The sequence below is a fragment of the Tribolium madens genome, unplaced genomic scaffold, assembly GCF_015345945.1.
Source record: "Tribolium madens isolate multiple individuals breed KSU strain unplaced genomic scaffold, Tmad_KSU_1.1 Scaffold_96;HRSCAF=242;Tcas5.2_LG5, whole genome shotgun sequence".
NCBI classification, from domain to species: domain Eukaryota; kingdom Metazoa; phylum Arthropoda; class Insecta; order Coleoptera; family Tenebrionidae; genus Tribolium; species Tribolium madens.
In genome coordinates this window covers 9,492,713-9,982,780 of record NW_025401068.1, presented here as the reverse complement: position 1 = coordinate 9,982,780, position 490,068 = coordinate 9,492,713, and the positions used below count along the sequence as shown (strand labels likewise).

Genomic DNA, 490,068 nt, shown 5'->3' with positions numbered 1-490,068 from the left:
ATAAAATGATATAAAGCGGCAAAATAGAAAAAATAGTATAAAGCACTTGTTGCAGAAGGTTCTTCAAGCACTCATTTGTTCCTCAACTCGCCGCTACGCGGCTCGTTTCGAAAACAAAAATCGTGTTAAGTGGTGGTGGTTTGATTTTATTGGTGTTCCACATATCACCAAAACAGACGCATAGTTGGTATCACTGGACAATTAATTTCAAATGTTAACCAATAAAAATGTTGAAAGAAATGACGTCTCGTTGAGTGGTTGAGTCATTTACAAATTTAACGAATTAAGTTTAGGTCCCTTGTGATCTTGATTGTAATGTAAAATTATTTCAAAAGCACAACAACAACTTCTCTGCGTTTTAACCTTGGTGTAACATTCTGTCAATTTTGTGTCATTGTTGTACACATCTTTTTCGTGAATTCAACAATGTTTGGGGCTAAGAATAGCGAGAAAACAAAGCGGGACCATTCCGGGAGAAATTTGTCACAGGTATGTTGGTTTGTTAAGAGTTTTTTTACATTTACGTTGACATTTATTTTGTAGTATGGGTTGTTTGATGTATCAGCTGATTTTAATCTAGAAGGGGGGCTAATGGATGCCGGCGTTGAAAATGAGCATGATAGTGATTTGGAAGCCGAATTGGCAGCTTTGACTCAAGGAAGCGGTGGTAAACCCAAACGCCCCCCAAGAAAGAAGGTTCCTGATGCGGATTTAGATGCAATGGTTGCTGAAAGTATGAAGGATGTACCTTCAGATGAGGAGCTATCGGGGGATGACGATGATCCAGAACTGTTGAATGAGTTGAGCAACATAGCGGGTATAAATAATGGCTTTTTAAGTGCTCGTGGTGATTAACGCAATGATTTCCACTTTATAAATAACGAAAAATTTCCACTAATACACTGTCAATAGTTATTCTAGCTGAAAATTATAAAATTGACAAAACACCGTTCAACTTAATTTCTGATCAGAGTTGGCTGTGGTTTGAAATTAAGTTGTCAAAACTGAATTATTTTTAGTAAATCTGTATATTAAATATATATTAAATTGTTTGAGGTGACAAGGTGACTGCTATGCCAGCGACAGCTTCTCGCAATTAAATGCTAAATGAAATAAATTTGTAACGTTTGTATCGTGCGATCAAAAAAAAATTAGAGTAGCCGGTGATTAAAGTCCTTCAGATGGCAATCCTGATTTTTGACATCAAATGTCAGCGCAAACTTTGACAAGTTTGAATTTTATTCCTTTTGAGTGAAATAATGTTTACTTTCAGTGGCGTAACTAGAAAATTTGCCCCCCCCGCGAAAGACGACTGTGGGGCCCCTCTCTTCTCCGAGAGTTAAATAGAGTAAAAGAGCAGTTATGTCTCCAGTAGTCTCTAGTATTAAAAATTCTGCAAATACGAATACGAATATACAAATTTTTTACAAGTTATGCCAAACGACGAACTTCTTCTTCTCTTATTCTTTTCTTATTCTTTAAGCACTACCATTAAGTGCTTTTGCTTTTTTCATATTTTTTTAGATTAATTTTGACGTCATAAAAATACATGTTTACTCTTGTCATGTTTATGTCATTTTGACTAATTTTCAAAAACAGTGATTTGTGGCATAATAACGGGTAGGCAGCCGATCAAAATGATGATTTTTTTTTTTCGGCAATCTGTCTCTGCGACATTCCTTTTTCAGTGAATGTTATCACTCTTACTTTATTGAAAAGAGTAACTCTATTTTTGGTTTTGCGAAAAATTCAAACTGACTGCGTCACCGACCAAAAAGGTTATAATTGTCAATGAACTTTTTAAAGTGACAGAAAAATACTGCCCGAAATTTTAATTCCGCAACTGTATAAAAGATAAGACTTACTGACTTACTTAAAATCTTAAACAAGTAGTTTTCACAGATTACATCACGATCAGAAGTGCTTGTTCGAACATAAAATTGACGCGGGAAATAGCATTATTAACAGCTGATAATATGGTGCGAACTGAAATAAATTATAACACAAAACAATTTCTTTCCAGGATTGTAGTTCCTCGAAATGTTTTGTCTTCCTCAGCGTTCGACCTTGGCGTATCGCGCCTGGCTCGACACTGAATACGCTCGAAGAAGAGAAAATTCTGCAGTTTTTTATTTTTTATTGCATTGGCCTATAATAATTCATGTACTCGCTCTAAATTTTTTTACACTATTACTATTTTGGAAAGGGCCTTTTATCCCAAGGGCCCCCCCGCGGCTGTGGGTTTTGGCGGGTGGGTAGTTACGCCACTGTTCACTTTAGAGCAGAAAATTTTTATTGCTGTACAAGAGGAAAACTGTGGATGGTCATTTTCACTTTCAGTTTGTGTGGAAAATTTCCAGCTCAGATTCCCAGCCAATGTGTTGCCAACTGTAGAATTTAATCGACGCCTATTCTAATTTACTTTTTATTTGATCGCACGCTATTTTTTGAGTCAATGTTGCCAAATTAAGATTTTAAATTTGCGGTTTACTTGACAACAAAAATCATAATGATTAGTTACTCGACAGAGTTAAGGGTACCTAAAAACTTAATTATGTAAAAAGACTAAAAAAACAGACTAAAGTATGTAGTTCTCCGTAGACAGAGTATGTATTGTTGCCAACTTAATCTCAAAGTCTCAGCCTACTCTGTCCAGGAATTTAGTGGAACGCATGGTATTATAATTTAAATATTGGTTACATTTTAATCGATGTGACTTAAAAAAACAATATTATTGTTTTCAGGAGACACACCAGAAAAAGAAGAGGAGGAACAGTCTTCACCGGTGAAATCACCTGAGGGATCCAACGACACATTGAAACTTTTAAATGATCGATTAAAAATGTACGAAGAAGCCGAAAAAAACGCTAAAGCTGCTGGTGAATCAAGCAGAGCAAGACGGTTTGGTAGAGGCTTAAAAACTCTCAAAGACTTAATAAAACAAGCAAACGCAGGCCGGCCCATTAACAATGATGACATTCCTCCTGAAGTTAGTACTGGTGTGAAAAATCCTCCTACCACTGACACAAATGAATCCCCACCTCAGCCATCGAGGGCTGCTCCTCCAATTCCTCCACAACCTGACCCCGAACCTGAACCAGAACCCGAAAAAACTCCCGAAGAGACCCCCTCAGTTCCTCAAGTAGACCCGCAACTAATCAACTTGCTTACGGAACGAAAAAATCAATATAAAATTGCCGCTCTTAAAGCAAAAAAGTCAGGCGACAATCCAACTGCCATTAGTTACATAAAAATTGCCAAACAGTTTGAATCGGTCATTACAGCGGCCCAAAGTGGCCAACCCGTCGACTTGTCTCGAATGCCAGGGCCACCTCAAGATCCAGTCGAAAAAATTGAGGAGAATAAAACGCAAAATGATAGCGTTTCGCAAGGTGAAGAACCAGATGCTGATGAAAATCTTATAACAGCTTCATCGGTTCTGGAAGCCTTAGAACAAAGATTGAGTGTTTATAAGAAACAAGAAGAGTCGGCAAAAGAACAAGGCAATGCGAGTAAAGCCAGAAGAATGGGTCGAATTGTGAAACAGTATGAACAATCCATCAAAGCTCATAAAGCGGGGAAGCCGATTCCGGTCGATGAGTTGCCAACTCCTCCAGGTTATGCTCCAATTCCGGTTCCGGGAAGTGAAGCTCCTAAACCTACACCTGTGACACCAAAGCCTACTTCTGCTGCGACGGATCAACCAGCTAAACCTGAAACGTCTCCGAGAACAAACCCATCGACTTCACAGTCGACGAGAATTTCAGGTAATTAAGTCATCAGTGATCCTACGATGTCTTCGAAATTGGTTTTAAATTAAAGAATGGCGGTTGTAGTTACAACTGAAACAGTTTTTTACTTACTTGTCATCTGAACAGACTGTTATTAGGTTGATTTCCTGTTTACAGGAAATCATGTTCCAAATACAAGAGCTGACAAGCAACTGGTTCTTCTTTTGGCTAAACAAAAGCAGTTCAAAGAAGCCGCCCTCAACGCCAAACGAAAGGGTGAAATTGACCAGGCGAAGGAATTTCTAAGGACTGCTAAAGGTTTTGATCCCCTTATTGATGCAGCGAGTTGTGGTCTTCCAGTGGATTTGTCCACGTTGCCGGTGTCGCCATCTGCGAAATCACAACTAGACAACGAGTATTATTTCTGAAAGTTTGACTACCTACCTCAATAATAAATCGTTTAATTTTTAAGGTACGAAATGGTGATGGCGGACGAATGTACCGAAGATAATAATTCTAACACGGATGTTATTGCAAGATTAGAAAACCAGTTGACGAAACAGTTAAAAATGTGCTTGAGTACTCGTGATCATCATAAAGCTCTTGGCGATGTAGGGGGAACAAATCGTTTTGAAAGATTAGCTTTAAATGTTACTAAAGATTTGGATATAGTGAGATTAGCACGGAGAACTCCCGGTGCGAGGATTCCTAAATTCCATTACGAAAATAGAGATTTTTCCATTGTAAAAAGTTTTACTGAATTGGGTGAAAACGATTTAGAATTAACGATTGTTAGAGGGATAAGTTACACTTGCAGTAATCCTAAAGAGATTGATACGTATGTTAAGTTTGAATTTCCATATCCTCAGGTAAGATGTTTTACCTCAATATATTTTTATATATGCATGTTATGTACTATTTAGGATGAACCTTTTTCTCAAAGAACAGCCACTGTTAAAGACACCAATAGTCCGGAATACAACGCCACCTACACAATACCCATACAGAGAAATGCAAGAGTCTGCCAGAGGGTTTTCAAGAGGCAATCTGTTAAATTTGAGGTTTACTCAAAAGGGTGAGTTTTTCTTTATAATTTTGCTTGAAAAATCCACTTCCAACTGTAAAATCAAGTGCGATTTGAGCTTATTGTTTGTGCTTTTTTATTTCGAGTACTTGTGTATCTGCACACTCATTCAACGGCAACTACTTTTGAGCAATATAATTTCTAATTTTAAAATTTCTTTGAATGGCTTATCGACTTCTCATCAGTTTTCAGTTTTCTTCATCATGTAATCATCAGCTGCAGTTGCTTTAAATTGAAAGCACGAATTAAGTCATGCAATATTTATTTAGGAGACAGATGTTGATAAAGAATTTATAAAAGCAACATTGTAACTACCTAGCTAAAAAAGAAATTTATGATACAGAATACAGAATTAAATATAAAATGTCGCCGCTCAGAATTGCTTAAGTTTTTTTTTTATTGACACGGACCAAGGCGGGATAATTGCTTGAGAGCTTTCGAAAGTTAAAAAAGTTGAAAATAATGTCAACAACATTTCCATAATTTTTCATTGTCCATGAAGTGGTTTATTGACTAAAACGTTTTGTGTTTATGTGTTTTTGTGTTCATTTATTTTGCATATATGATGATGTTGTTTACTTCAGTTTATTTATAAAATGCTCCAGAGTGGTTCTATCGTCATAACTTGTTCAGTTACATCATTCATTCTAAGGTCTGCGTATCGTAATTAATGCGATATAACAATTTTATGCGTGTAAATTTATCTACTTTGCAAAAATTAATGAAGTAGTTTTACAGGTATTTAACATAATCTTTGAAAGTTTTAATTTGCGGACGCTAAATGCACCAACTTGGAATACTTTTTGAAAAAAAGTTACATAAATGTGGGTCCTGTAGAAAAAAATATTAATAAATACAAACAAGATGGTGTTGATTTGATTTCCAGTATCATAATTGGTTTTTTGTGAAATAAACCAAACTATTCATTCAATAGTAATTAAATTAAAAGTACGATGTGTTTTGTTTAATCAAGAGTCGACTTTGACCTTAAATTTATTTGATCATACCATATAATAATGAATGTGCCATTGTATATCACTGCTTTATACAGGGTGATTGACATAACTGTACGTTTTTTATGAACTTGAAGTTTTAATGTTATCTAGGTACAAGTACAATTCTGTCATTGGGATATTGTATTAATATTATACATGTTTTTTACTGTTTATCTTTACACTTAAGCATACCACCTTTCGTTGAGTTGGTGAGCGAATTTTAATACTTAGAATTTGTCAGAGTCGCATAGTTGAGTGAATGAATCACTCTGTACATACATTTGAAACATCGTCATTCACACGCTTCTTTGTCAGGTTTTAGAAGTGCACAATTTTTGTTTCCCAAAAAAACTCTTAAAACCTTGTCTTTGAATTGTTGTTAGTGTGATATTCATCAAAGCCAACTTGGGTGATGATAACGCTACAGTCTCTGCTTTTTTGATGCATTTTGTTTTGTAATACAATGTTGGTGGTGGGATTAAACAATGATATTGTTGCTCAAAGTTGAGGGTGCCATGTATGGGGTGTGCTAGCTGCTGGTGCGCTAGCGACATTGCTTGTTGTTTCAGCGGTTTCTTCCGTGGTGATTCGTTAATTGGTACTGCCACAGTCAAATTGCAACCATTGGAAACTCAGTGTGAATTACACGACAGTTTTGACGTAAGTTATGAATTTTACTTGTTAATTTTTTGCTAAATGACAGTTTTTACAGTTATTGGAAGGAAGGAAAAAAGTTGGAGGCAAATTAGAAGTCAGAATGAGGCTTCGACATCCCATCATTAATCAGCAAGTAGAACAATTACATGAAAAATGGCTTGTCATAGATAATGTTTAAAGATTAACTAACTCTATGTTGAAAAAAATATATTTTATTATAATATTTATAATGTACGTAGCTTTAAGCTAGCCTTATAATGGTGATGCAATGTTTGAATTTAATAGTAGTAGTACGTTTGTGGAGATTTTTTATTATGTACTCTATAAATTCGATTTTTTAAAATTGATTTTTATTTTTAATAATGTTGCTTTTGTTTTATTAGTTTTCTTTTGCTCAATGTCTATCAACACTTATTAATTTTTGAGTTGTGCTTATTTACATATTTTTAATATATCTACGATTGAATAATAAAGTTGTTGAATTTCTAATGGTGTCACTATATTCAATTTAAAAAAACACAGGCCAATAATAATTGGTTTCATAGTAATACTCCAATACTAGCAATACAATGATCTGTGCGTTTTGCAGCTAAACCAAGAAATATGTTCAGTGTTAAAAAATGTCGCGATATATGATTTATTTATTACTTGTAGGGATGACTTATTCATAGTCTTGTTTTGTGAACAATCTTTTTGAAATTATCTAATGTCAAAAATTATACAGGGAGGTAAGTCACTTCTTTCTTAAATGCGACAATTTAATCGAAATGGAAGTAGTTGTTTACATTTCCAGCAAGTATGACCTAATTATATAGGGATTTGCATCATACAGAACAGGTAATATGTTGTCATAAAAAATATAAATCTGACAATCCAGCTGATGTAATTTTTTATGTTATTGCTACTTTTTTATTTGTTTTGTTAATTATTCTTATTTTATACGATTTTCTTTTATCCGTCACATTTTTCTAAATTTTATGAGTTGGATATCCATGTAGAGTAAAAAATAGGAAAAGAAAAACAATATATTTTTGGCTTTTCAAATCGATTTAAAATCAAATTAAATAAAAATACAGTCACATAAAATTTAAAAATTCGTAATTTATTTTTAATTGGTTTTATCTTCAAAGGAAAAGTGTGTGCATATAAGTTATTATAATGATGTGCAAATTATAATAATATAAAAATAATGTGCTATTTCTTTGTTAAACTTTTTAAAAACATAAAGGAAATATCTAATTACTGGAAACTACTTATTGATTTAGAATTATAATTAGTAACCTACTTTTACTTATTAGTAGGTAGAACTTTGAGGCTTTTCTTAAAAATTTTTGAAATACCATACAGAATGTAAAAGGTATTATTAAAAACACTAGAATTTTGTAAGGATTTAATAACAAATGAGTTAAAGTAAGTACCTACACATCTTAAACAGCTATAGGCTTTATATAATTTATATTTTACATTAAATAAAAAAAGTTTTAAATTCATATCAGCAATTTGTGTAAAATAAAAATGTGTTTTGGTTGACAATGGAAAGAAAACATTAACGATGTAATTTTTTCATCTCATTCTGATGCGATACAGTTGTTCTAAATTAAGTTATTGTTTGGTTTCCCATTAAATTAGATATGGGAGTAGGGCAATTATCATTGTACGCAAAATTAACTGACTGCATTTAACAATCTAAAATTGTTAAAATTCATCAATACCTAATTACTGAGTGATAAAGTACACAATTATTTGTGCATATACTTATTGTCGCAAAATAAATAATATTAATAAATTAGACAAGAAAGCACACAAGGTCAAAATTACAACATTTTACTATTAAAAAACTATGCGAAAACTTGGTTGACAACTATAAGGGTGTGCGTGCCCTTGATAAAAAGGGTCATCGCGAACCACTCCTCCTTGATATACGCAAGAATAAATGCCACTAGTTGTACTACACACCTATTATGCTCTTAATTCACTGATGTAATAAGTTTACGTTATTACATCTTTTCGTTTTATTTTATTTTTTGGGCGGGGAAACTTTCTATAACATTTAGATGAACCTTTTATGTAAGGTCACTTTAGGAAAATCACGTCTCGTCACTATTGAGACTGATGAAATGGGTATTATTTTTCAATAAAAAAAAATGGAAAGGAAAAATTTGAAATCTAATAAATCCGTTTTCATTTACTGTTTTTTTTTCTGGATTTACAAGCATAAGAGAAATACCTACGCTACTGCATGTTATTTAACATCGGAATCATTTAAAATTTAGAGCAATCCAAAGTCGAACTTTTTGTTTGGGAGACTCCTTCGAGTCCTTCGCTTACGAAAATAACATTCTGTACTTTGGAACAAATGAGTTTCAGTTGGATTTTATTCGATGATCAAAAATAGCACCCGAAACGCCTGTTTACTATTCGGTTTGAAAGTCGTATCGTTCGTTAACTAATTAGAAGGCTTATTTATACAAGAAAAGAATAATTAAGGCTTTTTTATATTGAAGGTGTTTGCTACACCTTTTCTGTTATCTCTTAAAGTAAACGTTTTTCTATGCCATTGACAGGTCCTTATCCTGACTAGCGATGCAACTTTGTCTGACGTCAACAAGACACGCTTCGAAAGCGTGAAGATGAGCAAAGTTCGAACTGGATGACGCGTGCAGCAAGGATAAGACGCCTCCGTACACCAAAGGTTCGGAAAAGGCGTGTTCGGGGGCTTGGAACGCAATACGCCAGCCAGATAATTTTATCCCAAGGTCCTATCCAGGTCAAAAGTCAACTAGAAAGCTACTGTTTACGTGTTCCGCCTGAAAACAGATCCGCTGTAGTAAATTTGATTACACTGTAGTTTTTTTCACCATTTTTGCATTATTTCATTCATTTATTGAATCAATTTGTAGAGTTGCAAAGTCATTGATCGTAATTCTGCAGTCATTAAATTGTTATAAATATGTGTACAAAGTGGATTTAAAGATTAAACAGACACGATGGATCCACTTTAAATATTTTGGTGGAAGGTCAAATATAGAAATGGTGAAATCATTGAGAATATTATATACCTATTTTTTAGATTTTTGTTTGTGTAGGTAATACATTTTTTTTCTTAATAGCACAAAGAGTTTTTTTAAACGTATTATGTACATACGTAACGGTATTTTCTGTTTCTCATTATACATATTGTACGTATAAGTTGACTTGTGTCTCACATTTTTTAATGATTACAAAATGAGTTAGTACATTGTAAATTTTTTAGAATAAAAATTTTAATATTATACAATTTTTTTCTCAATTTTTTCTCATATTTGAATTCTATAAAACGAAATTGCTAACAGGCTAATAGAAATTACCGCATGTTGATAGTGCTGATACTTTCACAAGTTTTCAAGATTTTTTTATAGTAAAACTCATAATGTTCTTCGTATATAATTTTTTGGGGGGGATTTTATTTCTTTGTTTTTTACAAAATTTTGAACTAATTTGAAAATTAAATTAAAAACAAATGAAACATTTTATCAACAGATTTTGTTCCACGTCCGTTTAATTGTTTTAGAACTCTGAATTTACGTCTGAACACGAGGGAATTGGATTATTTTAAAATACTCGTAGATATTTATATTTAAGCTCTGATTTTTGCTTCATAAGTATTCAAAAAGAAATAAAATAAAAATTGAAAAAAGGAAATATTTATATTAAATTTACATTTTATATTAATGCAAAAACTATAAGTATCTTTACATAATTGAACGTAAAAAAAGACATTACAGTTATTGTCGTAATTAGACAAATCATTAGTTAGTGCATACGTGACTAAACAAATGTTTTCAAGCACAAAATCGAAACTGATATTGTATGTAACAGTTTAAGTAGATAATGTTAAATTTCCTTTTTATTAAATTAACTTATCTAGTTTGGTTATTGTGGTACGTAAGCACTTCCCATAACTAATTTTTGCGTGGTCTATTTATAGCAATATAAGAAAAATCTTTATACAGAGACACAGAGAGTAGATAGATCTATTTTCTACCCTTTACATACGAGTATAATTTGTTCGGAATTATAATAGGTAATACATTATATTCTTATTTGAATGTTTAATTTATTTTATTTTTATCTATTTATTATGAAATATGTGTAGAGTAACAGCTGGAAAATATTTACAGAAAGATAGTTTTATAAGATTTTTAAGAGTCAACAGTTTGTTTGCTTTGGTAAAAATAAAAAATTGCACGTAAGCAAATATGTATATACTTGGATGACAGAAAATCTTTTGAAAAATGACTTATCACGAAACGATTGAATGATGACTTCACCGAGCATGGTGTGACTGTAATTTGAAAGCAATTTGTATCCACGGAAATACACAGAAATTTATTTACACGAGACAATGGCTTTCACTCGCCATTCCTCGTTGGTACGCCTCGAAGACATCCTGTACAATGAAAAGTTCAATGAATCCACATTTTTCTGTTTATTTTTAATTAGTCTCTCTGAACATGACACATGGGCGTGAGAATAACGACAAGATAAACCGATGTTTCTTTCTTTTTATCTGTTACATCTTCTTGTAAATAACTTCGAGGATACATGCATTCAGTGAAAGCGTGAAAACATGCGTCAGTGGAACCGAATTAGTGCCGTGATTTTTTCTCCTTGAAGAATCCTGAATTTGTAGATCTAAATTTAGCAAGAAACCTTAAGTTTTAGCGTTTTTTATTAAATGCCGCAAATGAATCTTGCAATAAAAACATCCATTGTTGTTGGGCGCTAATTTCATAAAGTATGTTTGTGCTATGTGGTATATTTGTTATGAGTTAATGTTATATTTAGGAATAAATAAGTACTCAAAAGATTTAATTTTTTTTTGCAATAAATTGCATTAATTGTTCTTATATTGTAAGACACTAATAAAATATGTTAAAAGAATGTCTGGAAAAAATAAATAAAACCTTTGTGTAATAATCAGATTATTTTTAATAAATATTTGATTATTAAATAATATGCTAAAATAGGAGTGCAAACATTTACTTTGTAAACAGACAGGCTTAAAGGTAGGTAGGTACTCGTACATATTATACAAGGTGAATAAAAAGTATGGAACAATTAACAATTAACAATCAACAATTAAAAAACAGTTTAGGTTGCCATTAAAAAAATGTTTTTGCGAAACTCGAAAACAAAGGAATTTCGAAAAATTTTATCTTTAAAAAAACAATCACATTTTTATAGGCAGTACCTTACACTGCACTAATTTGTAAAGTAATTAGTTTATGCAAAAACGCTTAGTTCCACACTTTTTATTCACCTGCTCGTATAGGTAGGTACTAGATACCAATGAAATAAATACCAGTACCTATGATGAATTTTTTTTTTACTTATAAAGAAGAAAAATTACTTAATTTACTTGAACATATTGAAACAAATCGTACCACCAGGCATATTTTTGATAAATTCCAAGTACCAAACTTCAAAATCTGTTTGCCCATCGAAGTTAAATAAACATTTGTTTATTGTACTGTTTATTTAAATATATATTGAAACTATGTTATAATAATTATAAAAATCTTTTTAAAATATTTTTTAATGTTATCTCGTCACTGGAAAATTTCCAGTCAAGCTAGTTTATTACTTAATCAAAAACGCATCTATATTTTTGCGTTCGCTAAGGAAAATTTTTATCTTAAAAATTTTAATGAACAGTCGTGAGTAATTTGTCCTCCCGTTCAAAGATGAAATCTATTGTATTACCTTTTATTATGTTTTGTCTACTTCAATAGTCTGTCATTTTGATTATGATTAGTAATATTCTTATTCAAATTTTTATATCAGAATTATTGAAAAGTTAAGTTACATTTACATACATATACGTTTATTTTCGAAAATTTCTTTGACAGCATTAATTAATTATATACGTATAAAAACACAGATGTTAAATCTTTTTATTATTTGTCTGATGTTAAACCATATGTTAATGAAGCGCTAACTTTGATGAATATTAATGCAGAACTAACATGTATTCACCTTACTTAAACTTCGACAAGTTGAAAAACATTGATATAGGCAAACGTTAGTAATAAATTTTCTAAAAATACGTAAAGACATTTTGATAACCATAACCAACAAGTTTCCTGTAAAGTATTAGTAACATAACACCGTTGATTAAACCTTTCAACAATCATTAAACTTCAAAAAATAAGTTTTAAAGTCATTTCTCACGTATTTATCTTTCAGAGTTTAGTAATAGATATGCTGATATTTTTTTTAATTATGTAGAAAATCCATTTATTTATTTGTAACAACTGTGGTTTGCAACACCCGGAGATGACCGCGAAACATCCGAACACACCTAATTTGATGTTGAATATCATTTATTTACATAATTGAAATTTTCCTATGTTGTGCAACAAAGGAAAACTAATCATTTTGCCACTCCTAAGAACAAATTTGAGAGGTAACTACATATTTTGGAAAAATACACTCCTACAGGGATTAAAACAATTTGCAAAGTAGTAGGTATTAGAAACTTTTTGTGAGCTCAATTTCGAATGTGAGATTCGATTTTAGCAACAAATACTTCAACTACTCTACTAAATACTTAAAAAAAATGTAGGTTACAAACTTATTGAAATCTAAATTTATTCAGTTTGTTAGTTATTTTGATCAAAGGCTAATACTTTTTACGACGTTATTTGCATATTATTAATCTTGAGATTAATCCATTTAGGCTTTTTGTTTTCGAATAGTCTATTAATAGGCACTAAAAACCATAACCTGATAAAGGTCGAAAACTGTAATCATTTATCACCTCATTTGTCTTTCACGTGATATATCTGATTCATTATAGTGGATAGGATTTAAGTGATTTTAATGAAATACACAAATTAATTGCGTGAAAAAGTACTGACAAATACTTACTGCAGCATGTAAATACTCGTGCTTTTAGTTATCGAAACATTCGAACTTTATATTCTGGCTTATTGTGCAGTGGATAATCTATTGTTGCGCAAAATTTATATTGAGCTTGTGAAGGATGCGTGATCAGGGTCCCCTCCCCCCAAACACGAAGCTCTTTGAAGTGTGTTATCACTTGATTAGAGATATAAAATAACAACATAATTCATCGCAAATAAGTGATACTTCCGCATTTTTACCTGTCTTTAAATGGTGATAACTGGCGGTGACTTTTTGACTTTTTTAAAACTTATAGAAAAACTTGATTTATCTTCTTATCGATGAATAAAAATTCGGTTAATTAACATGTTATTTGTAGATTAGATCTTCAATTTAAATATTTTATGTAAATAAATAAACTTAAGACATCAAAAACAAAAATTTATCGTTTACAAAATAGATACGGAATATATAATCTACCATTTTTCAGAACCATCTAGAGTTGCTTCATAGCAAAAAATATACCAAAATTGTCTACCATTAACCGTTATTGTTTCAAAAAGTTGTAGGAAAACAAATTATATTTGCAATAAATTTATCAATTTGTTTCTTGTTTAACCGTAATATAAATAAATAATACATAACACATAAGTAAACACATAAGTAATTAAAAAACTACAATTTTTACTTAGATACAAAAATATTGGGCATAAACCTTTACATTGGTGTGTACTATTTTTCAAATATATTTTTGTAAGCTTTTAAGAAACATTGAAATAGGTACTAAATACGTAACTTGTATTTGTTAGGTATAATCAAAATAATCAAATCTGACCCAAAACTTCTTGTTTAATTTTTGTTTTTAGAACAATTTTATAAGGGTTTTTGTGTTTCCAATTATTTATTTTTTGAATCAAGCATCTATAAAAACTATGAAAATCTTTCAACTACAACACGACTTAGCCATACTAATTATTAAATTTAAAAGTACTAGACATTAAATTTATTTAAAATTCATTACGATTTTGACTGTTCTTATGACTATGTAAACTACATCATAAAAAGCAAAAATGTGAAACTATGTAGTTATAATTCAGAAGAGTATATTAACAATTCAAACGGTTTGCTGGCGTTCTTCATAAAGTGTGTACCTACTATTTTCCTTTACTTCACTATCATAACAACAATCTTTCGCATGTATCCCATTGACGTCAATTCAACTTGACCATAATAACTTGCATATTTACAATTTTTGAGACCTTATCATCAAAATATTGTCTTCTTGAAAGGTCATGTTATTGATGAAAGTCCATTTGCAGATATACAGATTACTTATTGATTGTAATCAACAAACAAAATCTAAATTGTCATGCAAAAGAAAGTGGAGCTTTGGATTTGAAATACGAATTTTTTTCAAGTTACGATTGGCTTTTTTTAAAACAAATGACAGTAACAAAAAAATATACACTAACTCTAGACTACTTTTCAACGTAGTGACAAAAACCTTTGCGCAAATAAATTTTCCTGTTAGTCGGAAGGTTCTCGTCTATTTCGAACCATCACTTTGGCTATTTGTATGGTATTAACAAAATTAATGAAAATTATTAGGTGTCAAAGTGGCATTATACACTGGATGTTGAAAAACATGTTTCAATGCATATGTTGCAAAATTTCAAGTTCTGAATAATGTTAACGATAAATGTCTCATCATTTTGGAACTATTATGTTTGTAGTCCGAAGTTGTAGTATAAGAGATTTTTTGAATCGTATTTTAATTTCAACATTGTTGTTTAAATTACCTATACTTATTATCGTAAAGTTGACCTTCGTCGGAATTCATTGATATAATTAAGACAAGGACGACAATCCTTCTAATGTAAATGGATGTTAATGTACTAACATAATTGCGTTTTTTCCATCGTAATGTGGGTTGGACACGACATGAAGGTGTATTAAAAATCCAAATTTTAACTGTATAAAAAATCTATTTCTTTCTTATAAATACAATAATTTTAAAGGTACATAATACACAAGTGACTTAATACAGTTAGTGTTCACTATTCTAAAATAAATAATATAAAAAATCACAGATAACATTGTAAATGTAACAATTGACTCGATGAAGAGTGGAATGTATTTACAACGAGAAATCAGTCGTGCGAATTTGCATTAAACCTAGAAAATCAGCAGCAACATAGGCACAAAATAATCGAGAGAAAGTCTTAAACTGGCGCTGGTTGCAGTGGCCTCAGCAAGCCAGGCAAGAACATTTTCTGGGGTTGCATTCCTGCCCTGTCTTTCGTATGTCTTTTAACATGTTTGGTCAAATGATCCGACCTCATGAATCCTCTATCGCAAAAACTACACTTGTACTTCTTTTCGCCAGTATGAGTCCTCTTGTGCCTAGACAACTCATCCGAACGGGAGAACCTCCTCCCACAGTCCTCCCACTCGCACTTGTAGGGCTTCTCCCCTGTGTGTTTCCTATTATGTGCTTTGAGATGCGACGACTTGAAATAGTTCTTATTGCACCCCTTGAACGTGCATTCGTACACTCTGCGACGGGCCGGTGGGGGCGGCTGCGGGGGCGTCGGCGTTAGCAACACCAGTTGAGCCCCGGGGATGAACGTGGTCGTCCCGTCAGCGGCCAGAAACACAGCCTGCGTTTGATTGAACTTGGGGGCGATGGCGGGAAGGATGATTTTCGACGGCTTGGGGGGTTCTTTGCCTGTATCTTTGCTGTTGACGAAGATGTCCTCCTTGCGAGTCCCCATTTTGAATTTGAGGCTGCGCAGGATGTTCATTTGTGGCTCGACAGGGATAGGGGCGCGTGTACAGGATCCGTCTTTGTTGGCGTGCATTATTACGGAGAAATTGCGAGGGGGTTCGGGGGGTGGAGTGTGACTCAAGAGGTGGCGGGCGAGCTCGGTTTCGTTTTTACAAAAACGTTTTTTTGGAGGGTAGTCTAATTCCTCGGGTTCGGAGTCTGAGGGCTGGGGGGTGAGGAGGATTGGAGAGGCCCGTTTCCTCTCCAAAAGGCTTCGCACGGACTGAAGTGTAGACTCTTCATCGGATATCTGTAAAAAAAAGTCTAATTAAGAAACAAAAAAGGATAATTGGTCAAAGACAAAAATCAGGTTTCGGTATTGCAGATCAAATGAAAAAAAAAATTATTAATAATCTAATGAAATACATATTCTTAATTTTAAGAATACTAAAATTAAAAAAAAAACATCAAAAAAGTAGGACTTGCCAATGTCGGTATAATCTGCCTTCATTTGGTTTGTAATAAAAAAATATTTGCGACTCTTGCTATAGGGGATATCCCTTAGGGGCGACTTACATTTTTCATAGGGGGTGTGCTGGGAGGCGAGAGTAAATGTGTGGTGACTTCTTCGTTCATCATGTTTGACACCATCACTAGAGTAGAACTGGTACACTCTGCGGTGGTCACAATAAAATGAATCTGTGTGTTGGTGCGTTTAGTGATGTTATTGCTCTGGCATGAGCTTTTGGGGTGTGTTTGGCGCTGAACAGCCGAATCCGCCAATAGGAAGCGGGGGCTCGTCGTTTTTCTCCAATCCGGTGCGAGTGATCATGCAGAGAACGCGTGATCACAAGCGTGACGTTCACGTGCTACCCGGCTGATATCGGTGGCCGCGGCCGTGATGTTTACGTCATGAAAGCGTGTCTGACTAGGACTACGTCACAGGCAAGCCCCAGAGAACGATCGATGACAGCATGCGGAGCGCTTTCTTTTTAAATATTTCAAGTTCATGCGATTCTTTATTTTTAATCACATTTGTGGATGTCAATTATGACTGTCAATATCTAATGTCCGAATTAATCACCGACCTAACTTATGTAGTGAAGGCTTAGAGGTTTAGATATTATATTTATCGAAATTTTGCAAGGCCTCACTACCAAAAATATTCTCAAAATTTTCCTGTTCTTGGCAGTACGAAAAATTATGGGAATTGGCGCGCAAACAAAGGAAGATTTTTGTGGGTGTGTAAATTGAAGTAATTTTGTCTTCAGCGTGATTTCAGCGTGACCAACCATAGGCGATTTTTTTAATGATAAGGAAAATATTTGGAATATCCTTGACATGCGTTATTAAGATCACTGATCACTCTATGTTAATTAAGTGTTTATGGTCAATATCAAACTGTATTTAAATTCTGTTTTTTCAGCTTAATTTTTGGATGTTTTCACAGAAAATGTTTACTTCTTGGTTATGTGTTGTAAGAAACGGCTTTTGCTTTGATCGTGCCTAATAAAAATCAAAAATATTAATTTATTTACTGATCATCAAATACACATATGGTGAAAGATAATCATTTAAAATGCCTGCTGGACCTGGAACTAATAAAAATTTTATTGATTTTTTACCCCATTTCTGATGATGTTATATCAGTCAACACAAGAGTATATTTATATTTATTTATCTCATGCCGTTATTTTTATTCACTTATGTGTCAATAGTGTCAATATTTTTCACTTAACATTTACCTGGATGAGGAGTTCACAACAATGTTACGCAAATCTTTTCTATTTTCGTCACGATTTTTCTAAAGTTTATTATCGTTAAATAATGTTGTGATGAGAATTGTACGAGGTCACCATAATAATGAGTCATTTTTGTAAACAATAAAATTTAAAGTAATAAACAGTTGTGGGTGTGACATGAATGATGTAGTTCTGACTATAATAAAATATACCTACCTGTGTAAAGCTGTACACTTTCTCATCATTAAATTATTAAGAATTTATAACCGTTATTTTGCAATCTTAATGAGGGAAGCTGCTACGGTTCAATGTCCAATAGAGAACACGTGAATTTTGTCATCTTTAATAAGGTTGCATTTTTTATTAAAAACAATTTATCATGTGATTGAAATAGAGGTTAAGGTTTACCATGCTTGCTACTTGCTATGTAGGTACAATTATTACATAAATTTTCTATATAGCAACAAGACAGATTATACATCATTATTATAGGAAATTTTATTTCTTCATATTGATAACAACGGTCACGTTAAATTAGTTTGCTGGGGTTTGTGGGGAAGTTTTCCTTCTATAGCGTCTCCAAGAGATGCGGTATTTTGAATACACTCAGTATATTTTGTACAATTTTAGAATTTTTATGTCAAGTAAACGTTAACGTATTATATGTTATGTATGTACCACAAATACATAACATGTACATATTATGTAGGTATTTGTGGTATTTTAATGCATTATGAGAGTACAATTTCAGAAACTATTTTTGTTAGTTAATAAGTTAAAAAAAGATTTTGTACAATAGATGTTGATTATTGTAATAGAGATCATAACACAATTTTTGTATTCCAACATGTGATTTAATACAAACGAATCAAATAAGAAAATTGCTTAGAATTAATTTATTGATAATAATCAATTAAATAGTAGACACTTCGCGTAAAAATCATGTAACTTAATAAATTTTCAAAGGTAACTGAAAAGTCAGTAATTTACGCATTTCGAAATATACTGGTTATTTTTTACTTTTATTAACGTTTATACCTTTTTCAAAAACGATATAACTAATATGGCATTATTATGTCATATAAGATGTCTGCATAATTTTTAATGGTTTGCTTACGCATTGATAAATGTCTAGATTTTTTTTTGCGGAAAATTTGCTGGTGGTCTAATGTCTAAAGTCTACTTGTTTGAGCAATTCTCATTTTTTGCTGTAAAATATCAATATGATTATTAGTATCTCAATGCTATGAGTTTTGAATGACTAAACATTATATGTTTCCTTGTGGAATTTTGGATCAAAATTTACTATGGTCAATGTCAGACATTTTCATTGTGATTTATTGACTTTGTCATTATTAAAGACTGTCATTTAGCATTTCAATTTTGGTATCAAAGTACAATAAATAGGGTTACGTGGTGTCATGGGCAAACAATTTCAGGGAGTTTCGGTACAAACTTCACTATTGTTATATTATGTATTTTACATTTATATTTATTCATTAATAATGAGTTAGACAGTATCTTCTTAATGAATTTTTTTAATTACATGTTTCTTTGCACAACACTATAATAAACTTATTGTCATAAAAAATAATTTATTTAACAAATTATTATTATTTTTTTATTATTAGGACCTTTAGTTGTAATTACATACTCGTATAATCTAAATTTCAAACTGTTCTACTATACTGATAGCGTCTACAAAAATAAAGTTATTAGCGCATAATTATTAATAATTAATGAATCACTTAACACCGTAATTAAATAAAATATTGTTCTGGATTAATTAATACAGATATGCAAATCCTGTTGTTTTAAAATTTTTGGTAATTATATGAACAAAAATTAATAAAAACCTTTACCTAAGCTCCATTATAATAGATAGGATGCTCTCGAATATACAGGTGCGTCAGAACTCGCGCCCCAGAGAAAATTTTCAAGTAAGGTAAGATACCAGAAACATGAAAAAAATGCTTAAAAAATTCTATCTGTCAAAAAATTTTGACATTTATTTTTTGACATTTGACATTTTTTTATATCTATTTAATGATACTGATGATCTTGTATATGTTTTTTTACAATTATTTAGTAAAGGGACAAAAATTTTGCCAATAAAAGCCACAAATAACATTGAACAGAGTTGTCGGGCACAGTTTTTGAGATAATTTTTAGAATTAGAATGAAAATAGCTTCTTGTTGCAGAGGATTGCCTTCAGCGCACCAAAAGAGTGTTACGTTGTTACTTCAGCACGCATTTGGCCGACCAAGTTAGTCGTTTCAGTAGTCTTCGACAAACGTTTCAGTAACAAACTAGTTTAAAAAGAATGAATTTTGAATGAGGCTCGTTATGTTACGGCCGTAGGGAGCGCAGCGGAAAACAGATGAAGTAGGCTATGCTCTTTTATGTGTGTGCTGCCATCTGCGCAGTTATTTGCGTACAACGGTAAAATATATGTGTAGAGTTCTTCTACATCTGTGAAAAATCTGTAAGCTATTAAAACTAAATAAAAGATGCCTCTAGTAATCTAAGGAAGATTGTGAAACACAACATTTAAAAACAATAAAATGTTCGAGGATAGTTATAACACTTTTAAGTTATAAGATATAAAAAAAAATTTCAACTCTCATGATCATGTTATTATGTAGGAAAATCATAATATGTATCCAGTCAAATTTGGCACCCTGAATGGTCTAATGCCAACAACTGCGGACTTATTAGAGATAACTTCTTATATTTGGTAATTTAATTTTCTATCATAAACAAAAAAGATCAGTGCTCTACGTTAAATAGTTATCGAGAAAATTTGTGATAATTGTTTTAGAATAATTCTATTATTAGCACAGGAAAAGATTGAGTTTAGGGGGTGTTTATCTATGTAAAAAATGCGCACTTATTTGGGTGTTAAAAAATATTCTGTTACTTTGCGGACCTATGTTTATAATAACAATAATTAATAAAAAAAATTCTTAATTTTTAATGCAAAACTTATCTTTCATTTATATTACTAACTTCCCTTTTGTTTACGTATTTATATACTATTATACTTTTTACACTATTTTCACTTTTGTAGATACTCGTTTTAAAGTTCGCGCTCTTATACGCCCGCCATCTATTAGTGCTTATTTTAGTTAGTATTGAGCGCTTTCTCTCTTATACAGTTGGAAACAAAATAGTTTGGTCGTCAATGTCACTTGAGTGACATTAAATTGTAAAGCATGCTTTAGGACTGTTAACCTTATTTTTAGCCACTGTCAATTATAGTTGACAAGTTGTATGTACATTTTTTTGATAGGAAAATATAATAGCTGTCATTAATTTAAAATTGTCATTCATTTTAACGTTAAAGCTTGAATTACATTAAAGTGTCAGAAAAGTGACGACCAAAGTATTTTGGTTCCAACTGTACTTATTAGAACACGTGCACATGTTTTTAAAGATCGCGCTCTTATGCGCCCGCTCTCTTTTTACATTTATTTGAATTATATTTGAATTTGAATTTGTGAAAAATTGCCGACTTGCCGCCGACCTACCTGCTGGAAAGTGGGACCTTATGCCACTGAGAATTTAATTTTCTATCATATACAAAAAAAGATCAGTGCTCTACGTTAAATAGTTATCGAGAAAATTTGTGATAGGGGGTGTTTATTTATGTAAAAAAAAATGCGCACTTATTTATAATTGTACAGGGTGTTAAAAAATATTCTGTCAATAACATTTTATGCACTGTTTTGAGTTTTTAAGACCTCTAGAAATTTAAAAAACGTTATCTGGAAGAATTTTAAGGTTGAAAATTTTTTTGATTTTTGTCGAAATTTTGTGGATTTTTGGCACCCGTAGCGGTCTATTGCCAATAACTCCGGATTTATTGGTGGTAACCTCTTATGTTTGGCAATTTAATTTTCTATCATATACAAAAAAAAAACAGTGTTCTACGATAAATAGTTATGGAGAAAATTTCAGATAAAGTTAAGAATTTAAAAAATATAAAATCGACTATAACTCCAAAACTACCACGAATTTTGCAGTTTTCTTGACGCCAATCGATTCCCCGGAACATTCTACATAGGTTTACGTCAAAATATTATATCACTGAGACACAGTTTTGCCGCATTTTACAAAATAAAAAAAGCAAAAATTTGTTAACAAAGATTTTTGATTTTTGATATAGTGCTTATGCTTCTAGCCTTATTCTTAATTTCTTAATTTTATTACTTAATATCTCAAAAATTATGCATCGTAGAGTATTTTAGTTTGTTGCATCGTGTTCAGCACGTAATTTTACGTGTAGAAATCCATATTTTAAGCGTTTTTACGACTTAAAGTAAATTGACTATTTTTACGATTTTACCACCTTCAAAAACTCAAAAAATTCGTAATTTTTTAAACTTGACCCAGTAACGTTTTATGCACTTTTTTGAGTCTTTAAGACCTCTAGAAATGTAAAAAACGTTATATGGAATAATTTTAAAGTTGAAATGGTCTAGTCACACCTTATTTGGGAACTTAAGTACCACTCAAATTGGATAATTTTTATATCAATAGACGAGTCTCAAAATGCCTAACAAATCATATCATTGCGCCAAACGTGTAACTTAATTAGGAGCGCCGGAAATTGGAATTAAAGTTAAGACATGTCCCATAAGTAAAGCACTGTGTCGGCTTTTTGGTCTGTACAAAGAGCTTGTAAATATTGGAGATTTTACAATACTAAATTAGTGGATTAGGATTCAGGTACAGAGACATTATACCCTTCACGAATTTAGAAATCTGTCTCGTTTGTATTTATTCTCTCAGGAATAATAATTAATTTTACGCTAAAATGTCACATTGACAACCACTTTTTTTGAATTTGACTGTATTAACATAAAATCAAATAGTCGAGAAAAAATTTGAAAGCAAAAGGTACGAAACGTCATTTATATTCAATTTCAATTTTCTCAAAATGGGTGCATTTTTATGTCGTTTTAATATTCGCAAGAGAGAAGTCGAAGCGCATCGATGCAGTATCAAAGTGGATGAATCAATGAGTTTCTTGCCTCCTCTTAGGAGAAATGCAAGTTGTTTCCAACGATTCCGACGTTCATTTAAGAAAAGTACACTCATATCGGAACGCAATCCACAAAGTGCCGATTATTACAGAAGTAAGGCCGAAATTCTGAGAATAAGAAAAGAGCATGTGATGTCAAAATCTTGGATAATTCACCCGTTTAGTATTTTTCGAGCGTACTACGAAATGTGGATGACACTAGTTTGGATTTTAGTACTTTTTCTGATGCCGGCTGATGCAGCATTTGATTTGATAAACGCTTCCCATCAACACTTGCTTCAAGAAGAAAGGAAGGACGTACCAAACGAAATTGATCCTTTAAATCTGTGTTTGCGATTATTGAGTATCATCGATATAATAATGACGTTTTTCACCGGTTTTCCTGTTAAAAAATCACGAAAGGTTGTCATGCACCAGTGGAAAATAGCCAAGAAATATATCTTTAGTATTTATTTTATTACTGATCTTTTGGCTTCCCTGCCTCTAGAATTGGTGATCAGCGATCATAACACTCAATCTTTGGTCGATGTTTTCTCATTTTTGAGGATAATACGGTTACCGACTTTGTATTTTTATATGACAAGGAGTCTTGATGTTTTGGGGGTAAAAAGTATCACAATTCAGATGTTAAAGAACATTCTTGTCAATTATCTTGTGTTTCACTGGTTTGCCTGTTTTCAGTATATGATACCGCAAATTCGCTTTTACACTTATGGAGAAATTTTGGCCGAATCTTGGGTTGAAAGAACAGACATTCCCGAGTTACCTTTTCTTTCAAAGTACATTGTTTGTATATATCGAGCCGCAGGAGGTCTGCTTTGTATCACTTTTGAAGAAATTGCAGTTGACGTATGGGAAGAGAAGCTTTTGGCTTTAGCTAGTTTTATTTTCGGAAAAGTTTACGTTTTTTATATTACTGTTCTGCTTTTGAATTTCTTGCTTAGACAAAGATCTCTTGAAATCAAATATTTTGAGACCATTAGTCAGGTTCAAGCTTACATGAGTCAAAAACAATTACCAATGTCAATGCAAACAAGACTTTTGCAATTTTACGATTATAAATATAACAAAAAGTTTTTCAAAGAAAGAGGGATTACCAGTTTGCTTTCGGATAAATTGCGAGGAGAAATTAACTTGAATGTGTGTAGTAAATTGGTACAAAACGTGGAATTGTTAACCCATCTTCCACAACAAACTTTGGAACAAGTCGTCGCTAATTTGAAGGCTGAGATTTACTTGTCTAACGATATTATAATTAAAGCGGGGTCTGTGGGTGACTGTATGTACTTTCTGGCAAGTGGAACAGTCGGGGTGTGGACACCTTCTGGTAAAGAAGTGTGTCATCTGCATGATGGTGCCTACTTTGGGGAGATTTCACTGGTATTCAAGGATAAAAGGAGAACTGCCAATATCGTGGCTGTTGAAATTTGTGAAGTCTATAAACTGGACAGAAGAGCTTTTAAGAATTGTTTCAAAACTAACTCCGAGTTATACAAGATGCTTGAAGATGTGGCTAATGAGAGAATGGAAATCACACAAATGTATGAAGATGTTCACACTAAAACTTTTATGGAAATGAGCCACTGAATACTTTTTCTTGGTATAAAGTAATTGTTTGGGCTTGTTACCAAATATTTTGTTATAAAATATTGTTCATCTATTTGTTAAATAATTAAATAAACTGTATACCTATGTTTCATATGTTTCGTTTATTCTAAAGACTAAAGCAGCTCGGAATAACTATACTACTCCAAAAAAATAAAGAAACAAAAAATTTACCCAAATTTTTTGGTGATTTTTGAATCGAAAAATGGTCGTATCTAGATTAAAAAAAGAAACATTTTGAAGCTTTAGGTTTTTAGTTTTAAGATCTTTTGGCAAATATTTGTTCTGTGCTACGGTTATCACGCAATTCTAATAGCGCCAAAAAAAAAAATTCTAAATTTTTATGGTTTTATTTTTGGTTCACGGACTTGGAGAGAAAAATATTAGTTTCTCTATCAATATTAGTGAATACGCGGTAGATTTACTAAAACAACGCAAAAAGTTATTTTTTTCTCTTTTCTTTAAATCAATGTTAAAGTTGAAAAAAAAAATTTTTCCAAAAAATCGTAAGAGGATCTTATAAGACATTTATTCCAGTTTTTGACACTACCCTTATATTCTCTGTGTAGTCATTGGTTGCTGAGTTATCGATGATCAAAGACAAGATGATCCTTTTTTATTTAAAGTCAGACATCCGGCGACAAATTTTCGTAAAGGGAATATGAAAAAAGCATATTAAAGGTGAACAAACATGTTATCCGGCCTATGCATTGGCTTAACTAAAAAAAATTCTCTACGTCCGTGGATCAAAAACAAGAACATAAAAATTTAGATTTCTTTTTCTCGCGCTATTACTTAGAATTGCGTGATAACTGTAGCAATAAAAAATATTTGCAAAAAGATCTCATAACTAGAAACTTAAAGCTTCAAAATTGTTTTTTTTTCGATGAGTTACAGGCTTTCAAAAATCACCAAAAAATTTAGGAAAATTTTTTGTTCCTTTAATTTTTGGAGTAGTGTAGTTGATATACTTACCTACAATTAAACAAAAAAGGATTCACAAATACCTGTTATATTTTTAAATGATATTTAACTGGAGTACATCTCCTTGATACTTTATCATTTGTCGCTTCAAATTTTATGCAAATTAAATATAAACAGCAGTATTGAAAACAACCGAAAAAGAAATATTTTTTATTTCTATTATTATATTATTTATCCAGTCATTCTTGATCGTGTAGTATTTAGATAAATAAATTCCATAAATTGCAGGTCGCACAACTAGATCAACTCAAAAAAAAATTTTTTTTGGGAACATCGAAAACATTCTCGTTTGCCACTATAATAGGTAATTTGAATCTCAAGATATTGATAAATAATAGTGAATAATAGAATCAAAAAAAACATAAAAAAAACGTTTGTGCAGGAAAAATTTCCGGTTTTTGTTAAGATATTAAAGAAAAATAATTTTTCGATTACATACGGATATTGTCATGCTTCCAGCATTATTTTTTTTTACAATTTTTCAAAAACTGCTGGTTGTCGTGCTTTTTAAAAGTATTGCATCGTTTTTGGTGCATGCTTTTACGTTTCGGAAACCATACATTTTTGCAATTTAAAGTTGATCAACCATTTTTAAAATTTTTTGTCGAACGCATATCTTCTAAGATCATTAAAAGTGCAGAAAACATCATTTCCTCCATTTTAAAATTTCTGATTTTTTGTGTAGCATACAAAAAAAATCGAATTTACGATAAAAAATGTTCTCATGCTTTTAGCTTTGTTCTTATTTGCTTTTATGTGCTTATCCTTTCTTATTATGCTTACTGAAATTAGAGAAAAATCGCTGACTTTACGAGTTCGAGTTCGAACTTCGAACCCCGAACCTACCTCTTCGAAGCAGGGCCTTATTATATTAGGAGTATGTCTCTATTCTAATCTGTTTATTTAAATTTGTCGTTATAATTGTCGGTGATATGAGTGTGTTGTGAACGGACCACAATTTTTAATACGCCCGGCGAGGTGTCAAATGTCAATGCGTTGGTTCAAATATTGATTTTTTACGTTTTTACAACGTTTTATACACTTTTTTTAGTTTTCGGGATTTCTAGGAGCGCATTTAAATTAATTTATAAGGGTTTCAATTAATTAATTTAACAAAAATAAAATACTTTCTTATTTACATTTTTTACTCATTATTGATCATACGCTATAATTTCCTAACTTTATGTGCATAGATTATGATTTACTCTGAATAGTATATTGACTTGGCGTTGGTACCATTTGCTAGATTTTTTACGCTGATTACTATCGTGTTGTGTTGTGGTAATAATTAAAAAAACAATTACGATTTTAAGAGCTTCATAATCAGTGCCCTGGTTAGTTCTCGAATTGATACTTTTGTTGTAATGCTATTTTATGAAAAGCTTTTTAATTTTAAATTTTAAAGCGGTTAACATCAATTAGCTCGAGCTTGTCGGAAAAGGGGTTAATTTAAATAAGGGAGCCGTCAGAGGAAACACCAACAAGCCCACAATGTATAAAATCTCTTATTCACGACCATCTACCGGTATTGGCATCAATGGTTTTCCATTGCGCAACGATAAGGCAAAGAAAAGAACAAATGCTTGTAAAACTTTGAATTGATAAGGACTTTGTTGTTGTCTGATAACCGGTGAAGAATACAGAGGAGCGCATACACCAAGTACGACTGAGTGTGCGCGCGAAAGCTACATCAACAAACTTCAGTGAGTCACTGTATCGCCAGTCGTTCTGAAACGTTCGAAAAGGGAGTATAGTTGGTGCGTTATCTAAATACACGTGAACAACTGTCAAATTTTCGAAAACATAACCATGTATTTTTTTGGACACCCCCTTATTGTTACCAGTTGAACTGTTGATCCTTTTCTTTCCTGTTTTGTTGCTTTGTTAGTGTCAAGTGCTTTTGTGTTTCTTTTGTGCTTTACGTATTTTTTTATAATGTCCGTGCCATGTGACTTTCGGCTTTAATTGGCGCTTTCGGGGAATTACCAACGATGTCCAGACGAAAGCAGAGCAACCCAAAGCCGCTGAAAAGTAGGTGCTAGTTTGTTTTGTAATTGTTGCTGACATCTACTATTTCATGTGTGTGTCGTACTGATAAGACGATAATGTGCTCGTTATTGACCAACACAAAAGAATCAAAGTCTCGACTATTATTATCCGATTTATTTTTAATTACCGCGTTACGCCCATCGGGCCCATGATTTATTGTTATGACTTTTAATGCAGGTATGATCACTTATCTCTTTTTTCCACAAGTTGGAATGTTTTGATTCGACCAAGCGAAGATTATCTTTTCAGTTTCAGGCCGCTGAAACAAGGCGCGCCTATACCTGCCAAACATTTCGAGATTAGCGTGATTCATTAATTTATATCAGCGTGGAGTAATGTTATAGTTATTTGCAAAACATTTCTTGTTTACAGCGAATTAGGTGTGTGTATCCGATACAATAATGCGATTAAAAATTTTGATCGTTACCAATAAACAAATTTCGATTCGGTTCATTCTAATCTTATTCTAAACTTAATAAAGTCATATTTTTGTCCTTAGTGTCAATAAATAAGAGATACCATTTAGTATTTTTATTTTGTTCTTGGTATTTATGGTGTTTTTGACTCGTCTGATGTCGATAACAAGAGACGAAGTGATAAGAATTCGATTTGAAAATTATCCAGGAAGTTTGTTTGAATTACTGCCGACCATAAATAGAGCTACATGTCCAATAGGAGTGTCATATTTTATTAAAACTTGTATCATAGATGCTATCAGCACCTTTGACCTCGTATACCTAATTGCGATGGACAATGAGGAGAAAGTCGTCAGTTTGTTATAATTTCAATTGATCTGTTTGCAAATAATTTGTAGTTCAAAAACTCCTCTCACGCTGTGACCATCCAGGGGCGCCCTATTATCGTGCCGCAATTTGTATTGTAAAGTGTTAAACGGTGTTCAGCACCTATTAAATAGTTTCACATCCATTCTATTGTTCGCTCACACACCTGCGACAAGTGGTGGAAGTGTGGGTTCTCCGAGCTTCGTACCTATTCCATGTAAATTTCGAACCTTAATTTGATAGTTTCGGAGCTTTAGTGCCTCCGGTCGTAGTAATTATTTTCTTCCAGGTTTTCATTTAACACAAAGTTAATTTTTCCTCCATAAGGTTTTCTGATCTTAACCCGTGATTAGGTTATTGAAATTTTATATTTAACTGCCAATTATCGCCTTCGTAACCAATACTTATGCAAAGCACCCGGACGAAATAATTATTTTTGTTAGATTGTTTATTTAGAAGATATCAGTTGATAATAGGGTTGGACATCAGCAAATGTTTGAGTATCGGGTTATGACGTCATGACTACTACATTTACACTGCCTATAATTTTAGAAAATGAGAAATTATTAATTACACACTTTTAATATACAGAGTGTCTATAAACGCCTGAAAGTGGGTTTAGCGACAGGATTTGAAGATGTCTAGATCTGCATTTCTTATTGTTTACGCATTAAGTTAATTAATTTAATTTACAGTAATGCTTTTTTGGTGCAATTTTGTCAACCTTGTAACAAATAAAATTACAAAATATAAACTTAAAGTAAAACTTTATACTTAATAAAATAATTCAAGCTTTGATACAGACATATCATTTGACTTGGGTTGTCCAAAATACGTCAAATTTTTGTTATGTATTTATTTGAATGGAAGAGATGAATTTTATGCACAAATTTTTTATTATTTTTTGAACTTCAGTAGGTATTTTTCAAATTAATTTACAAAAAGTATAGAGTAACATAATAATATCACGTTAAAAAATTGTTATGCTATCTAAATGCTAATTTATTAATTTGTTTGTTAATATTACTTATAATTTAAAGTTGCGATGTTTTTGTTTACTTTTGAAATTTTATCTTGTAAACAAAAAAAGTGACCGATGACTAACTTTCCATAAGGATACAAAATAAATTACATTTTAACGCTTTATATTAAATATTAAATTAATTACATATTTGCAATTGTATAATACTTTACCACTAAAAAGAACGAAATGTGAAAACAACAAATATGATTATAAGTGAGTTTACTACCTATAGGTATTTCAGAATAAAGTCAGTTTTTTATTATTTTTTTTCTAGGGTCGTTTCTATGTCCACTGTTCTAAAGGCTGGGAAATTGTTTCTATTTTGTTTTTGCGAATTAAAACTTATTGTTAAAAAATGTGACACCTGATAATTTTACGCTCAAATGCCTCAAAGAATAGGTATCCTTTGGCATTTTACAGGCTAAAAAATCAAAATTTCTGCAAAATTTTTTGTTGTTTTGTAGTCTCTTTTGAAAAATTATTATCTCTGTATGAAGTGTTGTTATGAAGAGGGTCAGCCGTATTCAAGGGATTTAATAAAAATTAAAGTCTATTAACAATAATCTAAATAATGATCTATTGACATTCGTTATCTGTTTTCTTGCGATAAGACGGGTCATTTGATAATTTTTTTGAACGAGGGTCCAAAAACTGAACTTTAATTCTTTTGGTTCATTGTACCATCTTTAAACGAAAACATGTGCGTATAAGTTTTTACACCTGTAGTTAATTGTGCAAATTCCTGTATAAACCGTGTTTGTGAAGGGTATTTACACCGGCAGTGGTATTTTACAATGATAGGCTAAGTATGCGTTGTGTTTACGAGAGGTGTGTTGCAGATTTGATTTTTGGGATTACGGTGAAAGGTTAACAGATAAATTGAAAGATCCATTGTAGTTCATGATTCATTCGTGCTTAGAACCGACGTAAACTTCTAATAAAATTTTAATTGAATATAAACTTTATTGTTTGATAAAAGCAAAAAGTTGTAATAATTCCTGACACGACAATGTTTTGTCTTGCGTCTAGTTGACTTGACTTGAATGGATACCTGTTTGATTGGCTGGCCACGCAGTTCTGTCAAATCGAATTAATTGGTAAAAAGTAATAAGAGCGGTCGATTTGATGCTATCTGAACGTATTTCAGGATTGTTAATTATTGTCGAGTTCAGTGACCCCTGCGATGTGTAGATCACTGTAACTCCATGTGATATGAGTGATTACAAATGATAATTATTATTATTTTCTTGGCCTCGAACTGCCACTGCCGTGGCTGCTGATAATTTAGATTGAAATCTTCCATTAAGATTTCTCATTATGCTCTGATATAACAAGCTTTTATGCATGTGTCGGTTTTACATGTCATCCTGTTTAAATAAACAAGTATTACATCGAAATGTTACTACTTGAAGACAAACCGTCCAAATGAAGTGAAAGCTCACCTTACCGCCCTCTGCGTTTGTCTTTCTGTTGCGTCATGTGACTGGCATGTATTGTTAATTTTTTCCCGCCGTCTCCACCTCATTATCCATCTATCCCTCGGTACATAAAGGAAGGCGAGATATATCACGGATATATCAAGCTTTTCCATTAATTTCACGCTTGAGTCCATTATTCGAGCATTAAGTGTTGGAAATATCAAGTCGGTAGACGAAGTCATATATCAGTAATGTGACATTGCATTTTACATGCTGTATTATATGCTTGTAATTGTTTTCACAACGTTGCGTTCGCTTTCGTTATCTGTGCGGAAAACTGATATCGCGATACGGAATGCATACGTAGGGACATTGTTTGCACCTCTTTTGACTACTTCGCTTTGCTTTTGGTTGCGCTAATAACGCGCAGAAAATTGCTGCTGGCGGTCGATGCGCAGCTGGTGTTTATTTACTGACAGGGGGGCTATTTTTTCAAAAAAAAATTCATTTAGAAAAATATACAATTTTAGACTCTTATTTACATCATCAAAATGATTCAAACTCTCAGAATGTTTCATTTCTTTGTAGTGCGCTGCTGCCTATTCCAAAGCCCTATAATTCTATACAAAAATTTGTCAGTGTAGTTTTATCGTTATAAAAAGTTGAATTTTTAAATAAAACAATTGTTTTTTGCAACCATGTTATCCTATTTAGAAAAGTAAGTATATATGTACCTACTTGCTATGCAGACCACCACACCACCACCTTATTAGAGTTTCAATAATTTTTTTTGTAGTTTAAAGGGTTTTCAATACTTGCGTTGTTTCATTTGTTTCTTGTCATGAGGTGTTTCCTGTGAATTCTTATTTTTCTTACGACCCTAACAGAAAGTAAGTTTTTCCACCTTAATTTCACAAAGGTAAGTGGCCAATTGCCTCCCAGGGAGGTAAAAGTTTTATTCACATAAAATTGTTACTTTCCTCATCTGTCAAAATTACAATAAAAATATAAGTATCTTCTCAGGGAGATATAGTTATTTATTCGACGAGTTTGAGTGTACATCGGACGCTTTATTTGACCGAGTGGATTTTTAAACCACGAGTGTAACGAGTGGTTACCATCCACGAGGTGGAATAAAGCGTCCGATTTACACTCAAACGAGTGGAATACAACATTTTATTCTTCGAATTAGAGTCAACAAGGCTTAAACTTGCTTTAAATCTGTTAAAAATAATTTGACGTTTTGTATTGAGAAATGCCAAACAGTTGTCAAAACTTCCTTACACGGGAGAAAAACCGTAAATTTTGACAGTGTTGAAAAATAAAAAACTTTATCTCTACTATAGAAACAGATTTGCTAGATTCAATGGTGAAACTGGGGTATCAAGAGATATTGTCACCTTTGAAGGTTTTTTTTTTCTGGATCGTAGGAAAAATTATATGTATTACACTGGAGGAAAGTGTCTTTTTTCCCCTGAGTGGTTACTGCTCTCGACGAGTGTCGGGCAGTTACTTCCACCTGTGGGAAGAAAAGATACACTTTGCTCTCTTGTGGTCTAAATAACTATTAATTTATTCAAGTATAAATTACATACATACACTATTTATTATAACATCTTTTGTCCTAAGGGAATATAAATAACGCTAACTATGTCTTTTATAAAATAAGACAATCAATCTTCTTGCAAAAATAACTTAGAATTAAAAAAAAAAACTGCCTACATTAAATTTTGAATTTATGTTATTAATAAAAAAGAATTTGAAGAAAGTCTTAGCCGAGGCGTCCTTTATCTTATATTTTCTTAGTTACACTAATTTAAAAAATATGGCACAGTATATTTTTATTGCATAATCTATAATCAGGTAACACAAAAAACATTTTTTGAGCAAATTAAATACAGGGACATTTTTTATTAGTATACATAGTTAAAAAACCGGGTCAATTTCATAGTCTAGACGACCAAAATTTCAAGTACTAGATATTAAAATACAAGGTGAATCACGAGGAATAATGAGCCTGACCAAATTCTCGATGCAACCAACATTACTTTTCGCAAGTTGCTTTGCGACAAATGTAATGTGAATAATATAAAACTAAAATTTTGTGTCAATGGAGGTTGTTCTTAGCCCTCACCTTCCTCAAACTATTTCCTTCTACAAACATTTCAATTTTGTATTCTTTGATATACATGGTATCACAAATGGTATTAATTATTTAAAGCTGCGATTTAAGTTTCAAGACTGACAATTGACAAAGTTGACACAAAATTTTAGTTTTGAATATTTTAATATCTAGTACCCTCTAAAAGCTTGAAATGTTGGTCGCCTATCTTATGAAATTATTGACCCGGTTTTTTTAACTGTACAGGGTGCTGCATTTTGGATGTCCGAATAGGGAATCTCCGAAACTAAGAGGTTTAGCCAAAAACGAGTAATACATTCTGGGGCTCATTTTTTGAGAAAATAATATTGGTTGAGACCGTATCCCGCTATCGTCTTTTGTTTTCGACTTACAGACAAAAGTTGACATTTTGGCAAAATCTAAAAAAAATCATATCTTCGTTATTATAGAAGATACGGATTTAGAATAAAGACATTATATAGGCACTTTTTTACGTAGACTTTAATAATCTTTTTTCAATTTTCAATCTTTTTCAGTTGTTTGTTTAGCCGTAATAAAATAAACTTGTATTTTTTTAAATGGGAATCATAGATGGCTATGTCATTTTTAAAAAGCTTGTTTTTCCCTTATCTAAAAAAATATATATTTGTAACAAATTATTATAATACATTTTTAGCAAAAAATTATTATTGATTTTTGTTCTCAGTTGGCCATGGAAAAATGTTGCATCTTCAACTAAAAGGATTTAAACTATATTATATTTAACAGTGTCACTAATGAAAGAGTTTTGTAAGTACTAAGTAATGAAAAAACTGCAAAATAAATTGTAAATCAACTTATTGGCGACTAATAACATTTCTTTGTTTTTAAACAAGCTAACATTACCATTGCAACTTCTAATGATACATAGAGTGTTGTAAAAAAAGGCCGCTTTAATTCTTCAATAAAATATATTTTATATGACACAAAAATGACGATATGGCTATTCAAATACCCAAATTCCGTCTATGTGAAACGTTATCCTACCTCCATTAGATCGTCAAAAGAATGTTTTTCTATTTCTAATTGTGTTGACTGTTAACACATTTGTTTTTCCTATTTTTGGATTTTTTAAAAATATGTAATAATTTTGTTCTGAGGCGCTCGCATATTTGTTCATTGCTTCTCCGTATCGTATTTTTTAAATTTTTATAATTTTATCTATTTTTTCATCTATTTTACAGTTCACAAAACTCTTATTGATTATTATTTACACATTTGGAGTGAAATAGTTTTTCCATGGCCAACTATTATCAAACAAAATATGTATTTCTTTTTAAGTATAGTTATAAAAAAATATTCTGTTACAAATATATATTTTATAGATAAGAAAAAAACAAGCTTTTTAAAAATGACATAGCCATCTATGATTCCTATATAAAAAAATACGAGTTTATTTTATTACGGCTAAACAAACAATTGAAAAAAAATGTTAACTACTTTATTAAATTCTACGTAAAAAAGTGCCTATATAATGTCTTTATTTCAAATCCGTATCTTCTATAATAACAAAGATATGATATTTTTAGATTTTGCCAAAATGTCAACTTTTGTCTGTAAGTCGAAAACAAAAGACGATAGCAGGATGCGGTTTTAACCAATATTATTTTCTCAAAAATCTTAGTTTCGGAGATTCCCTATTCGGACATCCAAAATGCAGCACCCTGTACACATAGGGCTATGTATACTGATAAAAAAATGTCTCTGTATGTATTATTTGAAAAAAAATATATTGCATACGAGTTGACTCAGAAAGTAGGGAGGTACTATTTTGAGGAAAAAAACAAAAATAAAAGATGTTATAGTAACTTTACAAAATCCAGACAAATAAAATAAGATTAGAAGACTTCATAATTTTTATTTATTAATTACTAATATATGTTTTCAAAACCAGAATATTTGGAGTAAAGTTGTTTTTATTATCATTCCTAGGTTTAGAAGACATGTCAGGTCAGGCAAAGTTTCCGACGAATAAGGAAGTTTCAAATGTTATTAGCAAAACTAAGTTTTTATAATTTTTTTTGTAATAGTAGTAATATTGCGTAGAACAGATTAATTAATTAATAATTACGTATTTTATCTTTCTATAATCTTATGGCTATTATAGAAATACTTAGTTTGTTGTTAAAGCGCAATAAAATTTATTTCTGGTAATTATTGCATATTTTGTTTTAAGTACAAAACATATTTTCTTAATTATTCAAATTTCATGAGTGTAGGGATTTCTTGTTTGACTTACTGTGAAGCAATTTAGTATAACATTTTGGTTACCCAATCTATTGAGAAGGTCATAATGAGTGTGAATGTCAGTGACAAATTGTGGTGAATTTTGTATCCACTAATAAGAAATACGATTTGAATAGTTGAGCACGCCACTGTGCATTCGTCCCCCATGCTCTGATCGCTGATAACAAACAGAGACCACAGTGTTGCCTCAGAAAAATATCAAACTTGGAGTTACTAGCTTTGATCTGTCCGATAAAATTCTTTCAGTATTCTCTGGTTTATTTTTGATTCGAAACAACAAGGGATTATTTTGTTCGGTTTTTGGCTCTAGTTCGTCGAAAATTATTTACGAGAAAAATCTGGTCCAAGGATCTCGAAGGGTGTCTGCGACGAAAATAACACGATGTGCTGCTAGTTAGTGGCTTGATTAAAGGTTTTATCACAAGGGGTAGAGAATGAGGCTGGTTGTTAGTGTGACAGGCAACAAGTTGTCCTGGCGGCAACGGCAACACGACACGCTGCAGGTATCCAGACATGCGTGTTTACATTGACTACTACACGCCACGAACACTAGGTACACTTAGTTACACCTGCTGATGACACCTATTCATTTCAAAGTTAATTGGATTACGTATTAGAAGCTGCAGGATGCTTTCGGCAGGACGATGCTCGTGCGCGGCATTCCCTTCCAAACTACATAAATATTCGAAGTAACGGATGGTAGCGCCTCGTTGAATGGAATGTTTTAGTAACAAATCATTTTGAAAAAAAAAACATTTTTTCCAAACAGTAGCATATATTTTATTATTAATTCTAATATCAAAAGATGTACGTAATCATGAAAAAAATAGATAATTTCATTTGTCGTAATTAAAATTGTAATTCACAGATCAGTTATTTTTTTATTTATAGTATTTATTATTTTATAGTTATATTTTGTTTTAGATATTTTTCACATATTGAAAAACTCGATTTTTTTAAATCTTTTATGCAAAAATTGAAATATCAAAGTGCATGAAAAAGTAAGTAGCTTACGTTAAAAAAAAACAAAAATATATTATTTTATATATCGTAAAGTTTAACCAGGAAGTTTTGATGGGATATTCTTTTGACTTTAGATCCCTTCGTTCTAATTAGGTTGCAAATTTTTAACTTGTATGATCATAAGGGAGTAATAGCAACATTGTGACATTATTATTGTTTGCACTGCTTGGTTAATAGTTTATCTCCAATCATTTCGATTTATGTGATTTATTTTTAAACATGGATTTATAATTGACTTCAAGTTACATATTTATGGTGTTACGGTCTAGAAGTTAGCGCATAAAATATTATCTGTTGTGCAACATATAGCAAGAAGAGATGCTAATGATAGAGTATCAGCTTCTAAACGTTAATTGAAGATTTTTTGTTCTAAACGTATGAAGTGGAGTTTACATTGAAAATAAAATTTGAAATATAAATAGATAAATTTTTAGTCTTTCACTACAATTTTTCATTTCAATTTCTTTGGTGTAATAAACGAAAACAAGATGTATACGAATCTAGGAAATCTAAGTATTATTGATTTTATCACGATTAGTGATCTAGGAATTATCATATTTTTGGTTGATTGACATTTTCGACGTATCTGTTGCTGCTATTTATGTACTGTATTTTAAATTGTCATTGTCTACTATTTTATCGAAGTAATTTTACTGTTCTTTGTTTATGATAAAAACGAGGATAACGTCACTTACTAAAACACAACTAAAACAGTAGTACCTAATAAGAGCTTATTTTATTATGGGAACAATTTCTTTGTTTCAGTTTCTCATTACAGTTATCAAGTTGATCTTCTATATTTAAGTTGTATACGATTAGGATGAAGTTATTATGTACATACAGTTGCGGTCTTTGAAAACTAAGACTCTTTGACAAATCCAAAATATAAAATATCTTGAAACTGAAGTTTTAAAATGTTTTTTCAAACAATACTAATGAGTGTTCTGGATAAAAAAAATTACTTCAAAACAGGGAACTTAAATTTTCTAGACAGAAATAACTTATATTTTATTGCAGCATCATCTGAATCTGAAATATTGAAACTGACTTTCTCATCCTTGATGAAAATTTACACTTTACAGATTTTTACAATAACAAATAATATGAATGTCTTAGTTTTCAAGCGCCGCAACTGTAACGTACATAAACTATCTAATTGTTACTCTAACGGCTCCCAAAAGCAGGCTCATATTGTTTTTTTTTTATTTGTAAAATTTGATCATTAATTTGGATTATTTTGCAACCACATTAAGAAGCAATTAGTATGACAATTTTAAGGATTTAAAAGTCCTTCTCTGGGCGTCGGGATTTCGACGCATTGTTCTTGCAAGTTATCTTACATTTGTTGTTAACTTAAAATGTAATTTAAAGACTATGTGATTTTTTTATTTTAAATCAAAAGCTATGAAAAGTATCAAGTGTAAACACGCTCTTAGCATCATATTTCATATGAAAAATTTACAAGTGACAGATGGAAATAATTTTGAAACACAGTCTAGATTTGATTATTACACACGCACCTATTTAGCTATTCTTAGTAAGAATAAGAAATTAGAAAATCAGGGTCTTGCCATTCTCGACACATACTTTATACGGTGGCATTTAACAAAGTACCGATTAGTGTTAATGAAACGTCCGTAATGTTTATTGTGATACAATTTCAATACATCTCTAACTCCACAAGCCAGTTTCTGCAGCCTCTTTGCGATCTTAAAGAATGACCAGTGAATCGAACAAAATTTCAGAATAAGTGTCCTTCTTGATGCCGATAAGCGATCCTTCTTTGTATTATGGCAAGAAACACAACTGTTACTCAGCCAAACATGATATACAACACGCCGTTACCGAGAAATAGTTAAGATCAGGATCGGAGCTCTATTCTGCAGGAGTGCAAGAACAGGTTTGCGATGGAGGAATTACATTGGGCTCGTTTTGTACCGTTTAGTGGAGGATGCGGAGATAGACGCTAATAATTGCTGAGCAAATATTTTTATTGTTTCAATGCATCGCTATCAGCTAACATCGAGGCTTTCCTATCATCCCATATGATGCAGGAGGCGGGTTACTTACAGGTCGTGCTCGACGGGCGGAGCTCTCACTTCATGAACGTGCGTCTTGTTAACTTTCTGATTTATTGCCAGATTCGTACTCTGTTACGTCTAATTTAGTAATACCAGCAACAGTTTGTTTTCGTCCTCCTTGATGATCGCCTTAATTGACTATCTTAGGATACGCCGTAATTAATGACGAGGAGGTCGTTTCAAATCCGCATTCGGCCGTTTCGTGCAGCACTACGTTATCTTCGTCTAAAAGGGGAGCGCCAGAACCATTAAAATCGGGATACGTGGAACTTGAATGTGATTGTGATAGATAGCTCTATGGAGATGATATCAGTATGTGGCCATGCAAAGGAATATAATAATTACATACCTACATAATTTGGACGAGCACTTCCTTTTGTTGAGAAATTTGTTTAGAAATTTGAAGCAATTGAAACGGTCTTAAGTGACACATTCCGGACTCCGAAATATTTATTCGCCTAGACTGTTTAAAAAGCTCAAAATCACATTAATAGAATGACTTGAAACTTTCCACATGTGTAGACAGTTTAAAAAAATATATCATCTGTTGTGGACGTCTTGAAAACAAGATAGTTGCAATGTTGCAAATTTTCTAAAAAAAATTTGGGTTTGCTTTGTTTTCAATGCCAGTCATTATTATTTTCAGAAATAACATTGTCTGAACAGGTTTTTTGAAAATCCACGTTTTATTATGGCACAAACTGTTGCTGTTGGGTGTTGATTGATTGTTTGCTGATGAGAATGTAAACCAACACCACGAGATGAGAGTTATCACTTCTCGCGTCAGCCTTGGTGCGTCTCTTACCTGTTGTCGGCAAAATTGTAACTGATTTTCTCGTCTTATCTTACTCACCTTACTGCTTTCGTTTGTGTGTACATAAACTAGGAGTTTGTGTCATCATCAATAAGCTCTGTTGGAGGTATGATTGCAGACACTGAGAATAACAAAGGTGACGCAAGTATACAGTGTTTTAAACGGTTTTGTAAAACACGCAAATGAATGTTGGATAATTTGTATGTACATATTTTGTTCATACGAGTACAAGTAACAAGTAAGTGTTATAAACATATCACAAAGTTCAAAAAGGAGAACAATAAATCGTATAAATTGATATGGATTATTATGATTTTTTGTTAATTAACAGGTTTTAATTAATGTTATTATAGGCAGTTTAGGTAGGTAGAAGTAACTTCATCATTATTAATTATTATTTTGCAAAACAGAATCTTGTATACTCTTTTTTTCTCTGATAAAAACTATTATGTATACACGAAGATATTAATCATTCTTTATGATTATTTTTATGTATGTGAAAAACATTTAATAAAATTTTAATGAACCCATGCATGTATTAGTGGAGCAAATTTGTTTTACAGTTTTTTTTTATCAGCTATGTAATTGTTTTTAGTTCATTGAAGTTATATTTTTTTGAACAAATGACATCATTTGAACTAAATACATTTTGTGACGTAATATACAGGTGCGCCAGAACTCGCACCCCAGAGAAAAATTTCAAGTAAGATAGGATACCAGGAACATGGAAAAAATGTTAAAAAAATTCTAACTGTCAAAAAATTTTGACATTTATTTTTTGACATTTGACATTTTATGTCTATTTAATGATAATGGTGATCTTGTATATGTTTTTTAATTATTATTAGGAAAGCTACAAAAATTTTGCCAATAAAAGCCACAAATAACATTAAACAGAGTTACAATTTAGGATACAGCTTTCTTGTTTCCTCTTCTAATAGCCTGTAGCGAAAAAACTTGGAAAATTATTTTTCCAACAGAAATAAATAGAGTCAAAGTGCAAAATTTAAACTCTCATATCTTCGTAATTTTTATAGACAGAATTTTTTTTAACATTTTTTACATGTTCCTGGTATCTTACCTTACATGGCATTTTTCTCTGGGGTGCGAGTTCTATCGCACTCTGTATACATATCGAGAATATTTCCAGAATTCGTATAATGATACCAAAAAATAATTTTGTTTTTTGAAGTCATGGTTTTTCTATGATTAAATTAATAACTGAAGAAAAGTATGAAATGTTTTTCCATAGTTTTGAAAAAATTGAAATTGAAGTTTGTAAAATAGTGTTGGCTTTTGACTTACCGAGTTATTGTTTACTTTTATCAGCTTACAACAATTAACTAAGTTAGCTGCTAGCTGTGTTTCTGAGTACTTAGTAGAAATGTTCAAGTTCATATAAAAACTGATGAATAGCAAATTATTGTAATTTACATGAATATCTGGTTTCTATTTTAATGGGTATCATGGAGAGCACTGTTGTTTTTAAAATTCTACATTTATTTGTAGTATCGCGACTTAAAATTTACATTATATTAAGAATGACAAAATTTCCATTTGCATAATTTTGTAATTTCTGAAGAAATGCATTATGTGAATTAATTAAAACAGAAGAATATTGTAAATCTGCAATCTGTAATTTTAAGATTTTGCAATTTGTCATTAAACAATTAAAAATTATTTTGTACTATTGGATTGTATCCTATTGTATAAAACTTTCTTTTTGATGAGGTAGGTACATACGTTTGAGTGCTTCGTTTATAAGAAAATGTTCTTTCATCAAGTTTACTTTACCTCGTAGCGTCTATAACAACTTCCTTCTCTTTGTATCTTTCTTGATTAATCTTTTATGAACTAAGTAATGCAGGTAATTATGGTTTAACAAACATTTTAATTGATATATGGAAACGGAGTATCGTTTAATTTTATTATAAAAAGAGGAAAAACATAGTGAATATTTATTTAATCAATATACTCGTATGCAGTAAAATTAAAACAAAAATGTTTCTGGTATATTCCGATAATGATTGACAGCGATATGTGGTGATTAATAACTGTGGTGTTGTGATGGGTTAAATTTTTAGCAGCTAAAACACAACCATACTTTTATAGTAGACTGCCGTTTTCAGACTCTTAAAAAATTATTGACTAATTGATCTTAACACAAAAATATTTTTGTAAAAATATCACTTTTGTGTTTAACCTCTCGCAAATGACGCTCATTTAAAAAATATTTTGTTTTTGCTGTGCAATAGTGCAATAAATTTAATTTTGGGTCCACTGAACTTGTAATCTTGAGTGTTTGACGTTGAAACGGTTTTACATTTCGCGATGTGAAATGTAGTGAAAAGAGTAACTGGCCCCTTGATTCCTGCCTGTATTCTTTTAACTTCGATAACATAGATAAGTCATGACGCTTTATGGACGTTTTCCCCACCTTTTTTATCAATATGTATCTCACGTTCGATAGAGTTGGCATCCGCCCACGCGAGATATCAGGGTATATATCATCATGTATTTATATAATGTCCGCCGGGCTGCGAGGGGGTCAGGTTCTGCAAAATGTAGATAGAATGTGATACATCTTTGGGTTACACTCGGCGATTTATGAAAGAATCCAAGTGCTCAATAAGCTGGAACTAAATGGATATATGAAAGTTATCAAGTTTTATGTCAAAAGCGCTATCGCCGATGTGTTTGGTTTGGCCCACACCCTCGACAATAGATTTTTTCACGCTTTTGTGTTAAGTAAATGACGATTCTCGCGCTGTAATTTATTTGGAAATTATCTATGGATCTGAAGGTTCACTTTAAATTATTCAGATAAGTGATCTGTGGAGTGGTATAGTATATAGTATAGTTCGTCATCCTTTATTTGGGCATCAACCGTGGGCACCATATCGGTGGAGAGTGCCGTCTGGAAATTAACTTATCTGATGACTTTTATACATTGAAGTTGGTTTAATTATTGTGAATATAAATAAACCGTCCATATCGTTTTTTCTAAGATTATACAAAAACATGAATTCTTACTTCGCAATATTAATTTAGATTTTTATCAATATACCATTAATTCATCATGATTATTTTTGCTTTTTATCTCGAACTTTACGACGCTTAGTGGGTGGATCCACCCACGCCTATTTTAGATTACTTATTGTGATGCTGATTAGATATCTGTTTATTTTGTATTTTATTTTTGGTTTGGTTGGTGCGGTTGTAATTATGAATATTTTAGATAACGATGCGATATTTCGAAGCGATTAGTTCTGTTCTCCGATGAAAACCGTTCCTGATATCACACCATAAATATTTCAAAACTTCGACCACGTATCAAAGCACTCCATTCCACCAGACAGGATACATATTCATCTCTTTAATTATGGTTTTAAGTTGGCAAAAAGCTGATGTTGCACGATAAGAGATGAGATCAACAGGAAAACACTTGACCAAGGATGATGTTTGCATAAAGCTAAAGGTCTTCCTGTTAAACCTGATTTACACCATTTTTCCCATCGATATTTAATTCATTAGAAGCGATCCAAAACTGTCACTGATTATTTGCTAATTAAATTGATTTGAAGGAAAGAACTGATTGATCGAAGTAGATAAAGAAGGAATTATTATAGGCTTTTTTATTATAATTAGAGGCCTATTAAAACGTCTGCAAGGCTAAATGTTTCAAAAAAAGTGGTGAAGACCTCTTTCTATCATTTAATGCAAGTAGAACGGATGTTTGGTGATTTTTGACTAACTCTGTCATGTATGGGTAATAAGCTTCATACGAGAGGATGGATAATTAAAAATTTGCCCATTTTTTTAACAATATGTTGTTTATAGTGACATTGTTTTGTAGGCATTCTTTTAGATGTTTAATTAAATGAGAATTTAAATTTTTCCGTTTTTTAATTACTGCTTAATAATAACGACTCTTTTAAAAATTGTCTGAAAACAAATCCCACATTGGTGGCCTCATTTATGCAGGAATCAAAACAAAAGAAAACTTTTATTTTAAGTTAAATAAGTACACACATAATTGTGGGACAAATTAAAGTTGCATCAAATGTTTATAAATTAAATATTTTGTTAAGTACATAGCAATTGATTAGACATTAGACACATTTTTTATGTAGAAGCAAATCTTTTAATTAAACTAAGAAAGTATACAGCATAATGAGCAAAAAAAGTGGCTACTTATGTCACTTGTCATCAGTGTCAAATTCTTCCAACAAATGTCAAAAATGACAAACATAATTTTAATTTGTCGTTTGATTAAGAATATTTTACAATTTAAACTTTTTCTGTGCGTTAGTGGGATTTAGACTAGAATTTAACCAATACTTATATACTTTAATACTTGAATATATACTGTTTTCAACTAGAGTATTTTAATTTGGCATGTTTTTAAACATTGCGGTCACAGCCGTTGGATTTCTGTGCGATTAGATTTTGTGGTATAGATGGGCGTGCCGTTTATTATTACAAATAAGGAACGAACGCGATAATACAGTGCGATAAGATCGAATTTAACTAAATTGCGCATTGGAACAGTGAACCAGCCTTAAAATTGTCGAAATAAAAAGCGCATTACTTTCACGTACATGTATTAAATAAATGTATTTTACGACCTGTAATTAGATAATCTAAGATACTGTTAAAAGAAGTGTTATCGAAGGATGAAGTTCGACGGCACTTAAATCTTGAATTTATGCCGTTGTAAAAAATGCCACCGCTGACAAATTTAATTCGTCGACTAATTAGCGGAAAATTGCACGGTATGTAAGGGACAAATCGTCGATTGGCGATATTTTACCACGCAACGTTTTGTTTTTATCCCTTTGATCTGACTAATCTACAACATAGCGGTGAATAATAACAACCGCTGGTTAACGAATGCATTCAACGTGTCCAGTTAACATAACAAACATTCCAGTAAATCCTTGGAGTGTCGCAGAGGCCGTGATTACTTTATAAGCTTGAAATCATATATCACAGCGGCCACTACAAATTATTTCCTTCGTTTCCCCGCAATACAAGAGTTCTAGAGCCGACCCTTGTTGCTGAGTTGTTCTTGTGGGCGTGTTGCACACATCGCCGAAGATTACCTCGACTTGTTTAGATTGTTCCTCTCAATGTCTACCACTTGACAGCGAACATAACGCAGGACTCGTTACCTTACTAATAAGGATATTCCACAGGAGAGTTGTCTAATCGACCACAACATACTGATCGGAGATTTGAATTCCGACATGAATCTCTATTTTTTGGGATCTCACCTCGACTTTCGTTGTCTACGATGTCATAGGACACCCGGTGCTACCCGTACATACATTATATACAAAGTGCTTATAAATGATTTTCATCTAGCCAGCTGTGAATTTTCCATGTAAAATAAAAAATGCCGCTTTAAGAAAATAGGGGTACCTACTTGTTTTAATTCAAAATTACTCAAAAAATCGTCGTTTACTAAGCGTCCACTTCGAAAATAGACTTCAATTATAAACTTGTTTTTCTTCCAAAGTATACATTATTATTGGAAATTAGTTGAAACCATCGCCGTCTCGATAGAAATAATCCTTTTCTCGCCTGGGCATTTTTTTAATTCAACTGATTCCCGTTGGCGCTTTAATCTGGAGAAATTTTTTGACATATCCAGTTTTTTAGCTTAAAGGGTTCAACCTCATAATATCAATTCTCCCTGGCGTATCTGGTTTTGTAGTATCCTTCCTTCCCAGCTTTTATTAATTGCCTTTTTTTCGTTAATAATTCAAAATCATTCAGTTTTTCCTCAGTAACCCCCGTAACTAAGAAAAAATCGGAATCACTGCTCCAATGCATTTTTTACGAAATGTACAGGCGGGATATTGATACATTTGATTAAGGAGGCGGTGGTTGAAACAATAAAAGTTTAATTAACAACAATTTATATTATTATATTATTAACAATTTTTAAGTGACACTAATGACAGAACTAGAGCTTTCAAAAATAGTAGAGCGGCATAAATAAAGTTACATGCAAAAAAATTCCAAAGCTGGCTAGATGAAAATCATTTATAACCACTCTGTATGCGAATAAAACTAATCATAATTTAATTATTAATAATTAATTGCATAATTGGATGTTACATTCCGTAATAAGCACTATTCTTAAAAAAAAAGAAAACCAATGTATAAGGTAAGTAAAATAAACTTGAGCACGATTGTATGGGATAGGTACAAAAAAAAAACTTATTTTTCGTCACTGTATTTTCTAGTGTTGGTGAACTGATCTTCAGAGCAACAACCATTGCAGCTTTGTAAGATGGGCACAGTTTTTTCACATCTTAAATGTTTTTAAGTTTTATAATTTTTTGGTTGGATTCAAAAATGTCGAACCATCTCTTGGGTAGGTAGTGATAAAGGACATAGATGAGTTAAAAGTTTCCATGACGTTCATTATCAATTTGTGACTTTTGAATTTTTTTGAATCACCTGTATGTAGTTCAAAGTAACGTAACGGCTTTTATATATTTTTATGTATCATCTAATTAAATATGCAAATAAACAAATCTACAACTATGTAATTTCCACTTTAATTACTATCAAAATCTTGATAACGAAACTCATTATTGCAAATGAAAATCGAAATCACAAAATTCCAGCAGTAAAAATTTCTTGATAACATCCAGTCATCTTTAATATTCGAGAACCTCCCTGACCAAGGGAACTTCTATCTCGCGTCCACGTCATGAAATCTGTGCCCGGAACAAGTGAAACGTAAATTAATTAACAATATTATGGTGAGTTTCCAGCGGAGGTTGGCAGTAAAATCGGCCATTCAGTATTGATGTAAATAACGGTCCGCGCCATATATTTCGGAGGACGTATCAAGCAGCAGTTTCCACGGTCCAGCAAAGCTCCGGGCCCTATATATCGGCTCCGGATCGCCATAAAACACGCCGTGTACTGCTTCGTACAACATTAGCAGAGATGATACTGCACGCCACTAACCACCTGCTAACTGATTCAGTTGCGTCTCGATTTGTACTGGTCTGTCGGCTAGTATTTATCACCTATCCTCACTGAAAGATTTACGACGATCGCCGCCCGCTCAACGCGCTCCGGGTCTAATATTTACGGCTCTCAAGGATGTGGAGCATGTCAAAATTTTAATCCGGTTTTGCGGAAAAAGAAATAACCGGAGTTGGATGCACAACCAGTGCAACAGAAGTGAGTATTCTTTTAGAAAAGCATTTGTTACATTTCTTGAAGTGAGTATATTTCATAAAAGTAAGTTGTGTTGAGGATAAATAATATGAAAATTTCAGAAATGTTTGCGAACCTGTTGCAAGAAGGGACATTTGTTTCTAAAGTAACTCTTTCAATTATTTTCAACGAAAATTATGTGTATTGTCTGTTTTATGATATTATAAGAAAAATGTTATCAAAGTTAATGGAATTTAGAATTTGTCAGTCTGAAGCGTTAAATGAGTTGTTTTTTTTTTTCTTAAATCTGGTCATAATTTTTCGAATTTAATTTTTTTTTTACTGGCACTGGAAATGTAGGTATGTTTAGTTGGGTTGTTGGGTAAGACATCTTTACATTCAGGGCCTGTTAGAAATGTTTTTATTGTTATTTGTACTTCACCAGTGTCTCATTTTTTAGTTTTTCTATAGAATGTATACTTTTAGTGTTTTACTTTTCCTTATCCAACATCTCCCGACTTTGCTTTACAATAGCAACGTTGTGCATATCTCGTTGGTTATCCGTTATGTTTTATGGGTTTTTATTAAAGTTGAATGAAAATCAGTTAACTGATGGATGTTTCAACGCTTATATTTACCGCACATTCTTTTAATGCTGCCAGGACTGGGACGTCAGAGCTGTATATCACAAGCGGGGCCATCAACATCTGCCCGTCTGATTAATGAACGATCTCCCGACTGTGCCTGGAATTAATTTCAGCAAACAAACAGCAATAGATAACCGAAGCATAGAGTTATCGCGCATCCTCGCTAGGAAAACGTGAGAATACGCAAATCTGATAAAAATATTGAATACGGCGAGCTGTTCTGGCTATCCCCGACCCCCCGGCTGTTTGCCCGAGATCGCACCTGATAACATGAGGTGCGCCAGACACGACCAGCCATAGCCGATACCCAAACAATACCATCGCGATGACGCCCTCAAAAAATTAACTATCTGCCACACGCAAAAGTCCCTTTTCTTCAAGATGGTTTTAGCGGTTCGAGAGGTTGCGACCAGAAAATGTAACCAACTTAACAATGTAAAACTTTTTTAACAATAAACGAAAGCGAAATTCGTTTTTTTATCTTTTTTGTTAGTACCCCAAAATTTGGATGAAAGACTGTATTTTCTTAAGAAAAGTGAATTTTGATGTAAAGTAAATAAATGTTGTTCCAATAATTTTAATAGGGGGAACGTAACATTTTCGGTGTTCATTAACTTGTAAGTATTTTTTGTAAGTAAATAAGAAATTATTAGTCCACGAGTATTCAATTAAGAAAACACATGCCAATAATTGCTTGTGAGATCTGCTTCAACAACTTTTTCAAAAACAAATAATTTTTTTGATTTTACAACGTTTGTGATTTTTGTGTAGGTATTTATTTTTACAAAATAGAATTTGGTTAGTGGTGTTATTTACCAAACTACTCTTGAAACTACGTTAAAGATTCGAGATATCATGTTTGGAACAATGCCGGATACTCGAAAGTTCACCATTTGATAAATTTTCAAGTGATTAGAACTTCCTTTGAGATGTAGATAAGCCGCTATTACATAGACTTTGTATATCCGCGTTTAAAATCATCTTGATACCAACTCACATATAACAAAAATAAAAGAAAATAGGTCCGTACCAGACAGGTACAATATTTTAAAGTGGTTTCTTTTCAAGGTTTTAACTCTTCGTTGATCTTTATCAAGAAAATGCATCAGTCTGTGTCATTATGGTCCATTGTTTCAAATCGCAATTTCGAATCTGCGAAATTTGTTAGGAATAAACACAATGTATGTATCTTTGACACTGATTCTAAGATAATAATAAAAGTCTTTTGAGAATAATATTGCTCAATAAATTATGGTAATAATGGTTTAACTTTTTATGTACTAGGGTGGGAAAGAGGTTGATTGAGGTGATTCGCACAACATTCTATGATTTAGTAGTAATTTTTAGCTAGCTTTTGTTAAAGTGTTTGCAAAATATTTTACCACGGATTGTATGTGTTTGAATATATGTTTAGAAATGAGACTCGGAGAAATTGGAAGATTTTCTCATGTTATTAGAAATAAGTAAAATTTTTTTAAGGTGGATTTTTTCATAATCTTGTAACTTTATTATAAATAATGCAGAGGAGAAAGAGTAGCAGCTTTGAGTATTTTTTTCCATTACGGGATGAATGAATAATGAGATTTTATGTTGCATTAAAACTGCTTATAATGTATGTTCGTTTATTGTCGCCGCCTGAGCGCACTATCTGTCCAGATCACACTCTGGTGGGTGTGTAGTGATACTGGTTTTGCCTTTTGCGATTCCTGATGTAGTCTAGGTGTTAAGGCGTGACTAACTTTCACGAATGCATTAAAAACACAAAACATGCATTTCCAACATTGGGATCTACCACACTCGATCGGATTTTCTAAAAAATCCTTCAATCCAATTTGGAATTTCGTACGGTTTTATTGCCATTTTATCAGATCGTACAATCGCCGGAATGAAAAGCTGTTATCTTTCACAAATTTAAATACTTAACATTAAACGTTATTAAAGTTGTGTTGGGCGTTTCGTTTTATAGTCACATATTTTTATTTCGCGCCTGTCTAACTGTATAAAATCGTTAAATATCTTAGTTTAGTCGGCTAGGTTATACTACAGGTGAAGAGGTTTGATCAAGTGCATTAACGATAGTAGAGTCACGAATATTTGCACTCGATACCGGTTGATTTATTGAAAGTTAGATTCCTCCTCTCTCTTTGCTGAATATTCATGAATTCGAATCTCTGGGAGATCTGCGAATTGCATGTACTCGACTCGTTGTGATGTTTCACTAATTTATGGATTTGTTGACATTTCAGCTAATTTGATGCCACGTTCAACCTGACGTATTAAATATCATCTAATCTCGACATCTAACGTCTTATTAAGTAAAAACTTGTCCTTGTTCTAGTCCATGCTTGGATTTTAAAGATCGGCTCCGATCTAGCCGTTTTCCGCCTTAATAAATGTATCGGATTACTTCATCAGTTTCCATTACGAATGCGTTTACCACACCACTTTCGCCGTCATGTCTTATTAGATGATCTTGTTGTCTTTTCCATTTTCAAAATTAAAAACTTTGAATTCACATAATTATTTATTACGAAGAATTACAATTCATAAAATGCTTCATAACTATTTAAGTTATTTTTATGGTAGATTTAACCGATTATGGATGTATACAAATTTTCAGATGAAAATCATTGTTATTTGAACTCAAATATTTCTAATGTGCTGTTCAAAAGGAACAGTTTTTTACAAAAAAATATCTAACACATTTAAAAACACAGAGAAAGTAAAGCATTTACTGTTGTAACATACATATCTTTTGTTCAACGTTTTGATAGCGTTTGACATCCGCATTTCAGTGCACTTCTTCGATAGATACCGGCATACATATTAACTAACTTTTTCTCATTTCCTGTACATCCACAAATTTTTCTTGTTTACGCACGTAAGTCCGATGATAAATCTGGTGTGCCGGTACCGACATGATAGCTTAAAGTCGGTTCATTACCATCGCACAAGTCTCGCACTCAATATGCAGTCCGCACGACTAGTTCAACGCGCCCCCGCTGAGCGACCGGCGCTAGTGTCGACAAGATTAATAGCAGCTTTTGATACAACACTCTCTGTGCTTTATGACATTTCCCGTACTCTGTCAGCAGCACATTCGTCAGGTCAAGTTGGTTGCCCCCGAACAATAATTAACATGAAAATCGACCAATTATTTAAAAAAATTGATTCGATGAGTCGAAGTTGTTTGGTACTTTATTATCGGTAATTGTTGACTTAGCACTCTAGATTTATCAACATTTTTGCAACTAAATACATGACTGATGTTTTGATTATTTTGGAGATAGTGTTTTCTTATCAAATTTCCTATTCAGATTTGCTAAAATTTTGCTAATAGTGCAATTGGTATATTTGCTATTTGTGCATAAACAAAACAAATATGTCTCAAAGAATATTTTTTGAAACTGGAAGAATCTTGAGGTTTTATGCAATAGATACAAAATATTCAAATGTGTAACGATTAAGTAAATACTCCCAACATCTTCAATAATTGAACAATAACTATGGCGATTTTAAATGAATAAGGTTCCGTAATAAGTGTGGTAATGTATAACTGACATCTAAGTTATGTATTTAAAAAGATATGTTTAATTATGTCAATATGTACCTTGAAAGTACTTACTTAACATGGCAGATATCATCCACATTGAGATAGGTACCATTATTTTGCACTAACTTTTAATAATAAACTTTTAACTTTACGAGGTGTGGATTAAATTTTGTATGGCACGCATGTGTTATTTCAAATAAGACACTTAATAAAAATACTTCACTCGCCCTTCGGATTCTTGGGGTAAACCTTTTCTTGCCTGACTTATTTGTAATATAACACACTTGTACTATAAATTATTATAAGATAAAAGTATTTTCGCTTCCTCTTAAGATCTTAAAACTTAATTTTTTTTCCTAAAAATTTGAAAAAAAACAAAATTAAAAAAATTTGATTCTGATTTTTATTAATCGAATGGTTGCTTCTTTAGCATTTCATTTTTTTTTAGTAAGATGACATGAACATGATTTTTGATTATACATAATTAGAAACCTTTTACAGTAGTATTTGTGGCATTTTTGTTGGAAGCCAAAAAATTCAATGACTCATTGTAGTAATTGCAATTTTGCATGTTAAGATTGCGATCTACTAATAATAACAGCATTTTTCACCTAGGTTACTTGTTTTCTATTAAGCTTTTATAAAAAATATAAATAGGTAAACAACAAGAAGGTATCATGCGTGATCAAACTGGTTTTTGTCAAAGATTTTGAAATTAAGTTGGCCATAGTAAATATTCTGTCTATGTTTTCAACATTGTTAATTTGATTTCAAAGTTATAGACTGTATTGATCAGAAATTTAATTTACACGTGGTATTTATAACCAAACGTCATACTTTATATTTTTTTTTTACTTAGTTTTGTTTTTAATCAATTTATTATCTGTTTCCGGAATTCATTTATTATAATTATTATATAGTTTGATATTTACTTGGAGAACTGTTAACTTCATTCTCATAACTTTTGGCGATTTCATTTTTGTTCCTATTAAAAGCTTGAGGCAATAGCACAATCATTTTCTCATTTAATCAATGTTGGATTATTTTTACAAGGCAGACAATTAGCTACTAGTGAATCTCGCCGATATAATTAATTATAAATATTCATAATTGGCCGGTGATTCGGTGTGAATGTTAAAAGCCGTTCCCAAGTGAACTGGCTGTGAAGACGTTATCGAGAGCAAGAGAAACCCGGCGATTATGGAATGAGTTTTACCTATTTACTTATCAAACTAAATAATTTATACCATTAAAGCAAAGATTAAATTCCGAACTGTCCTTGCCTGCTATAAAATCATATCTTCCAGACCAGTCGGTCGTGTTTCTACCGTTTCCTTCACATACATACAATAAAAAAAAGTGTAAAGATATTTATTTAGATTGGAGATATGCCCACAAGACTTATCGTATATCGCTTATCAAATTTATGCTAATAAATGTGACTAGCACGCAACTATACCTTTTTGTACACGTATTTTACAATTTATAAGCATAGTTCGAATCGTAATCGTTCCATACTTCAAATCGTATTTCTGCCTGCGAGGTACATACTTGTAATTTACAGTGACGTGAGCTTTACTTACAGACATCAACTTTTTCGTTGTGCTATAGGAAACCACTTAAAGTGATTATTTTGATTACACTAAGATAAAATAGTAATTATATCTTTTATGATGATTCTTGAGTCATTAGGACTTGTTTTACCTTGAGTCAAGAAATAAACGTGTTTGTATCAGATTTAAAACATTTCTGTTGTGGATGTTTGCAATCGAACATTTTTCTTACACTTGATTAAGAAAGTAAATAATTTGGATGAAGCCTGAAGCTAAGTTGCAACAAGTAGTAAAATGCTTATCCAACCGGACTGAATTAAATTATAAATTAATTTGAATATTAATTTACATTTTTTAACTGATCTATAAATTATTTATTATCAGTCGATTAGTAAAGTTTTAATTTTTTAATGTTCTTTTAAAACACTCTTTTCAAAAATTAACGACTTGTTTATGCACATTTCCTAATAAATTGAGAGAAATGGGAATTTTCTTATCACCACAATTTGTAATCACAAATGAATTTTTAGAACTGTATTTAAAGATATTGATTATGGACTGACTAATCGAATAATAATTTGAACAGTGATCAATCCGAGTCTCTTGTAAACAGGGTATAAATTAGGACAATAATCGATTTGTCAATTAGATGGTTGCACAATCAAAATATCAATTTGTTCAAGAAACGATCAAACGAGGAATGAATTATGTACGAAAGAATTGTACTTCATAAATGGATTGTCAGTTGTGTACATGTAAATTGTCATATTAATCAAGAGTTAAATCTCAAATTATGTTTTATGTATGTCTATTTCATATCCACACCACATTTGTTTTTCAGAGGCTACAGTGATTTACATATTTGCATTTTTTCTTACTTTGTATTAAAAATTTTAAGAAAAAAGTATTTAGAAAAACTAGTTTTTTTTATATTTTAAATATTATTTACAACAAAGCTAAATTCAAAAAAAATCTAATTGCATGCAAATTTCAGAAAACCAGCACCACAATCACAACAAAATCTTTAAATTATGTTTGCACACGAAAACCTTAAAAAAATGTGCACTGTTTTTTTTAATAGGTAAAGGTAATAAATACAATAAAAAATAAAATAGTCACAAAAATTCTAGTTTTAGAAACATTCAATTTATTTAATAATTTATAAAAAAAACAAGTTCAAAAAATATATGTTTTACTCTTTATGAAAATTTGATTATAAACATGTATGTTTTCAAAATTTTCCGAAAGTTTGGAAATAAATATATTCTTTTACTCTTGGACTGTGTATTATTTTTTTTAGAATTATATTCAAGTGTAAGATTGTGATTTTTAGTTTTTATAAACGCAATAAATTCAATTCTTTTTTATTTTCTCTTTGATGTTTGTAGTATGATCTTGTTTACTTTCATTCGACTGATTTTGGTTAAAATATGCAAACATGTAACAGACAGTGAAGAAACTTTCGAATTGATAAAAGCATCAGTCGTCGCGGGTCATTTCCATCCCGACGACGAGAAAGTTTTCTTCCGGTTGTCGATATGTCGCAGGATTGACTGTCTCGATCTATGCGATTAGCGCAATGCAATTGAATGATAAGTGCTGAGAGCTTTTCATGAAGCAATGGAAACGGTGGCATTTCCTCTGGAAATAACGGTGTATAATTCCAGTCTCGAAGTACGATGAGTAAATATAATCGAAGTCCATTTATTACCACCTCTCACGGTCCTATGTGCTGCTGCATCACAACGAACGCACCGAGAGCTAGCTCTCATATCAGTGCTTTATGATTTTGTATAAATATGCAGATTCGTTCCCATTTCGTTTACGATCTGTCTGCGGAAGTTGCCGGCATCTACAAGAGATGTAATATCCCGCTGTCTCTCCTCTACTGATTAATGATGAAAACGATGACAAGATTTTACAAAATCAACATTCTACTCGCCCACCAACTACAGGAAATTATCGCCGAACGAGAATGTTACACAGCATTTCTAATTTTGTAATTAACTTCAATGGAGATTTTTATTTATTTTTGTTGTATCCCAATTACTTCTATCTAAATTTGAAAATACATGTTCCACCTTTCTATTTCGGATGCATTCTTTGACATATCTGCATTCAATTACGCTCTAAAGAATATATTTTTTCATTTCCTAGTAATTTTCACTGGATATCTCGTTGAATATTGATGTTGAATTTAATTTTTTTTGTCCCATAATAAGCAGACCTTTTATTTTTTTTTGTTTTTGCATCTACGAGTAAAATGTGTGTTATTACCACTCGAAATAAATTTAGTGACCTTAGTTAACTTTAATAAGTAGGTATTTAAGTAGGTATGTTAATAATATTCTGTTTCTTTTAAGAATTTGTTTTATGAGGTTCATCTGTTACTGCCTATTCATTATGTATACAATATTGCATGTAAATGTGTTTATTGATGCAACTAAGAACACTTGATATGAATTTTAATTGTGTTTAATTTAAGTTTTTAATTTTAATTTAACTTTTAAATTGTTAGGTATATGTATGTATATTGCTAAGATTTGTTTCAATTAATTAACTGAAGCAATTAAAATATTTACTAAATTTTTTAAACGTAGGTAAATAGTTGTCTAAAATTAAATGGTTTGAAAAATGGTAAAATACTAAATGATAGTAACGAGTTTTCCAAGATTTCTTTTGTGGGTTAACTAGATACAAGTTGTCTCCGCCAAAACTCTCCTTCATCAATGTATCTATCTAAATTATTTTTTTTCAAACTTGAAATAATTAAACACAACATCTTAAAATAAATAAACGATAAAAGCCAGGTGCAACAATGTATTGGTACATATTAGTGTGTATTACAAGCCCATCTCTTATAGATAAGAGATGTAGCTTTTTTGACATTTACTTTTTAGCAGTGGACATTTTTAAAGTTAGTCACTTTTTTATACCATGCGATAAAAAAAAATAGACTTGGTGGTGATTAAAGTCCTTCAGATGGCAATCCTGATTTTTGACATCAAATGTCAGCGGAAACTTTGACAAGTTTGCGTTTTATTTCTTTTGAGTGAAATAATGTTCACTTTAGAGCAGAAAATTTTTATTGCTGTACAATACGAAAACGGTGAATGGTCATTTTCACTTTGCCAACTGTAGAATTTAGTCGACGCCTACTCTATATTTTTTTTTTTTTGTATTACTTTTTCTAACTTGTAATGAAGAAAAATAAGCTAATTTTAAACATGGGTGATGTTTTTATAAGCTGTTTTATGAGTACGTTTATTGCAGGTAATTAATAAAATACGAGTATATAAATATTATTGATTATATTATTATTATTTGCGTAATCTTTTGTGGAAAAACCTGATCAGACATGTGTGTTGTTGATGAAGTGTTCATATCAGATAATGATAGTGTTGCTGTTGCATAAAACCGGCATCAAATGCAATAACAATCTATGGCTAAATTATCATCTGGTAAATCACGCCATGATTAATCTAATGGTCAGTACTGCCCTAAAGCGCTTTATAATCTAATCAACGGTCCTAAACGTTTCTTTGTTCAAATGAACACGTAATTATAATATCGTTTAAAATGGCCAGTTAAAGTCACATTAAAATCGTCTCCAGCGGGAAACGAAACAATAAAAATGGGAGCATAATGCGGTCTTTTTAAGAATGTAATTATTTTTGTAATTTTTTTGTTTGCCGGTGGTATACCTGGAAGCGAGCGATATTTTAAACTTATCACAAATGATATAAAGTAGTGTAATTTTTACGTAAAATTTTCCGCTACAGTTTTCCATTAATCTGCGGCTTTATCTTAATGATTCTTAGTCTAAAGTTAGCGGAGTTTTTAAAAACCCCCCAGATACTATCGGCTTTTATCTCTGCCAGACTTGTTGTTTATAACGCAAGCATTCCTAAAGACGGTTTCGACTTCGATCCTAAACAAAAATCATATTTTTAAACTTTCAAAGTGACAGAAGCAGTTTCCAACACCGGTGGCTCACATAAAAAACTGTCAAAGTATAACCAATAGATATAGCCATCTCTATGTAAATTTACTGAGTTTACATATTTATTTATTTTCATATTTTATGGATTTGCCCATTTTATGGTTTTTAAAGAGATACAAAAACTGATAGTAGTAATCTCATCGTATTAATTTTTAAAAAGGACCGAAATTATATTCAAATGAGGTCTTTACTATTTTTTTAAAGGTAGAAATTGCAAATCATCTTTGACGTGTTGTTACCTTAAAAAATCTTATTTCCTGTTTAAGAACGAAAATGTGTAGTTGCAGTAAATTTTAATTGGAGTCACACTGTGACATGAATTTAAATAATTTCCGACTTTCAAGCAGATGAACATCTTAATCGCACTCAGCCAAAAAATATAATTGACTCTTACGACAAAATTGATTAACTAATTTTTTGTTTTGAATTTGATCTCTTACGAGTTTTGAAAATTCTAAGTGAAAACTTTATTCAAAACATTTACCTTCTTATCGCTGAGAATAAAATTAAAATTACTAAATTTAAAGGGATACTTGTTCTATATAAAGAAGGAAACATAAAAATGAATTGCATTATAACGCAGCGGATATTTTTCATCGGTGTCTGTTGTGGAGAGGTTTTAGTATAGTAGAAGAGTTTTAGTTTTAGATAAAAACTTTGCATGTGCGGGCTTTTAAAAATTGAGATTAGGGTACATATCTTAAACGAAATGACTCTACGAGTTGATAAAGTGTACAGTTTATTTGACTTATATGAGACATTTTAAGAAAAATTAAATCCACCATAATGTTCTAATTGATCAAGCTTATGAAATACATGTACAGACTTGACATGTATTGTATCGAATTAAACACGAAAGCTTTTTATACTCAAAGAAAATTTGGTAAAACAAAACAAATTAATTTCAAAGGGCGGTTTTTGAAACAGTGGTATGCGTGTATTCTTTAGATACGTTTTGGTATTTACGAGTACTCACACTATTATCACAATTTCAACAAGGGTTATCTTTACGATATTTATCTGAAATTTCTTTATAGTCTAAAAAAAGCTTTAAGTATTTTTCAGTCTGTGTCAAAGTCAATAATATTTTTGTTGATTTGTTAACTTATACGAAATAAGATAATTAATCAGAACTCAAAAATAAATCTAATGTGGACCAATATTTTGGCGCATTTTTCAGACAACAGAAAGTTGCAAAGATTGTATTTTGACTTAAAATACAATTTCTTAGGAACTTCTCAAATTTTCAATTTTCAAAAGGTATTCAAAAGATTTTGTTGTTGCAATACTATCGGTACATTTATGTTTATTAGGTCAATTTTTTTTCTAAAATTTTATTCTTAATTCATTACAAACAAAAAAAATACAGCTATGTAATCCAAAAGGTTACAGTTTCAAGTTTTTTTTGCTTCTAATTTATTCGTATCTTCTAAGGATGTCTGATATAAGTCATATGGATTATTCTGTGTAATGTTATTTCTTTTTTCTTTCAATGTTTTGTGAAAATATTTGACATTATTTTCATCCCTATACCGAAATTCGCTTCAGCTTGCTCTTAAAGCTTCAGAACAAAACAGTTATAGCTTGAAAATAATCGATAATGAAGGGATGATTTTTGTGAAGATTTATTTGGGGGTATAGACAGAGGACTACCGACAGAAAGACAGTAAAGTTATAATGCATTCCGCGCACGGCCGCGCTAAAATTCATTTCCTGGCCGACGGCGTGTCTTCAGCCACAGTACAACGCTTGATCAGGAAACGAATCCGGACTCGAAATGGAAAACAAAGCATCGTGACTACTTATCACAACCGTCGCATGCATGGAGTTATCCTGTTCGCTACATTAATATCACCTATTTCGTATATCCTCACACAAATACTCTTTCAGTTCAGTAAAAATGCTATCTCGTACAAAATAAGAGGCGATGAAGACATCGCGATGGGGATTTCGCCGGCAGGAATTCGAGGGGAAGGATCATGCAGGAGATTCTTGTACGGAACAGGGAGACAATTTGCAGTGCAGTACATTTATCTAGTGGGATGCTTATTCTTCAACGAATGTATTAAAACGTGTAGTAAAAGGGGTGTCGTCTGTATATTAGGACCCTCAAAGCTTTGAATAGTTATACTTGAAATGAAGTAGTGTTTGAAATTACCAAGTTAAAGTTGTGTGATATGTTAGTTAAAAAAAGACTACAGGCTTTGGCATTTGGTATTTTTTGTTCCGAATCTGTCGTTTTTGTTGTGTCCCTGGAAGAGTCCTCCGTTGACATTATCATCCTGAGTCAGGCAACATAAACACCTACACATACGGAAGCATGATTTACGACGAATATGTCTGTGAGTAATGTCGGGTGGTGCAGGAACAGATAAGTCCTGGAAAGCCGGAGGACCGACGCGAGGTTGCTGCATCGGCCCTCGCCAGGAAATGAGACGGTGGCCACGATCAGTTCTACTTATCTCCATAGAATATAACCGAGCCGCTGCTTTCAATTTATTTTAATAAATCTGCGAAATAGATCAGCACATCAACCAATCCGAGCACAACGCGATAAAGTACACCACTCTGCCAGTCAAGTTACTCCTTGATTAATTCCACTCGTGGCTAGACATCGAAACTCATCCGTGGCGTTAATTACGATCAAATGATAATTGTGCTAATAAAGAGATCGGCATGCGAAGCGAACACTTGAGGAATTAACTCGTATTTCTTCTCACTAAACAGGATGCCACCCACGAAACTCGAAACTTTTTCACCTGTTATTTTACACTCTTCGCAAGTTTTGCACTTATTATTTGCTGTGTTGTTGGCTTAGTCTTAACTTATTACTCTTGGTGATGCATTTAGTTGGTACTATATTCGAATTTGTTATAGGGTAAACTCGGGATATATGCCCCCCAAAACTAATTTTTTTTCAACAGACAATTTAACTTATTTTACTGAATAACTTTTTTATATTGCTCTTAATTTAGATGTCATTTTATACTGATTTTTTAAACCTTTTTTAAAGCTATAAAAGTCATTTTTGGGCAATCTTTAAAATGGCCAAGTATCCGGCATTAATTGCCTTTGATGTATGGGATTAACGAAACTTTGTGGGATAGTAGGCATATTTACTTAAACAAAAGTATTTATTTTAAATTTTGAAGTAAAAAATTATAAAAAAATATTTTAAACTTAGAAATTTGATTTTAACATTTTTAGTAGGTATACAAGTGACAACAATACACAAAAGTAACAAAAATAACTAAATTCTTTTTTTGCACGTTTCCATTCGCTTAAATTTTCTTCCGCATTCATTACATCTAAAGGACCCTTCTTTATATTTCCTGACAGTAATCGACGTCGCAACGTTCTGGGAGGAATATTGTACATCCTGGATGCTTCTTTTATTTTTAATTCCTTATTTTTACAACTTAAGATAGCTTGGCCTAAATCTTCTTCTGTCCAAAGAGCTCGGGGCTTACAATTTGGCTTCCGAACGTATTTTCGTGGCATTTTGTCGCTCTAGAAGAGAAAAAGACTGCATGTTTTGTAACGGCGTATATCCCATAATTTGAGGGGGCATATATCCTCACTGTTGGGGATAGATGCCCTTCTAAATAACTATGTCAAACATTGAAAAAGCACAAATATAACCTCGGAAAAAGGAGTAAAAAAACATTAGTTTTGAAACAAAACAACCGATATGCTAAAATTATGTGTTTGAACTACTTAAAACCAAAATTTCATTTCTACAATCCCAGCGTTCAAGTACCGGTTTAAAAAGTACTTACCTTTAATGCCAGATACACGAATGACAGAAGTAAGAAAACTGTTTAGGTTTTGCCTAAAATATAAAACACCAAAAATTGGATGGCCAAACTGCAGAAAAGCTACTGCAAACGCGCAATTTTTAAACAAGTGGCCTTATATCCCAAGGGGGCATCTATACCAAGTTTACCCTAAAGTAAATGTTTCCTCACAGGTCATTAAATTTTGCTCCACTGGGAAGAACTCTCAATCGTTATTTTCTTCGTTTTTGTAGGTATTTTTTGTGCGATTAAATGCACCTGATCTACCGGACAGATTAGTGAATCTTATCTTTGATCTTCGGCGTTCAATTCACGCTTTTATGCGATTACCTTAATTATATAATTTACTTGAGGACGCAAATGGACATATAACTGTTCTAGTAATTTATTCTACTAAAATGACATCTGCTTATTAGTAGTCGTCTGGAGGTTTATCTATTTATCAGAATTACAAAAGTAAATGATTTTTACACTAATTTCGGTAAATTAGAGGACAAGTTGTTGTTTTAATTAGGAAGTTAGCAAAAATGAAGATTGGTTGTCTAAAGACAGTCCAGACTCCAGATGCTGGGTTCGGTTACCATAATCAAGCCGAGTTCCGACAATATTACATCGATAGGTAATTGGTAAGAGGCGATCGTGATTGAATCGCAGCGGTAGTCTTTTTGTTCGGATAGATTCGAAATTGAATTTCTGTCGACGCTGCGCCCGCTGTGCTATGTGCCACATCATAGTCTTGTTCCGATACCTTTTAAGTGTCGTTATCGTCTCATCGCTCTGTTCTACACCGCTACAGTCACATCACATCATGACGAGCGCTTCGTCGCCCCCCCAGACATAATCTTGAATTAATTTTACAATAAAAACGTAGCTAGGCCGTAAAATCGGTGTTGTATCACTCTGCATGCTCTACACTTGAGTTGTCATAATTTAATGCGGTGGATGTGAATATTTCTATTCTCACATTTATCTGATTGTTATCTCAGAACTCAGAATATCCAGAAAGGTAATAAACAATTGCGTTGCATGGTCACAGATAGAAAAATTACATACCGCAATAATTGGGTCAAGGAGTGAATGGATCTTGAAGGAATTTTCAATGAGGTAATAATAAATGTTAGAGGGTCCAAATATATTTCTAGGTTTGTAAGCCGGAAATGGTATTTTTTGCAGACCTTGCTGTTGAACAGAATCGTTGGAAAATTTGCAATTATCATCACTTGGTCATATTGATAGATACAAAATTCAAATTACGATTAAAAATGTGTAGTTATTTATGGAACAACTTGGTTCATAAATTATAACGCGAATAAAAGTTAAAAAGTTTGCAAAAGTTTTTTTTGCTTTCAAAAAAATTACTGGTGTGATCATTTTTTAAAGATGCATTTTTTGGATTTTTTTTATGGCACCAGGGTTACTATGAAATTTTTGGACATTACTACATAGTCTTTTTCGATCATATAAAGTCTAAAATCAAGAGAAAAATAAACTTTTTTTTTAGATGAAGCAAAATATTTTTCTTTTGCAGTTTTGGCATAAAATCTCTTGAAAACCCAATCCGGGGACATACTGTATATAATACTCTTCTAATTCAACCAATAGTAGAGTGTGGCATTCTTTAATTTTTATACTTTAAACGTCATCACTGACTGACTATTTGTGTGTGAACTTTGTGATACGAAGGTTTACATATCAATCTGTGCCACTTCTCACAAAGTTTACATCACACCTTACATCACTTTGCTTTGATAATAGTCATTTACAAGGTAATTTATATGCAAAATAAAACTATTAAATAGAGTCGTTATCTGATACAGATTGAATTGATTATCGATAACGGTTAGTGGTAGGAGTTTTGTTCTTTCTCCCACTTGAGGTTTTAACTTATCTTCAATTCTTGAATTAGTAACGGGTTAATTTATTCGAAATACAATGGAACATTGTACCAACTAAAATTAACAACACGATACACGTTTTACAAGATAGAGCAAGAATTGTTATGACTAATGATAAAGCTCACTTATCTTTAAGTTTTTATCAAACTAAGCTTTAATTTCTTCTTAGAAACATTTTGATTTATGGAGATTTTGTAAGTCACAAGCGGAACTATACACGTGAACTACTGCTGGGTGAAAGATTATAAATAACTTAGTTTAGTTTTAAAAAAACACAATGACAAACTGTACGGACAAGATATGTATGTAAATAGTTATTGCATAGAACTTTTTATTTTTAAAAGTATTCTACTCTTTTGCTGATTGCACGTTCATTTTTACTCTTATCTAAGAAGCTGAACTTTTAAAAAAGAGATAAGGAGAATTCTCAAGACTCAAACAATTTTACTTATACTCATATACATTTTTTTTCCAAATGGCGATATACTCCTAAATGCTGGTTCTAAATTAGAGGTGAATTTTTAGGGGAATTGAACTGGATAAATATTAGCTTAAATTTAACCTTAATTTAATTTAATTAACTATAAAAATGACATTAATGTTAAATGACAAGCTTTAAATTGACAATTAACATTTATCGGTATTAATCAGGGAGTATAAGCCTAATTTTATTTCTGATGGATTATAATAATATTCACGACTTGCTTGTGTATAAATAATATTAAGTTTGAACTTTAAGAAATGGTAATTTTCCGATCGCCTAGACCCGTAAAATAGATACAAATAAGTGTCTATTAGCAAAGTAAATCGCATCACCTGCTTAAGTATAAATTAATTAACATCTATAATTCTTGCAGGTGATCCACATGAGAAGCTGCCTCTGGATTTCCGCAGCGAGACTGAATTGCGAAAAGGTAAGCGTAAAAATCGAGTTGTTTTCTTTTTCTGTGTTAATTCTGGGACTCCTACGCTGGCCGCGGTGATAAATTAAACCGATAAAAAGTAAATGAAAAAGCAAAACAATCCGCTAATCAAACAACAGATAACATCTATCGCGGAATATTTATAAATGCAAATGAATATGAGTGAGATCTTTTTATCGTACCAAGGTCGGGCATGAATATAATCAGACCCTAATAAGTCCGGTAATTGCATGTATAATTTAACAGAAGGTGCCATGATAAAACCGTATCGAATATAATAAATTCTAATTTATTCAAAAAACTGTTCAGAGTGCATGCGCAAACCCGCATTCTCTTACCATCGTTATCTCTCGCTGCATTTTTGCATTCAGGAAAATTTTCTTCCGATAGCGGATTTCAGCAAATTCTTTTTAGATTATTATTACCAGCACCCAACTCTTTTAGTCTCTGTAGTTTTTTTATCAACAATAAGAATTCTCATTTTTCTACCTTTAACCGATAGAAAAGGTTAAACAGCTGCATTCCGTTAAATTAATGATAAAGATAAAATGTTTACGTTTCATTGAATCGTGATATTACACCAGCAATTAGCCCATATACGGAGTGTTTCAAACGTATTCACACTTCAATTTTCTTAATTTTTCTCTATGAGTAACCGCAATTTTTGAATTTTTGCAAAGTTATAGAAGTAATTCAGTAAAAACTTATGATTTATTCATATTACATAGATTATTACTGAGGTTAAAAAAATTTGTAGGATGTCATAAGTTTTTCCAATTTCGTTAAGTATGCCTAACAGCCGTGAAAAGTTATCTAAATCAGTCAACATCTACCTAAAAATGGCATCGTATTTGTGGCATTTAGGATACGTTTAAACAATTTTCTATGATTGTGTGCGATAAAATTTTTCTAGTGCTTGTATTACATGGCAGAAACACAAATGTGATGATTGGTATTCGGGTTGTCAACATGTGGGTAATGTTACCAAAAAATTCTTTAAATGAGTCGGTTATCTCAATGTACATCGAAATACCAAATGTTAGATTTTTGCATATTTTTATGTCAAGTTCTTTTACAAAGTAGATATGGCTGTTGTTTATTGATAGATATTGCGTAAGGTGTCGTGGTTACTTGTATTTAGTTTCTACCACCAACAGGTAATTTACTGTGTTCTAATTATAATTAATTAATTACACCTTAATTTTTTCTTGAACGTTATTAACTCTGCCTAGATTAAAAAAAAAACACACATTGTATTGATATATTTTTGAACATGTATTATAAATATGCATTTGTAAAATTAATAAAATGATAAATTGTTTTTGGCTATGATATGGTAAAGTGACAGAACAACCCCCTATTTGTCACACTAATGTGACGAGTTGAAAAATGCGACCTCAACTCATATTTATACCTCCACGTTGAACGACCGTGATAATTAAATTTAAACGACCGTAAGCATTGAGTTATAAAACTAATTTACAAGCAAGCTAAATGAAGGAATATAAATGATTATTTTAATTAATTAAAAAGTGTAATTCCATCTTATCGCTGTGATATCAAGATTAATTGCATTTGTGGGATAGAAAAACTGTTTATTATACTCGTTATGCAAATTGTGTGAAGTATATGACGGAATGGATATTTCTATTTAAGGATTCTATTGCACTATTGTCCTTTGTTGCATGGAAAAATGATGAAAACTTTTCAGAAGAATCAGCGACTCCTCATGTGCAATATTTTAATGTAGCAATCGGAGATAACGGAACTGATGTGTGATGCATTGAAAGTTTTACTTCTGAAGCAAAAATGTTGTAAAGGTCAGTTAGGTACAGGGTCCAATTTTGCAATATCTGTTTACTGCTTTTGTCAACATTATTATTCCAAGTGTAGCGTTAGTGTTATAAAATCTGTAATATTTCAAATGAACAATGCAGTAGGTGGACCACTGTCAGAAATTGATCGATTAGCACCTACTATATCTCAGCATTTTGTTATTTTCTTTGTAATAGAAATTTTAACACATGCCACTACACGATCAATTTATTTATAACTACGAGTATATTTTTTTATTTAAATTTTAGAAAGTATGTTTTTATCAGATTATAAAAATTTTCTAGGCAAATGTTAATTAAAAAAAATATGTTTCCAGTAATTTGCCTTTTATAAATAAATGTATTTATCATTGCGCTTGTAAAAAAACAATTTGGTAATTTTCTGTATGCCTACATTTTTGAAACATGAACAACTCCGTAGATATTTTAACTATATTTATTTAACTACATTTTTAAGTAAAGTAAATGTAAGGGAAAATAACAAAAATGTAAATTGTATCATCACTGTTAGTTGACTCTTATTAAAATTCCGATAACCTTTATAAATCTATAATTAAATAAGGGAAAACATTCTAAATTATAAGAATTAGGTATTATAGTATTTACTCTTGGTTTTTTTTTTGTTTAATATGTTTATAAAATTTACATTAACTGTTATTTTAAATTTTTAGTACTATAAAACTGAATACAACTGGGTGTGTCATATTTTTTAACATGATTGTACATAAAATGCGTCTATGTAAAGTGGCATTGCATTTTAAAACTCATGCAGAACAAGCAAGCACGTCTGTCGGTGTCCCAACGGTGTTCGGTAGATTAAACCGACATTTATTTAAATGTGAGTTTGCTTTGAAGTAACATGTAGCATAATCTGAATCTGATTGTTGAATTATGCCATTAGCTATTATCTCACGGTTGCGTAATAAAACGAGTCTGCGGCTCCGGTCCGTTTCCGTTTTGGCCTCGTTATCAACTTGTCGATAATTGGTGGAGATTTTTAGACGATCAAGAAAATAATTACATCATTAAAGTGAAAAATTTTATAAGAATCCTCCTCGGAGACCGTGAGCTATAATAGATTGCTTGATATTCCGGAGCGATAGCACCAACGACCATATGCTTTCGACAAGTTATCGTTACTTACCTGTTACAAACGCATTTTCGTCCACAATCTCGTACATTCAATCCGGAATCTCATTAATAAGCAATAGCATTGTGGAGTATGCGTGACATTGTATGGATATTACTTACCTAAGCTGTAGGGTAAGATTGATAACGATTGATAAAACTCTTTACAGTACCTACGTATATGCGAACGGACCGTTAAAAATGGTAAACAAATATACGACAAGACCTACGATAAAGGAATATTATTATACGAGTTATTTATTCCGCATTGAATGCCACTTCCATGTTGAGTTGCTCTTCGACTTCTTCTACTCTTACTTATCTGATGCTTTTCCGTGGAATTGTTAATTCTAGCGAGTAGTGTAACATTTGGTACACCTAAAGTGTTTGCCCGCTGACAGCTCACCTGGTTGTCCTGCTTATTATTACTTGAGATCTAAAAGATATAGAACAACAGATGCGGGATAAGGGTCGTATCTTTCTGCGTCGCTTAAATACCTGTTCTTAAAGTTAACATCAGTTAAGTGCCTTCGAAAGTGTTTCGTAATTGCTTTTAAGACTTTTAATCGAGAATTTAAGCTGAAACTATGTAACGGGTCCGTTATGTATAATTAAAGTTAACGTGTTATTGTATTACTGCAATATTCAAGCGCCTTTAAGTGGTAGACAACTAAGAAGAAAATTATTAATAGTGCAGCGAAAGCTTTTGCTCATAAATGAGATTTGATTTTGCTAAAAATTTGAGTTTTGTGTCGAATTTGTTTAAAATAAAAAGTTATTAATCATTGAAATATGTACATGTAAAGTCTGTTTTTTTTTTAAAACAGTCTTAACGTCGGCATCACTAGTAAATTCATCCACGGTAATTTTAATAAAGGAAGTTGGCAGTTCCGGTTTTTTGAATTAATTTGAAAACAATGTCATTAAACGTCAACACAAAAAATCGTCTAAGAAAATTTAGAGACGAAACACTAAAAAAAGGAACAAATTTGGTACCGCTAACAGTTTTTCGAAATTTGGAAACGAATAGTTCGCAAGCAGGAAGGTAGAAAAAGGGCCCGTTAGACGCAATTTGTAATGCAGGTTTGCTAAACATTCTTAATTTTTAGCAAAAAATTGACAAGAATACCAAATAAACATGAATGTGAAAGAACCTCGGAAAGAACGCAATTAAATTAGTGTCTTGTGCATCGTTTTTGAGGAACGAGTTGAAAAAGTAACAATTTTGAAACAAAAGCTGAAGAAGAATTTATAAAATGCATCAACTTTGAACTCATTTCAATAAATTACACAAAATTTATTACCAATCATCATAATACCCACTTGTATCTTTTGCTAAATAACTTTTTTCCGTATAAAAATCCTTTTTTTTCAAAGTTTTTGTAGCAAGAATCTCATTTTTGTTCACAACATTATACTTACTTGCGGTGTGTTTCTATCAAAATTATAAGCACTAAATCCTGTCTTTAGACCTTAGATAATGATGTCTATCCTCAGGTATTCATTTATAGCGCTTTCATAGAGCAAACAGGCACACAAGATTCATAAAACTCAAAATTTTGACAACATCTCAATTTGAACACAACCATAATTTTTTAACAAAATTTCTAGGGACAAAAACAAAGATCAAACAAAATTTGTGGCTATGGAGACAAGCTGCTACCAATTTTTTCACCAAAATTTTGACTTGGTAATTTCCATTAAAAAAAAAACAAACTTTATACCTATATGCTATTGTAGATTGTTCACACCTAATAAAAGGGAAGATCAAATTTTCGGGTTTATTCAAACGAATTGTAAATAGAAACATTATGTGCACCCTCATATGTTAATTGCCATTATTTAATTTCCAACCATTCATCTTTGTCAAATTTGTGGGACGATATAAGCTTTGAGAGTTTGAAACTACATGACACGAGATAGCTGGTGCTTTTGTACCGCGTGCAATTATAATGGTCTAGGAAACAGTGTTTTTGATGTTACTGCCGGATCTCGTCTAAAATATGTAGTTATCAGTTTAGAAATAGAAAAGCGTGATGGCGTCGGTAGCGGTACCAGCATCTGATAGTTCTTGGCTTTCCTATCAGGCAGTTTGGCGAGGGTATAACAGATTATTCTCGCCTAGATGGAGATAAACCGGAACGGAGGGTCCGGCCACTGAATGAAGTGCCAAAAGCTCACTTGACCACTCGTTATATAAAATAAACCATTTAAAGTGCCGAGACCAAGAAGGGAGACTTACTTATAAATTCCAATAGTTGACGTAATGGCTGTCGACGGCGTCGCTCTATCAGCAGATGAAAATAAGGGTTGAACGCCGTCGGATGGACTATAAAGAGGATGTGTGACGCCCGGTTTACGTTCTCTATGCTAATATACCCTTTCCTCTATATTCGGGGAACCCCCGGACGCGTATCGTGCATTTGCACACCATTACCTGCCCGATATTAGACCGGGACGATAAGGGATGAAATGACACGCCTTTTCTCTTGACACTTTGCAAATACAAGAAATTTTGCAAGACTAATATCGCTATAAGTTTTGTTACTTAAAGATAAAAACTATGAATAATTTAAAACAAAATGTTTTGATTTGAGACATATATTACTAAGTCTTACAAAAGGGTCACCCACAAAAAAAATCAACTAAATGTTGCCAGATATTAAGTGGCAATTAGCAGTTACTTACTAATTTAATTGAATTTTTTTGTATGTGCCCTTTTAGCGCTTTTTAATAAAAATCTACAAGAGAGGGAGAGAGAGAGAAAGAAAAATATTAATTTTTTTTTGTTTGAAAACTGAAAGTATAAAATAAACAACTGGATAGTAACACTATTTAACAAAAATATTATTTCTCTCACCGTTCAATTTGCTAGATTTGGTATTTGTAGTTTTTTTTTAATTAATAAAAAACTGGGTTGGATATAAAGAACAAATGGATAAGTGAAATAATTACTAACGTTTTTATCTTTTCACTGAACCACTTGAAAACAAACTATAGATTTGAATGCCCGGTGACCTCTCAAGATTCCCCTCTTTTGATTTTTTTGCTTTTGTATTTTCTTACTTCGTTCACTGATTTCAAGTTATTAGAATGAAATTGCAAAAACTTGGAATGTTCCGGAAAAATCAACCACCCAATGAAGTGTGAGGTGGACTTCTTATCTTTCTGCAACGCCAAACAATTCGGGTCTCGTGTTAGTTCCGATTTCAGTAGTGGGAATTAATCTGAGAGATGGTTGATGAAATGTGACCATCACGGATAATGCACTTGAAGAGACCACCGGCCCCTTTCCTCCATAAGGCGACCGAGTTATTGATGAGAAGTCATGTGAACCAGCCTCACTAATCGAGATATCACACTACGCTGCGAGAGGAAAAATTGCTTGGGATGGGCTCACTTTTGCTTAATTCGCGGCTAATAACAATGTTTAATGGTTATCGCACATTGTTATCGCACCGAGAAATTATTATAATTAAGAACGTGTTCGTTTTGGAAATTAAATTTTATTAATGTATTCAGGCAAGTATCTAATATTCGGTAATAATAGTGTGAATTGATTTTTATCTTTTTATTGGTCGAGCTTTATTTGAATTTTGTTTTCGTAAATAAAGTTGGTGAATTATTGATGTTGAAAACGTAAATCTATTGTGGCGTGGGCGTAGAGTTTTTTATGAAAATTTTATCTCGGTTTTACATCACGTTTCTTTTTTTCGATTCATAGATGCTGATGTGTTGTAATCAGGAATATCCCATCGAGGGGCAAAACCCACGTCAATTTTAGTCTAATATAGTGATTTCAAGAACACATTTGAATACATAATGGTGTAATACTTTTTCTGTTGAAATCAAATTTTTTATTTTATTTTTAGCGATCCAGCTGTTAATAAAAGCTATAAATTGCTAGCTAGAATAATATAATTAGATATTAGTAATGACGCATTGTAAATATTGTTGTGTTTATGGCGGGTCTAATTTCCTACTTTTAACAATTTCTGCGAATGTTTGTCTTGTGTTGATTCACATTAAAACATAGGAGATAAATGCATACGAGCAACTTGCTTTCGGAAGAACTCCATTTCACTTTTTTATCAAGTGAAAATTTAGTCACTAGCCTATTTCATAAACTTGTGGCAACGTAGACTATTACTACCTAGTTCTAGTTTCTAGTTTATGAAAATTTTATTCAAACTTCAATTTGTTGTTTCTACTTTTTGTTGTTTTACTATTATTTCAAATTATTTTGTTCGTTGTTTGTTTCTTTTTTATTTGAAATGATTCTTTCAGCTTGCGTGTTGTGTGCGTGTTTGGTTTTTTCTTTTCTAAGCCTATCGTAAAGGTCAAAAAAGTGACGAGTTGCCACGCAAATGAATCCGGCGCGTTCGGCGCGATCTGCTAATTTTGCCACTTGTTGCTCGTCGGTGCGCCCATTTTGTTTATTGACGATGGCTATCTCCACCTAGTAACTGCATTTTTCCCGTGTTCCATGAATTTGTTTTGTGGAAAGTCGCATAAATTCCAGATCGCGGATAGACACGTCTGTGTTCATAAATTGTGATACAACATGTTATCGTTAAGTCCAGCAACATATCGGCATTATAACGTCCATCAGAGTGTGTTTGAATGTAATCGGTAATCTCATCGTATCATGTATCGGTTAGCCTCTTGTCGTCTAGAAACAGACCAGCATCCATTAACATTAGACGAGTAATGGTATCGACGTAAGCCATGTATCATACTCGAATTGATGGTGGCCCCACACCACATCACGCTGGATCTATGTCGATTCAGATTAGCATCCAACATGTGTTCTTAAGTGACGGGTATGGATGCTGCTTGGCACATTGCCATACACAGACTGACGGCCGCAGGCAAATATTAGCAAACGAGAAAACGATAATTAATTGCGCCATCCAGGCCCAATTAAACGCTATATTGGCACAAGCAAAGACTTTACTAACCGTGGGGATATTTTTTTTCCTCATTTTATTACTCATCAGAAAAGCTTTGCTTTTACGAGCAAGCTAAAAGGTAAAAATATCCCGTACAAAAATGCAAATATTCTATTTTGTTTTAATTGAAGTATTTTGGTAGAAAAAGACTTTTAAGTGTAAAATTTGTACTTGCTCTTGCAATTTTAATTGAATGGTAAAGAGACTCTCGAATAAATCTTGGTAGGTCGAGTTTGTTCCGATGGTGAAAAAAATGCGGCCAGAGTAGTCGCGAGACGTGAGGTGGATGGCACCCTTAAGTGTCTGTGCGATTTGAAGATTGCCAAGTATAGAGGTGGCAGGCAATTGATTTCTTATAACGTGGAAGGGACGGGGTATTGAGGGAGGAGGTGGTGGTGTCGGCCGGCTTATCTCCAACTCCCAGATTGAATATATTTCATATGTTTTCATTGAACTGCAGCTGGCTACCGGCGCTATCACTCACCAACACCGACGTCCATTATAAACGCCATCATAACCCCACACCGCCATTTTTAAGATCGCTAAATCCACACACTTGTATCACGACCGCACTTACAAGTTACAGTACTTTATTTCACAAATTCATTGTTTAATTATGTAACTGTACCTACTAAATTTTTTGGCGTCTTATTTCATTGCCAATAGAATTTTTTATAACTATTGTCAAAATTTAAAAATGCTTGTTTTAAATGTTACTTTTCATTAAATGCAAATGAGCATAAAACACACATTTAAGGAGCAGTGGAGGTAATAATTCAAGAGGATGAAGTTTATACACGAGCCAACGCCGAGTGTATAAATTCTTCGAGTGAATTACAGCCATTATGTGCGAGTAAAATACTTACGACATTTTATCTACGGTTTTTTCTAATAAAACAATTATTTTAATGACAGATCTGTCAGTTATGATATTCAATATAGTTACTTATAATAAGTGATGGGTGTAACGTTGGCAACCAACATCACAATGTCCACCAATAATGACAGATCTGTTATTTATGATAAGTTACTCGTGACTTATGACTTGTGAGTCATAAGTCACGAGTAACTTATCATTAATAACAGATCTGTCATTATTGGGACTCTTTTGAGTGACTTATGAATTACTCGTGTAATGTATGAGTAGCATAATATACCTAGTTCCGTAAATCCTAAAAAACGTATTATTTAATGGTCGTAGATAAAAATAATACTACCTTCATATGTTATTGTTGTCTGAAAGTACATTATAGGCAGTCACAAGATAATGACTTTCAAAGATTCTAGGTACTTTAAAAAAATATATAAAGACTATAACCAGTAAAACAAAACAATTTCAAAGCGGTAAACATTAGTAAAATAAAAAAGCAAATCCCCTTAAGATTTTCTTTATAATCTGTGCGGTATAAATCTTGAGGAATAGGAAAATAAATCAAGATTCCAGTTAGTTGGTGTAGATATTTTTAATAAAACTGATCGTAAATTAAACAAATTCACAATATCTCCGTCAACAATAATAAAAACAGCCATTATTCGTAGGAGCTCAAGGCGACTGCATATCAGCACAATGGCTTTGTTGTGTTCGTTGTGATAAGGAATCTGCGCTGATAAGAAGCGAACGGTCGTGTTGCGATAACCGTTTCAAAATGGAATATTCGTGCTATTCGTATGTTGTCTTATCGAGCGATATCGCCTCCCCAATGACAGACCGTTCGGGCCCTTATCACTACGGATAACGCTTTGCGATTAAAAATGTTGCTCGATCCAACCAGCCGCTAATGGTTTGGTACTTGTTTTGTAAAAAGCTAAATATAAACCGACATTTTTATTTATACACAACCAAACTAACATGTTATTTCAATTATTTTCTATCTTAACAACATTTTTATGGCAACTGAATGCGATGGGCATTTATTCACTTTTATCATATCAGAGCGCAATTTAATGTGGATGTTTCTAATAAAATCTGAGCAATTATCAAATAAGAATATAGTGTGTGTTCATTAACCTATCATTAAAAATTATGTACATCAAGGTTAAATTTTCTGATTGCAACAATAAAACACTATACGGATTTAAAATTTTATTTTATTTATTTAAATTGGATTAATAATATTTTTGTACTATTGCATCATTGCTTAAATTATTTTTTATTTTAAAATAGCCATTCAAAGATTGATAATACCAGGTCTACAGTCTAGAAGTCAATAACTTCTCTAGAATCTTATTTATAATTTTATTTATCTAACCTTCAAAATTGTGAATATCATCAAGAATCAATAGTTTTATTGTTTTGTGATTGATTACAGATGAACAATGCTTGTAGATATAATAATACTCCTACTTAGTATTAAAACCCACGATAATTTAATACACTTTGTAAGTCATATAAGTTTTATTTGCGATACTTTTTAACAATCAAAAACATAAATATCAAACGGATGTAACATCGTAAGTAACGTAGTTGTTGGTTATCACTTATCAGTAGCTATTATCTTATCATTAGTCAACTTTTAGTTTGGTAATGGCGTTGATAACATTAATGAAAAAAATTGTTGGTTGTCTAGTCATTCTTAACTGTAACTTGTCCTATTTTTTATTTTTAAAATAATGTTTCTGTAAAACAATTTTTAATTAAACTGTAGTATAAAATTTGTTTGTGTTGTGCCAAAGTACCGTTTCTTCTGCTGAATTTGACAATGAAAAAAAGAATACCTCAGTACTTTAGTAATATTAATTTTTTTTTCACACTAATTTTTCCACTCGTACTAGACAAAAGTTAAAAAAGTGTTCAGCATAAACCAAATCAATTGTTTCTTTCTGCTGGTTTTTTGACAGACCACAGCATGTCTTTTTTTTCTTCACATAGAGAAAATTTTAATATCAAAAAAGACCACGAAACCTATATTTAATGAAAAAAATTATAAATTTAAAAATTGTGGACAAACACCAGAATTTAGTGGAATTTTATTTGCTTATTTATTACTTCTATTTATTTTGGTTATTTGATTTTTAATTTTATAGTAAATTTTTGTTTCTTGATTATTTTGGTTACTTAGTTTATAATTATGAATGGGTTGGAATTAAAATCATTTAAAATAAACAGCGTAAATTTTATTTATGTAATATCTGTCAATTACAACTAAAAAAAATTGTAATAAACTTCAGAGATCAGGAAATCATCGAAATAACGCTTTAAAAATAGAATGGAAAAATTTTCCGTCACTTATGTTACAAAGTTTAAATATATAAGATAAATACTTAAAAGTATATCTTTACAAATACTTGCGATAACATCAGAATATGGATCCACAAGTTTTGAGTAATTAATCTCTGCTCATCATGTTTACTTTGTACCAACTGGATAACGACAAGATTTCATCATAGACCGGAGAGTATAAACATTTTTAAAATAAATGTCAGGCTTTTGTTTTATAACTTATATTTCGGAATAACATAAAATGTGTTAGTAGTATAATGTAATACAACAAAAATGTATTGCCATGTGTGTTCGGTTATCGGTAGATCTTTAATTTTGCTTATCTGGATCGGTATCCGGTATGTCGACCCGACCCGACCCGTTATCATTACATACATATAGATCTTTACTCGATTAAAATGAATTACACATAAAACTCTAATGACAAAACTAGATATGTACTCGTATTATGCATTGTTGGAAAAATTCTGGCCCAATCAGTGTTTTCTAATCTCCCGTCTGGTTTCACTGTTAAAGGAACCATTAATTAACTGTTTTAATTAAGGAAGAAAAATCATTTTGTGATAATGTTAATTGGAAAAATATGTACATTGATATCCCACAATTCGTTCAGTTTTGTGTTATGGGGAAAAGTGATGAGTTGCAATTTTCTTGAAAAAATAAGTTTTTTGTAGATACGATCTTATAATTTACGGTCATGCTGTTTATCTCCGGTTCTATGAAGTAGTTCGGTTATCTTACGGTGAAATCTTGTGTCTTGTTTAATTATAAAAAGCGTTATTACAGTAGCGAAAACAACTCTAACTCCATTATCTCCAACGAATGTTCACAAGATTTACCTTCAAACGGATTTTACGCCGGTTGTTACAGTTGTCGTAATACAATATTTCGTACATCTTACATGCAACACAGTATACTCGAAAAAAATTCTTCGACTCATATTACCATTTTTATAACACTATATTTTCTGTTTATTAAACGTAGTTTTACATTCAATGTAATTTTTATGCAAAATGATGACAATGTAAAGTTTTTATTGCTTCTATCAAGTATTCTATTTATTTTTATTTATTTCTATTTATATTTTTTAGTGTATTTGAATATTTTAGTTTTTGTGTTTTATTAATTTTATTCAACAATTATTTATTGAAAAAAGAGTTGTTTTAATGTTGACCGGCGCATCCACCAAAATTAAACCTCGGCAGAGTTTTCTGAATGACAGCAGATTATTACAACTTATAAATGATTAATGTATGTATTTTTTAATTACTTGTATTTGTTTAAGCATTAAATAAAAATACACTTTATTAATTATTATTACAAATAATACAAAGTATACTTATTTATTTTATTTTATGTAGTTATCTAGTTTTTCAAATTCTGAGTTATAACGGAAAATCATTGTGAAATGAAATGAAAGTGAAAAAAGAAAACAGTGAACGCTGATTAGTTGTGCAACTTGGTTTTTGTAAAAAGAATCTAGCACTATTTTTTTTCAAATGAAGGTATACCCTTATTAGGTTTTTGTTGTCATTATCACAATGGATTTTTATGAAGAAGTAGACTAATTAGTAAGAGTAAATTATATTTTTAAATCTTAGAATTAAACTACAACAAACACAAAATATTGTATTCGATTGTAATTTCTATTTACATATTGTAATTTTTATTTAGATAGACATATGAAAGCGGAAATTTGTTATTCATAGGAGTGACATTTGGAAAAATTTCATGGAAACGTGAAAACGATAACAAAAACTTAAAAACTAGTTAATACTACTTTTAAGTTTAAGTAGAAAGTGGCAATAAACTAACTACATTTTTTAAGGTCATATTGCTCATAAATAATTACTTTTTGTATAAAAAATGAATCTTTGTGCTAAGGGCACCTTAATGGTTAAGAGAACCTTGTATCTGCATTGCCATTTGGTGTTAAAATACAAAATACAAGAAATCAATTTATTTGATTCTTGATTTGATTCAATTTGATTTTTAAGTCGTAAAACTGAACAACGAAATTGAATAAAAAACTACAACTTACGAGTTTATGATCTATAGATTCCGAAAAAAATTTCTAAAGAAGTTATCTATTTTTAAGACCCTTTATACCATAATTATTGATAATGTGACTGCGATATTTCACTCATCACTGCACATAGTTCAAGAGTATAATTTTAATTTGGTCATTAACAAGATGAACAACAAAAACATAACTTGCGTTTTAAATTTTGGTATAAAACCAACCACATTTCGCTTTTTACAAGCAAAAGAATATTTTGTCCCAACAACAAATTTTCCAATTGATTGTTTAGTCCTTCGTGTTCCATTCTATAGTGTTAGGACGCAACAGGTGATTTCGCACCATTTTCTCCCTTCTCCTCTACACTGACAGAGGGTCGTACACGAGGCCGGTCCCTTTTGATCGCCGCGTTTTTGAAAGCAGATACGAACTCGCAACGGGGTTAGATAGTTGCTAAAGAACTGTTCGTTGAGTTGCTTTGCAGTGGCATAAATGGTGATTTACATGGGTAAGTGCAAAAACATTCTAGTATTTTAAAGCATGCATTGATGAATCTGACTTTCAAATAAATAATAATCTTGGAAATAAAATACTTTCTGTGAAACTAGATTGTCTTGGCGCCTATGCGGTCATCCTCTTGTCATTCTGATTAGCATTCCAGTCATCCTTCTTACACATCATTTCCTCGCGTTATTCTGCAATGTTCGCACCGCTAAACATCGGCATCGGGGGACCAACTCTGTGTTGCTTGTGCCGGATATGTACTTATCCTAATTTAAATCAAGAATTGTTCTTCGCGCAAAATACAAAACTATGTAAGGGCGTTCAACTAAAAAGATAAACTAAATTTAAAGTCTATTATTAAATTAGTACGAATGCAATCGTAACTAGAACCAGACGTGTCGTTGCAAACTAAGATAAGACACGGATTATGATATGTTTGGAAATTGTTACATCTAATGGTTGTGACGAAAGCTATACTCGTAAATGTAAATCTGCTGCAGTATAGGCTGCTTGTTTTAACCAATATTATGTCTAAACTTGTAGATAAAGTGCATTGATATAAATCTCACAATCTTAATTCATATAAGAGAGAGAACTAGATCAAATACTTACAATTTCATAATTTATTTACATTTAATCAATAATAATAATCAGTGTAGATGAAAGTGGATGATTGTGCTACTTAAATAAATATTTGTTTGTCGACAACGCGGTTAATTCTTACCTACATACATTTATGCCAAGTAGATTTAAAAATTTTCTTGTTTTTAATATTCATCAAAAATAAAATCCAACTTCGTTGTTCAATTTTTTTACAGTTTTAATTTTATAATTCTTCCGATGTAATGAATGTATGTGACTCGAATAAGATCTTATTTTTTAAAGTAATTGTTTTTTTTTATGTTTTACTACAAGTACTAAAATAGTATTTTTTACAAATGTACTCGTAGGTGTTTGCATTGCAATAAATATATTTCAAGTACATTTTAATTGATGCTGATGTTGTTTTCATATGTATTCATATATTCACTATCACATCTTAATTATTTCTCACATAATTTTACATTTATTATAATAATTAAATACGAATATTTGGTTTCGTTTTAAGTGTAATATGATGGCGGTGATGCACTAAAAAAACGACGTTTTTCTATGTAGAAGTTGCTAAAAAATTGTGGAAAATCTTGAAAGTTTGTAAAATTCAATTTTGAAGTGGTGTTGAAGATCAAGTTTCTTGGACTCGAATTTTCTTGGAAAGTTCTCGCAAAATTTGAAGAATTGCAGGAGACTCGCCAAAACCAAATAATTATCCCGTGGAACAAGTCGTGGCGTTTTACATGGCAACGAAGCTGATTCTAGATATACACACATTGCAGCAGACAATACACTGGTGAAGATGGTAGGAGAAGATATGGCACCAGCGCACCGGTACCGGCTGCGCGGCTGTGTTGGAAGAAGATGGTCCCGATAAGATGACAGAAAGGTGATAAGGACTCGGTGCGATTCGAGATATCGCGAAATGGGATGAGATTTTATCAGATGATGACGATGGCATGGCGGACTGTCTACTCGGAGCGAGTCGAAGCATCGGACGTCGAAAACGACACGCTTCCACGTTCCAGGTGACGCTTTCTGAATTCGATGATGATTCCAGTAAAAAAGACAATTTAAACGTAGGTACTTTGCTGATTACGCAAACACATGTCCAATGTTAATCAAGGGAAATATTGAACCACAAATATAATCATTTTTCATATTTGGCAAAGCTTGTTGATTCGTGATAATCTGGAGTCGTATCGGAGGGGTGAATTACGGCTGCAATATGGTGTGAAATTGCAACCACTGCACATATTAAAATTACCTTTTTGAGGATTAGTTTTTTATTTTTAATATATTAATCTTAAAACATTAGACAAGCCTGAGGAGTGTATTTCACTCATTTATTGCGAAACGGAAATATTTTATTATTTAATACATATTTTTATTTGCTGTTAAATACATGATATTTAGGTACTTACTTTTTTATTTTTTATTTTAATTTATGTATTTTTGTTAGGAAATAAAAATGTATATCTCTCATACTTCGATTCGAAACGTAATTTTTACTACTCATACAATTGAAGAAAACTTAACATCTTTGGAAATGGACTTTGTAAGTTTATAAAAGTATTCTAAAGGAAATAAATCGTCATAATTTGAATATTTGTTCTTTATTTTATCCGGGTTTTATTTTGTTTTCTTGATTTAAAGAAGTGTGAATGAATCAAAGTCTATAACAACTTGAGAATTGAATACCTTGACTTCAAATATTGACATATTAACTGAAAATGTTTTTCTTTTAATAATAGAGTAACAAATTTTAAAATTTGAGGTCACATATTTTTATTTAGTTGTGTATCGGTTAGATCGCTCTAGATAACCAAAATATATATTTTTATCTTAAAAGCCATTTCAAGCATAAACCAAGTAATAAGTTTAGAATTTTTAAGTCGTTCGTTATCTCACGTCATCAAGAGTGTTTTTGGTAAATGTATTCGTAAATCTGCCTTTCACCTAGGGTAAAAATTAATTTTGACATTTTAGACCTCCATTTTATTTTTGACTTTATACAAAATGTAAAATCTGCTTACGACCATTCACGTTTCTAACAGGCATAAAACCGGGCATAAAATATTTGTTGGCTTCATAAGGAAGCATTAATTAATTGGAGAAGAAGACATAATAATATGAGGATTTCAAGCGCATAATTCTTCCCCGCCATTAATAATAATTATTGTTAATATAGTTATTAAATGTACCTGGCGTTTAGTTTCACACCTCCTCTGGCTCTGATAATGGATTGTTGTGTTATTAGGTGCTAGTATGATTTATGCGTTGTGTTTTATGAAAAATTCAAGTTCCCCGTCGAGACGATAGGATCGGGCCTGGGCTGGCCAAGCTAGTTAAGGCGATAAGATCGGCTCTATAGAGGCCAAATAGCCCGATTCGTTGGCCGATAAGAGCTGGTGCTGGGTCGCGGAATGGGGAGGGGTGCGCCGGGGGTACGTCAGCGATGCATGCTGCTGATAAGGGCCGGCCCGAGCCTTATCATTGCTCATCAATCAGCCAGTAACTGATAAACAAACTCTGCTTGAACGCTGGGGGACCGCTTATCGGCCTCGACGGTTTCAATCTATAAAGTCTGCAGGCACCACCCCGGTACCCGCCCACCCTTCTTTCGCCCACATTCGATTTTAATTAAAAATAAAAAATTACGTTAGGAATGAAATCGAGACCTTGGGAGATTTTTGGCCGACACAATGCCGATTCGGATCGAGGGGACGGCGTTAATAAATTCACGTTTTTTCCAACTTTGATTCCAAATATCTGAGTCACAATTTCTTCCAAAGCAAAACAAAATTTCGCCCAGGCACTGTTTTACCTTATTTTCATTTTTTATAGTCTTATTTTACTTTTTAATTAATACACACATTTTTACCCTGTATACATTTAATGCACTGCTTTATGCTATGCGAGTCGCAAGTTAGCGCAAACGCTACCTGTTGGTCTTTTTCATTATATATTCTTCAAAAAGATTCATTATTTTGTTGTTTTAACTAAGTGGAACTGGAAGAATTTGGAAAATGAAAACAATTTTTTTAATTGATAAGAAGGTTTGTTCTAACTACAGTTCTAAATCATTCCAAACTGCACTAAGTCTGCGCAATACAAGTTAAGCGTTTCAAAAATTAAATTTGAACTAGCCTTTCTAAGGGAATAAACAAAGTAATATTTTTTAATAAGAAATTAAACATTAAATATATATGATGTGTGATGTAGACTTAATATAAAGAAAAGTTTTTAAACAAAGATTTTTTTTTCTAATACCTAAAGCAACACTTTAACTTTCAGTTTGAAGTTAAGTTAGTTTTGGTTTTATTCTCTAATGAATAAAGTAAATTAAGAATTCCTACTATAGACACTGCAACAGCGACTGTATTTTCGTTCAGTTTTATTGAAATGAACGTCAGTTTATGTATTTAATAGATTTTTTGGACTATTTTTTCTATTCTATTATTTGAAGAGAATTGAATCTAAGAAATGAATGAAAATCTTAATTTTATATTTTAAACTTTGCCTTCTCATTATCTTCTTATTCTTTACAGACAAGATCTCTGCTTTATCCATTTAGCTGTTTGTATTATTGGATATATTTTTGTTTTATATTATTCATCTTTACCGAAGACTGATGTTATAATATACGAGAAATACATTCATCTCGGCTGTACAAGAAGAACCAATTAACATTTAGTTGGTCTGATAAGAAATTTTTTGTCGTTCTTCATTACTATAAGTGTTTTCAGTTCGCTTCTGTTTTGTTTTAACTTCTTTTATTTTCGATATAATAAGTTGCTTGTTTTGATTCTCTACAATTAAACAGATGATATCTGGTCAATGTTTCAAACTGTAAAATACTTGGACTCTTCTTGGGCTGTAATATTATTGATTAATATCTTGGTCTGTCTGGAAGCCAGACTTGAGTACTTATTTTTTCATGTCTGTAGTTAACTCTTGACTAAAATGATCATTTCTCAATTGTTTATGATACTTTTGTACTTGTTTTTTAGTAAATCTTCAATTACATCACATTTAGAAATTTTTATTATCTTTGACTTCTAATTGTATTTTTATCAAAAATCGGTAATCTGACTCTGCCATCTATAAAAACTGATATTTATAACGCGATATATGCCCACGGCGTGCTTGTATACGTCTTTCGATATCAAGTTACTGAAGAAAAGTATGAGATTTCAATCATAGATAATGCGACTGTCATTACGAGTCGGTACATCAGTCCTTTCTTTGTTATTATGTGAACACTTTATGGCAGGATAATTTAATTGATGGGACCTCCTTTAAGAAAAATCATGAATTTAATTAGTATAGGGAGAGATGAGTCAGCTGAAAATAATTTAATCGTATCAACGCCGAGCAAGTCTTCGTCTTAAGTAATTTTTTATGGTGTGGAGACACTATCACAAATTCTTATCACCTAGAATATAAACAACACTGATATAATTATTCATTAAGGTGACATTTGGAATTCCACCTAATACAAGGCGAACCTTGAAAGGCGATTATCGCTGCATCTGTGTATAAATAGACCAGACTAAGACCACTCTTATCAAACTGGCTGCTGATGGCCAAAGAGTGATTTTTGAATGCACCACGTCTTGCCGATATCCACCTTTAATGGACACAGATAGTGATCAGAAATGAGGGAGGAGACGGTTTTCTTGACATTTCAGTCAGACAACGAGTACGACGAAGTCTATACGATGGAACAGTGAAAGTAAACGCAATGGATAAGATGCAAGAATTGTTGTTTAATGACCATTTAAAGTTGCGAAACGATTATTGGTGCTTTGTTGCTTTGTCACGGTATAATAATTATTTTAATAGCTCGAGTTTCAAATAAAGTTGCCAAAGATCGTATTTTTGGTTACTCTCAAAGCTAACAAGCTAAAAATACGTATGTATTATCAAATTCTGTATTAAAAATTTGAGAGGTGTACAAGCTTTAGCAGACCGCAATTTTTCTTCGTATGAAATGTGAATTATGTATAGTTCTTCTAGAAATAAGTGAAAACAGAGTCAATTGCTTTATGGATGAAATTATCTTTGGTAAACCCACAGACGGCTACCGGCGGTTTTAACCCTCAATAAAAATATCTCCGAACTTAGCCAGTTGGGCTGGTTTCCAGGGCCGTATTCACTTTTTTAAATAATAGTTTTCTCGACTCGAACAGTTTCCTGAGTCCGCCTCTGCTTGCAAGAAAACGCAACATTTTGACCTGCTGCAACGGGTTTTTAACAGTTTATGAATTGATACCCAGCTCTTAGGGTGCAATAAAGCAATTGATCTGTTCTCACTTATTTCTAGAAGAACTATACTGCTGATTAAGATAAATACAGTTTAGTTTTGCCAGTTTTTTTCGTATTTTTAAGTGTGGTGAAGTGAATATTTGCAATTGTTCAGTTTCTTCAATCGACACGGGGCGAGAACGGCCAGTTTTATTGTTCGACCTCGAATCGGTATTGCACGATCAGGCAGCATAACAAGAGCGATATGCCTGTAATCTGATTAGCGGTGATAAATTACCCGGGCCGCTGTTAATAGATATCTTTGCAGACTCACGACGTCGAAACCGCCCACATTCACTATTAAACGCCCCAAGACACCGTACTCCTTCGCGACTTATCTCAATATCTTCAAAAATACGCTCAATTTATTTTAGGATAACATTGTTTAAAGTTCAGAGGTGATGCAACGTAGATATCCCGAGTCTTACTTGCCGGTTTCAGCATCGTATACTTTCATGTTAAGTAATTATACGTCACCTCTTGAGGTGGCCGCCCGCCGTCAGCAGGATTTAATTTGGCTCGAATTCCACCCTAATTGGTGTTATTATTGTTTGCACTTTCAGTTTTCCACTTTTATCCAAAAATTTTATTGTTTTCTTTTCTTTTTTTTTTTTTCTCTGAACGTCTGTCTCATGCACTTTCTTTCATTCTTCTTTTCTAAATTATTTTTCTAATTAAATACGATTTAGATTAGAGCTTATTACTACAGTGTTTCTTTATTTCTCAGTAGTTTTTTAACTTTTTTTGGTGTTGCATTATTATTTCTAGAGTCTCTTCTGTACATTTTCTTCCAGTGTCCCATTTGGTGTAGGTATTAAATCGTAGAGTGAATTGATTAACAAATCAATAAAACGTTCATATGTATCGTCGAAGAGCTCGAACATTGTAAGCTGGAGCTAAGTATTATCCGAGAGGGTGAACAAAAGGTAATAATGCTGGTGAGCTTTTTGCGGTGCAGATTTCGAAAGCGGCTAGGGCTGAATCCTGTAGATGAACGACTGGAGATTACATTATATTCCCGATTTATCTATTATTTCCAGCACCAGTGCATTTTCAGCCTGTGGTATTGTTAGTCTTTCTCACCCGCCTATTGTTTCAATGTAAATCATATTTTAATTTACTGATATATACACCTGTTCCCTTCGTCTCGCAATATTCATTCAAGAGACGCAACTATTGTTCGATTCTATTTCTTTTTCTTGTTGCCAACAGATAGCGCAAAATTTCATAATTCTTATGGTTTTTCACGTTTATTGCAGTTTATGTATCATAGTAATCTTATCCAAGAAAATTTCGTCACAAAGTTTCCCCATGTGCAATTTTACTATTTATTCTTTATCTGTTTGCAGACAAAATATTTAATAAATAAACTTGCTTTACCAATGCTATCTATATCTTTACGTTGTCCAAGATTATCGCAAAAAATGTGCTATTATTCGATTTGTTGAAAATGGAATACACGTTTAAGACACTTTAGAACAACCTATTGTTAGTGAATATAACATAGAAATAATAATTTTAACTTAGTTTTAATTTTTGTACATAATCTTCAAGCGATATCTGATAAAGATCGCAGATTAATCATGTGAAAACATTTAAAAAACTGAGTATTAGGAAGTTTTAAGTTAGATCATGATAACAATCCAATTAAACGAACTTATATTTAACAAAATGATCAAAGATTTCTCTTTCTTATCAGATCTTAATTATGATCATTGTAATACGAATATGAACTATTTATAGCTATGAGTGAGGTAGTAAAGGAAAAGTCTTATTTTAAAAAACAATATTATAACAATTATCACTTAATAAAAATAAGTTATTAAATAAAATTAAAAGTTTATTAACTTCAAGCTTTCCAAATTGATTACTTCCGACTATTAAAAAAGTGAAATTACTACAGTAGAACCCTTATAACGATAAATCTGCTCGAGTAAATAGTTTGGTCTCTTGTTGATTTGTTTGTATACTACATACTTCTTTAAAAGGTTCCCCTATATACCGAGTACGTTTCTGGTATTGAGGTAGATGTAACAAAATTTTAGTTTCGTCTCAGATAATAGCGAGAAATTGCGAGAAGTTTGGGAAGTAAATCGGATATTACGAGGGGGCTTGGAAGAAATAAAAGACCTTGTATCTCAATTTGAGGAATTGTATTAAAAACTGTGATTTTATGTGCTAATCATCATGTTTGCATTTGTTTTCTTAGTTTTTAACAACTTTTTTAACAGAGAATACTTTGTGCAATATTTTTATTATGTAGTCTGCTACATCAAAAAAATAATTTATCTAAAAAAATTAATATGTAGTTATTTATTGTAAGAGTGTGTTAGATAGCGTTTTATCCACGCAAGAATGTTTAACCGCGAGAACGTCAGTTCGAGCGATTAATTTTCTTAAGTGGATAAAACGCGACTAACACACGACTGTATATAACGTTTTATCCACAATCACAGGCCCAAATTATTCCAAACTTAATTAAAAATTAAACTGACATTTAAACGTCACGCCAAATGTGCTTTCGGTTAAACGTAGTAAGCTGTTACGTGGTGCGCTGGTTACTAACAGTGGAATATAGTTACTTTATTCCACTAGTGGATAAAGCGGTAGTTTATACGCATCTTAAGTGTGGAATAAAGTCTCTTTATAGAGTGATTGTGTATATAAAATATTGCCTACAAAATATGTGTATGGATGTACATATTTAACTTTCTTATTTAATAATTTTGACCTTTTGGCGTTACACATAATTTCTATTGAGAATGCCAATTTGATTACAACAGTTGAAAAAGTCGCACTAATATCTACTAGATGGGGATTTATTAACAATAATTGTTGCTAAATCGATAAAGAAAGAAAATAAGAAGCTAGATCAACGTAGTTAGAAATTTCTGTAAAAATAATCTGCTTTTCACACATGTGCCTTGATATTTTTTATAAAAATGATCTGATAAGAGATAAGATTTACCTTAAATAAGACTGTCTGACAAATATTTGTTGTACTAAAATATTTGCTTTCTGTTAAAAATACTTGTAACTCTAAGTAAATAGTGCTAGTATTAAATTGTTTGGGGCGAAACTTTTTTAAGCATTTATCAAAGCAAAAAAAAATGGAAAATATATGTGTTAAAATTAGAAAAAAATCTTAATTATACAATACCTTTATGTACCAGGTGAATAAAAAGTATGGAACCAAACGTTTTTTGCTTAAACTATTTATTTTTTGAAAAAACTAATTGATGAGTGCTAAAGTACTATAAAAATGTGATGATTTAACAAGAATAAATTTTTTCGAAATTTCCTTTTATTTTTGAGTTCTACAAAAAAAATAATTTTTTTAAATAGCAACCCACTATAAAAGCATTTTTCTCATAAAATCTATACTCTAAGGATTACAACTATCTGCTTTATTTTTAATTTTCAAAAAAAAATTTTTCACAAAAATTGCAATTTTGACAAAAAAAATCGCATAACTCAAAAACAAAAAATTTTGTTCTGAAATTACGATCACATTTTTTATATTAATTATGATTTTCCGGAGGCAAATGATTAAAAATAAAACCGCTTGGTTCCATACTTTATATTCACTCTGTATATGTCTGCCTGTTTTTGTCTTTTTTACAAAACTACTAAACAAACATTTCTTAAATATTTTAAGATTTTAAGCTTAAAAAATAAATATTGCTTAAAATAAATTTTAAGAATTTAATACTCCTACATTTTAATTTCGTATGATCAAATAAATGAGCCATCTAAGTCGTCTTTGTGAAAAAAAACTTTAAGAATAGGGCGTAGTACTTTAAGTGAAATTATTATTGCTATTAACGTTAAAAAATTAACTAGAAAATATCTTTCTGGTATATTGGTTACATCAATTTTGGTGGATGCGCTGGGTTAGTATATTAAGCTTTTTAAGTTTTTCGATCACTTTGGATTGTACTGTTAGATGAAGTATTTTAATAAAAGGAAGTTAACTCAAGTATTCATCTCTGCGTGAAAGGTCGTCAATTCGCCAAAGCCTTAGACACTCTGAGAGCAATATCACAAACGTTCGAGTTTCTATATGAAGCGACGAGCTGTCATCTTTTGACGAGTGAGCCTCTCTTTGGGTGGTATCTTTCGGGTCGATCGAACGTCGTCGAAGTGTTCGACACTTTTGTCTCTAATAAAGTCGGTCACGTGTGATCGAATGAGTGACATATCTCGCGTTGCCAGCCATTCTGCATTTGGCAGCGGGGGTTGTGACAGTCGGGCGGGCGACATTTCCCCGTGCTCACGTTGACTGCTTATCTGTAGGACGCAAGGCGACCACGGGGCCGAGACCGGGATGGGACTATCACAGTTTGGCAGGCGGCGATGGTGGCCTGGCCCTAGTCGGTCACCACTCGTGTGGAAAAATGATAGTGAATACCGCCGATTCGCACCGACGACGGGACCTCGACGAACCATCGATTAATATGTTCCTGTCGTACCAATAATAACGATTTTTATTTTTTTACTTTCTAAACCTTTCAAGTTATTTTACGCCTATAGTTCACAACAAAGTTTTTTTCATAAAAGTTATAGAAGATTTTTTCGATTTGTAGAAACAAACTACTAGTTCTCTAATTTCCTGAAATATATTCTTTTTAACTTTAATAGTTATTTATTTATACAGTATGTCTCCGGATTGGGTTTACAAGAGGAAAACATTTTTTTTCTTTCTTTTTACGGCAAAACTGCAAACGAAAAACATTTTTTGCTTCACCTGAAACTTCATTATTCTGATTCAGTGAAAAGAAAAGTTAATTTCTCTCTTGATTTTGGAATAACTTTTCTCTGCTTTTTATGTCCTGACAACTATATGTCACTTTGACAATTAATTTATTAATTAAATAATGATAGTTCTTGTTAAAAATGACTTTGTTTTCTATCTTAAAGCTGTTTCTTTGAGTTGATATTTATCAAAATTATGTTTTTTACAAACATTTTTGTTACTTAACTTGCGAAAATAAATTGTAAAATTATCATATCGTGTGATACATCGTAGTAATCAGGAACAAAAAGACTTTTCAAAAATACCGAAATCAAATATGGCGTCCATAAGAAAATCAAAAGTTGAGTGTTGTAACTCTGATATCAAGAGCGCCTTGGAAAATACGATGACAGATTAAGATTCCTTGTAAGAAAGTGCCTTAAGAACGTCCTAGTTAAAAACGTCTAGGTCTTTTAGTTTTCGCTTGAAAAAATAAAAACAAAAATTACAAATTTCCGATGTTTTCCAATAATTCAAAAACATAAATGACACATTAAATTTTCTTTCAGATTATTATTGTTCAGTATAAAAATGCCCAACTTTGCCCTAATTTAACTGACCTCGTATCTCTTATAATAACTGAGATGCCCATGATGGAGCTCGAAAAACGAACACCCTGTATATCAAGGGCAAAATAAGGAGATTTTGGTCTTGAGGGCCGTAATTGACAAATGTATCCGTGGTACATACAATTATTGTATTTTGGATTACGCTTTGCATCTCTCAAATAAAAATTTTAATATTTCCGTCAATTTTGTGATTTCGTGTGTGTTATAAAAAAGTCCAGAGGCCTATAAAAGCCAAATTATGTTCGCTTTTGAGAACTTAGAAACAAGTTTATAGTTCCAAAATACAGTAAAAACTCAAAAGTTATTATACTTAACCACTTAGCAACATTACTTTTATTACATGTAGATTTTTATATCACATTTAGGTTTATTATCTATATTAGCTCTTACAAGTTGATTAATTGATATCTCTGTTTGTCACAGAAAGCCTTGACATACTTTATTTATTTTCTTTGCTGCTTCATTACAGCAAACTATTTACCTGAAATAGACAATATGCAACTTTGATTTTTATTAGGTATAACATTTTTTCAATGTGTTGTTGACCTTGTTTTTTGTAATAAATTTAGATCCGTTGGAAATTAGATCGAAATTAGATGAACTCAAATAAACCACACATTGATGTAAATCTTTTTATGTTATCAGATTTTATCATTATCAGCTTTCTTTACAAGTATTCTAGAAACACTCAAACATCTGTACTCGTAAAGTTGCTTCAAAGTAAATAATGGGCTAATCTATCGGCGGTTTTCATCTCAATATTTTAGTTGTATTTTAAAGAAATACATAAATAAAGAAAAATATTAGGCGTACTTTATAAATTAATATGAGATATTACTTTTACTACATTAGTAAAATTGTCCCAGTTTTTCCTTTTTATGTAGATTAATACGGTAGGTATACGAGTATGTATAGTGGTGTTTTTTTTTTAATTTAGCGCCAAAGCTATTTATGAAACTTTGATTGTGAACGAACCATCGTATTGAAAGTTACTAATCTCACATTTGACACCTTGCCGGGCGTATTAATAATTGTGGTCCGTTTGCAGTCACCGCTAACTATGACGCCAAATTTAAATAAACACTCGTTATATTTGTATGCAACTGCATTTTCTGAGGTGAAATATGTCAGGTCAGGTTATAAAACGTTTGATTTTTGTGTAAAAGAAGAATCTGTGGTACAACTGACAAATTTTGAGCTAGAAGGTTCCACACTTTCATACAGGAAAAACATTGTGAAAAATGACAGAATTGGCGATAGCTATGGCACGAGATGTACGTTTTTATTGCCTTTAATAATTTAGATAAATTATTTCTAAATTCCACATCACACCTTACCGGTTATCACGAAATCTTTATTCGAAATTATCATTAAAACAAAATTTCATCATCATCTTGTTTACACCAGAAAAAAAATTAAAAATTAATAACATTATGAATTATAATTTGAAGTAATTATATTTTTTAGGGTAATTTGGGGTAATTATATTTTATCGTAATTTAAAATTTGTCATAATCTCATTTTTTTGTTGAAGCATTTTTCCATATTACTCTTTACTTTATTATTTTTTGTTTTTAGATTATAGAGCGTTAATGAACTGCACTCTTTCAAAAGTTTTAAAATTGACAATGTTTTACATTTCAGTATGTGTCTTTTCTTAGTCAAACGATAAATAAAAATGTGCAATGATTTTTATTATTTTTTTTTAATTATTTAAACTGGATATAATTACATAATTATTGTTCTTATTATAATAATTGTCATTTTGTTTACCATCGTTCTTACAATCACGGTATACCTATTCTATTAGAAAAATCTGAAATAATATTATAAATTTATGATGTAATGATTTTTGCTAATTATCTAGAAGTGAATAGCAAGATGAATTTTGATTTGGTTTATATTGAGTATTAGTGAGATTATTGCTCTAATAGGTATACATACCGGGAATATTTTATATCGAGAATTTCTCAAGAACTATTTGACATAGTTATTTGATTTTCGCGATTAGTCAGTTCTCGTTATTTCTCATTTGCTGTAATAACATTGAGAAGCTTCAAATGCCAATAATTAGTAAACCGGTATAAATAATAATCTCATGATCATGACGTACTCAAAGCCCAATCAATAATTATTGCTATATCAACCTTTCTATCTCTATATGTGATGTTCGAGACACGAAGTGCGAGGAGCAACCAAGAGTAAACTAGTTCCTGAGTATAATTAATTGCATCAAAGGTAGAACCACACCTTGTTTAACGTAACCCGGCATTAGTATGTCAAACAACTTAATCCACTGAAGCACGCCACGCCGATTGCGCCTTTCTTGCTCACTTAACAACGTTTATTAAGCAGAAAACTAATTATTTCTAAACGTATGAACATGGTCTGCGACAGGTGCACATCATACAACTTTTTCGTAAAGCATGGCTGGAGCTCAAAGGATTCCTTTCAAAAGTTTCATCGTTAAGTACTTTGATTATGGCTGCGGATGCATGCATCTCAAGCATCTTCTTCCTCTCGTGAAGAAAAACTTTAATTTCGGCACGTGCTAAAGCACGGGGGGTCATCAAATCGAAAGCTTTGTTTTTGACATCAAGCGGAGGTTTTGACTGGGTGTTTAGTTTCTTGACTATCACGTGGCGGAAGTGCCTCATCGGTGTCTATTACACATTGTTATCAATTATTTTCCATTGCACACCATTTGACGAATTTTAATTTATGTAGTAAGAAAATTGTGATTAGTACAGCTTTTAACGAATTTGGAAAGTTCATCTTTTCTTGAACAACTTGTGAAATTCGGGAAATATTTAATACATTATTTTCCTACACCAACATTTGCGTTAGCTCTCTTTTTTAATAATTGTATTTGTGGAATAGGTTCGTCAAGAGTTTTTCGAATTCTTATGAATGTTGATAACTAAAATTGAAGCTGGACTTTCCCAACATTTTTGTTTCTTTGAAACACATTTGGGCGTGTTGTATCGAGAAATCAGTTTGTTTTTCCGATTTAGATCGATAAATCACTTCGTGCATCGTCTTGATGATGTGTGTTGAAAGACCATCTGACGGAATGATCTCGATGAGCGGAAACAAGCCCATAGCTTGTGCTTTTTGTTTGTTTTTGGTGGCGTGGCGAGCTTCGATACTGATCTAATTCTATCCGCTTTGGTCCGTTACGAATGCATCTCGCACTCACCATCATCGAAGAATTCTTTAAGACCAAGTCTCGCCTTTCAAATTTTAACAGTTTTTGTTTCAGAAAGCATGCCACTTAAATATCGAAAGAACTGCCACGAGATTGTTATCGATAGCCGGCTAACGACGTGGATATAGGTTGTTTAAATTCCTTACTTAACATAACTTTCTCATATTAAAAATATTAAGCGGTAGTAAGCGTGAATGAAGCGCTATTGCAAATAATCAAAGACTAAATTATATGAAATTATATTATAAATGGAAAACAGCAACGGTCTTTAATTGGAATTTAATTGAAAATTCAGACGAATATTTTATTTATTTTAGGAGAACTAGTGAAACGGCCTGTGTTTATGTACAGAAGTTCTTGTTGCAATACCTGTTAGAAAGTGTAGAATCGTAACAATTTTATTTAAACCTTTTTTACCATTTTGCTTTTTGTTTTACTCTTTTAAAATTAAAAATAAATATTATTGTGCACGACTTTTTCAAAATAAGAACTCAACTAATCACAAGTAAAATAAAAACTTGCTTATTTTATTAAAGCTACAAATGTGCAATTGGCCACTTTTTTGAATAAACTGTGTTTCTACAATTTTTTCGAATATGCGGAACATGGTTTTGCTAAAGAGAGTTTTTTTTCAAATGTTTTGATATTTTTTTGTGTTCTAAAGGAGGTTCGGTTTGTGAGGTACTTTGAAATAAAGATTTATTTGTACACATATTTGTACTAGTCAAAGATTTTATTGATAATTTATCTAAAATACACAGTAAAAAGATTATTACTACTCGTATTTTTGCAAAACACACCAAAGTTATCATAATATTTTTTTAATGATAACCACTGTCTGAAGTTATTAAAAGCCGGTGAGGGGAAATTTCCTTTCTTTAATAATATCCAGTTTTGCAAATCTTAGTTGGAAAATCTTCCCTCATCTTGGTGGTGGCTTGGCCTATAAAAATGTATGGTTCTTAACAGAGTCATTTTCAATTTGTTGGGACATTAAGGTAATAATATTAAACCCAAGAACGGGCTTCGAGGTACAAGCCACCTACATGGTGCGATAACATCAATGGAACTGGTTCGACCAAATTATGAACCCGTAAACATTAAAATAAACAAGGCCGGCCGAGACCTGGACTGATGATGGTGATTTAGGCCGATAGATATGGTCGTTTTCCCAAAACGTGATATTAAAAAGGTTTAAGGAGCCTGCGTGAAGTCGTGTTAATTTGACCATGATGGACGAGCCAGTGAGTGTGAGAATTCAACCAGTGTTTTGTTTGCTTCGCCCTCCACACACGATAAAGAAATATGCGATCTTTATCATTTCGTCTGGGCTTCTATTATCACTTGGGACGCTTGGATGAAGCCGAAATTCTTCCAAACTGAAGAAACATCCAAATCACGATAAAATTATCACTGAGCTCATTTCTGTTATTGTTTGAATTCTGTCGAACTCTATTGTTGTTGGATTTATCACAAATTTATACATCCACGATTGTTATCAGTTGGCTGTTTGGAATGGGAGCTTATGTGTTACAGTTTTATTAATGATTCTTTCTTATTTTTGATTATTTAACAACCGGTCATTTATAAAAAAATTGACTTTAAAAAAATCTATATTCTACTTGTAAGGATTGAGTAAAAAAATTATTCTTTTAACAACCCATGTGAAAAAAAAACAAAATCAAAATCAAAATTTATTCCCGATTTGTATCAAAAATGATGCGTATTACGAAAAAAATTGTTATGCACCAAATTAAAACTTTTAAAATTCAAACTAATAATCTTGTTTTTTTTTCAGGTAAGAACTACAACAAGCCAACAAGCCAGTCTTATTAGATTTAACATTCGACCAGGAATGGCTATAGGTTAGTGTAATAACATTTGTTCGTTAAGGAGGTATTAGAACTCTTTGTAAATAATCCAAATCTTATAATTGGTCAAGTCATAATCATTGATTATTGTGATAATCGACTTTTAAAAATGAATATTATTAGAGGTACTCTTCTTATTAAAAATCTTAGCATTTTAAATATTTCTCTAATTATTATCAGAGTAGGTAATTTGATGAGAATTATTTATTGATTGTAATAATAAAAACTGATAAAACAAAACAAGTACTTTATCTTTAATCAGTTACAACTAGCTTTGTTTGAATCAGTATCAGGTGAACTTTTAGGTTAATTTTTTAACTGTACCTCAGAGCAAAACACAACCACCAAAACACAATTTTTTTAGGAGAGCATTTTTAAAACTATAATTTTGTTTCGGTGTCTGGTATATTCATAATATTCAAAAATAGGGAAAACTGGAGTTAATACTATTTTGCTCTGAAGAACAGTTATACTTGTTTGTAATCGACAAGAAATTTTAAGGTAGAAATAAGTTAATATAAGTATTCTATGCGTATCTTGCTTTACCATTTAGAATGATCTTCTTCATTATCAAGAAGCATTCTCACTTTTATTATTTATTTACTGACCCTATTATTTTATAATTATAATTACTGTTATCTTATCTGATGGAATTTTTTTTTATCTCAGACATCAAAGGAGAAGAAAAATAACACAAGCTTGGGGTTGTAATATAAAGAAATGTTAAATTTTTGGTGTAATTTGTGTTTGTGATTTTTGTAAAGTTTTCTTATTCAGTGCGCATTATTTTCCAAAATTAATTATTGTGAAAGCCTATTTTTAAATTGCGAGTTTTATACGTTATATCAGAATATTTGCTTTAATGGGACAGTTGTCGGTCGTTCCCAAGGCTGTTGTTATCAAAGGGAATAACATTCCTATCAGCTTATCAGCGGCCAACCCTATTTACACCCCTCTTTCATATGAGTCCACATTCACGGAACCAGAGATTAAAAACTCGATAATGTAAAAATATACAACAGTTACGAGGAAACTCTAAATAAAATACCCTAATTATTCTACTGCTATGGAATTTATGAGTTATTTTATTTTAAGACATGTTTAATTTTTTTTTCATTTCGCATCTTGAACCAAATAGGTATATCTTATCGCTTTATCGTTTCGATAAGAACCTTTAGGTATATAAAGCTGAGATATCGGTTAAAACAGTTTAGTAGTAAAGTTAATATTTTCATACTAGTTTCGGCTATGAGTAGAGTTTGCATCAAACGCAGCTTGAATGTGTTCTACATGCTTCATCATCACCCAGAAATTCTAAATCGGAAGTGGATAATTGCGACTTGAAGATGTTAGACACGTGCCAATGGCAGGCCGGCTATGGTCCTACCAAACTTCTAATGAACCGGTACTTGAAATCCGGGCATTACAAGTTCGCTAGGATCAAGAATAAGAGTGGTAAGTGCCTTATTACGTAACGCAAAAACGACACATCTTTTATGCAAACAATTTAATCTTCCCTCATTATTTGTCTATTGACTTTACAAATTGCGTTTCTGTTTTCTCGCGCTTTTATCGGATTTATCTGTTTGTTTTGTTGGTGAAGGCGTCCACGTGATCAACTCCAAATGAAGTCTTTTTTACCGCGAAACTCGACAAGGATAAATTGCAGTTAACAAATTTATATCCAGCGAAAGGAGCGCGCGACAAAAAGCTCCGCTTGTATGAGTGGGTAATAATCGGCGCTCTAGACTGGCGCTGTCTTTTTCTGGAGCGTCGGGATGCCGGCAAACGGCGACGCGACGTATAAGGTGCGGTAATAACACCCTGCAGACAATGATAAGCGCAATCAGATAGCCGGGGTATATATATCATATCACAATGGCATAGCAAAAATGATTACAAGAGACGTTCCTTCCTATATCACGCCAACTCGGTCGGTAATGTGAATCACGCTCTGCCGGTTCTTACACTCGCTTCTTTACCGACTGATTTATACATTCTGCCGCAAATACCTCACAACTCTATAAATCTTGACGGTTCGTGTTTCGTATCAAACGCTATTTATCGGCATTACGGCATTTGTCATTACCGAAAATTACGAATTTTTGAACCAGGAAATATTTTCTAAAAGGGTCAAATTTTGTTTACTGCTGATTATCGTTCAGATAACTGTGCCAAATCAGTAGGTAAATAATCTACTTAGATCAATAACATTTAATTTATAGTTGTTATCTTTGATTGCTAGTATGATTGTTTTTGGTTATTTGATAACACAATAAACATGTAATCGACTGGAACTTATTAACATGAATATGGTTTTATTCAAATTTTATTAGAGAAAAATTTATCGTAATTTTATAGTATGTCCTTTAATTTAGAACATTTTTCTTGATGTAACTAGTAAACTCGTGCTAATTAGAAAAAAACGAGAGGATGACAAATCCCTTTATTTTCTAATTAAGATCTCAAAAACGTTTTTCTCTTCATAATTTTTCTGATGCTAGCGCTTCGAAATTCACCAATCATTTGAAGCAAACTAATCGATGCATATACTCATTCGAATGTGTAAATCGGAAGAATAGTATATCTGGAGTTTTTGAACGTTCGACCGGAGCCGAGTCTGGAAGCCACTAATGGCAGATCATTAGGGGCCCAGGTAATCTGCAGCACTTTTTTCTAAACGCCAGATAAAAATAATAAATCATTGTGGTCTCCATGCGCGGTCTCTTCATGTAATTCTGATTACGGTGCTGCCTGCCGATAGATAACGTAACGTTTTACTCCGCAACCTGCCCAACGTGTGTTCCTCTTCGTAATATACGGCGTGTTCCCTCACATACCAAATTACCACCGCTATATTTATTTTCGCCTTATCTGATCCGAACGGATTTATCATAATGGACATACATTTACGCCGAAACAACCCACGATTATTTTATGATAAAGCGCTAATTATATGTGGATAGGTTGAAGCTGTAAAATGCTGACGGTCCTTCAGAGAACTTTCTCACAGAATTTAATTTATGCTCTTATCGAGTTTTTACAACAGAGGGCTTTAGCTTCATTTTGAATCATTTTAAAGTTTTGTTTATATAATTTACTAAATGATTTCACTGCGTTTGGCAGACCCATCCTTTAATCGGTAACTCCCTTTGAATAATAATTTAAGTTGATCAGTTACAGCTTACAGCGCCGTAAAATTTTCTCATAAACATGATATGTCGCTTCGTTTTATCTTAAGTCAACGTAGTCTTGTATATTTTGCTTATCAGCATGCAGTAAAGCGATGTTAGACGTGATAAACCCATCAAAGACCAATATTTAGCAATAAATCATCGTCTCGGAATCGAATAAATAACGTATCGAAAAAAACTACATAAATAATTTATTTGCAGGCAGGTTCGACGCATTTGACTGTAAATTTCGCCTTGACATACAGTTTGTATGTTAAACTTGTAAAAAGATAAGTCGCCTGCTTGGGTGGTTTTCGTACTTCACCGATCCCGTGTCTGATAAGAAATTGCGTATAGAGGTAATATAATGTATTGTGCATAACACCGGATCTCAGCAACAATCAGAATATTTATCTCCAGATCGGAGTCTCACCGCAAATTAACAACGCCGGTATCAAGATACCAAGTTATTGACTCCTGCCGGTGTTAATCCAGGAGAAAAAAAACATGATAATCCGTGAAACGCTCGAAAAGTTGAATCATAAATATTCAATAGCGCTCATTTTTCCCGGACTACAAAGGACGCCTGCCAAGTTGTCACTGTCTGCTGGAATCTCGTCGATCGCTCCCTCGCGGATAAGAAGGTGCGGAGGCGGCGAAGGGGTGGCGTAACCGAGTGGCTCATGTAAATACATTGACTTATCGCCTGTCAGATTTATAAAACTTCCACGAGTTGAGTACATTGTTATCTGTGGATCGCATTAGCGGAGCTGGTGCTTGTGGTATCTCTTCGGATGGAGAGGGAAATAGACTGCGGCGTTGTCGCTTTCGAGCTGTTTTATTCTGGATTTCGTTCTGTTGTATAACTTGGAACTAATTATTGTTTCGTAATGAGAAGAACAAATACAAAATAGTATCTACACAATAAAGTTAAAATGATTAAATTATTCAAATGCAAATAAATCCGACATGAATATTACGTAATAAACCAATGGTCAACGTCAACGTCGAAATTATTTTTATAAAACTTGCATCTTCAAACGTTAATGGTTAACTGATATCTTTATAAATCAAGCTAATTGATTAATCTTTAGAAAGCTTTTTGATACTTATCATAGGCACAGGTTTAATGACTATAATTAAATTAGAGTAGATTCTACTTTAGATTCTTTCAGAGGCATAAATCTCACTGACATGCACAAATTTAAATCAATAGAAGTAATTTGCAATACGTGAATCGTCTTACATCTGGAACAATGTTTTTTGGTTTGTCAAAAAATTACAGTCTTAATAATTCCTGTGAAAATAATTACTCTAAAGTTGTTTTTCTGTCAAGTAGGCTTTCACGGCCAAAATCAGTATAAAATTTATTTTTTCTATTTGGAGTCAAAGGAGTTAAATATTATTCGACATTTCGCCAACCTTCGAAAGTGGCTTCCTCAGAAGCAAAAGAAAAAGACGAAATAGCAGTTGAGCACAGTTGAGTATCTTAACAATACCAGAGGTGAAACTGAAAGAAATTGAGAGGGAAACGAGCTTTTTATGTTAATTTTTTTAAATTTATAATTTGTCATTTTTATATTTCGTGTATTTTATCCAAACCAATCGCCAACACTAATCTTTAAATATACGGAAGCACTATGTGTTAATTTGAATAAACTTGCAAATTGGGCGATGTGTTGGGTATAAATTTTTTTCGCATAGTTTGTATATCATTAATTATGACTAAATTCATTAGATAAAAATTAAAATTATTTAGGCAACATATTAATTAGACCTAAAATGTGCAAAAACTCCAGTCTAGCAACATGTGCAGGACATGTGATAATTATGTCAATTAAGAGTCAGTGAAATAGATCAATAGATAATTGGTGTGAATTAAGATAAGGATCTATTTTATCGGGCAATGTCATAGGAACGGAGAACGTACTTTACAATTAACCTTGTTCCAAATCAATTTATTTGGAAATACGAGTACTTTACATAACTAAAATTTTAAATTAAACCTCAGTGTTTTGTACAAGATGTTCCAGTTGCAGAGAGCTTTTCACTGTTGTATATATGTATATTTGTAAAAATTTTATAAACGTGTTCCGGCAGTGAAAGCGTTCACTTGAATGGTTAGCTATGCGTAAGGTCAGTTTCACTTTCTTGTGATTCGGCTGAAAAAAGAAAATATGAAAGAATTGGGACCACCTGTTGTCCGTGATACATTTTGGGTCACACCCTTATTATCTGATATTCCATGAAATTCAGTGAAGTTGTGGCGTTGAACACATGTTCCACTCGAATTTTCTCCATCCTCATTGATTTTTTTCAATTAAGATCGTCTCGTCGATAGTCCGATCTACGGTGTTTAATTTTTTTACGTTTTATTTATTGGCGTTATGTGATCGTGTGATTAAACCATCAGGCCATTTCGGCCGTTCTTTAAATCAATCTTCCTGTAATGGAAATGGCCAAGTATAACAATGCAAGAAACGGCAGTCGTCGCCCGGTCTGAGAAGGGAAGTGCATCGAGTTACGAGCATAGCGATCGCTTCGTTCAAGACACGACCCGAATCTCTAATGATGTATTCTGGGTATTGTTCTTTATGTGTCGGAACTAAGTGATTCCGAACACGTTTATACACACGGCTTGTGATAAGCCTCGTATCGGTTCTTGTGTGTACTGGCTATATGTTTCTTCAGTGAATAAGTAGATGGCCTGAACATCCTCTCGATCCTTTTATCAATGTTATACTTTATGAATTATGAATCGGCGATTTTTCTACAAGCGCCGATAACACAGACGGGAAACACAGGAAATAAAATATGCAACGAAACACAAGATTACATCACATTTTTATATTTCTGCTGATCGTGATAAAAAATTACTTAGTCAACTTTATCAGAAAGGATTGTGATTCTAACCTTTCTTATCATTTTTATTAATGTGCTTATTAGACAACGATCTTTACATCACTGATCTTTATGGTACTTTATCAAATTTTTTATTGCTTCTGTATCGAATTACCCCGTCATGAATTTTTTTTAAAACAAAGCTAATAGTCATGTTTACGTCAGATCTCTATCGCTCCATCCACTTTTGTATAATTTTGTATAATTAATGTACTTAATAATAATACAGAAAATAAACTGTATATTTAATATTAAAAAAAAATGATGGCATCTTAAATAACAAATGGAGCAAATTTTGTAAGTAATTATACATTTCTGTAAAAAAAAATCTATTCTGACAACCGCAGAAAAAATATACGGTCCCCTTAGCGCAACAACTAGATAACTTAAATTTTAGGCATTTCTCAAACATTTGTTGAAATACTTCAAAAACATAAAACCAACTTTTCTGTCAAATTAAGAAAACATAATTTAGTATATTACACACCTGTATGTCTAATAATTATTTATCATTACTTGCAGGATGTAGTTTTTTTTGCCTTTCAAGTTTTTAAACTGCAATTTTTCAAAATTATAAAAATTCCAGTTATCTAATTGTAGAACTTAAGGGGGCGATATTACTTAGGATTTGCATTTTATTAATATCAATAGGTAACAACTTTTTGATCTAAACTAAGATTTTCAAAAAAGAAGATGTTACAACTAAATATGACTAAAGTGTTATTGTGAGATGATAATGCACCATCTTTTTAATCAGAATGCTATATTTAAAAGTGATGAGGACACTTCCAAAAAATCCCATGTTAAACTTATTTATCTATGTTCGTTTAAAGAGTAATCTTTCGCAGATAATGTGACCGCATTGAAGCGGAATATCAAACACTGTTATTTCGACGTTTCATATATGAGTCACTGTAATTCATTTTAAAAATTAAACAATAGTTGGGTATCACTAGATCTACTACCTATTATTAATAAAATGGTAACAAGGTTTTTTATCTTTTTGAAGTTATTTTGCTCTAGATAAGTTTGATTGGTAATTACTGATTACTTGTTAGTCCTACTTTGCATTAATAGAAATAAAGTTCAACATTTAATAAATATTTTAATTTATTAAAATTATTATTATGTTTTAAATATGTAATTTCTGTTTTTAATTCCTTATAATTTTTTTGTTATTTCAGTTAAAATTAGGTACACTCCCATGACCACAATAAGCCATTTTTTATCAGTTTCGGTAAAAACGATGCAAAATTTAGCATGACAATCGCGTTCGTCCAGTTAAAACTGAATGTTATTCCAATCCGCCGGCGTCGTCGTCCTCGTACTAATTCAATTATTATGGTTCGAGATTAGTGGGTGTTGGGTAGACGAGTAGACGTCGAGCGAGTGCACGGAAGGCCGCATTTATTCCGGGTGCCTTATTATTTCTGCGGCGCGGCGGCCGATATCTGCCGTTATCGCGTCGGAGAAACAGAACAGCGACGCAGAGCGTCTTTATCAGCAGCAGACCTCTCCGTCGCGGCGCTTATCGCGCCAGGCCAGCACTACCATACATGTTATCAGCGAGCGCCGCCACTATTAGAATATCTAAATATCCTTAGCTCGAGTCCGCTCGGGGATGCCGCCCCCCGGCCCCCAATGCACTGCTGCGATAACGGTGCCGCCACCGCCTTATTTATATTCATCAATGCCGCTTTATCAGTTATGAGCAGAAATGTTTATTAGAGTGCCACGGACAATGGCGCACTGCCACCAACCTCTTTTTACGTTGACGAATTCGGTTCGGTTAGTGCCGATTATTATGGAACATTATAATACATAGTTTTACGGCACGATAGCGTGACCGATATCATTAGACACTATTAGTTTGGTATTTTTAACTAAATAAATTAATAAATAACACCAAATTACTTATTCCACTATATTTTATGTTTTGATTTAAATTATAATCAATTACAACAGCCTTTTGGTACACTTATTTTGATAAAAACGAAAAAATAAAGTGATTCTTGAAGCTATCCTATTTTTCTTAAGATATATGTAGTCTAGAAAAGTGGTTTTATCTTAAAGCAATTTAATATTCAAATGAACCACTTAATCAAGTTCTCATTTAGTAAATACGAACCTGATGTAGATCTATAGTTTTTTTCAGAATTATTGAAAAAGAAATTTTTCACTAACACAATTAATGTATACCTGTTTTAAATTAAAAAAAGTTGACTATGGTCTACTAAAAGCTGTAGTGAAACGAAACAGTTTTTACGGTTCATATTGTGTTTTTAAAATTGATTTAATTTTCATTCATTTCAACAAAATGAAAAATAAACAAAATGTAGGTGTCAAAGCTTTTTCATCAGTCACCCTGTAAATGAATGCACTTCATCAGGAAAATTGTTTTTTTAATATTTCTCATTACATTATGTGGTATTTTTTGTCTTGGCTGTTTCTTAGTCCGCACATAAAGCAGAACCGCCCATCAAACGTGGCATCGTTACATAAATGTAATAATATTTGAATGGCGCTATATAGTTGTCGTATCAGGTAAGAAGACAAGGGCCACGTGACAATGGCTGGCCTGTTATCAGAGCGACGTTGGGGGCGTCTCGTCGCCGGAGGTATTCAGCCCAAGACGTTATAACCGAATGCAAGGCATAATACCGAATTATCAACCATGCACATCGTTTAATCTATGCATTGCACTACATGACATAACAGCCCCTTCTGGAGCACTTAGTTAACATTCTCCGGATAAGACAATAGAAAAATTGCTTTTCTATCAGAGATAGTCAAAGGAAATGCTTTCGTCGCAGAATATTTTAGAAATTGATTCCATCGCAATAATTACGACTTAAATTGGTGCTGATGTACGATAAATCGAGAAGAGAAGGCGCATGTCGAATCTACCTTTTCCAGCTTTGAAGAGGTTAACGCTTTCAGCTTTTGATTATGTCATTAAAACCGATGACAGATAGATCACATTTTCGCTCTTATTTCAGCGGCTCCGACCATGACGGTTTATTAACGATATTCTCGCCACCCGCCTGACACCCATCGATTAGAATATTTATGATGCCGGTTATTGGACCGATTATTATTTTATAGGACTTCCTTATCACCGGGTACGATAATTTGACCAGTTTTTTCCATTTTATTTTTCACAAACGAGATTTAATCGCATGCACTCAGATACTGATCAATTTAATCTTTGATATCCAGCAACGAAGGTTTATAATTTATTTTTTATAGCTCTATTTTTTCCTGAAATAATAGCGTTGTTGTCAGCTGCCAAATTAAATGGAGAATTATGACCTATTGTCTATTCTAAATGTGTTATCTTTTTAATTTAAGATTATCTTCAAGAGATATAGTTGCTATATTGAAATCAAGACATCAAAATTTGGTGTTGGTGTATTTCCATGCATAATTTCAGCTTATTTTATTTTTCCAATTACAAAATATTTAATTAAACAAACATTTTTATATACGTTAGTTGTCTTCGTCAATTAAAATCCGTGTGACAGCTGCGACAAGAAGAAAACATTACCAAAAAAAATTATTTTATATTCAGCAACAAGAATTATAGGTAAAGGTGTTGTTTAAATGTTATGGTGATTTAATCGTTAATTTAACACCTACAGAAATTAAAAATTTCCTGTTTCGAAGTAGAGAAATCAATAATATATTGTCTCATAAATCAATAATTGGAAGGAAACATAACAAATAACAAAATAGGTCGTTATAAAATTTAGTTACGTAGAAAAAATGGACTTTGCGTCCTCCTTGGAATTGAATTTTAATGTTATTAAAAAAAAAGAAAACTAAAAAAAAATTAAATAGAAATAAATTTTTGTTAATAATAAACGTTTTACATTATGTTGTCATAAAAATTACATCAGACAGACAATTTGAACTAGGTATAGTCGTATTTTTCATCATTGTGAGAAAGCATTTATAAAACTACCCCATGCGTCTTTGTCTCTGCACATATGTCTGAATCCGCTATGAATATTTAATAGAGCATCTTTATAAAACCCAGTAATTCCGTGGTGTTATAGTTGTGTATGTCGCACGTTTTATGTGTCGTTTTATGTGTTTCAGAAGAGTCTCGTAGTTTTTATATCTCGAAAACATCAGGTATATAGTATGGTTACGCAAACATCTCGTTGCGATCTCGTTCCTAATCTAGTGACCCAAATCTCTTCATAATTTATCTCGGTCTTGCATCGACTTCATAACAGTTTTCGAGATGAACAAGCCCGAGAGTCGGGAGTTATGTCAGTCGGTCAGCGTTTTATTTAAAAGTAAGTTGGAGTCTGCCGGTAAACAAGGCCGCCAGATAAAAGTTGAAATTTTTATCGGGAAGGAGCGCACACTTTGGCTGCAACTTTTCATATGAGTTACTTATCTCTAAGTTTGCGGGCAGAGTCCGGGAGGAGATGGAGAGTGTCGCTTGTAATCTTATCGGGAGACTGAATGTACCAAGGGACAATATTCTCATTGCGTCTTATCTACACATCTCCAACTATTCTCTGGACTGTCTGAAGACATGCATATCGTACATCGTATTCTCCACGAGCTGTTCGTTTGTGTTTCGAGACTTGTAAGATGCGCCGCGCACCTACAACGTTAACGGCGGCTCTACTCCGGGAGCTTCCCTCTACTTACCGGACCCCCGGAACACTCCCGACATCTTAGCACGATTTCTCACGATCGGAAACGCATTCAATTCTAATAAAATAGACCGTTTCTTTGACGTCAAAGGACCCGATGGCCTAGTTATCGAAACCTAAAACAAAATTTTAGCCGAAAATTGTAGAGGAGGATAACATTCTTTTAGATTAATTTTTTTAATTTATTTTTAAATGAATTGGTAAAACGAACAGCTTTTTTTATGTTTGAAAAACGTTTAAATTTTTATAATAATCGTCATTCATCTATTGTTTTTTTTTCTTGATGGTTGATCTCATACTTTTTATTTATCTTGTATGTTTTACAATGCCAGATTCGAATGCAAAAAAAAATGGCAAATGCAAAAATTAAAAACAAAAAAAGGAATAATAAATTTCTACTTTAGGCAAATGGAATGATTCAATTTTTTGAGGATACCTATTATTTGCTCAGTTTGTTTACCATTTTTGCACCAAAATTATTAATCAAAGAAAAAGCGATGGTTTCTAAAATATTATCAAGATTAAAAAAGCGTGGTAGGTACACCCACGATGCACACAATAAAAGTAGAAAAGTAAAATCTTATTATGGTCAGGTTTAAGTCAAGTTAAGTTCAATTCAACAAAATTACTTTGAAAAATAATAATCTAAAAATGCACAAGTATTCCTGAACACGGTACGAGATGAGAAAAGATACGAGTCGAGCTTTTCGTGAATTCAGAAACCGATCAGATAGAGTTCTGAAAATGACTCGTCCAAGAATAGATTTAGGATCGGAACTGTTTTCTGTTCACCGAGATAAGTCGATAAGTTTCAATAAGTCCAAGTTCTGGCAACAACCGTTGGTGCGGTGCGGGCCGCCACCGTCTTAGTTTACAGTTTTCTCTGATGTCGTAGTATTAATCAGGGCGTTATCTCCAGCACATAAACACACGTATGTGTATGTGGGGCGATGTCGGCGGCGATACCGTTCCATGTGGGGGTGTAGCTGTTGGGGGTATACGGGCCTGTTCGCCGTCCGATAGCGCGAAAGATACGACTTGGAAGTAGGAAACGAGACAGCGAGATAAGAAAGTAATATGGCGGCTGCTGCAAAGAGATAACGACTGATACGCGGCCTGCACCTTACCGACCTGCAACTTTAGGTGCCTGACACATGGAGGCGAAAATTATTTTTGGGAAATCCCACAAGGAAATCTTTCTTTTCCCATTTGCTTTCACGATTTCAAAATGTAAAAGCTTATAGGAAGTGTGAAATTTCATCCAATGATTGACAGTTCATACAAGATCTTCGATAGGAAAATGTCTTTCTCCACTCATATGAGTGAAAAAAAGAATTTTTTTTGTTTCTCGCTGTTGAAGCTATTGCTTCAATTTCGCATAAATATGGAGCTTTGTAGAAAAATAAATTGTTGAATCGTATCTGGTGTTAACAGTCGGCGTGTAATTTTTCGATGGGAGTTGGAAATGTGGCCCCGCGACGAGAAACAATGCCAAAGGAAATCGCTGGAAAAATGAACGATATAGTATTATTGCATGCCACAATCGCTATAATCAAAAATTGCACATGGTTGCATTCATGTTCTATCTCGATGGACGCATTTATCGCAGTGTTCCCACCGAAATTGGCTTTTGGTGCCGCCACCATGTCGATGTATCAAACTTACGTAACATTTTGTAAATATTGTAAACCATGACATATGAATATTTAATACCGACACAGGATGTCAGTCTGTTTGTATGCATTCTAACGCACAATATAATACCTACCTTATCGGCCATCAGTTTGGCTGTTTTATCATTTTATCTCGTTGACAAACCTGGTTTTGCAATTTTCTGGTCACTCCTCAATCCGAAAAAAAACGGAAAAAGGCATTGGACGGTCTCTGGACAAGCTCAATTAAAATAGCGGCGATCTGATTGACGATTTGATAACCATTTCTTATGTTTTTGCGTGTTGTTTCTATGTATATGAGAATTCCATTTCTGGATCATTCTTTGTTTGATAAACATCACAACTGGAAATTATTTCAACAATTTTACAATATCTCTTTCCCGTTTTAGTCATCTCGCGTTTAAAAATTCAAATATATCTAAACTAAGATAAAAACACAAACAAACGAGAAGAATAAAAGAAAAACGCCGCTATATCATATTTTAAAAGTGTTTTTGATTCGTAGAAAGATTACTGTATGAGACAAAAAAACGAGATTCACTTTCAAGAAATTGCGACGATCTATAATCACTCCCGTCATTTGTTAATTTTTAGATGACGTCCCATCGTTCATTTTTGATGAACTACCCTTATCGTTTACAAAAAAACGCACCTAATAATGGATCACAATCACAGCCCAGAAACCAGAAAATACAAGCCTTGATAACGTATCTACATAACAAAGCAAACCCTCAACGCGGCAAATAATTAACCCAAGAAAATAGTCGCAAGACAAATTACGTCTTGCTCGGCGGTTACCCCATTAGTAAGAAAAAAACCTCGAATTGTGATACCAAATTGTCTTTATCACAGCATCAAATCTGCTCACTTATTATTGACATAACCTCCCTCGATTTTATCACCGTTAGAAACTCGGTAAATGCCCGTTTAGTAAGTGCACATTTGCATTATCAGATGCGAACAGGTTATCATTACGGCCAGGAACTGTGTCCAATCGATACATCAAAATCGTTACATAAACGCATCGACCGCGGGGAATATAAACAACTATAAATCATATATGCTTTAAGCATTCCACGGCCACGATAAAAAATGAGTTCGTTATCAGTTGACGTTGTGGGTGTCTCGCTTGAGGCGGATTTTTGAACGCCGTTCCGCCATTCTGACATGTTTACCCGGTTATTGCATCAACCGACGTGAATTGCATACCGTTGGATAACAATTAGAGGCATTTCGACTAGAAATCTATCTGCAAGAAAGTTTACTCGCCAAATAGCTACAAAATTTATAGATTTAAACCACTCACTGTCTTTTTCATTTTACCAACAAAAAGTGAAGTGAAGTTCCCAATTGTGATTAGAAAGAAGCCAAGTTAGCGTTTCATTGCTAAAGGTCTAATGTCGTAAATTACCCAAAAAGGTCTATATTTTACTCTTGGTGTCAGTTGGTCTAGTCATAAACTCATAATTATCTTCTTATCTAAATTAATTCCAGTTTTGTAACACCTGTTAGCTTATAGTAACAATTGTTAATCTACATTTTGTAACCTTGTTCATTAAGATCAGTTCGATAATTTTGATTTTGCTCTAACATAGCACTGAAGTTTAATTTGCTCTTTGCTACGAGTTTTGGGACGGCAAAAATCAAGTTTTGAAAGTTTTAAACCCATTTTGCTCGGAAACTCCAAGACTTATAGCGAGAATCTTTAGTGTCAAACTCTGTGTATTTGTTGCAAAGACTTTCTTCACCTTTCAAACAACCGCATAATTAGGGGAGTGGTAAACAGCGTTAGCGAACCATTGATATCCACTCACCCACCCAGTGTCTCTTTTCCATCTTGATAGAGTCCAGCTGTAATGAGCTCCGTCTGGAAGCTGTCAGTCGCGCTGTTCCAAGTTGCTGCTTTCCTTATCTTTCCCGATAGTCTCGTACTATCTCTTCCCACCGCATCTACTTTAATTAGGCCACCTTGGCCATTGGCAGTCTGCATCGGTGACCATTTCTCATCTCCTTTGCTATGATCTGTTTTTAACCATCCAACTAATTGCCTGTCGCCTGTAAAAGATGATTCCGTTTCTTGTACAAATTGATTAAGACGTCCCGCGGGATTATTCCGGCTGACATGACTGCTCATAGCTGATTTCCCATTGATACAGCAGCGAGAATAACCAGCTACTGTTTTAATTTGAGTCTAGGTGATGAGCGATAAGGGGACGTCGCTCAAACAGACTCGGTATTAAATTCTGTTGGCCGACCTGTCGCTGCCATCTAATCCATCATCAGGTGCTGCTGGGATTAAGGAGCAATTAAAATCTTCGCCGTCACACAACTTGCCATATTGAAGTGGCGGAGCTGGCGGAGAACGCCGTTGCGACTCTAATTGTCCTTTCCATTTAACATACAATGGTCGGACCACCGCCATATATCGGCATTGATTTTTTTAATGTAGCCTCAAGCGGCGAGATTAGCTATCAGCGCTACCATCTTGGTCCACTCCGCTATTTACAAATAGCTATTGTAGCTATGCTGATCTTACATCTACTCTCTCTCCGTTTCCCAGACTGCGTAATTGTATGCTCAAAGTAATGGGCGATCGTTGAGTTATGGTGTTGTAGTCGATTATACGCGGTGGCCGTATTTATCCACTTTTATTTATTACCAGTTCGAGCAAATTGCACCAGACTCACTACAATGTGTGAGGAAGGCCTTTTTAAAGCCAACCACACGAACACATCTTAAAAAATTTTCAAACTTACATTTGTCTCTTTTAATTCAGGTATCTAAAGAGTTGTTTTCTCTATTTGCACATAAATGCATACTTCTGTTAGGTACTTTGTATTTTTCTTAAGATAAAAACCATTGAAAATATAAAATAATGTATACCGGATGGGGCATCGGTTACGCGCACTTGATAAATTGCGACTTCGAATTAATTAAAACTTGCGATATTTCATATACAGGGACATTTTTTTATTAGTATACATAACCCTATGTATACTTTAAAAAAAACCGGGTCAATTTCATAGGGTAGGCGACCAACATTTCAAGCTTTTAGAGGGTACTAGATATTAAAATATTCAAAACAAAAATTTTGTATCAAGTTTGTCAAGTGTCAGTCTTGAAATTTAAAGCGCAGCTTTAAAAAGTTAATTGCCATTTGTGTGCTATGTACACCAAAGTGGAGCAGAAGATATAGCCGCATTGCATGGCCCCTACAATCGCCACACTTGGCACCTAACAATTTTTTTGGGGTGTATTTTAAAAACAAAAATTTATACTAATGTTCTAATGCATAGGGCTATATATACTAATAAAAAAATGTCCCTATATATACCTAACTAATTATTGATAGGGTATAATTTGAGAATTTTTCTAATTTTTTTGGATAATAAATGAGTCCGTAACAGTTTTGTGTCTTTTATAAATACTTTCTGTTATAAAGTTTTTACACTAAATGAATCTGTACCTGTCAGCGCATCAAACTTTGATATCACAATTTCAAATTTTGACTTGGTTAGCCAAATAATCGCTTTTTTTATTTAAACACAAACCAGACCCGTGATTTATGAGAAAATGGTATAATTTGCCAACAAAAGAATCATTTACTGGTAGCCGACCGCTTTAAAGGGTCTTTTTGTTGTAAACCTTGGAATCTTACCCCAATTGCAGTTTCCCATTGTCGCCTAAATTTACGATGGCACAGGTAGCAGGTCATAAATAAAACTGATTTTCCAAGTTAAGATGGAAAATTGCGTTTAATTCAAAATCTAGTTTTTTTTTCTGATTTTGTAAACAATTGTAGGAAGTGAATCTGCGTAGGTCAGTATAAAAATTAGAATTAAATTTTTTGGGAGAAAATTACTTTTAATTTTTTTTTGGCGTTGTTTGTGAATGAAAAATTACCAAAAAATTAGAGAATGTACCTTACTAATGCCCAGGTAAGTGTGAAAAAATTCAACAATTTTATTTAATTAGAAGTAGGGATTTTCTTTTTGGTCGTAACGGAGGCCCCACCCGGTACAGATGAATAGATTCTTTGAAACCAACAATCCTTATTATGGCATTTTCAGTTGTTCAGTTATGAAATATGATAAAATATTACAGATTTTATTTTATATAGAAAAAAAAACAAATAATGACGAAAGTTTCTTCGTCCCTTTTATGGAAACCTCGTTGTCTTAAACAGTTAACATGCCTTTATCGAACACGTTCTTGTAAATGTAACGGTGATGAGCTTTGATTGCGCTTTATTCTTGGAACAAGCAGTCGGGTCCACATTGACAATCAATACCTACGCATTGCCAATCGATGGTGAAAAGAGATACCAGCACCACGACACAAAATAGACGTGTTAGGTGGTATCCAACATACATAATTCATAAAAGTCAGAAATTCGAAAATTAAACGAAACTGAAGTGTCTTGCTCGAGAAACACAAACGTCAAAGAAGACGTATCGAGTGTCGATATCTCGAAATCGCAGATGTTATTCGCGTCCAACTTTGTTAGATTTATGAAGTTGCCACATCCATTCGAGAAAAAAAAATCTATCCAATCAAAAATGCAAATGATCAATTTCAGGTGTTGATCTAATAATAATTTTGCCAGCAATTAAAAATTCAATGTTTGATGTCCGAAAAAAATTTATAGGAGAGTTACTACTGTGTTTCCTTTATTTAATTCCAACAATTTACGATTGCTGATTGATAAAGAGAGCGCACTCAGCAGGTGTGGACAGCCTTGTTAGCGACTCCTTCGCCCTCTCGCTGCGTCCTCGACTCACAGTTGATTCACTAAACGAGATGTGTAATCGCACTGACACCTCGTGACACTACGGCATAATTACAATTATGTTAATTGGCACACCGACCTTATGGCTAAGATGACGTGATACCGAGTATATGTGCCCAACTAGACAATGAACGCTGATAATTTGGAGAGATTTGTATCATGTGTTGTGTCTTGGATTTATCTTCATTTTGCAACATCTCGAAAGGAAACTTTTATCTACGATCACATTTTCTACAGGAATGCACACACGCAAAGCGCTAAGAAAATCTTAAACGCTTTTGAAACAATTAACACACGTGGATTTTACAAGATACAGTTCGTTCCTCATTCTCTTTGAAATCGGAACTAATGGTCTAGTAGTTTACTTTTGGATGCAAAAATAATGTTGGAAATTATTAAAAGCAAAAATTGAATTAATTATCCCAAAATGTAGAACTGTTTTAAATTCATTTAATTTTTTTTTAGTTTTTTTGTCATTAAAAAATATGACTGTAAAATGTGATATATGGTCTTTATTAGACTAATGAACAATATATTTTGATCTAATAAAGTTAAAATTTACGAAAAAACAGTTTCCCAAATTTTGCAAAATCTGTCAACTTTTTCAACTTGTGCATTTTTCAAGAGAAAAGAGGTACCTATACTTGTTTTAAAATTATTGTTTTAATTGATTACTTTCTCCTTTCTTCGAAATCTATGTTCAGGGAAAACTGATTATGACAGGAGCACTAGCTTTAAAACCTGATTAAATTAATAATTATAAGAAATGATTGAAAGAGTCCTCATATTAATTCCTGATTGATAAACATTATTTACATAATTTATTTTCGACCTATTGAATTAAACAAGTTTTTAGTTGGTCTGGTTTCGGATGTAGATTTTATCTTCAACAATTTTACTTCAAGCAAGTTTTTAACTCAACCTCTATACTAGATATTTAAACTAATTTTTTTCTTAATTATATTTTACACATTTCTTAGATATATCACAGAAGCTCTCCATTGGATGTTACATTTGTACAATAAGCCTTTCTTCTAAAACTAACTACAAATAAAGTGTAGTTTTTGCTTCTTAGGAACGAAAGTTTCTCTCAATAAACATGACAAAGTTTTACACGGGCATATTTGCACCTATTTTTTTATGAAATTTATATTTTTACAAAAAAGGTGTAATTTTTGAAAAAAAAAAACATGTTTATGTGAACTCAACTCTTTTTTCATTTTTAGTCTCTTATAATTACACGAGAGATTTTTTTTCGAAGTAAACTTGACATTTTAATGATAATTTTGTTTTCTGACAATGTAACGAAAAAACTGCTCCTGAAAAAATTACGAGTCCGTAGGACGAGTAATTTTTTTCTGGCAGTTTTTTCAGTTAAATTGCCTAAAGGAAACAAAACTCGAATTAAAAATGTCAAGTTTTCTTCGTAAAAAAAAGCTTGAGTGTAATTCGGTAAGACAATTTAATGAATACGTAAATCGGATGATGAAGACCGACTAGAATTCAGACGCTTTCAAAAGTTAGGTTCCGTTTTGTCGCTGTAATAGTTAGGGCAAACTTTTGTCGCTATCATAGTGACAAAAACACCGCGGCTTATGGGATTTTTAGTGTATGAAAAAAATTGTCAATTTTATAAGGTCGGGAGTGCTTTATTTATTTTCCATTAAGAAAAAATCATCATTTTTGGGTTTTCGATTTTGACAAAAATTTATACCGAGAGAAAACGTTTTTAAGTCGCGTGGACTGCGGCTCTTTCTTAGTCAGTGCTGCTTGATGGACTAGTTACCAGTTTTTGTGATCAGAGCTTTCTAGCTGAATCAGAAATTGCGTTTTTAGCATAAAGTTCGCAAAAGAAGAGAAGAGAGTGAGATTGATGATGTTGGTTTTGCTGGCATAAAAATTAGCAGCTTTGGGCTTCGATAAGCCATTCTTAAATCTCGTGATGTTAATCCGAGAGTGGTCCTGGGGCGATGGGCGTTGAACGGTAGCCACTATTAGTGGGCCGTGTCGCAGCCGCACTATTATTAACGTCACTAAAGCTTAACCTTCCCCGGAACACGTGTTAGTCTGCAGCTCCCGGCCATTGGAATCAAAAAAGAGAATTCGTTATTTCTAGTTGATTAATGGAATCTCATTCAATCGATGATGGCGCAAACGAACATCCAGACTGAGTCTAAAAATAAAAAATCGACGTTACCACTAATCATTTAAATGCTTTTATGGTCCCTTATCGAAATTTTTCTCTATTATCTCGAAGGAATGGAGGACTGACTGCTACTCTTTTACCGTGGCGCCGACTGCTATTGAACCCATCACACCAAGACTGTTAAGGAACACTCTCGATCGCTATCTGGATCTCGCGAGTTATACAAGTGGATATAAAATTAAACGAGGTCAATACGTTTGCAATATGACGATACTGCTTTGTCTGCTTGCAATTAATTCAAACCGAAACGATCCAAAGGCGTTACTGAAAACGCCAATGCATTTATCGAGCTCTTTCACAAGTATTACGCCGGAATATAATCAACGTATGGATATCGAACCAATAATGTCGGAATGAGATGGCTAAACTTAACGAATATCTCATTATTGATACGCTTTCTATTAAACGACTTTACTACCACATAAATAATTGAAAACACAACTGTAAACTAAACTTACTACAGCTGCAGGGATGCAATTACCAAATGAACAAAAAGAGAAAATTGCGGAGGAAAGTCATCCAATCTGGACCGGTTTGAGAGTTTATTGTTCACTTTTTATAATTAGGTTTCCCATCGAGGCCTTTTATTTTATTAGTTAAGCAGAAATTATAAGATGTGAAAAAAGATCAAAAATTGTTTTGCAATTTGTCATGCAAATCTGAGTTAATAAAAACAATTAATTGAGAATAATTGTACTTTAAATAGCTATTTTGTAAAAATTTCATTATAAATATACATACGACATAATACCAACATATTGTAAATACAATAAAATGCCTTATAATAATTTTAAATTGGCCACCCATGTGGCTCATTTAAACGATATTTAACTAAAATACTAGTTTTGTTTTGTATTTTTTTTTCTCCAGCTCAGTCCTGAGAATTGTTTGCAATTTCATTCACTCACCTTGGTTAATTATTTAAGTCGCTTGGTTTTGATAAAATTGAAACTGACTAGACTTCCTATGGTTCATAAGATATGAAAATTGCTGCAATTTTAAAATAATGAATCCTTCCTTCCAATTAGGAATTTCATATTTATTAAAGAAGTGTAAATTGCTGTTATTAAGCGAATAATGGTGATTAAAACGCAATAAGAATGTTTCTCAGAGGCTTCAGTCTGTTTTGTAGTGTGTGAAAAAAGGCGCGAGATGCGCAGATTTGTTGTGCTAGGGGCGGCACGTGTTGTGATTCGTGGGGGTAAGTGGATGTTTCCTCAATTCATGAAAAAGTCCGGGTGTCGGTGGCGGCGGGTATTCTTGCTGTCGGTATAATTATAAATCAATGTCTTATGCTAATGTAGCGTGATCGATAGATGTTATCGACTGCCGCCGCTGTATAAGAGGAAGTTATAAATCGTTTCAAATCTAAAATTGATCTGTGAATTCTATCCGCATTAAATCGGCGGGCACACCTCTGTCATCTGCAGACATTTTATGCGCTATCGAGCTCACCAGCGAAACTTTTTTAAAGGTTTAGGGAGATAAGGTGAGAAATGTGTTAAGGGATGATTAAAAGGCCGGAGCGACGCTGCCAGAGCAGATAACACCGCCGGGTATGGTTTATTCCGTCGCACGTATCTCGACGGGACTCAATCACTCTCTCTCTCCGGTTGAGCTACTAATCACCTGGCCCGCCGCCCCCAGCCAGCGGACTTCTCTCCTTATATAATGGACCCCGCAGTCGAGGTCCCGATAATGATAACTTTTTTTGGTGAATTAATCCTCACTGGAAATGCATTCATACTTCATATCTCGCCTAATGGATGCCGTTTTTCATTTGTCCGGACTACGTACCACCCCCACACCCGCTGCCACCCCTTCAAGATTATTTCAACCGGACACCCTCTTCTATTTGCCCAAATACAAATTGTCCTCATCAAAACTTATTTGCACGTAGAGTAGAAATAGCTTTAAATGCCATATTTGGACGTTATTAACATCAACAGTATTTTAGCTCCATAAACTTTACCACTAGGTTTAAGATTTCAATCAACACTCTTTTTGAAACACTCTATACTTATATGTTCTGTTGCTTTGATATAGAAATGAAAAGTTGATCCAGGGCCGCCACAAGCGGGGGTGCAAAGCGTGCGACGCACGCGGGCGCCAGAGTTAAGGGGGCACCAAAACAGTAACAAAATTTAATAAAAAAAAAGACATTTTGAATTTCGCAGTGAACAAAAAAAACTGCCAGAGAAATACAACGAAACAAAAAAAACAAAACGTTACCTATGTGAAAAAACTAGTCATGTGGCCGTTTCCTGTTACAGAGATTAGAGTTCGAACGTGAGCCATTCAAACGGCTTGTTGGATTTCAATGACTCAAGGTGTTCATCTTACAATATTCGAACTCTAATAAAGGTATTGCGCCGGCAAGTTAACTGAATCTGGACTTCTGAATAAAACAAATTTTATCTAGTTTCCTAGAAGTTTTGGGTTAAAAAAATACACATACTAAGATCGCATCCAATTTCTTATTTCCTTTCATTAGTTTGCTTTATTACTTAGTGGATTCGTGCTTTGTGGTAGTCGAAAATTTGTTTTTAAATTAGTGATTTTTTTGGAAGTATTACAATTAAAAAAAAAATCTTGGTACCATTTTTAAAAATTTTTAATCCTATTTTAATTATACGTTTAGATGTAATGATTGAAGCAAACAAAATTGCTGACAACTTAATGTAGAACCAAATTTTCCTAAGATGCAAACTGTACGCCCAAAAGAAAACCAACTCTTTGATTACAAACATCAAGACGAAGTTGTGCTAGATGCAAAAAATAATTTCAAAACTAACTTTTCTTCAGGATTTTGAATCAAGTTTTGTCTTCTTTAAATAATAGGTTTGAAAAACTAAATACATTTAATGATACATTTGGATTTGTTGTCAATATGTTTAATTCTTCGGAAGAATTATTAAAAAATTTCAGACTTTCAAAGCTTTAAAAATACATTTCATCGAAAAAACTATGCAAGAACCTTCAAATATTTTACAATATCTTTTTGAAAATAATTTAATTTCTACTTTTCCTAAAACAGCAATTACATTAAGGATTTTACTTTCCTTACCAGATTCAGTTTTGTCTGGCAAAAGATCTTTTCTAAATTAAAAATCATTAAAAATTATTTAAGATTTACCATGGTTCAGTCTAGGCTAGCAGCTAATCTATTATTGCAATTGAACAAGAGCTGTTAGATAATTTAGATATAAAGGAGCTGGTTACAGAGTTTGCAAGTTTCAAAGTGAGGAAAATACAATTTCTTTATGGATTTATAGTTTCTATGATGTTATGTTTTATTTTCTTATTTGCGTTTTTAAAATCACAAATTTAATTTTTGATTAAATATTTTTTTTGTTATTTTGTTTTATTTATTGGCACTTATATATTTTTAGGTATCATACCTATGTAATAAAATAAGTATACCCATATTTTCTTAACAAACTAACAAGGGGTGTCAAATTCAAATGTGCACACGGGCGTCAAAACCTCTAGCGGCGACCCTGAGTTGATCTTTCTAAAAAAACTAAAAAAAAAATTTGGCCTGGAATTGTTTGAATGTGAAATAACTCGATAAATGTTACGAATAACTGAAGAACAGTAGCATTATGAAAGTTGTTTTTCTTAGTTTTGCGGTTCATTGAATTTAAAGGCTAAAGTTTAAAGAAAATCTGTGATTCCTAGCTGTATGTTCACCAATTCCATTTGCTTCAAATCTTCCAGTAAATCTGAACCGTAATCTAGATAGAGTTCCTGAATATGGGTATTTTTAGAGAAATGGAATTTCAATTGCACAGTAGTAGTATCGTGTCAGTCAGTTTGTTGACGTAAACAGCGAGACACTTAACAAGTTGTAAAACGGTACTAACGAGAAAGAGGCCATATTACGGCAACACTCTTGATTGACACCGGTTAATGCAGTTTGTTACGTACGGCGGCTCTGTACATATTGGTTCAAGCCGGAGGCTATGTAATTAATAACAGTTTTCGATGCTATCGACAGTTCACACACATACGCACTACACTTCTACATACACACACTCAAGCGAGCCAACCCTGCTTATACCTATACGCCAGATACCAATCTCTTCGGCTACACATTCCGAACTCTAATTAAAGATTGTTATCGTTCGCGAGAATTCCCATCCAGAGTCTTATTAATTCCTAATATCTTTTAATCTGGAACGCTATCGGCATTTTTGCCTTGTGTTATTGCCATTGTTTCCAAATTAACAACAATAGAAACTTCTGGGAGGTTCGAGGGAGATTCAATCCAGTTTGTTGTTACTGCTGAAGTGATGTATGTAGCACCAATGCGTGGGTAGCCCTGACGAACTGCTTCATTAGAAGAGGGCTGCGACATGCGCGACCCGTGTAGTGCTCGCTCTTATCACTGATGCATTTGTACCAACCTGTTCTCCCGTTCCCATCTATCGGAGACCAGCAATAACTTAAACCAACCGAGCAGTATTTTATTACGTATCACCTCCAAGTATCAAGTACTCGCTGCCGATGCTATCTTTTCTCATGTTTCCTGGTAAAACGACGACACTCGTCCGTTAACATTTGCATTTTGTTTCAGGGGAGGAATCATGGGTGAACAAAACTGACGAAAACACTACTGCCACCGAAAAAGACAAACCCTCATCCACCACACCTCCGGCCAGAAGCAAAACACCCGAAAAATCAGATGATGACGATCCCAAAACCACCACAATCAAAACAGAAGCTGATTCGTCACCTCCACGAATCAGACTCAAAGCGAATCTTGCAACGGATCCTGCGCTTCAATCACACGTCACCATTCCTAGTCTCAAAACGGAAATCGAAACGAGTCAGTCTCCGAGTGAATATCTAGCAGCGTTGCCTTCGGCTATACACAACGCACTTGCCTCCCGAGGCTTTTTCTTACCCAATTTGACCGAAAATCGGCCGAGTGAAACCCCGGAAGTTGCAAGACAACCGAGTGTTCCTCTCTTTATTTGTCCACCGTGTGGGATCCGCTTTTCATCATTGAGTACATTGGAAGCGCATCAGACGTACTATTGCTCTCATAGAGTGAGTAAACCCACGGATGATGATGCGAAATCTGTTACTGGAGTTGAACCAAGTGGGAGTCAGTCCGACCAAGACCCTTCCGAACCCACAACTAAAAACATTCGCACCGGAAAACAGTACACTTGTACGCATTGCACTTACAGTGCTGATAAGAAAGTGAGTCTCAATAGACATATGAGGATGCATACGGTGTCCCCTAGTCCAGCTAATGTGGCCACAACCACAACCATACCCAACGGTGATGCCTCTAATGATAATCAAGACCGTTATTGCGCCGAATGCGACATCCGTTTCAGTTCACAAAAAACCTACAGGGCCCACAAAATGCACTATTGCAATTCAAGGCATATTGTCAAATCCTCGGCAAAAACAACCTCAAGTTGCACCTCAGGATCGTCTCCGACATCGCCAATTGACACGACTTGTCGAACGCCTCCATCCCCTGGCAGTCAAATCCCCCAACAACCTTTCCTAGCATTACCAACTAACCCAATCATAATTGTGCCATATTCGTTATTTCGTAGCGCAAGTGTTCTTCCAGGTATTCTTCCATCAGCTGCCGGTTTACCCAATCCCGACACCCCCTGTTTCCTCTTACCTAACGGAACCTTACAACCGATGACCCAAGCCATCAATCATAACCCGCCTCCACAACCACCCGAAGTCTTGAAATCAGTAAACAAACCCAAGGAAAACAATAGAGAAGCTACTTCTGCACCGTTGGATCTCAGTATACGAAAATCTCCAGAACTTAGGAACCTTGTCATTGATTTAGGTGACGACCACGAGAAAGAAAACGTGAAAAATCGCTCGCCAACACCTGAAAAAATCGAATGTGTGCCATCAATCCACGGATCACCAGTATCCCAAACTGGAGTCTCTCCTGTTCCAAGTGTTTCCCCCAAACGCAAACACGAGGAAACCTCCAGGAGTAACAGTCCGCGATTATCCCGCTTGACCCCAAAATCCAACTCGACAAACGAACGATCCAGAACTAGTCCCGAAACCAACTCTTCAATATACGACATTCCTCCAGGCCTGCACCCCCTTTTAATGAGAGCCGGTTCTCTTTCCCTTTTTTCCCCCGAAGTCCAAATGCGACTTGCCGAACTTCCAACTTTACCTCCCGTCGCCCCCCAAGTCCTCGTCAAGCAAGGAGTCTCGAAATGTAAAGAATGTAACATAGTATTCTGCAAACACGAGAATTACGTCATTCATAAAAAGCACTACTGCTCGGCGAGAACACAGGAAGATGATGGGTCGAAAACATCAGGAAGTCCTCCTGTAAGTCCTCGAAGTGCGGGTACTACGAGTCCTGCAGGACAGTACCAACAATTGATTTGTTTGGCTTGTGGAATCAAGTTCACGTCTTTGGATAATCTCAACGCGCATCAAGCGTACTATTGTTTGAAACGAGGGGAGCTAGATGTGAGGAGGTGTGGGAAGTGTCGAGGGATTGCTGAGCCTGGGCATCAATGCATTCCTGCAGGGCCTTTGTCAGGATGGAAGTGCCCGTGCTGTGATGTGGTCAGTCCGACGGCTAGTGCCGCCCAGCGGCACATGGAGTCTCATACGGGGGTCAAGGCGTACAGATGCACCATTTGCAGATACAAGGGAAACACTTTGAGGGGAATGCGCACCCACATAAGAATGCATTTTGATAAACGCTCGCCAGATTTACAGGTAATCATTATTATTGCTTTTTCACCCTACTCCAATGCTTTCGCCATATTATTCTCGCGTTAAAAAAAGTTGTTTCGCAAACCTAATACGAAAAAAAAATTGCTTGTTTGAAACTATTATTTATCATGTGCAGTTCTACCAAACTGGACATTTTACACGTATTTATATAGGGTGTTAAAAAAGGATTGTAAAATATTTTAGGAGGTAATTGTATGTACCAAAACAAACAAAAAATCTTAATAATTAACAATTTAAAGAACAAAAAAAATCAAAGCGAGAAACTCAAATAAAAACTGAGGTTGTCGAAAAAACTAAGGAAAATGAAACTGATGATGAAGATTTAATTCCCAGTTTCTTAAATTTTATTCTTTTTTGGTCATACGTCTTACATATTACGTACCGAATATTGTAAAGCTCTTATGCTTCTTTTTTCCTTTTTTTAATATTGTTACAATTTTTTAAAGTTTTTAGAAATTAGGTCTGTAATGTGTATTTTTTGTATATTATTCTCTTATCACAATGTAAAACAAAAAATAGTTACTGCTTTTGTGTAATTTTGACACTTGAAATCTCTTGTTTAGTGTTTTACGTACTTTTCGACCTATGATTAGTGCCATTATTATTATTATTTTAAAAAACTAAAAATTTGTAGTTTATTTAATTTTGACACCAACAAGAACGGATTTACGTCCACTTGAAATGTTTTAGCTTTACGTATTTTAGCCTATTGTAACTATCGTTATTAAGGACTAATATTTATAAATGAAAAAAGTGTGGTTTTATTTGTTTTGCCACCGACTTGACCGATTTTAAAGTCTACTTGAAGTGTTTTGGATTAAATAAAAACTTGAAAACCCAATCTGAAGAAAATGATGAAAAGAAGTATTTTAATAAAAATGCGAAATAAAGAAGTGAAATTTAAGAATAATATACGTAAGTAGAATCAAAAAATTGTCGTGGCATAATAAAAAAAGAAAACCAATCCGGCAACACAAAAAATTAAGAAAAAAACTTATTACATATTTATCTAAGAAAAGGAGAAACAGTACTTAAAACAAAATCTGAAACTGTAATTTAACCATTGGGAAAAGATATAACAAAAAATTTAGAGGACAAAAAAACGTAAAACATGAAAATCAAATAAAAAACTAAAGAAGGTGAAGATAATAAAAAAGATACAAGAAATTCGGAAGATCTACTTGACAATTTCAATTTTTTTTTTTTTTTTCGTTTATGCGTCTTCATGTTGTAAAGCTCTTATGCTATTTTCTTTTTTTTTTAATATCCTTACAAGTTTTTAATGTTTTTTGAATTCTGGTGTGATGTTTAATATGTATTTTTTGTATCATAATTCTTATTACAATGTAAAACAAGACAGAAATGATATAAATGATAAATAATCATGGGTCCGCAAAGTACCGATTTCAGAGATATCAAAGATTATTCGTTTTTTGAAACATTTATTTGCAAACTGTTCAAACAAAAAAGAGAAGCTTGTAGTAGAAATTCAAAAACTTTATGTTTGTTAAGACTTTTTCGTTTATTTTGGTCCAATACTATTATCTCCTCAAATAATTAACATTTTTTTTACACTCTGTATTTAATTAATGACTTGACTGACGTGTATATTTTTTTCCAGGAGGAAAAGTACATAACATATATCTTGGAAGACGATGGCGCAAATGTGGTGGAAGTGAACGTGTCTCCGGCGACGAGTGCCCCCGGCGTGACCGACGATCGGGCGGCGTCTCCCAGTTCGGAAGGGCGCGTTGAGTCATTGCACCACTGCACTCAATGCATGTATAGCTCCCCTTACAAAGCGAATGTTTTACGCCATGCGAAAATTGCGCACAGCCCCCGCGAGCCCGAAGAAGTCACCGTCAACGGCTCCTCCGAGAAATCCACCACCCGGTCAATGCCGTCATTGGACGACGATGACATCGTCATTAAAAAAGAAGCCATAGAGCCTGAAGTCATAATCGCATCGATTGACGATTCGCCGAAAGAAAAAAATTCTGATGCAGAGGTCAAGAAAAAAGAGCAAGAGGAGGAAATTTTGCAAGAAGCGTCAAAAGCCGGTCCGAAGTACTGCAAGTCTTGTGATATTTCTTTTAACTATTATTCGACGTTCATCGCCCATAAGAAGTTCTACTGTTCGAGTCATGCGGGCGAAATAACCGCCGCTACTGCGAATAACAATAATAATTCAACACGAGCGGCAGAAACTTCGGTATTGTAAAATGTAGTGTTCTAGTGAGGAAAACAGGTGATTTTTTAAGTGTTGAAATCTGGGCCAGTCCTTCTGTATACGCGTACTTGTTATCATGTATCTTGTAGATTTTCGCGACCCATAATCGCAATACGTTACATTAACTATGAGTGTATAAATAAGTTTTTAGACTTTGTTTTGTATAAAGTAAAGATTTATGGATATTTTTATAGGTATAAGTTGTAACATACTAATATGAAATAATAATGTTATGCCAAAGCAGTAGTGTACGATCGATTTTTCTTTTAACGGAATTTTCTAGGTACATACCTTACATAAGCATATAAGCCTCTTTCATTCATATCGTTTGAGGGACTACGTCTTGAGTTGCAATTCAAATAGCATATGTACATGTAAATTCATGTTATTATTATATAGTTGTTTGGTGTTCAAAACACCTACCGAAGGTTATATATACAGTGATTGCCCTTCTTGGAGACAATAAATTATTTATTTGTACTAAGTTGCTTTATTCTTACACCTTCCTAAAACTAACCAACTAATTATAAATGATAATAATAAAACTAATAGCTATTTGTGCTACTTACCAAATTTTGTGTAGAGCGTATAGATTTTAAATGAGCACCAAAATTACAAAAATTGTTAATTTTTAATTTTTTTCTAAATTTGATAGATAATGCTAGAAATCGAGATAATGGATTATGATATTATAAACTATCACTTATGCTAGAGAAATCTAGCAAAAAGCTTGAACTTAGTTCTTAAAGTGCCTATTATTCATAGATCCTTCCGTAATCAAGTTTAATAAATTGCAAGTGCGTGAAATAACACAGGATTCGATCAAAAAGATTATGTTCAAATAACGCAAGAAGTAATTTAGATTCTTTTTTTAAATATTTATGCAAAATACATAAAAATCCATACAGGTTTTAATTTGCATTTTTCATGCAAGGTGCGTTTGAGGTCAGAGGTCTAAAAGAGCTAAACATTAATTGAAGAATGCACGAGGTGAGTGTACACATCAATAAAAATTTAAACGGAGTTTACTTTGAGTTAAGCAGCTTAAACGATGAAACAGGTGGACGGCGTTGAAAACACCCGTTGCAATATAAAAAACAAAAAGCACATCTAAATTGAGAAATGAATGGTAAAATATGAGAAGTTTTGATGTGCAAATAACATGTGATTAAGAGAATGTATGGGTAAATTGTGACCGCCCCTTGTATATAGTTGGGAGTTGTGGCTAGTTTTAAAAAAGGCCGTGGGCAGCGGGGCGATATGTGGCTGCACTTATCGAATCTAGGTAATCTGAACCGACCATGCATATATATTCCATGCACCCAGATAACTTCGTTTATTTATTATAGCCTTATGCAAATGATTCCCGTATCTCGGTAAAAATGCACGAGCGGCCGGCGATAGCGCGCGATATAGCTAATATTTTGCAACGACACGATAAAGCAAATAGAACTAAACCCACATACACAAAGATAGAAAACAAGTTGCTTGTGATACCGTTTTTCACTTGGTTAGAGAAATTGCTTATATTTTTTTAACGCAAATTAAGCTCGTTCCCCTCCATTTTAATCTAAATTAGATATGCACATTGAAAGCAAAATAAAGCAGCAAGAAGTTAAAGCAATGTCTGTAGGTATACACACCCGTTTTCTACAAAGTTTATTTTAATAAACTAACTAATAATCTAACTATTGTGGTAATAATTTATTATTATTATTATTTTTTATAAATAAATTTCATTTTTTAAATATATTATGGTCCAAAAACATATTTGATAAACCTTATACCAACTTTTGTTTTTTTTACTTAACTATCGCAAATTCACCGTGACATGACTTGTTTTCGGCAGTTATACAAAATGAGAAAAACAGAGTGGAATGGAGGTCTCATTGGAAATTGTAAAAGCTAAAAAACTGGTTAATGCAATAAAAGGGCAAACAATTGGTAAAAATTTTACTTTTTATTCTTCTTTACAAGTGATAATACTGAACATTGTACACTTCCATTGTCAAATATTACCTATAGATCGATTTAAGGAAAACCATACAAACTATGTAATAATCAAATCAAATAAAAAAATATTTATTATAAAACCTATACAAGTTGACACAATAATAAAATGCACTAAAATTAATAATAAAACTCTTCGTCATCAATATCTCCATAATACAGATCATGTTCTAACGCGGTTGTTTGTACATTTTTCTTATGTTTGGCTTTAAATCTAGCATATCTTTCACCATATCTTTGTACATCTGAATCATCTATATCTTCTTCAAATCCTGCACCTTCACTATCTATACTATAAACAAAGCCTTCTTCCCCATCATCACTTGAGAGATCATTTAAATCACATTTCTTCATTGCTTGTAACATATCTTCTTCAGTGACACTTTCCATATCTGACTCATCAGGATAGTCGTTTTTCCAACAATTTTCAGCATTTGAGTCTTCGCTATCAGTATCAGAATCTGCATCGTTCAAACCATTATCTCTCATTGAACCATACATGAATACGTCATTGTATGGATACATGCTACAAATTATGATAAATTTAATCATCACATTCCCACGAATAATTAAAAAACCCCACCTCACACAATCTTCCAATTCTCCAAGATCATCAGATGTGGTGTAATACAAATCATAAACATAATTTTGGTCACATTCGTTAGATATTTGATCATGACTTTCCGTTTCAATATCATAAATTGTATACTCAGGTTTCAATTCCTGATTAGGTTCTTCTAAATTCGCAGCCTGAGACCGAAAACAATTCACTACTTTATAACGATTCTTTTTTGAGTCTTCTTGCTTCTGCAACCTCAATTTTGAGCTTAGATCTGTATTATGCTTCTTAAATTGCTCCTCTAACTCGATTTTAGTCGGTTTTTTTATATTTAACAAAGTATCGTCCTAAAAAACGTTTAACATCTTAAAAGAAAGTTAGGTTATGTTGATGCGACTCACTTGATTTTTAACAGTTCCAGCAAATTTAAGAATAGTGGACAATTCACCATCTTGATCTGGTGTGCTTGCATCGGTTTTTCGTTTTTTACAATTCAAAATTAATGTTTCGGAAGGTTCGTCTTCTAACCTACGTTTTATACGAATAACAGCCGCCATTTTAATTTGGTTTATTTTTGATTCTTTATTTGGCAACAATGAATTGATTTTTGACACCTGACAGGATTTCCAATAGTAGAAAAATTTAAACACAATATATAAAAATTCTCAACTTATTTTAATTGAATTTTGAAAAAGAAAATTTGTACAGTTAATTGCGTAAAGCATTTTTTGACCTATTTATGTTAATAAAAGATGTTCTTATTTTCTTTGAAACAAAGAAATATTGTTCATTTCTTGTTGTTAATTGCCAGCACTGTATATTAGTCATCAACAAAAATATTTTACGTCAAACATTTGTCATACTTGTTTATTATAAAAATACAATAATTTTCTCAATAAATAGTTTGCAAAAGGTATAAAGTCTTAATTTTAAACAAATAATAATGGGTAATGAAATGTCATCGTCCGCCATGGAAAGTATCCTTTTTACAATTAGGTTATATTTGTAAATTTTCTAATTCTCTAAATAGGACAGTTTGTAACAATCAAACTGCTTCATTTTTCTGTTTATTTTTTCTTAACTGTTTTAAGAACATTTATTCAACTTGAAATTTGCCGTTAAAGAACTCCAACGAAGTTCAAAACGATGCGAAAAGGAAGAAAAACAAGAAAAAGCTAAAACAAAGCAAGCAATTCAAAAGGGTAACATGGAAGTTGCACGTATTCATGCTGAAAACGCTATAAGACAGAAAAATCAGTCTATAAATTATTTAAAAATGTCTGCACGAGTTGATGCTGTTGCCAGTAAAATACAATCAGCTGTAATGACTAGAAAAGTAACAAATAACATGGCAGGTAGATAATCAAAACTCTATATGCTTCGGTTTTATTATTTAATTATTTTTTTTAACAGGTGTAGTCAAAGCAATGGATGCAGCTATGAAGAGTATGAATCTTGAAAAAATTTCAAACGTTATGGATAAATTTGAGCAGCAATTTGAAGATCTTGGAGTTCAAACCGACGTCCTTGAAAACACCATGTCACAAACCACAACCACTCTTATTCCACAGAATGAGGTTGATTCACTTTTACATGAAGTTGCTGATGAGGCTGGGTAAGAAATTGAGATTTATTTACAACAAATACCATTAATTTTGGCAATTTTAGGTTGGAGTTGAATTTGGAGCTCCCATCAGGAGTCGAAGGCAGCACTATAGGAACACCAAGCGAAGTATCGCAAGAACAAGACGAACTCACTCAACGACTTGCAAGGCTAAGACAAGCTGAATAAATTTATAATTCGTGATAACATTATTTTTATTCCCAATCACATTTAAATTTAAAGTGCTTTATATTATTGTGTCCAATTCCTAGGTTTATGTAAAAACTTAAGGCTTAATCAGTGTAAAATAATAAATGTATTTTAGTTTTATGTTACACTTGGAGATTTTTTATAGCTTGGTTGTAATAAAATTATAACCTTGAATTATGTTTTTGACAAATGTCATACCTCACGTTGGCAAAATTAGGTTAGAAATTTGAATTAATCGCGCGTTCAAAACAAAACAATCGTTCAACCAATAACAGGACAAAATATCGTTTCCATAGTAACGTGTAAACTAACAAAACACCAATAACAAAACCAAAAGTTATCACGTGCCAACTAAAATTATTCCCATTGGTGCTTTGATGCAATTTTGAATTTCCCGCTAAACAACAACTTGATGGTGAATCGGCGCAAGAAACGTGACAACACCGCAAATAGCTTCACAATGCTTTCGAGTTTTGGGATAGTTTGTGATCAAATAAAATGTTTTTGGTAAATTTTTGTGCCGTGATGACTAGTATTTGCTAATAAGAAACAAAATCTGATGATTGGATGTAATATTAAATTATTATTTTCTTAATTAGAGGCGCTGTAGTAGTGGCCGACTTGACACGCCATTTTACATGGCTAGCAGTTTCATTAGAATTTTGTGATAAAAGTGAGTTTTTTCGGACGATTTTAGTGCGGAATAAACGATTTGTGAAGTAAATCGTCACATTTCGAAGTATTATTTGTTTTCATTGAGGTAAGTTGGGTTTACGCGAATTTAACAATGTAACATGTTGCACCTCATTGTATAACGTGATTTGTGAATCGTTTGTTGCACGTTTTCTTAATTATTTTGTGACTCGAGTTAAATACTTAAAATGAAATCATGCTTTTAGATTTTTGTGCCCACAATGCTTTCATGTTTGCTGTAAGTGAAAAGAATGGCTCAATATTACCGTGTGTTATCTCAAGATGATAAAAGCAACGAAGAAGTGGCACAGTTTTATCCAAATCTTGAAGACAACCAAACAGTTCAATACGTTATTGCATCAGACGGCACTCAGCAGCAGTTCCAAGCCCAACCTGTAGTTGTTTCTTCTGATCTGATGGTCGTTGAAGGACAGGGGCAACAAGTAATAATTGATCAGTCTCAAGTGGCTTACCAATCTCCCTCCTATGTCATTCAAGAAACTTCAGGAATAGATTTTCCAAACAATCAACAGCAAGTGTATTACATGACAAACACCTCACCTAACCATCCAGTAGTAGTGGAACAATCAATTACCCAACAACCGGTGGTTTTGAACCACCAGCTTATGCAAAATCAGATGTCAAAAGTCAACAATCCCATGCATCAGACAGGAGTCATTAATGCATCAGTTATACAAGACAAGAATATTGTGCAAATGAGGAATCAAATCAAAGCTGCTACCAAACAGAATAATATCGTGAATGCAAGGGCTTTACAAACAACACCACAAGTAACTAGTTTTGATCAAAACAAGCTTTTTATTATTATTCATTTCATTTTTTTCAGAAAATGATCTCAAAGGACGCATCACAGAATTTTCAAAGTAATCTCAATGATGATGAAGTACTACACATTTAACTTTCTTAAATACATTTGACTCATTGTTGTTTTTCAGGCTGACAATGAAGACGAAGAAACTGTAACTTTAAGGGATGAAAGAATGTTGAGTTACTCTCAATATAGAAAAATCATCACGCAGCAAAAACAAAATCAAGTAATACAAGAAAGGTGAGTTTGTATTTTATAATTGTTTTATCAAATAAGGGTCGTTGTCAATAATAAACACTTGAAATTCGCTGTAGTTCAACGCGCTTATTTGCCACTTGACAGATAAACAAATATGGCGGCAATCAGCTGTTCTGTGATGTCTTTTAAAGTGAAAGAGTAAGTATACACGTTAAAGAAGAAAATTATTATTTGTGGATATTTTTGTGTTAAAATCAAGTCTTTCTCATACGCAAAACAGTGGCCAACAACCAGTCAATTAATATTTAAGCTTTTCCATAATGGTTTTTGTACTTTTTTTATTTAGTAGGACATGAAATATATACCTTCTTCGAACATCAGAAGTAGGTTTATATTTATGCACTAGTTAATAGTTGTAAAAATATGTTTGGAAAACATTTTGGGACCATTATGACAAGTCACTGCCTATCTCTGTTAACCCAAGTTATGCAAAAAGTACCTATATGAGTTATTATTTTTGTTATTAAATGTTGCTTACAAGTTCAAGTGAATCTTGTGAATCGAAACATTTTCTTACCTTAAATGTTTAAATGTATTCAAATTACAATTTGCAGAAAGATTATCAGAATCTTTTTTGTGTTATTTGTTAATTTTTCTGTGTAGAAAATATTAGGGAACTTTCAAAGGAATTTTAAAAATATCAGAACTAACCAAATGTCTCATTTTTTGTATTGTTGGTGGTATTTGCACTCCATTGTGTCAGTATCACTCTGACCATGGAAATTTATTCACTTGCATTTAAATATTGACAAACCAGACGTTCTTTCACTGAAAAATTAAATTAGGACTAACCGTGTAGTATCGGAATTTATACTTCGAAGAAAAGCGTTCAATAAAGTTTAAATATTTAATTAAAGTGAGCAGCCATCAAACAAAAATGTAGTGTTTTATCATTCATCAATAGCCATTTTATTCATTTATTGATTATATAATTAATCGCATGTATCTAGAGGAATTATTTTGATAAACAAAACAGTTCAAACATGCATTCTGTGTCTTACAGACTCGTGACACAAAACATCACAAGTTTTCAACAACGCAAACCTCGACCTGTAATTAACAATAAACAACCACCTAGAAATGCAAAACCTAAACAACCGATTCGATTGAATCGCAATAACGCTGCTTATGTACCGTCGTTGGAAGAACGTTATGAAGAACACAAGTCAACACCAATTAAGCAAAATCCAACACAATTTCAAAACCAAATGCCTCAAAGACAGCACCAAATGAATAGAGCTTTGCCGGTCCAAGAATCTCAAAATCAGTTTCTGATTCAACCGAGACAACGGGATAGCAAACCGCAAATTCAACGGCCTTTGCCGCAGTTTTTGCACACGAGTCAAATTCAAAATATTATTGGTAAGACAAATAGAGTGAATTTTCGAGTACGTGTTCTTTTAAAATTGATTTCTATATAGACAGTGCACCCAAAAGTGAAGAATATTCTGATTCGATACGTATGTTGGTTTTATTGGACAACGGAGAGCAAAGACTTATCACATTTACCCTACCTAAAGAAGCTTGCACAATTCAGGAAATTCTCGAACAAGTCGGAGTACCATTTACGAAAGACACTCCAATTCAAGTCTCGGAAGCTAATTCAAATGGTTTAAATTATCTTGTTGCTGTTGGTAACGTTCCTGGTTTTTCTCTGGATCCTCCTGTAAGTTGGAAAAAAATTGGTTGGTTTTATTCCTAATTTTGCTAACAGGAAGAAATAACTCTGGAAAATGAATATGGACAACAACAGGTTCTACAAGTAATCGAGCAAGAACCACCACCTCTTGTGGAGTCATCACCTAAACCACCTTCACCAGAACCACCTAAAGAATTACCGCCTAAAATAATCGAAGGGCTTTTGGCAGTTTGTCAAATTTGTGGTTACTTATCTGAAGATTTTAATAAATGTATGAGGTGTAAAAGGAAATTGCCAGAAAATGTTAAATCAGTTCCTGCTGTCAATAGTAATGGGAAAAAAGTCGATCCGAGAAGTGGGTTAATTGAGAAGAGGCTGGCAATACAAAAAACTAACGGTATGATTTAAACATTTAAACGTTTTTCAAGGAAATTTATTTGCTTATTAGGTTCATTGAAAAATCAATTTTTTTTCTTTTGAAACTTTGACGTGTTTTTGCATTAAGCAGGACGACTTATGTTCTTATAATTTTCAGTTTTTGAATCTGTTGTCTTTTAAAGTTGCTTTGGTTAAATATTAACAACAAAGAAAGTCTTAACAAATATTATGTAAAATATCACACTCCATACTTGGATATGATGTCTGATAAACCATTTGAAAATAAACCTAATCTGAATGTTTTTCATTGCAAATGATACATGAGTACAAATCTGAGCAATGACGTAATCCATTCGCAATAGCTAAAATGTTAATAATTTTATTTTTTTAATAAAGGGTTTTCATTTTACCAAATTTTTAAATTGTCACTTCTAATTACCATAACAACATATTTATCTTTAAATATTTTTAGGAATTCCGAGAATGAACTTACTACCGAAAAAACGTCCATCAAAACCTAAATTACTAGAATGTGAAACCGTCGTTGTAAGTTCAGACGAGGAAGAAAGCGAAAAGAAAACTCCTGTTAAGAATGTAAATATACCAACTCCTTGCTTCTAGCTTTAGCAAACTTGTTTGTAGGTGAGTGAACAATTGTTAGAAAAGTTAGGTGCTGCAGTAACAATAAGTCCTATTTCGAAAGAACCTTCAATTGTGGATATCCAAAAAAGCAGTATGACAATCAGAGGTACAACAATAAAGTCGTCGAAGATAATAATGCTTAGTTTGTGTTTCAGGTTCCGAAAAAGTTCCTTTTGAACAAGTGAATAGTACTTTATTGCTGTGTAGAACTGTACGAATAGGGTCATACCGGTTTGTTCCGCCTGAACCAGTAAGTAAAAAAAAATTTAGTGACGAAAACTTATTCTCTTTTTTAGATTCGAGTTGACTCAAACGGTGTCATTTTAAAAGTGCCCCACCCGAAAGTAGAAAACACAATAAAAATAATAAAAATTGAAAGTTCAGATATTGTTAAAGTGTTGATAAGTTTTCAAAAGTCTCTCCCAGTGTTGTTTTACTATTTATTACCTTCAGTTGGTGCTATGGTTCGAACTGCATTAGATATGACTCTAGGTTCGGATTATTATTTTGATCCTCTGTCTGAAATCGAAGAAGCACACAGGAGGATAACATTACTACCAGAGACGCTTTCTGAAGAGTCAAAACTTGTTTTACAAAAAATTTATTTGAAGAATTGTTTGCTAGATGAACTGACTTACAAAGAGGCCAACGATATTCTTATTAAAACATGTCCGAAAGAATTATCAAAGTCGGTTTTGAGTTACAGGTATTATTTGTAAATATTAGGCTGACGTTTAATTCATATTTCTAGTAGTGTTTCAGAAATCAAACCAATATTGATGTACCCGGCCGAAGGAAGAGGTAGAATCACAATTAATACAGAAGACTACATGTGTCTGGGCCAAGATCAGTTTTTAAATGATGTTATTATTGATTTTTACTTAAAGTATTTGTTACTAAATTTACCGAAAGAACATCAGGATAAAGTTCACATATTTTCAACATTCTTCTATAAAAGACTAACAACAAAGCCGTTAAAGGCTTCCAGAAAATCTCAACCAACAGAGATTGATCCTAATTTAAGTCCAGCACAGAAAAGACATAGTCGCGTTAAAACCTGGACCAAAAACGTTAACATTTTTGAAAAAGATTTCATCATAGTTCCGATTAATGAAAATTGCCATTGGTTCCTCGCGATTATTTGTTTTCCCAACATGAACGGTACTCATACCATGGATGGTCAACCCATTAAAATTGAACCAAAACAATCGCAAAAAAAGAGTAAGATAGTATAATGTTTGTTGTTTGTGAACAAGAAAAGAATGTTTAAATCGTTTGTTTTACAGAAAAAGTTGCTACTTCTGCATTGAAAGAAAAGAACATCGACCCGTCACTTACGTGTGAAGACGCTGATTCAAGCGACAAAGATGAAGCAGAAGGAGATGATAGCGAATTGGATTCTGATGACTCTGAAGAACCTCCCCAAACTCTTTCTGTGGAAAATAATAGTGAAAGGCCATCGATTAAGCAGTAAGTTTTTTATATTGCAGTTTATTTTTTTATTTCAATTATTCTTGTGCATCCTGTGTGTATTTTGTGAAAAGCTATAGTGGAATTTTTTAGTTTTTTTCAAAATATGCTCATAATGTGCAAGTTTGATTAGTTATCGTTCGGTTCAAGGCCGAAACCTACTAACAAAAATCATGGAAATCAGAAAATTTCGGCGCAATTTAACACTTACGGACTGAATTGCTCTTTTTTTAGTAGTTTTTTTGAAATTTTTAATTGCGAATTCCGCTTGGCCTTACAAGTAGTGATACCAATAGTAAAATTTAAATGACAACCAGTGTCGCCACCAGAGCGAAGCAAAATTTTTGAGTTTGATCAGCATTCATGTTTTCGAGCCAATAGGTTTTAATATAACTAAATATAACTAATATAAATGTTTTTGATAAACAGATAATGAACGAAAACGTATAACATGCTCATATAAAAGACTTGCATTTGTATAAATAAATGACAGTGCTTCTAACTTAAGAAAAATTAAATTCTTTTAAGATCATGGTTGCCAATAGTAAGAAGAAATGGAGTTTGATGTTCGTTGTTGCCAACTGTGGGAAGAAAAATATTTCATATTTCAGGGTTGCCAACGCTAACACTTAATTTTTTTGAGAGACATTAAGTGATGCCAAATGTAGAAAATTATTTTTTTTAATTGACTTAAATATAGTCAGAATTTAGGACCAGTTTCTTAATCGAATTTAAAAAGGAGCATTAAATTAAATGTTGTGTAGAATATGCTGTTTACTATAGTGTTTTTGACACAAATTTTACATTTTAAATCCACATTAATTTTAAAGTCTGTTTAACTCACCATGAAACTGACCCCTTAGTATTGCCAAAAAAGACGTATTTATTTTAGTCAAATCAATATCAATGTATAATCAAAAAAATAACACTGAATTCAGTGTTGCTAACAATAGATATTCAAAAAATTCATTGTTGCCAACTGTGTATATTCAAATGTTCCATATTCAGTGTTGCCAATTGTCGAATATCTTCTTGTCAATTTGAATATAGTGTTGCCAACAATGGATGTTTAAATAATCCAGAGTTGCCAACTATATGTATTTCCAAAATCAGTGTTGTCAATTGTCTAACGCCAAAAAATAAATAAAAGTTGCTATCATTGTCAATTTAAAAATTAGTTTTTATACCTAGTGAGCGCTTTTTTGTAGATCAGGGAGCCGAGGTCATGTGTGTTTATGTAATTTGTTTGAATTTTTTTTTAATTATTTTTAATAAATCAGTGTTGCCAACTAGAGAATTTTGAACAAATTATGGTTGCCAACTAAGTAGAAACACATTTATGTACCGTGCGATCGTATAATAAATAAATTAGAGTAGGCGTTGATTAAATTCTACAGTTGGCAACACACTGGCTGGGAATCTGGCACTGAAAGAGAAAATGACCATCCACGGTTTTCCTATTGTACAGCAATAAAAAAATTCTGCTTTATAGTGCACATTACTGCACTCAAAAGGAATAAAACGCAAACTTGTCAAAGTTTCTGCTGACATTTGATGTCGAAAATCAGGTTTGCCATCTGAAGGACTTTAATCACTGCCTACTCTATTTTTTTTGTTTCGATCTCACGGTATTAACAGAATGTGACCACACTTCAAACCTCTTTAGTGAAAAGTACTTTAAATCGAAATCTATTAAAGAAGTATGTAAAAATTGTATTTACTTTTTACTCTTCCATCTTTCAAACATTCTAAAATTATTCAGTGTTTTCAATCATAGAATTTCAAATTATAAATTTTTACCAGATGTTTTATATTTTAACAATCAAGTGAGTTGTCTGAGCAGGCTTTTTTGGGTTATATCAATAAATAGTTTATGTATAGCTGAATTTATTTGATTAATACTTAATAAATAAACTTGTTTTTGACAATGCAGTGTTACCACGTGTGGACGTTTTAAAAAATAATGTTTGCCAACCTTATAACAATAGTGTTAGTGTTTGCCAACTATAGTAAACTTTTTATTTATTGTGTTTAATTGTTGTTTATTATTTTTAGACCATGCATTCTAATATTTGATTCTTTGGCGGGGGCAAGTCGCAGTAGGGTCGTGGCCACACTTAGAGACTACTTAACATGTGAACATAAGGCAAAACTCAATGAAGAAAAGATATTTACAAAAGATATTATCAAAGGTGCATGTCCGAAAGTTCCTCAACAAACTAATTTTACAGATTGTGGATTATACTTGTTACAATATGTCGAACAGTTCTTCAATGTAAGTATAGTGGAAACTATTTTAAAGAACATAAGTGACAAAAATGAGGCATTTTAGGATCCAATTAAAGACTATCACATACCCATTTCACACTTGAAAACTTGGTTTGAAGAAATTACAGTGACGAAAAAAAGAGAAGATATTTCACTTTTAATTCAGTCACTAATGAAGGAAGCTGGGAAAGATTTGAACATATTGCCAGATCTTATATTCCCAACCCAAAATGGTATGTATTGTATTGTTTTTTTTTTTATAAATGGTAAACGTACTCTTAGGTGAACTAACGGAACGAGCACTCATGGAAAAAGAAGATAAATTTATGGACGAAGACGAAGTGATGGAAGACGAAGATGAAGAGGATTATGTCCCACCAGTGGGAAAGGCGACGAGTGATGACTCAAGTGAATCAGGAGAACCGGATCCAGAAGCCCAAGCAAATTTCATCTTAAAACCATCAAACGAAGGTGTTGTTAATTCGGAGATTACTGAACAGACTGTAATAAACTCAACATTGTTGAAACCAGATATTGGTGACTTACCCAAACAAAGCAGTAAAGACACGCTTTCTTATCTTAAAGCGAAGCGAATTCTCAGACACAAGAATAACATGAACAGTGACGGTGGACCTGATTCAAAAAAAGTTAAAAGTGAATCTACATCTAAAAAGTGACTATTTTTATCACAGTATTTGATGCAAAATTTGTGATTGTTAATAAATTTTTGTAGGCGTACATTTTGTAGTGTTTAAATTATCTTTAATTTTTACTAAAATTTGTATATTTTAGGTTACACATTTTTGATTTGATTAGTCGTAATGTAACCATTATTGTATCTAAGATTTTCGTTGGGAATCAATAAATGGATATAAATATTAATTTTTACTGCATTGAGGTCATTGAACTTTACAGTGTTATTAACTGAATAAAACCAAAATAGTAAGTGTTGTCATCTAAAGAAATTTTAATGATTCAATGTTGTCAATATGACAAATCTAAACATTCAGTGTTGGCAATGTAGTAAAATAAAAAAAACTTAAAAGCCAATTAGCGAGATGCTTCATTTTTTGAAAGGAAAAGCAGGCTACAAGGACGTGTGAAATTCCTTTTAAACAATAACTTTTTCGGAGGACGATATTAAATTGCATCAATGTCGCCAACAAACTAACATTAAATGTTGCATGTTTGCCAATGTGAGAACGATTTTTTTACAATTTAAACAAAAATCATTAACGATGAAGGTAGCATTTTTTACTCAAAATGATTACATCTTACATCAAATTTTTAAACTCTTGATTTTTTCTATTAGTAAAATTCACATTACATGTTGGAACATAATAAGACAATCGTAAAATTCTAATTAATTCGAAAGCAATTTATTTCTTATTAAAATCACTCATTTTAACAAAAAACTGGCATTGTTGTAGATTAAAATAAGACGCAATTCAAAAGAAATTTGCCATTAAATTTTTTGTTGGCTACACTGAATTTTGACATTTGTGACAGTTGTTTTTATTAAATGCAAATTATAAATTATAAAAAATGGCAAATTCTAATGAACCTGAAGAAACAAACCTTCTAACTGTATTTAACCAGGGTTTAGATTTATACAACTCAATTTGTAACAGCAGTGAACATACAAATAGTTCTACAGTACAGGTAATTGCATTCACTAGAGTCTTGTTAAATGTTGATTTTTTTTAATTCTAGAGCAATGTAAAAAAAGCAATGAGCCTTTTTGAACAAGCCACTCATTTGGTATCATATGCCGGAATCTTTAGCACCAATGAAGGAATTGAAGAAGTAGCAACAAATGATCTACAGTATTTACTTCTTCCAGCACTATTAGGTTCTCTAAGTTTAAAATTAACCAATGGTGAACGTAAAGAAATCATAGACGTTGCCGAAATTTATTATAAAGATTTTATGAGTAGGTGCAATGATTATGGTTTAAGTAATTATGTCTTTAATGAAAAGAAAGAACAAAAGGAACCACAGAATGAATTCGATAAAATCGCAGTATCAGTAAATACCAGGGCAAGCAAAATACAGAGGTACAAGGAACAAAAAGAATTGAAATCAAAATTAGCTAATTTAAAAACGAATATGGAGAATGAGCATGCTGATGAAGAAATTAAAAGAGATTATTTCCTAACTATGATAAAGTCATTTATTCATGAAGCAGTGGATGAACTAAATAGCATAGAAATGGAGAAGCCATTACTAGAATACATGGCCACTGTAAAAAAGGATGAAAAGAAGCCAGAACCAAGGAGACCAATTACCCCACTTAAGCCCATAATTATTACAAAGGATGCAGTTCAGAAAGCAGTATTTGGTGCTGGATATCCTTCCTTGCCGACAATGACTGTACAAGAATTTTATGATAAAAGGATAAAGGATGGAATTTTTCCTGATCCTTCTAAACAACCTACTGGTCCCTTGAGTTTGCAACAATCTGCTTTAGCTGGATTGGATTTAAACAGTGAAGAAAAGGAAGCAGAAGAAAAAGAAAAAAACCTTGAAAATGACGATCCAGAATATATTCAAAGGATGAGACGAATGGATGAATATAAAGATGAACACAGAAGAGGATGGGGAAATAGGGCAAATAGGAGTTAAACTAAAATATACTGTCGGCGTAACATCCATAATTTTTGGAGTTTTCATTATTTAGATGCACTGTAATTCTGAAATAAATGTCTAAACATTGATTGTGACCTTTTAAATAAACAATGTTTGCTCACTATTGCGTGCTACTATATTAAAAAGTAAAAACCTATAAAGTACTTCAGCACAATTAATTTCATAGATATAAACACTTTATTTTTGTTTTGTTGATATTGAGAAAAAAACTTGTATGTATTTTTTTAAATACTATTTAATTCGATTAAGTAATTAGAGGACATTTGAAAATTAGTAACTTCCTACCCCACTCACTACGTTCACTCTCATACAATTTTATAGCTTTACAATTCGTGAGGACGTGTTGTTCAATTTCATTTTCCACTTCCTGAGTTATTTGTAATTTTTTAAAGAGAGGGAAAACTGCATTACAAAGTTTGAAGCGTTTAACAGCACTTTTATAACATTTCCACGGTTGAGGTTCAATTATCACAAAGTCTCCTAAACTACAAATTTCATTTAAAAAACGTTTTAAACCGTCGTCGCCATAATTTAAGTGTATCCACATTGTTATAGAAAAACAAAAAACAGCATCAAATTTTTCTAATTTTCGTTTTTTTAAAAAATCTTTAATTGGACCTTTATCATTCATAAAGTCTAAACAATGAAACTGTATATTCTCCTTGTTTTGATTTTTTTCATTAGCTCTTTCTACTAAAGTTGGGTCAATATCGACACCCAGAATCTGGCAATTTTGTACCTTCCACTTAAGAAAATTATAGAGTTCAATGGTGAGGTCCTAAAAATTCACGTTTTACGCTAGAAATTAAAATTTGATTTTTGACGCACCCCAGCATTGCTCCCCAAATCTAAAGCATGGAACGGTTTGTTTTCTGGCCATAGGTCGGTTGGTAACAGTTTTAAACGATTTTCAGGGGGATGAAATTGGTAATAGTTTATAAAGTTACCATACTGCACAGCTCCGGGATTCCCTCCTTTGAATGACAAATTTGAATTTTCCATTGTGATGGAAAAAGTTTTATATATCTACAATGGTTACGAATTTCCTCACATTAATAATAAAACAGCTGGTGGAACTTCCTGAGATCTATTAATGCTCATTGCGCATGGGAGAAAATAGGCTTGCCGCTTGCGAGAATGTAGGCGCACGAGAATTTCTATAATATTACCAACCTTTAGTAGTTTAGAATCTGTGGTTTAGTTACCAGCAGAGATCTTACGACAAAAGATCATAGTGTCATACGGTTCTTGGGGTATTTTGCTGGAAATAACCAAAGAACTGGTAATACTGGAAGAATTCTCTAGTACGTGTATTCTCGCGATTCTACATTCTCGCTTTCACAACAAACCCAATTTTAAAATGTAGAATGCGTTCTCAGTAATAGCTATCAAGTAATAATGTTGATGAATTTTGAAATGAGATTAATGTAAGAAAAATCTTCTAAATTCCCCAATCTAGCGTCACTATACCAGCAGATCTTTCGCCTCGCAATTTATGAATTATTATTAATTAAGTTATTATTTTAGATGTTATTAAAATGAATTTCTTTAATGTTGAGACATTTCCTAACAATATCACGAGTTTTTAAGACCTGCTTTTAGAATCTCAATAATTAAATTTGAAATTAATTATTTTTAAATTGTTTGGTAGTAGCCTTGTCTTCTATTTTTGAAAAAGTATTTGAGAAATAATAATTTTATCTAAAACACAACTACTTTCTATTCATAATTCACTAAATAACTTACTGTTGTACTCAAAAACCACAAATTCACCCACTTCCCTTGGCGATAAACAAAAAAGTAAAATTCAAAATCTACTGACCTTTATATGACATCTTCTTCTGCTACCCTTTGTAGAAATTTGCATATGCTTCTTAAACGGACCTACTGGAAATAAAAAAACACAAAATCAATTTAATATGTTATTAAATCAGTTGAAAATATTAAATAAAATTTAAATGTGATTTTTCTAAAAAATTAAAAGGTATTGTTGACTAACCCTTTAATCCGGATCCTTGTAGCACGATTGCTTCCTCATTTGCCCCATTGGCACTCACTAATAACTTGAAATTTTAAAAATAGTGCACTACTTAATGTCTACAGCACTCATTTCGCACTGAACCACGAAATAAGTAATTTATTTGGACAATTATTACAATTCAATTAATGCAATGCGTTCGGGAACAAGGCTAAGACTAATTTGTTCGTTACCGTATTAATTCCCTCAAAAACGACAAGATCCACAAAAACCCATTTCGTAACAGTTTTATTGTAAAAGGTCTTTGTTCGAATATTATACAATTCCACGTTCACCATTTTTTGCACCTTTTACAATCCTCCGCTTCCTCTGATATGAAGTCAGGATGCTAGCATGTGATTGGCTATGGGTAGCATCTTGATACTTCGAAACATGAACTTTTACCGAAAATTCACTTTTGTTTAAAAGTGACAGGACCTAACAAATCCGAATTAACTTGTCATCAAATTAATCGTGAATTAAAATTTGATTGCAATTAAGAATGCTCTCAAAATAAAAATGTGAAATTTTTTATTACAAAACTTACCTTTTGTTTATTTTTTTTAACTCTTTAAACGTTTAAGATAGCGCCCGCCATCTTTTAACGTTTTTGTTCTTATGATCTTTCTCTTTCTTATTATGCTTTGCCCTCTTCTTCGTTCTTTCTTTCTTATACCTACTTATTAGAACATGTTTACGTTTTAAAGTTCGCGCTTATTTAGGTAAATTAGTATTTGAATTTGAATTAGTGAACAATTGCTGACTTTTGCGGGGTGCAAACCCTACCTGTAGGAAAGCGGGACCACCACGCTTTTCTACAACGTTTTTGCACTTTTATGTTTCTCTTTGACCTCTGGGAATGCATTTGGTTTCATTTTAAAATTTTCAATTCTTCCGATTTATGACAAAATTTTTCAAAAATTTGCTTTTCTACAGCAGTTTGAATCCATATCTCCCTTTTTGTGCCAAACCTCATTGCAGTCATTACTTCTTCCTAAACAAATTTTTTCCAAAAAAGAATTTTCTACGCCACTGTTATCATCACCCAGTTTAATAAATATGACAATAAAAATGTGTAATTCCAGTTAGAATGAAAATGTGGACTTTGAAATTTGCACATACATTAAAGCACTGTAATAAAATTGTGTGCACTTACCTACTAACAGGTAGTAACAACTTATTAGCATCGTTACCGACATTAGTCTAACTGTTTTATTGTTGCCATTCTGTCTCTCCCAGCATAAATTACGGTGGGCGCTATTTGCCAACTCTTTGATTTTAATCACGGCTTCAGTGATATAATTATTAATGTGTTATTTCTCTTCTTCGTATATTGTCCCCGACCTGATTAATAGAGGGGAGACCTTGTTATTGATGAAGTCAACCCAGCCTAACCCAGTTGTTTTACTTGACCTAACGCAACATACAAATTTTTAATATCAGAATAATATTAGTCACCGTGAGGCGTGAGTTTTTCTTAATTATTGCGGTCACACTAATAGTCTATTTTTTATAAACAACAGAAAAATAAATCTGTTTTTGATTCAAAGTGACAAATATCGATTCTGACAGGCGAGATAAGCAGTTGAGACGGAAGTTACAACCTACTGAAGTGACTTTTGAAACAAAAACAACATGTTTAATTCATAGAAACACCCACCACCTGAAGATCTGGAAGACGCATCAAAGTAAAATATTGCTTTCTGAATTCTCAAAGTCCAAGTTGATTAAAAAATATTCAGTTTAGTGCCTTGATCCATTTAATTAAGGCTTCAAGTAAATTTTTAATCTTGGAAATAATGTCTATATAATAATCTTGAGACAGGGTCATTTTAGTAATAAATTTTGAAATATGTTTTTGAAATAATTAAACAAATCAATCCCAAAATAGCCCATTATCGCATTTGTGTAATGTGGGAGGTGAGACAAATAAAGCATATTACTCAAGCAAGTCTGTAATGTATTCCGTGAAAAAAACATCGACTGAAAAATAATACAAAAATGTACTAATGAGTCTCATCTTGTAAATGTTTCGAGTCATATTATCTTAAGAGCACAATAAACTTAGCCAAATTAGTGTTGCGATAAAAACAAGTTATTTTCCTTTACAAACAGGACAAAAATGGTCCGATAAATAAGGACTGGTTGGTCACCCCGCCTGATGACTCACACTTCAAGTCCAAGTATTTAATGCGTCCTGTGGAATGCCCACAAATAGACAAGGGGATGACGTTATTTTCTGATTGTGGTGATCTATCTTTGGATTAATGACTGTGTACTTCGAACTTGGAAGTGTATCGAAAGACTTAGAAATGTTGACTGATAAAGACATTGTTGCGGATCCAAAATAACGCCGAGATCAAATCGTTAAACACTAAGTGTAAATGGACGCAATGTTTTTGCCATTAACGATTTTTTCGAATCATTATCACAGATGTGATGCATGATTATGTGGGATCGATGCTTACGTAAGTTGCCAATGTGATTAGTAATTTACAAAAAAGACCAACCATTCTTATAACGTTTTTTTTTCTTGCCACGAAAAAGAAAAGGGAAAAATGAATAAAATCGAATAAATTTTATTGTTTCTAAGATTTAATATCGATTTCGCAAAACCAAGTGCTCAAATATGTACAAATTTGAACACAATTAGTTAGACTTTTTTGAAACATCTTGTAACAACATTTTTTACTTCAGAAAGATAGGTGCATCAACAACGAGGTTATTATACAGTTGGTTACATTGTATTTTTATTAAATTATATTATTAAATTTGGATTTTTTTCTAAACAAATGTGACAAATATTTTAAAAAGGTATGTTCATTAATTTTTGAAACAATATTTAAAAAGTAACAATTTGTGAAAATTTTTCCAACATTTTTAAACTTTGGACTTTCACGGATGTACCTATCACGTCGTCTGAATTAATTTATGATTAAACTTTTGTTTCGTTAGACTATCAGAATATAAATTAATTAATCTTTTTTTAAAATAATGTGTGACTTATTATAGATTTGGCAATTTGAGCAAATGTTACAACATATTTTGTAAAGCAGATAGCGCAATCATTTGAAGAAAACTAATAATTTAATTTTGTATTTTGTATCTTTCCAACAAAATATTAAAGTTACTATTTTTTACTCATTTTTAATAAACAAATAATTTTACAATGTGTTTTTTATGAATAATAACACTAATAAGATACGAGTATGTAGAAATAAATTTAAAAAAATCGATTCATGTTTTACATGTTTAAAGAAAAAAGCAAAATACGAGTAGGTACACAGACCGCTTTTTTGTTTAAAAATTATTCCTTTATGGTAATATCACTTCTAGAATCATGAAATTTTCAAATGATTAATTAGTCATAAGATGTTGTAAACTTTGATACTAGTAACATTTTTTCAGATAAAAATCACTCAATAACCTTGAAAATATAGGAATTTTATATGATTTTATTTTAAAATTGCTTTACTTTAATCTGCATCTATTGTGAAACCTTATCATAGAAATTAAGATCGCGTCAAGTTTTATCGATTAAGATCTTAAATTTGTAAAGCAGATATTGGCAAATTCTAGCAATTATTTATTTCAATATATTTTTTTATTGTAAAAAACCTTTCCTACCTACAGGGAATAAAGTGAGGCTTTTTTTTTTTTTTTTGGTACAATTTTTAGTCCTAAAATTCCAACTGAATGAACTGGAACTTTTGACAAATTATTTGACATTTTCTTATGATTTAGTCGGCGCCCTTAGGTCGCCTCTGACATTACCTACATTCTCGGGATTAAAATATTTATTTTCTTGATACATAAATAACAATTATTTAATATTTTTTATTAAATTCTTTTTAAACCATTTTTTTTTCTACAGAACAAGTCAGGTCAGTTTTGACCTGCAAATACAAACTTGTTTTGTGAGCTGGTGTAAAAATTCTAAAATTCAAACCAACACAAGTATGTTGTAAAACAAAATTTAAATTCACATTTCCGCAACAAAAAAACGTGTTGACAAATTACATCCTTTCACATCTCTAAAAGCGTTGTTGTTTCTCAAGTAATGTTTGATTAGAATTTAAAATTAGCGCTTTAATATGATGTTTGAACCGGAAACGTTTCGATTAAAAATTATTTACCTTAGAAAAGCGGATATCTTTGGTATTTCTAATCAAAAACACATTGATTACAAAATTTTGGAAAAATATATTTTGATGTTATTGTGGTCAGGGTTGTGGTTGATGATTATTAGAAAAACTTGTTTGTTGTTTTGAAATATGATGAGAACCGCTTGATGGTTCTCCATATCCATTCACGTGATAAGAAAGAACGTATTGCAAATAAATGAAAGCTTTTGTTGTTACACTTTGAAATATTTTTTTAAATTCATGTCTTGGTTATTTATTTTTTTAAATAAAAAAAAATACTAACCGATTTCTAACTGAGGAACCTTTCTTCGAAGGAAGAAACTAGTTTGAAACTAATTATATAAATTTGTAGCCTATGGTTTTATTTCGGTATTAAAATGTTGTCAATAAACTTCAATATCCTGATACATTATAAGCTTTGTTTATTTTATCTATACGCATATACATGTAATTATGATTCATAAATGGAATGTTATTAAATCAAATAATTAATGTTTTGTTTACGCACAGTCCCTGATAGTCAACTCTTCATTCATTTTATTATTTATCGTTATAGCATAGTCGGATAAAACTGGTCCTGAATGTATTTTGAAGTGAATACATAGTATTAATAAAATGTACTACATATATAATATCAAAAAAGCTAAAATTCGTATAAAACTATACAAAATAAGGATACGTGAGAAACAACCTTACTTATTATACAGGGTGTTAATTCCTGTTATACAAATGAGTAAAAACAAAAAGCGATGAAGCTACAAATTTCAGAAATATGTTTTTCTGGTTGAGTTGTTTTTACTTAAAGTTTGTGTAATTGGCTATTTAACATGTATATTCTAATTTTGCAGTAATTTTAAACAATAAGTTTTAGACATGTAAAAAAGTTGGTATCGGGTAGGTACAAAAAGATGATAAGTATATTATTATTTATTCCCATAGGGTGGGAAAATTATTGATAATTTGATAGTGACTGCTGAGGGCCTGTCATATAGAAAGTAGATTAATGACTTTTCTATGTCGTGAAAAAATTTTTCGTGTAATAAGAGTGAAATTTATAATCGTATTTTTCAAACAAATTGTTGAAGTTTCACTTAATGACATCCAGAACAAAACAACGTCTTTTCTTTGTTCATCTAAAGTTCTTTGTCATTTCTATAATCATTTGTGCAGGTCATAGTCCTCTTGAATTATCACAGAGCAACAAATTTTCTGTTCTTTTTTTCACAGAAACACGGAATTAAATATTTGTTGCAGTCGTTCATTTACCTGTTACTTTGGAGTGGAATGAGGTGGAAGTTAATGAATTATTATATAATTCAACTAATCAATTATAATGGCGTAAAAGCAATCTGTCAATACTTAATAGTGCCAATAATTTTGCTTTTTCCATAACCTAAATTGTGTAGGTAACAGATGCAAGAATTCCTGTACCTGAAGCTACATACTTGAAGATATCTAGAAGCTTCCGTTTGCCACTTCCTGTTTTTTGTAATCTGCAAAGAATGAACTATTTTCGAGAAACTTATGTTTCTCACCTTTGCCTCATATGTAGGTATAAATAATAAACAATATTACATCATGATGTTTAAATCTGGATATGGTGTTTGTATTTTCCGAAACCGCGACAACAATAAGATTCATTACTTTGTCGTAATATTTTTGAGGCGAAAGGTGATTTCGCAAGGTGCATTTTTATTAAACAATTAATTTGTTTACATCACTGCAAATAATTTCTAATGCTCTCTCAATCCGACAAATAGAAAACATTCTCAAGCAACTTATCATAATATAGAAAGGAGTCAACAGCGGAGAATGAACTTCTAAAATTTAACGCAGGACTTTCTCCGGGTTCATTCACCGTTTAGAAATGGTTGACCTACGACAAGCAACAACGTTGTGTGTGTGTCATCCTACTTTATCAATAGCAATTAACTAGATTAAAAAAGAAGCGGTGTGAAGATTTCTCCCGAATAAATTTCTTTTTATGTCACAAGGATTAAATCAATGTGATTTTGCAACAATTTTTGGGTTTCGCTGAGCAATAATTATGGATTTCGATATTGTGTACAACGTTGTGTAAATTTAAAATGCTTTATTTCTTTCCAATATGCAAGAGCTGAAATATTTGAAGTAATGAACCGATTAAATCAGTTCCATGTGTGACGTCACAATAATTGAAATAGCTTTTAAATGTACGAGTTTCTTAAATTTGCCTAAGATTTTTACAGAGCTTAGTATAAACTTTTTTACAATGGTAAAATAGTTTATCACTTAGTAATAAATGGACACCCTATATGTATGTACCTACCTCGTATTTTGAGCGTTTAGAAACTAGTGTTATACAGTAGACAATTTAAATGAATTTGCATTTGGAAACCTTTTAACCTTCTTCTTCTAATTTGTTACAACCTAGACAGGCAATGCAAGAAGCCAACATCCAACTCGATTTAATACTAATACTGCTGGAAATAATTAACTAACATCAAAAATTGGAACGAATAAGTGTATACAAAATAATCAACTAGGAAGTTGTGTTTGGTTATCTTTAACACGAATTAATATGGTTTTTAGAAAGTAAAAAATAAATAACCAACTTTAAAGAAAATAATTAGTACGAAGCACCCTTTTGAAAGTGGTCGACACTTCAATTATTTAATAACATATGTTATAGACAGAATAGAATTGAATAGAATAGAATAGAATACTCTATCTTAAATTGCTACCTACAAAGCACGTGATTTAAAAAAATTATGATCTACAATAATTGTGTAATAAAAGCATCACGTTTTACATTACACTGTGTCTAAGTGATATCGATTGCATTAGCCAAATTTAAACATTTTGTGATAAGTAAACTACGATAAATTCGCTTGCTTTAATTACATTATAAAAATACTCGATATAGTATAAAAAATAACTGTTATTTTTGTTTACAATTTGGGGTTATCAACATTTTACATCAAAAATTTGGTAAGTTAAGTGAAAAAAATTTACCGATTAACAGGTCAGCTTTTTGACCATAAATTTATGTATTTCAGATTAAGGCGGATTATTCAATTTCGGAAAATTATTGCTGACTGAGCAAATATTTGTAATCAAAATTATACATACTATCACATTTTAATTAATTTGTACTTCATAAAAAGCACATACGCAGACGTAAGTTTAATGAGCATAATAAAACGTAGCTACTCATACGTACTTAAAGATGATTATAAAATCAAATAAACATTGAACTTAGCACTCGTTAATATGCACTTATAAGTCGACTGACTCCTAATGTTAGTTTATTTAAGATTCGCAGATGTAGTTTGATGTTTTATGAAGAGTGTGCAATGTTGTCTGTGGTATATACTATATTTAAAAAAATGTCATCATTTATTTCATTAGCATAATAAACTGGAAACCCGATCCCCGATCTCCTGAACCCAGGACTGCCGGAAGAATGCCAAACATTTCATGTCATTTTTTTCGTATAGGTTTATCACAATGTTACCAATATTTAAGCAAAAGTATTGTGAATAGTTAATTGTCATAAGATGTTCAAAAGAAGAAAAGTAGTCACAACTGTGACTCATCAGGGTGAATCACCCTGTAAGTCAAATAATTTTTCTTTAGGAAATATTATTTTTGCCTCACCATTCGTAATATTTACCATAAATGCCATAACAGTATAAGCTAAATCGCAAAAAATGCGACAACACAGTCAGCAAACACCTGCATGTAAACAAATAAATGCGTAAAAATATTATAAAACATAATATTGCAAGGTGTATGATTCTTACATTTCGAAGGTTATTTTTGTTTTAATTAGGAATCACATTTCATTTATTTGAATTTGATTTATTTATTTTGTTGTATTTTTTTTTATTTTGGTTAATAAGCCAGGGGGTGATTGACGAAAAATTTTTGTCGCTGTATCTTTTATTTCACTTTTAATCGGATTTTATTAACAGTATACATATACATACCTGTTGTTTCAAAACTTGCGTTCCAGAGAAAATTACCAAATAAGATAAGATACCAGAAATATGGAAAAAATAGTTGCAATAGTTACAATTCGGGATCTAGTTTCTTTGTTTCCTCGTCTAAGAGCCTGCAGCAAAAAAACATGTTAAATTATTTTTTCAACAGAAATAAATAGGGTCAACGTGCAAAATTTAAACCCACATAATTTCGGAATTCTCATAAAGTTTTTTTAACATTTTTTCCATATCTTAGCTCACTTGGCATTTTTCTCTGGGACGTGAGCTCTAAACCACCTGTATACTACATAACATAATTAAACATCTAGGCATTCTTCATATTAAATTAAACATAATTTCAAATACCGTAGGTATGTAATGGCTATCTTAACAAAATTTCAAAACACATCTCCAAATAGAAGTATTTTACGAACTGAATACACATTTTTTATTGGATGTTTTTTTTTATCTGAATACGAATATACAGGGTGTTCCGTCTAAATCCCACTTTAGAAGTATTGGGAGTTGGAATAATCCTATTTATTTGAAAATTGGTACATAGCCATAAACCATTAAGTCCTCCCAAATGAAAATATTTTCAAGATGGCGGCACTTCCTCTTATACCGGAAGTCGGTCTTAACTTTCTTATTTTAGATGGAAAGGTATATTTTTTACTGCGTTTTTGGATTAACCGGGTTATTTTAAGGGAGTTTTCATTAGCTTTTCCTATACCTAAATTTAGCCATTTTTGACATATTTGGAGTTTTTCAAAAATTTTTGGATCTGCACCTTCCACTTTAAAAATCGATAACTCTGCTGTTTTTTAAAATTTTGAATTCGTTTTTTTGGCGTTTGAAAGAGAAAGTTTAGATCTTTCTCCCGGTGTTTTCAAATTTTGATAAAAAAATTAACAAACCATAAAATTTTAAGGTTACTTTTGTAATAATTCAAATACCCATAACTCAATTTTTTTAAATAAAATACTTCAATTTTTATTTTACTAAATGGAGGAGAATTTAATTCTGCATCGATCTGAATTAACATTCCCTATACCTAAATTTAATAATTTTTAAGTTATGGTGACTTTTTGTTGAGACTGCCGAAAATCTGTTATTAGCCACATTCGTTTTCGTATAGTTTGCTATGGAAATAAAAAATGTCAAAATTGTTTCTGAATAAATGTCGACAGTGACTTATTATTTGACAAATAGTGCCAAAATGTGGAGAGTCAAAGCGACTCAAACTTAGATTTAATTTATTTATTTTGTATTTATGGAGAGTGTAACAAAATTATGATATCGTTCATTAAACAAAAATAAATTTTTCTCACTTGTTAGCTTTAAATAATGATTGCATGGTAGAACCTATCAATAATAATTAAGTTTGCATAACATTGATTCTCCATATTTTGGCACTATTTGGCAAATAATAAGTCACTGTCGACGTTTACTGAGAAACAATTTTGACATTTTTGATTTCCATAGCAAACTATGTGAAAACGGGTATGGCTAGTAATAAATTTTCTGTAGTATTAAAAAAAGTCCATAACTTGTAAATTATTAAATTTAGGTATAGGGAATGTTAATACAGATCAATGCACAAGTAAATTCTCTTCTATTTAGTAAAATAAAAATTGGGGTATTTCATTTGAAAAAATTGAGTTATGAGTATTTGAATTATTACAAAAATAACCTTAAAATTTTGGAATATGTTACTTTTTTTTCAAAATTTGAAAACACCAGAAAAAGAATCTAAGCTTTCTCTTTCAAACGCCAAAAAAACGAATTTAAAATCTTAAAAAATGGCAGAGTTACCGGTTTTTAAAGTGGAAGGTGCAAATCCAAAAATTTTTGAAAAACTCCAAATATTTCAAAAACGGCTAAATTTAGGTATAGGGAAAGCTGATGAAAACTCCCTTAAAATAACACGATTAATCCAAAAACGCAGTAAAAAATATACCTTTCCACTTAAAATAAGAAAGTTGAGACCGACTTCCGGTATAACCGGAAGTGCCGCCATCTTGAAAATATTTTCGTTTAGGAGGACTTAATGGTTTATGGCTATGTACCAATTTTCAAATAAATACAATTATTCCAACTCCCAATACATATAAGTGGGGTTTAGACGGAACAGCCTGTATATGGTGAATAAAAAGTATGGAACCAAACGTTTTTTGCTTAAACTATTTATGTTTTGAAAAAATTAATTGATGAGTGATAAAGTATTATAAAAATGTCATGATTTAACAAAAATAAAAGTTTTCAAAATCTTCTTTTGTTTTTGAGTTCTACAAAAAAAATATTTTTTTTAGTGGCAACCCACTATAAAATCATTTTTCTCATAATAGCTATACTCTAAGGATTACAACTATCTGCTTTATATTTAATTTTTTCAAAAAAATTGTTTCACATAAATTGCAATTTTGACAAAAAAAATGGTATAACTCAAAAACAAAACAAAATTTCGTTATGAAAATACGATCACATTTTTTGTATTACTTTAATTTATATTAATTATTATTTTCTGGAGGCAAATGATTAAAAATAAAACCGCTTAGTTCCATACTTTCTATTCACCCTGTATATATATACATTTTTTGACATTAGAAAAGAAACAAAAAATTTGATGTGCCATTTAAAAATCTAAACGAAAATGGAAAAATGTTTAAAAAGGGAGCTAGAAGTTCAATAAGAAAAATTTCTTATACCTATTTTGAGCTTGAGAATAGTAAATATAAATAAGATCAAAGTTACATTTTTACTTCATTAACAAACTTAAGTCTTTCATGTTTTATTTGTACTTCTTTATCAATTTTTAATAGTATCTGAAATTTGGGCTGATTAAATCAGCCACAAAAATGATTTCATGATTAAATCAAGTTCATGATCATCGTATCTCTACGCTGAGTGTGTTATTCCTATTATACATATTTATTTGTCATCGAACATCATAGAAGAAAAGCTTTCATTTTGCAATATTGCAGATACAATGACAAAACTCGTAGGTAATTAGTCATAATGAGTAACGACCAAATTTCTAGGAAGAGATTCCATATTATTAAAACAACAATTGTGACCACAAATGAACCACTTGAATTGTTGATGAAGCAAATTGCTACAAAATGGATGTTTTCGTAAGACGATCAAATTATTAATTTATTATCGTTCTCGCACACGTAAGATGAAAAATAAACATAAGAAATTATTATCATTCTTAAAACATATTTGCTGTTATTACATAATAAGGAAAATTAATTCAGATAAACTTGATGCGTAGTATACTTTCGCACATTGGATTTCTGATAAGGAGATTAGAAAATTTCATAACCATTATTGCTGAGAGTACTTACGCATTTTCTATGTTATCGCCAAATGTAGTGTATTTTTTCGGTTTAGCAGCAATCAAATATTGAAAGAATTTCGTACATTAATGATTGATTTGGTTCCCAAACTTATCTGTTATTAAAAAAAAAGGTTTCAATTTGTTTATAACAACAAACAGCAAAGTCTATCCAAATATTTACTCTTCAAACAATAACATTTAAGGGAATTTCATCTCTTATAGTAAATAATAAAAGATAATGACAACAACAAATACGTATTCGACCGGTAACTAAACATTTAGAAGCCTAAACGTCTCATCTGCCGACATAAAGATTCATTCTCTTCTCTGGTAATTTAAATAAAGTGAATGAGCATAATACATTTTAATAAATAGTCCTAATTCTAATGTTAATTTTACTTAGCAGTTACTTGTAAAATTTTCCATTTTGTATTTATGACGGAATTTCTCCTAAAAGATAATTCGAATTAAAAATCCAAAACTATTAACATTTCATTTCTCTGAAATGAATTTTGCGATAACTTTGTTCAAGCTATCCGTCACGATTTCATAATAATGTACCGAAATATTTGTTTACACGAATTTCAATGCAAATTGTTTGTTGAATAAATAAATCTTATGGTTAACTACCAATTTACCAATACAAAGAATGCGTCATAGTAATCGAGGATTCAACGTCTTTTATAAAAAATTTGAAACAATTTATAAATTGTTTTAATATAACGCAGTGTAGAAAAAGTAATATGTATACCTATTACACTTGTTTTACAAAATGTGCGAGTAGTTACACTTTCTTTAATTTTGTTTAACTCTTTATATCCTGAAATCTTAAAAAACTCTTAATAATTTGTATTGTACATTTTACAAAACTTGCGGGAGTATTCATACAAAGACTTATAATTTCAACAAATCCTAATTGGTTTTTAATTAAGTATTTAATGTAGTAGGTGTAATTTTTGCGCAATTAAAATTGCTCAAAAACTGTGTCAACATAAGTACTAGTTCAAGGAATCAAAAATAAATTGTTAAAATATGCAAGGTCTTCGCTGAGAGATGTTAGATATTATGCTGCAACACTATACCGATTGCAAAAATTACTAAGATATTTGTTAACTGCGTTATGTTAAATTTAATTTTATATTATTTGGTTTAAATAGAGTATTGATATACACTTAATTGCTCTGCAATAATAACAGAGACAAAAATTTGCTTTTCTATGATTTCGGTTTGTTAATGAATAAATGTATGAGATGATGTTTCTTCTCAAAATTTACAATTCGTTTCTAGACAATCAGTCATCAGTCACTACAAAATTTTTGCAATAATTATAATTATTAAGGATGTTTTTAACAGTGTGTAAATATTTTGAATTCTTGTAATTTTTATGTTTTTTATACTCAAGATAAAAAATTTCCTAAAAAATTTACCGCAGATGAAAAATTGGGAAAAACCAAGAGATATCATCTGTATACTTAGAACAGAAAAAGAATATCATACATACACTCGACATAACGTGGCACTCATATTTTGAATTCTATTACTAATAATTATTATTTTCTGTATCTTCTACCCAGATAAAAAAATATATAAGACCCACCATGAATGGTATTAATCACGTATTTTTCTTCTAATTTAATTTTTTTCAGTCATTTTGTTTTTTCAAACGTATATTTTAACTGTAAGTAAGACAATTTTTAAACAATTATTCGGTCTTTCACATCTTCCAATTCAATAAAAGAAATGAATTTTGTAATAATTAATACTCTGGAAGTTTTAAGATATTGTTATAATACCACACTTTAAAGGCCAGTGACTGTCTTTTTTTATAAAAATATTTTTTCTACCATTCGTTCTTTACTGAAAAATTATAATTTTTGAACAAAGTGCAAGTATAAAAGTTGTGTTGGGCATAAATAGTAAAAAATTGTGCTGATTCATTCTATATAAGGAGAGGTATGATAAAGAGCATAATGTTTGTTAGAACATTGTGTAATATGTGCTAATATAATACCTACATGTCCTACAACACATTGTTGCATTATTCTCCCGATTAAAAATTATTAAAAATTTTTAGGTAGTAACAAGATTTGATTGTCGCAGCATGAAATCCTATCATCGTCCCAAATATCCCTTAGTTTCACTTATCAATAATTTAACAGTATCTAAAAACATAAAGTTCGCTAACCCCAACAGTAAATTATTTGTCCTACACAAATAGCTCAAATCGATAGTTGCGAAATTTTGCAATTTGATATTCTAAAATATTTTTTCAGTGATAATTTCAGCTAATTGGCTAGTTGTAGCATTTATGAATAATTTAACTGCATTCAAATATGCAAATGCGATCGATTCACAAGTGCGTTTAACCTAGAACTTGGAAACGTGATTGACGACAGCTCCACAATACATCACAGTTGGATCGCGTGAGGTTTATCAATCTTGCACCACAGCACACAATGTAATATTTAAAGCCTCATGGGAGTGATATGCGAAATTTGGAAAAGTGTATCACACTTACTTGCACAATTTTTCATTTTATTTCAATGATGTTTTTGTTTATTAATAATAAATTGCTCAAAACTACCCAGTGTTGTGTTCTCACTAGTCCTGTTTATCACCATAGTTGGTACTTTTGCTACATTGAAGAGAAATTTAATTGTAAGTGTGATTCTTGTTTTTGTTTATCTAAAAAAAAATAATGATTGTTGTTAAATATCTAATAATTGCAAGAACAATGCTAGTCATATCTTGTGTTTTCCTGTTATGGCTATGTTCTGCTTGTTATGAAATACCACTTTTAGACCTCCTTATGGCTACGGTTATCACCAATAAAACAAACCTTTGACATATTTAAGAGGCTTTATTTACGTTACGGCCGATCTTTTAATAATTGTGATTAATTCAAAGGTTAAGCGATTGCTAAATGTTTATCATTCGCATAAGAATTTTGCAATAGCACGCGACTTTATCAAAACTTCGAAAGATAATAGTGTTCGTATTTTACACCATTGTTTAGGAGATTAACCAAAAAAGTACTTTGAAATTTACTATGCACCAAATTTTCGCAATAATTTCATTTTATAATTTTTAAAATATAAAATGTTTTTCTTTTGCACAACAATTTATAGCGTCTTGTGCAAAATCCTTAATCCAATAAAGTGTAGCAATATTTAAAAATGTCGTACGTTACTTGTGTTGCGTCAAAGTGTAGGTAAATACTTTTTACGGCTTTCTGAATAATAAAACTAGATTTTATGAATATTTTTCCTGGCAGTTACAATTAACCACGTATCTAAAGTTTTAAAGATATCCAACTGATGAGAGAATAATCTTGATGCTAGGTGCTTTTCGAAATTTTTATATCAAACGAAAATTTGAATCAGGACAAAAAGCTGATTATCTTCTTTGTAACTAAAACGTTAATTAATCTGTTGCAGTGTTGCATTCATTTTTGAACTAGTATTTTCAAAAAACTAAATTCTAGATAAATTATAGCAGCAGACAGATAAGCATTTGATTTGCAATTAATTATTCGTAAATAACAAAAAATATTTTTGTTTGTCCCATGTATTCGTGGAATAAGCACAATAATGCATAACAGAGGAGCGACTCTAATTATTATCAAATCTAACCTTTGCCAAGAGGTTAATACTAATTTAAGAAAATCAAATTTTATAAGTCACTCTTGTGTTTATAGCTGAAATTCCTTTGGATATGTAGAATTGAAAATAGTTATCTACATTTTTATCACTTTAAAATTTTCTACTTTTTTAAGTTTGAACTGATTTATTAATAAATCGCAATAATAATAATAACATGTCATTTAATTTAATTTTGAAATTGCTGAAAAGCAAGCAGTCATAAATAATAGTTATTGAACTGTTGAAAGACAAATTAATAATAAATTATACAGGGTGTTCCATTTAATTGATTGAGCATCTATTCCAAACAATAGAAATCAAAAACTGTTCAACTTTGTTTTAAGAAGTATTGTCATATAAAACAATGGAGTTATGGCTTGGGGCGTATTTCATAATCTAGCATGTATAATTTATCCTAATACCTAATCGTTTGTTTAGATTAAATAACTCTTATCCTTTCCTTCTTATTTCTTTCAATAATACTATATCTAGATCGCATACATATAAGTTATTGTTTACAAAAATACACATAAATTTCCAAGTATGTAAATTTCTGAGGAAAAAATTGTTAAACACTAGAAGTTATCTAAATTTCTTTTATCGAACAACATAGGCCTGAAAAAGTGATAAATGTAGGTTAAATTGTCATAAATGTGATAAGAATGATAAAGTATTGAACGTCGGGAATCAGCCGTTACCGGTGACATTGTCCACATTGAAAATTTATCTTTTGAGCTACATAATTAATAACTATGCATGCCTACATCATATGTATGAAATCACTAAAATTGGAAGGAGTTACATTTTAAAAATAAAACCGAAGTTGGTTTATATTTTTCGATTTTTCCCAGAAATTCACTTGTTTCCAAATAAGCAATGTGTGTACAGTTTTTAAAAGAACTCTGTGCATCCATTTTCAATATAATAAAGTGAAAATTGTAGTGTCCGTTTTATTTTAGATTAAACTAAACATGTGTCAATTGGATGTTTTTCAATTATCCATAATTACGTATACGAATGATTTAACATAAGTATGTTTGTAAAATAAAAGTAAAATATTTGTTAACAAAAACAATGAACCTTAATCTTGATAAAATTGTTTAAATAAAAAAATTACTGTTACGTGGACTTGGAAAAAATATGATTATTTCTGTGATATGTAGTTACATAAATATGTATGTACTGTACTTTCGTGATATGTTTGACGTAACACATTGCAGTTTGGTTCAGCAAAGTAAGGGTAAATCATTTTAATGAAATAAGGACAAGTATATTTACTTATATTACTTTGTTTTGCATACCTACTACCAAAAATTTTTATAAGTTATAACTTACTATAATAATTATTAATTCTGAATTCATTACTTGTCTTTTAGTTTGAACTTGGTTTGCTATAAGAAACATCCAGTGTACACATTTGGGTACACTTGCTTGAGGTTAACTTTATATCTGGAATTCTTGGAGTTAGCTAAGATGGGTGGTAGTTCCCAAAACTACTGTAATTAGAGAGATTATAAGGTTAAGATGTCTGACCTGACCCCACCTGTTTTTCTCAAAACTTAGACGATTTGGCTATAAGGTATTGAAATGGGATTATAAAGGTTTTGATCCCTAAAATGAACTCAGGTAATATGAACAGATATAAATATTTTGGGAAACACACATTGGTTATCAAAATTGAGTGTGAAGTATTACGAATTAAAAAAGTATTAACCACTATAAGCTTTTGTCGGTGAATTTACCGCTACATATAACCTGAAGACTTGAATGAATAGGGATTTTATAGGTAATGAAAATTTTTCGAAAGAATCAGATTAAATTTTTTCGAGTTTTTCTTTGTTTTTAATTGGGTCCTTATGTGACTGTATATGATTGTATGTTATGTACACAGATTTGTTGACTATACGCGTATTTATATACTACAAATTTTACAGTCCAATTATTACTTTACTTTTAGAATGTCTAACTGTATTGCCGGTGTGAATGACCAAAATTACACTTATTTGGTACGACTTCATAATCACGTGTGAACGCTTTAGACAAATTTATTTGGCTTCTAGATTGCGAGTTGTAATTAGCCGCTTCGTATAATTTAATTGGACAATTTGTAGTTATATTTTTCATACAAAAATATTATTTAAATCTTACATATCTGTTTTATTTGTATCTATATAACTTAAACATTTTTATGAGCATATAATTTTAGTTCAATGGACTTTTAAGAATGTCATTTTCGTTACTTATTACCGAAATATCAAACTTCAAGCATTTTATATTAAATAGTCAATTATATATCGTAGATCAAAAGCTAAAATCATCTAATAACAGTTTCTATCCAGAAAATATACCTTTGGTGACCGTGAAATTATGTTCAGGAACTTCTTTTTTTTTGTTATACCTACTAATGCGAATTTTCTATCCTGCATTGTGCAACATTGTACGATTTGAGGTTACTTTAATATCATGCTTCAATGAAATGCTTGTTTTTTATCAATGTCTTGAAAATACAACAAAACATCCTCTTTCTGCTTTAATGATCGTAAACATTTTGCTTCAAAATTTACGAAACCTAGGATTCTTTTAAAACACTTTACGACAGATAGATAAGTGACGATCGTAAAGTTTGCCATCCCAACCACAATCTGTTAAGTTAAAAATAATAGAACTTTATGTTGTTTTACGAAATTTATGACATGGTCCTAATAAATTTAAAACAACCCTAAAGGCAGTAATAAATTTTTGTTTGACATCTATCAGAATGTGTTGTTAAGGTATTACCTCGGTTATATTACACATTCGGGAAGTGTTTTAATAAACTTCTTAATTATCCTTGAACAAATGAAGTCATACTTAAAAAATGTTACAGTGGAAATGATGGTATTGCATGATTAAGTTCACAGTTTTGTCAGTGTTTTAGAAATTAAGTGATATGACTAATTGTAAGATCAATATTTTTTATTATTGTTATTGACATTTGTAAGTGTTTCTTTGTTCTATTCTTAATAATTTCAACTCAATGAAACCAGGTTTCTTATTTATCTCAATGACAATTTTTAATTAAAATTTCATGATAAAAAGATAACAAAAAACGTAAATTGAAATCTCTTTATCAAGAATTGTTAATCTTACTTCTATTACATTGCAAGTTTTTGGCAAATTCAACTTTGTCATATTTACATATTAATCAAAGTTTATATCTTCATTATATTCTATCACTTTCTTTTACATCTTCCATCACGTATCTAGTCTAAATATAAATAATTGATAAGGGGTTTTATTTAATTTTTATATTTAATGGTATGTGTTTTATTAATCAAACATTTGTTATCAATGTTATACATCCACAAGACGAATGCTGCTTCTGATGTATACTATTTTTATTTCTTTATTGCGTATACATCATTCGGTTTATTTATTGCAACACATTCTTCCATAAAAATTTGATAGATAAAGTAAGTGTGATTTCAACAGACGATTTTTATTAGGAAATAGGGTATTGGGTCAATTGTAAGTGATGATCGTTTCAGAAAAAAAAATCTATTAAAACTGTGTCAATTTGTAGAACAATTAATTGCAGATTTTATAACATTTGGAAATCTAAAATACATTTTGACCTTAATCTGGTTGCTCAATTTTGTTTGTAGTGATGGATCAATCAGGTAAACGAGCCGAGTATCTTCGACTATTGACATTGCTTCATATACTATTCTATTTTCAAAGTTGACAATAAGTTGCTTCATTTTACTTAACAGTGCTCTATATCATCATTGTGCAATGATTTATTTGGCGTCTCGTCAATGCCAACAAATTTCCATAAATCGATTTTAGCCGACCAATGTCACTAATTTTAAGTCTATTTCCTGTCATCATTCGACCTTTTAAACATTCAAAAAAATTATCATCCAAAAGAGTGATCCATATGAAATGGAAGAGAAAGAATTCCAGGGCAGATGTATTCGAATAATCAGAAAAATTCAGGCCATCTGCCCTTCTTTTGTTGGTGGTGTTTTTTACAATGAGGTAAAGGAGTGGGTGGCAAGCTGCACCACGCACCATCTTATTTATATCTCCCATGTATCTCAGGTAGTTTTCGTCCCAAAGCACAAAAGCACCCCATGAAATACAATCGCGAAAGCTCTCCGTTCAAGTTCTAACGCACGCGCAGAGTTATTCCACGCCGTCGCAAGAGACTTCGCAAGAATGGATTTCTGGTTTCAGAGCAGTAGCGCGATGACTCTTGTTATGCGCACACTCGCTGTGGCAGTGTTATTATAGTTTTGTGTTAATATCGTTTTGTTATTATTTAGTTGATTCATTTTTTTTGTTTCGGTTACTTTGCAGTTACATCTTAGATTTCGTTACGGATCCGAGAACGGGGAAGGTTAGTGAGTTTTTTGCCAATCAGCAATGTCACTACAGATTGTTTCTTTTGACCTTTATTGTTTACCAAACACCTTCTTTAAATATTTTTCTACCTGCAAAAATCGTGCGGCTTGACTGTCGTCGTCAAGCCGATAAAGCGTTATCATCGATTTTTGCGGTAGTCTTTGTTCTTGTGTCCCGTTTCGGGTCGGCTCCTTTGCGACTGTTTCAATCAGGACTCATCACTAACTTTTTGCTTCTTCTGTTCCAGGAAGGCGGAATTGTGCTAGAATAACAAATTGACTCAAAAAATTTAATTTATTTTGTGTTCGGTTTGTGTGTGAAGTGCGAAAAATGCAAAACGTACAAGAAGTGATGCCGAGTGTTAGACTTAACGGGGTGGACAAGACGGTGGAAGTCGCGGTCTCCTCCGGGGAAGTGATTAAAAAGTTCCGGGTGAGTCAACCAAAGGAGGAGTGCCGGAGGCCCAAACTCACCACCGACCGGGACCAAACTTCGCCTCTGAGTCCCAATCAAAGTGATAAACATTTCCAGACGTCGGTAGTCGCCGATAAGTATTTATTATTGGAGCAAGCTGAGGGTAGTTCTTTATATCGATGCGTGGACGTCAATACCCAGGAGGAATTGGTCTGCAAGGTGAGCAAATCACAACATGTTATGTCACGCAAAAGTTTCTTTCGTATGCCCATTATTGTCCAATGGAACCCTAAGCATATTACCAGCGACAAAATCCAATCATTCTTTACCTGCGCTGGGGCTCTATTGTCCTTTAACCCCTCTAGTTTTTGCCATTCCATTGTCAAATGCAAAGTTTTGTGGAATTGTGTAACGCACCCGTCAAGGACACATTACGAATTTGTTTATCTTAATTCGAAGTTTGAGGTTTTTTCCGGCTGCAGTATGACGTAAAATTCACTACTACACTACAGTGCAACCTCAGTAATCAGAATAAATTGGGATTATTGGGATATTATATTTCATTGATATAAAATATATACAAAGTAACACATAAACAATAAACACAAATTAAAAATAAATGTATTTTCTGATATGTAATATGTACTTCAATTTATAATCAAATTACAATGGGCAACATTGCCCGAAATTATTACAACTTTTACTATTCGTAATAATAATTTGAGTGGAATAACCAAATAAAAAAGCAACCAAAATTTCTATCTTTGAATTGGAGGTTGCACTGTAGTGCTATTTGAAGACAAAGTTGAGTAAACACCATGACATCACTTATTGTCCAGTTGAGTCAATGTTGGTCGAAAAATCGGGTTTAGGGAGTGAATCAGTAGTGTCGCTTTTATCGGGAAAAATTCTCATGGTCACCCCAGCTACATCCCATTAATAGCGAAATTAATTCACGTAAGTGCAAACCCGTTTGGTGGGATGGACCAGCGAAGAGAACTGGTCCATTGCACTATTCGCGTGGTCATCCGATGTGAGAACCATCTTTCTGTCTAGGGAGATGCCCCGTCTATTAAATAACCCTTCACCTTCGTCGAGTTTTACGTGTATTTTATAACCAGATGTTGATTAATTGCTGCATGTGGGAAATGAGGGAAAAATCTGTCACACCCTGCCCCTGCATTTTTATTCAAATCATTCCAAGGGTTCGATCTAAGATATTTGCATATCATCGATTCGTCGTTTTCAGCACCAATTGTGGAATTCAGGTAGAAATCAGCGTCGACAATGGCCTAATCAAAGGCAGGCAAAGTGATCCAACGTCCAACCATTTTCATTGACAAACAGCACGTGTCCCCTCGAATGCGTTTTAACACGTAAATACCTAATTGTCCTTCTACGTAAAACTCCACGTGGCCGCAAATACGTTGCGACTGGATTCCGCAAACGACTAGTTAATTTTTTCCGAAGGTCATGTTATTCGTCTGGAATTTCTCGATTTTTTCCTTCTGGTGTAATAGACTCCGCCGGATGTGCCGTTTCGCTGCACTTCCGTAATTTAACACACCTTGATAGTGAAATACTGACGCAGTATTTGCAATTATTGTAAACAATATTTGGTCATTTTTCAAGCAACGCGATCAGTCAAGGCTGCACTCAATGCCATCCTCTAGTGTAGTTTTACACCCATTAATGAACATTGTTTCCACGAATTGCATTGTTGCCTTACGTCACGGATTAATTCATGATTGTCCCCACCATCCCAAAAACCGAGTCATCTAGTGTCTGGTTCGAGCTGTTAAATACACGTGAATCACATGATTTTCTTCTTATTCTTAATTTGTTCTTTTCGTTACAACCTGACGACCTTTATTAACGTTTCGTTTCGACGTGCATGGCAACACAATTGTTTTTCCTTTGATATTGGAAAGACTATAGACCTTGTTTGAAAATTTTTCTGTAGGTTTTAACGACTTGTATGGTGGATTAATATCAGTAAACAAATCACGTCGGACACGATTGTAAGTTATGCCATGAATTTACGTTGATATGAAATTCTCATTTCTAAGTTTGCATGAAATTAAAAGATCGTACAACCTGAAATAACAATTGATCCGAATGGTCAAAGAAGGCCGACGTTTGTCGGCGAGGTAGACCGGAAGAAGAAGATACCGAAACTAACAGCCCATACAGTTAGGTTTCGTAATGTCCAATTTTTATGTCGCAAACTATCGGAACTTGCCATGAATTAATAAGGCTTAATATCGAATAATTGTTATTTATCGTATAGCTTACTTTGATGTTTTTGGTTTGAATTTTAACACTCATTAAATCAACTGTGGGAAGAAAAGACAAATCTTGCACACGATTCAAAATGCAAGGATCTAAATTGATGCTAGATTTAAATTTTTACCCATTATTACTATTTTTTTGTAAAATTGTTTAAAAACTTTGAAAAAGGTTAATGAACGCGTCTCGATATTGTGCCAGTGCTTCGTGGAAATTTAGAGATTAAAAAAACAATTATTGAAGCGGCCTTTTCGTAAAACATAACATAAACATAGCATGTTTGAGTTTGTGTTTGACATTGTGGCATTTTGTAACCTTGATTATTATGATTCGAGAGCACAATTTGTACAAAAATTGCCTCTTATGCAATAGTCGCAACAAAATAAACAATGTTTTTGGCATACACTGTGATTAAAGTTTATTGTCAGTTGTTTACTTGATGATGCATAGTCAGTTCAATTGGCTCTACTTTCAAATTGAAATTCTTCAAATGCATTTAAAATTTTTCTTGTGTTAACAAACAAATCGTGTCTAATTGCAAAATTAATTGCTCTTAACAGCCAGCAACAATAACTACAAGTGGGCAGTTACGTGATAGTCGAGACAGTTCTTCGGTATTTCTCATCCTTGTTCAGGGTCACAAATTTGTTCCAATGTTTAAAAGCCGTATCTGAAGATAATTTAAGATTACTTGGCTTGTGCGACGGAAGTTTATTTAGATATTTACAATTTCCCAAATGCTAATTAATTTTGACCCTGAAACGTCTGTAAAATCCGTATTTGAGCAAGTGACACCATTCACCCAATATAAATAAGGTCGCGATAAAAACACAATAAAATGAGATGGTTTCTGTGATCGGAATGGTTTGTTTAAGATTTCGTCACATCGGAATAAACTGAACGATTAAATTGAAGTAAATAGGGTGCATGAAATAATTATAAACACAGATAAACTCAATGGTTTATAGCTTTGCTTGTGATATGTGATGCAAATGCCAGATTGAATTGGTGATTAGAAACATTAATGTATCACGACCGTCTCACAGGGTTGGTTACCCTCGAAAATGATTGATCGATTGTGGGAATCTGAGCTTCCATTGATTTGGTTTTCGGGACCCTGACATAGAATCGACGTAAATATGCACATTAATAATGGCAATACGTTTTATAAAGTCAATTACTCAATACGAATGATGTAAGATTACAAGGTAAAATGTTAGTTATCGAGTGAAAAATGAATAAACGGCAAATTAAATTCAGAATCGACGGTACAGTTAGTTGTAACTCAACTGGATATGATCTAATGATCCAAATGTATGAATGGTATTGTTAAGTTAATGGCCATTTAAAGAAGTGGCATTCAAGTGGATAAAAAATTAATTGTAAAGGTCGTCTCATCCTTATGCTTGTTTTATTTTAATTTTTCTGAAGCTGTGTAACAGCAAGGTTGCGAGCGGAGTTACCAAACACATTTGTAAATAGTCGGTTGCTCAGCACCATTACGATAAAATGTGCAATGTCTCTTGTTGCAACCAGAACATAAATATGAGATATGAAATAAATGGGGCGACTTGCGGCACGCCGACAAATATTTGTCAGATAAAACTGATTGAAAATTTCTTTTCAGATCGTTTCAAAGGACTGTCATTCGTTGGTGTCGGCTCATTATCGACTTGATTCGCATCCGAGGGTTTCTTCTTTGCACGAAGTCGTCGTAGGTAATCGCTACTTGTATTTGGTTTATCCCAAGGCTCACGGTGACCTACATTCGTACGTGAGGTCAAGGAAAAGACTGAGGGAATCCGAAGCCAAGAGACTCTTCAAACAAATTGCCGAAACAGTACAAGTTTGTCATAGGAACGGAATAGTATTAAGGGATTTAAAGCTGAGGAAATTCGTCTTCGCAGATGCACAAAGGTGAGTCCGGTTCTTTGTTAAATACATGTCGCAACCGGTCCGGATATGAGAATTTAGCCTTTTAATCTGATCGATCTAACATCCTCCCGAGGATTCGATGATTAGGAAAGCTTTTGTTCTGGGTGCAAAAAATATTCCCACGACGGAAAGACGTAATGAAAGAATGATAGATAAAAGAGGATTGTGCGGTGTGTAGCAATTTGTAATGAATCGTCAGTGAGGCGCGTTTTACACGTGTCTCTATCGTAAGAAGCGAGATTGGGCAATAAGAGCTGAACCTCAGTGTCTCGTTTACGATTACCTCATCGCATTGTAGGCTTGAATGTCTGTAATCTATTAATACCTTATACATTCCCGACCAAGTGCTGGTCGCGGGTGTGGTGGATGGAGACCGTTGCGAAAGGATCAGACAGGAAATTGCATCGATCCACAGGAAGTGCCGAAAAGCGCAGCTGCGATGCATCCGCGAAAAGCTCCACCCTCTACCATTTTCCGATCTCGGGACCAACGCTTTGTTCCCATCTCCTACCTGTCTAAACCTGACAAGACCCGTTACATAGGGGGCTTTGAACAAGAAAGCTGGTAACTTTCCTGTTTTTTAAGCTCTCAAAGTGCGTTAGTTTATTCTTTTCCTCCTTTCTGAGGATCTTTTTTAATTAATTACAACTCTAGACTACGAAAAATGTTTTCATTCTTTCATCTGTAATTCAAATTTGTTAATGTTTCACCATATCGTACAATTTCGGACTTCTAATAGAAAGAAAAATAAATCATTCTCATCAAAATAACGAAGAGAAATCAGCTTGAAAGTCTTTGGAATATTAAACATCTAACAAAACACGCAGTTTACTTCAAAACGAGTTTTAGCCAAATTGCTAAGCGTTGGGGCAGGAAGCTCAACGCGTTGCGAAACGTGAACTCGACCTCTTTGCCGATGAGAAAACAATGCCCGTCTATCCCATGACAATGATAAGACAAAAGAATCAAACGGAACCATCGTAGAATTTCGAACGGGTTGACCGGCTGACACGGATATCAGAGGACCTCTTACTTTTGCCAACCGGAAACGAATTTTGACGTCAAAGGGTGCGTTCATCGACTATAAATAACGTCCATTTAATGGCTCCCGGACGCGTGCCATGCTATATATGAATGAACCAAACGGAAATAACTCAATATGGCTGTATTGAGCACAAAATTTGTGGGGCGTGAAGTACGGGAAAAGAAAGAGACATTTGATATTCAGTGTCACGTGAGTCGCAAGGCCACAAATTTGAACGTGATTTTTCTCCGGTTTCTTTTATCTCTTGTTATCACTAACAATAACTAAACTAGTGCGAAATGTAAACATGCCGACAAAGCGTTGCGTCGACGTGGCCTTTACACTTGACCCTTGACCTAGTCTTGCAAAACCTGGCACCGGTCCAAGTTTAATCGATTGAATTCGGAGTTTTATCAATTTTGTGGCCATCACGGATGCGAAACGCTGGTTCTGGCGGTTTTAATCTTGCCGAGGTTAATGCCTTGTATCCTGTACGTAATGCATGTTAATGAAACGAAGATGTTTTGAAATTTCTGGTCGTGACTGTTAGTCAGATAAATATAACACAATTGCTCAATTTCTGTACAGAGTGGATGCGTGGAGTGTATTACATATTTAGACCGAACAAACATACATATTTTTACGATTCATCACTGGAATGATTGCAAAATATTCCATTTTTATCAGTTCAAATTTTACGTGGCTTTTCGTGTGGTTTTAGGTAAAATTTGTGCTATGACTGTACTGTTGACCTTTGTTGTTTTAATAGAGATTAAAAATTGTTTGAAAAAATTGCGAAAAATTAAATATAGGAGCACACACGCAGAAGGTGTTACACAATCCGGGTTAACCATGATTAACGCTTTTTTCTAAAAAAAAAGTTGACCTAGTTCTACAAATCCAGTTAATAGCAAAGGAAAAACTAGATAGTCAATTTTTATATTTGTTGAGTCGTCTATACACGATACACGGGATCTTGCAAATTTGCGACAATAAATTAAACTATCATTTTTTGGTGGTACTAAGAAAACCTCCCGTTTTGTAACAAATGCGATACAAAGATAAGCTTAGGTCCATTTAGAAAAAAGTCATTAAGATAATATTTGTGATTTCTATAGTCATTTCCGGTGGATTCCGGAGCTCCGGCGACTCTTTAATCACTGTCTGGTCGATTTGGTTAATTTTAGAAGCAGGATGTCGCTAAACGGTGCCAAATTCTTTGTTTGGGTAGATATACGTGCAAATTTTTTGCGTCAAAGCTCGTAAATTTTTTTGGCAACCATATCCCAGTCTATTTTTAATAATTAGTGTGTTAAACGTCGAAATAAACGGGGCAGTTTCGTCAGCCACTGCTAATTTCTGTTTGATTTGAAGTAACGATATGGTAAATATGTATCATGTGTCGTAATACGCAAATTGTTGCGAAAGCCTTGGCTCGGGAAGGTCGTCTGTGAAAATTAAAATTTTAAAATAGACATGGCGCTATTGAGCATTATTTTAAGTTCTGGTTCTGCCTTGAGGATCTGGCTTGACCGGGGTGTGCTTCGGTTACAACTTTCGAGAAGAACAAAGACTGGGAGAGACCTTGGCGTAAGTCGGTGCCAAAACCGAGTTTACATATCCGCGTTGTCGCAAATTTAATTAACCGTTTTATATCACATGTTCGATCCGATGGAATGAAACTGTGGAGCTTTGCGTCAGAGTTAAGTGTCGAAAGAGTGTTGCATCAAAATGTTGCTGCAGTCATTATTCAATTTATAGTTTCGTCATTGAAGCGCCCAGGGCTCGTACTGTTTTATTAAAAACCATCATCCAGCTTGACAATTTTCACGTGGCTGACCATAAATCTTCCGGGCCAACGCCAGGTGTTCCAACACCTACAAAAGTCTTTATTGCACAAAAGATGCGATCGCTTTGTAGATCAATGCAGATGTTTTTGCAGACCACCAAAGCAACCTTGGTCCACACCAGCCGCTGTGTTTACAAAAAGCCAGCAGGTCCGCTGCAAAAACACACGACACATTTCATTGTTCTTCGAATTTCGCACATCTGTCTGCATTTTTATCCAAAACTAGTCGAAAAAGAACATCTTGTGACCGGCTTCGAATAATTGATAGCGTAGCTCCTCCTCGACTTCCTTCCAGCTTTTACTCCAACCCTTGAACCATTAGTTGCCGGGTTTTTGTTTTGATTTTTTACCTTTGATAATTGACTGTACTAATAGCTCACACATGTTTCCTGTAGCTCGCTGGGCATCTGCTCTGGATTTTACCTGGCCCTAAAATGTACTTTCCTCATTCTTTTTAAGTCGATGTATTTTGATCTCTTTTAATGTGGATTTTTTGCTGTCTTCATTGTTGATGGGCCTCAAACATCTGCCACGCGTCTGCACGCTCCCAAATCACCCTGTAATTCGATGCTTTCATGCGAAGCCACTACCGCAAGTACCCATTTTTGCATCGCAACTCAAGTTTTGAGCTTTCGGCAATTTTTCCATGTGGCGTTTTGGTGGAAAATTATTTTTGCAGAAGTTATTAAAAAAAACATTGGTATTCAAGTACCAAAATTACTAAAAATTGTGTAATTTCAAGAGGAGTTATCTTTTTTGATCTTTGCAATTGAGCACATATGATTCAAAGGCCACCCAGAAATTGCTCCATTGCTGGACTGTTCGTATTGAGTAAAGTGTGTCTGAATCAGTGGCACTTGCTAATTTAGCTTTGCAGCATGCCATTGCAAAAGTATCACTCTAGCAGCAATAGAAATAAGTTGGTGGAAATAACGACAATGATGTGATATTTAAATTGAAATTACAGTTGTTTCAGAATCGTTGCCGAGGCTTTGCGAAATCAGTTTGTAGTTGGTTGTCTTGCATAAAGTTGGTTCAATATTGTTTTTACTTGCTGAAGGAATGCGATTGTTACAGAAATGATTTTTTTGGTACCATCAATGTTGCGTCACTATAATTGTAAAGTTCAATTTGATGCGGATTAATCTGCATGAAAATCCATCAAAGTGGCAAAAAGTGTGTAACATGTTTTTATGAATGTCCTCGACCGCCGGTCAGCAGTATTTGTTTGCATCTATGTGTAATTTGGGACACGGATAGCTTGATGCAATACGCAAAATTTACCAATCCGATATCCGATTGTGTCGGAACTGCGGTCTCTTCGTCTCTCTCTAGCTTGGTGGTTTTTATGGCCGTTTCCGGCGATGACTGTTGGACGTGCGGCAACTTTCAATGTAAAACCTTGCCTGGTCCTTAACCCAGTTGCGTGTGAACTAACTTGCATTTTGTATTCTTGGCCTTCTTTCGAATAAAATGCTTATACTATAAGGTTATTTGCGGTTCTTTCTTTTTTCTGCACTATCAATCCGGTGTATTTGTGTCAAAGTTACCGGAGTCGCGAGTCGATTAATGCAGCGTTGCCAAGATGCGAGAAGATCAAGGTTTGCCAGCGAGAAAAAAATAATTTGATTTCGCCATGCGAGGAGAATGTAGGCGATAAATTGCTTTTCATCATTTTTCTCTGCGAAAAGTTCACTGTTGCATCAGATCGATTTGGACAATAAAACTGCTATTTCGCCCACTCGGCAACATGGATATGAAACTAACATTGAAATTATCACTGATAACGAACAATGTTATCAGACACGTCCGCCCACATTTCCGTACGAGTGATTTATTCGACCCAATATGCGAAATTTTCTTCCATAATAGTGCATTGCACCTGTATAAATTTTGCAAAAATGTTCAGTTGCATATACACGTAATGTGCCGTTGCCCAACCTCACATTTATTAGGTTTAGTAATAACGCATTAAGTTCCTCAGTTTCAAATTGGGTGTTGCTTATCTTAAGTAACTCCATACAACTTCGCAATTTGAACCGTAATTGTGATATTGCAACGAATTAATATGGAGAAATTGCTATTTTAATAATACTCGTCATGCAATCCATGCACAAGAAAATTAATTAAAACACTCAGACGCACAACCTAACTGTTTCACCCCATTACAAAGTCTGCTTTTAAGGGAAGTAATCTCTTCCTAATGAATCACGGCGCTCACTGGCGGCATTCCGGGCCTCTCGGACGCCAGCTAATGACCCTAATACAAACTGAAGTCAATTCTTTAAAAAAAGTATTTATGAAAATAATTCTTGCCCATGAAGTTAGTTTTTAAGCACGAGCAAAAGTTCTTATGAAATGTGTGAGATAAGTTTTATTAATTAAAGTTTTTTTTTGGAATCATGAAATTTAATTTTATTAGAAAAGTACATAAAGAATAAATATTTACAATCCTAAAGCAACAAGATGCCAGTGGTTTTTGCACAATTTTCCGGTGTAACACCAATTCCATGCTAAAAAATGGCGAACCCCACCCTGGTGGCGTTCCCGGAGTAATCCGGGCAGCGTCTTCGATCGGTCTCGTTCAACCTTGCACTCCCACACCTCGCCCTCGGTAGCAATGCAGTTGCTGCAAGTGCAGCCGTCATCACATTTCCGCATTTCTCTCGTTGATCACTTACCGGAGTCTGTGGTACACCGGTAATGCGCGCGCAGTCGGTTCATTGCTCCGTTCATTTATAGAATTAGAAATTACGACACGGGGGCGGCTGCCGCCTTTCCTAATCGCTCCATTAAGCTGGAACAGGGTGCTCACAAGTGGGCAATCGAAGACACTTTCCTTTACGAATGCGACTGCCCCCCGTCGAGGGCTGGCGAAGGGTGTCGCAATGGGCACTCCTTGCTATTAAGCAAGGTTAGTTCGCGGATCGCTTTGGCAAGTGTTTCTCTCCGGATAAGTCATGTGGATTTGGCCCGCAGCTTGGTACTTTGCAAGTCTGTTGCCCAACCCTTCTACTGTCGTAACTATTGCGCACATTGCAATCGACGGTTCAAAATAAAACATTCTTATGTGTAGCAATAGCTAAAGTGCGGCGGCGATTATGTAGCACCGGGCTTCAGACGCACATTTAGGGGACCTCAACCCAAGTACAAAATATCACGTTCATGCTTCACATACTGTGATAGTAAAGTTATGTTCGTACATTTCATTACTATTTTAAATCGTAATTTGGATATTTATTAATACTGTAATTTTTTATCACTTTTGTAGAGTATTATTTAATTGTCCCCCTAAATACGCCTCTGTCGGTTGGAACCTATAGTCGATAAGTAAATCGAGCAATTACTGTATGGCGCAGATGACGTAAACTGGCGGATCATTGTAGCAACCTTGTTATTTTATTATAACGGGAAATTCCTACATAAACAGATAATTCCACCGTTTTTTATGCTTCCGTCTTTAAAAATATATGCGTTCCGCGATTCTGCTTTTAGCGGCAGTCCGATTTTTTCTGCGCAAAAATGTGTAAAATAAACCGCGAACGCGGATCTGTCTTGTAATAATAACAGTAAACGCAACGTTGGTCGTGGTTAAATTATTGAATGGACTACATTTGCCAACCAAAGAAAGTTCGCCGGCGATGGCGCAATGCAAAAAGAAATGTGTGAAATGTTGTAGACTGAAAGTTGGGTTCGTTGACACAACGACTAGTGCAATAGTGTTATATTTGTAACACATTCTGACTCCTTCCCGGTATCTCCACGTACGACTTTTAGCTTTATTGCATTACGTTCCTTGATTAATTTGAATGAACTTTGGTAACCTCGTGCGAAAATCCGCAAGACAACCATTGCCAATCAAAACACACACACACCACAGATTCGACTTTCAGCGTGATTGCTGATCACTCGGTCACTTCGTTTGCATATCTATGTACAAACAACAGCTTCCTATCGCCATGTTTGATCTGTGGCAATTTCCCAACAACAATTTTTCTACCATCTACGGCCTTCCAGCATCCATCTATTCATTTCAAATACAAGATTGCCAAAGACCTCGCATGTTAGGAAGTTGCAGAATGGTTTTCGGTAAAACAACTCATTAGGCATATCACCAAATAGAAAGTTGCCATTGGTTTTTGCTGAATAATGTCTTGAAATAAAAAAATGAATCTGCTTCAAGTTGAAGCTTGGACAGACACAACAAACAACAATAACAGTAGGACATTTGGTATAGTATTGGTTTAAAAATTTTGATCAAGAGTAATGAACAAATTTAACCAAGAGGTTAAATTTGTTCATTACCAAGAGGTGAACCCTAAAAAGTAACCATTGACGATAGAGATATCCCACCACTTCAAAAACAAACTTCAAAAAATACCGACAATTTATTCATGAAATTAGTCCTCATGGATCTCATAAGAACTATTGAGACTAGAAGTCATTATTGATATTCTTTATTCACTTGTAGAAGGATTAGTTTGATTCTTGCAGACATCAGTCTCCTTTGATTCAATATGTGGTCAACAAATTTATCTTTTTATCCATTTTATTTTTATTATGTGCCAACGTAGCACAGCAGGAGATTCAATAATAATCTTTTCATAATATCATCGTATTGAAGACAGGAATATCTAATATTTTACGTAAATGTGGGAGTCTCATTCTAGCTAGATAAACTTTTGCCACAGAGTATTTCTTTGTTTGTGAGGATGCAGGTTGGAGCCGGTCTTCGACTGGTCCTAATCTGCAAGTTGTTAGTTCCTGCTCTTCGCATAATTTCGGGGCCTGGATGCAAAAAACTCGTCTTGCAACAAATCTCGGCCCATAAAAAGTGGCCCGTTGTCCCGTTGGGCAGCGTTTCGGCCAAACAAATGGCGTTTTATTGACCTCTGCGGTGTAGCATACATTCGGCCAAACGAGCAATCAGGAGTCATTGGCAAAAATTGCATGGTTCGTCGTGCCCATCCGCACCCGTGCTGGGTGGGGCTGGCTGAAATCGCTTCAATCATCACTTGTTGTTTCATTGAACCCGCGAAATTGGGCTCGAACGAAGGGTAACAACACCATAAATAATGGCGATTGCAATAAGAGGCTGTTGCAACGCGTTGTTACGGAGAAATGACACTTTCATTTGCTCAAAGACTTCGGCTACCTTCTTCGCTTTCTCTGCCATTGCGAGTTCGTTGAACGGACATGGGGGCCGAAGGCCCCGGAAAAGTGTTGTGCAATTTTTGACAGATTCACGACCGTGAGCACCAGAGCGTCGAATAAAAGCGATTTTTCCACGTGTTATCCAATAGCGCCACCGGGTTTTGGTATTTTCAGTTTGATAGAAACAGAGCAGCATTGTTGCAAGAGCTTGCCCAACATTTTGTTAAAACATTCGATGACGTTACGTTTTAATGCTTTCGACACCGGGTTGCGGAACCCTTTTGTACACAATTTTATGTACATATGTAATAGTCGATTGTTTAATTTGTCAGATAATTTGCAAGCGATTTGGGCAAACCGGACCCACGCCTTGGCGACAAATTCTCGATCGGTTGCGACACATCAATTGCGACGATTTATCTCGATGACGACAATAATCTAAATGGTTTATTTCCTTGCAGGACGGAGCTGAAATTAGAATCACTAGAAGATGCTGTCGTGTTGGAAGAACCGGAAACCGACTGGCTACATGATAAAAGAGGATGTCCTGCTTACGTGAGTCCGGAAATTCTCAAAGCCGGCGCCCACTACTCAGGAAAGGCCGCAGATATGTGGTCGCTAGGAGTCATTCTTTACACGATGCTAGTCGGCAGGTAAATATCCAAAATAATGATTCTAACTTTATTACTAGAAGTCTAGTATAATATAATGTCCCTGATTTTTACTTTCTCCCGTTTTTTTAAAGAGCTGAAGCTCAATACATAAAAAGACATAAAACCTTCTCGTGGGGCACCTGTCTTAATTAATGCGTCCGATAAACCCTTAAAAATCCGCACCTGCCCATTAAAACTCGCAGGTATAGAGATCGTAATATCACGACGATGGTGGTTGTTTCTTTGTGCTGCGTGCAAAGGAAACTTGTATCGCCGACGGCTGCGAGAAATTCACCTGCTCGATGCACCCTTTCGAAATCGTCAGATTATTTGTAAAATGTCGGCGTTCACCTGCCCCCTATCACGGTAGTCTTGCATGAGGGTAAAAAAAAAAAAGTTTCGAGATGAGCGTGTGGCAGGTGCATTTCGCAGCCGTCTGTTCGGACCCAACCCATAAGAAAATCGTGACATTATGAAATCACTATTGCGAGGACCGGGTCATACAATGTCAAATAATATCTATAAAAACAAGACTATTCCTTTGGTTTGTTTATTAAAAAAAAAAGCAATAATCTCTTGCATGTTTATTGATTTGCTAATTTTGCCATTTCCTTGAATCTAAATTTAGCGCTCGCCACTGATAACATGGAACTTTTACAATCACTCGGCACAGTTGCGCAAAAATACTTCCGGCAATAAAGCCCAATTTTGGGTGGAAAAAAAACGTTACAGACTTCTTATTTCTTTATTTCCCAAGCTATGATGCGTAACGGATCCACCATATGTCGATGCGAACACAGGTGAACACAAATTCTTCTTAACCGCACTTAACAGTTGTTCATTATTACAAGGGGTTGATTTCTTATCGACCATATGACGCTCAAACAAATTTCAAGAAAGTTTTCTTAGTACTCCACCACGGAAAGTCATGCTTCGAGTATTTTTACTAGTCCGTGTTATAGCCGCAGTGATTTTTTCTTTACTTAGTCACGGTCGAGGAGTTGCATTCAATTTGGTATAATCAGACCTTGAACTTGCGGTATGCCGAGATTTACACCTTTTTTGTGGGTTCTGCAACCGGATATTTCTTCATTTTCACACCTTTCAATGCCAACTCGGACCAAATTCAACAACTAAACACTCTTATCTAAAGTCAATCACCAGTTTCCAAATCATGAGAGGAAATCGTCCACTGATGAGAGACTTTTCATATTTTCTTTTGTGGTGCAATTCGAGCTCAGGTAGAGCGAATTTGCGGTCCCATTATGTTGCAACACAGGTGTCCCATCACACGTGAGTTTCCCCTTGGGGATCTTCCAACTGTTTGAATATAAATGCTACTTAGTTAGATATCAAGTACAGGATGTTCCATTAATGAGAGAAAGTAAGGTTGAGCCAGTAGTTAGAAAATTGTGTAGATGAGTATTATAGCTCACAGAACATGTGTTTGAGAAAGAAGGATCCAGATTTTTACGAATGTTTCATTTAAAAATTTGCATTTTCACGTACACATGATTGCTAATGTATTTTTTTGTTACAGATACCCTTTCAGCGATTCGGAGCATGCGTCACTGTTTGCGAAAATCTCTCGAGGCCATTTCGTAATTCCTGAATGTCTTTCGTCTCGTGCAAGATGTTTGATCCGTTCGTTATTACGGAGAGAGCCTTCGGAACGGATCACGTCCGAAGACATCCTGTACCACCCTTGGTTGGCGAAAGAAGACAGGGAGTGGACATCGCGGGCGTGCGATCAATTAGTTCCCGAATGTAGTCTTTACGACGACTAGATCGAGGGCGGAAAACGTGCAAGTTTCGTGCTGTGTTTTAGTAATATAAGGAAGCCATTCGTTTTTTCTTTTGTTGTTAGGAGTAATTTATAATTGTTTTTTTCCTTTTAATCATTTTGTTTTAAACGGGTTTGCGACCGGACTTTGTAGGTGATCGTCGTTGTCTTATTTATTTGTTTTCGCCGATGTTGTTATTTACGTCACCTATCAAGTGCGGTTTTATCATCCAATGAAATACATTTCTGATATTACGAGTAGTTTAAAATCTCATCGATAATGCGAGTGGTTTATGGACTGAATTATTTTCAAGCATCACGATATATATCATAGTGATTAATTTGAAGACTGAGCGGTTTATTATTTGTGACCAATTGTGCAATTTAGCTTAATTTTGCTCAAAAATTGTCAAATCAGGAGTGAAGTATAATTAATGAATGTTTCTCAAGCGATATGACATTTTTTCTTTGAATGTTGAGGAAAAGAGTGAAGCAACTGGCCCGATTTTTGTTCGTCTGGAAGGCGACTTATGCGTAAATAGATGCACTACATGGGAGTGCGATCCAAAGATCTTTATTTTTTATTTGTTTTGAAAACAGAATTTTCTTTTTTTCTCAAAAAGTTTTTTCGTAGGATTAGTTGTACATGTTTGTTACCCATTCTCCACTATGTCTTAATACGCATGAGGAGGCCAATAGATTCACTCGCCCCCAGATGCTAAATAAATTGTCAAAATCATGTGATCATTAGGTCAATACTAATACAATGTTGAAACTTAGGCTAAGTAAATGAAATAATTTCATATCGTGATGCTACTAGGAACGTAATAGTTTGCAATGTGATCTCGGTCAAATTGTCAAAGTTTGGCCATCGACGTGTAGGTATACATTTTTGTGTGGAACTGAATTGTACATACATAATTTTGTTTTTATTTCGTTTCCTAATTTATCGTAAGGTCCTAGGTTAGTCTATGTAAATTTTGTACATAGCTTTGCATTTTATTTGTGAATTCGTTTCATGGTTGTTCTATGCTGTTGTCCATAATAAAAAACATCATTATTTATGTAACATGGTTTTTATTTACCCACCCTCCCACATGTTTGAACACAAAAATACAGTTCTAAACTTAAACGTGGTGACCCACGGGGCAATAAATCTCAAAGATTTATAAAAATAAACAGCGATACTATTAAGTATTGGACTCCTGCGGTGAAATTAGAAATAATTACCGGAATTAATAGCAGTGCAGCAAAGACGCGAATTTGTCACGTCCTTGAACTTATTGGGAGAAACAAGCTGCGCTGTAGGTCAATATCTTCGAATTTATTATTAGCCGTGACTATCTGACCAAAACAAGATAAAAATTGGTCACTTATTTAATACTTTACGAACACATGTTTTATCTTTAATAGGTAAGTAGATTCAAAGCAGGTGAATATGCATATATGTATACGACATACATCTGTTTAAACAAAACCGCAATTTAATGAAAATTATATCCGTAATTCAGTTTCTAATTAAACATTTTTGTTTACATACAGAAAGTCTGAAATTATTATCTGTCAAAAACTAGAAATAATTTAAATAGAACATAAGTTCTGTCGAGAATTGCAGGTGTCACCTACTTCCGATCCAACAAATAGAAATGTGTTAAAACTTCATTTGCATTAAATAAATTATTAGTTAGTATTGGCATTCCTAAATACATAAAAAATGTGAACCGTTTTATTCCTAAGCAGATGTATTCTTTAAAGTTTGATTAAGTACATGGAATTCATAACGTGTACTTAAAAATTATCATTAGGTACATCCATATTTTTATTTTATAAGTTTTCAGTTTTATGAATAGGTACATACATACACGTAATACAGAAAATGTACTTTCATTTCATTAACACAGTGCGAAATGATATTTTATTAAAAATGTCTTGTTTTTTATCCTGAGTAATGTTCATTTTCTTGCTTCTTTTATATTAATAATAAGTGGTTTTCGTGGTGCTAACCTATATCTGATGGGGTTATTATTGTCTGTTGCGTGTTTGGTATCTTCATGCTCTTCTTGAACTTAACAATTATAGTGAATTTACTTTACTTTTTTTCAGAAGACTTATTTCTCTTCAAAGAAGTGACATTTGAAAAGGTAAATACAGGTATAGGTATATCTTTTAATTCCATAGACATAGTAGTTGGTACTGTATTTTTATAATTATCGAAACATGTTCTTTGTGAGAATGCTCACAAAAGGTAAAAAACAGACAAGAGTACAGCTCTGTCTGATTTATTTAAAAAACTAAACGACGTAATTGTGCAGAATTTTGGATATTGATCAATCTCGTTATCATTGACTTTTTGGGATTTTTTTTATACTTAGAAGTTGGGCTTTCCAAACTCTCATATTGGAAACTCAGAAAATTAGACTATAAAAATACAAATACCATTCAATAACATTCTAATAAAATGTAATTATGTTAATTCTTATTCGTATTTATATCATAAAACCCAGTTTCTGTTTCCAGAGTGATAGTAATTAACAATTATAATAATAGGTACATTAATACGTTTTACTGAAATCTTAAGTATAACAATAATTTACTTATTTCAGCATTTATTTGTAACGTGCATTTCTAAATACAATTCACACAAATGTTCTTATAACTATTCTTACATATAATGAAATAAAATATGTATCTACAATGTTGCACCATTGAATTATTTAATTGTTATAAGTACATCTTTTTTGTACACAGAATAAACGCCAAATCGAATATTTTCACAAATCATTCATTTTTCGTTTGAAAAATGTGTTATTGAATAATCACGTCAAAGATTTTTTGTAACACAACCTATGACGCATTGAAAGGCTAGACTTCACTTGGCAATTTACGAATATATTATAGCTTATGGAATTCTTTTGTGTGGTAGATTACATTATTAAAAGGTTAATGTACCTACTTTTAGCTCCTCTATAGCTAAACTGGACTTTTTAAAAACATTAAAATCACAAAAAATAAATAAAACAGGCAAAGACACAATCTCTTTTTTTGATATTTTAAACGCAAAAATTATGACTGAAGTGATGTCAATTGATTACTCATCAATTTGCCAAGAATCCCAAGTAAGCCAAAATTCCCAACAGTTTACATAAAGCAGTTAAAACCTGAATAAATTATTTAAAATAATTCCCCTTTTTATTAATTATTGTATCGTAGTGGTCACATGTTTACTATTCAGCATAGTTGAATAAAACGTAACATTGCCAACCGGTTTAATACTTAAAAATCCACTTGATTTAAATTCTAATTATGTTTTTAAGTGTACGATAGTGCGGCTTAGCCACCAGTTAATTTACAGCGCAAAAAGTGGAATTTTAGTGACCATAAACAAAAATCCTGTTAAAAAGCAAAAATTGAAATTACAAACTTTTTAAGACGTTCTCGGAAACTGTTTTATACTGCTACTTTAATAAGAGAGTAAATGTTGACTCGTAGCATTAAGACATGGTTAAACAATGGTACGTTAGTAAATAGAAGTTTAGAATCATCCCTTTAGAAAAAGAGTAAAAGTTGTCGACATAACTCGTCTGGTGAAAGGAATTTATAAAAATGCCTTTATTTTATTTAAATGTACCTCATTTAACACGTCTATTCTCTTTATCATTTATTACCACCGATATCATCACATGTGGTAACTTATTATTTATGGCATGTACGAGTAGTAAAGATTTCTACAGAGACAAAATGCAGAACTTGTGCAATGAAGTTGTTGGTAAGTCCAGACTGCGTTTTTATATGTCATATAAAATGTATAAGAAGATACAAGAACTTCTTGCACATAACTAGGTGAGTAAATCCGGTTTCAAGTCCAGTCTCTTCTAAGCCATTTTCATAATTTAATGAATGAATACAAGAGTTACAAAAGAATTTCATGGATGAAAATGATAATTTGCAACAATAAGTTACACGGCGAGTACACTGCCTTCTACGTGGGTAAAAATTTTTAATTGAGTAATTAAGAAACGAATTAGTTAACTACATCCTGTTTGGTGCTTTACTTTTGAATAAGTACAATACGGTTAGATGTTATTGTCATGGTCAAGTAATCATTGAATAATTATGAAGCTTCGTCTTAATTGCACTTTGTCTCCGGTTTTGAAAGCTATTTATTCCACCTGAACCAAGAGAAGCGCCTTCAGACTTTAACTACTATTTGCTCATTACTCTGATTATAGTGAGCAAATGGAAGGCAACAGAGGTGACTGACAAAACGTGTTCATTTTCATGGAATTTAGTTTGCAAGAAAAATATGTATGTGTAATGCGGAACTCTTTTCTGTTTTTCGTTTGAATCCTTAATGTGATAATGATTTGGGAAACCCGTGTCAAATATAAACTATAGGGTTACTTATTCAAAGAACTCAAATAAGCATAAATACAAATATGTTATCAGTGTTTCCGCTTAAAACCACCGTTAAAATAGTTGTGATAACAGTCGCAGAGTTACTAACTATTTTGTATATTCGTCCATTAGACGTTCAGGTAAGGTATGTGTGTTTAGATTATGACAGGTCAAGAATTATTTACATAGGACACACCACGTTTGTTTGGTACTTATGTAGGTATACAAAACATTCAAAAATGTTGCGCACCTTGTCGACTAATGTATTGCAGAAGCATGACATCCAAAGTACAGAATTTTGGAATAACTTTATTGTTTTTTTTTTTAATTCAGTAAATCGTTAGTTTCACTAGTACACAAACCATTTTTACTCTTTTATATCATTTTCTTGTACATGAATTTATCAATTTCCTCTCAAACCATAACAATTAAATAAAATAATAATTATTATAAAACACACATTATAATAATCTGAAGTGTCGGCAATTTTCTTACTCACATTATCACAATTACTCAGTTAATAAATTTCTCCTCTGTTTGAGGGAATAATCATTGATCACACTGGGATTATAAGGAAAACATCTGTTCATTTAATTGAAAATTTAGGGTAAACAGAATTGTCAAATACAAAAATAACCGTCGTATATTGGGAAATATTCGCCGATATTTTGCAGCAGCTTTTCCACACACCAATTGAAAATCACAGCGGGTAGTCCACCATAAATCAAACTTACCCGTAATAAATTAGCAGTCTGTTTTGTGGAACCATATTTATTACACCAGCAATTTAGTGCTGACAAAATTTAATTTGACATGCAATTTTGTGAAATAAAGGGTTAACAGTTCGAGACAGGAATAATAAAACTATATACGGTTGTTATAGTGAACGTAACAGCATTTCTTGTACATAGTTTTGTTCAGACGAAGCTTTTTTAGAGAAAAAACACTAAAAGCCCTACAAGGAATAAAATCATGAATTCATCATAGGTCTTTTTCTTTCATCTAAAGAAAAACAACGTATAGTAAGTAACGCGTAATTGGTAATTACTTCGGATTTACAGCTTTCAATTTTATGACGCGTTTAAGACATAAATTACATTATTAAAAATTAAATAATTACTACTGTTGCATATTGTGTTTCTTTAATGTAATAATTGACACCTACATTTATATTAAGAAAACCTTGTTATATATATACCACTGCACTGTTTTTTCGAGTTTTAGTGTGTTTTTTTAATTGTAATATAAAATTTGAGTAATTACTACAAATTTGAAACTTAGTTAGTATACCTAGGTGCTTAGGTGGTGCAAAAATAAAATAAATTTACAAACAATTGACCTCAAAGGATAATAATATAATAATGTGTTAATTGTTAGTGATAGATATGTTCACATCTTTAAGCTAATTTGTAAGCCATCAAAATGTAAAAAAATATAGTTTCTTTTTGTTTTTTCATAAATGGACAACGTAATTATGGTCAGTTGTCTCGTTTTTAATTAATGCAACTGATCATAAATATTTCTCTCTATTATACTAGTTCTTTGTTTTTAAACTCACAAATACTCAAAAAAGAATTGCTGGTCTTTTGTTTGTATTTTGCCCACGTACCATTAGAAGATATAAAATGCAAAACAAAATTGAAATCCAATTTAATCTTGATTATTTCTAGTGCTACCTCTTTTTTTGCAGCTTAATTTGTTTACTTAGAAATACCCAAATTTATGATCAAATTATTTTAAGAGCATGTAGTATTTTATTACGATAAAAACTGAAATCTGCCCTGTAGTGGGCATACCTATTCGTATCCACATACGTAACCCACCTATGCTTGCCCATAAAGTTAATTATTTAGATAAGCTTAAAACCCTATTTATTCAGATTTAATGGTGTTGGCGTTTAATTGGCGTAACAGGCGTTTTCTTTATCCAGTTATATTACCTAAACCTTCGGCATTTTAATTTATCAGAAAAAATAAAGTTTACTCACAGTGCTAATAATTAAAACTACAAAATCGTGTTGAAAAATACACGTAAGTACACAAAGGTGCATATTATTTGCAAGCACATTTAGTATCACTTTAATTAAATAAATTTTCTTTCAGCTCGTTGGACATTGCAAGGTGGAATCGTGCCGCCTGCATAGGTGTTGGGCAAATATTTAATTAAGAAAATACAGGCCAATAAATACCATGGAGTAAATAAATCTGTAATTACGGTGTGTATGTGTACAATAACAGATACCAAGGTTTACATAATGCCTTGCACAAGCAAAGTTCGAACCACTTACCTGTCAAATGGTCTTGGTTGCAATTCGCGCTATGCAGCCCCTTTTTCAATTATAATTAAAAACTTGGTTAATATTTCAAACAGGTGCAGCCTAGGTATTGTTCGGGGGCCAAAGCAACCTGGGAGGAGATCAATCGAACATTATCTGCACTAAACAAGAGCTACGATCTGACCTTGGCAGGTACCATTGCTCAATGCAATCGATGTAATATCAATCTACATAGCCCTGACGCAAGACCACGTTGTGCAACATGCAGTCACTTGTGTCTCAAGCCTGGAATTAAACGGAGATTTCGGTTTTTTATTGTCTCTAAACTACTGGAACTTCCTTAGTTTGAGGAGGTTCTGGTTTTGGGCACTCGAGGCTAAGCTGATGTTTTCATTAATAAATAATGGCATAATACAAACTTGACCGATTAGGTGATTTAATCAATAGAAAAGTAGTCAGCAACCACCCGAATATACAAATGATTAGCAGATGTAACACATGAAGACATAAGTGGACTGACGTGAGAGCTTGTGATTTCTATCATAAACATAATTAAACTTACTGAAAACATCAGATATCAACCGTACATTACCGTAGATTGTTTTAAACTATTCCTACGCCTTTTTAAATCTTAAATCAAAGGAGTCGAAAATTCGAATCTTTTTGCAACAAACTCTTTTATTTTTTTTAAATTTATTTTTAAAATACTTATTCTAGAAGACTTCTATGGTAAGAAAAAAGTACAAAACCTATAATAAATAAACGTACAGACAATTAGCGGGTACTTAAATCTTAAATGTTTAAAAAATATTTTCAGAGTTGAAAATAACCTGCTTGAAGTTTGTAGTAATTTTTTCAGTTATTTCTAGAAGACCACACTCTCATAAAGCAACAAATTACACTACTCCTAAAAATTAAAGGAATAAAAAATTTTACAAAATTTTTCGATGATTTTTGAAAGGCTGAGATATTGATGATCAAAAACAAAAGGATCCTTTTTCTTTAATGTCAGATATTTCAGCGACAAATTGACTTAAAGAGAATATGAAAAAAGCATATTAAAGGTAAACGAACATGCTATCCGGCCTACGCATTGACTTAACTTACAAAAAAATCTCCAAGTTCGTGGGCCAAAAACAAAAACATTAAAAATTAAAAAAAAAATTCTCGCGTTATTAGGATTGCGTGATAGCTCAGAAAAAATATTTGCTAAAAGTACTCAAAACTAGAAACTTAAAGCTTCAAAATAAAGATACGACCATTTTTCGATGAATTACAGTCTTTCAAAAATCACCAAAAAATTTAGGAATTTTTTTTGTTTCTTTAATTTTTTGGAGTAGTGTATATTTCGATATTAATTCATTTACTCTCCGATGCTGCACTAATAACAGGCTTATCCTGTTTGTACAGAAAGTCAGAAAGAAAGAGACCTAGAAATGAAAAAACAAATGACAACGAACCTTCATATAGCCAAAACAAGTGCCGTCACTGGAAAAAATTGTTGTTGAATTTAGAGGGATTTAAGAGAGTGATGACAAGAAGGTCGACGAGACATTATATTGTCCATCGAGGACTCTTGCCTTGCAATCCTGTCAAGATGTTATGTGTCAAGATCAATAACGCTAAATTAATCACTAGGTCAAACTTGTAATTGGAGTCGCTTGTGAATTTTTGTAAATATATTGGGCAAGGAGATGAAATCGTGTCAAAATTTTAAATGGCAACATCCACCCTTGTGGTGGATGTGGTGCAAGCGATTGCCCATTACAACATTTTTCCTCTTAATTAGGTTTTATTGTTTAATAAAAGCCTCGAGCAATCGAATTCATTGATGTGTTCTCGAGCAATGGCACCAAGTAATTAATAGACTCGACTGGACTATTACGGTTTGAAAGGTTATCGCATTGAGCAACAATAAAACTAGTATTTATCTCGCTGTTAGCGTTTTGTCCATTGTGAAATCTAGTCCTCATCTTCCCTCATCCAATTGGATGGTCAGGAAGTTGACGGCAGTTGAGGTCACTTTGAAGGTTGAATCAACCTGCGTTTGGGGTGGTGGGTGTCAGACCGTTTTAATGTCGTATTTATCGTCGGGGTCATATCGAATCTGGCCGGGGACACGTCAAGGTCCTGTTTAATATGGTTTTCGCAAGACTCGGGGATTACGTCATTTAGTATTTGCAGCCCACTGATGTGTAGGTACCTAAATTTGGGAATGATTTTCGTGATCCTAACGTACTTTTTTTTCTTTGTCACTTCTCGAAAGAATGTGAGACGTTAACTTCTCAGAGGGTGTAATGATCTCTGAGTATTAGTCATATAAACATCATGCTTTACGTCATCTTTGTTCCTGCATCACCATCAGGAATCAATAGCCCCTCTAGGAACAAGAGGAGGTTTGCGCCTGCTCTTGTTCACTTGTTACGACATCTTTTTCGTTATAATTTCATCTTGTGAGTTATGATTATAATATAACCCTGGACTTTTTATTCAGATTACATTAAATTACATTATCTTTTATGTCACGCACCTAAATATTGCAATGTGATCAAAACAGTTTGGTATTTTAGCTTACAAATCCATCATTCTGACAGGGCTATTTCATATCAACTTTGCCTAATTTATTTGCTCTATTTTGTTTCTTTTAAATGTTAGTTTTGCATTTTGGCAAGTGAGTAGTGTTTTAAAATGTCATTCTCATTTCCAAACTATCTATCAAACTGTGGTGCTATATAACATTTTTTAGTGTATTGCAAACGAGAAGTTTGTTGAATGAAAAACCTTATTAAAAATATAAACTCTCAAATGTATAGAAATCATAAATAAAAATATTTAATATGTTAAACATTGTAAGAAATGTATCAGCAGTAGCCGAAAAGTTGAAAAGTGCACACTTACACAAGAGATTAAAGAATTATCACTTATTATTAATCGCAAACAATAATAATAAGTAATAATAACAATACAGCAGGAACATAAGCATCACATAGACAGCAACATTTGTAGAATTAAATTCCTTTCAGTAAGTAGTATAAGGGCCCCTATGCACACAGCTACTTTTTAAGAAAAGCACCCCGATTTTCAAGGGTAAACAGAAAAGCAGAAAAAATCGTGAAAACACCCCCGATTTTAAGGTGTATTTTAAAATTAACATTTTTGAGGAAAACACCCGATTTTCAAGGGTAAACTGAAAAGCAGAAAAAATCGTGAGAATACCCCGATTTTCAAGGGTAAACTGAAAAGCAGAAAAAGTCGTGAAAACACCCCCGTTTTAAAGGTGTATTTTAAAATTAACATTTTTCAAAGGTTTTGCTCTGTTTTTCCATTGGGCCACTTGAGCACAAAAATGAATAAGGTTTCATCTAAGCGAATTCGTTTCGCTCATGAATGGACTACGTCCATGAATATTCGAACATGCGTACACAAATCGGACTAGTGCTTCGCATGCGAATGCGGTTTGCTCGAATTTATGGGATTTATTGATGATCTGACGACTGGGAAAGTTTCCAACTCGTTCCTGAAGGATGAAAAACGCGATTATAAGAATCACAGACGATTAATTAGTTTTATTATTTGATCGATAAGACCACATTTAAATCCAAAAACTGTCAAGTCAAATTTATCAGATTTAACTAATGTATTCGAAATATCATCAAATTCATAAAACATTTTATCTTTAAAGAAAAATAAATTTCTATATCTGAATGCTCTGCTTATATTTGGAGGTATTCCAGCAAATAATTCTGAAATAAGGCCGTTTTTCTTTGATCTAAAGAAACACTCACCAAACTCAATATACAAAACTTTATCATAAAATATATATGTTTTTCCAGAATAAGTTCTAAATATCGCATCAATTCTTTTTCCTTTTGGTATTCCTAAATTTTCAAAGGATTGACCATTGTATCCACTTTTAACATTAAAACTTGGAAAATCAATTAAATAATATAAAATTTTAACAACTATTAAAACATCACCTGAAGGTCTTTGATAAATATGCAAAACTTCTTTAAAATCATCAGGCAAAAAATATAAATAATCTTTAATTAATTTCGGTTCTTTGTCATAAGTCATATCTTTTAAATTGACTAACCAAACATACTTCTTATAAAAAATATGCAATTAAAAATGTGTCAATTTCTTTATTAAAATCACATAAATTCACCATAGGCTCATGAGTCGAAGACGAATTACCAACAGTATCTTTTACTCCGACTTCAGGGGCGCTTTGCCAGACTTTGCTTACAGTAGGTTTAACTGTTGTTGTTGTTGTTGTTGTTGTTGGTATTAATTCATATTTTAATCGTTCAGGTCGTCCATATAAATATTGAATTGCCCACATATCGTCTTGAGTTAATTTATCAATATCACCTTTATAATAGGCGTACATAATTGAATTATTATTTGCAGAATGTTCAATACAGTATAAAAATTAGTTTGATCATCACGTGTATTGCTCAATTCACCAAAATACCAATTTTCTGATTTATCAAAATGAATTCCTCGGCATTCGTCTTCATTTGGAAAAAAAGCATGAGCTAAAATATTACCCTTTCCATCAAAACTTTTAGAACATATTCCTTTTTGACAACGTGAATTATGATTATGCTGAAACAACGTGTTAGAAAATGATATAAGTATGTCCGGTTTAACACTATTGTACTCGCCTACGGCGCTAGGCTGGCTGTGCCAGTACTCAAACTTTAAATTTGAAACAGATTCCCTCTGATCAAAGGCTTTTTGTGCTAATTCTTTCATCTCGTTTGTAGCTAACGGAAAATACCATTTAAGATTTGTTTTATTCCATTTTTGATAATGAATTCTATAAGCTGTTGGATTATCTTTAACGCCACATCCAGGTTTACTGATAAATGCAAGTGTTTCTTGATTTAAGGTTCCATCAGCTGGTAAATTATAGAATTCTTGAAACCTTATTAATGCTTCATTGGTATGCGAAACACTAGTCAAAGACTTTTCTGTTAATAATGATCTATTACTCTCTAAATACCCAAATTGTTCTAAATAACTCTGAATCTTCGATTCATTGTAAGGCTTGGGTGAGCTTGTAATATTAACATCATCTGAACTTTTTACAGTAGTGAAAAATAGAAAAAGAATAAAATATTTCATTTAATAGAATAAATTCCTGGACGCTGTCGACTCATGGACAACGCGATTTAAATATCAAATTGAACTAAATGGGAAGATCTTCAGAAATAATTATATTACAAAAACAATCTTTACAATCACTAGAGTTGAAGATTATATGATTTCTTTGCAGAAACACTATTTCTTTTTTATCAAGAAAATATGAAACAGCGTCATATAACTCATACAACTTATTAATTTTTGTAGAGTCTGAAAATAAGTCAACAACGGATAAATATAACTTCAAGTTTCCCTCTAAAATAAAAAATAAATAATCCATTAGTTGGACCAACGTCATCTGATTTACTTATAGCAGTAATATCATACCTCTTATCATTCTTTAAATCAAATAATTTAATTTCTTTTGGTTCTGTCATCGTCCTCGACTCTGGGCTGGCATTGCCAGCCATTTATTACAATAAGAAATTATCAATTCCCGTTTAAGTGGACTTTTTCTAGGTATTTCTCTCTGGGAAAATAATTAAAATTACTGACAAATTCCTCTTCACGTAAATTTATTTCTTTTTCATTTATTTTATCAGCCTTATATAAATGCAATAACTGTCGATAAAATTTATAAATCAACTTATATTCTTCAATTCTTTCTGATATTTTTAATCTCTTATCTAATATTTCTATTACCCCCGCACCAAGAGATAAACAAACTAGTGGAGGTAGGGCTAACGAAGATAATCCCGATGCACTAAATAATAATTTACTAATAGATAATCCGATCCCAATTTTATAAAAATATATGTAACTTTTTCTGTATACATACAAGCGTTTTTGTAGATATTTTTCCATTTATAACATATAGATAATATATACTTTTTTAATTACGTTCAAATATTGAAATAGTAGGTATTATCACGAGTGAGCGTCCCTGAAAGGGACTAGTGCTTTGCGCGCAAAGGCGAATCTATTCTCATTTAAACGACACGGTATCTGTTTAAAAGAATATAATATATCATAAAAATCTTTGCCTCTGTTGACATTAATTATCACATATATACAGTAATGACCACATAAAACAGAAGAATTCATTAGTAACTGCGTGCTATTCCATATGTGATGCCTTGGAAGCCAACATTGGTAGAGTTACATATTTGCAACATACGGTCAGTAGTGCTTAAAAAAGTGACCCAATAAATTGGATATCAATGCGCTATTACTGCGATAATTTTGTAAAGTATTAATTTTTTGAATAAAAAGTAGTTTTTTTCTACCAAAATAAAACTAACTCATTTTGTAATTTATTGTAAATTGATATTACAATAAAATAGTACAAATAATATATTAGTGACTACGTTGGGAATGAAGAGTACGTTTATCTCGTCTACGTATCGGAGCCCATGTGCAAAGTGGGTGAGTTTACGATATGAGACTGCTAAATTTCTTTCTCACGTCTGTCATCAATATGATTAAGCAAAATGCATTCGCAGCATTTGCTGATTTTATAATCATTTTATTATTGATTCAACTAAACAATAAAACTGAAAGCAGGTGACACTGCTATCATATTTCGTAAGTGTTAAATTTAACTACGCAAAATACAAAAAAAAAGAAACGAGAAACGCAATGTAAATATAAATCATGTGTGTTCATAAAAATTAACAAATCGCAACGCAAATCATTACTTGTTCGTTGAAAACAAAACGCATAGTGTCAATAGTATTGAGTGAGATAAATAAAAAATAATGATAGTAAATGCACCACTCTGTTAACAACGGGGGTTAATGAAATTGCAATTACAAAACAAGAAAACGATTATCTGATTACATAATACGTTACCTTCAACTTTGTTTAAAAGCATAATGGTTTTTGATATTGAACGTTTAATAAGAAATAATCTTAACATATGTGCAAACTTCATTTTTATCATAACTGGAAAGGATATTACACAATTTCAAAGATTTATGTAACACTAACATTTGCAATGGCATGTTTTCAATTATAGCAGAAAATACACAGCGTATTTAAACAGATCTATAAACTACAAATATCAGAGTAACATTAAAACTTTTTGATTGTAATTATACGTAAGTCTCAAGTACTGATGTAATTCGCATTTCTTTCAGAAAATGATTTGATAGTGTTGCAATAAATAAGGATTTTTATTTTTCTCATTGAGTCAAGTGGTTTGAATTCATTTGAAAATGTTGCGCCCTCTATTACCCAACCTTGTAGTCATTACACCATCCCACTTACACGCCTTAATTAAAGTGCAAGGATTCGATCTATAATTTTATTCACTTCAATATTACATAATTATTTACATTCAAAAGTAAAAATTCATAAAATGCCAACGTACAACAAAAATAAAGTTGTTGAAGCGCCCCAGTTGATAAATTTGTCAATATGTTGGCTGAAGAATTCAAAAATCTCTAGACATTGTAACATAAATACTTAAAAAGTAAACCTCGCTTTTTTTATTTCAAAGTTAATTAAACCTATGAAATGCTACAAATTAACACCGAGCAGCGCTCCTATTTTGCTCATGGAACTTCCTCATTCTTTCTTCTAATTCTGGTCTAAAATGCCTGATGAGTCCCTGAACTGGCCACGCAGCACCATCGCCGAGAGCACAAATGGTGTGCCCTTCGATCTGCTTACTCAGTTCCCACAACATGTCGATTTCCTCGGGTTTGGCATTGCCATCGACAAATCTGTACATGATTTTATTCATCCAATTGATTCCTTCGCGACAAGGGGTGCACTGGCCGCAAGATTCGTGTTTGTAAAACATGATCAATCTAGCAATAGCTTTGACAATATCGGTTTGTTTGTTCATTACGATAATAGCGGCGGTTCCTAAACTTGTTTGGGCAGCAACAAGACCGTCGAAATCCATGATAACATCCTCGCAAACACTGAAACGTATTTTTGTTCACACAAAAATTAAAAAAATAGAAAAACGATACCTTTTCGGTATAAGCGGTGTTGAAGAACCACCAGGAATGATGGCCAAAAGATTGTCCCAACCTCCAATGATACCACCGGCATGACGTTCCACTAGTTCTTTGAAGGGGATACTCATTTCCTCTTCTACAGTGCAAGGTCGGTTCACATGTCCAGAAATGTTGAAAAGTTTGGTTCCTGAATTTCGGGTGCGTCCAAATGAAGCAAACCATGTTCCCCCACGGCGACAAATTGTCTACAAATTTAAAACAACTTCAAGACTTTGACAAAGCTCACTTTCCTCTATGGTTTAACCTAATTTTTATGCCTTTTTCGGTATATGATTTTAGGTAGAGGAGAAGTAATTAAATTATAGAATTTTCAATTAGTACAACTGTTTTTTGAAACACTTTCTATTTTTTTGCAATCAAAAAGAAAAAAAATTAGATAAACCTCGTACCATAACTATCGTCACACTGGCAACGTCACAACTGCGTTTTTTGAGAAGGAATAACTCAGAAAGATTTAATTTCTGTGTAAAATAAGAATTAGTGTGATAATTCAACCCTGCTAAGAAATTTTGAGCCAGAAGTTTCCACTATTTTAGACAGAAAAACGTGAAAAGTAATACAAGTGGCGATAGCAATGACACGAGATATAGTCCAACTTTTGACCGGGATTAGGTGATGAAAAATAAATGTAACAATAAAGGCCCACTTACAGGCGATACTGCCACAGTTTCAACATTAGTCACAGTTGTGGGGCACCCAAACACTCCCACATCGGCTGGGAAAGGTGGCTTCAACCTTGGTTTACCCTGTTTCCCCTCAATAGATTCAATCAAGGCAGTTTCCTCGCCACAAATATAAGCCCCTGCACCTCTATGCATAAAAACATCAAAATCATATCCTGAACCACATGCATTTTTGCCTAGCAAACCAGCTTGATAAGCTTCAGCAATTGCAACTTGCATATTTGATGCCTCATTGTAAAATTCGCCTCTAATGTAAATATAAGCTGCTTTCGCTCCCATTGCTTTGCCAGCAATAAGACACCCTTCCACTAATTTGTGTGGATCATGCCTCATAATTTCCCTATCTTTGCATGTGCCGGGTTCTCCTTCATCAGCATTGACAACAAGGTATTTAGGTCGGCCATCTCCTGGTTTGTTCATGAAAGACCACTTCATTCCTGAGGGAAAACCAGCGCCTCCTCTACCACGTAAGCCAGATGTTTTTATTTCGTCTACAATAAGTGTCATCACAATCAAAGATTCTCAATTCAAATAAACATACTTATAATCCAGTCTGATCCTTTGAGTAAAATTTCTTTCGTTTTGTACCAGTCGCCTCTTTTCAAAGCCCCCTTCAAACGCCAGTCATGTTTTCCATACAAATTTGTAAATATACGATCTTCATCGGAAAGTGGGCCAAATGTTGTTTTTGTTTGAGGTGGAGGAGTGCCTGGAGGAGGTGACGAATAGAATGCCACTTGGGCATTGCTGCAACTTGCAGCAACAAGTCCTGCAACATTATATAACATTATGTTGCTGATCAGGTTATGTCATACCTCTACAGATTAATACAAAATGTACAAAAACAAAAATTATATATTAAGTAAAGTGTTTATAAATGTAATTTCTAAAATGTTTAAATATTACCATAATGACTTCTTGCTGCATTTGTAAATCTTACTAATGTGCCTGCCATTTTGACGTTGGCACGTCAAACGGTGACGCGCATGTCCGTTGCTCGTTGGTTTGTTTAGCAAATGCTGGAATAGGCACAAAAGAGACCGAATAGTGCAGCTTTACCAACCGTATAAATTTTCTTCACTAAAATTTCAAATTTTGTCACAATTTATAAAAATCAAAAAAATATAGAAAGCACTAGAAAGAAAAACTATGATTGACACATCAAATTTTAAAAATCTGATAAATTAAAGTTTAAAATTAGTGAGCAATTAGGTAATTTTATTTTCCTATGACGCTAACACAAAGTAAGTTTTTCCGACTTAATTTCATAAAGAAAAGTGACCAATTACCTCTCACCTCAACCTCTCATAGAAATAAAACAATATGCTGCTAGGTTTAATGGTGAAACTGAAATATTAAGAAAAATTGTTAGTTTTAAAGTTTTTTTTGTTGGAATGTAGGAAAAATTATATGTATTACACTGGAGGAAAGTGTCTTTGCTTAATTTTTTTTATGTAAAGACTATACAGAATGTCCCATGAGTAATAATAAGCCTGAAATTTTTTTTGAAGCAACCAACATTACGTGGATATTAAAATATTTCGTTTTAATTAGTTAAACATCGTAATCGTATCGTAATCGTATTTTTATTTTTGACAAACTTCTGTCAGTCAAAATGACTACTCCAGGTTTAGAGAGTTTGTCTATATGAATATAGATGGATAGATGGATAGAAACGTGCAGCCTGCGAAGATTTTCTATAAATGAGAATCTTGTTGTTTTTTTCGTCAACATTTTAGTAATTCTCACCAAATAATTCTTCAAGGTTTGACTTTTTATAAATTAAAGTTGAAGTGTAATATCTGCGTTATCTTTGACATCGACTGTCCCAACGAAAACTATAGTAACTCAAAAATTACAGTTTTGAGAAAAATTGCATTGAATCTTTGATTGTTAATAAAAAATCAAAGGAACTCTCTGTTTAATACACTCACCGGCAAAATTATCACATCACAATAGAAAAGTGATTTTTTATTGAAATAATGAATAAATAAATGAAACAAAAATTAATTAATTAACGAAATAACGTTAAGTTAAACTAAAATTACTTAAACTTCAACAATTAAACTACATTTTAATGACTGTCAAAAGAAACGAAAAATCGAATTTCGTGCGGATCAGCTTAGCTTGATAAGCTTTTCTTTCGGAGGCAATCATTAATACCTAGTATTGCCTCTTCGAGCCTGGAAAGAAGCTCAGTTTTTTATTGTTGTCTCTCAAAAATTAGCGGTGATTTTGATAATTTGACATTTAGTCAGTAAACAATGAGTCTACACCATTTTTTTTTAAACCATAGTTGACTGAGTTACTTGATAATCATATATCATCAATTTTAGTATTATTTTCAGAACCTTTTAGCCATTAAACCCTAAAATTTAAGTGATGCGATAATTATGCCAGTGAGTGTATTATTAATTAAATTAAATTTTGGTAATAATATTGTTTATTTAAAAAAAAAATTCATAGTTTTTGTATTTTGCCATCGTACTCAAAAACCAATTTTTATGAGTTACTATAGTTTTCGTTGGGAGGTCGAAATGTAATGTTGGTTGCTTCAAAAAAATTTCGGGCTCATTATTACTCGTGGGACATTCATAAAAACTACAGCGGGACGGATCTGGCTCACGGGCCGTAATTTGCCGACACCTGTTTAAAACATAGAAAAGAGAGGTTTAAAACATTTCGATCAATAAAAAAGAATGTCTTCGACTCCTCGTATTCAAGCAGTTTCCATTTTTGCGGTAGTAAGAGCGCTCGTCAACAGAGGTCGTCTGTTAATTTTGTTATTTAAAAATTAATTATTTTTAAGTAAGTTGATAAAACATAAACCGATAGGTACTGATGATAAAAAATCTAAATAAAAGTTTTAGATAACATTAAATTTAGACCAGTATAGGCTTACTTCATCATGGTTATTTACTTAAATAAGATCATTTTTAGTATTATAGACGCGTAATATAATTGTGGTAATCTTTTTTTTTTCACTCTTATTAAACTAGTTTTTAATGAAATTAGTATTTTGACAGTATTTGTTATTTGGGCGCAAGCGTCCACATATGCGCCGTGGGCGCCAAGGTCTTCGATAGAGATTTTCTTCGGACGCGCACCTCACCAGTGCGTTGTAAACCGCGGAGAGGAGAGGTGGTGCTTGATCGTGTTGTAGTTGCTCTCGAACATGTGTTTATGTTTTTATTGACAACTTACGTAACAGTGGTATCTCGTTTATAACAATCTTGACGATTTTTCTTGTGGTTTGTTCCTAGTGTTTATTATTATTTTGTGATTGTTTTGGTAAACTCTTATTTTTTGTGTTTTCGTGTGTGCTTTTATTTTCTATATTTTAATTTTGGATTTTACATCTTGCCATATGGACTTTTCCTCCTAAGGTATGTATGTACATACGTATGTTATTGAATTTTCCTTCAGTGTTTAGCAATATTTTCCACAACTGCGCTGCTGCTAGAATGAAAGTGAAATGAACAGATGTTCGGGGATGTAAATTTTGTTTGTTTGCCGGCGCAGCGTGAAGTTTAATTAATTACTTTCACGGACGTAATCGCAATTTAATTATTTAGTTTCAGCGAAAAAATTGATGTTTGATTTTTTTGATCTCAAGAACCACGTCGACCTGAAATGTGTAATAACTTATTTTCTTGGATTATAGAGTTTTTTGGAATTATTTCAAAGAATTTGTTTTAACAATCATAACACAATTCTAAATAAATAAACATCAGTTGGGTCTGATGATCTCATACTTATTACCGGTTAGATAAGTAGGTAGATAATACATATTGATTTCGTCAATATTGTCGACGTACATAATTTGCACCTTTTGCAATAATTAATATACAAACTAAAGTCTACATTACTCTATTTTGCCTTTTTAATTGTGGAATGTGGGTTATTGTTTTTTTCAATATTTATTGGATTTAGGCAAATGGTATGAAAAAAAGAACATTATTACTTTATTGTTAATGACTGCGAGTTAGGTCAGCTCTTCTTTATTATAAGATCTAATTTTGTTGAATTTAAGTAACATTTTCTGAATTTTTAATAAAAATGGGACTTATTTGTGAAAATTGCACACTTATTTGTTCACGAGTGGTAGATTTCACCCTTTATTTTTATCCATGTGGTCTCTTTAATGTCTTCCGTTAGTTTGAGGTCATCGTCCCTGTCGCCTAGTCGTAGTATTACATTAGTACCAATTTGTATTACAGCACGTCTCATCATTTCATAATAGTTATTGCTGGCGACCTTGATTGAATCTTCTGATACAAATCTATAAGCATTTTTTTCTTGTTTCGAGCCTCTTATTGAGTAAATGCCAGATGAATACATTATTTGCATATTATAGACTTTACGATTTAATTAATGATAACCAGAATGACACAAATCGTTAAAGTTTTCTAAAAGAGTGTTATTTTTTTAAAACAAATTTAAATTTTTGTAATTAAGAGTTTGGGCTGAGTCAAAATGGTAAATGGTATTAATTTAAGCCAGAAATTCGGTGAACAGATACAAATCTTCAGATATACATATAATGTGTTTACATGAATGTCAAATTCATTAGATTTAGAAACGTAAAAACATCTGTTTAAAATAACACACACCTATGTATAGGAGGAAGTGGTCATTAATGTGTTAGATAACATATTGAAGTGATCATTTGATTACAGAAGGCACGAAAATAACTATTATTTTTAAAGCGAAGTTGCTTTTTGACTATGATTTTTGAATCATGGTAACATGTTGTTGGAGAGTGATTTAAAAACAGATGGAGCTTGTTTGTTAGAATGTTATTGCCACATCATTTAATTAGAGTCTGTAATTCAAATTGGAAAATTTACCTTTATTACGTTTGGCAACTGCATGAACGATCTTTTTGTAAACAGCGTTAGTAAACACAAATTGTTTTGTTGACACTCTAGAAATAATACTTCAATTTTTTGTTTTTTATTGTTTTGTAATTCTGCATCTATTTTTAACGATGAAAGATGATTTCGTTGATGATGCTTTATGGAACATAATACCACCTACTTTATCTCCTTTTAGGTGGAAAATCATTCTCTTCCTTGTATAACTGGGATGGGCAGAGTAACGCCTTGTAAAAATTTTGTTTAAATAATCTACTCTGTCGACAGTGTAATGACTAGGAAACGAGGTAATTTGAGCCAATTACCTCTTAAATAAGTGTTGAAAGCAAATACCTAACGAAAAGCGATCTTAGTATGCACAACATTGAGTAGGTATTTTAAAACCTAAAAAATATTTATTCGTAAGTTAAATGTACCTAATAGTGTTTGCTATACATTGATTTTTATGGAAGTTAGAACAATAAATTGAACGAAATATAGGTCGTGGTCAAAATTGCTTGATTAAATAAAAAATTAGAAAAAAAAACGCATATGATCAACATTTTAACAAAAAATCGCTCGTAGGAATAGAAGAATCACATGTGATCAAAAAAATCACACGTTTCGCTACAAATTGCTGGTTGAAGACTGATTGAACAAAAAAATGTTCATCGCAACAAAAAAAAAAAGATTCGTACATGCTCACAAAATATCGCACGCTGAAATAGAAAATTTTACAAAAAATTCACAATATCAACCTCTTAGTTTTATACATGATGTATTAAAGTGCACAATTTCGTCATTCTGAAAGAGAACAAAGACGAAAGGAAAAATTTATTATGCTTGAAAGCTTGAGATCTTGATTGCTGCATTTTGTGCTTTTTTCGTGTTAGCCCGTCTGTGTCCACCTCCACGATCAATAATAACTAATGATTATGATCACTCATTTGTTTGCTTTTTGCTGAAATTATGTTTCGGATTAAATCAATACTCCAAAGAATGACACTTGTTGAATCTACAACAATTGCTAAGTACACTTAAGACCGCTACAATTTAAATGCAAATTTTCATATTTTAATAGTAAGCGAGTTGTTTTACGTCCGGAAATGGATATCGTTATTCATATTTGAACACAATTGTCGTATTCTCTTTCAGATGTCCTTTCAGTTTGTTTAAAAGTTAAGGGTCACACTCGTTTACGGTCTTAGAGGAAATTTATTTGACGTTGACGCCGATATATTTGCATGTTTGTTTGGTTTTAGGGCAACCCTATGAGAAAAACGGTTTTTTGACCCGTCTCGTGTGTATTTACCCAAAATTGCTCACTGCTGTTTTATTTGTTTTTCTCCACATTCTTTCATATCCTCAATTCTTATCCTTTGGGTGTATTCCCTATAGTTGCTTTGATACCCTTCTCTTTAATAAATACTTAGGATGGTTTGTTCAGTGAAGAAATTTTAATTAAAATTAAAACAAATGTAATAAATTTGAGATTTGCGGTGCGAAATGTCTTTGATAACTTTAACAAAACCTCTTTAGCTTTGCTTTGGAACTTTGTAGAAGTAGAATGCTTGGGAATTGACATTTTTCTGACTCTGGATGTAAAGTTTTAGCTCAATTTTGGACCGAAGTTCTGTTTATATTTTAGATTTTCGGAACAATTTGAATGACGAAAATGCAAGAGTGAAAATATAAAAATTTAAAACAAGCCGATGTTAACAAGAACATCTGTCGTGTTCACATCGAGTAAATATTTAAAAGACTGATATTGCATGCGATGTTGTCAAATATTAGTCTTCTGTTTGTTTATTTTTTACCTATAAAAATTCCCCTAAAATTCTTGCAAACTTATCCAAGGTCGCCAATATTTGTCTCGTTTCAGTTTTATTCTCAAAAGATTTAATTAAGCAATGCAAAGCCGCTTGTAATGAAAATAATTGTTTGTACCAAGTGGTTACGTCGTGATCATTTTTCCTTTCTTTTGTAGTCTTTGTTTTTGTGGGCGAGTCACGAAGAAGCGTGGGTGTTGTGAGACCCAGACGCTGTGTTTCTTTGGAAAAAATCAGCCACTATATAAAACTACCCGCAGGCTGTTAAATTGGCATACCTTTTACAGTGTTTTGTTGCTTTGATAAAACGGGATTTAATTATACCGTTTCTTTGGACGTTATGGTTCCATGGAGATAGTTTTTTTAGCTTTTATTTTTCAACGGATCATTGCGAGTTAACTAGCGTTACTGCTTTAAGAGATGATTTCAGCTGAAAATGCCAAGCAAATTGGAGCAGTGGCTATTTTTAATATCCTGGAAAGTGTATTGAGACAATCCGTTTCGTCGAGTTGTCAGTCGGTGTCAAAATATTGGATGTATTAAGAGACTGTAGGTATGTTGTTTGTTTTTCGTAGAGCCTAATATTTAATTCCTGAAGAAATTCTAAATTCTAACACAAAATAGAATGTGATTTTTTGAAAAATAATACAGGTGTCCCACGAGTAATGATGAGGCTGAAAAAATTTTTGAAGCAACCAAAATTACATTTCAAAGATAACGTGGATATTAAATATTTAGTTTTAATAAATTAAACATAGTGACCAAACAGCACTTCAACTTTAATTTATAAAATGTCAAACCTTGAAGAATTTGGTGAGAATTACTTAAATGTTGACGAAAAGACCAACAAGATTCTCATTTATAAAAAAATGTTTGAAAAACTCTTCACAGACTGCACGTTTCTATTCAGCGCGATATCCAAATAGACGGACTTTCTGAAACTGGAGTAAAGTCACTTTGACTGATAAAAATTTATCAAAAGTAAAAATACGATTACTATGTTTAACTAATTCAAACGAAACATTTTAGTATTTACGTTATCTATGAAATGTAATGTTGGCTGCTTCAAAAATTTTATCAGGCTCATTATTACTCATGGGACACTCTGTATAAGTCGTATAATTAACAAGAATAAACTCCTGTGTTGAACTTTATCCAACTTCGTTTAAAGTTGTTTCTTTTAAACTCATAAATAAATTTGTGGGGAAAAATGTCAAAGATGTTACCATCAAACATCCTAATTTTTAATTTGAAACAAGGTTTGTGTCATGAATAATTCAAAAACTTGGTTGTTTCATAAAACAACTTTTTTCTTGGAATATTTATTGTTCACGATAATCCCAAAGACCACTGAAATTTGTTCTTAGAAGTTATTTTCTGAACTTAGACTCGGGGGAATGAGTGTTTGTGTTTTTAAAGTTATTAATTTTACTTAAGATATTGCAAAATTTTTATTTTCTTCACATTAGATTGTAAGGATTTCTGTAAATATTAGAGGTAGGTAGTTTTTTTCAAGTAATACAAATATGTATGTATGTAGAATGTATTATTTAAAATAATCTGTATGTAATGTATTTATGAGTAAAATGGGCTACACTTAAAAATTATTTAGTAATGTGATAAAAATTTTGTTACGTTGTTACCAAATGAGCCAAATCGGAAATCAATACATTTAGCAGGTGTAAAATTTCCGCAAAAATTTTGCAACAGGAATTTGAAACATTATTTAACGTAAAAGGAGTGCGTAACAACTTTCCATATTTGCACATGTAATTCATTTAAGTCCTCTTGAAGTCGGTGAACATCCCATGTTGTTTCTTCCTCTTGCTGAGATTTCCCACATACAAACAAAGACATAAACGGATTAATATTACCGGTATCAATTAACCACATTCCATCCACGTTTCATTACTTCTTTTCGATCTATGTTTCTTCAGTGCCAGTGTGTGTGTGATCTGACAAAAATGACCGATCATCGACATCCGTTGTCTCCATTTTTATTTACGAAACTTTGGCCAATATTTGCCCAAGGAAATATGGTCTTTTGTTCTTGAAGTGAACAAACTGACCTTTCGTGCTGACCTGGCGATATTTCACCTTTGTAGACGCCGGTATCAGGTCAAATAAACGAAGCGGAAGTAAATGTCTAATCATTTTCAAATTGCCTATAAAAATTTAATTCCTTTCGGGACCTGTAACATTTGATTGCTGCTGGCATTTTACATTTACAACACGACATTACTTGATCTAATTTATGTTTTTCTACTCGTACTAAATCTATATTGACAGTTGACGGGTCTTTTGTATTCTTCCATTACATCTTATCTAGATGGAAGGATACAAAAATAGTAGACCGACCCGTCAAGGTGAACTTTTTTAGTGACCCAGCATAAAAGTAGCGTTCGTTCACTGTGCATTTCGTTCGGAATTGTAAAACATATCTCTGTTTTTAAAATAAATTTATATTAGGTACTGGTTTTAATTCTCTAATTTTATTTTTTGGGGGATGAATTTTTTGTTGTTACTACACTTTAATGAATAAAAATTTATTTATAGTAGCTTTTTTCCATTTGCTGTGCATTTTTCTCGCATGGAATAAGTAGGTGTCTTGTCCATTGTCAAAGTTAACCTTATTGCAGCTTCATACACATGACGACGGATCTCTAAACTCTTTTATTTTGTTGTCGCAGATTGAATTCTAAATTATTCAGTTTTTCAGTAGGCAGGAAGTTCATGTCTGGTATTAATTAAAAATATATGTAATTACGCACACACAGACACCAGTGTTGTCTAACATAAATCAACTCAGCAGTCACGACCGCGATATACACATAACCACTACAGCTAATGAAAAGTTTTAACAAACAGCTTGTGCGATTTGGTGCAAATATGAAACAACACCTTGCAACCTTTCACTTGTTCAAATAACGGTTGGAACAATGACGTTGCGAAGAATTATTCGCCCTCATGAAGAAGAAATTCTCATGCGGGGGTCAGATTCTTTTATTAAATCTTTAACAAAGCCTTAAAAAACACATAAGGAAACTCATCCACTTGTGACTATCCAACAGTTGTCAAGGAGGTCGCTTAAAAGCAGCAGACAAAAGGATTTTCTGTGACAAGACTGTGTACTTTACTGTAATTAATATTGTGTTATAGCCTCGTTTTAGCGAAATCTTTTTAGAAAGGATAAATGGATAACGCTTACGATTTCTTCCAGATTTTTTTGTAAGGCGCGAGGTAATGAAATTAGAGTGCTTATTTGAAGATTTCCTTCTTATTTGTCGTTTGGGAGAATTTATTCCGACACAGTTCGTCGGCTGTGGTGACAACGAATGAATATTGTTTTTTTAAAAAGTGGATTGCTTTTCACGAGTTTCGCTTTTATTGAAAATACAAGGGACGATGTTACTACTTTTTGTTTAAAGAAGAAAGTTGAAAATTAAAAAAAACGCATGCTATTAAGAGGTTACACATCAAAATAGTTTCTAATTGCTTTTGCTTTTTGGTTAACGAGTATGATTTCTTTGTGTCATACCCTCTCAGAGAAATCTAGAAAACACAAGTAGAATATCACTTTCGATTTATTAAAGATTAAGTAAATATCTCTTGACACGGAGTGTTAACGATAGTAATGACTTGGTGATGAAAGTAAGATATAGAAGTAAAATTCATGTTGCAAATGAGAAGTGAAGATTTGGCCTGGTGTGTTGGCACTTTCTTGTTTATTAAAGCTCATCGCTGATTACGCAACATGATTATTCTGTTCAAGAAAATCACTGTTTAATACAGTATTTTTTTGTCTGAGTGGCACGTGTTATTACACCTACTGTTCATTTTCTAGCGGTATATCTTCCGGTCATTTGGACATTACCATTGTTTTAAGCGTCATTAAGACAAGTGCAGTCCATTGACATCCATTAAAAAGATTTGTGGGGTATGTACAACGTTGTTACAACAGACTAAAGGCGATTGGACGTGACAATAAAGGATTAATAAAAGTTTTTCAAGATTGTATTTTTGTTATTTAAGACACTAACTTGATAAGTAACAAATAGAGATAGTCTTCAAGCAAAAATAATTTTCCATCAATTCTCGTTACTCAAGTTTTTGCGTTCTAGTTCTGTCGAAATCAATTTTGTTGGCCGGTTTGGATATTAAGCTTAAATTTATGTTGAAAATCAAACGTCAGTTCTTATGAATAGCGTACGATAGAAACTGAGTTAAAAGTTTTAAGTTATGGTATGCATGTAAACAAGATCGAGTGATTGATCAAAACGTATAGAGGCTTCTCGTAAACCATTTGACTTTCTGTATTATTAAATTTCGTGAAAACTGTTTCAGTTAGGAAGTTCGGTTCTCTTGTAGATTCAAGAGAAAAGATAAACATTGGGGCATTTTTAGTATTATAGAAGTGTTATTAAAAATTCGCGATAATGGAAATTTTTGCTCTAGAGTTGTATTTTAATTTGAGAAGCTACTGGAGGAGTAGATTTAGGTCAATTTTGTTTCAGATTATCATATTTTAGTGTACTCGCATTTTCTACGTTAAAACGGTAATTGCACTTCATTGTAATTAAGTTAGAAGTAAATGCGGCTTCTTAAAATTACTTGGTTTTTTAAAAGTATAAGTACAGATGCGGAACTTTTATTTTTTTGTTCTATTACTCCAAAATGCGATTTCTGTCTTCGTTGTTACTTTTATTATTGAGATAAACATACAAATTTCTCTTTAATAATTTAAAAATCATAGGAATTGTCAGTGAATAAAGTTTCGACTGGAAAACACACTTGGTGAAAAAATGTTAATATTATCAAGGAGCAAAAACTCTGAGAACTATACGGTTAAATGGAATTAAAGAACTCCATTGAACATTTTAAAATATGGCGTTGTGTGAAAATAATTCTCCTAACAATTGTCTTTTTGAGTTACTACACAAGTCTAGTTTTAAAGAAATTTTGGATTTAGATTAAAGTGTTTGTGCCTTCAGTTTATACAAGTTAATATTTTTATTTTGAATTGCTAATAGCCCATAATTACTGTTAGCATAATTATCATTATCTTGTGTATTCTGCAGTAAATATACACGATTTTATCTTGCTTGGTTTAATTAAAATTTATCCCATTTTTCAGCTGCTTCTTCTCTTTTTGTTGTAAGCGACTGGCTCGCTTCTCTTGAATTTCTTTTAATTCTTTTTTAAGCTATCAGTGGTTTTCTTAATAAAGTTTTATTGTTCACGTTGTCGTCTGTACTTGAACGAAAGAAATAATTCTCGTATTTAATGCACGATTTCAATTCAGGCAGCACATACGACATTGTGGTCAATAAAAGCCAATAAACCCGGTAAGCTATAAAAACACCCTCCGAAAAAGATTTATCGTTCCAATTCATGAAAATAGAACAAATAAAATCGGTCCTGCATTCGATGCACAATAATATAACCGGATTGAAGTGTTTGATAAAAATCGCCGAAAATACAGGTCGAGCACATGTTTGTGTTCCGCAGTTTGATCAATAAATAATAGTGAAGGAATTTCGGTGCACGTATAATGATGGATGTTTAAGCAAATTGAGGCGGTCTTAATGGATCTGTCTGTTTTTCCAATTCGATAAAAAGAGTACGTTGGGAATTGCCGTGTTTCACTTTAGCACTTTTCTTCGGTCGGTAAATTGCAATAACTCCCTTGCGGCCATCAACCATTTACTCCGACGGTCACCGACCACTTTCCTTCCCTCTTGTCTGTTAAAAAAATCGCAAAGGTTTTTGCTGCTTCAGGGAGCATTTTGAGTGAGAGCAAAATAAAATTCCACACGGGCCTTTAGAGCACTTAAGAATTAAGCAGAAGGCAAATTTGTACGTTTCATACTTTTTACTTTGTGCCGCTAACGTTATGCAAAGAAGTTTGTGCAAGTTTATTGTTCGAGAAAAAACAGACTCGGGAAAGTTTCCAACAGTTTGCATCTTCATAGCTTGTGCATGTAAAACAGAAGGTCCCGAAGGTACGATAAATAACTTTTAACACATTCACTAACGCGTGATTTACGGGGCTGAGAGGGACTTAATGTGTTTTATATCGGAAAATGGATAATTTTTCGATACTTTGTAACGGGCTTTTTGGTCCAGAAATTATCCAGAGATACGCACTGCGGGATTTTACGGCGGACTGTTTCTCTGATAAGGAGACTTAACTTCATTACGGATATGGTTCTCGACGGAGGCTCTGCTATAGCTGTAGACACTCATAAATACTCAGACATTTGAAACAATGGTAGTTACCTAAATGGTAAATTGTGGTTTAGATTTATTTTTTATATTTGCACTTTTCGCGATAAATTTAAAAATACATAAATATTAGAATGATTAAGAATAAACAAAAGTTTGTTTTGCTATCAAATTCCCTAGCAATCTGATGCCAACTCAACCTGGAAAATGCGGAAAAAATGTTGAGAGTCGGGACACGCTGTATATTATTTTGTTTGATTTAAAAACTCGAAAGTGGATTTTTACTCGTTTATTTGAATACTTGAGTAAAGACAGATGAATATTTATATTACACATGTTTGACAAGGGTGTAGATCCAGGTATTTTTTCAATGGAATTTATTGTTACTTTGGCGATATCTTGAATTACCTGTTATCGAAAAGTTTTTTTTCTAAAGAGCATTTTGTGATACTGTTTGGGGCAACATTTTATACAATGCTTTTGCCATCGCTGACTGCATACTAACGTTTTAAGTGAGCAATTGTTGTAGATCAACGTATATCACCAAAGCTAATGCAATTTGAGTTATTTTCAAGCAATTTGGGTACCGTATATGTCAAATGTCATCAATTCTAACTGTTAAATCTAAAAATAAATGTAGTTTTAAAAGCGCTCAATAGCAAAAATACTATAATAAAAAAACAAAACGTATCATATACATACAATTGCAGTCACGGACGATTTGTCATTCAATTGACATAAAAATGTAAAACGGGCCTTAGACAACTAACCTCACTTTCGGTTTTTATAATTTTTATCTGACAGCTAGAGAAAAAAAGGACAACAAATCAAAATACACTACTTCAAAAAATTAAAGGAAGAAAAAAATTTCCTAATTTTTTTGGTGTTTTTTAAAAGCCTCTAACTCATCGAAAAATGGTCGTATCTAGATTAAAAAAAAATAGTTTGAAGGTTTAACTTTTAGTTTTGAGATCTTTTAGTAAATATTTTTTCTGTGCTACGGTTATCACGCAATTCTAAGTAATAACGCGAGAAAGAAAAATCCAAAATTTTTATTGTTTTAGTAAATCTACCACGTATTCACTAATATTGATGGGGCGACTAATGCTTTTAGGAGTTTTTACAGCTTAAAATATCCACAGCCCTGCTAAACCGATCCATCAAACTGTTTTCTCGAACCGATTGATCAAAGTTTTGCAAAAGAATTAAAGGAACAATTGTACATATTGTTTCTGAACATCGTCTAATCTTCGTCAATATGAGCAAAACATATTTTTCAGCTTTCTTTTACAATTTTGCATTAGTTAAATTTGAAAAAAAAAATGGAAAAAAAATTCAAAAACATTCTATTTTCAAAAATTAAGCAGTATTGTTTCTTAAATGTTTTTACAAATTAAAAAAAAACAATTTTTGTTTAATATTTTCTTTATTTTTAGCAAGTAACTAATGCAGAATTGTAGAAAAAGTCGAAAAAAAATGTTTTTTTCATCTTGATGAGGATTAGGCAATGTTCAGAAACAATATATGCAATTGTTCCTTCAATTCTTTTGCAAAACTTTGTTCAATCGATCCGCGAAAATGGTTAGATGGATCGATTTAAAAATTAACAAGGCTGTGGGGGATACTTTGAGCTGTAAAAACATCTAAAAACATTAGTTGCCCCATCAATATTAGTAAATACGCGGTAGGTTTACTAAAACAAAGCAAACACTTTTTTCTCTTTTTTTAAATCAATGTTAAAGGTGAAAAATTTTTTTTCCAAAAAATCATAAGAGGATCTTATAAGACATTTATTCCAGTTTTTGACATTACCCTTATATTCTCTGTGTGGTCATTGGTTGTTGAGATATCGATGATCAAAGACAAGAGGATTTTTTTTAATTTAAAGTCAGATATCTCAGTGACAAATTAACGTAAAGAGAATATGAAAAAAGCATATTAAAGGTAAACAAATATGCTGCCGGGCCTATGTATTGATTTAACTAAAAAAAAAATTCCCCATGTCCGTGGACCAAAAACGAAAACATAAAAATTTAGATTTTTTTTCTCGCACTACGAGTTTTACCTTCTTAAAATTGCGTGTTATCCGTAGCACAGAAAAAATATTTGCCAAAAGATCTCAAAACAAGAAACTTGAAGCTGCAAAATAGTTTTTTTTTTAAAATCTAGATACGACCATTGTTCGAGCATTTTAAAAATCACCAAAAAATTTAGGAAAATTTTTTGTTCCTTTAGTTTTTTGGAGTAGTATAGTTCATTGAACTTATCGAAAAACAGCAGTATTATTGGCATTAGTGTTTCGGAAATTCGACGGCAAAAATAAATTTCAACTAAAACTTTCAAATTTTAGTTTTAAACGTTAATCATAATGACAATCAAGCGTGGCTTACATTGACATTTTTTGATCTGACATAAATTTAATGTCTAAAATTTCGTGCTTGCCATTGTACTTTTTTTTCACTTTTCGTGCATATTTTTTACGAATACTCTGCAAATTTAGTGTATAAGATACTTTATGGCTCGTGTTTGTGTCAGATTACGTATGGTATTACTGATACGTTAATTCCTAATGTCATTGTATTAGTTTCCCAAACTAATTAAAATCTAATTATGGGGCTTCGCAGAATAGTCTTCTAAAATGGATATTAAATACATACATGGTATTATCATGATAAAAAACACTTCTAATTTTTCTCATCAGCTGAGAAAAAATAGTAGAGAAGTAGATAATAAATTAGCTGTTGAATACATAGACTTTTTACGTGAGATAACTGCTACTATTACCCATTAAAATATGATTAAAAATATGATTACTTAAAAAAAGCACCTAACGTTTCTACTTGTGTAAATCTGTGTTATTGTGCTTTTTGTAAAGCTAATTACAGCGTTAACTAAATGGACAATATAACATTTCATTAAATCAGCAAATCAGTCGAATAAACATGGTGCAGATAGATTGGATGCTATGAGTAAGGAATTATCAGAGTGATGGGAAAATGGACCTCGGTATTTCTGAATAACGCTCAGGGGTAGAGTTAAAAAATCTCATTAGCCCTTATGGGATTATTGAATATACCGAACGGAAACAAAGAAGAATATTGAATTAAAAAACATGAAGAGGTGGTGAATGTTAAAAAGGGAATGAGAATCATTTGGGTGAGAGACAGGCAATCGTTTTGATACAATTGGGCCGTCACCACATTCGAATTGATTAGTAACTAAACCATCCACATGCAAAGCAGATCAACTTGTCATTCATAAATCACCATAAAAGAGACCTCTGTTATTGTTAATACCAACATAATGGTGAAAATCGCGGGATGCATGACTGTGAGGGTATTAAGAGGGAGGAAGGAGGAAACGGAAGAAACTTTAAGTATAATGCGTTATTGTTGAGATAGCATTTGAGGGAAGATTAAATTTTATTCACAGGTAAAGGTGGAGGATCGTTTATTTCCAAAGCTTTGTAGCTACGCCTGAAATGTATTAAAAATGTTATCATGTTTGTTTTGTATCAATACATCTCTCTTATGTAATTAGTAATTACACAGTACAGGTCTGTTTTCACTGCCCAGTTATCAGCCAAATGTTTTTTATCGATTATTCAATTTGCTCGTTCGTACGTCTTCTGTGTTCCCAAATGTATTAAATTTTTCCAGAATAATAATAATATTTCTGTACATTGGTCTAACTATTGTTCTTATTTAACATTTTAGCACCAACGTGACTTTAAATAAATCTAATATCTTAAATAATGTTTTTCTGGGTATGACGTTAAATTTGCAATAGCAATGTGTTTTTTAATGTCGCAGTGATTTTATTTATGCATGTTTGTAACATAAGTGATGTCATTTTGTATAGTTTAAAAATAAAAATGAAGTACGTTGTTAAAACGTAGTAAAAATTGTTGACTGTCGTGATTCTAATAACATCCTTTTTTCTATAATAACTAGTAGGTTTGTATTTATGTAAAATATAGAACATAGATGTTGAAGTATTGAGCAGGATTGAGTGTCACGAATGCGGCCTTTCAGTTTTGAAAGTTGAAAAGGGATCGTGCTGATAGATGCGAGGTTGATGGTGGTCGATTGTATCCAATAGGTCGTGCTCTTTTCGCATCTCCAAATCAGAGCGAAATGTCATTAGGGAATCAGAGCGCAAACATTAGTCATCACCGTGATAATTTATTATCACGCTTGTCTCGTCAAAACCGTCAGATAATCCGGAAACGTGTCATACGTTTCGTTTTTTAATGGTTATTTCTTACGGGTTTTCTTTGATTGATTACTGGTCAACCCTTCTGATTTTATTACCATCATGAGTCGAGAAAAGCATTGAAATTTGTGTTAACAAAGCGTTAAAATGTAGTTTGGAAAGATGTAATGGAGTTTTGTAAAAAGTTAACAACATTTGGTATACCGAAAATTTGATGAGAAGTCTATTACTTAGTGATTTTATCGAGTTCAGTCACGAAAATTACAATGGGCTTTCAGGATGTAATTGGATTCTAAAGAGCCAAGACCAGTGGCGTAGAGGTGAACGCTGGGGTCGTTCCGGTCGTTTTGGGTTTGCCCCCTTTGAAATCTCTTTAAGTAATTTAATATATCACGGGTAGGGGAATGTTTACGAAATACAGTCAGACTAGAAACCTGGAAATTAGGATCAAAATGTACAGATATTTGCAGTGTTAACGAGACTGCATGCAAATAAAACACTTCGACGGAATGTAGCTGAGGTTATTTTGATTACGTAATTCTAGAACCAAACATTTAGTTTAGTCGCGAAATTATTACTTAAGCTTGGGTTAAAGGTAAAAGTTACAGTTTAGAGTAAAACAACATAACTGATTGCGGTTGTTAATTTAACTTAATTTGATTACAGTCTTAAGGTGTCATTAAAACGTACAGTGGTAACATGTATTTAAGTTCATCTTCATCATCCAGAATCAAACACAACTATTAGATTTACTTCGACTAGGTTTTGAAATTTTTTAATTTATTTTTCTTAAACATTAATCACTAGCAAATGAAGTAGTTGGTATTAGAAAATAAGGCGAACTTTTTTTTTAATAATAAAATTGTTGTATTGGTCTCAAAAGTTTTAAAAATTAAATGACTACAGAATTTACTGACGAATGTTTGATTTTTCTATTTTTTAACTTTTACTAGAGTTAAATATGGTTTTTTCGGATTTTTTTAGTTGTTTGTAATAGGAAATTAAGTTGGTTCTTTAAATTACATAAGCATTTTTTCTGTTTGTGAAAAAAAATTAACACTAAAATCATATTGTTTAATTTAAGTTTCCGGAATGACTGTAAATAAATGTGCGAAATACATGCATATGAATTTTACAGTTTGCTTATTTCACATTTGCTTCACTTTATTTTGCAAAATCACATTATGTATTATTTTAAAGAATAGCACATTTTTATATGTAATAAAAAAGTTAAAGAAGATAATGATATACCAATGAAAATAATCTCAGTGACTTTTTGTGTATATGCCATATGTAGTGGTATCATTCAATATCAATGTCAGTGAACTTTCCAATTGAGTAATTAGACTCCACACTCTACATTCTTCAGTTGCAGGTCACATTAGTTTCGTAGTTGAAAGTGCAGTATTTGCATCAACAATGAGCATTTTCGCTTCGTAAGCTTAAACATTAAAGCTTTCCGCTACATTTTGGTGCATGCAAGTCATCTTCGAAAAATTGCAGATTCTCTGTGGTGTCCCTTTATTTATTTTTTTTCAAGGAATTTTATTTATATCCACCCTGAGTGATTAATCTTCTCGGTGGGTGGTTATCAAAGCAATCAATCTTGGATTATACTGCACTACTTCTCGTAATAACTGCAACACTGGGGTTCCGTTCTGAAATATTTCGGACTTTCATTATTCAAATTGCAAGGTGTAGCTGCAGATAAAAATGCCTCTCTGAAATGTAACTTATGGTGTGTTAACTGTTTTTTTATGTTGGTGATTATATACTAGCCTTGGATGTTGATGGATCTGGGTGTAGGCATTAATTCCACTCCCATGCGTGTTAATACCTATTAAGTAGTTTTTTTAAACCGTTTAAAGTGCATTCTGGGATTCAAAGTGATGTGATAACAGATTGAAATAGTAATTAACGATCTTGATAAGTGTTAATTGTTACTTAAGACTATTAAACTTAATTTTATAAACTTTAGTTAAGTAATTTTATTTTTACATTACACATACAGGGGTGCGCCAGAACTCGCGCCCCAGAGAAAAAATTTAAGTAAGATAGATAAGATACCCGGAATATGGAAAAAGTGTTTAAAAAAATTTGTCATTTGTTTTTTGACATTTAACATTTTTTTATGTCTATTTAATGATACTGATGATCTTGTATAGTTTTTTACAATTATTTAATAAAGGTACAAAAATTTTGCCAATAAAAGCTACAAATAACATTGAACAGAGTTACAATTTAGGACACAGCTTTCTTGTTTCCTCTTATAATAGCCTATAGCAAAAAAACTTGTAAAATTATTTTCCCAACAGAAATAAATAGAGTCGAAGTGTAAACTTTAAACCCTCATAACTTCGAAATTTGTAAAGATAAAAAAATTTTAACATTTTTTCCATGTTCCTGGTATCTTACCTTATATGGCATTTTTCTCTGGGGCGCGATTTCTGGCGCAGCCTGTAGAAGTATTAAGGGTGTAAAATTGTTTTTGTCATTTCTTTCTAAAAAATGACAAACAACTATTGAAACATCTCCAGCTGTGCTTTATAATTATAAGTTTTTAAAACTGACACATTTGTTGAAAATGTACTTTCAGTTTGTTGGCATTTTTTGGTGATTTTTTTCGTGCCAAACGGTACTTTTACGCTCTATTATGTTTTTAATAAAAAATATTCGTTGTACTTATCTGTATTCAAAAGTGTTGCATAATTTAAACCATTTTATGTTTTACTACCATTTTTATTGTTGTATAAAACAGTTTTAATTTTTAAAATCTTATTTGAGGCATTAGTTTAGTTTAGTTATTGCTTAAATTTTAATACTTATTCGTGCATAGTTTATTTAAATAAATTCACTTTGTATAAATAAATCAGATTAGAAAACATTTGTAGTTTCTTTGAAATAGCTTCCTTGTTTGACATTCGTTGAAAAAGACAAAAGTCTGATTGTACTTTTGGGCGAGCGTATTTATTCTGTTTTGGACTTTTCAGTTATTTTTTGAAATAAATGTTTAAAAATTATTTTTGAATCATAGTTTCTTGGTTGGTTGTATTTTATTTTGATCTGGAAATATTTAATTGTTATGTAATCGCAGATATTTATAGGTTGAATTGTTTTTATATTACGAATTTATTTCAATTGCGAATTACCACAATGCTTGTGTGATTAAAGCTAAACATAATTTTGCTTTATTTTAATTACAAAACAAGTTGTGTTTACAAAAACTTTTAGTTATTTGCTCTAAATTTTAAAATAATTAATTTCTCTTTTGTTCCCCGTATGTTTTTATCACAGCCATCATAGACCATGAAAGCCTTAACTACGTATAAATATTGGCTTCATACAAAACAAAAACAAATCCTCGCGGTCTTACCGCAAAACCTCGTAGCACTCCCTTAGCAATTACGCTTTACAACTCCATAATTACTTCGGTGCAACAAAGTATGGTAAGTTTACAGTTACGGTACAAAACTTTGGAAACGCATTAGCTTTGAAAGTTGTATAGGATTGGTAAAATAAATGTAATCACCGGTACCAAATCTTTTTTCGAAAAAATGCAGTTTGTGTAAATTAAACTTTCACGCCATGCAAAAAAACGAGTCTGCATTGAAGCGTCGCAGCAGGCGTGTTGAGAACGAACTCCGGGAGTCAACGTCCGGTCCAAATAAGGAGCTAAGTGGTCGTGTAGTAAAGAGTACTCCTTGTTTTCGATAGTCCTGAAAGAGGCTTGATTTTCAAGAAGTTCGGTATTAGGGTGGAGGTGGTGCCGAGAAAAGGGGATCGTTTGCTGTATTATGTACGAGAAATGAGCTGCTTTCGGGACGACTCAAATTTTATTTATTTGGGTTAAATTTATAATAAGTTTGTTTATAGCACACTTTGACATTTGGGACTACGAAAATTAAAAATTAAGTATGTTTTTACGGTATACAAGAATCTGAATTATTGAATGGCAATACACTTCATAAGAGGAGCTATAACATATTACTTTTCATCTATTAATGAGTGTTATTTCTAACATTTTGAAGTGATCGTAATTTTTATGTTTTATCAGTGAGTAAGTACGAGTACTTTTAGAGACATTGACCGAGTTGACATGTTCTAGGATAGTTATGACTTATGAGTATTATTATTTATATGGGCCGTTGTAAAAAAGTTGGATTATTCATTCAGATTTTTATACTTATAGTAGTTATGAATTTAGATAAAAATAAATCTTAAAAATAAAAAATATTGGATTTTTTGTTTAGTTTAAAGTTGCAGATTGTTGAAGATGAAAAACAAATTAGTTACTTTTCTAAAATGAAGGTGTATAACTTTTATTTATCTATTATAAAAATGTCCTCATAAAATACGTGTTATAGTTACAAACTTTTGATCTTACAAATGTTTTTCACGTCATGTATTTTGAAATGTAACCGCAAGAGATTAGCTGGAACAAATATTACCGCACTTCCGCGTTACATTGAATTTTTTTCGCATTAAAGTGCAACCGCATCAAATTTTTTACATAAAACTCAGTTTCTGCACAAATTCGTAGTTTATTTTAACTTTTATTGCCACTTTACAAAAGCTAGTTTTTGCTTCGTTCTGTATTGTATATAACGCAATCTCGCGGGGAATGACTCAAACATTGAATTATTTATTTAGAAAAACTCGAAAACAGGTGGTTAATATTTAATGAGGTAAAGAAATAAACCTTAACAATGATATTACATGTGAATAGGATTTTTTGATACAGAATTCTGAAAATGACAAGACATAGATTGGAAATGGAATTGTATAAAAATGTACGTCAATGAATAGTGTGATAGAGTTATTTGTTTATACTCATGCAGCTGGAGCGGAAAGTATGAAAATAAATCACGAAACTAATTGAATAAAGATTATGTAAAATAGTTTCTTGTTTATTGAATTTTAATCGGTTTTTGCAAAGATATGTTTGTGTGGTCTAGATAATATTTATTTTTAGGAAGCTGTTTTAACGTATTTTGGGCAAATAGTAAGTTGATACAGAAATAAAAAACAATATTTTTTTAGTTATTTTTATGTCCTACAACATTTGGGAAGGAGCTTAAATTATTACTAAGCGAATTTAACTGGGACAGAAAAAGGAAAAAGTAACTGATCGTTCATATAGATAAAAGGTAATTGTTAAAGTTTTGTGAATGATTTTCAAGATCTAGCTTTTACCATTTCAATTGTTTTAAGAAACTTTCTTGTCGATTCTTTGGAACGATATTTAGGATTTAATAATGAAATGTTTTCTAAGTTTGACAATTATTAAAATTTTAATTTTTTTGTTTATTTATATTACAATTTTGAGCAACTTTATATATTTTTTTTAATTAAAATTGTATAAATCCAAATGAAAGTTTAATTTTGTATTAAAAAAATGGTCGTATCATTTAGTTTGAGAACAAATGGACTATGTGGAAATTCTACGCATACTCTGGACCATTTAGTTCTGTGTCTGCATTTGCCAAATTTGATTTCACCACGTTATTTCTTTTGTAGTCAGTGGAGCGAAAACATTTAAAATAAAATCCAAGATGTCCAAGCTTTAGTCTCCACGTTTTGATTGAAGTGCATTTCAAGGATAAATCCGAGGATAAAGAATTCAAGTGTACCATATCCACTTATATTACTCTAAAGATTTGTTTCCGTTGCTCTTTTTAAACTAGTGTTTTGAAAGTGAAAAAAAATCACTAAGCAGAGACGAAAATTAGTTATGGTTGTTGCACACCATTATCTTAATGAATTAAAATGACTTAATATGGAACATGTTTGGTTTATGTATTACCACCTAATTAGTATGGAAAATAATTCAGTTAGTCCTTTCAAGAAAAGTGAAATTTCCAGCGTCAGATTTATGTAAATCTATGTTGAGCAATTCTGAGGAAAATGGATTTATTTTGTATATGGAAACATAAACTGCTTCTAATGTTGCAGTGAATCGAATAAAAGTAGCTGGCAGTGTTCCTTTTGGGTTGAAGCCAAAAATTGTGAAATTAGTACCTACATCTTGTTCAGGCTTTGTTTACGACTTCATAAAGTCAAGAATTTTCGTTACTAAGACAGAATTTTTTTAGCTAATCAAAAACATCAGTGACACACCTTTGAAGTGGAGTTTCAGTCACGGGAGTTCCGGAGTGGTCTTCAAAAGGGAAACGTATGAAATTTTTCTAGAGAGCAATTTCGCCTCGCTTGTTATTTACCAACGCTCGATTGCTCCGCTGACTTATCTCTGGGACTTTTAATGAAATCTCTATGCAGAACCGGCATTTTTATTCTCTGGATTGGATGTGGTTCTCGACAGGCTTCATTGTGCTAATAATGAAAGTGTTTTTTTAGAATTGGGATTCGCGTAATTAAATGGGATTTTAATAGCTTCATGATAAAATTGATGTAGTATAAAGCGGAAGTACGGGATATTCAATTAAATTGAGTATACGATAAGAAACTTCAAGAAAATTATTTGGGAGGTGCGAATTAGCAGCAATTGCGTTCTTGTAATTGAAATCAGGGCTGGAATTGAGGACTTGAAAGAATGGCTCGATTCTGTTAATGTTCCATCACGAATGATAAAATTTCGCTTCATTACGCGAGCAATGGACGGTCCAAACCTACAGTTCACTTGGTTTGGAATGTTTTGTCGTTTATGAAACTGAATATCGTACAACTACCCTTTTAGCGATGCTTATTCATTTAGCACATTTTTAGATTATCACAATTTGTTACAGAAATGTATTTGATCTCAACCAAATTTTTTAAGGAAAGCGTTACCATTTTTAAACAAGTTTTAGTTACTTAGCTTTTGGGTTCAGGGAGAGTTTTATTGGCTGCGATAACTTAGAAATGTAATTTGGTCATTTTCAAATTTTAGAATTTGAATTTGATTCATATAAACTCATAATTATAAACGCTACCGACAATATGAGTCGCTTCATTTCATATCCAACTTCGTTTGAAATTACAATTCTCTTTCAATTGTCACCCATCAACTTTCCTACTTTTATTTGTCGATGTGTATTTCTTGCAATTTTCTTGTAGCATCAGCAGCTTATCTTTAGTGTGCTCTGGCGGATTCATGTTGAGATATTCCTGGCAGCGTCGTTATTTTAATTTCTTCGATAACATTCAAGGATTGAACAAAGTGCATTGTTGCATTCTGGAGTTGCTCTAAACACCTCGTTTCTTCGAAAAATGTTTGCACGTTAACAAGGATGATTCCAGAGTGATGTCATTTTCTCTCCTGTATTGCAGGTAAGCGAATAACGCGGAATTGGAGTCTAAACAGAACGCAAAAACTGGGTCAAACTGGAGCTGGATGCTGGCCATGTGGATGGATAATGGTGCAGGAGCGCTGCTGACGGTGCACCAACAAAGGCGGCCTCGATGTGTGTTCATTAATGCTCTAATCCAATACCACTTTGATTAGATCTTGTGGAGGATATAAACTAAACTAATTGAGTTAACCAAGTTCACTTCTGGATTTCGAATAGTGCTTCTTGAGCTCGTGGGAGGAGGCGATACCTTCGAGTATAAGTGTTATGGATGGACGATCCCTTGATATTCTAACTTGACACTCAACAATGAAATTGGCGTTAACGAGGACGAATTATAAACATGTTTTACATTGAGTATTTTTAATCTTTTCAGAAATGTTAGGACTTAAAAAGAATGTCTATTTTACACCCATGATTCTTTTTATACAATTTATTCAATCATTTTAGTAAAAGGATCGATAGGAGAGTTAAAAAAAGATTGGTTTTCTGCTTCATCAAATTTTTATTATCATTTTTTACGGTTGTCCGCCTTATTATTTTTGTTCCAGTTTGTATAAATTAAAGTAATTTTGCGTTTGTTGTTTTTTGTGTAATTTCATTACTAGACCTGATTGCATGATAGTCCTTTTTCACAGTGCATTATGCACATATTCAAGTCACGTTTTATCAATCTCCTAGTATTGCATCTTGGCAAGAAATAATTTATGATCTTGCAATTACATTTATCACAAATACGATTAGGCATCGTTGTATACTCTTGGTTCACATTTGAAATATGTTTATAGTTGAAAGTAGCACAAAAAATGTACATTTGTCTTCGGTGCCTGAATTTTTAATAAAATCTGAGTGAAATGAATAATTTGTATGTCTATAGGGTACTATTTAAAAATATACCTATTCGGTGTAAGAAAGATATGATTAAAGTTTCAAAAGGCAACAAAGCGCTTTCTGCTTATATGTATTTTATTATTTGGAATTTATAATACTGTTGAACACTTGTACTGGACGTTTAATGATGTAATGAATAGCGTTGTAAGAACTTGTTGTGTGTGGATAGTATTTTAATTTATTATATACATTTATTGGTCCAAGATCCAAGCACAATGCATAGTAAATCTTGACCCCTGCTTAACGTTCACTTTGACATATTCACTACTCACATGCATAGTGTTGCAGAAGTGGAGATCATAATACGTGCAGGTAAACTGTTCAAGCTACTTCCCAGTAGCAATATTTCTCCTCGGAGTAGGTAGATCGGTTTCACTTTACAAAAGAGCAAAATAAATAACTTTGATATTAAGTTACGACATTTTCGTTGCCAAAGTGTCATATATGTATACTTCCTTCAGTCCAGATATCCTTTTCACAGCCACCGGTAAGAACACTAAATCATCGTTCTTTTTTATTCCATTCGCGAAAGCTTTGAACTTTTTATGTGTAAAATAACAATCTATAGAAAAGCCAGCCATTTAAATGGCATGGTTATTACAGACATAAATTTTCCTGCGGTATCTGCTTAATTGAATTGTAATGAATTCAACACAACCAGTTTTGTACCATTCATTGACGAGGTGGTTAGATGGGTGGAAAGCACGCATCGCCTTCTACCACTTAAACTCTCTTCTTTGTAAAGCTGTGGCTGGACAAAAATATGCAGAGCCATATGAAATAATCTGCGCTAAAAGGATTTTTGATTGATTTGCTTAGTATTATGTATTATATAATTTGGTTTGTAATTTTTTTACAGAACTTTTTTAGTCTAATATTTTTTTGTTTTTGATTAAAAATATTTTTTGTTTTTTTCTGTTGATGTTAGAACTAATTTCTTCATTATTGAAACATTATTTTAAAGTCACATTTTTTAAGTGCACTCAACATGTACATACATACATCTATACTATTACTTTAGAAATATTTTTTTTTTTTAATTCTAAGTTTGCATGCATTTCTGATCGGGATTTGGTGTGTTGTATGGCCGTTCACTACAAAACTCGTTTTATTATTAGTAGCGTGTCTAATTGAGATTACAGTGTCATGAAAGTGAACAGAATTAAACTAATTAACGGCAAATTATGTTGCAATGAAATTGACAGCGATGATAATTTACCATCATAATAAAAATAGTAAGGGAACCTGCAGTTCCGAGTAGTCCCGTTGAAACCATCATCACAGCGTGCTGAAAGTTCTTATGTAATGCAGTTTCAAGATTTGAAATTAATTTCATACTTTAAAGGAACAATCTTAGAATTCCCAACAGCAGGACAACGTGGGAATAGAGCTCAGTATCCCAATTGGATTCTGGCACGAAATCAATAAGTTCTGCTTGTTTTATTGGTATATCTGCTATTTCGAGATAGTATGACCAATTTAAAAGTATTAAAAAGTCGTAAAGGGGATAATTGCTCTTATATGATTACATTTCTCTCTAGCAATTCCCTACATTCGTTTGTTCGTCGATAGAAGACATCCAATAATTCAGGAGAAGACATTGGTAGTTTCTTGTGTTTTAATTTCGACTTTTAGTAATATGAGAAGAATGAGCTGATGAATGCGGTTGTTCCGGATAATCGAATTGGAATATGTGTAACCGACATGTGCAACGGATGCAGAAAGATGCAAATGCTTTACGCAGTGTTGTGATTGTGCTGTCAACCGTGCGCTGATGTCATTATTGTGTTGTCTTATTTGATTGCGGATATGTCTTAGCACTCCTACGCTATTTTCCTGTTGCTAAATTTAAAACAGATGGATTTGCAGGAAATAAGTATTTTTATTTATAGATTTTCAACCTACATATTTTTTGTTTTGTTTATAATATGAATTGAATAGTTATGGTAGACAGCAAAACAATATTGTCTAGTTTGTTTGGAAAATTCAACTAAAATAAAGTTTGTAGCGGTGAAATGTTTGTTGACATTTGCATTGGGAATACAACAAATTTAAAAATTCGTGCATGTAAAAATGTCAGGTTTTGTTTGATGAATTGAAATTATTTTTTTATTGCAGGACTCGGGTATATTAACGTTTTTGGCAGGGGCGGACTGGCAAATTTTTATATGAAGTACTAAGTTGAAATGAGAGCCCAATATACAATACAATAAAAATATGTACAAAAACTACTTGTCACTTAATGCTTAATGTCACTTAATTGAGATTGTGTCGTCAGTTGAAATCATGATGGTTTAATAAACGAAAATAAAGTTTTTAGATGAACGTGTTCAGAGGCTGCTTATAATTTTAATTTATTTTTGTTTTTCTTTTCGTTTATGTGCACCAAATTTATACTTATATTTAGACTTTTCTATTATTTATGCCCACTAATAAATAAAAAAATAATTAAAATTAAATTAGTATAAGTTAAAACGATATTTTATATCGGTTGATTAAAAAATGTGTGGCATAATTTTAATTACACATACCCCTCTACAATTGAGAATAGAAAGTACAGTATTTATTGACCCACCTCAAAAAATAGAAAAATTACAACTTTCCAAAAATCGGTATAAAAAAAAGATTTTCTGGAAATATTTTTGTTACCGTTTATCCGATTATTATTAAATTTTGCATGTTAAAGGACAAAGACACTCTTTGATTTGGTGTAAACGGAAGTCTTGTAGAAGCTATACATTTCCGGTAGCAATGGGTTTGCAGTTTTGGGATCATATATAACTTTTTTTCGGCTTATTAATTTCTGTTTTTGATACAGCCCAATAATTTTTTTATAAAAAAAAGTAGTTTCATATCGCCAAAATGTACCGTTCTCGAGTTATTTGAGTGTAGTGTGTTTTGAGCGTAGCTTGGAAACAATCCACTACGATTGACATCGCTGTCAATGCTGTCATATTTAATGTAAATTCCATTAAATCCAAAGGAACATTTGTTTATTTCTTGATGATTATAAAAGCTGTAATTTTTCTATTGCTTGATGAGTTGGATTAATGAATAATGTGCATCTATGCTTTTCTTACATGCGTTGTAAGACCTTATAAACAAAATTGAGCTAAAATCATTAAAATTATAGAAACTATAGTTTTATTTGTAGCTTCTGCGAAAATTGCGGTTCAGCACTTCATGGATTAGCTCTATGCATTGTGGAAAGTTTATTTACTAATTTAAAATTATTAATATTATTTCAATGAGCTCTTGACATAATAAGCCTACCATAATTGGGGGCCCGTAAGACTCGATGGCCCGGGGTGCTGTGGCACCCCGGCACTCCTGGCCAGTCCGCCCCTGGTTTTTGGTATGTGTAAAGTCTGTACTAAATACAGTTATCTACAATATAATGTATTATAATGTAATAATGTATTATCTACAATACACTCGATTTGCTAAAGAATCGTATTTACTTAACGTTTGTAATTTGAGAACAATATTTTTGGACGGTCGTGTACTACTTTTTTTATTTTCTTTGTTATAACTTGAAGATGGCAAAGTTATTGATCTTGAAGTTTGAAATAAGTTATTAATTCTAAATTCGTTTACGAAACGCAACTTGACTAAGTTGTATTTATTTCCTAAATTAATGTAATTAAGCATAATAAATTAATAGTATAGAAAATTTAAACAAAATTCATGCATAGCTTCTTAATAAGTTCTTCCTTTTTGTAAAATTTTGTTTTGTTTTACAAACAGCGTATTTTGAAAAAGAAAAACTGTAACATTAGAAGTGGATTTTTAAAAAATGTAAGAAAAAGTTAATTCTAATTAATAAATCAAAATAATTGCAATACTAGCAAAAACTGTTAGAGTTTACTTTTCATTTCGATTTCTATTTGTATTCTAAAAACCTAAGTGGCATCACGTTGAGAAAATACCCGTTATGTTTGGGGTTGTTGTGCATCGTCACCTGATTGCATTTGAGATATGTTCTTTGTAGGCTTTTCTTTGAAGTTTTCCACGCAACATTTTTTATCTAGATATAGCTACTTATTTCCTTGATTCTTTTGAACAGTGTTTTCAAAGACAATCTTAAATAGTCTAACCTCTTAAAAATGAATGCATAAAAGCAATGAAAGTATTACTAAATATGATGTATTAAACGATTTTAAACAATCGGAGAAAAGTACGTTATAGATGTGTGACACTTTGATCAACATTTTATTGTTTTCGTCTACGACAAATGTGGTTTGTTGAACTCAGTTTGTGATTTGATCGGGTCTGCATAGCGTACATTGTTTTAATTTGCTGACTTTAGACATTGTTTAAGAGTAATAAAGTTTTCATTGATCTAATCAAACATATTTTACTGGCAACCTTCACAATCGTAAAACATGTACGTATAAAATACAGTTTTATAAATTTTGTTATTACGTCTACTTACTTCTGTACTCACTATACAGACAGATTTACTACCTTAATTACATTATCACAATTTCATTTAAAGGTCCTGCAGTTTTTTATATGTTTGCTTTCTTTTTGATGATGAAATAAACTTATTGAAACTATTACTGTTTTAACTTTATTCACTACAATAATTGTTTCTGTTTTTTATCTTTCGTTTCAAGCTTTCATTTACGCTTCGCCGAAGTAGGTAGGTACTTATGTTTTTTTTCCAGTTCTACTTCTTGTTTCGTAAAATATGTAGATTTGTATTTATTTTAATTAATTTGATCGGAAAAAGTTGTAACAATACATTTTTTCATCTTTTTTTATTTATTGTATTTAATTCGCAGTCAATGTTTACTTTGAGGTAATTAAATTTAGTAATAAGAGAGATAGTGAATGATAAATATAAAGTATTGTCATTCATTTAGCGATGAATACTTTTGGAAATCATATAATTACCTAGTTTAATTAACTCAAATTAAGAACTGGCTACAAACTAATTATTCTATTAAGAGATACTGTGCAGACATCTAAATTAAAGTCAACTTTCAAGTAAATATCAAGTTTCAATCTTGAAATAATATAAAGTGGGTTTACAATTTAGTTTTGCATAGTTGAAAGCGTAGAAAAAGGTCGAATAGGAATTTAAGCAGGTTATTACATTAAAATTTATGGATTCAGTTTTCATCAAACTGCTTCTCCAGATAATAGAGAAGTTTTAATATTTTATCTTCTCGTATATTTAATCGTTTAAAGTTTCATAGTAATAAATCCATTTTCATAGTTTTTTTATTCGAAATCTATACTGTCTGAAAGAAAATATATGCTATACATTTGATTCATTTGATTAAAAGGAAAAGAAGTGTGAAATATGTAACTGCTGCTTTTTTAAATTTGGCGTCAAAGCTAAGCTAAGAAAATTTTAAGAAAAAAGTGCACGCTCATGTATTTTATTATCTTCACCAAGTGGGCGCATTCTAAGGGTCTTCTCTGTCACCAGGTATGGAACAAGCTCTAACACAGATTCATCTTCTTTACTTATAAAATTTCGTCAACTTAGATACATTTCTGTTCCGTTTTTAAATTATTCCAATTATTCTCATTTGCAACATCATCGTCTCTTTTGATGTGATTCTCGTCTTCTTAATCTTTTACGACCATAATCCCAGCCTACATCTCACAATTCATGTTGTTAACACAGTGAATCAAATACAAGCGTTTTGTGTTATTTATTATTAACATGCGTGTTGCTTCATCAGGCATCAAATAATCATTGTTATCTCTCGCTCTGCATATCAGTCTCTAGGGCGGTCGCATATAAAGCCGAGTACTTAATTTATCCAAATTAAATTACGATCTGAATGATGTAACTCGTGTGTTAGGCGTCGGCTTAAGATGACGAGTCTTTGTCGTCAGATGTCCTTGACTGGAATTGCAAACACTCCCTGATTCACTCGCAATGATTTATGAAATTCATGTTCTTGTCTTCTAACAAGGCACACTGACAGTTTTTGAGTTTTTTAGACAGACAGAATTGCAACCAACAGTTGAACTAGTTCTAAAACTTGTGAGAAGTATCTCGTAAAATGCTGCCGTTATAGACAAATTAGATAAATTTGCATTTCGCACAGTGGAAACGGGTTAACTATAGTCATTATTTTTTAACAATGACTGGGATTGAAGAGGAACTTTCTTCAATGTCTATTGTTTGATGTCTTTAGTGGTTCAATTGTGCACTTATTCTTCATGGTCAACTTTCTTTCCTGCTTTACCCATTTGCCACAATAAAAGGAATTACACTAAGCTTTAATCAAATATTATAATATTTTTTTCTACTATTTGAGTAATAAGAAGTTTAATTCCTACTTTCAACATGACTCATCTTTGTTGTAGGTAGTAGGTACCTTATTTTATCTAGTTCAGTAAAATGGAAGCTCTAAAACATTTTTATAACAGATTTATTAATCTTTTTGGGACAACAATAAAAAATTATTTTTATCACGATTTGACATTAAATGCGTTTTTTGAGTGGATTAAAACAATAGGAGAGATTTTACATAGGTTCTCGGGACACAATTAAGTAACTATTTTAGTTCCAATCTAATTTTAAAGTGAAATTACTTTTTTATATTTAAATTAGGTACCAATTAACTTGTAATTTCAAGCTTTCTTGTCTAAGTTGTGTGATTGTGTTCATTTTGTTTTATTATTTCGGAATTTAAGAAAGGATAAAATATAATTCAACACTCAGGTCATGGTTTCATTGAGGTGTATAAAATTAATAAAGTACTATTTATTGCATATCTATGTTTTTTACTTGTTGGCAATTAATTATAAAACAAAAATTGTTTATATAGGATAGGGGTGTTCATACTTTGACTTTTTTGGACCACGTTAGAAATATAAGAATTGTTTTGGGCCATATGTTTTAAATATCAAAAGCAGACACAAAGTTATATGCAATACAGTTTAGTTAAAAATAAATAAATTATCTTGTGTAGATTTTTTTCAAAAATGTAGGTTGCATATTTTTGCTGTTAGGGGTTTATTTATTTAAATTTCCTAATGGCAAATACTGCAATTTCTTTATGTAGCATAATTAAAAATTTGGACTTTTCTGATGTAGAATGTTTCCCATTCATTTGAGTGTTTGAACGAGTCGTTACAGTTTTTTTTTAATAAGGTTGATAACGGTGTCAATGACCAGCAAATGTCAAGCGTTAGAAACGATAAATAGCGTAAGAATTGTAATTTATTTCATTGAAATATGCAATTGTTAATTATTAGTATTATTACACTACATTTGGAACATTACAAATTAAATTATTAGTACCAGTATGTATACTGTAGTTTGCATAATTTTATATTGTATCTATTTATTTTATTTTTTCAAATATTTGATAAACTAAGATTCTGAAATAAGACAATAGGTATCATCTTGTTGGAGTGATTTTTCAGTGTATCCCCGAAAGCCGGTCAGGATTTATAAAAGCCATTTTGGTCGAAGTAACAAGAGTCTACAGATTGAAGTTGAAATGAAATCGGCTGAAAGTGTTAATTGAAACCTTCTGTCTTCTAAATTGTGTTCGTCGTGATATACCGTTTATCAGTTTCGTTGTGGCTTTTCTACGTTTTGTAATTTATTCGCCGCCACGTCTAATACTGATGAAATTTACAGTCAGAGGATTCTATTAGAATTTCCAGGTGACGTATTATGTAGGCACCCGGCAAAGTGTGAAACTAGCAATTAGCAATTATCATGGGTAGTTTACAATCCTCTTCGAATATAACGACATTTGTGATGTTTTCAGTAATTAGAATATTTCCTGGGTGTATGTATTAGTAAGTTTGAAAAATAAATGAATGTTCGCTTTTACATCCATGCATGAATGAAGACGGCAGGGATTATTTCATTAGTAAGTTTACAAAAACCGGAATGAACTTAATATTTCACACATGAATTAACTTGAATTTATGCCAACAATTGATAAAATTTTTAATTGACTTCTGTTTTTCTGTATTGATTTATCGCAACAAATCGCTTGTGAGAGTGTTTGTAGCGTCATACAGTGTAGGTATAGTAAGTATACCTAAAGGAAAATCGATAGATTTTGTGAGTCTATGTAACAATTGTTCTTTTTTAACAGTTAGATCAATAGTTTTCTGTATGTATAAACCGAATGCAAAATAAAACTACAAGAACAAAACAATAAAAAAGTGCTTGTCATTTATGTATTTCATTACTTAAAAATATCAACAATTTCGGCTTTAGTGAATTAATTGTCACAATTGAATTGATTGTTTTTAACAGGCATTGATAATTGGTGTAAATTACATGGGATATACCTTAAAAACTTCTATAACGGTTGGCCGTCAGTTTCGGATGAATCTTCACAAAAAAAGTAGCAAAAGGGTCTGCAGCAAAACCGTAATGAGCTTTCATTTTGTTTTTATTATAAGAAAAGGGGTTTTATGGAATAAATGTATAGAGCTAGCAATTACTGACCGCTTGAAAAGATGGGTCTATTCATGCTTTGTATTGGTTGAAAAATAGCATGACATGCAATTTGCTTTTCTATATTTGCAGTGATTTTTTTTCTTTAATTGTTTTTGTTTCTACTTTTACCGCAACAGTCATTATCAACTATACTGTTTGTTAAAATTTGGAATAGCTTATTAAAACTACAATGCGTGACACATACTTGTTATTAGAACTTAAATCTTCTTAAAGTTGATAACAAATTTAAAATTTTTGTTTAGCAGATTCAGGGATTCATCAGTTTTCATGGTTTTATAGGCAGTTGTTATTTGGTTCTAATAGCCGTTACCACTTTTTGGTTTTCAAAATATTAAATATCACATAGTTTTCGAAAAAAAATCACCAAAGAAATGAAATATTTTCTACAAAAAACATACAATTTTAAATTGAATTGAAAATTTTTTATTTTTAAAAAGAAAATTCAGCTGTTCGAGCATATTTGTCAAAACAAAATGTTTTCAGTTTTAATAAATAAGATTATTCCATAATTTTGCCGCTCACTAATTACTAATTATTTATGGAGAGTAAACAATTGACTTAAAATAAAGTGTTTTTTGAAAACGTGTTAACAGCAAATTAATGGTCTTGCATGAGTCCCTAATCGCACACCGTCATGACAGTGCGGAAGACAGGGCTGATTTAATAATGTTTATTAATCAGGTACACTAATTAGCAATAATTACCAACAAACCTCATTATTGCGTTAATCCTTGATTGATGAAATGGTCTTCAATTAATTTATAATTCTATTTATAAATTCCGGCCGGCTAGATATTCAGCAGAAGCAAGTTTAATCGCAAGATCCTGACAGATGGTGGGTTAACCTACGACTCCGGAATACGTCAGCATATAATACATTTGCATAAAGTATACCTAAATTGTTCGCCCTCAAACTTCAACAATGATGGCGTGATCAAATGTTGACATTCTGCTTACAAATGAATGTAACGAAATTACATTGACTTGAATAATAAAACCAAGATAGTCTAGTAAATTGAAACTTGATCTGATGTTTGGGGAAAACATTGAGGTCAAACTTAATGCATAAGTGAATAGTATCGAACAAATAGTCAAAGTGCAATTTTAATGAAAGAGGATTAATGGAGAACGAATGCCTAAGTCGCCTACGAAGACTCATATTCATAAGTGCATACTGGATATAGTTTCCAGGAGCAATGCTTCACTGAATTTGCTAATGATTTCGCAAAGTTTGTGCGGGATTCGGTGGTATCTTCGACAAAAAAAAGATACAAAATTTTTACTTTGTTATTATGATTTTAATATAAATTTATACTAAATTTCTCTTAGTTTCAGAAACTGTAAATATAGTTATAAATAAATATACATATAAATATAAAAGGCAAAAGAGTAATTTTAGCATTTTTTGTTCCATCATCTTTTAAAACTTGTGCAAAAGTATCAAAATTACTCAGTAATACCTATGTTGACTAATAAAACCAAAACAGTACTTTCAAAAATATCAAATCAAACCAAAAATGTGTCTTTAAACAAATTTTGTTTATGTAAGTGTGTTTGATTAAACATTTAGCAGGAATTACCCTGCGTCAAATGTTTCAATGTAGGTTAGCAACAAAATCGTTGTTCGGCGTTTAAAGACTAATGAAGTGCAATATGGGCAGTAAACATCACAATTATTACAGTTTCTATCTCCTCCAAAGGAGGCACTTCATCGCTACTGGCGACAGATTTATAGCTCTTGCACGATGACGGTAACTGAGGGAGTCGTTGTCCTGCTCCAGCCCCGTGTCGAACGTAAAACAGCGTATGATTTTTTTATTCTCGGAGGGCGGATCTGTGTGAGCCTTTTTAGGATCGACCGGACGTAATGCTATTAGACTTTTGGGAAACAACGGAAAATTGGAAAGCGAAGACAGCTAAGGATGTTTTGCGCTTATTAAGCTTTTACATTGTGTTTTCTTGGATGGACAAATCTGAACAGAGAATTACGTTTTTTGAAAATACAGATGTTTAATATGTGGAAAACGTTGTTGCTTTTTACCCTTGAATTTCTTGGTGACGAACAAATGGTAGCGGGAAATTAAATGTTATTTTTCTGTTAAAGAGGACAGCTGATGAAAAGTTTTTATTTTTAAAATTATGACATAAACTGCATAAAAGAGTGTTTTAGGCATATTTACACATACTCACAAAACTACTATTTGAGAATAAATAATGGAGAAATGGCTTGAAGTAGCTTATGTAGTGTGTATTTTTACAACAACGAGAAATAAGAATATTGCACAACATATTTATAAAATATAAAAGGTTGCTTACGAAAATTTATTTAAGCGTAAAACACGGTTTTTAATATTATGCAGTCTTTTCATAAAAAAATTAAAGCGTAAACGATAAAAACCTAGAGTAAATTTCTTCTCAAAAATATCAATAATTTATCTAAAAGAGCTAGCTTCTAATAGTGCTTTAGACTTAGAGAGATTTAATCGTCTTCAAAGTGTTTTTTTTAAATGTACTTTTTGGACAAATATTTAAACTCAATTAGATTCACTGAGGTATTGAGGGTTTAGCATTTTATGTTTTTTTAATTTTTTTTTATACCTATGCAACTTGTGTTTCTTTCTATTCCTTTATGTTACGAGTACTTAGAAGAAAATAATTACAATAAAAAACTACATTGGCTCAAGATTTGTGTTTTTTTTTGTTTCTCCATTAAAACTGCATTAAAACGTCTATGCTTTTACTGATCCAACAAATAAGTCATTTAAAGATTTTTTAATATGTTTACTCGTCAATTTTAAATTGGTTTTAAATTTCACCAAGCAAAGATGACGTCGCATTAGAGATTCACGTATGGCTGTTTAATAAAGCCACCCTAACACTGGGAAACAATAGGCCGCCCTCTCCAAAGTTCATTTTGAAATTACTGACTTATTAAAAGCAGACGACCATGGCACTAAAAGCTAGTTTGAATAGGTGTTTGTGTTGTCGACAGGAGTTTTGCAGTACCTATTTAAAAGGGCGGCAGTGAGGGCAAAATCGCGCGGGAACAATGAAGACACGCTATGTGTGCTTGCAGTTTTTCCCCCGCAGTTTCACTGCAAATACTCGTAAATGAATACCCATATTTTCCATGTTTCGTTGTGAATAATAGCTGGTTTGAAATTGTAAAAGGACGCTTCTATGGCATGTATGATTTTTTTTTCATTAAACTCCCTAAGGAGGAAGCTCTTATGAAGGAATTGAATAACAAGGAAAAAGGATAATAGTGTTTTAGCGTCAGAATTATCACAGTGCGTTGGGACCATTAATTAAATATTACAAAATGAACCAAACCAAATACAAATTTTTTCAAATGTAATTTTTTTGCATTAATTTCTTTGTCACTCTATTATAGTTTCTATATATTTAGTTTATCTGTTTGTTGCCTCAAACTTTCATTATTAGGTATAATTTTTCATTTCCGTTATGCAAACTTGTTAAAAATTACATTGTAAAATGTTTGGCTTCGATTTCTGAATGGATTTTAAATAGGATTGTACCTAATTTGTTCTAAGGTACTTTGAAAATGGTTAATGCAGGAACTAATTACTCACCATGATAATTAAAATAATTATGGATATAATAATCATATTAAAGGTGTTATAATTGTATATGTGCTGCTTAGTTGAAGTTGCATTTACTAACAATAGGTTTTTTTTTGCAGGAGTTTGCATTTGGAGTACCCTTATTTACTAGATGGAGTTTCCAGTCCAGAGGAGCGTTTAAGGTAAATGCAAATCGAAATTCGCAGTGTAACATGTCTGCAATGCTGAACTTTAAACGGGTCCAATAAACAATAGAAATTATCATAACTACTATAACTTCGCCATCTGCACCGTCTGAATAAAACGAATCAACTCGATTTACATAGAACAGCCACACCGCTGCAACTCCCTCAGACGGCGACGTCGTATTTAAAACGTTCACTAAGTGCAATAATCGTAAAAAGTGCAAGCGATCGTTCTATAGACGAAAATGCAACCATTTTTCTGCTTTTATCCGATCTCGAGTCGAACTTTCAACAAAACGACATGATTATGCGAAATGCACAGGTTGGTGTCAATATTCTTTAAGGGGAAAACGTGTTCGGGATATTGGGGTATAAAGTGGGGTAAGTCTTAGAGCTTCTAAGACTTCGACGGTGCACTGTCATGCAACTTTAATACCAGCTTAAGTGGTGGCATAAGCGAAATCCTACGGTAACATTATTATTAGTTGAAAGATTTTTCTTTTAGATTGGGATTTTTGGCACACTTTGACACTTTCTAAAGTGCTAACAGATTACTGTCAAAATCTCAAGAGGATGTAACACTGCATATCTATAAGCATGACATTTAAAAATTTCTAACTTAGCCTGCTGTCTTTTTTATCTAGGTCACAGAATTAAATATTTTATTTTAAAGGTTTTGAAACCTATCTAGTATAGATTATTTTATTAGACTTTTACTTTCTTTAGCCATTGAGACAGAAAATTATAAAAAAGGCAGTTGACTTTAGTTTCTTTCTGCAAAATACGTAATACTATTTAGCGTCGAATGAAAGTAAGGTAATTTAATTTCATAAGGTTGGGTTTAAACAAAAAGCATGAAAAATGTCCGGATATTGATCATAATGGGCCACTTGGGGTCTAGACTAGGAGACTTGGTAGAGTCTATAGCTTCTGGATGACCAGGATATAAGCACAGTTTGTTTAAGTTAATTTCTATTTTTCGATAAAATGCTCTCAATTATTGAAAAGTTATGTGCATTTTATTTTATCTTGGCTGGAGAATTAGTTTTAAGCTCTTGTTCTCGTGCTCGCAGTATACCTAAGACTGAGACAAACGGTGGCAATTTACGATGCAAATACCACATTTATCGCTAATAATGTAATAGCTAATAGAGGGAGCCTTAATGAGAATCATCGTTTCATGTTGAAAGTAATCTGCTCCTCTTTATTTAATGTGTTGTGTATAACCAATAAAACATCTTAGTCGATATTCTATTGTATAGCGGATGTGCTTGTAATTTAGACTTTGGTTTGCAGGATTTTAGTTCCTAAGAATTCATTATATCAGTGTCTTATTTACAATGCAAATAGGTTTAGGACTTGTAAGTTGGCTACAATTAATTTATTAAATATGATATAATATTTTTTTTTATAATTAGTTAGTACAGTTTAGTTCATAAATACGAGTATAATATATTGGATGTCCGAATAGGAAATTTCCGAAACTAAGATGTTTAGCCAAAAACGAGTGATTCTGGGGCTCATTTTTTGAGAAAATAATATTGGTTAAAACCGCATCCCGCTATCATCTTTTGTTTTCGACTTACAGACAAAGTTGACATTTTGGCGAAATCTATAAAAATTCATATCTTCGTTATTATAGAAGATACGGATTTGAAATAAAGACATTATACAGGCACTTTTTTACGAGGAATTTAATAATGTAGTTAACAATTGTTTTCAGTTATTGGTTTAGCCGTGATAAGATAAACTTGTCTTTCCTTAAATGGAAATCATAGTCGGCTATGGCAATTTTGAATAGCTTATTTTTTTCTGATCTAAAAATATATACTTGTAACGGAATTTTTTTTATAATTATACTTTAAAAATTAAATACATATTTTGTTTCATAATAGTTGGCCATGGAAAAACTATTTCACTCCAAATGTGTAAATAATAATCAATAAGAGTTTTGTGAACTGTAAAATAGATAAAATTATAAAAATTTAAAAAATACGATACGTTATAAGTATTGAACAAACATGTGAGCGCTTCAGAACAAAATTATTACATTTTTTTAAAAAATCCAAAAATAGGAAAAACAAATGTGTCAACAGTCAACACAATTAGAAAAAACATTTTTTTGGTGATCTAATGGAGGTAGGATAACGTTCCACATAGACAGAATTTGGGTATTTGAATAGCCATATCGTCATTTTTGTGTCATATAAAATATATTTTATTGACGAATTAAAGCGGCTTTTTTTACAACACTCTTTGTATCACTAGAAGTTGCAATGGTAATGTTAGCTTGTTTAAAAACGAAGAAACGTTATTAGTCCCCAATAAGTTGATTTACGATTTATTTTGCATTTTTTTCATTACTTAGCACTTAGAAAACTCTTTCATTAGTGACACTGGTTGAATAATATACTTTAAATCCTTTTAGTTGAAGATGCAACATTTTTTCATGGCCAACTGCGAACAAAAATCAAAGATAACTTTTGCTAACAATGTATTATAATAGTTTGTTACAAATATGTATATATTTTTTAGATTAGGAAAAAACAAGCTTTTTAAAAATGACATAGCCATCTATGATTCCTATTTAAAAAAATACAAGTTTATTTTATTACGGCTAAACAAACAACTGAAAAAAAATGTTAACTACATTATTAAATTCTACGTAAAAAAGTGCCTGTATAATGTCTTTATTTCAAATCCGTATCTTCTATAATAACCAAGATAGATATGAATTTTTTTAGATTTCGCCAAAATGTCAACTTTTGTCTGTAAGTCGAAAACAAAAGACGATAGCGGGATGCGGTTTTAACCAATATTATTTTCTCAAAAAATGAGCCCCAGAATGTATCACTCGTTTTTGGCTAAACCTATTAGTTTCGGAGATTCCCTATTCGGACATCCAAAATGCAGCACCCTGTACACACTGCCTTACCTAATATGGGAAAAAATCATACAACTAGTACGTATATGATAGAGTTTTCACTAGAAAAAAATAAGTTTTGGTCCATACAAGACTAGATTTATTATGTTTTCATACGATAAGTTATAATTTATACTCGTAATCATAGTAGATAAATCGTAGAAATTAAAAATTCTGTGCTATGGGCATTAACTTTTTCTGTAAATAGATAATATTCTCTAACAGTACATATTATTCAAGCAATAATGTGATGGTATAGTACTAGTCTATTTTTATGTATGTTAACAGAGGGAAACCAACAAAAAAAATAAAATTTGTATTTGGAAATAAAATATTAAACTATAAAAAATAATTTCTTATTATCATTTTTACTCTTTGAAATGCGTCGATCAAGAAACTTCCAATTTTTTTTTTCAAACCACTAAACCTGTGTACTACCGATTCCACTTCTAGTCGAAACAGTTTTTTTCCACTGTTACCCTAGCGGGCGTCAGTTACTGAAAACCCTTCAAGCAGGGTTAAGGACCAGACGGGAAAGTCATGGCCCCTTCAGTTCCTACGCCATGTCGCGAATTACACTGCGTATACCATGCTTCATAGCTTCTACGCCTAAGATCGATACAACCCTCCGCGTTCTTCCTCTAACTGGACGCGTAACGTCGCTCCCGACTCGAATAGTTTCATTCGGGAATTTAACCCTCAATAAATTATTTTTTTACTAAACGTATTCAAAGTGTTGACAAGACGAGTTATTTATACTCGGTTGCGACAGGGTTATGGGGCTACTGTTGACATTTGGGATCTTTACTATTGTTAATGTATGTACACGGAGGGACTGACCTTAACAAAGGAGTATCCATTGCATACCGATAATCGTCGGTTGTGGTTGCAAATTTATTGTGTAAATTTGGGGAGATATTGGTGATGTTCAAGGGGGGATTTTCGTTTTCGTTAGCCTGCGGCAGACTTTGTTTTTTATTTTAATTGAAACTATATTGTTTTTTTTTAACCTTTTAAGTGTTCAATTTTAGGCCTTTTAATGCATAATATTAGTGATAAAAAAACTAGCCTTTTATGTTTAAAAAAATCGGATGCATTTTTCTGTCTTTAAAATGTTCTTACTCGAGCTCTCTCAAAATGTCATTTTATATCCCAAAGGAATGGAAAGCAATTTTTTCACTCAAGGGACTTAACTAAAAATAAGTATGTACATATTACGTCTAGTGTTTTTAGTGGTTCAAAAGTTATTTATATCTTTTAAACGTTAGATGTGATTGCATTGTAACTGAACTTTATTGATATTAAAGATTACAAGAGAATTTATTTTTATTGAGTTTGAGATTATGTGATTAGATTTCTCTATAAATGCTTAATATAATAGCCTTCACTTTACTCGTATTTAATTTCTTGAAGGAAGTAAATCTTTCAAGTTTTTATGAAAAGTACAATTCAAACTTTGAATCTAATTTATGCTTTTTTTAATATTTTAGAGATTTTTTTCAAACAAATTCAAACAAATTTAAACATGAAATTTCAGTAGTGACTTACGTAACAAAAGAATATGATAGAGAAATTAATACTATTACTATAATGTTACTTTTTAATCTTTTGTGACGTGAACAGCGTAAAAATTATAACCTGTATCAATTCTCAATAAAATTTTATTTTTGGAAACCTCTTAATACGTTATGTTGAACAGATTAAAATTTTATTTAAAAGTTTTTATTTTTTTAATCACTTCAATAAATTGTTACTATAATAATTATTATATTTTATTCCGTGTTTTTTAGGCACTGTACTTTTTTTAAGTCGATTATAGCCGGGCATTAAAAGCAAAGAAGTATTTTTTTAAGATGTTTGTAAGCACAACACAAAAATTTTTAATCGTATTTTAATTTGTATTTTTAAGTGTTTTGTGGTGGGTTGGATAGCTCTTGTTTTGCGGTTTTGTACTCAGACAGACCATTTTGCTTGGTAACATGTTTATGCACCCACTGCGACGAGTATGTTGCATTTTCTCGTTTAACCGCATTTTCTATTACCATTAAACATTAAAGCATGACACTAAATCATTTGTTTTTTAAAGCCACTGAGACAAACTCATGTCACTTGAAAATATTTTCAACATTTTTGTCTAGTCGTTTCATTTTCAAAATGCATGAGAGATTCCGACATAAACTATATCAGCACAGACTGGAATCTTCTTGAACTCCCTCGGTGGCTGTTTTAAAAAAGAGTTTACATGTCTACATGGTAAGTATCTGCAAGTCAGCGACGGTCGTTTCGCTCCACCTGTGAATATAAACGGCGGGTGAAAAGGGCACAAGATGGTTTTATTTTTTCCTAAAGGTTAAGGAGGGTCTTTTGAGGGTGCTCTTATCTAGAGCAATATAACTTCATAATGCACCAGCAGGATATATTCCCGAATTTTTGCGCCGTTTTAAGTTTTATGTTGCGATGTTTAAGGTCAAATCTGCCGATAGTTATGCGGAGTATAGGCCACGGTTGACATTATGAGTACGATTTATTTGTCGTCTGACCTAGATCCTATCCCTGTCAGATGTTCACTGGATATGAAGATAACGGATTGTTGGGAAGCATTGGATGCAATAAAGGAACGATAAATTGGTTTTATGTTTTCTGTAACTACCATAACATAAAGTCGATATTTTTTCTGTTTGTCCTGGAATATTTAGTATTTGTACAAATTTTCAAAAGTGGGTTAAGCAGTTGAGGAAATTGCGGGGAACTTTAACAATTAAAATTTCCCTTTTCTTCATTTAAACCTCGACAATCACATTTCGCTTTTATAATACAATAGAGCATTAAGATGCAAACAACTTGGTTATGTGGAGTCTGCTTTATTCCTTTCCCTTGCTTCGTTCTATTTTATACACATTAGCAACAGCATGATTTATTTTACTCAAAGAAGTAACGTCTACGCACCATCTTGATATACATATTTAATTAAAATTTAAATTCACGGAGGTACAAGAGTAATATTAACGCACATTCTTGGTTGGACGAGAAATGTAATCTTTGAGGGGTCTTTCTGTTAGTAAAATCACTGTGATTTATAGATTTTTTATTTTGAGTTGAAGTGGATTTATGAACACATATTATGTAGGATGTTTCATGTTTTCAAAAAGTAAGTGTCCTTTTTTTTGAACTCACGTTTTTTGTAATGTTTTAGAAAGATTTTTTTTAACCTACATTCTCAACATATGTAATTTACTTATTTTGGATACGAGTATAAACATTATTCCTATTATGTATGTAGGGTTTTCTAATTATAAAATGATGTAAACCAGCTTTTTTTCAAATGAAGCAGCCTATATTTATTTTTTATTTGGTAATGAAATCAAATGTTACTTTTTTTTTCTTAAATAATAATTTACATCTGATTCAGATTTGATATAAAAAGAACGATCTTACAAATACACAATTAGCACATAAATTCTCCATTTTGTATTTATTGTTCTTGAAAAATAGAGTCAGTTCTTCCTTGACTTGTGCCATGCTCACATGCTCAACCAACGAGAATTCTTCGCTTGAAGAAGATACAATTAAAGTATTGAAACTTCGCGACGAATTTAATGTTTCATTTCCCTGTGTCCTATAAACTATTTTCTACGCAATCAGGCTATTAGTACATAAAGTCCTTTTTTAATCAAAAATTGAACACCTGTTGATTTAGATTCGAAATACAAAATATTACTATGTACATTTACAACATGTAGATTTTTCATATTTAATTTTGGCAGTTTACACTTAATTTTACACTATTGGTGTAGGCACTAATGTGCAACAACATTTGAACTAGAAATAACTATTGTTGTTTCTAAAATGTAGATAATGCAGAATATTACGAAAGAGCATTTTTAATTAGGGAATATTGATTTTGATCTCTTCCAAACTTTACTTTCTGTTATTGAGTGAAACAATTGATGGCCCTGAGGCCTTCTTCATTAGCTTGAAACATTGCGAGTTGGATTTCGACTCTCTTAGTAAAACAATCAAACCTGGTAAAGTGGGTCCGAAGCTTTCCCAAACTTGGTTGGATCTTAAACTGGCATTCAAGTCGGATTAAACCGACGTTCGTGTTTTATGTTTACCGTTTCTATATGGGCTTTAAATGTTGTGTTTGCTTCTTAACAATAGAGCTCTCGATATAATGGGCAATGCAAGCGAACGTTGTAACTGCTGAAGAGGAAGCCTTGCATCACGCCATTCTATCGGAACTGATCATCGAGACAATTCGTTTATCAAGAGCAATTGTTATCGATTCCTTGTCCTGAAAGCTGTGATTCTTCCACAATTCGGCTATTTTCGCAAAATGAACCAATCTCGTCAGTTGTTTGCTTTCGTCGTGCGATGAATGGATGAACGGCTCGAATGTCAGCGATAAATTAATTTTTTCGGTCTACTTGGCCGAATTTTAAGATTAGATTCGACTATGTACGATATTTGGAAAAACGACTTTTCCTAAAACAAGAGTTTGAAAAGAACGCTTCGGTTGCGATCATTCCTATGGGGAATCAAAAATTCCCCTTCGGACTCGTTGACGTTTTTCTTATTTTATTTGGAAACACTTTAAGATATTCGGGTTTCAAGGGCGTTTTTCATGCTGGAATGTGTTTCTTTTTGTAGACGCTTTTGCAATCAATTTACATCGAAAGCTGGAGGGAAATTACAGAAAATTCAAGGGAATAAAAAGAAATGCGCAAGCCAAGAACTGGGGATCTGCCTTGATGGTTTTAATTACTTTTTTCTATTTTTATAATCTTATTTACGCATTTTGCAAAATTGCTCACGAATTAGCAGAGAACGATGGTTGATTAATTAATGAAAATTTTCTTCTCACTGAGGCAAAAATAAAAATAATACAAAATAGTGGTTGCAATACCATGTGGAACTGTATTCTACTATTTTTAAAGAGTTTATATTTACACTTTTTTCGTATAACTGCATTTTGTGTCCTTACTCATTATTATTTTATTACAAATACTGAAAAATTAGGTTTCGCTTTTTACGATGTCACTTTTCAAACCTCTTCTAGTGCAATTGCTTTTGGGCTGTATAAGATAAATTTCGACTCAAGCAATGTGCAAGCTAGCATGCGGCAGTAAAATTTTGTTGTCTCCAACAAGGAGGACTTTTGCTTTACCTAAGTCAGGGCTATAATGCTAGAGTTCTAATAAATCTGCATCAGGTTCGGCATTTTTCCGTCTATTATCTGATATTAGGTCCATAAGTCAATAGAAATCTTAATAAACTTTTTTGGAATGGCAGATAATGTCAGCATTTTTTATGCGTGGAGTAAGCGAGTTTGTTGCTTCTGGGGTTGATTATTTTTCCTTTTAAATTGACTGTGGATTTAATTCGGGCTTGACTAGAAGAACTTATTCGATCGAATGTCGTTTATCAAAGAGACTTATGGATGGTCTCTAGGGGTTAAAGACAGGGTTTGACCCGGTATTTGCCCTGCATTTTTGCCAGAGATCATTAAAAGGAATTTCTTGTCGTGGCAGGCTTGTGCTAATAAAAATTTAAATTCTCATCGAAATCGGGCCTTGCGTTAATTAAACCTCAAGTATTATTGATCATCGTTTTTGAGAAGTCTTTCGAGATTCCAACACTATGAAGCTGAGGTATTATTCGCCGGTATAATTCATGCAAATTAATCTTCGGGGCTGTTTTCCTAAGCGTCTGATGAATTGCTTACGAGGCTCTTCGGTAACTTAATCTCAACTTTCCATTATTATTATCGAAACATTTGAAATAATATTCATTGTTTTTAGACGAACTGGAAGTTAGAACATCATAAAACCAAATTAAAACCGTGTTTCTTTTCCGCATTACTGAAGATAAATGCGGTTGTAATTTCCTGAAAGTAACAAACTAATTTATTGAGACGAAGTTTTATTTAGAACAGAGAAACTGGGACGACGAGACGTCAACTGTATTGTCGTCTAATTTATTTAGGGATTTCCTCATACTATCAGTATCTTAGGAAATTACGACGGTAAAATATTCACGAAATTGAATGGAAGAATTATGAAAAATATTTCTGCCAGTGTCACTGCATCAAAATGTCAGATTGCTCTTTAAACTTTTCTGTTACCAAAAGTGGCATTGAGGGAAGTTTGAACTTGATATCTTTGAAACACTTGATTGCTGCAAAAGCTGCATTCATGAAAGATAAATTCAGATTTAAATTTTCTCGGAATTTCAGAGTGCGGAAGTTGCACTTAATCTCCTTGAGGGTATCGTTTTAGTAAAGTATATTATAGATTTTGTGCATTCTGCGGCAAGTTCTTGGCAAAAATGAAATACAACTATCTCGGATTTGTCAGAAAGTAACAGCAGAACTGGAATCTTAAAAATGCATTTATTGCTTCAAATTTACTCAATATAAAAAATACGTTTTAGGTGGTTCACAATTGTACTAAAATTAGCTAAGAAAAAAAGAATGACTCAGTTATTGTTGAAAAGAGTTTTTGTTGGCTGTTGAATATGAAAAGTATCTACTTTTGAATTCAATATTAAAAAGTTTGTCATGGAGCTAAAAATGGGTAAACTTTGTTTCGACAGGTTTTTCAGTAATTGTTTGCGTTATCGATTTTTACTGAAAAACTTTTATTGTTGTCTAGACGTTGTTTTGTAAACCTTATTGCTTTGGCGATTATATTTGGACAGACTGATTTATCACATCATAACTTTTGATAGCTTCGATTTTGTCAAAACATTTAGTCAAGCAAAGTTTCAATTAAGGAGAAATTGCTAACAGGATACATGTTAAATGCGCGACAGCTGGATAAGAGGTTAAACCGACCAAGTGACCTTTTCTTTTTAGGATTTAACCTGTCTGAAGTTGAGGGTTTAGTACTGTTTCCACATTATAGCTCTTTAATTTAATTTAGGACGCGGTTGAGGACTTTTTGCCAGTGAAAACATGGTACGAGTTTATGGATGATGTTGGAATTGTGGTCTTTTGTCACTAGTGACATGATTTATTTTAAAATTTGGACTTGATGAGTTTTCTGTGAGTGCAACAAGGGACTTTCATGAAGATATTACTAAACACAAACTTTAAACCTTTTACTTTCAAATCATAATTTTTGTTGTTTTATACCGTTTGGACTGAAGAGTGGATTGTTGAAGCAAAACTTTATCAAATTTAAGTGTCCTGTAGAAATTTTTCCCCGGGTATGCAAATGCACTTTCAAGTGATTTTGCTGGGTCAAGAGCTTTCATGGATTTTCGTGAGGGTGTTGATATTATTATGAAGTTTTCGGGATAATTTAAAAATTATGCGTTTTGATTGTTTCAGACACCTGTAACCTAAATAAAAGTGATTTTGAGCACGCCATGAAAAGTTAGTATGCAAATTCTCATAAAATTTCAAGGACATTACGAAAACAAGCCCCAATTTGTTTTTATAACCCTTAAGGTTTGGTAAAAGCGAACGATCGTTAAAACGTCAGAGAAATGAAGCAAACCTAAATCGAGCATCTTTTTGCTCCCAATGAAAGCTTTCCCAGACGTGAAAACGGTGAAAATAAAAGCACTACAACACCACCATCAGCTCGAATTGATTGCGAAAAACCGAAAGTTCCTGAATTCTCGAGCTTGTTAGCGCATCTCCATCGTATCTAATCTCATAAGACATTCATAATGTGGAGGAAAAGGAGCGAAATGCCGGAAGGCGACGCCTAATGTGTTGAATTTCCTTTCGGTGCACATTAGCTAAGCGAACCGATAATAGCCGGTATGTGCCACTAGCATATTCATATTTTATTAGCTACTGAACCTACCTTACTTGTCCTATTGGAAATTAAGAACAAATGCACCACAGTGCTGGCAGTGATTGATAGGCATTGGAGCTAGAATCTTCTTTACACTCTTATTTGCTCAAGCCATGATTGATGTTACTTGAAGAAATGCATCTTGATAGCTCCTATTTCGCAAATATTAAAAATCTCGACTTCATCAATAATTTGGCACGTACGCGTGTTATGCAAATGTGAATCATTCTTTCAGTCGATTTCGACTGGCATATGGAATCACACTTGTGGTACGTTAAAAGCTTATGGATCTGAAAAACGCCAAAACATAAACTGATAATACTTTTCGTACGCCCTAAGCTCAAATAAAACCGACCTTTCAACCGTAAATCCGGTTCATTTTAAACGGGTTTATATGAAAAGTGCTTCAATTCTGCAGGACATTTAAATCCGACGTTTTTCTTTGTTTTGAGGGGGTTGAAAGAAATTAACACATCACTGATGTGTTAAATGTGTTAAGGGGGTTTTGAGGAGTGCTTTTATAATTTACTTAATTAGTTTTAACTGGAGAAGTACTTAGGGGTGTGAACAGGCCTGCTAAGTTTGACAAGATTGTAAAGGAAATCTTGTCCAGATTACACCTAGAGAGAAGATTTTAATTTCAGTGAGTTAATAGTTTAGAATTTAATTTGAAAGTTTTCAGACTCGGAACATTATAACTATTTTTTTTTCGTATTTAATTAAGGCCGACTAAAGTCTTAAAAGCATAATTTCTGAATAAGCTAGAATATGTTTCATATATGTACATATGTTATAGATATGCTTTTATGCACCAAGTCTCTAAAGTTTTAAAGTTTTTTAATTTTTTTTTCATTTATTATTATTTTTCTGACTGATATAACTTTGATACATCATATTACAGTTAGAAAAAGAAGTGGTTGTATTTATTTTATATAGTAATTAAACAACAATTATTTTTCAGGGTTTATAATAACTTTCCGTAAACAACTTTTGTATTTACTCGAGAAATGTTGCATGTTACTGACTGACTACATCAATTATTCTTTGTGACAAATTCAGATAGCTTTTGATGTTTGCAACAGGTTTCACGGTTTTTCATGTTTTGCAGAGTCTTGAATAAACTTTAGCACCAGCAAGTTTATTCTTTTCTAAAACATAATATTAGACGAAACGACTGTTTTTATCAGCTGCAACAGTTGTAGTTCTTAATTATAACGAAACTACAGCACATTAAGCGTAAATATAGTCCATAAAGTGTTTTAAGTGCCACTGATGCCCAACGCAAATTGATTAAGCATTTAAAACCAAGTGATGAATTTAGTTTGGTAGCACTTTGAGTAAAATGTGCGAAATTAGTTAACGAAACTGAGAATTTCACTTAAACCCACCGATTAGAAATATTTGTGTCTGTTTATTGCGGGAGTTGTCGCTGCCGAATACCACCCTAATGTACTCATTTCTGATAATAGAATTAATTAAAAAGTTTGGAAATATCTTTAAGATTGCGTCTTCGCTTCAGCAAAAATTCTGTGTCATCCATTCTCGTGTAATTAATAGTATTAGATCTACAAAGGGCCAAAATTAGAAATTCAACAAACCATAAAATGTCAGCGGAAAATCCGGTATACACTCACCTTGGGTTCCCTTCGTGTGATAAACCCTCATACGTGATGCATTTTGTTCTGTTTTACGAGTAAGGAACTTTATTAAGGCGATACTGCAAATTTCATGAATAGTTGTTGACGTTTTTACTTTTTTGTTGTCGTGGCTGGAATCATTGTCAAAGTTTTTATTAACTCTTGTAGGGAGGACATGAATGCTTGGAATTTCTCAAGGGGTAGACCTCGTTTAGCAAACCACCAGTTCACAGACATTCTTAAGACAAAAACGGGAAAACTGCAAAGTTGAAGCTTCTAATTGACAAATTCCACAGCTGTTGCTTCTAGTGTCAAAAAGCAGGAAGAGGGAAGTTTAATTCGATTCCTTCTCTTTGCAGATTTTATATTATTTTACACTGTTTTTTGCAACTTCTTACATTATTCTTCATGAGTGAACGACCTTTAATCGTCACAAGAATTTTACAGTCACGTAAGCGAAAAATGTCGCCTGTCTACATTGTCTCAGTAATTATTAAGTAGATGAACAGCTCTTATCAGATAAATGAAAATATAGCGGCGCTATGCTTTTGCTGTTTATTCAAGGCACGTGGTTGTATCTTGAATTATTAATTAGCTATCCTAAGAGTGTGTCTGATTCACGCATTCTGAAGGGTTCATCTATTTGTAATAGTTTATCTTTAAATAAATCTTGCTCTGAATTATCACAGGTTTCGAATAAAAGATAAGGGCTGAATTAATAATTCACTAGAAATCTTATCATTGAATTTGGAAAACTGTGGTAAACTTAAAAAAAATTCAGTCAGTGTCATTAATTTTTGTAAAATTAGAAGTGAACGTAAAAATAAATCAAATTTTGTTATTTATTTTTATTAAAATTTTTGGTTAGAAATAATTTTTACGAGTATCTCTATCTTTCTATTTTTTTGTCAATGATTATTTTAGTCATGTAGTTACAAATATAAGTTGTATTAGGTTCTTTTTTGTTTGCTGAATTTTGCGTTTAAACTAATACGAATTTCAGAATAGATCGCGAACATATTTTGCTTTGCTGATTGCATTATATTTAAATAAATTTGAATGGCTTTGATAGAAGACCATATTGATTTAAACACATTTTTGACGACTTTATGAATATTTAGACTTTTATTTACCCTAAATATAAAAGGAATTCTTTAACAGAAATTGTGACAAATAGTGTCTGTTTTTTTTAAGTTCAATATTTTATCTCTATAGCTTTGTGGTAAACACCTGGAGCGGCTTAAATAAATCAAGACCCATTCTCATTGTTTCTGCTCTCCAGAGCGGTGATTTAAGGGTGAGAGCGGCCATAATTTACTAATCTGTTAATATTTATGAATAACTGTGAGACATGGGCTGGAAAAAAACTCACGTGTTTAATACTTTTTTATAATAAAAAAACAGTTAGAAATTTGTTTGTTTTGCAAATATAACCAGGCAACATATTTAAGGCCCAAATAATCCAATTATTTTGTACCCATCCATTCACATATCGTGTTCCCCTTTATTCCATCGCATCCTTTGTTACAGTGTTTCGACCGGTTCGTGGGGATGGCCCTTTTGATTCCTTTGAAATTTGCATACCTTTCCAGTCTAAATCCAGCCCCACTTGATTCGAGTTTTTATCGCAGAAACCAGACAATTTAATCAGTGGACTGAGTAGTTGAATAAGGGTACATTCTAGTGTTTTGTAACACTTGAATTGCGGCTGGAGTCGGAAAAGGGTGGTTTTTAGTGTTGTCAACTGGCGAATTTTCTCCCGTAGTTCCTTTTGAAGTGATGTTAATTACAGGTATTGTCGTTTCTAGTGGATACTTAACCTTTGTGCATAATTATTTTCCACAAAATAAAAATTATAAGGAACTGCTTTAACGTATGTTGTAAAATTCTTGAAATGCGGCTTTTCACTCTTTTTCATGCCTATGAACATTAAAACGCATTAAAACTTTGAACCATAAACCGTCTGCGAGAGTAATTTTCTGGTGGTGTATTTTTTGTGGTTTCAGAACATGGAAATCGACATTTTGAAGTTTGGAATTATTTTCGGATTGTCTTCGGTTGAAATCTGGGACATGGGAAGGGGCAATTGTCACTTCGTGAATAATTTCGAGCAATGAATTATTGAATCTAACCCTCCGACAAATAACATGAAGTTTAAAAAGGTTTTAGACGTGGAACGTTCTTGAAATCTTGGAGGCAGAACACTAGACTAAAACAGATCTCTGTATTCAACTAAATTATTTATAGTCTTCAAGTCGGAATAACCCATATTTACCTTATTACCCTGAAACTGAAAGACAAAGGGTTTTCTAGTGTTTTTCTTTTCATTTATTATTCCACACTACAGAAAACTTTTAATAAAGTTTAATAATAGTAACAACAAGTTATGTTATAACTCGACGTCGTTGTTTTTATTATCCCTAATTTGCTTTGATCTTTGTTGCATTATAAGCATCCTTGTTTCTTTTTGCGGAAAACTCACTAACAAGTTCATCCTATACCTAAACCCCTGCTTCGTCTTATTAAAATTTAATGAATACTTCTAGCAACATTATTTAGTAAGGGTTACTTTTTATCTCAAAACTCGGTTATGAAAAACAAGTTTCTCAATTTCAATTTTTTACTTCATAATTGGTAAATTGGTAAATTTAAAGCACTTCTTCATATTTGCAAAGAACTTGTTAACTTGTCAAGTGTCGTGTAGAAAAGCATGACTATGTTGGAATATGATTTGTACAGAATGTTTTATAACACTTTAATGCTTTTGAGCAATTTCCTTGAAATATCAGTAACTTTTTTGATTTGGATTATTTTGCATTCATAGAGATGTATAACTGTATTGTTCTTAATATTAGTTTTCTTGACTTGTGAGATCTAATTGTTCTTAATTACGAATGAATCATTCGTAATAGAATGTCAACAGCTGCACTTGGTCCAGTTTCTCTTATTATTGATTTATGTGTTTCATTCTTTAATATTTGAAACATTTAAAAAAGATGATACAAGGGTAATAGTTAATAATCAAATTAAATGTAAATGGTATTATAAAATTTATGGTCTATCAAAAATAGTTGATGTAAATTATTATAGATCGTGTTTTAAATTGGCTTGTTTGTAATCGCTAAATATTTGAAAAAACACGTATAGGCTATTTGTAATGTTGATGTTGTTTGTAAATATGTACATGTTAACATGTTGATTTAATAATCTCAAATTCAATAATCCAGTCATGTATATATTTTGTTGTAAGTATTCTTTTATAAGATAAAATTTTATTAGGGTATTGTAGATCAAACGCTTTATGATATATAAGTCGTTCGCTTTTTCCGACGTGGAAGCTAAAATGAAATTTAAATTGCATGTGTTTGAGAACTCAATAAAAGTGCGAGCTCTGGTTAAAAGTTATAATGGCATAAAATTACCAACTAAAACTAAATATCACCAGAGTGTTTTGCGTATATTCTTTATTTTTCCCATAGGGTTGAATGTTTTGTCAACTTTTACTTTTATACAATAAAATATTGTAATTTCAACTTTGTTTCAGATTTATTTATTCTAGCAGTGTTATAGTAATTATGTGCATTGTGTGAATTTAAAGCTAGAGTTGATTTAATCAACTCATTTCATTTTAAATGGATTGTATTAAAAAAATATTATAACAATTTCACGTAATATGCCCTGATGAACAGGAACGTATTCGACACATGTTTAATTAGTCATAATTTAATGCAGATGTGTAGGAGCGCGTTTTATTAACGTGTCGAATTTATTATTTATTTGTTAAAGTTGAATATTCAGGCCGCTCTTATTAGTAATGCAACTAGTACAAACTTTTTTTGCATCCTGCTTGCATGTGGTCTTACATAAAGGTTTATTATGAAATTTGAAACATGTTCTAAATATTCTATAATAACGAGTTTTCATGTTTTATTTCAATTAGATTAGGTGCTCTTTAAAATATCGTTAGCTGGAGAGCAATTTTTAGTGAAACACCTATTCTAGAAATTATTTTCTAAATCAGAATTGTTAGATCTTGACATAGCTGATGTTGTTTTTTTTCAATAACAATGATAATTTCGGCAATACCTTACCATGTATGGGTATTGTTATCATCATTGTATCACACTAAGATTCTTTGACCAGAATGTAAGTTACTGTTACTTCTTTAATTTATATTAATTTTATGGACGGAGGGAGAAACATATGATTTTTCAAAAGACATTGCTGGTAGACTAGACTTTAGGTATGTTGGGGTGATAACAAAGAATGACATACTTGTTTTTGAAATATGATAATAAATCATTACAAGAGAATTGTCATATGGATGTTTACAAAAATAAATAAAATTACCTAGGTATGCTTCTAGGTATATTTTCGAAAGAATATTTCAAAGATTTCTATCATTAAATTAACGGGATATACCATATAAGTAAACTTGCTATTTTTTACTTAATTAGAAGATGGTGGGCAAATACATGTAAAAATTAAACTATGTGATAAATTTAGAAATATGAAAGATTGTAGATGATAGCCAAAAAAATATTTTTAACGGTCTTCTCAAATTAATATTTTTTAACAGTGACCCGAAGCTGTATAACTGGTGCTAGAATCGTGTGAACTCTGTTCTCACTAGTGGTTAATTTAGTACTGTTGCAGTTTTCGAACCTGTTTAGTACGTATATCGCGTCACGACCGGACTATCTTAAGAACCCTTCATTTCGTATATTTGCTGTACTTAGAACTGTGAGTTGTAATTATATCTTATAACGGAGGTAATTAGTGGAAACAACAAATAAAATGTAGGTATAAACATGAAAAATGCACTTGCCGGACTATAAATTAATTAGAATTACGAGGAAGTTAACTAAATGTTTGTATAATTCAAGTAGCCTAATCTTAACAAGAAAGAAAAAAGATTACACAGATGCAAATATATATTTAATTTTTATAATGTTTTGTTTGTATATGCGTGAAGCGTTATGAATTTATATTGATAAATGATACTGTTAAGGTTTCAAAATTTGACAAAGGATTAAGATTGTTAATTTGTTCAATTTTTATTATTTATTTGAAATAAAACTGCACAATTTTTTATTTGATACTTATTATAGATTTCATATCGTAATTTTTTAGAACCGTTATTACCTTACTGGTGATTGTAATGCAATTCTTTTTTCTATCAAACTAATTTATTTTTATTGCACCAACAGCTCTATAGATCATTTTGTACTTAACATTCCTGCAGCTAATATCAATAACTGTTATAAGAAAAACGTGATGAGATCACGTTGCCTCTGACTATTTTAAGTCGAATAATTTCGAATCATTTTCGAAACTTTAATTCAATTCTTCAATTGCATCCTGTTAATATGAAAAAATGTACTAAATTTATTATTTATCTCAAATTTGTTTTATTTTATTGAAAAGTTCAGTTATTGTAGCTATGAGAATTTCAGTGTATTCTTTATAATGTTGCAAATTTGAAAACTATTAAGAAGTGACATTCATTCTTTTTTTGCCGACCCCTTTCTGTCATGTCAAACTTCAAAGCAAATACAGTTTAGGAATTGATGCTTTGTTCTGGAATGTGGGGCTGAAATCTCCAATTTCAAATGAAACTTTGTCAAGAGTATGAATGAGCGTTTAGTTGGTGTTTGTTTATTGTTACACATATACTTTCATCTTATTGACACAGATTTGTATTCTTTATTCCTGACTTTTAATTTCATGCATTTGCCAAATTTGTTAGCAACATTTTACAAAATATTAAGCAAGTTGATAATCAAGTGCTTTTTTAAATTAGAAGGTATATTTGTAATTTATAAGAGTTTTTGTAATTGTGTATGCTTTGTTATGAGGTTTGTAATGCAGTTGTCTCCTCATTAATTTAAAAATTTCGGTTGCGATATAAATAAAAAGTCTTATTTGTTGCAGAGTAAGGTCTGTTATTAGTAAAATAAAAAAAAAACGAAATTAATCAAGTAAGAAAAAATATATACATATCATACAGCTAAAACGTTTTGGGTCAATTTTTTAATTGTATACGACAGTAGAACTTCTGTAGCAAGCAAAAAAAGCGTCACGAGAAAGCCACATAAAGTACAGTTTGTGATGATTATCTGTACATGTGGCTACGAAGATTAAATGAACAACCGATGGTTTCATTTGATTCATTTTATAGTTTAAATTATTGAAACCTAGCAAATGATAAATTAATTTTCTTGCTATCTGTATTAAACTTAACATTATCAGTTTCATGACAGACTTGATACCTCAGTACCTCCTTTGGTGTCTACAAAGACTCTAACAGACACACTATACAGTCTAATCACGACTTGACATCACGAGTTCACGATTGTGCATAATCATTACCATGCTGGTTAAGCTGTCTAGTGCTGCAACGGTTTTCTTTGATCCAACACAACTCGAGCATTTAATTTGGCGTTATTCAGATTCAGGGCGCAAATTTTCACAAAATTTATTGTTATTGCAAATGTACTTCTTGAGTCGAGAAGATGAAAGGAAGTTATGAAAACATCTGCATTTCAGAAAGAAAATTCTGGTACAGAATTAATGAACAAGTAGTGTTTTCACTTTGTCTACATTATTTAGTTAATTCCGTCTCTTACTCGGTCTCTTACGTACGTGTTGTGTATGTAATTCTGTTTTACTTCCGACACAAGAACGCTATTGTTGCGGCGGAAATCAGGAGTTTGGGTGAGGTCACGGGTGCCTCCTAGGTAACTTCATCATTGCAAAGTCGTACTCCCATTAACATTAGTCTTAATTTAAAGCAACGTAGATGTGGTCATGAGCCCTGAAAAACTCTCTCAGTGGGATACGGTAACTTCTCTTGTTGTTTACTCACGGATTTAGTTGGGTATATTTTGATTTTTTTAAGCGCGAATGGGTTTTCTACTTTTTGTCGAATGGGCATTTAACGAGCGTAATAAATGCGAAAGTTTGAATTTTTTTTTACCAATCCGGAACAATAGACTTGGAGCGTGACGAAAGTTAATTGTTTTTGTCTGCATGCTTGGAGTGATATCCAATTTTTGATATCTTTCGCTGATCGGTACTTGGCTCTTATCAAGTATCAAAACTAGGCGGAATTCAACGGTTAAAAGGAGAAGAGGACTCCGGTTTTTTCTGTGAGTTTTTTACATGTTGTTATAAGGCACTTGTATAATGTACGCGGAAGTTGCTTTATTCGTGTAGGGGAATTCCTCAAGTGACGCCCCTGGTGCCATAAAGGAATATTGATCCGAATAGACATTCTATTTTTTGTAACAGTAGTTAGTTAATTAGTTGTTATTACCTGCATGTGTTAGATAAGCTGTTTTGCCACTTTAATGGTAAATTTTTGTGTATACATAAAAATACATAAGAATATTTTATCTTTATTTGTGTTTGAGTTTCCAGTTCTAAAATAATTGCTACTGTCGATTCAAGAAACGCAAATAAGATTCATGATCGAGGAAGCAACTTGGGCTTGTTAAAATGTATAGAAATTTTAAATGTTTTTATTAGAAGTTAGTGCAATACATCGTCTGATTGTTCTTTTTTTTTCATATTTGCAAGATTAAACGCATTCCTCGTGCAATATCATTTTAATTATCAGAATTGCATCATTTGTGATGCATATATAGCAGGTATTTGTCGTTAGATCTTTGTCAGTTAGCCCTCTGAAGTCTCAATAAATGGGGGTTTATAGCTTTCTCGATTAGCATAACTGATGGTGCGGTGAGATCAAAGCGAACGATTCACAAGTTCTGTTTTGATTAGAGCTATTTTGTTCGTACTGTTTTGTCTGTGAACGTTGAGAATTTAAGAGCAAATGATTATGTTAATTGATATAGATTAACAGAAAGTGAATTGGTAAACAACGAAGAAATCGGAGTATCCTTTCACGAGTTTTCTATTTCATTTCACTGTTTTATTTTTGGTTAGAAAGTAACGTAACAGTATAAAATAATTTCAAAGGTCTGTTGTTTCAGTTGTGGCTGTTTATATGTTTACCTAGTTGTATTACAGACTCTTGGGATAACCATTTTCGACATAAACTTGTCTGTAATACTTACAATTCCATGTTCTCTTGTTTCACATTTGATGTGTTGATCTACCCAATGGAATTACAGAAAGGGAGTTTGCTTGTAATAACACATACAACGGTTTCTATTAGGGTGGGAAAGTTTGACCTTTTTACTTGACCTACATCTAAGTTATATGAAAAGTCATATCCATTCAAAATAATGTCGCTCTTTCATGAGAAGTTTTATTATTATTACAAAAAGTTGGCAAGAGATTGCAAGGGCGGGAATTTCGTTTCTTACTCGAAATGTATGTACATACAAATATACGAGATACGCAAATAAACGCCTATGCAAAATTTATTATATCGGTTTGTGAAGTTTAGACCGCACTTGTCCCTTTCAAGATAAATATCCATCCTTATCATTAATTACGGTTCTATCCAAGTAGAAGGGGTGTTTGCATAAGAATTGATAACTACCACTGCTATCACTAAGGGAAATGTTTATCGTGTTTGATATTGATGAACTTGAGTAAACTGGAGCATGATTGATTTTATTTTACTGAAACTAAACTTACCGAATCTACTTGCTTTGAATCGAGGCTGCAGCTTTAAGTACTTGTCTCTTGACATATTTTTGTTTAATGAAGTTTGTTGTTAATTACTGTGTAAGTCTTAGAACAAAATTCGTTCAAAATCGAAGCTCCTATTTGTAGGCGGTCATTCATTCTACTTTGGTTCTTCCTGAAACGCCACGCGTCGGTACACTTACAAAGATTTCAACATGTGCAGCATTTATAATTTCTTCCGGCATATTGTTTTCATTAAATTAGATTTGAGACTGAACTATTGTTCTGGGTGTCGTAGATTTTCGTTTAGAGTAAATACTTACTTTAAAGTTATGAAGAAATTTGTTACATTTAACTGTTACAAATTTCTACTGATATGTTCATAACGCCTAAAAGAAGTTCTATGACTAAAAACATTTTTGTTTTTAGTCGCTCGTACATTACAACTATAAACACCTCCAAATACTCGTAATATTAAAACAACTGGGAGACACTTAATTCTTGTCTTGTACATGCTGTAGTTAAAAAGACGCATAAAAATCAACTGTTTGAGAGCAATGAAAGAACGAAATTCAAGCTTTCTTTTTCAAAAAGCTTATAAACTAGCTTGAAAGGGTCGGCATAGGGTTTAAAATGTATTTTAAAAATACATTCAGTAGGCCGCAACAATATTGTTTTTGAAAGAAAGCGATCTGGAAGTATTTTTTCAATCTTGTTTTCTAGATTTCTACCGAAAATGTAACAACTTTGTTTTTTTAAGATCTTATTTGTATTCTAATTTGGAAAAAGGATATTCTGTCGAAAAATTGATCACAATATATTTTTTGTTTTATTAGTTTAACTCTTACCAATTTATCAGATTTATTCCAAGTGGCACTTTGACAACATACAAAAGGTTTCCGAAATATTGTCACCATTAGATTTAAGATTTATTGTTCATGCATATATCAAGTGTTGAAAGTTTGCATGAATTGCTTTCATCAATCAGCAGATTGAGACTTTTTTTATCTGTTTACCCCAAAAGCGAATCAATCAAAGAAATTTTGGAAACCATCTAAACTTTTAATTAAATTTTGCTAACAAGGTTTATTTTAGCAGTGCTGTCAAATTTCAAAACGTCGGTATCCTTTTTACATAGTCAGTACGTGAGCAGAATGCAAATGTGGTCCTGATGCATTCAAGTGACGCCTCTTTCAGGAAGTTGCTTTTCGTTTATTATGATCGTAAAGTTACTGTAAGAGGCCGAAAATTACAGAATTTTAATGAGGGTGCATAGATTATACTTGTATAATTACCTTCGAGTAAAAGTGGTTTCTGTTTTAGAGAGTTTTAATAAATTTGACCTGACCTCAAACTACTCTTTTCGAATGCTGTTTTTGTAGTTTCCATAATTTACATTAAATAGCATCTGGTGTGTCCTAGACAGCTCCAGCTTAATTCTAATCATCTTTTTCGCTATTTTCACCTCTTGTATTATGATGTGACATTGGCAGTTTCTTAATTAGGAGAACATGTACCACGTACTGTTATTTTCTCATCGAAGTGGGAAAAAGACCAGAGTTGAATGTTAAAACGGGTATTATGCATGATAATATCGGGTCTTATGACGCTCCTTAGTGGGTCAGAGGTGAATCCACGCGAGTTAAATATGCGGGGGCGCGCCAGGAAACTCCCTTGTCAGTCTTTATACAGTCGAAAAATGCAAAGGAACACTGGACTTTCCTAACCATAGATTACATTTCGCCAAGAACATGACGTGAGGTTCGTGTAGGCATGCCATGAAGAGATTTAGGACAAGATGCCGAAAAAGCTTGCCGCATAATGTGAAATTATATGACAGCGGCACAATCTACTTTTTGTATTTTTTGGTAGTGGAAGTTAATTTAGATTTATATTTAGAACAATGTCTGGAACAGATGCCGTGTGGATTTACTTCTTGCTTTTAGATGATACAAATTAATAAAATTAACCGCCATGATCTTCTATTTTTTAAATCAATTTTGTAATTTGTATAGGATATCTCAGCTAAGGCTTTTGAAGGGTCATAGGTGTAAATTGTTACAACCTAATTTGAAAATTACGCTTTTTCCCACATTTTAAGTAATGTTCTGTTTAAAAAGTTAATGAAAATTATAACTTTGATTTCTATGTTGTAATTAGTCTTTCTTTTGTAATTTTTTTTTAATAAGGGAGACAGCTTTTGTTCTTTATACACGATTTTTGATGAAAATTTAAAAAATTATTTGACACTATTTGTACAGTATTAATATAGAACAAGAAGATAAGGACATCTTGAATAAATTTTTGGAGTAATTATATTGAAGTGAGATTTTTATAGCATCATTAAAGAAAAAACACGGGGTAATGTAATACTGTCACTTTAGTATTCACTGTTGTTGATACTTTAGTAAGATTTAAGCAGCAATAAAGTTGAAGGAAAGTTTTTAATCAGCACTCAATAAAACAAGTACATTTTTCAAACTCGTAACTGCTTCGGGCAATTTATGGCTTATCATCCTACTCTTGATGAATCCCTATCGACCTTTTCACAGCAAACCGTTACTCACTATGAATAAAGCGATGCAATCGTGCCCCAAAAGTGCTTTTCGTTAGACAAACAGACCATCAATTAAGGGCATTTTCCGTGCTTTATTCGAGAATGCCAAAGTTTTCATCTCTTTTCTGCATCTGCGGCGGGAATTAATTTCATGAATTTGGGGATCTCATTGTCTACCCTTTGGTACCATGCAACAGTAATACATTTTCAGGTAAAGCAAAGGGGTGAAACAAAGACTTTGCCAACGATCCAACATTTCACAAATGAAGGGAAGACGGCTCACGTCTTAGATGCTTCTGATTAGAGATATTTAATTAAAATCGTTTAGTTTTATTTCAATGTTTTTTGGGTACGAAATATGCATGAGATGGAATTCCAGTGCGGACAGTATACCATTCTTTGGTATCAGCAGAGATCGAAACATAAATCTTTTCTCCTCGACCTTAAACGTGTGTGAAGCGCCATTCTTCATCGCCTTTCCACATCGACACAAAATATTCAGAATATTTCAGTGCAGTTTTTGTAAGAAAATACATAATTCATAGACGAGATCTTCGGAGACTCGAGCTTTGCTTTTATACTTTTGATGTATCTATAATTATTATTTAGCGCCTGGAGGAAATGAGCCTCGATTTGTTTTCTTTCGCATTTTAAAACAAAATTTTGTTTTATAATCTGCTTCAGTGTTTGTCTGCACTTATTTGCGTTGTCTTGAAGGCAAACACACTGTGTAAATAATATTTCGCCGTCTTACAATTTGTATTCAAACCACATGCTAAAAATTCGATCTCATGTTCAATTTGCCGAGGCATTCGTTAATATCGAAAAAAAGAGGATGCGAAGAACAAACGGGATACATACGAGATGCATGTCAGTAAATAAGCAGTTTTTTTGTTTTTCTTTGGGATCTGAATTCTTTATATCCTATTTACTATGATGAAAACATATTATCCTTAAGGAATAGGAAAATTCGGTTCATTTAACTTGGCGAAACACAAGGCTGTTTCGTTTTGGCCGACAGATTCATAAATTCATAGCACATTTGAGGAAATTACACGGGAAATCTCCTTGATGAATTTGTTTATGTTTGCTTGATGACAAAATAAATTGCCGATGTTTGGCGCGATAAATTGTCGAAAAACTTCCACGTGTTGTTTATTTTTAATTTAATTATTGTGAACATAGTCTCTTCTACGAATGAATCATTCCTGTCCAAAGAAATTAAAAGAATTAATGGTGATTTTTAGTAAGAGAGACAACAGATAATTAGTTCAATTATTATTAATGATAAAAAGAGAAAAAAATATTAACATGTATTAAGTTAGTATAATTAAAATTATCTTCGAAGTTCAAAACAATAATAATATCGAATTTTAGTTAATTTTTCTATCGTCAACTAAAACAGTACTTTTTAAAATTACCAGGTCCAAGTAGATACTGTTCGATAAAAATTACACCAATTTAATTTATTATGAATATAATTTTGTATAATTATCTTTTTTTTTTCGAAGCAAATGTTCTTATGGTATCAATTAGTAAAACTCGTAAGTGAAATACTATGTGTTAATTCGGGGTCAGTTTTTTTTCTTAGTTGAATTCTACTTACGCTATACTTTTGTTCGGTATCTTTTCAAACGGCTCCCGACAACATCTGAGTTCTACACTCAACTTCAAACTTTTAAACTTGTCATCTTAAACTGAAAGTCGTCTCAGTCACATAAACTGGAAAGGATATAGGAACATCAACCTTAGCACATTACATCCAAGTCTATTTTATTAGTGGTGTAAAGTAAAATGTGTGTTGTGTGATTTGCACCATGCACTCTTATTTTACTAACTTTCCCCTTCTAAACAACTCGATTCAAGAGTTAGTGGAATAGCTTCGCCTCTTGCATTTTTCATAGCAGTTAGGTGGAATGTAGTTGGGTGCTTTGTAAAAAAAAAAGTGATGGATGAGGATTGTCTACATAATGTCTACATAATAATAAGCTTTGATAATGGCTAGCTCTAATTTCAGCCATTCGAATAGAGAAATAAGTAATAAGAATCATAATATGGTTTCCTTTCTTTTGGAAACCTGTTATTATTTACAAATTATCAAATTAAATCGTACATACATCAGGCACGCCATTTATGAAACAATCTGCGGACAGATTGATTTTTTTTAATTGTTTTCTTGTTTTGTATGTTACGATTACGAAAAACGTCACAATATATGTAGCTAACCAGCTATATGTGTACATGTCCTCACTCCTTACAAAAACCGTATCTGCTAAAATCAGAGAAGATAACAAAAACCGAAAGTGAGTGGAAGGAAGTATTCCAGGGAGATTTCCAATACCCCGATTTTTTCATGGATTTAATAATGTTTTCTTGGTGGTTTCTGATTCGAGAACAACCTATTGATTTGGAAATAAATGCAAATTCGTAGAGGAACGGAATCCTCTCAGTATAATGAGATTTTAAAATACAAATTTAATAATAAAAATATTCTTTTGACTTTTTCAAACTAATTAACGATCTATGTTTTAAGAAATTTCATTAAAGCCAATTTTAATGAAATCTGTCTAATCCTACCTGAATTGTAGGATAGCTGACAAGAAGCGCTATTGCGAATATAATTTTAAATTTTATAACATTATACAGTGATATTTTTTACTTGGCTAAAAATTTTGATGGAACAGATTTCAATTTAGTCGATTGTTAGTTTAAATATTTGATAGGAAGTAGGTCACCAATCTCATAGACTCACATGAAAATGTAAATGTTGTTCATGAGAATTGGTTGCCAAAGCTCTCAAATAACACACTCACTGATTTGCTACAACTCTTTTCATCCTTTTAAATCAATTTATTCGATCGCTTATGTTTAATAGCACAAATTTGTTTCTGCGTATTTCTCTAATTGAGATTCGAATAAAATTCAGATTTATAGATTGCAGTAATTAGTATCTTATCTAGTGAAATCGATCCGTTCAGTAATTATTGCTCCGTAGAGTACAGCGGTGTGAGTGCGGGTTGAACAAGCCCCATTGTGATTCTGACCCTGTTTTGCAATTTTGAGTTAAACTATTTGAAAATAAATAATTAGATTGCATCCCACGGTTGTAATAGTTTTCTGCAGTGAAAAAATACAAGTCGTTGCTGCGGAATAACGGAATTCAATGTGAAATTATTACGTGGGACGACTTTGTAATTAATGCTCAAGAGCAGACTTGTTCCATTTTTATTGTCGGAAGGCAGTTCAGTTCGTGTCGGTTTTCTTACTTCAAACTGAATTCACACAACTTATTTTGCGGTAACACTGTTGTGTATGCGTTGGATAATAATCTGATTTGAAAGAAAAAATGTACCTTTTTTTTAAAAAAAACAACAAATAATTGTGTGCAAAATACATAGTCTTCAATTACCAAACAGTTACAACGCTGTAATTTTGATAAAAACTTAAATTATTTATTACTGGATATTTTTTACATTTCTCATCTAGAAGAAAATTACATGACGATGAACATCATCTGACGTAATTAAATTTTATGTAGTTGCCACTTCTTGTCAGTGTCGTTCCAAGACCCTCGAGTGAACCGAAGGAAGATTCTTTCGTATATATTTTGCCATCATCGGAAGGTAATAACACGTGTAATAACTCTCTGGATATATTTCATCGTTCCAATTATTGTGACGTGATGTATGGCTGTGATCGTGTATGACATCTAGCCGAGAGTCTTGTTTGTTACTGCGTCGATTCGGGGTCAAAGCTTTAATCCGGTGGCCCCGGGACATGCTGTGTTAATCCCACCGGTCCGAGTTGTAATTAAAGTAAGAACCCTGGCTGAAACGATTAATTAGGTCCACGCTTCATCTAGCAACGAAATAATTTCAAGACACGCGTCTAAACCGCTAAGGAACTTGTTGCTAGGGCGTGGTGTACTCGTATCTTATCTGGATTAGACAAAGCTTAGGCGAGAATGTATCATCGGAATGGTAATATTGACGTGACATGTGCGTGTGTTCAGCCAAAGTTCTAATTAAGAGTGAAAGTGATCAAAGCTGTCTCGTGGGAGGTTTCAGTAACAAGTGATGGAAGCGATTTACGTTGCATGCATGTGGCACTCTCCAGTCTCTAAATTAAAGACATAACGATATTTTTTATAAGTTCTGTGTCTACGAAAAAATAACGAAGCTGAATGTTTCGACAATTTTTCTAACTAGGCTTCAGTATATTAAAATTTTCAACATCGCTTAAGAAGTTTCAGTGTGCAACCCGAGAATAATTAGCTTAAAACTTTGTTTCGTAGAGTTTAAATCTAAGCTTTTTTATATTTTTCTCTTAAATCTCCAATGAGATTAGATCAATCAGTGGTACCTTAACTCTGATCTTAAATTGATTGCACGTGTTTTCTAAAGTCCTTGAATTAGTTAGTTCCGCCATTGTACCGTTTTACATTGTCGTACCACGTTCAAAGTGCAGCAAATTTAATTACGACAAATGATTCTCAACGAAGCTTCTTTCCGACGATGATTTAAGAGGAGTTGACAGTGTCTAGGTAAGTTCCGCTCTCGGCGTCTAAGTAAAAGTACACTTTAATTTGAAGACGAACGTTCTCACTTGGAATTTTTCATTATTTTTTTTTACGAAAATGAGTAAAAGAGGCCGTCACTGTTTTGAGACACGTAATGGCCCTGATGCGTGTCTGATACCCTCAGCAGAGAAATTTAAATAGAAAGCTCAGTCTTATCAGCAGTTTGCAATGTGCTTTGCTTTGTGTAAAAACGCAGTTTCGAAACGAATGAACCAAACCAAATATCGAATTTTACTACGGATTTCCGTTTCATCATTAGTGGGTCTAAAGGACAAGAGGGTGTTGATTGGTGTGCGAAAATAATCCCAAACGGTATTTTTTGGATCGGAGAATGATCTTTTCTATTGAACGAAGATTTGAGGATTAGTTAGCCCAAGTTTGGTTTCAAATAAAGTGGCAGTTCTTACGTGCTAAGGACGGAATGCCAATGAAGTTTCTGGTTGGCGATCCTATTTAGTCCGGAGTTATTATTACTGCTTCTAACTTTTAGTCCAGTAAAACGAGGGCTTTAAGTAGCACTGCTCGTAAACAACGCTCACTTATATGGTGCTCTACATGGAAAACTTGGCTGAAGTATCGGACCGAGCATTAATATTTGATTCAGTTCATCACATAGACTTGGAAGTTTCGTGTTATGGCTATACCTTTATAATGGACATTGTCACAGTTAGGAACACCCTTCTAGAATATAAAAGCTTATTATAGGTGTCACATAGCAGGGGTAGGAGGTATCGGTAGTTGAGTGAAGAATATAATTACAATTTATTTATAAAAAACATTATTTTTTTGCAGTGACTATTCTAAATAAAAATTTTATACCTAAGGTAATATAATCCATACTAACATTGAGAATTAAAAAAATAAAATATCGTCTAAGGCAATTGGTAAGGATTTATTTTTTAGACGTTTAAAAAGAAATATTGTTATATTTAAAGGCAAAAAAATTAATGAAATAAGAACTATTACGCTTTGTGTCATTTTTGTTTATAACTGAGTAAATACATCATGGAGCACAAAACATTTAAGGCAATTTTATGTTTCCATGCACATGACTACAGAATTTTCTTACTCATGCATTATTTATTTTGAGAATCATTTTCATTTGATCATTTGTATTTCTGTAACTTTTAGACATTTTAACATTAAAAATGTTCAACTTGTGTCTAAAAGATATACGAGTTACAAGAAATTGTATAGCCTTTGATTTGAAGAAGATTTAGGAGGGAGTATCTTAAATTCTTTAACACTTTATAAAAACCACAATTTACATTATTACTGGGTATTCAGAAAGCGATCTTTAATTGATTAAAAGTTATTGACATTTCACCGAAACCTAATTTTATTGACCTTTGTTCTATTGTAAAAATTCAGTTCAATAACCCTGACATTACTTCATTTGCTCTTTATGGAGATGGTTATTACTTCAGTTGATTAAAAAACCTTCGGACACAAAATCACGACTTAGATTTATATCAAGCTCTTTCTTACTTTCGCGTAATTGAATGAAAATAAAAATGTAAATCCATCGTTTCCAATGGATCCCATAATTAACGTGAATCACCATATTGTTTCATAAATCTTCAAGTCGAATTTTCCTAGAAAAATATACAGAGAAATATTAATAAAAACTGGCTAACAGAAAACGGGACTTTGAAATCTCACTCAAATGCAACTCTAGAATAAGTTTGCAGCTGTGGTAATGTCTTTAAGTTTTTGTTTAATCTAATAGTCGACTAAACGACATTCTCGTTACAACTCTCTTGAGGTTTGCGTTTACAAATAGATGGAACTTCCTTCCTATGAACTTTCGTCGGGTTTTGCTTTTAAATAAATATTTATACTGTGTGAACATTCATTTAGCGCCTGTCTAATAAATTTCCTTCCGAGTCAAATCGGCGAACTGGAAAAAATAAAACGAACGAAAGGGTTGAACTCAGAGAACATTCGACGCTAATAATTTTTCCAAATTTTATTGGCCGTACATTATTGGCTTTTCTGCGAGATTAAATACCTATGGAAGATTCTAATGAATCGCATAAATCAAGGAGTTTGCAGATTTTATGAGAAGGAGAAAATATGTATAATAAAACAGTTGTTCTGTTAAAAACTGAATACAATAAAAAATTGTGTATTTGGTTTGTGGTGAATTTTATTTATATCAACTATAGCGTAAAACGTTGTTTGTGAGTCGTCCTGTATATGCATTCCAGACAGGTTGGAGTAACCTCAGAGCAATCTAAATTTATTCTAATCAAGTTGCTTGTGCTACCATTAGGTTACATTAAGGGTCATGAAAGATAATTGGCGTTGTTAAAACCAGTTTGCAGGTTTTGTTGGCTTTTATTAAAATTTATCGATCTGATGCTTTGTCTGATGTGTGAAAGTAAAAGTCTTACCTTCTGGGCTAAACCATCATAATATGGATTAACGATGTTTAAAAAGGGTTATTACCAAAGTTGGAAGGCTATTAAAACTTTTATAGTTTGTTGTTTTTCAGTGTTCAACTCACTTTCGATGATGCAAACTGATCAACACTGGACATTTTCTCTCATAACTTGACCATCACTCTTAAATTACTCGGTGTATAGCGAATTAATTTAAAAGATAAGACTTTCAGTTTACGTGTGGTTAATTGCCTGCAACGATAGTGCGTTCTATTCTGCGATCCTTGCCGATTAAATCCAAGTGCGAGCAAGTCGAGTGTATCGTTTTCATTCTTCTTTGTAAATGAGATTAAATTCGGGTAGATAATTTTTAATGGGTCAGAATTTGCATGACGAGAAGAACAAACGGACCCTGCTTTCTTCCTTCCTTTTAATCAAGACTAACAAATACAATAGAATTGTAAATTATACACCGGCAATCTAATTGCTTAAAGCGTTGATGCTCGGGGGTAGGAAGAAATATTACAATGACAAATGGTGGCCATCACGAGAACATTACGCACGTAAAATGCAACGGTAGACGTCGTTACAGCCCTAAGATAAACGCAATAGGGTCTAATTTATTTCGATTTACGTTTGATTTCTCAGTCATTAGTATTGAAAACTTTGGCACGAATGGTAATATTTTGTGGGGCGATTTGACAAAGGACAAGATTGATTAAATGCTGACTGTACCCAATAAAAAGTTTGGGATAGTTGCAGAGATTTAATCTAGAGCTTTGAGAGCAAGACTAGAAGAATGCTGCAAGTAAACTTGTCTAATTCTGCATTTTAGTGCATTTTAGATAACGACAGTTTTTCAAAGATACATCAGAGACTTGAGTTGAAAGTTTTATTAAGGTTCATAAAAGAACCGTGACGCTATCATGCATGCTATATTTGTAGATTAAACTTAACTTATAAAAACCAGATAATTTTAAAATACATTGTATAACATTAGTAAATAGAGAAGTATGTGTTTCTAACCATTGCAAATAAGTTTTCCATAATCACTACGAGAAAATTAGCAAAATCAAGGCCACTAATAATCAATATCCAATCCTTTTCAGTTAATTTCTATATTTTTTTTAAAGTATTTAAGGATTTAGTTAACAATTTGACCACTTACCAGTTACCTTTCTTTTTGTGTTACTTTTAAAAGGTGAGAAACAACAACACTTTGGCAAAAATTAAAGATGTTGATTATTTCTTCAACAGTAACAATTTAAACTGAGAAAGTTTTATTTATTTCTTACTTGATACTTGGTAGTTAGATTGTGGGCGGCTAGTCAAAGTCATGGTGTTAACTAACCAGGTGTTAGTGAACTGCACCTTCATATTGTTGGCAACCTACGATATATAAATATCTTTCACCTTGACAACTGCATACCAAATACCGCCTGCACATGTTACGTGCACTTTGAAGTGTTATGAAGGATTCTTTTTGTACATGACTGCTAGATATAATATAATTTTTGATTTTTGATTTTGACATTGATATTTACATGCTCAAATGTCTATTAGCATAAATTTTGTCCTTACTGTTATGAGGAATGATTTTCCAAATAGACAGAAGTTTAATTTTTGTTACCAACTTGATACATGTATTTTTTTCTTAACGGTAAATAATGTCGTTATTTTCTCAAGAGCAATTTTTATGTATGTTTGTATAAATGCATTTTTTTGCTTTTGTGTAATGATAAAATACCTATATTTTGACCTGTTTTATTTGATTTTAATATCGCATTTTACATTTTTTTTTGAAAACTTTCTAGACTTTGCTCTTCTTTCAGTAAATAAATGGATGAGCATTTTTAATAAATGTATTTAACTTCTGTTTTCAAGTGATATTTAATTTCCCTTTCATATCAATAATTATATGGCTCTCACTCAATCAATACAGAGGAACCCTCGTTTGAACACGCGAATCACATTATTGATTGAATATTTAACCGACATATTTTCAGGTGACGATGACGTGGCCTCAATTCTAAGAAAACCACAAGGGTGTTCTGGTTTTTAAATAGATAAGATTATTATGTTTATATTAAAAAAAGAAAGAACAATTTTATTTACAAATTAATCTTTTTAATTCTTATCTAAAATAGATGTTTTTTGCCACATTTTGCAACTCAAGTTTAAGTCATATCGCATTAATAATGAGAAGGTCTGAATAAGACAAGATAGTTGCTTAATTAAAAGTTCGTTATCTAAAATTGACTGAAATATAATTTTTAAAATGTTGAACTTTTTATTGACATTTTAATATTGCAATGGAATTGTAGTTTCGTGTCAAAAGTTAGATATTTTCTTGGTAATGTCTTAATGTTGCTTATCAGTATTTTCAGTGTTTTTCTTTTATTTCTCTATTTAACAGCACTAATTGTTTGAATGAACTTTATTAGAATTAATTTTTTTGTTACCATAAGTTTAATATACCTACTAAACATTGTGTGGAATAAAAGTTGTTCTTGTTTTTCTGGCTGATGAAATATGTTACAGTTTTTCCACCTCTTTTTAATATTTAGTTTAAAATGCCAATTAATCATTGACACAGAAACTTAAACGTCAAAATCAGCTGGGAACATTTCATGCAGAAAATTTTGCTAACTTCGTAGGGGACTATTCCCCTTTAAGTAATAATTCATTTCTGAAGTGTCGTTACTCATTCAGTCTTGGAAGGGTTGTATTCATGTACACACGAAATGGACCATTGTGGCAAGCCTACAATTTTTCTCAACAGATATCTGTATACAACATTTAAACGTCTCAGAAGCAATATATCTGCTGTGATATCTGTGTGCTCAGTTGTACTTTTTATGAAAAAGAATAATGTTATTTTTTGTAACACCTGAAATTTTTTTTATAGTTCTCGAGATATCTTAGTCTACGATAGAACTGTAACAGAAATTATTAATCCTGCTTACAAAAGACAATTTAGCAAAAATGGTAGATGCAAGTCTAAATGTAATCAGACATTCTGAAATATTACTTTTTACTCCTATAACAATATGACAGATTTTCTCTTTGATGCAGCTTTTAACTAAAGATCTTTTATCTTTTTAGACAGAACTATGAGCGCTGAAATTGATTTTTATGACCACAGTGGTCAATGAAATTGAGAAAAAACTTTACAAGTATGTAGGATCACAGTGGGTTAAATTCAGTTACATCGAATCCAGTATGGTTTCCCATAAAAGTAAATTATAGTGAAGACGTTTAATGGTGATTGGTATTCGCCCCGTATAAATCGGCCTTTTAATTTGTAAGTTTGGTTCACTTCGAGCGAGCCGTTCTCGCGTAGACTTTGAGGGTGGAGTGAGGGCAGACTGCTGAACTCACCCTATTCTGTCTGGCGTCCGTGCGTACAGAACATACCAACCCCAAAGTTGGAGAATGGTGTGGGGACCGTCTCTGCCTTCTTCATCCTTTTAGGAACATTCCACGCCAAGAAGAGACATTTTTCTAAACTGGCCAACTTTTTACACTTTTCTTTTTTAGTGGTCACGTGCACGAAGTTACAATCAAATGTGTCTCAAAATGTTGGCTAGAACTTGAGACAAGGTTTGCGGAGAAAACAGTTTTATCTTTATTTTTCAAAAAATTAACAATTAATCTTGATTATTATTTTATTATATTATCTCTGTCAACATAAATTGAATTAACTGTTTTGTTGCGTTTCTAGCACATTTTTTTTACAAACAGTAAGAAAATAGTTCCGATAACATATGTTTAGGATGAAGTATACTCCGCCTTTAGCATTTCTGTTATTTTTCTGGAATAGCTTTCCAATATATCTGAAACCAGTGTTGCTGCTTTGATAAATTGACTTTGTTGATCTCATGTTTCTATTGCGTCATGGCGCTGTAACAAATGGAGCTCTTATGACATTGATCACTGATTACATACTTTATCACTCAAGTATACAAGTATTCACTGTTTTATTGTTACTCTTTAGAATAATTTTTGGATACGTTTCCGACTAAAGAATTTGTGCAACTTGCACTTATGTAGTTCTAAGGTGAAAAAATTTATCGTAGACAATGTTTTGCAAAATAAAGATTTTCAACTGAAATATTGCATTTTTTCTTTTGAAATAACCTGCTTACGATGTGTGTAATACGACTCACACCATGTCCTTGAATCCCAGTTTTGTGTTATAAAAACAAGATGTTAGAGTGGGCGTTGTAGTTTTATTGTTTTCTAACACATTCAACCGGACACACTTTCTTAAAATCAAAATTTCGCCCACATCAATGTTGAAATGAAATTAGGTTAATAGCCCTCTTGCATTAAAAGCAATCAACGTGTCGACAAAATGCATGTTTGGATTGGAAAATGATTCTACATTGCAAGAGATTGCGGCTTTAGAGTAATGCGATATAAGTAACGGTATTTAATGAGATTTGTGGGTGTGAAATAATTATCTTTTCCTAGTTGAACATCATTTCTGTAACATTATTGTGGTCATTTAGGGTTGGGTTAGCTAAGCTGAACACACGATTTTCATCCTTCCTAAATGATGCTCCTTACTTGTCTCTCATTTTATCCGGATTAGAAGGACATTGTATACAACCACTTACAAATGGATTGATCATAATGGAAGAGCCTATTCAACATTAATTATAAATTATTTGATACATCTACATTGGATTTCTTCCACTTAAAGTCGTTTTACTGAAAAAATAAATAAAACATTTTAATTTTTGTAAACTGATATCTTCAAACATAGAAAAAAAAACCATCTTTGTAGACATAATATCCCATGTACGTAAACAAATACTCCTATAACTGCAGACGTGACTTAAGTAAGTAATTAAAAAAATTTGTACAAAAAAATTATGGTTAATTATGCACCATACTTTTTTTTATAAAATAGCGAAACGCTACTATCTTATAATACTATATGTATTATTACATACCACACACTAGAAAACAAATGTTAAAATCGATTTTTTATTTATGAAAGATGAATCTGCATTTTTTTAAGTTAGGGTTTTAATATATCTTGGCTTGTGGAGTGTTCTTATTACCTTTTTCTGAAATGCAATTATTTACTTCTAAGATTGGTTACAGTAAAAGGAAAAGAGAGTTGATCAAATTTTTATTTACATGTTTCGGGCATATATAGACAATGTAGGCATCAGGTTTATTTTCTGTGTTTAATATCAGTTGCTACAGTCGGTCGAGTACCCGGCGCCTCCACCATTTTTTACCATTGAATGCTCGTCTCGTTCTTGATGAAAAATGCGCTGAGGTGGCTTGACTACAGTTGATGTCGTGGAATTTAGAGTATACATTTGAAGTATTCAGCAAATATTCGCATACCTCTATTGAAATTCATCTCGCCGAAAAATGATGACTGCACACTTTGATTAATTCGGTGCGTCTGAAATCCGGATTTCGGTTTGATGTTTGTAGGATAATTTGCGTTGTGGGGGAATGAAAAAGTCCTTTAAGTCCGTCGTTACAAACGCATCACCGATTATATTCTTCAAGATTTAGGCGTCTTGATATTTGCAAAACCTTCGAAAATCAACAAGTCAGGCAATGTATGTAAATGTAAAAACATTTTAATACGCTCCTGTGGGTCGCGAGATGGAGAAACGTCTCGTTGCGACTTCCGCCCTGGGGCACGCCACAGGAAAGAGAATTTCGCCCAATTTTCTTGATTTATAACTACTTTACCCGTCTGTGTTTATTGGAAAGTGTGTTCAAGCAAAGCCGGTGTTATAATTCATAAAAGCACGTCAATGATGGAGCGATATTTTATGGAGAACTTAATTTTCTCGCATCCGCTTTGAATTATTAAAATAAATTGGAAAAAATCTTTTCCGATACAGGCGGAAGAGGATTCTATTAGGTGGTAATTCCGCCATTTGCATTTCTCGAGATCTTTGGAAAGAGTTGTCTGTCCTTCATTCTAGGTTTGTAATTGCGCTTGGCGCCGTGGGCTCCCACGCTACATTTAACAGGTTGATGCTTTCCTAAGTGAAATGAAATTGTATATTATACACCAGGTTGGCTTCAGAGCGATACGGATATGTATCTATCGTCGTGTTTGTACGGATGAAGGGTTCCAATGCCCAATTGCCTCTTTATTAGGTTGCACTAATTGCATTCGAGCGCGGATGCGAGCAAATTTTTTTTTTGCTAGAGACAAAAAACGAATATCTATCAAACAATTAAGTCAAAATGGAACGATTGGCACATTGTGTTTTCGTTAAAAATTTAAATAGATCCTATACAAACAATATAAAAAAAGAAAAAAAAAACTGAATTTTTTTTCTTTCTGAATCTTATTCCAGAAAACAGTAAAAATCATTTTTTTACCTTTTAAAGAACTTTCAGATGTTTTTTTTCGGTGCTATATTAATTTTTTATGGTTATTACACTAATTAAAACTATTTTAATTTTTAATCTGAATAAATCGTAGATTGGCTTATTGTGTTCCACAATAATGTGCTAAGTAAACTTTCAAATCTATCGTATTCAAGCTAGAACAATTATTATAGGACGAACGCGAAACTATTTTCTTGCGAAGCATACTTGAAATTTAATTGAAATGTCTGCTTATTTGTGTCTAGAGTCGAGGTTCTACTGACATTCTAGCAATTAATTATGCATCACTGATTTTTTATTTGCTTTTAAACGAGTAAATAGAGAGAAAAATTTGTTAGCATGGTGTTTTAATTGACGAACGAGAGATTTAATTAATTTTTTTCCTTATTGTTTCAGTAGATACGAAAATCTAGTTTTATATCTGAGACAAATGCAAGTACTTTAAAGAAACTCGAGAAGTTCCCTGTCGCTTTGTCACATGCAATTTCAACAAAAGAGAAAACAATTATCTAACTGAAACTTTAAAATCTGTTAAGTAAAAAGATTAAAAAATAATCTATAACGGGATTTTGAAGTTGAAAACTGCGGAAACAAGGTGACTTTAAAAAGTAAACAAATTATTGTAATGAAATTGTTCTATATTTTTCAATTTTTTTTCAACGGGATTTTTTTAGAAATAAATTACTTTTATTTATTAGTGTTTGCATAAATCTTTCAAATTGCTGTTATCTAAACGATGTGTTAATTCGTATGCGAACCGTCTGGTTTCTATTTATTTTCTTGGATTAAATGGCTCAATCCAGGCTGTTTGTAAGTGGCAATAAAAGTTCATTGTTATTCGAATATTTGATTATCGTTCTATGGGAAAAACTCGATAGCGCGAAAGCGAATAATTTTTCTTCAAGTCAATTTTCGCTCAAAGCGACGTTGTTTATTAGCGCTGTTTAGAGCACACTTGGAAAAGTTCCATTTCAGGATTTTTTGACTTGTCAGGATTAATTTATCTTCTTATTATTTACGTTTGAGTAAGTTTGTGGCCAATTCGTCTTTATCTGTTATGTTTTATTACATGTGTTTTTCCCTCCTGTAATTACACCGATAGCCATCTCGACTAATTCTAGGATAGATAAATAGAGATGTCTATAATGATTAGTGTTGGGGCCATTGAGGGAAAGTTCAACTTGATCCCAGATCGTAACTTTTAGTGTGCATCAAGTCTGAAAGCTTCTTTAGATAACAACAAAGCAACATCTGAAACTGGTATATTGTTTTAATATTTCAGCAGCCAAAATCGCTTTCTGAAATAATTATAATTCATAAGCTCGCAGATATCAGATAATGACAAGCAAAGGATTTATCAGATATAAGTCCTAAATTATTCCTCAGCTTTGGCTAAATTGAATTCTTCATTTCGATCTGAATCTCCTCTTCTTTCGCTGTCTCTAACTATCTGAGCATTGGAAACTGTTATTACGTTAAAGTTAACGAAAACTTTGCTCTTTTATTCCCATCGTTCTGAAAATAGCTGCGCAGTTTGAATATTTTACTACGTTTACATTATTGCAACAGAGTGTAGTTGAACTTATTTATTTTGTGCTCGGATGCAAATTTGATTTTGAGCATCCAATTAATTCCAACAATTTGTTAGAGGAAATTACTAGGAGCTACCGTTTAAACACTGAGAATTTAATAGTCAGCATATTAATTTTACGTTAAACTCGAATCTTCACAGGTCTTAAGAACTAGGAGAATTTCTCAATTAGCAGATACTTTTCTAATTAAACAAATAAATCTAAAATAAGATACACTGCAAACATCCTGTTATAGAAAATCACACAGTTGAAGTTTAAATCATTAATCATTACAATTAATAAAAGTGTCTAGTGCTTCACAAGTAAATGATTTACATATGGTGTGGTCTAAAAATTTTGTCATCAAATAATCTTCAAAACATATTTTAACATTTTCTGTTTAATTAGCGGATTGTTTATCAGTTAAGCAATTTGTTTATTGCCGTTTTGATGATGTCACATGGTTGACGAAACACGTGTTACAGCTTAATAAAATGTTTGATGTTTTGGAATTTTACTTACTTTTTGGTTTTCATAATAGGTATTTAATAAAAAAATTATGAACTATGTTTATTTAACATCGAAATAGTTAATTAAACAAACATTGTGCATAATTCGTACTTCTGCGTGTACTACCTACTCGTAAACCTACTTACATTTAGTTGTTTTTTATAGCCACTTTTAGTTACATTTTAGAAATTGTTGTAAAAGTGTATTTTTAGGAGATTTTTTACGTACGAGTAGTCCCACTGAAACTAACTGCTTGCTATTTCGTTATAATTAAATTATATTAATGGCTATAAATTCCTTTACGTTTTATAAAATGTCTTCATTTTATGACAAATTATTATCATCATTAGATGTTTGTTTTCCTTGCACGGATCTTCTCAGAAGGTTTAAGTATATATTTTTGTAATAAATTGCCGGTCGTAGTAAAAGCCCTAAAAATATAAAAAGCCTGCCCTCATAAAAGGTACAAAGGAGCATTAAGAGCCTCGTATATTACTAAACGTAAGATGAAAAACTTCCGGTAAGAATTCCTTAAATTTTAAGCTATTTTACGAGTATCAATAGCAGTTTTATAGTAACATAAATCTCCTTCAAAGTTACCTCAACTTTTTATTTAAATCAATGTAAAATTATTTATTTTACTCTGAAAAGCTATATTGAACGTTTTATCGCTTCACAAATTTCGTTTGGTCACTTTAACGTAATAATCTCGGAATATATACTCCGATTTCAATTTGCACAAAACTTTCCAGACAATATGATTTTGGTTTAAGAAATAGCATTAGCTAAATAATATATTACTTTGGTTCAAGTGAAATGAGAGTGCTTACATTTTTCACGAAATTTACTGATATTGATGCATATTTACCTCTTAAGTTTCCAAAAATATGGTTTTAATTAAAATAATGAATCAGTTTTATACGGTAGAATGTAAAAGTGCATCGAAATTTATGAAGACACCCACCGCATGAGGAAAATAATTGAATTCATTTTGTAATTCGATTAAATTTAATTAAAGTCTTCAGGGTATTATGAGGTTGTACTTATTTAGCCAGTAATTAAAATTCTGTATTTTTTGATGAGTCATTACGAGAATTTAATTTTAGGAAATATTTTTTAAGCCCGTGAAATTTTAATCCATTAAATTTGTTTCAGGTGGAATGGCACGAGCTGGCATGGCGTTAAGGAGGGGAACGAGTCATGGAAATGCAGAGTAGGTTTTTTAATATTTTCTAAAATCGATGTGATTTAAAAGCGTGTTATTATTTATTGCCGATACATTGATATACCTACACATACGCACAAATTCGTAAATAATTCCAGAATTAATTTAAAAAAATGTTATCGTAAATATAAGTTCGGTGTGACATTTATAATCATAATAATGCTATTATAAAAGCAGCTTATTATTAAAACTTTAGCATATTCTATACAACTTATTTTTGGGACATTTTGTGTATTTTATACACTGGATGATTAAAACCAAAGGAAAGTTGATAAAGAGTGATCATTATAGTGTGTGGCCAATTTCGTACATACGAGTTTATTCAAAAGTCATTAGTTAAAAACAATTCAAAGTGCACTTTATTTAGAGAGCTTGATGGGGTTTAAAGAGCTTGCTTTTTTGGTAATTCTAGATTAAACTCTTGACCGAATTTAAGTTCTAGGAAGCTATTGCAAAAACTTGTTTCACACCAACGCGAAATCGAATTTTCTAATCTTTGTTTCGTTACAGTTTACAAATCGAGCTACATGATTGTTGATCTGGAAATTTTGACAAAAATCTATATCTGATTTTTTATAAAAGTATACCTGCAAGTTACTGTAGTACTTTTACTATACGTAGTTACGTTTTAAATATAATGTTACAACCTTTTTTAGTGTTAAAATTATTTTTATAAGTGGAAAGTATATTTTTAGTTTTTTGTATTTATTCTACACTGCAAGAAAGTAACGATTATTTTATCGTCTGATGAGTCTATTCATGTATCGGATCTGAGAAATATATAATGAAATTTGAATACCAAAATTTTTCGTACACCAACTGAATAAAAATTGTATGAGATCACACTGGCAGTTCGAAATTTTGAATACACTTTTACGGATATGTTCTTTAAATACAAATGATATATTTTGTGTTAGTGAAGTACATTTCAAGAATGCCAACCGCTAATAGCTGAATTTTAAAGATACTCTTAGGCGCATCTGTGAACATTCTAACTTAATAAAACTTCTTGAAAGTTATGTTTCGACAAGCAAAAACCAAGTTTTAAATATTATGGCAAGCTGTTGTAAAAATAAATAATGTACGGGCTCACTACATTTTATTAAAAAAGTAAGATATCTTTTTAAAAAATTTAATTTAATTTTATAGTTATGTTGCTTTTCGTTCATTGATAAAAACATAGACTTAATCTATCACAGTGTGCATTTAGTGAAATATTGAATTCCTTTATTACAGAAAAGTTTTCTAAATGCGAATCATTGTAGGTATTAGTTGTTTTAACATGTAAAAAGCAAAAGAATTCATTTATAATTGATATGCTTTTGTATACAGGGTGCGCCAGAACTCGCGCCCCAGAGAAAAATGCCATATAAGGTAAGATACCAGGAACATGGAAAAAATGTTTAAAAAATTTTATCTATAAAAATTTCGAAGTTATGAGGGTTTCAAGTTTGCACTTTGACTCTATTTATTTCTGTTGAAAAAATAATTTTCCAAGTTTTTTTGCTATAGGCTATTGAAAGAGGWAACAAGGAAGTTGTATCCTAAATTGTAACTCTGTTCAATGTTATTTGTGGCTTTTATTGGCAAAATTTTTGTCCCTTTAGTAAATAATTGTAAAAAAACATATACAAGATCATCAGTATTCTTAAGTAGATATAAAAAAATGTCAAATGTCAAAAAATAAATGTCAAAATATTTTGACAGATAGAATTTTCTAAACATTTTTTTCATGTTCCTGGTATCTTACCTTACTTGAAAATTTTCTCTGGGGCGCGAGTTCTGACGCACCCTATATACATATTTGTTTGTGGGGGTATATTTTTTCTTTTTTTACAAAACCACTCTATTATTTATCCTTGGATAATTAAAATTATATAAATTTGTAAACTTTGTTATGTGAGTTTCTTTTAGAAGTCGATTCTTTATTTATTTGAACTAATTACTTCAGTTATATTGTATTTAATGGTTTACAGATGAAAATCTCAAACTTGTTTGTATACAAACATGAAATAATCTCGGAAAAAACATTTGTTTCAGCGACTTTAGTCATTTATCACTAGTCGTCAGGACAACTAGCTAGAAACTGCAAATGCAAATTTTTGTGTTTTTGTATTTTCAACGCTGGATAGACAAACTTTTATAAATTAATTTTTAATTCTACCAAAGAAATAACTGTATTTCTTTGGTAGAATTTGTATTTGTTAACTTGAAATACATTTTAAATTTTGTCAACTTCTCTTAAGTCTTTTTGTTTGATTTTGACCTATAACTTAGTTTCCATAATAGAATAATTTTTTCCTACTTTGTCCTCGTTTAATTACTTCACGTAATACTTGTATGATTCATTGCGGTGACTTTACAGACAAGTCTCTTTTTTTGCATTAGCTTGACCGACATAAAACTTGATTTTATAGATTGTATCGTAAGCATTCACCTTGAATCACAAACTCATCACCTTGACATAATCTTTTGTATCTCCTGGCAGTTGTAGGACAACATTGCTCCAGTGAGATATAAATTAAGATCCTTCCCAATACCTTAGAATTGACAAATCTTGCTTTTTTGTGAGGTTTACATAAACGAGTTGGGATCCGTTGAATTTTTGTCAAAAGTTCCGGAATCTCATTCGCCTTTAAGTATTAGTGATCCATCCCTTCCTGCAATAATCCTCTGAAAATTTGCATAGGTAGGTATGAGGGTGAGCAGATGGCGCGAAATGTCCACTCCAAACACACTTCTTGTTTACTTTGCACCTACGGAACAAAGACGCTGCTAGCGGTAAACATAATCGGAGATTAAATGACGCACATTTCTAAATCCGCCTTTATGGTGCGGTGGCTCTAAATGTCAAAATATTGCAGGAGCTAGCCGATAAGTAGGATTTAATTTTGATGTAGTGTGCACTGGATATTGCAGGAATAGCAACCGGGAAACGGTTGTGATAATAGAGATAGGATTTAATTTAAAGAAATTTGCGAATTGTTGCGGTCGGTTTATTGGAACTTTGCTATTAAAGCACGTGAAATTAAATACAAAATTGCATTAAATATTTGTGTATAATCAAATTTTAATAGATGTTTGAGTTTTTTTTTTGTGGCGCTGTGCATTTGGTAAAAATGAATTGTTATATTAAGTCAAAATTTATAAACCAGGTGCATACATTGTTTTCTAGAACAAAAATATACTAATTAACATATGATACTCAATGTTTCTAAAATTAATTATTTTAAAAATTAATATTAGCAATATTAGTAAATTTAAGATTTATGAAGTAAAAAAAAATAACGTTAAATTTAATTTAAGTTTTAGTTTTTCTTTAGTACGATTTTTTAAGTTTACGTATATAAAATATTTTGAACGTTACGAGAAAATAATACAGCTCTGGGTTTCATTCATATTGAATATGGTTTCCGTAATGAAAATCAAATGTCTGGCGCCAATTTAAAGCACCGTTTATGGTACAACATAAAGCGAATATTCTGTGTTATAACAGCAATCAGAAAATATACCTTGAAATTTCTCACCCAGACTTTTACACATTTGGTTGAATTGAACCAATCTTACCAAATGTATCAAATAGAGAGAGTAGATACTGACGTATATTTTACGAGGGCACTTTCTGCGAATATTATTTCCTGCTTTGGCTGAACATTTCCCGACGACGCGAGAAAGAAAATTGTGTTATGATAATTTTTCTTAGCATTACTCACTTTTTACACGGTTTCTAAACACTACCTACGTTCGTGGGTTCAAATTTAAAATGTACTACAATTTCAAATCTATTGTTTAGTAATTAAATTTAAGAAGACGCTTCAAGAGGAGGTCTTAATGTTGAAAGTTTGGTGCACATGTGAACGAGACTCTGAAATGTGTAACGTGGCACAAGACTATTCAAATTGCTGTACGTTGGTAATGTTTGGCAAAGTTGCTGCATGTTATGCGTTACTTAATTTTAAAACAAATGTTGAAATCAGCGCTAAAACACGATTCCTGGAGAATACAAATTGGGGGAAACCATTGGCGCTTTGTACTTAATATAGAGATACAAGTTTATTTTAATTTTAATAATTTTTTTTAATATTTTAATTAAAGTCCACTGAGTTTTTAAAGGTAAAGTTTATGCAGTGATGCATATTTTTTTGTTAGGAATATTGTAAATGTATCAATGATATTCACCAGCATATATTTCGAAAAATGATTTGTTTTAAAAGGGTATGGAAAATGATAAATGATTTTTGTGTTCCGAAAGTTGCCATTTTGTAACAGTATTCAAATGTAAGAGAATACCATTCCAGCATGTTCCCTTGTAAGACACCAGTTAGGCAAAATAATGTCCATTAGAGTGTCTACGTTACGTGGGGCACTAAAACCTTAGTTAGTAAAGTTGCGTTTTGATGGTTGCGGGATAATAATTCGCGCGGAGACACAGTGTGACTCCTTATAAGCGCTGCCTTTACGACTCCCTCAGGATAGTGAAAGTCCTCCAGGACGCGTAGTATTGATCCTGACTCTCACTTTATACCACTGGCGGCTGTTACTTAGAGCCATAATTAACTCATCTCGCGCCCAATAACTTGCATGAATTTGCTCCAAGGTCGTAAAATCGATAATAGCTTGTTAAATTTTTATCCCATTGGTATTGACAGAAGGTGGCTCAATAAAATTGTAATTTTACGAGCTAAAATATGCATAGTGTCGTAATTCAATGGTTCGCGTTGAAGTATGTTTTCGTCGGCTTGTTTCTTCGTGAAATTGAAATTTGTTGCGTCCCTCCAAGTTCTAAAAAGTACTTTCGCTACTTATAAAGTATTCATGCTATGTTGCTGGTACGTGTCTATATTCCGAAGGCATTACGGGAATTTACAGGTTTCTTGTTGGAAGCGAATTTCATTTCATTTTCATTAGTCACTGTGATGTGTGCGATAAAAGTTGCTTGATTATTCTTTTTATTAAGTCGGTAACAATGCAACTTTCCGGGACTCCAGCTGGCGTTTGTTACAAACTAACGGAGACTCATGTGGGACTAATATTAACATCCCTTCCAATTAGGGTTGTTAGCGCCCGCTGGAATTATTAACCACGCATCTATTTATTCCCTTTCACATTGAATGAAGTTTTCGTATCGCATAATGCAGACTCTAGTCGATGTTTTGGCCCGATTTTGATGACAGTTTGTTTGAATAAGCAGCTTTATGCCCACCTTATCTTGTGAAGTTTATGTCATGGCATATTCATGCCTCTGATGAAGATAATTAATTACTCGACACCATTGCTCCTGAGATCATTATTTAATTTACTGCCGATGTGCCTTCAAAATTGGTTTGGGGTTAGTTCATTTACAAGAGACAACCTTCTGATTCCATTTTTTTTGTTGCATTTTATTTTGCTTAACTGGATTTTATGTATAAACAAGATATACATATATTAATATGAAATTAAAAAAAGGAAATTTTCAAACTCCTACATTTATTCAAGAGCAGATTGGTAATATGTGTATTAACAATCTAAGATTCGCATATTTTTTTTGTTTTATAAAATGCTGCAATAGCATGCAATGTTTTTATTCAGTTTTGTTATTGGATTGAAGGTCTTTGTAATTACAAAGACTATTTTATTTAATTTACCTACGACGTGCAACAATACATAATAATGAACCATAAATTATAATATTTTCATAAATAGGTACAAATGGTTCATAAACATGGCAATTAGTTATAATTTACTACATACTAACACCTACTTGACTGTTAAATTGTTAAAAACTTTTTGTGTAATTTGAAAGATACATACATGGTTATGGTTATACATACATACATTGTTATGTTTATTGTGGAATTTGCTTATTTTATTAGATAAAACGTATAAAAAACACAATTATACAAAACTGTTAAACAAACTAAACCGAATTACGAGTACTACCTTTTTAAGAAAATTTAATCTAGGTAAAAATGATTATTTACCACTGTTCTAATAAAATTGCAAATTGCCTATGTTTTTTTTGTTGTTTCCTTTTAGCATTTAATGGGAAACACCAAAGTAGAACACCTTTAACTCCTCGTCTCATTCTCTATTGAAACATAACTTTTGAACCGAATTAATAAAAAATTTAAGAAACCTTTTTTCACCCTTGTCCATTCTGTCAAAAGATAAAGTAGGTTTGTCATTAAATTTTTCATATTTCCTTTTTTTTTATTGGAAACGTATTAACCTCATTAAGTATTTAAGAAATGAGTAACAAAATTTCTCAGACCCTCGTAACTGAATATTTTATGAAGCAATATGTTGCCATCGGTCGAAATTTTAGTAAGTAGATTAAATATAATTTAATGACAATGAAAGTGATAGTTCGTAGTTGTGTAATATGTAGTAATTGTCTCGAGTCATAAATCTTCTATGACATGTAATTTCATGGCCGAATATGCATTTTTTCGTGTTAATAATGTCTGTAGAAATTTTGTAAAAGATTATTCTAATGATTGTATGCTTAATTTTCAGTTACAAACTAACTTATGCTTTTTAAATTTCTAGGAAGCAATTAAAGATTATTTTTACAATAATAGTGGCTTGTCTTAAAAACGGATTTCACAAGTTTGATCGTGGTTTCATTAAATAAGTATATAAGTTATTAAAAAAAAAATCAATTCATTTCATCGTAAACTTATGTAGCTATATAAAGTTAAGTTGAAAGTGAATTGTGATCAATAGAAAGAAAATTTTCTTTATGTGCCTGATTCAGTAGCAATAAAATTTTTATACTAAGTATCATCGTAGTTAAAGTTCTGGATTTATGGATTTGTGCACGATGAATGTGTCTTATAACAAGATGCTTATCATTTTTATTGCATAATACGGAGTGGTCACTTAACGTGAACCGCAAATTTATATAAACGGATTTTGTATTCTTTTTTTACGATTATTACTATTATTAAGGGTCTTTCTTTCGAAACGAAGTAATGGAAAACTTGTTATTCAAGAAGAGTTAATCTTTATTGCGCACATACCTACTAAACCTCATTTCTGCGATCTGTAAAGTAATCAAAATCGTAAAAGCTCATATTGATTACGTTGAAACGATAAAATTTTTGTAGAAAAATATAAATATATTTGGTAATGTATAATAAGAATTCAATGTTTTTACTGTTGTGTGTTTATTACAGAAAAAGTCTAGAAAATTTTATGTAATCGCAGTAAATGCTCTCTCACCCGGTTCTTCTAGATTATGACTCTACTAGTCGTTGCAGAGAGTATTACTCAAAAACAGAGTTCCGGTTTTTTGCAGAAACAGCCAAGGCATTTATTTCAGGACAACTCCAGCGAGAAATAAAACTACATTCTCACTAAAGCAACTAGTATCGACCAACGACTTAACAGTTACATGAATAACTGTTTTAACATGCAGAAAAGTTTTGACACATTCCAAAAATTTTGAAAATCGTATCAAATTTTGAAATAAAAATACGAAACTTGTATATTTTATATTATTATGCCTATAAGCCTCTTGCCCAAATTCATAGTTAAGGCAAGATTAGAGTCACAAAAGCCGCTACTATGTATTTAATAAACCGGATTAGTTTCAGGACTGAAACTGACAGTGTGTTTCGATTATCGATTTTCAGACTAAATCTACCAATGATAATTGACAATCCCTGTGGGGTTGAAGATTTATGGGTTATATAAAGATGTGAATACCAACGTTTTACACAATGAAACCCCTCTTTTTTCATTGCTCATTAAGACCCAACACCATTACTGAAATCGTGTTTCACTGAGATTGCAAACTAATATTTTTTTTTACTGCCATAATTCAGTTTTTGTTTAATTATTATACAGAGTCAGTCATTATTCAAATGGCCGTTTTAAGATGTAAAACTACGATAAGATATAATTTTTTCTTGAAAATTGCAGATAACGATAACTTTGCCTTAACTTTACCCCGTATACCAAAGATATTCATTAAGTTACAGCAGATGATTGAGCAAAACCTTTTTACATTTCTATTATTAAAACTGAGGCTGTTAAAAAAATAATTTAAATATAGATATTATAAAGAATAATTAACTTAACAAAGCTGTAGCTGAAATATAAGAACAAAATATATTTTTTTAACGTTTCGATTGAATTTCTTTCTTGTGATGATGGAAATGGCTTTCGGGTCAAAACGTCGCCACCTATTGCATGTTAGATCTTATACTGTAATAACCTTTGCACACCTGCACCAGGGAAATGGAAATTAGCTACAGCTAATTGGCTGTTAGTTTATTCCTGTAGCTGTTACTAAATGTTCATTTATAGTATGTATACCTGGATATTCGAGCCCCTGTCGTGAATTACCATACCATTCTCAGGTGTGGTAAGTAACGCAATTGACATATGGAATAAATGTGGAAAATTCACTAACTTCTTGTAAAATAGAAAGTAATGTTGATTCTTTTGATGTGGTTTCGAATTTTTATATTTACTGCTTTTTACTGCTTTAATAGCTACAGGAGCAGAAACTGGAAAGAAGTGTAAGGACTCTTGGTATAATATAATAACATTGAATAAGTAATAATAAATGAAAAAAAAAATCGATAAAAAAAATCTTAGAAGCAATGGTTAAAAAATGATAAAACATTTGGAACAATAAATAGCTCATTGATATTCAGTTACTAAAAATGCATCTTAAACAAGAATTGCAGCGAGTGCTAGAAAAATACACGTATGCTGCATGTGTAAAAACACTTTTATAGCATCTTGGAATTATCTGTCTCTGAGGATGTGGTAAATTTAATTACGCCCAGTGTGCCAAGTGGGAAAATAATACGTTCAGGGATTTCTCCGTTTTAAATTGCTGATAATGTTTGCTTTGCTTTTTTCGAGAAAAACCCGGTTTTAAAATATGTGAAAGCTTCTGAGGGCACCTGAGTAATTTCCCTGGTGTCGCACAACCACAATTGAATATCTTATAACGACACGATCGATTTCAAAAATCTCCTGAACAAGATAGCAAGATTTTTTAATCAAGCCGATCGCTTTATTTAGTCATCCTCAAGTTTCATAATAACCGCAAACAACGGTGTTTAGAAAGTGTTGTTTTTTGTTGGGAGCGGAAGGAGCATGTGTAGCGGGAGTTTTGTTCGAAAAGGAAAAAGTATGTGAGGAGAAAAACCGAACATCTTCACTAATGAAAAAAGTAGTGGAGGATATTGTATGCATCACACGCATAACTCTCATCATGTCACATTACAAAAATAGTCAAGCTCTATTTTCGTATTGACGGATAATAAAAATGGCTTTGAAAAAGACACGGATGTAATGGGGTTTGGACAAAAAAATGTTACACTGGTGTTCCGGAGAATAAATGGAACGGAATATATGAGTTTTATGCTAATCTTTTTCGGCAACATCAATTTCACAATATCTGACGTCTATCTGAAGAGGGGTTCGATGGAAACTTGGCATTATCAGAATGTACTAAATTCTGCATTGTATGGTTCAAGATTCTGCGGTATACCATTTGATGCACATTTGATATGAAAAATAGAAAAACCCACATTTTATCTATAATAATCCAGGAAAACTTTTATTTTTGCAATAATTTATTTTGGTTGGAGTAGTTAATAACCTGATTCGATGCAATTAAAAAAAGGAGGAATTTTATAGATACTAAGCAACATCTCCGGTGGGACGTTTTACGACCACGCGATAGTAATGTTTTACAAAATTATAAAAATATAAGTCCTGTAATTAGATCCTCCGGTTATATTTTATGTCCGTATATTTTTATAACAAAAAGTAGACGATGCAAAATTGCTAATAAAAGCTCACCACTTTACTTGGCCTTTTAACATATGAAGAGTGAGCAGTTTTACGACCAAATTAATGCGAGGATTTAAAGATTTTTTTAATTAAATTTGTTTATCGAAATAAAATGTTTTACAACGCAGTTGCAACTAAAAATTATAGAGGTATTGCTCATTTGGGGTGTGATTTGTGTAAAAACAATTTGTTCAACAGGATGTGAGATTGATTACATACTTTCAAACTCAACAAAGCTTTGTATAAATCTAGCACGTCTTTAGAACGGGATCATATCAAATTACTGAAGATGTGAGGACAGGGGAAATTGGGCGAAGGGGATGAGTCAGCTTTTATTTGCCCCACTGGGAGCAAGTTTTTCTCCAATATTTTTTCACTTATTTCAGGAAATGAAAGGTTTTATTTCGGCTCATGTTCAAACTAGCCGGTTTATAAACAAAGTGCCAACTGGATAGTGTGTAACTATCCAAACTGACTGTTTTAACATCAAATGCTATTTCAACTAAATTAGCGGCTCAAAAAACATGTAATAGCAAGTGTCATAACAGCGAATCCCGCTGCTGTAACTAATTTAATTAACTTTTAACATCTTAGTTGTTCAATTCTTCTTACATTTTTTATTCTCTTTTATGTCATAATTTACAACTATCCAGCTAGTTTATATACTAGCCAAATTTATACATTAGCCGTAACAAATGTAATAGTTATTTTTCGGGTTTATAATGAATTTTCTTTCTAATTTTTGTCAAATAAAAATTGCACTCAAATATTTTGATTCACTTAACTTTGTTAAACTTTTTAATACTTCCGGAAAAAGTGCGGAAATGCAGCATGATATTCGTTCTTTTTTATTTCGAGAAAATTAGTTTAGATGAAGTTTATTTACGGCAAGACATTCTTTAAGTTTTTACAATTTATTAATCTTGATAAAACATATTATAGTATCTATGAATATTTAATCAATACTTCTGTCAAGGAGATTTTAAGAATTTTAATAATTCTCTTATATTCTTCGGAAAGTTAAATTGATGCTTTGCATATAAGCATGCCGTTATGTGTAAATATACAAAAATTATTAAGTTTTGCCCAAACACATGCAAATACGCACACCATCTTTAATTAAAATATTTAGCTCATAGAAGAGTTAAGTAAATTGTTTTTGCACAATTAAAATAGCTCTTCATATTCTTCATCACTTGATATGACAAGACGGCACTTTACAAAATAAAAATACAGTACGTATCTGTATTATCTGTACTTAATTGAAAATAGCAGGAATAGTAGTCAATTCTAAATATTATGGCGTTGAAGTAATAGATTCGAGGAATTATAAAAAAATTCTATCTATTATTTAAACGATTTTTATTAAAAAAAGAATTCATTATGAAAAAGTTGACGGTTTTATCAGAAAAAAATTCTTACAATTTGTGAACAAACATTTTTGTGATTAAATGTTTGGACGATACGGTCAAAAACTAAATGTTTGGACGATGCGGTCAAAAACTTTGTATTCATAAAATCCTTATGTGTAAGTTTTTTTTGCCTAGAATTATAGCAGATTTCAATTTGAAGACCAATGTCTAGATCGTTTAAATAAAATAATGCAGAAATTGTGTTTTTATTGCCATTACAGTGTAAAGTAATGTCATTATGGTATAAATAAATCCATTTTTCATTTAGGATTTAGGTATTTAGGACTGTTTAAACATTGCTTCAACCAATCTTGTGTTCATTTCTGTATAACAGCTTTTATGAAAGTCCTCATTGTTTCTCTCATTTCCAAAAAATACACAACTATCGACTACTTTGGCTATTATCTTCACTTGAAGTAATAACTGGGAAGTTCTGTGCGCAATCCCAAACTAGAGCATGTGACAGTTTTGGGGTCCCCAACAATGGAGCCGTGACATGTGCCAAACGCCCTTGACAACACGTGCGCCCTTCTGCAGGGATCGAAAACTCCGGCCCAGTTCATTGTCGAATGTCCTGAACCGTGTCTGTGACCCAACTGCCTTCTGTCGCTTACCATGCAATATTATGGGAATTTAACTGCTCAAATCGATGGGCCTTCTTTCCACCAAGGGAAATTCGTTTGCGATTGCCGAATCACACTCCAATCCTATAAAATTTAATCCTCGTCTTGTGACAGACTTACCCTACAAGCTTAAAGTGTTAAAGGCTGGCAGTTTGCGAGTGGAATCCGACTTAAATGAAAGTTGTGGCCTCCAGTGACAGACCATTGCGAGTAGATGGAAAGCGTCGCGACGCCAAAATTACTGAATTTTTCTTAGTGTAAGCGTGTAATTTTCCTCGGTGGAGCGGAATGATGAGTGTTGTCTGCTAGCATCGTTGGTCAATAAAAACTTTATTGGCTGTGGAACACGGGTTATGGGTAGAAAGTAAATCTAATTTAGATCTTCTCAAATTTCTACTTTTTTTCACTTTTTCACGAGAGTTTCGTCTAATTCAACTCTTTTATTCCCGCCTCCAAATCATATCAAAATAATTTACGGCATTGCTGCCAATTTGAGTTAATTACACCTCTTCTTTGTGGAGAATTTAGATGTTTTTTTTTAATTAGTAAATTGGAGTACCGACTTTTCTATATTTTTTTTCAGAAAAATTTGAAAAATAAATTTTTTATAGTTTAATTTTTATACAGTGTTTTCCAGCGATGAAATCGTTTCCTATTTCGTCTTATAACTTACTATTGTTTATACTAGCTATAAAAAATTTACAAGTTTTAATTTTATTCATGCTACAACTGATTGTTTATTACACTATTTTTTAAATAATTTTTTATTTTGATCAAAAATTATGCTACAAATCTCTTCTACAAAGATCATTGGTAATGTTACGTCATGCAAATATTTCACCAAAGTTTAACATCTTGGTTATTATTAATAGGTTAGAAGAGAAAAATAATAGCTGTAATTTTCTTTATACCTACAATAACAGAACAGGATATTTTTAGTTGAAATGTAACATGTAACAGACACGTCGCACCTAGCTTTAGATATCATATATGGTGTATAATTAGTACATGAAAGATACAGAATGCAAATTAACGGAAAAAGCACAAACATGTATAATAATTATGTTAAATAAATGGATGCTCATTACTTTTTACATTATTACAGTTATCCTGTTGCTCATTAAAAAAAAACTGCAGTAGGCGAACGTATGTCGTCGAACATATCGTACACTAATGAATTTTAATTGTACGGTTCAGAAGCCAATGAGTGTAAGTTAAATCATGTTAAAAATTAGATAATTACGCATTTAAAAAAATGTTTGTATCAGAAATTTTGCAAAGGTGAAAAACAAAATCTTTATTAAAAGAAAATTGCTTTTATTTTAAGTATAGTGCCTTGCGTATTGCCAACTGAAAGCTTTAACAATACAATTTCTTCTGAACCACATAAATCATTTTTAGAAAAATTTTAACTTATACTGATTGGCTTCTCATAATCATAATCATCTTGACAAGTGGATAAATGAGTTAGTCAAAGTCATACTAAATATTTGTCAAAGCACTCTTGAGTGTTTTTAATGAACCCATTTTTTTATTTTCTATAAAGTGGTCTTTGCGTTTTATTTTTATTATTAATAATAGTAATGTCCAAAAACTTCGTCCCTGTGCAATACAATGTGGGACAATTCATATAAAGAAGTAAGAACACTCCTGAACACAGTAACGTCCAGTTTTAGAAGGAACACTTGTTTGATAGTACATATGTACTCTTTTATGCACTTCAGCAATACTGAAAATGGATGTAATCCTGGAAAACTTTATCATTCTGACCTTATTCAAGCAGAAACTTAATTCTTGTCCATTTGATCTAAAGTTTCACGTTTATAACCAGGTAATAGACATACCAGCGAAGCATTTCAGTATTAACTTTTATTGCCACATAAAAAATTAAAGTGACATGTAACTAACTGTTCAGAAGCCATACAATTTATTACCCCTTCGTCAATAACACTGAAGTTGTATAAAATGATAATAAATTTAATTAATAGTACCATCTTAACTCATTTAAATGATTCGTTTTGTGTTGGTTAAAACACTTTATACGTTGTCAGTGGAAGAGCTGAAAGGGTAACAGCGTTTAATGGATGAAAATTACCGATGATAATGTTTTCGTGGTAAAATATTTTGATGAGATTTAATGCGTCTGCTATGCATAATAATGAGTGAAGTTGAATTAAATTAGGACTAATGAACTAATTTGTAGTTTCCCTATGGGGCTTTAAATGATATTATGCCTACCCTAGGGGCCAAGGTATGGTTCTAAGATTTGGCATTTGATTTTTTTCTTGACTTATAAGTTGTGATAGTTCATTATTGTGTATCATGTGTATTTAAATTATTTTTTTTTTCATTATCAATTGAACAAATAATAATTTTGCCTTTAATTTCCCAAATGTAATTTTTCTTTCACCAAAACAAATACTTTTAAGGTGCTAATTATAAGCAGTTTTGCTGCGTCCTCGATGATTAGAGTCACGTTCTGGGTCAGTCTGGTTTATCATTTCATTGATATTTAACACTCGCCGTCGACATGGCATAAATCACACTAGGTTTTCTAGACTTGCTTATAAATTGCATGTAAAGTTAAGCGTTCAAAATCCACACCTTAATCACTCCAGGAAGTAGACCGCGAAATCCCACTAAACCAAATTTATTCAATCATCCTGCGGAAACGGTTTAGCATAACATATAGAGCACCCAAACTTCTTGTCGCCACTTAAGATTCAGATAAGCCCTTCAGTATCTCCATCGGCGACCACAAAGTGAACCTGCATCAGAAGCCTAATTCCACGTCCGGTGTACCTATATTAAGGGATGCTGATTCTAATCACGGCCACACTTCCTGGCGTTTAGTGTCCGATTAAGACCCCTGCGTTTGTATAAAAACCTGGACTTGCATTGAGAGGGGCGATTCGTGCACAGGGGATTATTAATATTTATACCGGAGTGACGTGATATTTAGCTGGGGAAAGGTATTAAATTTCGAGGGTAGGAAAGCATTACGTATATTTTTCGGTGAATTGAGTTAAAATTACGTGAGTTTACCTCGGTTCAGATTCAGATTATTTCATGTAGGATGCAAGGGAGTCGAAAAATTATCGCTGGAAGGCCGAATCCGAGATTTGGTCTTACAATTAAGGGAAAGTTACTGTGTCGTGTATTTGACAGCTACATTTCGGGAGAATATTTATGCTTTTTCTCCCTACGTAGATGTCTAATTCACGTTTTTAATTATTAATACGGAAGCAGATTGCAACAGTTTTATCTGCACACTCACACGTTCTTTGTGTTATACAACCAACATTTTTTATTGCGAAAGATAAAGTTATCTTCCCTCGTTTTAGCAAGTACCCCATATGTATTAAACGAGGGAATGCAGGTTCGAGGTGGTGATATAAAGAAGGGAACCAGGGGAACAACTGTTCTTCTTGTCTGATTTTTATTGTGAAGGAAGAGGAATGGTTTTGATAAGAAGTCGGTTAGGCTTTTGCTAAATCGGCACCTGTCCTATATGGCAATCTTAATATTTCATCCAACACAGTTCATTTACTACTTTGTTTTGCAACTTTTTTATTTCACATTTAGATAATATACTGTCTATTTTAATTTTTAGGCAGTAGACGTGTTTTTTTATTTTTTTATGTCAGTTTAAAAGCTACATATTCACCTTTCTTAAAATTGCATGGAGTTCTATCACTTTTTTCATGCATTCACCTTTCCTTTCGTATAAGCACGTAACGGTAGACTTGAGGTCGAATGGTGGCAATTTATTGACGATGTTACTTTTTCGCTACGTGTTGATGCCTTTCATAAAAAATTCTCAACTTCGCAGTATACTTTACATGAACAATATGTCATGATACAAACCCAACCAATAAACGTAAAGGATGAATGTTTCGAATCTTATATAACTTCAAAACATTGGTTTTATGCTTTGAAGAATTTCGAATTTAAATTGTATGTTTCAATATGTTTTCCCTGTTTTGGTTACTTTGACTATGTGGTGCACGAAGGGAATAAAACCTTTTTTTTCAATATAAAATCGATGGTAAACCTTGTATCGAAGTAATTCGGATTTTACCAATTTTTTAAATCAAATCATGGTTGAACAAAAATATATTGTTTTTAAATAGCCACAATTAAGTTGTCTAAAGAGAGTCAAAATAATGGTAATAAGAATTGCATTTCACGAAGATCGAGAACGCATGTCTTTTACCACAAAGGTGCATTTGGATATAACATGGGAAACATAAATTTCCAGATGCTTTGGTCACGAAATCATGGTGTTGCTGTAATAGTGATTTATTACAAAGTTAATCTGTGTCTAATGTGAGTTATACCTAGGTACTCAATGAGTCAAGTTTTGTCAAGTTTCTAATTGAAAAATTCACGTTACTTTAGCGAACTTTTAAGTGCATCCACTTATCCATTTTGATTATTTGATTTCATACCCGTTTCGTATCGTATGAAATTTTAACAAAAAAATCAGGTTCGAACATTTGTTAAATGTCTTATTATGGATGACTGGTTGCTTTTCAAATTCTGTAAAGTGGTAAAATTATTTGTGAATCACTCTGTCTTACCCCATAAATGGGAAAATTGTACATTTTGCATGAGAATAAAATTTTAATATATCTTAATAACCGCTCTCACGAATTAAATAATTTGGTTTTTCAGTTTGTGTAAAATAATATTTAATTTTTATATTGTCAAGAAGAGTCAAGAATGTAGTAGATGGCACACCTAGTAGCTTATATTAAGGACGTGGAAAAGCAGTGTGTGTTTTGTTAATAGGGTGCTTGAAAATTAAAGCCTGTCAAGCTGAATTCTCTCGTATTATAATAATTTAAAGTGTTTTGAAAGCTTAAACACCCTAAGATCAATTCCTATAAAGGAAAAGGTAAAGACATAGTTTCGAGGGCGTAAGTAAGAGAAATTTACACAAAAAGGTCAACATAGTCTCTATGTTGTGAAGATGTACTTGTGTTTGTATGAGAATTAAGGATAAAGTTTTAGACTCACTGTCACAAAATTTTGGTCTTTAATATTTACTTGATGTAACTTAGACACAAGACAACTAATGTAAATAATTGTAGCATTGGCTACATAACAATTTTAAGCTCAAATGTTGACAACAAATTTTGTGTTTAATCAAAATTCACTTACTTGTGTCTTAATCAAGATCTAAAGTTGTTTTCTTTTAGCAAAATTTATTATCGTTTTAAGATCGTAAATTTAGTTTTAAAGAAGGTAATTTTAAAACAACGTTAAGGTATATAATTACTGCACCATTATTAAGTTTTGTTTTACTGTTTACACGTTTTCTTATAAGATTAATGAGTAGGATGCAAGTTGAACAAACGAGAAGGCAGGAAGTCGGGGTATTTATAGTTAATACTTGTATTAGTCACTTTATTATTAACACAAAGTAATTAAAGTTGTATTTACTTAAATTAATTAAAAATAAACCAAATTTTATGAAATTATATGTTAGATAAAGGAGTGTAAAATGTACCTAGTAAACATGAACAAAAGAAGTCCCACATCAACTTCCTTTATTGTCTTGGTATAGATCCCGCACAAAGCTGTCTTTAGCGACACCAACATCCCTAGAATGTTGATTTTGGTATTTAATTAAATACTGCAGAATGATCGATAGATAAATAGAAGAGATTACGCAACCATTATTGCACACTGACCCACATACCGGACTTTGGGCCAGCATCATCATTCGTGTTTGGGTTCCCTTCTCATTCCGGATACCGGAAATGGTTGGCAACAATGTCGCCAATATTCATAATTTGTAATAGAACGACCTGTCAGGAACTACGTCAACCAACTTTTTTGAAAAGATTATGAAAATACACCTGTCAAATTTGAGTTATGGCCATCGGCGTTTTTAAATTGAAATTTTCTCTTGTTAGAATACTCTTTTCTAGCGAGTTGATGCATTGTTTTTTAAAGTAATACATCATAAATGTGGACGTTGTAATTTGCCTTCAGGTGACACCTGATCAGAAAAATTAGTTCACAGGACTCAAATCTGTGATGTAGAGATTAATGAACACATCAAATCCTGCTAGAACTGTCAACTCTCGCGAAAGCCTCCGACTAGCAGGAATTGAGCCGGATGGCGGAAACGTACGTGGCAACTCAAAATATTTACTTTAAGGAGATTACGTCCAAAGAAAGACGTGTTTACAAATAGTAAGGGAAGTTGGCACAAAATGAAATGGCGGGATATCTGTAGCCTCCGAAACATTTTTACTGGTACATATAATATCTCAAAAAGGATTACTGAATTATGCCACAATAATAATGGATGTAGGAACAAATTTCATTATTTATAAATAAGTTTTGTATTTTTTTCTCTCTTCTAAAAATTTCTCTTTTTTTCTTATAACATTTAACACCCGCCCCAGCTTAGACTTATTCAATTAATATACTACACTTTTTTATGAATATTTACATAAAGTTTGAATTTTTGTGTACTGAAAATGTTGCAAATTTGACCCTATTTGTTTCTGTCGGAAAAAAAATCTTTTTATCTTACTTGCCATTTTTCTTTGGGGCGCAAGTTTTGAAACAGGCTTTATGTTTAAATAACACTTAACAAAAAAACGTAACAAGGTATATTTCACACTGTTTCACTTTCTGTTTATGAAAATTAACTCATAGCTGTCGAAATTACATTTTTTCACGTGATTTGGAAATTTGTAATGTGATTCATTAGTGACAGAGATATTAAGCGATAGAATCTTGTTTATTGAAAGAAAATTTTAAAATGATTTTCACTTTGTTTACAACTTTCAGTATTTATTACCCTTACAAGGGCAATCACGACGCCACCACAGTCAAAATAAGGCAGATATAAATTACTTGGGGGTGCATAAATTAATTAGGCAATTACGCTCGGAACGAGTTGAAACTTCCATAGCTGGACACAATATAGTTGGCGAGCATAATCTGTTGATGTGTCCATGTTGCCATACTAGCTTTATTAAAACTTAAAATTAAACAACAAATTTCAGAAAATTAATTTGTTAGTCTGGATTGTTCATTAATAAATTAAAATTACACGACTTTCAGGCAGCCGTATGAAAGCTACAAGCAAATATAAATAAATCTCCCTAGTTTCTGACACCAGAAATTTGTTTTTTTCAGTTAGTATAAATTTGAGTTTGCTCTAGTTTTTCTTAAGTTTTCTTTATTCTGATTCTCGCATTTTAGACAAAGATAAAACTAATGTTCGTGTCGTGAAAAGTTTTCAATGTAAGATGGAGTTTCTCGGCGTGAAATGTAAATACAATGTGAAAATGATTACACATAACCGTCACTAGATTTTGTGATTGATGATTTGCATCAGATGTTGTTCAAAGGAAAGCCCGATACAGATATTATGTAGCTTTTTTATATACACTCACGCACAGCATCGTTTATGAATTTGTTCGGCGTCTGACAAGCTATTTCATATTTCAGGGGGAGATTTTTAATAAATTCTCTAAAGCAACTGGCCCATAAAAACTTTCTTTCTGCACGCAGGAACGGCAAATATTAAAACCATAGACAAAAAGATCAGACTCATATTTTACAATAACAAGTTTCTTAAACAAAAACAGCGAGCAGACGCAGGTTGAATGAAATCGTTTGAAAGTGAACGTGGTTTTGAAATCGCAGTTTTTAGAAAAAAGTTATGACCTTTTGTTGATTTATGGTCGGTTTGACCGTCGAATTAATTTTTAAAATATAAAACATTGCAAAATGATGCACACAATATGACTTAGCGTGACTGTTACGTCTTCAAAAAAGTTCGGAAAATGTTAGTTGACGTGATTTGTCAACTTAATTTCACAGGACTTTTCCTTTTGAAATTAAATTGAAGGCTCCATATCAGTGTTATTAAACAAAAAGAAAATTTTTGTCAGTTAAGATTACAGATTTTAAACAAAAATAAAAGGCAATCGAAAAAAATGTGTGGTATAGTTGGTATAGATATTCTCACTATTATGCGTTTTTGCAAAAGAAACAACTAAATAAAAAGTGTCAATGGAAATTTCGTATTGCCAATTTAACATCGTATTAACATATTGCATTCATCATTATGCATTGTTCCTCGTTATTTATTAATTAGTCGACTTGATGCCACAAACGGTGGATAAATCATTAATCTCTATTACACGGTCCAAAATCACAGCATGCACTAGCTGAGGGATAATTAACCTATTTTATTTTCGCCAACCAATCATCTATTGAACCGACCTTGTTGTTCTCTTCGCTAATTCCCTCATGACCACACATTGTATTCAATTAATAAATAGTTCATGCGAATTATCCTCATAATGTTGCTGAAACTGGACTACGAGTTTCCTGAAAGATATCTCTGCGTTTTTTTTAAATAAAGCGAAGCGCCCATTAATCTACGCAAACAGCTCATTGTCCATTAATCAAATATTAACCCTCACAAAAGATACACAATTAGCAATGAAACGTTTTGCGGCAACGAACAATTCCAATTATCTGCTGGTAGATGAATAAGGGGCAGAGAAGGGCGATTTTAAAGCTACGTGCCAGATATCCAGAAAATGCAAACCTGTCTAAATAAGGTTCGTTCATTTTGTAAAGCATTAATCACATAAAGCAAATATAAAGAAGGTAACAATGATAAATGACAAATTTACGCTGAAAACGGAGAAATTTCTCCTAATTTATTATCTTTTATTCTAAAAAAGTTTATTTGCGCCAGTCTGTTGTAAAGAAGCTGTCACGGTTAATAAAAGTTTTTGGCTTAAAAACATCTAATTTTAATTTGAGGTTGGAGAAAAGTTGCGAAGGTTGACGCAAAACGAGTTCATAATAATGATTTCTCAGTTGAGCTGTTTAGTGTCGAGTTTCTTTTTTTCATTTGTCAAACTGGTTATGGAATAATAACAAAATAAAAACTTGAAAAACCCTTTATTATTAGTATGTTCCATTCATTATGCCTTTATAACACATAAGCGACCGTTCCGCAAAGCTCCTAACCCAGATATATCCATGCCGGCGGGTATCGCAAGCTCGTCGTCGAGATCATTAACTAGCCTCTTACTTGGAAAAAATCGTGTCGTCAAATGGCCAACACGTGCTTGAATGTCTGCTTGGTAAGCCCTTCAGCGGCGCTGCGTTGGTCCTTCGTTCAGGGCACGTATTCCACCCCCGACGCCCATCTTGTAAAGGATCCTCCGTCAGTCCATTGTAAGCATCTGTGACCCTTAATGAAAATAGAGGTTGCTTACAATCGGACTACCTCATGGTCCTAAATAAATTAAGAGGTTGGACGTGAGTTGAGCGATGAACATTACGTGTGCATTTAGCATCTGCCCGTAAAAATGTATTTCGTGATTTATTGCAACATAAAACAAGGGCAGAAAGTAAGTTGATGGCAAAATAACACGACGTTGCCGCCGTGAAAATTAAAGGAGCGGACCAAGAGAATGGTGTGTGACGGAAGGTGTAAAACAAATAACTTCATTCTTTTTACTTTTAAAAAACTTGAGTGGGTGTCTCGTTTAAATCAATTAATCTCGTGGGATTATTTATTAACCCAGTTTGCGTTTAATCAAACGGTATAATTAGTGACTGTTGATTTTTTCTACAAATGTATTGATTTGAGTGGGTGTTGGAAATGAAACGGTAACCCCCTACGTGCGACATGAAACTAACCAGACTTATTCCTTGAGGGGCAATAATGGCCAACATAAATTTTGATTCGGTTCACCTACTCAGGTTCATGGTCAAGAACATGAGTTGGAGTGTAGGATAGAATTTTTTTCATAACTGTAATAAGGTTTGGCGCCAGATCAGCGAGTTATTGCCTTAAATGTGACCATATATTATGCAAAATAATGTGTTAAGGCTCTTACGAGGTATTTTATTATTTATAATATTCTGATGCATGGAGGGAAAATGGCCATTTCTGCAAAGTGATAAGCTTCCATCGTGGCGTGACCTTTGCAAGCAGGAATTTTCCTCATTTAACATACAATCATAAACTCCACTTAATAAAATGTACGTTTCTTCTATAAAACTTGCCATAAAGATAGGTTTCTAGTTTTTTAAACATTTTATCAAGTTTAGAGATAAATAGAGAATAAATGTCAAGCTTTTAGGTAAAATTACAATAAAGGTTGTAAGCATCCAAATTGATAGGATAGAAAGCCTTTATTTTCCCACACTCAAAAAACTAAGTTTTTCAAGGCTTTATTTTAACATGAAAAGTATTAAATATTTACAAAATTCAATTAACGAGAATGAATACCTACTATAAATCTTGAACTAGTCTCACGAAACACATCACAGGTAAAATTTTCTTTTTCCCTATTCTGCTGCATGAACCTTTTCAGATCATCACGATTTTCCACCGGTTGTGAGTTCTTGCATTCACCTTGGTCAATACACACGGGAAGAAAACCGCATTTAAACAATTCCAAGTCACATTTTGTCGTAGTAAAATTATTCTCGAGCATACTTTTCTGCATTTCTTTCAAACATTTACAATTCCATGGATTGCCAAACAGTGTCAGTGTCATAGGTTTTGCGTTACTTTTGATTTTTATGTTTGTTAAAAGATTGTAACTTAACAGTAGAGTCATTCTTTCCGTTTTCACCTTCTTAAAGTATTTCAATGAAAAGGTTTCGAGTTTGTTGCTACTTAAATCAAGATAAATCAGATCTTTAAAATCTTCAAATTCTGGAAGATTGATGTGATTAATGTTATTGAAGGAAAAGTCAAGCTTGTTTGCTTTGACTAAAGAGGGAACATCGGAAACGTGTGATAGCTTGTTGTGACTGATTGTTAGTTCACTTAGCTTCGGGGATTTTGAAGCAAAACCGCCTTGCAAATGTTCTAAATTGTTGTAGTCTAGTTGCAGGATTTCCAAATGATTGTTAAAGGCATCTTCATTAATATGGGATATTCTGTTATATCTTAAGACGATTTTAGTAATTTCACTTCCGTCGAATGTATTCGCTGCGATCATTTCGATTTTGTTACGTGATAGATCCAAATTTTTGATAACAGATCCACTAAATGATTTCTCTTCAATTAACTCAATATTATTATTGACCAAACCTAACTGGCTCAGTTTTCTAAAACCAGAAAACATGTTACTTTTTACTTGAATCAAATTATTTCCATAAAATTTCAAAACTTTTAGTGTTCCACCTATTTGTTTAAAGGTAAATCTTTCAATTGATTCAATTTGATTGACAATAAACAGTATCTTAATTTCTTCTAATTTTTCGAAATTGTTGCTTTTGATGGTGGAGGAGCACGAAATTTTATCAGACTTGATTACTACGTCAGTCCAATTTCCACTTTTGTAATTCCGAATATCAGACACACAGTCACAAAACGTCATATACGATTCTTCACAATGACCGTAAATTCGGTTGAATGAACCGATCGCGATGAGAATTAAATACGCAGCTTTAATCAACATTGTTAGTCGCAGACTGAAGCCAAATTTATTAACTTTATGGCTTTTTAAGTGCAAAGTTCGCTGTTTATCACTTATCACATTTAAATGTGGTTATATTTATTTAATTAATGTTACTTAATTCTACAGGCTGCTCATTATGATGTGCGTTTATTTAAAAAGATACCGACAACTATTTTTGTGGTAAACTTTTTTAGTTTTTCATCCAGCAAATACTAGAATTGCAAATGTTAATTATTTTCACAAAAAAAATCTTAGGGTCATTTAAGGCTTTTATTGTGTGAAATAAAACGAATAATTTACATTTTAACTTTATAATTGAATTAAATTATGTATTTGTAATCAATGTGTCGTTTATCGTATATGGAGAGTAACAGGTGGCAAGAACATAAAACAGATTCCTTGTTCTAAATAAGGTAATGAATTTTTCCGAATCGGAATCAGCCTGTTTAAACTTTTATTTTGATTGTGGATTTTTTCAGTTGGAGAGAACCTTGAAACTAAAATAGGAATTTTAACCAAATCTCAAATGCATAAATCATCGTAGATGTTTTGAAACACAATTGAAAGTTTAGGAAAAATAGTAAATTAATATTTCGTTATCTGTTGTACAGAAAAGGAAATGGGCGTGTGGGTGGAATAGATGAAGTCTTTTTTATCTTTGACAGCTTCTTTATTTCTGTGATTTATGTATTTGGCTCTTTCGTACAATCGATTGTAAGGTGTGTAACTTTTTCTGTTCAAATGCAGCTTCTACCAAACTTACGATTTTGTCAATAGTTCCCAACGAAACTAATTTTACAGACACAATAAGTTTCCGAATGTTGTTTACTGCATTGTCCATTTTTTCAATTTTCTCGCTGCAACTGCAGCAAGTTTGATTCCAAGCATGATACGACTAAACCAGTCTACAAATCTCTTTTTCTGCTGAAAATTTCGTTCGAGATTGGCGAGGCAGACATCTTTTTGCACTTGCTTTCAATTTTAAAAAGCTATAAAATATAGAAATACAATTTTACATTTGACATTTTATATATTTTGATCCGTCAGATACAGCTAGGGGCAATTCCAAATAAATGCTCTGAACAAGTTAAAAGCCAAACCGCCAAGCACTGCACCGAAATCGAATCTACCGTTCGTTATCTGACGGAAACTTGTTGCCTGTGGATGCAAACACTTCCATCAAACTGATTTTTTTCTCTAAATAATGTGAAGAAATGTTGTGGATTTTATCACTCCAGCCAAAAAAATCATCGAGATAAGTAATTGCTCGGTTTATCAGTGCATTTGAGAAATTAAGTTCACCAGTGGTAAAAAGTCAAGTCTTTCTTTGCGAATTCATTCTCTGCTGTGCAGAAGTTTCTATTTATCGATCGACTTGGTAATTAGTAAAGTTTTGTTTTATAAGTAAACAATTATTCCACAAATAAAAGACAACTTTAACAGTTTTAAAGAAACTTAAAGAGAAAGTAATTACACACCAATAATTGGGGTTGTTTGTCGCGTAACTCTCTTTATCAATCTCAAAATAATTTTGGTGTTTTGGTGTCTTTTTTTGATGTAAGTATAAACAGTAAAACAGGTCATGTCATTACACTGTTGGGATTTTTACTTTGTCTTATCTCCAAAATTGCTCAAAATAAGAACTAGGCTAAATAAATAATTATTAGAAGATTTGGGTTTTAAAATGTGTATTGCGATTTGTTTGAATATTTAGATAAATGCTCCAATATTTCCACTGGAAATCGATATTAAATTTGACTGAAATACTTTTGTATTGTAGTAGACGTAACATAAAATTTATTATCTGAAAATGATGGGCAATATAAATACATATGTTCGTCTAAATATTCAAAAGTACAAATTTCCTTTAGAATTATGTATCCAGAAATTATTGTTGTTATACTTCTCGTCACGATATTTGAACTGTCGTAAATCTTAAGTCGGGTACCCGAATTACTCTTAACAATAGAGACATTTGGGTTGTTGTAAATAATCCAACAGTAAACACCATCTGGGACACCAGATCAGAATGGTCCGGACTTCAATAATTTTTCAATTTGCAATAGTTTTGAATGTTATGTTAAATAAAAGATTTTACAAAATTATAAAAAGAAACAATATGTTGTATTTTAAGAAAATGTACCTACAATAAGAACAATAAAGAATGATGCATAATTATGTTGTTGACTATATTGTTGTTTTTCAGAGTGGACTCCGATGATACATTTATTTGTTTGATTATACGATAATAATAAACCCTTATTTTGAACATAAACAAGGTTGGTACTGGGTTATTTTTGTCCTCTTATCGGTGGTAAAGGGAGGTAAACTGATGACGAATATATACTATACTATACGAATATACTATTGCATGGTTCGAAACCAATATGAAAATTTCGAAACAGTTTTTTTTATTTGCTTTACTTTTTCTTTTATTTGAAACAAATTTTTGATTTGACATTTATTTTGGTTTTCATTATGCCCAGGGCTTCAGAATGGGATGAATTTTTAAAACAATTATAGGACATCCTGTATATACTGCGATTTAACTTTAGCTTACATTTTAGTACAATATTACACAGTAATAACATTTATCGGAAACAACTAACCACATCCAAAGGAAATGTCTTGAACGAAATATGTAGTAAATAATAAAACTTTTATGCAATATGGTTTTTGTTCTAGCTTTCAGGGATTGCTAATATTTACTACTTTAATTTTTAACTAAGATACAACATTCAAAACTCCCTACTGCTTGCATAATAATCCTCTTTCCGACTTTCTACCACAGGAGCGTAAAACTAAATGGCCCTTTAAACATCGTCCCAGATTAATGTAATAATTCATCAGAGCTTCGATAAGACAGGTTTCAAGCACCAAGGACTTCCAATAATTGAATATCTAAAACGTTTGTTAATTTCGCCATTACCATTCTAGAGCAAACCACGGTGCAAATTATTACTAGGCCTGTCAGTCGACTAATATACCTACCTACCTGTAACTACGGCAATTGATGGTAAATAACTAGTTATATGTCAGAAACAGCCACGGAAATTAACAATGTTATTACTAATCGAATCGTCAGTAGGGCGTTTCAACACATAGGCAACGGACCTTTGATTTACTCTCCTCTTGTGATAACAATTAATGGAACTTCCAACAAAGTTAATTCACCAAATGGATAGAAGTAATCTTATAAGAGTCGCTTGAAGTAATTGTTTTACACACACTAAGTGATAATCAAAAACATCCTCTCCAAATTTAATGAAATATTAAATAACTGAAAATATATCTTGAATCAGAAAAGATAACTGAAAATTTAAAATACACAAAAATAGTGTTGACCTTGAGTAAGCCGTTAAACACCAGAAAAGAAAAATAGCACAAAAAACTGAGCACATTAAAGTAGTTTTACTGCTTATGAGTTTTGTGTTTGTATAATAGTATAATGTGTGTTCATTGGCGCTTTTATTGAATGTAGCCCTTGGTGTTTTAAAAACTAAAGCGTGAATTATTAAGGCATAAAATATAGATGAAGGATTACAACGTAATCCTATTATTTATTGCTCTACTTAGAGAAGGTTAAAAAGTGTGACTAAAAATTTCACCCTTTGCTTCTACTCTCCCTGAATATTTGATGTTTCCAAACTGCACTAATACCTTTATTAATTAGTGATGATTTTACTGGAAAGGTCTGACACTCGTTAAATCAAATGTTGATTTTGCCAAAGTCAGTAAAACTTGAAGCTCGACAATCCGATTGTGTTGATAAAAAACAGTCGTTCTAATTAAAAGTTGACGATGAAAACTAAAGCAAGAATTGAAACAATTACATCGTCGAATATTTTTATTGATAATTATCACTTAAACAAACTGACGAATTTACTCCTATTTGAAGACTTAAACGATTAATTAAACTTTAGAAACAGTTTGATTGCTTTTATCAGATTAAAACTTGAAAGTTTGGTAGCAAAGTTTGGCGAACATCTATTAAAAAGATCAATTCGAGAAAATTGAAGACGAATGTCAAGGAATGTTTATTTAAAAAAAAAGGTCAGTAAGATTAGGCACTTAAGCAGTTAATTAAAAGGAAGTCTGCATTTGAGCCAAATAGCAGATTTCAGCTCAAAACAATGGATACAAAGAAAGACATTATTGCTGCCAGACCCACAATAGAAACTAATTAATATAAGCATAATCGCTGATTATATCTGGAAGTGATCTTCCGTGCTTCTTTTGTGTCAAAGTCAAAAGGAAGCAGAGGTAGTGTAGAAAGGCTTCAGAGAGGCAAATTCCCCAATGTGCTTAACTTAATCAGGTGATAAAATTATTAAAGCTGGTCAAAGTTAAAGATGCAATAAAATTACATACCATCACAGAGTCATGATCTTATTTTATAATTTTTTAGTGATAAGATTTTTTTTTTAATTTATTAGCAAGAAAGTTATAAAATACCGTAAAATTTTTAAACACTCATTATAACACCACTTATTACTACTGAAATGACATACATTCTAGTAGATGTAGCTCTTATTTTGCATTGACATAATATTGCATAAATAAAATTATTTTGATCTATATTTTTAGAATAAAACTGACATAACGTAAGTTACTCTATTTATTCAGTTGTTGCATTGGTGTAAATGAGGAAGCTATAAAATCAATTTATTCATAAGTATGTATGTATAAAATAACTTACGTAGCTTGTTTTAATTCAAGAAAGGCATAAGGTATTACATTATACTTGGTAAGTACGTTAATTAATACCAATCAAACTTTCCCGTTAAATTAAATTAAATTAATTAAATAATTTTGATTTAAATAAATCTTTATTTAAAAAATCTTATTTTAATTTACATATTTAAATGTTTGTGTAAAAAATTGTTTTTCCTAAAGCTTTTTTATAACTAGTTTATATCATTTTAATTCAGTGTTTAGTAATTTTTGCAAAAAAATTAATTTACATTCGTAAAAATATAGGAGAAAATTCGCAACACACATCTAGTATTGGCAATATCAACGCAATGGGAAAACATAGTAAAAGAAAACATCTTAAAATTAATTCTTTATACACAATATAACTCAATTCAAAATTTTGGTCATTCTATTTAATGTTTAAAACTTTGGTAAAATCTATTTGACAGTTATTGTACGTACATTAAACATTTCGTGTTAAACGAGGGAAGTTTGTCTGGTTGCTTTAGGAAAATTATAAAACGGAAATCATCTCAGCTCGATAAAATTAAGGAAGTTTTGAGTAAACTGTCTTGAAATGATGCACTTCGTTTTAATTAAAGAGTCCAATCATTTCAAATAATGCACAACAATCTATATTCATCAGTAAACTTACATTTAGGTTTCTTAGAATGCATGCTCAGTCTATTTACTCCATGCAAGTGCCTGCAAATGCATAAAAGCAGGTGTGGTCGATGTATTCCTGAAATTGTACTGCAAACAGTGACGTTTATTTCCAGATTTTATTAATTTTCGCACTTGTAGAGCGACAAGAAAATATGACTTCGATTTTTTTTGCCACAGAATTTTAATTTGGACGTGTTTATAATTAATTTACCTACTTAATTCCCTTTATTTGCTAATTCCGTAACCCCTTTCGTCGTATTTTTCTGTTCATAATTCGTAACTTTCCGGAGTGTTCACTCAGTTTAACATTTTATTTTATTTTTCAAGCAAAGAACTTTTCGAATGTAGACACGCTGTGTTACTTTTGCTTGACTGAAACACAGTACTATAAAAAAAGGATAATTAACCGGAGAAAGAGCAGCTAATGATCGTGTCAGTTGCAGTACAAATCGCGGTTCTTTTCTGTTTATCCATCCATTATTTGAACAGATTATAATGATTTTCCAAAACATTTCTTTGAAAGAAAATTCAAAACGTCCAATGTACAAATGAATTCCGTTACGATAAATTATAGAGCCGCTCGAATCAATTCCGATACATGTCCTACAACGGTCTTTCTATTCCGAATGTGTACCGAAAACCATTTAGAAGAGAGAAAAATACGGAAACTGAAGCAGTAAATTCATCACGTTTATCAGCTGTCTGAAACGCGATAGACGGCTAGTTTCAGTTTTTTTGGCAGAGTGATATCGATGCTCTCGCCTCCGACTGAAAAAAATAACGACCGAAGCGGAATTAATTTCGCCTGCGCTAATGAACTTACTGGAGGAAAAGTAACGTCTTTCGAAGTGAAGTTTCAGGATGATGAGTCAACTGGTGGGTCGCTTTGGCTTTGACAAAGCTTTCAAGTGAACTGACCCGCTATCGAATGCGCTATCGCGATTGACGGTTTCAGTTTTAATTCAGGAATCGGATTTCATATTTCATGTAATTGCCGATGTAAATGCATTTATCAAAAGAAATAAAGAGCGGTACCTAAATTGCAATTTTGAATTTGAATTACTGTGCTATCCATCAAGTAGTACATAAAACTGGAAGGTATCGCACTGCCAATATCGATGTTTTAACCAGTTTAAGGTGTTCTAGAAAATATACGAGTAATTTTGATAAGATACGAGTACAAGAATTAAGAAAATATATTTTGGCATTTTTACAAAATAAAAGGGGTTATTTTATTAAATCTTATTTTTAAATTTAATTGTCAAATTAAATTCATTTGGTTAGCAAAGTGATAAACTTATAAGAAATATTTGATGAGGACATCTGTTAACTCAGGCATCTTGTCGTTTTGTGTTTAAAATATGACTCAATTTCTTGTCACCAGTGTTTCGTATTTGTGTTTCATTGTAGGTAGCTTTTATTTTCGCAGATTATTTCTCTCGGAACCCTTTTATCAGGGTGTGCAAAGAGGATCAGTTGCATTTGAAATTCGTAAGACCGGATGAATTACCCCTCGCTTGAATAACCCTTCAGATATTTAATCAAGGTATATAGCCGCTTAACAAAACAAAGTATATATTTAATGAAAGTACGCAAACGCTTAGGAAAGTAAGATAAGAAATTGGTGTTTTCATTCTTCATGTTAATTTATTATTTGTCATGAGGAAGATTTATTTTATTGTGCCATGATGAGTAAGGAGCAGAAAAGCATCTGCTATAGAAAAACACGTCAATATTGAAAGTTGTTCTTTGGCAGTTGGCTCCACATTCCGTTGAGATTTTATTGGAATGAGTCTCGGAGGATTACGCAGCCCAGGACGTAGTCGTTTCAACCCCGCACATCGGAAATAGACTGATTATTCCATACACGCTTCCACGTAAATCAAATCGCGTTGATATTTCGATTATACGAAATGGTTTTGGACACGACCATCTTATTACTGTGGCAGATGCGTTCGATGATGAATTATTGATTTCTTGTTCTTGTTTTTTACACGGCCCATGTCAACCAGAAACAATTACCGTTGGAACATGGTGATTGATGCTGCTAATTGGCTCACAACCCGGATAAATCACTCTCGATTAATCGACGGGTTTCATGGTTTCGTTATCGGATTTATTTTTGGATGGGTGGCATCCGGTTACAAAAATAAACACAACATGTTTAATTTGATCGCTCTTGCAAAAATTAAAAGGCACTGGGATAGCCCATTTTACGAATGAAAATTGACGCACCCTCTACTTTGTTTATTCATTTAACCTATTACGACTAGTACATTGAGTGACTTGTAATCACTTTGTTTTGAGTAAGGATGGACTCTTCATGCTTTCATTGACTGTGTGATAGCGACTCCAAAACGCAAAAAAATTTCATTCGGTTTAGATTATAAGTGTTTTGTTATTTAGATCATAATCTGAAATATACGGAAAGTTATTTGCTGTATAATTTTAGTTATTTAGGATATTATTTAACAAAGTTCATTATTAATAAAGAAAAAAAGATAGGTTTCTTACAGAAAACATGCAGTTGAACTTTTTTTCATAATTTCGATGTTAATTACTCCTATTAATTAAGGCGAACGTTATTGCTTAATAGGAAATGATAGGTGCTAATGTGTTGGATGTTTTAACTTATTAGTTTTGTGGAGAATTTGTTTTCATAGTGGTCGTATAGTTAGGATAATAATGTTTCTAAATTACCGTCAGTGGACTTTTTATCATTATTTTGTGTATGGCATTTATTGGAAACAACAAAATTCTAAAAATTGCCTGATTTAAAAATGCACTGCAATATGAAATGAAATGTTTCTTGAAAATTGAGCTAGAGGCGATAAAACTCTGACTATAGTGGGTAACGTCTTACATTTTCATGATATCATCTTTCGCCCTTCAAGTAAAATAGACTGTTTATATGAAACCTTCATATTTCAAAAGAGCACCCTTGCATACGTTCAAAAAATGCTCTATTTTTAATAGATTCTGGTTTGGTTTATTGAAAATAATTTATTAAAAGATTATAACCGCCAACGTTATAGAAGTAGATGAGTTTCATGTAGATACAATACGGCTGAATTGAAATGAAATTTCAAAATGTAATCTCCTGTAGGAATAATGCTGAAAATCGTAATTTACTACATCGGATAAAAACGTCAACCCTTGTTACCAACGTTTGGCAGCAACACTAGATTATTATTGGCTTCTTGCAAATTCAGTTCTAAGATTTATTGTAGATATGGATATTGTCATTGCGTTTTAATTTTATGATCGTCGCTAGTTTTGTCAGCAAATATTAATTGGAATTGATAACTATCTCAATAAAATATCTTCAATTTGATTTGTCTGAGACGTGATGGAACCGTTAAATTTTTGTTGTTCTGAACCTCTATGTTGTGAATATAAAATTCAAACAGAATTTTATTTTATGACCGTCTAGATGCGCTCGATCATCGTCTTGTATAAGCTTCCAGTCTTCTTACTTATGACAATTTAGTTGTTAATAAGTTATGACGCGTTTTTTTTTAGAATTTTCTAATACATTTTGTAGTGTTTATTGAGTTCGCTTCCATCTTAAACTGCCCATCTCATATTTCATACAATATTCAATACAATTCGAAGCTTCTTTATTCTACATCTCGCCACATATGGAAGAGCCTGACCTGGCCGTCCAAGTCAAGATTGATTGTATTTTTTCTCTAGTGTACGTTGTGCGTGTTTTTCCACCCCCCTGCTATTTATCTATCTCGCTTGGTTTTGTTTTTTTACCCGGTCATGACCCTTTCATGTCATTTGTAATTTATAGGGATTTACAAGGGCCCAACCTGATTTTTTAAGGAAAAAAGATACGCCGAATTTCATCCCCTTCAATTTTCCACACTTCGAGACACATTAAATTTCGGTTTATTGCAGATAAAACTACGTCTTATAAACGAAATTTCGTTGCAATTCACTCGCGGATATAAAATATACCGTTAAAAATAGGATCTGGCGACGTAATTGAAGTGATGCCATTATCGCGGAAATGCGGGAGCATAAATGATCTATCGTTGCAAATGTGCAAAATACTATTGGACAGTCTCATGTTGCGTGAAAACAGGATAAATGCAAAAGCCCGGAGGATGAATGTGATATAATGTATTGCATTTGTTCTAGTTTTATAGGTACATTACATTTTAGTTATTTAATGTTAAACTGAGTGTGTTGGTAATTACTAATTGCGAAGACCTCTGCAAAAGTTCGCAGTGGATAAGCCTCGGGACACTATTATGGAAGCAATATTGTTCGCCAACTAAACTGGGAATGTATTTAGGCCAGGGATTATAAAATATAAAAAAATCTGTACTCCTAATGATGATAAACTTTACATAAACCCACATCTCACTGAAGGCATTGGTATTTATTTTGTCTTATTTACAGGTGCCAAAATAATTTTTTAAGTAGGGTTCTGGATCAAAATTTGAAAATAACTTAAAACTTTTTAAGTAACGTCAGTCGTTTTGAGATCCAACCTTATTTAACATTCTTTATCTTCATCACGGTCCATTTTGTTAAAGGCCACAATCTTGTCCAATCATGGTCCAATCAAATTTTTCTGAATCAATAATGTATTTTCCTCGTTTACCTATTTTAAAATTTGTATTTAATTTGCTTTCCTTTTTTGTAATTTAAAGAATTTTGATTCATTTATTCGTAACGAGAGATATCAAGCGATGATGTTTCAACTGCTCACCTGTTAAGAAAGAATAAAACATTTTTTTTTTACCAAATTGTGTAATTAAGCCACTTTTATTTCCAGGATTTTTGTATTTGCAAACTTTTTAAATTCTCATTGGAATTAAATTTGTATATAAATAATTCATATGAAGCGATCAAAAAAGATTTTTTTCCATTTCATATAATACCTACAAAGCTCACAATAGACTATTAAATTTGTACTTCTCTGATTTTAACCATACAAAATTTAACACATATTCTTTAAATTAGCGCATGTGTAATATTTTGATTGAAAAATATTGATTTTATCAATTTTTAATCCATATGCAAACGAATATCACTGCAATAAACATAAACCAAGATATTGACCTGACCTGACCTAAATAATTAAATGAAAATATAAATGCTATTAATAACTAAACTCAAAGCCCTAGAATCTAATTTGTTATTTTTAGCATGATATTAAAATTATTTCGTCAATAAAAATTAGTAAGAAGTATGTCTTCCAGACAAAGATGCATTTTTCCAGTAGAAAAACTTCTGACCAATGTTCCTTTTGTTTGTTTTAATTAATTTGAGAAGCAAAATAAGTACGCTATTTCGAATTTCATTCGTCTTCACATCTCTCACAATAGTAAAAATTTTCATATTATCTCACTAACCTTCATGAGGCTGTCAATCGTGGGTGTCTCTAGAAAGTCGTTGTACTCATCATTTTGCTATTAGATTTACACTCGCTTCGTTTTAAAACTTAAATTGTCGATTAAGAAAATGTAAGTAAAAGAAGCAACGTTAATAAAACTCCCACATTGATTGTTTGATGCGAGATGTGCTTTTAACAAAGGTCATGTATTAAAGAATCTTTTTACTTATTCAAAAAAGTATAGATATGATACTAGTATGTCGTTAAATTAGAATTTAAAATAAAAACCCAAAGCGCATCAGTCATGACATTTATTAGTAGTAAAATGGAAATGTACTTTCTTGCTGTTCCCACTTCACAAGCAAACTTTATCAAGGTAATGAACTTCTAGTGTAGATTTATATAAGAACACTGCTCTTCCAAATCCAAGCATAATTAAATTAGACATTTCCGCGGATATTTACTTCCATTCGTACAACTACAGTAAATTTCAACGGCAAATTAACACTAGACAACTTTGGTAAACCTCTTCGGTACAATCCCCAGTTAATCTCTTTACCATGTTTCCATACATAATAGACACAGTGACAAATAGGTATGTTAAATGTAGAGTAAATCAACCTTTATCACCTGCAATTGGTTGAGAGTTTGTGCACAATGAAGAATAAACTTAAAAAAATATTGTGTAAAATTATTGATGAGATTTTGAAAAAGGTATTTTAAAAAGTCCATACCCTATTTAGGAATTTTCTTTTTGTTATGCTTACATGTCTAAACAGTATTCTTCTGCCACCTATTGGCTAAAGTCCCAAACTAGTGAAATTTAATCATCATTCGCTTTACACCGTTACTAATAGTGTTAATATTTACCCACGTCTGTAAAAATCGTATACTTTTCATTAGTCAGCACGACAAAACACCCATTTGAGGTGTATTTTGCTGGAAGAAATCTCTTTTCTTTGTTATCTCTTTCAATTTTCACGCTACATCATCCCCGAAGTATCCTCCCAATAATGAGAAAACATCAAGGCAAAACATCTACGGCGTTCCAAATTAAACATGAAATTCGTTGGAGATTATTGACTTTTAATAGAATTTATCATTTTCCGTCCCGAGTAACGATTTCACTTTAAATTGCTTTAAGTCACTATTAGTGCTAAACAAAAACATTCCAGATTATGGAATTGTAAACCCAAGCTTGATTTTCGCCGCTCCAGTGGTAATTTTCAACCATTTACTAGTAAAACTGTTCTATTTACAGGAATAACAGGATTGAAGAGCTAATGCGAGCACTTAAAAGCCACGACATGGCCATTATTTGGTTCAATTAAAGCAGTGGCTTTTCGAGGAAAACAGATTCTGCTAACGTGATTTGTTAAATATGACAATGTAGCAACAGTCTGATTCGGGTTTTATTATTAGAAAATGCACTCTGGGTAATTAAATGTGTGTCATAGTAGACCAGATGAGATTTTGGATTTGTCATGATTCATTAAGATTCCCTTTGTGAATTGTTAAATGTTAATACTCACCTGCTTATCTAACTAACCATGTTAGATTTGATTTTTAACTATATTGTCCATTATTGGGAGTTTTAAAACGCGTTTTTTTTTCGTACTTTTTAAGGGAACTTTATCTCTTTGCAGGGGAAGCGATGACGTGCAGCGGTCCATCGAGCTACTCGACCGGGTCTTGTCCGAATTCGATGATGTGGAAAATGCGAACCAAGTTCAGAATGTGAGTACATCCGTCCAACGCGGTCGTTAAATAATCGGAGTCTGTGTACATCTTTACCATCCAGATACAACAAATTACGACGTCGACGTCGACGCCGCAGCTCAGACAAGTCAGCAGTAACTCAACCACCGGCAACGTATCATCCACTCCGGACGACGAGAGTCCTTCTCTCGGTCATCAGTCAGAGGATGACGGTTATATGAGCATGAACGGCCGCAAACCTAAGTTCAACTTAGCCTTCAAGCCGTTGGCCGAAGTGCCTGTCCATCACGAGAATGCCTCGCAGTCTCCCACAATTATGCATCCGGGGGATCCAGACGACTTTCCGCCGCCTCCGGAGGAGGCGCAGAGGCTTATCGCTACACTATTGCCTAAGTAAGCACCGGTATCCTAAACTTTACCAACAACAATAAGAAGAGTAAATACAAAAATGTAGCACGATTTTTGGTGAAGGCGCTGAGTTAATTTAACATTGAATACGCTTTAATAAATATTTGTCAACGAAAAATGTGCCCATCACAAGTGAATAAATAATACATATAGCTATATAAACTGTGCCATTTATTTGTTTTTCTTACAAGAAATTAAACTTATACTCTCATTTAAAGTGATAACAAGGCTGTTTTTGCAGCGTCATAGAACAATAATTGTTTATTGATCTTGAAAATTATTCAAATTATTCAGAACATCCTAACTGCAGAACAAATTAAAGTACATTTTCTAAATTGAACGCTGTATTTAGTTAATACAGAATTTTTTAATACAAGAAAATTGACTTCATTAAATAAGGAACTAATTACTTTGTTTCTTTGAAAAATTGCAGTTTTTATTTTGTTTTTTCTATAGTTATGAGATACTGTTAGACTAGTTCTGTTTACTATTGTTACTATTTCTACAAAATAAGTAACTCCTACTAGACACTTCTTAGATGAAAAAACCTTTTTTGAAGTAATTTATTACTTTAATTTTAACTTTAAGTTTGATGTAATTTGTATTACTCTTTGTTATAAGCAGTGAAACTGCCTGCATATTTGCGGCAAACCGTTTTCCACCACGGAGTATAAATTCCACAACTTGTTTAAATAGAGTATTTACGCCCTTTAAAATTATGTACCATGGCTAAAACATTTATTTTTAAATAGCGTCAGGCAACGAACAAGAAAACAAGTTTAATATGTTTATCATTGTTACGGGATAAGCTGTAGACTAATCGTTCATTATTGATGTGAAAAAAAGAATGATCACGAAAGCAAGACTCTAAGCACGGCACGTTATTGGAAATGAAACACATGTCAAAAATCAATATGTGGGAACAAAAATGAGAAAATATGGCCGAATCGTATATACCAATATTTAATAATTGTAGTTCAGATTAGTCAAATGTATTTCAGAAAGTATCATTTGTAAATCAGAAAACATTTGTAACTCACTTTATTACAAAACGATTAAAATCAAGCAATTATAAACAAAGTGTAAAACTGCACAGTTATATAACGCCCCAAACGGTTGTATATTGAGATGGTTTTTTATTATTTCCTGAAATACAATTCAACTTTTCGAATTCCGAAAATTTTACTGTCCTGAACTATCATTAATACATTCTAACGTACGATTGACTAATCTGAAATACAACTGGACTTTCTGAAATACAATTTGCCAATCTGAAATATACTCGTACACCCCACAAAAATTATCGCATAACATATGTTTATACATGTAAAATACGAACTTAAACTTAATTTTTTTTTGTGTTTTCTTTCCGAGAATGAAATTGTATGAAATCTATATTGCACATATCAACATACGGAGTTACTGTCATTGATTGATTCCTGTTGTGGTAAACGAGATGGTTCTGCAATGTCTTACGAACACTCAACAAAAATTAACACAAGCAGTTCAAAAATCAATTATCATTCTAAACTAGTGATGAAATCTTCTTAGTTTATTTATATGAAATGTTTGCAGGCTATTTGCTACTATAGTTAAGAAATTTTTGTGAGGTGTGGACATTAAACACTCTTTAAAATTAATCTCTTATATTCTGAACTACAATTGAAAAAGGTGTATAATGTTAAAAGAGTAATAAAGAAATATCTTTTCCCTAAGTGTATTTTTTGTAAAAATTGTTCCTTGTTAAGCAAACAATCCACCGTTTTAATTAACTTGGATGCGTGAATTTGTAAACCGTAAAATAACTCACACATTCATTAGCAGTGGAGACATGTTCAGTACACAAGTTACTCTATCCGTAGTTGCAAAGTTATACTTGCACATCAATTCCGCGATGTCGCATTGTGAAAATTAAATATTTAGTTGCAATGCAATGAGCAGTTTACGAAACGTTGACCACAGCGCAAAGATATAATCAAATAGCATTATTGCACATCAAATATTAATAGTGTAGTTATTCTTATAATTCCGTTTGTTTTACGTGAAAAACTTTGTCATTCAAGCTACTTTTTAGTTTCTATAAAATATATTTCTTTGTGTAAAGTGAGATTTCCTGCTGTCACTAAGGCTCGACGGTATTTTACAGAGTGTCCCCAGCACACAGACCGAAAAACAGCACTAATTCAAGTAGAAATCGTCAGTTTCCTCTAACTCAGTTACCGCCTCGGGTAGAAACGATACCACCGCCTCACAAGTTCCAAAACAATGAGTATACGCCGATAATCAATGGTTTACCCGATCCAATTCATACTGCCACTCAAACGACTTTGGTAAGCGATCTAAAGTGATTTTTTTCAAATTGATAAATCTGTTTTTAGCCTAAAACAAGGCACCAACGTCCATACGGATGGGAAAACAACGATTTTACGTTAAATCCCCCACCTCCGCCCCCGGGATACCGTTTCGGTAGTCTCCCGTTTCAACATGGGATTTACCCCATTACCTCCCCCACCCGTGTACCTCCGAGAACGATCCCAACTGCTTTGGAACGTCATCGAGAAGTCAAGAGACGTGGCAGCGAAGACAATCTCTCTAGTGACCTAGAAGGGTCTGCCTTGAGGCCCTTGAGCGAGTTGGCAGACGATGAGCATTTTTCAGACGATTCGTTGGAAGAAATGCTTCCGCCTCCTCCGCCCGTGACCAATAAACGCGCCAGCATCGCCTGGGAGGTTTGAATTAACAAGATTTAGTAGAAATTGCATTGAGTAAATATGTGTTATAGGTGCCTCTAGACGACGACGCCCTCCTCACTCCGGGTAGCACCAAAGTCATCGGTAGAAGACGAAGGAAATCCGGATCTCACTCTAGTACTAGTTCTATACCGAATAGATTAAAAGAATTGGAAGACTGGCCTGATCCACCTCCTTGCACGACCGAGGATGAAGTAACATCACCGTTTTCTGATTCTGACGACCACGTCATTCTTCCACCAGAACTAAACTCGGATCATTTATCAGGAACGAGCACTTATATTGTACGAAGAGGCAAAAAGGATCGAAAAGCTTTAGTAAACGTCGGAAGTTCATTAAATTCAAATTCTTCACTCAATTCGAGATTAAGTTCAGATTTGAGTATCCCTGCATTAAATTGTCGGCTAAGTCGGGAATTGAATACACCAAGTTCTAGATATAGTGTAGATTTGAGCACCCCACATTCAAGACTCAGTCAAGAACTCAACTCTCCCAAATCTAGGTATAGCTTAGATTTGAATAACTCGAGACACTTGAGTCAGGAACTGAGTAGTTCACCGTCGAGGCTTAGTGTTGACCTTTCTAGTTCTAGATCGAGCACTCCCAGTAAGCAAGGAAATGAATTTAAAAAGCACAGCACTACTTTTGATAATATTAAATCGTTGATTAAAGAAGGAAGAATAGAGAGTTATAACACGCCACCTGTTGAATGTACCTCAGATTTGAACCCGAATATTCCTCCGATTGTTAGAGTAGTTTCGTTACCTAGTTTGAACGCTGAAGAATATGCACCTAGAAGGGAATTAGATGTGACGGTAGAAGAGGAAGAAGACGGTGAAACGTCGCAAGAAAGTGCAGAAATCTCGCCTTTACGTCAAATCGAGCAAAACATAAGTGAGTTACTCGAACGACGTGACATTGAAGTGATCCAAAAAGACGAAAAATGTCTCTTGAATGGTGTCGAATCGTTAACTAAGAAAGAGAAACGCAAAGCTCCACCTAAACCTAAAAAAGGCCACGATCTTCAAAAATCGAGTAGTCACAATGAAATTCAACGCTCGGAAGAGTACTACCGTCAATTACTGATCGAAGCCGGCAATCCATTTCCCAAACGCAACGGAATCCAGAAGTCGGAAAGCGCAAAAGAAATGTTGATCGCGCACCGCGAAAACCGGCCTTTGCCCACGTCCACGTCGGCCGATTTCCCGGTGCGAGTCGAGGTCCTCCAACACGACTTCCCTGCACTGCCGCCGTCACCGGTGGAGGAAGACGATGAGTACTCTGAAATCGTCCATCCGACAAGGGCAGACACTCTGCCCGCCAGCACTGAGCCACCTGTAGTGCCTCCACACCGAGATCCGGTCTCGAACAGCCTGAAAACGCGTTCAATGGACGCGAATTACAGTCGAGGAAGACGTAGCAACTTTTACAGCTCGTCGAGCAGTCGACGCACTTTGCCCATGGAATTGCAAGAGTCGAAGCGGAAGCCGTTCCAGAAGCAAGAGGAGCACCACCTGCAGACGTCGTGCAGTTTGCCAGAGACGCCGATTTTCGCCAGGGGCTGCGACATACCGAGGACGCCGCACAGGAGGGCACCGGATGTGCCCGGGGGCACGGCGCCGAGACAGAGCAACACAATCGGCAGTTTGAACACGATAGGGAATATGTCAACAGGAGGGTACCGGAGAGGCATGTCGAATCCGGGGTTGGAACAGGCGTATAGAGGAGCAGAATTGTTGAGGTTGGCAGGAGGACCAGGGAGGGGCTGGTATCCGAAGCAGAGACACAGAAGGCCAGCCTCGATTGAGCATTTGGATAGGATGGCATCAGGCCATAACCCGTGGGAGCCTAATAGGAAACCTCTCACTCTTCCGCCAAATCTAACACCCAAGTTCTTCCAAAGATCGCCCAGAGATGCGTTAAGAAGAGTCACTAGCCTGCTTATTAGAAAAGGTACGACAAGTTTATTTATTTAATTGTTTTTGTTTAGAACGAGTGGAAAATATCACAAATTCCTAATGCTTACCTAATTTGCAAAATTTACCTTTCCAAATTAAAAATCTAGATACAGACTTACAATCCTTTTTGAACTATAAACTTCACAATTTCATTATTAAAGTAATAAATACCTACTAATACCTACTTCTAATCTAATTCCTTATTAAATAATAATTCTAAAAATGTGTATAGACTAAAGCTTGTTTTTAATACTTTGCAGTGAATTACACATTTTTGAAACTGATATTTGTGTTTTCTTCTAATTTCTATTAAACAAATAAACATTTTAAATGCACAATTACATGTTAAAAGATCGGAAATAATTTTATTTATTTAAATGCATTTTTAATGAATCACAATTTCTAAATATTTTATTTTTTTGCTTGTGTTTTTATCGCACCTATAGTAAAAAACAAACATTGCAATCTTTGTTTCTTTTAGAGAATATCGGATATGTAGGTACTCAATTATCTGTACTTTATACTTGTACTCGTATGTACTTCATTTTTTATCATTTTCTTAGTACCGTTTTCTAAAATTAGGTACTGTCATGTGTTTGCAATTCTTGTTTATCAAATATCAGTGACATCATATTGCATTTATAAAAGTAAATATGTAGCACAAACTTTTCCAATAGTTGTACAAATAAAGATAAGATTTTATTATATGAATCAATAAGAACTATTGAAACCCGAGCGGGTATCCGAACCATTTTCTACAGAAAATTTCATCCTCTGGCCAACAGATGTCGGCCTATACACTGTACAGAGCCTACTTCCATAAATTTATCACATTAGAAAAAACAAATCACGTGACAAAGAAAGAATGTCCTTGAAGTCTTCGTCTTTATTTTCAAAATATGACTAAGCGGTTTATCTGAGCAATTTTTGGATTACACATATCTATTAATAATCACAAAGATTATTCATCATTTTTCCCTTTAACAATTATATTATTATCAGTACCTTTATCATATTTTTAATTTAGAGATTTACCATAATGCTAAGATGAAAACGATGACCTTCACAATAATTTGCATTGTTTTCTTAATCTCATCAGCTTAATTTGATTATTTAATTTAACTTTCTCTTCATACTTATAATAATACTAAATAAATAAACAATTATTATTTATACAACATTTCCTTCCCTGTTTGCAGGAAATAATGGAAAAGAACCAAGAAAAGAAAAGGAAATTGTGTCGCCCACAATCCACGAAAATGCTAATGGTGAGTAAAAATTTTAAAACTTGGTAACACATTTGTGACCTTTCTTTTAAATCACTTAAATTGAATTTATCGGTTTTGTATGGGCGTCGATAATGGGAATACATTGGCTTACGGTAATTTCTTCCTTTAAATATTTATCCAACACATTTGAAACCTAACGAACAGAAATTGAATAAATCCATTATTTTACAGTCTAGTACACAGGTGATAAATTTTTGGAATCGTTCACGTTTTTGGCACAGAATTGTTCAATACATGTCACTAGATACAGATTCTAAATTTAAACACCCCCTACAGTATTTAAGATCTTTTATAAATTAAAACACCTTCCAGATGTTCTCGCCTTGTATCAGATATTTTTAACATGCAGTTTGCTATGCGACTTCATTTTGTAATCAGACTAATTAAGTTTCAAGACATTAAATTTTTGAAGTTTTATTGTTATTGACTAAAATACGGGACTTTTTCCTTAAATTAAAAGAAACATCTTGGGGTATTTTGAATGGAGGTAGGTACGTTTACGTTAATCTATAAATGACTTGGAATAATATCTTTGCGACATTATTGACTAATTTATTTTAACGTTGCTATCAATTTAAAGACTTGTTATTAATTACCTCTGAGATCACTGCTGATGCAATTTTTATTTATCGTTCTTGTGCATGGCCGAGAAAAACACAGTTTTATAGTGTCATTGCGATCATAAAGGGATTATACGAACGAAATTCATTTCGTGCCTCCGCCCATGTGCCTTTCTTTTCTCTGCAATTCCCAACAATCCGGATCAATAGAAAGGGAGAGTTAGCAACAGGGCAACTCCGCAGAATTATCAACTCGCTATTTATTGCACTAGTAAAGTAATGTTGTTATACAGTCATTAATATCGAATTTCTGTGATTTTTCCACCGGCCATCAACGGTCTATTTTGGTAACACAAAGATATAAATACAACTAATGTGTTTCTAAGTGGGGGAGCAGAGACACGCATAACTAAAAACATATTATATTACCTTTAGCACCCCGAAAGGAGGACATTTCAGTCGAAAATATCTCCGACTGGAAAAATCTCAAAGTAGGCAAGTGGGTCGTTTTGTAGTCGGTTGATACTTACTTACATTCAAGTAAACAACGATAAGCGAATAAGTGGTCATTAGCGAAATGGTACGAGTTTTTCAGTTTTCAGGGAACGCATTTTATCAGCTCGCTCGACAGGATGATAAGCATAATTTGTTGGTTTTCTTAGAAAAATTATTGATCTAGAGGGATGTTTGGAAGCAGTCATATTTCCGACATGACCTTTTCATTTTTATTTACCAAAACACTGCGTAAAATGCGCGGTTTTATTGCTTGTTTTTTCATATGTTTCACCAATAAAAATGTACTTGGACCAAACCGAAATTTTAAATCAACTGTTCGTTTCCATTAATCTGAATTACTCGGGACTTCATTTGCATTATGTATTTTCAAGTTGCGAAAGGTTACACTTGCAAATCTAATTATTATTGTTCTCTTCCACCTAAATCCATTAGACATTCGTATGAAGTGATGTCCCGAAATGGAACATTTTAGTACAGCTCGTATTTCTACAATTTAGTCAAATTATTCAACAAATTCTGTAACGTTTTAGGAATTTATTTACGAAAATGTGTTTTGTTTTGTCGTTCAACTGATTTTACTTTTATGGTTGGGAAAAAATTAAGATGAAATATTTTATGTCCCGGGTATTTATTTCTAGTAAAGTTCTAGTGAATCACATCCTGAATTACCAACACCTTTTAAGGTCTAATTGATGTACATATAGGAATAAGTACTCAAGTTAATTCTTTTGTTCTTTTACATTCTGCAGTTTAAAATAATGTGAAGAGATAAAACGATTGGTTTTGCTTCAATGCAAAATTGAATAGGAACAAATAAATTACTACTAAGAGGCCTTGCAAAAAGGCACCATTATTTGGTATGAAAATCTGTACCTAATTAAATAAATTTGTAAATTTATATTCGACTTAAGTTGTACTTAAATAAGGAAAAGACAACTACTCAAAAATAATTATTTATTTTCATTTAATAATTATAATTATAATAATAGGTACGTAACAAATGTTTCCTTAAAAACCAAAAAATATTCAAATTACTTTTTTATAACCTAGTTCAGGACAAATGCTTCGGACACTCGGACAGCTTTTTTATTGGGGGACCACAACACAAAGATCCCAAAGGTGAGTAAAAGGGATTCTTTGGGAAAATTATTCAAATTTTAATTCGACAGTATTGAGTTTATTTTTAATTAGTTTCATTATAATTTCTACTAGGTAATAGTTAATTTCTTGTAAATTGGAAATCTCAACTGTATTTAAACGTTTTCTTTTGTGTGAAAATGATGCAAAAGCAGCAATATAAAAACTGCTGAAGACTTCTATTTTTAAGTATTTTATCTTAATTCGTTTAAATGTGTGATTTATTCAATATTCATTTGCACCATTGTAATTATTTTAATTATGTAATTGAGCAGACATCGTTCCTTCCTAATAATCGATGTAATTACTATACTTAGTGACCTTGAAAAGAACTAATATAATATTTTCCCACATCTATCGATATTGTAATTTTATCCACTTTACAAAGAAGGGCAAACATGTTTTTCATACCTTACTCATTTTCATAAGATCGATCCAATGATTGACATTTGACCAAATTTTTGAACTTTCATAACAATTTTTCTAATAAATAAACGGGAATTCTGATTGAGTTTACATGTTTAACGATAATATGCCGTGTTGCACTGATTAAAGCAATTATAACATGTGCTCGTAAGCATATACTTACCTTTTACTGTAATCGTGTAAACACATGGGAGTATCAAACAACATTTAATTTAATAATAACTACTACTTCCAAGTTGCTGACAGTTATTTATTGATTAAATTAAAGTCTAGTAACAAAATTAGCTAATGCTAATTACTTTGAGCGGTAAGTTTATATATGATTTTTTTTGTAGGTGCCCAACTAAAATAAAAATCTAAACTGGTGTTCGTACAGGTATGTTTCACTTTATTGTTGCACCTTTTTACTGGCACTAAGCACTAGCAAATTGTTTCGACGGTGATTTCATCCAATAAAGATCGAACCGGAAATAACTCGCGTTTAATTTTTAAACAGCTATTACCTTTTTCGAATTATTACCTACCTTCTTAATGGGGGAAAAGAGTTTGACTCGTAAATTATGAATATTCGCCTTCACTGTTATTTAAATCTGTCAAGGGAATGCTAACGCCTCCATGACTTAAATTTTTAATATTGAAAGCTGCCACTCCATCCACTTTTGTAATAAAATTCAAATGTGGCAACCGAACAAAAGAGTATTTTCGATCATTTTTAATCAATATATAAAAATTCAATACACAGCTTCAGTTTGTTTAATTTTGAAAATTCGCACAAAATGTGGAAATGTTATTAGTCCGGTTTGTTCGTTGACTGTGATGCGATATTTGCTAGCGGGTATCTCAAAAACTGTTTAAAATACTAAAAATCCGTAAAGAATGCCTTGTAGAAAATTTTATAAGCTTTAATTTAGAAGATAGCAGTTTTTTCGTAACAAGCACCGTTTTCGAGATACGAGTATAAGCGAGAAACCATAAAACGACCTTCTTGGTGTGCTCTCCTGCGCCTCGCTCACCTCGGAGGACCGGGGACTTTTCATGTGTTTACCTTCTAACTAATCCAAGTACAGCCTTCAAATCTACAAATTCGTATACAGGCTGTTCCGTTTTTATTGTTACAAATTTAAATAGGTGATAGAATATTCAATTTTAAGACAAAAGCTTCCTATGAACATGTATCAAAAAATGTTATGTAAGCGAGCTACACCCCCTGAAAGAGATTGTACTTTTTACCCTAAGCCCCCACCCCCAGTTTAGCACGCCCCTGAGTAAAAATTTCCACATTATTTTATCTTTGATTTCGTTTGGGTGTATAAAGATTATCAGTTGTACCAAATTTTGTAATTTTATCTACAATGGTTTCTAAAATATTGAAAAAAATCCATTAAAAGATGCACTCCTTTCAGAAGATGTAGCTCCCTTATACAATATTTTTCGATACATGTTCATAGGAAATTTTAACTTAAAATTGAATATTCTATCACCTGTTTAAATTTGTAACAATAAAAACGGAACACCCGTATATTCTACAACTCTTTTTTAAACATTCATTGGCTGGACTTTATTCCCAAATAAGCAAAATTGTCAAATACCTGTTTTAATGCAGGGATATCATGACTGCTCTGAGAAACCCATCAACAGGTTATTCCGTTCATGCGAAAAATAAAATTGTGCTGTTATTTTAAAATTAACACAAGACAACGAAAAAGTTCCATAAAATCCTAAACTTTAACTTGTCTCTTTGTCGTTAGTATTTTTTTATTTTTAAAATGTAGGTTAAACAACGCTCCAAAAATAATTCTGGATTTTTTTTAAAGAAGAGCAGCGTTTATTTTACTTTTTCACAAGAAAAAAATATATTTTCATCAATTCATTATTATTAAAATTTTTCTCCTCCATTTCAAGTATGCAATTACTTAACATTGTTTAGCGAGTATTACATATATTTAAAATACACGGTAAGATGAGAGTCAGCAAACATACCGTATTCTGTTCCCTTATCAACACTAAATGGAATGTCGCTTAATCAATTTCAGTTTGTGGTTATGCGTTACCAAGACGGTTTCCTTGAAATTTAGTAATACCAATCCTGTCTTAAATTTCCTTCATTCAACATTAATTTTTGCTCCAGACTCTAATTTTCAACGATTATTTTTGCACCAGGTGCACATTCCAATGTAACTTGGAAAAAGTAATAATAGGCGGAGTTTAACATTGGTGAAAACACTGAATTTTCCAATAAAAATAATGTGTGGGTAGGAAATATTTCGGTTGTTGACGCAACACGAATATGTAGGTACATACATACAGGTGACAAATTAATTCTAATGCATTTGTATCAGTTATTTAGGACATGGTGATAAAGTAATTGGAAATTGAAAGTAAATTAAAAAATCTTTACGCACAAAAATTATAAATTTTGTCAATAAATTTTATAAATAAAATACTTTTAAAAGATAGCGACAGTTCTCCTTATTAATCTTCCTTGTAATCACTTCTGCTTCTTATCTCTGAGAGAAATATATATGTTCCTAGAATAAACAAGTTTTTGAATTTGGAAATAAGAAAATTTTAAAAATATGTACCCAAAATTTTAAAAAGACGCTATCCAGACGTAAATGTTAACAATAAAATGAAAAGTACACAATAAATAAAATTAATTCATCATATTTACTGCAGCTTTCGTGTTCATACAAATCACCCCTCCATGTATTTATTTTTAGAAGTTATCTTTTAATTTAAATTCAGAGATAAAGTTATTCATGTTACCTTTTACGAGTATAACAATAAAAATATCAATTTTATATTTCTACAGAGATTATGTTAAAATTACACATTTTACACACGTAATTACGCAATAAACTGAGGGTTTATGCTTCTTTGTTGTTTTAATGTTTGTAACAAGAAATTTTTTTTTATTAAATTAATTTCAACTCAACAAAATTATTAAGTAAATAATTTATTACTAAACATACATGATTCATGAAATCATTCTTTTCTATATTTTTTCAATACATTTCTTTACTTACCTACTTTCTTGAAAACAATGAAAGTGGGAAATTGAAAACACTTATTCCTTCATTTAAAATAACAATTACTAACCAGAAAATTTATGTTTTGTCTTTGACCTAAAAATTATCGTAAAAATTAAGAGTCAAATTCAATATATTAATCTTTCGGTGACTGACATTTATTTTTTATACAAAGATGTGTTATTTGCTTTTCTTGTATTTTTGCGACATTAAAAAATCATTTTTTATTAATTTCATCAACTTACAAATTTCAAACAAAAGGATTAATATCACTGGCTCGAAACTAATTAAAGAAATTATCCACCTTGTTAATTCATTTTAAAGCTTTATTAAATATTTTCTTTGATGAGTTTTATTTTAGGTCGTTACATCACTTTTAAATGATATAAGATGCAAACCTCTTTAAGTATTAATTAAAATTAATTATTAATTATTGAAAAATCTTTTTTAACTTTTCGTAAAGACTTTTTGGCTTTTTTCGTAAATACTGTCTTGGCAAAACATTTAATTGATTGTTATTTTGTAATACGGCTATCATTTTCCTGTCTACTAATGTTTAATCAACGTATAGGTGTGCATGAAATTCTCAAGTTGACACAAGTGGAACATTATTTATAGTAATGTTAATTGATAAGATAACTGCACACGTTTAGATCTAATTAACAAATCAAATGATTTAGATAAGCCAAAATTAGATTATTAAGTATTAACCGTTAAAATAAATTAAACTCAAATAACTCTTTATCATATCCATAAGAACAAAGTTTTCACGTCTAATAATCAATAACACGTGTAAATTGTAAAATTGATTTTATTTATATTTAGGAGAACTGACATGCTATCAATTTAATTGTTGATCGTTAAGGAATTTGGTTTGTATCTCTTGTTATACACTATTTTTCGCTTGCAAAAGTAGGATGTTTTTGATAGAAAAGTGGATTATTAAAAAAAAAAAAAACTTGCAAATGAAAAAAAAAAACAAAATGTATGTAATATATTATATGAAGATATGAAAATTTATTATTGAATAATGATAGGCCACTTCGATCAAAAGTTTAATTAAATTTTTGAGAATAACAGCTAATTACAAATACATTTACATTTATAATTGATTAAAACATTAAAATCCGTTCGATTTAACTCTCAGTCAAGCAAAGACTTAACATTTATTTAATCATATGGTATAAGTTCATGATATTTTATAAAAAGGTCATTAACAACAGAATTCGTGACCTCTTGATAGCTACGAACCGTTAAATATGCTTGACCAAAGAAAAGACACACATGACTGATGTTTTTGATTAGAAATTTAAAATTTGCCCTAGAAAGTACCATAGATCCGGATGCTGAAAAGAATTTTGATTAAACACATCATTGTCCCTGTTTTTCTACAGCAGACGCTGTTTTATCAAGAGTTTGATGATATCACTCATGCTATGATCGTGAATAAAAATTTAATGATAGCACATTTTGCTCAACTTTTAACTTATTCAAAATTTTATAGTTTACATTCCTGCAATAATAATTAAAATTTAGTTTCTTTTAGGTAAATCATAAGGTACCATAATTTTTTTATGTACATCATAAATGTTTAGTACCTACAAAAATGTGTTATTTTCACAGTAACAGAATGCTATGTAGAAAGCTTGTGTCGATATGATAAAATAGAATTTCGAGATCTCAACACCAAACTTACACCTGACGATAGTAAACCTAAAATAGAAAATGCCTACATCATTAAAAAAAATATGTGGTAGAGTACCTACCTATTAACAACTAATCTTGAAATTATTTTGTATTTACAAATCCATTTATTTATAAATAACTAACTTGAGATGTTAGCTATTTTAATACTGTGTCCACGCCAAAAGACCCATCCAACATCCCCCATTTTAATTCATAATCACATGATTAAAACGGTAACTCTCCTACTGCCATTATCATAATTAATATTGGAAGGTTAATCCCAAATTCCCTGGTTAAGCAAATGAATATTTTAATTAAATTGTTGTCAACATGGTAACAAAATGTGCACCTAAGCCACGAACTTCAATATTTCCACACATTTGAGAGAAACTGTGAGACTGACAACCTCGCTCTTTGAATGATGTAATTACTAAATGAGGAGTGCTTCGGAGTTGATTTATTTTATTGCATTGTTCGTTTCGCGCCTATCGTTACCAGATGTTCACTTCACCCATTTTTCCATTAGAAGCATATTTACTGAGATAAATGAAGGCTTGATCTGTTTGGATCGTAAAAATCAAAAAATTATTCCCAAATTCCACATTTTATTTTGCCCTCAGTAGTCTTAGGGAAATTCTTGTGGAATACTTTTCATTTCGGGCTATTATCCTAATGAAGGGTTTGGTAGCCCTAAGTTTCCATCAAGATACTGATGTTCTTCAGAAACGACGGACCCACGTCGTCCTAAATTTTTGTAAGTGATTCTGGTTACAAACACATCATGAGATAAGGGTTGTTGGGGTCTCGTATATTTCCTGGGTCGTCCCAAAAGTCGTAGATAAAAGACACCCTCGTGACACGACTGGCCGAGATGATCGACGTTTAAAAAAGTAGGGGATTAATATTTGAAGGAAAACGAATTATCTGCATGCAGGAAACGGTCGAAAAACTCATGAATCGATTTGCATAAACAATAAAATTGAACAATGACGGAGCTTGTTGAACACGTCGATAACTTATCGAATTTTACAATTAGTTTGATTGTGAATAATAAGGTTTTGTTTTTCACTGATACGCATTTTAATTGATTTCGGCTGGAAGTCTGATTAATCACTGCTGGATTTTAAAACGTATCTAGATTGATTAAAACACTGCATTTTTCCGCTGTTTGTTTTGTTGATTAGAAATTTGTTTCAGGAGAGGAAGTGCAGAAGAAAAAGGGATTCTTCAAAAGCTTCTGGAAACGGTCACGGCATTACTCTTTAGAACAGCAATAAAGTGGTCTCCCCTTTCCCACGTATAGAAACAAATTTATCTGATTAGTTTTTGTGTACATTTTATATAACAATAATTTAATAAATCTAACCGATTAGTATTACTATTTGTATCGCTAACAAGAAAAAAGAGCACTTGATCCTAATATTACATAGTTGTAGATATTTCAACTAATTTACGTACGACATTATTTGTAACAAGAAAACTTGAAAATTTTTCATCTGTACTTTTTTGCTATTTTTGTTTTATGTTTTGCTTTCAAATTGTATAATTGTACATTAGTTTTATTTATAAATTTTATTTCTGTGTGTTTTTGATTTAATAAAGTTTATTTAACGATAATTTTGTTTGAGTTGGGCCAATTTATCGATAATGTAATAAAATCAACACAATTTTTTCTAAATTATCTTTTTTAATGCAATGTCGTTTTACAGACACTTATAAAAAACACTTTTATACTTTTATTGCCAACTTTCTATGCGATTTCGATTTAAAATAAACCAAATCCAACCGTTAAGAAGGCATTTCTTCAATTTTGCAAAAACTGATCCATCTTCCCTATCCTATCGCAAAAAGAATTACAACTGAGTGAACATCTTCGTATAAAAGCAGGTTGTTTGATGATTTTGTATAGATCAGGTTTGTTGGAGGTCTTTGAACTTGGTCCAGCGAACAGACAGCCATTGTAATCTGTGTAGCAACAACGTCCTTAAGTCCGTTTTTTAACATTGTTACCAGTTATATAATTCAAATGCAGTTGACAACCAAAGAAACCGAGCTCTCTTCATCGCTTTATAATGACTAATTGTCATCAACATAGCAGTAACGCGTCATTTGTTAAATTGTTGTGGATGTTGTTGCAAACTGGCTACTTTTTCGCCAATCGGCCTGAAACATCTCTTTTGAAGGCCGCTGACTTTATGCAATCACACAGAACAATCGGAGGTCGTCTGCCTCAGTTCATGCTTTCTGTTTTACTAGCACAATGGACTCGATAATTCCTCGTGTATTGTGCACACCAGGACCACAGGTAAGTGCATTACTGTATTAGCATTTGACTAGGCACTAGGCTCCAGTCATTTCCGGAGTAACAACTGACGACTGTAACACTTGTTGGTGCTAAAAAGGATTGTAAGGGCACGTTTTTCCCAAATGTTTCCCCAAGTCACCAAGTTGTTTCATGAAATTTGCATGTAAAATCTATCAGATGCTTGATTTATGGTAACCTTGTCTGATGTAACTAGGCTACTCTGTTTTAGAAAACTGACTGCTTATAAATAAGTAATATGGTGGAACGAAGGTGTTTGGAGTGCACCTGTATGCGTGTCAGTTTTTAATTCTAGTTCCTGACTAAAAAGTTTAATCAAATCAATCAATGTAATTGTCTCAGGAGTAGGTATTAGAATCACAAAAGCGCGAAGTAAAAAATTAATATTTTTGCTACAATTCTGCAAATTTATTGAAGAATTATTAGGATCACAGAAACGCAAAGAAGTGTTTGAGATTAAAGTATTTTTAAAATTTTTGCTAAAAATCTGCCTCTAATGGATAGTTTAAAATGTAATACCGACTCGTGTCAATAAATTAACTTTGACAAAATTCCTTTTGATATATTTTACAAAATGTTTGCTTTTCCCTTATTGAACAAACAGTCTAACATGAATTTGTACGGTACACATCGAGTTGAAACATGGATAACACAAATTACAAATTTTATTTTGATTAAAATTAAATTACCGACAATAAAATCTTTAACGCGATTTAATTATTTTTATTAAAGCAACAAATTATCGTTCACAACATTTAAGTAAAAATTTAAGACGCTTTAATCTTATTTGTTGTCAACGTAAATTCATTTTCGGCCAAATTACATTCTTAATTTAACAAAGAGCTTGCGACTAAGTCAGCTGGTAAGATGGATGATAGTCACGGTAAATGTATTATAACATCATTCTGATAATAATAATTAAGTAGTAAAACCATTAGACTCTTCGCAGTCATTTATGATTAGCATAAATTCTCGTGTCATCAAAGCGACTTTTTCGCACTTTCTGTTTCATTGATTTCGGTGTTTTGTCACCATTGGGAAGGATGGGAACGGCCAATACCGACGGTTCGTTACCCCACGGGGACGGGGCACAATTCTCATGGTAACTACCGACGCGTCTGTGGCATCGATCCAGACTTACAGGGCGTAGTCAGCTCCGGTCGACACAGCATATAAATGCATTTCCTCCCCAAGACACTTTACCTTTCTTCAACCTCCGAATGCTAACGACCGTTTCACAAAATTTTCACTTTGCTTACGCTTCAAAATTACTGATGAAAGGGTGAGATTTGAGGAAATGTTAACAAAATAGCCGACCGTTCCAAATTCCTTTTTTTGAAATTAAAAAAAATCACTCTATTTTGGTGAAAAAACTTTGCCAACTGCATAATTTCCTATTAGGCAGACTTAGATATTTGTAAATGTTAATGTTCGAAAATGTTAACAACTCGAAAATTAGGCGTGGAATTTGAGGCAATAGATCCCTGACTACTAAATTCGGCGATTGTGGTAGGGCGTACACGGAAATGCCGGTTAGTCACTGCGTCCACATCCGTTCGAGACAAGGAGTACGTGGTTAGGAAGCAGAAATGAAGTAGTCGTTTTATAATACAAATTTATTATGTTTTTTCATTTAGATACACAATATCCCTCGCGAATTATATCAGAAAAACTTTACAAAGCTACTTTCCGATTTTAAAAATTAAGAGGTAAAAATAAATGTCACTTACAATAAAAAGGACAATATGAGCATTTAACGCGTTACAACAATATTACAGCAGCGTGCAACGAGCGATTGGACACCCATGGCGCGGATGTAAAATGACTCGTTGCATGTTATTTTCTGATTGGTGTAACAGTCACAAGGAAGTAGAATACTGTCAAAACTGTTGTCTAATTCTAAAATTATCACAAATTTCAACGTTATGCTCCGTTCTTCAACCAAGTGTTGCAATAAACTAGTGCTGGATTTAGTTAGATTTTAGAGAGACCAGAAGAAAGACTAATTCACACCAATCAATATAGCACAAGATTACTGACATGAACAAGCAAGAACACAAACAAAATATTGCTGAAATCATCCTGGAAATTGCTACAAAATCAGGGAATACAAAAACCTTACCATGAAGACTTGGCATCTTATAGCTATTTTTGTGCTTTTTAGGGAAACAAAATGATCGTTTTCTCGCTTTTTTAAAGGGCAAAACACCACGAACGGGTAAAGTTTTCACATCCAATAATTTCATACACTATACGGTACAAAGCTTTCAGGTTGAAGGGTAAGAGGTAAGGAAATAATTAAAGAAGAGAACAGCGGGACTAGAGATTTTTTTATTAAAAAACCCTAACTGTAATTTCTCAGTATCAAATATTTAGAGATAGCAATGGTATAAGAAAAGCTAACACGAAATGCTTATTTTAAATAATTAAAAAATACTGACAGAGTTTTTCAAAAATACTCCGCATCGAAACGGAATATATCTGAGAAACCAAGTCCAACTTAAGAAAGTATCCTAAATATCCCTAAAAACAATGATCAGTATTTATTTGACCACAGTCTAAAAAATCATAAATAAATCAAAGTAGACTACCTTATAAGCACTGCATCGAAGCCAAAATTAAATAACTACAAAAAAATAACAAAAGGAACGTGTTGCTTTTTCACTGTTGTTTTCATCGAATGCTTATAAAATAACCTACATGAGAACAATGAAAATTAAAATCAATGATCGAAATTACTCTCGTATAATGAATCTTCAAAGGAAATCAACCGTTCCTATAGTGAATTGTAAGACTTATACTTAGACTTGTTGATGCACTCAAATATACACATTGCTGTTCGCTGTTAATGAAAAAAATACAACTTTTGTAATATTATAATAGTCGCCGCATGGCAATTGCTGTCTTGCAGCGGCCCACACTATCTGAAACAAACGCCCCAATCAATCTCATTCTCGAATAACGCTTTCAACAAAATTTAAACCAATCATTCCCTTAGGTAAATGCTCACCTCTAGTATCCGCAGGTAATTAAGTAATCACCTAGCTTTTCTACAACCGACGCCGCTTGTTGAGGCTGAATGGGATCTTCATAAAGGGATACTACAACGGCTGAAACAAAGGAAAACAATTATCCAAACTAATAGAAAGTTTTATGAAAATTCAGCTGTTTCATACAACAAAAAGACGAAAATTGTTCCTCGGTTCAATACGCGTCTCCATCGTATTGATTCCGCAACAAATGCAATAGTTATAAAAACTGATACAAGAAAAAAATAACTTCAATAAATTCTCTCTAAACCTGGAAACTTCACTGAAACTTAAATTAATCCCACGACACCAGGCTAATTTAAAATTAACAGCAAGTACGTTGAAATTCCCACTCCTTCAAAGCTTCAAAAAGTAATATGTAAAATCAAAATTGGCCGCAATTTTTTTTATTAATAACATTATGTATAAGTAATATCTCTCTATTAATAGTGAAAATTTCTTATATACCAATATTAAATAGTTTATTATCTAACGCATTTAACTTGTAACGTAGCCAAAAGTGCATGCAACAGTGTGCTAATAAAGAATTTACTATTCTAAAAATAAATAAAACGATTCTGCGACTGACGAGTGAAAATACAAATATCAGTCTACGAGTTGATCATCCAAAAAATAAAAATAAAATATTTTGCAATTAAGCAAGTTAATCAAATAGAATTCTTACAAACATCTAAAATAATCTCGAAACTTGTTGAACTAACGTAAAAGCTATAAGCAAAATTTGTAAGCAATCACTTTATTCTTTATTAGACACCTGTGGACCACACCCAATTTTCGAAATTCAAGCTTCACCGTTACGCCTAGAAAGTCTCACGATTTACAAAAAAATTTGTTTGTGGCTTGTTCTGCCCACATTTGAATATTCGATGATTTTCTGCAGTGTAACCTCGGAAAAAGTTTGTTCCGGAAAGTTGTGCGAAAAATAAATTTTTCTTAATAAATTTGAAGTCTGCAATATGAAAACTTATGCTCCAGAATTATTCCTACATAAAACATTGTCGATAAACTTTCGTTACGCATAAATAACACGCAAACCTTATTAAACTGTAAATGCTTTAATATCATTTTCTTAATGGTCACACTATCGCATCTTTGATTCATTTTCAAGAAACAAAAAATGTTCTATAGTTAAAATAACTTTAATTAATCTAGACGTATTAAATGTAAATTAAATGAAGTCACAAAGCTAAGACGGCCCCTCAAGCGGCACAAACGATTTACTGATGAAGTTGAGTGCCAGAATCTATTGTTCGAGGGTAGGTTTAAGTAATTCGGTTATTGGAAGTATATTTAACAATTAGTTCTCACTGTACTTTTAATGTAGAGTCTTTGCAAATCGTAAAAAAGTTTAACGTAACAAATAGTCGTTGCTAAGAAATCAAAAAATAAGACAACAGAGAGTTTTTGCAAACCGTTTAGTTTAACGTTAACCTTAACGACAACGTCATTTAATTGTCGTGTGTACGTCTTTCAATGGCAAAAGGCGTATTCCGTTAATTCAAAGACGTTTACGTAAACGTCTTATTTTTTGATTTCTTAGCAACGGCCATTTGTCGTAATCGTTAAACTTTTCTACGATTTGCAAAAACTGTCTACTGACTATTCAATTTAGCTCTCATTTTTCAAATATTAACCAATAAAATAACAAAAAATTACTTTCATATCTTAGCAACAGCAAACTCAAGCGAATATTCCACTCGTGAAAAATATAACTGGATATTCCACGAATGGTTGCAGTTAATGAATTTAAACTAACTCGATTATTTACCGGTTGCTATGAAAATAGAATCATGTATGCCATTTAGTTCATTGAATAGTCAATTAAAATACAAGGAGTAGTAAAAAATTGTCTAATGTTTTTATGAATGTTTGGAACTGTATGGTTGAAAATAATTTTAGGTGACGCACTAGATTAATATCTATCAATGTCAATACACTTTTTTAAATTTTATCATTTAAAGTGACCTTTAAAAAATGGACTTTTTCAATTCGCTGGGACAGCCTGTATGTAATTGCGAATACAATTTATTGGATAGAATATCTTTAACCTGAAATGTTAAAAATAATATTTTTCGTAACATACACACCAGCACCAAAACAACATATATTTTACATAAAATAAAACATCATAGCATTATATAATTATAGCCATTTTACGCCAAAAATCCGTGTATTGCACCCATGCTATTAGTTCCAGAAATCTTGACAGGCTTATTACACATAATTACATGGTTGACGCTAACTCAAATAACGGTGCTGACAAAATGTCATTTAAAGAATCCGGAACCGATTCGCTACTACTACTCTACCAAACTAAAACAAAAAAAATCTCATGTAAACTAGCATACACTAACCACTTAACTCAAAAAGATTGTAGACCATTAAAAATTCATAAACACGTCATTACTTTGTCGTTTAAGTCATCGCATCGTCATTAATAAATTACTCATTTACTTCTCCGAACCTATAGCATTTTTTAAGGAAATATTTGGAATGAGTACACACGAGTAGGCAAAAACTGGCACACCTTACTCGTATATTTTCCAGATGGTAGACTGACCCGTCAACGAAAATAATTCACCGCGTTTTCCTCCAACTCACCTTGTGTCGTCTTCATGCAATGGACTCCAACCTTTCCCAATTTGGCCCTAATAACGCGCTCCGTCCCGGAAAGATATATGTATCGGTTACCGGCTAAGGTGACACCGGACGACGTAAGAATATCTTGTTTTTCGAAACCTTGTACCAATTTGGCTAATTCTTCTTTTGAAACCTGCAACAGATGAAAATACAGATCGTTAAGTTTCTTGCTCTAGATTCGATCTCAAAAATAGTAAAAATTTCGCAATCACGCGGTGGGGTATTAAATCGTTAAATTTGAATTCAAACCGGCGCCTCGCAACATATGTCCACCGATATGAGTCACAAACACACGACACACCGTCGACTGCGTCATCGTCGTTCCCTTGGCTCAGTTACCGCAACTTTCCAACGTTTTCCATATAAGAGACAAATAAGACGTTTTTTTTTTTTATTTTGCTTGCGATAACATCTGGCAAACAGATAACAATAATGTCGCTTACTAAACAAAAATAGCAATTAAAAATGGGGCGGATGCTCAACCGGACTCTTCACGCAGATAGATGCAGGGATAAAAAACTCTGTGGTGAAAGAATCGTTCGAAAGGTCATGTAATTCAACCGACCTTTCTGGTCGTACGTAATACAATCATGACGATAAACACCGACAACCTCGTATAACAAGAATTAAATACCTCATTCTAACTGGAACAAACGCCATTTGTATATGAAATCAATTTCGTAAATGCATTTTGAATCCTGATACCTTTTACCCAAAACTAAAACTAATTCGTCGAATTAAAAAATTAAAATCAAATTCTTTTAAATAAAACTCAATAAGGACTATTAGAATATTTTACAGATCCACTGAAAAATTAACGTTGAGGATCATTTAGGTTATAGCTACTAGAATTAGATATTAGAACATTACTAAAAACACATTTTTAACTTTTTTTTTATTTCAAACTTACGTAAACAATCTTTCCAATAGAGATTTTTTAGATTTGAAAATGTATTTTTAATTTTGTTGTTAAATTGTTATTTTGGCAAGCAGTTTAAATACATATGGCCGATTAAGTCAACATTAAGGAAAGCATCAGGGACCTATAAAAGATTTTTCTAATTTTCACGTTTGTAATTTATTTTAAAAAAGGGTCAATTACACCTAATCTAAATATGTATGAATGTTGATGTAAATAAATTAAAATGGGAAAATAATATGCTTCAAATTGTTCAGAATATTAATAAAACTTGATCCGACGTTTGTTGCAAAATGCAAGTTTTAGTCCATCATTTTGATTGAATTAGTACAGCAACCTGAAGACCTTGACGCGAATCGTTCAACACGCGACATGAATAAATAATTTAAAAATAAAAAGAAACGATTTACTTTCAAAACAGCTTGACCAAAACGAAACCAATTAAAATCTAGTTATCCAAACGTTTTACGCTAGATGCACATGAGTGCAAGTAAGTTTATGAAAACTTGCATTCCACTTTCGCCAAGGAAAGTGCACGATTGTGAAATAATTCAAGTGATTTCGCTTTTCTAAATAAGATTTAATAATAAATAAGATGGTTTAATAATCAAAACTACATTATTCATTTATTTTCTGTTGTGAATGGAATGATTCGTGAAAGTGTAACTTATACGTCTTGTTGAATTATTTGTGAAGAGTGAGGACACAATAGAACTTGTCAACAAGTTAATAATAAATCATAGGGTCGTCAGATAGAATAGTTAAGTTAGATATATCTAACAACTATTTGTTTCTTTTGGAATTCCGTTTACACGGAAAAATTTCCGCACTAATATCCAAAAAATCGGAAAATAGCATTTCTTGCACTTTAGATGTTTTATCCAAAAAGACAAAAACATAATTTTTACAAAAAAAATAATTATAATTATCTACTTAAACTGGTTGTAATAACCCGTGCAAATCATAGTCATTAACAACATTAAAATGTCATTTTTATAGCTCGAGTTAATAAAGACAATAATTGAGTTTTAAACTTATTGAAGTTCAAATCTCTTGAGTTTCTATCAAAATACACATGTAACTTGTATGAGTCTCCGTCATCAACAAGACGCTAAGACTGATACGCCAATAAAACTAAAAAATGTCATAAGAAAACTTTTTACTATCTCCAGATAAATCACTTCATAATTTGATTCAACATTTTTATTAGAAAATGGTGACGTTATGAATATTTTATAAAATAAAAAAAAATAAAAAAATCAAGTCCCTTGCCTCCAACTTAAAAACGTGATTCTACTTTCCACTGGTCGCGAGAATGATTAAACCTATGCCATAATTTATACAGTATGTCCCCGGATTGAGTTTACAGAAGGAAAAAAAAATTATCTTTGAGTTTACGCCAAAACTGGAAATGAAAAACATTTTTGCTTTACCTTAAACGAACAAATCTGTAATTAAAACTTCATTATTCTAACTCAGTAGAAAGAAAACTTAATTTTTCTCTTTATTTTTGAATAATTTTTCTTTGCTTTTTAAGTCCTATCCCAATGGCGATTTTATTATTTTGACAATAATATCACTTTGACAAATAAGTTTACGCAAGTTAAATAACAAAAATGTTTGTGAAAAACATAATTTTAATAAATAGGAACTCAAAGAAACAGTTTTAAGATAAAAATGTTTTTCCTTTGCAGTTTTGCCGTAAAATCAAATATATTTTTTTTCTCTTGTAAACTCAATCCGGGGACATACTGTATAACTGACCTTAATATTTGGTGTATTAAACCCTGCATTGTATAAATAACTCCTACCTGTATATACGAGTAGTTCGCAATAATAAATGAAATGTCAACGACAAGGTTTAATAAACATAACTACCGATAATTTCATGTAACAAAATTCAAAACCAAAACAATGATTATATGTACTGTTACTTTAGCAGGCACTGATTCTCAAGCAATTAAATATTGGCGTTACATACAAAATATTGTAAAGCTTGTTGTAAACTTTGTTGGTAACAAACTTATTGCACGTGTTCTGCATTAATTAAACTAACAGGTAGTTAATCGTTTCTCTTTAGCATTTGTTATCTTTATTAATACAATAGTAGACAACTTCTTGACCGAACTCAATTGAAGCTGATTAAGTACTCGTATAAAACGAAAAGGTTGTAATTAGTAACTGCGGAGTGCAAACTCTTTTATCCATTTACTTTCCAGAGAGCAAATAAAACACAAACTTTGATTTTCACACTATGGATAGTGTTTTTTGTTGCGGGACTTGATTTGAATTTTACATAAACTTAAAACGAGTTTACATCCCCTCAGCTAACTAAAAAAAATATTATTTAATCCAAACCTGTCACGAGTCTCATGAATAAAAAACAAACATGTTAAAACTGCATAGGTAGCTAGTGGTTATAATGTACAACATTGTTGACGGGATGTTTATCTTATTTTAGTTATACTTCCGTTTAATTATGGATACACCACGAATTCCCTTGTCAGTCACATCCTGTTTTATAGTGATATCAACACCAGCAGCTATTGAACCTTCATTCTATTATTTCTTACGCCCTCCCATACAACAAAATCGAATCACAAATCAACATTTGTATAGTTTTTCAAATGTTATGAAACATAATACAACACATCCCTGTACCTTAAAGAATGTATTGTGATACTATCCATATTAATCTAACAGCAAAAGTTTGGTACTTGCAAAGCATGAAGTGCATTTGTAAGTAACATATGCTGTACAATAACCATAACAAAAAGCAAACAAATCATCGGTTACAATTAATATGTATTGTATTATCAAATGACAGTTATGACGTCATTTACTAATCTATTTTAATCGTGACGAATTAACGGTAAAAGACAGAAACATCATGTTGATAAGTGACAAACATGAGGGACAACTTTCAAATTATCAACACTAACCAGTTTAATGTTATGCATTGTGCATGTTTATTTTATTACACACTCTGATAATCGTCCAACAAACACAGACTACTGGTCGCCAGATCCTAACATTAGAAAAGTCATTATTGGATAAAAAGAATATCATACCGATCTTAGAATAAACTGTAGGTATTAAAAAAGCAACCAAAGTGTTAATAACTGACATCAGTAACCCCTTACTGCCATACATGATGACGAGGAGTTCAGAAATAACCAACAGCCATTGTACTTTGACCCCAAAGGTCTAATCAGCAATAACATTTTGTACCAATAACTCCTACAATTTGTACATAGACATACCCACCCCACTTGACACTTCAAACCGGTCGCGGCTTAAGTGGTGTAGATAGGTGTATTACTACCTATCGAGAGATCAAGATAATTTGTAATCGAGTCATCTTTGGTTTCGAAAACGTATGTCTGTTTTTGAACTAACTGCATGAGAAACGTCAAATAAAATAACAAGTCGAAAGGTAAAATGGGCTAGAATTAATCGCCGACGTATAATAACAAAACCGTTCATTTTTGAAGGTAAATCATAAATTTAGTTATTAAAATCATCATCTTTTCGATTTGTCATTTTATTTGATGTTTTACAGACATACGTTCTCGAATCCAAAGATGACTCGATTACAAATTATCTTGATCTCTCGATATTAGGCTTCAACAGTGAGCGGCAAAATTATGAAATAATTTTATTTATTAAAACTGAAAATATTTTGTTTTGACAAAAATGCTCGACAGGTCAATTTACTTTTAAAAAAACACAAAATTCTCAACTTGATTTAAAATTGTATGTTTGTTTTTTTTATTACTTCACTTTTTGGATATTTTTTTTCGTAATATTTAATATTTTGGTGTTGTCATTTCGACAATTAAAAGATCTATCGAATTGGCTAAAAAAATTAGAGGTTACCACTTAAAAAGAATGTCGATAACGTCATTACTCAAAAAACCAAAACGTGTAAAATGGTCATGAATGAACTATTAACTATTCATTCATAACACTATAAAGAACTTGAGTGGCAGCCAGACAGATACTTATTTCTATTTAGATTTATCCATTTGTGAAAATTAAAATTAGTAATAAAATCTTTATGTTTTTATTTCTTAATTGAAAATAAAATGGGTTGCGATAATCTTCGTTGCATGGACCGATAATCCGATATGATACTTGAATGATCTTGTCAATAAAATTAAAAAAAAATAAATTAGTAAGAGATAATTTATAGAATCTTAATCATACAGAAAGTATGACAGTATAACAATAGTTTGTGTTTTATAAATGAAGTAAAAACTAAAGCAGATCATAATAATGACGATGATGATAAAAGAGTGAACTTTTAACAGAGTTATTTATTGAAAAAGATCACGAATATGTGTACAAAACATTTAACAAACTAACAAATTCAGCAATAAATTAAATCCGGTAACATCTGAAACAAAAGCGTGCCTACATGATAATATGGAAATTGACTGTTTTTAAAAAATGGGTTTGAAAAAAATCTGCATTCATTTTTATGCTTAATTGAAAGTCTATCACCATTCGAGAATTGGCCCAACACTTTTGAATAAACCTTAAGGGTTCTGAGCTAGTAGTGAAAAATCTTTTACCTGTACACTAAAAATAATCGGACAAGTTTGATGGTTGAACAGAGAGGATTATTTATAACGGATGGAAAATTCAGCAGAGAGAATCGACATACATATTTTACACTACTGATAATTTTGCCGAGTATAACAAAACTTGCAGTTATCTTTGTACGTGACAATATGAAATACGGTGTCATGTGGACAATAAATTGTGATAAACACTGAAAGGAAACTAAACTAATACAACAGTTCCAAAGAGACTTTGAGAAAGTATCAACAGACAATGCAAAGTTTTTATAGGATGAGTCATGACGATCGAAGGGAGGAAATCAAAACAGGAAACTTTTATTGAATAATTCAATGATTTTTTTTCATTGCAAATGCAACATTCACAGATTTGTTTGCAGCGGCATCTCCGGAAGTTGCTTTTAAATTTTGAAAGTGTATAAATAAAAGATCGTTTAATTGTATCTAATGATGGCACGGTGTTCAAATTGGCGAAGCCTTGATAAACAGTCGGTCGAAGGTTAAGGCTACGATGGGAGCTCATTGACCGTCATCGTCGTCTGAATGTCGATCAATAAACGTGGTGCATGCAAAAGCCTATCCACCCCCTCGCGTAGGTCATTTATTCATCGACTGCCATGAATGGGGGAACGATTAATACTACAATATAGGCGCAACGGAACGGAAAAAATAATATTCACTGGCATCGAGCGTAAAGCGATAAAACGCCGTAATTAAGACGGCCCCCAATTAAGACTTTTTCCAACATAAACAAACCAAATCAATTCGGAACGCGAATTTCCAACTATGGATACTAGCCAAACTCTAACAAAGGTCTCAATGTCCCGTAAACTGGTTTCGTGGCGAATTCGATTCAAATTAATCCTCTTGTCGCAAGTGCAGTGTCCGTTTCTAAAAAAGGCGAACTCAATTTATTTTTACTATGCCGAATTCCTGGAGAAGGAGGAGCGCCACGATTCGCCCCCCCGAGGGGGCACTTTCTAGGCAAGGCTCTTCTATCAGCAGATAAAATGCCGGTAGCGACAAATACTGCGGTGGCCACTTATAATTTCTACACGTCGCATAAAACGGCGGCCATCTTGAATTTAGGCCGGCACTTTGAGAAATTTCTGCAAAATCCCGTTTTTTACACAAACCCATGGTTTTTCACGGTGTGGCACGAATAACCCGCTGAAACCCAGTCGCCCGAACCACGATCCCGCAGGATTTCCCTTCAAATGCAGCTAAAGTGGGACCAAGCCCTCTCGATCTTTTGTTCGGAAAAATCATCGTGGCCAAGTACCTTCCTCGTGGGGGGCCAAGTGATGAGATAAAATGTTGGCAACTTACGTCGAATCCTTCCGATTTGGCCCAAATATTTCCATCATGTCCTGCGATGGCGGCTTTTGTTACACATCTTGAAGCCAAGAGTTGCTTATCTACGTAATCCTGCCAGCTCATTTTGATTAAATATTATTAAATTATCACTCCACACACGAAGCAGACACTAATTTGCAACAAATACAGCAGTTGCCGCACAGCAATTTCAGCTAACTGAAGCCGAATAGTTGTCTGAACAAGATTGCAGTAACGGAAGTATCGGTTGACAACTGAGCAGCCGCAAAACAAATTATGCGTTGCCAACGTAACAAACAGAAAAGCGCGATATTCAAATTTATTTCCAATAAGAATAAAATACCGTAGAAGTGAGACCTGATGGATTGAATTAGAATTTTTATTGAACTGATAAAATACAAATAAAACAAAAATAAATGATATTCTTACAACTAGTTGTTACAAAATGTTTTTATGAAAGTTATTAAATGACATGCAGAAAATAATTTTTGTTACACTGGATTAGAAAATATCCTTTATTACGGTATCCAGTCTTAAAGTTACAATTAAAATAAATAAAAAAATATACCCTTATGGAAAAACTTCAGAAAAATCTTGTGTCAAGGATTATGGAAGTAATGGAAAGTTAGGTAAAGCAAAACCACTGATCAACTTATTAAAATGGAATAAAGATCTTTATTTTCCAAAATCCCACAGGTATTGTTGCTGCCTAGAAATAAGAACAAGTATAAGTTTAACGATCACCAAAAACAAGAAGCATTAATAAAATCATTTCAGGGTTTTGGTTCTTGGAGAGGTGTGTAATAAAACGTCGAAATTTTTATCATCACTTTTATTTGTTATAATACAAAAAAAAAGAAAATCTCCAAACATTAAACACAGATCAGTAAGGATATTTCCTTCTAATTCTTTTATATTTATAATAACCTTTCCAGAAGCCAACTAAACCCCTGTGGAGACGGCAGTACTGTCGGGAGTCGAGAAGACACCGATCAAAGACTAATTCCCAAAGGGAAAAAACGGGATACTCTGCAGCCCCCATACAGGAGCGCGTCTCCTTAATTATAAATACTAATTATCTAATATAATTTAAACTAAATCCTAATACAATTATAGGTTAAACCAATCAAAAGAGGAGGGAAAACGACAAATATTTATATATGTATATAAAATTGACACACTCAAAAAGTTTATATTTATTTAGATAGGCAGCACTGCGCTTGAATACGGCGCTGGCCTAAAGAGACGAATTGGCGCACAATATTCGCATTAAGTCGCAATCAGCACGGGCAGCTAATACTCACACCAAAAGAAACTCTAGGCAACGTCGGATCACAGCAACACCGCATTTATATCAGGTCGGCCACATTCATAGGCATTTCGTCGATTTTTGTATTATAAAACTGCTCAATGTCCTTGAGCGTACGTTTATCCTCTTCTGTCACAAAGTTTATGGCCACGCCCTTACGACCGAAACGACCACCACGACCAATCCTGCAAAAAATAATATATATAACGATTAGAAGAATCAGTTTTTCAATAAATGTTCTAGACAAATTAATAAAATATGCCAATACTACAATAAACAAACACATCTTTATTTATAGTTAGCTATTAAAATGATTGAAATTTAATGTTTACTTAATGATCAATCTATTCCTAGACGTCTTTAAAGCGACATTTTACATAAACACATATTTTACGATTACCAAAATCAGTGTCTCTACTAATCTATTTAAAAATAAATTTTATATGTCTTACCAATTAGACATAGGATTAGTTTATTTATTAAGTGTATAAAATGCCATACCTATGAATGTAGTTTTCCCTGTTTGAAGGCAAATCGTAGTTAATAACTAGTGAAACTTGTTGAACGTCAATCCCTCTGGCAAGCAGATCCGTCGTAATTAAAACCCTAGACGATCCTGTCCTAAACTGACGCATAATGACGTCACGTTCTCTTTGTTCCATATCACCGTGCATAGCAGACACCGTGAAATCTCTTTTGTGCATATTTTCGGTAAGCCAATCGACCTTACGACGGGTATTGCAAAAGATAACAGCTTGAGTGATGGACAGAGTGTCATATAAATCGCATAATGTTTCCAATTTCCAGTCCTCTCTTTCAACATACACGAAGAATTGCTTGATACCTTCTAGGGTTAGTTCTTCCTTTTTCACAAGGATACGAACGGGGTTACGCATAAACGATTTTGTTACGTCCAACACGTCAGCAGGCATCGTGGCCGAGAGCAAAATAACCTAAAAAAAGAACATTTTTTATAATAATTTGTAGAATACATGAAAATAAAACAAAGGTGAGACGCAAATGATCAATAATCAGAACTTTTTGTTCATAAAACCATAACTAAATTAGAATATTTTTAAAACAATTAACAACTGTTAATTAGACCTTTCTAGAAGTGCTTTTTAAGACCACTACATAATGTCAATTTTAATTATTTAGCATAATCACAAAAAATATTGAAATAAAAAAATATATACAGGGCGATTCAGATAAGATAATGAGCCTGACGATCTGGCGATGCAACCCAAAAACAAATTCCATTTACGCCAATTTAAATTAGGACTTGCAAGTTGAATCCAAGTTATCATCGTATGTCACTCTGACATCAGTGCAGAGAACGATCATTGTTGTCATTCAGTTCTCGCGGAATGATAGACATTAGAGAAGTCTTTTCGGTGTAAACGCAATACAAAATGTAAGAAAGAATTAAACATTAAAGGTAGGCAAACAGTTTTTTTATAAATCATAAATTGCACTGTCAGAGCAACATAAGATAACTTGGATTGCAAATGCAAATCGTAAATAAAATTAGATCAAAACATAAATGAAATTTGTTTTTTGGGTTGTATCGCCAGAACGTCGGGGTCATTATCTTATCTGAATCACCCTGTATTTTATTAATACAACTTCACTCATGACTTTTCAAAATGATCTAACTTCAGAATTAAGGCGTGTATTATAAATCAATACTGACAAATTAAAGCAGGTTAAGGTCAAGAGTTACATTTTATAACAAGTGTTATTTAGAGAAAGATAAAAATTATGCAAAAAAATACACAAATTTTATATAAAACATTTGTATTTTTGTGTTTAAATAAGTGTACAAAAACTCTTACTTGGTGATTCTTTTAAGCAATAGAAAAAAACAAATCTTTATTCTTTGGTTTTTGCTAAATCAATTTTACAACTTGGTAAAGAATACGAAAATGCCAATACTTTGATTCATATTATATATTCTTCTCATATACATAAGTAAATTTACGCAATCTGATTATTTTATGTTATCAAAAATGCTTATCAAACAAGTCAAATCTGTGTAAAAATCAAAGGTTAAAAATTGTGAGGTAGATTTACATAAAAATCCTTGTTCTTCACATTCATTTGTGCAGCAATTTTCTTACCTAGATTTCTTGAGCACTTGCAAAAACTATTTGAGTGTCACATGACTTTGCAGTAAAAAGTATGAACTTACTTGAAATTTCAAATTGATAAAAAATACACATTGGGTCGTGTCAGGAAAATATAAAAATTTCCGAAAATAATGTATCTTTGTTGTAAATATGGTTATTCATAAATTACCTGAACGTCTGAGTTGAGCATTCTGAAGACATCGTGTATTTGATCCTTGAAACCGCGAGACAACATCTCGTCAGCTTCATCCAGAACAAACATCTTGATGAAATTGGCCCGCAACGACCTTCGGTTGATCATATCGTAGACCCGTCCTGGTGTCCCGACGACGACGTGAACACCAGTCTCAAGTTTCCTCATATCTTCCCTAACGTTGGTACCCCCGATGCAAGCGTGGCATTGGGCGCTCATGAAATCGCCGAGAGCGATGACAACCTTTTGAATTTGTTGTGCTAATTCGCGCGTTGGCGCTAAAATCAACGCCTGACATTCTCTAAGTGAAGTGTCTATCTGCTGAAGAATTGATATCGAAAAAGTGGCGGTTTTGCCGGTACCGGATTGCGCCTGCGCAATGACATCATGGCCCTTAACACATGGTATGATGGCCCTTTGCTGGATGGCCGAAGGTTTTTCAAAACCGTAAGCGTAAATGCCTCGGAGTAGCTCTTCCTTCAGGTTCATATCATCGAAGTTGTCGACGACTTCGTCCCAGTTGGAGTCGATGATGCCGTCGGGGTCCATGCCCGGGGGGCCGTCGTACGCCTGAGATTCCTTGTCGGAAGCGGGACCATTTTTGTCCCATTCTTCATTTCTAAAACCACCAAGAATGTAATATGAGTAACCTTCAATTGAAGGTAAGACGAGTGTAACATATGTTCGAGTATGGGGGGCTTCCGCGGACCCATTATATAACCCACATGGTTTCTTCACGTGGAAGGTGAGAAAAGGGGCACATGGCGGCGACGCCTCTCGGCCACATGGACGCTTCGGCCCGCGGCTGAATCTATTTTTGGTACAGATTCAATCGCGTCACGCCACTTCCTGAAGCGAATCTCGACAGCCGCAATATTTAAAAAGTGCTGCAAGATATCTATGCGCCATGTTGGCATGAGGACGGTGTGAGTTCACGCCGAAAAATTCCACGAAAAGTGACTAAAGTACACGCCTTAGAAACACCCGGACACCAACGAATTGTTAAATACATTCACGGCGACGTTGTAACTTATATTTTGACATAAAACAAGACCTAATTATTGTCAAAAAACAAAACTTACCTTCTATCGTTCACTGACATGATTCACTCGCGTTGAGTTATAAACGGAAAGACTGCTGCTGCTAGATGCAAGGTGTTATTTTCCTACGCCAAGGTAAATCGCAATCGGAGCTTTCCAGAAACTACTTACAAACTATTTTAGTTCGTTTATACCACGAAATGGAGTCCTGTTTGAGAATTATTTGCTTTCTGACTCTTGTGCGAGTCAAAATATCCGCGAAACTTTCGCAAATACCTCGTGCAATTTTTTACTGCGGAGGGAGATGGTCGTTGTACCGTTCTCCCACGTCGGAAGTGCCCTCACTGTCAAATCGCAGCGCGAAAATTTAAAAGTTTACTTGACGTTTACACTGCGAATTTTGTCATTTTAGTGTTGAAATATGTCAAAGGACACTAAAGACAAACAAAAGACATTCTTTACATTTAATTAGAAAATATTAATTTCAAGAAATACAAAAATTCAATGACACGTTGAAAAAATGAATAAAATGGGGGTGTGGCGCTTCAAGGTGCGTTTCCCGCGCATTGGGAATGTTGATAAAAAAACTACAAGAACCCATAAATCAACCTTTTGCAGATAGCTACTAAGAAACTTTAACAAATATTTTTTTTTTCGGTTGCGGTCATGGGATTCAGTGACAAAACAAACTGATTATGAAGTTTATTCTATATTGGATTTGTTAATTTTAACATGCCGTTAAAACTCATTCAAGTGAATTCTATTGATTTTAACTAATAACATGTTTAAAAAAAAACATTATACCTATACTTACCGTAAGTTTACCTCAAAAGTTTATTTCATTTCAATCACCAATTTTTCGAGATTTCTCAATCTCAATATTACTAATAATCGCATATTGTTATATAAAAAGGTCCATTATACCATAACATACAACATTTATTCAGTCCTTAGAGTTAAAAACAGTTCTTGGTATTTTTACAAATGTAATAATAGGTACAACAAAAAAAGTACAAGCTCAGAATATTTGATGTATATGACACAAGAAATTTCTTGTTAGATTAGTATTTGTGATGTGGAACCAAAACTTAGTACTTAAATCTAAAAAATAAAAGACTTTTTGTACAATAACATATTTCAGAATAAACATTGGTACAAATTCATATGATGAAAAAATAGGTGGATAATTGACACATTTATAATGTGTTTAGATCAAAATTTACAAATAACATAAGAAATTTACAACTATATAGACGCAGTTAGCGTACAAAATGTATTTTGTATTGTATTTGATTATAAAAATTTGTCAACATTACTTAAATTTTTATAAAACATCTATCCTGAAACACTTTCAAACAAAAAAAACTTATCTATAAATAACCTAAGATGTATTATAAGCGTCGACATACATGGAATTAAGAAATTGACTATTTAGTCCAAGAATATTAAGAAAACAGTGACGAAACTCTCTTTTCAAAAATAGAGAGTCTGTTTGCAACAGAGATTCCTTGTTAAATGTGTGATTAGTTACAAAGTGTCGCTAAAAAAATAATCATATAAATCTTCTCAAACATTCATGCAAAAATGTTGCAAACATCGAATCGATAAAAATTTAGCATCCAAAAATTTATTAAAAATATTACTTTTTCTAGGAATCCTGGACTAACGAGGCAATAACAATAACTAATTGTAGCTCATCGGTCACAACAACAATTTAACAACAAGAAATTGAACAAAATAAATATTGTGACTTTGAGTCAAATAATTTTTTCGTAAATATTAATAACAAAATATTTTCTGCTGGTATTCTTAGATCTAAATATTTCCATGCTAATTATTTTTATAACCGTATCTCAAAATATATGCTTAAGATTACAATATCACAATTTTTCATAGAAAATAAAATGGAACACTATAAAAATGCACACCCTAGAATTAAAAAGAGAACAGTAATTGGAAAAATCATATATACGCTCATTCTAGGATGACAAGTACTGACTAACAACGTAAAATCGTCACCTTCGTGTTCAATCCCGTCACGTGTAGGCACCTCGACGATCACGGTTTCGTCAGCTAAAAATGACACGGGAAAATTACACTCGGTTTGATTGATACAGTCATTTCCCTTTGAGGAATTCGCAAACCAGTAAGTTGGTTTATAAATATCAAAAATAGCATGAATATCGTTCCAATAAATATCATTATCTGAGTAAAAAATGTAATAGTAGTATCCGTCAGTTGCCACCTCATGAAGGGTCATCATGTGGTTACTTTTCTCCAAATATTGAACGTTATTACAGTAATGGCTAGGGGGAAATCCCTGTGTTAGTAGAATCTGGCCGTCGTAACACGTGAGCAAATCTGTCTCAAAACTCGAGACACTGCTGTCGTCAGAATACAATCCACTGGTGTTTAATGCATTTCCTCCGTGGGCTATATGTGCGTCCAGTTCTGCAATGTCGCGTTTAGGTCTAGTTTCACTATCCTCGTCTTCAAGTAACAGTTTTTTCAGAGATTTCCGTCTGGCGTGTCTTTTGTGATGTTTTAAGGTACTTTCAGCAGTCTTATTTATAGCTAAACTAGAATTTTGGGAAACCTTCTTGTCTCTACCTTTGTTCAGTCGCTTTTTCACAAAGGTATCTACACTTTCCCCATTCAAATCCTCAGCAGCTGTATTCTTGTCAACTTTATGATTATCAACAACTTCAATAACTTCAGCTGCATTCTCAAAAGTCACTTTAACTTGATTATGCTCCTCGTCCATTTTGGCCCCATATTTCTTGTAGTTGTGTTGTAAAAGTCCACAAGTCTTTAAATTCTTCTCCCCTCGTACAACCAAAATTCGTGAACCTTCATACCGGGAGCAAACGCGAAGCTTCACAATGGCTCCTTTTAAAAGAAAGAATCCCCAATATTCAAGAGTGTCATCAGGCAACCTCATTGATTTCTTCAGCCTAATATGTTTACGTTTGTGGCTTCGTTTCAGTTTACCAGTTAGTTGAAAAGCGTTAAATGTTGTATTCATTTTGAGAGTATGGGCGCTACAAAATATTGAAGACATTCCATCCTCAATTGCCACCACGTCTGATTCAGCCACGGGGTATGTCACATCAGCAAAAACACTATGTCTCAAATAAAGTGGAACTATTATCAAAATTGCGGGGAGCACAGCTGTTAGCAAGAAAAACGCTATCACTCGTTTGGCCCCATGAATCTCCCCCATTTCTGCAAAGACAACTATATTAGTAATAACAAACATATGACTCGCATAATGTAACCTTATAGCATTAAAGTAGCAGTGTTTATGATGATAATACATAAAATGGTTAGCACCCATTAGAATTCCTCAGCTAAATAACTTTTCAAATTTACAATTAGCAAAAAACACTTGCAAGTTCATTTACGACTTATCATTATTTATTTTGAGTGATCAAACTTAGCATGATTTTAATTGATTTCCCAAGTTTTTATTTACATTTACGAATCAGCTGTCATTTGTCATTTCAATTAGGGGTAGGGAAAAAACGTGCGTTTAACGCGGGAATTTTAAATTTTGAGTACTTTGAAGTGTTGTTACAAATTACATTTTTGAGTGGAAAAAAAAGGGATATACTTACTGTGTATTTGGGTGAGTGAACTGTATTTGTAGACTTTGTAATAAGACACGTGGCTAATTCGGCTTCCATTTTCAATGGTTGGTTTGTCCATTTTTGCCAGTATTTTACAGAACACTACCGATGAAAATGTTGATGTTTTGCACTCGACAAACCGTTTAATTATTAATTATCACGTAAACTGTTTACATTTTCAATCAAATTTGTTACCCAAGGAGATTTAAATAACACAAAACTTAAATTGGAATATTGGAGTTGGTCATATTTGTAGTAATTCTTTCCAAATAATGAGGCTTAGTTGATTGATCTTTGTTATCAAAGTTACAGTAAACGAGGAATATTAAAAACGATTCCACAACATTACAGATAATACCTAACGTTTGTTATATTTAGACAATCACGAAAAAAGCAGCTAACAGCTAACTTATTTAGAGGTACCTATTCATTTTTTTTATGTATTAAGCACTTGTTCAGAATAATCTTGTTAAATAATGGTGATACGCATCTTTAAGATAAATAAAAGTACTTAACTGAAAATGGATGAAGGGGTAAAATTAAGGGGGATTTGTAAAAGTACATAAGAAAACATGTTATTTGGAAAATTTATAGTGACATAAAGTTTTATCGCTGCATTTGTAGACACATTTTTAATAAATATTTATTTTAAAATTTTTGTGATTGTTGTGACGCACGACTTCCAGCGCCTTGTGAACATTGAATATCTGTTTTTTTAACTTAAATTTGCAGTTTGATAAGATTAGAATTAAAAACACTTGTCGCGACCGTGTACTTTGATTCGAGGAATCCTATAATTTGTCTTTATATTATAGATATTTATTCATATTATAACAATTAATGTACCACATGAATATTGTAAATATTAAGTGCAACGAATTAATATTAGAAAATCCTTATTATTTCTTTTGATACTTTATTGCGATAATAATTCTTAGTGAATATTGTTGGATAAAAGTATTTATCAAAGAGATAAAAATAAATCCCTAATAAGAACTTTCTACAAATCCCCCTCACTCATTTAAATTTTTACCTAAGCAGAAAAAATATGTGAGATGAACCTGACAAACAACCCTATTTATCTGTTTTTTCTTATGATCCTGATGATTAAGATGGATGGCAAAATACCTGACAGCGCTAGAAAAAGATTTTTTGTGTGTACAGTTGGAGACAAAATACTTTGGTCGTCAATGTCACTTGAGTGACATTAAATTGTAAAGCATGCTTTAGGACTGTTAACCTTATTTTTAGCTACTGTCAATCATAGTTGACAACTTGTATGTATGTTGTACTTACATATTTTTGATAGAAAAATATAATAACTGTCATTAATTTTAACGTTAAAGCTTCAATTACATTAAAGTGACGACCAAAGTATTTTGTCTGCAATTGTACAGTTGCGGAATTAAAGTTTCGGGTAGTATTGTCATTTTTATAATGTAAACTCTAAGCAACCTTTACATTAATAACCTAATTTTTTACTCTTGTCATGTTTATGTCATTTTGACTTATTTACTTTCAAAAATAGTGATTTGTAGCATCATAACAGGCAGGCGGCAGATCAAAGCGATGATTTAATTACATTTAGTTCAATTAAGAAATTTCCTAAGGCAGACAAATTGTTTAATTAACAATTTTAACAACAAAAAAAAAGTTTAATTGTCAAATCTCAGTCATGATGACAGTAAAGGGTAGTTTACAATGAATTTTTTAAAGTGACAGAAAAATACAGCCTGAAATTTTAATTCCGTAACTACACCTTCTTATGATTTCAAAAATTCATATGAGCACCATCAGCGGCAATGCAACGACGGTACAGTGGGAGACATGGAAAACTGGGCAGATGTGTCATTCAGTTGTCAAAATTTCTAAACTATACCTTAGGTACTCATAACCAAGCTTTTAATGTTTGTCTCCATTTCTGCACGATCAAATTCACCGTGCTTTTTGGAATCCCCAAAGTCACTTGCAGCTGGCATTTTCCAAAAATTGATATACCTATGTCAAAGTTAATTTGACAGTTTTTTTTAATACCAATCATAATGACGGTAAAGGTGCATATACAATGACATTTTTTGAAATGACAATAAAAGACTGCCCAAGATTCCGTGTCCTCAACTGTACCTAATAATATTGCTTGTTTATTCAGTGTAATTACCAAGTAAAATTATATTTCGTATCTACAAGATCTTGAATAAAAGGGACCTCAAATTAATTTGAAACCTCAGTAATAAGTAAAAATAAAATAATTTATATTTTCCACATATTGTTTTTTAGTGGAATAGGTGTACTTATTTAGCTAAACATTTTTTATTATAATCACATTCTATTAGAAACACATAATAAGGTAAAGATAAAAAAATAAATATAACAAAAAATCACACTTTTAAATTTCCCGGTATATTTATAAACCAGCAGTGTCAACCAATCGTGCAACATGCGCAACTTTTTTTGTAGTTTGAGGTTATGTTTAATTGGGGCTCATGAATTACGTCAATCAATTAATTAATTATAAATCGTACACAATTATTAAGTTTTTGAAATATTAAAAAAAATGAGTAAAACTAAAAAGTGGCTTCATGTGTGTAGAGCATGCCTCACATCAAGCAATGACATTTTTCCAATTTTTGAACCCTTAGAAGAGTTTAATATCACTGCAGCCTCGATGCTGCATAATCTATCACTTGAGGTTTGAAAACCGTGGGAATAACACTTTACACAAATTTAAATTTTAGATAAGTGACAAAGAAGATTTACCAAGGAATTTGTGTCGTTCATGTTATACAAAGTTACAAGTAGGAAGCGATTTTGTAGAAACATTTAAAAATTCGCAAAAAATCTTGCGAAACAGTCTGAATAATTATGCTGAAAGAAATGTTATTTTTAAGGATGATTTTGAAAGCACTGTGGACAAAAACCAATCTTTTGACCTGTTAAGTGAAGGCAATCCGTTTGACAGGGATACTGAAAGTTTTATTATTGAATGTGAGAACAGTGATAAAAAAAGCAGTTCATGTGATTCAGATGACCAAGATTATTTAATAAAACGATCGGTAGAACTTTCCCAACAGTACAAAATAAACAAATGGAATGGTAATGATAGTGATTCTGATGATGATTCTAGAGAGAGTGAAACAGTTGAATTTGAACAAGCAACAAAGTCAGTTGAAAAGGAAAAACCTTGTTTTGAAAATACAGTTTTGAGTTGTCCAGTTTGCCTAAAAAAATTTAGGAGATTTACTTTGTTCAGTTCACACATGCATCAACATAGTTGCCAAATAAACTGTGAACTGTGTTCACTTGAGTTTAACGATCCAGGTGTATACTTAAATCATTATCAGACTAAACACAGATATCAATGCAACATTTGTCAAAAATCGTTTCTTACAAGGAGTTCCTACAACAAACATAAATATACACACAGTAACGCATCACCAAGATTTATTTGTCCGGTCTTAAACTGTCCAAAGATGTTTAACAGAAAGCAGTCTTTGCACAACCACATTGCATCAATACACAGTGAAAAAAGAAACTTCTTGTGTAATATTTGTGGTGCCTCTTTTAAAAATCGTGATAACTTAAGATATCACATGAAAAAACACACAGGAGCTCCTCATTTGTGTACCTACTGCGGAAGGACATTTATGCAAGCTGGTCATCTGAAGTATCATATGTGGAGACATACAGGAGAAAAGCCTTACAAGTGTAATAAATGTCACAAAGGTTTTGTTTCCAAGTGGGTGTTAACAATGCATGTGAAGAAGAACTGTGGACAAGGAAGAAAGTAGAAGGATGCCTTAAGATCAATAATTTTTTTTATAAAAAAAAGTAGTTTCAACTTAATTTAATGTGTTTTGAATACACATTTACATGACTATAAATTATTGAAAATATATTAATTTGTTATTCTAAGATTACCAATTTAGATAAAATAGCACAAATATTAAGAGTATCTAGGTCAAGCTACAGTAGCAAGAGCCAGAATCTGATGGATGATCCTTATTATCTACCTGGAAGTTTCCATTCAAAGCAAATGATTCCCAAAGTCCTGGAGTTTGTATGATCTAAAATTGCAAATAACATAATTATTTGTTTTGTGGTGGTTATACCATACTTTATGCACTAATTCCTCAAAAGCACATTGTACCCCATCTCTAGTTTTAGCACTTGCTTCAATGTATAGTGTTTGATGTTTCCTGGCAAATTTCATCGCTTCTTCTCTATTTACTTCCCGATTTTCCTGCAAGTCACTATTATACACAACATGAACCTTGAAATTCTTTGTTTACTTTATCAATTTTATTTCCCACAATCATTTTCACTATATTTGCCTTTGTTGAGTATGTTTCTAATTCGCTCAACCATGTTTCCAATTTTGCAAATGTGGAATAGTTGGTGACATCATAAACTAAAATAGCTCCTTGTGCATCGCGGTAATATGATGGTGTTAATGTTCGAAATCTCTCTTGACCAGCTGTGTCCCATATTGCTAGCTTTACGGTGTTGCCATCGACTGTGAGTTTCTTGGTTTTAAAATCTACCCCAATTGTTAAAGTTTGATCAGGATCAAAGTTGTCCTCAGTAAAGCGAACTAAAATACTAAAGAGATGTGAGTAATTATCCCAAATAGTTGGTTTTTGTTTTACCTAGATTTTCCAACACCACTCTCTCCAATTATGAGGATTTTTAAAGTCGTCAACACCTCTTCGTCCATTACTAATCAACAATGTGAATTACGCGTAGTTATGAAATTAAATGAAAAAACTTCTAAAATTTTCTTGGTTCTACAAGTAATGTAATTCTTCTACGTTAAGTTGCACTGAATTTTGGCGACAATAATGTATAATTTTACGATTAAAAAAATTAAACAACTTTAATGATTCTACTTATACAAATAAAATTACACTTTGACAATTACTTGACATTGACATGTTTACAACAGTAAAACAGATTTCTGCATTATCGATAATTGGTAAAAAATTGATGTTAATTCAAACAGAAATTTTCACATAATTATATCGAAATCGAAAACTTCTTAAGATAATACACCGAAACATTCTTTCTGCAAAATCTTCATGTTGTGTGAGGTCAACAAGTATGACCAATGTGGGGGTAATTTGAAAAAGATGAGCGATTACAGAAACCTTTTTTATTCACTTAAAGTACAGTTAAAAAGCCCTTATTTCTAGTTACTTATCAAACCTAAATAATCGTCCATCAGTGTGCCAATTGCAAACTAAAACAGAAATAATAAAAAATAAGAACAGAATATAACTTTTGTATTACTATTCCAGTGGCATCCACACGTGTGCCGACAATTTTCAATCTAATTTCTCCTTCTGCGTGGATAACAACATCTTCATCTTTGGTTTTGTAACACTGAGGATTTACATTGGGACAAAATTCCATTTCTGCTGGTATGGACTTAAAAATATTATCATTACAATATTATTGTCACAGTCTAAAGGAAAACTTACATGATGTGAAATGAAGCATGATAAAGGTCCAATTTCTGCAAACATTCCCACCTAGAAATAACACATTGTAAGAAAAAGAAATAAAAACACGCAGCATCTACTTTATTAACTTGCCGGACAACAGCATCAAGTACTTCCCCTTTAAATGGTCTGAAGACTATAGCTTTATACTTTACTGGATATACTACATATCCCTGCCCAGGCAAAATAAGTCCAGCCCCTATGCTATCTATTGTTGTGACAGCAATTACAAAACCATACCTAAAATCAAATTTTGAAAACAAATATTTTTAAACAAGTGTGAAAACATACTTTCCCGTACAAGTCCCTTCAACTTCCGTATATAATTTAGTTTTCACCTTTTCAAGTAGCTGTGGGCCAAAGTACTGCGGATGTAATAAAATTTCATGCTCCAAAGAAATCTACAAAATACAATGTTTAAAACATAATAGGTTTATTTGATTGTAATTCTACATGATAAAACATTTTTTTAAACACAAAAATACAGCTCCGAGTTTTTGCCGCACAAATTTCAGGTTATGTTCTTATTCTATGGTTATGTTTTTGTTGACAGTTGAATACCAACCTTAATACCAATTTTTACACAATAATGGTGTATTTAATTAAAAAAAAATTGTTCTACAGGGAAGAAAATAAATATTTGGTTATTTCTATTGGAATTCTGTATTATGTTTAATTATAATTTTATTTTTAAATTGGCATTTTGTGTGAATAAAATTCTTCTCTAGTTATATTTTATAACTGCAGGTTGGTGAAACTAAGTACTTGGAAAAATATTGTTTTTTTGATTAGCAAAAGTTAGGTTGAGTTAGTTGAAGAAGATGTCTCGAAAACGCGATATTTCGGTAATTATATCGAAAAAAACGGGCAAAATAGCGCTTAATATATTTCATTTTCAGCGCGAGGAGATCGCTAAACAGTTTCTTTTGCCGGAGCGTCAATCTAAAATCGACACTCTCCTAAAGCAGGATGGTCAAGCTTATTGCATTTGTCGCTCCTCTGACAGCTCCCGTTTCATGATTGCATGCGACGCATGTGAAGAATGGTAAAACAGCCCCGTTGCATCTAAATCCATTGTTTAACATGTTCATTTAGGTACCACGGTGACTGCATGAACATCTCCGAAAAGGAGGCTAAAATGATCAAACAATACATATGCATCCGCTGTTCAGAAGAAGATTCGACTTTGCAGACCCGTTGGAGGACCAAACGAGACGAAATCGGTGGTGCCAACACCAATGCCGATGAACGAAAAGCTCGCAAACGCAAGGAACGCGGTGATACTAAAAACGACAAAAAATTGAAAAAATGCGGAGATTGTATGGGGTGTTACCGGACGGAGGACTGTGGGCGGTGCGACGTGTGCACGAGGCGGAGTCGTCACGGATCCCCGCGTAACAAGGAGCGGTGCAAGCAACGGATTTGTATAAATTACGGCGGGTAGGGTAGCCACGGCTTTTATACTAGATTCTTAACCGAACAGTTTACAGGGGGAGGCGCAAAAGGCGTGACTCGAGCTCGGATAGAGAAGGTCCGCCTAACGCCCATCTCATGACCGATTATCCGCGCCAATGCTACGGCCCCACGTGTACCAACAGCGCCCGGTACGGCTCGAAGTACTGCTCCGACGAGTGCGGTCTAAAGTTGGCAACCAATCGGATTTTGCAAGTGTTGCCACAACGCATCCAAGAGTGGGCCCTAAGTCCCTGCTCTGCTGAAGAGTCCAACATCAAAGCTCTTGACCAAGTCAGGAAGCAACAATTCGAAGTTAAGCAGATTTTGCAAGAGTTGGACAGCCGTCATCGCGAATTGGATGCCATTATAGAGCGCGCTAAGAGCGCCACTATTGACCCCAATGCCGATTTCGACAACGACGAAGAGTCAGAGGTGTCGACGATGTATTGTATAACTTGCGGCCTTGAAATCCATTCAAAAACGGCCATCAAACACATGGAAAAGTGTTTTAACAAGTACGAGTCTCAAGCGAGTTTCGGAAGTATTTTTAAAACCCGAATTGAAGGAAATAACATGTTTTGCGATTTTTATAATCCCGCTAATCGGACTTATTGTAAAAGATTAAGGGTTTTGTGTCCAGAGCACTGTAAAGATCCGAAAATCGGTGATCATGAAGTTTGCGGATGTCCACTAGTCACCAACGTTTTCGATTTGACGGGAGAGTTTTGTCGAGCACCGAAGAAATCATGCGTTAAGCATCACGTTTGGGAGAAGTTGAGACGGGCCGAGGTGAGAAAAATTCAATTTTCTTTAATAAAACCTTATACCTTTTTGCGTGACGATAAGTTAAGAAGTTTTACCAGTGCATAAAAAATTGTATAAAAACAGATAAAGATGTTGACGTCGGCCATTTTTCTTTAAAATTTGTTTAAATTTCAGATCGACTTGGAGCGGGTGCGTCAGTGGTTAAAAATGGACGAACTTTTGGAAAAAGAGCGCCAAATTCGTAACAGCATGGCCTCTAGAGCCGGAGTCCTCTCTCTAATGCTCCACTCGACCTATAATCATGAAGTCATGGAACAAATAACAAAAGCGAGTCAACAGGACCAGAATGCCATGCAAAGAGAGTTGGCTAAGAGATTCCGCACGTCGAGTAAACCACGTTTCACGTAAAATTTTTATTTAAGAAGTGTACATTGTTATCGTTTGCTTGACTTCGGCAATACAGTTTGTTTGATCTCATCCAGAAGTTGTTTTCTCTTTTCTGCCTCGGCCTTCACCCGGTTTATTGCGATTTGAGCTCCGGCATGTCCTGTATTCAGCAAACTTTTAATAAACGTAAAAATGGCGTCAGAATTATCCCTAAAACAACACAGAATCAGTACTAGAAAAGCCATGGATTTTACACACTTTTTGGCAACTGGAGGCCCGGACTCGCTGTCTAGTGTTGTTTCCGGCAAGGCTAGCGCCGAAAAGTTCGCAAAAATGATCACGAAAATAAAAAGAGTGACACAAAACATGATCGATTTATAACAAACTGTTTCGGCTGATTGAGCGTTTTTATATTATGAAGGGTTTGTGTAATCGAGGAAGTGATGATGGAACATTTTTACCGGTGGAAACACGGTGAGTTCGTCGATTTTATCGGTGTTACCTTGCAAATGTCAAGGTTTTGCGGCGTTCTCCCGGAGGTGATTTAGATTGTTTTTACTTTTGATCGCTGAGCCGTATGCACCGATTTCATGTTCTAGACTTCATGAAAAAGCGGATGCATTACATTTTTTATTTTTTTTTTATTCAGAATATTTTGAAGTATGTAGTTCTTAATTTATTATTTTATTTATTGAATATATTTTTTGTTGTTCTCTTTTGAAATTAGAAATTATTAAAAAATACCTTTGAATGAAAGTGGTTTAACCTGTGATCAATTTTAATCAGATTAAATAAGCACAGCGTCAGATTTTTCATCAGCCACCCAGAATGTCAGGAAAAAGTAAACACTGGTTAACTAAAATTATTTTTATTCCAACATACTTCCATCTTTAATTAGTTCCTCTTTCGTGACTAAACCTAACGAACAGGCCAAGACTAAAGCAGCTCCTTGTTCAGCAAAGCGTTTATTTTTTTCCCTACAAATGTCTCTTTTAAAAAGCGATTTCATATTTTTCATAATCTATACCAATACGACGAACTGTATTTTTTCCCTTGGAATGTGGCGATTGCGCGAAATAATTTATCTTCGTTGATGGTTTTATATTTTGGTAAATCAAATTTGTGTTTTCCACAATATGCTATAATTTTTGATTTCGGCAAATCTGGATCTTCTGGATAATTTACTCTAATAAAGGCACATTTCATTTCGATTACGTCTTCATCTAAATCAGTCTTCATTTTTTTGGCTTTGGGACTAAACATGTCTGGCGTTATTTCTCGTCGACTTAAAATTCCTTGAGCATGGAACTGCAATTGTTTTTTTCGGCAGTAATCGGCTAAATCCCATATTGCACTAAAATATTTTAATGTTTTTCCTAATGTTTTTTTTTGTATTAATTTTTTACCAAATTTGTTCCAGTGTTTGACATTCTAAAAATTTTTTCCCTCTGGGTGTTTCCTGAAGTTCTTTCAATATATTTTGTATGCAATATTTTGTATTACTAGGCGAATTATCATAATCAACGGCATATTTAAGATACTGCTCTATAACAGTCTCAATATCCAATAAACCCTGTTTGCGAAAAATTGAACAATTTGCTTCTGCAGCCCTTGCAATCATCACACTGGAACAGCCACATTCTTCTTTAAATTTAAATATATCTTGATGTTTTTCAATTTCTTTCGAACCACCACTATAAATATATAAAATGTAATAAACGTTACGAATTATACAAAAATATACTTTGCAATAACTGGAATCGATATATTTTCTGCAATAATTTTTATTGTCCCATTTCTATTGGGATGTTGAGGCCTTTCTGCTTTTGTTCTTCCGTGAATTGCAATAGCTGAAATTCCTGTTGATACTAGTTCTTTGACCAAGTCTAAGGTTTCTTCAACACTTTCAAAAACACGAATTTTGCATGTAATAGGAATATTTACATGTTGTGTAAGTGTGGATAAAATTGATTTAGCTTTATCAGGCTGTCTTAGCAAAGCAGCCCCCATTCCTCCTTTCAGTGAAAACTCTTTTGGGCAACCCATGTTTATATCTACTCCAGCAACATCATTCTCACTGTCAAGATAAAAGATATTAAGAATTTTTATAACATCAAGTAATTTACATCATTTTAGCAACTTTTAATGCTCGTTGTGGGTCACACGTCCCCAATTGCACCACCACTTTATTTCTTTCCCTTTGACAAGTTCGAAAAACTACAGACCCGTCTGATTTATCCAAATAATCAATTGTACCCAACACGTCTAGAAAAATAAATTAAATGAGGAAGAAATATATTACTCCGTACCGTTTTCTCTTCTTATTGATTTTAAAAATTTCCAGTCAATTAATTCTTCAGTGTAGACAATATCAGCCCCATAGTCCAAGGCTAACAATCTCATGGGCAGAGTGCCAACACGTACCATAGGGGCTAAAATAATTTTGTTGTCATAAGATAATTTTTCAGTGGTTTTGGTCATTTTTTTAAGAAATTATTTTTGAGGTTAAAAACTGATGTCATGTGTTAACCTTAAAACCTGACAAGATCTGTCAAACTGAGATGAGCGGCATTGCCAAATATCTTCTTATACTTTTTATTTTGTTGTAATTACTGTTTTAATTTATTCTTGATTGCTATTCAGGTGAAAGTGTATGCGAACAGAAGCTTTAGATTTTTCACATTACATTTTTCCGTACCTCTGGAAATGGTAAATTCTGGTGACTTGACCGGTTGGTGGCAACAGCGTTGTTGTCTTTTTTTAGTTTTTTGAAAATTGGAATGCAAACAAGTAGGTAGCTGTGATAAATTTTTACTTTTGGCATCAACAATGATATAATTTTGTTATTCGTTTTAATATTTTTTAAATGTGACGGAAGTACCCAGTGCAAAAATGTCTCATCGTTATTCTACAGCATTTTCTCATCTTGTTTTGGCTGGAACTGGAATTTATTGTTTGGTCCGAATTAAAGACGCACATTTCCACTGTCCCCACATTACCTTTGGTTTAATTACAGTGAATTCGCTTATTGGGCTTTGGAGATGGGGTATGTATTGAGTTAGTGGGTTAATAGGTTGTTTCTATAAAATACTGGGTTTGTAGGAAATCCTGACTATGGAGACAAAGTCGAACGCCTGTATAGATTTACTTCCTACCTACAGTTACTATTTGCGCTGCCATGTATTACAACGACTGAATGGTTGGGCTATGGGTATGATCGGTACCTAAGCTGGGCTTGGACAATATTGCCAACAATTCCTCTTGTGTGCTACTTGGTGGACGCCGGTTCTGATGAAAAATTGGAAGAAGCAATTATTCCAATTAACTTGATTGCTTTGGGTGTGGTGTGCTTTTTGGCCGAAAACTACTATGGAATTGCAGCTGTAGTGTCATATGCAATTGACCACTATATTGTCCTCAAACAAGGAGAAAGTTTGGAACACATACCTGCTCAAGACTTGTACAATTATGGCCTATGCTTCTTTGCATATTTTGCCCTGAGAGCAATTGGGGATTAATGTTTTTGATATCGTATATTGACCAATTTTTATAACTGTTTGCTTTGAAAATTGCATATCATTGTTGTCATGTACCTATATTTTTATATGATGTTTCATGCTATTACTGTTTTATTATATACTGTATTTGACGAAATTGTATGTTGAACAAATATACGACTGAGACAAAGAACTCATTTTGATTTCTTTATACAAGATATTTTGTAATTTTATTTTTTAAACTGGTGAGAGAAGCTTTTAGAATCTGTTATGAGTTATTATCTATATTTCTTATTTTACTACAAAAAAAACATCATTTTCTTAGAAAGTTATTTCACCTACCAACTATTATTTCAGTTACAATATAAAGAAATGCGAAAATAAATAACGATTTAATTTTTTGACCACCGTTTATAAATTTAGCCAAACATAAAAACATCCAAAAATCATATAACGGCTTTATAACCGCAGAAGGTAAATGCCGCCATGCAGTAATTAAAAATTTGTTTTGACCCTGGCTCGTAGGCAAGTTCACTTCGGAAGAAAAATACGCAATAACACAGAAAGAATAGTGCTGAAGCTGCCATCGCAAAAATATCTTGATACAAAAAGCCGACTCCAATTAAGGACACCATATTCAAGACGACTGTAAAGTCGATCAAATCTTGTCTTGTGTAATGTTGGAATAAGAAAATATAAGTAGGTATTAAGCCGATGACAGTGTGGAGCCACGCCACTTCTTTTTGGGCGACGTCATTTTTGAGCCAAACTGATGTTGTTAAGCAAGGAAATGCAAGTGCTGAGAGAAGCAGCTCAAGGAGAGATCTCATTGAAGACATTACGTTTTCGAAAACTAAAAATTAAAATTAATTCAATCATGCGCTGATTTAATCTTGCTTACACAGTTCTGTAATGTTCATGGCACTGTTCATGGCACTTATGACGAAAGTAACATAGGCAAACTGCATTAAATCATTGCGATATCGTTCGTTGTATTTTTTTAAGCAATAAAAAGCCATTGCGATCCAAACAATGTTGGACAACAATACCAATATCGAGTTTATCTTGATTACCTATACGAATGAAGCCAATATTTCCAAAATTGAGAAGTATGAAGGTTCTTACTTTTGTTAACAAAAAAGTCAATGCTTTGTACAAGTAATTAAAGGGGAAATCATATTCTCGTTCATTTGCATCCATTATAGTGGAATATTGCAACTACACGAATGACAAAAATCTTGTACGAGTATTTTCCATAAAACTATAACACAATAAAATTTAGAAATGACAAATAGAATAGATTGTTGGACAAAATGACAAATTTGACTAATCTTGAATAATGGGATTGTCATTTCCAATAATAAAATAATTGCAGTCAGTATAGGTAGTATAGGTAATAAAAGTTTTAACATTCGGTTTCTCGAAGTCTTGATTAAAAAATAAGTTACAAAATTAACGAAAAAAGCATTTTAACCTGGATTTTTGCTATTTTTTCTGAATCTTAAAAAAACAAACAAAATTGAGTAAAATTTAATAGATAAACTACAAAGTGATCTACAATGACTGAATATGATGTTGGCAATCCTGACCCTAATTTTTAAAGCTTGCCATTAGAGTACTCTTTTGATTAAGAACAATTCAACAATTTTATTGTGGGGTTGTACGACAAGTATTTGTCAAGCAAAACCGTATCCGGTTGCAGTGTTTCAGATTATTAACAAAAATACTTTCAAATTTGTTGCCAACAGACTCAGTCTTTCTGGATGTCTTCGTAAATGGTTTGCGTTTTTTTTTTTTAAATTTACGATTAACATGGTGGATGCGCCGGGATACTTACTTTAAAAACACTAATAATAACTAATAAACTTAAAACTAATAATTTTATGTATATTTAACATTTTTTAAAATCCATCATTCTTCAATAAGTGCTTAGAAGTACAGAAGTTTTTTCAAGAAAAAAAAAATGAATAAATAAAAAGACCGATTTATTTTATTATTAAAATAGTTATTTTTGTTACAGGTACCTAAAACACAGTTTTTGCGGACGAATCGTTGCTGTTTCCGGACGAGGTGAAACCGAGTCTGGAATAGCAGATGAGTCCGCAAAAACGTTTTAGGTAAGTACGTGTTACAAACATTTTTTTGTTAAAGCTCCCAAAACACGAATTCACACCTCTTATTAATTAAAGAATTTTCGCCACCATAGTAACCAATTTTATTTTTTAGTCCGGAAAAACTGTTTTTGTGGGCTGAGTACCTAAAATAACCATTTTGCCTATTATTTTATTGAGTCCGGAAAAAATTCATTTTAGGGGAAAACAGCTGTTTCCGAGTGCGTATACTAATAATGCTTGCTTTAATACTCTTCCTAAGATATGAAATTTGTTTATGGCGCTTTGTGAATAACTTTAACCACTTTAGATTCTAATTAAAAGAGTTAATTGATTTATTAATTTGAACTTGGCGGAATTTTGGTGGTGTCTGCGCATGTATCAGTACGCGTTCAGTCAAACCAAAATATAACAAAAAACAAAATGGTTGCTCTATAAAAGAATGTGTTTAAAATGCATTTTAATGCAAAAGTACGTGCATTGTGGTTCAATAACTCGTTTAATTAAATTCACATTAGGTAAACACCGGTAGGTTTTTGCAAATCAAACAGTTCCGATCTAATATCGAGCATTTTTCTTTGAGAAATTGACATGACGCTATGAACACGCTAGTGTAAATAAATAAAGTGTGATTCGAGCAATTCAAACCAGGAGGTTTCTATTTATATGAGAAGGTTATATAGGTTAACAGTGCAAGCAAAGCAAATACAATTTATTCATGTTTCATTTACGTTAAATCTTATTACATAACGTAGAGTAATTATGTTTTTGTTGGCATCACGTAAACAAAGCGAGCGCCTTTTCCAAAAACGGAAGTCTTACTAATGTTGTTGCTCTGGTGTTTTAGGCTACAAGGATGAACAACAAAACGGTCTAGAAATGAATGTGAACGTATTGCATTGGAGATGTGGGGTGGGATTGTCAAATCGCTAATTTAGCAAACTCCGCTTCTTTGCATTATGAGGGAAATGGTAGGAGGTTGTTGCGTTTGTTCTGACGATAGAGGATGGTCTGAAAATCCACTTGTGTACTGCGATGGACAATCTTGCACTGTTGCTGTTCATCAAGGTAATGAGTGACAATATTGACGTTGCGGAAGAATGACTGGGCCAGGTTTGGAGGTTTTAATGTAAAGCGCCAAATTAGAATCATGGCATTACTTTTTTCCAAATTGTACGTGAAAAAGCAATAGATCTGGAACCTTTATATATATATGGAAATTTCGATCTCAGGTGGCAGGGCAACTGAATCGGTAGCGCCCTCTGTTTGGAAACTACAACTTTTTTGGATAGTTCTCACTTCAAGACTAATCTTTTTTATTATTACTTTTATTTTTTAGGTCGCACTTATTTATAAAATTTTCACTGATTTTCGGGTGTTTTATGGAACATGAGTTTTTCTTCTAAATTATTTGTTTATGTACAGTTGGGGACAAATTACTTTGGTCGTCAAAATCACTTGAGTCACAAAGTTGTAAAGCAAGCATTATGATAGTTAACCTTATTTTTTACTACTGTCAATCATTGCCCCTGACTGACTATCAGACTTATACTCGTTTTCATATTACTGTGATTCGAAGTAGCCGTTGAAAGGGATCATTTTATGGTGGCAACCATGCGAAAATTCAAACAATTCTAACCTCAATCATCCCTAAAAAAATTTTCAAATAAATGTATACCTCAGGTAGCAAAAAATAATTAACATTAACAGCGTAATTAATATAGGGTGGCAAACTTAAAGATATTTGTCATTACTGATGTGATTAAATTTGTTCCGAATGACATTAATGACATTTTTTGTGAATTAGCCTTTAAATTAAAGATGTATTTAGAGTTCTACAACCTACTTGATGCACATTAATATTAAAAAGAGTATAAACACTGTGTCAATTTTAAAACTTGCAATCGGCAATTTCTTTCAACTGAAAAAGTTATTAATAATTACTCAAAACCGTTTTGGTTCCTAGGGGAAATTAAAATGACATAACTGACACAATACAATTTACGCAACTTTTAATCGATTTGGCTCGATTTTAAACCAGAAATGGCTCTAAATCAATGTATTTCAACAATGAAATAACTGTTTTCAGTCAAAATAAAGCATTTGAGCTATTTCCAATTCCATTTTCCTTTATTTTTGCAGAAAACTGTTATTTAAGCGTCTATTTTGTTGAAATACACAGATTTGGTTTAAAATTGAGGCAAATCGATGAGAAGTAGCGTAAATTGTATTATAGTGGCTGAAAACGGCTATTTACTTGACTTACTTATTTGACAAAATACATTATTTTGCAAGGTTTTCTTAAACAAAAACAACGAAATGTGTGTTTATTCGTCGTTTCCGGCCAAAATAAGACTATTTGATTAATTTCCAATCGTTTTGGCTGAATTTTAGGCCAGAAAACTCGGCAATTTTGCTCGATTTGAACACAGAAGAGTGTTTATTCGTCGTTTCTGTCCAAAATAAGACGATTTGATTAATTTTCAACAGATTTTCTTGAATTTTAAGCCAGAAAACATCACACATCAATGTATTTTAACACAATACGTGTTTAAATAGCCGTTTTCAGCCACTATAATACAATTTACGCAACTTTTAATCGATTTGGCTCGATTTGAAATATAGTAAAAAAATGAAATTTAACGTCTTCGTTTTTGAATAATTGGAAAAATAACTTTACCAAATAGGCTGTTGTATGACATTTTTGAAAAGCGCTTGTTATGGGCTTTCCAACGATGTATCGCAAGTAGGGTCGTGCCATTTAAAATTTTCAACTTAAGGTGGCTGTGGCTTGAAGGGTGGGTGGAGGAGCGTCACTTACCATGCCATTTTAATTCCCCCTAAAAACCACCGAAACGGTTTTGTGTGATTCTCAATAACTTTTAGTTCTAGAGATATTGGCGATTGCAAGTTTTAAAATTGACACCGTGTATATACTCGTTTTCATAATAATGTGCATTGAAGTGGTTGTTGAAAGAGATTATTTTAAACATTAGAGAATAGTTTTTAAGTCTTTTAGTCTACTGTGCCCAATGATATTTGAAAATTAATAAAACAGGACGTTGTTTTATTTTCCAAAAACATAATGCCCCAGTCAGTAGTTAAAATGTTTAGACATCCGTATCAAGTTAGACGTCGCCACATAGCAGTTTTACAAAAAAAATACAGGGATAGATTTCAGTGTTTATTTGTTTCTTGACGCGGTTGGTTTAATTTTGTTGACTTAAAATTCACAAAAAATTTAGAAAATGTAATATTCATAAGCCACGTGTTTGGCAATAGAATCTGAACTGCTTCGTTTGCATTATTTGTCTTTTATTTCAAGACACCGTAACAATTTTTTCAATGTCCCAAATTACTACTTTTTTTTTCGGACACCTTTGCATGTCTTTGCAAAATACATAATTATGTATTTATTCGACAGAAATTTTCCCTTTGAGTTTTTTTAAATTTTCAAACAAGTTTAAGCTTTTTTTCTCAAATAGATCTAGATAGTTATTTTATAAAGAAAAAGTCTAATTTATTAAATAATCGAACATAATCGAATCATTAAAAATCAGCGATGGCAATACATTTACAAAATTTTCGAGATAATATTAAGACTAAATGTTTTAAATTTTCGACCTAGAACTGATTATAGGAATGAAATATCTCAATCTTTATCTCATTCTCAAAAAAAAATGTCATCGAAATTGTTTTGTAGCCAGATTAACAAACAGTGCAACAAAATACTCGTGAAACAATTGATTTTAAAAGCTTATATAACAATCCTATGTAAAAGACTTTTGGTATAGGTTTTTATTTTTTTAATTGTAGGTATGTTAGTTTACACCCTACAATTGCAGAATAAAAACTTACTGTAATTGGTAATAATACATTTTCCTAGCTTATTGGAAATATGTAAGTTGTTTTATTCACGATTATAAAGTAATAATCAAATTACCTTGCATGTGAAAAGTTGGAAAGTATTACATTTCAACTTTATTTATTGATATGAAACGTCAGGTTGAGAGTACTGTTTGGTAAAGTTTATCTTTTTTTATCATATATGTACAAAATTATTTCTTATATCTAATAATTCATTTGGGGTTGTATTAATGTATTAATTAAAATTAATGTATTTCACAAGTGAAAGTATGTATATCCAAAGCATGTAGCATTTTGAATTTTCTAAACAGTTTTAATAAGGGTTTTAGGGGAAAATGTAGATGTTTCCAAAAAATTATTTAAATCGATTTATTATAATAAAGATACAGATTCATAGATTAAATTCTTCTCAAAAATTAGTTAGGAGTATTAAACTATTCGGTACATTATTTATTTGTTTAAAATTGTGTAAAAATTATAAAAATCTAAAAGTTGGTACCGTTTTTACAAAAAAATGGCACGGTTTGTTTATTTTTTTATGATGAAAAACCCGAATGCAAGCCTAGTTAAAGTATTGAACATGGAATACTTTGGTGAGAATTGTACGAAAATCGTGATTACATCTTTAAGCAGGTAGTTTGAGAAAGGGACAAGGTATAAAAATAAATAGCTTTATGACCCCCTCTGAGCCTGTTTGTCAACTTGAAACGTAAATTTATCTTACACAGTAACTGCAACCAGCCACGTGTTTGTCTTATTTTAGCCTTAAATCGTGCTTATTTTCATTAATTTTGATTAAATTATTTACAGCCTGCTATGGTATAGTTACTGTTCCCACTGGTCCGTGGTATTGTCGCAAATGCGAGAGTCAAGAACGGTCTGTTAAAGTGGTACGCATTGTGCTTTTTAAATATTTTTTAAATTTTAAATATTTTATTAATTCTTGTATTTTTCATTAAATTATTAAATTTACAGAAATGCGAATTGTGTCCCAGCAAACATGGCGCTCTCAAGCGCACCGACAATTCAGGTTGGGCTCACGTGGTCTGTGCTCTCTACATTCCAGAAGTACGTTTTGGCAATGTCACAACGATGGAACCGATTCAGCTTCAATTAATTCCTACAGAACGTTTTAATAAGGTCAGTTTATTGAAACGGATCCTTGTAGTATTCTTTTCTGAGCAAAAGTTAGATCTCAGATCTAAGAGTTAATTAGCGTTTAAATAAAGATGTATTTTTTCTATTAATCAATGCAAACTAAATCTAGATATGACATTTTGTTTGTTTTACTTTTTTAAGCCCATTTTATTCACATATAGAAGTTTGATAATTCAAGTGCGAAATTTAAGTTGGCTATTTAAATGTAACAATTCTTAATTTATAGAGACAAAACTAATTTCACTGATCATATTTTATAATGTTTATTGTCGATTATGCAAAATGGAAAAGTCTTGTTTTGCAGACGTGTTACATATGTGAAGAAAAGGGAAAAGCTTCCAGTGCATCGGTTGGTGCATGTATGCAATGTAATAAGGCCGGCTGCAAGCAACAGTTTCATGTGACTTGTGCACAGAGTTTGGGCTTGCTTTGCGAGGAAGCTGGAAACTATTTGGACAACGTCAAATATTGTGGCTATTGTCAGCATCATTATAGTAAATTGGTAAGTTAACAATAATTTTGAATGTTGGGACGATTTCAAATATATCAAATAAAACAGAAGAAAGGTGGTAACGTGAAAACGATCCCTCCTTATAAGCCCGTATCGACGGAAAATCACCTCTCCGATTCAAATTCCGAGAAGGAAGCGGAAAACAACGTTTCGACGAAATCGTCGACTTCTTCATCTCAACTGTCATCATCCAAACGCAAGACGAGTTCGAGCAGCAAAGCCTCCTCGTCTAAGACGAGTTCGAGTACGAAAAACTCGTCGAGTTCTTCATCGTCTTCACATCAGAAAACCGTCCATAATTCAAGTAGTAAAAGTTCAGATAAACTGAAAGTTTCGAGTTCTAGTGTTAGAAGCAGTGCCAAAAGTGTCGAAGACAACAGTGTTAGTGTTGATAGTGGTAACGCGGACAGTAAAACAGACTCTAGAGACAACAAAGTTGATTTAGATCAAAGTAAAACGGACGTTAAGGATTCTAAGAGTTCGAAGAAACGTAAGAATAATTCGAGGACGCCTACGCCGGTGGCATTGGTGCCCAGTGAAACTGTAAGTGTCGTCAATTCAACAACCAGCGTCGTGGCGGAGAATTTGACCGCAACGGCTTCTGCGGGAGAGAAGAAAGGGGTGGTCGGAGAGCCTGTGGAGAAGCCAAAAAAGGTGCGTATAAACGGGAGTTTTTAAAAGGTTCTAATAAAATAAAAAACTTGTTTTGAATTGTGTTCATTTTTCAGATCAAGGTGGAGACAACGCAGTCAATTTTAACAAACCAACCAATCGTTGCCTTAACTTCAATATCAACGATAAAAACCATATCCAACTCTTCTATAACATCGTCACTAACTGACAACGTCGAAACGGCACCTTCACCATCACTACCTCCACAATCCATAATTCAATCAGGTCCACCTCATAGTGTAAATTCTTTGGTGGTTTCCGTGCCTCTAACTAGTACTAGTTTAAGTCCCCATCCTCAAATTATCAATAACCAAGCAAGTGTGGTAACACCCACATCTGTCATACATCCAGAAAGAGGTGTCAGTAGTCCAGGAGACAGAGACACGTCAAATACCACATCAGTAAACATGACTGGCGGTAGTAGTAATCAAGGAGGTTCGATAATAACCTCAGAAATGAGTGGAGGTGGCTTAAAAATAACTTACGAGAAGCAGGATGCAGTCACAATGGAGGTGGACATGGAATTGGAAGTTTCTCCGTCGAATCAAGACTTGGCTTCGAAAAGATCTCATTCGGTGGAAAAATCCGAGAAAGGTGGTCGAGGAAAGAAACGAAATTCAGGAGGAGCAAATGGGATTATTAATCAGTTGAATAATACTTCGATTTCTTCATCGTCAGTGAAACGTTCCAGTAGATCTCAGAATTCAACCCCGCCACAGCCGGGGGCTTTCGCCAGTATAAGTCAGTCACAGATTAAGGATTCGCCACCGAGTAGTCCCAGCTCGGAAAGTCAGGGTGCTGCGTCGGTGCAGAATGGTCGAGGGAAATCAAAATCTAGGAAGAGTGCTCCTTCATCTCTTGCAAGGTCGCAGTCACCAAAAGATATGAAAGATATAAAATTGTAAGAGAGAATATTCAAATGCGATATCAGAAATAAGTGACAATAAGAGAAAAACAGCAAAGTTCTACTATAATAAAAATGAATTGAATTCTTACGATTTTAAAGAATGTACCAAGTTGTTTTTTAGCCCATTACAACTATAAAATTAATAAATAAATGAAGAAGTTAAAAATTTGAATCAGACACCTCATTGTTTGTTTGATTTTGCGTCTAAGATTTTTAAATTATTTTCTTAAAAAGATAAACTTTAAAATAATACATTTAATTATAGCTCTATATTAACTAGCTCCTTTTTCTTTTAATTATTTCTGGTACATTCTGTATACTTTTTAGTAATATAAAGTTTTTTGATTTTTGTCTTTAGTTTCCAGAATGGAGTGACAGCCCCGCATATGCTGGGCAATCAGCTGAATCCCAATTCCAACATGGCACAAAAAATGTCCGATCATCTAAATTCCGAATTGGAAGCGCATAGTATTTTCAGCGCAAGTGATAATTCAACCATGATGGGTCCTCAGCTTCATCATCGAGTGATCGCTTCGGTAAATAAATTGTTCACATACACGGTTTTGAATGTTAGTACTCAACGGTTTGTGTATTCTTAGGCAAGGGCAAGCAGTGTAGGTGGTTCGAGTACTGCTTCTGCCGGGAGCGGTTTTTCATCAATGTTAGGAGGTGGAGGTGGTAACATACCTCAAACACTAGACCAGTTGCTTGAAAGGCAATGGGAACAAGGATCTCAATTTTTAATGGAGCAAGCTCAACATTTTGACAGTGAGTGTTGGTACTATCCCTTCTGTGTTGTTGTGTGATAACGATTAAAAAATTACAGTTGCGTCTTTATTGTCTTGTCTCCATCAACTACGTGCTGAAAATTTAAGACTGGAAGAACACGTCAGTTCGTTACTTCAGAGAAGAGATCATTTATTGGCTGTTAATGCTAGGTTGGCGATTCCGTTGACAGGTCAACCTGCGACACCTCAATCTTCCCACGCTCATACAGGTAAGTTCTAAAGGCTTAAAATTATTATTTTTTTATTTTTCCCTTAGACAAAAACAGTATAATGTCATTAATATTGAAATAAATTAAAATTCCAGTCAACAACATACACCCTGCTGTGGGGGCTAGTCACGGCGATGTGCCTAGAACAGGGCGACATAGCGGAAACGGTGCCAACTACCCCGCCCATCCTCAGGGTTCGCAACATCCGAGTGTAGCCCCGGTCGAAAACGGTTTAGCCTCAGATCCCTCTCAACCGTATTCCACTTCGCATTCGCATCGAAGTCCAGCAACGAGTCAATCTCAACCCAGTCCATCGGTTAGGTGAGTTGGTTTTATTTTAACTTGATAAAAATTCATGGCGAACATTTTACAATGAATTATTATAGACATTCGCCGGCTGGTTCAGGGTATCCCAATAGTAGTCTGCTTCGACAAAATGCAGACACTAGTGGACGCTCTGCACCAAGACCTCAACCATATCCATTGTATCAGGGGCAGGGGCCTTCGTCGCAACAACAGGTATTTTGACTGTTAGAAGTTGTTGCACTCTTTGTTTCATATCATTTTCTTTTGAGTCAGGAAATCGTGTCGTGTTGCATCACTGCATTTTTATATTGAGCTTAGTTTGTGTAAATACAGAATTTTTTTCGTATCATAACAAACCTGTATCCACATAACACACTTTTTGATAATCAATAAATTGGAGCACCTTTTATAGTATTAGTTTGTTATTTTGTACGTTGTAAAGTGTTCCTTCACATTGTTAAAGTGTTATTTGATGCTTCATTAACTGGCAATGATCATACGCAAGCTACTAACATCGAAATACTGTTACGTTATTGCTTTTTTATGCTTGTTTTATTATTTATAACGAGTTTACTGTTTTTATTTAGTTAAGATTTGTTTCGCAGATGGTAATTAGAAGAGACTCAGATATATATCATCAGTCATCATCGAAACCTAGCTGAGAGTATGTGGATCCATCGTTTAGCATAACGAGACTTCTAGACTTGCATTGACAAATCACTAAATACACAATTTGTTGATTATCCTTGAATCATTGTACAATGAAAATATGGACTTTCATAAATTGGTTTTTCTTAAAAGCAGAAAAACGTAATCACGCATTCGTTTTTCTGACTTTATGAAAATAAAAACAGTCATTCTCATTATTCATCATGAACGTTGGAATGGTCGAATTGTAAGAATTGAAGATTTTAATTTTATTTATTGTTAGAGATGCATATACAATGATCTCTGTTTCTAACCGTACTTAATATTTAAATATGTCCAGGCATATCCTGTTGACTAGATATAATACACGTATTCCATGTAATTTTAAAAATTTTACCAACTACTTGAAATATGTTATAACTAAAGAAGTAAGAATTAAAATAAAGAGTTATTTACAATTAATTTTTATGATTTAGTTAATGTCTATACAGCTTTTACAAATCCAATGAAATCTTTGTTTATAACCTATAGGCCCAGTTTTTTTGGTAATTTTTCAAGATTATAATAGTTTCCTTGTGTAAAAATCTGTCAACGGCTCAGTAACTTGGAAATTGAAAATCGATAATACAGCTTTTTTAGTTTTGTGGTTAATTGTTAATAAAATTAAAATTGTACATTTTCAACTGAAGCTTTAAAAGTATCATTAACATAATTGTGTTCTATTTGAGTGAGTAAGGCGTATTTCCGCAATTTTATTTTTAATTAGGGTAATGTTTTAGCTTTATTTGGTTTCATTTATTGTAGAGTTAATTATTACTGTCTCACTGCCACTGCAATATGCTCAATTATGTTTCTATTGCCTCTAGTCAGATTTTAAAAACAGTAATAAAAAACCGACGTTTGTTGACGATAAGGTTGTTAATGTATAATTAAGATGCATGCGAAGTTTTTCATGGTTAAAAATGCGTGAAGCTTAAAATTTTGCTAAATGTACAATGTTAGAGTGACAATGTATAGTTTTAGTTTAATACTCAGGGATTTTACTAGAAGAATAATAACATATTGTATCACAAAGCTGGTTCATAAACGAAGTCTTTAATAGTTTTAAGTTACGCATTTTTATGCCAGTAACAATGCCATATTAGCTAATTATTCAGTGTAAATATTAATAACATAATTTTGTGATTTTATTTTGTATATTTGTTAGTTTAGTAATGAACACGCAATTCATTTAATTTTCTTGTACAAACCATTGTCGAAAATAGTAATAGTTTTGTAATATGAAAAACTGAAATTACAAATATCCCTATTTTTTTGCAAATATTTTTGGGATTTTTTGTACTTTTATAAAGTAAGATTTGTAGAAAGTAAGCATAGACTATGTATGTGAATGTTGTTTGTATATTTTGTAATATTTGATTTTGTTTTTGTTATGTAAGATATAGAATTTGTAGGATAAAATGTGTTTCATTTTCAAATGTTCTTTTTATTGAATTTGTCTATATTCGTACATTGGCTTATCTACAATAAATCTGTCAAAGCCAAACCTAGTCAAATCGATGGTTTTGAAGTCACCATCTATAATAAGCTCGGCTACAGCTCTACCAATCGCTGGTGCTTGTTGAATGCCGTAAGCACTAAAACCTGTTGCAATATACAAATTGTGGTAGTAGGGATGAGGTCCTATTATTCCACTATCGTCAAAATAATTATTTTCATAATTTCCACACCATGAATTTGTTAGCTGCAATGACAACGATTAATGAAATTAAATTTTGAAAATGCAGTACACTAACTTTAATATCGCAAAATTTGTGTACTCGGTTTTGTAATACGGGCAAAATTTGGTGATCAAAAAAATTTTGTGGGGACTCTTCACACTTTTCTGGCAGTGATAAGCCACATAGGAAAGAACCGCCGAGACCCTGTCGACGGAAATACAGTCCTGAGGGATCGACCGTCATAGGAGTATTAATTCCGGGAGGTGATTCTGGACAGTCAAATTTATAAACATATCTTTTTCTGTAGAAAAAGGCTTTAGAGATAGCATACTACGATAATTTCAATTCAACCTCTTTTCAATTGGAAGCGGTATTGATAACATGCCTGGTCCCTTTCCAATCTTGGCAAGTTGCGATAATTCCAGGGTTTCAGTGCCGGCAGCTATAATACAGTAGGCGAACTCGATGGTTTTGTGTTGGCCATCTGGTAGTTTTATCTGAAAGCAAAGCACTGCAAGATTAACACTGCCTCATTCTCACTTTTGTATTAAAAAAAACTCGAAAGTGAGCATTTTAAACAAGGCTTTTTAACGTTCCAAAAGTGCGATAGCCTGAAATTAGATCTAAGTTGAAAAAAAGTACTTATAACAAGAAATTAGTCTTTATTATTGCGTTGAAATTACCACTGCTTCTCGGACAGCTTCGTATGAAGTATCTTCCATACCCTCCCCAATATATTCTTGCTTATCTTTAAAAAGGAAATCAACAACTTCTCCTTCTATGTACTGAGTTCCCAAATCAGTAGCACCGTATCGCATTACTGAGAGCAAAGCCCAAGGGTCAAACCAGCCTTGTTTTTCTAGCCCTAAACAACCTAATTCCACATCTTCAACGTTCATCCAAGGAAACCTAGAATTATCTATTGCAAAATTCTCTCAATCTTAATTTCTGCTTGTTACTTATTTTTAAGTTGTTCTTTACTTAGTAACTCGTTAATAACACCAAATTCTCTCTCTATCAAACTATTATCAACAAGTTGTTGAGCACCTACTTCATCTGCCAAAACCAAATGCCCCTGTGGGTGAAACTGAACATGAGCCCCTTTCCCAAATCTTTTTTTAATTGTTCTAAGAAAGTCAGCTCCGAAGAGTGACATTTGTATATTTTCAGGCAAAGAAAACTGTTGATGTAATGCTCCTGGTGACAATACGGTGGTGCATTTTGAATACTACAAATTCTCGATTAATAGAATAAATAGCGTCAAGACCCACACTACCGTCATGTCTTTTTCAATAACCACAACTCTTATGCCCTCTCTACTAGTTTTTTCTTTTAACCAGTAAGCAATAGAAGAGCCAATTGCTCCTCCACCAATGATCAGAACATCAGCATGTCTAGGGAAAAGGCCCATGAGGGCACGTTGTTTCTCGCGTTCATTCTTGGAAGCGCCTTCAATTCGATAAAAATCTTCTTTCAAAATTCTAAGTGTTCTCAAAAGAGGGTGTTCAAATTCCTTTTTGCAATTCTTTGATGTATGTAAATACCGGTTCACGTTGATTAAAAACTTCGATACACGTCGACTGAACATTATTGGACTTTAGAATAACTAAATTTTAAAAAACACTACTTATCTTCATTATAAAATTTGCGAATAAGCATGAATTAACTAAGTAATTAGACGAGCATTTTGCAAGTGTTTTTGAGGTTAATTATGTCACTTATAGAGGTTATGTTATGTTTCATGTCTGAGGTCTACAGACCTTTAAAAAAGTACAGATTTGTCACAAAGAAGTAGAAAAAATAGAGCAAAAAAACTTAAATGAGAAAGCAATTTTACATTGTTTTATTATTTACAGTTTAATTCGTTGTTTTATGATTCTATTTAAATCACAAATATAGTAAAATTCAGGAGGGTAGACCGGTGCATCAATTTCATTTTTTCCTTACCAACTTAAAAGTGCAATAAAAAAATCTATCACAATGTAAATTGAAAGAATTAAAGGGTCTCTAAGGATGGTAGCCTTGAATATTAATTTACATATGTACTTCAACTAAACCACTTAAATGTCATATTTGAGTGAATTTGTCAATTTGACATTGACAGTAACATTATTGTCGTTGAAAGTCTTTTTGGTATCATTTGCAAGGATTTTTCGTTTATTGGTGGATTTCTTGCTTTTGTTCTGCTTCTCATTGGTTTCTTTTAATAATTCCTTACGATTAAGTAACTTCTATGAAATCAGGCATAAATACACTTGTGTTAGTGTGAAAAATTGAGATAATGAGGGGTCACCGAATAAAATTAGCCCCCCTTCATCCTTTATTTATTCTACAAAAAATGGGGCCAATCTTTTAAAAAACCATTCAAATGCTGTTTTAGTACTTTACATATTGTGTCTGCTATGGCACAAACCACACTCTCTAAATAAAATTGTGATTATTTGAGATATTTGAGGTAAATATGAGCATTGTTTAAGAAGTCCATTATTTAATGAAGTAATTAACAGTACCTACAAACTGAGTTCGACTCATTATTTTGACTCTCACATAAGTAATTTTCTGGCTTTCCTAAGATCAGAATAAAAGCTTCTTAACGTTTATTGTTTGTTTTCGAAGCATGTAAGATGCAACTTTATTTTGTAGACGTCTTAAATTTCAACTTTTTCTTTTTTCTTACCTGGAAGAATGCATAAGATAGTCTATGGTTTTAAATCCTTAAAAAAACTCAATGTAAGAAATTACTTGTCCATGCTCCTTATATTTATGATGATTCCTATTTATGAAATACAGATTTTGCATCCGTTTTCTTCTTATTTAGAAAATCGGTTTTATACTGATGTACACTAAAAATTCCGAGTTTTAGATACAACATCCAAAAGCATTGGAAAAGATAATGATGTAATGAATACACTGCATGTAGAACGTCATTTCCAATCTATTACATTAAATTTTAAATGCCTTTGCAAAGAATCGTACAAAGCAACACTTTTATCAATAAAGAACTTCTAATTCGTAGATATTGAACCTAACGTCAAAAAATTGACGTTTTGTCATCGCGATGTAAACGTGGTGAGGAGAAACGTCAGATGACGCACCGGTCAACCCCCGTGATTTTTCGTATAATTTTTATATAAAAAAATAGAATTTAAGGGCATGAAAAACAATGATAAGTTACAGTTTATCTGTAAGAAGTTTGTTTATGTTTAGGTTTGCAAAAGGAATATGTACAAGTATCATGCCGGATAAAAAAAATGGAACGTCAAATTTTTCACACTTTCTGAAAATTCACTGTAAAACAGGCTTTAACGTCAAATTTGACTTATTTAAATAATCAAAACGTTAAAATGCCAGGAACATCATTATTGATAACTAACTTCAATGATAAGTTCAACTAAGGACCGTCGTTTCACATTTAATTATGATTGTTGCATTTTTTGTACGCAATGGTACTTTAATATTTAACAAGGGATGTTTTTTTTTTTAATATCCATGAAAGTTTGATTGTAAACGAATCATCGTATTGAAAATTATTAATCTGACATTTGACACTTCGCCGGGCGTATTAAAAATTGTGGTCCGTTCACAATACACATATAATCGTCACCGCCAACTATGAGGCCAAATTTAAATAAACACTCGGTACTATTTTTTAACCATGTATGTACTACTATGTACTACATGGTTAGTATGTTAGGTTTGTCTGTTGCAATTGGATGTATACAACAATGTAATTATATTTACTCATTCACAGATTTGTGCAATTCTAAATCAAACGGATGTCACATGACTATTATTGTTGGAATTGATTTTAAATTATGTAAACCTTATTTAACAATTTGTTAGTGTGTCGTCCCTATTTATTGGTCAACATTTAGGTAGGCATTGCATTTTTTTATTATCTAAGAATTGGAAAATGATTCCAATCTTTGTGAAATTGATTTAACACTTGAAAAAGCAGAAAAAGTTCATTGTTAACAACTTATCGCGATTCTAGTATTTAATTTGGCGTGATCTAACCTCAGTAAAAAAGATAGTAATCCTTTAACAATACACAGATTAACGATACCCATCTGAAAGGGGATCTAAATAAACTCCCCACTATTATATTCTAATTCTTGATTTAGATTTACTTGAATTAATTATCAATTTGGTTATCAGTTATCTTCGATTATTTACTTTTAGGTTTATCTAAGCACAAATTTTAAACTTAAACGTTTGTGTATTTCTACAAATGGACATTTGAATCAGAAACGGTGATTTAGGTCCAGGAAGTACAACAACAAACTTAATTCCGGTCTTCTGACCCACAATGGGAGGTTCAAAATCCCCTTAGCGAGGCGTGAACACGATATTCTACGTCCCTAATGCCACTCAAGTCTTCCCTGCATTTATTTAAAATTAAATAAACAAGTATACGCAGCTGGATATCATACCCATTATTTGCCCCCTTACGAAAATATTATTAAAACAGAAACAGAGACAGCACCTGTATTGCTGATGTGCCATTTGTAACAATATATATTTTTCTTTCTGTTTGGATTCCTATTATTTCTAATGCATGTGCACCATAAATGCAAAAAAATATCTCTCTAAACAAAGTCTACGAACTTTTTGTCACTAATTACTTGCTAGGGAGTTTTATTATTAGGTGCGACATCTAGTAACAATAAAAACCTATATTTTAGAGCTGCACAAATGATTACATTTTTTTAAACACTTTTTGATGACAATTTTCCTAAATAAATAAATTTTGTCTGAATATTAGAAGTAGTAAAATGTTTCAACAACATTGAAATCCGATTGAAATGTCAATTTTTAGGTATTGAATAAAATTTGATGTACCTACAGAGTGCGCCAACTCGCGCCCTAGAGAAAAATGCAATGTAAGGTAAGATACCAAGAACCAAGAACATGGAAAAAATTCTATCTATAAAAATTTAGAAGTTATGCGAGTTTAAATTTTGCACTTTGACTCTATACATTTCAAAGTTTTTTTGCTACAGGCTATTAGAAGAGGATACAAGAAAGCTAAATTGTAACTCTGTTTAACGTTATTTGTGGCTTTTGTTGATAAAATTTTTGTACTTTTACAAAATAATTATAAAAAACATATACAAGGTCATTAGTCAAAATTTTTTGTCAGATAGAATTTTTTAAACATTTTTTTCATGTTCCTGGTATCTTATCCTACTTGAAATTTTACTCTGGAGCGCGAGTTCTGGCACACCTGTATATTACATACCAAATTACAAAAACTCTTGTTTGTTAACATTGCTTGTGCTTCTTTAGATTTCGAACATCTGAATTACACAAAATTTGTAAATTTTCAATTCAAGGCATAAATAACACAATTTGCAGCGTAAGTATTGATATTTTTAATCAGGTACAATTATTATTTAGTCAACTGATACATTAGGAATTTTTTTTAGTATTTTTTATAAACCTTGATATTTAGTCGTTGAAAATAAATTAATAAGGTAAGGTTCAGTTTTCAGAGCAATAGTAGTTTTAAATGTAATTTACAAGAATGTCAGTAAACTATAATACTATACGCTGTATTTTTATCTTAATGGCTATAGGTAATAATGTTTTTCGCCTTTGTACAAAACTGTTTGTGAGGTACAGGTGTTTGTGTGCACACCTGAATCTGTATTATCGAATAAACACACTTCAAAAAATGATTAACACTTTCGCGTAAATAAATGATCAATTGATTGTAATCTTTATTTACAAGAACCGCATATTTTTATACGAATACATGTTGATTTTTTTACAATAAAACGGCGTTTTAAAATTAGGATTTTGTTGAAAAAAATCTATATTTTTAATTACTTAGGAAGTAGGTGGAAGAACTTATCTCGGGACTGGTGCATTTCAATTTTGATTTTTGTTACTCTTTTGATGAAAACAGGTAACAATGTAAGACGCATTTTGATCTCCTTTTTGTTTTTGCATTGGTTGAAAGCAATTTGCAAACCCTACGAAATCAATCGGATATTTGTATCAGAAGCAACCATGGGCGCCCGCAGAAATTATGGTCAGGGGGGGCAAAAAAAGAGTCGAAATTAATAATAACCGATTTATTCGTCTGTTTTCATATCACTCAGTCCGTGATAAAAATGTAAATAGTGTTTCTTATTTCGTTCATGAATTTGTATGAGTTTGTAAAAAATCGAAAAAATCTTTTTTTATATAAAATAGCAACCACTATTGTCCCAGGGGGCAACGGCCCCCACTGCCCCCCCCCCTGTGGGCGCCCATGGAAGCAACCTCGAGGTGTCTCTATAATGTGTCCTAAGTGAAGTAAATAATTTACGTATTTGTAGCAAGTTTTCAGACAGGAGAACGAATTAAAATCACCTGCAAAATTCCCACGCATCAGCTCCTAGCTGTGACGTCACCCGGCGCTAGACGTCGATATTCCTCCAACCGCAGCTATTGGTCACACTTGTTCTTTCCCACGATAAATCAAGATGGCGCATTATTTGGGATGTACGATAAGAATAATGGGTTTTTTCTTTATAACAAAAAACTCTTTTCAGATAAGTAAATAGGTATTTAATTTTTATTTTTATTTACAATAATTTACAAAATCTCTAATGAGTATTACACTAGTGACTAGCTTGGACTAGGAATAGTTATATAAAAAATAGAAGTAACAATAACAACAAACAAAAAATAACACGAAAAAATAATAATTATGTAGTAGATAAGGAAGTTCAATCTGACAGATTAAAAGAAGAACTGCTGCCGTCTTTATTTGTTCTTGGATCTTCCGGTATCCAGACCTTGGCGTGCATAATTCCGTTTGAGTTGGATTCTTTCGTTCTGGACCAGGATAAGGAGTGTGCCGTGTATAATCCTCCAGATCCTGGAAAATAATCAAGCACCAAACCTTAAATTTATTCTCGCACCCTTGAATTTATGGCATTTGTGCACATCATACAGGATACAGCTGCTTTGCGTAACGAATTACGATCGGGTGCTATCATACCTCTTGTCTGTATTATTGAAGGGGCGGTCCGCCCCCTGACCCATGCTCGATCAATCTAACCACGAGTTTCACAGCGTCATTGTGTATTGATAAGACCCATTCGCGTTTAATTACACACTTGTTCTTTTTTACAAATACGACAATTATTTACTCATTTCATGTCATAACTCACCTCTCACGATGACTTTTTTGGGTTCGTCCTTTTGGGTGTTCCGATTATGACCGTTGTAACAATCAGTGTTGGAGTTTCTGTCGGTCCGAACAAGTTCGCTTAAAAAATTGATATATCCTATAGCTAATTTTAAGGTGTCTACTTTGGAAAGGCGTTTTTCGTAGGGGAGGGTGGGTATATGGGCACGTAAACCTTCGAAGGCATCGTTGATTGATTGCATGCGTTTTCTTTCGCGAAGGTTGGCCGCTTGTCTCTGCTGAATTTGTTGTTGGGGACATTTGTTTCGACGTCTGTGGCGGTGCAAGCGACCTCTGAAAGTAGTTCAACCAATGTTTTATAAGAGAAAAGTATACAGAGTGCAAAATATTTTGCAAAACGCTGAGAAAAAATATAGTCATTCAGCGTGGAAGGTCTTTCAAGATAGTAAAAATTTAATCATTTCTATTTCTCAAACTAAGTACTTATTCTAAGAATTGTCACTAGCATTGATCACTACTGAATAATTTAAGGGAACTAATTAAAAGATCAGTATACTTTCATTTTATTGGCAGTTTCCAGTAGTCACTGGAAATAATAAACCATCAGTAAAATAAAACAGCATAATAAAAAATAAACGACATGAGTAATGCATATAAGAATAAATGTCTTCTATATAGTTACAAAAATTCCGGATTTTTTACTTTCAAATTTAAACTTTTTGAGCTGTGTTACATTTTTCTGCAATTGATGCCTACAGCCATCATTAATACTATTTTCGTACTTCACATTTTCAAATTTATTACCGATATACTGCTCATTTATTAATTCTTATTGGTATTGCCAAAAATCAATATTTACTGAATAACATAATATAATATGAACTTTAAAGATTGTATTATTATCCAATAGTTATTACTACCGTAGGTAGTCTATATGTTGTAGCTCTGGAATATTATTAAATTAATAAACTAATAAGGATCGGTTAGTTGCAATCTGATTTTGATTTTTTGAATTATGAATTAAAATTTGAATTTGTTTTCTTGTCCAGTAGTTACTAATAGTATAACAAACATTTAATAATGATTCTATTTGAGAACACAATAATGAAATATTAACATTCATAGGCTGGAAGTTGTTATTACTTACAAAAATATATTTTTTATAATTCAGAAGTGATCTTGAAGAATAATTTTGTAGGCTTGGGTAGTGCCTAAAGTGCTAATTTCAAGTGTACATTATCACATCAATTATAATTAATTTGCACTGTTATATCAATTAAATTCAAATTGGTTTTGGTTTGAAGCAAGAAATATTGCTTACATACCTATAATTCGTAGGGTCAGCTTTAATGTTTATAAAATATTTACTTAGAATTGATCAATTGTTAACATTATTTTTAATAAGTATTTATTTGTATCGAGAATTATTTTGTTTCCATTAAAATGGGAAATTGCTACTGACGTTTAATTTATCGACAAACAATAAAGTAACATTTTTTCGTATCGGTTGATGTCAAAAGACATTCGGTCGATTTCCAGAAAGCTACTTAAAATTTAATTCAGAATTAAATTGTCAAATTCCAAACATCAAACATCACATTAGGTACCTACCTAATTGCAAATTAAAATTTGATTGCAATTAAGTGTGCTGTAAACCGTCGTACTGATTAGTATTAGATATTCTGCAACTTTTTACGCATACATGCATAATAAAAAGGAGTAACTATTTTTGTATTTCAACAAATTACATAAACATTTTAATTTTAATTTTTAAAAATATACTAGTTTACGTAACTAGTCTGGTAAGTAAGTTTTTGCTGGACAAGTAAGTAAATATTGATAACTGTCGAGCTTTTTACCGGACTAGTTCGCTAGTTATTTTTCACCGGGCTGTTATACATAATTATGTTAATTAGACCGCAAGACCAAATTTTGGCCTATTAATTTTGTATTTCAACATCCAAATGTAAATTTGTTGTTATTTTTAACATTTTATCGCATATTATTTTAAACTATAAGTTGATTTAAGCCAAAAAATGAAATAAAAAATTATTAATTATTATGTACCTTATATTATTAGGTACATCCTATTGGATTATCTACTTCGGAATACAAATTAAGTAAGTTTTCGGATCTAAGAATGACTCGATTACAAATTATCTTGATCATTCGATAATAAAAAATATTAAATTAAAAAAAAGGATGATAATAACAATAACATAACACAAGTCTTACATAAATAATAATTCTTATTATATTTAAAACAAAGTAATAATAATCTTTTAAAATAAAAAAGCAAACGGAATAGAAATACCTTAAAATTAGCTCAACCAAATTTAAATTAGATTTTTTATTTTTTTAAAATTACAGTCAAATACCTACAAAAATGTTATAGGTATACGTAGTGTTCAGAAATGTTTTGGATCGGTTTAACTACGCCATTTGACGCAACGCAACCCAAAAAAACTTTTAATCAAACAAGGACGAAATGTTTAAGAATAACAAATAAAATGAGGAAAACCTTATTGTATTTGAAATTAATTTATTGTTCATTGTAAAGGGTTTAAAAGAAAAAAGTTAATTTTTTAATCAGAAAAGTGACAAATTTTAATTACACAAACTATAGCAAGCCATTTAGGCAAGATGCTACATACATTAATTTTGAAAAATTAGACAAAATGTTCTAAATATGTATTTGGAAAAACTTTCTATATTTTTTTCTTATAAATTCAGTATAATTATAAAAATATGTGCTTTGAAGAAGTTTAAAATGTTTAGTGAAACTTTTTTACTAAGTAGATTTAGTTTTTCAGATACTTTTTGTTTTATTGTAATTTCTCAACAAGTTGTTTGCCTTTGAATAATTTAGTTAGCAATTGTCTTATCGAATCGAAAAATGTTAGTTGTCTATAGGTGGTAATATTTTTTTAGGTTATTGTCACCTATTTCTTGTGGTTAAACATATCATAATATTCAAAAAAGGGAAGTGTGGAGTACGTATGTTTGGGAAAAGCATGACTTACTCTTTTGAGCCAGAACTGTTTTCTTGATCACTGTTGTATGAATACGAAGAACCGACGGAATCACTACTATTTTCATCATAAAGAAATAAATCGCTACCATTAGATGATCCTGTTGTACTTCCAGTGCTACTAACAGTTCCATTAATAAAAGGACTAGAATCGAAAAAGAACTGCCGGTTTACAAGATCAACGTCAATATTTTCCATATTAAACATCTTGTCCCACTTTTCAATAATTTTTAACCAAAAATCACACCCAGATTATATTCAACTATTCCCTATCGCAATTTTACCACAAGCACTCTCATAATACATCCACATGTTAAAATATGCATCACATCACATTCAATTAAACGTTTATTTGTATTCTATGACAAGACACGTGTATGGCCACGTGTCATTTGTACAAGAGACACGTGTCTCCGAGGACTGAGTGCCCGGATTTTTGGCAGTGTCGAAGGACACATTGAATATCCGGAGCCGTAAATGAGCTTTGCGGATACGCCGGCGCTTAGGGGTGGTACGAGCAAGCTCCGCCTTCTAACACAACGAAAGCTCTCGCTTGTATTGACCAAATAAGATTTTTTTATCCATTTATAACTTTGCAAGTCACAACAATTCTTATTTTTTGCCAATCGCCTTAGAAACAAAACTAGCCATGTAATAAGTTAAAAAACGGAAATTTTAGAGAGACGTGGATATTTTCCAGATTGAAGTGGACAACTTGTAATGTTTAGCTAGGTATATTTCATACATTTTTTTTTAAATAAATACTTAGTAGGTTGCTTAAAAATATAAGTTTTGCATTGTTGGGAAGTAATAAATGTAAGATATGTATTTAAAACAGCATTCAAAAAATGTATTTAGAACTGGTAAAAAGTTTTTTTGAATATCATTAATATTTGCTATTAAGACAACTAGAGTTTTATAGACAGTTTAAAAATCGAGGTCGTAGTTTAATAGGCTAATATTTTTAAACTATAGAACTATAAAACTTGACTTCAAGATTTTTTGCAGAACTAATCAGAAATTCTACTAAATACAGAAATTATTATAAAGAAATTAAATGCACCATAGAAACAGTATTAGGTATTAGTGTTGCAAAAAATATATTAAAATTTTACTAAAAAAAATGGTAGGTAGGTGTAGTAGGTCCTATTTCTATAGAAATTTTTAAAAAGGGCACAATGCATGATAATCTCCAAATGTGTTACATATTTTGTTCGTTGCATTTGACTTTGAGTGACAATCTTAATAAATTAATACTCACAATTTCAAAAGCAGAATTAATTTCATTTTCATTATATCTTAACAACAATCACAATTTGAAAAATTTTGTAAATGTAAATTGCAATTTTTTAATAGCAAACAACCTTAATGATTTTTTTTTGAATCAGTTCAATTTTGTTAAACAAAAGCAATAAAGAGCAATTTTAGGCTCTTCAAGCATACATACAAGTCATACAACTCATACCTACAAGTCTAACATACAGGGTGTCTCAGCGAATTAAAAAAGTCCATTAGTGACCTTTAAATGGTAAAATTAAAAAAAATATAGACATTGATAGATACTAATCTAGTCCATCGCCTAAAATTATTTTCAACTATACAGCGTGTCTCAAAAATAAGTTGCAATACAAACTTGTGTTTTTTTTAAATGAAACACCATATGTTTCTTAGCGTTTTTGGATGTAGATTTTTAGGACAGTGTTTTTAAGCTAAACTTTTTTAAAACGAAAATATAAATTTATGACACAAAAACTAAGACATCTAGAAATATGTTTTTTTACTACCGCAAAGAAGAAGGTACAAGCTATAAGGTTGGAACACTTTTTAGTGTGTTGCATTTGCAAGAATTTTTTTTATTTATGCTTTATTTATACTTTTTTCTTTGCAAAAGTAAGAAAAAATTGTTCTAGCTGTCTTAGTTTTTGTGTAATAAATTTTTAAAAAGTGCATGTTTTTGTTAAAAAACCGTCTTATTTCTAAAACTAAGCGAAATCAAGTAATAAAAGTTTAGCGTAAAAACATTGTTTTAAAAGGATACATCTAAAAATGCCAAGAAACATACGGTGTTTCATTTTAAAAAACACAAGTTTGTATCGTAACTTATTTTTGGGTTTGGGGCATGGTGTATGGTTGAAAATAATTTTAGGTGATGCACTAGATTAGTATCTATCAATATCCTATACAATTTTTGTTTTAATTTTACCATATAAAGGTCACTACTGGACTTTTTCAACTCACTGGGACACCTTGTATCTGTGTTTTATTTGATTAGACTATTTTTTTAACTGTTAAAAAATTGTTAAGCATTTTAAAATATCGCTATTCCAATTACTAAATATATCTAAGAGTTATCTAAACTACGAGTAATTTGACATTTTTTTTTATTTAGCTCATTTATATTATAAATGAAAATTAGTTAATTTCGAATATGTCAAGAGATTTTATTAAACTGATGCTTAAAAAAAGCCATGTAAAATCTCTAAAATGTTCAATTTTTTCTTGTTTTGTTCAATTTAACTTTATCTTTATATTATATAAATTTGAAGCCTAATGCTGGGTGACTATAAATAATGGTGATTTTTATTGACAAGTTTGATATTTTACTATGACATCAGCCTTGATTATCAATTTGAAAAGTTTTTTATGCAATTGATGTCATTAATTTTCTGCGTTGTTTCATAGAAAATGTGTTTCTACCTATTTTTAAAGCATCTTACAATGGAGTAAATTAAAAAGAAAAAAAATGTGTCATTATTTTAAAAATACAATTTATGAAATAAAAAAAGGCTTAAATTTTATTAGTTTCAAAAAAATTACACATAAAATTATCACAAATAAAATGGGTTAAATTGGTAATATGATAACATGTCAAATCAACTAACTGTATTGCTAAAAAAAAGTAGGAATAACAAGTAAAAAAAAACAATAATAACAAGTAAAATAAATTCGTATGTAACGTCTTAATTTTCCAAAATGACCATTTGTGTTTATTCTCTCGACACTATACTATAGTAAATTAGCATCTATTGAGTCGTTAATAGCCTTTTAATGTAGTTGCACTTTCGCCCCTATGCAGCGAAACTGCACAAGGGTGTTCAGTTGATACATATGTTTCCATCAGATTCTCTCTCACAGTAGACCAAAAATGTAATCAACACTAAACGCAACAGAAACAACTCCTAATTGAACAGACACTCTGTGAACACACATCGAAATTACTCGTCAAATAAAAGAGCGTGAAGAGAGGATTAGGTGACAAATTGCAATGCTTACTGCACTAGAGTGCTTTCTATTTGTTCACATTTTATACCACGACTAAGGGGTTGTTTTTTTTTTCATAACTGAAACTTAAATGTCTGGCGGTACCGGAAACGAACTTCATTAATCACACCTATTCGCTTCCTCATCGTAAACTTATTCTATTAACTATGGGTAATTAAAAACACATATTAGAAATGTGGTGGATTTATTGCAGACAATATTTCTTCAGTGAGTAGCCTCGGGGGTGCTTCCACTGTCATAAATAACGGAAATGCACGATATATTTTTAATGAGTAGATACGAGTGGACCCCACAAATTACACCTTCGACCTAATCTGCACCCCACAAACAGACACCTGAACCAGGACCGCATTCTTATTGATTTCATACCACATGTTTAATGTAATTTTATTCAAAATATGAAAGAAATTTCAGAAAAATTAATAATTTAAAGTGTGAGGTAGATTATTGAGACATAATTATTAAAAATATGGTCAAGATTTTCAATCATTGGTTTAATTATTTTGAGCCGGTCCTGGAATAGGGCTAAAGCACATTTTCCACGCTTGAATAAATTTACCCTGCATGTCAGGACCCTGCAAAACAGTACAAACGCACGTGTTCATATCTCACAACGCAATCACACGTGTTTATTTAGCTTTGGTTTACACTTTTCATTCCATAATATTATTTTCCAATATTGTTTATTGTACTATCGATGAGATAAAAATTGTTAATTGAAATGCCGACAGAGGAAAAGAGCAAATAATGCGTTTACTTAGAATTCATCATATAACATAATAATGATTTTACTATGCATAAAAAATTAATTAAACGAAATGTGAAATTCCGAAGCTTTTATCAATCCCAAGGTATACGTGTAACGCCAACCATAATAAGTTGGCATCGTCAAGGCAATGATAAATTTTTGTAATAAAAAACTTGTGATTTTGATTTTGTTTTATTATTTTTTATTACTGATTCAAATTCACTCCAAGTTTCAGATTCCATTTATTTTATGCAGATGAATCAATGTTTCAATAAATCAATAGAATGATATACACAGCCTGGATTATAAAAAACGTCATCCCAAGTCATATATACAGGGTGTTCGGTCCAAGTCGCCCCGGCTAATAACACCTAAACTTACTTCTTTTTATCAAAAAGTAAATGTTGTTTGAGTAATAATATTCATTCTTGGCTTTCTTAATAAATGTATCAAATTTTTTTAGCATATCCGGTGTTGCCGGAAATGCTACCAAATTTTGTTTTTCAAATGGAACACCTATGTTTTTTTTCCTCCAAACAATAATAATTGACATGAAAGATACGGTAAACCACTATTTATTACATTTTGCGTAACACAATGCAATCAGAAAACATCTTAAATCTTAGAATTTTATAAGGAAATTGGTCGCGTAGCCTGATTTTTAATTTAAAAAAAAAAGGTGTGAATAAAAAATGCTTGGATACAGTTTAATCGTTGGTTTGACAAATCTAATTTGTTTGTTATGATGAGTGAGTTCTCTTGGATTTTCTTCGACTGATAACAGAACATTCAGATTTCTGTTTTCTTGTTCATCACTAAGAACCGCGGTTTTTTTAGTTTTAAGAAGCGAACCTGTTCGTCTCAGTTGTTTTTCAATTCGACTAAGTTTCCAACGATTTGTGTGAACTCTTTCAGCTTCCGCTCTCTTTTTTTGCACTTAAAAAACACTTCAAGCTGATCTACCAATTCGTCGTAATTAATATCATCCATTATTAAAGGTCTCAATAAGATTTATTGACAAATTAGGCTTTGTCAAACTAACAATTAAACGGTATCCAAGCATATTGCTTTTTGCATGAATACCTTGACAAGTAAAATCCGCCTACGTTGCAAAATTTGCAATGAAATTTAAAAATTTAAATTGTTTTCTGAGTGCATTATGTAAAGTAAAATGTAATAAATAGTGGTTTACCGTATTTTTCATCAGAATTATTATTGTTTCGAGCAAAAAAACATAGGTCTTCCATTTTTAAAACTAAATTTGGTAGCATTTCCGGCTACACCGGATGTGCTAAAGAAATTGATGCATTTTCTAAGAAAGCCAGGAATGAATAGTATTATTTGAAAATTTAGTTTAAAAAAAACCGAACAGCCTGTACATTATTTTTAAAAAAGTACTACTTACCTTGAATAAGTCCGCAATAAACGATTCAAGATTCAATGCTACTTGGAACAAAGTTGCACAGTTTATTATCATCTATTTATATTGATCGAGAGTCTATCCCAGAAATTGCTCACAATAAACTGCTCAACTTTGATCAAAGAAGTATTGTCATATATTTAAAAATAATGAAGTTATGGCTTTTACTCTATACTTTTTGCAGTTTTGAATGTAGCTTTTATTGTTGATGTTTTTAAAATAAACTTTTATTAGTCGATATTGCTTAGTTTTAATAGTTTGATTTTTTTGAGAAAAACACATTTTTTAATAATCCAAAAACTAAAATAATTAAGATTTTTTATTTTGTACTCAATGTTAAAGAGTGCTTTTATCAACTAATTTCAGTAGATAAAATAGTCTTTTATTCTCTAGTGAAATAAAGTAATTTTTATCTACTGTTTATATTCAAAAAATTCTGCTAGGTGAGTACAAAATAAAACGAAATATTATACACGACGATAAAGATTGTTATCTACTTGAAAAAAAATCCACCCGTGACTTCGTCACTCGTAAACTTAACCTTTTCACTCGTAGATAAACATTTTTTTTATCGTCTTGTATAATGAATAACTAAAAATTGTATTTTTTTAAAGAAAAAAAATCAAATTTTAGAGCTCTGAAAATACCTGCAAAATACAGTCTATGCTAGGCAACCAGTAATACCGACAAATGTGTTTGTTGTTTTGCCTACAATAATTACAAAAAAAGTTTAGCGTAACAGGAATTATCAGAATAATTGAGAATTTTTTTTAAATAATTGTTTTTAAAAAAACATTTATGTTATTTTTCATTTTCATACAAGTAGCAATAAAAAACAGAGATTCAAATATTCCTTTCAAGCTTTCTTTTTTAAGACTTTTTGCCTCCGCCAAATGATTTCAATGTTATTGCCAAAATCGTTTTACTTTCGTTTGTTGTTTTCTAAAAATAAAAAGGCCAGTCTTGTCCTTGATGTATTTTAAAATTTTTTCTTTGTTGTTTGGTTACCCGGTTGCCAAACTTCTCACCAACATTGCCTGTCAGCATGATTCTGTCATATTTGTCTTTCCAACCGTTGTTATTTTAGGTTAGAATAAAAATGTATCGTTTAATCTTCTAGTTTATTTCTCTCGTAAAGAACGTTTTCCATTAAAATCATCAAAATGAAAGTGACAGTGACCACATTGACTGATTTTATTTTCGTCCTCGATGTCTCCGAAGATTTGGAATTGGAAAATTTCAAAGCGTTTTGTGAGGTTGAAACAGGGTTTCCGGCCACCGAAATTGTCATCGCCTACAATGGAATGCCTTTAATGGACAACAAAAAGTCGCTGAAAGAACATGGGATTCGCGACGGTGATGCTGTGATCCTTCAACATATGTTGCAACATGGGGCTTCACAGAGTTCATTTGATTTACAAGGAGGTATTTTATCAGGATTGAAGTAGCGCCGTTTTTGCTCAGTGTTGTTTGCAGTTCCTAGACTGGATTTTAGCGGAATCCAAGTTCCCAATTCTACCAGAGGGAATCAGGTGTCTCCAGGACGCCCTTCTGAAGATGACCCTGTTCTAATCAGGGACATGTTTTTGGCAAATCCTGATCAGTTAGCGTTGTTGAAGCAAAATAATCCACGACTCGCTGACGCCTTGCTGACTGGTAACATAGGTAGGAAATTGCGTTGTTTACTTATTTTAGTAGGAAGTAAATTAGTTTTTTTATTGTCATTTGGTAATACATAATCTGCAAAAAGAAACAAACTACAAAATAATTGTACACCTGTAAGCAAATATTGCCCAGTTCAGCTATAATTAATTCTATGTGAATCTTCACATTTTTTACGTGCAATTTTTAAACAAAATAAAACAATTTTAACACAAATAAATTTTTCTATAATAAATTTCTAAATACTTTATAATTTTACATATTTGTGGTAAGAAGAATTTTATTACTATTGTGTTGTTAAATCACATTTTACGTTCTTTGTTGTTTTTGTATCATGCTCTCAAATGAATTCGAAGTGTTCTATGATTTTGAAATTTTTGTGTTTATTTAAGTTTGGCGTCATAGTTGGTGGTGATATGACTGTGTTGTGAACAGACCACAATTTTTAATATGTCCGTCGAGGTGTCAAATGAGAGATTAATAACTTTCAATACGATGTTTCGTTTACAATCAACTTTCATGGATACCTTCGACGCCAAATTAAAAAAAAATACACCCGTTATATCGAGCGATCAAGATAATTTGTAATCGAGTCATCATTGGATCCGAAAACGTATGTCTGTAAAATGTCAAGTAAAATGACAAGTCGAAAGGTAAAGTGGCATGATCAAAAAGGTGATGATTATAATACCTAAATTTATAATTTACCTTCAAAAAAGAACGGTCCCACTCGTATTATTATACGTGGGCGACTAATTCCAGCCCATTTTGACGTTTTACCTTTCGACTTGTCATTTTATTTGACGTTTCATGTGCAGTTAGTTCAAAGACAGACATACGTTCTCGGATGCAAGGAAGACTCGATTACAAATTATGTTGATCGCTTGATATAACATAACTTATCGAATTCAAAAGTCACATTTTTAAAGTTAATTGTCATTCAATTATATCACTTTGATCGGAAATTTATTTGAAAGCATGGTTTGAATTTTTAAAACTTAAACACACATATAATCAAAATTTACATCTATTGTTGACAGACACTTTCGCTTCTGTTCTTCGAGAGCAAGTGCAAGCGCGCCAAGAACGTGAACAACAAAGATTAAGAATGTTGAATGCCGATCCGTTCGATACTGAGGCTCAGCGTCTCATCGCCGAAGAAATCCGTCAGAAGAACATCGAAGCTAACATGGAGGCTGCCATGGAGTACAACCCCGAATCGTTCGGCACAGTCGTTATGCTTTACATAAACTGTAGAGTGAACGGCTATCCCGTTAAAGCCTTTATTGACTCAGGTATAGGTTTTTCTTAATTAAAAGAAATGGAAAACCAAATAAATCATTTTAAAGGTGCTCAAACTACCATAATGTCCAGCAGTTGTGCGGAAAGATGTAATATAATTCGGCTCGTGGACACTAGATGGGCAGGGATTGCAAAAGGTGTGGGAGTGCAGAAAATCATCGGGAGAATTCACATGGTACAAATCCAGATCGAGAGTGATTATTTAACGACGAGTTTTTCCGTACTTGAAAACCAACCAATGGATATGTTGTTAGGGTTGGATATGCTCAAAAGACATCAAGTGAGGTCTAATTTTCTTGGTTTCGTAGTTTTTTAACTTTTTTTTCTTAAGTGTTGCATTGATTTGCGAGCAAACGTCTTGAGAATCGGTACAACCGGGACTGAAACTAAGTTTCTTGCCGAGTCGGATTTACCCGAATGTGCCCGACTGAGTACAATTAGTGAAGAAGATGTCATTTCTAGGTCGATCAAGGAGTCTGAAGATAGGCAACTACAGGAAGCTTTGAGAAATAGTCAGTTATCAAGTGAGTAGTATTGCCGCTTTTGTCACAATTTTGCTTTTTATTTAACATTCTATTCTAGAAAAACCTAAAAGGCCGAAAAGTAACGGCAAGTAACTTTTCTAATTATTCATTTGATGTTTAATTATTTATTTTAGACGTTGCTAAAAGACCGAAAAAGTAGTGACAAGTGATTGAATTTGTTGGTGAATTTAAATTTCTTGTTCTGTTTTTTTTTTTCAAAATTCTTGTATCTTACGCATGTTTTATTAAATTCAATTTGCTTTCGATTGTGGTTTTAGTCATTTTATCACTGTTTCAGATCCCACTTCTGGGAGTTCAGTTCATGGTTCCAAATCCAATCCACCACCAAGCAATACTCAAGTTTTACCAACAGACAAATTTTCCGAAAGTGACGTTAAAGAACTGACAGGTTTAGGATTTTCGCGAGAACAAGTCATATCTGAGTTGCGTGCGTTTAACGGTGATAAAACACAAGCGACTGCCGCATTGTTTGCAAAATCTTTAAAATTTTAAGTGCATTTAAACTGGTCACTTTAGCTTTTATAGGTTTAGGTTATTAGGTTTTTGATATTGTGGTTGATAATAACTTTTCAATTGACATATCTATACATGAAAATTTGGGTTTTTATTATTATTGGCTGGTCCATCTCATATTTTAATAAGGTGACAAATAACATCGTTTACCGTTTTCTTATAATAGTGCATTTTTAAAGACTGTATATTTTGCTCTCGGATATTTAATTAAGAACATGCACGATGTATCGTATTTTCTTTCGAAATAGAATTAGCTTATTTTTTGCATTGTTATAATAAATGACTGTTTTTCAGTGAATTCCTGCAGATTTTGACTTAATCTGTGTTAAACTCGCACAGAGTATATCAAGTGGTATCACCACTTTATATGCTCACGAGGTTGTAGTACGGTTTTTAAACATAAATATGTATAGTGGGTATCTGCATTGGTATTGATATTGAAAGTGGGACTTGTGTTAATAAAAAATATAATCTCATGTTGTAGTTTCCGAGACCTTTTTTCAGTTTATTTTGAAGTAAATAACAGATTATTTCCAATTTAAATATTTGCTGACATACCTAAAATATTGGAAATAAATTTTAAGTACCTTCTTTATCATAATTCGTCCTTACGCCCTTTTAAAAATTCTTGGGTTAAAACAACTGAATCGGTTTTATTTTCAACACTCGATCTTTTATCTCTTTTGTTTTTCTTAAACGATGGGTCTGCATCGGTAAGTGTAATCCGTGAAGTCACAGATTTTTCACTAAAAGTAAATAATAAACTAAAATCACCAAAAAGAAAGAAAAACACTAACTTATGCAAATTTGCATTTACAGTGACATCTCTAGGTTTACTATAGTCGCATTCCAAGTGGAAAGCCGCGTCGCCTGGCATTATTAATTCCTTATCGTGTTGTAAAACCAAAGTATTTGAATAGGTTTCACCTTTCTGAGAAATATAATGAAGATTATTTTGTTTTGTGTTTTGTTACTGCTTACTTTTTGGGTGTTGCATTGATCTAAGGGAAATTTGATCGAAAAGGATCTTTGGCCCCTTTTTGGTCCCGGATCAAGAAAACAAGCCGAAGTTTTATCATGAAAATTGCCTCTTGTGTAAATCACTCCATCGAAATCTTCATCCGTTTCCAACGCGACTAACATTGAATTTGAGCCACATTTTAATTTAACACTTTTGTATCCGGTGTCACTTAAGCCGATTGTCATTTGGTCGCCAATATCTGATTGAAATATTCCTAAAACAAAATTAAAATTAAATTGATGTATTTGGTGGAACTATACCAACCATTGTTTTCTTCAGAACTGTATGAATGCGCGATAAAGACAATAATGAAAAGTTTTGAAAATAGGTTGGATCGACACATTTTTTTCCTTACGAAATTCGACGCATTTTTGTCAGATGAGTGCAAGAAAAATAATGCATTCCAAACACACGACCGCAAAGTTTCATCATGAGTAATCTTTGATGAGGTAAATGAACTCGCGAATGTAGCCTTGACTTATTCATTTCACGTGAATTTTGTATTTTTCGTTGTTTGGCTGTTAATTTAAGCTAAAAATGAAAAGTAGACAGATTACTACGCACATTTTTTAAAATCACAAATAAACATAAAATTTTGAACCTTTTAACCCTGGTGATAAGTTTAGGAAATCCACTGTTTAATAAAAAAAAAAATGATTGTTTACGTTTGAAACAGAGTTTAGGTTAAAGAAAACGCTAGTTTAGATTTTTAAATAATATATTAATTAAGTACATAGTTTATTATCATCTCGAATAAATCTGTTCGAATTGATGAGAATTAAATTAGGTAGATATAACTATTAAAAATTAATTCAATTTTCTTGAAATATTGACTTTAAATATTTTTCAACCCTTTATACTTTCGGAAAATGTGATAAAGATAAAATAGAATTAATAATTTACATAAACTTGATTACCAAAATCTGTATGATAAACATCAAGGTAAAAAAACTTTTTTAACTAACACCTATTAGTTTTTTTACAAACTAAAATCTTGTCTGTTATTTGCTAAATAGAAATTGAGGAAAAAATTCGCGGTTTTTTGGATTGAGCGCGTAATTTCCCCCAACCATTTTTTTGGAGTGGTAGTTGTGTGAAGTTAGCTTCTTGATATTGTATTTTTATTAAATAAATATATTCATATAAAATTGCATTAAGTAAATAAGTTCAATATCAAAATAAATAACTTAATTTTTGAACATTATTTGTTTATTAGTGGCTATCTTTAGGTTTAGTAACTTTAAAAGTATGGAAATGTGCCGGTATGGAAACGCAGCGAATGTTTTAATGTGAAATCATCTGACAGCTGTCAACGTCATTTTAGAATTGTTTTGTTATTATTAGCGCCAAATAATAGGAGCTTCTTTTTATAAATTGAAAAGATTTTAAGAGTACTAAGTGTTAATATGACGTCTGCCTTGTATTTGGAGCATTATCTGGACAGTAAGTGTAAAAAATGTTCAAAGAAGATACATAAATTGTAAAAAATTTAGGTCTGGAACATTTACCAATTGAGTTACAAAGAAATTTTACTTTAATGAGAGATTTAGATTCACGAGCACAAGGATTAATGCAAAATATTGATTCTCTATCCGACAATTATTTGAGAAATCAAAAAACTATCAGTCCAGAGGAAAAGAAGGAACAGCTGCTTAAAATTCAATCATTATTCAACAAAGCAAAAGTAGGGTGAAACTTTAATTTGAATTGTTTATAAATAAACTTACTTTTTATAGGAATATGGAGACGACAAAGTACAGTTGGCAATTCAAACATATGAGCTAGTTGATAAACACATTAGGAGGTTAGACAATGATTTAGCCAGGTTTGAGTCTGAAATTCAAGATAAAGCGCTGAATTCACGTAACCAGGATGAACCTTCGGTTGGAAAAAGTAAGAAAATGGCGTAAGTGAAATGTATAGTTACTGTAATTGTTCCAGAAGGTAGGAAAAAAACAAAAGATGGTAAAACCGAGAAAAAGAAACGTCCTGGTAATTCAAGTGAAGAGGACTCAGCAGGAACAGTTCGAGGCACCAAGAAGAAAAAACAAAAAGGGTCGGGCTCTGCTGGAAATAGTGGCAGTACCACAGGCAGTGGTGCTAAAGCTGCCTCAGGTGAGGGTTCGTATCATCTCATTACCTTTCTATCTCAAAATGCTGTTATGACGCACATATTCATATTTCCAATGTTTGTAGGTATTGTTCTTAATAGTTATATTTTAGCTACTGATTCTGGATCCGGATTGCCTGGGTTAGCTGGAATTGCACATCCAAGTGACGTGCTGGATATGCCTGTTGATCCAAATGAACCAACTTATTGCTTGTGTCATCAGGTGTCATATGGAGAAATGATCGGTTGCGATAATCCCGATGTAAGAAATAAATTTGGCTTTTTGTGCATACATATTTTTTTATCATTTTTAGTGCCCTATTGAATGGTTCCATTTCGCTTGTGTGGGCTTGACAACTAAACCCAAGGGAAAATGGTATTGCCCTAAATGCACACAAGACCGAAAGAAGAAATAATCCATAGACAAGTTAAAACATTAGGCAAATTTTTATTTTTTTAAATTATTTCCTATTTAAGTTTAAATTTATTGAAAACGATGTTTTCGTTACAAAGTAGCAATAATACAAGTTTGTTATTTTGATAAATTTATATCGTCTGAAGTATTAAGAAGATAAATGTAATTTAAGCATTATTTGTTGTTTTATTTTATTAATAACCATGAGCACTAAGTACTAGGGTAATAGATTTTTTTAATATTAATAGTTGTTATTTTTTATACATTAGTGGAGAGGATATGTAAAAAAATACGTTATATTTATTTTTTATTTGAGTTCAAAAATATTTCTTGTCTACTTAGAAGGAATGATTGAGTGACTATCTAATTTGTTTAACACCTACATCTGCTTCAAAGTACAGTCTTATACTCGTGATTGAAAAATCTAATTTCTTCAAAATTCATCGTGAAAACTTCGACCGGTGTCAACCATTTTCGATTTTAGAAACAGGTCCGGGTGTGCAAGTATTTCATCTAGCGATAACATATTGTCATGATCACCGTCAGCCAAAGCTAAAAGGGCTTCAGCTTCGTGTTCGCTATGTCTAGGACTTTGCGGTGCAACGTAATGTAAAAGTTCTCTCCTATCGGCGCGACCGTCTCCATTCAAATCAACCGATTTGCGAAATTCGGCTCGTCTTTCATTTTCATCTTGTCTAACAATGACCGTTTCGTCGTCGTTACCTAAAAATGACAGTAACAGTTTTTATTTTAACTGTCGACGATTCCTGTACCTTCAGTCTGAAGAATGGCAAATTCATCCTCTGTCAATAACTCGTCTCCATCTCGGTCGAATTTGTCGTACAATTCGTCGACGAGAGCTAGTTGATTGGCTGCACTGGATTCGGGATGAGTGAAAGCCAGAAATTCGTCGACTGTTAGAGCATCTGGATTTGATCGAGCTGCTTCCATCCAGGACGCCTTGTCCCTCATTATTTGTTCTACGAAGGTATTCATTAGATTGTTGATCACTCATTGTACTTTTTAGTCTTTTAAATAAAGTATGTTCCTTCTATAAATGATAATAATTGTAGGTTTAGACTCTGATAAAATATTATTGATTATCTAGGCATGGTTAAACACTTTAAAACGAATGAATTAAAACTCGTAGAAAGTTATAAACTATACGCTCACTAAAAGAAATAGCTTTGCTTTTGGTGTTTATTGCCTCTCTTTGTTGTGTAATAAGTCTTTTATATGGCAGTCTAAATGCGGAAATCACTTATTCCTTTTTTTATAAAATAAATACCTACATATAGAGCTAACGCATAAAATAGAAAATTATTTCGATTAATAAAACTGGTTTAAACTAATTAACTAAAAATAATCTTATTTACTTAATTTTCTTATTAAAAAACGGTCATTTCAAATGCAATATCCCAGTCAAATTAGACAAATCGGTGGAAAAAAATCTAGAGAGTTGGAGATATATATCAAAAGTCCCCGAAGGTGGGGGGCGAGCTCGACGAGGGCGGGGAGGGGGTTAAAGGTGTCTTTTTTTGTTTTTTTGCTTATATCTCGGAAATTATCACTCCTATAGGTTTTTATCTTCTTATCAAAATTAAAGCTTACAAAATTTCCTACAAAAATGGTCCTTTTTGTTGTAGGACTAACCGTAAGCAAGTTATAGGGTAGACAAAAAACATCATTTAAAAAAATGTGTGTTTTGTCAGCCCTATAACTCGCTTACAGTTAGTCCTACACCAAAAATGCAAAGGACCATTTTCGTAGGAAATTTTGAAGGCTTTAATTTTGTTAAGCAGACAAAAACCGTGAGGAGTAATAGTTTCCTAGAAATAAACAAAAAACTAAAAAAAACACCTTTAGCCCCCTCCCCCTCCTCGAGCTCGCCCTCCACCTTCGGGGACTTTTGGTATATGTCTACTCAAGAATAAAGAAAGCGTTTAAAAAAAAATCCAACTCTCTAGGATTTTTTTCCACCGATCGCCCTATTTTTGTCTAATTTGACTGGGCTACAATACTTATTTCAATAGTTGAAGTGAATTTGGAACAAAAATAATCAGTACCTAATAAAAAAAAATCTTGATAATTTTGTTTGTAGGTAGAAAATAATTTCATTTGACGAACACTGTGGTTTTGCAATAAAGCAACACTTATTTACGTAACGTTTTTATATTGTTTATTGTTCATAATAACCACTTATTTGTAAATTTAATTAATACATATAAATATTTTTATCAGCGAAAAAAATAAACAAATTAGTAAAGCGCTGTCAATTAATTAAACGAAATCCTGTAGAAAAATTATAAAATATATTTGTTTTAGGCGCATAATTAAGATTACATAATTTTACAACTTCAAAAATTCATTATTAGTTTACAAATAAAACGAAATTGTGAGCAGATTTGGACCACATTAGATAAAAAAAGTCCATTAAAAACGATATCAGGTAATAAAGATTAAAATAATCTGTTTGTTTAAATTAATTCAAAATACTGGCATTATTGTTCTACCACAGTTTAATTAGGCAACAACCGCATTGTGCGCCAAGTTTCTTGCGCTTGGTACCGCAGTCGATAAGTTGTTCTGCAGGACTATTTTCCAGTTCAATGTTTCTAAAATGTCCCCTTTCTTTCCTCATGCTCATCGCCTCAGTTGGCATCATTCCAACATATTCAACACTTACGCAACTACATATTGTGAGTATCAAAACCCTGTTTGAACATTAAAAAAAAATATTTGATTTAGGTTTTTAGACACGGTGAACGGGCCCCTACAGAAACTTACAAGAATGACCCACATATCAACGTCACGTGGTCGGGAGGTTGGGGTCAATTAACAAATGTATTTATTTGAACAATGATTGTGGCGACAAATAAAACATAATTGTTTTCAGCGCGGGAAATTGGATATGTATTTACTTGGGCTCAAGTTGAGAAATCTCTATGATGGCTTTATACCCAAATATTATTTTCCTGATGAAGTAAAAGTCACAAGTAGCTATGCCGATCGATGTCTGATGAGTGCTGAGATTCTACTTGCCGCTCTGTTTCCACCCAAAGATGAACAAGTTTGGAATAAAGACCTATTATGGCAACCTATTCCTGTGCATTATGTTCCCCGAAGTCAAGATAATGTAAATAGATAAAATTCGTAGGAACACCATTACTAATATTTGAAATTATAGTTGATTGCGATGAAAGCTAAATGCAAAAAGTATGACGAAGAATTTGCGAATGTTTTTCATTTCGAAGTGATCAAGAAAATTGACGAAGAAAATAAAAAACTGTATGAGTACTTAACAGAACACACTGGACAAAAAATGGATTCTGTTGGCAAAGTTGAGCTGTTATACAACACTTTAGAAATTGAGCTTTTACATAATTTGACTCTTCCAGCCTGGACGCAAAATGTGTCTTTAGAGCAAATGAAGAAATTAGCAGCCAGAAGTTTAGAGACATTTACTGAAACAAACTTTATGAAAAAAATGAAAGGGGGTAAATGACATTTTTATAATTTTAATCTTTATCTGCTAGTATTATTCAAGGAGTGTTTTTGAAAAAAGTGATAAAAGACATGGAAACTCTTAAGAAAAGTCCTTTGCTTTACTTGTATGCAGCACATGATCTTACCCTTGTAAATATTTTAAGGACTTTGGGATACAAGTCTATGTTAAAGCCTGGATTTGGTGCTTCTTTGATTCTTGAGTTGCACAACAATTCACAAATTACGGTAAATATTCTTACTTAAGTAGGTGTAATTCTTTTATAATTTATGTAATATTATAGATGTTGTATCGTGACGATATTAAAAGTGATCCAGAGAGAATAGCACTTGAAAGTTGCGGCACGCCTTGTTTATTGAGTGGATTCAAAACCGCTCTGAAGGAGTTTCTTCCTTCCAATTGGGAGTTAGAATGCAATGAATAATTTAATATTTTTTGTTTCTATTATTGAAAGTAACCTTGTGTACCTACTTTAGATTAATCAATAAACGTTCAAAAGGAGGCTTGAAAATACATCATCGAAACAATATCTTAATTAATTTTCAAGATATCCTAGAAAATTTAATAGGTATGGTACTCTATAAAAACATTATTTTGTCTAAATCCCAAGTTTACAGCAAAAGTGATTGGACGAGATGTTAGATGTAGATTGCAAATTGTTCTATAGGCATAGCTAGAGGCTTCTGCAGCTTGTATAAAACAGTTTTTTCGTGCTTATTTGTATGAGGGCCCAAGAAAGAAGAAAGTGAGGTTATGTTTCATTTCTCGCAGTGTGTTTTTGCGTTGAAATCTCCAATTCGAAGAAAATTTTCACTAACTTGTGTATACTCGTGGCCAAATCGTTGTGTTTGTAAGCACACAGAATGGGTATGTCAGCAAGTACAACGAAATGTAAAATCACACAATAATCACGATAAAAAGTGCAGATCATCCACATAACATATAACATTTTTATTAAAAATTGGTATTATCTTAACGAATGAATGCAAATCAGAATTAACCGACATACCTACATTTTTTGAATTAAACTAAATTCTAAAGTGATTGGCTTCTCACGTTATTATAATGGCCGACCTCAAACGGACCAATCACACCACTGCATTAAATTTTTGAATGAATCCAAAAATCCAAAGTCATTGGTTTTTTACACTAAAATGATGGCCGACCTTAAACTGCCCAATCACAATGCTTACAACTTTTACAACAACCCCTACGTTAATTCATTAATTGTTTTTTAGGGAGTGGGAAATTTGTTAGCGAATATGTCGAAAATGAAAACTGATACAAAAAACACGAGAAATTCATCTTGTAGAAAATTTTATAAGCTTTAATTTCGTACAACGCCATTTTTTTCCTAACATGCACCGTTTTGTGGCTATAAGCGAAAAAGCATAACACATATCACTTATTGGTACCTCCCCTAAGCCTCACTTTAGAGGACTGGGGAAGACCTGAAGTCAAAAATTCTGTTTCCGACCAGGAATTTTACATTTTCTAAGCATCAAACATACCCACCTTTTATTGATCTTTGGAGGCCCCGGTGTCGTTTTTCATCATGGTTTTCTACATATTTTTTGCTAAAACCTCGTCGTTTGAGAAAGTACGTGTGATATTCTTTCCATGTTATTACACCGTTTCTTGGATCAACGTCTATCATTGTAAATAGTGCGTAGTTGTTGCTAACAGCAGTGGAAATGTGTTCAACAATTTTTTTTCTTATCCATTCGGAAAGCTCTTTAGAGTCAAGTTTGTTGTTTTTATCTTTGTCAGCTCTGAATGATAAAATCCAAATCACATCTAACGTCTCATACAATCGTGTTTTACACTTACCTTTTAAAAACGTCTTGTAAGATTTCAGTTTGGTCCTTGTTAGCGTTTTCGTTTGTATTTGTGTTGATTAGGTATTCATTTTTATTGTTTAGTAGGGTGTTTTCTCCCTCTTTGCGGTCTGAATTGAAATTGCTGTTTTTCATTCGTATTTCAAACGAATCTTTTGGTTTTTCGATTCGTATTTCCTTCACAATTTTGATGGGTTTTAATGGCACAGATAACATCCAAATTGTTAAAAAAAATGTAATGTAGCACAGTACAGGGACGGTGTACGACCACCTCAAAAGCAAAATAAGATGTTTAAAATTGTGAGCAAGTTTCATTCTCTTCTTTTATCTGTTTTTTTTTTTTATATTCTTCATTGGGCTTATAGTCACATTGTTTGTCAGTTTATTTCACATTTCGACCACTAACTTTTGATGGACATTACAAGTTCTTTTCTATTTTTTCACAAGACACAAGGATGTTAGAAGTATCAAACATTGCAGAATTGATCGTTTGCACTACTGTAAATGGGTTATATTGTTTTCTTTTCATATCGTGAAGCGAAATCGATTTTAATGAAAGTGTTACGCGCGCGCTCTCGTGCTACAGCCTTAGGAAATTCGAATTGGATGTTATGTGTGTTGCATAGATTTAGGAAATCAAAATTGATCTTTTGAGAAAAGGCTGAAAAAATTGTCATTTATTTAGTATTGCCAATCGCTAAATAAATCGCGAATTAAAATTTAATTGCATCAAATGTTCTGTAAACCGACCCTTAGAGGAAACTAATAATTAATTTAAAAAATATAAAATTTTATTGGTATTTATTATTTCACCATTATGGTTGTAAAATTTAAATTTCATCCAAATACAAAACCGTATGTTTTTCTGAGGGTAGTCTTGTCATAGCAATTTTTTTAAAAAGTGGGGTTTTGTCTTTTATTTTTTAACAAAATTTCATTACATAACACATCTGTAGTCTTATTGTTTATAACAGCTTGTGGCAAGTTATTAACTATATTTGTTTATTTAATTATCAAAAGTTGCAATAGGAAATTGATTATAGATAGCTATATACAAAGTCTTTTAAATTAAAACAGATCAATCTTAAGACATAAAAATAAAATAAATTATTTCCTAACAGAGAAGCCATCTCCTGTGGGATCCAAAATCCATGGGTAATTATTGGGGCATTCCATACAAGTAAAAAGACGGAGCGTTTCTCCTGGAAGTTCCCTCGTTGTTAATGCACATGAATTAGGTAAGGAACAATAAGGTTGGCCTTTAATATCGCATTTTTCTTTCCATTCTTGGAAGTCACGCAAACCATTCAATTCAGTTGGATTTTGCATCCACTGGATGACCTGGAGGTTGGTTACAAAATAGACGTCATTACGTTGCAACATTTCTTCGATAAATTTGATGAGTTCTTCTTTGAATTCTTTTTTACTCTTCAACCAGGAAGCGTGGAAGTGAAGTCCAAGAGGAGCACGATTACTGTTCAAATGACGATTGAAGTTGTGTCTGAGGAGACGAGCGAACTGTTCACCACTTTGAATGTTGGAACAAGAATCGACCATGTGACAACCAGGTAAGGATTCATCAAAAGTGGGGTCATCACGTCTATCAAGTTCATTCATTACTATTTCCCAGACAGGGTGGCTTCGACTGGGGCAGTTATGGGCATTGCCGTTACACTTGTGGGGCATTCTGAAGTAAAGAGTGTATGGCCAAATGGGTACACGGCCCAAAGAAGCAGTGATGGAGGCGTCGTAGACGAAGAACTGATCGGCCATCATTTCGAATTGTTTGTTGCCGCCGACTCTAAGGTAAGGAGCCCTAACTCCAATGATGGAACCGTCGGTAATGTTGGCAAAACGCTCAACGATGAGACGAGCACCGGCCATTTCGGCAAGCCAGTCGTCATATGAGCCTTGACTCCAGTAGTTGGGATCCTCCTTGTGTGTTAGTGAGAAAACGGCGATTTCATGACCACGTCGATGCAAATCTTGTACGGCAGAATAGTTTGTGTATTTGTGGGAAACAAAGAAGGTTCCTCTAATTTGGCATCCGTTGGGGTTAGCGCGGGCTCCGTTAAAGATTTCTTCGTACAAGTCGATGTTGTCGACATTGACGGCTCCGTTGAAAGTTAAGGTGATCATTTGTGGGACGTTTGCAGGTTCCAGTTGTCCAGGTATTCGGGTACCATCAGCGGAACAGAAGCAGTCAGGGAGAACGCATTGGGTGGGGTCACAATCAGGAGCCCGATTTGGATCAGTTTCCACAGCTATGAAGGATTTATTGTAATATCGAATTTAAATAGTTAATGAGTTACTTACTGCAAGAATTTTCGTCAGATTCGTCCTTGCAATCGGGTTTACCGTTACAGAATAATTCTTTGTCGATACATTCACCATTGCCACAAGACAATTTTCCGTCAGGGCAGATGGGCTCGTCCGTTTTAAAATTGGGCAGTACTTTGCGTGGTTCTGAAGATAATCAATGTTACAGCATGTACTAAAATCCACACTCAAATAACTTCTGTTGCTTCATTTTTTTATATTCTCAACAATAAACTCTTGTCCCAAAAGTGTTTTTTATTGAACTTTCATTAAACGTTTTGATTCTTTTATTAAGTATTTTATGGTTACGTAAAAGTGAAGGTGTGTACAAAAAAATGTAAGCAAATGTCATTGCCGTTAATTATCACAAATGTCACTTCCGGTTTACGGAAGCAACATGCTGTAAATATCACCTCGGTGTACTAAAAAATCTCTCGACTTTCAATTAAAAGAAAAACAAACAGTGCTGGATTCGTATAATCCTTTTTTAATGCAGCATGTGCTGCGCTTAAGTATTAATAAACAATAGTTCATCTGCTAAGGGCATAATCCAAAAGATAATAGACCGACGCGACGCTTCTATAAATTAGTTTGATATACGAATGTAATTTATGTATTCACTCTTGCTCTTATGTTTTTATAAAAATGAAACAACAGTAGTTTAAAGAACAAAAATCCGATCAAAAACCTTGGGGTGAGCTATGTACAAAGTGTAATAATAGGATGTGTACTTTGTGACTGGATATTACTTCAAAAAATAAAATATTTACATCAAAATTTGTCATTCGTTCTTAAATCTTTCAATTTTATAGAAAGTAGACGAAGAAAAAGAAGAAAATAATATTAATTACAACATAGAAATAACACAAACAATTGTGGATGAAATAATACGTATATGATTTTCATAATTTTACAACGAATTTTAATTACAACCAATTTGATTCTTAATTTGCAATTGAGAATCCGTATTTGAAAACCTTTGATCAATTTTTCATTAATTAAAAGGTGTTCCAGTGAAGAAATTGTATACAATTAGTTGCACTTGAAATTCGTCAGGGCGTAAAGTTATGCAAATCACCATGAATCAATGATTTATCTACTTAGAGTCGAACAATTGCCTATTGTAAAATCACGTTTATAGATAAATTTTTTCGTATTTTGGTTGCCTAAAAAATACCAATTAAACTCATGACACTTTCAAAGAGATAAATCATTCAGATTCAGTAAGAAAATTCAAGAAAAATGTCTGTAAATAGAGACTAAGTGAATACAGTAAAGATGTATGTACCTACGTGTAAGTATAAAAAGAGATAGACTCATTCCTGGTTGCTGATTATGTAGGTACAAGGAAAAAAGAAGTAGGTAACTCTTGACTGAGATATTTGATTTTGGAGTTCAGTACTGTCGTGTGATGTGTCGATTACGTGCAAAGGCACAAATGGATTAGTTGATAAATGTGCAAATATGTTTCAATATAAGCTGTTAGTGAATAGCAAAAAGCGCATGCAACGACTTCGTTAATTATTGAGCTTAAAGTTAGAAAACACCATCTACTTTCTACACTCTTTTATTGGAGAACTGAATAATTTTTTATACAATCTTTGAAATTCGTTGCTCTATTGAAGCCAAAACAGCGGTCGCATAATTTCTACAGACACCGTTCCCTTACCGCACTTGAAAGTGCGACTTACTCTCAAGTTTATCACAGTTATTGACTTTTCCTTTCCAGTCACATGTTTGTTTATCGATGTCAAATGCCAATCCGCTGGGACAAGTGATTTGCTTTAGACCGGACTTAGTACACCTGTACGTTAAAATGGGACTTAATATCGAATTTTGACCAAGAAATAATGACTATACGTGCCACTGGCATGAACTGAACTGTAAACTAACAAGTTACTCTGGGAGACTTGACTTTGTGTATTCGTCATTATTTCTTCTTCATCGACTTACTTTCTATCACATCACAGTTGTGCACTTTCGTTTTCCAGTCGCAAGTTTGACGTTCAATGTCAAAGGCTAGACCACTTGGACATCGAACAGACGCCAATCTTGTGGCGCCGTTGTTGTCACTATTTTTGTCGCACCTACATACACGAACCAAAAAGTATTAGAACGAATACAAGGCAAAACCAAACGCTTTCATTTATTGCTTACTTAAGTACAGCGAAAACAAAAGTGGAACAAAAAATTAGCTTTATTGGAACCAGTATACCTACATAATTTTTTGCTCACATTGAACTGGGAAATAGCTAAAAATTAGTAATGAACAATGAGGATTCTTCAAAAATAGTATCTAACTCTCAATAATTGTAATTTTTTCTTTAAGTCTAAGCAAAAGGAATAATTTATAGTAAAATACTATAATCTGCCAACAAAAGAATCATTCACTAGACTTCCGATTTAGAGCGGATAGAACTTCTGACGCAAGAAATAAAAAAAACAGTAAAGAAAATTAAAGATTTGTTGATTACCTACATATTTAAAACGAGGACATTAATAATATTATTCAGTAATTAATTAATAATAAATTAAATATTTGCCAAATTATTGAAAAGGCAAACTCAAAAGTTTAGATTATGGTATTAGAGCTGGATCTAGCACTTAGATTACTTTCTTTTTCCTAATTTGAAGCATCAACTGCTTAGCGTTTTTTTTTGAAGGAATCTCATATTGTGGCAGAAACCTTGGAATAAGTGTTGAAAAGAACATATTATGTTGAAAAAAAATTTCCGCAAATTTCAGTAGGATTGATATTTTATATACCTATAAAAGCACCAAATCTTGCCACTTACCTTACAACATCCCTGCAGTCGCCTTCCGTGCTCAATCTAAAATATTCATCTGCGGGTCTATTTTCACAGAGCTCATCTGCTGTCGCTTCATCGCCTCCCTCTTCGTCCTGAGCAAAAGCTGCAACACCAATTTCATTTGTCAACGATTTCAATTAGGCATCAGTGATAAAACATTTAGCAAAGGAAAAAAAGAAATCCAGGTCACTTGAAAGTAGCTGTTTGAATACGATGTGGAACAGGTTTCTATAGCCGACAAAAAATAATTTGTTTATATAAGCTATCTCTCCTTTGAAGCAAATTTTTCGTTAATTGGAATTTAATAAAACTGCGGCGGTTATTTTGCATAAGCAAAATGGAGTTGCGCTACCTCACCCTGAGTCACCTGACCAAGCCTATTTCATCTCATGGTAAATGTCTTGTTTCTGTTTAACAAAGAAGGTCAAAAGTCAGGTGGATTGTGAAATAGTTGGTATTTGTCGACTGTGATTCCTAGTAATGGCTCACGCTTCTTCATTGTTGTCTGCATTATTGCTTTTAAATGTCAAATATTGATCGCTTAAATTACCATAAAGGCTGTATAATTTACAAAAAGATTATTATCTAATTGTCAAGGTTGGAAGCGCGAAAGCTTTACAGATTAAACAGGTTGAACTTGAAACCTAAATAACCATTCAGGACGACAAAACTTTCTTTAAAGTGGCGAGCAAAGTTTCACTATCGAAATCGATTTTACGACAAGAAAATTAACCGTGAAATGAGAAAACCAAGTCTTAGACAAAATCCGATCTTGGTTTATGTTCTGTTACAAACTGTAAATACAGACAACACATTCGTGTTAGGCATAATATAATAACGTCAGAGCGATGTAGTAATCATTCATAATGAGCGCCAACAAAAAATCAAACTTAGTAATGCGAACGACAGATCAGAAAAGGAAAGTGAAATACAGTACTTTGATGTAACGGTTTTTTTACAGCAAGACTTCCGATTAGCAACCCAAATTGTACGGGACTTTTGTCATTTGAATAACTTCCCTTCATTCATTAACTTTTGGAAAATTAATGTACCAACTCAAGATTTTTTAGCGTGTCCTCTCCTATAAAGACGGAAGTCCTTGGCATCTTTTAGCTTTGAGCACCGGAATACTGACAATGACAATTACGATTTTTACGGTGGCTAAAAGTAGCGAAATTTCTGAATTTTGCCTTAATTTTGAAAAAGTTATCTTATATCAAGCTCGATCGGCTATAGAATATTCCATGCAGTCCAATTTTAAATACGTTAAAGAAAGTAATTAAATAAAGAGGGATTAAGGAGGTAGTGGGGATAAAAAAAATCACTTACCGATCCCAAGAAGTAACAAACAACACAGCCAATATGTTTTGTTAGCCATGCTGAACCTTCGAGCACTAGCCAAGAAGTGGAGACAAGCAAGTTTTATATTTATACTGCGGCCTTTTCAGCATATGCGCATGTGTAAAAGACTTCTTTTGTGGCCAATCCTCTGGTACTTGATGAACTGAAAACACTTTCACCGGACTAAGTTGTCGTTCAAAGCTGACTCCTAACAACTGAAATTGTATGCGATAGGTGACTCCACTTATATCTTTTATAATTTGTATCGATTTATTGATATCGGCCACTATGCTTTGTGTATAAAGGGATCCATTTAGTAAAATAAATTAGTTAGCATTTAGAATTATTGTAAGCACATAAAACAATAAAAAAAGCAAAACGTATAAAATTACCATAACCAGAAAAGAGATTTTGAAAATGTTTTATAATAATTCGTATTCTGTAGTGTCTGTAGTGTTTTAATAATTGTTATCAAAAAATGAAAAACCTGTAAAATTGTCATGTCGATCTAATACCTACAATCTATATTTTAATTTTATTATAGTATAAGGATAATAGTTATTTATTATACAATACGATAAAATTGAATTTTATCTTTGAGAGATAATGAAAATTTTACGTCATGTACAATATAAAATTTTATTCAATCCTCACTAATTTGTAGTCAATTTGGTCAATATTTATAAATGTCAAAGTAAAATTCAACAATGAAATTTAATGTCAAAGATCGCTAACAACCGCACATATACAACAATGGTTGTATTTTTTTATCATCTAGACGATAAAATTTCATTTTAACATGAAGAAAAAAGTAGATAAAATTCAATTTTAACATAGAGGATTTAATAAATGTCGATTGTTTTCATTATTCATATTAACCAATTATTAATTTTTTTAGTAACATTTAGTCGTCCTTTAGACGAATTAGGCAATTATTGTTTACGTCGCAAGCTTACAAAATTGAAGAATTAATTACTCAAATTTAGAAATTTTATAAAGCATTCAGTTTTAAGGTTTTGAAGTTTTTCTTAATAATGTGTAATCAACGATTTTTAATTAATACTTCTATTAAATATAATATTTGCTGAACCAGTCGTTAAATGTATAGAATTTGCCTATACAGAGTGCGCCAGAACTCGCGCCCCTGAGAAAAATGCCATATAAGGTAAGCTGGTAAGATACCAGGAAAAGGGAAAAAAATGATAAAAAAAGTTATCTATAAAAATTTCGAAGTTATGAGAGTTTAAATTTTGCACTTTGACTCTATTTATTTCTGTTGGAAAAATAATTTTCCAAGTTCTTTTGCTACGGGCTAAGAAAAAACAAGGAAGCTGTGTCCTAAATTGTAACTCTGTTGAATGTTTATGTGGCTTTTATTGGCAAAATTTATGTACCTTTACTAAATAATTGTAAAAAAACATATACAAGATCATCAGTATCATTAAATAGACATAAAAAATGTCAAATGTGAAAAAATACATGTCAAAATTTTTTGACTGATAGAATTTTTTAAACATTTTTTCCATGTTCCTGGTACTTTATCTTACTTGAAATTTTTCTCTGGGACGCGAGTTCTGGCGCACCTTGTATGGATAATTAATTAATTATAAATTTATTAATTATGATTAATGTTGTTTTATGTCAAATTAGATGTACGATCATTATCGGTAGAAATGTAATATTATACTTTGTAGGCAGTGTTTGTTGATAAAAAATTTAATTTTAGTAATAAAAAATTAAGTTTTTCTGTTTAAAAATTGACTTAAAGTAGTAGGTACTTGTATTTGCCAGAAATTCAGTTTTAATAAATTAGTTTCAATAAATATAATACATGAACATTTTTGTTTTAGTATATATAGTTTCTAACTTTTTAGAACTTTACAGAATTCATTTAGAGTAGACTTGTTAAACACATAATTACAGATCAAAAAATAACACTTCCGCTTTCTCTCTGTGGGCATTTACCTAATCAAACACTTCACTCGCTTAATTTGATGATTATGTATGCTTGACTACAATAATAATTTATTCAGTTCTACTTAGAAATAAGAATGGTATACTTGTGATTGATCAGATATAACACTTTTTGTATAAAATTGACACCACATATTCTGAGTGATAAAAAAAATAAGATTTAAAAATCAATAAATAAATTACACAAGAAATCGGGGTCTTCAAATACCACTAGTTCTACTTGCGTAATTTGCTAGCATCTTTACTTCGTAAATTACATTTTTAATCTTGCAAAATTATATAACCTATAGAAATTTAATTTAATACAAGTACCTACATAATTACTTTTTGTTTTTACACTATTCAAGCACCAAATGCCTGGCCTTGACGATGACTTCTTTTTTTTAATTGAACCCGATTTTTATTTAAAAAAATACTTGAAAGTTATATACATAGATGTCCCTAGCGTGAATTGCCAAAGCTTTAAAACCATCTCGTTCACCTTCAAATTCCGAATTAAATCGAAGCGGAAAGTATCACCACAGACTTCTACACCGTGCAAATCGTAGCTTCCTTGACATTTTTCGTACTACTTTTGTATAATGAAAAATATATCTATTTAGAATAGCATCTGAATACTACTTATTCTAGTAAATGGCTTTTAGGTAAACCGTTCCTTGAATTGCTTTTTAGAAAATTCCTAACAAAACGTGGTGAACGTTGAATGCCACGTGATAAATTAATTTTATAAGGATGTTAAGCTATCCTACGTAATTAATACGAATCGCACCGATTTATTACCATTAAATAATAAATCTATGCAGATTGTCTAGGCGTGTCGTGCAATCGCTGCACACAATAATAGAGATATTGTGAAATTTATTCTGTCGTTTACGTGGTTTTATTGTTAACAAATGATTTGAAGAAATATACAGTACATAAAAAGTTGTGATGAACTTGTAGGAGCGCAAAGTAAGTTGAATCAATACTTTGCAAGATAAAATTTTCACATGAAAATAATAATTTTAATAAATTACTTACAAATGATTTCTGTGCCAAAATTAAAGGAATATTTGTTATTGAAGCTGTTTCTAAATGTATAAATTTTGGACTGAATTTTGCGGTTGCGATAGTCTATTTGTTTAATGGCATCCAAAATAGTTTTAAAGCAGTAGAAAGCTATGTGAATTTTCTCTTCAAGTATGTATTTAGTATAAACATTTAATTATCCTTTCATGTGCCTTAGATTAACCTTTCGTGAAGGTATTTTGATTAGAAAATGGTTGCCGTAGTTACCTATGTTACACATGTTCCAAAAACTAAAAATAATAATAATTAACAGAAAAATATACATATTATCTGTCTTAAATTAATTAGACATACGATAAGTATAGGATCTGGAATACAATTATAAAGAAGTGTTTTTTTATTAGTTTCTTGTGTTGAATTGAAATTGTGAAAAACACGTTTGCATGTTCATTTATATTATGCTTAAAACTACATTAAATAAACGTTTGGATAATTTTATAATGTGACAACTCGGTTACTGAGCATGAAATTAATAAAATGATGAAACCAGTAACAAGTCATTTATTGTTTGACGTTTTTATACAAATAAACTATTCATAATATTCATTCAATAAAAAGCAAATTTAAATTAAAACTGAAACATTATTGGTACATGATTTTAATGTATTTACGTCAGTTTTACAAAAATATAAAATAGCACTGTCATTGAAGACATCAATAAAATTTAAGCGGTTTTGTATCAAGATCCTGTTTCATATTTAATTTCCAAATGATTCAAGGTTAACAACATTTTGTAAATCAACTGTTGAGTGCATTAGAACTAATAAAAATTACAATTAGAAATAGTAAAAATTGTTAAAACAATAGAGAGAGGGCTAGTAAAACCTTAAAAACTCAACTAACACTGATATGTAATGGTATACAGATAGTAAAAAATACCACAAAATAAATACGCTACTTGTCCTGGCCTCTTTTATTTAATTTTTCGGACTCATTTTTTGTTAAACTAAACTATTGTGTCACAAAATTACTGTTTTTTTAGGTTTCTTAGCAATTTTTTTTAGCAATAAATATATTGTGAAAGACCGCATGTTTTTTCCATTAAGTGGTTTCAACTAGGTTTATGTAAAAACAAAAAAATAAAAACTATTTAGACAAATAAAATAGCATTTCTTGTTAGGTAACTACGGGTATGACAACACATTAAATATAAATAAATAACTTTAGTGGTTAAAAATTCCATCAGATTTCTAAGAAGACTAGCATCTCATTATAGAAAACATTTTTATTTTGATTCCACAGTTCAACAAACAAAGCAGAAAAATAACTTTATGTTTTTTTATAACGTCTTTGCATACCGAAATAAGTTAACAGTAGTATAATGAACTTTTAATCCCAACTCTAGAGTTTTTTTTTTAATTGTGGTTTCAAAATATTTTTATTTTTATAGAAGTTAGTTTGTCAACTCCAATTGTAATAGCTCTGCAGCTTTTGTAGAGGAAAATTTTACATTTTATTTTTGGTTTCTCTTCGTGAGTTGGAATTAAAGTTATCAGTAAAGTTCATGTAATACAATTATTCTTATTGGAGAGGAAGCTCTTGTAATTTCCTCAATAGTAAAATTATTTTACGTCTCACGTAACCGATTTTTTTGTGAAAAGTGAAATTGGCAGTGCCATGCCAGGAGCACTGCAGCAAAATGTAAATATATTTATACAGAAGTAAAAGTGGTAACCGTAAGTGAAATCCCATAGTTTTGGGATACCTGCCAAATGTCGTTTTGTTGCTCACACCTTGACACACTTTATCACTTTCTTCCTTGGTTATCAGCAATCAAATCGATCGAAATTCTTCAGCAGAGAGCCGGAAAAGTCCGTGAACCTGACCGCAATTTGCCAAGGACAAAACGAAAATTGATGGAAGGAGCCTGTTTCCATATTAGGATCACATTATTAGAAATTCGAAGATTTTTCACAAAAATTCCTAAACATATTAAAATTGTTTTGAGCAACCTACTTTCTTTTGACTCGATAATTATTATTGCTGTCTTAATTGTTTAAAAATCCTTGAAATCGAAATTAGGAAAGCGTCATGGCAGGAAATATGTCATAAATTTCGACGTATTCCTAGTTCCTACGTAATTTCTAAAATGCATTATGCTCATGCAAATGAGATATTTAGCTTCTAAAAATAGCTTGCACATCCTAAAGGTGTGCTAACATTTTGATAAATGGCACTGTTCACCCACCCAGGATTTCAGTTGTAGTAACAATATTTGATTCCAAGTGAACTATTTTAATAGAAAACAATTTCTACGTATTGTTCTCATTCAGACCACATCAGGCGTGCATATGTAATAAGAAATCACAATTTCACTGACCCTAGCACAACAAAGTGTGAAAGGTAGGACTACCTACTCCATTTGAAAAGCGATGCATCTTCGATGGTGCCAATGAAAGTCTGACAATTTAATTGTGCTTTAATGCCTTCTATAATTAACCATATTTCAATTTGATTTTGTGAAAGCTAACACGTGAAAAAATCATAACTCTCGTGAGTTGTTACATAAAGGATGGATTAATCGCAAGTAAAAGCTTTGCAAAATACTAAAGTAGTGATATTATAGTACATTTATTTCATTTTGTATTTTTATAACTTATTGTTATTAAATTTATTGAGTTTTCAATAACAAAATGTTATGATTTAAAAAAAAGTATCTTTGTTAAGATTAAAAATCAGAAAATAATGTAATATTTTGTGACCTTTTGACGAAATTTTCTAGACGCGTATAATTTAGGTTTTGAAACTATTAAACATTAAAATATTTTAATTTCTTCGCTATAAAATTAAGCACTCGGAAAATAAACAAAAAATTGCTTGATATGTTTAACAGTTTTTAGTTATTACTTATGAATAAAAATTGATGAAATAATGTTTACGTTTTCTTGGTGTTTTAATTTATTTGTTCCTTAGTGTAAGTAAAAAAAAAAACAGCTTTTGTAATAGTTTATTGTACGACTTTTCCAGTGAAGAAGAACAACCTAGAGAGTTATTGGGGCATAAACTATTTAGTGCTTATAAAATTTGACGTATTAGTATTATGTACTAGTTGTTAGTTATTATCTATTTTTGTTTGGGTAATTTGAGTAATTAAGGGGGTATTTTGATTATTATTATTAAGTTATAATGAGCTATAAAAGTTTTACAATATGGGTTGTGTTATAATTATTTCAGCACAGTATAATTCGCGAAAACTCTTAAAATAGCCACAACATGTAATTAAAATTTCTAGATTGTTACAATTATTAAAATTCAAGGTTTTTGTTGAGAAAGTTAACTGTTGATTATTGCCATTTGTTTCCTATTTGAAATTAGATGTAAGAACTAGATAAAATACTTAAAAATATAAAATACATAATAGATTATTTGGTTCAGTTGTTCTTGAATTGTAAATCAATGCAAATAATTTAGATATCGAAAATGTGTCCAAGCCTAAGTGACGCAAATTTTATGAAGGTCTTCCATGAAATTCATTGGGTGTGTAGGAAATGCAATGATAATAGTGTAATAAAATATTCTTGCCATGAAACACCGTGAAACAAGAACAAAATTGAAGGTTAACTTCCCTCTGCTTGGGTGACGAAAGGATACGCTGATTCAACGTGATTTACAACATTTTTCATTTTTTAATACAGATTTTTTTTCTAATTTGTTTATCTAATGTATTATCGTTTAGCATTATGTGACTATTTTCATTACCGTCGTTACATCGGTATAATAAAAGAGTAGCTATAGGCACCATCGAGCATTTCATTCTGAAAACACAATGAGGTTGTGTTCATGTAAAGTTTGCGTGATTCGACTTATTAAATTCTACCTGTAGACAAAATAATGAAGTACATATCTTCCTGTTTAACTTTCCATTGCATTTTTGTTCCATTTTAACTTTGAGTAAACCAATGTCATCTGCATTTTAAATTAATTCGGTGGAAATGTTCCAAATTTTTGATTTTGTCACAAGTTCTTAGATTTGATTTCAGTACAAGGTTGCTTTAAAGATCAATTAAAATCAGTTGAGTAAGAATCGGCTTTCATGCCATAAAACTATCAATTTATGTATACAGAATGATGGATTAAGCATGTATCCTGTCAAAAAATAATTGTACGAAAAATATCTTCAGTTTTGATTTATTTGCTATTCATACCACAAGACATAAAAGAAACTACTACCACTAAATGTTGATTTCATAATTTCGTTGAATTATTATATAGGGTGTTTCGTTTTTAAAAATTTAAACAGGTGATAGAATATTCAATTTTATGACAAATGTTTCCGTTCAAAAAGTGATGATTTATTTAAAGGTTTATATTTTTACTTTTTAAATAAAGTGTTTTGTGTAGTACTCCAAATTTTGAAAAATCTAATTTTACAAAACATTTTTTTTATTTATAAAATTATTAAACAGGTGTTAATAAGGCAAGTAAAACAATGGGCTATATACTCGTTAGTTGAAAGATAAAAAATAATAAATTACAAACCTGCGCAGTTATGCTGTTTAGGTAAGGCTTGTTATATACGTACCTACTGCCTATTAGTGTTTTTACTCATATCAAAGCTTATTGATTATTACTGATGCTGATGTAGCAGCAAGTATAGAAAAGTGAAAGTAAATAATGGTGAAAGCAATTTAGTTGGACCTGTTTCATGACTTCATATGCCACATATTCGTAAATACCGAAATTTTGTTTATTACTCTTTCTTTCAATAATTTAGTAATGATCACAAATTGCAATCTTCAATTGCAAGATTTTTTGATATAAGCGAGATTGTAGTAATTTACGTAGTTTGTACTTAGTTTCATTTAGTCGCCTACTACATTATAATGTTACTCATTACTTAAACATGACTCCGCAACACAATATTTTAATTAATACTGTAATGTGGTAATTGTCGTTTTTAATTTTGATTTAAATCTTAATAACTCTCAACATTAATTAGAACAAATTGTTCTTTTGTTAATTACTCGAGAGAGTAAGGAGAGATCCTTGGATGGTTTAAAACTTTTATGGGAATTTTGAATCACTGTGTTGCACAAACATTCTACTGATATATGTGGGTAACTGATTTAACAGTTTCTTCGAAAAAGCGTTTATTGGTATCAATTATCGTTAAACTTATTTCGGAAAAATGAAAGTGTTCCTACATCGTCGCTTGAAGTTTAATGTCACGTTAACAGGCTTTCAAACTTCTTAACATAGGAATTTGTTTCTTTAGTATGTAAATTAATGGTAAAAATAATTTTGCCGTGAGTGTGGTTTAACGAAAAACGTCACCAAATGTTATATTTATGATAAAAACAAGGGTAACAGGAATGCTACCTTGAATTTTGTAAATTAAAATCAGTTTCTTTGATCAATTCTATCAATTAAGAAAATGTTGAGCCGTTTTGACCTTGAAATAAGTGAAGTCGGAGAGATTTGCTACTGGATAATTTAGTTTGTGGTTGAGTGATTCTGATTATGAGTTTCAACACTTAATTAATGATACTTTATGGTTCAAGGAAGGTAGGGTAAATAGTTGAGTATAAAGGAAAAATCTTGCATTTTTTTGATTATGGTTTTATTCAAATTTTTACAAAACAGAATCGTTTATAAATTTACATATACTTTCTAAGAGTGTATGTTACATGTTTGTGTGTTTCGCATAGAAAACGCTACATCGCCACTAGGATATTAAATCGAGAAATTAACAGTCTAGCCTTATCAAGATATATTTATTACAAAAAATCAACAAATAAATCACGCATACAGTCATTGAAAAATAATAAATACAAGATGGAACAGTAGGATCACTAAAACCCCAATTAAGAGCCATTTTGGCAAGGGTGACACTATAAAAAGTCCCTTAATTATCTAAATGGGTGACTTAGAAGAAACCGTCCCCGGTAGGATCATTAACCCATGGGTAATTGTTAGGACAACGCACGCAAGTTTGAAGGTTGATGGTTTCTCCAGGAACTTCTTTTGAAGTAAGTTTACAAGAGTGTGGCACCCAGCAGTGAGGGTTTCCTTCAACCACACACTTCTCCCTCCATGGCTCAAAGTTCTTTGACTCAGTAATAGTTCTAGGATTTTGAATCCATTGGATAACTTGCGTCATGGTTACGAAATAGACATCATTGCGGTTGGCTAAAATTTCGTCAACCCAGTAGAGAAAGGCATCCAAGAACTCAGGATTGTTCTTCAACCACGCGGCATGGAAGTAAAGACCCAAAGGAGCACGGTTTTCTTCATAGTGACGGTCAAAATTGTGGTTCAAAAAATTGTAAAACTGATCTCCGGTCAATATGTTCGAACACGAATCGACCATAGCGCAACCAGGGAGATATTCGTCGTTGGTGGGGTCTTCTCTACGGTCAAGTTCGTTCAAGACCATTTCCCAAACTGCGTGACTCCTGGTAGGACAGCTTTGCAGATTACCGTGGCAACGATGAGGCATCCTGAAATACATAGTGTAGGGCCAGAGGGGTGGGTTGCTAAGAGGTGCGGTGATAGTGGAGTCGTATAAGAAGGCTTGTTCTTCCATCATGGTAAATTGGTTGTTGCCTCCTACTCTTAGATATGGAGCGCGAACACCTACTACACTGTTGTCGGTCAAATTGGCGAATTTCTCAGCAATGATTCTCATGCCGGCCATTTCTTTAGCCCAGTCGTCCACTGTTGCGTTGGACCAGAAACGCTCGTCGTCATTGTGTCTAAAATGTATGATTAAAGAAATATTGTTTGCGCAATTTGGCGTTTTCTATGACTTACGTGATGGAGTGGACGGCAATCTCATGACCTTTACGGTGCATTTCCTGAACGGCTGAATAGTTGGTGTATTTGTGAGATACGAAGAATGTGGCTTTAATGTCGCAGCCGTTGGGGTTTTTGCGTTTCCCATTGAAAATTTCCTTGTAAAGTTCAATATTGTTGTTGTTAATGGCGTCGTCAAAAGTGATTGTGACCATTTGTGGCACGTCTTTAGCAGGAAGGTCGCCGGGGATGGTGGTACCATCCTCGGAACAGAAACAGTCGGGAAGAACGCAAACGGCTGGGTCGCATGGAGGGGCACGGTTTGGATCATTGTCAATATCTAAAATTTGAAGAAAGTGAGAGAGTGTACTTTCGTAAACAGCGATGATTAAAAATCGAAGCAATTAACATAATAGTTCTTTAGAAAAAGTGAAACGTGTTTGTAAAGGTTGTGGGTCAATTAAAAATCGAGTAAAGGGTGATCATGTCGTAACAAGATGTTTGATAGTTGAGAGGCGGCTTTGGCGAGCACCTACATTCTTGTGATGGAAAGTGGGCCGTCAAAGTGGCTTGTATTACGGCGCCGCACCCGCCAACGTTGTAGACGTTACATCAAGGACAACGAAAGTTATTTCTTAACATCGACTTTCGCATTAAATGTAACCTCACAAGGTCCCTGGGCCGAGATCTAACTCGCTCCATCACAATGCATTCCGATTCACGAAAGCGAAAGTCACACAGGTTCGCATGCCGAGGATGCAACACTACACCTGATGAAACTTACCACAACTATTTTCGTCGGATCCGTCCGAGCAGTCTTTTTCTCCGTTGCAGAAAAGTCCCCTTTCTATGCAGTTGCCATCACCGCAAGCCAAAGAACCGTCGGGACAAAGAGGCTCGTCTGTGATCAGCAAAGGCTTTACTTTGCGTTCCTTGTTCTTGAGTTTGCAATTTTTAACGGAGTCTTTCCAGTCGCAAGTCTGCTTATCGATGTCGAAATACAAACCTGCCGGACAACGGATAGCTTGAAGACCCTGCAACAATATACAGTCTTCACTACCAATAAAATCACTCGAGACAGACTGTGACGACCTTGCTAAAATTCAAGGTGCCATTCAATTAATTTTGTCAAAACCATTAATTAAAGGAGCAGGAAGTGAATATTAGAGTTACTTACAGAAGATGTGCATTGAATGACGTCACGGCAGTTGTCTCCTTCTCCCGCCACCAAACGGAACCATTCACCAGCATCTTTGTCTTTGCATAATTCCACTTCAAAACTATCTTCTTTCTTTGGGGCTGTTTCTTCGGCCTGTTGTGCAAAAACTGAAAACCAGGATATCAAGATATTAATTATATAATAATATTTTAATGTCATGAATCTCATTTTAATATGTTTAATTTATAGATTCGCTTATGTGCATAATGAGTTAGACAAGAGAAAGTCAAATTTTCGACTTCGAATGTATGCTGACTTAAGATTTGGTATCTAAATATGGTGTACCACGTAAAAAATATTTGGTCAAGCTAACTCGCAAATAAAAAAATCAATATTCAAGCAGAAAATTGCCCCAAGTATTGACGTAATCAAATTATTATGTAATATTCTGAAAAGTGGACTGTGGTTTCATGCCCCTATTTACTTACAACATGCAAAGCCGCAAAATAACAAAAATATTTTGTATAATGATAACTTCTTATTCGATATTTTATCTGGGGTGGAGACTTCAGCGAATCAAATAAATAATACATTAATGATGCAAATGACAATTACAATTTCTAATTTACTCGTAAGCAAGCTGTTTTTTGCAAATTACATGCAAAGAGAGATATAATTTAAGTTGCATAACTTGTTGTTCAATTTGTGGGATTGCACTTACGCTACAATAGTAAAAATTACTATGAAAAATGCTAATGAAAATTTATAGTTAAATCCAGGTTAAACTTCGCATATGATATTTACATCTATTTTCTATTGTATTAATTAGAAAACGTTTCAATTTTCTAGTCAGTGAATCTTCAAATTAATTACTTTATTACAAAGTTGTTTTAATTAAAATTCTAAAGTTAACTGTAGAAGAGAATGCACATATTAATTAAATAATTTACCGCATTAGTTAATGACTTGTTATAATGATTATGAAAGTCGAATCGACCTTTCAGTAATTACTAACTGCATTACTACTGGAAAATGCGATAAATCCAGAATATGTAAGGAATGACAAACAAGTCGACAAATAAATGAGAGATATCTTCTAAAAATCTAGAGAGAAAACTGCAAGGTAATCAACTTTCACGGTATCACATATTTTATCACCTACAGGTAAAATTTCTATAATTTAAGGCTCATTCCAAATTTAAGTTATACAAAAATTCCTACTTGTTTGTGGAATGATTTTTCCAATTAAAATTACGACTAGTTTTTTCCCCAAAACTTGCAAGAATTTTAATATGTGATATTAATGTTACGGTAATTTAAAATATTTGACAAGTTGGTTGGTTTTTCAAGAAATTGTTTCTCTTCTGACCTATCATTGATGTCACTGTCGACCCATAATAGACTTGACCAACTTTTGACTTTTTTTATTTTTTGTTTTTTTCATTGTAATGCTAGAAGGGGATAATTGAATTTTTCTTGTGCTTTTTGGTAACCGCTTTTTAAGAAAATAAGTTAATCCGGTAGCGTTACGTGAAACTTTATTGTTCTTTTTTGAAAAAAAAGAGATTGCAATTCACGAAAACAGTAAGAATTGTTGGCAAAAACAAAAACCTGTTCGCTGTGTCCATTACCGAAGGCCGTATTTATCTCGCGACAAGTGAAAGCAAACGTTAAAAATAAATTTCTTCTTCCTGGTCAATAAGACGGTCTTTTGACACGCAAGATAAAATCGAGTTAGTTTGAAAGTGAGCAATTTCGCTTTCCGCAGATGGCCACTTACCGGTACAGGCACATATCGCAAGAATGAAGAGCGCACCTTGCTTGAGCGCCATCACTATTAAACTAAAGCACTACACCGCTGAACACAATTGACAGACCCTGCGCCTTGTCTCTGACTGCTTATATACTCGGCCTACATCTACGACCCCCATTGGCCGACGTCACTTCAGCTACAGTCAGAAGAACATTGGCGGTTCGGCTCCGGGATGTTGGCTTTTCCTCAGTGGTGTGGTGCAAACTTCTTCGCTCGATCGACGACGGTATAACCTCAAGTATAGTTTTAAGATTTTAATTTTAGTCTTACAGTGTATTGGTAGAAAGATGACCATGCTTTATTCTAATCTAAAAAAAAATATTTCAAGAAAGGATTAAGTTTACTCTCTGTTAAATATGCTTCCAGAAACCGAGTCTTAAAGTAATATGAAAAATTTTGAAAAGTATTATAATCTTAAATACAAAAAAAAACAGAATTACAAATAGAGAAAAGGAAAAAAATACTCTTATTTGTGTTTAATTCTTTTTTATTTTATATTCTCATAAGGGCTTCATACACTTAAGTATCACTTTTTGATTTCAAAATCAATTAAGACAGAAAAAAATTACAGAAAAAAAAAGAATTTAACGAAAGTACGTTATATGCAAGGATAGTTTTGGTTTTCTGTATTATGTTTAAACATTTGGTGCCGGATCTTGGTCAAAATACAGGGTTATTCACGGGAGGGTTATTTCTGAAAAAATTTTTGCCGTAACCAACAATACCAATCTCACTAACTGCTAAATTAAATATGTTATTTTTTTAAATTACAAATCAAAGTAAGTTGGATAGATTTGCCAGAAATGTCAGATTGACAGATAACTTATATTTAATCAAAATTCAACAAATAAATTAACAACTTAAATTAATGTAAAAGGTGTTTGAAGTGTCTACCATCGACTTTTAAACATGCGCCTAGTCCGTTGGTAAACGATAACAAAGCATGTCGCATCGTTTGAAAGATGATTTTTTTGCTTTAATGTCAAAGAGACAAGACTAATAACAGCTATCGTGGATTTACTTATAATCATTTTCAAAATTTGAAATCAAGAAATTGTTGCAATATGTATAATGGGTTGCGGCAAAAACAAATTCAGAAATAACCCTCTCGGGACTAACCCTGTATACGTCGTTGCAAATTAATTGTGTAATAGTAACAAACATCTTAAAAAAGTTGTACCAAGTTATGTTTAAGTTTTATAAAATAATGAAGTAAATCTTTCAAATACTGCCAACTTACAAAATTTGATAACTGAAGATCTAGATTTGAACTTTTAATAAAAACATTTGTGGCAGTATTGTTTCACCGTAACTTTTGAGTTAAAGTGAGTTCTTTTTATTATTGAAGTGGAAAACCACAATCGCAATGCCCCTTTGGTCCTATCACGAAATACATAGTACATAGTTTTTTATAAAATTTATTTATGTCTTAACGAGATGTATCGTAAATCTAAATAACAACAATACTGTAAAAATTTCATGAACTTTAATACTAAGTAGTTATCTGTGAAATTCTTCAATTTTTTGCCATTGATTAAAACTAATTTTGTCTAACTAAAACAAACTAAAAATTAGTATTGACAACATTTTTGGGAGCAATTACAATGTTCTACCTATAATTACAAAACATGTTTTTCAAAATACCATAAATATGTTGGTACTAATAAGGGAGAATCAATCAGTTAAAGTACTACTGACTCCTACTAAAGAGGATAAAATAAAAAAAGCATGCATATATCTAGTGTTGTCTATTTTTGAAATCCTATTCTATAACGCTACATACAATTACCCCAGGTGTTGTGACAATCTATTTTATTAAATTATTACAGTGATGGACAGTGAATTTCATCCACACAATTTCTGTCAATTCACAAAAATTCACTGTAGTCTGTGCTTTATTGTCATGATACTGACATTCAAATATGTATTGTCAAATTTAATCAAATTCCAACATGCCAGCAGTAAGTGCGTTTAATAAAATAAAAACTATCTCTGGTACAAGAAGGTATGTTTCAAAGACGTGTCTCTATACTTTTGTGCATACCAAGGACTACCATTTCAAAGGACAAAGGTAAAAAGTAGCAAGAAGCATCGAGCATTCTGTCAACATGACAAACGTTAATTAAAATTCTGAAACAAGGTTAGGAAAACCTAAAGACTAATTTACACTTTTAATCTGTCAGGAAAATTGGGTGGACAAAATTCACTGTCCATCACTGTACTCTTGGTAGGTATATGTATTAATATTTTGTCTAATGTAAAGTAATGAGTTAAAAAATGTATTATACAATATAAAATTTAGCTCTGTATGAGAAAATAGTATGTGCTATTGCTTAACGAGGTGTTATGTTAGTTTGCTGGAGCAATAGGTTAAAATTTGATGCTTATTTTTGAAATTCTCTTTTCCTATAACTATTGACCTATCGTTGCTATAGAATAATCGCTGTACCTTTTTATAATTGAACAGCAACAGTATAATATTTTAGAAATAACAATTAAAAATTTTTGTTTATATTATGTACAGTTGCGGAATTAAAATTTCGGGCAGTATTGTCATTTTTATAATGTAAACTCTAAAACAAACTTTATATTAATAACCTCATTTTTTACTCTTGTCATGTTTATGTCATTTTGACTTATTTACTTTAAAAAATAGTGATTTGTGGCATAATAACGGGTAAGCAGCAGAACAAAGCGAAGATTTAATTACACTTAGATCAATTAATAATAAATTTCCTAAGACAGACAAATTGTTTAATTAACAATTTTAACAACAAAAAGTTTAATTGTCAAATATCATTAGTCATGATGACAGTAAAGTGAACAGTGAACTTTTTAAAGTGAATAAGTAAAATACTGCCCGAAACTTTAATTCTGCAACTGTATCTTTACATCTTTTTAATTTTTACATTATAAAGGGTTTCTGCTTTTTCTGCTTTTTAGATGCGTTAAAAACTTTAAGGATCATGAACTTATTAAAATATAAATACCTAAGATCTTGTGAAAAAATAATATACTGCTTCAAAGGCCATTTTGCAAATCACTGTAAAATCTTAGATAACATTTAAAAATCGTGATTGTAGTTAGGAATGTGTGATGACATTTCAGGTACAGATATCGTATAAATGTTATGTGACATTGTGTAACAGCTGCAAGCTCGATTTCCGTAACAATCTTCGTTCTAGACCTTGGAAAATTGTCACAAATCTTTAAAGTACAGAAGTATGCGCATTACGTATTGTACAAGGTGTTTATAAAAGAATGCATATCAAGAATATAATTTATGTAGTAATTATAAAGACTCTTGTATCCTTATTCGTTTTCAGACAACAGAACTGTCAACAATAGGTTTAAGTTCAATAAACCTTTCTTGTTAGGTATACTAAACACGTTCATCTCGAAAGGAAGCACGTATCAAAGAAAAGTTCGATTTGAAACTAAATACATAAATAATTTATTTCACCAACCAATTTCTGTAAGACAGTTTTCCCAGATATGTATGACAAAGATCGATCCTAGAAGATTGTCGTTTGGTATAAATTACCTACTATGTATGGAAGAATTTTGTTAATAATAATAAGTTAACTAATAATAAGTTGTATAAATTCAAGCAACTTAAAAAACTTCATTCAGCAGATGTATGGACATCCCTTGAACACAATAGTATTTAACGTTACAGGCATGGTAAATGGGTTTTACTGGTGATAGCCAGTTATGTGACATTTTCAAGATTAATACAGCGACTTAATAAAATAAAATGTTTTTTATAAATGACGATTTTGCCGTATTTATAAATCATGAAGTGACTACCGGTTTTGAAATGAAGAAACTTTATTGCAAGATTCGCAAATAAATTTGCCTTCAGACTTTTAATAAGTAATAACCATGGCCGTCTTAGATTCTTTGACTTTATTAAATACTTTCACTAAAACTTCTATTTGATAAGAAGTGTGATAAATGGAGTTAATTAATATTTTACGATGTTATTGCGCTTAACATTACAACATTCAACAATTAAAAAAATTAAATAGGTAACGTAATTAGATAATAATTACCTATTGGTGCTAAATGATTGTTAGGAAATTTCTCTCGGTGAGACACCAAAAGTCATTGTGATTGAACTTTGTTTTAATTTTACATCCGGTTTAAAGGCTCACCTACGCAACCAATTTACTGTTACTGCAGTAATTTCCCGTTTGATTTCTATTGGTAAGTGGCGGAAGATACCCATGTCCAAGTAAGATAATCACAAGATTAGATAATAGATGAAACTCATCAAAGACGTCGTTTAAAAATTAATATCACTGTGCTAAGAATAATAATAATTGGCAAAATTTAGCAAGACTTTTTTACATTACATTTTTGTTCATTTCGTTATGAACCTGATAACAATTCTTTCGCTAATTTATTTATTGATTTTAACAGAATATGAATATTATAATTGAGATGATTATTGCAAGAATTTGACCTTTAAAAGGCAAATAATAATTTATACCCATTTGACATTAACAATGGTTATAGGAACTGACTGAGACACTAGTAAAAAAACAATTATCTTACACATTTATACATATAAATCTGTCATTATGCAATGAGTTTATATTAAGACATTTCTGTGTTTTGCTTATAGAGATGCAAGCTTGTCCTTATTTTTAATTCATTATTTAATATTGCCCTCAGGAGTTGCAGTTTTTGTGTTGTTCAAATACATACAAACTACAACTGTCAGTCCAGCTCATCCTTACTTTCACGGATATCAGCTTAAATAATAATTTAATTTTTTTTTTATGTGAGACAATTCATTTTTTTTGAAATTGATTAATGATTTCATTTCTAGATTTCGAATTATTTTTATTAAACGTGATCGTAATAACGCAATCGTATTGATGAAATCGTTTATACGTTCAACATGATTTTTCGTAACTTGATAAATCTCATAAGAAATGCCTAATACGCAAGATATTCCGTATGCAAATGTTTTATTTAAAAGTCAAGGGAATCGGATAATTTAACGATTCATGACATGTTAGCATTGTTGGTGTTGCTATTAATTTTAACTTTTGTATCAATAGTTGATTCCCAACATTATTTTCTTTTATTTATTGTTTTAAAAAAGATTAGAAAAACAAACTAATGAGAAATCATAGGCGATGTCAAAAGTAATATATCATAGCAATAATTTCTTAGAGTAATATGAGTATGATTAATGTCCGAGTTGCTTAAAGAAAAGGATATTATAAAGAATGATAGCACAGTTAATTAACTTTACGCTTTATATTATTTAAGTGATATAAAGTGACAGAACGTCACATCGATTTATAATTCACAAATGTAGAATAAAATGTTGAAATGTTTTATTTGTGCGTATTCTTTTCTACCATTGCATTCGAACACGGTTATGGTTAGTGTAAATTTTCATAGAATCGTTTATCTGATCATTGTGTACCTAATTAGGCTTTATTAGAAAATAAAAGAAAAACTTTTATGTGGTGGAAATAAAACTATAACAACAGTATTTATGCAAACGTGTTTTTCTGCTTTTTTGCACCTAATTTGAAAAATATTCTTCAAGTTTTGAGTTGATAATGATTGTAGCGTTTTTTTTTCTATTCAGAATACTTTTTTTTTATATTATTTTTAAATTATTTTTCTTAATAAACAAAATTTATGCACTAAGTAAGAATATGATTTTTTTATTTTTAAATAAATAGTATTTGAATTTGTAATATTGTGCAAAAACTGTTTAAATGATAGACAAAAGAAAATAATGTCAAACAAACAAAAAGCATCCGGTTATGTTTAGTTGGTTGCATATGTTTGTAGATACATACTAGGTGAATAAAAAATATGGAACTAAATGTTTTTTGCTTAAACTATTTATTTTTTGGAAAAACTAATTGATGAATAATAAAGTACTACAAAAATGTTATGTTTAATCAAAAATAAAATTTTACGAAATTTTGTTTTGCTTTTGAGTTCTACAATTTTTTTTTCTAAATGGCAACGCATTATAAAATGCGAAGGGTAAGATGTCCTCTGGTTTACTTCGATCGCTCGTATGCCGGCGAAGCAAGTTGTCAGTCGACAACAAGCTTCTGTTGTATAGATCAGTTATCCGTCCAACCGTAACCTATGCCTCTGCAGCTTGGGCGTTCGCGCCCTGTAAGACTCGGATGCAAAAGTTACAAACCTTCCAAAACAAATTTCTCCGCATGGCATTCAACGCACCGTGGTTTGTTCGAAACAACCAATTGCACCGGGAAGCCAAGATGCCATCCATGGAGGAATTTCTTCACGACATCGCTCAGCGCTACATTTGTATTGGTCCGGGAAGCCGTGGACTACGACGAAAAAGGTCCATCCAGATGCAAGAGGCCAAGAATGGCCCTCTTGTAGGCAAAGATGTCATCTCTAGTCAGACTTCTCCATCCGGTAAGTCTCTAATGTCAGCGCTACATTTACCTGGCGCAGCCCTGTTTCAGATTCCATCAAATGGTCACCACTTCGGGGGGAATCCCACCGAAGCGTCTTCCTTCCTTCCTGGCGTCACACTTCCTTGTGTGACCGCCCATCATCCGTTCAGGGATTAAGGGTCAAAGACTTTTTATCCCTTAGGTGAACGCGAGGGGTTTTATTATAAAACCATTTTTCTTATGAAGGTTATGATGTAAGGATTACAACTATCTACTTTATATTTAATTAAAAAAAAAATGTTTTTACATAAATTGCAACTTTGACAAAAAAATTGCATAACTCAAAAAAAAAAATTTTGTTCTCAAAATACGATCACATTTTTTATATTACTTTACTGTATATTAGTTATTATTTTCTGGAGGCAAATAATTAAAAAAAAGGATTGGTTCCATACTTTATATTTACCTGTATCTAAGTATTTTATCAGTGAGCTTTACATTGTTGTAGAATGCGTTAAAATTGCAAATTAATTAAGTTAACTTGATTTTAAATTAGGAAGGGCAAATAAAAGGCATTAAAGAAACATTATTTATATAGGAAATATAAAAAAAGAATAAAGCAGTTCAATATTAATAAGTACAATAATTGTAATCGCAAAATTATGTTACATAATTTTTTTTAAGAAATCCACCACGTCGTTGTGACCCTTTTCAACAGCTAGATCTAGCGGCGTTTTACCATTGTAATTTTTAATTGCCAAATCAGCATTTTTCGTCACCAAATATTGCACAACATTGAAATATCCATAACATGCAGCATCATGAAGTGGAGTGTCGCCATCCTCATCGATGACATTAATATTGGCACCGTTTTCATACAAAAGTTCGACAATACTTAGATAACCTCTTGCTGCCGCTGCAAACAGGCTAGTATTTCCATGATTATTCGGTATGTCTATTTCGGCTTTTGACTGAATCAGTAAGTTGATGATATCTAAATGGCCACCAACTGAAGACAAATATATTGGTGTATAACCATCTACAGTTACTGCATTGACATTGGCTTTATTTTCAATTAGAATAGTAGCAAATTCGTATTCACCGTCGGAACAAGCGCAATGAAGAGCAGTGACCATATCTTTATTTTTGTGATTAACATCAGTTCCATTTTCAATCAAATATTTAATTACTGATTTATGTCGACAAGCTACCATGAGAGGAACTGCTCCGATAGTAGTTTCCAAAGAAATATTAGCACCTCTTTTATGTAACAACTTAACTAATTCTAAGTTGCCCGTATAACAAGCGTAGAATAAGGCACTTTGTCCGTGGTTATCTATCTGATTAACATCAGCATCATGGTCTAATAATAGATTGGCAATTTGCAAATCTTTATTTGAACAAATTGTCATTAGGGGAGTTATTCCTTTTTTATCTACACTATTTACCTCTGCTCCATGTTGTAAAAGACACTTTACGTAACCGCAACAATCAATTTTGCAAGCTTTATGAAGAGCATTTGTTTCACCAATTAGACAGTTTGGATCTAATCCATTTTCTAGAAGGTAGTTTAAAAGATCTTCGTTTTTAACTTCCGCGTTCATCACTGTTTCAATCAAATTCTCATTGTTGAAATTTAAGTTTTGGTTTCTCTTGACAAGCAAACTGACTAAATCCAGGTCATTAGAGGTTACTGCTTCGAGGAGAATTGTTTCGTCAACTACAACTTCTTGATTAAGTAACATTTTCACCAACTCAGAGAACTGTAAAATGCTTGCTGAATGTGACAAATTGTTAGCTAGAAGTATATTTAATCAGATTTTTTAATTAAACTTGTTGGAAATACTTACTGCTAGAGTATATTTCGTTTAGATTTGTTTCAGCTGAAGAATTTTTAATAAGTGTGTACAATTTCAAGCTTAGTTGTAAAGCCGTAACTCCATAAGCATTGCGTATGTTGACGTCGATGCCGAAATCGAGAAGAATTTCTACAATTTCTTTGTTGCCTTTCAGAACACTGAGATGTAAAACAGTGTTTCCTTCTTTAGTTTGGGTATTTATGTTACAGTTGTTTTTCAAAAGAAGAGACACTATTTGTTTGTGGTTATTTATGCACGCATACGACAGTGGAGAAGCACCATCATCAGTAGTTTTCTGTTTTATATCAGCGTTATTTTCTATCAAATATTGTACAATTTTGAAATTTCCTTCAATGCAAGCGAGGTGTAGTAACGTTGTTCCATTAGGTTTAACCGGAGAGTTAATATTAGCACCCAATAAACGTATTTTTTCTAGTTCCTCTTCTCGTAAATTTATCATCTCCTGAGATGCAATTGCTTTTAAAGCATAATCGATGGGTTTATTCCCGTAAATATCTGTAATATCTAGAACGGCCCCTTTTTTCAAAAGCAAGTCAACAACTTGCATTTTTCCTAGCGCGATTGCTATGTGCAGGGGAGTTTGCTTTTCATCAGTTTGTACATTTACATCAGCGCCACCATCAATTAGAAGTTCAATAATTTCGGCGTTTCTGTATTTACAAGCGTAATGTAGAGGTGTTGCGCCATTGTTGTTTTGAAGATTTGGGTTTGCATTTTTACTAATCAATTCTTTTATACAGTCTTGATAGTTGTAACTGACAAAGTATTGATCGAGAATATTTTCACAGTTTGTTATATTTTTGAATTCTTCAGGTGTTTGATCTCCATCAGATAGAATATGTAGGGGTGTAAGTCCTTCTGAATTAACCACGTTGACATCTGCACCGTAATTAGTCAGTAAAACCGTAGAAAAAATATCTCTTTTAACTGCAGCAACGTGAAGAGCGCTTATATTGTCTAAAAATTTAACATTAGGATTTGCTCCGTTATTTAATAATACTTCAACACAGCTATTACTAGCAATCAACGCCAAATGTAAAGGAAAAACTTTATCTATATTTTTTGTGTTTACATTGGCACCATTTTGTACAAGAATTGGTATACATTCCGGAAAATCGTCTCTTGCTGCTATACACAAGAGTTTAGAATTTTTCCCAACCTTAGCCCCATTTTCTAGCAGAAATTTTAGAACGTCCAGATGTTTATTTAGGACAGAATAGACCAAAGGTGTGTTTCCACTTAAATCTTCATCATTAACTTCCGCTCCGCTTTTTACTAATTCTTCAACTACGTCTACTTTTCCATAAATTGCAGCAAGATGCAGTGCTGTTAATCCGTCTGGACATTTTGCGTTGACTTTAGCTGAATTCTTGAGAAGAATTGTGAGAGTGGATAAATGTTTTGTTGCACAATATAGTGGATACACTCCTTGTGTATTAGGCTGGTTAACCGATGCTCCAGCATCGATTAATGCAATTGCTGCAGAAACATGTCCATTTCCAACAGCAACGTGTAAAGGATTTAAAATATTTTCAGCAATGTAAAGCTCAGCACCACATTTGTGCAAAACTTTGATTACTTCAGGACAGTTATTTTCAGCTGCAAGAATCATCGGAGTAAGTTTATCTCCGTTGTCTTCTAAACTAAATTCGTTTACTATACTCGGATCTGCTTCAATTAATTTCAAAGCAATGTCGAAGTTTTTATATGTAAGAGCTGTATGAAGAGGAGTAAACAATTTCTTTGATTTTATCTTTGGATTAGCTCCATGTTTTAATAAAATCTCTACTACCTCAACACTGCTCATTTCACTCGCATGGTGCAAAGTTGTGTATCCTAAAGTTTCACATTGGCGATTAATGTTTGGTTTGTATTTGAGAAGAAGCTTTACTAGATCTATTGAACCACAACCAACAGCCATTTGTAAAATTGAAAAGTCCTCATATACAAAATTTATATCAGCACCATTTTGAAGCAGCAATTCTGTCATATCCAACAATTGTAACATAGTCGACAACATAAGAGGAGAGTTTCCGTTTTCAGAAATTTCGTTTATATCTGTACCTGCTTCCAGTATTTTTTTACAACATTCTGATCTATTATAGAGGGTTGCGGCAAAAATTGGAGGCAGTTTATGACCATGAACATCTGAACCGTTTTGTAGAAGTAGATCTACCATTTCCAGATTACCAAACGAACATGCTGAAGAGAGAGGATTTCCTAAAAATGCACTTTGATTGTTTATTCCGTCTTTGTAGGATTGGAATTGTAACAACGTTGACGCGGCTTTCAAATTGTTGCATTCTGTTGCCTGTTGTAACATCGAGTTTCTTCCAAATTGATATTTGTACTCAATATACGGTATGTCATCTATATTGTCCAGTATCTTGTCGTAGAAAAACAGAACAGAGTAATGTAAGAGGGTTGGAATGTGATTGCAGTAATTTAATGTTTGAGAAATATTTATTTCGCAGTACTTCAAAATTACGTTTATTGCAGCAAGACAAAAAGTTTTATCAGCATATTGGAAAGCGTTCCATTCCAATAGATTATCATGATCCAAGGGGTTGCAATGATAGGTTAATAAAAATTCTAAAATTTTTAAGTAATTTTCATCCTCTTCAAAAACTTTGACAAGGGTTTCGGTCGATATTGTTACCGCATTTAGACTGTGAACTGGACTGGTGTCTATCTGATTATATAAATTGCTGAATATTTTACTTCCCATTTTTAACCCTGCTGAACTAGACAATATGTCAATTATTTTCGAAATATTTTTGTTTCTGTGACTTAAATATAAAAGATGGTCTTCATATAATTGTTGACACTCTTCCGATGTTCTTTCAATGACGTCTTGATGAGCTTCATTTTCTACCACTTGCACAACAGGATGTTTCCGACCCCAAGAACAAGCTACATGTAATGCGTTTCGACCGACTTTATCTTTACTGTTAATAATCTCGTCTTTATGATTTTCAAGCATATTTAGATTTCGGTGGAGCACAGCTAGATGAACAGAATTGTCGTTTGCGAGTAACAAGTCAAACATGTAGCGGATACCATTGTATTCGTCTTCAAACAAAATCAACACTAGATCTTTATGTTGTTTCCAATTTTTAGATAACCACGATGCTGACAAAAACTCCTCGTAGGTTTTGTGGGCAAAAATTACTTTCCTTTCAGTTGTTAACCCCACAATTAAGCCCAGACTATCTCCGTTCGTAAAAATTTCGTCTACAAGTTCATCACAGTTCAAGTCCACATTGTCAAATCTTGATTTTACGGCTGCGATTTCATATAGATTTATTTGCGTGGTTTTATAATGATTACGAATTTCCTCCATGAAGTAATTATCGGAATCTGCTTCAGCTCTTTCAAACATCGTGTCAAATTTTCCTTTGATAAAGTGTTTATACATGTCAGTTAGCGTAACGAACTGATAATCATCCATTTTATTCTCCAGTCTGCGTAAGTAGATTTCAGTCAACATGTGGATATGAAGCGGACTTCCTGCATAATCAAGGTAGCTGCTGTTGAAAGAAGTGGAAATGTCTTCGTTTATTTTGTTGGTGAAAGCATCAACTGATTCTTCATTTTGGATTTTGTTCTTTAAATGCCATCTAATGTAATCAAATTGATCTTCTGAAGTAAACGGAATGAGTGTTAAAGCGAACGAATTGAATGACCACTCTAGAAATTTTTTTAAGCTGGTTCTGGCTGCTAGCCACTGAATATAACCTTCATGATTCAAAGATTTAACTGCTTCAATCGCACCGTTGAGAGCTTCTTTAGGGACTTCATCAAAACCGTCCCAGAAAAAAACTAGCTGCTTCTTGGACTCAAAAACATTGATGATATTTTTAACAAGTTGAGACTTCTTTTCAGAGGACAATAAGTAGTTAATCACTTCGCTGATGCTCCGTTTTTCTTTGAAAAAATTTATGTGAAGATTTAGTTTAACTGTAATCACCCAAGTATTGTTAGAGGATGAATACTTGAGATAATTTGTTGTGATCGATTTTCCCATACCCGGGTCGGTGCAAATAATATTAAGCCGATTTTTGAAGTATCCAAGAACTTGCAAATCGTCTACAAAAGCATCGACGTTTAGGAATTTTAAATCGATTTGATAATTCTGTAAATCTCTGATATCTCCTTGACTATGTATCCATTCTATTCTATCCGTGTCAATGAAGCGTACAAAATGACAATTTTTATCGTTATTTAAGCAGCAAATACTTTCACGTTCTTCTATACTGCAATCATTTTTAGTCAAAATACAGAATCTATTATTCAGGCTTGTGGTCTTTTCCAGTTTTTGTAAATAAGATAAACTAAATTGTGTGTAGGTGTTTAGATAACCACGTTGTTTCAGAATGAGGTATTGCTTGATGTCGATTGTGTTGATGTTGAAGATGTTTTGTAGATTATAATTATCATCAACGGAGATTATAAATAAGTCGTTTTCAAGTGCGGTAATCACTTTAGAATTAAGCAAAATTTTTGATACTTTTCTTGTAATGTAATATTCTGGCAAATCCTTCTTGCAGTCGTCTCCAATTAGTAAAGTGTCATCTAACATAGAGACAAACTCATTTGATGTAAATGCTTTCAATAAATGCTCATCATTTTCAAGGAATTGTTTAAGAGATGTGTTAGGTCGTCCTTGTAGTGACACAGTCATTGTATCGAACAACGTTTTAGAAAGGCAGCAGTGGGTTTTCAAATCTGAAAAATCTTTGAAAACTTTCCATCCCGAAGTATCTATCTCATTCGTATTACTTATTAACACAATTTTATTTTTGCCGGTTTCACTTTTAATTAACTTTAAAACAACACTAACATCGTTTTGGTCAATAGTATATTTGTCAGGTTTAATCACTAAAGGCACACGTCCTGCGTGCCAGTTCATAATGTACATTTTCTTTAATGTTATCTCATTATAATTCTCACTGAAAGCCGATAAAGGGAATGTTTTTAAAAATTTTCTCTCATAAAAACCAGGAAGTGGATCCTCCCAGTCGTAATCGAAAGGTACAAGTTCTTGCAATACGATTTCCCAAATCCTGTCCAATCCTTGGTTGGAAATATTATCAAAAAGGATTAGATCAAATGTGGCAAAAATACCAAAAGCTTCCAGTGCTTCTTTGGTGGGAATATTTTTCAGTCTTTCAGTGTTGGGTTCTGGAATGTGAGGTGCTAAGATAAGTTCTGCAATTTTTAATTTGACATCTTGTTTCGTCACTTTTAAATTGCCGTATTCTCGGCTACACCAGTGGTTAAAGAAGTTCAAATAATTAAGTAAAATGTTGGAGTTACAGTTTTTAAATTTTTTCATCATAAATGCACGGATTGAACTTTCAACTTCTTTGGTATTTTTTTGTTTAGTAAAAAAATAAAATTGCTTGAAAAATTCTTCATCGGTTGAATTTTCTTTTTGCGACTTGAATATAAAAATTTCTCCCAAATCACTTATATTCAGCAGGTCTTTGACAAAGCACGCTTCAATTTTCTTGATCAAAACATCAGATTCAATTTTTTTGTCATTGGCCACTGGTTCCAGTTTGTTCCAATTTTCGTTAAAATCTTCAGATTTTTCAAGAGAAGAATTACTAAACAAAATGAAGTGAAAATTTTTGAAGGTTGTTCTACCGAGAGAAGATTTTGAGTGTTTGGTTTTGACTGTTCGGAATTCTTTGCTGTACTTGTTTAAACTAAACTTTTTATTATTGGTGATTAATGTAATTTGTGCAATGGTTCGCTTAATATGCTTTAACTGAAGGGCAAATACATGTTCTTCTCCATTTTTAAATTCTATTTCAATTATGACATCGTCAAAATCGCCGTAATCTCTGTTGTTTGTTGATAATTTAAAGTCGATTACGTTTTCATTGAATGCGAAGATAAGGGCGTAATAGGCTGGTATTAGGTATTCGTAATCTTTTCCAACGTCGATGGCTTCATCACGTATAGAAAATTTCTGAAAATATTTGATCATTATAGTTACAAAAAAAAACAAAGAAAATCTTTTATATTGCACACAAGATGAAAAAGAAATATTTGTCAGTTCTCCAAATATTTTTCAGACCAGACTAAGGTGAAAACTACTAAAAGATTTTGTAGTGTTGTGTCTTAAGCACACTCGCATTTTTTTCGTAACATTATGATTCATGTGTTCTAATCTCGAAAATATGCCATAAACTTATTTCTTTCTACTCTGTATTCGTATGTATAATTTCAAAATTGATGTTTTCTGTTAACCGATAAATTTTAAAACACACAAATAAATAAATCATGTAGTTTTTTTATTTTTTTAACATAAATTTAGAAAATAGTAGTTTTGATTAGTATATTTTTATAATTATTATTATTAGTATGTACCTATTATATATTTTTTGTAGCCCTGATGAAACTGAAATTTAAATATCGAAACTGCCGACTTAAAAAAATAACAATTATTGTAAAATATTTTGAGTTTCATGTATTTATCAGATAATTTTAGATAAATAAATAATATTACATCCTTATCAAAAATAAAAATAGTAATTGCTTTTATCGAAATTTAAAAAAATAATGAGATCATTTTTCTTAGGAAGTTAATCTCTATGTGAAATCAAGCCCAGTATTACAAGAAAAGCCGGCTATAAGTATGAATTTAGAGATTTACGCCATCTTTATTCTCCAGTTTTAATCAAAAACTTAAAAAGTAACGGAAACTTTTTTACATTAGCACTTACTTCGTTATCCATAGTTAATGTTAAAATGTAGATTTAACACACTTTAAAAAAACTGAATAATTCATTTCATTGTCCATTACTTTACAATTTTTAACTGTGACTGAATCTGTATTTCGTACCTCAGTTTATCTGTATTTTATTATCTTTGTCACAGTTATCAGTTGTTACTCATTGGGAATGATAGTGTACTGTATAGTACTTTCGGAATTTCACAGTAATTACGTTATCACACTTATCAAGCATTTTGGGAAATGTGTAATTTGTGATAATTTGGACTCAAAAAACATTATTAGTTGATTAAATTACAAAAATATCACTTGAGTAAAGCGTATTTTTTAAAAAGATGTCCTGAATAAGAGTAATAAGACACACTGCTATTCCGAGTTTTTAGTGGCAGGCTATTGTTTGATTTATTTACGAGTATGTCTTATTTGAAAATTTTGTCGGTATAATTTTGTATCGTTCAGTTAAATTGGTCGTGGTCGTCCACTGATCAATCCACACTTTACGACAAATTAAAATTTTTGCACTGTCTCTCTAGAATAAACGATAAAAGGTTATTTTTTTCAAATGGTGTTAAACTTGACGCAAGTAGCTTTTGGAGGGTGTTTTTTGTCTAGCAACATGCGTAAGAACGTCGGTTAACCCGTCCGCAAAATTTTAACGGCTTAGGTCCTAGGTTGTTATTGTTGCCATAATAAGCATGGAGACAAAAAATGTGTTATTAAATAGCAATTATATAAAAAAAAACAAATGGTGTTTATTAGCAACATTTTCAAGATGTTTATTTGTAAGTTAAGGTCACTAAACAAATTAAAATAAATTTGAGCAAGTTGGAAACCACGTTACACCGTTGCGTGTTTGATACAAATTTAGAAAATTTGTTGCCAGCTCAATAAAAATACGCAAGTCCCAAAGTTGCTAAAGCTCAGATCTGTTAAAATTACCAGCATTGCCTGCTTGAAGCTCGGAAACATGCAACACATAATGATGTATAGGAAAGTCGTTATAAACCCCCTGTTGATGTGAAGAAGCATCAGCGACATGAAATCAGAGCATTATATTTTCCAAATGAGATCAGTAAGTCGAAAAGTTATTATCACATTAGTGTATGGGAGTTTCTTTTGCGTTTTATTTTTTAACGATTCAGTGGATTCGAGGCGCCATTGTGGCGTTTTGCCGTCACCACCATAAATTACGAGAACTAACAAACGTAGTACATACTTCCAATGAATTGAATTTTATACGAAAATACTTTGTGTTTTGTGTTCCAGATTTCTTTTGTAGTCTTTGTTGCAGTTTTATCTACGTTTATTATTATTAATACATATGTTTGCTAGTTGCTACAAGTCTTAAATGGTTCTGAAAAATCATAATTATCAAATCGATAAAAAGTAATTTTCATGTTAAAAAGGTTGATTATTCTAAAAAGTTCCACTCTATATAGATGCCAGGGGCAATTTGTATTCATAATAATTAGCAACTGTAACTCATTTAGTCGAATGAAAGAAAAATTATTATTATCTTTGAGTGCTTAATTTGTTTACTTGCACCTTTGAAAACTGTTTTATCTTAAACCTTACAAAACTTTGAATAATCAAGGTTTTTTAAAGAAACTTTTTATTTATGTAATGAAATGATTGTTTAACTATAAATTAATTGTTTTAAGGTTCTCTACAGTTTAATTATAAAATAATTTAATTTACAAGTCGCATTAGGTAAATAAAATCATAAAAAAATACTTTAAAGCTAATTAAGAATAGAAACTCAAGGGAATCTTTAGAAAAGAGTTTATTTAGTTAAAATTTTTCTGTGTGAGAACTTTAGAAAATGATGTCGTTATCGTTGCAACATCTCTTTATGAAACTTCAAGTTGGATTTTTTCCTACAATTTAAATCAGAAGAGAACCAACAGTTAATTTATTGTTTTGTTACAAAATCTGAAGTAAGAATTTATAAAAATATTTGCAAATAGCATGTCAAATCTTTTTAATTTTCCACGCGTGCTTGAGGAGATATAAAAAAATTGATATTGAAGGTGAAAGACCTTTTTTTTGTTAAAAATTTTAACAATATATGTTTGAATTTAATGCTAGCAAGTACTCGTATGTTGGAGTTTATTGATTTTTACATTTATCATCTTTACGGTATCAAATTTTAATCTGTTTGAACTGTGCTGAAATCGAAAAGAAGATACCAATGCAGTGACAAATATGCAGGAAATGCTTACCAATGATTACGTTTTACAAGAATCCATTCATGTCGAGTTTTGTGCTCACTTGTTCTACAAATCGGTGAATAAATGAACGTTTACAATGGCAAAATGAAAATTGCTTGTTCTGTTACACATATCTTTATAATTCAACGCAGACTATGAAGTTTAATGACAATAATTAATAGCATTTTTGTTAATCTTATTAGTATCGCTTTTTAAAATTTGTACGACTTTTTACATAAAAAAATATTGTAGTGGTGCTTTTATTTTAAAACCTATAGCGGTCTTATTTGAGAAACCGTGAAATGAAATAAAATAAGTGCACCTAAGTATTTGATGAAAAAAGTTGTGTGCCAGTGAAGTCGTGCTTGACCTGTCCTTCTAACTTTATCAACACGTAACAAAGCAACTTGTCAAATATAAACTTTCAGTCATGGATTACTAGATAGAATCATCAAAAATGTTTTTCCAGGAGAATAGGTTTTTTAATTACTACTTGAAGTTTTGCTTGACGTAAGTTTTAATTGAAAATCTAAATGTAGAGATTGTACAGTTTGCTTTAAAACTTTTGAGGAAATATTAAACCTTGGTTATTAAAATGATTGCGTGGTAAACACACTTCTTATCACAAGGATACATACTATCAACTGGGTTAAATAATGTAGTTGCACTTTTGTTTTCTTTGTGAAATAACAAAGGATTTTATTGAACGAAATAGTCGAAAGAGAATATGACAGGATGTCTTCTTCATGTGACTTGGTTATGTGTATAATAAACGTAAAAAACAATAATGCACTTAATTGGAAAAAGAAAGGACAAAGTTGGAAACAAAAGTGAGGGTGGGAAATTTCTACATTACCCTGGCGCACATTCCACCTGTTACGGGTTTGTGGATCGATAAGTGTACGCTCGACCAAACATTATATTATTTGCATCCCTAAAGGAGTTTTTTATGAATATGACAAAGAGGGGCAATTGTAATTTGTAGTTTTCACATAAGTGTGAATTTAAAATATTTAGGTAAGCTCTATAATTAACATTGCAATTGATTACAAAATTTTGCAAACTTTGTCCTATTGCAGCTTTTAGCCCAGTCGTAAAATCAATAACAGCTACTTGACTTATTTAGAACACCTTGCTTTTGTAGACTTGTAGTCATTAGTGAGTAGACTACACTCTAGACGTGATAATGATGTTAATTATTCTAAGCTTGAATCGAGAGAGTACTTAAGATAAAAACATTATTTTATTTTACTCACTATCTATACTGTTCATTAGTAAACGCAAACTCATTTGAAAGCACGTTAGCAAACTCAACATCTATGAATTAAAAATTGGATCTAAAGTTAGTTAGTTACCTGATGTTCTGCAACAGGTTACTTTTCAAGAGAAGTGGCCAATGTTGAATTTATAAGGCTAAGCGAATTATAATTTTGTCATGCTTAAACTTATCCATATAATTTTATGCAAAATTTTCAAAGTTAATTGTAAAATTAGGCTGCTGAATAAACTTTATCGATTTACTAATAAATAAGCAAACGAAGTATATACCCTTATTATACAAAGTGTTTTCTATTTATTTATTTTTTTTCAATAAAACTGGGAGGTGTTTTGCAATCGTTAGCGTGAGTGCCAGAGATATTGGTTTTGTTTCAGTGACAACTTCTGAATAAGATTGATGGATTGCATCATGAGTTAACTAAAATATTACGTTTTTCTTTATTTAAAAACGAAATTACTCTGAAGTTTATATATTTTAGAGTTTTGCAACTGATTTTAAGACTAAATTCAGAAGGGGGTACTACTTTTAAACTTAGAATTTAAACTCGTGCTATTAAAATATCATCTAATATCATGTTTCCCTATTTTAATTTTCTTTGCACTGAATTATTAGATCTTTTAAAAGTTTGGAATAAGAGAGTTTGTCTTTTAGGCAATATCTAAAACTGTAAACCTTAAGTGCTAAAGAGGTTGTAGTTCTCTACTCCTCGCCTTTAGTAGTACATCAGTATTTAGAATCCACTATTGCCTAATTAGATGTTTTTTTATCTAGCAGTTTTAATGAATGTATCACAAGGGAATATTAGCGAAAAGCGTAAATTATTAAGTTTTCAATGGATTAATGTACCTAATAGGATAGAAATAGATTTTTCATTTAATTTGATTTGTAAGTTTTGACTTTTTTTTGTTGCAATATGTATTTATTTAATAGCTACATGGGGTTAAGTCGTTTTGTAAAAAAATAGAATGTTTTAATGCATAACGGCAAGAGCATATTTTTAATTTGTTTTTAAACTTACAAGATGGTAAAATCTTTTTTTAAATACATTTTGTTACTGTGTACCTGCACTCGCCTTTATCACGATGAAATTTAATATTGGCGTGGAATGTAACATATAGGGATTAGTTCCCAGAAAAAAAGGTAAGTGGCTATTTTTCTGGAGTGGATAATGGACACACATCCTGTGAGATCTTTGTATCACTTTTTTATATTCTGTAATAATTGAAGTTCGCTATCGATTATTAAACTGGTTTGTTCTGTGTCTTATTACTCACATTTAATAACTGATGTTAGTTTTGCAGAGTGTTGCAATGAAGACGTTTGTTGTTTGAGTGAATAAAAATCAGAAATATTTAAGTTTAACTTCTGAAAGTTATATAACAATAAAAAATTAAGTCCAGTGCGGGTATCCATTTTTTGATAAAACATTTTTCTATTATGTTTGGGCACTCTGAAATGTTCAACTTTACTCATTAGCATTAAATCAAATTGCTATTTATTTATTCTCTGGATTAAAGCACTTGTTTAAATTATTCTCAAAGGCAATGAAAAAAAAAAGTAACTAAATTAACTCATGCCTTTGTGACCTTTTGTCGCAATTGTTTTGTTTACACGTGTGGTTGCTTTCTGTAATTTCGTACATATTTTTCAAAGAGTAAATTGTATGGTCATTTCTATCAATACTTACATAGGTTTACATTATGTCACAACTAGTTAATCACATGGTAAAGTAAATTGTTTGTCTTAGCAATTTTTCAACTAGGAGGAAGCTTTTGTACATATCTTCGTAAATTTTAGCTCGGTTATCGAGTTAAATGTGACAGTAACTCGAAACGGAGCACCCTAAATCCACAGGGCACCCGTGCGAATTGAATACAAAATTTTAATCCCCGAAAACAGGATCCAACATATTTTAGATAACACCACTCCAATTTGGAAACACAGCCGATGGTGCAAACTTGACTCCTAATAAAATTTAACGACCTGTAAAAACCAAGCCGAAATGGATGAAATATGTTAGCGATGCATTCGAGCCTGTTAAATAAGACAGGCCTATGTAAAATGCAGTTGCAGTCACGTGACGATATTAACATTGAACCTTGACCCAATCGTAGGGTCAGCAAAAGTGCGCGCGTCGTGAATAACTACATGCGCCGCGACGGCAACATCAAGCTTTTTACCGTTGACTCAGTTAACTGTTGCTGCAGGCGTCGCGCAAGTTCTTGTCGGGCGCAAGAAGTTCGCGCCGTTGTTTTTAAAATCTTCTATTCAACATGTCACATTTTACAAAATTGAATTTTTGAAAATTGTGAGTTTTCAACATTATGAGTGTGAGTGTGTGGTGATCTTTTTAGTTTTTACCCGAAAAATATAAGAAACCATTGCCAAACCAATTGCTATTGTGTATTTTTGTTGTAACAGTGAGGTGATTTTTTAATTATGTGAATTATGTTTTGAAACAGCGATCGATAATTGTTATTTCAGTGAAATAAATAATAAATGAATTAGGGTTTGCTAACAGTGAGTATGCAGCATCAGCCACTAAAGTTAGTGATTTGAATTAAATTTATAAAATTATTAAATGCTACAAAGTTTAAAAAAAGATTAAAACTTTATTTTTGTTTATCTTTTCGCAGATAGTGTGATAAACATACTTCAAAGCGGGTATTTGTTTAATAACACTAATAAAAAATATTTTAGAAATAAATGTACTGTTTACAGTAACTTCTATGATTTTTAGTTTATTTTTATATTGTAGATTGCTAATAGATGTTTATCAGTCAATGAAATCACTATTTTTCCTAATGGTTTATAAATTACAAATAAGAAGAGTAGAGATGTTGGGTTACCTACAATACAACAACAAGCGTTTGTTTACGTTGTTATACACTACATCAGTGCTCTAAACATATGTAATACAGAGATAAATCAATATAATGTTTTTTCAGAAATTATAGTAATTGAATATTAGCAAAATAACTTTAATTAAAAAACAATTTTTTACCCATTTAATAATTATAGTGCATGAACATTATGAAAATATCTAACTCAATGAAGTTAGCTTATTGATTCAATTAGTGGAGCAAATTAATTTTCAATGTTAGATATTTAAAAATAACTAGCACTAATACAGAGTCTACTGACAAACATTTAATCCAAAAGTAGTATTTTTGTGAACCTCTAATCTTTAAAACACTATTTCAAAAGGTGCTAAAAAGTATAAAAAAATCCATGTTGTTATGTTTAATGTGTTCACCTAAATTTACTAGACTTTTTTCTGGTTATTCAAAACAGAAAAAGGTAATAATATTTGACAAGGGATTTATTATTATTTTGTAACTTTACAATCTATAAAAATTTCACTTGTATGCACATTTTTTGTTTTGTACACATTATTTATGCGTTGATGAAATCCTTCATTTGCATGATTTGGTCGTAGTATTCTTTATTTAAATTTGAAGCTTTTTGTTTTTTTACAAATCGATAACTGTTGGTAGGAAATCTGTTTCGCGTTACTATCTAATGAACGCAGAATATACCTTTTTAAGCGTTATCTTCTTTAAAATTTATACTCAAAGTTGATATCCTATGCAAATAACCTCTTAGTTGTTACGGATATTCGTACTTGCTTTAGCTGCAGGAATTATGAAGGATTTCCGACATTATCCGTTTAACTATTTGTACAAACCTTCATAGAGTTAAAGTTCTGTCTTGTGAGTTTATTGTAGAAACTATTAAAGAGGTCTTTAATTAACGCTAATTGGTTTTAGTTAGTTTGTTGACTTACTGAAATGACTAAACGATTATGTATTTCCAATCGCTAATTTTTACAATTTTAAGATTGTTTTAATATTAGATTTACATTTCAAAATTTTTGTAAATGTGGTTTTTAACAGTGGTTTATTTATTCAAATGTGGTATTGATTATTTGCAACTCAAACCAATTTTGAATAATATAATATAACGCATATTGATAACATTTTGAAATTTTGAAAGATTAGTACTTGTTTTAAAATTGTAATTTTATTGGAATTTTCATGTAATTAAAAACATGAATACAACATGGAAACTGCGACTACTAATAATTTTGTGAAATAAGTTATATTCTCGATGTGATCGTAAAATATGATTGATAGCAAATGTTGATATTTTTATCACTGGTCTCATTTTAAGTGTTTCAAAATCTGAACACGTTTACCTTTACTTCTAAAGTGATTTATATACATGGTGACTGAAAAACCTTCTATGCCTTCTTGCTTATTTTAAATCCAATTTAACAATATCACACGTTAAACCCTATCATTTTAAAAATATTTCAACTTTAACCTGGTTTCTTAATACTCGTACTTTATTTTCAAATGGTATCAAATATTTGCTTTATTCCTTCTTATACAGGGTGATTTAAAAGTGTCGGACCAACTCTAAAATAATAATAAAACTCTTTCAGCTAAGCATAAAAATGAATGCAGATTTTTTGAAGGCTTGGTTTCTGAGAAAATACAGAACTGACAATTTTTATAGCTCTTTTGTTTCCGATGTCGGATTTAATTTATTGTTGAATTTGCTAGTTTGTTAAATATTTTGTACATCATAAGACACAAATTAGTGATTTTTTTCAACATGCATCTATTTGTTTGAAAGATCTGCCATTTCTGCTATCTAAATTCAAAAATACAGGATGTCCGGAAAGTCGCGCAGCTCCTTAAAAGGGAGTAAATTGGAGAGTCCCCCGGAGTACTAAAAAAATGTTTAAAAATTCTATCTGTCAAAAAAATTGAAAAAACGGAAAAAACGCTTTTTTTTAAACTTTGATCAGCATGTAAAATTTGATCATATCGTGTAATACATCGTTGTAATCAGGAACAAAAAGACTTTTCAAAAAACAGAAATCAAATATGGCGTCCGTAAAAAAATCCAAAGTTGAGTGTTGTAACTCTGATATCGAGAGCACCTTGGAAAATACGATGACAGATTTACATTCCTTATAAAAAAGTGCCTTGAGAACGTCCTAGTTAAAAAAGTCTAGGTCTCTTAGTTTTCGCTTGAAAAATAAAAACGAAAATTACAAATTTCCGTTTTTTTCCAAAAAATCAAAAACTAAAAATGACACATTAAATTTTCTTTTAGATTATTGTTCAGCCTAAGTATACGCAACTTTGCCCTAATTTAACCGACCTCGTATTTATTATAATAACTGAGATCTCCATGGTGGAGCTCGAAAAACGAACACCCTGTATGTTTTTTTCATAATTATTTAGTAAAGGTACAAAAATTTTGCCAATAAAAGCCACAAATAACACTAAACATTGTTCCAATTTAGGATACAGTGACTTTGTTTCCTATTCTAGTAGACCCTAGCAAAAAAAAAAAATTCCAACAAAAATAAATACTTCTAATGCTATGACAATTTATCATATTCAATTATTTATTCAATTTTGTATGGCTGCTATTTTTTTTTGTAATATTCAGATTTAATACAATGTAATGTTTGTTTTTTTACATACTATCATTATTAAGTTTATTGCATAACAAATTTGGCCAATCCAAACTAATGAAATGCAACAGTTTATGTTGTTTTGTACGCAGCTTGGAACATATCCGAGCAATTTCGTAATGAGCAATTATTATACTGTTTTTCTGGCATCAATTCATTAAAATAAACGATAGTCATGTGGTAATAGGACCTAATAACTATTTTTTTAAGCAACTTTGGTCACTTACGACACATTAAAAAGCATCCGTAAAAGTTTATCACTCTATAAAAAGTTAATAGACCATGAGGATGTTAAGTTTTCTAATTTTAACGTTAGCAAGGAGATTGTTATCGTTTACAGTAGGATAAATTTTCAGATTTAGAACAAATAATTTATTTGCACGTTTAACGAGCAGTAATCACTACTATAGGCACATCTGTGATTTAAAATTGTGTGTTTGTCTAGAAAAAATGTTGAATTATGACAATGTCAATCAGAGATCGATTTTTTGTGGTAATCATGGTACAAACTTACATACAAGAATTAATTTATTTTAGCAGGCATAAACATAAATTATATACAATATACACACCCCACAACAATTATCGCATCACATACATAAACATGTAAAATTCGAACATCAACTTAATTTTTTTGTGTTATTTTTCCAGAATGAATCAACATTAAGATTAAGACCCTTATTCTCAAATTTTTCATTCATGAACGATTTCGTTAATGATCGAATGAGTTTCTTAGAATGTTGTAACGATATGTTTGAATTTCGTATTCCGTAACCTTATTGTTAAGGGAACGATCTTTCACATTTTCTCAACGTTTTTAATTCGCTAGTATTTATTCAAAAACGTCATTAATGTCACAATGTAAGTTTATTAAAGTTTAAAAAGGGCTTGCATCGACAAAAAGAGGAAAAAACCTAAAACAACGATTCAACATTTTGAACCACATTTGAATTTGTTGGAGAATGACTCCCAGTTAAAAAAAAATTGTTGTTACACTCGTGGTTTAATAATCCACTCGGTGAAATAATGCGTCCGATTTACACTCAAACTAGATAAATACAACATTTTATTCTTTGTGCCGTTTAAAAGTAAGCAAAACGAGTAAGTGCTGCAAACGTTTAAATGACGGGGAAAACGATTTACAATTGCTAGTATATACGAAGATCAACGCTATTTGAAGTGAAAATAAACATCTGAAATTAGCAAAAATTTGTTCCCGGTGAACTCGATAATGTCGCCAATTTACAAACAGTTTAATTTTTTTATAACTCTGTATTTAAATTATAACAAAGAAAGTAATGTGTTTCAACTTTATAATTGTAATAATACTTAATAGATTAACTTGACTTATGTCTAAATATACTTTAAAGTTAATATTGCTAAAAGGATAAGCTGGAATGCTCACTGTTAAGGCAAATTCTAAAGTCTTTCACTTTTGTATCTTTTGTTAAAAATAATATAGGTGCTCTAGGAATTTTTGGTAGCACTTCAATTAATTTTACAATTGCTCAGTTTTTCCAATAGTAACTATTAGGTAATTAATTTCAAGCATTTTTATCGATTATAACATTAAAAGAATAATTGATTACATTATCTAATTAAAATGAGAGTGTTTGCTCTTCAGTCGAAAAAGATGTCAATTGTGAAACAACCTTTTAAGTGTTGTGATTTACGGCAAGATTAAATTGAAAACTAAAATGAAGTAAAAAGTCGTGTCTGTTATGGTGAACAACAAAGTAATTTACTAAAGTTGTGTGGAATATAAAACGGAACATACAAAGGAATGCTTTCTCATAAACATGCAGGTAAGGTCTATATTATTTTATTCATTGTTGTTAGCTATAACACTTTTTATTTGGGACGGATCAGCTTAAAGTGGAAAAGGGTCAACGGACAAAGACTAGAACACTGAATTTGGAGACAAAAATACTCCATTATGCTCTTTTGTCCTGAAATGTCGGAACACTTATCTTGCGTTGCAAGCATCCTCTTGTTAAATAGAAGCGATAAATTTTCTTAATATTGTGTCCGAAAATAAAATCACTCCTTTTTCTTAAAGTGGTCAAATGATTTACTCGTCACATTTCGCCTTTAAATGAAATTGTGCATAATAATTCATCTTTTTTGTTACGTTAGATGCTTGATTTCTATTACGTTGCTTCTTCGATTCTGTATTTCAGATTTACACCGCAATTTATTTTTCATATTTTCAAATTATAATTTAATAAAAATCTGAAAACGATTACACGGTGCTGAGGTTGGAGTGGGATTTTATTTCCACATTATTGCTCGAAATGTAAAAATATTATATCAGCAAATTGTGGAAAGAAATCAATTACAAAGGAATATAAAAAAACTGTACATACATTTGGCTGACCATTTTTTTTTAAATTGCAAAGGATTACAGTATTTATTTTGCTGTATATTTTTGTGTTTTTTAATTATTACTTTTAGTGTAATGGACCTTGTTAGAAATTGAGCATTAAACAATATCTTTGTTGTACAAAATAATCCAAGAGCTGTGCTGTAAAAACCATAGATATGTACTCGTCAACAATTGCACTACTCTGTGTTTCTCAGGTCAGCAGCATTCCATTTGAGAGGTTACTAAACTCATTTAAACTATTCGCATCATGATACGTTTTGTGTTAAACTTTCCATATATTACGCTAATAAAAATTCCATGCAAAGTCGTAATTGCTGATTATTGTAATACCTTAATTTCTAAACACAATGTTCATGAAAATTTATTTTGTTAAGAGAACAGCAATTTTAGCGAAAAGACAATGAGGTAATGAATGCAGGGTTTGATATAAAAAAAACAATAAAATTGGGTTAAAGTAAAACATCTGATGCTGCTAATTTCGTATAAACGACTGTAGTAAAGTGAAGTGAAGTGAAGTGTAGTGAATAAATTGTTATTTTATAATTTCATAAAGGTATTTCTTTTTTTGACAGCTATTTTTTTGGAATTTAGATTTGTCGTATTATTAGTCACCTTTATAACAGTTAAAGTTGAAATTAAAATTTTGGAAAGTATTTTAATATTTTAGCCTCATGGGTGATATCCGACAAACTTAAAAATGGTGGATGCGCCGGGTTAAAAAAAAAGAAGTTTGTTTAAAACAACGTTGCTATTGTTTTCTTTTGTATTTTTTTATATTTTAACATGTATTTTACCTAGTAGTGTTACCTACCTGTGCTGTAGCTATCGCCTTAATGGCAACGTCGCAACTGCGTTTTTTGAGGTAAAATAAGTCAAAAACTTTTGAATTCTGTGTACAAAAAAATTCTGTGTTACAAACTGACCCCTACTGACAAATTTTAAGCCAAGAAACTTGTCTATTTTAGACAAAATAAGTGACAGAATTAGTGACGATGGCTGTGGCACAATTTATAGTTGCGTATTAGTTATATTTATACAGAGTGAAATTTTTAACTGGAATAAAATTCATAATTTGCGTATAAGTGATTTTTGTAAAAAATCCTGAAACAGGCCGATTTTTATTTTTCCTTGCGCATTATTTGAAACATATGGTTTTTGTATATCTGCTTTCTAAAATGCACAGACACCTATAACTTTTTTTTTTCAAATGTAACATTATGACAGGTGACACCTCATTTGAATGCCCACGTCACAAGCAATACAACGTACTATTTGTTTTTTGAATATTTTTAAAGTCTACGTAATAAAAAAGGAAGAACAAATTCTTAAGTTGAATACTATTTAATGCAATAAATGTTCAAAATGGATACCGTTCCTTTCCGTGCAAATTGCAAATTAAAAGTAACATGCATCTTTTGCAACATTTCGGGTGATTTGCCTAATTTTATTCCTAAAACGTTCCTAAGGTCCTCAATGTTATTCGATTTTTTCGCAAATCACACTCGAAATGTTGTAAAACGTACCGAATACATGTTACGATCGTTTTGCAGTTTCTCAGGAAAGGAACGATATCCATTTTGAATATTTGTTGCATTAAATAAGATTAATTTTATAAGATTGGTTTTATTTTTAATCTTGTGAGCTTTGAAAATAATCAGAAAATAAATAGTACATTGTATTCCTTGCAAAACGACCTTTCAAACAATGTGTAATTTCTCAAATCATTACATTAAAAAAAAAGTTATAGGTGGCTGTGCATTTTAGAAAGCAGATAAACAAAAACCATATGTGTTAAATGATGCGCAAGAAAAAATCAAAATCAAACTGTTTCAGGATTTTTTACAAAAATCGCTTATATTCAAATTATGAATTTTCTACCAGTTAAAAATTCCACTCTGTATTATAATATGTACGAGTTTATAATAATTGATTAACGTTTAATTACAGATAGAGTTAATAAATTATAGGTTAAAACCGCTACCTAACTACTGTTATTACTTCCGTGGATCACTGAAAATTCTATTCTCTGTTATTATACATTGGCCTAAGAATTGAGTGTTCCGGTATCAAGATTTCATTAGAAACAACAGTTTTTTCATTGCTTTTATAAATAGTTTTTAGAAATATGTAATTACTTTTTGATAAAGTATAAAAGTATTTTTGTATAAAGTGTTGTTTCAAGGTTCCAATCGATTATAGTGCTATCAAAACTCTCTTGAGTTTGTAAACAAAGTTTAATTATTTAGGTCGCGAAAACTGTTGTTATCCATTACGTTTTGGAAGAAAACTAATTTAATGAATTAAATTAATTTTGACAGTCCATCTGTTAATAATTTTATAGAGATGAAAAATTAACGAAATTAATAAGAATTACAAATTTTATAACAAGTTAATCCAAGAACAAAAAAAATTTCTTTAATATTTGCAAATTAAGTATTGATAGCAGTGATAAAAGTGGAACAACATCGCCCAGTCAAAGTTTAATTATTGTGATTTCCTTCTCATTGCAAGTTGATAAAATACTATTTTTTACTAGAATATAATGCATTTACAACTGTAGAGTAAGGCATCATGTACAATTAAGAAAATGTTAAAAATTACCTTCAAACGATATCACAATTTTGAAATTGAATTTTTAAACTTTGTTTTGAATCATTTTTGAGGCAATATTTTATTTACTTTTTGTTTTTTATTTGAGTAAGTTTTAAGGAAACTTAAAATTTGCATGTTCCAGCTGCATTTTTAATTAGCCCATTCGTGTTATTCGCTACTTTGTGGTAGGTATGTACATACGTATAACTGCCTATAAAAGTGTAAATCACCAAAATATATTTTTCTTTATTCAAAAATTATTTAAAGCCAAACAACATATTTTATTTGATAAAGAGTACAGAAATTCAGAAATAACACATTTTATAAAACTTGTAATAAATGTTCAATACTTTGATATGCATTTTGAATAATTATGTTTATATGTAACTGGAAATATTGTAATTTGTTGTGGTTTTATGTGTTGATTACAGCAGCATATGTAAATTCAAAGGCAAATTTTAAACGCTTATTTCCACTTCAAATGAATGTATAAAACTAATTATGTATTAAATCTTTGAGGGAAATTTAATTCATATGCGTGCAAAATTGAGGTTTTGCTGAGACTGCATTGCGTGTATGTGCGTAAGCCTCTAGCAAAACGTTTCTGAAAGAAACCAAACGCTTTGGCTGATATATGGTGATGATGGTATTCATATTTCAGTGATCGCTGCACAGATGTGTATTACGTTTTATTTTTTAAAGCTTCAATCTGGCACACTAGTCTTGCCGAGATTAAAACAAAACAAACTATAAAACGACATTTGGTGAAGATAATCTTAAAGCAATGGCCCGCGAATCGCATCAGAAAAGTCAATTTATTATTTTAACCGAACGTGCCTTTCCGACTGTAAGTTTTATGTTTGTCGATGAATAGAAGGGATCATTAGAAAGCGTCTGAAAGACTTTATAGCTTCTGTTGGTTTTAGGAACGTTGGATTTTTGATCGGAACAGGATTTTTTATGAATCTTGTGAATTTTAATTATTGACTTTTGCCTACGGCGAGGATAAGGTTAGATACGGGAATTAGATCCGACTTTTATAAAATATTTACAAGTCGGTGAAATGTTTATGCAATGGATATTTATATGTCAGTTCACGCAAGCAGTATAAATAAAATTATATACATACAAGGAGAGGAGAATTTTAAACGGTTTCATGAGGAACTGAAAATTATTCAAATAATTGGCTCAATAATCCTTTAGTAGTTGACATATTTTAATTAAACACAAAGACACTGTTTTAATCGTTAATGGGGTGCAAGAAACTCATTTGATGTCAAAATTAATTTAACCAAGAACATAATGGTCTCGGCCATATTTTATAACACAATGCTGATTGTTCTAAAATAATACTTACCTATTGTAGAATTACCTTATTACGATGTGTTTCAAATGAGCTATATTTTGAAAGTTTATAATTACTTTATTACTTTGGTTCTAAGGCATTAACATATTACAAACAAATAAATTACACCATAAAAAAACTTTATAAAATATATGAGAAAATAGACAAATTTTTCGTACTGGAATTGAATGTTTAGAATATTAGTTTAAAAATGATTTTAACTTGTTTGAATATTTATATTTATAAGTATTATTAGAAATTTGTTTTATTTGTTTTATTTATTTATAAGTATTTAGAATTTGTTTTTATTTATGTAACTATTGAGTTTCCTTAGGCACTCCATTTATTAAACACAGTCAAATTCAATATTGATTTATCATAAAGGAAACCACTCTTAAAGCATTTCTGTATATTCTGTCGTTTTATTAGTTTGAAAACTACGTCGGATAACTAAAACGTAACCTACTTGGATCTAGTAACTGAAAAGTTGATTTATTGTCCTGAGGGACCAGTCTGTCATTGCCAATGTAACGTTTCTCCTTGCATGATAAATATGAAACCGGCACAGAAAAAGTTAAGTCCAGCTTTCTTTCTATTGTAAACTATACTGAAATTTATCGGATTGAAAACATATGGATTGGACATTATACAAAGACACTGGAATTTGATGAATTTTTTTGTTGATTTAGACTTTTTTACTCTTGAAATTCTAAACGTGTGAAGGAAATTAATGATTACAATTTAGAACATTAATTACTTTGTATGTTTTTGTATGGTTTGGTCTGATTTTAAGGTTTTTGAGATTTATAGTCTTGCCATAGTTTTTACCAGAGTATGTCGAGTGACTATAAATCACTACGGCAATTTCAGTTATATGCGTATTATAAGTTTTTGCTTATCTATATATTTTTAAAGTAAGCTTTAAAAGGGTGTTATATAATTTAAATTTAGATTTTTTAAATTCACGTTTGTAAAAATTTACTTAAAAATGTATCTTTAATGAATTTATTATGATTTATTGTATTTTTGGAATAAAAACTTTGCCAACACAAACAAATTCAGTCAAATTTATCAGCAGTCGTGGCAAAAAGATGACAACTCGTTGGAGGTGCAGTTAAATATTAACAAAAAAGCGTTAAAATAGGAACAATAGTATAACAGAGTAATAGTAAATTTTTGTTCACAAAATAAAAATAACAATTAATAGGTTAATTAAAACAAAACAAAATTATATATTTTATGAAATCCTATTCTGGTTTACCTAGATATAACTTATGACCTAATCAATCACCTGCTTCTGGTTACAACATGTAAAAAAAATATTCTAGGCGAGTAGATAAAAATGTGAATTTCGATTTTGTTTGTTTTCTACAGACTATTATTTCAAATTAATTGCAACCAATCCACATGTGTGCACATAACCAGGTACTATTATTATTGCAGGCATTCGGATTTGGATTATTCGTTAAATTGATTTGAGCTGAAATACCAATATAGGAAAAATAATATCAGCAGAATTTATGTCACACTCTGGCATTTTGGGATGGCAATTTCCAGTGAAAAAGCCATTACAGTTACAATAAGTCGCAAGAAAGTATGTTGTCGATGAACTAATATCAACACTAACTACAAAATCCAATAACACAACACTTGTGCAACCAAAATTTTAGTATCTGCTCCCACCATGGTGTCAATTTGGTTAATTTAATTACTCAGTTTATCCGTTAGGCTATTAGTGAATTACTCGAGTATCGAGTCGGTTAAGAACCATTAACGGTTCTCTAATTGGGAAAACTATAACGCTTCTCGTTTATATAGTATTTGTATTCTTTAATGTAAATTGACAAGTTTATTGAATTATTTTATGTTGTGTAAAAATTAAAACTCTGCTTCGCGTCTTGTTTCAAATTAATTTCGTTCTGTAAAATGTAAGTGATCGTAAAAAAGTAATATAAGTCACAAATTTGTGTGTAATTTTTATCAAACGTAAAACATCAGACTAGTCTGCCAAGTGTCCTGACCTCTCCCAAATACATTTTTTTTCAAAAGTGGTCATAAAAGAATAAAGATTGGTCTTTATTTGCCTTGAGCTAAACAAACAAACAGAAAGCTTGCCTAAAGATATGAAAGACCACTGCTGTAAGGAATTTACTCTGCGGATATTCTTGATGCCTCGTATAATAAAAATTAAGTAATATTATAAACATGAATTTACTTTAAACATTATTTATTATAAAAGTTTTAAATTAGTTAAGTGCAAGTGCTTGTGCAGCAAGTAGAAGTGAAATGTGTATCGCAAGTTAGTATAGTCGGTGGCGTCTCTAATCTTTTTAAATTGTTTCTCTTCTAAATATTGCATGAGGCTCATCTTTTGCGTGATGAAAATCGCCTGCTGGAGACTTAACCATTAAAGTTATTCTCTCGAGTCGTTCCTGCAAATTACATTTTCATTTATAGTTTTGTTTCTGTTATATCCAATTAAGTATGTACAAATTAATACAATTAGTTATATTAAATTATAAAATAATTAACAAACGCATTAACTACTGCTCTAGACAAACTGATGTGGCAGCTTTTTCGTAAATAATTAATTGCGTTTTTTACAAACATCAAATATTCAATTTTAACGCCGTAACAATGTAAATAATAAAAAAATTGTTAAAACCATCTTATAACTTGATTTTAAGCCAATAATATTATAATTTTGCAAATATAAACATAAATTGTAATTGTGTAATTGAGCGTATCTTGACCTAGTGGTATTTTTTTTTCAAAAATTAAAAATAATTAATAAATTAAAAATAACATTTTACAAGCTTAAAGTGTAAGTTATGTTATTCTTCACAAATAGTGACAGTTTTCAATCCAAGACTGGAATTTCATTTTCCTATTAGATTTCTATTGATTCCAATAATGAAATCATAGGGATGCATCCTAATTGGATCTGTTTCGGTAGGATAGGATGATCCTTTATTTAACGCAATTGCTATTGACAGTTAATTATGCAGGTTACAACAAGTCTAACAACGTCTTTCTATTTTAATTAAACTACAAACAAACAAAAGATAAGTGAGGCATTTGTCATTTAGTTTTCAAAAATTCAAATAGCCATGAACTTACTTTGCCTCGTAAAATTGTTTTTAAATCAATCATCATTCTTAACGAATAATAATTTATGGATCGCTGCATTGCGGGTAGTTTGTTTACCAACAGCATTCTCAAAGGCATCCAACTTTTTAGCTTTAACTCATTAATATTTAATAAAGGGTAAATATTTAGGCTCTAGAATATCTCTAGTCTAGGTCAGTATTAAGTCAATATTAAAGAAGATATTATTTTCTTGAAAAATTTCCTAAGTGATTATTTGTTAGAATATTGTCTTACAAAACATTGATCTAGACCTTCAGTTGTCGTATTGATGATTGTAGCATAGGATTTATTTTTAGAAATAAAATTACCGTCTCACACTAACATGCCATCTCGCAATCTGGTTTGTGTAAAGTAAAACACCTAGGGTTAGTGCTATCGAAAGGATACTTGTAAAAATCACCATCAAAAAATAAATATGTTTCACTAATACCACTATACCAAAATTATGCAAGCTGGATTTCAGTATTAAACTGAGCTACATAATCATGTTTTTAAATTGCTCGGGGAATCTCATCGTTTGTGCTTTTATTTTTATGAGAGGTCACACATTTGCATTTTAATAGTTGGCTAAATACATAGGTATTATGTGCTTGTAATATTATACAGGGTGATTCTTAAATAGACCGACAAAATTTTATCCTTGGTAGTACCGAATGAGAACATGCTGGAAAAAATATTTAAAAAATTCTTTGTTTAACCGTTCTCCAAATAAAATTTATTAAAGTTATTTTCGCGGTAAACAGTATTAGCACAGGTAGTGGAAACCATGGTATTAATTTGATGAAAATGTACTTAATCATTGTAACAATTCATAAACGCCGTAAGTGGTACGGATCAAGGGGATTTTGCCCCTAAAAGATATAAACGAGGGAAGGGTACAGTTTGTCTCCATTTATTTTTGAAAATCTGTGATGAAATTTTGTCGGTCTATTTAAGAATTACTGTACATATTATTGTGCGTATAGTAAATTACAGACGCTATAAAATGTCTTCATGGAACCGTCTGTTTTTTTTTATAATACTTCGTAAAAATAAATATTTTAACAATATATTCAGATCAATATGAAGTAATAACTAATAATCAAATCTTCATCTTCATAATACTTCGTAGAAATAAATATTTTAACAATATATTCAGATCAATATGAAGTAATAACTAATAATCAAATCTTCATCAACACAAAATAGCAAAATGATTACATACAAATAAATTTTGCATAAAACTTAATTATTCATTTACTGTTCGTAACCTTATACAGAGTGTCTCCAGAGAAGAATTCCAAGTAAGATAAGATGCCAGAAACATGGAAAAAAACTGTTTAAAAAAATCTGTCAAAAAATTTCGACAGTTGATGTCTTTAGTACAGGATTTAATAAGATTAAGTAGTTTTCCTTTAAAAAAATTACTACTCCAGAAGCTGCATCGTACCTATGACCATGAGATCCACCAACAATGGAACTCTGTTCTGTTCTGTTCGACATTTATTTGTCTGTTTTGTTTATTTTATGTTTACCTACATTGCAGGTATGAAACGACCTACTGATGACCTAAATGCAATTTAGAATATTTAAAAGTTTTTTTGTGTTTATTTGGTTTAACAGAAATAAAAAGTCTAGTCGCTTTACTTGTGCTCTCGAGCTTTCCGCATTTTAATTTTTAATATTCTGCAAGCTAAGCTAAGGCAAACAGAGGGGTGTTAATTTGTGTGTGCCTGAAAAGTGTCTTATCTGTATAGTAAATGTAAAACTGCAGTCACTGCAGCCAGTATGACATGAACTTTCGGAAACACGTAGGTATGTAATACATAAGAATATTTTAATTTAGATAGTTACTATGTTATTAAGTATAATATTAAATCTCAAGGTAGCTTATTCGGTACTTGTTTGAATGAATTGAAGGAAATGTTCTACAACAAATTGTTCAAAATAAACCACAACAAAATTAGTTGTAGATTAGAACATTTGAGCGGCCAATAACTAAAAAAACAATGGCTAAAAAATGCTATTTTATGATATTCGACCGAGTATTCGAGGTGTAGCAATCCCAAAGCTAAGTGGACTTTGCATTTTTACTTCTTGCCATAAACCCTACTGCCATATTATAAACAATGCCCTTATTGTAATGAAATTATTATTGTAAATCGGTCTTTGGAATTTATATAAATGCATAATTTTTGAAAATTATAATTCTAAATAAACGAAAGATTCGTGTCTGTTTTCAGTAATCTCAGTTATGTTTATAGTAGTGTACTGCAAGGAATTGTAAAGTTAAATCTATTAATCATTGCGCTTGTTATATATTTTTTACATTTGCAAACATAAAAATTAAAACTTAAAAATTAAAAAATTATTTATCAAAAATCTTACTAAATAACTCATCAAAGTTAGGTGTTATCGTCTAAACTTTTCAATTTCTTATTGAACAAGCTGAAATTGAAATGTTTAGTTTACAGGACTGGTGAATAGATTTTCCTTTTTCCAGCTAACAAAAGAATGTTGCTATTATAATTTTGTTCGTGTTAGTGAACCGTCCATTATTGTAATTTACTTCAACAACAAGACGCCCGCCCTAGGGATTCTGAAATTATTAATTACAACCTATTCATGGCTTAATGCCTCGGCTTGATCTAATTGAGTTTCTAAAGCCAGCACAACATGCGTTTGCTTAGAAAATTTGAGAATAAAAAGGTTTAAAATAGGTCATATCTAGTTATTTTGATTTTTCTTTATTCTAGTTTTGCTTGTATACGATCACATTTATTCCTAAACTGTTCTTATTACCTACGTACGTACGTTTTTGTTTACTTTTCAACTGATCAATTTGCATAACAACGAGGTTGTGGCATCTCTACAATGAGCATATTTTATTCAACAATAGGGCATATTCAGCGAGATTCCTTCGCAAAAGCTTTCCCACCTCGAGTGGCTTTTTCTGCTCCCGAATAAAGCTTCTTATTTACAAACTTTGCAGTGCACGACAGCTAGATATCTTTAATTGTAAATAATAATTGAATGAACGAGCTAATATGCATTTAAAAAGTTCACATATAATTCTATTTTTTTGTCAACTTGGAGAGTTAGTAAGCTACAATACTTATAAAAATCTCACGATCTTAGTGTGAGACCCATAAAGATAATAATTTATTTAGCCACGCTTGTTATTTTAGCTTACTTTATGAGAAGGGTCATTTGCTTAACCTCATAGCTTAAATAAAAAATGTGAATACCACATAAAAGACACTTTTACCTTAAAAGCTTTGTGCAAATTGAAGGTTAGTAGAGCAATATCATCTACTTCACAACACAAGTAAAAGTGCATTGTGATACGCCTGTCGACTGACCTACTTTTAGGACTTCTACCCTTCAAGGGTATCTAAAAATAGTTCGACCCTCATGTAAACTCATTTTATGATATGATATGACAAATAATGTATAGATCGAACTAAGTTTCTTAGATGAATATGATTGTTTACACGTTGGTGAGCGTATATTTGGAAATTGATTTAATATTATTAGTTAATATAATTAGTTAATAATATTGATATTAACTACTTTTTAATAAATATTCTGATTATCCTATCTTTAGTTAAATCTTTAAAACGTTAAGGTTTACATACAAGTATCTTTTATACATATAAAGCAAACCGCCATACGTCCACCGATGAAAAAAAAAGTTTAAACAATTTTTTCCTATCTTTATTTGTTAAAGATTATTTATCTCAAGACTCGCCCAATACGTTGTTTTAAAAACACAAACAAATACAAATATGTACACGTAAACACAAATAGAACATAGATAAAATTATGTAAATTTTATTTTGTTTCCAATGGCAGAATAAAATTCAATTCTTTTCTTTTAGTTTTACACTACCGATACCGCCAAGAAAAATACGAGTATGTGTTGTGCAAATTTAACATCATTGATTCTCTACTTTTTTATAGGTTTATAGAATTTTAAACAACAAGGTTTACTTATTAAGTAAATAAATGTTGCTATTGTCCAGAAAGAATAATTTTTTCAATGTTTTTATATCTATATATTTCTAAAAAAGTGGTAGGTAATTAAATTAAAAAAAATGTTCATTGCTTAAGGAGAAGGGTATTCCACACCAATTATGATAATTCGAAGCACACTGCCTCAACGCAATTTTACCATTGACCTAAATTTTTAATTCCATACACTACATTATTGGTCTGGTAACAAACTTTTAAAATTCAAGCATTTTCAGCACTTTGTGTTTCAGAAACCATTACGAGAGCTGGGCCTAAAGCGTTTATGGACAGCAGTCAAGTCAACAAACGATAACAGCGCAGGACTACAGGACGAACAGGGTTTAGAATCTAGTACAGAAGAAGCGAAACCAGGTCCTAACTGCTCACTTCCTTTATTGCAGGTAATAATAATAATTTTACTGTTTTATGTAAAGTTAGCTGAAAAGGATGGTAATATTTTGTTTGTTATGTGGAAAAAGTAAGACAAAGACGTTTTTTAATTTTTTTTCAATTTTTTAACCCATCAATGTTAAACCGCTTATTAATAAATTAGTTGTGGTTATTTTTATTCTGGGTTTAAATGTTTCCATTACGCTAGTAATTTTGGAAAGTTTTTATGGGCAATAAAACTTATTTTTATCCGATGAAAAATGAAGCTCATTTTATTTTACCTGTTTGAAATGACTTTAGGTTTAGGAATAGACATTTTGATGGTCAAATGGAATATTTTTGTTTTAACGGCCAAGTCAAAAATTCTTAATAATAAAATAAAACCGCGTTTTCAAATAAAATTGTCAGTTGCTTGCGAATATGGGACGAAGGAAATGCAAATGATAGCATTTCTTGTTTTGAGAAAGTGTTGACTGCTATGAGAGATATTTATGAACTCCATCCCATCAATCCAGGTTTGGCCGAGTGCTGATTCTCCTCGGGGTGAAGCAGACGGACAAAGTTTTATTTTCCCAGCTTGCGCCGAGGATGCTACTTCTCAACACTCCACCTGCTTCGACATCAATCATCACAATGATTCTGGCATTGAATCCACACAGGTAAAGTAACTCTTATTTCTTCGTAAAAGGCAATATTTTAAAATTCACTTGAAACGGTATTTTTTATTTATTGCTGGAGTTATATGTATTGAACACTTTTTTTACCAACAATTTACGAACCTTTTCGCATGATCAAATAGCTTTCTATTTGAAACCCAGAACTGTAAATCTAATTTCCCCAAAATGGAACCCGCATCTCGTGCTTGTAGGTTCAAATACAATTTTTACAAATTGATTCTTCTGTTCTTTTTACAGCAAGACCTTTCTTGTTTTATAATTTAGTTAATTTGACATCTTTCACTTGTTTCTGGAGCAATATTCATTATAGCACCCGGTAAATGATACAAAAAGAATTATCACCTCAGGATTAATGATATGATCCATCATCAAAAATTGAAAAAAAAATCGAAAGTGTTATAACAGAGTGAATGCATTCTGCCCGATCTGTTTCTACTATTTAATTGGAAACAAAACAACCGATTTGGAAATGCTTTGTAATAAATTGCGGATCACTGAATTATACTGACCATCTACATTTCTTACCTCTGTTCAAAGCTAACCATTGTTTTTACCGTTTTTTTTATATTTTTGAAACGTTTTGTTGTTAGTTTTGAAATAAAATACACTACACAAAACTCAAGAATTGTTTAAATTAATACAATCTGAGACAATCTTTAAAATACAATTTTTCTTGAGGAGGCATTGTTTCTTTTGTCTCTCTTGACCAGTTATAGTATACTCATAGTAGCAAGTATGTAGGTAATTAGTAATACCAAAGACAGAGATTTAGCCTTTTATTTTATGTCTTATAACTTATAACTAATTAAATGATTGGTTAAAACTTTTTCAATTTGAACTTTTTGTTATAGGTTTCACCCTCACCAATCCCATGTGCCTCATCATCTCCCATCAATTCACCCACCCCCAGTATACGACGACCAAGCAGCGCTCTCCTCCATCCCGACCACGCCAGACTCCTCCGTCTCTACCCCATGTCATCCCCTGAACAAACCTCATTGGAGGACGTCTCCGATTCCCACAACCACGTGATATCGGCTTCCTCTTCAACCACGTCGTCGTTAACCTCCGTCGCCGCCGCCGTTTCAGGTGGTTGCGGCTCTCGAACCAGCGATTCTGTTGACAGCCGAAGAAGATCCTCCACCATGACGGCTCGCTACTCTCTCTTCGACGCCCTTGACCTCGAATATGCACTCTTGAGGGCGGCTGCGAGAGGCAGTGTCGGCCCTTACTCCCTTAGCGAGAGCCTTCATAAGCTCACCTTCACACAGAGCCTCGCTTTTCCCGCACTGGCTCGAGGACTAACCGGTAAAAGAAGGCGCTCCCAACAAAATAACAACACTCGGCCATTAGATCCGTCTGAAAGCGGACTGAACGCCTTCGCCAAAGTAGTGACAGCGCTCGTCCTCGTACTTGTTAGTGTTTTAGTGTTTGCCGTTGTTTACAAGTTTGTGAAGACGTGAGGATTACTTTTGGCTCCTGGAGGAGCAAGAAACGCAAGGTTCACTTTGGCGAGAAACACGTCTGGCTCGTCGGGATATCGGAATGCTGGCGATGTTACGTGAAAGTGAGGGCCCGCCAGGAATATTTGTTCAAACATATGAAACTGTGTAGTTTCAAAAGGAATTGATCGTAGTTATGTAGAATAGGAAGAGGCTTAAAGCATATGAAAAGTCTATGAATTATTTATGATAAATAGTCCGATATGACGCTTCGTCATATGATCGAATGCTTTTTACAATATTGAAAATTAAAAGAGAATTTATGTTTAGGATTTTGTTCAACTCCAAAGAGTTTTTGAAATTTTTGTAAGATTTGTGTATTGTCATTCAGCTGTTCATAAATTTATCAATCGGTGGTGAAACTATACTATATATATGTAATGTAACTTAGAAATATTACGAAAATGTGTAAGTTAAATTAAATTATTAAGAGGTCTGTTTGAGAAGGCATTGGTGCATTGTGCCTTAATACAAATAACACAAATTGAACTTTTCAGCTAGAACTAAATTATTTACAAACGAAATGTTGATTTTATCCTTGAACTTTAAACAATTTATTAGATACTCGTAATGTCATCATCAGACCCTTTCAGTTTCCGATGTTGAACATTTCCAAAAAATTATACTTACTTCGAGACGATGCCATAACATGGTAGCATACAGAAAACAAACAGAGCCGCATATTTATTGCGTTCGAAATGCTTTATTTGACTCCAAATTAATTAATTTTTAATAATCAATATAAATCAAAAATATGATCTTTTTTTGTTTATGATTGCTTCCATTGTTTATTAGACTCCACCATCCTCTATTGTTATGTTATATTTCCTGAAACTCCTAATGAATGAATGGCTGAATGAATAGGATGTCACTTTGCACATTTTGAGAAATAAATTTACTTAATAAGTCCATTATTTTGTATGTATATTCATTTAAAAATTCTTTTATTAGTGAACTGTGGTTGCAAATTAGCTTACTTCTAATGATTAATAAGTAACAGAGAAAATTTGGCCTTATAATGAATAAATCCAATTATTGTTAGGTAAAGTAAAATTATCTCTATCTGTCCACTTTGTAATGTATTTTTTGTCGCACGTTTTGTAACAAAATTTGATTTGGACATCATTTCGCATTTAAAATATTTTACCTCTATAGTTAATTTGTGTGTTTAAAAGAGCAGAAATTGCATTATTGATATTACGTTTAATACTCGTAGTGGATAGATAATTGTAAAATTACTTGTGCTTTCCTGTACAACATGCTACAGTTTGTATCATTGTTTGGAACATATTATACGTATTATTTAGGGAACAACCCCCAGAACTCTTTTAAAGTTTTTTTCGGACACTGTATAATTTAAAACTGCGTAAACCTATTCCTGCTTGCTTTTAATTAACACGTTTTAATCTTTTCTATTTTTAATGTGCTTTAATTAAAGACTAATGATTCATCCTCAAATTCTTTTACGTTTCCGCTACAAGCTTAATAAACCTCACTTTATTTAAGTTAACGAGAAGTAAATATTTAGCGGTTAAACGGCCTTGACTTTAGAAATTGCCAATGTTCATTTGTATCCTTCTTTAGAATAATATTTTTCAATAACAGAAAGTCCAAGGTTTACTTGTAAAATCTAAATACTTATTATACCTGTTGTTTAATAACTTCCATAGAAGGAAGCAAGAGTTGTGGGAAACATGGTTTTATATTTTATATAAAAATATTTTAAGTACGAGTATGTTCATTTTTTTATTTAGAAATGAAGTAACCTTGTGATTACAATGGCTTTATATTTTTATAAAGTAATGTTACACTCCTTGGTATATATCATTTTAAAATACTCTGTTAGATGAATAAAATAATCTTCTATTAATTACAGAAATAAGTATATAATATACAAACTGCGACATTTTTTTAACTCTAAACATATTTTCTACGTTCAGTTTAAAAGATCAATGCATTTTCTATTTTACAATGCAAGCAATTGATTAACTATGGACTATGTTTAGAGGTAAAAGAAATGTCCAGGTATAATAATATAACATAAAAAAAATATATTAATTAAGGGTTTTAATAGTAAAAAGTTTTTCGAATGGCCTAAATTTTTATATCAGTGTATTAAAAATGGCAACGTCAACAGTGTATGTACTGTAAAACTTTCTACAACGGAGCAATTTTGTAATAAATTATATATATACCCATGTATTATTAATTATATAACTTTTATATTTGATGCTTCCAAAATATATAAATCTCGTTACATTCGAAACGGAAATGTGTTGTTATTAGAGTTGGTGTTTTGGAATTGGTTCAGAATTATACTAATCAATCATCAATATCTTTTTTCAAGGTCCGATTGGCACTTAAACGTAAACAAATGGTAGTATAAGAAAAACCCAAAGGTAGTGGCAATTTATACTACTTTGTTTATAGTAGTTATTTTTGTATTAAGTGTGCTAAATGGTTGTTTTTAACGCTATCTGTATAAGACTGAAGGTCAAGACAAAAAATCACTACAATATTTAATACAGTTATTTAAACTACTTCAAAATTTACTTGTCATGTTTCTGTCAGTGCGTGAAATACCGTCAGTGGGTGAAATGAGTATTTGAAGCACTGTTATGAATTTTGTGCCCTTAACAAAAAATGCCTAACTTTGGGTGTTATAGAATTTTTTAATTTTTTATATTACGAGATGTTTACATTTGGGAACCAATCGGATATAATTATTATTTTGTATATTTTTATAAAAATTAAAATTCACTTTAACTGATAATTGTATTTTCAAAATACAAATAATAACTTACATAAGCATGTGTACTTATATATTTAGATAAGGCAATTGAAAGAAATATTTATTCTTGTTACATGACAATCAATTATTATTACATGTTATACCTACTGTATTCTGCACAAACAATAAAATAGAATAAAAGCTTGTGAATACTAAAGAATTTTTCCTTTATACCATAATTCTCCTTTGTTACTACAGTGAAACTTAATTTTTTTGTCGAAGAAATCAAATTAAACCTAACAAAACAATACAACAGCATTAAAAGCTACATTTAAGAATAGAGAAAAAAATATTTTTACATACCTAATATTATAAGATTACTTACTTATTTTTAAATTTCAAATAGGTAGATTAAATAAAAAATTGCTTGTAGAAACAAAAAATTAAAATATTGCACTTGGTTACAAAAAATTGGTTAAAAAGTTGTCCATTGTCAAAAAAATTGATATTTAGGTGTAATTCTTAAATGGTAATTAAAACACCACAACTGCCTATTGTAAAGTTTATTTTTAATAATTACTAAACATTGTTACACATTCTCCTAACATTTGAAATAGTAATATCGAAAATAAATTAACAATTTAAATAATAAATGATTATTTACAACTCAAAGCAATTGCTTCTTTTAAAAATTATCAAGCTCCTACTTGATCCCGTTCTTAAAATTCATACAATATACCTAGTAGAAGAATATTTTGAGCTCGTTTTGTAATTCTAATATTTAAGATTTTCACATTTCACAGAAATTACCCTTTGGAAGTTAATTAATTTGTACTTAATTATAAAACAATTTCGAAGTACAACTTAGGCATTTGCTTTTAAAATGAGTCAGTAGTTACAATAACAACTTTATAACACCACTCAAAAAAGGACAAGATTTCAATCTTTATTATTTTAAGTAACTAATGCTCGTTTTTGTGCTTTATGATCTCGCCCTTTTTCTAAAAAGGATTGTAGCTACAACTACAATAACACAATTGTCTAATCTAACCAAATTCTGAATAGATATGTACGTTTGTCCTAGAAAATAATAATCAATAATAGCACGCTAGCAGAAGAATAAATTTTACAAAAGAGTTCTACATCTACAATGGTACTCTGTTTAAATGTTTTATTCGTTATTATTTACGAGTACAAATATTTTTAATTCTGATTGTGTATACTTAAATTAAACATGTAGGTCTTGATCTATCGATATCTAAACATCACTTCGAAACCTATTACAAGAATGATTGCTCGAAGTACAAAAATGATTTAAAAATGACAGCCTACAAATAATCAGTGCTTTTTCTATTCACTACCTCATTAACATTGAAGCAGCGGTTCCGCTTCTTTAGTACTAAAATTCTGATCTGTGTCCGTTGTGAAAACTTCGTCTTCGATTTTCTGGTCGGTACATTCGATTACTGTTTTATCCTCGGATTTGGACGTGGGACTATCATGTGATTCGTCCTCTTCGTTTACAGTTTCCATTGCAGTGACACCTATGATTGGAGAGACCGGAGCCGTCGGAGGGGTGATTTTCCCGGCTTTTCCGAGTAAGTAGTAGGTCATCAGTTGGCCTTTTCCCTTCACTGCCACTAGGCCGCGTTGCTCGAATTGGTAACCGAAGTGCTGAAGGATTTCGCACGTCTCTTCAGTCACCTAATCGATAACAATAACGAGGATAATTAGCAACCACTTGAGTTTCTACTTCCGTTTAAAGAATTACAAGTGTTTTATGTTTAATCATTTACTCTAAAGTGGGGCATTTATCAAAAGGGTGACGCGAAAATATTGACTTTGTTAAACTGTCTAATACAAATTGGATTTTAACAATTTCATTCTACATTATACTATAATGGTTGAATTTTACTTTTTTGAAAAATAGTTACAACGGGAAATCTAATAAAACTGTGTTTTTTAAATCAATTAAAAGTTAAGTAAAAAAGTAGGTATAAAAAATTTGTTTTAAATTTTCGTATAAAGGGTTTCTTGAAGAACACATGTTTAGCCTAAAAATTATACCATCTATCAAATATATTTAGTTTGTTTTTAAAAACTGCTTTCGTGATAAATACTCTTAGAGTATCCAATATGCGTCAATTCCTTTTTCAACTTTTTGCAATTGAAAAAAAAACTAATTTGAAAAGATATTAGTTTCTAGTCAAGTTGTCGACTAGTGTACAATTCTCGTTTTAAATTTATTGATTTTTTCTTAACCTGGATACATCCAGCTTTTCCGGTGCTTTCCATCCTGGAAGCTACATTGACTGTATTGCCCCAGATGTCGTAATGAGGTTTCCTAGCTCCGATTACTCCTGCAGTAATAGGCCCATGGTTGATACCTAATTTTAAAACAAAATGATTAAAACTTTGTTCGTTGATACCCTGCAAGGCCTTCTTTAACTCAAGTGCGAATTCAACCAGGAGGGCAAGATGCGCCCATCGCACGGTTATGGGGTCGTCAGGCTAAAAATGTATTGTTTTGTAACCATTCGAAATTAAAATTGCAATAATTCTACTTTAACTTGCCGAGTCGGATTTAGGCCGCTTGCTGCCATGTACGTAGAACCGATTGTCTTAATTTTTATTATGTCTTGAAATTGAGGTAGCTCTAAAAGCTGAAAAGAAAGTATTAAGTGTTTTGAGGTGTCAGATGGGTGAGAGGCTTACAGCATCGAAATCGGAAATGACTTCGTTCAGAAATCGCAGACATTCTAAGCCTTGATTGTTCACGGTCTCCTCTGAATAGAAGTCTAAAAAATATTATTTAGAAGACAAATGCCTTTTCACTGTTACGATATTAGAATCATTGATTTATTTAATTGTTTATTTCAAACTAATTTTTTTATTGCATATTTTTACAAAGGAAAGGAAGTAGATACATACTTCATTTTAAAAGCTTTTTATATTTTCCAAATCACGGCACATTAAACGTAAATTTTGTATGGCAAGAAAATGTGCTTCTTGTAGTAACACATCAGTGATTTTACATTTCAGACGCAACAAAATAACCAAAATACAAAACAAGGAATGTCTAACTTTTTTAATCGATATTCAATTAGCTACTTCTTGTCCAAATATTTACTTATTTTGCATATAGATTTTCAAATTAAAAATTATTCTAAAAATTTAAAAGCATCAAAAGTTAATTTCATAAGCTGCTTATCTTCTAACGCTACTATTTCGTTTACATTGCAATTTGTTTTTTGTTGCGAACTATACAAGCAAAAGCGCCTTTGTATCTCCAATACAGCAAATGCAGTTCCTAGATTGGATTTACAATTTTATTACTTTTACAATTTTAAAAGACTGGTTTTTATATAAGTGCAGACGGTCTGTCCTACAATGAAAATACTTTCATATAAATGTAACATGTGTTACATGCGTTTTACCCAACTCATAGATATGCATTTAAATAATATACTTGTATGTACGAGTATATAATAAAGACATTTAAGTAACATTGAAGTAGTGTATGCTACAATTTGTCATAAAACTCATATTCAGTAGATTTTGCAAAAGAAAATAAACTCGTATAGATGGAATACTTTTCGCTTCATTGAACATGAAAAGAAGTTTTTTTAAAAAACGACACACATAAGATAACGTTTAAAAGCTTTTTTTTTTTGAAAAATAACAAATAAAAAAATTACTTACCAGAAAAGTTGGGCATCGACGCAAAAAGCACTCCAATCTCTGCGTAGCTTTGCGAGTAAAGTTCATCGTGTTGTCTCTTCCTGTTTCCCATAAAATGAGCCGCTACATGAGGCGGAAGGATATTATACACTAGAGCTTCGTTTCTTCTTCTCATATCTTCAGCAAAATCCCGTTGCTCTTCCACCTCGCATCGCCATAAGAACAAAACTCTCGCCACCTGCTCCATCTACCAGAACAAAACTAATATCAATTCAAACACAACTCTACCAACTTACATGTCTCGCAAGGAAAGCCAAAGCGAGCGTGGCAATGAGCAACAATGCTGAAAGCGTGTATTTACCCTTAGTTAAACTGAAAGGCAATTAGGTCACTGTAAATTATTCAGAAACGTGGAGTCTACCTTTTCCAGTTTTTACGTGACTCCTCACATTCGAGAACTAATTCTAAGACGAAAATATTTACGAGGCATTGAGCCAAAGCTATGATAAACAGAAACAGAGCCTTCCAGAGATATGAGAGGCAGGCTGGAAGAGAGGAAGCGATCAAAATTAGAACGGCGAAATAACTGAAATAGGAGGGATAGAGACATGACGAATTTATATCGTCAGTGAACGTGCAATTATCGTTTGAATGGAACTGAACACAAGAAATCTGAAAATAAAGCTATCAAAGTATTTCTCTTGAAGGAATCCGATTCGACTCACTGTATCTATTAGATTGACCGTTCCTAAAAGAAAGACACAAATTGACGACAGAATTCGTCGAACTGTTACTGAATCCTTAAAAGCGTTCCAACATTTCAGCTAAAATAATAATTTTTTTCAACTCATCACTTCCTAAAAATTTACCTACCGGCAAAAATTCATCGCAAATAAGGATGGATACAAGAACTATTATTATTACATTTTCTGTACAATACGATATATTGATTGACATGTCCCTGAAAGTATGGATTATCCGTCATAGAAGTTTTTGGATCAGAAACTAAACATTTACCTTGGTAAGACAGTGAAAACCGTTAAGCCAATGGACAGACGAACGACCAGGAACATTAGCAGTGTTATACTTGAAAATGTCTCGACTTGTTGTTGATATAACTTTTCCTTCTTTTCGTCCACAAAATTAAGAGTTAAGCATTTTGTATTTTTAGACAACTCTCTTTGTAAGAAAATAAAATGGTTTTAAGCACTTAAAGCGATTTCTTATAAAATACTCACTTATGACCATCTCTGTTAACTAGTTCTGTTCTTAATCGGATTTTAAAATCTCTGGAGTCTTCCCGTGATCTCTTTTGGTTTCCATCCTGAAATTAAAAAACTCATTTTCACCAAGACAAATTAAATTAAATGTACTGATTCATTAAATTTTAATTATTCAATAAGTAACGCCCCCATATTTTACTGTATGAATATATAACGAAAGAGACCATGTATTCAATGTGGGAGCTTTAGAATATTAATTTCAGGTTGTTACATTTTCCAGTCTTATTAAATGGTATAGATAACACGGTAATTAATCTAATTTGTCACTGACTTTCAAGTTTCCTAATTTTATTGGCATTAATTAGATTGTGTCAAAAAGCTAATAAGATTTATATAATAAAAATGAAAATTATGTAAAAAATAAATAGCTTGAAAACTGTAATTTATCTTTTATGACAGTTGATCAAAAGAAAGTACGTATTTAAAAACTATAAATAAAATGTTTTAAACCATAAGTCTTAAAATAGAAATAAAAGAAATGTAATAGTTATTTATGTCTCTAAGTATTAGGGCATAATTTGTTGCAGTTTGTGAAAATGTTTAAAGCTCGACCCATTATGATCACATTATGACTAGCAAAAATATTTACATACGTACATTTTTACAATTCAAATTTGATAAAAATTATGAATTACATTTTCTATGTGAATGCGTTAAAAAGTTAAACGACCAAATGATACGTAAATTCCAAATCCCTAATTTAACAGCCGACAGAAGCTTTGGATCAATAAATCAACGAGGCCTATAATGCAGCAAAATCTGCATCTCTTACCGACGATGGTTTACATAAACCACCTCATAGTTACGCTATTAAATCATCGATCACAACTTTTTGCTGTAATTATACTTTTAAAACAAAATAATTTAAATATTAAATAGGTATATAATCTGGAATCTGGTAATTTGGGTCTGATAATTGATAACTAACTGAAAATTTACAGTAAAACTTAGAAAAAAAAGTTTATTAATAAACATTAATATTTTGTCATGTTTTTCCGAATCTAGAATTGAATATTTCCAAGATATCATTCTTGATAAAAATATGTGGGAAAAACTTCAATTTGAAGTATATAAATTATCTCCGTGCGCTGAAAAATATGTATAAAAATTTAAAGAATAATTTTCTCTCTCATCAAACACATTTTTTTCTCGTATTATTTTATGAAACAATCTCACAGATTAAGAATTATTACAAAGTAAACATCATCTAAGTGAAGCTATTCTTTAAAGTAAAGTAAATCCGCGAATTAAAAAATGAGTTCTTGAGTGTTAAAAAAATATATATACTTACATCAACATCTCCATCCTTTATATCTGAAATTTCTGCTATTACACAACTATCCTCTTCTGGAACTATACTACTTCCATTCTGAACTTCTGTGACGGGGGGTTGGAACTGAAAACATCAAAGTTGATCGGTAAATTATTTACTGACCTCAGTTGATATAAAATACACTCAAATTTTCGAAAGCATTCGACATCAAAGGTAAACCGCAGGGCTCAGAAAATTAAACATTTTGGAAAATATATCCATCGAAGCATCTGTTTGATCATATTTTAGTTTTGCATGTTTTATATTGTTCGATTTTGAAATTTCAAAGCAATATGTACACTTTGAAAAATCAATTAGGAATTTGCCAAAGTTTACTAACTTACTGGTTTTAAAACTTTGACGATAAAGTATGTTTTTAATCCTGCTATTCTTAGTGCTTCTTCTCGTTTCTCCCCATAACCCGGTTCGACTTCGAATTCGCCATTAAGGAACGAGTAGGTTGTAGCAGAAATATGAACTCGTCTGAAAAAGAAATAACTATAATCATACTTAATAGTTATTCAGTTTTGTGTTGTATAATAATAATTTTTTATGACGAATAAGTAATAGGAACAATTGACGCCTTCCTCTCTCCGTCAAAAGTTGAGACCAAATTCACAAAATCGCATATATGAAACAAATCGGTTTTCTACAACGTCAATTAACCCTCACTTGATAGGGATTTCTGTAAATAAAAAATTGTACAAACTGCGGCCATGGTAACTGAGGGTAGAAAAGAATATAACAAAACCTTAGTGAAAAGCTTGTTTGCAAACAGGATTATAGAACGCTTGTATTAACCGAAATGTTACTTTTAACACTTTTTAATGTATTTGTATAAGACACAAATAGTGTTATAAAGTTTAAAGCTCCAATATTCGCTACATTATACTCAAAAATATGCTTTGCCTTTGTTTATAATTATACATGGAAAACTCTAAAACTTTCTTAAGATAGGGATATTTAGAGCATTTTCATCTTACATTTATTCACTAGTAATTTGCACTTTAATGAACTACGATTTCTGTTATAAAAGCAGAAATAAAGATTAATTTATTTTGATTTTACTCACATATGTATCTTAGGTAGGTATAATGCTTTTCTTTGTTGCACCCTCAAAGAACGACTACATAAATAAACAATTAAAATTACCTTTAATTAAGATGCAATGTCTTCGCTTTCGCTAACTAAAATTTACTAACAGCGTGGCGTGGCGATGCAAAACTTGTTTACTAGAGTAAAGAAACTTACTTTAAGTAAATTTAGCATTTGTATAAGACAAGTATTGGAAGTACGAATTTATCTAAGGTTTAATTAAAACTTCTTATTAGTTTCTAACTTACCTTATAAATATTATGCTATTATTATATTATGCTATATTATTATTCTATATTATTATATTATAAATATTTAAAACTATAAAAAATACATTAAACACATAACACGTTCAAATATTATTCCAAAAATAATATTCCCGTTGCTTTACTCAATTTTTTAATTCCGTACTTAAGTCGATTTCCTTTATTTATAATTCCGTCCCAAAGTTGATCTTCGTTCCGTTCATCCAGATGACAACGCCCACGTGTTCAAAAGCGCTTGAATCGGGATATGTGAAATCAGGTGAAGGAAATAAGGATCGACTACCCCTGGTTTTTGATCGCGTTCTTAAGTGTCTCGTGTAGGTGAAGGACTGAATTTTTAACTTCTAGAAACTTAATCGTTATATTCGTTTCTAAAATGAATCCTACAACCGATATTGTGTACAGGGTGCTGCATTTTGGATGTCTGAATAGGGAATCTCCGAAACTAAGAGGTTTAGCCAAAAACGAGTGATACATTCTGGGGCTCATTTTTTGAGAAAATAGTATTGGTGAAAACCGCATCTTGCTATCGTCTGTTGTTTTCGATTTACAGACAAAAGCTGACATTTTAGCGAATAAAAAAATTCATATCTTTGTTATTATAGAAGATACAGATTTAACTTAATAATGTTGTTAACATTTTTTTCAATTATTTGTTTAGCAGTAATAAAATGAACTTGTATTTTTTTTAAATGGGAATCATAGGTGGCTATGACATTTTTAAAAAGCTTATTTTTTTCTGATCTTAAAAATATATATGAATATATGTTTTAAATGTTTTTGATAATTATTAAATAAAAAAAAACTATTTTTGAGTAATATTTTGACATTTTGTTGGTGGTTGGTCATGAAAACAAATGGTTATTTTGTGTGTCATTATCAAATAAGTATTTTAAAAATTTATTAAAGTAAAAATGCAAAATTACGAGAATTTTGAAAAGTATGATATGTTAGAATGCTATATCCAGTCCAACAAAAATGCATCAGCTGCTTGCCAAAATTATTTAGAAATATCCAGAAAGACGACAACCAAGCTTGAGAATATTTGATTAACTGGTGAAAAATTTTAAATTATTCGGTGCTTTTAAACAACTACGACCAAAATGTTACGAAAAAGAAAACCGAGAAAAAGAAGAAATCAACGTATTAGGGAGTGTCGCAGCAAATTCTAATATCAATCAAAAGAAGACGTTTAATTTTTTTTAAAAACACAAATTCCGTTCTTATAAGTAAATAATTTTGGGAAGCAGCTGGTGCATTTTTGTTGGATTGGATGTAGCATGCAAACATGTCTAGATACTTTTCGAATTGTTTTTCTTTTATAGTAATTACTTTCATTAAAAGATGTACAATTTTTAGCTCTTCACCTACCTACCTAGTTTTGAACCCACGAGCCGCCACTGTTTAAAATTAATTCTCAAACTTAAGCGCAGATTTTAAGAATATAATTTATGTTTACTGTAAAGCATACAATTATGTATGTAAAAACTTATTTTTATACATGTCTAATATACATAAATTAAATTTTAGGTGTACCAGTTTTATTTCTCCATCGACCGTAGATAAATATAACTGAAAATTTATTTATTTATGAATACTGAAATACGAGTTTATTTGCTTTATTTTCAAAATAAATATAAGTAGCTAAATAAACATAACATTATTTTGAATTTTAAATCAACAATCATAGCTGGAAGAGAATCAATTATTTATTCAAATTTCCAAAAGAGAATGGAATAAGTTGGTTTACTATATTGACTAAAAGTTCTTTAAAAACTGTATTTAAAAACATACTTTTATATAATAAAAATAAAATATGCATGCTGTATTTTTTATTATAATATTTGTGTGAAAGTCAAAACAAATACTCATAATATGAAACCTTTTAAAATACCTAAGAAAAAGTCTGAAATCAACAAGTGCGCCTCGTTGTTTAGCAACAAAATGGGAATGTTTACAAAGCTTTTCACCTTTAATAAAAAGCTACATTTATGTAAATGGAAATTATACTGATTACAATTAACAAAGCTAACTCTTGTTTTCTCATTCGTATTAAACGTTATTAGGAAACACTATTTCTAAGTTATCAATTTAATAAAGTTATCATCGAATGAAATACTTTCTAGAAACCAGGGTAAACAAATCAAGGTAAACAAATTTGAACAATATTTTTGGTATGTATTTAGTTAATTTTGAACAAAGGAAAAGAGTAATTAACACAATATTATTATACATAAAAGTCATATAACTCATAAATGATCTAAAAAATTATTAGATGATGTATGTATATATACTCGTAGTAAGTTCACACATAGTCAATAATCTTTAATTATAATTATTTACAAAAACTGAAGGAAGAAGTGTTTTGCTTTATTATGTGAAACACAATGTACCTATGAAATGTTATTTATAAAATAAGTTTAACTTCTCCTATCTTATTATTCTATCTCCTTTTGTATGTCATTTACTCATTTTTATGTGCTTTGATTTGATAATCATGAATAAATTTTCTTACCCGGCCATACCGCTGCTTTCCATTTTGTTGGCTAATTCAACGTCCTTCGAGTATACGTCGAACTGCCATTGTCGCTGGCCCAGAACTCCTGCTAGAACGGCTCCCGTATGAATTCCAACTCTCATATCTACAGGAGAATTTGCTGTTTGCTGTACATATCTGAAATAGAAGTTAATTGGGTAACATTCTTTCTTATTCATGGAACGAATTTCATAAACTTTTATTTGAATGCAATGGCACAAATTCTTGACGACACTGACTTAATTATTGAAAGTAATGGAGATATTCACTCCTTCATCGCACAGAAAATCATAGGAAATTTAGACTTTACATTTTGGCTAAAATGCGTGTAATTGACGAATCTGTTGCATTTAATTATCAAAATTCAAATTATCAAACTCAATTCGTTACATACTTGAGTTATTTGCCATTGTTGAAGGCGTTATTTGAAGCCCGGAGTTAGTTATATTTACCAACCAATTTATTCAAACTACTATCTCCACTTACGACATGAACAATGTCTTGCTGAAAATTTATCGTTTTCTATTTTAGGAAAATTCGTCGCTGTCTGCTAATTGTATCGATTTCACAAAATTTGTATTTCTTAAACTGTTGACAGTCTAATAAAAAGATGTAATTTTAAAATTGTTTGCGACAAAATAATTATTATGCTTTTCATTAAACAACTATTTCAAATTTATTCTATGCTATTAAAACTTATTCTAAATGTGTTAAAACACATACTTGTACTGCAATTTAATGTGCTATTGTTTGTCATCATAGCTTCTAAATCGATTTAAAAGTATTACCTCCTTGAATTTTTAGTAGTTTAAAGAAAATGTATTATCATTTTAAATTTAGTTATGTTAAAATTGGCTAAAACCATAACGAAAGTTTCAAAATAGAACGTTTCAGCAATCGTTACATGAATGCTAATAAAACCAAATTAGTGTATTAAAATTATTGACAAAGCCTCCTAATTTGTAAATACCTATTCAGTTCGACCTAATGCAATTCAGTTACTGCATAAGTATTTGTTTGGTGAGAGATATCAAGGGAAACGACTTCGATGACAATGCATTGAGGGACATGACATGCTTTGAACTTAGGTGGTTTGTTCTACTCGTACGAACATATACAGGGTTATTCATAAATATGAAGCAATATTTGAACCTCAAAAATGACCTATAAAATGATGTTAATTTAAATAATAACTCGTGTCCTATTTCTACTGATAAGAATTTTACAGCCCTCGGAATGTGGGTATGGAAATTAGATTTTTTTGTAATAACTTTGGAACTATTTGACCAAATATTATAAAATTTGGAACATTTAACTGTGACAACATGCCCTTTAAACTGGTAATCACGAAAACCGGATACATCCACTCAATTTCCGGTTCCAGCAGTTGCAGGTCACATTTTCTGTGTTTTTTCATTCTTTCGCTCTCTTAACACCAATTTTTTATTGCCCAAATCGATAGAGTAATCAATTTCGATTAAAAAACGCATAACCTTTAATACCCATAAAATGGACCCAAATGGATCTCGTAGCATTTAATTCATAAAAAATTCACAAAAATTTATTGTCAAAGTTAACAGATGCCTGGCAGGGATTTATGTGACCATGGTCATTGGTTGCCGTGGATACCATTTATTTAAAATCCCTATTTTTCGATTTCAGCGTTGTGCAGTCCTCAGTTTAAATTAAAATATCTTTGAAACGGTCCATTTTAGGGGTATTAAAGGTTATGCGTTTTTTAATCGAAATTGATTACTCTATCGATTTGGGCAATAAAAAATTGGTGTTAAGAGAGCAAAAAAATGGAAAAACACAGAAAATGTGACCTGCAACTGCTGGAACCGGAAATTGAGTGGATGTATCCGGTTTTCGTGATTACCAGTTTAAAGGGTATGTTGTCACAGGGAAATGTTCCAAATTTTATAATATTTGGTCAAATAGTTCCAAAGTTATTACAAAAAAATCAAATTTCCATACCCACATTCCGAGGGCTGTAAAATTCTTATCAGTAGAGATAGGACACGAGTTATTATTTAAATTAAGATCATTTTATGGGTTATTTTTAAGGTTCAAACATTGCTTCCTATTTATGAATAATCCTGTATAATACGGAGTGGGTTGCATTTAATTTACTCTCTTGGCTAACAGAAATTTCTAAAACTAGTTGGTCATGATGAAGAGGTAATAACGACTTAAATGCATTCCTTCTAACCAGAGAAGCGTATTTAAAGAGAATATTATTAAAACCTGAAAATCTACCAATACTATTTGACTGTTATGAACGCCATTTTTAATACAGTACACCAGTTAGCAGTTGGATTTTTTATTAAAAAAAAACTTATTAAAACATGATTACTTTGTTAGTTACTCTTGCCTGTGAGTATTGTTTATCACAATTTTTGAAGGTCTATAATAAAAAACATATACATAATGTATCTTTTGATGAGTCTATTCTTGCATTTAAACAACGTTTAACATTTTTTTAACGAATAAATAGTTGACCGGGTATTTACTTGTTTGTAAGCTTTATATCAAATATAGATTCAACAAGTTTTTCTACAAAAAGTTTGAACGAGAATGTCTCCTTATTTATTAAGAAAGTTTCAAATCAGTTTTAACCTGACACTGAATATGTTGATGTTACAAACTAATTGCCAAAATTAAATTACAAAACTTTGAATGTTCCTTCATATATGTATATTAAATGTTTAATCACAAATATACATTTTATGGCTACGAATATGCAGTAATAACTACGCTTAGAAGTTGAACAATCCTGGATCTTACTGTATTGGATATTCTTAGTTCTGCTGATGTAGTTGCTCCTATTCAATAATAATAATCATTTTTGTTTCAGGCAGCTAGTTATATTAATAATTCATATTGTTAAAACATTTAGAAGAGAAATGTAACAGCTCGAAAGCTATTTTTGTGGAAAAGAAGCTTTATAAATGATACATTTTCTTAAGTGTGCTTGTCTAAATTCTCTAGAATAAGAGAAAAAGATTGATACATAATTAAGTTAAACCATCTTTTTAGTAAACCAATACACCCTCATTACCCTTTAATAGCAGGCAATTAAGTGAAATTAGGGCCTTTATAATGTAGCCAAGTCCCCATTCGAAAGACATGTGCCCAGTAACCGTGATACGAGTATCAGAAGCAAAGAAAGACTTTCAAAATGATAAAACAAAATATTAAACTGTTTAAATTTTAGATCCTGTCTCTAGTTTACAATATGTATTACTAATAAAATATTACTTATACGTATGTTATCATTTTGCTGTTGAGGTAACTATTTTATGTTAATCTAACAAGTGGTGTGTACACACTTAATTTCCGTGCTGCGAATATAGAGAGCAAATTGAAATTACAAACACAAACTCTGTTTTGTTTCTTACCGTTTGTACAGCTAACTGTTTTGGTTTTCTAACGTAATTATAGTTTCTCTTTATTAGATGAAAAGTTGCTAATGTAAATGTGTAATATAAAGACGAGGACAGAATAATCTGAGTTTCCTCAGATCCAACTTACTCGTACCCTTATTCGAAGTTGCACCGGTTAAAAGTTAGAGGGTACCAAAAGTTTAAAATTACATATTTTTATTTTTCCAGTCTTAGGAACATCAACATACTACTTGTGATAGCTTTTTGTGTAATGCATGCTTTATAACATGTTGTTTAATACTAGTATAATCAATAATCAATTAGTATCATTGGTATTAATAAAAATATAAACTATCAAACTGTCTATATAAAACTAATTTCTGTTTTAATAGCAACGTACCTATCTAAATATATAGTTTATTGTTCTTTCATGTTGTAAAATTTTGAATTATCTATAATAATCCAAAGTATAGCAATTTCGAGGACTGTGAACACAAACATTATTGATTAAGGTTACAATAAATTATCCAGGAATTCAGTGCACTAACAAGTTTATTGCATTTGAAACGTAAATTTTACCCCAACCACAAACATCCTAATCGAGTTATATCTTTCCAGAGTGGTAAGTAATTAAATAAAGTTTAAATTTACGAAGTAAGTTTATTTCTTGTCAAATGAATTTGATATTAAAAACTGCTGGTCTCTCATCTCTTATTATAAAAAATGCAAATATTTTAAAACAAATTTCAATATCAAATTCATACGAAAATAGATGAAATTTCAGCCAAAAAAATATTTTACAATAATAATAATTACTCCAAAATTAGATAATTGTTTGAGATTCCAGTGTTTCGTATTTATTTTTGATAAAAAATATGTAGTTGAGATTATTTCCGATTTGACTGAAAAGTCAGTTTAGTTCTGTTTAGTAGGAAAAATTCTTGAAATTTATTTCTGAACAAGATTTTAATAAATCAACTTTTTTCATGAGGTCATCTTTAAATAAAAGTCACGGAATTTTCGATAAAAGCTCATGTTTGGACGCATGAGCGCTATTTCGTAGCCAATCAGATGCGAGCATTTTGACGTCATATTTGACGGATTAAGGGGTTGTATAATCGCACGATTTCAAATCACTTTATTGTGTAAACAAGTGTAAAGGGTGCAACAAAGGTAATCTGGACTTGTGATATTCAAATTACTTTGTGACGTGGCGAATGGGCGGAACTGTTACGAAATGATTTTTGTGCGGTTTTTGAGAAAATTATTACAATAACGAGTCAGTTTTAGCCAAGCTCTCGCACTTGGATAAATTATTACTTATTATTTGGTAGTTTAGTGCAAAATCGTGTTAAAATGGAAGCTGTCCACACAGTGCGTGTGTGTTGTGTATTATCGAGTGTTTAATAGACATTTAGCAATATGCGGTTTTTAAAATTTCCGAGTGATTAGTGAGTGCTAATGGGGAAAATAAAGAAGACAATCGTGCTAAAGCGTAAGCCAGCAATACTTTTATTACACATTAAATTGTATTTAATACTTTCAACTAATTTAATAATACGTTGTACTGATTTTATGTTTCTTTATTTTCAGTAGGTCCGTGTAAGAAACAGAGGCGAATTGCTACAAAGGGTAGCAGAAGAAGATACCATAAAGGTTAGTGCCTTTTTTATTTTTTTGTTTACAGTAAAGTGTGAGAATTTGTGCATTTTGAGTGCAACAGTGAGTATTTATTAAATTATGGAAAAAAATTAATTGTGTTATATTATAAAGGTTATTGTGTTATATTAAAAAAGGTTAAAATGTAAAGGCATTTCGGAACGTACCATTTAGAAAAGAAAAAAATTATGATTAATAGTTTGTATAATTATTAAAATTAGTCATACTTAATTAAAAGAATTCTAGACAAAAAATATCAGTTATAAATCATCAGCTATATTAAATCTGTTTTCTATTAAAGCTGTTTGTTTTATTTGTAATCGTAGCTGTGACTGCACCCATTTTATATTTAACCACTAGGTAATGTTTGCAGTTTACTTACGATATATGTCTACAACCAGTTAAAAAAGTTTATGTTTTTGACAAAAATGGAATATATAAGAAAAAAATTAATCATATATACTCGTACGTATGTGTATGTGCTCGTAACAATAAAAAAACTTCAGTTGTAGTATCAGAAATCACATTTTGTCAATGGTTTATATTGTGACATTGTAGTAAAAGTTTTTTACACTTCATAGTCTTAAAAATCGTTTTTATTTCTATGATCTTGTTTTATAACCGAAAAGACAGTTACAACAGAAGAAGCCGTTATTTCGTCGGATTTGTAAAAGTAAGAAAATATGTATAACACTAAATGTTTTCTAATTATATGCGATGGAAGAGAGTATACTCAGTTCATAAGCAATGAAAGGTAAGTAAAAATGCTTTGATTTTGACATGTGTTTATGTAATCTGTAAGTTTAACCTTTTAAAAATTTTGTTGTGAGTTAAAAAATCTTTCTAATATTGACCTACTTATTGTATCTACATTTATATTATTTCACAATGTGCAAATATTTTTTTACATATTTAATAACATAATTAATAAATGCTCAATATTAATTGCTTCATTTATTATGTGAAGTGTATTAATTAATCAATCAATTAATACTGAGACTCATGAATGAGAACAGCCATTAGATTTCCACTTCATTAATTTTTATCAAAGTAATTACATGTAAGCTGTATAACTGTTACATTTAAAATATTCTTGTGTTGAATAGTTAAAATAACAGACCACAACAAACGTATTAAAAATTTAGAGGTAATCCTGGTGCACTATCCACAATTTGAAATTCCTTTACCTACAGTAAAGCTAAATGATTAATGAGAGTTTTATTATCTTTACAAAGGATCTTACATAATCACTTGATTGAAAATTAATTTAAAACTAACATTTAGGTATCTTATTTATGACTAATTAATTTTAAATCTAGTAATTAAATATAACGAAAAACAGTAAAACTTACAAACAACTTTTTTTTTTGGTTCTGACATTTTTTAGTAATTTTGTTGCGTTGGCAATGGTTATTTTCAAATATTACACCGGTTTATATCAAAGTGGGTTATTATACCTTAGGCAGCGGTAAACAACGTTATTACAATTGAGACAAATTGGTTAAACAAGAGAATCCTCATCGTAAATCTCATAGCTGTTTTGTCCAAAATGTCGGATAGATAGCAATCTCTAATTTATCGTGTAAAAAACTACCTATATGTATTTTAACCAGGTGCTCTGTAAAGTTTTACATGCTACCGAGAATCGATAACACATACGATGCTAAAACATTGGTGAGTGAATAAAGCAAGTTTTGAAGTAAGTGGAAGAGAAAGACAAAGAATTATTGTTTTCAACATTCCTTATTATTAGCAATTTTGGATTACAAAATGTAGTAAATAACTGTATTTATAATTCGTTGAAACTAAATTTATTTAGGGTAGACAGGCTGACACAACTTTTTGATAAATTCAGTACGTGCTGAACTTGACAATTTCTAGTTTGAACTGTTTGTAAATACGTGGAAAACGTAATTATATGATATAAGTTTGTTTTCTGCTTGTGTTTTGGATTAGTTAACACACTGATGAGCTAAAACAAACAGTGCCTGGATTATTATTATTTTGTGAAAAAAAACCGCTAGATTGGTAGGAGTACATGCTGAAATTTGTAACGATCATTAACTTAATTACTGTCTATAAACACCAATTAAGAATGAAATTTTCTGCATATTTTTTTCCACTTATTTTTAATTCATTAGCAACCAGTCTTGCCATAGCAAGAATTATACGAAAAAAATTTCTGCGTTGTTCCAATTAATTTCATTGTTTTCAATTAATATTGAAATGAAATGTTTCATTTAAAATGGAGACGGTTAGAATTTAGTTCAATCGGACTAGGCACTCATGTAATAAACATTCTGCTAATCTTTAGGTAAAAAAAATGCTTTAATTATTCTACCACAAAGAATCCTTAAATCTCGAAATGCATACAAGACGAATTATTGAAATGCGTTACCTGTAGATATATTTATTAGATAATAATCAATAGTTCCTGTTGTTTACTCTCACACTAACTAACTAACATCAAAAAATAAATTGATTCCACAGATCAACCTGTGTAAATTTCCTATGTTACAACATTCAATTATGAAATGTATGTTACATACGAGTACTTCTTTATTATCGCGGTCTTAAACTAAAATGCCGGCAATACTCTAAACAAAAAAGGGTTAATTATAATAGACAGACAAAAATTTAATTTTACAGGTTCTTTGTATTTGGAAAGGCTAATTTTACCATTGTTCATCATCAGATTCTTCTTATTCGCCGTCTGTGAAATTCTGAAAGGTAAAAAAACTAGTGCAATAATGTTTTGACAGATTTTGTAAAAATAATTTTTCTTATGGATTTTGATGATATAGAAGTGGTTAAGTCGAAAAAAAGATTCTATATATTTTATTTAAATCTGGTGGAAAGTTTTAATTTTTATTAATTTGAACAAATTCTATTTATTTTAAGAAAAGTCTATTCACGTGTTTATAACGATTGGAAATCATTAAAACTCAACTCTCGGTTTCTTTAGTAACGACTCTTGCATTCGGAACAAACATCAACACAAATAGAAGTATTTTATGTAAAAAAATCGATAAATCTTAACACTTGTAAGGTGAGAAAAAAAATCGTTTTAAATAATTACAACAAAAATATTACACTAAAATTTATAATAAGGTTTTAAAAAACAAACTTGCAAGAAGTACTCGAACAGATATTATACATGCTTTAAGTATTTTATCAATAATAATTATAAAGGTATGTATCACCATTAAAATGCTGTTTATTGTATTCAATAATAAGTGTATTCAGTTTTCATTTGAGGTAGTTCTATAAAAATGATACCTTTATTTAGGATTTAGGTACTGCTTTGCGTTAGAAATTATGATTGTGCGCTTTATATTTTTATGTCAATTAAATGGAATATTTTTTTTAATTATAACTCAAACTTACTTTATCGCTTTGACCATCGATAGTCCCATATGAACACAAAGAACTGCATGATCTGGGCGTTCCCTAGGCGCCCCGCTAATGCAATAATAGCAGTCCCCTAAAATCTTTATTCTCAGCTGCTGGTATTTCTGTAAAGGAAAACCTTAATTAACCTAGTTTTCTGCAAAAGACAGAAAACAACATTAGAACTTCCAATGTATGTTTTTTTTTCAAATGAGTATATTCAAATCTAATAAATTCTTCCATAAGAATATCAATATTCTTACCTCGGCAAGTTTGTCGAATCTTGCAAATAATTCATTCAGCATTTTTACAAGTTCTTGAGCTGAATAAGTTGATGAAATCGCTGTAAATCCCACGATGTCAGCATATAAAATACTAAAAATAAACAGAAAGTGTTGCAAAATGGAGATAAATTCAAATGAAAATTGATTTAAACTTGATCATAAACACGGAACTGTGAGAATGATCTGTCGTGTGATTTCCGTCGGAAGTAATGCGTTTTAAATGTGTTTGATTTCGAATTTATTTCTAGGCAGGCTCAGTTTCTTGATAAAGATCTTATTCTGAAAGAGTTAACAATGGAAACGCCTAAACAACTGTGCCTACTTGAATACACTGAAATCGATAATAAAAATTGAAAAAAGAACGGAAAACTTTGCAAAAACGTATAAAAAGTTTATAGGTAGGCAGATTGGAATTTTTAATATTTTAAAATTGATATAAATAAAAATAAAGAAATCGTGTTTTCGAGTAGAAGATTAACTTCTTGTGAATATTCCTTTTGATATTTTTATCCAATTTATTGTTGGAAAAACTATTACATAAATAAGTATAGTACGTATAACTTATTCAAAACAAATCTCGAAAACTTTATGTAGAACGATATTGAGACAAAGTTTGTATGTTGGTAAAAGAATGAAAATACATTGAGCAATTAAAATCAACTTTTCGTTTATTTATACGGCCAAATGTAGGCGTTTATATACCCCGAAATAAGAAATACCAATATTTTGCTTAAAACACAAATAAAATTTCCATTAATTTTGATATGATGTTTGGGCCCACATAACAAACACTGTATAAACTTTTTTAAAGGTCAGACATTAAAAAATATAAACATTGCAGAGGGGCAATAAAATATTATGTAGTCATAAAATAGTACAGAGGTCGTTAAATGTAATATAATCTTAGCTATCATCATCCTGCTTCACAAGCTTGATGCTTTCAGCTGGCGTCAAAACGATGATAACCTTTTTATCGACTTGGTTTTATTTTATAATTATTAAATATTACTACGTATATCCATGTTTTTAACGTTTAAAATAGGTGCAATGAAGTCGGCACTGTAAATCAGAACAAAGGATGATTTTACCTTACGTTTTCGTGCCTGCTCATGTAAATTTTCTTAAATTGGCTGTCGGCTTGGTCCAGATCCTGTCTCATTTGTACAGCCACATGTTCTGGGAGAACGGATAGAAGTAAACGTTCCTGTAAATTACATACAATTTTAGTTCTTCTTGTGATAAATGGTTATTGATTTAGATTGTCTTGATATTACAAGTAGGCCATTAAAAATAAAATCTTTAATATAAATCAACTATATCAAAATAATTTTCTACTGCCCCTTAAAGCCTTAACTACAAAGTCTTGATTTCTATAAGCGAAGGATTTATGCAAACCATTTTTAACAGACCCCGAGATCTAAAATAAATTTTTATGTATTTGTGTTAATTATTAAAGTAATAGATTGTTTTTCTTACATTTTAAACAATAGTGAAAAAGAGTTAGAAGTTACCGAGATATACCATGACAAAAACACTACTAAATTCTTAATAACTTATAGAACTTTATAAGAACATGCAAGGCAACATTAAAACACACTCGTAATAACATCACAAAAAAATAAATTTTAACAAAAAAATATTAAATAAATTTAAAGCAGTGTGCTGCTACTACAACTACAAATCATTTGACGTTTCCGAACACGTTTAATTTAAAAAAATAAAATAAATAAATAAAATAAAATAATAAAAAGTCATCTATAAACATGCAATTTTTGCTTTCTACACACAAGTTTAGTTAATAAGAGAACATAAGTAAGTTTAAATATTAAATACATTGAATCATTAATAATGTTAGGCATATTTATATCACACTTCGGTGGATGCGCCGGGTGAATTCTCTATTAACATAAATATATGCGTGTGTAAACGTGTTGACAACCTGATAACGATTAATTATATTAGTGACAATTAATTTATTATTTTGATGTTATCAAGTCATGTCAATTTCTAAATCAAGTTATTTCGTCACGTAAAACATTATGATTTTTATAACATGTACTTTTGAAACACTTTTCTGGTGGAAACTAATAAAATTCTACAATTTACACCTCTTTTATTCTATGCTACATTTTCCACCTAGTCAGGCGTAAATAACCATAACCTTTGATATCGTTGGAAATATTAATGTATTGAATTACTTTGTTATAATTTCCCTTCTCGTTACATTTTTATTTATCGTACGTTTTAGTTGAGCACTTATTTTTTTGTAATTAGTGTTTTTAAGGGCATTATTCAATTAGAGGTGCAATAACGGTTAACTTTGCAATTTAGTTTAATTAGCTATTGCAAGTCATTAATTACTCCTCTTGTTTCTTGTGATAATGCATTTACACGTAGTTTAAGTTTAATCACCTTCAGTATATTTTATGTCTACACATATTGTAAATCTTCTACTTCTAGTTTAATATCGAAATACTTCAAATCTTAAACTTACATTCTAGACTTACAAAAGACTGAGCAACTTTAAATCTTATTGTAATGTTGAAAATGTGCTGGGGCAAAAGCACTGTTCTGTTCTAAATACTTCAATAATTTTTAGTTACAGATAAACACAATTCAAGTAAAATTTATGCACACCTAGTCATTTCCAGTTAACAGAGGATTACCGGTAATGCAACGATTATAGTTTAATGCATTTTCCAATCCGGATTGTTTTACTGACATCATATACAAACAGCCATAAAAAAGTGACAGTACGTTAAAGTTTTAACTTACAATTTAAATATACCAAGTGTTGGATACAAACTAATAACCGAAATAAACTGCAACACCAAGAAAATTTTTTCGTCAAACTTTGTGAATGTGCATATGGAGAAACTTTTAAACAATTTTTTGATTTATTTTTATTCTACTTATTTTTTTTGAGACAAATTAAAACTTGAGAATTTTGCATTTTATAAACTTTAGAAAATGATAGTCAAAGTTTGATAAAAGCAAAACTTTGATTCAAGCTTCATGTTTTATACACAAGATATAATTTTTAACAAAGTTTCAACTTTTTAATTTTTGAATAATAATAAAGCTTTTTGATAATGTGGATTGCACAAACACCATCTGCAATTTTTGGCTGATTTTGGCGAACTAAAATAAATAATAAAGTTTTTTAACTAGAATGCGTTTAAGACTTATACAAAAATGCAGTTTTTTTTTCAGATCAACTAATTAAAAATGTACATAATATACAAAAAAAGTATTTTTTATATATTTTTTTAAATACTGATGGATTTGTATTTCTAATTAGCTTGCTGATATAGCCAATGTCTTACCCACCTGTTCTGCACTCTGCTCTTCTATAACGAGTTTCATTTCCAATGATTGTCTAGTTTCCAGAAAGGCTCGTCGCTGCTGTTTATCTTCGACAAGGTAAGACGTCAATCCCAAGATGTTTCCAGTAACTAATAAAATGCAGTTGGAAATTTGCTGAAATAAAAAAAAATCTTTATTCAATTATGACAAAGTAAACATTCAAATTGCTGCTGACAATTTTACATTTTAAAGCTTGTAGATGAGATTTTTTTGTTCAAAGTAAATACAAGATTACGAACGTTTTTTAAAATATTTATTAAACGCAAATATGTTCTTTGTCAACATGATTTATACAGTCAAGAAGAATATCACTACACTTTGTTTTTCTCTAAGACAGTTATACCACATGCATTTTCTTTTTTAGAACAAAAAAATCGATTGAAAACGTCATATTATAAAGGGTAAGTAGGTCACAGCAACTAACTTAAAGATATTTCTATAATTTAATCAAAGGAAAGCAAGTAATGTCGTCCCTTCGATTCTGGGTAAGTAATTGATGTGAAAAATTTATGAGCATAAAACTCTCAACACAACTTCTGAGATATTTCGGAGTACAGATTAAAGTTCATATCACAGGATCAATACTACAAAACTTCTCTAAATTTAGTTCGACAAAAAGTTTTATTTTTGGTGACTTTTCTGTTGTTACTAAGATAACTAATTTTTGTTAATCTAGATATTAATCATTTAAAAAGACAATGCAATATTATTTAAGTGTTTTGTGATTAGTAAATTAAAAGAAATTTTTATATGCTAACATATTTTTAAAAAACTGAAAATACAATTTTTCGTGCAAAAAACAACGTAAAAGTTTATCAAGCGGTTATTGTTATGGTTATTTTTAAGTTACTGATTATTTGATGAATATGCCACAGTTCTTTAAATCTCTGTTATGTTCTAAAATGCCTTGCTTTTATTTGATTTTGGTCTTTTGAAATTATCAAAATTTTAAAATTTTAAAACAGAACCATTTAGTGGAGAAGCAATAAAAAATTGGAGCAGATTTTTATTTAGTTTATATGGCTAGTAAACCCATATCAAAAGACCGAGATGAATCTCATTTATGGAGAATGTTTACAAAATGCTTCACAGGCTGCACGTTTATAGTGGTTTATATGCAGTGCGATATCCAAATAAACGCGCTATGAGTATAAATAACTTTTTCAAAAGTCAAAATACGACTACTATGTTTTATTATTAATTAAAACCAAATATTTTAAAATCTGTCTTTGGTTGCTTCAAAAAATATTGACTCATTATTATTCATAGGACAGTCTGTATAGTTACAACAATGGTAACAATACCATACAATACCTCTACCTCACTAAGGAATACTGAGGGCACGACATGCCGAGATAAGCTGTTAGTGGTTTGAAACCTAGTATCAAGCTAAATGAAGTGGATTAAATCGTAATATCAACATAAGTGTGCTATTGCTCCAGCGGCTTTGTTTCGAGACGATCGCGACCGACCTTAATCAAAAGGGTGATTTTTACAAATTTGTTGAAATTTTTTGCTCGAGCATTTCCATTAGCAAAGTACCTAATCAAAAGTCATCTTGTTTCAAGTAAATTATTTAGTCGCTAAAAAACAGCTCTTGTCTAAACCTTAACATTGTCGAGTGCAGTAACCACGAAATGTTGCCACACGGTGTTAAAGTGTACTTCAATTAGGGTAAAAATATACGTACAAGTCATGGAAGAAGGTCGAGAGTTCACAAAGTATATCGATCTAGTTAATGTAGGAAGCTTGAGCTGCATGTCTGGGAGATAATTTTCAGAATTTACTATCCTCGATTAATTGAAACTGCTACAAAACTAATATTAACGAAATTGGACTTTTACAACAGACTAATAGCAAAATGACGGGAATAATTTAGTGTGGAAACAAGAAAGATGTCTTGCAGCGTAACTTCACGAAGTTCGTAAAACACATTTCTAAACACGTTCAGAATTTCTGCTTCAAAGTTGGAGACGAAGTGGAAAAATAGCAGCAATCAATCATAATAATCAAAGAAGAGGTCACAAATGAGACAGCTAACAATTAACTGTAGTACTTTTGGGTTTTCAGTTTTCAGGCTTCATTTACTATTACACTTAGAATTAGATTGAGCAACTGCGAAAGGCAATTTTATTTCAGTAACGACATAATTGAATTTTTTTTTACAAAATAGAAAGTAACACTAGTTTTATAACTTACTTTTAGTACTTTTACCGCTTTAGTTTTATTTAAAATAAATTCTACAATTATTTTAAAAATTATATGTTTTTTACTTGCTTGCAAAAATGTTGTGTTATAATGTTTAGTATTATAAAATTACCTCAAAAAAATACCTCAGGTTGTATATAGATCTAACAAAGCATTTAATGTAATTTCTTCTGCAAGAATTATTTTGATGGAGAATTCAGATCGGATACCTTACAAAATATAAAAGCGGCAGTCAATCGTCAAAGCATTTTGAACTCATTAAATTAAGATGGGATACTCTTCCAAAAAAAGCTCTTTTGACAAAATAATCTAAAAGCGAATTTTCACAAGTCTGCTTTCAGTTTAATGCTAAAAAATTAGATAAACCTTCCAATATTTTTTATTTTTTGCGTCTGTTGTTCTAAAAATAAAATTTTTATTACAGGATTTGGTTAATAGATCATTGTCATTACTCATTAGTATGAAAATATACCACAGTATAAAACACAGTTAATAAAACACCGTAAGTTTCTTCGGATTCTGTTGTTTAAAACTTTTATTGGTCATTATTGTATCATTATTTTTTAATTAAAAAATATTTTCGCTTATGTGATCACATGCTTTTTAAAAATTATAATAAAAACTAATAAAACTATAAAAACTAGAAAAAACTAGAAAAAAATTTTCATTACTTTAAAGAAGAAAATACACACTTTTAGACTGCAAAATAAAATCGATAACCCTGCTTTTGTTTTTACGTTTTTGAGTTGAAATTTGTTAATAAATTAAAGTTCAAATGGAATTAATAAATTTATTTAAACTTAGACTGTTCATCTTAATTAGTTTTCGGATGTAGATTTACTACCAAAAAAATGTTTGTTTTTATTTGTTTTAATAAGAGGGAATCAATAATCTCGATTTCAAGCGTTGATAGACACAATAAAATTATGAACATTGTTTATGTCTATTGTGTTTTACTAATCGGAAAAAAAATCTAGTTCCAATCTAACTTTTTTAATGACACTGCATTAAGTCATAATCATAATCATACAAATTTTCCGAGAAATTTTCAGTGAAATCATATAGCAACTGAAGTTGCATGTTATGTACAGCAGACTTCATTTTTCCCATCAAATTAAAGTGTTGTTATAATAAGCAAATAAAAATAAAATTTAAAAATATTGCATATTGAATGTCTTTTTTCTCTTCTGTTACAATAATTAACTACGCATTTTTGCAATGCAACTCTGTATTTCTTTTACTAATATCATTTATTGATAAACACTAAAATGTAAAATGTTTGTCATCAGATTCTCACATATTGTGTCACAAAAATAAATAATATCTTAAAAAAACCTAACAAAATGGATTTCTGCTGTAATTAACGATTTTGAAAATTAATTACTTTCAGCATCTATATATAATGCTTTTATTGACAAATTAAGCTTAATTTATTGCCACATGCTCAAATTTGATTTAACGTGGACGTTAATTTTATATTATATTTAATGCAGCCCTAAAAGTTTAAGTGGTTTAATTGACATCAATTAATTGATCTGTAAACGATCAATTATTACTATTTCTAAACAAAATTTTGCATAAAACAACATTTTACAACTTGTTTTAAAAAGTTTAACGAATCATATGTTTTACTTTCCTTGCAAATTATCTATATACTATGCAGAATACTGTAATAACAAGTAATATAGAGCCTTCATATATTATCAAGAGCCACGTGACCTAAATAACTAGGATAACCAGGCACCCAACATAAAATTTCTAAAAGTATTGATGCCAAGAGTCAGGTGTGACTTTTGAGCATTTATGAAGGAAGGCATTGTACACATTGCATTGTAATAAATGTTTTGATTATTTTTATCTTAAATAATATTCTAATTAGGAGTAAATTTAATATTTTGTCGGTCAGTATGATTGATTTTTATTTTTATTAATAAACTAGATTTTAAACTTCAACCTTCGTTAGCAAGTTTTTTTTATTGAATTATTGAACGATTTTATGATACACTTTTAACTAAATTAATAAACTATTACAAAAGCCTTGACATTATATCGCTAAAGATTAAACGTCAAATGCCATAATTACTTTTTGAAACACTTTGGTAGGTACATTATTATTTTTTTTTTTGTATACGCACAAAAATAGATTTTGGGTACTATTTTTTATTTTTAACCACTATTTTCGGGAAATTAGTCACACATAATAAGAGGTTTGAATGTGTGTTTGTAAACTTTAGCAAAAAATGTTGTTTGTAACACGTACCTAAAAAGTTTTTGCAGATTGATCTGCAATTCGAGACTCGGCAGAGACAAAATTAAGTTTTCTCTGATTTGAGATTATTGCCTGTTTTTTTCTGAATGAGGGCCAATTTGTTTCAAAATTTTATCTTCAGGTGCACTAGAGATACAAAGCTACAAAGCATTGAAAAAGACGTTGCTTTTCTAATGTTACTATTTGTTCAGAAAGTAGGCTATACATGAAAAGGTAATTAAACCGAAAATTATTGCTTATGTCACCAAAAGAGTACAATTACGACTTTGAACACAAAAAATCTAAAAAACTTGGAACTTGAAAGGATTACAACAAGTAAAACGGTTATTTATTGGAAGCTTCCATGCGCCTATTTTGACGTTTTGGCACATTCGGCCTACTTAATACGAACATTTATTGAAATCGGAAATGTAATGCTTTTTTTGAAGGTTTATATCTCTCATGTCTCAAGAATTAAAATTATGGAAAATGTGGTACATAACTCAGAAAAGAATGGGCAATAATCTAAAATAAAAAAAACGTAAGTTTATCTCTGCCGTTCACCACAGCTCAGTATAAAAAAACAGTAAAAACAGTGCTTTTGTCTTTTAGGTATAACATTTACAAGCCAAAACTAGAAATGTTATTGAATTAAATCACAACATTCTGCAAAGTTTGTTCTTTACGCCGAACCATTCATCAAAATCCGACAAAGAATAACATAAATATTGCAATGTGAAAAATCGCAAAATTTTAGTTGTCCGGTTAATTTTGGCGGGCAGTCTATACAGAATCACATAGTACCTATATTAACAGCAAAATAAACGTTCTCGATTTTTATTCCAAATTATTAAATTCTTATTTGAGAAAAGCATAACGCAATCCAAAATAGAATAAAACGTTGTATGTTGTACCATGAACATAATTGTCAATTATCTCCTTAATATTCCCTAGGTAGATAATAATAAATGTACGATTTCTCCTGGGATGCATTAAAGAAATAATAGCATTTCTCTCCAGTGGTGTATTTTCTATTTTTTGCACGATTTGAGTTAAAAAACTCAAGAAATTGGCTGTAATTCTTTAATGAAATTAAAAAATTACAATAAAACAAACATTTTTTGAAATTACACCTTAGCAACAATAAAAATGTTTGTTGACAATAAGCCTACCAATGAATGGTAATGACGTTAAGCTCATTTCTCTCCCTCGAGAGATAATTTTGACTTCTGTCACAGTTTTGATCTTTACTTCCCGTCGTGCAAAAATACATATTATTTTGCACAATAAAAATAATTTATTTTGTTATACGTAGAACTTAAGGTTATGTATAGTACAAATTAATGTTAAAAATAGCAGTGGCGTTCTAATAAGAATACATACACTGTGTCAAATTTTAAACTTTCAATCGGCAATATCTCTCAACTGAAAAAAGTTATTGAGAATCACTCAATACCGTTTTGGTGGTTCCTAGGGAGGGAATGAAAATTACATGTTAAGTAATGCACCTCCACCCACCCTTAAAAATAATCATAATTTAAAGTCTTCGTTTTTGAATAATTGGAAAACGACTTTACCAAATAGGCTGTTGTATGACATTTTTGAAAAGCGCTTGTTATGAGCTTTCCAATGATGTATCACGTAGGGTCGTGCCATTTAAAATTTTCAACTTGGGGTGGATATGGCTTCAAGGGTGGGTGGAGGTGCGTCACTTACCATATCATTTTGATTTCCTGTAGGAACTACCAAAACGGTTTTGAGTGATTCTCAATAACTTTTTCAGTTTCAGAAATATTGCCGATTGCAAGTTTTAAAATTAACACAGTGTAAATTTTTTTATTAAACTATTAAAATAACATTAACATTAATATAACATAGTTTCTTATATGCTAAATCTAAATAATTTCTCTTATAAAGCTATAAATTATGATATTGTGATCCTATTAAGTTATTAATCTTAAACCTTACAAAGGGAACACCAAAAGTGCTAGTTGTAACCCCACTATACTTGTTATTTGCAGATATACAAAAAAATACTTATAAAATAATTTAAATTACGCCATTATTGTAATATGAATTCGTTGAATTTGTTAAAAGTATAAAAGCTTTCTTCAAAAAATTGCATGCCGATACTTTTTATATATTTTGTCAACGCTGATTATATATTTTCTTTAATTTCCATTTCTTTTTAGTGTAAAGATTAATCACCCTGATTTCATGAAAAATATTGGCGAAAACTTCCGAAGACAATATTTTATTATTTGCAGTCGTTTTTAAGGGTAATCAGCTGCCACTACTCTCAGTGAATTATAAATCTAGTGACAAGATAATAAAGTTCACGATCAATAAAAAATACGTCTAGACGTAAAATTTATATAGAGTCTAGTTCTGTAGTCTCAGTGTCATGCAAAGAACCAAACAATACGCCGTAATAATTATTAAATGGAGCAAACAAATCAATTTAATAAAATCGACAATATAAAAGCCCTCCTAAAAACAGCGAGGGTGGATAAATTCTATAGAACCGTAAAATGGAGTTGCGTGCTACCATAAACTCGAACTTTGAAAAAAAAACTCTATCAACATGGTCTATTACAGTTAATAAAAAATCAATTGGAATTAAAAATTATATGGTTAACATCAAATTACCTGCTCCACGAAATGAAGTTGTGATTTGGTCAATCCGCACAATGAAACGATGTAAGAGGTGAACGTTCCAATGCTAAGCAGAACGCAAAAAGGCAGTCTTAAAGGTAATGTGACGTAAATTAAGTATGTTAGAAGCAAAAACCATCCTAGACTATCTCTGGGTGTCACTTCGTTTTTCTTCAAAAACAGTCCGGCGAGTATCTGAGTGTTGGCAATATGAAAAGCAATGTGCGGTACTACAGTCCACAACGGCTTGTTTTGGAACCCCTTCTTACACCAGATAAGTAGAAAAGAATTGATTATGAGAAAACTGCCCATCACTGCAATTATGACAAAATCCTGGTCGCTGGGAACCACCAACATGTAAATATCAAAGAGGATTGCTGTTATCAGAAAACATTCCAATCCAGCGCGCTTTTGTCTCACACTGAAACTCTGGTAAAGCTTTTCGAGTGCTGAATCGCGAAAACTGCTGAAAACCCAACAAAGGTTTTTCATTTGTCCCGACGATTTTTGTTCATCCATCTTTCAGTTTTTTCTTTAGTATTTAAAATAATATTCCACACTTATCGAAATATATAACCCGTTTTTCTTGTCATTCTGTATTACTCTAATTTACATTTTTTTTGAAAAAATATCGTGCGGGGTTTTTGGTTAAGGGCCGTTGAGGTGGCAAAATCAAGAATTTTTATTATCATGTGAGAATTAAACGTTTCACTGCACGTGAATTACTTGCCACCTAACCTGCTATACACGTAAGATATCGATTCGACCTAGCACCGGACCGGTTCCGGTAACCGGAGTAAGCTCACTGGTACCCGGAGTCTTCCTCACCCGGAGCATTTCAATGGCATCGAGCATTGAGAGGGCGCAAGCGCACTTAAATGTTAGGATTCATGTGGAGTTAATCCCTATCAAGGGTTGGGAGCGTATCGTTGAATCGAATGATTCTTTTACCCATCTTCTGATCAGTTAATTGAAATCTTGGTTTCTTCAAATTTAGATTATTTTGGTAACAAACTTTGTGGTCCTGATGCATTTTGTTGATATTATTTACGTTGTGACGGGAAAGTTTTGTCGTTACAGCCATAGATATCGAACTTTTAACGTAGTAGTTTGTAAAGTCTAGGTGTGCTGCGTCATTGCTTAGATAGATACCGAAACTTAAAGAAAATTATTAATAAAGGAACTTATTTATGCGCTAGCATAGAAAATAAAAATTACATAAAATATGTGTATAAGTGTATTAATAGCTTTTTTCTTATGAGTTCTAATAATGTTACTTTTATTTCTTAGCTACGGAAAATATTATTATGAAATATTGTTTAGTTTATCTTGTCTTATCTTAGGAGCAGTTTTTTTCTTGAGTTTAAAAAAATTATTAAATTAAATTTTGTAGGGAATGTAATTGTTGATATGAATTTGCTAATAAAAACGTCACATTCTAGATCAATATTCTTTTAAAATTAATTTTAATTCTATTATGAAATCGACCCTTACACTTCAGTTCTTTGTTTCTAAAACTTTAACTAGTAAACTCAATGATTATTTTTCTTGTAGCTCATGTAAATCGTTGTTTCTCATGTAATTGTCTAGTCTCTTTGTAAAAACTTGTCAGAAAGCAGTAAATAACAATTAAAGATTTTTTTAATTAATGAAAACCATTTCAGTAATACTGCTAGATCGATCATAAACTTTTATTAAAACATTTTTCTTATTAGTTTATGTGCAATTATGGATTTATTTGAAATGTCTATAAGGCAAAAAAAAATAACCAAAAAAAAATTTCTTGGTAGTTTGATTTTAATCCAATTTTACTGTTTGCCTAATTACAGACTCAAGGTATACATATAAAATTTGATAAAAAAATATTTGGCAATTAGTATTTTCTATTTTATAATTATTATAAAAATATAATTACATCATATTCTACGCAAAATTCGGTTACATGCACCTAAATTAGAATCTCTGCAGCAAATTCGTTTTAATTTCAACACAGAAAGCTAATGAAGTGTAACAAATTGCTCCTTCTTCTTGTAAAATTAGACCATTAATGAAAAACTGGTGAAAACCTTTTTGCTGCTCTGATTAATTTTCTTAGATTAATTAGAGAACACCTGCACACAAAGAAGCTGAGAAGCTAAGATAAAGAAAAACGCGTCTTAGCTGTCAGACACCATTATTGCTCTTTTGATAAGCTAGATTCGAGACTAACCGATTACGTTTTCTCGGATTACCGTGCGGTAGGATAGGGTCTGCGATATAGGACAGTATAGGTTTTGAGAGAGGGATAGTATTGATTTTTCTGGCATTAGAATTGTTGGACGTACCCCCTGATTACCGCCTTTTGAGGCGAGGTGGTTATTATCATGTATTGCTATTTAGATTATCATGTATTGCTATTTCTTATGCGTACTTTGGCATGTACACTATGTGTACTTGATTAAAAATCAGTACACTGTGTAGTAAAATAACGGGTGACTGTAGATGATGATGACAAAAAAATATATTGACAACACTAAATTATTCGTAATTATTTCGTAATAAAAATTGTTTCATTGTTATGGAATTTGTGAAAACAGAAAGTAGAATGTAGGTGGCTCGTAGAATAGGTAGGATTTACAAGACCTGAATTTTTGAATCTCTGACATTATTGGGAGGCAAAAACTCTAATTATGGTGTCAAAAATAAAGAATTAAAACTACAGAAACAGAAAGTTATTTTATTTTTTTATTTGCCAAGCAAGTGGTACGTACAATGATAAAAATAATATTATATTGGTTATTGTCCCAATTTCACAACAAGAAGAAAAATAAATATCTATTATTTTTCAAGTATTTTAGTACAACCAATTCAGTACTCGTATGTTGTTGTAATATCGCGTTTGTAAATAAAACAAATTCACGCTTATGCATAATAATGAAATATTTATGATAGCTTTTAGACTCAACAAAGCGTGATCTGTTGCCAAAATGTATATAGACAAATCTGTTTACTAATTATAAGCCAAAACAGTAACAGAAAAACTTTAGACTTTTCTTTAAATCAGAAAATACAGGGTGCGCCAGAACTCGTACCCCAGAGAAAAATGCCATAGACGGTAAGACAGATACTAGGAACATGGAAAAAATGTTAAAAAAATTCTATCTATAAAAATTTCGAAGTTATGAGGGTTTAAAGTTTGCACTTTGACTCTATTTCTGTTGGAAAAATAATTTTCCTTTTTTTTTGCTATAGGCTATTAAAAGAGGAAACAAGGAAGCTGTATCTAAAATTGTAACTCTGTTCAATGTTATTTGTGGCTTTTATTGGCAAAATTTTTCTCTCTTTACTAAATCAATGTAAAAAAAACATATACAAGATCATCAGCATCATTAAATAGATATAAAAAATGTCAAATGTCAAAAAATAAATGTCAAAATTTTTTGACAGATAGAATTTTTTAAACATTTTTTTCATGTTCCTGGTATCTTACCTTACTTGAAATTTTTTTCTGGGGCGCGAGTTCTGGCGCACCCTGTATACAAACGTGAAATACAGTAACAGAAAAACTATATACTTTTCTTCAATTCAGAAAATATACAAACGTGAAATACCTGTTAGGGAAAAAAGGAAGAGGCTTTACATCAATATGGTAAACGCCATATACTTCAAAAATACTCTCTATTATCTCAATGTAAGGGTGTTATTATACAATTATATTAAACTAATTTTCATAAAATATGTCAAGCTTAACAATTTATAGGTAACAGAGCCATCTAAGCATTAACAAAATAAACATAATACTTTTATCCTGTCACTAGGAGTATAACAAGAGCAATAATTATTTATATAAACCCTTGAGCTTTCTAATGGCAATTATATTATCAAAATTCTTGCTGTAAATTTGCAAGGTTGATTATTATTATTATTATGGCATCATTACCAGTTACACAATTTTAATCATCTATCTCAGAATTATTAATCTTGTATCCATATTTCATCAAGTCCTGAAAATACTCTTCCTCGGTAAGTAGTTTCATATACCAGGACTTGTTATCAAAAGTGCCCCCATTCCCGCCATATTCAGAAGGCAATATTTCATTTGAAATAAAACCATGAAGAGCATTAGTGTCACTACCATGTAAAAATATCTGAAAAAACACTTTCTAAAATATATACTTGAGAAAAAGTTTATAACTAATACTCTTTTTCTGATTTTCTCTTTAACAAATGGTTTAAGTACAGCCATCACAGCATCGAAATAGAAAGGCTCATTGACAATATGGAAGCCCTTAAATCTGAGAGGAAATGTTTCTTGAACTAATTCCACCATTTTTTTTGCGTAATATGGAGTAAAAAATTTTGCATGTTGTAGACTTAACCCTGCCATGTCGAGGACTAAAACAATTCCAGCGACTTGTGTTTCCGGTTCACGGACAATTTGCTCGAGAGCTAAAACATTTGTTCGAAAAATGTCGTCAATTGTAATAACATTTGAGTCAAAATAATCTGTAAAACAATTATGAGTTTTCATTTTTACATAAATAATTAGATTACCCATTCTTATTACATAAACTCTTCTGCCAAGTTGGTCTCTGTCTTGCAGCATATTCTGCGCTTGCAAATTAAAAACTTTTTCGCATTCTGAAGGTACGGGACAGGAAAATAATTCAGGATATTTTAATTTCATGAGGTAATATCTTTGCAGCTAAAAATGATTAGTTTGAAATCCCAGAACCGCTTTGGCATAACAAAAAAATTAACAAATTTATAAGTTACCATATGAAAAGCTTTTTTGCTGTCAAATTTTCTAGCTCGTAGGAAACGTAATAAAAAAGCATCGTCATCTGGTATATTTAAATTTGTATCATCTGCAACAAATCCAATTATTTTTCATATTTCTCTATGTATTTTCTAATATGATTACTTTGAACCATTTGACGTAAAGCAAACAGTTCCTGTTTCAAATTCTCAGGAGTCTCGTTTAATTCTTCTTCAGCTTGTTTCTTCCTTTCCGCACTTAGAGAAAATGATCCATTGGGATCTCCTACAGTGGCCAGCGATTGCCTAAGAGGTAGAACCATAACAGAATTTTCGATAGGCATTCTCCGACTTTATGAGAAATTTTTGCACCTAAGGAAACATTTGCAAGATCATACTTTTAAAATTAAAAATCAGATAGCGCTAGAACATAAAAAAATAAATCAATGATTCCAGACTAGAATGTGCGTGCATGATTTGGAATGCAAAAATGTGTTAAAGAAGAAAGAGTTAAAGCGTGATAAAACTAAATGTGCTGGGTACTTTTTCGCTTACCAGTTTTCGGTATTACAACATAATAAAATATGTATATTCCAGTTTATCCTGAGCTTGATTTACTTTCACCGTCGCTTGATAAACACGAAATCATGTTATTGACTTATCAGGAAACTCTCACAGGATGCGTTGCAGGATTGCGCAGAAAACTGAGTTACTGCTAACCATTGAGTTATTAGCCGTTAAATTTAATCTTATTAAATGTGTTTATACTGCCTCTCGTCAAAAAATAACCATTTATAATAACATAATTAATTGATTAAAACTAACTGAATGTAATTATGCAAAAAGCTAACAATAAGAAGGTAATGTGTATATTTCCAATGACGTAAAAAATCCAGTCTTACTTAATAGCAATCAAGTATCACAAAAAATATTGGACGATCAGGGGATTTAATTAAATTTCTCCTTAAATCTTTGTTTATATTTCTTTTATTATGTTGTAAGTATGAGAGAATTAGTTACATAACATTTCTGTATGTTCTAAAGTTATTAACTATCTCATCGTTTTTTTTAAACAAATTTCTATAACACTCTTTGTAGTCTATTACAGCTGATCCTCTATATTCAGGTGGTAATTCATTAGGGTTAATATATTCATGAAGAGACTCCCAATCATCAAAATGAAATTTAATCTGCAATTATTAGTTTTAAATTTAATAAAAACAAATTTTATTTTAGACGTTTATACAGAACAAACCACTATTTTAAACAAAAATTGTTACATATAACTTACCACCTTTTTTAGATGCTCGTTAACAAAAGGCCATATAATTTTGATAATGCTGTTTGCTATAAAGTTAGTGTTGACTACATGAATTCTATATTCTTTAATAGGCCATGTATTAATTTTTCTCATAAAAGTTCGTGTTAAGTACGGTGTACACCATTTATACATTCTCCATGTCAAATTAGCAATATCAACAATAACACACAGTCCTTTTTGTCTAAAATTGAGATCATCTGCTAAAAATTCCACCCAGCAATCATCAATGCCGACAACATCAAAAAGTTCCATTTTACTGGGATCCAAATTTCCTGAGGAAATAATAGTAATAATAATTGCATGTAGTATCAATAGTTACTAATTATGCAAGCACCTGTTTTGATTATGTATATTTGTCGACCATCTCGATCTCTGTAGGGTGTTAAAACTCTAATGTTTTTCTCTATTATGTATTTTCTGGATAAGGGGCCGTCTTTAGTAAACCATTCTGGACACTCTAACATAAATTCATAATGCAATTTCATCTAAAACAAAGTTTAAGTTCTAAGAGTTAAAGATGTGTGCACTCAATTACGCCATCATTACTATTAAAAATCTCAAATTGCGCTTTACTATCATTAACTTATGAAATATACTTACTAACTTGAAAGCTTCTATCACATCAAAAGATGTTGTGTACAAAAATCTGAGTAAATAATCGTCATTACTTGGGACATACTTTAAGATGTCATTACCTGTAAGAGATTAAAAAAATATTCACAAAGATGTCAAAACTTTTTTTGTAATTTTAATTAATGTGCCGCGCATATTAAGAATTTAAACGTTATAAAAATTATTTTTATTCATGGGTTTTATTTACTTTTTTTTATATTTTTTTGTACAATACTACATACCTATTATTATACTCAATTCTTGTTTTTGTTTCTTATGTAATATTTT

The 490,068-nt window shown here is 32.0% G+C and overlaps 38 protein-coding genes across 63 annotated transcripts in view; 16 read left to right on the top strand and 22 right to left on the bottom strand.

Moving 5' to 3' along the window:
- The first annotated feature begins 199 nt into the window (after positions 1-199).
- On the top strand, positions 200-6,893 carry LOC123012368 (coiled-coil and C2 domain-containing protein 1-like). Of its 2 annotated transcripts, none has more exons than XM_044410234.1 (8): positions 200-489; positions 544-817; positions 2,745-3,767; positions 3,909-4,146; positions 4,204-4,600; positions 4,655-4,806; positions 6,380-6,470; positions 6,523-6,893. In XM_044410234.1, the coding sequence occupies exons 1-8, from the start codon at positions 427-429 to the stop codon at positions 6,643-6,645; spliced, it is 2,361 nt and encodes a 786-aa protein (XP_044266169.1). In that variant the 5' UTR covers positions 200-426; the 3' UTR covers positions 6,646-6,893. The 2 variants fall into 2 exon arrangements, with proteins under 2 accessions (XP_044266169.1, XP_044266168.1); XM_044410233.1 differs by having other exon boundaries at positions 6,344-6,470.
- Positions 6,894-15,320: 8,427 nt separating this feature from the next.
- Positions 15,321-16,869, bottom strand: LOC123012971 (Krueppel-like factor 11). The gene is made up of 2 exons (XM_044411227.1): positions 16,699-16,869; positions 15,321-16,432 (listed from the first exon to the last, which is right to left on the bottom strand). Exons 1-2 carry the CDS (start codon positions 16,771-16,773, stop codon positions 15,578-15,580), a joined length of 930 nt encoding a protein of 309 aa, XP_044267162.1. The 5' UTR covers positions 16,774-16,869; the 3' UTR covers positions 15,321-15,577.
- Positions 16,870-22,773: 5,904 nt separating this feature from the next.
- On the top strand, positions 22,774-24,582 carry LOC123013200 (potassium/sodium hyperpolarization-activated cyclic nucleotide-gated channel 1-like). The gene has a single exon (XM_044411593.1). The coding sequence runs from the start codon at positions 22,808-22,810 to the stop codon at positions 24,497-24,499; it is 1,692 nt and encodes a 563-aa protein (XP_044267528.1). The 5' UTR covers positions 22,774-22,807; the 3' UTR covers positions 24,500-24,582.
- Positions 24,583-27,229: 2,647 nt separating this feature from the next.
- LOC123013062 (zinc finger protein ush) lies at positions 27,230-121,543 on the top strand. 2 transcript variants are annotated; one of them, XM_044411379.1, is made up of 4 exons: positions 27,230-27,532; positions 62,591-62,647; positions 116,657-118,815; positions 120,455-121,543. In XM_044411379.1, the coding sequence occupies exons 1-4, from the start codon at positions 27,493-27,495 to the stop codon at positions 121,052-121,054; spliced, it is 2,856 nt and encodes a 951-aa protein (XP_044267314.1). In that variant the 5' UTR covers positions 27,230-27,492; the 3' UTR covers positions 121,055-121,543. The 2 variants fall into 2 exon arrangements, with proteins under 2 accessions (XP_044267314.1, XP_044267313.1); XM_044411378.1 differs by lacking the exons at positions 27,230-27,532; positions 62,591-62,647 and adding an exon at positions 93,892-94,117.
- A 1,586-nt stretch (positions 121,544-123,129) lies between these two features.
- LOC123012842 (probable RNA polymerase II nuclear localization protein SLC7A6OS) lies at positions 123,130-124,210 on the bottom strand. Of its 2 annotated transcripts, XM_044411016.1 has the most exons (3): positions 124,034-124,210; positions 123,657-123,979; positions 123,130-123,599 (listed from the first exon to the last, which is right to left on the bottom strand). In XM_044411016.1, exons 1-3 carry the CDS (start codon positions 124,187-124,189, stop codon positions 123,194-123,196), a joined length of 885 nt encoding a protein of 294 aa, XP_044266951.1. In that variant the 5' UTR covers positions 124,190-124,210; the 3' UTR covers positions 123,130-123,193. The 2 variants fall into 2 exon arrangements, with proteins under 2 accessions (XP_044266951.1, XP_044266949.1); XM_044411014.1 differs by having other exon boundaries at positions 123,130-123,979.
- A 242-nt stretch (positions 124,211-124,452) lies between these two features.
- Positions 124,453-125,570, top strand: LOC123012843 (charged multivesicular body protein 1b). The gene is made up of 4 exons (XM_044411017.1): positions 124,453-124,609; positions 124,724-124,987; positions 125,046-125,247; positions 125,301-125,570. Exons 1-4 carry the CDS (start codon positions 124,576-124,578, stop codon positions 125,422-125,424), a joined length of 624 nt encoding a protein of 207 aa, XP_044266952.1. The 5' UTR covers positions 124,453-124,575; the 3' UTR covers positions 125,425-125,570.
- Positions 125,571-125,893: 323 nt separating this feature from the next.
- On the top strand, positions 125,894-134,360 carry LOC123012840. 4 transcript variants are annotated; one of them, XM_044411010.1, is made up of 16 exons: positions 125,894-126,205; positions 126,345-126,929; positions 126,986-127,042; positions 127,095-127,207; positions 128,229-128,587; positions 128,647-128,891; positions 128,940-129,261; positions 129,715-129,836; positions 129,885-129,990; positions 130,040-130,134; positions 130,181-130,590; positions 130,636-131,105; positions 131,171-131,354; positions 133,410-133,629; positions 133,687-133,855; positions 133,905-134,360. In XM_044411010.1, the coding sequence occupies exons 2-16, from the start codon at positions 126,390-126,392 to the stop codon at positions 134,297-134,299; spliced, it is 3,807 nt and encodes a 1,268-aa protein (XP_044266945.1). In that variant the 5' UTR covers positions 125,894-126,205; positions 126,345-126,389; the 3' UTR covers positions 134,300-134,360. The 4 variants fall into 4 exon arrangements, with proteins under 4 accessions (XP_044266945.1, XP_044266946.1, XP_044266947.1 ...); XM_044411011.1 differs by having other exon boundaries at positions 125,895-126,205; positions 130,639-131,105; XM_044411012.1 differs by lacking the exon at positions 125,894-126,205 and having other exon boundaries at positions 126,440-126,581; positions 126,637-126,929.
- A 754-nt stretch (positions 134,361-135,114) lies between these two features.
- Positions 135,115-136,374, top strand: LOC123012749 (immunoglobulin-binding protein 1). Its single transcript, XM_044410857.1, has 2 exons — positions 135,115-135,284; positions 135,336-136,374. The coding sequence occupies exons 1-2, from the start codon at positions 135,168-135,170 to the stop codon at positions 136,245-136,247; spliced, it is 1,029 nt and encodes a 342-aa protein (XP_044266792.1). The 5' UTR covers positions 135,115-135,167; the 3' UTR covers positions 136,248-136,374.
- Positions 136,351-137,547, bottom strand: LOC123012751 (probable RNA methyltransferase CG11342). Its single transcript, XM_044410858.1, has 2 exons — positions 137,100-137,547; positions 136,351-137,049 (listed from the first exon to the last, which is right to left on the bottom strand). The coding sequence occupies exons 1-2, from the start codon at positions 137,271-137,273 to the stop codon at positions 136,516-136,518; spliced, it is 708 nt and encodes a 235-aa protein (XP_044266793.1). The 5' UTR covers positions 137,274-137,547; the 3' UTR covers positions 136,351-136,515.
- A 20,058-nt stretch (positions 137,548-157,605) lies between these two features.
- LOC123013149 (tribbles homolog 2) lies at positions 157,606-173,938 on the top strand. Its single transcript, XM_044411525.1, has 5 exons — positions 157,606-157,763; positions 158,016-158,401; positions 162,099-162,388; positions 170,895-171,086; positions 172,627-173,938. Exons 2-5 carry the CDS (start codon positions 158,099-158,101, stop codon positions 172,871-172,873), a joined length of 1,032 nt encoding a protein of 343 aa, XP_044267460.1. The 5' UTR covers positions 157,606-157,763; positions 158,016-158,098; the 3' UTR covers positions 172,874-173,938.
- Positions 173,939-187,001: 13,063 nt separating this feature from the next.
- LOC123012772 (NADH dehydrogenase [ubiquinone] flavoprotein 1, mitochondrial-like) lies at positions 187,002-189,361 on the bottom strand. Its single transcript, XM_044410894.1, has 5 exons — positions 189,246-189,361; positions 188,881-189,108; positions 188,307-188,830; positions 187,609-187,841; positions 187,002-187,557 (listed from the first exon to the last, which is right to left on the bottom strand). Exons 1-5 carry the CDS (start codon positions 189,292-189,294, stop codon positions 187,155-187,157), a joined length of 1,437 nt encoding a protein of 478 aa, XP_044266829.1. The 5' UTR covers positions 189,295-189,361; the 3' UTR covers positions 187,002-187,154.
- A 2,107-nt stretch (positions 189,362-191,468) lies between these two features.
- On the top strand, positions 191,469-317,150 carry LOC123012400. 3 transcript variants are annotated; one of them, XM_044410283.1, is made up of 11 exons: positions 191,469-191,725; positions 225,803-225,865; positions 265,975-266,032; positions 301,718-301,808; positions 301,873-302,183; positions 304,345-304,528; positions 304,577-304,927; positions 304,981-306,901; positions 308,106-308,174; positions 311,170-311,210; positions 316,747-317,150. In XM_044410283.1, exons 3-10 carry the CDS (start codon positions 265,980-265,982, stop codon positions 311,184-311,186), a joined length of 2,997 nt encoding a protein of 998 aa, XP_044266218.1. In that variant the 5' UTR covers positions 191,469-191,725; positions 225,803-225,865; positions 265,975-265,979; the 3' UTR covers positions 311,187-311,210; positions 316,747-317,150. The 3 variants fall into 3 exon arrangements, with proteins under 3 accessions (XP_044266218.1, XP_044266216.1, XP_044266217.1); XM_044410281.1 differs by lacking the exon at positions 311,170-311,210; XM_044410282.1 differs by lacking the exons at positions 191,469-191,725; positions 225,803-225,865; positions 311,170-311,210 and adding an exon at positions 253,917-253,937.
- Positions 286,852-289,357, bottom strand: LOC123012401 (P-granule-associated novel protein 1-like). 2 transcript variants are annotated; one of them, XM_044410284.1, is made up of 2 exons: positions 287,580-289,357; positions 286,852-287,127 (listed from the first exon to the last, which is right to left on the bottom strand). In XM_044410284.1, exon 1 carries the CDS (start codon positions 289,355-289,357, stop codon positions 288,158-288,160), a length of 1,200 nt encoding a protein of 399 aa, XP_044266219.1. In that variant the 3' UTR covers positions 286,852-287,127; positions 287,580-288,157. The 2 variants fall into 2 exon arrangements, with proteins under 2 accessions (XP_044266219.1, XP_044266220.1); XM_044410285.1 differs by having other exon boundaries at positions 286,852-287,731; positions 287,780-289,357.
- A 3,034-nt stretch (positions 317,151-320,184) lies between the features above and the next one.
- Positions 320,185-330,658, bottom strand: LOC123013331 (profilin). Of its 2 annotated transcripts, none has more exons than XM_044411784.1 (4): positions 330,394-330,658; positions 323,524-323,695; positions 320,883-320,982; positions 320,185-320,792 (listed from the first exon to the last, which is right to left on the bottom strand). In XM_044411784.1, the coding sequence occupies exons 1-3, from the start codon at positions 330,502-330,504 to the stop codon at positions 320,885-320,887; spliced, it is 381 nt and encodes a 126-aa protein (XP_044267719.1). In that variant the 5' UTR covers positions 330,505-330,658; the 3' UTR covers positions 320,185-320,792; positions 320,883-320,884. The 2 variants fall into 2 exon arrangements, with proteins under 2 accessions (XP_044267719.1, XP_044267718.1); XM_044411783.1 differs by having other exon boundaries at positions 320,185-320,796; positions 330,394-330,655.
- A 388-nt stretch (positions 330,659-331,046) lies between these two features.
- LOC123013326 (eukaryotic initiation factor 4A-I) lies at positions 331,047-335,386 on the bottom strand. Its single transcript, XM_044411777.1, has 5 exons — positions 335,113-335,386; positions 334,007-334,649; positions 332,210-332,661; positions 331,704-331,893; positions 331,047-331,108 (listed from the first exon to the last, which is right to left on the bottom strand). Exons 1-4 carry the CDS (start codon positions 335,130-335,132, stop codon positions 331,749-331,751), a joined length of 1,260 nt encoding a protein of 419 aa, XP_044267712.1. The 5' UTR covers positions 335,133-335,386; the 3' UTR covers positions 331,047-331,108; positions 331,704-331,748.
- Positions 335,387-335,991: 605 nt separating this feature from the next.
- On the bottom strand, positions 335,992-339,137 carry LOC123013323. Of its 2 annotated transcripts, none has more exons than XM_044411773.1 (2): positions 338,688-339,137; positions 335,992-338,295 (listed from the first exon to the last, which is right to left on the bottom strand). In XM_044411773.1, exons 1-2 carry the CDS (start codon positions 338,776-338,778, stop codon positions 336,983-336,985), a joined length of 1,404 nt encoding a protein of 467 aa, XP_044267708.1. In that variant the 5' UTR covers positions 338,779-339,137; the 3' UTR covers positions 335,992-336,982. The 2 variants fall into 2 exon arrangements, with proteins under 2 accessions (XP_044267708.1, XP_044267709.1); XM_044411774.1 differs by lacking the exon at positions 338,688-339,137 and adding an exon at positions 338,349-338,584.
- Positions 339,138-341,129: 1,992 nt separating this feature from the next.
- Positions 341,130-342,607, top strand: LOC123013327 (zinc finger protein 484-like). Its single transcript, XM_044411779.1, has 2 exons — positions 341,130-341,388; positions 341,435-342,607. The coding sequence occupies exons 1-2, from the start codon at positions 341,254-341,256 to the stop codon at positions 342,485-342,487; spliced, it is 1,188 nt and encodes a 395-aa protein (XP_044267714.1). The 5' UTR covers positions 341,130-341,253; the 3' UTR covers positions 342,488-342,607.
- LOC123013328 (ras-related protein Rab-18-like) lies at positions 342,529-343,643 on the bottom strand. The gene is made up of 4 exons (XM_044411780.1): positions 343,346-343,643; positions 342,989-343,298; positions 342,814-342,939; positions 342,529-342,763 (listed from the first exon to the last, which is right to left on the bottom strand). The coding sequence occupies exons 1-4, from the start codon at positions 343,411-343,413 to the stop codon at positions 342,653-342,655; spliced, it is 615 nt and encodes a 204-aa protein (XP_044267715.1). The 5' UTR covers positions 343,414-343,643; the 3' UTR covers positions 342,529-342,652.
- A 190-nt stretch (positions 343,644-343,833) lies between these two features.
- Positions 343,834-344,774, bottom strand: LOC123013330 (DNA-directed RNA polymerase II subunit RPB7). The gene is made up of 6 exons (XM_044411782.1): positions 344,651-344,774; positions 344,489-344,598; positions 344,278-344,437; positions 344,177-344,227; positions 343,986-344,123; positions 343,834-343,935 (listed from the first exon to the last, which is right to left on the bottom strand). The coding sequence occupies exons 1-6, from the start codon at positions 344,660-344,662 to the stop codon at positions 343,885-343,887; spliced, it is 522 nt and encodes a 173-aa protein (XP_044267717.1). The 5' UTR covers positions 344,663-344,774; the 3' UTR covers positions 343,834-343,884.
- A 170-nt stretch (positions 344,775-344,944) lies between these two features.
- Positions 344,945-346,894, top strand: LOC123013322 (CXXC-type zinc finger protein 1). The gene is made up of 5 exons (XM_044411772.1): positions 344,945-345,042; positions 345,097-345,242; positions 345,293-345,637; positions 345,688-346,441; positions 346,592-346,894. Exons 1-5 carry the CDS (start codon positions 345,019-345,021, stop codon positions 346,823-346,825), a joined length of 1,503 nt encoding a protein of 500 aa, XP_044267707.1. The 5' UTR covers positions 344,945-345,018; the 3' UTR covers positions 346,826-346,894.
- A 629-nt stretch (positions 346,895-347,523) lies between these two features.
- LOC123013325 (tRNA-dihydrouridine(20) synthase [NAD(P)+]-like) lies at positions 347,524-349,512 on the bottom strand. Of its 2 annotated transcripts, XM_044411775.1 has the most exons (7): positions 349,335-349,512; positions 349,114-349,236; positions 348,931-349,069; positions 348,549-348,881; positions 348,211-348,498; positions 347,832-348,158; positions 347,524-347,781 (listed from the first exon to the last, which is right to left on the bottom strand). In XM_044411775.1, the coding sequence occupies exons 2-7, from the start codon at positions 349,229-349,231 to the stop codon at positions 347,673-347,675; spliced, it is 1,314 nt and encodes a 437-aa protein (XP_044267710.1). In that variant the 5' UTR covers positions 349,232-349,236; positions 349,335-349,512; the 3' UTR covers positions 347,524-347,672. The 2 variants fall into 2 exon arrangements, with proteins under 2 accessions (XP_044267710.1, XP_044267711.1); XM_044411776.1 differs by lacking the exon at positions 349,335-349,512 and having other exon boundaries at positions 349,114-349,289.
- LOC123013329 lies at positions 349,347-350,494 on the top strand. Its single transcript, XM_044411781.1, has 3 exons — positions 349,347-349,513; positions 349,569-349,850; positions 349,907-350,494. Exons 2-3 carry the CDS (start codon positions 349,697-349,699, stop codon positions 350,320-350,322), a joined length of 570 nt encoding a protein of 189 aa, XP_044267716.1. The 5' UTR covers positions 349,347-349,513; positions 349,569-349,696; the 3' UTR covers positions 350,323-350,494.
- A 198-nt stretch (positions 350,495-350,692) lies between these two features.
- LOC123013298 lies at positions 350,693-351,622 on the bottom strand. Of its 2 annotated transcripts, none has more exons than XM_044411737.1 (3): positions 351,427-351,622; positions 351,203-351,374; positions 350,693-351,154 (listed from the first exon to the last, which is right to left on the bottom strand). In XM_044411737.1, the coding sequence occupies exons 1-3, from the start codon at positions 351,499-351,501 to the stop codon at positions 350,748-350,750; spliced, it is 654 nt and encodes a 217-aa protein (XP_044267672.1). In that variant the 5' UTR covers positions 351,502-351,622; the 3' UTR covers positions 350,693-350,747. The 2 variants fall into 2 exon arrangements, with proteins under 2 accessions (XP_044267672.1, XP_044267673.1); XM_044411738.1 differs by having other exon boundaries at positions 351,203-351,365.
- A 1,185-nt stretch (positions 351,623-352,807) lies between these two features.
- Positions 352,808-362,939, top strand: LOC123012780 (protein AF-10). 7 transcript variants are annotated; one of them, XM_044410906.1, is made up of 13 exons: positions 352,808-352,940; positions 353,260-353,480; positions 357,090-357,169; positions 357,255-357,419; positions 357,742-357,939; positions 357,997-358,602; positions 358,677-359,521; positions 359,886-360,063; positions 360,127-360,295; positions 360,354-360,524; positions 360,620-360,845; positions 360,911-361,043; positions 361,436-362,939. In XM_044410906.1, the coding sequence occupies exons 2-13, from the start codon at positions 353,372-353,374 to the stop codon at positions 361,490-361,492; spliced, it is 2,937 nt and encodes a 978-aa protein (XP_044266841.1). In that variant the 5' UTR covers positions 352,808-352,940; positions 353,260-353,371; the 3' UTR covers positions 361,493-362,939. The 7 variants fall into 7 exon arrangements, with proteins under 7 accessions (XP_044266841.1, XP_044266843.1, XP_044266844.1 ...); XM_044410908.1 differs by having other exon boundaries at positions 352,814-352,930; XM_044410909.1 differs by having other exon boundaries at positions 352,821-352,883.
- A 4-nt stretch (positions 362,940-362,943) lies between these two features.
- On the bottom strand, positions 362,944-365,245 carry LOC123012781 (FAD-dependent oxidoreductase domain-containing protein 1). The gene is made up of 6 exons (XM_044410912.1): positions 364,476-365,245; positions 364,159-364,427; positions 363,883-364,108; positions 363,551-363,696; positions 363,275-363,500; positions 362,944-363,222 (listed from the first exon to the last, which is right to left on the bottom strand). The coding sequence occupies exons 1-6, from the start codon at positions 364,785-364,787 to the stop codon at positions 362,965-362,967; spliced, it is 1,437 nt and encodes a 478-aa protein (XP_044266847.1). The 5' UTR covers positions 364,788-365,245; the 3' UTR covers positions 362,944-362,964.
- A 4,588-nt stretch (positions 365,246-369,833) lies between these two features.
- On the bottom strand, positions 369,834-373,636 carry LOC123013258 (pancreas transcription factor 1 subunit alpha). Its single transcript, XM_044411685.1, has 3 exons — positions 373,367-373,636; positions 370,366-370,676; positions 369,834-370,070 (listed from the first exon to the last, which is right to left on the bottom strand). Exons 1-3 carry the CDS (start codon positions 373,579-373,581, stop codon positions 369,919-369,921), a joined length of 678 nt encoding a protein of 225 aa, XP_044267620.1. The 5' UTR covers positions 373,582-373,636; the 3' UTR covers positions 369,834-369,918.
- A 6,204-nt stretch (positions 373,637-379,840) lies between these two features.
- LOC123013547 (protein DDI1 homolog 2) lies at positions 379,841-383,322 on the top strand. The gene is made up of 7 exons (XM_044412122.1): positions 379,841-380,249; positions 380,301-380,489; positions 381,527-381,781; positions 381,836-382,068; positions 382,120-382,312; positions 382,371-382,397; positions 382,611-383,322. The coding sequence occupies exons 1-7, from the start codon at positions 379,988-379,990 to the stop codon at positions 382,823-382,825; spliced, it is 1,374 nt and encodes a 457-aa protein (XP_044268057.1). The 5' UTR covers positions 379,841-379,987; the 3' UTR covers positions 382,826-383,322.
- Positions 383,297-384,333, bottom strand: LOC123013551 (cuticlin-1). Its single transcript, XM_044412129.1, has 5 exons — positions 384,132-384,333; positions 383,828-384,081; positions 383,644-383,777; positions 383,459-383,592; positions 383,297-383,404 (listed from the first exon to the last, which is right to left on the bottom strand). Exons 1-5 carry the CDS (start codon positions 384,208-384,210, stop codon positions 383,385-383,387), a joined length of 621 nt encoding a protein of 206 aa, XP_044268064.1. The 5' UTR covers positions 384,211-384,333; the 3' UTR covers positions 383,297-383,384.
- An 816-nt stretch (positions 384,334-385,149) lies between these two features.
- LOC123013550 (inhibitor of growth protein 4) lies at positions 385,150-386,569 on the top strand. Of its 3 annotated transcripts, none has more exons than XM_044412127.1 (6): positions 385,150-385,310; positions 385,361-385,551; positions 385,604-385,760; positions 385,812-385,988; positions 386,091-386,239; positions 386,292-386,569. In XM_044412127.1, exons 1-6 carry the CDS (start codon positions 385,274-385,276, stop codon positions 386,391-386,393), a joined length of 813 nt encoding a protein of 270 aa, XP_044268062.1. In that variant the 5' UTR covers positions 385,150-385,273; the 3' UTR covers positions 386,394-386,569. The 3 variants fall into 3 exon arrangements, with proteins under 3 accessions (XP_044268062.1, XP_044268063.1, XP_044268061.1); XM_044412128.1 differs by having other exon boundaries at positions 385,809-385,982; XM_044412126.1 differs by having other exon boundaries at positions 385,809-385,988.
- Positions 386,570-386,686: 117 nt separating this feature from the next.
- On the bottom strand, positions 386,687-392,283 carry LOC123013548 (45 kDa calcium-binding protein). The gene is made up of 4 exons (XM_044412124.1): positions 391,728-392,283; positions 391,413-391,669; positions 387,166-387,372; positions 386,687-387,115 (listed from the first exon to the last, which is right to left on the bottom strand). Exons 1-4 carry the CDS (start codon positions 392,048-392,050, stop codon positions 386,826-386,828), a joined length of 1,077 nt encoding a protein of 358 aa, XP_044268059.1. The 5' UTR covers positions 392,051-392,283; the 3' UTR covers positions 386,687-386,825.
- LOC123013549 (testicular acid phosphatase homolog) lies at positions 388,897-390,398 on the top strand. Its single transcript, XM_044412125.1, has 6 exons — positions 388,897-389,091; positions 389,141-389,236; positions 389,289-389,528; positions 389,580-389,889; positions 389,940-390,124; positions 390,181-390,398. The coding sequence occupies exons 1-6, from the start codon at positions 389,002-389,004 to the stop codon at positions 390,319-390,321; spliced, it is 1,062 nt and encodes a 353-aa protein (XP_044268060.1). The 5' UTR covers positions 388,897-389,001; the 3' UTR covers positions 390,322-390,398.
- A 341-nt stretch (positions 392,284-392,624) lies between the features above and the next one.
- Positions 392,625-398,350, bottom strand: LOC123013546 (chitin deacetylase 1). 2 transcript variants are annotated; one of them, XM_044412120.1, is made up of 5 exons: positions 398,194-398,350; positions 396,850-396,967; positions 396,008-396,141; positions 394,052-394,201; positions 392,625-393,999 (listed from the first exon to the last, which is right to left on the bottom strand). In XM_044412120.1, the coding sequence occupies exons 1-5, from the start codon at positions 398,240-398,242 to the stop codon at positions 392,843-392,845; spliced, it is 1,608 nt and encodes a 535-aa protein (XP_044268055.1). In that variant the 5' UTR covers positions 398,243-398,350; the 3' UTR covers positions 392,625-392,842. The 2 variants fall into 2 exon arrangements, with proteins under 2 accessions (XP_044268055.1, XP_044268056.1); XM_044412121.1 differs by lacking the exon at positions 396,008-396,141 and adding an exon at positions 395,746-395,858.
- Positions 398,351-406,942: 8,592 nt separating this feature from the next.
- Positions 406,943-411,083, bottom strand: LOC123012910 (chitin deacetylase 1). The gene is made up of 5 exons (XM_044411138.1): positions 410,922-411,083; positions 409,160-409,308; positions 408,767-409,016; positions 408,001-408,322; positions 406,943-407,942 (listed from the first exon to the last, which is right to left on the bottom strand). The coding sequence occupies exons 1-5, from the start codon at positions 410,971-410,973 to the stop codon at positions 407,114-407,116; spliced, it is 1,602 nt and encodes a 533-aa protein (XP_044267073.1). The 5' UTR covers positions 410,974-411,083; the 3' UTR covers positions 406,943-407,113.
- Positions 411,084-417,810: 6,727 nt separating this feature from the next.
- LOC123013350 lies at positions 417,811-426,093 on the bottom strand. Its single transcript, XM_044411813.1, has 3 exons — positions 425,985-426,093; positions 419,218-425,227; positions 417,811-419,165 (listed from the first exon to the last, which is right to left on the bottom strand). The coding sequence occupies exons 1-3, from the start codon at positions 425,994-425,996 to the stop codon at positions 418,033-418,035; spliced, it is 7,155 nt and encodes a 2,384-aa protein (XP_044267748.1). The 5' UTR covers positions 425,997-426,093; the 3' UTR covers positions 417,811-418,032.
- A 10,420-nt stretch (positions 426,094-436,513) lies between these two features.
- On the top strand, positions 436,514-453,941 carry LOC123012638. Of its 2 annotated transcripts, XM_044410678.1 has the most exons (4): positions 436,514-436,780; positions 448,693-448,842; positions 449,347-449,490; positions 450,360-453,941. In XM_044410678.1, the coding sequence occupies exons 1-4, from the start codon at positions 436,775-436,777 to the stop codon at positions 450,969-450,971; spliced, it is 912 nt and encodes a 303-aa protein (XP_044266613.1). In that variant the 5' UTR covers positions 436,514-436,774; the 3' UTR covers positions 450,972-453,941. The 2 variants fall into 2 exon arrangements, with proteins under 2 accessions (XP_044266613.1, XP_044266614.1); XM_044410679.1 differs by lacking the exon at positions 449,347-449,490.
- A 355-nt stretch (positions 453,942-454,296) lies between these two features.
- Positions 454,297-483,891, bottom strand: LOC123012586 (adenylate cyclase type 3). The gene is made up of 19 exons (XM_044410606.1): positions 483,105-483,891; positions 475,964-476,113; positions 473,722-473,837; positions 472,613-472,724; positions 472,347-472,474; positions 463,894-464,052; positions 460,362-460,500; positions 459,997-460,101; positions 458,661-458,746; positions 458,440-458,601; positions 458,296-458,383; positions 458,148-458,246; positions 457,844-458,094; positions 457,719-457,794; positions 457,444-457,669; positions 456,457-456,539; positions 456,306-456,404; positions 456,004-456,252; positions 454,297-455,445 (listed from the first exon to the last, which is right to left on the bottom strand). The coding sequence occupies exons 1-19, from the start codon at positions 483,627-483,629 to the stop codon at positions 455,107-455,109; spliced, it is 3,192 nt and encodes a 1,063-aa protein (XP_044266541.1). The 5' UTR covers positions 483,630-483,891; the 3' UTR covers positions 454,297-455,106.
- A 2,865-nt stretch (positions 483,892-486,756) lies between these two features.
- LOC123012384 (alpha-tocopherol transfer protein-like) lies at positions 486,757-488,523 on the bottom strand. 2 transcript variants are annotated; one of them, XM_044410260.1, is made up of 7 exons: positions 488,403-488,523; positions 488,014-488,219; positions 487,866-487,957; positions 487,644-487,794; positions 487,291-487,595; positions 487,030-487,237; positions 486,757-486,982 (listed from the first exon to the last, which is right to left on the bottom strand). In XM_044410260.1, the coding sequence occupies exons 2-6, from the start codon at positions 488,189-488,191 to the stop codon at positions 487,043-487,045; spliced, it is 921 nt and encodes a 306-aa protein (XP_044266195.1). In that variant the 5' UTR covers positions 488,192-488,219; positions 488,403-488,523; the 3' UTR covers positions 486,757-486,982; positions 487,030-487,042. The 2 variants fall into 2 exon arrangements, with proteins under 2 accessions (XP_044266195.1, XP_044266194.1); XM_044410259.1 differs by having other exon boundaries at positions 486,757-487,237.
- A 340-nt stretch (positions 488,524-488,863) lies between these two features.
- Positions 488,864-490,068, bottom strand: part of LOC123012386 (alpha-tocopherol transfer protein-like) — a 2,993-nt gene continuing 1,788 nt past the window's right edge. The window contains exons 2-5 of one of the 2 annotated variants that reach the window (XM_044410261.1): positions 489,769-489,863; positions 489,503-489,653; positions 489,139-489,440; positions 488,864-489,037 (exon numbers count right to left, since the gene is read on the bottom strand). In XM_044410261.1, the coding sequence (XP_044266196.1) occupies positions 488,864-489,037; positions 489,139-489,440; positions 489,503-489,653; positions 489,769-489,863 (722 nt within the window). The remainder of the gene's footprint in view (positions 489,038-489,138; positions 489,441-489,502; positions 489,654-489,768; positions 489,864-490,068) is intronic. The other variant, XM_044410262.1, reaches the window with a different exon arrangement.

Bases quoted from the DNA above. Each gene is read 5' to 3' on its own strand.
- LOC123012368 (XM_044410233.1), top strand. From the start codon at position 427: ATGTTTGGGGCTAAGAATAGCGAGAAAACAAAGCGGGACCATTCCGGG. The intron at 3,768-3,908 runs GTAATTAAGTCA...TCCTGTTTACAG, and splicing joins ACAGTCGACGAGAATTTCAG to GAAATCATGTTCCAAATACA. The intron at 4,601-4,654 runs GTAAGATGTTTT...TGTACTATTTAG, and splicing joins TTGAATTTCCATATCCTCAG to GATGAACCTTTTTCTCAAAG.
- LOC123012971 (XM_044411227.1), bottom strand. From the start codon at position 16,773: ATGGTGTCAAACATGATGAACGAAGAAGTCACCACACATTTACTCTCG. The intron at 16,433-16,698 runs GTAAGTCGCCCC...TTTTTTTTACAG, and splicing joins GCACACCCCCTATGAAAAAT to ATATCCGATGAAGAGTCTAC.
- LOC123013200 (XM_044411593.1), top strand. From the start codon at position 22,808: ATGGGTGCATTTTTATGTCGTTTTAATATTCGCAAGAGAGAAGTCGAA.
- LOC123013062 (XM_044411378.1), top strand. From the start codon at position 94,009: ATGTTAGACACGTGCCAATGGCAGGCCGGCTATGGTCCTACCAAACTT. The intron at 94,118-116,656 runs GTAAGTGCCTTA...ATTTTGTTTCAG, and splicing joins TAGGATCAAGAATAAGAGTG to GGGAGGAATCATGGGTGAAC. The intron at 118,816-120,454 runs GTAATCATTATT...ATTTTTTTCCAG, and splicing joins AACGCTCGCCAGATTTACAG to GAGGAAAAGTACATAACATA.
- LOC123012842 (XM_044411014.1), bottom strand. From the start codon at position 124,189: ATGGCGGCTGTTATTCGTATAAAACGTAGGTTAGAAGACGAACCTTCC. The intron at 123,980-124,033 runs GTGAGTCGCATC...AACGTTTTTTAG, and splicing joins CTGGAACTGTTAAAAATCAA to GACGATACTTTGTTAAATAT.
- LOC123012843 (XM_044411017.1), top strand. From the start codon at position 124,576: ATGGGTAATGAAATGTCATCGTCCGCCATGGAAA. The intron at 124,610-124,723 runs GTATCCTTTTTA...AACTGTTTTAAG, and splicing joins GTCATCGTCCGCCATGGAAA to AACATTTATTCAACTTGAAA. The intron at 124,988-125,045 runs GTAGATAATCAA...TTTTTTTAACAG, and splicing joins AGTAACAAATAACATGGCAG to GTGTAGTCAAAGCAATGGAT.
- LOC123012840 (XM_044411010.1), top strand. From the start codon at position 126,390: ATGGCTCAATATTACCGTGTGTTATCTCAAGATGATAAAAGCAACGAA. The intron at 129,837-129,884 runs GTAAATATACCA...ACTTGTTTGTAG, and splicing joins AGAAAACTCCTGTTAAGAAT to GTGAGTGAACAATTGTTAGA. The intron at 131,355-133,409 runs GTAAGTTTTTTA...TATTATTTTTAG, and splicing joins GAAAGGCCATCGATTAAGCA to ACCATGCATTCTAATATTTG.
- LOC123012749 (XM_044410857.1), top strand. From the start codon at position 135,168: ATGGCAAATTCTAATGAACCTGAAGAAACAAACCTTCTAACTGTATTT. The intron at 135,285-135,335 runs GTAATTGCATTC...TTTTAATTCTAG, and splicing joins CAAATAGTTCTACAGTACAG to AGCAATGTAAAAAAAGCAAT.
- LOC123012751 (XM_044410858.1), bottom strand. From the start codon at position 137,273: ATGGAAAATTCAAATTTGTCATTCAAAGGAGGGAATCCCGGAGCTGTG. The intron at 137,050-137,099 runs GTGCGTCAAAAA...GTGAATTTTTAG, and splicing joins ATTTGGGGAGCAATGCTGGG to GACCTCACCATTGAACTCTA.
- LOC123013149 (XM_044411525.1), top strand. From the start codon at position 158,099: ATGCAAAACGTACAAGAAGTGATGCCGAGTGTTAGACTTAACGGGGTG. The intron at 158,402-162,098 runs GTGAGCAAATCA...ATTTCTTTTCAG, and splicing joins AGGAGGAATTGGTCTGCAAG to ATCGTTTCAAAGGACTGTCA. The intron at 171,087-172,626 runs GTAAATATCCAA...TTTTTGTTACAG, and splicing joins TACACGATGCTAGTCGGCAG to ATACCCTTTCAGCGATTCGG.
- LOC123012772 (XM_044410894.1), bottom strand. From the start codon at position 189,294: ATGGCAGGCACATTAGTAAGATTTACAAATGCAGCAAGAAGTCATTAT. The intron at 189,109-189,245 runs GTAATATTTAAA...ATAATGTTGCAG, and splicing joins TGCAGCAAGAAGTCATTATG to GACTTGTTGCTGCAAGTTGC. The intron at 187,842-188,306 runs GTAAGTGGGCCT...TTAAATTTGTAG, and splicing joins AAACTGTGGCAGTATCGCCT to ACAATTTGTCGCCGTGGGGG.
- LOC123012400 (XM_044410281.1), top strand. From the start codon at position 265,980: ATGGCACGAGCTGGCATGGCGTTAAGGAGGGGAACGAGTCATGGAAAT. The intron at 266,033-301,717 runs GTAGGTTTTTTA...ATCTCTTTGCAG, and splicing joins ACGAGTCATGGAAATGCAGA to GGGAAGCGATGACGTGCAGC. The intron at 308,175-316,746 runs GTGAGTAAAAAT...AATTTGTTTCAG, and splicing joins AATCCACGAAAATGCTAATG to GAGAGGAAGTGCAGAAGAAA.
- LOC123012401 (XM_044410284.1), bottom strand. From the start codon at position 289,357: ATGTTGATTAAAGCTGCGTATTTAATTCTCATCGCGATCGGTTCATTC.
- LOC123013331 (XM_044411784.1), bottom strand. From the start codon at position 330,504: ATGAGCTGGCAGGATTACGTAGATAAGCAACTCTTGGCTTCAAGATGT. The intron at 323,696-330,393 runs GTAAGTTGCCAA...CATCTGTTGCAG, and splicing joins CCAAATCGGAAGGATTCGAC to GTTTCAAAAGAAGAATTAGC. The intron at 320,983-323,523 runs GTGAGTTGGAGG...CCTTTGTTTCAG, and splicing joins TTGCATGAAGACGACACAAG to CCGTTGTAGTATCCCTTTAT.
- LOC123013326 (XM_044411777.1), bottom strand. From the start codon at position 335,132: ATGTCAGTGAACGATAGAAG. The intron at 334,650-335,112 runs GTAAGTTTTGTT...TGGTGGTTTTAG, and splicing joins ATGTCAGTGAACGATAGAAG to AAATGAAGAATGGGACAAAA. The intron at 331,894-332,209 runs GTATGGCATTTT...TATTTTTTGCAG, and splicing joins AGGGAAAACTACATTCATAG to GATTGGTCGTGGTGGTCGTT.
- LOC123013323 (XM_044411773.1), bottom strand. From the start codon at position 338,778: ATGGACAAACCAACCATTGAAAATGGAAGCCGAATTAGCCACGTGTCT. The intron at 338,296-338,687 runs GTAAGTATATCC...TTGTCTTTGCAG, and splicing joins TTCACTCACCCAAATACACA to AAATGGGGGAGATTCATGGG.
- LOC123013327 (XM_044411779.1), top strand. From the start codon at position 341,254: ATGAGTAAAACTAAAAAGTGGCTTCATGTGTGTAGAGCATGCCTCACA. The intron at 341,389-341,434 runs GTTTGAAAACCG...TTTAAATTTTAG, and splicing joins TGCATAATCTATCACTTGAG to ATAAGTGACAAAGAAGATTT.
- LOC123013328 (XM_044411780.1), bottom strand. From the start codon at position 343,413: ATGGACGAAGAGGTGTTGACGACTTTAAAAATCCTCATAATTGGAGAG. The intron at 342,940-342,988 runs GTAAACAAAGAA...AGTGACTTGCAG, and splicing joins TGGGAAATAAAATTGATAAA to GAAAATCGGGAAGTAAATAG. The intron at 342,764-342,813 runs GTATGGTATAAC...TTGCAATTTTAG, and splicing joins TTGAGGAATTAGTGCATAAA to ATCATACAAACTCCAGGACT.
- LOC123013330 (XM_044411782.1), bottom strand. The intron at 344,438-344,488 runs GTATGTTTTCAC...ATTTGATTTTAG, and splicing joins GAAGGGACTTGTACGGGAAA to GTATGGTTTTGTAATTGCTG. The intron at 344,124-344,176 runs GTAAGTTTTCCT...AATATTTTTAAG, and splicing joins CATGCTTCATTTCACATCAT to TCCATACCAGCAGAAATGGA.
- LOC123013322 (XM_044411772.1), top strand. From the start codon at position 345,019: ATGTCTCGAAAACGCGATATTTCG. The intron at 345,243-345,292 runs GTAAAACAGCCC...ATGTTCATTTAG, and splicing joins TGCGACGCATGTGAAGAATG to GTACCACGGTGACTGCATGA. The intron at 346,442-346,591 runs GTGAGAAAAATT...TTTAAATTTCAG, and splicing joins AGAAGTTGAGACGGGCCGAG to ATCGACTTGGAGCGGGTGCG.
- LOC123013325 (XM_044411776.1), bottom strand. From the start codon at position 349,285: ATGACCAAAACCACTGAAAAATTATCTTATGACAACAAAATTATTTTA. The intron at 349,070-349,113 runs GTACGGAGTAAT...TTATTTTTCTAG, and splicing joins ATCAATAAGAAGAGAAAACG to ACGTGTTGGGTACAATTGAT. The intron at 348,499-348,548 runs GTATATTTTTGT...ATATATTTATAG, and splicing joins TCGATTCCAGTTATTGCAAA to TGGTGGTTCGAAAGAAATTG.
- LOC123013329 (XM_044411781.1), top strand. From the start codon at position 349,697: ATGTCTCATCGTTATTCTACAGCATTTTCTCATCTTGTTTTGGCTGGA. The intron at 349,851-349,906 runs GTATGTATTGAG...CTGGGTTTGTAG, and splicing joins TATTGGGCTTTGGAGATGGG to GAAATCCTGACTATGGAGAC.
- LOC123013298 (XM_044411737.1), bottom strand. From the start codon at position 351,501: ATGGATGCAAATGAACGAGAATATGATTTCCCCTTTAATTACTTGTAC. The intron at 351,375-351,426 runs GTAAGAACCTTC...TCATTCGTATAG, and splicing joins TGACTTTTTTGTTAACAAAA to GTAATCAAGATAAACTCGAT. The intron at 351,155-351,202 runs GTAAGCAAGATT...TTTAATTTTTAG, and splicing joins CATGAACATTACAGAACTGT to TTTTCGAAAACGTAATGTCT.
- LOC123012780 (XM_044410906.1), top strand. From the start codon at position 353,372: ATGAGGGAAATGGTAGGAGGTTGTTGCGTTTGTTCTGACGATAGAGGA. The intron at 357,170-357,254 runs GTACGCATTGTG...TTAAATTTACAG, and splicing joins AAGAACGGTCTGTTAAAGTG to AAATGCGAATTGTGTCCCAG. The intron at 360,525-360,619 runs GTAAGTTCTAAA...TTAAAATTCCAG, and splicing joins ATCTTCCCACGCTCATACAG to TCAACAACATACACCCTGCT.
- LOC123012781 (XM_044410912.1), bottom strand. From the start codon at position 364,787: ATGTTCAGTCGACGTGTATCGAAGTTTTTAATCAACGTGAACCGGTAT. The intron at 364,428-364,475 runs GTAGTGTGGGTC...GAGAATTTGTAG, and splicing joins TTATTGAAAAAGACATGACG to TATTCAAAATGCACCACCGT. The intron at 364,109-364,158 runs GTAACAAGCAGA...AGATAATTCTAG, and splicing joins AAAGAACAACTTAAAAATAA to GTTTCCTTGGATGAACGTTG.
- LOC123013258 (XM_044411685.1), bottom strand. From the start codon at position 373,581: ATGTTTAATATGGAAAATATTGACGTTGATCTTGTAAACCGGCAGTTC. The intron at 370,677-373,366 runs GTAAGTCATGCT...AACTACTTTCAG, and splicing joins AACAGTTCTGGCTCAAAAGA to AGGTCGCTTGCACCGCCACA. The intron at 370,071-370,365 runs GTGAGTTATGAC...ATTATTTTCCAG, and splicing joins CAAAAAAGTCATCGTGAGAG to GATCTGGAGGATTATACACG.
- LOC123013547 (XM_044412122.1), top strand. From the start codon at position 379,988: ATGAAAGTGACAGTGACCACATTGACTGATTTTATTTTCGTCCTCGAT. The intron at 380,490-381,526 runs GTAGGAAATTGC...TATTGTTGACAG, and splicing joins CTTGCTGACTGGTAACATAG to ACACTTTCGCTTCTGTTCTT. The intron at 382,313-382,370 runs GTGAGTAGTATT...ATTCTATTCTAG, and splicing joins GAGAAATAGTCAGTTATCAA to AAAAACCTAAAAGGCCGAAA.
- LOC123013551 (XM_044412129.1), bottom strand. From the start codon at position 384,210: ATGTGTCGATCCAACCTATTTTCAAAACTTTTCATTATTGTCTTTATC. The intron at 384,082-384,131 runs GTTGGTATAGTT...ATTTTGTTTTAG, and splicing joins CAGTTCTGAAGAAAACAATG to GAATATTTCAATCAGATATT. The intron at 383,778-383,827 runs GTAAGCAGTAAC...TATATTTCTCAG, and splicing joins ATCAATGCAACACCCAAAAA to AAAGGTGAAACCTATTCAAA.
- LOC123013550 (XM_044412126.1), top strand. From the start codon at position 385,274: ATGACGTCTGCCTTGTATTTGGAGCATTATCTGGACA. The intron at 385,311-385,360 runs GTAAGTGTAAAA...TAAAAAATTTAG, and splicing joins TTTGGAGCATTATCTGGACA to GTCTGGAACATTTACCAATT. The intron at 386,240-386,291 runs GTAAGAAATAAA...TATCATTTTTAG, and splicing joins TCGGTTGCGATAATCCCGAT to TGCCCTATTGAATGGTTCCA.
- LOC123013549 (XM_044412125.1), top strand. From the start codon at position 389,002: ATGTTTCTAAAATGTCCCCTTTCTTTCCTCATGCTCATCGCCTCAGTT. The intron at 389,529-389,579 runs GTAAATAGATAA...TTGAAATTATAG, and splicing joins TTCCCCGAAGTCAAGATAAT to TTGATTGCGATGAAAGCTAA. The intron at 389,890-389,939 runs GTAAATGACATT...GTATTATTCAAG, and splicing joins TATGAAAAAAATGAAAGGGG to GAGTGTTTTTGAAAAAAGTG.
- LOC123013548 (XM_044412124.1), bottom strand. From the start codon at position 392,050: ATGAAACTTGCTCACAATTTTAAACATCTTATTTTGCTTTTGAGGTGG. The intron at 391,670-391,727 runs GTAAGTGTAAAA...TTTATCATTCAG, and splicing joins TTACAAGACGTTTTTAAAAG to AGCTGACAAAGATAAAAACA. The intron at 387,116-387,165 runs GTACAGGAATCG...TGTCATTTTTAG, and splicing joins TGCCATTCTTCAGACTGAAG to GTAACGACGACGAAACGGTC.
- LOC123013546 (XM_044412120.1), bottom strand. From the start codon at position 398,242: ATGGCTAACAAAACATATTGGCTGTGTTGTTTGTTACTTCTTGGGATC. The intron at 394,202-396,007 runs GTAAGTCGATGA...GATTATCTTCAG, and splicing joins CAACTGTGATGTGATAGAAA to AACCACGCAAAGTACTGCCC. The intron at 394,000-394,051 runs GTAAGTAACTCA...AATCCTTCATAG, and splicing joins ATCTGACGAAAATTCTTGCA to CTGTGGAAACTGATCCAAAT.
- LOC123012910 (XM_044411138.1), bottom strand. From the start codon at position 410,973: ATGGCGCTCAAGCAAGGTGCGCTCTTCATTCTTGCGATATGTGCCTGT. The intron at 409,309-410,921 runs GTAAGTGGCCAT...CCTGGTTTTCAG, and splicing joins TGCGATATGTGCCTGTACCG to TTTTTGCACAACAGGCCGAA. The intron at 408,323-408,766 runs GTAAGTTTCATC...TTCAAATTTTAG, and splicing joins ATCCGACGAAAATAGTTGTG to ATATTGACAATGATCCAAAC.
- LOC123013350 (XM_044411813.1), bottom strand. The intron at 419,166-419,217 runs GTAAGTATTTCC...ATATACTTCTAG, and splicing joins AAACGAAATATACTCTAGCA to CTAACAATTTGTCACATTCA.
- LOC123012638 (XM_044410678.1), top strand. The intron at 448,843-449,346 runs GTAATAATAATA...CCATCAATCCAG, and splicing joins GCTCACTTCCTTTATTGCAG to GTTTGGCCGAGTGCTGATTC. The intron at 449,491-450,359 runs GTAAAGTAACTC...TTTTTGTTATAG, and splicing joins CTGGCATTGAATCCACACAG to GTTTCACCCTCACCAATCCC.
- LOC123012586 (XM_044410606.1), bottom strand. From the start codon at position 483,629: ATGGATGAACAAAAATCGTCGGGACAAATGAAAAACCTTTGTTGGGTT. The intron at 464,053-472,346 runs GTAAGTTTGAGT...CTTCTATTTCAG, and splicing joins TCGATGGTCAAAGCGATAAA to ATATGTACAGCAAACAGCAA. The intron at 458,747-459,996 runs GTAAGTATATAT...TTTTAATTTCAG, and splicing joins TAAAGGATGGAGATGTTGAT to GATGGAAACCAAAAGAGATC.
- LOC123012384 (XM_044410259.1), bottom strand. From the start codon at position 488,191: ATGCCTATCGAAAATTCTGTTATGGTTCTACCTCTTAGGCAATCGCTG. The intron at 487,958-488,013 runs GTAATCATATTA...GATTTGTTGCAG, and splicing joins TTTACGTCAAATGGTTCAAA to ATGATACAAATTTAAATATA. The intron at 487,238-487,290 runs GTATTAGTTATA...GTGTTTTTTCAG, and splicing joins AAGAGAAAATCAGAAAAAGA to ATATTTTTACATGGTAGTGA.